Raw genomic sequence first — 491,597 nt, 5'->3', positions numbered from 1 at the left:
TCAAGATTTTAAAAACTAGTTTGTTTCTTTTTTACGTATTTGAATGGAAGAAGGACACTGGAAATGGCATAAGATGGACTCAAAAAATTCACTAAAAAATTTGAAAATACACTAAAGCCAAAAGACTTACCAGGTCCGTCCTCCATTACATGTTTCTGGAAAAAATAATTATTATTAAATTGCAAACCTTAGTAACTCGTTACAGATGATTTCAAATTGACCAAAAAAAAATGACAGCCATTAGAAAACATCGTTGTTACAGTTAGTAAGGCTTGAATCATTGCTCTAGATTCCGTGATCGTTATAGTAAAGTCTTAGCATAGGTCCAGGCCACAGACGCCCGCAGCTGAGATCAATATACTACTCTCTGTACAAACATATATATCTTCCAATCATTAACAGTCGGTTTACACGTTACCGTATCGTTAAATTTTAAAATCTACAACTAGAATTAGGAACGCCGAGCCTTCGCCCATTCAATGTTTTGTTTAAAGCTCTGATGCGGTGAGGTGTGCGCCGTGGCGGGGGCGCCTCGAGTCCCTCTCACCAGCGGGGCCCGGCGTTTACAAATAAAATACATTGGTCTCGAGATAAATAAAACGATACGACTAGCGGAGCGGCGCTCCGGGCCGGCGCGCGAGTGGCCGCCGCTCGCACAAATATAATATAACGCCTCATTCAAAACAAATGCAACGCCGAGCGGCGAGGGCTGAGCCTCAACAGCGGCGCGGCCCGGCGCTGGGGGCTCCAGGCCGGGCCGAACCGCGGGGCTCGCGCGCCGGCGCCCGACACGCGGCGCCGCCGCCCCGCGCTTCACTCCGCAATTTTTTTGTGTTTTTCTCGTTTTTAAAGGAGCGAAAACGCGGAGGGGCGACAACCGCGCGGCCGGGCTGCACTTAACACCTATAATTTTCACAAAATAATACCTAACGCCGGAATTTAGGCGGCGGCGGCGCTGCGCCCCCGAGCACGGGCCCCGAGGCGCAGCGCCCCAGCCGAGGCGGACGCGCTTCGCGTTACAAAATAAAAAACTTAGCACGAGAAGGGCGCGGGGCGCGCCGGCGAGTCTGCAGGTGTCGACGGCGCGCGGCGCGCAGCACTAACACTAGGGTCCGGCGGCGAAGGCCTATGCGGTCGCGCTCACGTTGAGCAGCAGCTTGAGCGGCAACGCGCGGTCCGGCTCGGGGCGGCAGCGGCCCTCGCGGCGCCAGTGCGTGGGCGGCGGAGGCAGCGCCTCGGCCGCGGGCGCTGCGCCCCACTTGCTGTTGGCGTAGCGCTCGGCGCGCTCCAGGCGCTGCTCGTGTCGGTGCTCCCGGTGTTCGAGCCGCTCCAGGCGCTCCGGCCGCCGCACGTGCAGCTGCGGCGTCCGAGTGCCGCGCCGCCGCCTCCCCTGCTGTGCCGGGCAGTTCATCGCCGCACGGCAGTTTCACTTCAGATAAAAACGATATAAACTACGGACGACAGTTCACTTATCACTTTAGCTGTGGTGGGGCGCCTGCGGAGCCGAGCGTATCACAAAATGGTCGCCGAACGGAATGATTCTCGCTCCGACGTGGTCGGCTTCGAACCGCTGTCGATCTCGCGGATGACACGTCGAAACACTGTACTGATGCACTTTCACGACTTCTGCGTCGGCGGTCTCGCTGCTAGCTCCGGTGATAATCGATTTTTAAGACAAAACGTGGACGCCACCTCTCCATCATTCACACCTTCACCTCTCGATTTCGACTACGTGACGTCGGCGGCGCTCGTAGTTTTTATACGGCAATGGCGGCTGCGCGGTCCGAGTGCGCAGTGGGGATATAAGGCCGGCAACACATGGAACTTGTTTCCTGATCAGTGAGCTTGTTTTGCCATGAAGTTTTAATAATGATATCTATGGTTAGGTAATTTAATTTATTTTAAAAATGTTATATGGAAAGAAATGCTTGAATTACGATAGTAAACTATATTTCAGTATGTTTAAACCTGCAAAGTGTTGTGATTAACCATTGAAGCCACGTTTCCTGATCAGTTAGCTTCTTTATCGCTATGCAGTTAATAATAATCTGTACGAAATATTATATGAAGAAAAAATGCGGGAATTACGAAAATGTTTCCATGTGTGTCTGCCTGTAACACATGTTATTTAATCAAGTGTTCAAACTACAAATCTACGAAATAGTATGATACAGCACATAATAAAATACACCTAATTCTATACAATTTATTAAACATAGTTAAATAATATATATTATTATAACACGAGGTTCAGTAGAAAGCAGAAATTGTTGAAATATTTGTGTTGCTATACATAATATTTGTTTTATAAAATAATTTTACAATACTCGTATTAAATATAATCACTTTAATAACTGACAACCTATATTATGAATTCATGTAGAATATGTTACGGTCGGTAACTTGCCATTGTTGTATCGATAAACCTAAATTAAATTTTATTTGTTTTATAAATATTTATCTAGGAATACAGAACAATTTCTTTGATTGGTTGATTGATAACATTGATAACCAAGCTACATAGGCGTCCAATAGATCGAAAGAATTTCGCATGGCCAGGAGGACCCGGTGGTGTAACGGTTAACATGCTTGTCCCAGCTTGACAAGAGCTGCAGGTTCATGTCTCGTGCGAGTCTGTTTTTTTTATCGATTTAATTTTCTCTTTGTGATAACCAATCAATCAACATTCGGTTCATCATATCAATTCATATCTTAGGACCAATATTAGGGGTGAATGCAGGATATTATCTTGTTGAAAGTTCTGCCGTGGGTCTGCCCACCCCGGTTTGTATTTGAATGGATTTATTTACATACATTTATATCTTATACACGTCTCACTGCAGGGCACAAGCCTCCCCTCAATCAACCGGAGGAAGTATGGAGCATACTCCACCACGCTGCTCCACTGCGGGTTGGTGAAGGTGTTTGGGCTAGCCCGGGACCAACGGATTAACTAGGCCTTTTTTATAGCTTTCTTTAGGTATAAATATTGTACCTATTATGCCTGATGATTCTCTTTAAGCTCTATTTCTTTAAACGCCTTTTTGTTACTATTGTCTTGCTTTTGTGTGTGGCATCCTTTTATAATAATCAGTTTCTTTTCTATTCTATATAATTGGCACGTGGTGATTTAGTATTACTTATTTAACAACACTTTATCTTTGAAAAAGAAATAGCACGTTGGGTCTATTCCAAGGTAATATTAATAAATAACTCTATACAAGCTTATCTAGTTGCCCGCATCTTTTTTTTAGCCCATAGACAATGATCATTAATAGTAAAACCGTAGTAAAAATATTCACGGCAAGCATTGAACGATGTACTTCCAACTACCTTTTTTCATATTGAAGGAGATAATAATTCTATTCTATTATTTTGTACGAAGAACTGAACATCTTATTGTAGAGGCAGGTATAAGGATATTTGAACAGACAATACACACATTTTTATTTTAAATATTTGTATAAAGGGCATATTGTTACGGTACTTTGTGAGTAAAGCGAGCTGTTTGTGAGCTGAGAAAGGATTTAAGATATGCCAAATTAGCGTTTAGATTGGTCAGGTGTGGATACTTAACTTAGTTCATCTTGTAATAATAAGAAATAATATTTCCACAAAAAGCCATATTACAACATTCTTGATATTACAAAATAATCAATCTATTCTCTTCTATTATTTTAATTATTGTAATTCGTGTATTTTTACTTTTGATTGGTGTATATATAGATATGTTTGCTTGTACATACTATCTGCCCTGTCCTCGTTAATCTTTCACTATCACAGGCCCACGAATATATTTCTGTTAGAAATAAGTTGTACCTTTTGTCTCTCTTCATATTATCTTCATGTTGTGTTTCTGTATTTTCCTGAGTATAATAAATTATTAAAATAAATAAATAATTACGAGGCAAGTTTTAAATTAAATCTTAGAACTGAAGCCTTTAGGACATATAGACTCAAGCCTGTCCTATAGACATAGTCTTGCGATGGATGTACCTCTGAAAACTCAATTATTTAGGACATAGTTGTGAGCTTACGTGAGTGTCGTACAGACATACTTAAACTCACGCCTATTTCCCACCGGGGTAAGCAGAGACTATAGAATTCCATTTGTGTTTTTGCTTTGTGAATGTCGTGTTATGTTAATTAGCATGCATTAACTTCATTCTGGATATAGTATTATACGAGTTATGAAAAAAATGTAGCTGAGCTCAATCACATGCGCAATAAAGTCTACAAAACGAATATCTCGATAAATAAAATACTAGTTAGTTGTTATTATTACGAGGACGTTTACCCATTGGCTTGAATATATGTCCCACTGTTCTAGGTTCGCCAGAAGTTGAGCACATCAGTCCCTTTCTTGAAGTGACTTAATGTGGATTTGTCGAAGCCGTAGTACTCCAGTTGATAGAACGCTTGCCTATCACTTTGAAGCCGCAGTTTCGAATCCAGCACAAACCAATAATGATGAATGATGAATGTTTTCGAATTCATGTTTGGATCATAAATGATGAAGTGAAGGAAAACATCGTGAAGAAACTCACATTCCTGAGAAATGAATTCCCGGAAGGATGTCCCCTAACTGTATTGTGCTGGTATTCCCTTCGTGGGTTGCAAGGTCAGACAAGTAGTTGCTTCTGTAAAAAGCAGGAAATGTCAAATCTTTATGTTAGATAAGCGGACTCTGTGAAAGAAGGGATAGTGCTAGGGAGATGATGACTTATTGTGAATTTGTCGCAAATGGCATTATCTACCTGGCCGGACAAACGGGGAGCGCTGAGGGCTTTCACAAGGTACATTTAAGACAACAGGACTGAGAGCGCCCAGTACACGTCAGTATACAATTGTCACGTGTTATATAATTGTCGTTAACCATTCAGGGCTTCGGGTAGTTTGAAAATAATCAATAATGCTTGTTTTCACACTTTCAATGTTTAAAGTTGCTCAGTCACCCAAGCAGCGTACCGAACGCATTGTAAAAATATACAAAAATACTCACCATGATGGTAGGTGAAGAAATAAGAAGCAATATGTAAAGTCAAAAGAAACGCTATCTTTCTTCATAATTAATAACACGTGCAGATAATGAGTGTTTCCTTAATTACGTACTTATTTACACAAATAACCTTTAGACTCATTAATAATATTAATTAACAGTAAATGTATTAATAGAATCGCAATTCGTATAATGACTATGACACCGGCCAACGCATTCTTAATGAGTTAACATTTCTAGTAAAGTAAATTTCACAACTTATTAGCTGCACATGACTTGATTGTATCACATTATCGTTATGTCTGGCTGCAGTCTACTTTGAGGTTTTCTAATTCACTGCCTCCTCTCATTAACTCACTAACCTATTTGTATTATATCCTTTTTTTTTGACGTGACTTATTGTAGATTTGCCGCAGATGGCATTAACTACTTGGCCGGACAAATGGGGAGCGCTGAAGGCTCTCACCCGATACAACGTTTAAGACAACAGGCCTGAGGGTGCCCAGTTGGGCGCGAACCTCGGCTCAGGGCGTCGTCTGAGAGGAAAAAATATTTGAAAGAATTAATCGACCCTAGTGGGTCGATAGCGATAAACGCTGAATGAGGGAAATCGTCGACCACGCCAGCGGAGTCGGTATCGGAGTCCTGATGTATTATATCAATAATATATAAAGACTCGTATAAATTAAATTTTCCCAAAAATAAAAATGAAATAGTTACAAATGAGACTTTTAGGTACATGGCAATGTGCGACCTTGTCGCTTAAAGCGATTTCTACCAGCCAACTATAAAGTGAACAAAATAATATGCGTTATCAAAGTTGGCGGGTGTAACCTAAATACAATACAACTGCAGGTAAATATATGTATACATATTACATACACCACAAATAAGCAACTCTAAAACCACAGAATATAAACAGCACTTCTTTAAAAAAACAAAAGCCATACATAATTTAATCAAAGTCTAAAAGATTGATTATTAGAACATCTATGCTTCGATACGAAGAAAAAATCTCCACGTCGTTTTTTGAAGCATTTCTCATCACATAATCATTTTTAAAGTTAATTTGAATCTTCATCATCATCAGCCGTACGACGCCCACTGCTGGGCATAGGCCTCCCCCAAGGTTTTCACGACGATCGATCCAACCAATTTGAATCTTATTAGATAAAAATAAAAAAAAACTAAACAAATTATTATTTTTGCTGATCAGCTTCGATTTCGTGTACAGCTTGCTTTATATTCCCATACACAATACCTACTCAAAAAACGAAAACAAGAAGGCTTCGTGCAGCCCGGCAAAATTCAGAAGGTTCCGCAAACAAAAATTTCAGTAGCGTTGCTATGGTTATCCAAATTTGTAGCTTAACAAAATGGCGAAAATTATCGACGTTTTATTTTGCACTCGCGTCTAGAAATATGATAAAGTTGTTTGTTTTTGTAAACAGTCTCGCATAATCCTTTATTATTTAATACTTTTACGCTGTTATTGACATAATTAACACATTTATGTGAGCTTGTTAAATATTTGCGTAAGTTTCGATAAGCGGATAAATAAAGGAGGTCATACAATGCAACGAAAAAATATTGATAAAAACAAGTATTCTAATTTGGTCGCGTAGTTAGCGATCGTTGATGAAATAAAGTAAATATGCTTTATCTTATATAAACATATTTATTTAAATTTAAAATAGATCATTGGAATAACTTAAAATAGGTAACATTCATGTAGATTATTTAATTCACCTGTATTCTATTATAACATGCTGCCATATGCCATACAGGGTAGGTAGAGAGAACTTCTGTTTGATGTTTTATTATAATATCAGTTTTATTTTAATAATACGTGCTTCGGAGAGCACGTTAAGCAATTGGTCCCGGCTACTATTTACTTAAGTAAGTATGTAGTCGTTACGTGAGCTATGATTGGGGCCTTAGGCAGCTCAATAGTAACCCTGATATTAGAATTGAAGACATCGATCATGAAGTCATGAACCTCACAGCTCACACGAGAGGGAATTTGACTGGATCGAAGATAAATTTATAAAATGCTAATCTAGAAATAGAAGCCAGTCTAAGATGCTCAAAAATCAATCTATTTTTACTTTTCGACTTTTTGTCGAATTTTAGTTATGAATTTAATAAAATGAGTACGACGTTTGACCTTTTTTATTGATGACGTCACAGGATAGTATTTACATACAAATCCACTGTCGTCTTGACGTTTCGTAAAAAGTACCTCATTTGACTAGGTTGTCAAAGAGCCTAATATAGATTTGCTGCAATAAAAAGTTATTAAATAATTACAACGCAAACCGTTTTGTTAATCAGTTTCGTTTTACGTGACAATTATCACGTTTTGAATGTTAAACAATATGCAATTATGACTAATGAGGAAAATTACACACAAACTTAGATAAACTCACGTCCGTAATACCAAATGGGGTTGACAGAGCTGCAGGTAACTAGAAAAGTATGTGGACCTGTCAAATTTTCAGATTAATAAAACGGGATAACGCTAGGGATATGAAGGTGATGAAATACCTCTTATAGAAAAATGTAATAAACTGTTACTGGCAAGAAATTTATTTTATTCTTATATGTATATAGAGTTGACAGGAAGTGTCCATCCTATATACCTATATAGACCGCCGCGGGCCGCCTCGGAATTGTCAATAGACCGTCTTTTATAGTGGTCGAGCCACATCATACGGCTCACCACCTATCACGTTGGTCCAACAGAAAGCTCGGTGAGGTGTGGGTACTTAGTTCATCTTGCGATGGATGTACCCCAATTAGGATATAGTAGTGAGCTAATGTTATGTTCTCTTGGTATTACTTTTCAGGGTCCGCTAACCTAACCTGAAGATTTGACGGATTTTGTTACAGAAGCGACTGCCTGTCTGACCTTCCAACCCGCGAAGGGAAATCCAGCTTAATACAGGTTAGTTCACATACCTCCGAAACGCATTTCTCGGGAATGTGAGTTAACTCACGATGTTTTCCATCACCGCTGAGTACGTGATAATCATTTATGATCTAAATATGAATTCGAAAAACGATCGGAAATTATAGGTTTAGGCCTGTGCTGGATTCAAACCTGCGACCTTACAGTGAGAGTCAAGCGTTCTTCCAACTGAGCTATCACGGCTCCACTGACACAAAAATTCGAGAATATATCAACAAAAAAAGAACAAAGAAATCTTATAAGCAGGATGCCTTTATAAAAGAGCCATGCTGCGCATATACACCATCTGATTCCCGACGGAACCTGTTTTAAAAAGGCTGAAAAAAACCCGCTCCTTTGCGTCCAGACGAACAGCTGATGCATTCTTTAAAAGTTTTTTCTATTGCGCTCACTTTCTTTCCTTTGAAAGTTCATTGGTGCGAAAGAGATAAAAGAAGATGCGCGTAGTTTTGGGTGTGTAGGTAACTTGGTAGGTAACGTTTTGATGTAAAAAATGCGATTCTAAGAAGATTCTTATGGTAGTAGGCCATTTGGCAGCGTAAAAAGAAAATATAGTTTATAGTGTGTCTTTAGGATGCCACAATGTAATTTTTTCCTAAGATTTAACTGCAATTTATATAGATAGATTAAAATCTTTAGAGGAATTAGCCAAGTAGATATGTTTCTTTAGTTCTTTTTCTTCTATCGTGTGTGTGAGGTGATTTACCGACCTCATCAACCCTGGTGTCAGGGTTATTATTGAGCCGCTAAAGGCCCCTGATATGGCTCATGTAACTACCACTTACTTACATCAGTAAGTAGTAACCGGGACCAACGTCTTAACGTGCCTTCCGAACCACGGATTAACTTACTTTTTGGACAATCAGATGATCAGCCTGTAATGTCCTAACCAAACTAGGGATCTCAAAGTGATTTTTATGATATGTCCCCACCGGGAATCGAACCCAGGACCTCCGGATCGTGAGCTTAACGCTCTAACCACTATACCACAGAGGCGGTTTCAGAGGTTGTTCTGCTGTGACAGTCTTTTATATTTTAGTTTTATATAGTGGTCACAGGTCTCCTCTTAACAGGAGGGGGTACGGTGTGGCGGCCCACACGTCACTTTATTTGTTTATATTACCTTATCCAACTTTATCGTAATCTGCACAATGATATGGGTATCTACTTATGTTTGAGTACGTGTATGTATGCTTAGATAATTGCACTTTAGCTCTTGAAGTGCCCACGAGTAGGAATAGGCTAATTTCCAACTATTCAAATCGGTTACTTTTTACTTAACTTCAATTCACGAAATTACTATGGAATTTGTATGAAATAACCCAACCCAGACGTCATAGAAAAGTGTGATAAAATGTCGGACTTATTATTACGTTTTTCGTGATTGAAATTCATAAGTAAGCTAATTAAATAGAAAAAAAGAATTTTTTTTTTGTCAGTTTTGTATCTCTGTCTTTAATTGGGAATCAGAATTTCATAATTTATCTTTGACCTAGGAAAAATGTCCTTTTGTTGGGTTAATTTAACCTACTAAATTTTATAGCAGTTGCTCCTGCTAAGTCTCACCAAGAGAAACTATTTCAAAGGAAAGAATAGAAGAGTTTAAATCTCTGTCATGTTCACAATATTTTGCTATTTGGTATGATTATGGTAAAGGAAAAATAATTATGTAGCGAACCCTCCTGCTAAATTCCTACGTACCCTTGGCACAAATAAAATTTGACAGTTACGTTTTGTTAACGCAATTGTAAAATGCGAAACAAAGATAAAGTGCTACGTAAAGAAGTGCTGTTTCTTTCTCTCACATTTCGTACGTAGGCCTGTCGCTGTTCAAAAAAAGCGCTAAAGTCAAATATCAAACAGTTTTCTTCTTGATTATTTATTTTGTTAATTTTTTATAAGTTACCGTTAGAAATGAGAAAAGAACTGATATTAGTTTTGTTAGGCATAATATGCACTTCCTTTTTATCATCTTTTTTATCGGGATATGTGCAGGTAGAGGGTGATAAAATACTTTTAGACACAGTGGTCGGTGTGGTGGGTGCGGGTAACTTTTCTTATTGGCAATTAGGACACACTGGACCTCTTTTAGTGGAATTAACGTCATTATCAGGCGACGCGGACCTTTATGTGTCGGAAAATATCAGGTTTGTATCTCTACAAGCTATATTTCCTGTAGAAAATCGGCATTTCTTAGAGGTATTTTTGACTTCTCAGACCGGTTTTTAGGCCGTATTTTTGATTTTACGTTAGTATATAAGGTTTATATGCTAGTATTGATCAGTAATAAGGTTGTGCTAGGTATAAAAATATTAAAAACCGTAGTTTAAAGTAAGTTTTTTCACATAACCTTCAGGTCTCCTTTGGCAGTATTTTAACTGGACTTATAAAATAATTAGACGACTTATGTAATGTAATACCTTCACTACCAAATCATAATCGGCGTTACCAAAAGGTAACGTGTAGATTGTCTGTCTTACACATAAGTATAAGTGAGACAGACAAAAAAAAAATTGGTGCAGAGTATGTTCTTAATGTGGCATTCTTCATTTGCAGAGCTAACTGACCCCTACACCAGCCAAAACATGTTGTATTTGTACTGTTACAATTTCTTTTATTTAATTTTTTTTTTTTTTTTTTTTCATTTTTGTGCCCAAACATGCGATCGGTCGACTGACCATAAGCAGTTTTGATGGTTTGGTTTTATTAACATGCAGGACAGGCCCCCTCATTAGAAGGCTGCCTTCATTAAGGTGCTACTGTATGCTATCCCATATGTGCGTCCTTTTGAGGCGTCTCATATAGTGGTTGTCACTTAAACTCCGGGCCAGTTTGTTTTGGTGATGAGAGAGATAAGATTGTGAAAGTCCATCTTGTTACAGGCCCAGCTACGAGGTGGACCGCAACAACTTCAGTTCAGCCACGTGTGGTCCCGACATGGTCAATATACCCGCTGACTTCCCCAGGCCTTTGGGTGAGTGTAACTCGCAAACACTGCACTATACATACATAAGAAGAAAACACACGCTATCCTGTGAATGGCGAAAAAGATTTACTTATTATCTGTCTATCTAGTCAGCCTGTATCCACCCACTGCTGGGTATATGCCTCCTCTTTTTCACGCCATCCTTTCCGGTCCTGTGCACATTATCCATTGCTTTCCGACATACTTCACAATGTCATGCGACCATCTGTTGGTTTCCTGTCTGGCCAAGTGTCCTGCCCATCTCCACTTAAGCCCAGCGATTCGTATACCTACATCTTCGACTTTGGTGCGTTGCCGAATTTCGACGTTTGGTATATGATCTACCAGGTGGATGCCTAACATGGCACGGGTCATTGTGCCTTTGTCCTTTTTTTTTTACTTATTATAACTAAAAACAAAACATACATAAACTCACGCCTATTTCCCACGGGGGTAAGCTGAGACTATGGAATTTCAAATATGCTTTTATAATAATCAGTTATTATTTATTTACCACACAAATCCCAAACAAGACATTTTGAACAATGAATTTCACAATATAAAAAAATAGGCGTTCAGCATCATCAGCCCTTTAACGTCCCTACTGCTGGGGCACGGGCCTTCCCTATGGATGGATAGGGAGAACGGGTCTTAAATCATCACGATAGAAGAAGAAGAAGAGAGTAATATTTTTACTCCTTCCCCAGGAATCGGAGTCTTCGGCCACTGGTCGCACATCTTCTCCGAGTACTCCATCCAGGTCTTCCTGGACGCGTCTGCGAGCCCCGGGGACCACGCAGTGGCCTTCGAGAGGTCTTCACGAGGGGACATATCAGCTGGTAAAGTCAGGGAGTCTTATGATGAACCGGAGTATGAAAGTGGCAACGGAGCGCTACTTGTTATGATCTGCATGGTCTTAATACTGGCTCTGATCGTTATCATACTTGTTATTTTGGTGTTGCTGGTCATCGATAGGTTTTGATCGAGGGTTTTAGTGGTCAATGTGGTCCTGTGGTACAATGGGTTGCTTCTCAAACGGGGAGTGCCGGTTCGAAACGACGACTGACGTATACAGGACCAGAATCATGGTCTGAATCAACCCTCAAAGTTTTCGTTACGATGTCACTAACACCCTCTATAGACGGTTAGGCTCTAGACAGACGGACCGCATTTCAACTGCAATCCGACTGCCAAATTGCAGTTCCGATGGGGGCCTTTGGCGGCTCAATAGTAACCCTGACACCAGGGTTGATGAGGTTAGTAATTCGCCTCAAAACCCACACGATAGAAGAAGAAGAAGTGCAAGTCCGGTACCGGGGCTTGAGCTGGCTATCGCCTTTTGTGAAGAAACCCGTATTCGAACCCGGGACCTCAATGAGAATCGAGCGTTTTTCCAACTGAGCCATCACGTAAATTGGAACATAACATTAAGGCTCTAGACAGACGGACCGCATTTCAACTGCAATCCTTTTCCTCCTCCTCCTCCTTCCTTCCTTCCTATCCTTTCCTTATTTTCGGGAGATCCTTTTTTTATTTTGGGCGCCTCCATTGTGTATTTAATGTGTGTATTATTTGTCTTTGTTTTTTCTTTCTAATTTTTTTTTTATTTCTGTAATGTAAGTTTGTAAATGTGGCGTCCAATATGGAAATAAATATTTTCTTTCTTTCTTTCTTTCAATCCGACTGCCAAATTGCAGTTCCGATGCAGTTTGAATGCAGTTAACACGACTGCAATAGAACTGCAAACCAAACGGGCAGTCCGATTGCAGTTCAATTGCAGTCGTGCTGCACAGTTTGTTTGCAGTTCTATTGCAATCGTGTCAACTGCATTCAAACTGCACCTGAACTGCAATTTGCGGTTAGATTGCAGTTGAAATGCGATCCGTCTGTCTAGAGCCTTAATGTTATGTTTCAATTTACGTGATGGCTCAGTTGGAAGAACGCTCGATTCTCATTGAGGTCCCAGGTTCGAATACGGGTTTCTTCACAAAAGGCGATAGCCAGCTCGAGCTCCGGTACCGGATTTGCACTAATGAGTTAATTTATCTCAAGTGCAGTTTTCACTATCAAAGTTGCCTCGACCATTATAGACGGCGATACGGCGATCCTATCACGTTGGTCTAACAGAAAGCTCGGTGAGGTGTGGGTACTTAGTTCATCTTGCAATGAATGTAGCAATGCATACATACATACATAAACTCACACCTATTTCCCACCGGGGTAATCAGAAACTATGGAATTCCATTTGCTTCGATCCTGACACACTTCTCTTGCTTCCTTCACATTCATCAATCGTTTCATACACGCACGCCGGTTCAGAGTAGATCGTACTGAAACTTTTCTAAGGACGTCTCCACTTTGGTCAATGTACCTACGTCCTATGTATGCACTATGCACTAATCTGTTTTTTTAATTATTTTTTGTTTTAATTTTTTAATTATTTATGTTGTCTACATGTGATTTTGATAGACTGTGATAATTGTTGTTATAATGTAATATTTTATAATTTATAATATTTTATAAATATTTTGTCAGTAACGGTGGATTGGATTAAAAAAAAAAAAGTTGAGTTGGTAAAAAGTCAGCAGTGGCCCCGATTCCTGTAGACACCATCTAATTTTATTTTAAGTTATATCTGTCATTTTCTTATCCGCCGAAAAGGATAGGGACGGGTAATCGACAAGCATAAAATTTATGGAACACACGTCAATTTTACGCACAAATCTAAAACAACCCTCTAAAAATTTTACATTGGCCGATAACCCGACAGAATTAAGCTGACAGCACGTGTCAAACAGGTTGCATACCAGCGAGATACCTATTTTATTCGCACGGGTTATTCGTTCATTTTAAAAATAACTTGTTGATAATCTTCCGTCCCTTTCATTTTCGGCGGATAAGAAAATGATGGGTATAACTTAAAATAAAATTAGGAGGTGTCTGCAGGAACCGCGACTATCACAGAATTAAGAATTATAATAGAATTAAGGAGCTCGGTGGCGCAGCGGTTAACGCGCTCGGTCTGCGATTGCAAAGGCCGGTCATAGGATGGGTGACCACTAAAAAAAAGTTTTCATCTCGAGCTCCTCCGTGCTTCCGAAGGCACGTTAAGCCGCTGGTCCCGGCTGCATTAGCAGTCGTTAATAACCACCAATCCGCACTGGGCCCGCGTGGTGGTTTAAGGCCCGATCTCCCTATCTATCCATAGGGAAGGCCCGTGCCCCAGCTGTGGGGACGTTAATGGGCTGGTGATGAAGAATAATAGGTACTACATATAGAACGGTAACTCTCCGCTCCCCACCAGCGGCTGAGCTAGGTTTACCTCTCCCCCTTCCTTATTCTATGACTGACTAGAATATGCGCAAATCTACATTAGATCAATTACTTCAATGTGGCCTTCTTAAGTTGTTAGACCATTTACTCTACTAAAGATTTATGAAGTGTAGGTACAAAATCGACTTTATTTTTACGCTAATTTATTTTATATTAATTAAAACACACAATAACGGGTTCTTACCGCGTTTAAATCAGGGATATGAGACATATAGGATATGACAGTAAGTCATCAGTCATCCCGTGATCATGGCACTTGCAACAGTGTCGAAATATCGGGAGTCTCATATCCCTGATTTAAACGCGGTAAGAACCCGTTATTGTGTGTTTTAATTATTTTATATTAAAAAAATAGTTAATGTTTTTAATAATAAATTATTTTTATGTTTATAGCGGTTTCATTGTAGGTATTAGCAATGAGGGACTTTCCGGGGTAAGTTCTCCAAAAACAATATAGATGGCGCTGTTCAGATTTCACGTGATAATCACCTATTTTCTCATTGCTGGGATACATAATTATTCAAAAATGTAATGTAATGGCAGAAGCATTAAATAATTACTAAAATAAAACTAGTTGTCGCTTGATATTTGGATCACATGAAAAGAAAAAAATGAATGAAAAATGTTTTATTACCAGAAAACAATACAAATGAGGCACATAAAATAGGATGGGTACTTTATTGAAAATATATCCAAATGAACAGAGGTTCCCAAACTAGGCGGAGCCTAAAACTTTCTTGGGAAACCGTAAAAAATGGGTACATGTGTTGTTGGCGCATAGTTTATATTACAGTGTTGTCATCGGTCTCAGCATATTCAGCCAAGAATTGGCATACGAATTTAAAATTGAATTTGACAATAATTAAATAATATAATTAAAATTTAAACTCAATAATAATAATTCCTAAATGTCATGCAGAATAAAATATAATATCAATAATATCAATCATTAATTTCAATTAATAATTAAAAGTAACCAATAAAAAAAAAAAACAAAAAAGTTTGCCAAAGGAAACTTAAAATTAAACTTACGTCTAAGTATTAGAGCGAAGGGTGTGTGTTAAGTAGGAATATGAATGTGTGAGTATACGGTAACATATACATTATGTATAGAATGATGTTTGAAATATCGGGAGTCTCATATCCCTAATTTAACTCACGATCCGGAGGTCCCAGGTTCGAATCCCGGTGGGGATATATCACAAAAATCACTTTGTGATCCCTAGTTTGGTTAGGACATTACAGGCTGATCATCTGATTGCTTGAAATTAAGATGATCCGTGCTTCAGAAGGCACGTTACGTTGGTCGCGGTCACTACTTACTGATGTAAGTGAGTAATCGTTACATGAGCCATGTCAGGGTCCTTTGGCGCTCAATATTATTGAGCCCTGGCCTTCGGTATAGTCATGAGCAATTATGTACCCACTTTAGGACTCTGTCGCTCTAACATAATATATTTGACATTTAGTGAGACTTACAGTTCAATTAGTCAAAAAAGTTAATGTGACATGGTACCAAAGTGTATGCATATTAATGCTCGTGACCGTATATGTATCGAAGGCCCTCTTTGCTCATCTTAGAATATGTTTATCCTGTGAATGTTTTGTAAATTTATGTACAATAAAGTTGTTTATTAATGGCCCCGATTCCTACATTTGCCACCTAATTTTATTTTAAGTTATACCTGTCATTTTCTTATCCACCGAAAAGAAAAGGGACGGATGATTGACAGCTCTTAATTTTAGGAAGAATGAGTAAATGAATGAATAACCCGGGCGAATAAAATAGGCATCTCGCTGGTATGCAATCCGTTTGACGTGCTGTCTACTTAACTCTGTCGGGTTATTGGTCGATGTGAAATTTTTAGACGGTTGTTTTAGATTTGTGCTTAAAATTGACGTGTGTTCCATAAATTTTATGCCTGTCGATTACCCGTCTCTTTTTCAGCGGATAAGAAAATGACAGTTATAACTTGAAATAAAATTAGATGGTGTCTGCAGGAATTAGCACCATTATTATTTAAATTCAATTCAATTTATTCAAATTCAAATATATCTTAATTCGTCAATTTTTACATAACGAACGTCTCATCCGCCTAAAACTACTGCAGCTTCTCACAACCTGTATAGCCGGGGAAAAGAAGCTGCAAGAAAAACCTCGGCACAGGGCCCTAGACGTTCTTTAAAAAAAAAATTGGTATGCAATTGTGTAATTAATACGTCTATCTCTTTTTTACAGATTCGGACGGCAAGCGTGGGAGAGATAAGGCGGTAACACGCAAAGAAGAAGAAAGTAAACCCAGGTTCCTGAAGCTGTTGAGCATCCTTGACATGATTTTTGAGATGTTTGTGTTATAACAGACTAGTTTCAAACTAGTCAAATCGGTTACTTTTTACTAAACGTCAAAACACTACTATGGAACTTAATTAAACCACATAATAACGGGTTCTTACCGCGTTTGAAATAGGGATATGAGACTCCCGATATTTCGACACTGTTGCAATTACCATGATCACGGGATGACTGATGAGATTGGAGTGGAGTAGGTAGATCCATAATTTTCTACGGGCAGACATATCTGTCTACACTCTTTCTTTGCCGCTTGTTTATGTATTTGATATCGGAATGTTCGGAACTATCTGAACTCGTACAAAACTCACTACGACAAACCGCACTCACGGTGTAGACAGATATGTCTGCCCATAGAAAATTATAAAAAATGCTACACCGACAAGAGCGTGGCTCTTAAATTGATGATGATGATAGAAAATTATAGATCTACCTACTCCACTCCAATCTCATCAGTCATCCCGTGATCATGGCACTTGCAACAGTGTCGAAATATCGGGAGTCTCATATCCCTATTTCAAAAGCGGTAAAAACCCGTTATTATGTGTTTTAATTATGACAACAACCGCGTAAACTTAAAACAATGTACTATGTAACTTGTATGAAAAAGTAACCTCTGCGGGCTTAGCACCGTAAGCGCGACTCTTTCTCGCCTCGACATACGTCACCCGTCACTCTCTCACAGTACTGCACAGAAAGAGACAGACGATCTCTATCGCGGCGAAAAAGAGTCGCGTGCTTACGGTGCTAGGCCCGCTGATGTCGTAGAAAAACGTGACAAAACATACCTAGCACTAATTAAATTTTTCTTTACTAAAATCCATAAATAGGCTAAATAGAAGTGTTTCGTCCTAACTATATCGCACATAGATTTCCTACTGCCGTAGATTGAACATCAGCGCTCAAAAAGTGGGACGCAAAGTTACTGTTAATATAGCGACGTTGACAGTACTTTACCTCAGTCGGGGATTAGGCACCTTTTATTAGGTGGATAATGTTACTAATTTTACGATTATGATTGCCAACGTTTGGCCATATCATGAAGTAATCATGCATTTAGTTGCTCATATCGTTAAACGTTTTGTGTTCATTGGTCAATGATATTCTATTTCATGAAATGATTGATTACATCGTGAAATGATCAATTCTACAATCTGGCCACGACATAATACCGCTGTGTACGAGTGTATAGCTAAACAAGCGCCAAGTTTTCAGCGCATTTTTGTATCAAGCGATGTATCTACGGTAGTTGTAAAACAATGATATCGCAAGTCCTAAAGTCGGCAGTCCTACTTAGCCATATTCCAAATTAATTAGGAACTTTAGGACCAAGGACCATTAGGACGAGTCATAGGGTGGTATTAATAAACTAATCTCAGCTGAGACTGCCCTCAAGATCATGCTCAAGTCCCTGTTTTTATATGAGAACAGTCACATTGAAATGCTCTTGAGGGCCTCTCAAAGCTGAGATTGGTTTATTAATACCACCCATAAAGTAGGACGATGAATGATTACGACTATGGAATATTAGGACGAGGACAATCAAATGTTTAGAATAATGTGTTAGGACAATAAACATTTCACTCCCGCTCTAGCAAATGACAATTCTGAGTGTCAGAAAAGGATAGAACATAAGAAAGTGAGATGTAGATCAAGTGTCCAATAATGTATGGGATTTTTATGTATGATTAGGTAAAATTACATTTAATGTGGGACTTTCCAAAAAAACAATATAGGTGGCGCTGAACAACGTTTTGAATCTTTTATCTTTGTTTTTGGGTATAAATGATGACCCTTGTTATTACACCCAGGCACAACACATCTTCCACCCATTATTATTCTGATCAAAATAAAGAGAAGCAATTTAGGTAACAACTAGTGATGTTCCGAATATCCGTATCCGTATCCGCGGATATCCGAGATAAAAGAAAAATCCGTGTCCGTTACTTTTCACGCGGATCTTTTACGGATCTTTTTCAAATGATTAAGTAGAATTATTAAATAAAAAACTATAAAATTCCACTCAGATTGTTTTTATTTCTTAAAATCAAATATTTGGCACCTTTATATTGCTAACATTTAGATAGATAGATCTTTATAATGAAAGCAAGATAAAATATCACTTTTATAACAATGAAATAACTAAAACTTTAATCATTTTTTAAGAAAATAAAGATCCGTATCCGCGGATCTTTACACTAAATATCCGTATTCAGATCCGTATCCGCGGATATACATTTTTAACGATCCGGCACATCACTAGTAACAACATCAATTCTATACAGAATGTGATCCAAATATCAAGCAATAATTATTTTTTTTGTATCCCTTTGACATTACATTGTATTTTTTGAATAATTATGTACATAATTAAAACACATAATAACGGGTTCTTACCGCGTTTAACATAGGGATATGAGACAAAGAAAGAGGGTAGACAGATATGTCTGCCCGTAGAAAATTATGGATCTACCTACTCCACTCCAATCTCATCAGACATCCCGTGATCATGGCACTTGCAACAGTGTCGAAATATCGGGAGTCTCATATCCCTATTTTAAACGCGGTAAGAACCCGTTTATTATGTGCTTTAATTATGATAATAACCGCGTAAACTTAAAACAATGTATAATTATGTATCTCTAGGTCCATTTCTATTCCTAGATTACATAAACGACCTACCTAGTCTTGTAAAATATGAGGTGGTGCTGTTTGCAGATGATACCTCCTTAACGTAAGTTTATTATTTCTATTTTATGTTTTTTTTTTATTTTAGGATATTTTGGCGCTTATGTAATTTTGCGTTTCCAGTGACGATATGGCCCTGCGCAGACGACAGACTATCCGTGACGCACTTTTTAGTCTTTTTGCGCACACGACGCGCAAAAAGTCCGGCGCGTTACTGCATATAATTGCATAGGTTATATTTTCACAGACTAAAAAGTGCGTCACGGATAGTCTGTCGTCTGCACAGGGCCTATAATTGTAGAATTTCCAATACCGATAGTATCGATTGAATTGTTAGGCATATCGATATTTAGATTATTTGGGGTAAATAATCGGTTATTCGGGAACATTATATTTATTATAATATTTAAGATCTGATTATGTATGTATGGTCTAAAATGTGATTAAGTAATTTGTTTCTTTTCTAGTCATTAAATTATTATAATTTACAGCTTCTGTCCTTTGTTTGGTAAGAATCACCTGATTTTCCGTAAAAGTAAGATGATTACGTGCTTCGGAAGGCGCGCTAAGCCGTTGGTAAAATACACCACCAGCCCGCAGTGGAGCAGCGTGGTCGATGCTCCATACCCCCTCCGGTTGATTGAGGGGCTGTGTCCAGCAGTGGGACGTATATAGGCTGTTTATGTTATTTAGGATGACTGGGACGATGGAACAAACGGTATAGATTGTGTGTGAGTGAGATGGCATGAGAAGAAAGGGGGTTTAATGGCGGATGGTGATGACGTGTGAGGTGGTGAACATCCTTTATTCCCATGTGTCCCCTTTAGGCTTGCCACCGGGGTGGTGGTTGGCACTAATTAGGTGCCGTTTACCACCCCGGTGGTCGATGGCACTTAATTAGTTTCATCTGCCCCCTTTACAGTTATAGTACGGGGGTTTATTCTCATGTCGTACTGGACATTAAATAAAAAAATGATACTATTTTCAAAAAAAAAATGTAAATTTACTACGATTGACTAGTTTAATACATAAAAAATTAAATAAGCGATTGGTTTTCATAACAATGTACCTAACAGTACCCAACCCCGGTGGCAAGCCTAAAGGGGGCAGATGGGAATAAAGGGTGAACATTTTGTAAAAAATAGTGGAAAAGACTAATAAACTCGGTGTCTCAGTGAACGGTCACGAGCAATAATATGTATACACTTTGGTACCATGTCACATTAACTTTTTTGACAAATTGAACTGTAAGTCACACTAAATGTCAAATATGTTAGTGCGACAGAGTTCTAAAGTGGGTACATTATATTGCTCATGACTGAACATCCACGGATTTTATTTTCTACACCCAACCTCAATTTCTACATCTTATGTGTTTTACGTGTTGGGTTGATATGAGACCGTGGTAGCTCAGTTAAGAACGCTTGACTCATTGAGGTCCCAGGTTCGAATACTGGTTGCTTTTCAAAAGAGACCGCCGGTTCGAACCGGCCCCGGTACCTCAAAATGCAGTTTTCACTAACACGGTTAGCTCGACCTTTGACGGCGATAGTCACCTATCACGTGGGTCTAACAAAGTTCGGTGAGGTGTGTGTTCTCAGTTGATCTTGCGATGTACAGTCATGAGCAATCAGTTAGTAAAATAATGTATCCACTTTAGGACTCTGTCGCACTAACATATTTGACATTTAGTGAGACTTACAGTTCAATTTGTCAAAAAAGTTAGTGTGACATGGTACCAAAGTGTATACATATTAATGCTCGTGACCGTATGTGCCTATGACTACCCCAATTGGCATATAGTTAGCTTATATTTAAAATAAAAAAAAACACATTCTAAAAAGTTCATTTTATTTAAAACTACAAAAACAAATATAAATTGTTCAATAAATTATATTAATTACAATAAATACACACAAATACGAGCACAGTACATATTTTAACTAAACAATGGCCCCGATTCCTGCAGACACCTCCTATAAGTTATACCTGTCATTCTCTTATCCGCCGAAAAGGAAAGGGACGGATGATTGACAGCTCTTAATTTTAGGAAGAATGAGTAAATGAATGAATAACCCGGGCGAATCAAAAAGGTATCTCGCTGGTATGCAAACCGTTTGTCGTGTGCTGTCAACATAATTCTGTCGGGTTATTGGCCAATGTAAAATTTTTAGACGGTTGTTTTAGATTTGTGCTTAAAATTGACGTGTGTTCCATAAATTTTATGCTTGTCGATTACCCGTCCCTTTCCTTTTCGGCGGATAAGAAAATGACAGATATAACTTAAAATAAAATTAGATGGTATTTACAGGAATTAGCACCAATATGTTCTTATGGAGGTCGGGGATGCAATGGGTCAGTGTAAAATGAAAGGAAATGCGGAATGGAATGAGAATTTCGTATTTTAAAATGATTGACGGTCAGGAACTAAAGTCACCGACATAGCTCGGAGAATTGCAAAGCTGAAGTGGCAGTGGGCAGGACACATAGCGAGGAGAACCGATGGCCGCTGGGGCGGAAAGGTTCTGGAATGGCGACCACGTGTCGGACGACGCTCAGTGGGTAGGCCCGCTACAAGGTGGACCGACGATCTGGTGAAGGTCGCGGGAAGCCGTTGGATGCGGGCAGCGCGGGACCGATCGTCGTGGAGATCCTTGGGGGAGGCCTATGCCCAGCAGTGGGCGTCGTACGGCTGATGATGATGATGACGGTCAGAACGAAAGGCCAGTATGCGCAGAGTTTGTACCCTGCTACAGCTTCTCAAAAGAGGACCGCCCGCCGGTTCGAACCCGGTACTTACCTCAAAATGCAGTTTTCACTAACACGGTTGGCTCGACCGTTATAGACGGCGATACTCTCCTATCACGTTGGTTTAACAAAGTTCGGTGAGGTGTGTTCTCAGTTGATCTTGCGATGTACAGTCATGTGCAATATGATGTATCCTTTAGGACTCTGTCGCACTAACATATTTGACATTTAGTGAGACTTACAGTTCAATTTGTCAAAAAAGTTAGTGTGACATGGTACCAAAGTGTATACATATTAATGCTCGTGACCGTATGTGCCTATGACTACCCCAATTGGCATATAGTTAGCTTATATTTAAAATAAAAAAAAACACATTCTAAAAAGTTGTTTTTATTTAAAACTACAAAAACAAATATAAATTGTTCAATAAATTATATTTAATTACAATAAATACACACAAATACGAGCACAGTACATTTTTTAACTAAACAATGGCCCCGATTCCTGCAGACACCTCCTATAAGTTATACCTGTCATTCTCTTATCCGCCGAAAAGGAAAGGGACGGATGATTGACAGCTCTTAATTTTAGGAAGAATGAGTAAATTAATGAATAACCCGGGCGAATCAAAAAGGTATCTCGCTGGTAGGTATGTTTTAGGCGGATGAGACGTTCGTTATGTAAAATTGACGATTCAAAGTGTAACTATGTTACCTACTGAATGAAGATATTTTTGAATTTGTATGCAAACCTTTTTCGTGTGCTGTCAACATAATTCTGTCGGGTTATTGGCCAATGTAAAATTTTTAGACGGTTGTTTTAGATTTGTGCTTAAAATTGACGTGTGTTCCATAAATTGTATGCCTGTCGATTACCCGTCCCTTTCCTTTTTGGCGGATAAGAAAATGACAGGTATAACTTAAAATTAGATGGTGTTTAAAGGAATTAGCACCATTATTTTTTCTTCAGTGCTTTGTGATCTGCCTAGCCCGTAAGGAATACGGTATGTATGTCGTCAACTTATAGTGAAATACGGATATAAAGTATGTGCACAATACACATAAATGTTAAATAGCAATATTGGGGTGAATATCAAAATGTGCCAAGTTTGGTGGCGAACTGTCATAGGTTCTCTATTTTAACGCATAAAAGTTTATGTAATAATTTACCATGGCATAATGTTACTTGTCCTATTATTAGTTACGTATAGTATTATTTGTCATAACTTTTTATGCATACATTTGAAACTCATAACTACTATAAGCATAATAATTAATGGCAATAATGATATATAAGCATAATTATTATAAGCATAAAAACTATACTCCGAATGAGAAAAGCTTTGGCACAACTTTGAACATTTCCGAAACTTATTTTTTCCTAGGCTGCATTTGGTTCATGATTATGACTTTTTATATTTTTTGACTCTATTTCATGCTGTTGGTCATCATTCAGTATACTTTTCGTGTGTAAGATAAACATGCTGGCGGCGTAGGGGTGGCCCAAGGGCCACCCCCACCGCACCCTAACCTACTGGTATGCCTTGTAAAAATTATGACAAAACACTATTATTCTAAAAAAGAATTATGGATACCTATTTATATGCGAATCAAATTTATACCAACAAATATTAGTCCAAAAATAAGTTATATCTAACAAACCAGTATTCCTAGATGTTATTATGGGAAAGTACTATTATGCTAAAAAACGTTATGCAAAAAGGATTATGATAATTAAAATTATGACAAAACCATTTATGCATTTTAAGAGAATCCAGTCATATTATGTTTTCGTGAAAAATTGGAGGTAACTTGTTCCTCGTAGCTAGAACTATCCTTTTTCATGTCGGAACCCAATTTTTCACGAAAACATAATATGACAGTTCGCCACCAAACTTGGCTCATTTTGATATTCACCCATTGCGTTTTTGGATAAATTGTTTTGATGTGGGCCTTTTTAGCTCCCTGCACGTTATTCTATGAGATTCATTACAACACATGCACTCAGGCGATTACCCATTTGCCGACGTCACATTAGGATCGAATGCCCCACTTGTCCGGGCAAATGGTGAACGCTATCCGAGGCGAATCTACAAGTCAAGTAAAAAACAGGTCTTGGTGCCAGATGTCAGACTTCAACATCAATTTAAAGCTACGTCGGTGTAGCATTCTCCATTCTTGTCTACCAAAGGTCAATTCTTTCACTTCCTTATAAGACACGACGTTCACCTTCTCTTTAATCTGTTCCATGTAAGCTCTTCTTGGTCCTCCCCTGCCTCTCTTTCCTTGTGTGTGTCTTATTAGGGTTTTTACAGACAAACTTGTGTTATGAACGGCAGAAGCTACTTCACGATAAAAACCCGTTATAATGTGTTTTAATTATCTTGCAAGTCTTCTTAAATTTTGTCACGGTCAAAAATGTGGAGTCGCTTTCTCTCGCTCTAGCAAATGATGGTTCTGAGTAACAGAAAAGGAAAGTGCTATGAGGTGCTGCCAGATGTGGTGCAACTCTAAAAGTGTAATCTATGGATTTTAGTGATAAATAACAGGGTGTAGCACAGGAATCGCGGAATGAAGGAAATGGTCGTATTTCTACTCTTCTCTACTGGTCTTCTCGGTCTACTGGTCTTCTCGATCTACTGGTCTACTAGGTCTTCTCGGTCTACTTTGTTAGGTCTACTCGGTCTTTTCGGTCTTCTTGCATATCTTGGCGGTGGATAGTCTTTCCTTGCACTCCTGGTAGATACCGTCCAGGTCGAAGGCCGCTTTCACGTTGTCTTTTGAGAATAGGAACCTGAAAAGAGGTTGAATATTTTTCGAAAATAAGTCGAAACATAAAATGGGAGTGAGTTTTGTTTATTTTAGACTGGCTTTCATTTTTAGATTAGCATTTTAATAATCAATGACGACCCTAGCAAAATATTTAGGTGGTGCGAGACCTCAAAGTGGCACCCCTCAGGCCCTTAACACGTTGAACGCCATGATGGCCACCATGTGTCCGCCGATGTACTTTCCCCTGAAGCCACACCAAAAATGTGAGAATAGGCTAGTTTCCAACTAGTCAAATCAGTTACTTTTTACTAAACGTAAAAACACGAAATTACTATGGAATTTGTATGAAAGCACACTGTGACGTCATAGAAAAACGTGACAAAATGTCGGACTTATTATTACGTTTTTCTTGATTAAAATTCATAAATAAGTTTAATAGAAAAAAGAAAATGTTTTTCGTTAGTTTTAGATGTGTCTTTATTTAGTAATCAGAATTTCATAATTTATCTTGAACCTAGTACACGACCCAATTGTCCAAAAATCGTAGAGACATTTTTGCGAATATGGTCTGGAAATAACAAGAAAATAACACACTTACGGAAAAGCGATTTACTCATTATTTTCCGAGATGTCAAATGGATGTCGAATGGACACTGGTGTCTGCCATCTCTCGGGTCGGGACGTCTCTGTCTCGCAACGCACTCGGCTAGACCATGATTTTTAGTCTGGCGTTCAACGTGTTGAAATACAAAAATCTTCGATTAGTTTACGGCCACCGAAATTCACCTATATAAATCTAAGTAAATAGTCGTTACTTGAGTCACATCAGGGGCCTTTGGCGGCTCAATAATAACCCTGACACCAGGGTTGACGAAGATGGTAATTCACCTCACAACCCACACGATAGAAGAAGATTATTATAAAAATTGGGGAGCTCGGTGGCGCAGCGGTTAACACGCTCGGTCTGCGATTGTTGAAGTTAAGCAAGTTTAGCAAAGGCCGGTCATAGGATAGGTGACCACAAAAAAATAAAAAACTAAAAGTTTTCATCTCGAGCTCCTCTGTGTTTCGGAAGGCACGTTAAGCCATTGGTCCCGGCTGCATTAGCAGTCGTTAATAACCATCAATCCGCACTGGGCCCGCGTGGTGGTTTAAGGCCCGATCTCCCTATCCGTCCATAAGGAAGGCCCGTGCCCCAGCAGTGGGGACGTTAATGGGCTGGTGATGATGATTATAAAAATAAAAATGTACTAACTTGAGCAGTTTCCCGGAGTGATCAGCGTTGGGTCGCCTCATCTTCTCCACTCCGTCTCCGAGCAGCAGCACGGTGGGCAGCTGCCTGCTGGTGGGACCATCCTGGACCCTGTACTTGGTCGCTGCGTCCGGGTATCTGAATATTAGTAATAAATTAATAATTTATATAAGTAACCGGACGGAAGGGGCAAGTCACAGGGACTGTAACCTGGAACCTGACAGAGGGCAGCAGTAACTGTCAGTACTATTCAGAGGCGGAGGACAGGAGTCCTAGTACGGCTTTGAAATAGACTACTCTGGGCGCCATACCACTTGCGTCAGACAGAGTACTGGCGGAAGGCAAGAGGGAAACCACTGCCCTATTTTTCCCCAAAAAAGTAGCATGATAAGGCCGGCTGTTGTGCTTTTCTGCATTATGTTGTCCTTATCTTTGTATTTTATGTCCATTGTGCTCAATAAAGTATTTTATCTATCTATCATGGAGAATGCTACACCGACAAGAGCGTGGCTCTTAAATTGATGATGATGATAACCGGATGATGCTTCTATGCTGTTCTGGGAGCAAATAAAAAACATAGAACACGTTCAGCTGCTCAAAAAAAAAAAAAAAAAAATTCAAAAATATTTATTTTTCAAAATTGGCTTACAAAGTTAGCGCTTTTTGAACGTCAAAATTAAATTACATATTATGTAACTAGCTGTAAAACTACTACCACATCGGAATCTGTAACGCTGAGGGAAAGACGTGGCCAGAAAACCTCCCAGCACAGGGCCCTAGTCCTACTGTTTCATGTTTTCCTTTCTTTTCTTTTAATCCAGTTTGTATTACATAATTTATAGACTTAAATACAATGGTATTCCAATTACAGTCGGTGGAAGGAAAGTGAAACATAAAGAGTTTATGTGCTTGTCTTCCCGGGCATGTCGTAAAAACCGACAGAGGGATTGCGTCCTCTAACATGATGGACTAATGTTATGGGCGATAGGCTGATCCCTTATCACCACAAGGTTCATCATATCCATCTTAGGACTTCGTATCAACAGTGGCTGCAAGTTGTCTTTGATTACTTGTGGCTCTGCCCACCCCATTTGGGATTACGGGCGTGAGTTTATGTATGTATGTATGATAACCGGAGGAGGCATGGAGCATACTCCACCACGTTGCTCCATCGCGGGTTGGTGGAGGTATTTGGGCTAGTAGCCTTGGACCAACGGCTTAGCGTGCCTTCCGAAGCACGGGACCTCCTCCGGTTGATTGAGGAGAGGCCTGTGCCCAGCAGTGGGACGTATTATGTGAGTAAAACTTTTAACGATCTCCATGGACCAGTGGTTGAGCGTTGGGCTCACTAGCTCACTGGTGGGTGTGCGTTACCCCAACAAGAAAGTATCTCCTAGAGTTATATGAGTAGAACGTATAGTTGGTGCCTTATCTGCTGTAAATGTGCCCCCACATAAAAAATGTGTGCCCCCTGTCGTTTCGAAAAAAAATCGAAAAAACGATTCTTGCTGGGGTAACGTTTTTCTAGCAGGAAAATTCTAAACGAATGATCGGAGAGAGAAAAATTGTGCATGGCCAGATAGCTTATATGTGTGCCAAAATGTGCCCCCAAAAATAAAATCTGTGCCCCTTCAGATTTTCGAGATATTGCATTTCCTGCTGGAGTAACGTTTTGATGAATAGTATATCTCTAAAACCATTGCATGTGCCCCTGTAGAATAAACATACGCGAGTAGCTCTTAATGTGTGCCCCTTTGTGCCCCAATTAGATTTTAGAAAATATTTATAGTTTTCAAGTTATCGCGGTTTTATGAAAACCCGAAAAAACATCGCAGCGCCTAAATGAGACAAGGCATAACTTCGCTGAAAACTGTATTCGGTCTTTCTTGACGCTAATAATAACCATACAAAGTTTCAAAAATGTTCATGCATGCGTTTTTGAATAATCTTGCTAAAAGTAAAAACGATGGTGTCATAACTTTGACGGCAAAATACAAGGAACTGGCACAATCCCAGATGTGTAGGTGTAAACCAAAATCTTGTGCCTTTAGTCAAAAATATATGGTGAAAATATTGAGCTTCAAATGTTACGCATTAAGTAAATATAAACAAAAAACCAAAATATGTAAACAACGGCTGGTTATCCGACCAAATCTGAATGACTACTAAAAAGCGACGGATTCATACTTAACGAGGACCTTCTTTACTTTACTCACTAACCGGTTCACACGTTGGAAAAATGGCAAAAAAAATATCACATGATTAATGGACGGCCCCTTTGTGTACCCTTGTTTGGTTAGGACATTACAGGCTGCTCACCTGACTGTCCGAAAGTAAGATGTGGGTGGAGTATCAAGGGTCATGCATGTCTGTTATCCATGAAATTAAATGGTTAAACGAAGGCAAATTTTTACAGCACCATCTGTATTTATTTTGGGGAACATAGCCTGAATGCTATGTATAGGTCCCGGCAAACTTCTTGAGCATCGACCTTGACTGCGCACAACCGAATTTTAGATCTCTTTGGTGGTGCGGTACGGGGCGCGGGGGCGGGTGAGTCCCGCATCGACCGGCTATTGGTAGATCAGTCGAACCTTCCCCCGCGCACTCTGTCTTCGTCCCTTTGACTCCCGAATACACTTGCGTGCAGTGAAACTGTCACGTTTTTGTTATTGCTCATTTGTTAATTTGTTTTTTGTTTTATTGTGTTGTTAGATATATTTTTTTATTATAAATATTAAACTAACCTCATGGAAGGAATATCACACTTACCTGACGATTAGTTTTCTATTAAATATAAGTTTTAATAAACTATAATAATTTAAGTTTGGTTTTATTTACATAATTAAATAATATAATAATTGTTTTTTTAATGAAGTTAAGAAAATAATCATAAGTTCATTTTTTTTTGCACGTAAGTGTACGTGCGCGAACTTTCCCCCACTACGACACTCGATGCTCAAGAAGTTTGCCGGGAGTTATACGTAGATGGACGTCAAAGGCTATTGGTCGAAGGCCTCGATATAACATTCATTCTGAGCGTGTTGACTGATAGGTGGGACTCCCCACTGCTGGGCCACTGGATGCGCTTACATACTGAAGTGGACTTGCAGATACCGGTGACCAGGCGGTGGGAACCTGCTTATTAGTAATGTGTTGTGTTAATGTGTACGTTTTCTTGTTGTTTATAATTGTCGAGCCGTGTCGTGTGTAAATGTTATTTTATTTTTATCGTTCTATTACTAACACTAGATTAAGTTGTTTATTGCTTGTTACTAACCACTATGGAACATGTCCGAAATAAACTCTTTTTATTTTATTTATTTATTTATAACTCGCGCCGCGCGCGGCGGGGTGCCATGCAGAGCCTTCTGGTCTTCATATACCATGCTCCGGCTTATAGTGAGCCTCACCTGCCCACGTCCAGCTTGCCAAACTTCAAGTTGTCCAGGCTATAGCTGGCTGAGAGCTCGGCGAACACTGGCGCGAAGTTGACGCAGGCCGGGTGCCACGCTGCGTACACGCATACCACCTGAAAAGTTACATACATTTGACTCACAAAGAGAAAATTTAAATTGAAAAAAAAAGAAGAAAATTTTTGGCTTGAACCCGTAGCTTTGTCAAGCCAGACGTACGGCGGGTTACCATCCTTACTTGGCATACGGTCACGAGCATTAATATGTATACACTTTGGTACCATGTCACATTAACTTTTTTGACAAATTGAACTGTAAGTCTCACTAAATGCCAAACATGTTAGTGCGACAGTCTTAAAGTGGGTACATTATATTGCTCACGACTGTACCACAAATCCGCACCAAGCGCTTCGCTTCATCTTTCATAATGCGCACAGCCAAGGAATGGAATGCGCTGCCGGCGTCGGTGTTTCCTGTATCTTATAACCTGGGGCCCTTTAAATCACGGGTGAATAGGCATTTTCTGGGTAAGCTCGTTCCACCGTCGATCTCTTCTTCTCCTCGGGGAAGAATGAAGTCAAGAGCAAATCCATCTTAATTAAAAAAAAAGTCGGGACGGCCGTGTTTAACCATTAATATTCAATATTCTTTATTTGCATACTATGATGGTGTAAAAGTTTGTAAGTTACTTAAGAGTTTCACATCATAGACCCTTTCGGACACAACAAAATAGAAGTTTAAAAGATACTGAGACTGGGTCCTTCTCCTGTCCATGCGATTTTTTTTTTAACGCCGCCGCCGCCCTTCCTTTCAGTCGGATGCTAACCTTGACCCGAATCGTACTGAAGACTAGGCAGCATGGTCGTATGATCTTAGCCTGACCCACAAATGGGCAAAAGAAAAAAAAACTTGACCCGAATCGCGCGAAATTTTTCGAGGATATTTTTTCGTGGTTATGGCTTTTCGGCGGGAAACGGGAACGGGACAGTTGCTTTCTTCATTGGGTAATCTAAATAATTAATACGAAGTGGTGTTTTGTGGTTAATGATCGCATTAAGTTAGTCGGAAGACATTCGCGAGTGTTATTATATTGGAGTATTCAATGAACAAAGTGTATCTGCCTATTTTCGCTTCGTGCCGGGAAGCCGCTTCATAACTCAAAAGTTTATGCGGACTTTTGAGTTAATTCGTTTGGGGTTCGGAGTAGGAGTCTACTCCGAGGGTGGGGGCTTAGGTTTCATCATCATCACCTTTCATCATTTCATTAATCATCAAGAAAAAAAATACGTCAGACATGGCTGTATGGGCATAGTTCCCTTTGCCTTACCCTTCGGGGAAAACCAAACCAAAAAAAAAAAAAAATATGTTAGTGCGACAGAGTCCTAAAGTGGGTACATTAAATTGCTCCTGACTGTACCTAGGTACTTCATCCGAAGGAATAACAATTAAGATAAGGTAAGAGTAGTGTTTTTAATAAGTTAAGTACATTTTAATAACTGGTAGGTAGGTACCGTGCGTGAAAAATCGTGGCAGTAGGTACTTCAACAAACTCAACAATTTTTCAACGTTGAACCACTAAGCATCTAAATAAAAGAGAATGAAAACTCCACTAAAAAACCTACCTAGGTATCAACATCGTATCACGCACGCGTAACGTAGCCGCGCGTAGGTAGGTCTAACGACCATTTCGCGTCGTTCGATTTACATTGCGGCGCAGTAAAAACTCAATCTTAATTAAACATTTGCAACACCTACCATCGTTTTTAGTACAATTAAATAGATGTTCCATTTTTTTTTTCGTTACGATGTCACTTACACCCTGTATATTTACGTATTTATATACATATTATTATAATCATTATTCATTGTCTTCTATGTATTGTTTTTAATATAGTTTATCTAGGTATACTTATATTTATCAACATTTCATTTTGCACTGCAAATAGCAATTAGGCTGCCTGTTGTACTACCTATCTAATTATAATAACATATTTTTTTTATATTTTTAAGTGCAATTAAGAGTTTTTTATTGTAGTTTTAACTCACCCAAGTAACATGCTTGTTCCGTTTAAGCTCATCCTCCAACGTCTGCGGTCCACGGAAGTATGTGATGTGTTCCGGGCCTGAGTATGTTGGTTCTGGCAGCAGCAGGGCTGTCAGGATGAGCAGCGCACCGTAGGGCAGGCCATATCTGTTGGAGATACAGAGCTTATTGCAAACATCACTTTTAACCAACTGTGGCGAAGAAAAAGGAGAGTTGTGTTTCACTGCTATGTTTGAGTCACGTGTCGGGGTTCTAACTTAAACCCTAGAAATTAGAATCATGTATTCAACATAATTATCATGGATAAACTTGTTGAAGGTTAATTTAACATTTTCGAATTTACTATTCGTCATTTCACAAGGTGTTATGGCCGAGGAGAAGAAATGACAAGAAACTGCAACTAATATATACTACTACTAATATATAATTGCAACAAATACATTTAATACCAAGCATTTTTATTATTTAGGTAATCATTAATCTCATAAGCTTTTTCACATAAAGTAAGCTTCACATGAGCTTTAAATTAATTTTCTGTGCTAAGTAATTCGATTTCTGTATAGTCTTATGCGGTGGATAAACACTTAATATTAACAACTAACCTTATATCAGCGTAGAACCAAAGAATTAAGTTGGCAATTTTAGTATAAACGAAAGACGACGATAGATAGTTCACCATAGTAACACTTCCCGCCTTCCTAGTTCTCAACATAACGACTATAATTAGGAAAAATAGAATTTCCGTTTCTCTAGTATCCAATTCACAATCACTGCTCGGGAACAAAAAGTTGCAAATAAGTGCGGTTCGCTTGCACGTAACGTAGGAAAGGCTAAGCAGAATGTTCACCCAGTAATAGGGCTTCAATATTTGCCGAAAATCTGCCTTAAACGACATGTTTTTATGTTATTTTTAGAGAAAAATTCAGCTTCAGCAAGATTAGGCGAGGAAGAGTACTGTACTGAAACGTCAAAATGACAATACTGACAACATAATGCTGTAGTCCTAAGAAGAGAAATCGATCGACTTAAACGTAAACTAACGATTAATTCGTGAAATCGATTAAAAACAATGTGTTGGATTTGCTTGAAATGATAAATAAAAGTTATGAGGAATAATAGCTAGCTATCGGCCTTCGTGGTCCAGTGGTTGAGCGTTGGGCTCACGATCCGGAGGCCCCGGGTTCGAATCCCGGTGGGCCAAATCATAAAAATTACTAGTTTGGTTAGGATATTATAGGCTGATTGTCCGAAAGTATGTTTAGCTGTTGGTCCCGGTTACTACTTACTGATGTAAGTATGTAGTCGTTACATGAGCCATATCAGGGGCCTTTGGCAGCTCAGTAATAACCCTGACACCAGGGTTGATGAGGTTGGTATTCCGCCTTACAACCCACACGATAAGAAGAAAATAGCTAGCTAGACCTCAAAATAGATAACTAATAGCTAGACACATACCAGATGTTTTTCCCAGTCGGGTAAAAAAACTTTTCGTATATATTATATTGTTTTTTTTATAGCCACGGTGGTGGTGGGTTAGAGCATTGAACTTGTAATTGAATAAAAACTTTTATTGTTTTCCATGTGGTAAATAGAGATAGTAGTGTTATAGAAAAAAACTCATCATTGACCCTGCTTGGGCACAGCAAAGTAAGGTCCCTGTTTGGTAAGGATATTTTCAGGCTGGAATCACCTCTCAAAAACACACCAATTGTTCAAAAATGTAAGATGATCCCGTTTTCAGGAGGGCACGATAAGCAGCCTCTATTTACTAAATACTAGTAGTCGTTACATAAGCCATGTCAGGGACTTTGGCGGCTCAATAGTAACTCTCGAGGGTTGACGAGAAAAGTTAAAATATAAATAAAACATCAAATAATTAATTAAATAAGTAATTTATTACTAAGTAACAAAAATATACAGGGGTAATTCATGGGGTATTTTTTTTTACTTATAAACAGTGTAGTAAAAAGGTGTTTTATATAATTTATAATTAATCGGCATACAAATCAAAAAAGGTTCATACATCACGCCCGTAAACCTAACCGAGGAAGCCGGAAGAAAAAAAATGGACAACCCCATTTTCGCATTATGTTGTCATATTTATTCTAAACTTTTTTTTGTAGCAAAAAAATCAGTGCAGTGCAGATCTCACTGGTTCTTTATAGCGTTTCTGACATTAGAAATTGATTTTACTATAATTAAATTCCACAGCCTCCGTGGTCTTGTGGTTAAGAGCGTTGGACTCACGATCTGGAGGTCCGGGTTCGATTTCCGATGGGGACATTGTCGAAATCACTTTGTGAGACTGTCCTTTGTTTGGTAAGGACATTGCAGACTTGAATCACCTGATTGTCCGAAAAAGTAAGATGATTCCGTGCTTCGGAAGACACGCTATGGTGTCCCGGGCTACCGGCCCAAACACCTCCGCCAACCCGCAGTTGAGCAGCGTGGTGGAATATGTTCCATACCCCCTCCGGTTGATTGAGGGTCGGCCTGTGCCTAGCAGTGGGACGTGTATATGCCGTTTATGTATATGTTATGTAATATTAAATTCCTGTTATAGTTTGCAATTTCAACGTATCGAAGTCCTCTTTACCCTTATGCGCCTTTTCTACGTGCTTTCTCAGCTCATGGCTTCTTACGAACGTGGCTACACAAAACGTGCATTGTAACCTTAGACCTTTGAAATGCCGTCTTTTCGCGTGCTCAGTCCTCCTCGAAGCCGAAATAAAGCACTCGCCACAATCCTCGCATTTGTACGGCTTTTCCCCCGTATGCCGCCGCCTATGATAGACGACGGCCATTTTGGAAACTAATTTCGCGCCACAAATATCGCATCCGAAGTTGCGTTCCCTAGTATGTACCACCGAGTGTTCAGCCAAACGCGCTGGTGTATAAAACCTTTTCCCGCACCACTGACATTGGTGCGGTCTTATATTCATATGGATCCAGATTATATGGTTCTTTAACTGAGGGCGGGAGTGGTAAGATTTCGAGCAATAATCGCAGATGAAGGTGGCCGGGTCGCGTATGTTGGAACGTTTGCTTTTAGGTATGCCGTGCGCGTCCGGTTTGGCTGTAGGCTCGCATTTCGACCTGTGCTTCCTGTAACAACCCCTATTTGTGAACTGTTTACCGCAAGTACGACACGTTCGCACCGCGTGCATTTGAGAATGAGCTTCGAACGCCCCACTTCTTGGGAACGTCCGCCCGCAGTCGCCGCAAGTCAAAGCGCCCGGTTTATGAGCAGTTTTGATGTGTTTCTTCATTTCCGATTCTTTTTCGAATAGCGAAGGGCAGTGACGGCAAATATGGACTGTTTGTCTGTGGACTAAGGTGAGATGCTCCTTCATCTCTTGTCCTCTTAAGACTATGGTTCCACAGATGAGGCAAGCGTCTTTCTGACCGCTGTTCTTCAGGTGTAAGTTAAGATAGTAAGGGCTTAAGAAGTGTTGCCCGCAGTCCGTGCAGTCGCACAAAGGGCCTGTCCTGGCTATTCGGGTTTTCTTCTCATTTTTCTTCTTCTCTTGAACTTTCCCGGTGAGTTTGTCGAGGGCAGTTTTAGGGTCGCCCCCGGCGTAGTCTTTGACAACGTGGATTGACATATTGTCTTTTTTGATGAAAGCGAAGATGGATTTGACAGGAGCAGGGCCTGTGACGTCATTTGGCAGCTCTTCTAATTTCTCGATGGCTTGGTGCCAAATAGCGTGCGAGGTTCTGACGAGCGTGCGGAACTCCTGAGCGGCGACCACTGCACTGGTGCAGGCCACGCATGCACCAGGAGGATAAGCAGAGTCTTCTTGCATCTGGAATGAAGGAAAATACTGTAACTGTATTGTGAAGGTAAATACCGGGTGCTTTCAAGGCCGGAACAGGCACCTTCTGGGCGAGCGAGCTCCATCTTAGGCCTCGTCAATGCAGAAATCAGAATCATTTATCCATGATAATTACGTTGAATAAATGATTCTGATTCTGATAAACTTGTTGAAGGTCAATGTAACATTTTTGAATCTACGTCATTTCGCAAGGTGTTATGGCTGAGGAGAAATGACAAGCGACACGTCTTTTAAATCAATGTAGGTATACATTACAAGTTGTTTAATAACTAGAGGAAGACATTTAATGCCAGACATTTGCTTGCTTTCGGGCAAGTCTGGGGCCTAGAGCAAACCTATCAAAGGAAAAAGAAACATATCGGTTTAGTTTATGGATTGTTTGCTAGTGAGGAGGTGGACCGCGGTCGCGCGTCCAATAGTTGTATTATGCCTATTGTACCAACTACTGTGAACATGCTGAATTTTTTATTTTTCTTCTATCGTGTGGGTTCCTGGTATGGCTTTGTAATAGACTACTCTGGGCGCCATCCGACTTGTGTCAGAGTACTGCGGGGCGGAAGGCAAGATGGAAACCACTGCTCTATTTTTCCCTAAAAAAGTAGCATGGAAAATACTGCATCGACAAGAGCGTGGCTCTTAAATTAGTGATGTTTTATGTGGCATGTTTTTAACCCCCGTGTTATTCTTTAGTCTATGATATTAGGGTAAACATTGTATGATGATGTGTGGGTTTGTAATGGGGTAATGTCCTAACCTTTGGCGGCCCAATAGTAACCCAGACACCAGGGTTGATGGGGTTGGTAATCCAACTCACAACCGACGTGATAGAAGATTCGAATGAAAAGATTTTAGTATATTTTTAATAAAAAAAACTGAGAATAACCTTCAAAACACCCTCCTGATCCTTTTCGTCATCGGCTTCACATCTACATTGGAGTAATGGACCGACATGTAATGCTTCTTCAGTTCGAACGGTCGGACAAACCTTGCCCCGCACTTCTCACAACCGTGAGGCATGTCCTTAGCGCTCCTGTGGCGCCTTTTGATGTGATCCAAACGTCTCGAAGCTGATAGGAACCTGTCGCCACATTCGTCGCATTGATAGGGTTTCTCGCCGCTATGGATTCTCTGGTGTAGTTGAAACCCTAAGTACGTTCGCATCTCTGCCCCGCACTGGCACATAAATAGTTTTCTCTCAGCGCTATGAATCGTTTCGTGCGATCGCAAATGAGCCAATGTCGATGTCTTCTTCCCACAAGTCTTACAGGAAAACGGCAAAACATGCAAGTGTTTTTGTATTATATGCATTTTTAAAGACGGTTTCTTGTCGTATTTCGCCCCGCAATCGTCGCAGATGTATATGTTGAACTCTGCCGCCGGTTCACGGCCTTTCTTGCAAACTTTTTGGTGGTGTCTGTGGCATTTCCGGTTCTCAAAACTAACATTGCACGGTGAGCAGTGGAACAGATTATGAGAGTACATGTGAGCGCGCAAAGCTCTGGGACTCGAGAAGCTGACGCCACAAGTCTTGCACATGTGGCTGCCCTCACCGTGCTCTAGTTTGAAATGGTGGTCTAACGCGGTCGCAGTGTTGAAAATCTTTGCGCAAACGCTGCAAGCAAGAACTAGCATATTGTGCGCTTTGCGCAAATGTTTCGCCAGCCCATTTTTCGACATTACATCCCCGCATTGCGTACAGGCCCGCTTGCTGGACGCCTTCAGATGTTGGTTCAGAAAGTATGGCATCGTGAAGGTCTTCCCGCAGTCACAACACTGGCATTTTTTAACGACTCTTTCAGTTTTCTTTTTAGGAATCTTAGTTTCAACTTTGGTTGTCAATCTTTCCAGAGCTTCCGCCTTGTTGGTGGCGTTGGATATCTGATCTCTGACGAGGGTTTCGACTCCATTATCGTAGAATATGTAATAGGTTTTGTCATCGTCTGTTGGGTAGTCTATGACGCTGAGAGAGTCAACGGATTGGTGCCAGGTGTCCAGGGATTCTTCGCAGAGGCGTCGGAAGCGTCGGCATTGGAGCGCTTCTTCTGAGCAGGTGCTGCAGACGCCGGGGGGCAGTTCGGAATCGTCCGCCATCTGAAACCACGGGAGGCTCCTGGAATCATTCCTTTCTTCGCATTTCGTACAGCTGCTGCCAGCATTCTACACTAAGTAGTTTATTTTCACTGTCTTCCATTGAGTAATTATGAGTTTAAGTAGCTAGGTAGTGGTGCTAATTCCTGTAGACACCATATAATTTTAGGTTTTTACCTCTCGTTTTCTTATCCGCCGAAAAGTATAGGGGCGGATAATTGGGTAGTTTCCTAGGTCAAAGATAAATTATGAAATTCTGATTACTAAATAAAGAGGTGACAAAAACGTTTCCTTTTTTTCTATTTAACTTATTTATGAATTTTAATAAAGACAAATTTAATAATATGTGCGAGATTTTGTCACGTTTTTCTATGACGTCACAGGTTGCTTTTTCATACAAATTCCATAGTAATTTCGTGTTTTGATGTTTAGTAATAAGTAACTGATTTGACTAGTTGGAAACTACCCTATAGACGGCTGTTAATTTTAAAATGAATGTGTGAATGAATAACCTGGGCGAGTCAAATAGGCATCTCGCTGATATGCAATCCGTTTGACGTGTGCTGTCAACTTAATTGTGTTGGTTTATTGGCCGATGTAAATTTTTTACAGGGTTGTTTTAGATTTCTGCCTAAAATTGTCGTATCACAAATATTATGCCTGTCGATTACCCGTCCCTTTCTTTTTTAGCGGATAGGAAATGACAGGTAGAAAATATTTTCAAGAACGTCTTTGTGAAGTAAGTAGTGTCTGTAGGTACTCGATAGAGATATTAAATAAGATAGAAGCTACAAAAGGAAGACGATTTTATTTATTTACAAATAATGCGCGGTAACGTATAACAAAACATTTCTTATAAAATAGATCAGAAATTATAACTGAAAAGTTTATAGAATATACTATTATTTTTTTGTCCTGTACACCGGCACGAAGTAAGGAATAACACTACGTATAGAACGGCAACTCTCCGCTCCCCACCAGCGGCTGAGCTAGGTTTACCTCACCCCTCCTCGAACATAGTTTAGTCTTCAATCGTATGGCGTCAGACGTCACACACACAGGTGCGCGTGTACGATAACGACAATGTGTAGTGTCTGTGTGAAACGAGGTGTTTTGTATGTGTCCGATATGTGATACCGGATTGCTTCTCAAACGGGGAGCGTCTTTCGCACCCCGGCACCACCGGACTTGCACCAATGAGTTCAATTTATCTTAAGTGCAGTTTTCACTAACACAGTTAGTGTACAACGCTATACCCAGTGATATCAGGGGTGCGCCCAGCGACGCACGCTTTGGAAATAAATTAAAACATTATTTAGTTCATAAAGCCTATTATGACTTAACAGAGTTTCTCAATAATATAAAATTTGGATGACAATATAGCGATGTAATTTGTATATTGTTATGATTTTATTGTGATGTAATATTGAAATATTGTAAAGTAATCTATATAATGTGTACCTACTCATCGAAATATTTGTTGACGTGTAATGTTTATTATGAATAAAGAATTGAATTGAAAGTTGGCTCGAGCATTATAGACGGCGATACGGCTCATCACCTATCACGTTAGTCTAATTGAAAGCTCGGTGAGCCGTGGGTACTTAGTTCATCTTGCGATTGATGTAACTCTCACTACCCCAATTGGTATCTAGTCGTGACATTATTAGCATGTATGATCCCACTGCTGAGCAAACGCCTCCCCGCGCCATCGTTTCCGGGGTCTACCACGTCTATGGTGTCTGTCCTGTGGTACCCAGTGCGTGATGATCTTTGCCCATCGTTCCGGATGCATGCGGCACACGTATCCAGCCCAGTCCCACTTATGTTATGTTTCTATTTTTCTTTTGTGCATAAAACTGCGGCTACCCTCTCCTTAAATACTATAAGACGATTAAGGTCTCGAAATTGGAGGAATCCGATGGAGATTCCAAAACGACATTATGTTTGGACCTTAAATGCATATCGAACTTGGCTTTATTTAGACAGCAAAAGTCACATAAGGAGCATTCGTGATTTGTTCTTCGTTTAACAGTCTGTGTTTCCAGAAATTCATGTTTCTTTACGTGTCTTTGGTACCCTCTTCTTGAGCTGTATTTGGCGTCACATATATCGCAAACATAACGGTCTTCGACTCTGTTGTGGGTGTTGTCATGTTCCTCCAACGCTGTCCGACTCAAGAATTTCTTCCCACATTTTTCGCATTGATGCCTCTTACCAACTAAATGTTGGGTTACTATGTGTATTTGCAAAGCGTGTTTGGAGCTGTATTCGGCGGAACAGTAATCACAGATGCACTTTTCAGATTTAGCCGCCCGATTTACGCAGGCGTGCTTTTTAAAACACGGCTTGTTTGTGAATCTCCTGTTACAACCGACGCATATTTGCGGCGTATGCACATGTATGTGGCCGGAAAAGCATTTGTAAGTTAAAAACGACCTTTTGCAGTGGACACAGAAGTGAGATCCTTTATTGTGATGGAACTTCACGTGTTTCCTTAGCATAATTCGGTTCTCGAATGTGTCGTAACAAATGCTGCAGGATATAGCATTAATTTCATGCGCTACTTGAAGATGTTTCTTCAAAGATTTGATGTGGAAAACATCTCGACAGTGCAAACACGCTTTCATACCCAAATCCCTGATATGTTTATTGAAATAATTGGAGTTCGTAAACCGGGCTCGACATTCTGGACATTTAAAACAATTGTAGTCGTTTTTGAGCGCTGAACGCTCTTTCAAATTCCTCTTCTTGGTAGCTCTAATCCTGTTAAGTCTCGTCTTAAAATTCCTTAAAACTTCTTTAGCATTCCTGGCCTGTGGTAAAGGACATGTTATTTTATCTGAAACAGTTTTAATCCCGTTTTCTTTGACGATAATGTACAGATTTCTTATGTTTTCTGGAACTGTGTAATTTGTGAGGAACTCTGTGATTTCTGACCATCTTTTTGTGGACTCCTTGCATAGTTCAAGGAAAGGCAAAGCGGCTCTTAGTGTGGTCATGCAACGCTTACATGTTGCCTCTGGTAGGAGAGAGGCGTCACCCACCTAGAACAATATTTCTTGAGTCAATCCACTGTCTCAAATAACAACATATCGCCTGGAAGAGAGGTCAGACATAGGTGTATATTTACACCAGCTCCTCGCCAGCTGTGTGGCACAAATCCTGGAAACTGCGTGATCAATTATCTATGATCCAAACATGAATTCTCAGTTTCTCATATGATTGAATTCAGTGGATTAGAGCCCTCAGTTTAAAATGACTGAATCTTGTGTTTTATTTATTAATCGTTTTTAGTAGATACTTGGGAAAAAAATCTGGGTTGTTTTAGTAAGTTGGGATGTGAGTGCTGTCTGTGTGAAAAGATTGCTTTTTATTTTGTGTAGTTATAACTCTTTAACGTTTATAAACTCACGACTATTCCTATATTCCCAACTGGGCTAGTCACATGTACATCCATCGCAGGATGAACCGAGTTCCCACACTTCACCGAGCTTTCTGTTAGACCAACGTGGTAGGAGGTGCGCCGTGACGCCGCTGTGTATAATGTTCAAGTCAACTGTGTTGGAGTAAATTGCACTTGAGATTTAATTAAGAAGTCATTGGTGCGAGTTTGGTTTGGTTTGGTGACATTTGTTTGCATTGCGCACTTACTTTAATATGCGCAAATGTCAAATTGCAATATTGCTTTCTTAGATGAATTGCTTCGATGTGGCCATTTTAACCCTCCAGAGCTCCCAGTTTGAGATGCAACTCGGTAATACGCAGGACCGCTGTGACCTCTGTAGAGGTAGAACTTGTATACGGGTTTAATACGGGTTATTGACTAGTTTTTTCTAGTTTGTGGCTCTGCAATGTATGGTTCTTTAAAATTCAAATTCTATTCTGGGGTCTTTAATATGTATCAGTCTGTTAAATCATTAAAAAAAATGTAGTACAGTAAGTTGTTATGCATGATATAAGTTTAAAACTGCTTGTTTTTTATGACTGTTTATTCAATAAACTTTTAACATGTTGACTATAAATTCATTAAAATTTTACATTAAAGTACATTGCTACTTCTCTCTCCGCCTATCGGTAACTTTATCGTCCAAATCGCTCTTCTTAAGCGACTTTAAATTGAACGTTTGATGTCTTCTGCTATGGTACAGTAAACCTCGACAACTGCTAAACTTAACATGACAAAAACTGCACTCATAATCCGCCCTGTCACGACGAACATCGCTGTGGACTGTACATACATGTTGCTTCAATTGGAACGGTAGCCTGAACCGTGCTGGACAAAACTCACAAACATGCTTCAAAACTATTTGATCCGGCGATTTGTGCGTTTTTCTGACATGTTCAGAACGTCTGGAAGATGCTGAAAATGTCTCTGGACAGTATTTGCATTTGTACGGTTTCTCCCCAGTGTGCAAGCGTATGTGCTGGATGTAACCTAATCTGGTTTTTAACACCACACCGCAGTGTTCACAAGTAAATGATAACACCTCCTCGTGCTTTTTAATGTGTTCGGTCATATGTACTGCTGCGTAGGACTTGCCGCAGTAATGACACGGCCTATGAGTGTTTTTCATGTGAACTGTTTGTATATGAATCGATACAAACTTCTTTCCAGCAAATTTCTTTCCACAGTAATCACATATGCATTCTTTATCTACGCTTCCCCTCACTCCAACTCTAGTTTTTTTATTATCATTCACGTTTTTCACTTCGAGTAACACTTTATGTTTCGTGCGGTACGCATCTTCTCTGTTTCTGTCTAAGTTACAACAGTGTTTGACATGAGTTATGTAACATTTCCTGTTCCGGAACAGTCTGTCACATCCCGGGCAGTTTTTGGCTGCGTGCATTGTGGTGTGGCCGTTGAAGGCGTGGAGAGTCTGGAAGCTGCGCCCACAGTCTCCACAGGAGTAGCTACCAGAGCTATGTGCCTTCGTCATGTGCCATTCAAACTGCTTACGAGACATCAGAAGTGCTGGACACTTTTTACAGTCATAAGAATCTCTCTTGTGTCCTTTGATTAAATGTGTAACTAGGTCATCCCTAGGCATGATGGCAGCGCAAATGTAGCACGCCCTTTTATAATCTGTGGACTCTTTAAGGTGCTTATACAACTCTTTAGGTTGTGTAAAACTCTTCCCACATTCTGAGCACTGGCAAACTTTTTTAACACTTTTAGTGTTTCTAGAGTTTCTAGGTTTTATATCAGTTTCTTGATCTGATTTCTTTACATCTGTCACTTTTTCACTTTTAATTTCCTCTTCGACGGTGTTCAAGATGACCATCTGATCGTCTTGTAGGATTACATGGATGGACTTCTTGAGTCCGATGGCTTCAATATCAGGGAGGCTTTCCAGAAGCTGTACGGTTGTGTGCCACTGATCCATGGCATGTTGGCAGTGACTCCGGAAGTCGGCTGCAGCCTGTGCCGATTTAAAGCAAGCATGGCAGAGTCCAGAGGGCAGGTCTCCTTGCAGCGGTACCTGCAACCATGGTTCTAGTCAAATGGCCACAGTATTTCAGCTTTTGGTATTCTTTCTATGTAACTTAGTATGTAGGTATACAAGTCATCTTTTGTGATGTTGGTATCTTTGGGAGTATGTAGTGTTTCAAATGGTCATTCAAGTAATAAGTAGTATTTTTAAAATAGAAGTTTAAGTGGGAAACTGTTCTCACGTTTTTTTCTTACTTATGTAGGTATTTACGAAGGTCGTTACAAATGTTTTAATATAAACATGCCTAAATCGTCTTTCTATTTTTTTAATACAAAATTAAGCGAAATTAAGGATATTTGAAGGTTATTTTCAAATTAATTTCCATGTGAAAATAAACGGTTGCGTCACCAATGCTATCTCCGTAAATGCAACGATTGATTTTAACGTGAAATTAGGTAAGTTTAAGAACATTATAAATAATTTTAATGACTGTTGGTGCTTAATAGGTCCAAACATCAAGTGTAAGCAGTAAAAAAATAAAATATAATTAAAATTTTATTTCGTAAAACGAATCGCGGCCATTTTGTTCCAAGGAGGCGGGAATGACGCCGTTCCGTTACTCACAGAAAATTCACATAATAACAAAGCAGCTTGATGTTTAGACTAAAGTAATTGCATTATTTACTCACCTCGACTCCTGTGATAGTTTCTAACAGTTCAGAAAGCGTCACAGCGCGGTCCCCGTCCATCATAACTGTGTCCCCGAGATAGACCTGACCTTCCGAAGTATCTCCCATACATATTCTACATCTATCAGACCCATCTCCTCGCACTATATGAGATACCAAGGCTTTAACGTCTACTCGACGGCTCATTTTTGGATCTCTTGCAGTTTCATTCACTAATTATACTCTAAATTGTTGGAAAATCAGAGAAAATTGAGAAAAAACGTCACGAGCGACACAGCCGCAAACTGAGTTATTTTTTTTCTTTTCAATAGTGTTGTGACCCAAATATTATTTTACATAGAATCGATTAATCAATGGAACTAGAATTGATTATAGAACAGAATTATGTGCTTTTAGAAATATATTTACCATTTATTGAGTGTTATTTTATAACGCTTTATAGGTCTTTTACGTGATAGTGATATTAATCTAGAATGGTATGCAAGAACAAGAAATTTAAACTCTTTAGATAATCGATTGGAAATAAAATTATAGCGTTTCACTATTGAAGTGATGTTGCCAAGTTTTACAAGACATTTATTTTTGTTAGGCCCTTTGGTTAGGCCAGTCTTAATTTTTTTATAAATATTGTTTTTGTACCCTGTACTATGTGTCCTGTGTACACAATTACGCATAATTATTAATATTATTAATTTAAAAGCTTCTTAACTAATACAAAAAAATATGAAAGAATTTTCGGCTTTATATTTTTTTTAACAGTAGGAAGAATTAATAATTCAAACTGGCAATACTGGTTATTTGCTGTCATTTATTCGTTCATTCTTGTATTTCTTGTGTTTTGTGAAGTTATTCAGAAAGTGAAAATGGTAATTTAATTTTAAATTTCTCTAATAATCCTACAGCAATGTCTACTTCCATAGTTTCAGTTGAAATGCGTAATGTGTAAATTACACAGTTGTGGTTATATTTTATGTGAATTAAGTGTATTTACCCGAGAAAATGGATTTTAAAAGTCTAGGTTAAGATTCGAGAAGATGTCTATATTTTTGTGTTTTTACGCTTCATTTCTTGTTAAACTCGTTGGTATGGGTATGAAGGCTATTTGTTATAAACCTCCTAATGTCTTGAAATACTGTTTCTGTGAAGTTTGAGGTTTTGACGAAGTTTACAGCGATTTTATTTTGGTATATTCCGGCGACTGTCTCTTGTCTATGATTCACCCGAAACAGATGTCCTATCATCTGCTCACATAATCTTCAATACTTAACTGAAAAACTGCAATTTTGTCCGTTTTCTTTGAAAAAATATTTAAAGAACACGATAAATTGTGGTATGGCTTAATAATTTGCTAGAAAGCGGATATTTACATTGATAAATTCTGCAATATTTCCAAAGACCAATGGAGAGTTATCAAAATTAAATTTATATCTATTATCCAATTTACATAATACATTTTTGGAGCCAGTTTATATAATAAAACGATTATTTACATTGTAACATAAAGAAACTTATTTTAGAACTATGTATTTTTTTTTGTTTGAAACATGGTTATTATGATGTACGGTCACAAGAATCAATATACATACATTTTGGTACTACGTCACATTAATTCTTTTGATAAATTGCACTGTAATTCTCGTTAAATGTCGAATATTGTGTGTATTTTTTGGGGTCTGATAATAGTCTAGCGACTGATGGCAGATAACAAGGGAAAAAAAAAAAAAAAATTTTTGGGGAACATAGGAAAGTCCGTCATTAAACAATATTTAAATAGCAGTTAGACTGTACGTCTTACCTAAAAGAAGGGAGCTTTTATGCTTTGCCCTACCAACACCTAATCTGCTTATATTCACCTAATGACAATTACTTCCGCACAATATCTCAGGAAGAGGAAATGACTGAAAACCAGCGCTGGATGGCGCCATAACATGGCTCCATGGCAGCACAAGCTGAGCCATTTCCTTTTGCCCGTATTCGCAATATTCATAATTAAGTACTTAGTTTATATAGCAAATGTACATTGTTACTGGCAATAAATTTATTTTATTCTTTTATTATTATTCTTTATTATATTCAACAGACTGTCTGCAGATAAAAATGAAAAAAAAAAAAAAAAAAACTTTAAAAACCTACAAACTGAAAGCTGTGTTGTTGTAAACTGGAAGGGTCTCCGTATCCAATAGCAGAGTCACCGAAAGTTCACATCATTTTGTTGACAATAACCTCTAAATTAGTTTAAACTAAGGCATGCAATTTACAACTCTGTGTTTGATGCTATTAAGTTGATCTAGATGCTATTAACTCCTCTCGAGGGTGGACTTAACCCTCGGGAGAAAGAAAAAAAAATAGCTGTATGTGCCTGTGCTCATTAGGTTAGGATGAGACAAAAAAAAACCTAATCGATTTCTTGTCAACATTTGCAGCAACCTCAGATCCTTGTGCTGAAGGAGGGGACGGACCAGTCTCAGGGGAAGCCGCAGCTCATCTCCAACATCAATGCGTGCCAGCTTGTCGTCGATGCTGTAAGTACACACATACAACAATCTATGTACCGAACAATAACTGGGGTCAAAAAGGCTATAATTTGCCTAAAAAAACAATGCAATTAATTTTTTTGAAGTGAACCAAGGTGCTTTTTGAAGTGAACGAGCACCTTGGTTCACTCGCATGGACGAACTTCACGAGTACCTTGGAATGAGGACAGTTAAGCAAGAAATTGCCGACCGATCGCATGTTTGGGCACAAAAATGAAAAAAAAAAACAAAAAACTTTTTTGAAGTATGGCTTCTATCATTTATGATAATTCTGCCAGTGTCAAGGTTGAGAAATACACAAAATTTTCGGTATAAAGCCAAATGGTTGGTCACTTTAAAAAAAATAAATTGTTTTGTGACATTTGTTGGTATTACATACTTGTTTTTAGTTTATGGCTTATTCAACCATTCTACCAGTGTTAAAGTGATCAGAAAACATCAGGCCTTTACATCTTTATCAGATGATTCAAACAGTGTTTCTGTGTTAAATTTGTCAGAGAACAAATTTAAAGCTCACGTGAAGCTTACTTTATGTAAAAAAGCCTATTATAAGATTAATGATTACCTAAATGATAAAAATGTCTGGTATTGAATGTGTTCCTCTAGTTATTAAATAACTTGTAATGTACCCTCATTGATTTAAAAGATGTGTTGCTGTTGCAGTTTCTTGTCATTTCTTCTCCTCAGCCATAACACCTTGCGAAATGAAGTAAATTCAAAAATGTTACATGACCTTCAACAAGTTTATCCATGATAATTACGTTGAATAAATGATTCTGATTCTGATTCTGTGGCAGCTTTTAAAATGGCTGTAAAGTTCAATGCGAGAGCGACAGTAGCGGTCGCACGACTGGCATTGTAGTTGAGGGTTATTAGATGGTATAGGTGGTAAATCGGCCCTCTCACTTCTGTGTCGCCTCTCGCGTTTGATCAGAAAACAAACTGAAAGAAATTGACAGGTTGGATAAAATAAAACTGTAGGTACTTAACTTCGAGCTAATCTGCAACAAGACAAAGGTGAACCCCAAAAAACCCCATACATACATACATACATACATACATACATCTAAAAAAAGAATATTGCTATTTATCATTTGTTTGGAAAAAAAATATTAAAAAACTTAACAACTAATGTCAAAACCGTTTTTTTCTTATAAAATGCCTATTCATCATCATCAATCATCATCATCATCATCATCATTATTGAGGACAGAAGAGGCAAGATGATTGGACACCTAATAAGACACGACGAATTCATTAAAAACATCATAGAAGGAAAGCTAGAAGGAAAGAGAGGAAGGGGAAGACCAAGAAGAGCTTACATGGAACAGATTAAAGAAAAGGTTAACGTCGTGTCTTATAGGGAAGTCAAGGAATTGGCCTTTGATAGACTGGAATGGAAAATGCTACACCGACAAGAGCGTGGCTCTTAAAATGCCTATTAAAAAATAAAATTATATAAATAATAATAAATTATTTTTCTGACTAAATATAACTTACGAATTACAGGTACGTACCACACTGGGCCCACGTGGCATGGACAAGCTGATTGTCGATCACAATGGCAAAGCGGTCATCTCCAACGATGGAGCTACTATTATGAAGGTGAGGTCTTTTTGGGTAACTTATACATAATGTATAGATTTTTTACTTTATTTTATTAGTTTTTGGCAGGAATTGGGTAGTCTCTTAGGTCACAGATAAATTATAAAATTTCTAATTAAAACACATAATAACGGGTTCATACCGCGTTAAAAAAAAAAAAATAAAAAAAAAAAAAAAAAAAAATTAAATTTAAAAATAATAAAAATAATATAATAATAATATTAATATTTTAATTTAATGTAATTATTTTTTTTAATTATAAAATTTCTGATTACTAAATAAAGACTTTTTTTCTATTTAACTTCTTTATGTATTTTAACAAAGAAAAATAAGTTGATTTAGAAGATGTGTTGCTGTTGCAGTTTCTTGTTGTTTCTTCTCCTCAGCCATAACACCTTGCGAAATGACGTAAATTCAAAAATGTTACATTGACCTTCAACAAGTTTATCCATGACAATTACGTTGAATAAATGATTCTGATTAGTTTTCTTTTTCAGTTGTTGGACATTGTTCACGCTGCTGCTAAAACTCTGGTGGATATCGCCAAATCACAGGACGCTGAGGTAAGCTTGAGCAATCTATTCCTCTATCGTGTGCGATCAATGCAACGAATGTGGCGACAAGTTCCTATCAGCTTTGAGACGTTTGGATCACATTAAAAGGCGCCATAGGAGCGCTAAGCATATGCCTCACGGTTGTGAGAAGTGCGGGGCGTGCGGGTCAAAAAGTCGCAGACAATCTATCAGGGGGGATGACCCCCTCCGCCCCTGAATCCGCCCATGGATCATACATAACATAAACAGCCTATATACGTCCCACTGCTGGGTACAGGCCTCCCCTCAATCAACAGGAGGGGGTATGGAGCATACGGCCAATAGCCGGGCCTAACAGCTTCACATGCCCTCTGAAGCACGGAATCATCTTATTTTTTCGGACGATCAGCTGATTCAGACCCATGGATCACATAGTGATTTTTTGATACGTCCCCACCGGGATTCGAACCCGGGACCTCCGGATCGTGACCCTATGATTATAAACACGGATCCAATTTCCGAATTGTGTTGTGGAAGTCCATACAGTATGATGGGTTAAAAACTGCCATAAAAAAAAACTATAATATTAAATATACAATATATTAATAGCAAAAACTTGTTGTTTCAGGTTGGTGATGGCACCACGTCTGTGGTGATCCTCGCCGGAGAGATCCTAAAAAGGATGAAGCCTTTCGTTGAGGAGGGTATGTCTTTTTTTTACCGTTTCATTTAAACACTGGCCCCGATTCCTGCAGACACCTAATTTTAATTTAAGTTATACCTGTCATTTTCTTATCCGCCGAAAATGAAAGGGACGGATGATTGATAGCTCTTAATTTTAAAGAAAGAATGAGTCATCATCATAGTAGTATAGTAATCATTCCCAACACAAGTGAAGAGGGCTAGAAATGGCGGCTTGTCATAGGACTGAGCATACCTGGTCTTCTTATACCATGGTCACAAACGACCTGTATAGCGTACTAGCTCCCACTGTTAGACAAAAACCTCCCACTACACCATCGCCGATGATTAAACCAAACGGATCCAATTACCGAACGGCCATGTGGATCATGATAGTAGAAATGAGGCGCCCCCATCAACCCCCCCCACGTCACCCCCAACTCCACCACTTCACCCACCCACATCACCCCCCACGTCACCCCCCCATCACCCCCAATTCCACCACTTCACCCATCCACATCACCCCCCCATCACCCCCAACTCCACCACTTCACCCACCCACATCACCCCCACGTCACCCCCCCATCACCCCCAACTCCACCACTTCACCCACCCACATCACCCCCACGTCACCCCCCATCACCCCCAACTCCACCACTTCACCCACCTACATCCCCCACGTCACCCCCCCATCACCCCCTTCAAACCCCCCCACATCATCCCCAACTCCACCAATTCACCCACCCACATCACCCCCCATGTCACCCCCAACTCCACCACGTCTCACCCCACCCTCTTTATCAACAGGCGTCCACCCCCGCATCATAGTGCGCGCCATCCGCACGGCGGGCAAGCTGGCTGTGGATAAAGTGAAGGAGCTGAGCGTCAAGATTGACAACAAGTCTCCCGAGGAGCAGAGGTTAGTGTTTACTGTTTATAACGGCCTCCGTGGTCCAGTGGTTGAGCGTTGTGCTCACGATCTAGAGGTCCCGGGTTCGAATCCCGGTGTGGACAAATCACAAAAAAATCACTTTTCCCAAGGACAATACAGGCTGATCACCTGATTGTCCAAAAGTAAGACGATCCGCGCTTTGGAAGGCACGTTCTGATGTAAGTACGTAGTCGTTACATGAGCCATGTCAGGGGCTTTTGGCGGCTCAATAGTAACCCTGGCACCCGGGTTGATGAGATTGGTACTCCACCTCACAACCCACACGATAGAAGAAGAGTTTATTTTAAGTTATATCTGTCATTTTCTTATCCGCCGAAGAGGAAAGGGACGGATAATCGACAGGCATAAAATCTATGGAACACAAGGAAATGCGACATTTTGACACGTTTTTCTATGACGACACAGGTTGCTTTTTCACACAAATTCCTTAGTATTTTATCTTCTAAATACATAAAAGGAGAAACTGACTGACTGACATATCAATGCACAGCCTAAACGGCTAAACGTAGGTACTTGAAATTTGGAAGGGACGTAGCTTAGGTACCGTAGAGGTGCACTAAGAAAGGAATTCCCAGAATTCCCACGGGAACGGGAATTAGCGGGAAAATCCTTTTGTATGAAAAATTTTCCACCGAGCTCCGCTTAAGTTAGACGATTGAAATTTGGTATGCAGGTACCTTACTTAACTTAAAGCTTAGTTGCAACAGGATATTGCAAAATTCCTACGGAAACGGGAGTTAGCGGGAAAAAACATTTGTATGAAAAAATCGAAACCGCGTAAGATAGATGCTTGAAATTTGACATGCACTCCCACACACACAAAGATCTCTCTTTTATAACACGCCACGCGGACGAAGTCGCTGGCAAAAGCTAGTTTATTTATAAAAAAAGTACACCAACAGCTTATATAATAAAACATTAAATAAAATAATAATTACATCAGGAATTAGACTGTTACATAGCCTTCCAAAGCACGGATCATCTTATTAAAAAAAAAAACTTAGACAGTGTGTACTGGAATCAGAACCGCTGCAGAAACTGGACCTGCCAAATCTTCAGGTTAGGTTAGTGGATCCTGTGAGAAACTGGAGATGATGATTATTCTCCATCCTCAGAGATTTGCTCCAGAAGTGTGCTGTGACCGCGATGTCATCCAAGCTGATCCACCAGCAGAAGGGGCACTTCTCCAAGATGGTGGTGGACGCCGTGCTGTCCCTGGACGCCCCGCTGCTGCCTCTGGATATGATTGGTCAGTACCATTGAATATTAAAAGTGGACTGTATTGGGAAAATTGCGATATACTAAATTTGGGTAAAAAATTGATACGAAAGTGCAACATACAAAATACGACAATAGACGAGAAAAATGCATTTAAAAGAGAAAGACTCACCTAGATGACCTGCTGTGACATACGCAGGCTCGAGAACCAACAGCCAGGGAGGCCCCTGCAGTACCTTCAGCTCGCCGACTTACCTCAGATTACCGAGTTACCTACAACTGTGGCAAAACACTCGAGCGATGGATTGTCTTCCCAATCTAAAGGCACTGTTGCACTAGGAATATGTTCGGCAATTACGACAATGATTTGAAAGATTCAAAAATTATTCGCGGGTCACACGTCTGACCTCTATAACGACACGAAAGCAAGAGAGAGACGTTCCAAAACTAAATTCTCAAAAAAGTTATTTTCAAAGTTATGTTTGTAATGTTGCCAGGCGAAATATAGTACAATTCTGAACAACCATGCAAGTTGTAATTGTACCTTGGTGTAATAATAAGGGTCATCCTTTATACCCAAACCAAAAGGTTATTGACTGACGTAAAATTTTTAGACGGTTGGTTTAGATTTGTGCTTAAAATTGACGTGTGTTCCATAAATTTTATGCTTGTCGATTACCCGTCCCTTTCCTTTTCGGCGGATAAGAAAATGACAGATATAACTTAAAATAAAATTAGATGGTATTTACAGGAATTAGCACCATTATTTGGTTTATTTTTCAACTATGGATAGGCAAAAGTGATGTTGATGATGATGCCAATGATTAAAACAAACGGATCCAATTACTGAATGTTCGTGTGGATCATGATAGTAGAAATGAGGCGTTACATCTCCAATTAGGCGAGTATGACTTGTGGCTCTGCCCACTCCGTTAGGGCTTACGAGCGAGGACTTATGCATGCTAATTCAAAAATATCTTTAATCAATGCGTAACTTGCGCAACGTGATAAAATTATGTCATGGTCATTTTATTTCAGTTCATCATCATCAGCCGTATGACGCCCACTGCTGGGCATAGGCCTCATTTTTATTTCAGTTATTTGATTATTATTGTATTCAGAGTTATTAGATTATTATTGTATAATATCAAGCATGACTCCTTTGCAACGCCCTATAAAAGGGTGCATGTACAATGACTTAATGTTGTAATATTTTTTTAAGAACTTTATGTAAAATGTGCATGTACGCAAAAATAAATGAAATAAAATGATATAATTACGTCTTTTTTTGACGTGACTTATTGTAGATTTGCCGCAGATAATTATTATGATATCAATTTATAGGCATCAAGAAAGTGTCAGGCGGCGCGCTGGAGGACTCCTTCCTGGTGGCCGGTGTGGCGTTCAAGAAGACGTTCTCGTACGCCGGCTTCGAGATGCAGCCGAAGAGCTACGACGACTGCAAGATCGCGCTGCTCAACATCGAGCTCGAACTCAAGGCCGAGAGGGATAATGCTGAGGTTGGTACTCTGTAAGTTAGAATTCTTAGGGTGGTAAAGTTGCTACTCACTGCTAAAGTTGGTACTCACTACTGTATTAGAATGCTGCAGTTGGTATTCGCTGCTGAGATTATTATTCACTGATCTGTGTTAGAATGCTGAGGTTGGTACTCACGGATTTTACATTTTATTTATTTTAATTTCACGACATTACAGTGCAGAAGCGCCAATGCACCGTGAAACTTTCATAATAATATAATCAAAATGTAACAGAACTTAACTATCAGAATCAGAATCATTTATTCAACGTAATTATCATGGATAAACTTGTTGAAGGTCAATGTAACATTTTGAATTTACGTCATTTCGCAAGGTGTTATGGCTGAGGAGAAGAAATGACAAGAAACTGCAACAGCAACACATCTTTTAAATCAATGAGGGTACATTACAAGTTATTTAATAACTAGAGGAACACATTTAATACCAGACATGTTTATCATTTAGGTAATCATTAATCTTATAATAAGCTTTTTTACATAAAGTAAGCTTCACGTGAGCTTTAAATTTATTCTCTGACAAATTTAAAATATTATCTGGTATTTTATTGTAAAAACGTATACATAACCCCAAAAAAGATGAATTTAATTTACTTAATCTAGAATTTTGAACAACAATTATATTTTTATTCCTTGTATTGTAAGTATGCCTTTCACAGTTTCTCGGAAGGAGAGATACGTTTTTACGCACATAAATAATGTTTTCATAAATATATTGACTTGCGACCGTCAGTATATTTATTTCTTTAAACAGCTCCCTTAAAGAGTCCCGACAACGCAGATTATAAATAGCGCGAATTGCCCTTTTTTGAATGATGAAAATAGTTTCTACATCAGCGGCTCGACCCCATAATAAAATACCGTAAGACATTATGCTGTGGAAGTAGCTGAAGTAGACAAGTCTAGCAGTGGGTACATCTGTGAGTTGTCGGATCCTTCTGACGGCATATGCTGCTGAACTTAGCTTGCCCGCTAGTGATACAATATGTGGGCCCCATTGAAGTTTTGAATCTACAGTAATTCCTAAGAAAACGGTGTGTTCAACAAAATCTAAATTCTCGTCGTTAATTTTGATGTTATTATTTACTTTCTTTACGTTTGGTAGAACAAATTTAATACACTTCGTTTTCTTAGCATTTAGAACTAGGTTATTTACTGTAAACCAGCTTAGAACCTGCGACACAGCGCTGTTTGCTTCGTCAAGTTCCTCTAACTTTCTATCGATTTTAAATATAAGAGAAGTGTCATCCGCGAACAGTACAATGTCAGCTTGGTTCTGTACTACATAAGGTAAATCATTTATGTACACTAAAAAAAGAAACGGCCCCAAAATGGATCCTTGAGGAACTCCCATTTGAACATGAGAGCCCGAAGAAGTCGTACTATTGATTTGTACCTTTTGTATCCTATCACCTAGATACGAATTTAACAAACTGAGAGCTCCATTATTTAGTCCATAGTGCCTCAATTTCAAAAGCAAGGTCTCGTGATCCACGCAGTCGAACGCCTTAGACAAGTCACAGAATACTCCTACGGCATTCTGCGACTCCTCCCAAGCATCGAAAATGTGTCGAACAAATGTGACACTCGCGTCTGTTGTAGACCGACCCTTAGTAAAACCAAACTGCTGGCTGTGAAGTAAGTTATTTAAATTAAAATGACATAGCAGTTGGTCGAGAATAATTTTCTCGAAAATTTTACTAAGTACTGGTAGAATAGAAACCGGTCTATAATTCGTGGGTCTGATTTTGTGCCCGATTTAAAAAGAGGTATAACTTTACTGATTTTCATTAAAATTGGAAAAGTGCCATTTTCAACACTCATATTAAAAATGTAAGCTAGATATGGTGCTAAGATATCAATAATAGAGCTCATCAATTTGACAGACAATCCCCATAAATCTTTCGAGGTTTTAAGTTTCAGCTGTTTGAATACTTTAACAATACTACTCGGATCAACGCGTTTAAAATCAAATAATTCAGTGCAAGCAGTAACATTACTTTTCAACAATATATCAGCTTGAACAGGAGAGGACCTGAGAGATTCTGTTGTCTATGTATACTTAAACAGTAAACATTATATTTTAAGACAGTAGTTAAACAAAAACTTCACAAAAAAGGTTATTATAAAGTTAGTGATTATTTAGAAGATATGAATGCATGGGATTAACTGTCTGAGAACTGATATTAGGCAGCTAAGTTACTCAATTGTATACCAATATTTTATGTTTATTTTAATTTTTTTAAAGAACGTCTAGGGCCCTGTGCCGAGGTTTTTCTTGCAGCTTTTTTCCCCCGGCTATACAGGTTGTGAGAAGCTGCAGTAGTTTTAGGCGGATGAGACGTTCGTTATGTAAAATTGACGATTCAAAGTGTAACTATGTTACCTACTGAATAAAGATATTTTTGAATTTTGAATTTTATAAAAACATATTTCACACATCCTTCATCATCACAGGACCTCAGACTCTGACACATACGTCCACTCACTCACAAATAGATCACACTCTGGTGCTGATCTGTGTTAGAATGCTGAAGTTGGTACTTACTGATGTTAGAATACTGAAGTTGGTACTCACTGGTCTATGTTAGAATGCTGAGGTTGGTACTCTAGATCTGTGTTAGAATGCTGAGGTTGGTACTCTAGATCTGTGTTAGAATGCTGAGGTTGGTACTCTAGATCTGTGTTAGAATGCTGAGGTTGGTACTCACTGATCTCTGTTAGAATGCTGAAGTTGGTACTCACTGTTAGAATGTAAATCAAATCGCTCCAAGTAGCAGTATTGTTAATTTTACGATAATGATTAAAAACAACGGATCCAATTCCTGATCACAGTTGACAGACAACACGAGTATGAATCTCCCCCAATTTCACCCTCGTTCACCCCCCAAATCTCCCCCTCGTTCATCCCTTGCTCTCTCTTGCCCCCAGGTGCGCGTGGACAACGTAAAGGAGTACCAGAAGGTGGTGGACGCGGAGTGGCAGATCCTGTACGAGAAGTTGGCTACGCTTCACGCCAGCGGCGCTAACGTGGTGCTCAGCAAACTGCCCATTGGCGACGTCGCCACCCAGTACTTTGCCGACAGGTTCGTAACCTATTTTCATCATCATCATCACCAGCCCATTAACGTCCCCACTGCTGGGGCGCGGGCCTTCCCTATGGATGGATAGGGAGATCGGGCCTTAAACCACCACGCGGGCCCAGTGCGGATTGGTGGTTATTAACGACTGCTAATGCAGCCGGGACCAACGGCTTAACGTGCCTTCCGAAGCACGGAGGAGCTCGAGATGAAAACTTTTTTGTTTCTGTGGTCACCCATCTTATGACCGGCCTTTGCGAAAGTTGCTTAACTTCAACAATCGCAGACCGAGCGCGTTTACCGCTGCGCCACCGAGCTCCTCCTATTTTCATAATGAGGTACAATCGGCGTTCCCCAAAAACACGATAGATGGCGTTGTTAAGTTTTTTCTTCGTTTATAATAATAATAATAACACACGATGTTTTTTTAATATCGGATATCCTATAGGTTAATTCTTCTTCTATCGTGTGGGTTGTGAGGTGAATTACCAACCCCATCAACCCTGGTGTCAGGGTTACTATTGAGCCGCCAAAGGCCCCTGACATGGCTCATGTAACGACTACTTACTTACATCAGTAATTAGTAACCGGGACCAACCGCTTAACGTGCCTTCCGAAGCACGGATCATCTTATTTTCGGACAATCTGGTGATCAGCCTGTAATGTCGTAACCAAACTAGGGACCACAAAGTGATTTTTGCGATTAGTCCCCACCTTCTTTTTTGACCTAACTTATTGTAGATTTGCCGCAGATGGCATTAACTACTTGGCCGGACAAATGGGGAGCGCTGAAGGCTCTCACCCGGTACAACGTTTAAGACAACAGGCCTGAGGTTGCCCAGTTGGGCGCGAACCTCCGCTCAGGGCGTCGTCTGAGAGGAAAAATATTTGAAAGAATTAATCGACCCTAGTGGGTCGATAGCCATAAGCGCTGATTGAGGGAACTATGTCCCCACCGTTCAACCGTCCAACGCTCAACCACCGGACTACAGAGGCCGTTATGTTGGTACAATGACCCGTCCTCCCCACAGAGACATGTTCTGCGCGGGCCGCGTGCCGGAGGAGGACCTGCGGCGCACGCAGCGCGCCTGCGGGGGCGCCGTGCTCACCTCGGTGCGGGACATGAAGCCCGCGGCGCTGGGGCACTGCAAGCACTTCACCGAGAGGCAGGTCGGAGGCGAGCGGTACAACATCTTCACTGGTGAGCGGATCCATTTCTGAAATTGGTAAAATTTTACCCTATGTCCCCCCCTAACCCCCCCTAACCCCACCCCCTTCCCCCCTGCCCCACCTTACCCGATCACCTCGGTGCGGTACATGAAACCCTCGGCGCTGGGACACTGCAAGCACTTCACCGAGAGGCAGGTCGGGGGCGCGCGGTACATCTTCACTGGTGAGCGGATCTATTTCTGAAATTGTATGATAAAATATGATATGATAAACCCCCCTCTTACCCCCTCATCCCTAACAACCCCCCCCCCCCCCCCTCATTCCTACCCCCCGATAGATAGATAAAATACTTTATTGTGCACAATGGACACAAAATACAGAGACAAGGACTAAATATATGCAGAAATGCACAACAGGCGGCCTTATTGCTCATGCAGCAATTTCTTCCAGGCAACCTTTGGGTACAGGAAAATTTTGCCGGAGTGCCTACCCAGACTAAACCCCCTCTTAACAACCCCCCCCCCCCCCCCCTACCCGACCGCCTACCCGTTATACCCATTCAGTAGGAAGTTGACAATAACTTTGCATACCGTTGTCACCTATAATTAGGGTAACAATTACTCTTGTTTACATATAAGTAACTTGCAATGTAATTATTGTTGTTAACTCTGTTGAAATGTTAGCTGCCACTTTTGAGCATACTTTGTTTTCTTATGCCATGATTCAGCCTATTTTAGGAGACGTGATTTACACAATTGTACAAAAATAAATACTGCATGAAAAGCAAAAAAAGTACCTTCAAAATTAACTTACGGTCACACATTATTATGTATACACTTTGGTACCATGTCACATTAACTTTTTTGACAAATTGAACTGTAAGTCTCACTAAATGTCAAATGTGTTAGTGCGACAGAGTCCTACATATATTGCTCATGACTGTACATACCGAATTAGTGATGATGAGCTGTCCCGAACCTAATCCTCACATTCCCTTCCTCATCAGGGTACGATAAAGGAGAGGCTCCAGATGGTAAGACTTGAAAGTATACAATTTGTAGTTTATTTGGCTATCGTAGCGCAAGCGATATGTCATTTCTGGAACCTTCCATACATTTCAGATTAGTAATTTTAATTTAGATTGATTTAGATCCTTAAACACACACACACACACACATATACATACATAAACTACATAAACAGCCTTACTACGTCCCACTTCTGGGCACAGACCTCCCCTCAAACAAAAGCTGCTCCACTGCGGGTTGGTGGGACGGGCTAACCTATAAAATGCTACTTGGGTTCTATGTCGATCTTGTGACGTAGCGAGTAGGCGCCGCTACTTCAAAAGCGCACCCCTGATGCCGGGCAGCAGCGGTATCAGTACTGGTTGGAGGCCGAGGATATGGATTCTGGTAGGGCTCTAGCTAGAACATCACCGATTGAGAAATTGGTCGGTGTACTGCGGAACGGAAGGCGATTGGAGCAACCACCGTTCTACACGCCCTATCTATGGAGTAATGGCGATTACTCCACCGACAAGAGCGCAGCTCTTAAATAAAGAGAGAGTAGGTAACATAGTTATTGAATCGTCAATTTTTTTGAACGTCTCATCCGGCTAAAACTACTGCAGCTACTAGACCATTGAGGCTGCTCATATACATACACACATTAACACACACACACACACACACACACACACACACACACTATTTACACATTACACACACACACACACACACACACACTATTTACACATTACACACACACACACACACACACACACACACACACACACACACACACACATTACACATTTTTTTTTTTTTTATTATTGTATCGCTTGCTCACAGGCATACCGACGCACCCACTCACCTTCACACACGCACACAGACTGACCTTGACACACACACGACGTGTACATTGCATTGTATATTACTATAATGTATCTTGAATAAGTATGTTTTTAATATTATAGTTTGTTTGTTTGTATAATCTATTTGCTTTGAATTACAAAGGATATTTACACTGAATATTTATCCTTTTTTTTGTAACTGTCAGTACTAATTCACGATTCATTTATTCGTTTTAAAAATGGTAGGTACAGTTTGTTGGTGGTCAGTATTTAGCATTGGGTCATCATTTTTAGTTATGAAAATTGTAACATGTAATACTAATTCGGCATATTTGGTATTCGGCATATTCGAATGATAATTAAAACACATAATAACGGGTTCTTACCGCGTTTAAATCAGGGATATGGGACTCCCGATATTTCGACACTGTTGCAAGTGCCATGATCACGGGATGACTGATGAGATTGGAGTGGAGTAGGTAGATCATTTTCTTGTCCGCCGAAAAGGGAAGGGACGGATAATTGACAGCTCTTAATTTGAGGAAGAATGAGTAAATGAATGGATAACTCAGGCGAATCAAAAAGGTATCTCGCTGGTATACATATACAAACTGATTGACGTGTGCTGTCAACATGATTCTGTCGGGTTATTGGCCAATGTAAAATTTTTTAGACGGTTGTTTTAGATTTGTGCTTAAAATTGATGTGTTTTCCATAAATTTTATGCCTGTTGATTATATTATTTATAAACAAAATTACATACACTTTAATACTATCGCCAAACAACAACCGTAGTTTGTACGCGTCGCGCTGATTCCCTAATTTTATTTAAGTACCAGCATTTACAACAACTACCCTCCACCCACTAAAATACTATAAATTGACTTATACTACACTTGAGGAGCTCGGTGGCGCAGCGGTAAACGCGCTCGGTCTGCGATTGTTGGAGTTAAGCAACTTTCGCAAAGGCCGGTCATAGGATGGGTGACCACAAAAAAAAAGTTTTCATCTCGAGCTCCTCCGTGCTTCGTAAGGCACGTTAAGCCGTTGGTCCCGGCTGCATTAGCAGTCGTTAATAACCACCAATCCGCACTGGGCCCGCGTGGTGGTTTAAGGCCCGATCTCCCTATCCATCCATAGGGAAGGCCCGTGCCCCAGCAGTGGGGACGCTAATGGGCTGATGATGATGACACACACTTAACTTGCTAAACTTAACTACATTCATTATTTATTCCAATATATATTCCTTCAGTTTCAGTTTCCTTTACGGCGGATAAGAAAATGACAGACTTAATTTACAATAAAATTAGGTGGTGTCTACAGGAATTAGCACCATTATTTGTTTTAGCGATGTTTTAGGTTTCTTGTTAAATCACGCCAATGTTCCGTTGCAGGGTGTCCAGCGGCGAAGACGTGCACGATGATCCTGCGCGGCGGCGCCGAGCAGTTCCTCGAGGAGACGGAGCGCTCGCTGCACGACGCCATCATGATCGTGCGCAGGACCATCAAGAACGACGCCGTCGTCGCGGGTATAGTTTAATTTTTTTATTGGTTTATTCAAAAATATACACTGCAAATATAAACATAAATGAAACATCATCATCATCAATTTAAGAGCCACGCTCTTGTCGGTGTAGCATTTTCCATTCCAGTGTATCAAAGGCCAATTCCTTGACTTCCCTATAAGACGCGACGTTACCCTTTTCTTTAATCTGTTCCATGTAAGCTCTTCTTGGTCTTCCCCTTCCTCTCTTTCCTTCTAGCTTTCCTTCTATGATGTTTTTAATGAATTCGTCGTGTCTTATTAGGTGTCCAATCATCTTGCCTCTTCTGTCCTCAATAATTCTCAGTATTTGTCTCTTTTCCCTTACTCTTACTAGCACTTCCTCATTTGTAACCCTTTCTGTCCAACTTATTCTTTCCATCCTCCTCCAACACCACATTTCAAAGGCCTCGAGTCTCTCTCTGTCCTTCTGTGTCAGTGTCCAAGTTTCACATCCATAGAGGGCTATACTCCATAAATGAAACATAAACAGCTTATATAAAGGGTGTTAGTGACACCGTAACGAATACTGTGGGGGATGATTCAGACCATGATTCTGAGTTGATTTTTCGTCGCAAATTCAAATATGACATCTTTATGCAGTAGGTAACATAGTTTAACTTTGAATCGTCAGTTTTTACATAACGAACGTCTCATCCGCCTAAAACTACTGCAGCTTCTCACAACCTGTATAGCCGGGGAAAAGAAGCTGCAAGAAAAACCTCGGCACAGGGCCCTAGACGTTCTTTAAAAATAAATAAGACAGTTAATCCCATGCATTCATATCTTCTAAATAATCAGTAACTAGGCGCTTACGTAGCTACGAATTTTTTTTTGTTAATACGTATGGTATTAAGAGTTGTTTTTTTGATTAAAAACATGTTATTTATGGTGTGCGCAGGCGGCGGCGCCATCGACATGGAGCTGTCGCGGCACCTGCGCGAGCACTCCAAGGCCGTGGCCGGCAAGGAGCAGCTGCTGCTGGCGGCCGCCGCGCGCGCCTTCGAGGCCATCCCGCGCCAGCTGGCCGACAACGCGGGGCTCGACGCCACCACGCTGCTCAACAAGCTGCGCCAGCGGCACCACCAGGGTAATGCGCACGTCACACGCACGGCCACGAGCACTAATATGTATACACTTTGGTCCCGGGTTCGAATCCCGATGGGGACGTATCACAAAAATCACTTTGTGATCCCTAGTTTGGTTAGCACATTACAGGCTGATCACCTGATTGTCCAAAAAGTAAGATGATCCGCGCTTCGGAAGGCACGTTAAGCCGTTGGTCCCGGTTACTACTTACTGATGTAAGTAAGTAGTCGTTACATGAGCCACGTCAGGGGCCTTTGGTGGCTCAATAGTAACCCTGACACCAGGGTTGATGAGGTTGGTAATCCACCTCACAACCCACACGATAGAAGAAGGTACCATGTCACATTAACTTTTTTGACAAATTGAACTGTAAGTCTCACTAAATGTCAAATATGTTAGTGCGACAGAGTCCTAAAGTGGGTACATTATATTGCTCATGACTACATACTGCACCAAAAAACGTAAAGACAAAAAAAAAGCAAAAAAAAAATATTAAAAATAAAAAGTAAGTAGTAGCACTATAAGTATTAATAATTATTGTTAAAGTATTATTGATTCATTGATACTGCGATAGACCTAACTAGTTGACCAGCTAGTTCCGCCCGCACAACACAGATGGCGCTGATCACACAACGAAGACTTCCTAGAACGCGCTAACAAAGTTTTCACAGAGCGACGCATATATACATTTTCCAACGTAACATCGGATCGGCCGGTATGATATTTCGTTAGCGCGTTCTAGGCTATTTGCTTTGTACGACAAGCGCCATCTGTAATGTATAGGCGGAACTAGCTGGATTTAGATGAAATTCCATACTTGAATACATTAATTGAATGAAAATTAAAACTGCCTATTCCTCTCGTCAGGTGTCGCTACTGTTGTGTTCTTAAATTTTGACAGTTCCCCATACAATTTGAGTAAACAAACATATTGTTTTGGTTGTATTTTTCCACTATAACCCTTTGCGCAACGTTTAAATGCAATATCATAGTGTTATATTTATTCCCTAAAGATCGGAAAGAAGAAAACTTATTTTCAATCAAAACTGCCTTTTCTTTTTCGTAACTCATCCTTCAGACGGCATACACTCCACTTTGCTCCACATTTTATAGCAATTTATCACGAACTTTAACTGGACAGTATGGAGAACTGTCAAAATCTAGGAACACTCAACGGTGCTGCTGCCTACATTTGAGCTTGTAGTTTTTACCCTCAATTTATTACTTATTGCAGGTGACAAGTGGTATGGCATTGATATAGTGAAGGAGGATATTGGAGACAACTTCGAGTCGTGCGTGTGGGAGCCCGCCATCGTCAAGATCAACGCAGTCACCGCCGCTTGCGAGGCTGCCGCGCAGGTACTGCTCATATACTGCAAATCGACCGACCAGTAGGGCTAACATGCGCAAGCGCAACGTGATGATATTTATAGATTGGATTGATTTATTATGTAGTTTATGTAGTCGAAAGTGTATTTATTTTTATACGTACAAGTATTCCCATGCTGCACTATCCCGCTATATTACATAATATTCAATATCTCCTATACTTTAAGGTTGCCTGGAAGAGATTGCTACTTAGCAATAAGGCCGCTTATTGTACTAATTCTATTTTGTTTTGTTTTTTGTTTTTTCCTGTTTGTGCAATAAAGTATTTGTTATGTTGTGATTGACGATTAAAATAGGCTAGTTTCAAACTAGTCAAATCAAACTTTTACTAAACGTAAAAACACGAAATTACTAGTAGTAGGGTTGATGAGGTCGGTTTGCCCTACTACTTGTCCGGACAAATGGGGAGCGCTGAGCGCTCACGCCATGTTTACTTTACAACCCACACGACAGAAGAAGAAGCATAACTAACCATGTGTGTATTGTTTCAGATCGTGTCAATCGACGAGACAATCAAGAATGCGAAGGGCGAAGCGCCGCCGCAGATGGGCGGTATGCCCGGCCGGGGCATGGGCCGCCCGCGAATGGGATAACTTTCTATAGATATACTCTTATATTTATATACCGCAACTTTTATCGAGGGTGACCATAACGGAATGTTGAAGCGGTGACTGAAAATTCAAATTAATTTTGTCGACATAAGTGGGTAAATAAGTTACTCGGTGAATGTCACCCTCAAAATTAACATAAATACTACATAAGTTCTCGAATGTATCCCAATGAGGTACATTCCAATCGGCGTTCCCCAAACACACGATAGATGGAGTTGTTAAGTTTTTTCTACGTTCAAACTTCTAATTTCACGGATAACATACATTCAAATTCAAAAATATCTTCATTCAGTAGGTAACATAGTTACACTTTGAATCGTCAATTTTACATAACGAACGTCTCATCCGCCTAAAACTACTGCAGCTTCTCACAACCTGTATAGCCGGGGGAAAGAAGCTGCAAGAAAAACCTCGGCACAGGGTCCTAGACGTTCTTCAAAAAATAAACATAAAATATTGATATACAATTGAGTAATTTAGCTGCCTAATATCAGTTCTCAGACAGTTAATCCCATGCATTCATATCTTCTAAATAATCACTAACTTTATAATAACCTTTTTTGTATATAATATAATATGCATCTTTTATCGTTTTTCGTATCGTATCAACAGTGGCTGCAAGTTGTCTTTGATTACTTGTGGCTCTGCCCACCCCATTAGGGATTACGGGCGTGAGTTTATGTATGTATGTATGTATGTTATCGTTTTTCGGTATAAATGATGACCCTTTTTATTACACCAAGGTACAATTACAACTTCCACCCATTATTATTCTGATCAAAATAAAGAAAAGCAATATAGGTAGCAACATCATTCTATACATAATGTGATCCAAATATCAAGCAACAATTAGTTTTATGTATGCTTCTGCCATTACATTACATTTTTGAATAATTATGTACCCCAGCATAATAAATGATTATGTATGTAGTGAGGAGCTCGGTGGCGCAGCGGTTAACGCGCTCGGTCTGCGATTGTTGAAGTTAAGCAACTTTCGCAAAGGCCGGTCATAGGATGGGTGACCACAAAAAAAAAGTTTTCATCTCGAGCTCCTCCGTGCTTTGTGCACGTTAAGCCGTTGGTCCCGGCTGCATTAGCAGTCGTTAATAACCATCAATCCGCACTGGGCCCGCGTGGTGGTTTAAGGCCCGATCTCCCTATCCATCCATAGGGCCCGTGCCCCAGCAGTGGGGACGTTAATGGGCTGGTGATGATGTACCCCAGCAATGAGAAAATAGGAAAAATATCACGTTAAAAGTGAACAACGCCATCTATCGTGTGTTTGGGGAACGTGGATTGGAAAGTCCGGCATTGTATTCACCTGATATAACGCGTGGCACGTGAATTTGTTCGCATTTTGACAGGACATGACGTATTTGGGTTCACATATTAGCGTCTATCGACAAAATGACCGTGAAAACTTTTTACCATTTTGCGCATGTTATCAGTCAACTTTCGAATAACTTCATAATTTTAATTAAAACACATAATAACGGGTTCTTAACGCGTTTAAATGGGGATATGAGACTCCCGATATTTCGACACTGTTGAAAGTGCCATGATCACGGGATGACTGATGAGATTGGAGTGGAGTAGGTAGATCCATAATTTTCTAAGGGCAGACATATCTGTCTACCCTCTTTCTTTGCCGCTTGTTTATGTTTTTGATATCGGAATGTTCGGAACCATCTGAACTCGCACCAAACTCACTACGACAAACAGTGTCGAAATATCGGGAGTCTCATATCCCCATTTAAACGCGGTAAGAACCCGTTATTATGTGCTTTAATTATGATAATAACCGCGTAAACTTAAAACAATGTATAAACTTCATAATTTGTTTGCTGGTGCAACAAAAATATATGTTTTCTCGTCAAAATGGCGAGAATTTTATTTTCAAGTATTACCTCGGGATGGGATAAGCCCAGTTTCGACACGCTAGTAACACTATTGATTTGGTCAATCCTCAGAACAATAACTAAAGCATAGAAGGAAGGCTAAAATAAGAATTCAGAAACTATAAACCGGCTCTCTTCTAGCTTACGACACAAACTATGAGTGAGAAAAGGACAAATGATTCGCTCTTTGCTTAATTTTTTCCGAGGTTGTCACACCGAATTATTTGACACGGTCGCGTGAACTTTGTTTATGAGTGTCTTGTGTTCAGATTGTTTTAAGTGATAATTTAACAATATTTTTCCAAATAAATGGAAAGAAACTTTTATTTATATCAAATAATTGAGTGTCTCGACTCTGTGACATTATGTCTTGTGTGGTATGGGGCTGCAGCTCACATTCAGGAAGAAAAGAAAATAGCCAACAACTTCTGTCGTTTCATCGGTAAGTTTTTTGTAATTTTCTAGTGAAATGTGAACTGCTGAACAATTTTAGGAAAGTAATATGTTTTGCTGAATAGATTTGTAGCATACAATATTTGAGATATCCATTATATTATACGTTTCATCGATGAATACGGAATTGATTTGAGGTTATGTTGATTGTCCATAGTGATATACTAAAATTATCGATACTTTTAATTTTTAGATTTCCTGTAGACGATAACAAAGAGAAAGAATGGATAATTCGCATTAATAGACGAAATTGGATTCCAAATAAGTACAGCCGTATTTGCTCGAAACATTTTACTGCGGAATCATTTATGTGTGTTCCTAATTCGAAGTGGAAACGTCTTCGAGACGATGCTATTCCTACATTGAACATTATAGATCAGACAGGTGAAATGGTAATTACGGCCGAGCACCACACACCCGAAGTCTCGACGGCAAAAGGGACAAAAATGTGGGTCCGCGTTAAATTCCCATATTTCGCCAGTTTTTGGCTAGCGGCCCAATCGGCAGCCGGCCCTGAGGTGCGCTGCTGCAAACCTGCAAGCGCAGGTCGCGTCCCACAATAAAGCACGCCCCCTCTCCTAGGGTATGAGCGTGAGCCCATCGGGCCTCTTACCGTCTGTGCGGCTTAGACCCGGCGGTTCCAATTTGCACGGCACGTCGATCAACACCAGTGCACGGCGGATGACATCATAAATAAATTCGAATATTACAAAATACTTACCGATGAAACGATAACAGTTGGCTATTTTCTTTCCTTCCTGAATGTGAGCTGCAGCTCCAAACTAATATAAACCAGACAATATAATCCAAAAATGGTTAGATACTACCTATCAGAGACAGAGTCTCCTTTCATCAAGAAGAAGATAATTGCGTCCTACAAAAAAAATCTTGTAAAAAAAATTATCGACATTAATTGTAAGTAAATTTAATTTTATCGACATATTACTAAAGTGAAACCCAACACTAGGCAATGAAAAACTTGTGACAACCTACGAAATTACGAAACAATTTTTGTATATGCGTCTTTGTCTAACATTACGCCGGTTCCGTAAGATAAAGTAGAGCAGAATTATAGAGTTATGTTGCTATTTTAGCCTTCCTTCTATGCTTTAGTTATTGTTCTGAGGGTCAATCGCTTATAATGATGTAACGTAAGCTGGCGACTATATCCCAATTGGCTATTTGACAGTTAGTAAATATCCGAAATAACATTTTCATATTTTTTTAAACGAAGAAAAAACTTAACACCATCTATCGTGTGTTTGAGGCACGCCGTTTGGAAAGTCCCTCAGGGGTGAGTCATGTCAGGGGCCTATGGCGGCGGCTCAGTGATTACCCTGGTGGGTTTATGGACTTGGTAATCCACCTCAAGATCCACACGATAGAAGAAGAAACAATATTAAATATGTCGCATATGGTAGTTTATCATTTGACGATAATTATCCAATAGTTCTTTTTTATTGAGGTCATTTTTAAATGTTATATTTTTACAAAACAAGATGCCTTTTTTTATCTGTGTATTACAAGACCCGAAACACGGGCGGCCATGATGGAACTTCGTGTGACGTCACATTTCGCAAAATAAACAAAAGCTGTCAGGTTTGAAGTCATACTGTTTGACAGTTTCTTTGTTTGGTGAACTGTGTTGTCACTGGGCGAAATGTCATGTGACCAACCGTTATCGCGCGAAATTTAAAATAATTGAAGAGAAATGTGTTTTTTTTTTCTATTATTACTACAAAATAAGCAATTGTAATTTTTTAAATATTTATCCGAAAAGTGTCAAGTAGCCAATAGGGGTTCATCCATCGCAAGATGAACGCTGTTTGAATGAGGCTTCAAAACCTTATGTTTAATATATAACAACATAACCAGCCTATATACGTCCCACTGCTGGGCACAGGCCTCCCCTCAATCAACCGGAGGGGGTACGGAGCTTTCCCCACACTGCTCCACTGCGGGTTGGTGGAGGTGTTTTTGAAATATTGAAAGTACATCGTTATAAGCGATCGATATACACATTAAATGCCTAATGCTTTCACAAATGTTAGGACTAAGTTATTTTAGATAATATTATTGTAATAAATGGATTACTAAAACGTTTTTTAGTTTTATTTTTTGTGGTGTAATGGCCCCGATTCCTGCAGACAAATAATAATAATAATTTTATTATAATAATATAGAAGCTTTACAAAGTATTTGGGTGAAAATCAAAATGTGCCAAGTTTGGTGGCGAACTTTCATATTATTTTTTCGTGAAAAATTGGGTTCCGACATCCTTTCGGATCCTTTTGCATCCTTTTTCATGCTTGACATTTTAATATTCACCCATTAAAAACTTAAATTAATCTTACATACAAACAAGCTTGTGAACAACAACCTATATAATTAAGTTCCCTGACATTCACACTAGGCGACCTGCGTTGTGAATGTCAGTGGTTCAGTGTCGGTGCAAATAGTTTCTAGGTGCTGCTGATTAGTTAATGAGTATATGCATGGGTAATATGATTGATATATATTGTAATTACATGTATTTATTTATGGAAGTGGAAAATCAATATATATATTTTAGTTTGTGTATGTATGTGTTTGTGTGGGTTGAAGTCATAATTTTATTTTATGTTATACTCGTCATTTTGTTATCCGCCGAAAAGGAAAGGGATGTTTGGCAGACATAAAATGTATGGAACACACGTTACACACGTCAATTTTAGGCAGAATTGACAACCCTCAAAATTTTACATAAACCAATAATCCGACAGAATAAAGTTGACAGCACACATCATGTACAGTCATGAGCAATATAATGTACCCACTTTAGGACTCTGTCGCACTAACATATTTGACATTTAGTGAGACTTACAGTTCAATTTGTCAAAAAAGTTAATGTGACATGGTACCAAAGTGTATACATATTAATGCTCGTGACCGTAGGTTGCATATCAGCGAGCTGCCTATTTGATTCGACCGAAATACCCTATGAGGGACTAATCAGGCTAAGTTCCTCAAAAACAAAATAGATGGCGCTGTAGATTTTCCTTCGTTTAACCTTCTAATTTCATGGATAACAGACATAATGCATCTTTTATCTTTGTTTTTGCGTATAATTTTTTTTTTTGTTTTTGTTTTCCCCGAAGGGTAAGGCAAAGGGAACTATACCCATACAGCCATGTCTTACGTATTTTTTTTTCTTGATGATTAATGAAATGATGAAAGGTGATGATGATGAAACCTAAGCCCCCACCCTCGGAGTAGACTCCTACTCCGAACCCCAAACGAATTAACTCAAAAGTCCGCATAAACTTTCGAGTTATGAAGCGGCTTCCTGGCACGAAGCGAAAATAGGCAGATACACTTTGTTTATTGAATACTCCGAGATAATAACACTCGCGAATGTCTTCCGACTAACTTAATGCGATCATCAACCACAAAACACCACTTCGTATTAATTATTTAGATTATTCAATGAAGAAAGCAACTGTCCTGTTCCCGTTTCCCGCCAAAAAGCCCCCGAGTAATGAGAAAACAGGTAATTATTACTTTAATTCTCTACAACGCCATCTATATTATTATTGGGGAACGTAACCTAGAAAGTATCTCAAAGTATTTTTGTACAGTATCGTAACACGAAACTTACGATTATGTTTGGTATTATAATTTAAATTGAGTCGGATGTGGGTATATCGGATACGTCTATGTTGTGCAACCTTCCTATCGGCAGACAATGCGTGCTACAGTGAGTATCACTTCGGTAAGGCCACACATTGATTTAAAAATTGTGTTACTATAATAGGTACAGTAATGAGCAATATCATGTACCCACTTTAGAACTCTGTCTCACTAACATATTTGACATTTAGTGAGACTTACAGTTCAATTTGTAAAAAAAGTTAATGTGACATGGTACCAAAGTGTATACATATTAATGCTCGTGACCGTACATACTACGTAACATTTCATATCCTTATTTACTATTCAAGGTTAGCCCAGCTGACGTCATCCCACCCTGCGTTGCCATTTCGTAAAAAAATAATTACCCACGACCAATGTTTTTATTATTTACATTGCAAGGAAATTTTGAACTTTTAGTAAAAGATTTACACATACATCCATAAAGTCACGCCTATTTCCCACCGGGGTAAGCAGAGACTATAGAATTCAAAAAAAAGATTAAAAAAAGAAGAGTAAAAGATTTACTTACAGTTTTAATGACTTTTATATATGTGACAAGTAATTTACGTCCTTGGAATGTTGGAGATACTAATTTAATGGTAGCACAGTGGTAACACTTACGTCATCAAAGGGCTAGCAATGGCGGCGTGTCATAGGATTGAGCATATCTGGTCTTCTTATACCATGGACGTGACTTCTTGTAGATTTTTCGCAAATGGCATTAACTACTTGCCCGGAAGCGCTTACGAGATTTTCACTATAAGGTATACATAAAGTAATGCCCTTAATACCTACTGGGCGGATACAGGAAACAAACAATAAAACAACGATATGAAGAGTTCGGTGGCGCAGCGGTAAACGCGCTCGGTCTGCGATTGTTGAAGTTAAGCAACTTTCGCAAAGGCCGGTCATAGGATGGAAAAAAAAAGTTTTCATCGCGAGCTCCTCCGTGCTTTGGAAGGCACGTTAAGCCGTTGATCCCGGTTGCATTAGCAGTCGTTAATAACCACCAATCCGCACTGGGCCCGCGTGGTGGTTTAAGGCCCAATCTCCCTATCCATCCATAGGGAAGGCCCGTGCCCCAGCAGTGGGGACGTTAATGGGCTGATGATGATGACGATGATGATGATGAGCAAGCAGTATGGTGATAGTTGATCGCCTATGCAAATATTGATCTAACATAAAACACGAAATTCCTTTGACAGTTTTTATAACATACTTACCCAGGATGGTAAGTAAACAACCAGTCCCGCAAAAGACAAACTATTGAGTTTTTTTTTTTTTTTTTTTTGTTAAATTTGCCCCGAGAAGGAGCAGGCAAAGGGACATAGCCATACAGCCTGGTCGGATGAAGTTTTTCTTCGTGTAGTTAAAACAAAAACCTAAATATATGAGAGTGCTGAAGTTATGTTTCTTTACTTACTTGCTTAGACGGCGAGCGCGGGAAACTGCATCATTACGCAAAAAAACCAACATCCGATTGTTTGGCAATTACACACCAGTCCTTTACAACATTCTTGTGTTAATTCACGTTTATCCCTTGCGAAAATATAGAAATAAAACATTTTAAAACATCAACAATTATTACTTTGGCCGTATTTTATGGTTTCCATAAAAAAAACTTTCTCGTAATGAAAAAGTAAAAGTGACTTTCATAAAAGCGCGCGAAAATGTCACCAATCAGAATCGGGTTTGTTTTTTTATTGACAGTAGTGTTTACGGAGGTAGCTTCATGGACAATCGATTTACCCGAAGTGAGAAAGTATCATTTTGAGAAAACCGAAAAATATAATCGAAATAAGGAGGTTTTAAAGGATTTTAATAAGGATCAGAGATTCTTCGACAACATAGTGCCGGATAGTCCTCATAACAGAGAGCAACTGGAGCATGAAGATGATAATTATGAAGAAAATAATGTGTATTCAGACAATGCGAAATATGCAGAGGATTATGAATACTTGTCGTATATGGAGAAAAAAGTAAGTAAACGGGTAGATCTTCTAACACAGGTGGTCAATCTCATTACTGTTTATTTATTTATTCGTAGGGATAGTAACAGCTTTACATTGTAAGATTTTTTGAGTTGAAGAGTTTTATTTATAAGCCAAAAACTGTTCTGTTAACGCAAAAATATTCTAGAATCTTCGGTCTTATTGCAAACCTCCAATTAGAAGTATAATTGAACGATTTTATTGTACTTACTATTATGATTTTTTACTATTAAAGAGTTTTTACAATGGGAAAATTCCCACTTTGGGAACATTCCGGGGGACATCACTCACAGTCACAACCTACACGAGGTACCTCTCCAAATACCTTTCTCCATAAACGTTTTGTAAATTTTTGAGAAGAATGCTGGACAAGTGAGGGTAGTTGATATTTTTTTCGCGGAGACGTAATTTTTACGATTTCTGTTAAATATTATTCAGTAAGTATTTTGTTTGTAAACGCAATCAAGACTACGGTTATAATTGAATTTAAGTAGTTGTAGATACTTACCTACATACTTAGGTAAGAATCTTGGTTGTTTTTTGTTGTATGCGATTAATCTTCACTCGCGCTGCGTTTCCAATCATTGTAATAGGTAAAATTTTAGGTCAATGTCGTATTCGCACGGTTCGTTGTGGTTGCCAATTGTTGGTAAGTAATCCTTGCATTATATAAACCGTGGCAGCCCTAGCAAAATATTTAGGTGGTGCGACACCTCAAAGTTGCACCCCTCAGCCCCTTAAAATAAAAAGTGTTATTTACGGCCACTTTTTTTTTGACGTGACTTATTGTAGATTTGCCGCAGGTGGCATTAACTACTTGGACGGACAAATGGGGAGCGCTGAAGGCTCTCACCCGGTACAACGTTTAAGACAACAGGCCTGAGGGTGCCAGTTAGTTAGGCGCGAACCTCGGTTCATGGCGTCGTCTGAGAGGAAAATATTTGAAAGAATTAATCGACTCTAGTGGGTCGATAGCGATAAGCGCTGATTGAGGGAAGGCGTCGACCACGCCGGCGGGGTCGGTATCGGGGTCCTGAAGTGTTTGGTGTCGCGAGCTGATTGGCTGCCGAAAATGATCTTAATAAAAAAAAAAACTATTGTATAATTATCGTTAAATGATAAACTACCATCCGACATATTTCATATTTTATTCTTACAACTGTCAAGTAGACAACTGGAGGGGGTATGGAGCATACTCCACCACGCTGCTCCACTGCGGGTTGGTGGTGGAGATGATGAGTAACTTTTTATTTTATTTCAGGTGCATGGTATAGTCCAGAATGGAAGCATTTACCTTGAAGGCCTGCGGCGCGCGCTGGAGGAGTACGGAGAACTGTTGAAGAACTGTGATCGACTCAACTTAACTCAGGTAGACAACATAACGACTGATGTCGACTGCTGATATTTGGGGATGTATTATAAATGGGAAAGTGTATCTGTCAACAGCCTCAGTGGTCTAATGGTTCGATTCGCAACGGGGACATTGTCGAAACCACTTTGTGGGACTGTCCTTTGCTTGGTAAGGACTTTTAGGCTTGATTCACCTGATTGTCTGTTAAAGTAAGATGATTCCGTGCTTCGGAGAGCACGTTAAACCATTGGTCCCGGCCATTAGCCGTAAAAACACCTCCACCAAACCGCTGTGCAGCGTGGTGGAGTGTGCTCCATCCCCCCTCCGGTTGATTGAGGCCTGTGTCCAGCAGGGGGACGTATATAGGCTGTTTATGTTATGCATCTCGTTAAATCTGTACAGCGCCATCTATATTGTCTTTGGGAAACGTAGTCAGGAAAGTCCCATATAATTAGCTGTTAGCTGCTGATAGTAACCAATCACAGCTAACTTTATTTTCTACTAACGGCCTCCGTGGTCTAGTGGTCGAGCGTTGGGCTCACGATCCGGAGGGGACATATCACAAAAATCACTTTGTGATCCCTAGTCTGATTAGGACATTACTGGCTGACCACCAGTAGGCTAGTTTCCAACTAGTCAAATCAGTTACTTTTTACTAAACGTCAAAACACGAAATTACTATGGAATTTGTATGAAAAAGCACACTGTGACGTCATAGAAAAACGTGATAAAATGTCGAACTTATTATTACGTTTTTCTTGATTAAAATTCATAACTAAGTTAAATAAAATAAAGAAAATGCTTTTCGTTAGTTTCACATTTGTGTTTATTTAGTAATCAGAATTTCATAATTTATCTTGAACCTGGTACACGACCCAATTGTAAATTACAATGACAATTTGATGTACATTGCTGAGTGTGTGATCACAAATATTCTGCAGTTTCATATTAGCTACGTAATGAACACCAAATTGTCGTTGTAATTTACAATTGTAAGTTTTCTGAAACAGTCCGAAAGTAATATGATCCGTGCTTCGGTAGGCACGTTAAGCCGTTGGTCCCGGTTACTACTTACTGCTGTAAGTACGTAGTCGTTACATGAGTCATGTCAGGGGCCTTTGGCGGCTCAATAGTAACCCTGACACCAGAAGAACACGATAAAAAAAATAAAAAAAAAGGATTTTTTTCTGAAAGTACATACTTAACAGTTGTTCGTGGATAGGACTTCCCAGTAAGTAATGAGGATACTTGAGTTGGGAAAGTCCCGCTACTTCCCTTAGGTCTTTAGGTCTTACTAAAAATATTACAAGTTTGTAGGTAAATATTAAATGGTCTTAAGCTATGAATGTGTGAGATTCAACAAAAAATAAAAATAAAAAGTAGTAAAGTAAAACGATAGAAGATTATATTTTGTTTTCAGCCTCAATCACCCAACGGACCCTGGCTGCCGCAAAATGAGCGTCCAATCCCAGGCACACCCACAATTGCACCTCTGCCCCCTCTAGGTCCAAGTCCCTCCCCTTTGTTCCCCGATTCCCCCATGGCCGCCCAACAACCACCAGTCCCTCAATTCACCCCATCACCCCAAGGGTCCTCCGATCCACCACAAGGGATCAACCAACCTAATATTCCCGGTAACCAACCCAACCGCACTTTCCTCAACCAACCCTTCTTAACCGGGCAAGGGTTGGACCGGGAGACGTGTGAGCGAGCCACTCGAGCCAGCGAGCAAGTTCGCAGACTTGCCGAGCTCGCGACGTGGGCCACGAGAGAGTTGCAGGATAAGGCTTATGCTGCGAAGTATGAAAAGGTAAGAGAGAGAGAGAGAGAGAGAGAGAGAGAGAAAACATCAATAACACTTATAGGCTACTAGCTTTTGCCCGCGACTTCGTCCGCGTGGCGTGTTATAAAAGAGAGATTTTTGTGTGTGTGTATCTAACTTATGCAGTTTAGATTTTTTCATACAAATGTTTTTTCCCGCTTACTCCCGTTCCCGTGGGAATTTTGCAATATCCTGTTGCAACTAAGCTTTAAGTTTACAATGGTACCTGTAATCCAAATTTCAAGCGTCTAACTTAAGCGGTTTAGATTTTTCATACAAAAGGATTTTCTCGTTAATTCCCGTTCCTATAGGAATTCCGAGAATTTCTTTCTTAGTGCACCTCTACGGTACCTAAGCTACGTCCTTTCCAAATTTCAAGTGCCTACGTTTAGCCGTTTAGGCTGTGCGTTGATATGTCAGTCAGTTTCTCCTTTTATATATTTAGATAGACATTTACACAAAAGAAAAAAAAGAAAATTAATGACAAAAGTGTTGTGTGTGAGATAGTGTGCATTTATTTGAAAAGGTAAAACGACTCAGCATACGTATGTTTGCCCCAAAGGGAAGCAAACGCTGAGTTTCAGTTCCTATAGGAACGGGAATTAGCGGGAAAATCCTTTTGTATGAAAAATCTAAACCGCTTAAGTTAGACGCTTGAAATTTAGCATGCAGGTACCATTGTAAATTTAAAGCATAGTTGCAACAGGATATTGCAAAATTTCCACGGGAACGGGAGTTAGCGGGAAAAAACATTTGTATGAAAAAATCTAAACTGCATAAGTTAGATGCTTGAAATTTGATAATTATGTTGGTTTGAATATATAAATAATTAACTTAACGTGCAAATTGGATAAACTAAATATAATTACATAGCTAATTATGATACTTTATTTTATAATATTTCATACTTTTATAGATATGTATTATTAAAATAGTTATTCAATGAACAATATAAGGATCAGGTTCCAATGAGAGACCAGCCCGCCGTCCAGTACCCAATTTGGCGCGATTATGTTTACCGAGTAAAACCCGCTTTCGTTTGGACATTTTATATTTTTGTTATCAAAGGATAATTTTGCAGTTATAACGCCGAAGATGTTCAATGGTGGTCCTCTTTTTTAACGTGACGCATTGTAGATTTGCCGCAGATGGCATTAACTACAAGTACTTAGTAAAATTAAGTGCGCAATGCAAACAAATGTCCAATAGCAATATGGCTTTCTCAGATGAATTTGCTTTGATGTGGCCACTTTGATCCCAGATGACCCCTGATCCCAGTAGTTGTTTCCGGGTTGCGATTTGTACGGCCCATGGTGGAGGTGTCTCTCGTCATGGCCATGGTTACCACCTCACCGCGTACCGCTAAAAATAAGCGTGGTATGAGATACGCCATAAACCGCCAACTCCACCTGTTAAAATGTGTGTGGATTGATTATTTCACCACTCGCAGACTGTATTAAAGAACAATAAGTCCGACAATAAGAGAAGATCGATGAATACAAAATAAAAAAAAAAAGAAAAAAAAAGTAATAATCATTTCATTTCATTTTTAATTTAAATATAGTAAATAATTAATATTTTTTATAACCTTTTTTTTTAAAAGGTATTTTTATGTTGCATTTGTCAACACCACCACCTATCTAACCAGGTCAACACAATTTCGCAGAAGAACCATGACGAAGAAGAAGAAGAGATGGAGCTCCTCATCAGATTGGCCTTCTTCCTTGACAGACTCGCGTACTACACGGGCTACGAGCCTAACGCCAGGGACTACATCACGCCGGAGCCAACTCGTTAGTACAACTTTTATGTACGGTCACGAGCATTAATATGTATACACTTTGGTACTATGTCACATTAACTTTTTTGACAATTTGAACTGTAAGTCTCACTAAATGTCAAATATGTTAGTGCGAGAGTCCTAAAGTGGGTACATTATGTTGCTCATTACTGTACCTCCCTAGCGATATCCCAGTTCACAGGGTCCGCTTACCTAACCTGAAGATTTGACAGGTCCGGTTTTTTTACAAAAGCGACTGCATGTCTAACCTAACCGTTCCATCCTTCGAAAGGAAAACAAGCCCAATACATGTTAGGAATGTGGGTTTCCTCACGATATTTTCCTTCACCGCTGATCACGTGATAAACATTTAAGAATTCGTAAATCATTGGTTGAGGCCTGTGCTGTAATGCGAACCTGCGACCTCACAGTGAGTCGAGCGTTCTTCACATATCGCACAACCCCCGAAAGGAAAACCAGCCCAATACATGTTAGGTCACATATCTCCGAAAATGCATTTCTCGGGAATGTGGGTTTCCTCACGATGTTTTCCTTCCTGAGCACGTGATAATCATTCATGATCCCAACATGAATTCGAAAACAAATTCGATAATCATTGGCCTGTGCTGGTCGAACCTGCGACTTCAAAATGTGAGGCCAGCGTTTTAGCAACTGGGGTACTACGGATTCTCAAAATATAATACAGCTTTAGCAAAATAACCAGTTGTGTCACCAAATTACTTAAGTTGTAAGTAACAGGCCCAAAAAAAAAAGAAAAAAAAACAAAGAAAAAAAAACACCAAAGAAAAAAAAGACCAAAGATCCGAAGATATTTTTGCTTTAAGGGTAAGTACCTACTTAATAAGATTGACTTCCAGTGACCGGAGCTCTACCCTTATCACACCCTCAGGTGCCCCAACATCAACTTTGCCCCCAATCTCGCCGATGGGAGACATCCCTGATGACGTGAAGAAGATGATGATGGAATGTCTCAACGCCAAGTCTGACGAACCAGCGCCTGATCGCTGCCGGTTCCCGCTGCGGTATCCCGAATGGATGAGAAATTCTATGAATATTACTGGTGAGATATATATTTTTGACGCGACTTATTGTATCGCCCCAAGTACTTACGACAACCCCAAGTACTTGGGACAACCCCAAGTACTTACGACAACTCCAAGTACTTACGACAACCCCAAGTACTTGCGACAACCCCAAGTACTTGCGACAACCCCAAGTACTTATGACAACCCCAAGTACTTGCGACAACCCCAAGTACTTACGACAACCCCAAGTACTTGCGACAACCCCAAGTAGTTGGGACAACCCCAAGTACTTACGACAACTCCAAGTACTTGCGACAACCCCAAGTACTTATGACAACCCCAAGTACTTGCGACAACCCCAAGTACTTACGACAACCCCAAGTACTTGCGACAACCCCAAGTAGTTGGGACAACCCCAAGTACTTACGACAACCCCAAGTACTTGCGACAACCCCAAGTACTTGCGACAACCCCAAGTAGTTGGGACAACCCCAAGTACTTACGACAACCCCAAGTACTTGCGACAACCCCAAGTACTTGCGACAACCCCAAGTACTTATGACAACCCCAAGTACTTGCGACAACCCCAAGTACTTACGACAACCCCAAGTACTTGCGACAACCCCAAGTAGTTGGGACAACCCCAAGTACAAGTACTTGCGACAACCCCAAGTAGTTGGGACAACCCCTAGTACTTACGACAACTCCAAGTACTTGCGACAACCCCAAATACTTACGACAACCCCAAGTACTTGCAAGTTATTCATTTTTTCTCAGATACTCCGGGTAGAGTCGAGCCCTTGAGTACGGAATCTCCTCCAAATAATAGAGTTCCTTCATACAGAGAAGTGTTGAGAAACCCTTCATCAGGGCTCCGCCGAATGAAACGAGAAGCCACTTTGCCACAACAAAAGATGTCGACAAGTCTGCAAAACAGTTTGACACCTGAAGTTCGGCAAAAGAGATCCGAAGACCCTTTGCTTGACGTCATGAAATACTACGTGAAACACAAAGTCTGGACGAATTCAAATCCTGGAACGGCGACGGGAGCGGCAGAATTCGACGTCGGCAACCTCCTGCCGACTGTCAGATCCGATTTGACAGCTGTCAAAAATGACGTTTACAAGTCCGTTCAGAAACGCTCCATAGACCATAAAAAGTATTCACATTTGCGTTTACCGGAAAACCCCGCTCAGGACATAAGCAGCTACGTGAAGCATCGAAGCGGTGTTAATTATATCAAGGACGATAGTGAAAGCGCGAAAATCCGTCAATACTTAGACAAGATACGCCACAGTGACAGGAGTACAGCCAAGAAACTCGTTCAGAAACTGGAGAAAACTTTGAAGTCCGTTCAGAAACGTTCTATAAAGCCGGAGAGGAAGTTCCTGCCGAGTCGGTCGCAAGACCCCAGCCAAGATATCAGCTATTACGTGAAGAACAAGCCAGGAACTAGGTATGGTAGATATTAAATTATTCATACTCTTCTCCTTTCGTGTGGGTTGTGAGGTGGATTACCAACCTCAACTCTGATGTCAGGGTTACTATTGAGCCATAATTATAATGTACCCACTTTAGGGCTCTGTCGCAATAACATATTTGACATTTAGATAGACTTACAGTTCAATTTGTCAAAGAAGTTAATGTGACATGGTACCAAAGTGTATACATATTAATGCTCGTTACCGTACAGTACAAAAAAAAGATGTCATAGTTACATTATAAAAAGAAAAAATACAGTTCTTAGGTACAATTTAACCTAATCGGGCGTGCAACATAAAAAAAAGAAGTAAAAAAATAAAAAAGTATAAAATGCTATGGGAAAACACCCGAAATAAATGATTTTTATTTCATTTATTTTTATTTATAAAAAAAAGAAAAGTAAAATTATGTTTTCTTTTTTGTAAGTTTGTTTATTTGTATACTTAGGTATGAATATAACCCGTTGCAAGTGGCGCAAGCGCGGGCAGGTCTGGAACAGGTCTTCCAAACAGGCAACATAGCGGTGGTGCAAAGATTTGGCAGTAACTATAACCCGCTCATACCCTTCCCGCTGGGCGCTGGAGTCTTCAGGAGTTTCTATACTGATTTGTAGTTATTATGTTGGTATCAATTGTATTTGTTATGTAACAATATAAAATATATGATTTATTTATGAACCTACGTATTTTTTGGCAATAAATGATTATGATTATATTGGCGCTAACGAGGGGCGCTTTTACGTTACAATTATTTTTACTGTACATCTCATAGAAAAAAGGAGTGCCTTACACATTGTTGACATTTCGACATTTTTCATTTAATTACTTTTTGTGTCATTTTTTTACGAAAAAAATTGGAAAAGATAAAAATTCGTAAATGTATTGAATATTGTTTTTACAGACTTCAAAAAAAGAGGAGGTTCTCAATTCGAACGTACTTATATATATATTTTTTTTTGTTTGTTCGGGCATAACTTCGTCGTTTGTGAACCGATTTTTTCTACTTGTAGGACTTACTTCAAGAAGTAAGCTGTCTAATGTTACAGTTAATTCCTCGTTTACAGTTACTCCGCCTAGCGAAACCATTTTGTTTTTATTTTAAATTGCAATAATGTCAAATGGCATCTGACAAGGGAGTCTTAACAATACGATTTTTATTATACCTACAGCCTAACAAAATAAAGTAAACCAATTGAAACTAAAACCCGGCTGAGCCTTTTCAGGAACTTTTTAATAAAAAACAAAAATAATTATAGAAAAAAATAATATATTTCACATTATTAATAATTACTATGGATACTACAATAGCGACATAGATTGGACAAGAAAAAAATATATAGTGAAGAAAAAAAACAGCTTAAGACAACTTTATAAGTACAAGAAATAGCACTTTAGGTTAAGCATAGTTTTTTTTATATGTCGGCCATTTTGGATGGCTACTTTTGCTATGAGTTTTGTTTATTTATAAAAATGAGTACAAAAATGACATTTGCCATGTCATTTTGACAGAAAAAACTGAATAATTCGCCATCGGATTATAACAACTAACAAATATATAATATAATAATAATAAACTTGAAAAAATCAACATTAAACAACAACTATTTCAGGTGGATATTATTGTACTTTAAGAGGAGATTAGGAGAGCGAACAGCTAATAAAACTAATTGACGTTTTTAGAATGGATTTCGTTGGCAAGAGATTTGAGACTATACAGCCAATAAGGTTTAGACCTTATGTCTCAGTGGCGCCATTTAGTGAACGTCGCTATCCTCTGATTATCTCTGTTACGAGGTGGATAATATTGACACAAAATTACATTTATGTCAATATAAAACAAATTAAATCCGACGGCGAAACATTAAGACTTATAAACATGTTTTTAAAAGGCAATGAATTGATATTAACGTTACAACAAAATGTCCTTACTAAATAAAAATAAAATAAAGAAAAAAATATTATAATAGTGATGTCCGTAGAGCAAAAAAATGGCAAAGACATATCTTAGATTATGCAAGCTAACTTTTAATATTTTAACAAAAAGTATTATGATAAAAATGACGATTAAATACGAAATAATGGCGCTTACTATGAAAACTAGATTATAACACTTTTTTATTGTCAATGAATTATTGCTTTACGATTTTTTTTAATAATGAATTAAAAAATTGGTCCCTTTTATTACTTTTAATAGTCTTAAAAAGTCTTTTTTTAAGCCAATTAACACTTTTTTATTGTCAAATAATTATTGCTTTACGATTTTAAAGATTTTTTTATTGGTCATACTAATATGTCATTAGAAAATTGGTCTGGCCTAAAGGACTTGATTCCAGGCCATAACTTTAGAAATAAAAGTAAATTGGTCCCTTTTATTACTTTTTTATAGTCTTAAAAAGTCTTTTATAAGCCAATGTTTGAAACAATTGAGGGAATGTCAAAATCTATATACGTTATACAGTGTATATAATATAATATTAAACAGTATAATAGTTTTAAAGCGACATACATGCATTATTGGGTAAATATGTACTGTTAGGTAACCTATTGTTGCATGATATAATCGCTTAAATTTATTTTTATTTAGTACCAAAAATGTGTACTACAGAACGTCCAGTTTAGTACAATTGGTGATTATATTTTAAGTTTAGAATAGCTTCAATGCGCGCCACGACAAATATCTGTCAAGGTACAGAAGCCAGTGTTGTGACGTTCACTAGCATAGCGATGTAACAGTCGAGATAGGACGATCGATTCTGGTCTATATAACAACACTTACCTACTTTCAGTGTTCTAGATGACAACCTAGTGAAATGATTTGCTTTTTCTTCGAAACTTTAACAAGACTAATTTGTATGAAAATAGTTATATTCTCATCATTGCCATCGATAAAATATATTTTAATGTTACATAATTCTAAATGTAACTTCGTAAAGTTAAAAAGAAAATTGAGATTGATTTTTGATCAACCAAAAATGGATTTTAGTTCTAGATTCAGCATTTTATAATTTATTTTCGAACTCAGTCATCTACCTAATAAGGCATAAACAGCAACGCAATTGCGCGCTAACAAACGTCCAACACAGTTTATATAAACTGGACTAAATACACATTCTAGTTATTAAACAAAAATGAACATAGTAAGCCAAAGGCTAAATTTCACATTGATCAAGGCACATTTTAATAACAACAGCAAAAAATCTTCGTTAATATAAAACAAGGTTGTACATATGTACAAATTCAAAAGGCCACAATCGAAAATAGCTAGATTCCAGAGCTATAACAATTATTAAAAAAAAAAACCAATACAAAATGGCGGTTTAAAAATACCATCTAACTTTCTTATTATTTTACTAAATCCTACAACTTTCCTTTAATATACGTAAATTGTAAACCTTTTCGAATTAAAATATCGTTTAATAAATGTATAATCATTAAGTTTAAAAATGCATTATTTTGCTTTTCATAATTATTTTGACGTTAAATTCTTTCCCGCCAAATCTTTTAGAGTATGTTGTTGATGGTCGCGTAAAGAAAATTAAACTTAAAAACGATAAAAATTGAATTTTTCGACACGAATTGAAAGAAATAATACAGAAAAAAAATACGCGTACGTAACCGATAAACATTTTCAATTAATTTCGACAAGAAATTATTATTTATTTCCATTTTAGCGCGAGTTTAATTGAGCGTCAAAAACATACTCCTCGGTGTTTTTTTCTGTCACTGTTTTTGGCATGGCAAAGGTACGTAAAGCCAACAGCCAGGTGGTATTACATGTGACTCTGGGGTCTCTTCTTGCGGCTAAACAGTCCCCCGAAGACGCCTTTCTTATCTTTCTTGTCCTTGCTTGTCACTGACAGTTCGGATTCGCCTGAAGACCTGTACAAGAAAAAAGAGTTGCAATTAATACTTGTGGCAGATTTCGCCGGCTGTCCGGCCAAGCCAAAAAAAGTAAAAAAATATGATTTCTTTTTTGCGCATATAAAAGTAAGTGCGCAATGCAAACAAATATCTAATAGCAATATATATTTAAATGAATTGCTCCGATGTGGCAATTTTAACCCCGATGGTCTTCTTATACCCTGGATTTAAACGTACCTGGATGCCGGCCGCTGATCCAGCGCCGGGGAGCCTCCGCTACCGGCCACCGACGCAGGCCGGGCTCCGCTGTTGCCTCCATACGCTATAACACACATTACAAGTTACAAACACGTCACATTCGTGCCTATTCTCTCGGACACAGTGGCCCTGACTCCTGCAGACACTTCCTAAATTTATTTTAAGTTATACCGACAGTTTAAGTTAGACCGAGACAGGTAACCGAGAGGGTTAACATTTATTGAACACACGTCAAAATTTCTGCCTCAAATTGACGTGTGTTCCATAAATGTTATGACTCTCGATTACCCGTCCCTTTCCTTTTCGGCGGATAAGAAAATGACAGGTATAACTTAAAATAAAATTAGGTGGTGTGTACTGGAATCAGCACCAATTTCAACTTAATTTTAATTTGACAGCTCTTGAACTAGCGCCGTCCTTCACTTACAACAAGTGTAAGAAAGGGACAGAGCTAGTTTAAGTTTTGTCAAATTAAGATTAAATTAAGTTGATTGTTGCCCGAATTGGCGCCATTATATCATCGTATTATTCAGAAACACACTAAAAAGTCAATATCAAAGCTAGGATACAAATGCGAGGTGTTAGTCACATCGTAACGAAAACTGATTCAGACCATGATTCGTGGAATTTTCCGTTGCAAATTCAAAATAATAAAAAACCGAACATTTTCATGAATTTTCTGACAGAAAACGCTTGATTCAAACCAGAATCATGGTCTAAATCATCCCCCTCAGTATTCGTTACGATGTAACTAACACCCTGTATGAAATAAAACAACTTTATAAAAAAAAAAAATGGCGGTGTACATCATTCGTGCCGTTTAATGGCAATAGGTTCGTCCCCTATTACATGGGACTTAAACAAAGCTGGTGAGGAGTGGGTAAATATACTATACAGGGTGTTAGTGACATCGTAACGAATACTGGGGGGAGGGGGGGGATGATTCAGACCATGATTCTGAGTTGATATCAAGTGGAATTTTCCGTCGCAAAATTCACGTTTCTTTTTTCAATTCTATCTTTTGCGATCCAAAATTCAGAATAATAAGCTAAATCCGACCCCTCAGTATTCGTTACGATGTCACTAACACCCTGTATATACCTCTATCTACTCTTACAGGCGTGATGTTATGTTTTGACAAAATATCAACGAAGGTTTATTTCAGTAACATAAACATAACATTAGCTCAAGACTATAATTTACGGTCACGAGCATTAATATGTATACACTTTGGTACCATGTCACATTAACTTTTTTGACAAATTGAACTGTAAGTCTCACTAAATGTCAAATATGTTAGTGCGACAGAGTCCTAAAGTGGGTACATTATATTGCTCATGACTGTACTAGTCAGAGGTACGTCCATCGCGAGATAAACTAAGTACCCACACGTCACCGAGCGTTCTATTTCATTTAGTAAAATTGTTTTATTTCAAAGTATTAATGATAAATTTCTACAAAACTGTATTTATAACCTAAAAAAGCTCAACAAACACCCAACACCACAAAAACAAAGGCGCAAAACAAAAAACAAACATGAAATAGCTACAAGAAATACACAAAATTATGATAAATAAAATATGAATAAGAAGGAATCTGAAAAAAAGATAAAGACAGATTTTTGAAATAGAGTTAAAATATCAACAAACTTTACAAATACTAATAATTATTAATAAAATTAAAAAAAAAAGAAAATAATTAATTGATAAAAATAATTAAATAAAAATTAAATTAATTATTTTTTATGTAATTAATTATTATTTATTAATTATTTGTCTGTAATGTTTAAGTTTAAAAAAGTTATTCTCTAAAAAAATAAAGATAAAAAGAACAGGGTCAGAGCCATATTAAAAACGCAATATTGCAATTTGCCGTTTGTTGCGCACTTATTTTTATATGCGCAAATGTCAAATTGCAATATTGCCTTTTTAGATGAATTGCTTCGAGGAGGTCTTTTTAACCCTCTCAGAAAGAAGATTTTTTTTTTTTTTTGTTTGTTGATATTATAACTATAACGAAAAAGACGGATGTCATAGCAATCCGTTTAAAGTATATAATATAACGTTTACATAGCCAATTAAAAGTAAAAAAATATTGACAATAAATCAAAATAAAACTATAAAAAACAAAGATGGCGCGAAATCCAAGCGAAGCTACCGTGAGAGCGTGAGAGAGCGAGACAGCGCTATACACGCCACACAAGATAGAAAGAGACATACATTGTACCCGGTGTAAGACGTAAAGCAGGTGGCTTGATCCTGAGGCGTGCTCGGAATTAAAAGTTTTAACAGATTTTTTTCTTAAATATGTGTGATGTTTTTTAATATTTTTTTAAGTATATTAATAATTATACATTTTTCTTAATCGATGTTGAAACAAGGAGACAATAGAATAGAAAATAAATTGAAAAGTTTGAGAAATAAATGATAGATAAATATAAGTCAGTAGGCGCAGCACAGCAACCGTGCCGCACGCCGCGCGACTTATATCGAAGGTTTTGACCAATAGACGCTGCGAATGCTATCTCTATCTACGTGAATAGTCATGATACGGCTATTGTTCAAAACCCTCGATATAATTCGCACCAAGCGCGACGCAGTTGCTGTGCCGCGGGAACTGTTTTTTCTAACTGCAACATATTTATGTAATATAAAGTTAGCGCACACTTCTGAAATGGCGGTAAAAAACAATTTTTTTGACAATAGAATTTAACTCAATTTTCAATACATAAATTGATGCCGATTCTAGCAGAAATTTAATTTAATTTTAAGTTACACTTATCATTTTAATATTCGCCATAAAGGAAAGGGACAGACGATTAAGAGCTGTTAATTTTAAAATTATAATAAATATAATATATTTTATATTTATTGTTTTTGATATTATATATTTATATTAATATATTTTTTATATATATTGTTAAAGTAAAAATAGGTAAGTAAAAACTCGGGCGTATCAAATGGGTATATCCCTGATATGCAATCCGTTTGTCGTGCACTGTCAACTTAACTCGGTTAGGCTTAAAAGTCGTGCAGCCAAACCAATAAATAACTAATTATATTTTTTATAATATTTTTTGTTTATTTAATTATATAAATCATGACTCGTAAGTGCGCGCTAACCCTTAAAGTTAAAAAAAAAGATGAACTAACTACTTAATTACTTATAATTTTTTCATACAATAAAATAAAAATAAGGAAAAAAGAAGAAAACAGAAAAACGGTGCTTAAAAACACTAAATACTTTATAGACAGAAGCTTGCTGTGTAGGTATATTGTAGATAAGGCGATATTTTGTATTGTTTGTTTTAAATAAAATAAATGCATATTATAATGATCAGAGTAAAACACCCAGTGATAAAAAGATCATGACGAGAAAGTGTATGTAAAATATTTTTGTTTTAATATACAGGGTGTTAGTGACATCGTAACGAAAACATTGAGGGATGATTCGGACTTTGATCCTGAGTTGATATTAAGTGGAATTTTCCGTCGCAAAATTATGGAACTGAAAATAATTTACAAAACATTAATGTTTCGACAGGAAATTCCAATTGATATCAACTCAGAATCATGGTCTGAATCATCCCCCTCAGTATTCGTTACGGTGTCACTAACACCTGTATAGGTAAAGCTTTTTTTTATAGACGACGCCACTTTTTATCAACTACAAATATTTTTTTTCACAGTGAAGTTTCTGTCTAATGAAATAACTAAAAAGTTATAAAAGTAATTATACACAATAATATATTATTCTAACTACTTAAATATAACAGCTACATGTTAGTCAAAAAGTGAGAAAATTAAAGAAACAAAAAGTAAGAAAAGAAACTACAAATTAAAAAAAAATAGATAGACAAGGTAAACAATTTACTTTTTTTTTTTTTCTTCTGGCTTCCGCGGCTAGCGATATGCCAATGACAAATCTTGAGTGATCTTAGTCTTCAATAATAATTATCGTGGTATCATTGTGGCATTTCATATTGTTACTGTGCAGTCGTTAAAAACGAGGAAACTTTTCAATAATAAAATATACCGGATAGGAACGGAATTTGGAAAAGGTGAGGATCAGGAGAGGAATAATAATAAAATAATAATAATAAAAAAAAAAAAAAAAAAACAATTTACTGATGCATGGAGAAAGATAAAAAAATAGGTTTTTTATCGTTACGTCGTATTGGTGTGTTAAATATTTTTATGTTTTTTTTTATCCACTAGAAAAACTATTATCTTTAACTGTCATAATTTATTTTCAGACAAATCACGGCTACCCCCGGGAGGTACCTATTTATTTAAAATGTAAAATATATATTTTTTAAATAAAGCCGGTTTTCATTTAAAATATTTATTTAAAATAAAGGTGCTGATTCTAGTAATTCTATTATAAATTATTCTATTATTATTTACTAATTTTATTTTATTTACTAATTATTCTATTTTTCATTATTGATTGTTACGTCTAATTTTATTTTAAATTATACCTGTCAGTTTGTTATCCTTCGAAAAGGGAAGGAAATGTCTGAATGTTTACATTTTTATTTATTTATATAGTTAGACAGTTAAAGTTTTATAATTATTTTTTATTATATAATGGGTGTAAGTTAAAAAACCTAATCATTTTTTTTCTTCGCCCATTTAAGGGACAGGCTAAGATCACGACACCATGCTGCCTAGTCATCAGTAAGTATTACCTTGTCAATCTGTCAAATCTACATCACTAAAAAAGCGCCAAATCTACTTTTTAAAAAACCATCTCTTCTTCTTAGACTGACCGAGTTCACTCGCCGTGTAGAAATGCGATGTCGTCTCTACATTCTGCCAATTGTTATTCTGGAAACCTTGTGTCGTATTCTGTGGTACATTTTGCATGTTTTGCGTATTTTGGTGCCAACTCGGGTTCCTGTTGACATCTTGGTGCCTCATGCGTTGTTGGTAGCTGTTTACCAACGCAGTGACGGACTGTTTTTCTGGATTGTTGCGTTCTGATTGGCTGCTGCGTTCGGGTAATGCCGGCGGGCGATCGGGCGGGCCCGACAGCGGCAGCGGCGGCGCGGCGAATTCCGCTGTTTTTTGAGGTTAGTTTATAAGGGCCATATTACATTTTTTCAAACGCGCATTGACAAAGTACCGACGAAGTACAAGTACAGTCATGAACACTATCATATACCCACTTTAGATCCCTGTCGCACTATCATATTTGACATTTAATGACACTTACGGTTTAATTTGTCACAAAAGTTACCATCTCACTAACTTTTGTGACAAATTAAACCGTGTCAAAGTGTCTACATATTAGTACTCGTGACCGTACAGAAAAATCGAGCTTATTATTACTGTACTGTGATCGTTATTTGTACGATCACTTGCTGATTGACAAAACTTTGCAAAATTATTAACGACTGACAGCGTTTAAAAAGATCGACTTAACTATTACTGCACTACGATCAAAATTTTAATGGGCCATATTCTGTCTGCCAAAAAGCCAAGGTTTGTGGTCAATCTTTTGACAAACTGTATATGACCCTACAAATAAAGATCACAGTGTAATGATAATAAGGTCGATTATTCATATTCGATTTTCATTACTTACGATAAACATTTTCTTTTTTCTATTTCACTTATTTATGAATTTTAATCAAGAAAAAACGTAATAATATGTCAGACATTTTATCACGTTTTTCTATGACGTCACAGTGTGCTTTTCATACAAGCTCCATAGTAATTTCGTGTTTTGACGTTTAGTAAAAAGTAACTGATTTGACTAGTTGGAATCTAGCCTATTAAATACATACGTATTTGGACGACAAACACAATGACAGGACATAACAAAACATTGACGTGAACCCAAAATTACCATAAATAAAAAAAAAATGTTCGTTGACACTTAATACAAATCGAAGACTATTTTTAGGATGGTATTATTCGAGACTGCCCTCAAGATCATGTCAATGTGACAGTTCTCATATAAAAACAGAGACTTGAGCACGATCTTGAGGGCAGTCTCAGCTGAGATTAGTTTATTAATACCACCCTAATACCAATTTTGAATAAAATATAGCCCGCACAACGAAAGAAGTCTACGGATTTTTGAAACTAATTGACAAGTCCTAATGCGGATAAAAACTGCCAATTTCTTCCACCAGGTGTCGCTACTGTTGAATTCTCTTAAATTTTGTCAGTTACCCGTACTATTCTACTTCTATCGTGTGGGTTGCGAGGTGGATGACCAACCTTATCAACCCTGGTGTCAGGGTTATTATTGAGCCGCCAAAGGCAGGACGTGACTCAAGTAACGACTACTTACTTACACCAGTAAGTTGTAACCGGGACCAACTGATTAACGTGCCTTCCGTAGCACGGATCATCGTACTTCTGGAAAATTAGGTGATCTGCCTGTAGTCATGTTAGGGGCCTATGGCGGCTCAGTAATAACCCTGACTCCTGGGTTGATGGGGTTGGTAATCCACCTTACAATCCACACGATAGAAGAAGAAGAGTCTGCAATATCCTAACCAAACTAGGGATCACAAAGTGATTTGTCCCCACCGGGCTTCGAACCCGGGACCTCCGGATCGTGAGCGCTCAACCGCTGGACCACGGAGGCCGTTTACAGGATGTCAGTGGCTGGTATTATCTTTAAGTCTCCGGTTTGTATTAAGGCGTTTTACCTTCCGTCAGCTTACCTTCCCGCTGGCTTTTCAAGAACTCTGCATTGATGTCTCGTCCGTTGGAGAAACGTGAACGTCCCCACGCGCTGCTCTCGGCCTGCGCTGACTGGCGGAGGACCACGTCCTCCTCTGGCGGCTGCCGGGGTGGTAGCGATGGGAGGACCGACGATTCTGTAGAGAGAGGGTTTCATTTTATTTTAAGCACACTCCACACAAAAGTCTATTTTTAACCGTGTCCCGCCTAACGCGAAGTGCGTACGGTCACGAGAATTAATATGTATGTAGGAAAGTGAGAATGCTATGGAAGGATAATGAATGGGAACTTGATTGTTTATGGTATGAAAGGAGGATGGTTAATGAATGGGACGTAAGGCAGTTTTAAAAAAGTAAGAAAGTGGTGCGATGTCGGACGGGTGAGATGATTATGCTTATAAGGTGTGTGCACTAAGATGCTATTGGTAGCTCCCACCCACCGAACTGATTACTACGGCCAGTCTTTTACTGTGCAAGCTGTGCGCTTATGGAACTCCTTACCTGCTTCCATCTGAGTCGCTAACTCTCTTCAGAGCTTCAAAAACCAGTTGCGAGCTCATTTTGAATCCTTATGTGGATATTCTTAGGATATTACTATTATGTATGATGTATTTTATTTATTTCAATACCTGTCTTGTATGTGTGTGTATGGCCTATTATTTATTATTATAGTTTTCTTTAGATTATGGTTAGGTATATTTTTAGTATATATGGATTATATTAAATTGAGTATTTATTAATATACGTATAGTATAGAGTATTGATTATATTAACTTTAGTTTTACTTTTAGGTATTTATTTATTTAGTTTTTGTTGCACCATCCCGCATCCAAGTTGTAAATGTTTGTTTCCTTTTGTCGGTTGTCTGGAAGAAATTGCTCTAGAGCAATAAGGCCGCCCAAATTGTACTGTATTCATGTGTTATGTCTGATTGTTGAAATTTTAGTTCTGTGCAATAAAGTATATTTGATTTGATTTGTGTGTGTGTATAAAAACGGGCGTATTCGAGGCTCGTTGTTGGCTATCCCTATATTTGTACAATATCAACCTGCTTTTATGTGTCTGTTCGTGTCTACCTGTGTGTCTGTCTGTGTCTATCTTACCAATATTCCTGTCGGGCGTGTTCGAGGCTCGTTGTTGGCTGTTCCTGTGCTCCTGCAGTATCTCGGCCTGTGTGCGCGGCTTGCGTTGTGGCTCCGGCGACGAGGCCGCTGATGATGACGACGAAGCGTTCCTGTTGGGCAAATTGGATTGTCAATCTAGGTAATTGATGTGGAATCGAATCTAGGTAATCGATAGGTAAGTAAGTAAGTAAAAAGTTTATTTCTAAAAAGAATATATAACAAAAGACATTTGGTTTGTACATAAAATTTTTGAGAAGAGGCTGGTGCCTAAACTAGGTAAAACCTGTCATATAGGACACCAGGTCTCCAGTTCCAGATATTAAACATTAAAATTTACAGTTATGAAAAATTTGCAGAGCAGCTAGTAGATAATACAGTAAAAGAGTAAAATTAAAGAAAGTAAAATAATAAATTTCAATGTGTATGAATGTGTGTGTGAGTGAGCGTGTGTGTGATAGTGGACGTGAGAGTATGGTGAATCGATCGTCCGAGAGACCTCCGCCAGGTCTTGATTTGTGTTCTAAATATTCCAAATTAATTAAAAATATCCTAATTTTTATTTATGGAGGCGACATTATCTGTAATAAAATGCCATGTCAAATATATGTAACTGTTGTACATGAATACATTATTTATTTATTTATTTTATTTATATATTTATTATTATAAAACTGACACATGCGTATGATAGGATTGAGTCCCTTTGTGTCCGAAGTTACGCAGCCAGAAAGTGAGGTCACGCTAAGCCTTGAGATTGTGGTCAAACGCGAGCCTACATAAAAAAAAGCAATCAATTATGTTACAATTGCCGGGCAGAGATCGCTGATGGCTGTATAGCTGTGGTGTGCTGTACCGATGATAAAAGCTGAGCTGTGCTGTGCTGATAGAATTTAAGCTGAGCTGAGCTGTTATTTATTATTACGCAATTATTTTATTTAACAATCAAAATAATACTCCTTGGTGGAATATAGTTGGTATAATCTAGCAAGGAGGCTCAATATTAAATTGATACAGGCATAATTGAAACTTGTTACGTTCGGTACATTTTTAGTCTGTGGTTTTAAAAAGAAAAGGGTGAATTCTTTGTTGTTAGTTTTTGATGGCGGCAATTGAAAAACTTGTTAAATAAATAATGGCGCAATTATACACATAAAAACTATTTCGTATTTAATTCAGCATCTCCTCTTACATTCAGAAGCGGGATAAAGTTAAGTACACGCCTAGTTATAATTTTTAATCAAATTTTTAGATAATTAAAATTGGTCAGATTTTTTTGTAAAGCAAGCTTCATGTTGATTATTTTGTAATAGGTACCAAATTTGTAACCGTGTTTATTTTTAGTAAAGGATAAAAAAAAAGTGTTACACTTAAAGACTAAGGTAATGTAACGCAATATTTTTCTGCGAGATTTCAGAACAATGGATGAACCGCCTGGTAACAAAAGTCGGGACCTGTATCGACCGAGGCTCCTGACTCCTGGCACCAAGGAGACACGCAGTGTCACCTGTCCAGGCTGCGATCAGCCAGGTCGTGAGCGCATCCTTTTACTGCAAAGGGAGTTTCAACGCGAGCAAGAACGGCTCGCGCTCGCTTTGCAAGAACTTCGCCCCACGCCGATGCGATCGCCGGGGTGAGCAGCATGCTGAGCGTCGGGGTGAGCAGCATGCTGAGCGTCGGGGTGAGCAGCATGCTGAGCGTCGGCCTGAGCCGCATGCAGATCGTCGGGGTGGCTTGCATGCTGTGCGTCGGCCTGAGCCGCATGCGGATCGTCGGGGCGGGCTGCATGCTGGGCGTCGGCCTGAGTCACATGCGGGTCGCCGGGCTGAGCTGCGTGCGCAGCGTCGGCCTGAGCTGCATGCTGAGCATCGGCCTGAGTCACGTGCGGATCGCCGGGCGTGCGGAGCGTCGGCCTGGGCTGCGTGCTGGGCATCGGCCTGAACTGCATGCGGAGCGGCATGCGCAGCGGCAGGGCGGCGCGGGACGGTTAAGGTGACGTACGTGGAGGGATTTTGTGGATATTTCGCATTGAGAGATGGTCTTTCATCGCAGTCTCGAGTGTAGGGCATACAATCAAATATTTCTATTTGGTAACAAACCCAACGTTTGGATTAAAGAAAAAGTAAATTAATGTATCTCGGTATGAAAAAGAATGCTTAAAGATAGTAGTTAGCAGTTTGAGTTTGTAGAGGTGCTGCTACTTATTATGAAAGGGTCACACTTTTCAAACATTGTAATACTGCTATGTAGGCAAGCGTGCGGTGGATTGTATAGTTCATGGTATCCATATAATATAAAAGCGAAAGGTCACGACGTAACAAAATCAAGGTGCTGGGAGTTTTAAATTTTGCATGGGGGTTCCGAAAGGACTGCGTGATGGCGCATGCTGACTCGAGTGATGGACCGACGAAGGTTTGTTCGTTTTAGTAATATAATATAATAATCGTTTATTTACTAAAAAACACAGGTACATTTATAAATAAAACATACAGAGTTACATAACAGTAACAAGACGGATTGCGGCGGTCCCTGCACTGGGCCCGGCTTGTGTCGCAGTGGCCAGGATGCGATTTGTAACGTACCGATGCAATAACCGACGCACGGATCTTAGCCAGATAAAACATAGTGTATATGTAGGTATTATAAAGGTGAAGTAAAGTGTCAAATAAAGAGTAACAGGAGTCTGGCAAGAGATAGAATAAGGCTTTTATGTGAGAAGTGTGCGAGTGTGTGTGGCGTGTGTGTGTGGGGTGGGCGGATGAGTGTGTGGGTGTGTGCGTGGGAGTGGGTGAGAGGGGGAAGGGTTGATGCAAGCGGTTTTCTTTCGGCATAGGAGCCTCTAGTTGTAGTTCAGCTCTTGAAACTAGCTTTGAATCGTTCTTTTTACCTTAGACGTCAATACCTGGAGATTTTATGGGCCGCAGGGCTCGACGTGCCATGTTCTGGAGGTAAGGATGTCGAAAGTATGGATGACGTTTGGTAGAGCTAGTGCTTGCGAGGCCTATGATGGTGATGTGACTTGCAAGCGCGAGGGCAAGGGGAGCGGAGGCACTGTGGACTCGGAGTTGCAGCGGTTCGTCGGATTCCGTGGAGCGTGCGGTGTGCATGTGTGTTCTAATGGCGACTCTGAATATGGAAAGTTAGTGCCGGACTCTCAAAGCCTTCACTTCATTGTATAGGTGTATACCATCTGTGGTGTGTCGATGGGGTTTTCGTGGCATTGCTTTGAGGGCACCTCTTTGGGCTCTCTCAAGGTCCAACATTTGCCAGCACCACTCCAAACTCCAATGCAGTGTGAACGAATAGATTGACTTGGTTTTGTATACCATTGGAAGTGTCTCCCTTTGAGCTGCGCTGCGAAGACGCTTCACTATAAACATGATTTTTCTAATCCTACCGGATAATAAAGGATAGCATGCTTTATTTGTGGGAGAGATTTCTGTCTAACACTACACCTAGGTGCTTGATATTGCGGTGGTATGTACGGACGATTGAGAGTGGTGTGTTTGCTGTTGCTTTGCTCTCTTTGAGGATGATGGACCTGGTAACGGGAGGTTGTGGGCTTGAGTTTTGTAAAATGCTGGATGTTTGGTTTTGGACAGGTTCAGCGTGAGTGGGTTTTTATCTAACTGATTTGCAATAGCATTCATGCTTTCTTGCACTGATTTGTGGATTTGTCCCGGGGAAAGCCTCTGAAGATGATTGCAGTATCGTCAGCGTAGCGTGGGGTCTTGGCATTGTTGGGAGTGGGTTTTACAATGCCAGCCATATAAATGGTAAAATCTCTCCGAAATCCAACGGGGGCTGGTCGCTGGCGGCTCCATCCTCTCTGACACACTGTTTGCGATTGGTGGGGTAGCTTTGGAACCAGTCATGGGCTTTGCCTCTGGTGCGGTGCCGAAGGCCTTCGCAGGATCCATGAGGACACCAAAACAGCGTGGTTTCTGGTCTAGGGCTGGTGAAATGCATTGGGAAGTTCCAAGATTGCATCCTCCGTTGATTTAGCTTTACTAAAGCCAAATTACGTATTTGGGATTAGATTGTTCTTTACGAGGTGTCGAACTACTTTATTTACTAATTTTTCTAACAATTTTGAAGGGAAATAGATAGGTAATTGCTGGGGATGCATTTATCTTCTCTGCCCTTGTAGAGTGCACTTGTTTTCCCGTTCTCTGAGAGAGTGCCCATTGAGAGGCTTAAATTGCATAAGTGGGTGGCTGCAGGATGGCATCCAGTTCGGGGGCGCTATTAAATTTCAGCTCACTAATAGGCATGGGTACTGGTTTCGTTTTCGCTAATCGGGGTCATGAGGAGGAATGCAGGGATGACCCTTGGAGCGCCATATCGGCTGCAAGAGATCCTTGTGTGGCAGAAAGTCTTGTGAGGGTTGTGTTTGTTAGTTTTACCAACGCTGGAAAAATAACTATTGCAGCGATTTAGAGAAGCCTGAGGATCAGTATATATTTGGCACAATCTTGAGGAATCATTATCTCTTTTATTCGTATGACATAAAGTATCGTTAATAGTAAGCCAAAGCTTCTTTGGATTATCTTGTTTAGAGTGATCTTTTAGGGTTCGTATTCTGTTTTTAACTTGGGAAGTAGATTATTTAAGAAATTGCGATATCGTTTGTGGATTGGCTGGTGAGTTTTACTATGGGTCTGACTTTGCTTTAAGATGTAATCTGTCACGATTTTTGTGACACTTTATGGGACGTGGCGTAATCCAAGGCTTTAGATTAAACTTAGACAGGGTCTTAGTGACAAGAAGAAGAATAAAATAAGCAATTGGATAAGGAAGATTTGGTTGATTCAATAGAAAGTTAACCAGTTGACTAATGCAATGCGCTCCCAATTGCGGGAGCAATTGTTGCAGGATGGCCGATTGTTACAATTGCCGGGCAGAGATCGCTGATGGCTGTATAGCTGTGGTGTGCTGTACCGATGATAAAAGCTGAGCTGTGCTGTGCTGATAGAATTTAAGCTGAGCTGAGCTGTTATTTATTATTACGCAATTATTTTATTTAACAATCAAAATAATACTCCTTGGTGGAATATAGTTGGTATAATCTAGCAAGGAGGCTCAATATTAAATTGATACAGGCATAATTGAAACTTGTTACGTTCGGTACATTTTTAGTCTGTGGTTTTAAAAAGAAAAGGGTGAATTCTTTGTTGTTAGTTTTTGATGGCGGCAATTGAAAAACTTGTTAAATAAATAATGGCGCAATTATACACATAAAAACTATTTCGTATTTAATTCAGCATCTCCTCTTACAATTATTTGTATTTCTCGTGTAAGTTGTTTTTATTATGTGTTTTGATTGTAAAAAAATACAAACTGGTGCAGCCTCCTCCTCAGCTCAGCAGTGGGGTCTTGGTCCTCCTGCGAGTACGGCGTGAGCTGCAGCGACGGCGGCAGGCGGGCGTGGAAGCCCAGCTTGGCCACCCACTCCGCCATCAGCTCTTGGCTCGTGCAAGCGAACAGGTACTCCGCCCCGTCGGCGCAGGCGAGACGGAAGACGTTCGCGCGCTTCGTGTAGTCACCTGCTGGCTCGCATCGGGCCTGGGGACGAATATAGCAGATATCAATATTCAATATTCAGTATTCAATATTCAATATTCAATATTCAATATTCAATATTCAATATTCAATATTCAATATTCAATATTCAATATTCAATATTCAATATTCAATATTCAATATTCAATATTCAATATTCAATATTCAATATTCAATATTCAATATTCAATATTCAATATTCAATATTCAATATCTTGTCTTGTTGTACTTATAGTTTGTACCCGCAATCTTTCAATTTCTACATTTTTCCTCACCTTATATGGTTGTCTGGAAGAAATCGCTTTAAGCGATAAGGCCGCCGTTTGCCATGTACTTAGTTAAAAGAGTCTTTTTTGTAAATATTCCTTCTTTAATTTTGGTGCAATAAAGTCATATTTTATATCCATGTTTCCCTAACTTTGGTGATCGGCTAAATGCGAATCCATTCAAAGAAAAAAAAAACATTTTTACTATTTTAGTGACAACCCTGCAACTTCAATGATAGTTAAAAATGCCAAAAAAAAACATCACATGATTAATGGGGGATAATGTTGATTGCACTTACATTGAGGATGGCTACAGGCGGCGCCGCAGCCTTGGCGCTGGCGAAGTCCAGCTCATCCCTGAAGAAGCAAAGCAACTGTCCGCACAGCACGCAGTAGTAGGAGCGCCACGACCGCACAGTGGCGCGCTTGCCGCCGCAACCGCACTCCTGCTTGCGGTCCAGATAGCCTGTAAGACAGTAAATGTTGGGGGTGAGTTGCCCCTATAGATGTTGTCTTATAATGAGATATTAGTTTCCCAGGGCGTGGAAATAGGCACCTAACTCAGAGAATAGGGGGAGAATAAGATTAAAATGTTGGGCGCCATATAGAAGATCCCCTCCTATTGCAAACAAAGCCAAGGTATTGGAAATAATAAAGATTTCACTTTTAACAATGGTATAATTGGTTCAACAATTTCATAATAAAATAATATGAAGTCAGTCAGTTACAAAACATCCTAATGTAAATTAAGAAATAAATCTATTACTATAACATGGTATCTTAACTTAGTATTATACCTAAACAACTAGGTTTTATACCTATGAGGATAAGTAAAGTGTCAGGACGGCAGGTCCTGACAAAAGGCATGGAGTATGTATGGAGGATAAATACTCCATGTATTAGTAGAAAATCATCTTGAGAGCATGGCACTATCCATAATAAGTTAAATTAATCATGAAGAAGAGATATTTAGATGGTATCCAGAGATTTTAACACCAAACTGGAATTATGTACATTAATGACCGCAGCAGGAACTGACCCTGACGGCAAAAGTAAATAAGGAACACAAATGGTAGTCATGGCTGGGGAGCTAGACCCTGAAGGAAGACCTTGAAGTTGATTTTTGAAGTTAGTCTTTACAGTTGATCATTCTAGTAGAACTTTAACACTGGACTCTGCCGGTGGACTTTGACCCCTGTAACAAAATGACATGTTACAGCTCTGTCAACCCCGTTACGACGCGGAATTAAAGGTAAAAACACTCACCACATCACGTGGGACGATATTATAACAGCATTCCCCCTAGTCGATGGACTAAACCATTGTTTTTATACTGAAAGAAAGAACGTGAGGTTAGGTCATTGTCATGAACATATGAAGCTCATAATTGCCATCGTTCCACGATAATAACCATCTAAACACTCACCAGAAGACTTCACCATCCTTTCATCATAATATATGTGGCTTATACACCACTTTAAAGAAATAATCGCGACGGGACTAAATTGCCATCGTCATCGCGTAAACGAAATGTCAAACGAACATAACTTTTTCCCGGCGCGTAGGCACACACCTGTATGCCATACAGCCAAGTGGGAAGTGTAAAAAAAAACGTGTTACAGTTCCGTTTTAGTTGAGGAAGAAAAATTTTATTTAAAAATTTAAAATTTTTAAATAAAATTTTTCGCTACACTCTAGTAACGAAAGAGAAATAACAAGCGACTCCTGATGAGTTAACTTGTTATGAACGTACATTTACCTTACAAAGGTAAAAGAATGGAAAGAAACAAACATGATCACCATGTATCAATCTTGAAAACACATCTCATGTAGCCCAAGGGAAAAAGGATGAGTACATTACGCACTAGCCTCGTGCTTACCTGAGTTAAAATTTGGGATTCTCCCAAGAAAACACATTGCACATAGGCAACATATGTTTGAATCAAATCAAAGAAACACCCTGGTGGTGTCAGACGACAACTCAAAGAATTAAATCTAACACTGCTTAACCTTAAATGAACATACAAATATCTTGAACATAGTCAAGTTAAAGGAAGACCTACCTAACTTTTAAATTTAAAATAACAGATTAAACCTTATGCCTACGTTTTACTTAGTCATGGCCATGACACTAAACTTATTCCAAGTAAAAACTATTTAAGTACTTAAAAAAAACTTAATCTATTTTCTTTTTATTTATTAAGAGTGAATATCCTTGGCGTCATTTGGGTGGTAATCAAACACACACCAAATGCATAAACAAGGCCTACGGATATTACTCGAACGAGGGAAATCTCATCAAATGGATCACCTTCCTATAGGGATGACCACTTAACAGGTAATGTCCTTGAACACAACCTTGAAAGTGAGAGAAGACCTAAACTTCCTCACTAGGACCTCGAACAACAAGATCTTTAATGTGGAAGGAACCCAAAGGTTTACCTTCTAAGGTTTTCAAAGAATAAACTACATTACCTAGCTTTTTATGTACTACACATTTTTCAAACTTAGGGGCTAGTTTAGCAGAAAAGTGCTTGGGAGCGCTGGACAAAGGAAAACATCTTTTATAAATAATTTGACCTTCCCGCAATTTCAAAGGACGCTTCCTAAGATTATAATATTTTACATTGTGTTGATATGCCTTTTTAAGGTGACATTCAACTTTCTTGAAGACTTCAGCCATACGCGGCAACCGAGAAGCAAAAGTTTGGGTATCTACTACTATGGTAGACCCATCACAAGGTGAAGAATCTTGTGTATAAGTAGCACCATCGATGACCATCTCTCTACCATGATTTAGATAAAAGGCAGTATATTTTGTACTTTCGTGGACCGAAGTATTGAGCGCACACTGGATTTCCTGAATGTTCTGATCCCATTTACGATGATCAGAACGCACGAGGGAAGCAATGGCACGAACAATATCACGATTCACGCGTTCAGTTTGATTACACTGGGGATGGTATCGAGGATTATAGAATATATGAGGTACTCCGAATGAAGTTAAAGAATCTCTAAATTCTTTAGAAGTGAATTGAGGACCGTTGTCGGTATACAGGATACGACATACGCCATGGACTAGAAAAACATGTTTTTCAAGACATTTCACAATGGCCTTAGAAGTTGCACTACGCAAAGGGAATAAAAGAACATACTTACTGAAATAATCAGAGACCACGAATAAGTATTGATTGCGAGAATAAGATGAAGGGAAAGGACCTAATATATCGCATGATATAGCCTCCCAAGGTTTAGTAACTTGACGGGGGTTACCCATCAGACCAGGCCTAGCAGTATTGACCGGCTTGTATGAACGACATACCTCACAATTGTCAACATATGATTTTACATCTTTAAATAAAGAAGGCCAGAAATAAATGGAAGAAATTTTCTTGTGGGTCTTAGCCACACCGAAATGACCGGAAGAAGGCTCATCATGATATTTTCGAAGAACTTCTACATATTTTTCACGGGGAACAACGATTTTCCAATCGTGTTGAGAAATAAGATGATATTTATTTTTAGATAAACGACATAGTTTACCATTTACTACCGAGAAATTAGGATAACGACGAGGATTTTTAGTACAACCGTTAAAGACTTTAATATACCAAGGATCAGAAATAGTGTAGGGATCAATTTCAATTGAGTCAATCTTGATTCTAGACAAAGCATCAGGTATCACATGTTCTTTACCTTTCCTGTGAATTATATCAAAATCGAACTGACTCAAACGACATGCCCATCTATTTAGACGACCACTCGGATTACTAAGATTCTGAAACCATTGCAACGAGGCATGATCGGTTATAATATAACATTTGCTACCCTCAACATAAGGACGGTATAACTCCAGAGAATAAATCACAGCTAACAGTTCTCTTTCTGTCGCTGAGTAATTGACTTCTTGGGCGTTTAATGTTCTGCTACAATAAGCGATAGGGTGATCAATACCATCGACCCTTTGAGTTAAAACAGCACCAATAGCAAACGAGGAAGCATCCGTATGGATGTAAAATGGCTGAGAGAAATCAGGACATTGTAGAATAGGTGACGAGATAAGAGCAGATTTAAGTTGGGTGAAAGCTTTTTCAGCTTCCGGAGACCATGTGAAAGGTACCTTCTTACTAGTAAGTCGAGACAAAGGTCTAGCAACATGAGAGAAATTTTGGATAAAACGACGGTACCAACCCGCCATTCCCAAGAAACGTTTAACTGACTTCGCGTCAGTTGGCGTTGGAAAATTTGCAATAACATCTACTTTAGAAGGATCGGTCCTAAGACCATATCGATCAACTACGAAACCGAGATATTTAAGTTCAGATCGGCAGAAAAATGACTTTTTCATGTTAACAGTGAGATTAGCGAATCTTAGTTTTTCATAAACCGCTTTTAGAATTTTCACGTGTTCTTCAAAAGAACTGGTACAGATAATGATGTCGTCAATGAAACAAAACACTTTGTTATCAAATTGAGAGGAGAAAAGATTATCCATTAGCCTTTGCATAGTAGCGGAGGCTCCTACAAGACCAAAACACATGACCTTGTAATGAAATAGCCCACGGCCAGGAACCGTGAAAGCAGTTTTCTCTTTCGAAGGGGTAGAGAGAGGAATCTGATGATACGCAGCACTCAAGTCAAGAGAAGTTAAGTATTTAGCATCGCGAAGATTGTCCATAATATAATTAATATATGGTAGTGGATAGGCATCAGGTTTTGACACTGAATTTAACCTTCTACTATCTAAACACAGACGAATATCACCATTGGCTTTAGGTACCATGGTTACTGGAGAATTCCAAGGAGAGAAAGATGGTTCAACAATATCATGTTGGAGCATTCGGTTTAACTCGCCGTCTAGAAGTTTAAGTTTTTCAGGACTAATACGATAGTATTTTTGTTTTATGGGTTTCGCATCCCCTGTTTCTATAACATGTTCTATCAAATGAGTACGACCAAGGCCGACTAACTCTGAATCAATATTAGAGAAAAGTTGTTTAACGTTATCAATTTCTTGTTTTTGAAAATCCGAAAGAGAATCTAAATTTCGCAAGCCATTTTCTTTGACACTTGCTACATTGTATAAATCGACAGGCTCTATTGCAGGTAGACACGCCAGAACTTCTGGGGCTAAGTTAAATGATTTCCAGAAATTAATTCCGAAATGTAATGGAAGTTTGATTTCGGGTTGAATGTAAAATTGAATGAGCTTAACCTCATTGTTATATTCAATAGGAATATCCATGTAAAATTGGCAAATGTATTCGTGACCACTCGCCACTTTCAAAAATACAGGGAACTTTAAATTACGCAATGGGATACCAAGATTTTTAAAGAATTTATGAGCATTGTTTCCTAAAATAGAACAAGCGGCTCCACAGTCGAGTAAACCAGAAATTTTAATACCATAGACTTTAACAGTTAAATAAGGGCGAAAGTCTTTAGAATTAGGATTAAATATCGCCTCCCTGCAGGATTCAGATCCCAGAGAGACTAAGCAATCTAGTTTTTTGAATTAGAATGAGGATTACAATTTGGGCAAAGAGGAGTCTTTACCCCCTTCTTACCACATTTAAAACAAACTACTTCCTTAGATGCATTACACCGATTAGTGGAATGATTCGTTCCACCACAACGAAAGCAAGTCGAAGAACGATTAACAGAAGCGACAGGAATGTTTTTAGAAAAATCCCTAGAGGATTTAGGTTTGCATTTAAAGTTGAAATCCGGAGCTACGGAATCTTTAGAGAAGTTTGGTTCTTTAAAGTTGTCAATCCTATGTTTTGACAATTCCAAACGTTTACCTATCTGTTGTAATTGTTGGATGGTAGTGACATCAATCATCCGAATTTCCCTACTATATTCAGGACGAATATTCCGCAAGATGATGTCGAGTTTATCGCTCTCAGAAAGCTCTTTACTCAAACGAGACATCATACCTAGTATGATGGACAAATATATGACAATGGATTCATCTTTCGCTTGTGTTCGCGAACGAATCTCTTCAAGAAGACGAAAGTCGTAGTCAGGTAAATCAAAATCTGATTTCAAAGCAGAAACCAGTTCACTATAGTTAGAAAAACGACATTTATTGGCGCGGTACCAGCATAAAGCGGGACCATCCACCAAGTCAGTAAAACCAGTGTAAATATCATCAACAAGAATGTTCCGTGCCGAACACAGCTCCTCCAAACGAGCCAGGAAAACGCGAACACAGGAATCACCCTTAAATTTCAAATTCAACGAGTTGAGGTTATATTTCTTTTCATGAGAAATAATAGTTTTATATTTGTTAATACACGACGGACGGTTTAATTCATGCTCGGAATCTGAAGATGAATCGGAAGTGATATCATTATTAGCCAATGATAACAATAAAGAAGTTTTCAATTTTTCAAGGTCATCGGCCGGACGTTCTATGCGAGACAACCGCAAAAGCAAATACTGAGCACGGCCTAGAATACGCTGATGGGCCGAAGGAGATTTGTCAGGACTTGATAAACAAGCGATGATTTCATTTATTTTTAATGTTAAAGTTTTATGTTCATCATCAATATCACTCTCAAAACCCTCAGATGGTACAACTATACTGCCGCGACGGGCTTGTTTACAAGTTTGTCTAAATAATTTTCGTAATTGCTCAACAGTATTATCCCGGTCAACCTTTACATTCCGAATAGAAAGTTCATAAATAAGTTCATCTTTCAACAAGAAGTTAATATTAGCATTGAATTCCGCCATTCTGAGTAAACAAAGTAAGAACAGTATATCAGATAAGTGAAGAAGAACTATGGTTATGACACTAATGTATGTGAATACAGTTATAGTACTCTAAGTACTAACAAAATGTAATGAAGAAAAAAAAAATTATAAGTAACACCCCTATAGAGTACTTATCTACTATGGTCCTATGTATCAAATTTATGAATACTATGTTCCTATGTAACCACTGACAAATAAAATAAGATAAAAACCCACAGTCTATTACTATGTCTATGTAAGAACTTCTATGTGCTCTGAGTCACTATGTTTATAATTGTATAAATCACTAGAAAAAGGAATTGTGTCACTATAGTCCTATGTGATATTAAAAGTATATGACTATGGCCCTATGTAAACTAACTCAGCTTAAAATAAGAAAAAGAAAACTGAGAGATACTATGGTCCTGTCAATAAAATTATCACTATGTCCCTATGCAACAACAACTGGAGATATGCTAAATTTCAAGTTTAAACCATACCTACTTATAAATAGAAAAGTAAAGTCATAAATGAGTACCTATTAAAAGAAAACACACCCTATTTGCTATAAAGTTACACCATGTGCTTATAACTAGGTTATGTTACAAAGAACAAAGAAAGTGAAATACCTACTAATTTCCAACCTTGCTTTTCTGAGCCCCACGTTGGGCGCCACTGTAAGACAGTAAATGTTGGGGGTGAGTTGCCCCTATAGATGTTGTCTTATAATGAGATATTAGTTTCCCAGGGCGTGGAAATAGGCACCTAACTCAGAGAATAGGGGGAGAATAAGATTAAAATGTTGGGCGCCATATAGAAGATCCCCTCCTATTGCAAACAAAGCCAAGGTATTGGAAATAATAAAGATTTCACTTTTAACAATGGTATAATTGGTTCAACAATTTCATAATAAAATAATATGAAGTCAGTCAGTTACAAAACATCCTAATGTAAATTAAGAAATAAATCTATTACTATAACATGGTATCTTAACTTAGTATTATACCTAAACAACTAGGTTTTATACCTATGAGGATAAGTAAAGTGTCAGGACGGCAGGTCCTGACAAAAGGCATGGAGTATGTATGGAGGATAAATACTCCATGTATTAGTAGAAAATCATCTTGAGAGCATGGCACTATCCATAATAAGTTAAATTAATCATGAAGAAGAGATATTTAGATGGTATCCAGAGATTTTAACACCAAACTGGAATTATGTACATTAATGACCGCAGCAGGAACTGACCCTGACGGCAAAAGTAAATAAGGAACACAAATGGTAGTCATGGCTGGGGAGCTAGACCCTGAAGGAAGACCTTGAAGTTGATTTTTGAAGTTAGTCTTTACAGTTGATCATTCTAGTAGAACTTTAACACTGGACTCTGCCGGTGGACTTTGACCCCTGTAACAAAATGACATGTTACAGCTCTGTCAACCCCGTTACGACGCGGAATTAAAGGTAAAAACACTCACCACATCACGTGGGACGATATTATAACAGCATTCCCCCTAGTCGATGGACTAAACCATTGTTTTTATACTGAAAGAAAGAACGTGAGGTTAGGTCATTGTCATGAACATATGAAGCTCATAATTGCCATCGTTCCACGATAATAACCATCTAAACACTCACCAGAAGACTTCACCATCCTTTCATCATAATATATGTGGCTTATACACCACTTTAAAGAAATAATCGCGACGGGACTAAATTGCCATCGTCATCGCGTAAACGAAATGTCAAACGAACATAACTTTTTCCCGGCGCGTAGGCACACACCTGTATGCCATACAGCCAAGTGGGAAGTGTAAAAAAAACGTGTTACAAGCCTGCACCGAGAAATGGCCATATTTACATAACACACACATTCCGTGCTTCGGAAGGCACGTTAAGCCGTTGGTCCCGGCTGCATTAGCAGTCGTTAATAACCACCAATCCGCACGGAGCCCGCGTGATGGTTTAAGGCCCGATCTCCCTGTCCATCCATAGGGATTACCAACCTCATCAACCCTGGTGTCAGGGTTACTATTGACCCACCAAACGCCCCTGACATGACTCACGTAACGACTACTTACTTACATCAGTAAGTTGTAATCGGTACCAACGGACAGAGTACTGCGGGGCGGAAGGCCAAAGGGAAACCACTGGCCCATTTTTCCTTAAAAAGTAGCATGGAGAATGCTACACTGACAAGAGCGCGGCTCTTAAATTGATGATGATAAAGAAACTATGTATTTTAAGATTTTGCGTGCGGAGTCAGTCGAGAAGTAGGAGTGGAATTCTCTGCCGTCTTCTGCATTCCCGAACGCATATAACCCTGGTGCTTTCAAGGCCAGAGTGTATAGGCACCTTCTGGACGAACTCGCTCCATCTTCATCATCAGCCCATTAACGTCCCCACTGCTGGGGCACGGGCCTTCCCTATGGATGGATAGGGAGATCGGGCCTTAAACCCTCACGCGGGCCCAGCGCGGATTGATGGTTATTAACGACTGCTAATGCAGCCGGGACCAACGGCTTAACGTGCCTTCCGAAGCACGGAGGAGCTCGAGATGAAAACTTTTTTTTGTGGTCACCCATCCTATGACTGGCCTTTGCGAAAGGTGCTTAACTTCAACAATCGCAGACCGAGCGCGTTTACCGCTGCGCCACCGAGTTCCTCACTCGCTCCATCTTAGGCCTCGTCAATGCTTTCGGGCAAGTCTGGGGCCAAGCAAACCCGTCAAAGGTAAAAAGAAGAGAAGCGGCGTTGGCGTTCCTGTTGTCTCTTTTCGTTTCCTGTTGTGCGCATGCGCGTGAGGTGTTGCCAACTATCGTACCTTCAATCTCGACGGGCGGCAGGTCGGCGATGTCGCCGCGGCGGTGTCGCCGGAAGCTCTGCGTGCGGCGACGGGTTGTGAACGATGGGGTGCGCTTGGGTGTCTTCACCACCTGCGCGGACATTGATATTACAGAAATCAGAATCATTTATTCAACGTAATTGGATGTTTCACTGGGTCAAAGAGAAATTATAAAATGCTAACGTATAGAAATAGAAAATAGAAAAATATTTATTTCAAAAAAAGAGATTTACAAAAGTAATCTGTTACAAAAAACTGGTTTTATGAGGTAGTTTCAGAAAATCAACATATAGACAGATAAAACAGCGGACCCTGCACTAAGCATAAGCCTGTATCGCAGGGACCCGAAAAAAAAATGTTTGGTTTTGTTCGGACTTATCCAGAAGCAACAGATGAAACATTTTAAAGGTACAAAAGAAACTGGTATGTGCAAAAATATAATATGTATATAATATATAGTATTTATAAGTTAGGAGGAGTGTCAATGTGTGTGTGTGTGTGTGTGTGTGTGTGAGTGTGTATTTCTGTGTGATCCCGTAATTATGAATTAGGCATCAATTCCTCCGTTTTGTCATAGTTCTGACTCAGCAACCATGTCTCAACTTCTTTTTTGGCCTCTCGGAGGGACGTCGATTTAATCGGGAGTTTGTGGCAAATTTTATTATATACGTAGATGGAAAGATAATGTAGAAACGTAGAAATAGAACTCGGTCTAAGATGATTAAAAATCAATCTGATTTTACTATTCGACTTATTTTCGGGATCGCGAGCCCAACGCTGAACTATTGGACCGTTAAGAGCAAGTTATAAAATCAAGCGAAAGCGCACTCACACTCATGCTCTCGGCGCGCTTCACGTGCGGCTCATTCTTGGGGAGGCGCTCGAACTGCGGCGCGGGGGACAGGGTCTCCTCCGACGACGCGTGCGCCGGCGCAGAGCGCTCCGTCTCGCGGGATATCTGGAACAACAACAATAAAGTATTATTAAAAAACATTGCAAAGGAAAGGCGAAAGGAGCTAAAGAGCTTAAAGGGCTAAAGGAGTCGCCATACTGTGAATGGGGTCACCCGGATCAAACCATATCTCACATAGTGAACGAGTGCCCTCTGCACCGGTTCCCAGGTGGCATAGCCGAGCTGCATTGTGTGACGGATGCGGCAGAGACTTGGTTAGGGGAGCTTCAGCTGGATATTCAAAAATATCTTTATTCAGTAGGTAACATAGTTACACTTTGAATCGTCAATTTTTTTACATAACGAACGTCTCATCCGCCTAAAACTACTGCAGCTTCTCACAACCTGTATAGCCGGGGAAAAGAAGCTGCAAGAAAAACCTCGGCACAGGGCCCTAGACGTTCTTTAAAAAAATAAAAATAAACATAAAATATTGGTATACAATTGAGTAATTTAGCTGCCTAATATCAGATCCACGCACGATATGTGATCCACGCAGGATATTTTATATTTTATTTTTGTCTACAATACGCAATAATAATAATAATTATCCATGTTTACCAACATTGGTCGAGCAGGCGCCATAGTCCCCCATAGCTCCAGTATCCCGGTCCACTAACCCCCAACCTAATAGCCCAGTTCCCTTTGTTCCCATAATCTGCAATAGTCCTACACGAACCGGGGATTGTCTTTGGGTGCACTCCCATAGTGCATACAGGGATAATCGCCGGTTGGTGTCACACCACATTTAGATTAAACTGTTTTAAGGGGCCTCTACGTGTTGGCTTCGGCCCCACGCACGAGTTCCAAAAGTCCGGGACACCGTAGGCCCGAGATATGAAAACGACATACAAATAATAATAACAAAGGACACATAGCGAAATGAAATGAAATGAAAATTTATTGCAATAAATGTGGTAAGTATGTCGATGCAAGTGAAGCTTATAGCGCTCAGCACATTTAGTCATGTTGTGACATATACAATAATAACTAAGTACTTACATAAAGTACTGAAAAATATTACAAAAACACTTATCTATATAAAAAAAAGAAAAAAAAAACACCTATTTATAAACTGAAAAACTCATTTAAGCTATAAAACTGCTTCCCCTTTAACCACTTTTTGAGTTGGGATCTAAACTTTAGATGGGGTAGCTCTTTAATATAGGACGGAATGGCGTTATATTTTTATTTTTTTGTTGATACCGCATATAGCGCAGCGTAAGTCTATGATACGACTGATGAATGTGGAGGAAGCGAGAGAATGAATCTGCCTTGGTACTAGCTGCCATGTGTTAGAAAGAGAAAGACAGATACCCACCTCTCTCTCCAGCTGCGGCGGCGGCGGCGCGGTCTCCTTGCGTCTCTCTTCAGCGATGCGCTCCATCTCCCGTCGCCTGTACTGCGCCAGGCGGTCTTGCTCCTGCTTCTCCGCTGAACGTCTCCTGGCCGCTTCTTCCTCATCCTGGGTAACAAAGATTTTGTACTGTTAGGTCCAATGTATGTTAACGGTGCACAAAAAGAAAGAAAATTTAATGTATTTTTTTGTTGACGTGACTTATTGTAGATTTGCCGCAGATGGCATTAACTACTTGACCGGACAAATAAGGAGCGCTGAAGGATCTTACCCGGTACAACGTTTAAGACAACAGGCCTGAGGGTGCTCAGTTGGGCGCGAACCTCGGCTCAGGGCGTCGTCTGAGAGGAAAATATTTGAAAGAGTTAATCGACCCTAGCGGGTCGATAGCGATAAGCGCCGATTGAGGGAAGTCGTCGACCACGCCGGCGGGGTCGGTATCGGGGTCCTGAAGTGTTTGGTGTCGCGAGCTGATTGGCTGCCTCTATGGTTAGAGTAATCGGGTCATCGGGATCGTATATTACGTCCTTCGGACGCCGATACTTTTCAGTACCGTCCCTAAGCGGGACGTATTCGGAAGCCGCAACTACCAGGGGATTTGGGTCTGATCCTTTCACCACGATGGCGATCCAATGTAATCGATCCTCACCAGGACCAAACAAAAGACCCAAGGAAAAAACAAAGGCCTTTTTCAGGGCGAAACAATTCGAAATCACCAGAGCCAGCTCTTGTTATATTATTGACTAGCTTTTACCCGCGACTTCGTCCGCGTGGCGTGTTATAAAAGAGAGATCTTTGTGTGTGTGGGAGTGCATATCAAATTTCAAGCATCTAACTTATGCAGTTTAGATTTTTTCATACATTCTTTTTTCCCGCTAACTCCCATTTTTCAAAATACAGCCATAACTAAACTTTTATAATTTACTAAGGTATGCATGCATGCTAGATTGAAAACATCTACTCGTATCTTACGCGGTTTAGACTTTTTCATACAAATGTTTTTCCCGTTAACTCCCGTTCCCGTGGGAATTTTGCAAAATCCTGTTGCAACTAAGCTTTAAGTTCACTAAGGTACCTGCATGCCAAATTTCAAGCGTCTAACTTAAGCGGTTTAGATTTTTCATACATAAGGATTTTCCCGCTAATTCCCGTTCCCGTGTGAATTCCGGGAATTCCTTTCTTAGTGCACCTCTACGGTACCTAAGCTACGTCCCTTCCAAATTTCAAGTGCCTACGTTTAGCCGTTTAGGTTGTGCGTTGATATGTCAGTCAGTCAGTCACCTGTTGTTCCTTAAACGCCTTTTCCAGCAGTGTGATCCTCTTCAGAGCGTAGAATTTGTCTTTCTGCGCGTCAATGGTCTGCTCCAGGTGCTCGTGCTGGTTGATCAGCTCCTCCACCTGGGCGACGCTCTCACCGTACTTGCCGTCGCGGACAAGTGGCACCCTGTTACGGGAAAGAATAAATTATAATACCACGTATAGAACGGCAACTCTCCGCCCCCACCAGCGTCTTAGCTAGGTTTACCTCACACCCTCGGACATAGTTTAGACTTGAAGCGACTGCCTGTCTGACCTTCCAACTCGGGAAGGGAAAACCAGCCCAATACAGGTTAGGTCACATACCTCCGAAAATCCATTTCTCGGGAATGTGGGTTTCTTCAAATATGTTTCCTTCACGTGTGTATTTTTTACCCTAAAACCACTATCGTCGAAGATCATAGGATAGTTTTTATCCCGGAAATCACCCCTGAGGGGATGAAAAGGGGATGGAAAACACTTGGCGCGCTTACCTGGTCTGTATCCAGGTGTCCAGCGCGTCGGCGTCCCTCTTGAAGACGAGCGCGTCCAGGTGCTGCTCGTAGATGCGGGCGCGCGCCGCCCACGCCGCGTCCAGCGCCTCGCGGCGCGCGCGCAGCGACGACATGCGCTCCTCGATCTCGCCGGACATGAAGTGGCCCTCTTTGATCAGCTTCTCGCCTGGGGGAGAACATTAAATAAATAAAAAATTAGGTAAATAGAATACCATTCTCTTTATCTGCCACACTTGGTGAATAAATCGACAAAGGCGCTATATCTTTAGTGTTTGGCTTTTTGCGAGTAGATTTATTAATGATTTACTGTTTTGTTTTCTCTATTATTATTTTTATTTTTTGTGTGATGTGTGTGTGGATTCATCATAGGGGGTTTGGACCTTTACCCACCACGCTGGTCCAATGCGGGTTGGTGGGCCGTCAGAGCCTCGTTTGTTGATTAGCAGGATCCACCACGGGCAGGTGAGGTTGACTTGAGACCCGAAAGACGATATATGGGTCCCCTTACATCCCGCCGTCTGTCCGCCAAACTGAAGTGGGACTGGGCCGGACACGTTTGTCGGATGCATCCGGAGCGGTGGGCACGAGTCGTTACTCACTGGATACCTCAGGGCGGGCTTAGAAGTCGAGGCAGACCGCGTAAAAGATGGTGTGACGACCTCAATGCTTATCGGAAGGATTGGCCGGAGATCGCGCAAAGTCGAGAGGAGTGGAAAAATCAAGGGGAGGCCTTTGCCCAGCAGTGGGATCGTATAGGCTAAATAAGATAAGATAAGTGTGTGTGGATGCGTGCGTGCGCGCGTGCGTGCGTACTTCTTCTTCTTATCGTGTCGATGGCAAACTAAATAGTTTCGGCCCAAAACTTGGCAACAAGTATGGCGCTATCTGCAGCGCTCATCAGATCCTCCTGCGTGCAGGTGCGTGAGATAAATGACTGGTACACCGATAGACTTTAAAAATAAACAACCGGCAGAGTTACAGCTACAGAATAATATTTGTAAAATCTAATTGAGCACAAACTTTTATAATAATTTAATACTTATCTAGCAATTCGGAAAGAGTCTAGTCAGTTGCTGTATTTGAGCTAACGAAGCATATCTCGTTAGGGTCATTGGACTTAACTCGTGCGTGCGTGCGTGCGTGTGTGTGCGCGTGCGTGTGTGTGTGCGTGCGTGTTTTGTGTTAGGTTGTATTATTAAAAAAAAAACATCCTGACCATCAGCGTAGAGCGTGTTGAAGGCGTCCTCCTTGGCCTGTATCTCGGCGCGGATGTCGTGGTGCCGCGCCAGCAGGCGCTCCGCCGCCGCCACGTCGCCGCCCAGCTCGGGCGCCGTCACCCGGGCCAGGGTCTCGTTCGTCCACGCGCTGCGGACCAGAAACGGGATTATTTCAAGGACTTTCTTTTCACTTAGATGCTTAGGGATACTCATAAAGAGAAAAAGTCTGAATCAGAAATCGGAATCACTTATTCATCGTAATTACCATGGATAACCTTGATTGATGAATGTGGAGGAAGCAAGAGAAGTGTGTCAGGATCGAAGAAAATAGATTTCTATAGTCTCTGCTTACCCCGGTAGGAAATAGGCGTGACTTTACGTATGTATGCAAAAACTTGATGAAGGTCAATGTAACATTTTTCAAATATACATCTGATCGGCTGAGGAGAAGAAACGACAAGAAACTGCAACAGCAACACATCTTTTAAATCAATGAGGGTATACATTACATGTTATTTAATATCTAGAGGAACACATTCAATACCAGACATTATCATTTAGGTAATAATTAATCTTCAAATAAGTTTTTTTTACATAAAGTAAGTTTCCCATGAGCTTTAATTTTTTTTCTGACAAATTTAAAATATTATCTGGTATTTTATTGCAAAAACGGGAATCAGACGGGACTTGAACCTTAGCGATATACATAGAAAGAATTTCGCACGGATAGGATGTGAACCCGGCAGTGTAGTGGTTAAAACGGCAATCTCTTAAAATGCATAAATGGTTTTGTCATCATTTTAATTATCATAATCCTTTTTGCATAACGTTTTTAAGCATAATAGCACTTTCCCATAATCACATCTAAGAATACTGGTTTTTTAGGTAAAATTTGATTCGCACATAAATAGGTATCCATAATTCTTTTTTAGAATAATAGTGTTTTGTCATAATTTTGTGGTGGCCCCTGGGCCACCCCTACGCCGCCAGCATGTTTATCTTACACACGAAAAGTATACTGAATGATGACCAACAGCATGAAATAGAGTCAAAAAATATAAAAAGTGACAATCATGAACCAAATGCAGCCAAGGAAAAAGTAAGTTTCGGAAATGTTCAAAGTTGTGCCAAAACTTTTCTTATTCGGAGTATAGTTTTTATGCTTATAATAATTATGCTTATATATCATTATTGTCATTAATTATTATGCTTATCGTAGTTATGAGTTTCAAAATTATGCTTAAAAAGTTATGACAAATTAATACTATGCGTAACTAATAATAGGACAAGTAACATTATGCCATGATAAATTATTTCATAAAATTTTATGAGTAAAAATAGAGAACCGGTTAAAATGCTCGTCTCGGCTTGACAAGAGCTGCGGGTTGCAGATTTTCTCTCCAATATACTTTAGAGACGGAAAATACCGATTAAGGTCAACTCAGTTTACCCCGATACCGACCCCGCCGGCGTGGTAGACGATTTCCCTCAATCAGCGCTTATCGCTATCGACCCTAGGGTCGATTAATTCTTTCAAATATTTTTCCTCTCAGACGACGCCCTGAGCCGACGTTCGCGTCCAACTGGGCAGCTCAGGCCCGTTGTCTTAAACGTTGTACCGAGTGAGCTTCAGCGCTCCCCATTTATCCGGCCAAGTAGTTAATGCCATCTGCGGCAAATCTACAATAAGTCACGTCAAAAAAAAGGTCAACTCAGAATCATGGTCTGAATCATCCCTCAAAGTTTTCGATACGGTGTCACTAACACCCTGTATTAGTACTCTATTTCGCCACTAGATGTCGCTAGCCGTTTAACTTTACATATGGAAACCACCGCCATCTAGTAACGGTGTTTCGTATTATTATGAACGCTTTGACAGTTAGCTCAAAATGGCTACCGCTCTCTCGTCAGATGTTTTTTAACACGTAACCTAATTTTTTTTCTTATTTTTTTTTTGGGAAGTCGAGGAACTGGCCTTTGATAGACTGGAATGGAAAATGCTACACCGACAAGAGCGTGGCTTTTAAATTGATGATGATGAACCTATTTGAGTGTGTACTCACAGCAACTCCTGGTAAGTCCCGAAGTACGCCTGCAGGTGCCCGGCCAGCTCCAGCTGGTGCGAGGCGCGGTCGCAGCGGGCCGCGAGGTTCTCCACCGCCTCGGTCACATCCTCCAGTTTGGACCACACGTGCTCCTTGGCGTCTGGGAACGCTGTGCCCAGCCTGACGGAGAAACAATAGTCAAACAATCAAATCATATATACTTTTGTAACATCGGGTAAAGTGTAATTAATATCGGCAACACTAAATGTAACTGGTGAGGAAGGGTGACTAGCTGGAAGGGGCAAGTTGATAAAAGGCAGGTGTCCGACCCAGAACGGGTCATTTTTGACGGTTTCGACCTTGCCGGCGGAATATCCGGACTGACCTCACCGAACTGACCCCGCCGGCTCGAGCTGACCTGGAAACTTCGGGTCAAGCTCGCCGGCCACCTACTATGACGAGACACGTACCACCTGGCTGGAGTCGCTCACTGGGCCTCCCTCAACAGGGTCTCACCCGGTGGGCTGACTCGCCGGGTGGGCTGACGTTGAGAAGACAACTGGATTGATTGGATTGGCAGAACGGGTCAGTCTGATACGACCACTAGGCTAGTGAATGTATGATTGTGTGATGAAATAAAACTTGGAAGTTCTCCAGTGTATTTTATTATCAAGTAAAGCGCCTTTCACTTTAATGGACACATATATACATATATTAATTTTAAAACATAGACAGACTGTTATTGTAATTGGTAGTACCATAGAATATGGAATAATACTACGTTTAGGACGGCAACTCTCCGCTCCCCACCAGCGGCTGAGCTAGGTTTACCTCACCCCCTCGGACATAGTTCAGTCTTCAAACCTATGAAGTCAGACGTCACACACACAGATGCGCGTGTACGATAACGTCAATGTGTAGTGTCTATGTAAAACGAGGTTGTTTGTATGAAGTGTCCGGGGTGTGGCAATACTTTGGGAATCATTCGCAAGTAAGTGCGGCTACCGTGGTCCAGTTTGAGAGATGGGCTCACGATCCCGAGGTCCCGGGTTCGAATCCCGGTGGGGACAAATCACAGAAAATCCACTTTGTGATCCCTAGTTTGATTAGGACATTACAGGTTGATCACCTGATTGTCCGAAAGTGAGCCGTTGGTCCCGGTAACTACTTACCGATGTACTAAGTAGTCGTTACATGAGTCATGTCAGGGGCCTTTGGCGGCTCAATAATAACCCTGACACCAGGGTTGATGGGGGTGGTAATCCACGTCGCAACCCACACGATAGAAGAAGATTCATAAGGACTAAAATGAGATTGATTTTTGATCATGCTAGACTGGCTTCTTCTAAATTTGCATTGTATAATCTCTCCATTTTTGACGGTTTTGACCCAGTCAAATACCCAATATTCAGCACTCACCGATCAGCTTCCTGCTTGAGCCTCTCATGCTGCGCTCTGATAGCGTCCAGGTCCGCGTGGAGCGCCTTCAGCCGCTGCCTGCTGGCGTGCAGCGCGTGCAGGGAGCGCGGCGCGGCCTGCTCGGCGGCGAGGGAAGACTCCTTCTGTTCCACCCACGCGGCTGTCTCGTCTGCTGAGCGGTCGAACTCGTGAACTTGGCGGGCGCCGGCCAAAGCCTAGGAGAGTCAGATGGTATGAGAATAAAGAAAAACATGAAACAGTAAGAGTACGGCCCTGTGCCGGGAGGTTTTCTGGCCACGTCTTTCCCTCAGCGTTACAGATTCCGATGTGGTAGTAGTTTTACAGCTAGTTACATAATATTTTATTTAATTTTTGACGTTCATAAAGCGCTAACAATGAAAGCCAATTTTGAAGAATAATATTAGTAACATTTTTGATCTTTTCTTTTTAAATTTTTGAATTAAAGTGATTATCTCAAAAAGTAGCATGGAGAATGCTTGAGCACCGAAAATATAGTGAACTTAACCAGAGACAAATTCCAACCAAGATGCATAAAAGAAACGCATCAAATATGTGCATTGAATTATATAATAATCTGTCAAATTAATTAAAAAATCTGACTGGACGTCAAACGTCACACACACAGATGCGCGTGTACGACAGCGTCAATGTGTGGTGTCTGTGTAAGAATGATATTACATCTATCCAACATCTGTCAATAATACCTGTATGCGGTTACTTATAAATGGCTATTAGTTTACATTCAGTTACTATTTAATAATTATTAATGCTGTCGGTTCTAATCTAGCCTCCAAGATCCCACTGCTGGGCAAAGGTCTCCCCTTCCCCTTTCCATTGTTCGCCGCGTCCTGTGCGCGGTCCAGTCCCTCCGGCAAGCGTCCAAGTCGTCACGCCATCTCTTTCGAGGTCTGCGACGACGCCTGTACCCGTCATGAGGCACCCAATGCGTGACGATCCGTGCCCACCGCTCAGGGTGCGTGCGACAAACATGTCCGGCCCAATCCCATTTGAGTCTGGCGGCTTTTCATCCCACATCAGCGATTCCCGTTTTTGAACGCAGTGTTGTGTTTCGGACTCGATCAATTCGTTTGACACCTACACACTAATGCTGTAAGTTTCCGATGAAAATAAAATAAATAAACCTCTCGAGGTGTTTTGTATGTAGTGTCTGGGTGTTACCATACCTCCTGCCTGGCCAACGCCAGCTCCTTCAGGTCGTCCCACAGTCCGCGTATGTCATCAGTCCTCTGCCGGACCTTGTCAGCTTCCGGCGCGTTTTCCTCCAGCAGCACGTTGCCTGCCTCGCAGACAGCTTCTATACGACCCTCGTTGGCTGTTGAGAGACAGTTCAGTTTTAGCAAAGAATTACGGCTGATGATGATGATGATACAGTGTCAATGATCATGACGATATCACTATAGAATTTGTATGGAAAAGCACATTGTGACGTCATAGAAAACCTAAATAAAGACCGAGATCTAACACTAGCATAAAACATTTCCTTATTTCAATTTAATTTATTTTAATTAAAACACATAATAACGGGTTCTTACCGCGTTTAAATGGGGATATGAGACTCCCGATATTTCGACACTGTTGCAAGTGCCATGATCACGGGATGACTGTTATTATTTTATTTATTAATTTATTTATACATTGTTTTAAGTTTACGCGGTTATTATCATAATTAAAGCACATAATAACGGGTTCTTGCGTTTAGAAAATTATGGCTCTACCTACTCCACTCCAATCTCATCAGTCTCCGTGATCATGGCACTTGCAACAGTGTCGAAATATCGGGAGTCTCATATCCCCATTTAAACGCGGTAAGAACCCGTTATTATATTATATTAACCCGTGTTTTGTGTGAAGTGTCCTGGGATGTCGTTTCGTTCTACTCACTATCCTACACGAATACTGACCGTGTAATTGTGCCAGGAAGTTATCAAACGCCTGCTGCAAAGTGTCGACATGTTCCACGTCCAGTCCATACTCCTCACTGGCAGCAGCCGACATCTGCTCACTGATCCATTCCTGGACTTCCTCGCACTCTTGCACGAACCTGGGAAGGAAGGGTGGTTTAATTGGTTGCTTGAGAGTTTAATCATCATCATCACCAGCCCATTAACGTCCCCACTGCTGGGGCACGGCCTTCCCTATGGATGGATAGGGAGATCGGGCCTTAAACCACCACGCGGGCCGAGTGTGGATTGGTGGTTATTAACGACTGCTTATGCAGTCTGCAGAGAGTTTAATTACAAACTGTTATATTACTTAATAAAACAGAAAATATAAATAAAATAGAAAAAAAAAAACGGCCTCCGTGGTCCAGTGGTTGAGCGTTGGGCTCACGATTCGGAAGTTCCGGGTTCGAATCCCGGTGGGGACATACCACAAAAATCACTTTGTGATCCCTAATTTGGTTAGGGCATTACAGGCTGATCCGTGCTTAGGCAGGCACGTTAACGCGTTGGTCCCGGTTCCTAACTAATGTAAGTTAGTAGTCGTTACATGAGCCATGTCAGGGGCCTTTGGCGGTTCAATAATAACCCTGACACCAGGGTTGATGAGGTTGGTAATCCACCTCACAACTATAAATAGATAAAGATAGAAGAAGAACAAACAAAGAAACTGTCAAACAGTATTTTGTGAAATGTGACGTCACACGAAACTCAATCATGGCCGCCCGTGTTTCGGGTCTTGTAATATACAGATAAAAAACCAACGGCTTAACGTGCCTTCCGAAGCACGGACGGCGTTGTTCGTGATACTCACTTGAAGTACTTGAGGCTCTGCTGCAGCCGCTGCTGTCGCTTGGCGCAGAGCAGCTTCATATCCTCAAACAATGTCTTCAGCTCATCCATCTTCTGACGGAGCTGCTCCGCATCCGACGGGGATTTCTCCTATTTTGGAAAATAGTTCATATTATATAACCGGACCTGTCAAATTTTCAGGTTAGGTAAGCGGACCCTATGAAAAACGGGATAATGCTAGGGAGTTGGTGAAGTCAATGGAGCACTAAAAACCGGAAGTGAAGTGACTAATGTTTTCATTCCAATCATCCCCATAGCATTATCCCGTTTCTCACAGGGCCCGCTAACCTAACCTGAAGATTTGACAAGTCCGGTTTTTCACAGAAGCGACAGCCTGTCTGACTTTTGAACCCGCGAAGGGAAAACAGCTCACATACCTCCGAAAATGCATTTCTCGGGAATGTGAGTTTCCTCACGATGCGTTCCTTCACCACTGACCACGTGATAATCATTTATGATCCAAACATGACTTCGAAAACAAATTCGACAAACATTGGCTTGTGCTGGATTCGAAGCTGCGACCTCAAAGAGGCCAGCGTTCTACCAACTGGGCTACCACGGTTCTTAAATGTTGTCATTCCATGGAATGGAATGACGCGTCGTGCCAACTAGGAGTCGGAGTAGTCGCCATGGCCGACATCGATCGGAGAAATCATCATCATCATTCCAATAAAAAAAATATGTTGGCGTTGCTCCTATGCTGTTCTGGGAGCAAATAAAAAACATAGAAAACGTTCAGCTGCTTGTCTTCCCGGGCATGTCGTAAAAACCGACAGAGGGATTGTGTCCTCTAACATGATTGACTAATGTTATGGGCGATAGGCTGATCCCTTATCACCATAAGGTTCATCATATCCAGCTTACGACATCGTATCAACAGTGGCTGCAAGTTGTCTTTGATTACTTGTGGCTCTGCCCACCTCATTAGGGATTACGGGCGTGAGTTTATGTATGTATGTATGAATGTTGGCGTTGCTAACTCTCACCTGTAGAATCGATGCAGCTCGCTCCAGCTTGGTGTATGTGGCGTCGAAGGCAGCCAGCTCGCGTTGGGCGGCTTCCAGCCGTCTGGTGAGCGCCAAGACCGAGTCCTCGTCACGGCCCACGTCGCTCGAAGCCAGGGCAGTACGACGCTCCATAAGCCATACTTCGGCCTCCGAGATTTCTGATAGCAGCTGGAAAAAGATGTCCAATTTAAGAACGTCTACGGACGTTCCGAGTCCAAGGTGTCATACTACCTTTTATGAACCATCAATGATCCATGGTCTCTGTCCGTGAAAGGGTTAATAAGAGTACCGTTTGTCACAGGGACTATAACCTGGAACCTGATAGGGGGCAGCAGTAACTGTCAGTACTATTCAGAGGCGGAGAACAGGAGTCCTAGTACGGCTTTGAAATAGACTGCTCTGGGCGCCATCCCACTCGCGTTAGACAGAGTACTGCGAAAGGCAAGAGGGAAACCAGTGCCCTATTTTTCCCTAAAAAAGTAGCATGGAGAATGCTGCACCGACAAGAGCGTGGCTCTTCAATTAGTGATGACCGTTTGGGAACTTTGGATCGTGTAGTAAGTTCAAGATAAATTATGAAATTCTGATTACTAAATAAAGACAGATATATTATAAAACTAGCGAAAAACAAAAATAATTCAGAATGCAACTTCTACTAACATCTCTATACAGAGTGTTAGGGACATTGTAATGAATACTGAGGCGGATGATTCCGACCATGATTCTGAGTGAGTGGAATTTCCTGTTGGGAAATTCGTGACAAATTATTTTCAGTTCCATACCTTTGCCACGGAAAATTCCACTTGATGTCAACTCCGAATCATTGCCTGAAGGTCTACTAGCTGATACGGAAGACATGCCCTCTCACCTGTAGCAGCTCGCACCGGTCCTGTATCCTCGTGGTCCTGGCGGCGGCGGCGTCTCTCAGCGTCCGCATGGTAAGCAGCAGGTCCCTCGCCCGAGCCTCCAGCGCGGCGCCCGCGAAGTGACCTCTCCGGGAGAGCTGCTCGGCACGACCGCACACAGCCTTTATTGCAGGCTCCCTAGAGCAGGAAATTTATACAGGGTTTTGGCGATCTCTCTCTCTCTTTATTTAAGAGCTGCGCTCTTGTCGGTGGAGTAATAGCCTTCATTGGTGCTAATTCCTGCAAACACCATCTAATTTTATTTTAAGTTATATCTGTCATTTTCTTATCCGCCGAAAAGGAAAGGGACGGGTAATCGACAAGCATAAAATTTATGGAACACACGTCAATTTTAAGCACAAATCTAAACCAACCGTCTAAAAAATTTACGTCAGTCAGTAAACCGACACAGTTAAGTAGACAACACGTCAAACGGATTGCATACCAGAGACGTACCTTTTTGATCCGCCCGGGTTATTCATTCATTTACTCATTCTTCCTAAAATTAAGAGCTGTGAATCATCCGTCCCTTTCCTTTTCGACGGATATGAAAATGACGGATATAACTTAAAATAAAATTAGGAGGTGTCTACAGGATACTACGATAGGGCGTGTAGAACGGTGGTTGCCCCAATCGCCTTCCAACGGATCCTTTAAACGGATTGGCGATCTACCAATAGTAAAGGTTCTCGTGCATGCAGCAATATAATATACTAGCTGTTTCCCGCGGTATTACCCGCGTGGTTCCCGTTTTCCCGTGGGAATATCGCAAAATCCTTTCTTAGTGCTCCCGTGTACCTTATAAGGAACCTATGTTCCAAATTTTGAGTCTCTAGTCCTAGCGGTTTTGGCTGTGCGTTGATATGTCAGTCAGTCAGTTTCTTTTTTTATATATTTAGATTTACAAGGAGAACAAAAGACGAAAATCATTTTCGAAAACAAAGACAATAAAGGAATAAGAAACTATACCTCTATAAAAGAGGTAAAATTCTATAAAAAGATGTGCTATCTTGCACAGGGTGTCGCAGGGGTGGTAGTAGGGTGTTGTGTCCTAACGATTACTGGGGGGATGGTTCTGATTTAATACATAACATAAACATACATAACATAGAAAACGTTCAGCTGCTTGTCTTCCCGGGCATGTCGTAAAAACCGACAGAGGGATTGTGTCCTCTAACATGATGGACTAATGTTATGGGCGATAGGCTGATCCCTTATCACCATAAGGTTCATCATATCCAGCTTACGACATCGTATCAACAGTGGCTGCAAGTTGTCTTTGATTACTTGTGGCTCTGTCCACCCCATTAGGGATTACGGGCGTGAGTTTATGTATGTATGTATGTACATACATAAACAGCCTATATCCGTCCCACTGCTGGGCACAGGCCTCCCCTCAATCAGAGGGGGTATGGAGCATACTCCACCACGCTGCTCCAATGCGGGTGGAGGTGTTTTTACGGCTAATAGCCGGGACCAACGGCTTAACGTGCCCTCCGAAACACGGAATCATCTTACTTTTTTCGGACAATCAGGTGATTTCTGATTTAATATCAAAATTAATATCAGTAAGTAGTAACGACCTCCATGGTCCAGTGGTTGACACACCCTGTATATTTTTTTTTCGTCGTCGTGTTTTTTTTATGTTTGTTATGTGTTGGCCGATGAGTAAAGGATACACTTACCTGGCAATGAGTTCAGCCTCCAACGCGAGATGTTTCTTGAGCAGCGCCTGCGCTTCAGCCAGCGTGTTCCCGGCCTCCTCCTGGCGGACCGCGCCTTCACGCTCGCGGAGCCTGAGAATTAATGTAGAATCAAAATAGGTACAATACGGAGTATTTAAGGCATAGAGTAAAGAAAAAATAACAAGTAACTAAATTAAGCCAGAAATACAAAAAAATATAATAATAAGGGGGCAAGGGGGTAAGGTAGTGAGGGGGTTTAAGATAGTGGGGGGGGGGGGGGTTAAGGTAGTGAGGGGGGAGGGTAAGGCAGGAAGGGAGGGTAAGGCAGGAAGGGTGAGTAAGGTAGTGGGGGGTAAGGTAGTAAGGGGGGGTTAAGGTAGTGAGGGGGGCGGGTTAAGGTACTGCAATAAGGTTAAGATAAGGTAGTGATGGTGGGGTAAGATAGTAGGGGGGGAAGGTAGTGAGGGGGAAGGTAGTAAGGGGGGGAGGTAGTGAGGGGGGTTTAAGGTAGTGAAGGGGGGTGAGGTAGTGAGGGGGGTTTAAGGTAGTGAGGGGTACGTTGTAAGGGGATGCTCGTTACCATCTCATCTCCTCGTCGGCGTCCCGCTCCCAGCGATGCATCTGGGCGGCGTCTTCCAGGTTGTCTCGCCGGATCTGCATTGGTTCTTGTAGCTGGCGATATCTTAAATGAAATATAATGAAAATTTATTGTAATAAATTTGCTATGTCGTGTGTGGTGGACGTGGTCCACGCAGGCGGCAAAATGAAGTGGGATTGGGCAGGTGTGTTGTTGATGTGTTGTTGATGTGTTGTTGATGTGTTCGTGCTGTTATGTTGTTGTTGTGTGTGTTATGTAACCGGACTTATTTATTTATTTATTTATAAAGTACAACCACATCACATATATTAAAACATTTTACATATAAGGTTACGGTATTATGACTAATATATATGACAATTACGGCGTACATAACTTATACAATTAAGGGTACTTAAGTATTTAAAAATAAAGTAAAATTAAAATTACACAACAAACTTAAAAATTAGAAATTAGAAAGATATAAGTATAAGTAAAAAAGTAAAATATAAGTAAGTAATTAATATCTGTTGAGCTTTAAATAATCTAAAATTTTTCTCATATATATATTCAGCGGATCATGGAACACATCAAGATCTAAGATTTTGTTACAAAAAGAGTTGTATTCTTTAAAAGTTCTGGTTAGCGGGGCTTGAAGACCAAGATTCGTTTTACAGCGGGGAGTATAAAATATATTTGTTATTTTATGTCTGGTATACTTATATGGCACGCTGAGTGAGATGCTCTCGTGAAGGTGATAGCATTGTATAACTCCATTCACAAGTTTGTGCAGAAAGCACATATCCAACAATAGTCTACGATCGCGTAAGCTTATCATGTTGAACTTATCCAAGCGTTGTTGGTAAGGCTGTCTGTGGGAGAATCCGCTGGTGTGAAATGCCAAGTACCTGGTGAAGGCGCGTTGTATGCTCTCAATACGTTGTGAGTGTACTGCGTAAAATGGACTCCATGCGATACTTGCATACTCGAGATGGCTGCGTACAAGAGCGTTGTAAATAAGAGTCTTGGTTTTATTTTGTTTAAAACCAATACAGTTTCTTTTAAGGAATCCAAGCATCTGAGCCGCCTTAGTAACAACTTTGTCTGTATGTGTGATGAAATTTAATTGACTGTCTATTATAACACCCAGATCTCGGATCTCCTCAACCTCTTCCAATGTGACGTCGCCAATCTTATACACAGAAGCAAGTGGTTTTTTCTTCCGGGTATATTTTCGGACTCGTGGTATAACATAACATAACAAATACTTTATTGCACAAACAGGAAAAAACAAAATACAAAACAAAAGAGAAATAGAATGAGTACAATAGGCGGCCTTATACCTATGTCATCAGGTCAACGCCCGTGGACTCGCAGCGGAAACGTGTGCTTTATGCAATTTCAGTGTAAACGCTGACAACAAATATAATTTTAATACTTTATTCACCTTTTCGACCTAACGTTCCTAACTACGGACGTAGTCTAAATTCTTTAAAATTAAGTTAGTTAAGGAAATCCTTTGTTTTGAACTTTTATTACAATCATCATCTGCATATCCTAGTGTTTGATTCATCTCCAATGTAGCCACCTTTATATAAATTGTGTTGTTCCTATGTCGCTCTTGTGTTATGATGTTATTGTTGACATGTTTGTTACGCAAGGCAACCACATGGAAAGTGCTGATGAAGAACCACATTGCACACGGCACCGATGCCTTCGAATTGCGTCATGTCCCACGTGATTGAAAAATCATCGATTCCGGTGAACTGCTGATCTAGCGCCTCGCGCCGCGTTGCCAGCGGCCCGGACATGGAAGCCTCATGTCGCACTTTTGATTCTCACATCGATCAAGTCGCACTCTTTTAGTCATCATCATCAATTTAAGAACCACGCTCTTGACGGTGTAGCATTTTCCATTCCAGTCTATCAAAGGCCAATTCCTTGACTTCCCTATAAGACACGACGTTAACCTTTTCTTTAATCTCTTCCATGTAAGCTCTTCTTGGTAATAAGAAATTATTGTAATCGTTATAATTAAATTTATTATAAAAAGTTTTGTTTTTTTTTTGAGTCCCTCGGCTGTAGCCTTCGTAATTCGTGTTCTTGTTGTGCTGTTGTTTATATGTTGTTGTTGTGCTGTTGTTTATATGTTGTTGTTGTGCTGTTGTTTATATGTTGTTGTTGTGTGTTGTTTCTATGTTTGTTTCGCGATAGCACCTAAAGGGAATCGCTGACATATGACGACACTGCACACGGCACCATTATTTTGCCTATGCTATATAATTTCGCAATATGAAGTAAACTGCTGATGCTGCGCCTCGTGCCACTTCGATACTCACATCGGTCGAGTCAATAGGCTTTAGTTATAAGTTAATAATTAATTACTTTAAAAAAAAAGTTTTCATCTCGAGCTCCTCCGTGCTTCGGAAGGCACGTTAAGCCGTTGGTCCCGGCTGCATTAGCAGTCGTTAATAACCATCAATCCGCACTGGGCCGCGTGGTGGTTTAAGGCCCGATCTCCCTATCCATCCTTAGGGAAGGCCCGTGCCCCAGCAGTGGGGACGTTAATGGGCTGGTGATGATGAATTAATTACTTTGTAATACATTTCAATTAAATATTTTAGAAATCTTTTCGGTTTTTTTTGAGTCCTCCGGCTACAGCCTACGTAATTTGTTGCTCTTGTGTGTTATTGTTGACAAGTTGTTGTTGCGTGTTGTTGTTGTGTTGTTGTTTGTAAATAATGTTCAATGTCCGTACCTGTTAACAGCATGTTCCGCTTTAGCCAGTATTTCCTGAGCCATGAAGTGTTTGCTCTCGGCCAGTTGGCGCGCGTTGTCCGACAGCTGTGTCACAGTTTCAGCTTTGCTGGTGAGCTGCTGCTCTAGCCGCGAATGGCGTTTCAGGAGCGCTGTTACTGATGCTAGGTCCTTGCCTGGGGGGTGGAAGTCAAAGTCAAAGTATTTATTGCACACCACATGGTAAACAGATGTTATAAATACTATAGTACCACATCACCCGGGAGGATATAGCAAAAACTGGAAAAATTGACAAGTAAACTAAGCCAGAAAAACAAAATTAATCAAAAAAATAACTATGAACGTCTTAGAAACTATTTATAACAAAATCTACAACACTTATAAGTTGTTATAAATAGTCTATATATCATATATATAAGAAAAACTATTGCAGTCAGACAGAGCACTGCGGGGCGGAAAGCAAGAGGGAAACCACTGCAATATTTTTCCCTAAAAAGTAGCATGGAGGATACTACATTGCCAAGAGCGTGGCTCTTAAATTAGTGATGATGATCAACTCAGAATCATGGTCTGAATCATCCCTCTAACTTTCCAGACTCAGACTTTGACAGCTCTAACTAGAAATAGAAATTACTCTTTATATGCCTTTCTATCTATCCATCTATCGTGTGGATTGTGAGGTGAATTACCAACCCCATCAACCCTGGTGTCAGGGTTATTACTGAGCCGCCATAGGCCCCTGTCATGACTCATGTAACGACTACGTACTTACATCAGTAAGTAATAATCGGGACCAACGGCTTAAAGTGCCTTCCGCAGCACGGATCTTTTTACTTTTTCTACAATCAGGTGATTAGCCTGTAATGTCCTAACCAAACTAGGGATCACAAAGTGATTGTCCCCACCGGGATTCGAACCCGGGGCCTCCGGATCGTGAGCACAAGGCTCAACCACTGGACCACGGAGGCAGTTATTTGACTTTGAAAGGGTACATTATTACTAACCGTGGTCTTCGCTCAGTAGTTGCGCCTCCACCTCGTCCAGCCAACCCGTGAAGTCGTCAAGGCCGCGAAGGTACACCCGCGCTTGGTACGCTTCTTGGAGACGCTCGCGGCGTAGCTTCGCTGCCGCCTGTACAGACGTATATGGTGAAAATCATATAATAATAGCTTCGAAGAACGAAATCATTTTACTTTTTCGGACAATTATTTATTTATTTATTTAGGACAGGTGTTTCAAGCCTCCAATGTCCTTACCAAACAAAGGACAGTCTCACAAAGTGATTTCGACAATGTCCTCATCATAAATCGAACCCGGAGATAGACTAGACCACGGAGGCTATTGCAATAAAAAAACTAAAAAGCATGGAATAGCCTTGTGCTCATACCTGCAGTTCTCTCCACTGGTTCTCCAGCTCTTCAACATGAGTAGCTATCTCCTTGGCCGCGTAATGTTTGTTTTCTGTAAAAAGAAAAAACATACAGGGTGTTATAATCCTATTATCCTTCATCCGCTCTACGTGTCCACACCAACTTAACATTCCCTTCTCAATCTTAGTCACTATATCGTCTTTTACACCACATCTCTCTATTATCATACTGTTTCTCACTCCATCCCGTATTTTTTTTTTTTATAGAAAAAGAAACTTTTTTTTTTCAAAACTCGTATGCGATTAGAGGAAAGTCGCAGGGACTGTAACCTGGAACCTGACAGAGGGCAGCAGTAACTGTCAGTACTATTCAGACGCGGAGGACAGGAGTCCTAGTACGGCTTTGAAATATACCATTTAACCAACGGATTACCCGTCACGCGCAAGCGCACAAGCTGGGCCGCGACTATGACACCACACACACACTCCTGCGCAAGTTGGACGACCTTGACTCTGATATGAAAGTAGATGACAAGCATGTTAAAAATATCTGCGCGCTCGCTGATAAACTGCTGCAACAGGTGAGATTATGCATGGCTTAGTAAGAGAAACCAAAAATAAACTACTCTGGGCGCCATCCCACTCGCGTCAGACAGAAGCGGGGCGGAAGGCAAGAGGGAAACCACTGCCCTATTCCTCCATAAAAAAGTAGCATGGAGAATGCTACACCGACAAGAGCCTGGCTCTTAAATTGGTGAGGATGATTTGTTAAGAACACACGCACCAATGAGTTCTTCGCCGTGGTTGGCCACGTCATCAATCCGTCCCTTGTTGGCAGCGAGCTCCGATTCGAAAGCTGCGTGCTTCTGGATCTTGCTCTGAAGGTTCGATAGTTCTCTATAAGGAAGAAATAATATAAAACATTAACAGATTATTATTGCTTTTCTAATTTTTATAAATTTTTAAAAGGAGAGTTGTGTGTTTGACCGCTATGTTTGTGGCTAGTGATATGTACATATTTGAAATGTACACATCAAGCCCTTAGCCCGCGGGGAGCGGCGCGTTCAAATGCTAAGACTTATATTGAAGTGTTCTCGATGGCAGCGGCGCGGGGGCGGGGTACGAGCGGTGGCTTTTGAAACTCGCCTTTTTGTTTCCTTTGTTCATTATAGAGATTGAGATCTTCTTTTGCCCATAATACATTGTACTTTCGCAAAGGCCGGTCATAGGATGGGTGACGACAAAAAAAAAAGTTTTCATCTCGAGCTCCTCCGTGCTTCGTGCACGTTAAGTCGTTGGTCCCGGCTGCATTATCAGTCGTTAATAACCACCAATCCGCACTGGGCCCGCGTGGTGGTTTAAGGCCCGATCTCCCTATCCATCCATAGGGAAGGCCCGTGCCCCAGCAGTGGGGACGTTAATGGGCTGGTGATGACATCGTTCGAAACAAAATAACTACAATCGAAAATGCGTTGTCGCCGTTTCCACATCGCGCTCATTTGAGACACAGCTCTATACCGCCGCAACACCGCGCGATCTGGCCGCTGGCATCGAGAACGGAACAGCGGCCGCCGCGCCGCTCCCCGCGCCGCTATCGCCGCCGCGCCGTTCGAGCTCTATGTGGTAGGTAACCAGGATCATGGACTGACCTGTAGTTCTGGTCCGTAGCGACCTGCATCTTCAGCGCGATCCATTCCCGCTCGTGGTTAAGGCTGCGCAGGAACTGGTGTAGTTGCTTCGACTGCTCCAACATGGAGCCGCGGTGTTTGCAGGATTCCTGGAGAGAGAATCAGAATTAAATATGTGATGCTCTATCAGGTTATGGGGTCCATAGTATAAGAATGTATGCTCAATCATATGAGAAGCCACCATTGCTAGCCCTTTGATGACGTAAGTGTTACCATTAAATTGGTATCTCCAACATTTCAAGGGCGTAGATTTTATTATTGACAATTAAGTGAATTATTGACTAATGTATTTATCTAGAAGAGCTTACATGGAACAGATTAAAGAAAAGGTTAACGTCGTGTCTTATAGGGAAGTCAAGGAATTGGCCTTTGATAGACTGGAATGGAAAATGTTACACCGACAAGAGCGTGGCTCTTAAATTGATGATGATCAATTCTACACTTTTGCGACTGAAAATTCCACTTGTTATCAACTCGGAATCCTCGCGAGATCTGGTCGTGTTTTTCGGGATCAATCCAGAAGTATAATATGAAGAGATTCCATTCGAGATTGATTGCTTGTGGCCATACCAGCAGGCGGTCGCGGCGCGCCAGCACGGCGGCCAGGCGGCCGGCGTCGGCGGGCTGCACGCCGCGCGCCAGCTGCTGCAGCGACGACACGCGCTCCAGCTGCGACTCCAGCAGCTTCGAGAACTCCTGGTGCTTGCGGATCAGGGCCTCCACCGCTGTGGGATTGTTTGGATTTAGTTTCGCTAAATGTAATGAGATAACCAAGGATCGGGACGGGTAGTGCCATTCTCACTGAATTACTACCGGGTGAGAGCGCTCAGCGCTCCCCATTTGTCCGGCCAAGTAGTTTGCAGCAAATCTTACTAATATTATAAATGTGAAAGCTGCTTCTCTTCCCGGGCATGTCGTAAAAACCGACAGAGGGATTGTGTCCTCTAACATGATGGACTAATGTTATGGGCGATAGGCTGATCCCTTATCACCATAAGGTTCATCATATCCATCTTTGGACTTCGTATCAACAGTGGCTGCAAGTTGTCTTTGATTACTTGTGGCTCTGCCCACCCCATTAGGGATTACGGGCGTGAGTTTATGTATGTATGTGAAAGTTTGTGAGTATGGGTGTTAGTTACTCTTTCACGCAAAAACTACTGAATAGATTTTAATTAAACTTTACAATAATGTAGCTTATACACCAGAATAACACACAGGCTTTACCAATAAAAAAACCAGACTTTTTTACCGCGAAAACCGAAATCGACGCGAAGTCGCGGGCAGCCGCTAGTCTACAATAAGTCACGTCAAAACGTAACATAAACAGTCCATATACGTTCCACTGCTGGGCACAGGCCTCATTCAACCAGAGGGGGTATGGAGCATACTCCACCACGCTGCTCCACTGCGGGTTGGTGGAGGTGTTTGGACTAGTAGCCCGGGACCAACGGCTTAGCGGGCCTTCCGAAAAACGTCAAAAAAAATGAAATAGATAAATAAATTACTAAATTGTAAAAATCTAATCAAATATACTTTATTGCACACAAAAAAAATACATGTTAGTTTCCAACTAGTCAAATCGGTTACATTTTACTAAACGTCAAAACACGAAATTACTATGGAATTTGTATGAAAAACCACACTGTGACGTCATAGAAAAACATGATAATATGTCGGACTTATTAATACGTTTTCCTTGATTAAAATTCATAAATAAGTTAAATAGAAAAAAGAAAATGTTTTTCGTTTGTTTCAGACCTGTTTTTATGTAGTAATCAGAATTTCATAATTTATCTGGAACCTGGTACACGACCCAATTATTGATTCATTGATTCGACAGTAGAACAAAGATATAGTACGTTGTCTAGTGCGAAAGAGACGAAAGGTTTTGTCTCTCTCGCACTTAAAATATACGGCTTAGCATGAAAGAGACAGATATAGCATATAAACAGTAAGTTATTGAACTTACCATCGAGATCTTCACCCAGATCGTCGTTGTTGAGTATAGCCTCCTTGGCGGCGAGCCAGTCCTCTATCTGACTCGCTTGCTCCTTCAGCAGCTGCAATTGATGCGCCTGAGAGGGAGAGAGAGAGATGATTCTGATTTCTGCCTACTTCATCTTCAAATCAAATCAAATATACTTTATTGCACAGAACTAAATTACAACCATCAGACATTTCACATGTATACAGTACAATTTGGGCAGCCCTATTGCTCTAGAGCAAATTTCTTCCAGGCAACCACCAAAGGAAACAAACATATACATACAACTTGGATGCGGGATGGTGCAACAAAAAAATAAATACCTAAAAGTAAAACTAAAGTTAATAAATACTCTATACGTACGGTCACGAGCATTAATATGTTTACACTTTGGTACCATGTTACATTAACTTTTTTGACAAATTAAACTGTAAGTCTCACTAAATGTCAAATATGTTGGTGCGACAGAGTCCTAAAGTGGGTACATTATATTGCTCATGACTGTACATATATTAATAAATACTTAATATAATATAATACATATTTACTAAAAATATACCAAACCATAATCTAAAGAGACACTCTTCTTCTATCGTGTGAGTTGTGAAGTGGATTACCAGCCTCATCAACCCTGGTGTCAGGTGTACTATTGAGCCGCCAAAGGCCCCTGACTCATGTAACGACTAGGCACTTACATCAGCAAGTAGTAACCGGGACCAACGGCTTAACGTGCCTTCCGAAGCACGGATCGTCTTACTTCCGGACAATCAGGTGATCAGCCTGTAATGTCCTAACCAAACCTATTTCATGAGAGAGAGAGAGAGAGAGAGAGAAAACGTTTATTCAAACAAACAGCACACAAAACAAAAACATAATATAGAAAATAACACTTATAGGCTATAAACATTTACACAAAAGAAAAGAGAGAAAAAAGTTAATAAAAAAGTATTGTGTGAGATAGTGCGCATTTATTTGAAAAGGTAAAACGACTCAGCATAATATGTTTGCCCCAAAGGGAAGCAAACGCTGAGTTTCAGTCGCACCTTACTCATTTGACAAATCCCGGGGAAGCAGATATAGATACAGTTACATACATAGATATACTAATATAATAATATGTTTGTTTGAATATGTAAATAATTATCTTTAAACGTACAAATTGGATAAACTAAATATACATAGCTAATCATGATACTTTATTTTATAATATTTCATACTTTTATAGATATGTATTATTATATACTTATATAGTTTTTCAATGAACAAAATATAACAACAAAATATATATGTCTATATTTATTTATTTCTAAACATACAGGTTATCATGATTTATCTGATTTTTTGAGCTAGGATACTATCCAACTGTTGGTAACACTGACCTGTGTGAGGTGCGCCTTTTGGTCTTGCCACGCCGTGCTGAGTGTAGCCGACAACTGCTGGACCTTCTGCAGCTTCTCTGGAGCCTGCTCGGCCTCCTTCTGGAGCTCCACAATCGCCTTCTGACGCCCGTCGATCTCCGCCTGCGCAGGAGTTAATAAATAAAAATTAATTAAATTCGTTTTTACTTTCTAACGTGGCATATCGTAGATTTGCCGCAGATGGCGTTAGCCGGACAAATTGCGAGTGCTGAGAGCTATCACCCGGTACAACATTTAAGAGAACAGACCTGAGGGTGTAACGCTCAGGGCGTCGTCTGAGAGAATTATATTTAGCAGGCCCAAACTAGGGATCACAAAAATGATTTTTGTGGTATGTCCCCACCGGGATTTGAATCTGGGACCTCCAGATCGTGAGCTCAACGCTCAAGCCACTGGCCCACGGAGGCCGTTAAGCACTTGGTAAGAACTTAGAACGTGGTATGAGTACTGAGCTGACCTTCCTCTCGTTATGCAGCTCGAGTAGGGCCTCCGCGTCAGCCACGGTCTCCGGCGGCGCGATGTTTGACATCCGCTTCACGCTCTCAGATACCCACAGCTCCAACTCCTGGGAACACCAACAGAAACATTCAAACATTAGCCGCGAAAACACTATATGCTACTTTCCAACCAGTCAAATCAGTTACTTTTTACTAAACGTCAAATTAATATTTTACATTTGCAATAATATTTATAATTACATTATAATATTTTTTCTACTCCTCTACTTTAATCTGGCATTTAAATAACCAAAAAGTCTAATATAAGTACATACATAATTAAACTCTTTGAAAAAGTGTACGCTCTATGGCCTATAAAAGCATTGTTGTTGTTTTTTTTTTTTTGACCTGGAAACTGGCACCTTTACTTTGTTTGGTGCCATAGATATACTATAAAAAAAAGTATACATTTGCCGCCATTTTCCCGCGCGTTGGAAAATAAATTGGACAATTTTTGTGTTTCGTTTAAAATTACGTCGTCGTAGAAAAAGTATTGTATGCAACGTTGTATAACTAGGTCAAAAAATGCTCGTGGCGTCTCTTATTGCGATGTTTGCCAAGGCTCACATCGCAACTCACGCCACTCGCATTTTTTGACCCTTCTTATACAACTGTTGCATAAAATACTATTATATTTACAAAACGTCAAAATAAAACACGAAATTACTATGGAATTTGTATGAAAAAGCACACTGTGACGTCATAGAAATCATGTCAAAATGTCACATTTAGTATTACATATTTCTTTATTAAAATTCATAAGTTAAATAGAAAAAAGTAAAATGTTGACTTGGACCAAGTTTTCAGAAACGCAGTTGTCTCGACCATTATAGACGGCGATACGGCTCACCTATCACGTTGGTCTATTGGCTGTGTGTGTGTGTGTGTGTAATAAAATGAGTAGTCTGTGTGTAATATATAATTTGTGTGTGTGTGTGTGTGAAATTTATGTGTGTGTAATGTATATTGTGTGTGTGTGTAATTTTTATGTGTGTAATGTGTATTTTGTACGTATGTGTGTGTGTGTGAGTGTGTGTGTAACGTGTATTGTGTGTGTGTGTGTGTAACGTGTTCTGTGTGTGTGTGTGTGTGTAACGTGTTCTGTGTGTGTGTGTGCGTGCGTGTTCGCATGTGGTGTGTGTGTGTAATTTGTGTGAGTGGTGTGTATAATGTGTATTATTTGCTGCATGATATGAGCGTACCTTCAGGCTGTCGTCCAGCTTGTGTTCAGCGATAGCTTCGTCCAGCATGGCGGTGCGGGCGGCGGCGAGCTGCTGTAGCTTCTCCCAGCCCTCGCGGAGAGACGCTACCGACGCCTCTATGTCTTTAGCGTGCTCGGGGTGGCTGCGAAGGAAGATATTTGTTCTCTCTTTTTATCTACATAACATTACATCTCTCTCTCTTTATTTAAAAAACTAAAAGAAATCCTAATTAATAAATGCTACTATAGTATTAATGAATATTTTAATGATTCAGATTTAAACATTTAAAAGCCTCCTTCTCTCTTGTTTTTTTCTTTTGTTGTGCCCGAAAGGGTCTGTGATGTGAGACTCAAATGTAACTGACCAACTTGTACACCATCATAGTATGCAAATAAAGAATATTGAATATTAAATCCTTATTGAGCTGTGCTCTTGTCGTTAAAGTAATCGCCATTACTCCATAGATAGGGCGTGTAGAACGGTGGTTGCCCCAATCGCCTTCCGTTCCGCAGTACACCGACCAATTTCTCAATCGGCGATGTTCTAGCTAGAGCCCTACCAGAATCCATTTCCTCGGCCTCCAACCAGTACTGATACCGCTGCTGCCCGGCATCAGGGGTGCGCTTTTGAAGTAGCGGCGCCTACTCGCTACGTCACAAGATCGACATAGAACTTAAGTAGCATCTTTTTTTTTAAACGTTACATGAACAGCTTATACTCGTATACTTTCCCCAGCTGGGCGCAGGCTTCCTCTCAATCAAATTATCTTCTATCGTGTGAATTATGAAGTGGATTACCAACCCCATCAACCCTGGTGTCAGGGTTACTATTGAGCCGCCAAAGGCCCCTGACATGGCTCATGTAACGACTACTAACATCAGCAAGTATTAACCGGGACCAACGGCTTAACGTGCCTTCCGAATGGATCATCTTACTTTTGGACAAACAGGTGATCAGCGTGTAATGTCCTAACCAAACTGGGATTAAGAAGTGATTTTTGTGATATGTCCCCACCGGGATTCGAACCCGGGACCTCCGGATCCGGCCCAACGCTCAACCACTGGCTCACGGAGGCCGTTTGACCATGTTTGTTGTTAACGTCATTACTATTTTGCAGTTTCTAGAAAGTTCTAGAATGTTCTAGGATATTCTAGAGCACTCACTTGGTGGCCAATGTGCGCCCTTCGCTCTCCAGCTGCTGTATCTTGTCCCTCACAGCGCCCGCCTCAGCAACGCGCGCGAGGTGCTTGCGCTTCAACTCCTGCGCAGCGCTCAACTCGCGGCCGCAATCCGAGCTGCTGAACAGCGCTGCTTTCTTGGATATGCGCTCGGCTGTGTCCTCTACGTCTCTGTTGGGGAGATATATCATTGTTAATATCACTATTAGAGAACGATAAATATCAATCTCGCGAGATCGTGAAATTTTCGGGAAGCGCCATGATTACGGGACGTCTGATGAAATTGGAGTGGAGTAAGTAGATTCAAATTAAAAATATTTATTTCGGAAACTAGTCCATACTATGTTAGTAACAGAAAGCTTAGTGAGTTGATTGAGTATTAGAGTGATTCACAACATCAAATGTAGAAACAAGCGGCAAAGAAAGAGGACAGACAGATATGTTTGCTTTTAGTAAATTATGGATCTACCTACTCCACTCCTATTTCATCAGTCGTCCCGTGTTCATGGCACTTGCAACAGTGTCGAAATATCGGGAGTCTCATATCACTTTTTTTTTTCTCTCGGAATGGCGAAACGATTAGATTTGTGTATGTGAAAAATAAATATAAACTGTGTGAAGCTGATTTCCCGAGCTTTTATTTCCATCCCACAACTTTTAGTAACGCGGTAAGAAGCTGAACCAATCAGGTGATCAGCCTGTAATCAAACTAGGGATCACAAAGTGATTTTTGTGATATGTCCCCACCGGGATTCGAACCCGAGTCCACCGGATTGTGGATCCTAAGTTTAATTATATTATTGTTTATATTAAATTTTCACGGCACATTTGCGCTTCTGCACTGTAAAGTCGTAAAATGTAAAAAATAATAATTGTGAGCCTAACGCTCATCCACTGGACCACAGAGGCCGTTCAGCTTCCTTATGCACAAGTGAGTAAAAAAAAAAACAAAATAATCCTTAGGCTGCGTTTCGAACGAAGGAATCGACCAATCACCGTGAGGGAGAGAGTGACAGAGCGTCTTCGTTTTTCGCTCTCTCGAACGCTGTGATTGGTCAATTCCGCACATCTCCGCTCTTCTCCGCGTCAATGGAAACGCAGCCTTATGTTTACCTGTTGAAAGAGTGTATCTCTAGTGCAGCGTTGAGGTTGTTCCTGTACTTCTGCAGGGCTCCGCTGAGCGCGCGCCACTTAGCCAGGAAGGCGTCGCGGCGCTGCGCCACCGCCGCCGCCTGCTGCGTCGGGCCCTGTGGGGAACGCACTTGTGGATCAGTCTTTTTTAATGTGACTTATTGTAGATTTGCCGCCAACCAATGATTGTCGAATTTGTTATCGAATTCATGTTTGGAACATAAATGATTATCACGTGCTCAGCGGTGAAGGAAAACATCGTGAGGAAACCCACATACCCGAGAAATGCATTTCGGAGGTATGTAACCTAACTTGTATTGGGCTAGTTTTCCCTTCGCGGGTTGGAAGGTCAGACAGGCAGTCGCTTCTGTAAAAAATCGGGCCTGTCAAATCTTCAGGTTAGGTAATTCACCCTGTGAGAAACGGGATAATGCTAAGGGGATTGTTGCGAACTCTTCGCAGATTTTTTTATATTTCTTCTTTTTTGACAACGTTTTTTGTATCTTGGTTTTGTTTCTTCCTTCGTCCTGTTCTTGTTGGTGAAAATACATTAAGAATCTCTCTTAAGCTAAGTATTCTTTATTCATTCATATATTAATACAGTCCACATCATAAATATCAGCTACCATCATAGCTCACAGAGATGATTGCAGATTTGCCGCAGATGGCATTAACTTGGCCGGACAAATGGGGAGCGCTGAGGACTCTCACTCGGTACAAAGTTCAAGACAACAGGCCTGAGGGTGTCCAGTTGGACGCTTCAGTTAGTTAAGAGATATTTGAAAGAGTTATTCGACCCTAATATCTCACCTGTTGCAGCAGTTTATCGGCGAGCGCGCAGATATTTTTGACGTGCTTGTCATCCACCTTCATATCAGAGTCAAGGTCGTCCAACTTGCGCAGGAGTGCGCTGCAGTGTTCGTAGTCGCGGCCCAGCTCGTGCGCTTGCACCTGACGGGGTAACCGGTTGTTTTAGTAAGGTAGTGTATTTTTATATGTACAAGTATTCCCATGCGCCACCGAGCTCCTCATGCCAGAAACATATGTAAAAATAATTGTTGCTTGAAGTCATCTTACGCGGTTTTCTATAAGTTAAATAATTACCATCATTTCTTTATCTCTGATCCAGGCTTCAATCTTATCCAGTTGGTTATTGAACTCTAAGATATCTTGAGCTTCCTCCAAGCCACGACCTGTAGAAAAATGTAACAACATTATTAACTTCTTGAGGTATCCATCTTTGTGAGTCTGTCCTTTGTTTGGTAAGAACTTTTTGTCCGAAAAAGTAAGATGATTCCGTGTTTTGGAGGGCACGTTAAGCCGTTGGTCCCAGCTGTTAGCCGTAAAAACACCTCCACCAACCCGCATTGGAGCAGCGTGGTGGAGTATGCTCCATACCCCCTCCGGTTGATTGAGGGGAGGCCTGTGCCCAGCAGTGGGGCAATGTTTATCTTTGACCCAAGAAACTACCCAACTGAAGAATAAATGAATAACTCATTTGTGCAAGTCTACCTATATGTCGATATATCTGTCTTATTATTATTATATATATATATATTATATTATATATATCTGTCTATCTATGTATATCTCTATCCACCCACCTCTCTGCTCAGTAGCCTGCTCCAGCAGCTGCCAGTCCTTATGCAGCTCTTGCAGCTGCTTCTCGACTTCTTCGTCTGGAGTCAGCTGCTTGGCCAGCTCCTGTATCTCCTGGAGCCGCGCGCTGTTGGCTGCCAGCTCAGCGGTGAACGCCTGGTGCTTCTGTAGTTTCTTGATTTTGTCTTCTAGGCTGGTTACTTCGCCTGGTGATGAAATCGGTATTTGTATTCAAATTCAAAAATGGCTTTTTTCAGTGAGTAATATGGTTACCCTATGAATCGTCAATAGCCCCGATTCCGGCAGACACAATCTAATTTTATTTTAAGTTATACCCGTCATTTTCTTATCCACCGAAAAGAAAAGGGACAGATAGGCATCACGCTGATATGCAACTCGTTTAACGTGTGCTGTCAACTTAATTTTGCTGGGTTATTGGCCAATGTTAAATTTTTAGAAGGTTGATTTAAATTTGTGTCTAAAATCGACGTGTGTTCTATAAACTTCTCTTTTCGAAGAAAATGACAGGTATAACTGGATGGGGTGTACAGGAATTAACACCAAGTTTTACATAACGAACGTCTCATCCGCCTAAAACTACTGCAGCTTCTCACAACCTGTATAGCCGGGGAAAAGAAGCTGCAAGAAAAACCTCGGCACAGGGCCCTAGACGTTCGTTGAAGGAGTTCTATTAGATCTTGACATTCAAGATGGCGGGACCAGTTAACGTGTATATGTTATATCTTTTGAATGAGAAAGGTACTAGATTTTTTAGTTTAGGTATCAAATAGTACTGAATAGGTAGTGTATTTAACAATATGCAATTTCAACATTAAGAAATTGGTCCCGCAATTTTGACGCTAATGGAGTTCTAGCAAAGTTTTGTGTGAAAATTCTATATTTTTAATGTATTCTTTTTTTTAAATTAACCTTACAAAGGGGTGAAATAGGCGGTGAACGGCTGTATGGAAAACAATTTTTTTTTAAATCTATCGTCTCCAAACTTACATAAAACACTGTGCGAAGTAGGTAGTGGTATACAGGGTGTTAGTGACATCGTAACGAAAACTTTTAGGGATGATTCAGACAATGATTCTGAGTTGATATCAAGTAGAATTTTCCGTCGCAAATGTATGGAACTGAAAATTTTAATGAATTTTTGACAGGAATATCCACTTGATACCAAGTCAGAATCATGGTCTGAATCATCCCCCTCAGTATTCGTTAGGATGTCAGTAACACGCTGTATGTCGAAGTGTACCTTGGTGCTGGTCAGCGGCGAGCTTGGCCAGCTTGTCTGCGACCCATGCGCGCGTCTCCGCGGCGTCGCGCGCGAACTGTGCGCGTGCGCGCGTGCGCTGCAGCAGCGCGCGGCGCCGCGCCGCCTCCACGTACAGCTGGTAGTTCAAACACCAAATGAGGTTACAATATGTACAACAAGATGGTTTGAATCAAATCAAATATACTTTATCGCACAGAACTAAATTTCAACAATCAGACATAACACATGAATACAGTACAATTTGGGCGGCCTTATTGCTCTAGAGCAATTTTTTCTTTATTTTTGAATTGCATTTTTAACGGACCTTTTAGAAACTGGACCTTTTAAAAGGAGGAACTCTAAGACAGTGGATCTTTTAGGAAAAGGGTCTATTGGGAAACGAATCTTTTACAAACTAGGCTTTTTAAATAGCAAATCTTTTGGAAACTGGAGATTTTTAAAAGCGGACCTTTTAGGAACAGGACCTTTTGTAAAGCGGACCTTTGAGAATTTGTTAGAAGTCATTTATAACCAAGCTACTATATATGCCACTCTCTAATAAGATGCCTTTAAAAAACGAGAGCGTAGACCTTCATTTTGAAGAACCGAAGCAGACTTTTTAAGAACAGGACCTTTTAGGAAACGGATCTTTCAGAAACTGGACCTTTTCTAATCCTAGCCTACAAGATCCCACTGCTGGGCAAAGGCCACCCCCTCCTTCCATTTATCGCGGTCCTGTGCGTACTCCGGCCAGTCCCTCCGGCAAGCGTCCAAGTCGTCACGCCATCTCGAAGTCTACCACGACGCCTGAACCCGTCATGAGGCACCCAATGCGTGACGGTCCGTGCCCACCGCTCAGGGTGCGTGCGACAAATGGGATTGGACCTTTTCGGAACTTCTTTTAAGTAAGTTAAGTAAATTAAATTCATCTTTTTTGGGGTTATGTATACGTTTTTACAATAAAATACCAGATAATATTTTAAATTTGTCAGAAAATAAATTTAAAGCTCATGTGAAGCTTACTTTATTGAAAAAAGCTTATTATAAGATTAATGACTACCGAAATGATAAAAATGTCTGGTATTGAATGTGTTCCTCTACTTATTAAATAACTTGTAATGTACCCTCATTGATTTAAAAGATGTGTTGCTGTTGCAGTTTCTTGTTGTTTCTTCTCCTCAGCCATAACACCTTGCGAAATGACGTAAATTCAAAAATGTTACATTGACCTTCAACAAGTTTATCCATGATAATTACGTTGAATAAATGATTCTGATTTCTGATTTCTGTTTTTTTACCTTCTTCCTTCTCTCAGTGACCGCAGCTAATTCCTCTGCTATCCTTTGACTCTCCACGTGGTTCTGTTGTAGCAGTTTGTCCCCGTGCGAGCTCAGCGTCGAAAGTTTCTCGTCCTGTGTCGCTAGAAGCTTCGAGAACGCTTCGTGCTTTTTGAGTTGGTTGTCCACCTCCTCTACGCTGCTTGTCGGGGAGATCTCTGTGCCTGGTGGGAAGAAATGTATGGTAAAATTCTATGTAAGGTTTTGGTTGAAGGAATGTCAGGTGAGTTGCTGGATTTGGAGTGACAAATAGAATATAGGACAACAAGACATGTAAAGAGAATGAATAACGGCCTCCGCGGTCCAGTGGTTTGAGCGATGGGCTCATGATCCGGAGGTCCCGGGTTCAGATCCCGATGGGGACATATCACGAAAATCACTTTGTGATGCCTAGTTTGGTAAGATGGTCCGTGCTTCGGAAGGCACGTTAAGCCGTTGGTCCCAGTTACTACTTACTGATGTAATGATGGCGGATGAGTGGTATTCCGTGGTGTCTGTATGTGATCTTATGTATAGTCCGTTCAAAAATGATCTTCATAAAAGGTAAACAAACCTGTTACTACAAAGAATGTTCGAATTTCACCTAAACTACGCAAAGTATTCTTCTAATAACATCCGTAGCACTCAATAGATGTATGATTTCTTAGCTCTAATGTAAAATAATTATTAAAAACACATTTTTTCATGTAAAAACAAAAATCAAACAAAACCTCACACAAAAAAGTTGACATCATAAATTCTTGTTAATCTGTGGCTAGCTGTCAATTTGACGATTAGTGATGAGACATTTCATTCAGGTCAGGAAAACGAGTCAGTTCCGTGAATAACTTAAGTGAGTGTACTGTACTTAATAAGCCGAAATGCGCAGAAAAAATGACTTTCAAAGTGAGTTAGTGTAACCACAAAGAAACATACAATATATATTTTAATATTATCATACAAAATATTCAAACAACCCAAGAGAGTCAGTTCATTTTGATAAAATAACTTGAGCTAAAATCAATTCAGCACTTCACTAATATGCAGTTTGACACAGATAAAAAATATCGGCAGCCATATTTGTTTACCTTTTATGAAGATCATTCTTGAACGGACTATATGTGTGTAAAGGACAATACTGACTGAGGGCGGCCTCCTGCGCCGCGCACAGGTCGTGCAGCAGCTTGGCGTCCCGCAGGAAGCAGTGCAGGTCGATCAGCTGGTCGAGCGCCACCTGGCGCGCCGCCCACGCGCCGTGCAGCCGCTGGCGCTCCTCTAGCAGGGCGGAGCACTTCTCTTCGATCTCCTGTTGGGAATTCAAGGGTTATTATGATAGATAGATAAGATACTTTATTGAGCACAATGAAAATACAGAGATAAGGACAATATACAGAAAAGCACAACAGGCGGCCTTATTGCTCATGCAGCAATTTCTTCCAGGCAACCATTGGGTACAGGAAAAAAACCTTTCTAATGAGTTTGTGTGCATAAACCGCATATATTCTCTTTCCTAACACTTGATACAGAAATAAAGGAACTTGGTAGTCTCAGTAGTTCCTTTAGTTCCTTTGAGGGAACTACAAGGACAAAAAATGCTCAGTAGTTCCTTCAGACTCTGAAGACTTCCTCTGAAGTTCAGAGGAACTGCTAAAGGAACTACTGAGAATAGAGGAAAATTAGGAGAGTCTTAGTTAAGAGTCTCTTTGTAATTATTCCTTTTTATTTTGGTGCAATAAAGTTTGTATTTGTAATACGTCCATTGTGCTCAATGAAGTATTTTATCTATCTATCTCCTCTTACACTCTCCGTCTCTTTTGTTATCTTCGTCTTCTTCTCGTATCGATGGCATTAGATTTCTTCAGCCGAGTATTCCGCCACTCGGACAGCATCCTCGGTGGCATTCATCAGCCCCTCTCGCGTGCAGGTATCAGGTCACCTTGTATTAATATTACTATAGTTCAAAGTTCACTCACAGGTGCGGCTGGGTGTCCCGCCGCCACCAGCTCCTGGCCGGCGTCGAGGGCGGCGCGGAAGCTGTCGTCGCGGGCGTCGATGTCGGCGCGGGCCGCGTCGTGGTCGGCGCGGGCCGCCTGCGCCGACACCGCGTCGCGCACGCGCACGGCGCGGGACATCGACGAGCGCAGCGCCACGGACCACGACGTCAGGTCGCGGACCTGGGGGTCACACGTCACAAAAAAACATAAACAAGTTTTAAGAAAGAACCACCCTCTGTGGTCTAGTGGTTAAAGCGTTGGGCTTACGATCTGGTGGTCCATATTCGATCCCGTTGGGATTGTCGAAATCATTTTGTGAGACTGTCCTTTGTTTGGCAAGAATATTGCAGGCTTGAATCACCTGAATGTCCGAAAAAGTAAGATGATTGCTTCGAAAGGCACGCTAAGCCGTTGGTTTCGGGCTACTTGCCCAAGCACCTCCACCAACCCGCAGGGGAGCAGCGTGGTGGAGTATGCTCCATACTCCCTCCGGTTGATTGAGGGGAGGCCTGTGTCTAGCAGTGGGAAGTATATAGGCTATGCGTGGAATTGCCTAAAACTCGGGAAAGGCGGAACCAATTTGGCTGATTTCAGTTTTGGAATGTTCAACCTCGCAGGGGTTCAGCAGAAGACCAATGTTCACAAACCTGGGTCAAGAATTGGTGTAACTGCAAGTGCTGGTGCAGCACATGTCTTCTGGTGTCAGCCGCGGCCCGCAGCGCGGCCCAGGCCTCCTCCAAAGCCCGCTGCTGGAGCCGTATCTGCTGCACGTTCCCACCTGGGTACAGCTTCTGCAGCCGCGCACCTTCTTCTTGGAGCACCTATAGCAGATATGTCTTTGAGTGAAAATTGAGGGTTTTGACACAAACATAATGCATACTAATATTTTAATGGGAAAGTGGTGGTAATTCCTGCAGACACCTCCGAATTTTACTTTAAGTTATACCTGCCATTTTCTTATCCGCCGAAAAGGAAAGAGACGGATGATTGACAGCTCTTAATTTTAGGAAGAATGAGTAAATGAATGAATAACCCGGGCGAATCAAAAAGGTATCGCTGGTATGCAAACCGTTTGACGTGTGCTGTCAACATAAATCTGCCGGGTTATTGGTCAATGTAAAATTTTATACGGTTGTTTTAGATTTGTGCTTAAAATTGACGTGTGTTCCATAAATTTTATGCTTGTTGATTACCCGTCCCATTCCTTTTATACGGATAAGAAAATGACAGATATAACTTAAAATAAAATTAGATGGTGTTTACAGGAATTAGCACCATTATGTGTTTTAATTATCTTATGTTGTTGTTGTTGTAAAATGTCATCTCACCTGCATCTGCGCATCTATAGCAACAAGGTCGTTCTCAATAGTGTCATGGTTCCTCAGCAGTGCGGTGGCGGCGGCGAGGTCCCGCGGCGGGGGCGGAGCGCCCAGCTGCAGCTTCTTTTCCGCAGCCCGGCCCAGCAACTCCCCGACGTCGCGGTGGAAGCGGTGGATTTCCCCGGCCGCGTGGAGCCGGGTTGCCCGGGACTGGATTTGGTCCACCAGGCGTTGCCAGGACTCGCTGTCAGGGTTGGAAAGGTCAAAATTTTACAGTGTCTGAGTCATACATAAATTACATACATAACTCACGACACATGCAGAGCCAACATACGCAACTTGATAAAATTATTCAAATTCATTTATTTCAGACATTAATCAATCAATAATTGACGGCCTCTGTGGTCCAGTGGTTGAGCGATGTGCTCACGATCCTGGAGGTCTCGGGTTCGATTCCCGGTGGGGACAAATCACAAAAATCACTTTGTGATCCCTAGTTTGGTTAGGACATTACAGGCTGATCACCTGATTGTCCAAAAAGTAAGATGATCCGTGCTTCGGAAGGCACGTTAAGCCGTTGGTCCCGGTTATTACTTACTGATGTAAGTAGGTACGTAGTTGTTACATGAGACATGTCAGGGGCCTTTGGCGGCTCAATAATAACCCTGACACCAGGGTTGATGGGGTTGGTAATCACCTCACAACCCACACGATAGAAGAAGAATCAATAATACTTTATTGCACAACGACATATACACAGGACGTAAACATACTAATAATAATAAGCACAATAGGCAGCCTTATTGCTAAACAGCAATTTCTGCCAACTACCAACCTTAGGGTGAAAGAAGTTTATGCATTGGAGCACGGGATGGTGCGATTAACATTCAAATTCGACAATCATTGTTTTAGGCCTGTGCTGGGTTCGAACCTGCGACCTCAAAATGAGAGGTAAGCGTTCTACCAACTGGGCTACCACGGCTGCTTTATTAGTTTGAATGTAGAAATATATTTTTGAATTTGATGTGACACTCACCCGAGCGCCGCCTGCCGTCTCTCGATGTCCTCGATGTATGGGCTGTCTGAAGCCAATAGCTTGTTGGCAAGCTCCTCGCATTGGTTGAAGCGCTCGGCGCCGCTTTCGACACGATGGCGAAGCTCTTCGAATTTCGAGCGCAGGATCTGTAGATAAGATATATGATAGACTACTTTCCAACTAGTGAAATCAGTTACTTTTTACTAAACGTCAAAACACGAAATTGCTATGGAATTTGTGTGAAAAAGCACACTGTGACGTCATAGAAAAACGTGATAAAATATTGCAATTTAATAATTGCGATTTTCGTTATTAAAATTCATAAATAAGTTAAATAGAAAAAGGAAATCGTTTTTGTTAACGTTAGATCTGTCTTTGTTTAGTAATTAGAATTTCATAATTTAATATCTCTGATCTAGGAAACTGCCCAATTGAATGCTATAAGGATATAAAGGGAGAAAAAGAAGAAATAATGTCAGAAACTTTTGTTTTATTTTTACAAAAAAAAAACCGTCCAAGTGCGATTCGGATTCGTGCACGGAGGGTTCCGTACGACGCCGTTTCATCAGTGGTTCCGTTACCATGGCACTTGCAACAGTGTCGAAATATCGGGAGTCTCATATCCCTGTTTAACTCGGTAAGAACCAGGTAATGGCCCCGATTCCTGGAGACACCGCCTAATATTATTTTAAGTTATATCCGTCATTTTCATATCCGTCGAAAAGGAAAGGGACGGATGATTCACAGCTTTTAATTTTAGGAAGAATGAGTAAATGAATGTGTCGGGTTATTGACTGATGTAAAATTTTTAGACGGTTGTTTTAGATTTGTGCTTAAAATTGACGTGTGTTCCATAAATTTTATGCTTGTCTATAACCCGTCCCTTTCCTTTTCGGCGGATAAGAAAATGACAGATATAACTTAAAATAAAATTAGATGGTATTTACAGGAATTAGCACCATTATGTGTTTTAATTGCATCTACACTTGTTTTTAGTAGAATAGAGTAGGCGTTGTTTACGGTGTCATGAAAGCAGATAACGTACCAGCAGGTGTTCATAATCCTGACCGTAGTCCTCGCTGGAGGCGGCCGCGTACTGCTCCTGGATCCAACTGTCCAGCTCAGCGCTCTCAGCCAGATACTCGTGTCTGTCGAAAGATACATTGAATAATTTATTTAACCGTTGCATGCGGTTACACGCGGTCACACAGCTGCCCGCGGCATCGGTGACTCAGGCCAATATAATATTTTGAAGGGTTTTTTTAATTTTCGAAGGATAAGAAAATGACAGGTGTTATACCTGTTACCTTAAAATAAAAAAGGAAGAAAAGAAAGAAGGAGAGGAAGGGGAAGTCTAAGAAGAGGTTACATGGAACATATTAAAGAGAAGGCGAACGTCGTGTCTTGTAAGGTGAAGGAATTGGTCTTTGACAGGTAAGAATGGAGAATGCTACACCGAGAAGAGCGTGGCTCTTAAATTAGTGGGTGTGTACAGGAATCAGCATCATTGTTTGTGTATGTACCTGCAGACGCTCTCAACGAGCGCGTTCTGCCGCTGCTGCGCGCGGCGCTGCAGCCGCGCCAGGCTGTCGGCCAGCTGGCCGTGGCGCTCCACCAGGGCCGCGCCCTCGGGGTGCCCGCCCGACGCCATGCTGTTGGCCGCGTGGCCCATCTCCGCGATTATGGCAGAGTACGTGTCCAGCTCCAGTTCTACGGCCTTCAGGAAAAAAAATGGTGAAAGATTAAAAAAAAAACCAGTCAAATGCGACTCCCAACGCGCAGCGACACATCCAAGGCTTGGAGTTTGCTGTTCTTCTTCTTTCGTGTGGGTTGTGAGCTGGATTACCAACCCCATCAACACCACGGTTACTATTGAGCCGCCAAAGGCCCCTGACATGGCTCATGTAACGACTACTTACATCAGCTTACATCACTACTTAAATCTCAGGACAACCAGGTGATCAGCCTGTAATGTCCTAAGCAAACCAGGGATCACAATTGTTTTTGTGATATATCCCCACCGGGATTTGAACCCGGGACCTCCGGATCGTGAGCCCAACGCTCTACTACTAGACCACGGAGGCCGTAGAAAGTGTAAAATCTAAAGACCTTGTCAGTGCGCTCAAGTTTTAAGTTTTAATATTTTTATTCTGTTTTATATAGGTGGAAACCTGTTATTGGCTTAGTTTTTAAGTATGATATTTTGCTATAATTGTTAAGAGCTGTTAGTCTCCCAAATATTAAATAAATAAAGAAATAAAATAAAATCGGCCTATGGGAAAATCACACTAACCTTATGCCTGGTCAACAGCTGCGTGGCGCGATGTCTGTCATTGCCGACGTCAGCGGAGGCCAATGCCGCGTCCTTATCAGCTAACCAAGAGTCCACCTCCAGGGCCTCGTGTAGGAACTGCTGGGCCTTCAGCGCAGCCTCCAGCCTGATCCCCCGCGCCTCCGCTGCGCTCGACACTGACGAGTAGGCGTCCTCGAGTTCCTTGCAGAGTGACTCGATCTGGTCGTCGAAATTTAAGAGTTAGAATGTGAACAGCATCATATAAGCATAAGTTAAGCAGTCTACCAAGGCGATGTCTGTTGTGTTAGCGAAAACCGCAAAGACCACTCCTTTCTCTTTCCATTTTTCGCTTTTTTCCGATTTTATGGATAAACTTGTTGAAGGTCAATTTAACATTTTATGAATCTACGTCATTTCGCAAGGTGTTATGGCTGAGGAGAAGAAATGACAAGAAACTGCAACAGCAACACATCTTTTAAATCAATGAGGGTATACATTACAAGTTATTTGATAACTAGAGGAACACATTCAATACTAGGGATTTTTTTAAATATATATATAGTTTTTAAATATATAATAGCTTCTATGCTGTTCTGGAGCTTCTATGCTGTTCTGGGAGCAAATAAAAAACATAGAAAACGTTCAGCTGCTTGTCTTCCCGGGCATGTCGTAAAAACCGACAGAGGGATTGTGTCATCTAACATGATGGACTAATGTTATGGGCGATAGGCTGATCCCTTATCACCATAAGGTTCATCATATCCAGCTTACGACATCGTATCAACAGTGGCTGCAAGTTGTCTTTGATTACTTGTGGCTCTGCCCACCCCATTAGGGATTACGGGCGTGAGTTTATGTATGTATGTATGTATGTTTTTAAATATATTTATGTATAAAATAATACATATAGAATTGATAGCTCTGAGAATGTCAGCAAGTCCACAGACCTTGTCGCCCTGCGGGTGGCCGCCGTCCACGAGGTCCCGGCCGCGCCGCAGCACGCGGTCGGTGTGCGGGCGCCGGCCGCGCAGCTCGTGGCGCAGCTTGTCGTGCTTCTTGAGCTGCGCCTGCGCCGCGTGCAGCGTGCCGGGCAGCGCGTCCGCCGCCGCGCCCGCCGCGCGCTCCGACAGCCAGTCCAGCTCGCCCGCCACCTCCGCCGCGAACTTGTGCAGCCTGGGGGAGGGGGGGGATTACACGATATTTTACAAGAAGACATTTACAAAATAGAACTGTTTTATTGCCATGTGTGGTCCGGTCTGTAGCGTTCATCTTTACATTCTCTATACAAGGTCGGCGCCGACCAAAACCATAGTCGGCGCCGACCGAGAAAAGGTCGGCAACGGAGCCCAAGGGTCTCAATAACTTGTATATTGGTGTCTTGTCACTTTGCCGACCTCGATAGGGGTACAGACTTGTAAGTATATCTATGTCATATTTATTTAAACTTACTGTAAACTGGTCTGCAGCGATTCTCTCCTCTTCTGAGCGCGCGGCTTCAGTTTCTCTGTGGCTTGTAGCAGTTGTTGGCACTCGCGCTCGATGGCCGGCGCGTCGAAGTGGCCGCTGGAGACAAGGTCGGCGCCGGCCGAGGACAGACCTTGCGCACGGGTCTCCCATTGGATCAGTTCTTGTTCTAGAGCCTGGGAGTATGGTTAAAACATGAATAGGTTAAACGGAATACCGGGGGGATTAAAAAGGCCACAACTTTACGTTGAATGTGTTAGATAGAAATTAAACTAATACAATTTTGGAATCACTGTTTACTTTCATGTGGTTTTAAACTAGATATGACAATATTAAATATTAAAACAACCCGGTGTATACAAACACAGACTAATAAGAAAAAAAGAATATGGCGACACCGGGAAAGGTAGTCAGTAGTGCCAACCAAACAAACATTTAATCAAAAAGGCGGGCGGGCGCTCTGATTGGCCGTCCGCTGCGTGTTCGTGAATGTGCTTTAAAAGATACAGGTGCCACACAATGAAGAAATTAGTCTATTCTATTATATTCTTGTTTCTGAAAATTCATCTAAAAAAGCAACAATGCTATTTGACATTTGTGTGCATTGCGCACTTACTTTTATATGCGCAAACGTCAAATTGAAATATTGCTTTTTGAAAGAATACCTTCGATGTGACTTTTTTAGTCCCCCTTTAGTGAAATTAATGTCATCGCAAAACATATCTTATTTTTGAGTTTTTAAATGTCTGCCTAAAATTGACGTGTGTTCCATAAATTTTATGCATGTCGATTCAAAATTCAAAACTATCTTTATTCAGAAGGTAACATAGTTAGACATTGAATCGTCAATTTTTACATAACAAACGTCTCATCCGCCTAAAACTACTGCATGATGATGATTGTTCGTCCCTTTCCTTTTTGGCGGATAAGAAAATGACGTTTGAGACTTACGGTTTAATTTGTAAAAAAAGTTAATGTGATATGGTTTCAAAGTCTATACATATTAGTACTCGTAACCGTACAAGTGTACTATATTCTCTACCGAAGGTTGTCTGGAAGAGATCGCTCTTAACGGCCGCCTTTGCCCATCTTAGGCCGGGTTTCCAGTGACGCGTAGATGGGCGGAGGAGAGCGGAGATGTGCGGATGTGACCAATCACAGCGTTGGAGAGAGCGAAAAATTATTTGTTTGTATTTCTCGTGTATGTTGTTTTTATTATGTGTTTTGATTGTAAGTTATGTAATACTCCGTGTTTTATATTATATTTTTGTTTTATATTTGTTACTGTGGTGTCCCTTTATAATAAACGTTTCTTTCTTTCAAAAACGTAGACGCTCTGTCACTCTCTCCCACACGGTGATTGGTTTCTGATTGATTCCTGCACATCTCCGCACAGCTCCGCGTCAATGGAAACGCAGCCTTGGAATAAATAAATGTCTTGTAAATCTGTGTGCAATGAAATGCTTTATTATTATTATAAGTTTCCTCACTTGATGTTGGTTCAGCAATCGCTTGCAGCTCCTCAGGTCCGTGCTGGTCTCCTCGCTGTGCAGGGCTCGCTCCAAATCCGTCAGGCGAGCCTTCGCATCGTCAATAGACCTGTTTGAGGTTTACGCGGTCATTATCATAATTAAATCACATAATACCGGGTTCTTACCGCGTTAACCAGGGATACGAGACTCCCGATATTTCAACACTGTTGCATTTCGTATAAAAGAAGTAAAAAAGTGGGTACTTTCGACACAAGTAAATTTTATTCAAAAGCGCCCTCTATTATCGAATAGAAATACTAAAAAAAGTAAAGCAGTCACACATGTAATCACTTAAAAATGTAGTTCAGAAATTAAAAACTAGATGGCGCTAATAAAAATCGTGTAGTTCTCCATTTAGTCACTAGATGACACTACGTTTTATTACATGAAAAAGTCCACTCACCGTCGATGCTTCCTCTGCGCCGCAGCCTGTCTCAGTTTGCTCCCTTTGTCCCTAGAGGCAGCCACTAACTCCTCCCACGCCGTGTGTAGACCGTCCAGCTTCTCCGACACCTCCTGCGCACGCGCCGGGTCGGATTTCTGGAGGGATTGCCCGACCTGAAGGGGGTGAAAAACTTGTATGAGTTTGGTAATTCACCTCACAACCCACACGATAGAAGAAGATCATAATTAAAACACATACTACCGGGTTCTTACCGGGTTCAAGGCACTTGCAACATTGTTGAAATATCGGGAGTCTCATATCCCTGATTAACGCGGTAAGAACCCGGTATTATGTGTTTTCATAAACCTGTTTCAAAAACAAGTTAACAACCCTGACACCAGGGTTGATGAGGTTGGTATTCCATCTCACAACCCACTCGATAAGAAGATGAGCCATGTCAGGGACCTTCGGCGGTTAATAGTAACCCTGGCACCAGGGCAAATGAGGTTCTATCACTATCGAAGCAATCTAAGTCACTCACACTTTCAACATTCCTCAGTTGTTTCTCGTTCGCCTGCAGCTCTCGCTCAAACGCTTCGTGTTTCTGCAGTTTTCTTTCCAAATTCGCAAGATCCCTGCAAGGAAATATCACGTTAAAATAATGTCGCCACCTGATATCATTTTGTCATGGTCATTTTATCGATTCTGAGGGAAAGCCAGCAGTTGGAAGGTCAGCAGTCGCTTCTGTAAAACCTGACAGGTCCGGACCTGTCAAATCTTCAGGTTAGGTAAGCGGACCCTGGGAAAAATCGGGATAATGCTGGGGGGATGATAAAGGAATCTTTCTTTTACGTACCTGTAACTTTGATCCTTGGCAGTTCTTGTCTTGTCTTCAATCCACGCTTGTAACTCTTCCACAGACGCGATGAACTGAAATGAAACCCAAAAATGTTATGTTATGTTAAGTGAGGTCCAACTTGTTTAACAAGCGGTAACGAGTGAACTACCTACTTCTTCACTACCTTGTTTAAATTATCTATCTACTTTTCTTGCTTCCTCCACGTTCATCAATCGTTTCATACACGCACGCCGGTTCAGAGTAGTTTGAACTGTACCTTTTCTAAAGACATCTCCAATGACGCTTCTATGATGTTTTTACGTAATGAATCCAATCATGTTGTTCTGTCCTCAATAACTGTTTATACCGTGAGTGTTATGTATTGTCATAGAATAATAATATTAAGTACTTATAGAACGGCAACTCTCCGCTACCCACCAGCGTCTGAGCTAGGTTTACCTCACCCTCTGAAAAATAGTTTAAACTTGAATCGTTTGGCGTCAGACGTCACACACACAGATGCGCGTGTACGATAACGTCAATGTGTAGTGTCTGTGTAATACGAGGTGTGTTATGTGGTATGCTGACTGTTTTGCAGTAGCAGTTGCAGTTTTGCAGTAGATCTATTAAATCATTGCTTGCCAGTGGTCATTGCAGCAGATTGCAGTGTATTATATTTTATTTAGGTTTGCATATGTTTTGTTTTTAGTTTTATTTATGTTTTTTCTTTTGTTTATATAATTAATGGCCCCGATTCCTGCAGACACCGCCTAATTTTATTTTAGGTTATATCCGTCATTTTCGTATCCGTCGAAAAGGAAAGGGACGGATGATTCACAGCTCTTAATTTTAGGAAGAATGAGTAAATTTATGTGTCGGGTTATTGACTGACGTAAAATTTTTAGACGGTTGGTTTAGATTTGTGCTTAAAATTGACGTGTGTTCCATAAATTTTATGCTTGTCGATTACCCGTCCCTTTCCTTTTCGGCGGATAAGAAAAGGACAGATATAACTTAAAATAAAATTAGATGGTATTTACAGGAATTAGCACCATTATGTAGTGTTCTCATTTCCGTAAACTTTTTTTTACTACCTGTTGCTTGTAATTAGCCTTTATTTATTATTAAGATTTTGTTTGTGTAAATAATGCTGTAAGCTTCCCGAATAAAATAAAATAAATATATAAATGTGGAATATAGAAATAACACGGGATATTTTAAATATCTTTACTCCTTATATTTTAACAAAATCCTCTAACACGACCGACATTGCACCATCGACTCGCCTTTTTTACTTTTAAAAACTGCCTTACGTCCCATTCATTAACCATCCTCCTTTCACACCATAAACAATCAAATTCCCATTCATTATCCTTACATAGTATTCTCACTTTCCTACATAAATAGTCCGGGGTGTGGTATTGTGTGTATGGTCACCTGCAGGTGCGCGAGGCTGGCCAGCAACGCGCGGCGGCGCTGGGCGGCGGCCTGGCGCACGGCCTGGCGGCGCTGGAGTACCGCCTGCTCACGGGCCTTGATGCTGCAGGACGAGTTGAAGAAATACAAATGAGAAATTGGTATATTGGTCATCAGTTTAAGAGCCACACTCTTGTCGGTGTAGCATCCTCCATGCTACTTTTTTGGGAAAAGTAGAGCAGTGGTTTCCCTTCTGCCTTCCGCCCCGCAGTACTCTGTCTGACGCGAGTGGGATGGCGCCCAGAGTAGTCTATTACAAAGCCGTACTAGGACTCCTGTCCTCTGCCTCTGAATAGTACTGACAGTTCATATTAACACCTAAGTTTTTTATATGTCTAATTATATTGAAAGTTTCACGGCGCATTGGCGCTTCTGCACTGTAAAGTCGTGAAATGTAAAAAAAGCCACGACATACAGGGTGTTAGTGACATCGTAACGAATACTGAGGGGGATGATTCAGACCATGATTCTGAGTCGATATCAAGTGGAATTTCCTGTCGGAAAAGTCATGACAATTTTAGTGTTTTTTAAATTATTTTCCGTTCTATGCTTTTGCGACGGAAAATTTTACTTGATATCAACTCAGACACCAACCCGCAGTGGAGCTGCGTGGTGCATTATGCTCCATACCCCCTCCGGTTGATTGAGGGGAGGCCTGTGCCCAGTAGTGGGACGTATATAGGCTGTTTATGAGTTTATAAGTATCAAATTCAAATTCAAAAATATCTTTATTCAGTAGGTAACATAGTTACACTTTGAATCGTCAATTTTACATAACGAACGTCTCATCCGCCTAAAACTACTGCAGCTTCTCACAACCTGTATAGCCGGGGAAAAGAAGCTGCAAGAAAAACCTCGGCACAGGGCCCTAGACGTTCTTTAAAAAAATAAAAATAAACATAAAATATTGGTATACAATTGAGTAATTTAGCTGCCTAATATCAGTTCACAGACAGTTAATCCCATGCATTCATATCTTCTAAATAATCACTAACTTTGTAATAACCTTTTTTGTAAAGTTTTTGTTTAACTACTGTCTTAAAACAGTTGAAAGGCAAATTCTGAATGTCAATGGGAATCTTATTGTAAAAACGTATACATTGCCCCTTAAAAGATTTAGTAATCTTATGTAATCGACTGACTTGTAAAGCAAGTTTATTTTTATTCCTGGTATTAACAATGTGCCGATCGCTATTTTTTGCAAATAATCCTATCCTATCAACTAAGGGTCATGGTCTGAATCATCCCTCAAAGTTCGGGGATGCCGATTTATAATCTAATATACAGAGCGCGCTACGTACTGTTCGCTGGCGTAGTGCGGCTGCGCTACGAGGCCCTGAGCGCGCGCGGCGAAGGCGGCGGCACGCTCGTCCTGCGCCGCCAGCCGCGCCTCCAGCTCCTCGTGACGCTTCAGCAGCGCCTCCGCCTCGTCCACCGACGACTGCCGGAGGAAATGCACAATTACTAACAAAAGTCAAGAAGTGAAGTGAAGTGAGTGAAGTGAAGTGAAGTGAAGTGAGTGAAGTGAGTGAAGTGAAGTGAAGTGAGTGAAGTGAAGTGAGTGAAGTGAAGTGAGTGAAGTGAAGTGAGTGAAGTGAAGTGAGTGAAGTGAAGTGAGTGAAGTGAAATGGGTGGAATGGAGTGAAGTCGTGGCTCGCGCCGCGGCTTATGCTGAGTGAGGCCCTTTTATAAAGGACACCACCACCATCGTCGACCAGTCCATACACTCAATTATTTGTATTTCTCGTGTATGTTGTTTTTATTATGTGTTTTGATTGTAAGTTATGTGTTACTCCGTGTTTTATATTATATATTTGTTATTTGTTTTGTATTTGTTACTGTGGTGTCCCTTTATAATAAACGTTTCTTTCTTTCAAGTGAAGTGAGTGAAGAAAAGTGAAGGGATGTGAAAACTACTTAACTACTTATACAAATTGTAAATTTATGTTATTTGTGCATATCTTAAAATTAAATTAGGAGAAAGAGAAATATAAAATATTTATTTGCCTTTGAATTTGAATTAACTATAATTCAAGTTGTTCGACTTGTCATCGACACGAAAAAAAAGATGGAGAATGCTACCACAAGAGTGTGGCCTTTGAATTAGCGATAACGGCGTCTGTGGTCCAGTGGTTCGAGCGTTGGGCTCACGATCCGGAGGTCCCGGGTTCGATTCCCGGTGGGGACATATCACAAAAAAAATACTTTGTGGTCCCTAGTTTGGTTAGGACATTACAGGCTGATCACCAGATTGTCCGAAAGTAAGATGATCCGCGCTTCGGAAGGCACGTTAAGCCGTTGGTCCCGGTTACTACTTACTGATGTAAGTACGTAGTTGTTACATGAGCCATGTCAGGGGCCTTTGGCGGCTCAATAGTAACCCTGACTCCAGGGTTGATGGGGTTGGTAATCCACCTCACAATCCACACGATAGAAGAAGAAGAAGAAGATTAGCGATGATGTTATCTGCACTCACCCCGCAATGGTTGTACTCGAGACAAGCCTCGTGCGCGCCGCTGCTCGCGTCTATCTGGTCCGCCTCGCGGTTGAAGCTCTGCAGCTGCACCAGCTGCTTCAGGTAGTTATCCTTGGTCTCCCAGCCTGAACGGAAATTAAAGAAAAGAAAGAACGAAATATTTATTACTGAAATCATCGGTTCACCTTATGATCATTTCGACAAACATCCGTCTTGCTTTTTGTAATTGTTTAGAGGAAATTTGATACGATGTTATTGTCTTTTTTTTGTGTGTGGCGCCCTTTTTACCGACTTCAAAAAAGGAGGAGGTTCTCAATTCGACCATATTTATATTTTTTTTATGTTTGTTCGGGGATAACTTCGTCGTTTATGAACCGATTTTGATAATTCTTTTTTATAATAAATTATTTATATTCCACGGAATAGAAGAAAGATAATAGAAATGCCCTAACGCGCATTTTGTATAACCGCTGTCGCCTGTTCAACCCCACTCTCATTTCCTACTACTCCTGCAAACTGATAACTACGATAGCTCTACTGCTTCTCAAATTCCACAACCACTTTACCGGCAATGCAATTTTATCATTACTTTTCGTAAAATACTGCATACAAAACTATTTTTTTTGATAAATAGCCGATCATATTAAGGTTTTTAGCTTTCTGACTGACCTCAACAGCCTCCGTGGTCTAGTGATTAGAGCGTCAGGCTCACGATCTGGAGGTCCGGGTTCGATTCCCGATGGGGACATTGTCGAAATCACTTTGTAAGACTATCCTTTAGTAAAGACTTTACAGGCTTGGTTCACCTGGGTGAAAAAATAAGATGATTCCGTGCTTCCGTCCCGGCTATTAGCCGTCAAATCACCTCCAGCAACCCGCCGTGAAGCAGTGTGGTGGAGTATGCTCCATACCGCCTCCGGTTGATTGAGGGGAGGCCTGTGCCCAACAGTGGGACGTATATAGGCCGTTTATGACTGACCTTTCTGCACGGCCTTCTGTTGATCCTCCAAGTATGCTATCTTCTCCGCTACGTCGGTGAGCGCGGGGTTGGTCGCCAGCAGCTGCTTACCCAGACCTACCACCTCCTTGAACCTGCACAGAATATTGTCATTACCAGGGTGTTAGTGACATTCTTCTATCGTGTAGGTTGTGAGGTGGATTACCAACCTCATCAACCCTGGTGTCAGGGTTACTATTGAGCCGCCAAAGGCCCCTGACATGGCTAATGTAACGGCTAGGTACTTACAACATCAGTAAGTGAAGCCAACGGCTGCTGAAGCATGGATCATCTTACTTTCGGACAATCGGGTGATCAGCCCGAATCAGGGCTCGATAAATGACTTCGGTGATATCATCACCAGGATTCGAACCCGGGACCGCCGGATGTTGAGTGCAACGCTCAACCACTGGACTACGGAAGCCACTCACTCATCATCGTGCGCTTTGATATCATCCAGCAACTCTTGATGCTGCTTATTGAGAGCCTCCGCTGTCGCCACGTCCTTGGCTGACGCCTCCTGGGACAGCTGATCTTGCACTTTCTGTCGACAAAAGAACATTTTACAGTCTCAACCAGCATCATTCCCAACATACTTGCACGCATATTGAAGGACTATGCGAAGCGCTTTGTGCGAATAGTTAAATAATAATAGTAGGGATATCTACCAAATAGGGATGGACCTTGGATGCTACTTAAGTTCTATGACGATCTTGTAACGTAGCGAGTAGGCGCCGCTACTTCAAAACCGCACCCCTGATGCCGGGCAGCAGCAGTATCAGTACTGGTTGGAGGCCGAGGAAATGGATTCTGCTAGGGTTCTACTTAGAACATGACCGATTGAGAAATTGGTCGGTGTACTGCGGAACGGGAGGCGATTGGGGCAACCACCGTTCTACACGCCCTATCTATGGAGTAATGGCGATTACTCCACCGACAAGAGCGCAGCTCTTAAATAAAGAGAGAGAGAGAGAGACGGAACCCGGCCGTACGATGGTAAAATGGAGGTGGAATGAGCTCGTGTAGATCACGGGCACACTCTTCGGCTTACATAGCGTGCTAAGCATGTTCTATAGACATCCTACTGCGTCGTACCTGTATCCAATCCTGCAGCATAGTGCTGCTGTTTCTAAAGATCTGGTGTCCGACGGCGCTCTCGAGGCGGCTGCGGCGCTCGGCGGCCTGCGCCTGGCACCGCTGCCACATGGCGTGGATCTCGCGCTGGCGAGCCTCCACATTCGCCTTCTCGCTCGGATACTGCGACTTCACGCTAAAGGAGACCAGATTCAGATTGAAATACAAGTACAGTCATGAGCAATATAATGTACCAACTTTAGGACTCTGTTGCACCAACATATTTGACATTTAGTGAGACTTACAATTCAGTTTGTCAAAAAAGTTAATGTGACGTGGTACCAAAGTGTATACATATTAATGCTCGTGACCGTACGTATGGATGTTAGTGACAACGTAACAAATACTGTGGGGGATGAGTCAGACCGTGATTCCGAGTTGATATCAAGTGGAATTTCCTGTTGAAAATCCATGAAAATTTTAGTGTTTTTAAACTATTTTCAGTTCCATATTTTTCCGACGGGTAATTCCACTTGATATCAACTCAGAATCATAGCCTCAATCATCTCTCAAAGTCTTCTTCTATCGTGTGCATTGTGAGATGGATTACCAACCCCATCAACCCTGGTGTCAGGGTTACTATTGAGCCGCCAAAGGCTGACATGACTCATGTAACGACTACGTACTTATATCAGTAAGTAGTGACCGGGACCAACGACCAACAAATAAGTACGTAGTCGTTACATGAGACATAGTAACCCTGACACCAGGGTTGATGGGGTTGGTAATCCACCTCACAATCCACACGATAGATAGAGTCAGTCAGTGAATGAGTGACTCGCTTTTATAATATGGATAGTAGGGATAGGGTTATTACACATACATAAACTCACGCCTATTTCCCACCGGGGTAAGCAGAGACTATAGAATTCTATTTGCTTCGATCCTGACACACGCGGTTATTATCATAATTAAAACACACAATGGTGCTAATTCCTGTAAATACCATCTAATTTTATTTTAAGTTATATCTGTCATTTTCTTATCCGCCGAAAAGGAAAGGGACGGGTAATCGACAAGCATAAAATTTATGGAACACACGTCAATTTTAAGCACAAATCTAAACCAACCGTCTAAAAATTTTACATCAGTCAATAACCCGACACAGTTAGTAGACAGCATGTCAAACGGATTGCATACCAGTGACGTAACTTTTTGATTTGATTCATTTACTCATTCTTTCTAAAATTAAGAGCTGTGAATCATCTGTCCCTTTCCTTTTCGACGGATATGAAACTGACGGATATAACTTAAAATAAAATTAGGCGGTGTCTGCAGGAATCGGGGCTATTACCTCTTCTTACCGCGTTATTCAGGGTTATGAGACTCACATCCCTGAGGAGGCTCATATCCCTGATAATAACGCGGTAAGAACCCGGTGTTACGTGTTTCAATTAGCACGGATGAATTTTAAGTGGAAACTAAACATACCTATGTATTTTACACCATTTTAGGAGGCTGCATGCGAAGAAAAACATTTCAGTTTAACAACAGACAAGCAGCCGATAGGTTTAAACAAATATCAACAGTTTTAATTACTGTTTCTTACTGTGTGATAACGCGCACGCGTGAACAAAACATATGATTCGCGCGCGATCCCTTATGCTCCATACCCCCTCCGGTTGGTTGAGGGGAGGCCTGTGCCCAGCACGGGTTGGTTGATGGGTTTGCTCTTGGCCCCAGACTTGCGCGAAGATGGAGCTCGCCCAGAAGGCGCCTGTTTATGTTTAGATGGATTGCTTCGGTGTGGTCTTTGGAGCTCCCAAGTCCAGCAGTACTCACGAGTCGGCCAGCAGGCTGACGGTGGTGACCTTCTCCCGCAGCGGCTCCAGCTCGCGCTCCAGCTGCGCGTGGCGGCGCTGCAGCGCGCGCACGGTGCGCAGGTCGGCGGCGGGCGCGCCGCTGGCCGCCAGCTGCTGCTCCTTCTCCGCCATCCAGTCCAGCGCCTCGTCGCACGTGCGGCTGAACAGCTCCACGCTGGACCAACAACAATCATTCGTCAACTACTTCTAAGATACCAGAATTCAATAGGTAAAATTCAACGAGGAACTTTCCAGGCTACGTTCTCTGAAAATATATTCAAATTCAAAAATAAAATTCAAGAATATCTTTATTCAGTAGGTAACATAGTTACACTAAAACTACTGCAGCTTCTCACAACCTGTATAGCCGGGGAAAAGAAGCTGCAAGAAATACCTCGTCACAGGGCCCTAGATGTTCTTTAAAAAATAAATAAACATAAAATATTATTATACAATTGAGTAATTTAGCTGCCTAATATCAGTTCTCAGACAGTTAATCCCATGCATTCATATCTTGTAAATAATCACTAACTTTATAATAACCTTTTTTTGTAAAGTTTTTGTTTAACTACTGTCTTAAAACAGTTGAAAGGCAAATTCTGAATGTCAATGGGAATCTTATTGTAAAAACGTATACATTGCCCCTTAAAAGATTTAGTAATCTTATGTAATCGACTGACTTGTAAAGCAAGTTTATTTTTATTCCGGAGTTTATTTTTATTCCGGGTATTAACAATGTGCCGATCGGTAATTTTGGAAATTATAGATGGCGCTTACCTATTTTCCCATTGCTCGGGTACATAATTATCGAAATATATAATGCAATGGCGGATTCATATATGAAAATAATTGTTGCTTGATATTTGGATCAGAAGGAGCTCGGTGGCGCAGCGGTAAACGCGCTCGGTGTGCGATTGTTGAAGTTAAGCAACTTTCGCAAAAGCCGGTCATAGGATAGGTGACCACAAAAAAAAAGTTTTCATCTCGAGCTCCTCCGTGCTTCGGAAGGCACCGGCAAGGTCCCGGCTGCATTAGCAGTCGTTAAGAATCACCAATCCGCACTGGGCCCGCGTGGTGGTTTAGGGCCCGATCTCCCTATCCATCCATAGGGAAAGCCCGTGCCCCAGCAGTGGGGACGTTAATGGGCTGATGATGATGATTTGGTTCAGATATGTATAGAATTATGTTCCTACCTATATTGCTGTAGTATTTATTTTGGCATAACGGCTAAGGTGCCAGTAGTTTAAGTGACCTTAATAATGATCTAGGGGAAACCGTGGTAGCCCAGTTGGTAAAACGCTTCCCTCTCACTTTGAGGTCGCAGGTTCGAAACCAGCACAGGCCTAAACCAATGATTGTCGAATTTGTTTTCGAATCCATGTTTGAATCATAAATGATTATCACGTGCTCAGGAAGGAAACCATCGTGAGGAAACCCACATTCCCGAGAAATGCGTTTCGGAGGTATGTGACCTAACCTGTATTGGGCTGGTTTTTCCTTCGCGGGTTGGAAGTTCAGTCGCTTTTCTAGATTCTTTAGGAATATTTCACCTAGAAGCTCCCTCCAAGCTCTTTTCCTTCTGCTGTTTGAGCCGCAGCAGGCGCTCCCACTGCTGCCGCAGCTGCTGTCTTCTCGCAGTCGCCTTGCCCGCCTGGCTGTGTTTAGCAGCCACCAGCTCCTCAGCCGCCGCGTCAATGTGTTCCAAACGCTTCGACGCCGCTGACAGATCGGTCACGAATTTCTGATGAAGACATATTAGAGGTTACCAAATATACTTTATTATACACAAACAGAACATACGTGGTGTCGGGGTCCCCACTTGTGGTGTCTTATTTAATTTTGCTGCTTTGTAAAGTTCTACTAGGAAGGCGCTATGACCCGCACTTCAATATATCATCTGACTGTAAATAATTATCAGGAGGATCACGAAAGTAAAATAACTATTTAAAGTTGCTTTAATTATATTATTCACTTTAAAGGACTAACAATTAAAATTTTGAAGAAACGTTAAATACACCGAAAATATTTACACGGTAATTAAGGTCGGGCATAGTAGCTAGCCCGGTGACGGAACGGGAAAGACTGGCTAGCCGCGGGGCAACGCAAGCGCTGCTACCAAAAATGCTGACATAACAAAATTGTATTAAATTTGTCGCTACACATACAAAAACGATTGATGAATGTGGAGGAAACAAGAGAAGTGTCAGGATCGAAATTTCGTAGTCTCTGCTTGCGCCGGTGGGAAATAGGCGTGAATATATAATATAAATGGGCGGGACATAGGCTTGCGTTTATGACCTTCATGACAGGATCCGTCCATGATCACAGGGACTGTAACCTGGAACCTGACAGAGGTGGGTATTAACTGTCAGTACTATTCAGTTGAGCGTTCGGCTCAACTGAATCACGGAGGTCGCTGGAAAATACCGTGATATGACTTATTTTGTTCTATGATCTTGTGACGTAGCGAGTAGGCGCCGCTACTTCAAAAGCGCACCCCTGATGCCGGGCAGCAGCGGTATCAGTACTGCTTAGAGGCCGAGGAAATGGATTCTGGTAAGGCTCTGGCTAGAACATCACCGATTGAGAAATTGGTCGGTGTACTGCGGAACGGAAGGCGATTGGGGGCAACCACCGTTCTACACGACCTATCTATGGAGGCGATTACTGCACCGACAAGAGCGCAGCTCGTAAATAAAGAGAGAGAGAGGCTTATTTCAAAATCCAAGTCTTACCTCATACTTCCTCTTGGCGTTCTCGACGCTGTCATCAGTCTCCTCGGTCCTGAGCATCTTCTCCTTGTCACGGATCCACTTGTCGAAGTCGTCACACTCCGCGAAGAACATGTACAGCTTTATCGCATCCTCCAGCTGGGCTTGGCGCGCCGCCGACAGACTGAGGAGCTCGTCTGGGGAAGAGGGTAACATGATTCTATAGCATGGTCTGATGATAAAAAAACAGCCGTGCTCTAGTAGTCAGAGCATGGGGTCATTATCTGGAGGTCCGGGTTTCCGTTGGGGACATTGTGTTGGCAACGCCGACACAGAACTTGTATTAAAAAAATACTAATATAACTTAAATTTTATTGACGTCACTACCAGGGGGGTTAAAATGGCCACTTTGAAGCAATTCATCTAAGAAAGCAATATTGCTATTTGACATTTGTTTGCATTGCGCAGTTACTTTTATATGCGCAAATGTCAAATTGCAATATTGCTTTCTTATTGATTCGGATTCGGAAGGCACGTTAATCTACTGGTACTGGCTATTAGCCGTGAAACACCTCAACCAATCCGCAATGGAGCAGCGTGGTGGAATATTCGAATTCCAATTCAAATTCAATATGCTCCATACCTCCAACCTTTACTCTTCAATATTAGTAACTACATAATTAAGTTCTCTTTGGAAATCTGCATAATCAAAACAAAAAGTATAACTCAAGGAGATTCGCCCAATCCCGTCTATCTCGAACGGGATCTCGTCATATTATGCTTCGGGATTGATCCCGAAAAATTAGACGAGATCCCACGAGATCGGGATTGCATTCCTTAACAGAGTATCCAACTCACCGTAGTCCTTCTGTATGTCCTGTATCCTGGTGTCGACGTCGGCGACTCTCTCGACGGGCTGCGCACGCGACGCCCGGCGCGCCGCCGGCTTGCTCCTCTTGACTGGCACCACTTGCTTCACCAGCACCGTCTTCTTGACGCGCTGGACAGTTCGCACTTTCTCCGGACGGCGGACTTGGACCTGCAAGCGAAGAGAAGGTTCATTCTCTGTCTGCCTTTGGTTTTGGTTTCATACAGGACCATATTCCGGCCTCAGGGGGAACAGAGTCATCTTCTCTGCTCTCCACTGGGGCAACTCCTGTTCGTTCGTTCGATTGAGTTCGTAGACTTGTCTTAATAATATTAGTACTCATTATTAACAGCCTCCTTAGTCAGTGGTAGAGCGTTAGGCTCACGATCCGGAGGTCCTGGGTTCGAATCCCGCGGGGACAAATCACAAAAATCACTTTGTGATCCCAAATTTGGTTAGGATATTACAGACTGATCACCTGATTGTCCGAAAGTAAGATGATCCGTGCTTCGAAAGGCACGTTAAGCCGTTGGTCCCGGTTACTACTTACTGGTGTAAGTAAGTAGTCGTTACATGAGCCATGTCAGGGGCCTTTGGCGGCTCAATAATAACCCTGACACCAGGGTCGACACGATAGAAGAAGAAGTTACAGTTGTCAAATAGCCAATTTCTATTTTATTCTTATACTTACTGGCTGAGTACTGCGGGGCGGAAGGCAAGGGGGTGTAGCGGACCCAATTAGTTGGCCACCTAGTTCCGCTCACATGCAACAGATGGCGCCACATTCAATAATGCAGTCTTCAAGCGGTCGTGAAACGCGGTATCAAAGTTTACACAGCAAGACGCATATATACAACTTCTAACACAACACTGTTGGATCGTCGATCCCTAGTCACACTATCAACTTGTGGCTAGCGAGGTACTACGCTCAGTTCGGTACCCTGAAAACATCTTTTGGCAGCAGCACACCCACGCCGCCAAAGGGGAAACCACTGCCCTATTTTTCCTAGAAAAGTAGCATGGAAATGCTGCATCGACAAGAGCGTGGCTCTTAACACTTTCAAGGACAGAACGTCTATGGACGTTCCGATTCCAAAGTGTCATACTACCTATTATGAACCATCAATGACCCATGGTCTCTGTCCGTGAAAGGGTTAAATTGATGATGATGACTTACCGGCACGACTCTTGGCTCTATCTCCCTGACGTAGTTGGCAGGCACGAACCCGTCGGTGCGGTCAGCCTTCCTCACCGACCACCAGTCAGGGTTGGTCTTGTTTATGAGGAACATCACCTCGCCCTTCGCCATCGAGATGCCTTGCCCCGTGAACGGGTACAGGGCCTTCACCTGGACATGAAGATTGTCGTTAATCGCAATTGTTTTAATGTGTTTTTTTACAGAAACAGTAATTGTGGTAGTTTGTTACGTAAGCGGTACCTTCGCCCGCCTGCTCACACCCGTACGCCGTGACCAGAGTCGTTCCACGAGTTCAAGTCAGCATAATTAATGGAACAGCCAGCCTGCTGAGCCAGCGCCCGAACGCGATGCGCTGACGTCAATCACGCCACTAAATTGTGACCTCGATTTAGCCATAATGTAAAATAGATTTTAAGTAAAATTCAGTGTAGTCCTAACTTCGGACTCATTCGCACCTAGGTTAGTTAGGTTTAGCTGTAAAAAAATATAATTTCATTCTAAGTGATTCTAGTTTCTCTTCTTCACCCTCCGTCTGTCGCTCACGTAATTAAACAAAAACTAAATCTAAATAATATGTAATGTAAATAATAAGTAAAAGAAGAAAATAAAATAAGTGTTTACCCCTGTTTTCTCCCCACCCTAGAATAAGAAATAGAATAGGATAGGAATGAAAAGAATGAAAGATGATGAATGAAAGTGCGAGAGGCATAAAAGCGAGAACTTGAATGGTAATAGAGGACAAGAATGAAAGTGTGCCAGTGTAGGGCCCTATTGGGAAAATAGATATATAAGGACTAAAGAGAAATAAACTATGTATGCAGTTATATAAAGTCCCTGCCTATCCTGTGCGGCAGGGGTACTAGAAAAAAAATGTGTTTTTTTAACATGCTTCTACGCTGTTCTGGGATCAAATAAAAAAACATAGAACACGTTCAGCTGCTTGTCTTCTCGGGCTTGTAGTAAAAACCGACAGAGGGATCGTGTCCTCTAACATGATGGACTAATGTTATGGGCGATAGGCTGATCCCTTATCACCGTAAGGTTCATCATATCCAGCTTACGACATCGTATTAACAGTGGCTGCAAGTTGTCTTTGATTACTTGTGGCTCTGCCCACCCTATTAGGGATTACGGGCGTGAGTTTATGTATGAATGTATGATTTTTTTTGATCGAAGCCTTATCATGCAGACCCGGCTGGTGTTCTTATACCATGGTTTGTATGAAGTGTCCGGGGTGTGCCTACAAATCTTATCTACCTTATCCCACTGTTGGGCAAAGGCCTCCCCTTGATTTTCCCACTCCTCTATGCTTTGCACGATTTCCGGCCAACAAATAGATAAAAAATATATCGTGTTGTTTCAAATTCAAATTCAAAAATATCTTTATTCAGTAGGAAACATAGTTATACTTTGACTCGTCAATTTTTACATAACGAACGTCTCATCCGCCTAAAACTACTGCAGCTTCTCACAACCTGTATAGCCGGGGAAAAGAAGCTGCAAGAAATACCTCGGCACAGGGCCCTAGACGTTCTTTAAAAAAATAAATAAACATAAAATATAACATTGTTATACAATTGAGTAACTTAGCTGCCTAATATCAGTTCTCAGACAGTTAATCCCATGCATTCATATCTTCTAAATAATCATTAACTTTGTAATAACCTTTTTTGTAAAGTTTCTGTTTAACTACTGTCTTAAAACAGTTGAAAGGCAAATTCTGAATGTCAATATTTGTGTTCCTGCAGTCTCACCTGCGGAACGCTCCTCTCCTCGGTGACGGTGCGGTGCTCCAGCCGCTCCACGGGCTCCTCCTCCCACACGTCAGTGGGCACCAACCTGGACTCATTCACCCACTCTTCCTCTGACAGGGGCTGGGCGGCCTCCACCTCCGTTGGTAACTGGAAACAAAATATAATTGCTGAATTAAGCGATTCAAAGAATGTAATTAAAATCTTCCCTAATGTTAAAGATCCAACAGCCTCCGTGGTCTAGTGGTTAGAGCGTTAGAGCTCACGATCTGGAGGTCCGGGTTCGATTCCCGATGGGGACATTGTCGAAATCACTTTAATTGATGATGATGAAGAATAAAGCTACCTGCAGCGTGTGGATCCCGTTGTCCTTGAGCCTGGTGGCGGCGGCGGTGAGCGCGTGCAGCTCCAGCCCGTAGGCCGTGATGTGCTCGCGCAGCGCGCGGTGCCGCGCCAGCAGGGCCGCCGCGGCCGGCGCGTCGCGCCCGCAGTCGCGCACGGCCAGCAGCGCGCGCTTCTCCTTCATCCACGACTCCGCCTCGTTGGCGTCGCCGTAGAACTGCCCGACACGATACGAAAATAATAGATAGATAGATCATCACCAGCCCATTAATGTCCCCACTGCTGGGGCACGGGCCTTCCCTATGGATGGATAGGGAGATCGGGCCTTAAACCACCACGCAGGCCCAGTGCGGATTGGTGGTTATTAACGACTGCTAATGCAGCCGGGACCAACGGCTTAACGTGCCTTCCGAAGCACGGAGGAGCTCGAGATGAAAACTTTTTCCTATGACCGGCCTTTGCGAAAGTTGCTTAACTTCAACAATCGCAGACCGAGCGCGTTTGGTCGCTGCGCCACCGAGCTCCTCGTAATAATCAATAGTTTACATCCAATCCTGAAGCTTCCTGTACGGTCACGAGCATTACACTTTGGTACCATGTCACATTAACTTTTTTGACAAATTGAACTGTAAGTCTCACTAAATGTCAAAGGTGTTAGTGCGACAGAGTCCTAAAGTGGGTACATTATATTGCTCATGACTGTGGACAACTGACCTGGTGAGCCTCAGCAGCGTCTGCCAGCTGCTTCTCCCTGGCGGCGGCCAGTTCGCGGAGTGTCGCCCACTGCTGGGACAGCGACGTCAGCCGGCGCTCGATCTCCGCGCTCTTAGGGTGGTTGGCTTCGATCAAACTGGAAATTACAAAAGTAGTTTTATATTAGCACTTCTTCTATCGTGTGGGATAACACGGCTGGGTAAACAGCATTTTACCCAGCCGGGACAAGGGATACAAAATATTCAATTAAAACGCCGTAGGGACTATGAGAAAGCTATTCCGTTTATTTTTAATTATAAAAGAGGATCAAGTTAAATTTTCTCTCCTTACTGGTTTTTTAGAAGCAATTATGATAACATTTACTTTTCTTAACATAACATAACAAATACTTTATTGCACAAACAGGAAAAAACAAAATACAAAACAAAAGAGAAATACAATTAGTACAATAGGCGGCCTTATTGCTAAGTAGCAATCTCTTCCAGGCAACCTTTAAGTATAGGAGATATTGAATATTATGCAATATAGCGGGATAGTGCAGCATGGGAATACTTGTGCATATAAAAATAAATACACTTTCGACTACATAAACTACATAATAATAATACACATAATTATATTTGTTATAATAAATAAATATCAATACTTAAACTTCTACATATACTATGGAAGAAAAGGAGTAGATAGATTATGATGATGAAGAGGACATAGAGGTAAGGAAATGCGCCTTGACATTACGCCTTTTCTTGTCATTAGGCTTTAGGCATTAAGCGCCATATAACAAGTTCTTGAGAAATATTTTGTTTTTTAAATTTAAAAAAAGAATATCTCCCATTGGCAGCGCTCAGACGCCACACACACAGTTGCGCGTGTTGATAACGTCAATGTGTAGTGTCTGTGTGAAAAGAAGTTGATTGTATGAAGTGTCTGTCACAGACAAGCGCCATCTAGCGAAAACGGGATGTAACAATTTAGCTAGCTGGCCACATATTTTATCATAAAACAAAAGAGAAACACAATGGAGTAGCAAGAACGACGCCGTTTTATTTTCGCGCTCCTTATATTCATTATATAAAACCAAATATATCCATATCAATTATCTATTTCTTCAGTGTCTGGGGTGTGCTTTTACTCTGATCGCTACCCACCTCTGTCCTTTGGCACGGTGTCGCTGAGACACGTGTTCCCGAGCACGGAGTTCGTGCAACAGCGCCGTGTGTTTCTGTTTGAGCGCCAAGACCCCGCGCAGGTCCTTAGCGGCCACGTCGGCGCGGCAGATGCGTTGCTTGTCCGTCACCCACGCTGGGAACAACGGACACAATTTTCAAATACAAATATATACAGGGTGTTATATGATCCACTGTCCGGCCAAGAAGTTAATGCCATCCACGGCAAATGTACAATAAGTTACATAAAAAAAAACTAGGAATATGATCCGTGCTTCAGAAGGCACGTTAAGCCGTTGGTCCCGGTTACTACAAGTAGCAGTTACATGAGCCATGTCAGGGGCCTTCGGCGGCTCAATAGTAACCCTGACACCAGGGTTGATCAGGTTGGTAATCCACCTCACAACCCACACGATAGAAGATTTCGTTAGAAAACTTTGAGGGATGGTTCACACCATGATTCTGAGATGATATCAAGTTGAATTTTCCGTCGCAATAGTATAAAATTAAAAATTATTTAAAAAACTACAACAAAATCATGAATTTTGCGACGGAAATTCCACTTGGCATTAACTCGGTATTCGTTACGATGTCACTAACACTCTTTACTTTATTGCCTCAAAATATAATAAAAAATCAACATAAGAAATTCATTAAAGACCCATGACTGTATGAGATCCGTCCCCTCCATCCAACAGGTAAGTCATGTCAGGGGCCTATGGCGGCTCAATAGTAATCCTGACACCAGGGTTGATGGGGTTGGTAATCCACCTCACAACCCACACGATAGAAGAACTAAAAAGGTTGATTGAGGGGAAGATTGTGTCCAGCGATGGGACGTCTACAGACTGCTCATGTATTCAACTAGGTACAGTCATGAGCAATATAATGTACCCACTTTAGGACTCTGTCGCACTAATATATTTGACATTTAGTGACACTTACAGTTCAATTTGTCAAAAAAGTTAATGTGACAGGGTACTAAAGTGTATACATATTAATGCTCGTGACCGTACGTACCTTCTTCCTCATCGTGGTCCTCCAGGAACTGGTACAGGTTGCGAGCATCCTCCAGCCTGGCTTTCCGGTCCTTGGCCGCGGCCACCAGACTGCAAAGAAAATAAACACCAGTCATTCTGTTTGCTTCTGCAGGTAGCCCAGTTGATAGAACGCTTGCCTCTCACTTTGAGGTCGCAGGTTCGAATCAAGCACAGGCCCAAACCAATGATAGCCGAATTTATTTTCGAATTCATGTTTGGATCATAAATGATTATCACGTGTTCAGCGAAGGGAAACATCCTCAGGAAACTCACATTCCCGAGAAATGTGTTTTCGGAGGTATGTGACCTTATCTGTATTGGGCTGGTTTTCCCTTCGCGGGTTGGAAGGTCAGACAGGCAGTCGCTTCTGTAAAACCGGACCTGTCAAATCTTCAGGTTAGGTAAGCGGACCCTTCCCCTTGGGGTTGGTAGATAGTACCCGACCCAGCGAAATCCGAAGTATCAAGAATGTCAACAAACAGCAGTAAGTAACAACCAGTCTCACCTGTCGTAGGCGTCCTCGACGGTGGCCAGCTGCGTGGCGAGCTGCTGGCTGACCTGGGGCGGGCCGGGGGCGGCGGCGCCGTGCCGTGCCAGCCGCCGGATGCTCTCGTCCAGGGCGCCCAGCTGCAGCTCCTGCAGCGCGTGCGCCTGCAGCAGGCGCTCCACGTCCACCAGGTGGCGGCCGACTTCCTCAGATTGGAATTGCGCCTGGAAGAAGACATTTCGGTTAAATACAGTCATAATTAAAACACATAATAACGGGTTCTTACCGCGTTTAAAATAGGAATATGAGACTCCCGATATTTCGACACTGTTGCAAGTGCCATGATCACGGGATGGAAAAATATCTTTATTCAGTAGGTTACATAGTTACACTTTGAATCGTCAATTTTTACATAACGAACGTCTCATCCGCCTAAAACTACTGCAGCTTCTCACAACCTGTATAGCCGGGGAAAAGCTGCAAGAAAAACCTCGGCACAGGGCCCTAGACGTTCTTTACAAATAAAAAAATTGCGGGGAGGCCTGTGGTCTGCAGAGGGACGTATGTAGGATATTTATGTCATGTATATGCAACAAGTAAAGGTAACGCTATTCAAAGCTTATTGTCAATCCTTTTACACCTGCAGTCTGTGGGTGGCTTATACGCAGCGGGCATACGGCGATCTGCGCGTTCAATACAACAACGCGTTCCGGGCGTTGATGGGGCTGCCGCGCTACTGTAGCGCCTCCGCAATGTTCGCGGAGGCTCGCACGGATGGGTTTGCCGCTGTCATGCGTAAGCGCTGCGCCTCCATGTTGCGCCGCACGCGCGACAGCCCCAACACCATCCTGCGCGCGCTGGCGGACCGGTGGGACTCACGGTTGCTGGCCCGATGGATACGACTGCACGCAGTCAAACAAGTATAGTCTGCCGCCATCGGGGGTCCAACCGGCCTGGATTACTTATTCGTTACTAATACTAGATTTAAGTTTGTAATGTTACTAACAAATATGGATGTTTTTTTTTTATAAGTCCGAAATAAACTTTTATTATTATTATATGTTAAAACGCACCTTCATCTCAACGAGCGTGTGCCCGACAGCATCGGCCTCTCGCAGCAGAGACATCAGATGGGCCAGTTTACCTAGCGACTCCCTGAAAATTACGAAAAAAAATAATTAATATAACAAATGTTATAGCTAGAATGTAATGTGGAACTTTCCAGAATACGTTCGTCAAAACAATACAGATGGCGCTGTGCGGATTTTCCTTCGTTTAACCTTCTAATTTTTAGTATATATAATATGGATTATATTATATTGAGTATTTATTAATATATGTACGTATAGTATAGAGTATTTATTATATTAACTTTAGTTTTACTTTTAGGTATTTATTTTTTGTTGCACCATCCCGCATCCAAGTTGTTTGTAAATGTTTGTTTCCTTTTGGTGGTTGCGTGGAAGAAATTGCTCTAGAGCAATAAGCTCGCCCAAATTGTACTGTATTCATGTGTTATGTCTGATTATTGAAATTTTAATTCTGTGCAATAAAGTATATTTGATTTGATTTGATTTAATTTTATGAATAACAGTTTTTTTGACGTGACTTATTGTAAATTTGCAAATGGGGAGCGCTGAAGGCTCTCACCCGGTGTATGTATAACAGACATAATATAGGTAGCAACATAATTCTATACGTAATGTGATCCAAATATCAAGCAACAATTATTTTATATGATGTTTGTATACGTTCTGCCATTACATTGTATTTTTCATTAATTATGTACCCGAGTAGTGGAGAAAATACGTTATTGTGGTCGCCATATTTGTCCGGCCAAGTGGTTAATGCCATCTGCGGCAAATCTACAAAAAGACACTGTAGCAAAGTACAAACTCTGCACATACTGGCCTTTTGTTCGGACCATCATCATTTTAAATTACGAAATTCTCATTCCATTCCATTCGCATTTCCTTTCATTTTACTCTCTTTTGACGCACTGCATCCCCGACCTTCATAAAAACAACAAGTGAATTATACTGTTTAGGGCCGTGCCCTCTAATTCTTGATTCTTTGTGAAGTGTGTATATTGTGAACTATGTATATTCCTATCCTGTTTGTGAAGTGCTTTAAATAAACTGTATATATTCCTGCTTGCTGTTACATACATACATACATAAACTCACGCCCGTAATCCCTAATGGGGTGGGCAGAGCCACAAGTAATCAAAGACAACTTGCAGCCACTGTTGATACGAAGTCCAAAGATGGATATGATGAACCTTATGGTGATAAGGGATCAGCCTATCGCCCATAACATTAGTCCATCATGTTAGAGGACACAGTCCCTCTGTCGGTTTTTACGACATGCCCGGGAAGAGAAGCAGCTGAACGTGTTCTATGTTTTTTATATGCTCCCAGAACAGCATAGAAGCATCGCTATAGCATAGATGCTATATCAGCATAGATTGCTTCTATTTTATCATCGTCATCACCAATCATTCCCCTACTCTGCCGGTACGTCAGGATACCATATCCTCACCACCCAGCGTGCCGCAATACTTAACTTACCGGTGTATCTTCAATTGTTGCAGTAGTATTTTATCATCAGGGCAAAACCTGCTATTCAGTCAGAGATACCGCTGTGCTTTGTAGTTCTGTACTGTTGTACTTTGTTTAATTATGTCCTAAATATTAAAAACGGCATCTACCGGCGACTGGTGATACTATCTCATTAAAACAACGCCATCTAACGTCGGGTGGCTATACTAATTACCGGTGCATCTCCAATAGTTGCAGTAGTGTTTTACCATCAGGGCAAAACCTGCTTTTCAGTCCGAGACACCGCTGTACTTTCAGTTCTTTTATAATAAAAGCGACATCTACCGGCGACTGGTGGAACTATCTCTTTGAAACAACGCCATCTACCGTCGGCTAGCTAAATTACTTACCGGTGCATCTCCAATAGTTGCAGTAGCTCCTTCCACCGGGAGAGAACCTGTTTCTCAGTCCGGGACACCGCCTCCGCCCCGTGGTAGTTCTCCCGGACCAGTTCCGCCGCCATGGCTGATAGGTCCTCAAAGCGTTCCGTCCTACAATACAAAGAGGGAAAATTATATTACTTTTTAGTTCATATCTATAGAGCCGTGGTAGCCCAGTCGGTAGAACACTTGCCTCTTAATTTGCGGTCGCAGGTTCGAATCCAGCCTAAACCAATGATTGTCGAATTTGTTTTCAAAAGTAAGGTGATCCGTGCTTTGGAAGGCATGTTAAGCAGTTGGTCCCGGCTACTACTTACTGATGTAAGTATGTAGAGTTACATGAGCCATGTCAGGGGCCTTTAGCGGCTCAGTAATAACCCTGACACTAATTAAGATAATTTCAAAAAGTTTAACTTGCCCAACTAGGGATCACGCTTAGTGATTTTCTTGCAATATCCCCACCGGGATTCGAACCCGGGACCTCAGGATCGTAAGCCGAACGCTCAACAACTGGATCTCAGCGCTCCTTGGTGATGTTGTGTTTTTATACTCATGGACACCACTTGTCCGACGACCCACCTGGCCAGGATATCAGCGGAGATGGCCTCGTGTTTCTTCACGGTGGCATCCACCTGCGCCAAGTTAGAGCCGTACCGCGGGTCTGATAATACTTGGATCATCTCTTTCAGGTAGCCCTTGCGCAGTACCGACTGTGAAAAAAGAAACAAATATTAATTATCACATTACATACGGATGTACCTCCGACTACCCCATTTGGGATATAAGCACGTATTCACAGAATACCAGCGTCGCGGCTCGCGCCGCGACATAAGCTGAGTGAGGACCTTTTATACAGGACATATACCTTAGTGTTAAATTTGTAGTTGAGTTGTTCGAGCCTCTGTTGTCGCAGCAGTTCTGTTCTGAGAGCTATCTCCCTGGCGTGCTCTGCCTGTAATAAAAAAAACAATGTTTTTATCATCAGAAATAATACAAAAAGAAAGAGGGCATGTTTGAGGTACATGAAGAGGAGGAAAAAAAAAATAAATAAATAAATAATATTTTTGCGTTGCGATAACTATTGATAATTAATAGTACATAAATGTATGTAATGTGATGTATGTTTATTGCATCAGCCCGTGCTCCAATGAATAATCTTCTTTCACCCTAAGGTTGCCTGGCAGAAATTGCTGTTTAGCAATAAGGCCGCCTATTGTGCTTATGTTTTATGTCCTTTATATATGTTGTTGTGCAATAAAGTATTATCGATTGATTGATTGAAATGTTTTACAGCATTACAGAACATATAACTGGTTTCTAGCTGGTATGATGCAGCAGAAGTATTACCTGTTCGAGCTGTTGCCAGGCTCTCTCCAAGTCCTGTGGGAGCTGCCCCTCCAGCGGGGCCCACGGCTCGCCGACGAGGCTCTTTTGCATCGTGTTGATGTGGAAGTATAGCGCCTCGATCTCTGAGCGCTCCTTGTATCTGGCGGAAGAAAAAATAAATTAAAGTGTTAATTCTCAAAAACTACCAGTTACCGCCATCTATCGTTAAGGTGCAACAATAACTCACTAACGCCATCTATTGAAAGCTTTAGACAATAACTAACAAAATAAAAAAATATTGCGTAATTTATATTTTTGCTGTGGCGTTCTCTAATAATTGACCGGACAAGTAGTTAAATCATTTGCGGCAAATCTACAATAAGTCACGTCAAAAAAATCTAATATCAGATACTCGTCTTTCTTTCTAGTATAGAAAACACAGGTCGCATTTTATATTTAATTCCACTACCGCCATCTCATCATAACCAGCCCATTAACGTCCCCAATGCTGGGGCACGGGCCTTCCCTATGGATGGATAGGGAGATCGGGCCTTAAACCACCACGCCCAGTGCGGATTGGTGGTTATTAACGACTGCTAATGCAGCCGGGACCAACGTCTAACGTGCCTTCCGAAGCACGGAGGAGCTCGACCGGCCTTTGCGAAAGTTGCTTAACTTCAACAATCGCAGACCGAGCGCGTTTACCGCTGCGCCACCGAGCTCCTCTCTACTACCGCCATCTAGCGAAAGCTTTTAACAACAATTCATTCAATTTATCGTAAACAGAAACTTATGAGCATGAACTTCTCGAGACTTGTAAGGGTTATGTTTACGTTACAATTAGTCATTTAGTCTCCGAAACGTGCAATGAATTAGGTAGATTTCCATTACGTTACCACTTATCATTATAGACGAGTAAAATCAACGCCACCTATGATCATCTTTAGAAAACAACACCCTAACGCCATCTATCGAAAACTTTTGACAACAACGTGCAACGCCATCTATTGAGAACTGTCAGTAACTCACTTGGGGGGTTTCTCGACGGTCCTGTACTGCTTGAAGGCAAGTAGCAGTCTCTGTATGCCATCTAGCGAGTTGGGAAGGTCTCGTCCGTTCAGCTCCTCTATCTTCATGCGGATCCACTCCAGAAGAGCGCTCACCAGCCGGCTGTACTCCGACTTTTGGCCGTCGCAGTCCATTAACTGGCCGATTATCTGAGGATAAAAATACATAATTTAGAAGAAAAAAAAACATGGGATTGTTTTTGGGCGAGAGCGTTGAGCGTTGGGCTCACGACCCGGAGGTCCCGGGCTCGAATCCCGGTGGGGACATATCACAAAAATTATCAGGTATCACAAATTAATATTTGTGATAGAACATCACAGGCTGATCACCTGTTGGTCCAGAAAGTAAGATGATCCGTGTTTCGGAAGGCACGATAAGCCGTTGGTCCCGGTTACTACTTACTGATGTAAGTAAGTAGTCGTTACATGAGCCATGTCGGGGCCTTTGGCGGCTCAATAATAACCCTGACACCAGGGTTGATGAGGTTGGTAATTCACCACACAACCCACACGACAGAAGATTTGTTGGAGCAATAAACGGGTACGCACATTAGCGATCCTGCGGCCAGACTTCTGTTCGTTCTTCATTCGCGCGAACGTGTGGTAGTAGCTCGCCACATACGTCATGACTGACTTCTCATCAGGGCGGGTCGTGTCTACATCTGCGAGGAAAAATGGATCAGATTAGTTAAGTTTAGAAGGTTGAGAGCTCGGAGGGGTTAAAAAAGTGGTATTGAAACAATTGGTTCGTGTACGGTCACGAGCATTAAAATGTACACACTTTGGTACCATGTCACATTAACTTTTTTGACAAATTGAACTGTAAGTCTCACTAAATGTCAAATATGTTAGTGCGACAGAGTCCTAAAGTGAATACATTGTATTGCTCATGACTGTACTAGGTTCAAGATAAATTATGAAATTCTGATTACTTAATTAAGATCGATCTAAAACTAATGACAAATAAACTAATGATGTCATTTTCTTTTTTCTATTTAACTCATTTAGAAAAAACGTAAAAATAAGTCCGAAATTTCACCACGTCTTACTATGACGTCACAGCGTGCTTTTTCATACAAGTCCCATAGTTATTTTGTGTTTTAACGTTTAGTAAAAAGTAACTGATTTGACTAGTTGGAACATAGCCTATTCATCTAATCAGAGAGCGAGAACGCGGAGGAGCGCCATCTATCGTCAAATAGCGGAACTACCTCGACTAAAGCACTGCCATCATTAACCTCGTAAAGCCGAGGTTTACAGACACAATAGTATAACAATGGAGTTTGGATTTTTAAAGGACTGTCGGCGTTACGACTTTAATAAACTTGATTAGAATAGCCGTATTGGCATTCTCATCAAATAAAAATTCAAAGAGATATAGATTGTTTTATGCAGAGATATTTTTCTTTTTGTTGAATTTGTTAATGGTGCTAATTCCTGTAAATACCATCTAATTTTATTTTAAGTTATATCTGTCATTTTCTTATCCGCCGAAAAGGAAAGGGACGGGTAATCGACAAGCATAAAATTTATGGAACACACGTCAATTTTAAGCACAAATCTAAACCAACCGTCTAAAAATTTTACATCCGTCAATAACCCGATACTTTTGATTCGCCCGGGTTATTCATTCATTTACTCATTCTTCCTAAAATTAAGAGCTGTGAATCATCCGTCCCTTTGCTTTTCGACGGATATGAAAATGACGGATATAACTTAAAATAGAATTAGGCGGTGTCTGCAGGAATCGGGGCCATTATATTGTTTTCTCGTCATACAGCGTTTTAGGTTACACTGTAATGTTGTATATACCTTTATAAATGAATAAATAAATAAATTATGTTACCTTCGGCGTCAAGCAGCTTGGGTATGCCGAGGTTCTTGTGCGCGACGTCGAAGGCGTGGTTAAGCGTCTCCACGTGGTCCGTAGTCGGGACCTCCGACCAGCGGAACAGGTCCGGTCTGGGAACAAGGGTTTAGTAAATAATATAATAAAACAATTGTTTGGGGCACGTTGGAAGCCAATTGTGAAGAGGCGGGTTGATGGGGTTTGTGCCAGCCGCGTAACACGGGTGTACGAAAACGACTTCGTCACTATGAAATACGTTTATTACGCAAACTTACATAGAAGCAAGGCACAATAATTATAAAGCACAGTCCCTGTTATTCAGAAAAAAGGTACAGTTATTTATTTACATAATCAGCATTACATTTTTAGTGTTACGACCTCCGTGGTCCAGTGGTTGAGCGTTGGGCTCACGATCCGGAGGTCCCGGGTTCGAATCCCGTTGGGGACATATCACAAAAACTACTTTGTGATCCCTAGTTCGGTAAGGACATTCCAGGCTGATCACCCGAAAGTAAGATGATCCGTGCTTCAGAAGACACGTTAAGCCGTCGGACCCTTACTGATGTAAATGAGTAATCCTTACATGAGCCATGTCGGGGGCCTTTGGCGGCTCAATAATAACCCTGACACCAGGGTTGATGAGGTTGGTCATCCACCTCACAACCCACACGATAGAAGAAGAAGACTAAATAAAGATTTATTTGAATTTGAATATGTCTATCACATTATATCACTATGTCCCCGTCTACGGCCCTTGTGCTGCCATTCAACGCCATCTAGCGTTGACTAACGGCAAGAATTATTTTCATAGAATTCGAGTGAATGCAACAGCTAGCGAAGAGCCATCTAGTATTACCTGGCGAAACTAACTAACCCCTTGTCTTCTTTCTTTATTGTATTATTGCTGATAATAAACAAAATTTTGATTGATTTAACTCACCTATGAAATTCTAAAAGCCGAACTATAGCTGCTTAGAGAATCGCCATCTAGTATCGAATAGCGGAACTAACTCACCTATGAGCGTGAATGAGCGCGTTGAACCCAAGACCCGATCGCCAGGAGTCGGTAAAGTTATGGATGTGTACTCCATGATAGCCGGAGGTCTTGCGCTGGCACCACAGCAGCAGCGCGTCCTTTGCTGACTTCTTCTCTGATGATTCATTCTCTTCGTCCTGAAAAAAAAATATTAACTTTAGTATTTTTTAACCTTGAAACGACGGTACCAGCGGGTTTATCACCGTAAGCGCGCGACTCTTTCTCGCCTCGACATACATCACCCGTCACTCGCTCACAGTACTGCACAGAAAGAGACAGACGATCTCTATCGCGGCGAGAAAGAGTCGCGTGCTTACGGTGCTAGGCCCGCTGAACACCCAACAGCTAGTATAATCACGAAACAGCGACACCTTGTTTCGAGTAGCGAAACAAACTCAACGAGCGTGTACACGCGCCATCTATCGTCAAATAGCGGAACTACCCCAACTAACAGGATTGCCACCATTCATTAACTTGATTGGAATGACAGCTGTCAGAACATACATTTTCTAGACGTCTGAATAAAATTAAAAAATAAAGTAATGATGAATAAAATAAAAAATACAATAAGATGTCTCGTTCGCACGAGGCTATATACTGTATTTGCGTCCTGCTGTCATTGTCATCGAGGTATACAGGGTGTTAGTGACCGTATTGAATACTGAGGGGGATGATTCAGCTCATAATCATGAGTTAATATCAAGAGAATTTTTTCCGTCGTTATATTCATGATTTATTTATTGTATTTTTGATTATTTTTTATTGATATCAACTGGAATTTCCTGTCGGAAAATTCATGGAAATATTAGAGATTTTTTTTTTCAATTCCATACTTTGGCGACGGAAAATTCCGCTTGATATGAGCTCGGAATCATAAGCTGAGTCATCCCTCAATGTTTTCTTTTTTATTTATGAATTCTTGTATTTATGAAATAAAGTCCAAGTTTGAAGTATAGACACTCACGACATCAATCTCGATCTCCTGGATCTGGAAGCGCAGGATGATGGTCCACACCAGGCCGAGGATCAGCCGAGGATTGCCGTCCACTATATCCTCCGCGCCAATCGACTCCAGTCGCACCTGGGAAATAATATCTATGGTAAGTTCACTATTATTTATTCTTCTGGTTTTTTGGCGGGAAACGGGAACGTGACAGTTGCTTTCTTCATTGAATAATCTAAATAATTAATACGAAGTGATATTTTGTGGTTAATGATCGCATTAAGTTAGTTGGAAGACATTCGCGAGTGTTATTATATCGGAATATTCAATAAACAAAGTGTATCTGTCTATTTTCGCTTCGTGCCAAGAAGCCGCTTCATAACTCGAAAGTTTATGCGGACTTTTGAGTTAATTCGTTTGGGGTTCGGAGCAGGAGTCTGCTCTGAGGGTGGGGACTTAGGTTTCATCATTCATAGTCATCACCTTTCATCATTTCATTAATCATCATTAAGAAAAAAATTCATAAGACATGGCTGTATGGGCATAGTTCCCTTTGCCTTACCCTTCGGGGAAAACCAAAACAATCTCATTTGACTTTGTTGTCAAGTTGTCTGTCATAAGTGTTATAGTAATCACCTACCATACACCGATGATTATGGTATTACAGATTATCACTCGATAGCGATAAGATATCGACTAGATATAGCTTATCGCGCGTATTATAATTATTATTGTAGACTACTTGTTTTTATAAGGAACTAGCGACCCGGCTTCGTTCGGGTACAATGCTGAGGAAAAAATGAAATTATTTACATCGCATTAAAAACCTCAAAAATAAAAGTATTTCGCCACTATTTAATGGATGTTATTATACATATAAATCTTCCTCTTGAATCACTTTATCTATTTAAAAAATCCGCACCAAAATCCGTTGCGCAGTTTTAAAGATTTAAGCGTACATAGGGATATAGAGACAGAAAAAGCGACTTTGTTTTATACTATGTAGTTATATGACTTAGCTTCCTTACATACATAATGATCACGCGTTTTTCCTTCCAACCAGTCAATACAGTTACTTTTTACTAAACGTCAAAACACGAAATTACTTACTATGGAATTTGTTTGAGGCTTTTTGGCGGGAAACGGGAACGGGACAGTTGCTTTCTTCATTGAATGATCTAAATAATTAATACGAAGTGGTGTTTTGTGGTTAATGATCGCATTAAGTTAGTCGGAAGACATTCGCGAGTGTTACTATATTGGAGTATTCAATAAACAAAGTGTATCTGCCTATTTTCGCTTCGTGTCAGGAAGCCGCTTCATAACTCAAAAGTTTATGCGGACTTTTGAGTTAATTCGTTTGGGGTTCGGAGTAGGAGTCTACTCCGAGGGTGGGGGCTTAGGTTTCATCATCATCACCTTTCATCATTTCATTAATCATCAAGAAAAAGAATACGTCAGACATGGCTGTATGGGCATAGTTCCCTTTGCCTTCTTACGCTTCGGGGAAAACCAAAACAAACAGTCATAGAAAAACGTGATAGAATGTCGAACTTATTATTACGTTTTTCTTGATTAAAATTCATAAATGTGCTTTTTCAAACAAATTCCGTAGTCATTTCGTGTAGTATTAATAAACTAATCTCAGCTGAGACTGCCTTTATTAATATCACACTTAGTGCTTTGTCGTTATTATATATATAAAATTAGATAGATAAAATATCCCATAGGATAACCACCCGCGCTATGACTGCACAAAAATACATTGTTCCTACCTGCACCAACTACTACGGAACAAGGACTGCCAAAATTATCTTACCTAAATTTCTAAATAAACTACCTCATAATATAAGAACACGATTCGGTACTGCAAAATTTAATAATAAAATAAAATCTTTTCTCAAAGAAGGAGCCTCCTGTATGTCTTATCACCAAAGCACTATGTAAAGGACAGGCGAATGTAAAACTCACTTGCACTCGCCTGTGCCTACCAATATACCGGTCCGACCGTCCAACTATATTTTGTTAAGTGATTACCGAGTTACTACCCGCGGATACATTCGTATTGTACCTATATTACTTTTTCAACCTTAAATTTATTGTGTTAAGGGTTAATTTATACCTGTACTGCCTGACGTGAATTTGATACATCTTAAACCCATTATGGGTTTCAGTGTCGTAATGTAAGAATTTTATAATAAGTATCTTTTGTAATGAATGAATAAATAAATAAAATAAATAAAAATAGATGGTGTTTACTGGAATCAGTAAAAATACTACAGTAAATATAACCGTTTGACGCGCCTACTCGTACAGATGAGCATATATGTCGGTGAAACCTGCCGGGTGGACAGTTGAAGGGCTTCCATCGGAATGTGCTAGTTACGTTTACTAACTATATAGGTTGCTACTGACACCGTAACAAACATTGAGGGATGATTCAGACCATGATTCTGAGTTGATATCAAGAATTTCCTGTCGGAAAAGTTGTATTTTTTTTTATTTAAAGAGAGGAAGAAAGTGAGAAGTTGGTTTTATTTGAATTTATTCCTCATAAAACCAATAGGTAATCATCATCATCAGCCCATTAACGTCCCCACTGCTGGGGCATGGGCCTTCCCTATGGATGGATAGGGCGCGCGGCCCAGTGCGGACTGATGGTTGCTAATGCAGCCGGGACCAACGGCTTAACGTGCCTTCCGAAGCACGGAGGAGCTCGAGATGTTTTTTTTTGTGGTTACCTATCCTATGACCGGCCTTTGCGAAAGTTGTATAACTTCAACAATCGCAGACCGAGCGCGTTTACCGCTGCGCCACCGAGCTCCTCCTCAATAGGTAATACAGAAGTAAAATAAGTATAAATAGGTATTTGAACTTTTTAAATCCTAAGGGTACATTTCAGGGATTCAAGGCCACTGGTCGTTAAGCATTTAAAATAAGAAAAGATGTAATAAAAACTTCCCCAGCTTGAGCGATAGCGGTGGCAGGAAGGAAGCTGAGCCGACAAGGAGCAGCTACCAATAAAGAAGCTGCATCGAACAGCTGCAAGCTGGTACAGCATCACGAAATCAGCGCAAGAGACGCCGTGCAAAAGAATGAAAATTTTAGTATTTTTTTTTAAATTATTTTTAGTTCTATACTTTTGCGACGTAAAATTCCACTTGATATCAATCATCTCATGGTCTGAATCATTCCATTCAGTATTCGTTGCGGTGTCACTAACATCCATACATATTTGTTTGGCTACCTACATGTACTTGTATAAGGTATAAGTGACTTTGTAACAATTACTGAGAGAGGTGATTCAGCTGATTATTCTGAGTTAATATCAAGTGGAATTTTCCATCGCAAAAGTATAGAATCAAAAAAAAAAAACTTCTAAGATGGGAGCCATTGGTACGGCAATGCAGGACGGAAGGGGCAAGTCACAGGGACTGTAACCTGGAACCTGACAGAGGGCAGCAGTAACTGTAAGTACTATTCAGAGGCAGAGGACAGGAGCCCAAATTGTACTGTATTCATGTGTTATGTCTGATTGTTGAAATTCTAGTTCTGTGCAATAAAGTATATTTGATTTTGATTTTGATTTTGAGTCCTAGCACGGCTTTGAAATAGACTACTCTGGGCGCCATCCCACTTGCGTCAGACAGAGTACTGCGGGGCGGAAGGCAAGAGGGAAACCACTGCCCTATTTTTCCCTAAAAAGTAGCATGGAGAATGCTACACCGACAAGAGCGTGGCTCTTAAATTGATGATGATGAATAAAATAACATTAATTTTGCGACGGAAAATTCCACTTGATATCAACTCAGAATCATGGTCTGAATCATCCCTCAAAGTTTTCGTTACGATGTTACTTACACCCTGCATTAAATACATACTCACATAACGGTTCCAACCCCTGTACCAGACTTGCCTGAATGACTTATTAATTTATCTTAAGTGCAGTTTCCACTGACACAGTTGGCTCGACCATTATAGACGGCGATACGTCTCACAACCTATCGCGTTGGTCTAACAGAAAGCTCGGTGAGGCGTGGGTACTTAGTACATCTTGCGATGGATGTAACCTTGACCCCATTGGGATGTGGTCGTAGATTTGACAGGCCCGGTTTTTTACAGACGCGCGAGATGTTTATATTGATCAGAGCTATAAATGGAAATAGCCTGGATGGAATACCTGGGCCCTGTTTTATAAAGCTGACAATTCGACATATCTGTCAAAAAATGACAAAATTGTAGAATTGTCGCGCTTAGGCTGTTTTATAAAGGTAACAATTATGTCAAAAATCGACCGTGAAAACGTGACATATTTGTCATTTAAAAAAGTGTTTAATAAAACTCGACATATGTCAAAAAACCACAGTCAAATTATTACGTCACCACAATTGTGGGATTGTCGTGACAATTATGTCGAATTTTGACATATTTGTAAATAATAATGTTTTATTAAGATAAATGAGGGTAGAATAGAAAAAATATTAACAAAGTAAAAGAAAGAATCAATCACTAGTGCAACTTCGATTGTTTGTTTTGATCGCGTGTGATGGGAATGCACAAGAAACTAAGTATTTTGGGGATTATCTATGAAAATAGAAACATACTGTTTGGGAAGTTTAGTGCCCAATTGACTTTCACTGCTCGATGATAGTACCATTTTTTGTAATGCGTGTTTTATAAACACTTTCTTACTCCTTTAAAATTCAAAATATAGTTTCGCGACAGAGGGTAACTCTCCTGTCAGAATTGTCGGACAATTCTACAAATATGTCAATATGTCGTGACAATTTTCTGTTTAATAAAGCTGATTTGACAAGTTTTTCACGACAAATTGTCACCTGTCACCTGTCGCCCAAAAAGTTTTATTAAACAGAAATATGTCGAATTGTCGCGACAATTCGACATATTTGTAAATTTTCCACCGTGACAAATTTGTCGCCTGTCAGTTTTATTAAACAGAAAAATTTTAGGATTGTCACTTTTTGACATATGTCGACTTGTCGGATTGTCAGCTTTATAAAACAGGGCCCTGGACGCCGGTTACGGATGTGGGGTTAATATTGCGAATGCAGGGGTCTGTCTGACCTTCCAACCGGAGAAGGGAAAACCAGCCCAATACAGGTTAGGTCACGTACCTCCGAAAATTAAATTTCTCGGGAATGTGGGTTTCCAAATTGGAGATGTCCTTAGAAAAGGTTTGGTCCGATCTACTCTGAACCGGCGTGCGTGTATGAAGCGATTAATGAATGTGGAGGAAGCAAGAGAAGTGTGTCAGGATCGAAGCAAATGGAATTCTAAAGTCTCTGCTTACCCCGGTGGGAAATAGGCGTGAGTTTATATGTATGGTTTCCCCATGGTGTTTTCCTTCAACGCTAAGCGCCACGAAACAAGTAATTAATCATTATTTTCCCTCTCTCTCTCACCTTAGTGTGTAGAAAGCTGAGACTCTTGTTGACGTTCTCGATCTTGTGTACGCGCATGCGCCCGGTGTTGGGGCGCGGGAGTCGCTCGCCGGATATGATCTCCAGCAACTTGAGCAGCCGACGACCGTCGCCAAGGTCGACGAAGAGGTCGTCTACCTCCATCCGGGCCTGGAAGAAAAAAACCATTCAAAGGGTTGTTTAAACATCTGTCTAAAATTCACGTGAGGATACAAATACAAAACTATTTATTACACTTAAAACACATTAAAAATTATCACATTGGTGGTTATTCCCATGGCATAAGAAGACCGTATGCTCAATCCTATGACAAGCCGCCATTGCTAGCCTATAGACGATATAAGTGTTACCATTAAATTGGTATCTCCAACATTTCAAGGACGTAAATATTATTGACAATTAAGCGATTTACTGACTAATGTATTTAATTACTAATATTTGTCACGTATACAAAAATCATGAAAACTGTAAGTATTTTTTTTTATTAAAAGTACAATTTTTTTTAAATTAAATTAAAAACATTGAAATCATTCATAATCATTTATTTGCAATAAAAATGGTATTACAGTTTGCAGCCTGTAATGTATTGGACGTGGGTAATATATTTTTTACAAAATGGGAGCGCATGGTCGGATAACGTCAGCTGGGCTAACCTTGAAAATGCTAGCTGTCAGTTTTCAGCATACCTGGTCTTTTTATACCATGGTTATTCCAGTACACACCACCTAAATTTATTTTAAGTTATACCTGTCATTTTCTTATCGGTCTGTCGGTAATCGACAGGCATAAAATTTATGGAACACACGTCAATTTTAGGCAGGAATTTTAAATACCGTCCCAAACTTATATTTGGCCAATAACCCGACAGAATTTAGTTGACAGCACACGTCAAACGGGTTGCATACTAGCGAGATGCCTATTTTATTAGCCGGAATAACCATTCATTCATTTTAAAATTAACAGTTGTCAATCATCCGTCCCTTTCCTTTTCGACGGATAAGAAAATGACGGATATAACTTAAAATAAAATTAGGAGGTGCCTGCAGGAATCGGGGCCATTATTATAATTAGATAGGTAGTACAACAGGCGACCTTTTTGCTAAGGTAGCAATCTCTTCCAGGCAACCTTTAGGTATAGGAAATGAATTTAATAAAAAACGTAGCGGTATAGACAGTGCAAAATAAAAAGTTGAAAAATATAAGTATACCTAGATAAACTGTATTAAAACAATACATAGAATACGAGAAATATTATAATAATATATAAATACGTAAATACAGGGTGTTGGTGACATCGTAACGAAAACTTTGAGGGATGATTCAGACCATGATTCTGAGTTCGATTCCGAAAAATTTAATAAGATCTTGCGAGATCGGGATGCATTCCCTATTTACAAATCAAATTGTTGATAATTACATGCAGTAATACAATTAATTATAACCGTTATCTCGAGCCATAACTATGTACCATAATGAATTGATATCGCTGTGTTATATGAAGCGGGACCTATTAATTTTATGTTGTTTATCTTATGATAGGACCGCCCTACGACCCATGACATCATTCTAATACTATTTCAATGATTTCACTCATTATCTAACCTTTTGCGGACCACCCGTGATAAATTTCTAACTAAGGCATTACTGATGTAAGTACGTAGTCGTTATATGAGTCACGTCACGGGCCTTTGGCGGCTCAATAGTAACCTTGACACCAGGGTTGATGAGGTAGGTAATTCACCTCACAACCTATACGATAGAAGAAGAACTAAGGCATTGGTGCCGATTCCAATACATTAGGGACGGTACTGAAAAGCATCGGCGTCCGAAGGACGTAATATACGATCCCGACGACCCGATTACTCTAGTCATAGAGACGGCCAATCAGCTCGCGACACCAAACACTTTAGAACCCCGATACCGACGACCCCGCCGACGTAGTCGACGATTTCCCTCAATCAGCGCTTATCGCTATCGACCCTAATGGGTCGATTAATTATTTCAAATATTATCCCTCTCAGATGACGCCCTGAGCCGAGGTTCGCGCCCAACTAGGCATCCTCAGGCCTGTTGTCTTAAATTTTGTACCGGGTGAGAGTCTTCAGCGCTCCCCATTTGTCCGGCCAAGTAGTTAATGCTATCTGCGGCAAATCTACAATAACTCACGTAAAAAAAAAGATTCCAGTATCTAAGTTTATTTTAAGTTATACCTGACATTTTCTTATCCGCCAAAAAGGAAAGGGACGGGTAATCGACAGGCATTTGCATAAAATTTGTGGAACACACGTCAATTTTTAGCAGAAATTTTAAAAACCCTAAATTGTACATACAGGGTGTTAGTGACATCGTAACGAATACTGAGGGGGGTGATTCAGACCATGATTCTGAGTTGATATCAGGTGGAATTTTCAGTCGGAAAATTCATGAAAATTTTTGTTTTTCTTTTTATTATTTTCTGTTCCACTTCATATCATCTCAGAATCATGGTCTCAAACATCCCTCAAAGTTTTCGTTACGACGTCACTAACACCCTGTATATTGGCCAATAATCCGACAAAATTAAGTTGCACACGTCAAACGGATTCATTTTACTTTTCGACTTATTTTCGAATTTTATTTTCGAATCAAGTAACAATGAGTTCGACGTTTGACAGCTTTTATTGATGACGTCACAGGACAGTATTTCCATACAAACTCTAAAGAACCCTTTCGTTTTGACGTTTCGTAAAAAGTATCTCATTTGACTAGGTTGTCAAGTAGCCTATTATGCAGTACGGTCACGAGCATTAATATGTACACTTTGGTACCATCATCATCACCAGCCCATTAACGTCCCCACTGCTGGGGCACGGGCCTTCCCTATGGGTGGATATGGAGATCGGGCCTTAAACCACCACGCGAGCCCAGTGCGGATTTATGGTTATTAACGAATGCTAATGCAGCCGGGACCAACGGCTTAACGTGCCTTCCGAAGCACGGAGGAGCTCGAGATGATTTTTTTTTTGTGGTCACCCATCCTATGACCGGCCTTTGCCAAAGTTGCTTAACTTCAACAATCGCAGACCGAGCGCGTTTACCGCTGCGCCACCGAGCTCCTCAACACACTTTGGTACCATGTCACATTAACTTTTTTGACAAATTGAACTGTAAGTCTCACTAAATGTCAAATATGTTAGTGCGACAGAGTCGTAAAGTGGGTACATTATATTGCTCATGACTGTACACATTTATTTACTTATGTAAAGTGTTTGCAGATATTTTTCCCTGAAGGCGTTATGTAAAGAATTTGGCAGGTAAAAACTCCGTTCAAAAAACCCAAAAGAATAATAATTTGAGTGCATATTTGCGCAGTAAATCAAACATACTTAGATTTACTAACACAACACAGGCATGCAGTCACTGAACTTAGTTTTGCAGCTCGGAGCAAAAATTAAACTCCGAAAAGACTTCTTCTATCGTGTGGGTTGTGAGGTGGATTACCAACCTCATCAACCTTGGTGTCAGGGTTACTATTGAGCCGCCAAAGGCTGACATGGCTCATGTAACCATTACTCACTTACATCAATAAGTAAGTAACCGGGACCGACAGCTTAACGTGCCTTCCGAAGCACGGATCATCATACTTTCGGACAATCAGGTGATCAGCCTGTAATGTCCTAACCAAACTAGGGATCACAGAGTGATTTTTGTGATATGTCCCTACGGTGAATCGAAACCGGGACTTCCGGATCGTGAGCCCAACGCTCAACCACTGGACCACAGAGGGTGTCATTTGTAAACACTAATAATTAATGTCAAATGAAACAGATTCAATCATTTATTTTAAAATTAACAGTTGACAATCATCCGTCCCTTTCCTTTTCGGCGGATAAGAAAATTACGGGTATAACTTAAAATAAAAATCCTTCCATTATCTGCAAAACATATTTTTTTTCTCCTTTATACACATGTCAACAATACCTGAAAAAAAATATATGTATGCATGTGTCATGCATGCATACATCACTAATTTAAGATCCACGCTCTTGTCGGTGTAGCATTCTTCATTCTTGTCTATAATCTAGGCTTTTTTTTAGCGGGAAACGAGAACGGGACAGTTGCTTTCTTCATTGAATAATCTACGAAGTGGTGTTTTGTGGTTAATAATCGCATTAAGTTAGTCGGAAGACATTCGCGAGTGTTATTACATTGGAGTATTCAATAAACAAAGTGTATCTGCCTATTTTCGCTTCGTGCTAGGAAGCCGCTTCATAGCTCAAAAGTTTATGCGGACTTTTGAGTTAATTCGTTTGGGGTTCGGAGTAGGAGTCTACTCCGAGGGTGGGGGCTTAGGTTTCATCATCATCATTCATCACCTTTCACCATTTCATTAATCATCAAGAAAAAAAAATACGTCAGACATGGCTGTATGGGCATAGTTCCCTTTGCCTTACCCTTCGGGGAAAACCAAACCAAAAAAAAATGTCTATAATCTAGTTTCTTTTGTTTATAGACATTTGAATATTATTGTATTGGGAGATAATATTTGCCTGTAATGATAATATTTTGGTCTGTGTAAGATGAATTAAATAAATAAATAAATGTTGATTGGTCCAATCGAAAATCAATTTCACCTCCTTATAAGACACGACGTTCGCCTTCTGTTCCATGTAAGCTCTTCTTGGTCTTCCCCTTCCTCTCTTTCCTTGTAGCTTGTCTATGCTGTATGATATTTCTTTGTTTGATGTTTGATGGTTTTAAGAAACTCGTCGTGTCTTATTAAGTGTCCAATCATCTTGCCTCTTCTGTCCTCAATAACTCTCAATATTTGCCTCTTTTCCCTTCTCTTACTAGCACTTCCTCATTAGTAACCCTAACCCTTTCTGTCCAACTTATTCTTTTCATAATCTATACATACGTTACTCATAATATTTTCTCATCATTCTTTGAATAAATATTTAATTATATCTTGTTTACCTTGTATTACGTCAGGGAGTGATATCATGTATTGATGTTTTATCTTTACATAACATACATAAACAGCCTATATACGACCCAAAGCTGGGCACAGGCCTCCTCTCAATCAACCGGAGGGCGTATGGAGCGTCCACCACGCTGCTCCACTGCAGGTTGGTGGAGGTATTTGGGCTAGTAACTCGGGACCAACCGCTCAGTGTGCCTTCCGAAGCACGGAATCATCTTACTTTTTCGTTAAATCAGGTGATTCCTGCAATGTCCTTAACCAACAAAGGACAGGGTCACAAAGTGATTTCGACAATGTCCCCCCCATTGGGAATCGAACCCGGACCTCCAGATCGTGAACCCAACGCTCTAACCACTAGACCACGGAGGCTGTTATCTAGGTTAAGGTTGTGTTTGAAGTTTTATTTTTAGTCGGTTCAAATCAGCTGTGTGGTGCGGTACACAGGTTAAAAAAATCAAAAAGTATTTATTTTCTTTTCTTACATGTTTTTCTTAAACTAATCACTGGAGCCTCCTTTTAAGCAAAATATGTACTAGGAGACTGTACCAGGAGACCCCGCTCTTCTATAACAGTAGTAAATAGGTAAGAAAGTTTTGTTACCTTTACGTATTACAAATAAGCAATTAATGAATGTTTGTATAATGTGTGTATGTGCCTGTGTGTGTGTGTGCGTGCGTGTGTGTGTGCGTGCGTGTGTGTACGTGTGTGTAAGTGTGGGCGTGCTCGGGCAATGAGGGTAGATTCCTCCTGTCAATGAGGGTAGACACTTACAGGTTAAAAGAAAGAAGAAAAAGAAAAAATCTTTTTTTTCTCAAAAATTTCACTGGTTTGGCTAATAGACAGATTCCATACCAATCGAAAGTATGAAGACCATAGAATATGCAAATGTTAGGTTGTCTATTTTCCCGTCACAACTCTTTATTTTTACTTTTTTATATTTTTTCACATAGCATATTCTTTAGCAGAGAGATAATGCACACCACCGCCAAACCATATTTTTTTATTCATATAAAGTCCCCGCTGTTTCGACGGCAAACGGCACAAAGTCTTACGTCGATTATTCAATTGAATATAAAATACTTTTCATCCATTAACCAGCTCGGTGAAGGTCGTCCTATGGTATATATGGGATCCTATACTAGTCGTAATGATCATGAATCCTAGCGTGAGAAATGACTGTGCATAGTCAACGAGCAGTCACTCTGACTTTAATGATGAAATCATCGGTTACGTCATCACGCAGTCACCAATACAATCATTCTTCGTAGAATCAACGGAATTATTCAAAGAAACTCTCGCTAGTACGTGTGTGAATCGTTTAATTAATGTGGAGGAAGCAAGAGAAGTGTGTTAGGATCGAAACAAATGTAATTCTATAGAAGAAAAAATTCATAAAACCAGGCTGTATGGCTATGTTCCTTTGCCTGCTCCTTCTCGGGGCAAATTCAAACAAAAAGAGGACTTTTTGGCGGGAACGGAACAGTTGCTTTCTTCATTGAATAATCTAAATAATTAATACGAAGTGGTGTTTTGTGGTTAGTGATCGCATTAAGTTAGTCGGAAAACATTCGCAACAGTGTTATTATATCGGAATATTCAATAAACAAAGTGTATCTATATAGCTATCATAATTCGAAAGTCTTGAGTTAATTCGTTTGGGGTTCGGAGTAGGAGTCTGCTCCGAGGGTGGGGGCTTAGGTTTCATTATTCATCGTCATCACCTTTCATCATTTCATTAATCATCAAGAAAAAGAAATACGTAAGACACGTATAGGCATAGTTCCCATTGCCTTACCGTTCGGGGAAAACCAAAACAAAAAAAAATGAGCATACCAGGGGGGTTAAAAGGCCACATCGAAGCAATTCAACTAAAAAAAATATTGCTATTTGACATTTGTTTGCATTGCGCACTTAATTTTATATGCGCAAATGTCAAATTGCAATTATTGCTTTTTAAGATGAATTTTTTCGATGTGGTCATTTTAACCCCCCTGCCGGTTCTGCATGACAACCGCGCCGCGCGCGACACGAATTATATGCACCTCTACACCCAAATCACAGCTGTTAAAAGAAATAACCGATATTTACATAAATTAAAACTCCCATTTACAACAATGGAGCTATACAGATCCGGTCCTCACTCTATGGCTATTCAAATCTACAATAGCATCCCTAACTATATTAAAAAGGAAGAGAAGTTCTCCTGTTTCGAAAAACTACTAAAAAAGTATTTGTTAAATAAAGCCTTTTATATGATAGAAGAGCTATTTAATGATTGTAATAGGTTAAATAAATAATATAATTTTATTGTTATCTAAATATATAAAATAAAGCTTAGCTACTGATAATTACTTAAAAATAATAATAGTATAAGTAGGTAGTATATATTATATAATTTCTAAATTCTAAAGTAAGTTTAGTTTAGTTTATATTTTTTTTTAGTTTTAAGTTATTGTTGGAAAATATTTCATAAATAAACACCCAAACGACAACTTTTTGATAATAGGCGATTTCAATCTACCGTGTATAAAGTGGAGTAATAATAATTATACCTTCGTACATAACTACCGGCAAGACGTACTTAATACAGCCGTCTCATTAATAGACGAGTTCACGTACTGTGGATTCACACAATATAATTATCTTAAAAATAAGTGGGACAACACATTGGACTTGTGCTTCTGTAATTTACCTGTTTCACTTTCACGATGCTTACAACCATTAATTAATGAAGATGACGCTCATCCCCCGTTTTATTTTACATTATTAGACTTAAAAATTACACCTCTCATTGAGCGCTCAGAATCTCGATATAATTTTTATATATGTGATTATGCAAAAATAAATAGCTTCTTTTCGCAAACTGACTGTGTTCGCCGTAGAAGCAACAAGAAGCAAATTATGATTGTATTATGATTATATTATGATTGTATAATGATTGCCTAGAAATTGTAAATAGTTTGTAAGTTTTATTTTTAAAAATAAAGAGAAAGATAGGGACTGAGCGCGGCTTCACCGCTACACACCCCCGCCGCGCCCTTGCCCCGCCCCGCTTAGTGGGCGTTTTCCTATATATACACGCGCGCGGGGACTAGACTCTCATTCTTATTAGAATCACCACACGGGTAGGAGCTCTGATTCAACTCCAATCGGTGTTTAATTTCAACGACTCCTAATTTCAACGCCTACTAGTTTCAACTTACATCGATAACACTAACATCGATCACATCGATATCTGGTATAGTCTATAAGATTTATGTGGCAAGGATCGAAGGGGCCACATAAATTCTCCTTCGAGCCGGATTGAAGAAACAGCGGATATGAAGACTAGGAGCATGAAGTCCGTAGAAACTCGCCCAACGCCGACCGCCGCCGAGTCGGCACCCGCCGCCGCCGCCGCCGTCGCCCCCGTCGTCACGACTACGTCGACCACCGCCGCGTCAACGTCAGTCACGGCCGCCGTTAGGACTGCGCCGACCACAGCCGCGTCGACGCCAGTCACCGCCCCCCCGCTGACCAGGAAACCCAGCACAAGCCGTACAGCCACGGCTACCAGCACAGAGGACAGCTCGGGCACTACCGCAACGACGACGACGGGAACCGCCACTACTACGACGACTGCAACGACGACGGAGGAATCTACGGGGGAAAGCACGCACGACACGACACTACGGCCCAAGTCGGTGAAGCGTGCACCGACAGCGCCGCGTTCCTCAGCGTCGAAGGGACGTCGCCTGGCGCTGCTGAAGGCTAAAGAAGAATTGTTGAAGAAGGAAGTGGAGCTAGCGGCGGCGAAGATCGCCACATTAGAAGCGGAATCAGACGACGACGATACGGATATAGTCAGCGTGAGCGAAATGCAAGAGCGCACCAAGACGTGGGTGGACCAGCTTCCCGCCGCCGAGGAAGACCCGTCCCCCCCGCAGCCGTCCGCCGCCGCCGCCGTCCCCCCCGCTGCCGCCGTTTTCCCCGCTGCCACCGTAAAGGATCATGAGAAGCCGAAACACAGGAGTATAGAAGAGAAGCCAACAACTTTCGATTACAGTCAACTAGCGACAGCGATAGCATCGGCCGCACGAGCAGTACCAGCCGCCATCGCCCCGCGCTCCGTGCCTGAGCTGCCCATCTTCAGCGGAGCGTCGAGTGAATGGCTAGTTTTCAAGACCGCCTATGAAGAGACTGCAGTATATTTGACGGAGCAAGAAAACTTATCAAGACTACGTCGGAGCCTTCGGGGAGCAGCAAGAGATGCCGCCCAATGTTTATTCATCGGTGCAACCACGACTGCCGACGTGATGCGATTGCTGTCTACGCGCTTCGGGCGGCCGGACGCCCTCGTCATGGCCGAACTGGAGAAGCTGCGGGCCCTACCACGTCTGACCGAATCACCGAGGGACATTTGCACCTTCGCCACGAGGATATCAAACATTACAGCAACCATCAGGGCATTGAAGAAGACACATTACCTGCATAACCCGGAAGTAGTTCGACACGTAGTGGAGAAGATGCCGTCAGCACTGCGATATAGGTACTACGATTTTGCGGCCGAACAAGATGAAGAGGAACCAGACTTGATGAAGCTAGCAAGTTTCATGGAGAGAACAGCGGAGCGGTGCGGCAGCTTCGCGCCCGTGGAAGCCACACCAGTCGTCGACCGGCGGGAGCACACGTCCGCTCCACTGAGGCGGACAATGAGGACTCACCACATAGAAGAAAAGAAGATAAACGTCACGGCCGGTGACAATAGGAAACAATGTCCAGTCTGCGAAAAGGAAACACACCACGTCACCGAATGTGCAGATTTCAAGAAGACAGAGGTCAACGAGCGCTGGGAAACCGCGAAGAAACATAGGTTGTGTTTCCGCTGCCTGAAACGGAGGAAGTTCGGCCACACATGTCCCACGAGGAGGTGCGACGTCGGCGGGTGCAAGTACTCGCACCACCGCCTACTGCACTCCGAGCCGGAACAACGAGCGTCCATCCACGCGGGAACTCACATAGAAGAAGACCCAGTAATAGCCACTATAGCGTCGACAAGAGAAAGGAAGAATACTACAGCACTATTGAAGATTCTGCCGGTTCGTGTAAGTGGACCTAAGGGGACTCACTGCACGTACGCACTTCTCGACGATGGATCAACGTGCACATTAATAGAGGCGGCGGTGGCGGAACACATCGGCGTATCGGGACCTCCGGAGCCATTTTACATAGAAGGAGTAGCCGGGGCACGAGTGGACGCCGGCGCTTCGAGAAGAGTTACCTTCGACATCAGCGCGCCAGAGGACACGCACAGCTACAGCATCTCAGCGCGCACGATGAAGAACCTGCAGTTATCGCCGCAGAGCGTGCCGGCGTGCGCCGTGACGGGACAGAGCCACCTAGAAGACCTACAAGACCAGCTGACTTATCACCGGGGAACGCCAACCGTATTAATAGGACAAGACAACTGGCAGCTACTCCTGGCACATGAAGTCAGACGCGAGCAAGACAGCCAACTGGTCGCCGCGCGCACGGACCTAGGATGGGTGTTGCACGGAGTGCGGCACACACCGGCGGGAGGCCCCGCTCATCGAGTACATCACGCGAGGATCGTAGAAGATGATCAAGCAATAGAAAAACTGCTTCGAGACCACTTCGCATTGGAAGTCCTAGGAGTGGAACCGAAACATTTCCACACAGAGGAAGAAAGAAGAGCGCTTGAAACACTAGAGAGGACCACTCGCCGCACAAACGAAGGATACGAAACGGGCTTACTCTGGAGGAGCGACGACTACGACCCTCCTAATAGCTACGAAGCCGCCCTGAGAAGACTTCAAGCCATAGAGAGGAAGTTAGATCGCGATGAAGAAATGAAAAGGCGGTACGAGAAGCAGATGAACACGCTGATAGAGAACGGCTATGCAGAAGTCGCGCCCACGCCGCCGAAGGGAAAAACGAAGATTTGGTACTTACCACATTTTGCAGTTATGAACCCGCAGAAACCAGAGAAATTGAGGATCGTCCACGATGCGGCCGCAAAGGTGCGAGGAGTCAGCCTGAACGACATGTTACTGTCCGGGCCGGACCTACTTCGATCCCTACCAGGAGTGCTGATGAAGTTCCGGCAAAGAAGAGTGGCGGTGACGGCTGACATAAAGGACATGTTTATGCGGATCTCAATAAGGACGGAAGATCGAGACATGCAGCGCTTCCTCTGGCGCGGAAATAGAAGAGAGGGACCCCCTGTCGAGTATCGCATGAAGAGTGTAATATTCGGCGCTACTTCATCCCCCTGCACGGCAATCTTCGTGAAGAATAGGAACGCCGAACAATATAGAGAAGAATATCCGGCGGCGGCGGCGGCAATCATCAACAATCACTACGTCGACGACTACTTGGCAAGCTTCGATACGGAAGAGGAAGCAATACAAGTCTCCAGTCAAGTGGCCTATATACATAGCCGCGCCAACTACTATCTACAGAAATGGGCATCGAGCTCCAGACTCGTACTATCATCATTGGCGCCCGAGGCGAAAGAAGACATCGTCAAGCTTGCTCCCGAAAAGATACTGGGAATGATATGGTACCCAGAGCGCGACACGCTGTCCTTCAATATGAATGAAGCCCGGATACCCACCGACATACTACACGGCGAGCGCGTGCCAACGAAGAGGGAAGCGTTACGAACGACGATGTCACTCTACGACCCGCTGGGAATCGCCACGCCCGTGACCATACAAGCGAAGCGCATCATTCAGGACACCTGGCGCACCGGAATAGGATGGGACGACGCGCTGCCTACCCCCGAAGCAGAAGCATGGAAAAAATGGACGGAGCATGCGCGGCGCCTCTCACAACTAGCCGTACCTCGGTGCTATGCCTCGCTCACATGCGCCCGGTTCGTGGAGCTACACACCTTCGTGGACGCAAGCAGCTCTGCCTACGCCGCTGCGGTATACTGGCGAATCGTCGACGAGGACGGGAAAATACACATCTCGCTCATCGCCGGCAAAGGGAGAGTGGCGCCTATCAGCAAGATGACATCGATACCACGACTGGAGCTCCAAGCGGCCGTAATGGGCTGCCGCCTAGCCCGCACAGCGCAAGAGGAACACGACATCAAGCCTGCACGTCGTTACTTCTGGAGCGACTCTAGGACCGTCCTATCATGGTTGCGAACGGGACCACGAGCCTACAAGCCCTTCGTAGCTCATCGAGTCGCCGAGATAGCAGAGGAGACTAAGACAAACGAATGGCGTTGGGTATCAACGAGAGACAACCCGGCCGACGACGCTACACGAGGAACGCCGAAAGACTTCGCCTCCGAGCATCGTTGGTTCCGCGGCCCGCCTTTCCTGTATCGACCAGAAGACACCTGGCCGGCGGAGGACATCTCAGAGACTATTGAACACACAAACGAGGAGAGAGTGCACGCGACGACCGCCGCAGAAAGAACAGGGAAGGCGCTACCCGACATAACACGTTTTTCATCGTGGGCAAAACTACTACGTGTCACGGCGCGTGTCCTACAATTCATAGAAAAACTAAAAGGAAGAGAAAGGTGTGCCGCCGCTAGAAAACGCACCAAGAAACGTGCGGAGGAAGACCCGACGTGGAAGAAGGTACAGGCGCACAGAGAAACGGGACGAGGCACAGGACACAAACATGCGCCGAGACAGCAGAGAAAGATCGTGCCTCTCGCGGCACGATACTTGCATCGCGCACGGCAACTATGGATACGCGCCGTGCAGGAAGAGGCCTTCAGCGCGGAGCTAGAAGCTATAAGAAGAAAGAAGCCCCTGCCGGCCGACAGTCGACTCAAGCAACTGTCGATTATGATTGACGAAGAGGGACTAATACATCTACGCTCGAGGATCGCCGCCGCCGCCGACATCACAACAGAACAACGGGAGCCCGTCATCCTGGATGGAGACCACCGATGGACGCGGCTGTACATCAAGTGGGTGCACACGCAATTACACCACGGAGGGTTTGAAACAACGGCAAATGAGGTGCGACAGCACTACTGGGTGTTGCGCCTCCGCCACGCCGTGCGCAACGAACTGAAGAAATGCCAGGTCTGCCGCATCCGTCGGGCCACGCCAGCCCAACCATCGACAGGCAATCATCCAAGGAGCCGTCTAGCCCATCACCAGCGGCCCTTCACCTACACGGGGCTTGACTACTTTGGGCCCATGACAGTCACCGTGGGTCGCGCACGTCAGAAGAGGTACGGAGTCCTCTTCACCTGCCTAACCACCAGGGCAGTGCACCTGGAACTCGCCGGGAGCCTCAGCACCGACTCTGCAGTAATGGCACTGCGGCGCTTCATAGGCCGCCGCGGGTGCCCCACCGAGCTCTGGTCAGACCAGGGTACCAACCTGCGCGGTGCGGACGTCGAGATGAAGCACGCCGTCGAGGAGGCCATACAACAAGAAGCCTCCGCTCGCTTCATCACCTGGAAGTTCATCCCTCCTAGCGCGCCATTCATGGGAGGCGCGTGGGAGAGACTGGTCCGCAGCGTCAAATCAGCACTAGCCGTGGTGCTGCACGAGCGCGCGCCAAAAGAAGAAGTCCTGACAACGCTACTGGTGGAGGCCGAGCACACCATCAACAGTCGACCCCTCACACACGTGTCGACATCACCGGAGGACCCAGAGGCCCTCACTCCGAACCACTTCATCCTGGGAGGTCCATCACGGGTGCCGATGCCAGGCGCCTTCACGGAGGGCGACGACGCCGGCCGCAAAGACTGGAGGAAGAGCCAACGCCTAGCCGACATGTTCTGGGCGCGATGGGTACGGGAGTACCTACCTGAACTCCAACACCGGCGGGAGCCCCGAGCCAGCAAGGGTTCCATCTCCGTGGGCGATTTAGTATTGATCGCTGACGGCACGCTGCCTCGCAACTCGTGGCCGCGAGGTGTCGTCGTGGCTGCCTACCCCGGACCAGACGGCGAGACGAGGGCGGTCGACGTGAGGACAACGAAGGGGATCCTGCGGCGGCCAACGAAGAAGCTGGTCATCCTGCCAACATCGCCACCCGAGGACGGCGAACCGTAGATGGTCCAGCTGCGCGACGTGGTCATCGAGCTGCGCAGCTGCGGCGGGAGAATATGTTCGCCGTAGAAGCAACAAGAAGCAAATTATGATTGTATTATGATTATATTATGATTGTATAATGATTGCCTAGAAATTGTAAATAGTTTGTAAGTTTTATTTTTAAAAATAAAGAGAAAGATAGGGACTGAGCGCGGCTTCACCGCTACACACCCCCGCCGCGCCCTTGCCCCGCCCCGCTTAGTGGGCGTTTTCCTATATATACACGCGCGCGGGGACTAGACTCTCATTCTTATTAGAATCACCACACGGGTAGGAGCTCTGATTCAACTCCAATCGGTGTTTAATTTCAACGACTCCTAATTTCAACGCCTACTAGTTTCAACTTACATCGATAACACTAACATCGATCACATCGATATCTGGTATAGTCTATAAGATTTATGTGGCAAGGATCGAAGGGGCCACAGACTGGTTAGATATCTTAAATGTGGACTCTGTAGATGAAGCAATGGATATATTTTACTCCAAACTTTACGAGTGCTTGTCTTTATTCGTCCCCACTTACAATCCAAAACTTAACTCTTATTATCCAGTTTGGTACAGTACGGCCTTAATAAAGATTATAAAAAATAAATTTAATTTACATCGTAAATGGAAAAAGTACGGCAACCCACGCGATTATGACGAATTTTCCTTTTTGCGCTCTAGAGCTGAAAGGGTACAAAAGCAATGTTTTGATCGTTTTATTAATGACACTCAAAAGCTAATTCGCTACAAACCTAGATACTTCTGGAAATACATAAAATCAAAAAACGGCGGCTCTAATTACCCTAAAAAAGTTAAACTTCAGGACGTGGAGTATACGGGGGGTGACGCCATCTGTAGTGCGTTTAATAAGTTTTTTGAAAGCGTGTTTATACAGCCCCCTCAAGGCACCAACCACCAACAATGCTTGACCAACGATACTTACACTAGCCAGGAAATATTATCGTACATTGACGTCACTGAGGAAATTGTTTTTAAACTACTGACCTCGCTCGATAACAGTAAAGGCGCTGGCTCCGATGGTATCCCCCCTCTCTTCTTGTCATCGTGCGCTAAGAGTCTAGCTCAACCTCTGACTTATCTATTTCGTAAATCCTTAAAGGAATGTGTTTTCCCTAATATACTTAAAAATGCGCATATAATACCTATTCACAAAAAGGGCTCACGCTCTTCTGTTGAAAATTATCGCCCGATTTCTATACTCAATTCTATCAGTAAAATATTTGAAAAACTAGTTTACAGCCAGATTTACCCGCTTATCTCAAAACAAATCCCAGACACACAACACGGTTTTCTCAAGGGGCGTTCTACCATTTCTAACTTGGCGCCTTTTACAAATTATGTGCTAACGCATATGGGGGGAGGCGGGCAGGTTGACGTAGTATACACAGACTTCGAGAAGGCTTTTGATCGCGTCGATCATAACATTCTACTCCGCAAACTGCAAAACCTGGGTATACACGGAGACCTGCTCCGCTGGATCCAATCCTATCTGTATAATCGCTGTCAGGCCGTCGTGATTGGTGGGTTTAAATCAAATTACATCTCAGTGCCCTCAGGAGTGCCTCAAGGATCTCACCTTGGCCCTCTTTTTTATAACGCGTACATTTTTGACATCTCTAACTGTTTTAAGCATGCCAAACACTTATTGTACGCTGATGACAAAAAAGTTTTCATGAAAATTAACTGCACAGCCGACTGTGCACTTTTACAACGCGAGCTAGACTCTCTTTATAAATACTTTTAGGAATCAGAAGCAGGTTTGATTTTTTAAAAAAGAGGATTTAATTACCTAAATGAAAATTAACAAAAATAGTTTAGACTCTAAATATTACAAATAACTATACACAGCAAATAAGTACAAGACTCTAAATATTACAAATAACAATACACAGCAAATAAGTACACAGAGAAATTTAAATAAAGCAAACTCACGACCTCTTCGCACGACCGATGTTGACAGAGTGAGAGCGCGCCTCTGCTCGCCCCTACTTTTATAACGTCGGTCGCCCTACCACCTTCTTAACCCTAGGGAAAACCTAACACGGCCTCTCCTGACACCCTGACGTCCCCGTCAGGCTAAACCGCGTCATACTTCCGCTTAATCGAGTATAGGCATGTCTAAGCCCCGCGAAGGGCCCGGTCGCGGCTCTTCATGTTGCGTTGATGACCCAGGCTCCGTGGCATCTAACCTCACTGACGGGTCCAATTCAGGGTCGTCCATCGCAGCTTGCTCAGACTGGTCAGACTCCAAATAAAGTCCCGGCTGACTTTGCTCCGGGTCATTGTCGTCATTTCCTAAGGGGCAACATAAGCGTTAGGTGCGTACTTATGGATTTCATGCCGTGTAGTTAAGACTTTAGTTAAAGTTAGAGGTTAGAGGATTGTTAACACACAAATTGAATGTTTATGTTCCAAATTAACAGTCACAGAAGAGAACTTCTTGGGGTCGTCAAGAAGGTATCATCGTTTGTGAATAACACGCATCCCGCTGAGTACTAAAAATGGACCATTGAACATTCAGGTTATACACTGTTACATGCAACATTCATGCTTAATAAAAACACTGTGAACGCACATCCCACAGTGACTGATCGGTTTGCAAGGCCGACCAGCTTCCGAAGCTTCAGGAAGTCGTGGGTACACCCCAAAGGGTGCACCACACCGACAAGAAGGCCCAACACAGGAAGTCGTGGGTACACCCAAAGGGTGCACCACACCGACAAGAAGGCCCAACAAACGGTACCATTTCTCATAATAGGTACATCAGCCCCTCCAGGCTGCGCAGGTTGATCTCAGAACTCACCCTCGAAGAAGGCAGAGCAAGATTCGGGAGTCCATTCCCCTCTCCAAGGGACCATGTACTGGGCAGCTGCGTACGTGGACTTTCCATAGGATCCAGCCAGGAGCTTTAACTCATAGCGGTCGTTAGGCAGGACTCGCAGCACCCGATAAGGGCCACGCATGCCGTGGTCCAGCTTCCCCGTAGACTGGGCGAACTTAATAACGAAGACGTGGTCGCCTTCCTGAAACATACGGGGTGGACGACGTTCGCGATTAACGCGAGCATCCATGGTCCTCTGGTTATTGGACAACTGCTCGGCCGTCCTCTGTCTTGCCATCTCTCTTCTTGACTCGCGGTTGACGGCCGATGGTGCTTGCGCGACATCTCGTACCAGGGCTCTAATCGCTGGCGTGGCACTCTCATGTCCCACTAACAGATTTAAGGCAGAAGATTGTGTTGTTTTCTGCATAGTCAGATTAAGGATTAACTGAAGCTGCCACAGCTCATCAGCCCATTGACGCTTTTTGTAAGTGACCTCAATCCTGAGCATGTTTAACACGGTCCGCACGTATCGTTCTACCTGCCCGTTAGCTTGATGCATTTCGGGGGTTATATAATGGAGTTCTACACCCAAAACTTGCATCCACGACTTGAAGGCAGCACACTCCAGCATACGACCTCTATCACACACTATCAAGCGCGGAGTGCCAAACAACGATATAACATTTTTACAAACTCGTTGTAGTTCACTAAAATCTTGGCGCTGGATGGGCGTAAGTATGCAGTACTTAGTGAACGCATCAACTACTAACATTATGTGTTTATAGTCTTTACATTCAGGCAAGGGCCCCAGAACATCAACGTGAAGCGTATCAAAGGGAACATCGGGTTTCTGCCAGGAAGTGATGGGTTGGGGTGGAGCACGGGGAACCCGTTTGTGTGCTATACACGTCAAACAATGACTTATGTACTTCTTTACAAAAGCCCTAAGACCTGGGAACCAGAAATGCCTGAGGATCAGATGTATTGTTTTGTCTACCCCGATGTGGCAGTGCTCATCATGAAAAATTCGGAGGAGACTCAAGCGCTGGCCCTTAGGTATGTAGCACAGCAGTCTTGTCTCCTCTCCAACCTGACTATACCGGTAATAGAGCACCTCATTTTGCATTGCGTACCGCGATGAATCTAACTCACCCCGTTCCAAAGCCTGGATCATGTCATGGGTCTCTTTATCTCCAGCTTGAGCGATTTGAGCCCAGTTGCGCGGTCTCTCAATATTATTTACAACATTACATGGGTTACGGCTTAAATAATCTGCGTGTTGCAACATGGTGCCCTTTCTATACGATATAGTGAAATTAAAATCTTGTAAGTAAACCCACCATCTTGCAACGCGCGGTAACAAATCTCTCTTACTTTGCGTAGCTTTTAAAGCATTGCAGTCGGTCACCAATGTGAAGTGAGTACCCACTAGGTAATGTCTAAAGTGACGCAGTGCTTTTACCACAGCCAAGGTCTCGAGCTCATATGAATGGTACTTAGGCTCGGCACCCTTAGTGACCTGGCTGTAATAAGCAATCACACGCTTGCTCCTATTTTCGTGGACTTGTAATAGGATTGCACCATAGCCCAAACTACTCGCATCCGTGTGTACCTCGGTTGGCAAACTTGGGTCATATATAGCCAGCACGGGCGAGCTAGTCAAACTGGCAATTATGTCCTGCCTAACGCGTTCTTGCTCATGTTCCCAGACAAACGGAACCTCCTTGCGAGTTAAGCGCGCTATGCATGCCGTCTTAGTCGAGTAATTTGGGATATATTTGCGGAAATAGCCCGCCAATCCCAGAAATTGGCGTACTTGCTTCACACTTCGTGGCGGACTAGATCTAACTAAAGCCTGAACCTTACCCGGCGAGGGTCGAACTTCGCCATTAGATATCACACGCCCCAGGTACTCAATTTCAGTGCACAAGAATGAGCATTTCTTAAGATTTATAGAAAAGCCCGCCTTGGTCAAGGTTGCTAGAACCTCTCTCAAGATCTGCAGCCCTTCATCTACAGTATCGGAAAGTATTAAACAATCATCTATGTAGACTAAAACTTTTCCCGCCGCTATAAAATCACGGAGTGCAGTGCTTATGATTCGTTGGTACACAATGGGCGCGTTGGCTAAACCATAGGGCATTTTGAGATACTCATAATGCCCTTCGGGCGTTACAAAGCCGGTGAGGGGCACGGATTCCTCGTCCAAACGGATCTGGTGAAATCCCGTAGCCATATCTAACGTGGTGAAGAACTTACACTTACCTAGACGGTCTACGTGATCGTCGATCAATGGTAACGGATACCTATCCTTGACCGTTATCTTATTAAGTGCCCGAAAGTCTACACACATCCTGTCGGAGCCGTCCTTCTTTTTGACCAACAAAATAGGGCTAGAATAGGGCGACTCCGACTCACGTATAACACCTTTGGATAAAAGGTCCTGAATAATTTCCCGGACTTTCAATTTTTCGCTATAAGACATCTTATAGGGGCGATAATTTACAGGAATGTCGCTGCTGAGTTGAATACGCATACATCCCGTAGTAACAGTCGAAGATGCAGTGCCCGAAATCATGTGTTTCGAGTATTCATTTAAAATCTTTTCTAATTTAGTTAAGTCATCACCGGTTAACGACGAATTAATTCCCGGTTGCGTATTCGACTCAACAGTTGACACCGTCAATGGTTTTGAATCGCGGACAATACGTTGAGTGTGCTTCGTACGTATGTAAACAACACCTTCCCTATTGAGTACATCTGTACCAATGATGACAGGAGTATTCATGCATTCGTCCGGTACAACTAACAAGTCTACTTCTAAAGAAATCCCTTGCAACTCGATTGTGAGCGTCACATATGAATTGATTTGAGTGATGGACTCGCCTATACCCTTTATCTGACAACTAGTAGTTTTCTTTGCACAAGAGAAATGATTCACAACCGACGAGGATATTAACGAAATACCAATTGCACCACTGTCAATTAAGATATCGACCGGAATACCCTGTATGATTCCTACGATAATATCGCTACGATTATGCAAAGGGGCAGAGCAAAAGTTAACATTCTTTTTGCTTCGCTGTTGGTCAGAACGTTGTTTTGCAAAACATGACTTAATATCATGGCCCGGCTTCTTACAATACGCACACGTTACCGAGCCCGGATTGGTTCTATTTTCGGATTGTGTATTACTCGAGCTAGTCGTTGGTTTGTTCAGTTTAGGGCATGCGATTTGTCTATGACCGGGTTCGCCACACCCGTAGCACTTCCCTGTACCCATAACTGTTCGGATGAACGGCTTCTTGAAACCCTGTGACTTGATGTGCCCGTGATCTTTATTAAAAATAGCTTGACGGCCTACACGCACATCAGCAGACTTATTTTTTTGAGGTTTCACAAATGTAGCTAAATAATTGACTAAGTCAGTGGGTTTCAAGTTGGCGTTTATTGCGGTAGCCTTAACTTGAGGGTCAGTGACACCCCTTAATATAATCTCCGTGGTCAGGTCATCGCTAAGGCCCCTAACGACACGCAGGCGTAGGAGCGACTTACGGGCATACTCTGCATAAGTCTGGTAATTGTCGGAATTGGTGGACATAACATCGAATAATATGCCTGCGGAGTCTACTTTTTTAACACACAAGGGTTTAAAATCCGCTTTAAAATTAGTCCATGTGCGATCATTCGACACCCACTCGTTAAGCCATGATTTAGCGTCACCTTTAAGGCAATTGCCTATACGTGAGAGACATTCACGATCATCCCATTTGTTGACCACCTTGGCCCTGTCTACCTCGCTGAACCATGAGTCGACATTGTGAATGCTGGGGTCGAAATTTGACACATAATAACTGCTAGTACCCGCAGCTTTCAATGACTGAATGGCCTCTACAATCTGCTCCGTTCCGTGCCCAACGGTGGGCTCGACCGATGCCGGAACACGCGAACGCCTCTCTAAGGCTTCTAAGCGGGAAAATACCGCGTCCCAGGACTCGCAATTACTCCGCAGCGGGGGTACAGGAGGCGTGTGCGCTGTTCGCGAGTGCTCGTAGTCATCCAAGACAGGAGCAGGGCGATTCGTACGTCCTAACAAATTTTCGTCATAGCGACCGCGTGAGCGCCCATTCCGGGAACAGCGAACACGTGAGCGTCCCTCGCGACAGCGCGCGCGTGATTTCGATCGCCGGCCACGTGAACACTTATGATGCGGTGAACGAAAGCGCGAATGGCTACGCGAGGGCCGCCCCCGAGAACGCCGATCCCGAGAACGTCGGTTCCTTTGGCGTTGAGATCGCGGCAAGCGCGTACGCGAATGACTACGTGAGCGCCGGGAAGACGATGAGGAACAAGATGTCGTGGGACTGCACGAGTACTGAGAACGCGGCGGATGAATTGGCGATCTTTCTCGGTACCGGGATCGCCTATCACATGACGTGGACGAACGGCGATTGCGCGAATGCGAACGACTTTGCCTATTCATTTTTATAACTCACTTAAGTCACAGTAAACACGATAGCGTAAAACCCGTTTAAAACGGAAACGAGTTGACGTAAACAAGTCTACTAAACAAAATTACTCCGCCTAAAATTGTCACAAATAGAATCTAGTCGTCGTAAACAAGTCTACCTTCGAATGACTTTAAGTTTTTTTTTTTTTTTTTTTTTAAAAAGGAAAAACAAACAAGAATGAACCAAAATATTTCAGAGTTAGAAGATAGTGTCAGAAATGTATATGTGGGATTGAATTCTTTATCCCACTTCTGATTTTAGGAATCAGAAGCAGGTTTGATTTTTTAAAAAAAGAGGATTTAATTACCTAAATGAAAATTAACAAAAATAGTTTAGACTCTAAATATTACAAATAACTATACACAGCAAATAAGTACAAGACTCTAAATATTACAAATAACAATACACAGCAAATAAGTACACAGAGAAATTTAAATAAAGCAAACTCACGACCTCTTCGCACGACCGATGTTGACAGAGTGAGAGCGCGCCTCTGCTCGCCCCTACTTTTATAACGTCGGTCGCCCTACCACCTTCTTAACCCTAGGGAAAACCTAACAATACTATATAGACAATAGAATCACGGTCAGTGTAGCCAAATGTCAAACCATCAGCTTTACACGTAAATGCAATCCCGTCATATTCAATTACAACTTTAATGGCGCGACAATCGAGCGAGTCAAGTTGGTGCGTGATCTGGGCGTGTATTTCGACGATAGAATGACTTTATCAGACCATGTGGAACGGACTGTTCGAAGGGCATATCGCAACATGGGATTTGTTATAAGAACCTGCAAACCATTTACGTGTCCCATAAGCTTTAAAGTAGTTTACTTTGCGTACGTGCGAAGTGTCCTGGAATATGCGTGTTCTATTTGGTCACCCTGTTACGAAAAATACATTGGCCGTCTAGAAAGTATACAGAAGAAATTTTTAAAGCACTTAAATTTTAAAACACGCAATGGTAATAAATCTTATTTGGACAGCTGTCGGGATCATAACATCCTCACATTGCGGGAGCGTCGTGAACAGCTCGATATCTGTCTTTTGTATGACATCCTTTTAAACCGTATTGACAGCCCTGAAATGGTTGTGAATATCCACTTCAACGCACCAAAACGACGTACAAGGCACACGTCACTCTTTGCGGTCCCTTTTCACCGTACTAATTATGGTAAGAACTCAGTATTTGCGCGTATAGTCACTCTGTACAACAATAAATTCTCAAACATAGATTTATTTTCTATCTCAAAGGCTGGCCTTAAAAATCAGGTAATCAAACAAATCTTATCCATCAGAGACGGTGATACATAACACAACATACATATCTACACGCACACACACACACACACACACACGCACACGCACGCGCACGCGCACGCACACGCACACGCACACGCACACGCACACGCACACGCACACGCACACGCACACGCACGCACGCACGCACGCACGCACGCACGCACGCACGCACGCACGCACGCGCACACACACACACACACACCCATGCTTCATTTTGTATTCTTGTTGAAGCTTTATCCACTTAGATTAGTCTGAAAAATTATAATGTGGTTAACTATAATTGGTTTCACAAAAATTGTACTCTCTTAATTATACATATAACAATGAACTGTTGTTAACCCGAATATGTAAAAATAAAAATAAAAAATAAAATACTTTTGCGGTGCCCTTACAGGGTGTCACATGATTGTACATTATTTACTTTAAGAACTGTAAGCCACCATGTGACATGCAACAAATAAATAAATAAATAAATATATTGAGCGCTTGGACCAATAAACGATACGAATGCTATGTACGTAGATGGACGTCAAACGGCTATTGGTCGAAGGCCTCGATATGATTCCGTGCAGAGCCTACAGGGGGGTTAAAATGGCCACATCGAAGCAATTCATCTAAGAAAGCAATATTGCTATTTGACAGTTGTTTGCATTGCGCACTTACTTTTATATGTGCAAATGTCAAATTGCAATATTGATTTCTTAGATGAATTGCTTCGATGTGGCCATTTTAACCCCCCCTGGTTTTCTTATGCCATGGTTTTTTATATGAAGCCTAGTTTATATGTATATGAGTGTACCTTCTGCAGGAAGCTGTTGACCCATTTCGTGAAGGTCTTCTTCTGGATGTGCAGGCGTTCCTCTTGCAGCGCTTTGATGCGGCCCTGCTCGAATTTGAGCGCGTCCTCTCGTTGCGTCATGTTTGTACGCTGCTGCACAATCGTCGCGTACCCTCCCGGCTCATACTGTGGCCCTGGAGGGGGAGAAATATGACCATTAGAAAAAACATCATCATCATAAATTCTTCAACTGTAGTATACCATCAGTGAAGCGGAATTGGCAGAAAGATATTAGTTGGTTGGGAGTATCATGCGTTGTAATTACGTGCACATACATAAACAGCCTATATACATCCCACTGCTGGGCACAGGCCTCCCCTCAATCAACCGGAGGGGGTATGGAGCATACTCCACCACGCTGCTCCAATGCGGGTTGGTGGAGGTGTTTTTACGGCTAATAGCCGGGACCAACGGGTTAACGTGCCCTCCGAAGCACGGAATCATCTTACTTTTTCGGACAATCAAGTGATTCAAGCCTGAAAAGCCCTTACCAAACAAAGGACAGTCTCACAAAGTGATTTCGACAATGTCCCCATCGGGAATCGAACCCGGCCCTCCAGATCGTGAGCCTAACGCTCTAACCACTAGACCACGGAGGCTGTAATTACGTGATCGCAGGCATTTTTCTACTTGCTTCTATCCCGGACATTGTAGGCGACTAGTTGATTTTTTCGTGAAATGTGTTTGTTATGTTTGCATAGGTACCTAGTTTATTTAGCTATCTAATGGCCCCGATTCGTGCAGACACCGCCTAATTTTATTTTAAGTTATATTCGTCATTTTCATATCCTTCGAAAACGAAAGGGACGGATGATTCACAGCTCTTAATTTTAGGAAGAATGAGTAAATGAATGAATAACCCGGGCGAATCAAAAAGGTACGTCGCTGGTATGCAATCCATTTGACGTGCTGTCTACTTAACTGTGTCGGGTTATTGACGGATGTAAAATTTTTAGACGGTTGGTTTAGATTTGTGCTTAAAATTGACGTGTGTTCCATAAATTTTATGTCGATTACCCGTCCCTTTCCTTTTCGGCGGATAAGAAAGTGACAGATATAACTTAAAATAAAATTAGATGGTGTTTATAGGAATTAGCACCATTGTTGCTGTATGACCGACATATACCGAAGTCTATCTGTGGACACCTATAATTCGCTCTTTTGTGATTTATATTCATGTTTATACTATTTGATGTAGCTTTTGGTTTTCCTATAAATAAATAAAATAAAAATAAAGACGTTTAAGAAAAAGTAACTGATTTGACTGGTTGGAAATTAGCCTTATTGTATTAGTATTCCTACAACGATTGCGTACGCGTGTATGTGCTTTCTAAAATGCTGTTGGCGATCCAAAATCGATTTCGAAAAGGACGTGATTTGAATTAAATTGAACTGAATTAGCCTTCATAATCGAATCGAACCCCTGTTGGGATGTATTTTGATGTATTTGTATTTATATATTTCTATTTTTGACCTTCACAATGTGGTGTAACTTTCTACATTAGATTTTCAATTCCTTTATAGAATAAACAATGCATAAGTAAACATGCAACCGTGCTGGAAAGAGTTGAAGAAAAGAGAACCATATTGAAGACTAAAGAGAACCGGAGAGGAAATATGATTGGCCACCTGATACGACACGATTCATTTATAACAAACATAATAGAAGGAAAAATTTAAGAGAAGAGAGGAAGGGGTAGACCTAGGATAACATTTATGAAACAAATCTAAGAGAAGGTGCAGGTCGTGTCGTATCGGGAGGTGAAGGTTTTGGCGGGAAGAAGAGAGGAATGGCGATTACTCCACCGACAAGAGCGCAGCTCTTAAATAGAGACAGAGAGAGAAGTAAACATAACATCGGAACTATTTCGATTTTTTTGTTAAGAAGTGTATTATGAAACAAAGTGATCCATCTAACTATCATCATCACCAGCCCATTAACGTCCCCACTGATGGGGCACGGGCCTTCCCTATGGATGGATAGGGAGATCGGGCCTTAAACCATCACGCGGGCCCAGTGCGGATTGATGGTTATTAACGACTGCTAATGCCGACGGCTTAGCTTAGCACGGAGGAGCTCGCGCGGAAAACTATTTTTTTTGTGGTCACCCATCCTATGACCGTCCTTTGCGAAACTTGCTTAACTTCAACAATCGCAGACCGAGCGCGTTTACCGCTGCGCCGCCGAGCTCCTCACATCTAACTATATCAATTGATATTTTTTTGTTTCAGTGGTAAACTTTATGCCTGACTGGATACAAAGCTAGTCGCCAAATAAACTGGATACAAAAAGACTCCAGGCGGAACTTATGAACACGGTACAATAGCGTATCGCGCATGCGCAGACGTGACGCATTTGAGATAACTATAGAAGCATTGTCGCGACGTTGGTCGCGATATGTAAATAGTGTAAATATTACAAATAGCAACATGGCGCAAGTTCCGAAGGTTTGTCTATGGTGAGTTAGAATTTGTCAGTTTTTGAATACTTAGTGAAAGAGAATATAAATCACTATTTTTACTTAATGGTTGTAAGAAGTCCCGCCACACAATCTCAGCACACTTCTTACAACCATTAAGTAAAAATAGTGATTTATATTCTCTTTCACTAAGTATTCAAAAACTGACAAATTCTAACTCACCATAGACAAACCTTCGGAACTTGCGCCATGTTGCTATTTGTAATATTTACACTATTTACACATCGCGACCAACGTCGCGACAAGCATTATTTCGTAAAAGATTGTGCATTTCATTTAACTGAAGATCTAACCATAATTACACTTCAGGGGTGGTTAAATGGCCACATCGAAGCGATTCATCTAAGAAAGCAATGTTGCTATTTGACATTTGCGCATATAAAAGTAAGTGCGCAATGCAAACAAATGTCTGTTTTTGCCCGCTGTTTAGATTCCAAAATTGAATCGCATAATTATTTACCTGACAATTTTCGAATAAGTATTTAAAAAAAATACAAACGCTTATTATCGACAAAAGCTTTATATAATAGAAAAAAAAAACATTATTCTTCATTAATTTAACATTTCGCGCGAACACGATTGTTCACATGTCATTTTGCCCGGTGACGTCACATTTCTATATACAAAGAAAGTGTCAAACAGTATAACTTGAAACCTGACATATAGTTTTTGTTTATTTCGTGATTTGTGACGTCACACGAAGCTCAATCATGGCGCCCGTGTTTCGGGTCTTGTAACACACAGATAAAAAACATCTTTCTTATTTTGTAAAAATTTAATATTTTAAAAATTATCTTAATAAAATATAATATTGGATGATTATCGTTGAATGATAAACTACCATATGCGACATATTTTATATTTTATTGTCAAGTAGCCAATTTCGTACCATGACGTTTTAAAATAACAATAATTTACCATATCGCCTGGAAGGTTGGTAATCCTGATAGGAGTGGAAGGAGACATTGCTGAGCTGCCTCTGCATCGCATCACGTTCGCTCATTCGGTTGGTTGCACTGTCTCGCACTTTTATCTTACTGGCTCAAAAGGCGAGTGCCCCAAGCCTTATATAAAAAAAAAATCGTTTCGTAACGTTGGTAGCACTGTGATTTAAATTTGTTTTGGCGCACTCTCACTTTGGATTCTTTGGTTTTTATTCTGTGGAATAAGTTTAGGTTTAATTTTAAGTTTTCTTGTGGATTTTTCGAATGGGATTGGTCATTGTCATATTAACTATGCTATGGGCTTGTAGATAAAAGGAAAATTCAGCTTAAATCTAATAATTCCGCTATGTAACCATGTTAGAGGACTCTGCACACTTTTCTTTGACAGTTTCTGGAAGACGACTTGAACAGTCAATATTCCAATTCCAACAGTCCTTATGAAATTCGTGATAACCCTATTTGTAGAACGCGTGATTTACATCCTGGTGTCACAGGTTCGTAGCCTGCCTCGGGCTGTAAACCAATGAATTTGACTTTATCTCTTCTTGTCGCGTGGGTTGAGAGGTGGATGACCAACCTCATCCACCCTGGTGTCAGGGTTATTACTAAGCCGCCAAAGGCCCCTGACGTGACTCAAATAACGACTACGTACTTACATCAGTAAGTAGTAACCGGGACCAACGGCTTAACGTGCGTTCCGAAGCACGGATCATTTTACTTCTGGACAATCAGGTGATCAGTCTGTAATGTCCTAACCGAACTAGGGATCACACAGAGATTTTTGTGATTTGCCCCACCGGGATTCGAACCCGGAACCTCCGGATCGTGAGCACAACGCTCAACCACTGGACCACGGAATCTGTTATTTGACTTGGATCATAGGATTTGTGCCCGGTTAATGGCAACAGGATTGCCATCTATTACCTGAGACTTAATCATAGCTGGCGAAGAGTCAGTGTTAGTAATCATACATCTCTGATTACCCCTTAGGGTTTACAGAGGTGAAGCTATGTTATGTAAAAAGACATACACACACACATTACACTCGAAAAACATTACCCTCCTCCTTGGCAGTCAGGTATTTATTTTTATTTATTTATTTAAAAGGTACACACAACAGGTAACAATCATGACATGCGAAAATAAAAGGTAACAGATGTGGGTAATAACTAGATTGAAACCCAAAACGTGTATACACGGCATGGTTAGGAAATTTTGTAACGTGAGGTTAGTTGCAGTTAAATGCTAAAAAGTGGTTAATTACTAAATAACAACAAAATAAAACAAGGAAAAAAAAGTGAAAAAAAAAGTGAAAAGAAACATTCCGTCTCGGAGGGCAAGCATGGTTAACTACTTTTGTTAGGCACATGGTATTGCTGGCTGAGGACTTCTAGACAGGTACGTTTGTAGGGTCCAACATATCTGTTGAACACATCCAATTTAGGGTGGAACTTGGACAACTCATTGTAAAGCCGACACATTCGGACAATGGGATTGAAATATGAGGTGTTGTTTTTGTAGACATGGAGTAAAAATGTTTTGGGATATCTGAGGTTATGTTTACTTTGAATACTGAAATCTAACAGGGATAGAATAGTTGGGGAATCGAGCATACTGTGAATAATTTTATGTAAATATATAAGGTCTTGAAGGTGTCGCCTAATATACAAAGGTGTAATCTTAAAGTGACATAGTCTTTCATTGTACGAAGACAGACATCTGCCCAGGCCACACCTGTACGACAAGATTTTCAGGCACTTATTTTGAATGCGTTCAATGGCGTCAATGTGAACGTTATAGAAGGGAGACCAGATAATAGACCCGTACTCCAGCATGCTTCTCACAAGGCTATAATACAGTGCAAGAAAACTTTGCTGGTTTTTGAAACTGCGCGATATTCTAGTGATGAAACCCAGCGTACTAAATGCTTTATTGGTGATATGATCATAGTGTTCCCGAAAGCTCAGTTTTGAATCAAAAAGGATTCCCAGATCTCTAGCCACAGTTCGTCTTTGAATTGACTGCCCTTCAATTTTATAGTCCAAAACGCTGTGCTGACGCTTATTGCTAAAAGTTATTACAAAACATTTATTGATATTTAAGAACATTTTATTGCGTTTACACCAGTCAGAAACAGCATTGAGGTCATCCTGAATTGCATTTGCGTCATTTTGGTTCGTAACGGATTTGTATATTTTAAGGTCATCGGCGTAGAACAGACAGGGGCATTTTAGACTTTCAGAGAGATCATTTATAAAAGCTACAAAGAGAAGAGGACCAAGGTGGGAACCTTGGGGAACCCCTGATTTGACAATAACCGGGCCAGACAGGTAACCTTTAAGTGCCACGAGCTGGGTCCTGTTTGCCAAGTACGACTGAATCCATCTGAGCAAGCACCCATGAATTCCGTAGTTGTGCATTTTTTGACAAAGCAACACATGATTGACTTTATCAAAAGCCTTTTTGAAGTCTGTATATACCGAGTCCACCTGCCCCCTTCCAGCCAAAACTTGACATAAATAATTTTTATATACTAATAAGTTACTAATAGTTGACCTATTTCTAAGGAAACCATGTTGGTTAAAAGATATGACTGAAATGATTTGATGATACAAGTAGTCATATACCACAGACTCAAAAAGCTTAGCTATACAAGATAGCAAGCTAATCGGCCTATAATTTTCACAGTTTGTCTTATCATCTCCCTTATGGATCGGAACAATATATGCTGACTTCCACGCAGCTGGGAAATCTCCAGACTTCAAAGACATATTAAATAATAGTGTCAAGGGACTACAGAGTTCATTAGCGCACTCCTTAATGAATTTTGGGGGAAGTCCGTCTGGACCTGCACCTTTATTGTTATCCAAGACTTTCATTTTGCTCAGCAGGTCCTTCTCAGAAAGCGTGATGTTAGCCAAGGAATTCGTGTCTATAACAGAATATTCAGGATTAACTGGACCACCAGCAGGAGCTACGTCATCCTCGAATACAGAAGCGAAATACATTGACAAAAGTTCACATATTTCCTTAGGACCAGAGGCAAGTTTGTCACCTAATCTCATAACCTGAGGTATACCCGAACCGCGTCTCTTACTCTTAACAAAACGCCAAAACGCTTTGGTATCATGCTTAACTAGAGAGTCTTCAATACTTGCTACAAACAAGTTGTAGCATGATGTAGTCATCTCTTTACACCTTCCTCTTAACATAGAAAATGTGTCGTAGTCTCGCGGGTTCTTGAATTTTTTGTAACGCTTATGATACTTATTTTTTTCATTTAAGCATTTTATAAGGGCTAGTGAGTACCAGATTGGGTATGTATCTGAAACGTCTCTTTTGTAGGGCGCATATTTACGTACAATGTTATAAATGACATCATAGAAGTCGTCAACTGCCCTGTCTACTTCCGTATGCTCACCCAGTTTAGCGAACCAATCCACATCACTGATTTCAGCCCTCAGTCCTTCATAATCGCATTTATTAAAGTTTAACACTTTAACACGATTAGGTTTAATAGTTGGCTGAAAACAAGAGATTGATAACTCAATTCTGAGAGGCGGATGATGTCGGTCTGGATGAACCAAAGGTAGTTCCTTGTCAACTTTTATCAAGTCAGATGTAGAGAGAACTAGGTCCAAAATACGACTATTATCATTAAGAATATTATTAAACTGAACGAGGTCACATAGAGATATAGTATCCAGAAGATTGGAAGTATTAGAGTTGTACGGGCCAAAAGGTGTCATTTTAACAGAAGAAGGAATTTGAGACCATGATATTTCTGGAGTATTAAAGTCACCTATTAATAAAATAACATCATCGTTGGGTATATCTAGGATGGTTTTTTGGGTATTGTTATAGAATGCCGTAAGCTTATTTTTGTTTAGATCCGGGGGAAGATAGCACACACATAGGTGTAGATTAACACAAAGTGAGCCAGTAGATACGGGATACACAGAGATCCAAATGTCCTCAGCCTCGCTTTCCCAAGTTGACTGTCTAACAACATTAAAACAATCCTTAATTGCGACAAGAACACCACCACCCTCGGTCTTCTCACTACTAGAACTTGCCCTATCCCTTCGAAACACAATGTACCTACTATCTAATATTTCTCTATCGAGCACACTTGAGTTCAAATTTGTTTCAGTTAAACATATGATATCGTGATTGATATTTAAAGTATTAAGATAAATTTCAGTAGTCTTTGATCTTATTCTATTTACATTTTGATAGAAAATATCCATAACTTATAGAGAAAAGGTTCCAAATTATAGCTACATAATACACACATGAAAGAAAATTAATGAACAGTGTTTAGGCTAAATTTTTAAGAGTATCCAAGTTCTTCACTAAGATTACACAAGAACCTTCATCTTTGCGCAGATAAACTCGACCGAACTTAACCCAGACGTAGGTGTATTCATGAGCCTTGGCGTACTTCCGAGCAGTTGCATGTAGCTCCTTGCATTCCGCCGATAGGTGTTCGACTACGTATATATTCATTTTATCGCCAGAAATCCCCAAGTGCGATGAGTTGAGAATGTTGCCCTTGTTGTCCTTATTAAATCTCCTGACTGCAGATATAACCACGTCGCGATGACGCTCGGATGGGAAGGTCACAATAATATTACGGGGTCGCTTGGACGTTGGATCCAACTTGGCTACTCGACGAATCCCACGAATATCCGTCTCACCAATAGGCGCATTGATCACATCGCAGAGGTTCTTGAGAATCGTGATAAGGTTCTCAGTTTTCTTCTCTGGTACACATTGAATCTCTATGTTATGATTTCTGGACGCTCTGTCCAAAATAGACACGGACTTTTTCATGATAGATAGTTCTACCTGTAGCTGTTGATTTTTTTCGTGAAGTTCCCGGATTTTAGCTTCACTAACCTGTATTTGTTTCTGCAGATCCTTTTGTTCAGCACAGATGAAATCCGTGGTTTTTGAGAAGTCTGATTGTAGAGCCTCGACTTTCGAATTAAGTTTCTGTTCTATGTCCAGCAGTATAGATGCTCTTAGTTCATCCAATTTAACATCCAGGAGTGATGAGATCCGACTAAGTAGGGCAGTGGAGTCATGAATCTTCAGTGAGGGAGACGGGGAGCGGCTATTCTTGCTTGGTGAGGAGTCAATGGCTTTGTCCAGGTCACAGGTTGATTCACGACTACGCGACATTACGATATCGTCACATGACATGTTAGTCACTTCTTGCTGTGCACTGACTAGTTGGCTACGGACCGGCGTTTCACTATTATTGCCCCTCCGTCTAGTGACGTTTGTACATAGGGAGCAAGCCCAAGACCTTTTCAACTCAGCTTGATGGTGCCTGAAGTATTCCGCTGTTATATTTACACAGTTGCGATGAAAAAGCTTATTGCATTGAGTACAGCGAATAAGTTCAGTTACTGGAAGACTTTTTAGGCATGCGTCGCATCTCATTTTGTACAAGACTTTTTGGTAGGTTACTTATAAAGCATCTGTACGAGCCCACCAGTACCAAGCAACAACGACACTATGTGGTATAATTATCGTTCAATTATCGCATATGTATCGCCAGTATCGTGGTGCAGGGGAGAGTAGGCAGCAAGCGATAGCGAAATTCGCCGTGCCGATTCCACTGGCTCTGGCGTAGCGGTCAACACATCGGACGCGCAACTCACGGGACGCTGGATCGAAACCACTCACCGCACAAAACTTTTTCAAAGTTATTTTTCGACAGCAGGTCCCAAACAGCACACGTCACGGGCTTGCAGACAAGTCGTGCACGCGGAAGCGGAACAGCAACACCGAAATCCAAGATGGCGCGGGCGTTAAATAGACAATTCCACAAGATAGTAAGAGAGGTACCGAGTATGTAACCAAAGACCAATAAACAATTAAATTTGAATTTAAAAACTCGAGACTTGAGTCTTAAAACACGTCCACACGCAACAAAGAGCGACAGGCGAAAAAAAAGAAAAAAAAAAAAAAAAAAAAAAAAGGTAAAAAGTATGACTTTATTAAATACAGTTAATCGCACTATGACAAGTACATACGTCACGCTAGCACGCATATGCATCAGTTAGCCAATTAGCATATGCACAGATTATAAACTGCACTTAATGGTATGCGGGTATAGGAGCGTACAGTGCGTGAAATTATGGAGCATTTAAATGGCTTTCATTTTTACAAAAGTAGTTTTTTGATAAGTACCCGATCATACTAAGGTTTTTAGCTTTTGTGATAAGGAGGTAACTCCTTGCTTGATAGTCTATATTTGCTTTTTGCCCTGCAAGTTATAATGCACAAGACGAACTTTTCAATATATACTATCGCGGAGTTCTAAGTTTGCGGACGAGTTGAGTGCAAAGTTGAAGTATGAACTATTTGCTCATACTTGTATGGCGCGTTTCGTCCTCACTCGGCCCGTCCAACCTCTTTATTCTTTTGTACACAAAAGAACAGCCAAAAGAAATATACAAGGAAAACAGACAGTACAGATAAGCTTATCTCTAAGAAAGAGATATTATGTCTTCTATTCCGTAGTTTAATTTAATCCCACAATAATGTACATGGACTGTTCAGCTGCTTGGGGTCGCATCACGTTCCCTCATTCGGCTGTCTCGCACTTTTATCTTACTGGCTCAAAAGGCGATTGCCCCAAGCCTTAATAAAAAATATTTTTCGTTTCGTAACGTTGGTAGCACTGTGATTTAAATTTGTTTTGGCGCGCTCTCACTTTGCATTCCTGGTTTTTATACTGTGGATTAAGTTTTGGTTTTAATTTGATCCTTCTTTGTGGGTTTTTCGAATGGGAATCCCACAATAATGTACACCTAACAAACGCTGTCATATTTGTCACCATTCTCATAACATAATTGGATACCATCCTCCAATTAACATTCGACCTGTTCAATCGCATTAGTCACAAGTGGGCAATCAAATGTCCGGTCATATAACCAAATTGAAAGCGTTTTGTCTTCTTTTAAAGTTCAAAATTAACTTAACGAAATGGCTTATGAACAAATTTTATTATAATTTAAAGGAAAATTTTGTACATAAAAATAATTAAATTTTGTATTTTTTTAATAATAAGTATAATTTTCAATAATATTCTTTTCAATGTATTTCTTTATTATTATTATTTATGTATATTTGTACGCCTGCATGCAGGCCGAACACTTCACAACATTGTTATTTGAATAATTTTACTACCATTTTGTATTTTATGTGTTTTCGCAAATAAATTGATTTGATTTGAAATACATCGTAGAGTTCAAGATGTTAAGAATGATAAAATTTTTATCTGCATTTGTCCATTATAAGGTTGAACCGGTGCGATTTATGACGTATCGCTATGTATTAAATTGCGTTACTGTTAAGTTAATATCACTTACAAATACGTACCTATACTTGTGATTTATATATTTTGTCGGATGGCAACTCGGTACGTCAGATTTTCGAACGGGCGCCAACAGAAGAACTATTTAAAAAAAAAATGATGCGCCATTTTTTGTTAGTCGCAAATACCAATTTTTAGCTTTCTACGTTGAAAATTGCGGAATGCTCCATACTAACTTCCACCCCCCATTTTAGGAAAGAGAGGCGGTTACTAATAGACCAAATATAGCCTATGTCACTCTTCATCCCTTCAACTATCTCCACTTAAAAATCACGTGAATTCGTCGCTCCGTTTTGTCGTGAAAGACGGACAAACAGACAGACAGACACATACACTTTCCCATTAATAATATTAGTATGCCTAAAAGCTGGAAGCTTTCTATCTTTGGCAAAAAAACACGTACAAAAAAGCTTTGGCCAAGTAGAAAATAATTTTAAAAAGCGAAAGTGACACGTCCTGAAAAGTGTTTTTTTTACAATATCGAGATCATTTATGATAAAAAATAAATCTATTCTATTAAAAATCGAATTTATAACTTTCGAAGAGGCTGTTCTACATTAATTATCCAATAAATAATGTGTAATTTTCTTTATTATATAATTAAAGGTAGAACTTTTAATATATGCACTAATAACTTAGGTTAGGCAGAACTACGAACAAAAGGAAAACGGCTAGCAACCGTCCTAGATAAGTTTATTTTTACAGTTTTAGCGTATTTATTATCAGTGCACTATGACGCCAGAATGTCCGACGAACCTTGGCGCGTGTGTTCATGTTATGGTATAATTACTGGCCATTGACCAGCTTCACTAACCATATAGCACTGACAACAGGCTCTTTTTATTTAAGTTAAGTAGTTCAGATTGTAGAGGTTTTACAATTTAGTTTAGTAGTAAGGTCATGTCTAATAATATTAGAACTCTGTCGCATTTAAATATTTGAAAAACAGAAACATAGCTCCAGTAAAAGTCAAATATGTTAATGCGACAAGGTTGTAATTGGGTTTTAAAGGATTTTCATTTTGTGTTTTAAAGTTGGTACTAAAAAACACCCAAAAGTTATATTACTTTTTAAAAATGTTTGGCCTGGTTGGTTGACTTTCTAGTCGAAATCAGATTAAAAGATTTTAATTATTTAATTGGGAAATTAAAACCCAATTTATTACGATATACTCTGAACCGGTGGGGTGTATGAAACAATTGATGATGTGGAGATAGCAAGATAAGTCTCTCAGGATCGAACAAATGGGGCCTCTAGTTCCCCGGTAGGAAATGTGATAAATTCTATGGAAAGTTATCGTTTTAAGAAAATGACGGGTATAACTTGAAATAAAATTAGGAGGTGTCTGCAGGAAATGGGGCCATTATACATGAGTGTTCGGAAGTGACTAAAAACACAAAATACCAAACCGTTGCTTAACGTGCTTCATCGTAATGTGCTATAGGAGTGGCCACATTATCTTATTTACTCTTCATATACCGGTACTTGTATATATATTGCGTTTAGTACAATTGAGTGCTGAGTGATAAAAGGTGTTACACCTAAGTGTCAATGCTGAATACTTTAGTCACACCCCGGACACTTCATACAAAAAACCTTTTTTCACACAGACACTACACCATTAGTTGTCATAATAAATTATAAAATTTATGTTTTTGCAGTTGTTTTTGGTCTATTACAGAAACATGTAACCAGGAGGTCTTAAGTGCAACCAGTTAATTTATTACTTTGCAAGAAACTGATTTGACTTTTGCCACACCCCGGACACTTCATACAAACAACCTCGTTTTACATAGACACTACACATTGACGTTATCGTACACGCGCATCTGTGTGTGTGACATCTGACACCATACGATTGAAGACTAAACTGTGTTCGAGGGGGGTGAGGTAAACCTAGCTCAGCCGCTGGTGGGGAGCGGAGAGTTGCCGTTCCATACGTAGTATTATTCCTTATTCTATGACTTTAGTATTGAATGTTAGGGGTGCGCCACGCAGTATATTACAAAGCACTATAATTAAAAATAAAACTAAGTAATAAAGTAGTTAAATTATCATTGTCTCCCTAGCAGTACTTATCCCGTTTTTCCAGGGTCCGCTTACCTGACCTGAAGATTTTACAGGTCCGGTTTTTTATCGTACCTCTGACTACCCCAATATAGTTGGGAGCTTATCTTTATATATCAGCAGAACATAGAGACAATACGAGAATAAACTGTTTAGGTACCTATTGTGTACTGTTCCCAGACTTTCACCAGATAATGGCTGTGAATTGAGACGTAGTCCACTGCAAACCGCGGACATTTCATACAATAAACCTCGTTTTCACAGACACTACACCGGGCGAGCCATGTTGGGAGAATGAACCCGGATGGGTAGTCCAAAGCGCTCACGAATAAGTGCCTACAGACAGACGTCGCAACAGAGCAGACCCAAAAGATAGAATAATTTAAGCTTATGCGATTACCCCAACTGGGGTTGCCTCATAACTTTATGTTGTTTAAAACAAGAAATAAACACTTTTTTTATTTTTTATTAAAACTGTACGTAAATCTTTTACTAAAAGTTCAAAATTTCCTTGCAAAGTAAATTAAAACATTGTACCTACGTGGGCAACTTATTTTTTTACGAAATGGCAACGCAGGGTCGGATGACGTCAGCTGGGCTAATCTTGAAATGTTAGCTGTCAGTTTTGAGCAAACCTGAGAGGTTAAAATGGCCACATCGAAGCAAAGCAATATTGCAATTTGACATTTGCGCATATTATGCAAACAAATGTCAAATAGCAATATTGCTTTTTAGATGAATTGCTTCGATGTGGCCATTTTAAGCCCCCCTGGTTTTCTCATACCATGGCCGTGTTTTCCCGCCATTTCTCGCGTCATCTGAATACATATCGCCATTTTCACGCGCTGTGACGGCGCACGGAATCACGGTACACCACGAGCGCGGAATTTTTAATAGCACTGCTCTAAATCACGACTCCGCATGCCTTTTAAAACTCCTCATAGACATAGATAAGATATTTTTATATACAAGAAATACGTGATAAATGTTTCGTGCTTGGCTAGACAAATGAAAAATAAGAATATTTTATCATGAATGACGGTTACAGAAAAACTTGGAATAGAGAATTTGAAACTTTGTAAGTAAATGGTAGAGTTTATTTCTTTTAAACGAGTTGGTTCTACTCTGGAGAACCGCTACTAATGTGGTGGTATGAAAATTCATATTTATTTTCTATACAGCCAAATCCATAATTTCTCTCATAAAAAACCTTCATGATTTCGAAAAAAACAAGTTTTTTTTTTAATTTAAATAAATTACAGATAATCAAATAATGCTTCATAATATTTCAGTCTGGCCTGAAAGCTAACAAGCACTTTAACCTTAACTACTTTAAAATAAATGCTATTCTATGTTTGTTCATTTATTCATATCTTAGTTTATTTTAATGGGAAGTCATTTTGCTCACTTATTCTTTTTTTAAATTATGAAAAAAATTAAAATAATGTCTATGGTTCCGTTATTTTTCGCGCCATTATTGCCAATATGGCGTCACGAGTACTATTCATAATAGTGTTAATTACAGACCGCTCCAGTTTACGATCGTGTACTGTTGTGGTCAAGCTATATCAGGTTAGCGTGCTCCACTTGTTAATTATCTTCACGGTTAGCTCCATAAGTGGTAGGTGTGAGATATGCGGGGATTTCTCATTTCTTCTCTACATGGGATATAAAAAAATACAAGGTTAGAAACTTAGAACGCTCAATGCATAGACAATGCTCGAGACTTGATATCAAAAGTGGTGGCAAGTTATTTGTGGCTCAGTCTACCCACCCAGTTAGGGATAACGGGCATGATTTAGTATTAGATGGTAATTTTATCTATTATTTATTTTTTGTATTGCACCATCCCGCGGTCCTATTCATAAAGTTCTTTCACCCTAAGGTTGCCTGGAAGAAATTGGATAGATTAGATGTTGCTACCTATATGGCTTCTCTTTATTTTGATCAGAATAATAAATCGGTCGAAGATGTAATTTGTGGGCAATAAAGTGTTTTATTATTATGTATGTCATAGTCATATCTCGAGCCTATTTATTATAATTCTTATGTAATTGTGACTGGGTAGGTATAAGAAAAATGGTCATCATTTATTTATACCCAAAAACAAAGATAAAAGATGCATAATGAAGGTTAAACGAAGGAAAATCTTACAGCGCCATCTGTACTGTTTTTGAAGGGGCTCAGAAAGCCCCTTAATATGTCAAAATATGATCATTTGCATCTAGAGTAGAGTCATAGACCATAGAGCAACGCACGGTCATGTCTTTTTAGATCACGATTTTTTGATCCTACGGACATTTGCGGCACCCGGGGTATTGCCTATGTGTTGTGAAGAACCTTCTAGAGAACGGTTCGAGTAACTAAGATTCTAACTTCATAGATAGAAATCCTATCCTGTGATTGGCTAAACAATAAATTGTTAGGCGTTGACATTTTCAACCAATCATAGGGATTTAGATTTTAACATTACACGGTTAGCCGTATATTGCTTTTTTAAAGAATATTCAAAAACTTAAATAAATATTTCGGCAAAGGACTGGAACTGTCTGCCGTGGTCTGTTTTTCCAACTCTTTATAATCTGGGAGTCTTCAAGGCAAGAGTGAATAGGCCTTTGCTAGGTAACAACAACAAAAAAATAAAAACAAAAGCAGTTTCTGGCATTTTTATGGCTTTTTTTTTTGGAGGTTTTCTAACAAGTGTGATCCACCCTAGACCACATCGTCACTTAGTAAAAATATTAAAATAATAAATTGTGTGTCGTAAACAGGTTACAGTCACATGCTACAAGCGAGACGTAAACACAATATGAACTGGAAGAATGGCAGACCGCATTCGACATTGATCGCCTTTGGGCGGTTATAACGAGGTCGGGTCGCAGTGACAGCGGATTACCTCGCTAATAAAAAAAAAAAGATTTTATTTCGGACATGTTCCATAGAGGTCAGGAACAAGCAATAAACAACTTAATCTTGTGTTAGTAACAGAACGATAAAAAAAAACCATTTACACACGACACGGCTCGACAATTACAAATAACAACAAACGCAACACAATACTAATAAGCAGGTTCCCACTGCCTGGTAGCCGGTATCTGCAAGTCCACTTCAGTATGTAAGCGCATCCAATGGCCCAGCAGTGGGGAGTCCCACCTCAGTCTGTCCTGATAAACTGGTTTTAGAAATATTGATAAAGCATATAGCCATGATTTGATTTCACCTGATTGTCCGAAAAAGTAGATTATTCCGTGCTTAAGTCGTTGGTCCCGGCTATTAGCTGTACAACACCTCCACCAACCCGCAGTGGAGCGTGGTGGAGTATGCTCCATACCCCCTCCAGTTGATTTATGGGAGGCCAGTGTCCAACAGTGGAGTGTATAGGCTATTTATGTATGTATTTAGCCATAACTGAATTTGATATCGGTTTGAATCCATGTTTGAATTATAGATAATTGATATCACATGGTTCTAGGATTTGTGCCCGGTTAATGGTAAATTGACTCGCCTTCTATTACATGGGACTTAAATATAGCTGGCGAGGAGTGGGTGTTATTATTCACTTCTGCCTAACCCTTCATGGTATAACAGTTCCTGTTATTATCTAATAGTTTTGTTGTAAACCACTTATGCAAAGAAGACAACCAAATTACGAACTCTACATAAACATAAATAGCCTATATACGTCCCACAGCTGGGCACAGGCCCCCCCTCAATCAACCGGAGGGGGTATGGTGCATACTCCACTACGCTCCACGAACTCTACTAAAAAACAATCAAATTACGAACTCTATTAAAAAAATGAACTCCGCTACAACTGGCACCGCACCTCTCAATTCAAGGTCGCGCCTTGTACGGATTTAAATTTAAACATGGAATCATTCACACGTTCCATTGTCGTTACGTCGGCCGGTTATGGAAAATGGCGTCCGTACAAACTTCAAGTTTTTTTGGACCATAGACAAGTTTTTATCTTACCGGCCTGTTTTATTTTTTGTTATGCGTAATGTTAGTTAGTTTTTTAGTGAGTAAATGTAACGTTTTCTTTAAAAGACGTTAGGTTTGAGATTTTTATTCTATTTTCTCACTAAAGGTGTCTTTTCTAAATCAACTCGACTCTCAGTGGGTTTGCTGGTAGAACCTGAGACCAGATGTTGTGTATGGTGGAACATGTTCGACACCCTAATCCCTTCGAAACGAAGCTTGTCCCCAACAGGAGGACGTATGGTATATTTTCCATAACTCACTCAATATCCTTCAAAGTTTTCCAAACCTATTATAACCTCGGCCTAATCATAGTTTTCATCTTCTTCTTCTATCGTGTGGGTTGTGAGGTACCAACCCTGGTGTCAGGGTTACTATTGAGCCGCCAAAGGCCCCTGACATAGTTTTCATAATAAATTATTATCTACTTACGTCGACATCCTGTTAAATAATCTTTACCATGTTACCTGATAGAAAATGAGTTATCTTATCTGCATTCCATATTCCTTTTGAAGCAAACGGGGAAACTATTTTTGTAAATAACAAACATAAATGCCTTATGCTTCAGTTATTTTCAATAGACCATGATTATGATAACAATACGGCAATAGATAATGACAGTTTTTGTAACCAAGTGATTCATTGATAAAATTATTGCATAAAAAGGTTTACTACGGGCTTAGTCATAAAGTCTGGTTAGTGTTTTAGTATAAAGGCGGGAATAAACGATGGGAATAGGCTGAATGCAGCTACTTTCCCTCGGCTGTACAAGTTAGGAGGCGCTGTCGTTTTAGGCGGATGAGACGTTCGACAAAAAATATATTTTTGTAAAAATTCGACGATTCAAAGTGTCACTATGTTACTTAATGATGAAAGTGAGTAATCGTTACGAGAGCCATGTCAGGGGCCTTTGGCGGCTCAGTAAGAACCCTGACACCAGGATTGATGACGTTGGTATTCCAGCTCACAACCCACACGATAAGAAGACTTAATGAATAAATATATTTTTGAGTTTGTGTTTACACTTGCGCATAGCTGTGCACACTTATATGCCAGCTGCTTGCATGTGCCAACTACTTGTGTATACATACGTTAACTGGCATGCAAGTAGACTGAAATTTTTATTTTTATTTTGAAAAGGGTTTTTTTCTAAAAGAAAAGATACAAGATTAGATTGCAAATGTATCCAAAAACGTAATGATTATATCCTCTTTGGTATCCAGTGTGGCTTGTGACAGTAGCTGGCATGCAAGTTACTGCCTTATTTTTCGGGTATATGTAATCCCTCCTTAAAATACGTTATGACCGTTTAAATTCAATTTCGTATGTTATCATATCACTGAGAACACGTACTTTATAGATAAGAATATAAAATTAAACACTGTAATGTAGATAAAATTATTGTTATAATTGAAAATGCATAGGCTGAATGATAACCTAACCTAGTGCTTTTGTTATAGGTTTTCATTGCTTTGCTTTTCCTTGACATGTACAATAAAGAACAAAAAACAGTAACTTTTTACGAAACTAATAATATTTTTTTTATTTAATCATCATCTCCGTAGGATTATCCCGTTTTTCACAGGGTCCGCTCACCTAACCTGAAGATTTGACAGGTCCAGTTTTCTTACAAAAGCAACTGCCTGTCTAACCATCCAACCCGCGAAGGAAAAAGCAGCCCAAAACAGGTTAGGTCACATACCTCCGAAAATGCATTTCTCGGGAATGTGGGTTTCCTCACGATGTTTTCCTTCACCGCTGAGCACGTGATAATCATTTATTTTTAATTATAATATAATTTCCTATTGAATTTGTATATAATTTTGTTTTTATGTAAATAATCGTGGTCAAAAGTCATAACTCATTACGTGTATTATGTAATTCATAATTGAAACATATATTTCATTCCATTTTCAATTTGCACTTATAAACTTTTTAATTCAAGATTTTAATTTATCTTTGACCCAGTCACCTACACAAACGGATATCTGGTAAATTACTAATGATGACTAACTTGTTTGACCATGAAGAGCGAATAAGCAACTTTAAAAAGTCACTATTTCATTTATCACGTGCATAAAAAATATCGATAAATGCAGGAGTTAATCCAACAGGAAATAGATTATATTTTATATTGCATACTTTACAACGTTACAGCAAGGTATATGTTTGTGGCATTTTAAATCCAAGATAAGTAACTGTGACGTGTGAGAATACTTCGCGATATCTTATCACCACCCATCGGTCACGCTTGCACCGACAGACGTTTCCAAATTGTGCATTTTATTAATAAATTAACTAACTTCATTTTAAAAAAGACTGGTTCAAAAAAGTTTTATGCCCATATCCGGAACTCTATGGTCGAAGTTTCTTTTTTATATAAATTTGAATACGGAATCGATTCGAACGTGGTGTCTAGAGATTATAAAAGATATTATAAATAGAAATATCGAGGCAAAGACCAAAATCCGAAAAATCCACATAAAATGTGAGTTATTTAGAATGCACTCCGCAGAGAAAGCGCCGCAAATATGTGAATCTTCCGTCACACGCCGGCGCTCTCAGCGATTTTCTAACACATCAAAACTTCACTTCAAAACAAACACACAACAACTTCCGAATGCACTTAAAAACACAAAAACACGTATGAACTCTTTTCGAGATTTTTTACTTTTTTTGCGGAGTTTTTGAACGGAGCGTGCGCGCGCCGGTTCGACAGTCGCGGACTGACGTGACGCATACAATATTCCGTATATGGCGGCAGAATGGCAATGTTTCCGTCACTACGAGATAATGGATAAAAAAGTTAGGATTCTCGCGGCGCGCGCCAAAACCGTCGCGTACTTTATTAGTGCATAGAGTGCTTTATAGGTACGATAATGGCGGTTGCGATAGTAAATAAAATTGAATAACTTTAACATTTATGAAATCTTAACACATAGAGTAGATAGGGTATTAATGACATCATAACGAAAACGTTGATGGATGATTCTGACCTGATGCAAAAGTATGGATAATTTTCATCAATTTTCCGACAGGAAAATCGACTTCATATCAACTCAGAATCATGGTCTGAATCATCCCCCTCAGTATTTGTGCCACTAACACCCTATCTACTTGTATGTACTTGTACGGGATGTAAGTGACATCGTAACGAATACTGAGAGGGATGATTCAGTTCATGAATTTTTCCATCGCAAAAGCATAGTATTGAAAATAATTTAAAAAATTAAATAAAATCATGAATCTTGCGACGGAAAATTCCAATTGATATTAACATACAATCATGGTCTGAATCATTCCCCTCAGTATTCGTTACGATGTCACTAACAACCTGTATACTTAATTGAATCAGAACTGATTTATTTTTTTACCTTTCATGGGATTTTTAACAAAAAGGAAGTTTTAATTAAGCTTCAAATGCAAAGTCTTGGTGGAGTATAATCTGTACCACCATGTCATAGAACGTAAACACAAAGTACGGATATTTTTTTTTGCAGCTTGACTTGTGCTCTACCCATCCCGTTAGAGACTGCAAGCGTGAGTTATATCTATCTCTCTCTCTTCTGGCTTTATGTATGGTTAAAAAGGGAACATTGAAGCAATTGGGTCGTGTACTAGGTTTAAGATCAATTATGAAATTCTGATTACTAAATAAAGACAGATCTGAAACTAAGAAAAACATTTTCTTTTTTCTATTTAACTTATTTATGAATTTTGATCAAGAAAAACGTCACAGTGTGCTTTTTCATACAAATTCCATAGTAATTACGTGTTTTGACGTTTAGTAAAAAGTAACTAATTTGACTAGTTGGAAAATCTAAAAAAGCAATATTGCTATAATTTGACGTTTAACGACATTGCGTATTTTTTTATATGCGCAAATTTTAAATTGCAACATTGCTTTTAAGATGAATTGCTTCGGTGTGGGCATTTTAGACCCCGCGTTAGACCGACGTGATAAGTGGCGAGTTGTACCTGCCTATCGCCGTCTATAATGGCCGAGCCAACTGTGTTAATGAAAATTGCTCTAAAGATATTACACGAAATAAACTTATACAAAGCGCCTTTTACCGTTAAATTATAACGATTACAAGTTAAATTCATTAATATATTTTAAAATCATTTATGCTACGAGGCACAGATAACGAAATTAATTATATTTTTTTAAACATTACGGCCATAACTGTTCATATCACGCACGAAAAACCTTTTCCCGATGCGTTACCGAATTTAAAAGCGGTATATTACCGTTAAAACTATCGGACGCCAGTGTTGTGCAACTGTCGATAAATCTATCGATAGACCTTAACAAACATGATCATTGTATTTGGTTTATAACTCGGGGGGGATTGTTTGACGATTAGTTCTTGAATTGTTAATTTATAATTGTCTCTCTCTCTATTTAAGAGCTGCGCTTTTGTCGGTGGACTAATCGCCATTCCTCTCTTCTTCCCGCCAAATCCTTCACCTCATACGACACGACCTGCACCTTCTCTTTTATTTGTTTCATAAATGTTATCCTAGGTCTACCCCTTCCTCTCTTCCCTTAAATTTTTCCTTCTATAATGTGTTGAATCGTGTCGTGTCAGGTGGCCAATCATATAATATAATTGTATTAATATTTAATTTGTTATTATAATATAAGTGACTATTTAGGGTATTATACGGGTATATTGTAATTTGATTAGATATTATTTGTAATTTGATTTAAGCACTATTACATAATATATAAATTTATTTGGTTTTATATTATTATTGAGGATTTATTCAATGTAATTTATAATTGTATACTATTATTGCATTTAAAATTATTATTATTATGAATTAATTTAATGTAATTTAAGTTAATTTAGTATACATAAATTTAATGTTGAGCCTTTTAACGCATTGGTATTTTATTAAGTACTGTAATGTCAAATCTTTTAATAATATCGACCAATCATCTCTAGTACCGATGAGTAACTAGGGAATCTTCTTCTATCGTGTGGGTTGTGAGGTGGATTCGAACCTGCGACGTCTAAGTGTGAGGCAAGCGTTCTAGCAACTGAGCTACCACGGCTTCAAGTTAAAATTTTTTCTTGTATTTTGTTGTAAAAAGAACATACCTACATGAATACCTACATACATAAACGTACGCCCATTTCCCACCTTTTTTTGACGTGACTTATTGTAGATTTGCCGCAGATGGCATTAACTACTTGGCCAGACAAATGGGGAGCGCTGACGGCTCTCACCCGGTTAACCTATTTCCTACCGGGGTAAGCAGACTATGGAATTCCATCTGCTTCGGTCCTGACACTATTCTTTTACTCGCTAATACACTACGGTTTTGTTATTAAAAAGAAACATTTTCGATTTGATTTATACGACATACGACAAGGAGTACTATACAGGGTGTAAGTGACATCGTAACGAAAAAAAATGTAACGTCTATCTGATTATATTAAAAACGATGTTAGGTGTTTTTCTTGTCGCAAATGTTTAATTAATATTTTGAGTTTTTATTGCGCTCAATCATCTCTCAAAGTTTTCGTTACGATGTCATTAACACCCTGTATATCGATAGTGGACTGTCTCCCAACACTACGTAGTATCAGACAGCTCGTCCTACTTACAGAAGTCGCTTTCCACACATCTGCATACAATGCAGGTGTGGTTTCTCTTGGTTACCGTTGAAAGAGACTTGTCAATGAAATTGTCCCTTGAGGTTTACCTCACCCCTTTAGGGTCTCAATGAGTGATAAGAGTCACACGCTTAACTAGTGTCCGTGCTTCGGAAGGCACGTTAAGCCGTTGGTCCCGGTTACTGTTAGTAAGAAATTGTATACCAATATTTTATGTTTATTTTTATTTTTTTAAAGAACGTCTAGGGCCCTGTGCCGAGGTTTTTCTTGCAGCTTCTTTTCCCCGGCTATACAGGTTGTCAGAAGCTGCAGTAGTTTTAGGCGGATGAGACGTTCGTTATGTAAAAATTGACGATTCAAAGTGTAACTATGTTACCTACTGAATAAAGATATTTTTGAATTTGAATTTGAAAATGAAATGAAATGAAAATTTATTGCAATAAATGTGGTAAGTATGGAGGTAAAGCTTAAAGCGCTCAGTACATTTAGTCATATTGTGACATACAATAATAACTAAGTACTTACATAAAGTACTGAAAAATATTGCAAAAACACTTATCTATATAATAGAAATCTCTGGTGGAATAAAAACAAAAGCGTGTTGCTCTGAAATAGAGAAAACAACATTTAAAAGATCTTATTCCGCCTTTCTATACGATTTAAACACAATAATAACACAATTATTCAGAAACTAAACTATGAAACTAAAATAAGAAACTGTCCTGCCTGTCATCTTCTGACAGGACCAAAAACAATACTCTCGCAAAGAGTAAATCTATATAAAAAAAGGAAAAAAGAACCTATTTATAAACTGAAAAACTCACTTAAGCTATAAAACTGCTTCCCCTTTAACCACTTTTTGAGTTGGGATCGTTACATTTAAGCGTTACATTTATTTATTTTATAATTCGGAGTACCAACAACTATAACTATACAATGAATGCTTACAAATTCAATTAAAACAAAGCCTTTTAAAGGTATTAGAAAATGAGAACATATGATTTTACAAACTCATCATCATCATCTTCATCTAGGAAGTTAAGAAACAGTATAAATAATATTCAAGTATTAATTGTTGCGTTCGCACTGGGACCAATAAAGTTATTAATAAATTACATGAGCCAAGTCAGGGGTCTTTGGCGGCTCAATAGTCACCCTGACACCAGGGTTGATGGGGTTGGTAATCCACCTCACAACCCACACGATAGAAGACTGAAATGACGGCTGACAGAAATGAACGGAAGAGGAATATATTTTGTGCCGACCACACCTAGAGTCGGTGTTGACAATTGCAATATAAAAATACCTTTTAAAAAAGGGTTATAAAAAATGTTACTTCTGTATTTTTGGGCCGGGTTTGACACGGAGTGGGTTCTAGGTTAAGTAATTTTAAGTTAGGTTATATGACTTTTTGTAATAAATTCTATATTTCTTTTTTAATTTATTTTATTTATTGATTTATTTTATATTCATCTATCTATCTCTTATTGTCGGACGTGTTTGTAACCTTTATATTTACCTACTTAAAGTGAATTATATAAAATATGCGAAGTGACAAAACAATCGGCGTTTCTTTACTACAGTGGTGAAATAATAAAGGCAGGAGGATGACGATCAATACAAAATAAAGTTACCCGGCTTAGGTTTAACGGCAGGTGGCTCTCGATAAGTCTTTGCCACCCTGGTCTTCGTCTCCGACTCCTGCGCAGGCTTCGCGACCACCTTCACGATCTTGAAACAAAACTCTTCGGAAGACATTGTCTTTTCACTGATTTAAGTTCTTAGCTTTATTACTAGTCTAGATTTTATTAATTTCCTCAATTTCGTTATTTAAGTAAGTACCACTTTTCGGCCTATGGTCTAGTAACCAAAGCCGCAATAAATTAGAAAAAAAAAACCTGACGCAAATTCTCTAAAACAAAATGGCCGACACTCCGTAAATGACATAACGTAACAGGAACAACGTGTTAACGCGCATAAAGACTAAAAACTAAGGAAATACGAAATATTTGAACTATGTCATACTTATTAATAAATTAATAATCCATACATAATAAATGCGAAAGTAACTCCGTCTGTCTGTCACCTTTTTACGTCTAAACCACTGTGCCGATTTGAATGGAAATTGGTAGATAGAATCATACAAATAACTGAGGAGTTAAAAAGGCCGCATCGAATCAATTCATCTAAGAAAGCAATATTGCTATTTGACATTTGTTTGCATTGCGCGCTTACTTTTATATGCGCAAATGTCAAATAGCAATATTGCTTTCTTATATGAATTGCTTCGATGTGGCCATTTTAACCCCCCTGCGGAAGGCCACATCGAAACAATTCATCTAAGAAAGCAATATTGCAATTTGACATTTGCGCATTTTTCACGTACTGTAATCCACTCGGATAGGTGGGCTGAAGCAATGGGCGCCTGGAGATGGACGGCGCAGCAGAGGCAGGCCCAAAAGATGGAAAGACGATCCAGATCTTTTGAAGTGGCACTTCATACAAAACACCTCGTTTTACACATACACTACACATTGACGTTATCGTACACGCGCATCTGTGTGTGTGACGTCTGACGGGGTGTCCCTTAAGTTGCATAAAATTAATAACCCTATTTTGAAATTCCATTACTGACTTGACATAACTGTAATTTGCATACGAATTAGAATGAATAATATAAAAATATATATCATTATTAAGCATATTAATGAAAATCCATAATTTTAAAAATTATAACTTTAAAATTCATAGCATAAAAACAATAAATCTGCAATAAAGTAAGTAAGTAATAAGTACTGTATCATTGAATTCGCCATTAAACTGTTTTATTATTTGCATTATAAATTATATTAGGAGTATGGGTTTCAACTGTTATGGGTATTAAAATTAAGGGTGTTAATTATATATTTTTATATTGAAATTATGTATATTAAAGATATACTTTTTAAATATATATATATATATATATTAAAGTTATGGATTTTAAAGATTATGATGATTACGGATTTTCAATATAGGCATTTTCAATTATGGATTTTAATAAACCCCGTCTGACGTCATACGATTGAAGACTAAAGTACGACTGAGGGGAGGGGGAAGGTAAACCTACTCTGCCGCTGGTGGGGGCGTAGTATTATTCCTTATTCTATGACAATGGGACAGTGTAGGCTGGAAATAAAGTATAGATAGAAAATCCAGGGACGAACAGTCATGAGCAATATAATGTACCCACTTTAGGACTCTGTCGCACTAACATATTTGACATTTAGTGTAACTTACAGTTCAATTTGTCAAAAAAGTTAATGTGATATGGTACCAAAGTGTTTACATATTAATGCTCGTGACCGAACAGTGTATTTACCGGGATAACTAGAGTCTACACGGACAGAGTCGCGTGCGGAAGCTAGTATAATATTTATACTTGTGTTAATAAATATAATTATTATATTATTTCCTCATATTATCTTGTGCGTTTCCGTTGAATAGTCGTTTGAGAACGATGTTAGTAGTACATAATGGTTTATTAGGTCAGACGAGCAATTCTGTTCTACATATACAGACCTGAAGCCTCCCCATTTGTCCGGCCAAGTAGTTAATGCCATTTGTGGCAAATCTACAAAAACCTCTCAATTCAATTTTATCGATATCGATATTTCATTATCGATTTCTATAGATAATGAAATGAGACTTACCAGGCGTAATTACATTTATTATTCATAAAACTTAATAAGAAATGGTGTTTTGAATAAAACTAAATGTAGGTAATCATCATCATCAGCCCATTAACGTCCCCACTGCTGGGGCACGGGCCTTCCCTATGGATGGATAGGGAGATCGGGCCTTAAACCACCACGCGGGCCCAGTGCGGATTGATGGTTATTAACGACTGCTAATGCAGCCGGGACCAACGGCTTAACGTGCCTTCCGAAGAAGTAGTAGTATTGTAGGTAATAATTTCTACAAATAAACGATTTTTGATTTTTTTTGTTGTGGTTTTCCCCGAAGCGCAAGGCAAAGGGAACTATGCCCAAACAGCCATGTCTTATGTATTTTTTTCTTAATGATGATTAATGAAATGATGAAAGGTGATGACGATGAATGATGAAACTTAAGCCCCCACGAATTAGCTCAAAAGTCCGCATAAACTTTAGAGTTATCAAGCGGCTTGTTGGCACGAAGCGAAAATAGATAGGTACACTTTGTTTATTGAATATTCCGAAATAATAACGTGGAAGTGAAGAACAGTGTTTAAGCAGTGTAAAATGCAGTGGTTCGTGCTGTGTTCGAGTGTCGCGAAATAAAGTGAACACGTCCGTAATATTATTTTTGACAGAACCCAAAAGTTTGTAATCGTATATTTTTTTTCTTTTCTAAGCAGTAGCGTTCATAACTTGTATACCATGTGTCGACCAGCCGGCGGTAACACGTGCGCGCCACCCGCTCGCGCGCTTTATATTTGGAACGACCCCTCGGGTGTTTTACGAGGCACAATTTGTGCTGGCGAAATTGCTGGGCGGAAGTCAGAGAAAATACCAAGAATGAATTTGTCCACTTGAGAACCCGTTTTTAGTGTCTGCATCTGCAGTTACATTTACCTCAGCCCCCCGTACGTAGAACCATAAATAAACAATTAATTAATCCGCTAAGATTTATTTCATTCATTTGCCAACCTGTACCTCTTAATTGCACCCGCCATTTTGCATTCCGAAAGATTTAATAGCTAAATTGCATAATTATTGTAATTTCTGACATTTAACATGTCGTAACAGCTAGACCGTTACTCCGTTTAATTATAATTATACCACAGATTAAATAATAGTTGATTATACTATGAATCATAATTATTAAATTGTCTGGTTACCGCCAGTGATCTGCCGTTACTGGGAATGTTGCTATAGTAAAAAACTTTATCATAGTAAAGGTTTTTTGACTTTTTCATAGTATTTTTTTTTTCTAATGGTTCTCTTGTACTCTGGTGTTATCTGCCTAAACGTTAGGCAATAAAACTTTTTTTGTGCCATTACAAAAATAAAAACTCTTTTTACACAACTTTTGCGCATTTTTACTGCATAACTCACACAGCACTTCACTGCATATGCATTTTATTGCCTACTACACTCTACTACATGAGAATTTCACTCAGGTCACCTCGGCCAACGGCTTAACCTGCCCTCTGAAGCACGGAATCATCTTGTTGTTTCGGACAATCGGGTGATTCAACCTTGCAAACCAAACAAAGGGCAGTCTCACAAAGAGATTTCGACAATGTCCCCATCGGGAATTGAATCCGGACCTCCAGATGCTGACCCTAACGATCTAACCACTAGACCACGGAGGCTGTGACTTGCACCAATGAGTTATTAATTTATCTTAAGTGCAATTTTCACTAACACAGTTGGCTCGATCTGTGTATAGTAAGTATTGTATAGTAAATCGTAAAATCGAGACGGCGATTGCTGGCTGTGTAAACACCTGCGCCCGCGCAGTTCGTACAAGTTCAAGATCGTGCGCAGTAGGGTTGACATCGTGACATACTTTAAATTTAGCTGTTATACTCGATATTTCGACGTTACTTTGTGTTTAATTTGTAATTTTCTATACTGTTTCATCATCTCCCTAGAATTATCCCGTTTTTCACAGGGTCCGCTTACCTAACCTGAAGAGTTGACAGGTCCGGTTTTTCACAGAAGCGACTGCCTGTCTGACCTTCCAACCCGCGAAGGGAAAACCAGCCCAATACAGGTTACATACCTCCGGAAATGCATTTCTGGGGTATGTGGTGAAGATTTTTTCCTTCACCGCTGAGCACGTTAATCATTTATGATCCAAACATGAATTCGAAAACAAGCTTTTTTACATAAAGTAAGCTTCACGAGAGCTTTAAATTTATTTTCTGACAAATTCAAAATATTATCTGGTATTTTATTGTAAAAACGTATACATAACCCCAAAAAAGATGAATATAATTTACTTAATCTTGAATTTTGAATAACAATTTTGTTTTTATTTCTTGTATTGTAAGTATGCTTTTCACAGTTTCTCGGAAGGAGAGATACATTTTTACGTACATACATAATGTTTTCATAAATATATTGACTTGTGACCGTCAGTATATTTATTTCTTTAAACAGGTCCTTTAGAGTCCAAATTCTTCATTATGGAGTTATCACATGGGGGGTTAAAATGGCCACATCGAAGCAATTCATCTAAGAAAGCAATATTGCTATTTGACATTTGTTTGCATTGCGCACTTACTTTTGTATGCGCAAATGTCAAATTTCAATATTGCTTTTTTAGATGAATTGCTTCGATGTGGCATTTTTAACCCCGCTGTTACCGACAATGATTCACAACACTAGTTCTGAGATTATGATTACCAGTTGACAAATCATTAGCATATTTGAATAGTTTTTGCACCTACTTACAGTCTGGCACAACTGAAATGGCGACGAAATAATAACCCTGACTTTTTTTAAGTACTAGCACACAAGACAGGCAGGGTCTTTTTTAGTCCACATCAATTATCTTTCGACCAAGTATTTACATAGGGCCCTATACTCTCAAAACACATTCCATTCCAAGTTATCGCTTTTATGCCTCTCGCACTTTCATTTTTTGTATTTTAACTTTGGCATCACAATATCACGGGCACGAATCCTTTAAATAACGTGATATCAATTATCTATGTTCAAAAATAGGTTAGTTTCCAACTAGTCAAATCAGTTACTTTTTACTAAACGTCAAAACCCGAAACTACTATGGAATTTATATGAAAAAGCACCTGTGACGTCATAGAAAAAAGTGACAAAATATCGTACTTATTATTATATAATTCACGGGCTTTTTGGCGGGAAACGGGAACGGGACAGTTTCTTTCTTCATTGAATAATCTAAATAATTAATACGAAGTGGTGTTTTGTGGTTAATGATCGCATTAAGTTAGACATTCGCGAGTGTTATTATATCGGAGTATTCAATGAACAAAGTGTATCTGCCTATTTTCGCTTCGTGCCAAGAAGCCGCTTCATAACTCGAAAGTTTATGCGGACTTTCGAGTTAATTCGTTTAGGGTTCGGAGTAGGAGTCTATTCCGAGGGTGGGGGCTTAGGTTTCATCATCATCACCTTTCATCATTTCATTAATCATCAAGAAAAAAAATACGTAAGACATGGCTGTATGGGCATAGTTCCCTTGGCCTTACCCTTCGGGGAAAACCAAAACAAAAAAAAAATTGTAATCAGAATTTCATAATTTATCTTTCACCTAGGAAACTACCCGATTCAGTGGTTTAGAGCCCAAGACAGGATTCGAACCCGTAACATTAATTTGTAAGTTGTGCATTCTCGGAACAAGACTATCACGGATTCCCAAATAGAAAGTGTACAGACGTTAGTAAGGCGATACTTGCGCCCTATTTTTCTACTCAACCCGCAAGAGATACAGCGCGTATCGAATTACAAGTAGGTGAACTTCAACAGAAATTTACTTGATAGTTTTATTGTTACTGGCAATAAATTTATTTTATTCTTCTTCTTCTATTATCGTGTGTCTAAACTGGCATAAAGAAAAAGTATTAACAGCCTCCGTGGTCTATTGGTTAGAGCGTTAGGCTCACGATCTGGAGGTCCGGGTTCGATTCCTAATGGCGACATTGTCGAAATCACTTTATGAGCCTGTCCTTTGTTTGGTAAGGACTTTTCAGGCTTGAATCACCTGATTGTCCGAAAAAGTAAGATGATTCCGTGCTTCGGAAGGCACGTTAAGCCGTTGGTCCCGGCTATTAGCCGTAAAAAAACACCTCCACCAACCCGCATTGGAGCAGCGTGGTGGAGTATGCTCCATACCCCTTCCGGTTGATTGAGAGGAGGCCTGTGCTCAGCAGTGGGACGTATATAGGCTGTTTATGTGTTATGTGTGTGTATTCCTAGTCTATATTTGTTTTGTATTTAAAAAAAACACGAACCGATAATTCATGTAGGCAGGGAACACGTGCGATTGGCAACTCCCATCTAAGTACATATATACATAAATTGTCTGAAAAATCAATAAAACAAACTTGTTTAATCTAATTTATCCATTTTTTTGACTTGCACATTTAAAACGTAAAAATTCATTTTACCGCGTACAGTTCCCACTAAGTAATTATATTTAAAATCTTAGACACGCATCATCAAGAATTTTCCCAGAAATCCTAAAAGAAATAAAAAAGTCGTTAATTGTTTTAATTGGCTGTGTACTCGTGTACCCTTTGCCATGACATCACTACTCTAAATATGGTCATATATGCTGATACAATCTTACATTTACAGCTGCTTAACACTTTTTTTACATACAATTTGTTCTGAAACAACAGTCTGTCAGCCGCAAAATTAAATTTGCGCACGCTAAATATGTACAAAGTTATATTTGCTGTTGACTAAATGTAAACTATAAAGATGTTGTTTCTAATTTTAATTTCACGAAGCTCATAATTTAAATGGTAAAACTGTCTGTTTTTAGGTGACGTAATAGCAACAGTTAGCTAAAGAACGCCTCAGTCAAAACGATAAGTACATTTGTATAGAAATACACACGTGATGACGTCATCAATAAACGTGGTCAAACGTCGTACTCTTTGTTATTTAATACCATACTTAATTTGAATTCGTAAATCGGTCAAAAAATAGATTGAGTTTTAATCATCTTAGACTGGTTTCTATTTCTAGATTTTGATTATTTTATAATTTATCTTTGACCCAGCAGTCCAGTTTTAATATTTTTTTACAACGCAAGGCGGTTGCGTTCCGTTAGAGCTTTCAGATTCGAAATTTAGAACAATGGTGCGTTGGCGGGAACAATTTAGGTTCTATTTGGTGTCCTCTTTCACAAAGATGTTTTGTCTCAAATTTTTTTCGCTTTCTAGTTTAGGACAAAAGGATTTTTGGGCATTATGCTTTGTTTATTTATTTACAAAGGATGGTACGTTGAGACAGATACTGCTGGAACACATTTTTAAAATACTTGGCTTTGTTTCGACTGCCTATAATGTAAGTTCAACCTTAATCAATCCAATTTTCAATAGCACTGAACTTTGCAAATCCATAAATAAGTACCTATTACTTGAGTCCATTTATAATTATTAGATAGTGCCGCTTGGCTGGCATTCGTACTGCAAATATATATTCTAAGAACAGTAAGGTCTTTGCCCTTATTATATACACCTGACCATGAAGTTTCTACATACATACACTCACACACACATACACACGCACCACACATAAATTCATAATCCCATTGTAGCAAATCTTGGCTTCGTAACAAATTCACTTTGTTGGTACTTGCTTGAATACAAACGAATGATAATTTCCATGTTTATCAATTATGTTCACAAACTCTACAATAAAACGTAAATATTAGTAACATACCCAGTTTTAATCAGTAAATATTACCATAAATGTCACTCTTACTACGAATACTAAATATTATTACAAAGAATAATAAGCAATATTAATAAAATCGATATGTAAGTATGCGCAAATGTCAAATTGCAATATTGTATTTTTATATGAATTATTTTGACATGGTACATACTCCATGTTAATAACAGAACAAGGTATGCTCAATCCTATGAAAAGCCGCCATTGCTAGCCGTTTGATGACGTAATTTTTTTTTTATAAATGTTATGGCCTGGAATCAAGTCCTTTGGGCCAAGTCTTCATTTTGATGACGTAATTGTTTACATGAGTGTTACCATTAAATTGGTATCTCCAACATTCCAAGGACTTTTTTATTATTTAAAATTAAGCGTTTACTCACTAACGTACTTAATTACTATTACTTGTCACACATATAAAATTATTAAAACTGTAAGTAAATCTTTTACTAAACGCTTGAAATTGCAAAGTAAATTAAAAACATTGGACGTGCGTAATTTATTTTTTACAAAATGGCGACGCAGGGTGGGATGACGTCAGCACGGCTAACCTTGAAATGTTAGCTGTCACTTTGGAGCATACCTTTTTTATTATACCGAGATGTACAGTCATGAGCAATATAATGTACCCACTTTAGGACTCTGTCGCACTAACATATTTGACATTTAGTGAGACTTACAGTTCAGTTTGTCAAAAAAGTTAATGTGACATGGTACCAAAGTGTATACATATTAATGCTCGTGACCGTATACCACATTTCAAACACCATAAAGTAGCCGATGACCTTGTCGGGAGTGCCAACAATCCGGTTTGTTCGTGTTATCTATCCGCTCCATAATAATAAGTGATGTACCGTGTCTGAGAATATTCCCAAAGTAGGAATGTTCCCGTAGTAAAAACTCTCTAATAGCATTTTAACCGCCCTGGTGTTCTTATGGTATAAGAACACATCGAAGCAATTCATCTAATAATAATAATAATAATAAACCGCCTCGCAGAAAGCGGTGTACACCTCTCGACACCCTGAGCTGCTCACAACCATGTTGCTGCCTTGCCATCCAGTGAGTGGCGAGTCACCGCCTGCTCATTTATCCATGTTTACCAACATCGAGCAGGCGCCATAGTCCCCCATAGCTCCAGTATCCCGGTCCACTAACCCCCAACCCAATAGCCCAGTTCCCTTTGTTCCCATAATCTGCAATAATCCTACACGAACCGGGGATTGTCTTTGGGTGCACTCCCAAAGTGCATACAGGTATAATCGCCGATTGCTGTCACACCACATTTAGCTTAAACTGTCTTAAGGGGCCTCTACGTGTTGGCTTCGGCCCCACGCACGCCTTCCAAAAGTCCGGGCCTCCATAGGCCCGAGATATGAAAAAGACATACAATAATAATAATAATGTTTATTGAATAGCTCAGTTACATTTCTCGTTGAAACCCTGTCTCCCAAACTAGGCGAACCTGTATTTTGGAAGACAGTGCCTTCCCAATATAAGTACTTATTAGCTACAATAACAGTGGTGACAATACGGTATTAAAATAAACAATAAGTAATAAAATAAATAAAAATAAAAGTGTGTATGTGTGTGTGTGTTTGTCGGTGTGTGTGTGTGTGTTTGTGTGTGAGTGGGCGTGGGTTTGCGTGCGAGTGTAGAGAGAGAAGTCATATCAGTGGATGTAGAAATTTTTCCGTATGTTCATGGTTTAGCTCTAACATTATAGCTTTAAGTTTCTTTTTCAGGTTATATCTGCTAAATTTTGTTATATTTACTATCTCACTACAGACTCTATAAAGATACGGACCTCTGTAACAGTATTGTCGTCTAGCAAAGCTCGTTTTGTAGGATGGTACAGGAACACGAGGCCTTCGTTTTTGGAGAAAATTTGATGGTAGCGTTGGATGGACAGATTTATGATGTCTTAAAATCTCTCTAAGAAAGCAATATTGCAATTTGACATTAAATTTGCGCAAGTGCAAGTGTGCAATGCAAACAAATGTCAAATAGCAATGTTGCTTTCTTAGATGAATTGCTTCGATGTGGCCATTTAACCCCCCCAGGTTTGCTCAAAAGTGACAGCTAACATTTCAAGGTTAGCCCAGCTGACGTCATCCCACCATGCGTTGCCATTTCGTACGATCCCGACGACCCGATTACTCTAGCCATAGAGGCAGCCAATCAGCTCGCGACACCAAACACTTCAGGACCCCGACACTGACCTCGCCGGCGTGGTCGACGATTTCCCTCATTCAGCGCTTATCGCTATCGACCCACTAGGGTCGATTAATTCTTTCAAATATTTTTCCTCTCAGACGACGCCCTGAGCCGAGGTTCGCGCCCAACTGGGCACCCTCAGGCCTGTTGTCTTAAACGTTGTACCGGGTGAGAGCCTTCAGCGCTCCCCATTTGTCCGGCCAAGTAGTAAATGCCATCTGCGGCAAATCTACAATAAGTCACGTAAAAAAAAAAACTGCCAGGAACATTCCTAAAATGGGAAATTCGCGGGAACAGCACGCCACCGGTATTATATTATCAATACTTACTCAACAAATGTTTGATTACAACCAAGGTGAAGTATGTGGTGTAATTAGTAGCTTGTAAGTTTTGATAACAGCCTCAGTGGTCTAGTGGTTAGAGCGTTCGATTCCCGACGGGGACATTGTCGAAATAACTTTGTGAGACTATCCTTTGTTTGGTAAGGACTTTTCAGGCTTGAATCACTTGATTTTCCGAAAAAGTAAGATGATTCCGTGCTTCGGAGGGCACGTTAAGCCGTTGGTCCCGGCTGTTAGCCGTAAAAACACCTCCACCAACCCGCATTGGAGCAGCGTGGTGGAGTATGCTCCATACCCCCTCCGGTTGATTGAGGGGAGGCCTGTGCCCAGCAGTGGGACGTATATAGGCTGTTTATGTAAGTTTTGATAGGCAAGAGGATAACCTCAAAATGAGATACATTTATTTGAACAGCCGCTTGGAGAGTTGGGCTCGCGATGTAAAGGTCCGGGTTCGATTCCCTATGGGGACATTGTCGAAATCTCTTCGTAAAACTGTCCTTTGGTTGGTGTTCACTACTTGGCCGGAGAAACCAGAGACCGTACTGACATTTAATACACGACCGGCCCGATGGATTTCTGCATTCTGTTAATCCGCGCGTGCAGCGCGCGCGCACTAAATATAGATTCGCAGATGCGGTACTTCTTGGAAGAAAAAGTGGACAAGCATCGACATTATAGACGCAGTTACCAGTAGGTAAATACCGCAGCCTTATAGGCCGTGCAAAGATCGCTGGTGGCTGTATAGCTGTGGTGTGCTGTGCCGACGCTCAGTTGAGCTGTGCTGTACCCGCCTTACAAATAAAAAAAAAACCAGTGATGAACGTGGGTTTAAATTCTTTAAATATTTGACAGCCTAAACATATCGAAACAAATGGAATTCCATAGTCTCTGTTTACCCCGGTGGTAAATAGGCGTAAAAATACTTCGTATTTAAATCAACGTCCCCTTTTTTCAAGTGAAAACCACGGAATAGAAGAAAGAGGTTGGAAGGGTCCAGTAAGCGCGAAAAGTGCGTCAAAAATTAGCAAATAATTGTTAGGGTTCGTAATGTTTATTTTATTAATTAATTATTATTAGATTATATAACTTAATCACAGACGGAATAAAGACGTGAATCTGTGTCACGACTTTATTATTTTTAATTTGGAACTGGCATATTATTTAATTTGTTTTTATTTTTGATTTCTTCTTTTTCGGCCGGGAACGTTTTCCCGCCTTTTTAAAAAGGTACCCTTAATTGTATAAGTTATGTACGCCGTAATTGTCATTATATTAGTCACAATACCGTAACCTTATAAATGTAAAAAATGTTTTGATGTATGTGATGTGGTTGTACTTTATAAATAAATAAGGTGGTGACGGGAATTCTGTCGGTTGCGGTAATCTGTTATGAAAAGTTGGAGAGTTAACATTGTTTATGAAATAACATTATTCAAGAGAATTGCTGAATTGTTTGATTACGAGTGCCTCCCCACCTGAGAGCAGTAGTATTAACACATAGTTCATACCTCAACTTTGCATTCCACTCGCACGCAAACTTTACAACACACCTAACTCCGCTATATATTAGCCTTGTGTAGTCGCCGGTTCGATTAATTACTTACATTTCCAACAAATTCTTGGTAACTACACTTGGGAGTGTGTACAAGTGTACCTACATAAATAGCCTATATACGTCCCACTGCTGGGCACAGGCCTCCTCTCAATCAACCGGATGGGGTATGGAGCATACTCCACCACGCTGCTCCGCTGCGGGTTGGTGGAGGTGTTTTTACGGCTAATAGCCGGGACCAACGGCTTAACGTGCCCTCCGAAGCACGGAATCAACTTACTTTTTCGGTGATTCAAGCCTGTAAAGTCCTTACCAAACAAAGGACAGTCTCACAAAGTGATTTCGACAATGTCCCCATCGGGAATCGAACCCGGACCTCCAGATCGTGAGCCTAACGCTCTTACCACTAGACCACGGAGGCTGTTAAGTGTGTAAGTGTACCTATTTCCTGATAAAAGGAGTCAATATTAGTACCACAATGAGATCACTTAACCTTCCACGTCTGATAATAATAAGTTCTCTGTTTACTCTCGAAGGCACGTAGCAATATTTATTACTGGGTTGATTGTGTTGTAAGAAGCTGTGAGTACTTAAATACTTTGATAAGTTGCTACGGCCTCCGTGGTCCAATGGTTGAGCGTTGTGCTCACGATCCGGAGGTCCCGGGTTCGAATCCCGGTGGGGACATATCACAAAAATCACTTTGTGATCCCTAGTTCGGTTAGGACATTACAGGCTGATCACCTGATTGTCCAAAAAGTAAAAAGATCCGTGCTTCGGAAGGCACGTTAATCCGTTCATCATCATCATCAGCCCATTAACGTCCCCACTGCTGGGGCACGGGCCTTCCCTATGGATGGATGGCGGATTGGTGGTTATTAACGACTGCTAATACAGCCGGGACCAACGGCTTAACGTGCCTTCCGAAGCACGGAGGAGTTCAAGATGAAACCGGCCTTTGCGAAAGTTGCTTAACTTCAACAATCGCAGACCGAGCGCGTTGACCGCTGCGCCACCGAGCTCCTCAATTAGTTAATCCGATAGTCCCGGTTATTACTTACTGATGTAAGTACGTAGTCGTTACATGAGTCATGTCAGGGGCCGATGGCGGCTCAGTAATAACCCTGACACCAGGATTGATGGGGTTGGTAATTCACCTCACAACCCACACGATAGAAGAAGTTGCTTCAATCGATTGGAAGCGAACAGAAAACAGAACACGTTTAGGATTATAGATAATAATTGACATCATGTCGTTTCTAGCATAGACTACGTTATACGTTTTTCTATGACGTCACAGTGTGCTTTTTCATACAAATTCCATAGTAATTTCGTGTATTGACGTTTAGTAAAAAGTAACTGATTTGACTGTTGGAAACTAGGAGGCTAAAATGGCCACATTGAAGCAATTCATCTAAGAAAGCAAAATTGCTATTTGACATTTGTTTGCATTGCGCACTTACTTTTATATGCGCAAATGTCAAATTGCAACATCTACATCATCTGGCAAGGTGTTATGGCTGAGGAGAAATGACAAGAAACTGCAACAGCAACACATCTTTTCAATCTATTTAGGTATACATTGATGTTTTGCCAACATACTACAAGCAATTCATAAAAGAAATGCACTAAATATAAAAATAAAATCAAATATACTTTATTGCACAGAACTAAATTTCAACAATCAGACATGACACATGAATACAGTACAATTTGGGCGGCTTAGAGCAAAAAAAAATATGTGCATTGAATTATACAATTTTCCATATGAAATAAAAATACTGACTGGAAACAAAATTAACCTAACGAAATGGCTTATGAATAAATGTTACTATAATTTGCATCTCGACCTCCTCCGTGCTTCGGAAGGCACGTTAAGCCGTTGGTCCCGGCTGCATTAGCAGTCGTTAATAACCATCAATCCGCACTGGGCCCGCGTGATGGTTTAAGGCCCGATCTCCCTATCCATCCATAGGGAAGACCCGTGCCACAGCAGTGGGGACGTTAATGGGTTGATGATGATGATAATTTGAATATTTTAAATACAAAAATAGTTAAATAAGTGTAATTTTGTATAATTTTCCATTACAAAAGTATCTTCTTTTCAATGTAATTTTTATTATTTAAATTTATTTTTTTATATAACAACACTGATGTCAATTATTTTACCGTCTTTTTGATAAACTGTAATTCATATTCATATTCATTTATTGCATGTCACAAACATAAATTAAGGTGGAACATAGTAAAAAGGTACAAGTGACGCATGTGTAATTATGTATTAGGTAATGTATTTCATATTAAATTTAGTTTTCATATTATTTTTAGTTTTTATAAATATTTGTAGCTTTTATTTTTGTAATTATATCGAATATACCTAGTAGCAGCATACACTTGTCGAGTTAGCGTGCAAAAAAATACGTATTACACCCATTTTTATATGTTCTCGCAAATAAATTGATTTGATTTAACGTGAAGGAACATATCACATGCTGATGACAATGCAGTCGACCTTCAAGTCTCTAGAAGGAGAGATGACGGCTGATGATGACCTAATGCAACCATGTTTACCCACTAGATAAACTTATTATATAGCGATATAATGAAGATGATGGTAAAATATTCCATACTTTTTATGTGCATTATGGCTATTAAAAGATTGAGTCCATGTGCATATAGTTTTAAAAAGTAAAAATAAAGGTGAATTTAGTGCTTAGCGTTATCACAGTTTGTAAGCAGCAGGTGTTAAGATAATGGCGGCGAGGATTACATTGCTGGGCCGTGACGTCATTCGGTGCAAGGTCGATCGACCGGTGCATTCACTAATGGATATACAAATGTAAAGAGGTTTGTTTCAATAGGGTATTTGCCACGGAATAGAATAAAGAGGTTGGCCCTAACGCCCATTTTGTATGAGAACCGCTGTCGCCGGTTCTCCCGACGACCCGATTACTCTATCCATAGAGGCAGCCAATCAACTCGCGACACCAAACACTTGAGGACCCCGATACCGACCCCGCTAGCGTGGTCGACGATTTCCCTCAATCAGCGCATATCGCTATCGACCCACTAGGGTCAATTAATTATTTCAAATATTCTTCCTCTCAGAATCATGGTCTGAATCATCCCCCTCAGTATTCGTTACGGTGTCACTAACACTCTGTATTTTAAACCTGGTGTATTTTTTCGCCTTGGTTTTGTGATTAAAGTCGAATTCAGTTATCGTGAAAGAAAACTCTAGTATCGCGGGAAAACTAACTTTTTTATTGTCCGTTCATGTGACAAGTTGACCATAGACAAAAAGCTTTTTAAATCTATTGGCCTGGTATTCTACTTGAACACAGTGGAAAGCTCAAACCGTGATTCGAACGCCGCCTATCACGAGTTTTAAACATAATTTGTAGGTAGATACTTACTATTTTTTTTTTCTATTCGTAACGCATAGTGGTTTGTTATGAGACGAACAACTGTATTCAAATTAGTCATAACACAATCTGCCATAATAATCTGGTATTTGTCAAGGTCGGCAGCATATTTGTAACTTAAAATAACAATTTGATTATCGAATGTTTGATGAGAATCGAAGGACGTAATATACGATCCCGGCGACCCGATTACTCTAGCCATAGAGGCGGCCAATCAGCTCGTGACACCAAACACTTCAGAACTTCGATACCGACCCCGCCGACGCGGTCGACCATTTCCCTCAATCAGCGCATATCGCTATCGACCCACTAGGGTCAATAAAATTAATTCTTTCAAATATTCTTCCTCTCAGACGCCGCCCTGAGCCGAGGTTCGCGCCCAACTAGGCACCCTCAGGCCTGTTGTCTTAAATTTCGTACCGGGTGAGAGCTCTCAGCGCTTCCCATTTGTCCGGCCAAATAGTTAATGCCATCTGCGGTAAATCTACAATAAGTCACGTCAAAAAAACAAAAAAAAAAGGTTGATGAGAATGTTATTTTCTATTCTTCTCTTAAATTCAAAAAACGAATATCGGTAGGCGTAATTTATCTTTTTTGTAGTACAATAGAATAAAGAATAAATACTACGTATAGAATGGTATCTCTCCGCCGCGCATCAATTCGTATAGGGCGCCGACTTCACCCCCTCTGGGTCTTAGATTAGTCTTAAATGGCCGTAAACCGCTTAGAAGTAAGGGGAGGAGCGCAGATTGTCTCTCGAGTGAAATCTTTCTATGGAGTATCCGGTCTACAAGTTTCACAAGATGTGATTTACAAGTTTCAAACTATTAAGTTTATATTTCACCACATACGGAGCGGTGAAGGAAAACATCGTGAGGAAACCCACATTCCCGAGAAATATATTTTCGGAGATTTGTGACCTAACCTGTATTGGGCTGGTTTTCTTTTCGCGGGTTGGAAGGTGAAACAGGCAGTCGCTTCTGTAAAAAGCCGGACCTGTCAAATGTTCAGGTTAGGTAAGCGGACCCTGTGAGAAGATGATGAAATAAGTATTTAGTATTCTAATTGAAAAACAATTTCATCAACCCCTGTTGCAATAATCAGCCACCAAAGAGCCTATAAGATATATTTACTATTATATTCATTTTGAACAGCGTCCGTGGTCTAGCGGTTAGAGCGTTGGGCTCACGATCTGGAGGTCCGGGTTCGATTCCCGATGGGGACATTGCCGAAATCACTTTATGAGACTCACTATGAAATCACTTTTTGATTGGTAAGGACATTGCAGGCTTGAATCACCTAATTGTCCGAAAAAGTAAGATGATTCCGTGCTTCGGAAGACACGCTAAGCCGTTGGTCCCGGGCTACTAGCCCAAACACCTCCGCCAGCCCGCAGCGAAGCAGCGTGGTGGAGTATGCTCCATACCCTCTCCGGTTGATTGAGGGGAGGCCTGTGCCCAGCAGTGGGACGTATAAAGACTGTTTATGTATGTATGTTATGATCATTTTATTTTCATGCCGTGCATGTCCTATCTCAATTATAGCACTCCTTTACAACAAACAACCCTATCTCGTGGCCTCATAACTCACAAAGCACATAATACTCGTGTTCTTTCTCATTTATTTACTTTGTCAACAGTATTATCAATGTACCGAGGTGTTATTTTCAGTATTCATATTTATTTGAGTTGTAAACTTCAATATAGAGGAGAAACAAAGGAATTGTATTCATATGAAGTCAATTTTTGTGTTCGTTGTCAATGAAATAACCTTTTATAATAGGTTTTAATATGTCCTTAATTCACATTAAAACACGAAATTTGGTAATCGCATGTTTATTGAGCTGTGTAGCAAAATACAATGTGTCAATCCAAAACTACCCACTACTTAACTAATCTTATTTGTCAATAAGAGAAACAAGTATCTACCCACAATACCTACCACATACCTAAACTCATGTATATGACATACCTTTCCCCCAAGTAAACATAATCAGTATTTATATGACAACTAAACAAATGACATTCTTGCAGTAATATTAACCAAAACATTTATCTCTAATTATAAATTCTGTAACTTAATGAAATATAGAATATTATTTATAATTACACTAAAGACAATCATCCTAACATTAACTGTTTATTAAATGACCTAATTGACTCAAGTTCTAGGTATTCCTAGGATCTCCGCCCACGAGTCATCACTCGGAATTTCTATAATTTGATCAGGCTCTTCATTAGACGATGACTTATCCTTGTTACTTATCTCCCCCTTTTCTTCTTTTGGCCTTCGAGACTCTGATGAGATTTTTATAAGTTGATCAATATGCCTGTTGACAATGGAGCCATCTTCAGTTTCCACTTTGTAACTAGAGGGGCCAGTTTTGTCCAATATCTTGCCTGGTAACCATTTCGGACCATTTGTAAAATTTCTGTACATTACTCTATGGCCTATGTCCGATTCTCTGTTCTTCTTCTGATTATTTTCTATGATTTGCTGTTCAGTTCTTTTATGTTGAATGTGGTCCGGATGAATTACGTCCAATAAAGTTCGTAGTTTCCGATTCATCAATAGCTCCGCAGGACTTTGATGCGTTCCAGCACATGGCGTCGCACGAAGACTCAGCAGCATGTTCGGAATTTTCACATCCCATGTCAAATCGTCCATCTTTCGTATTTTGTCTTTAACTGTCTGAACCATCCTCTCCGCTAACCCATTGGTAGCAGGGTGGTAAGGTGCCGTTGTAATATGCCTTATCTTATTAGCATGTAGAAATTGCTTCATTTCTTCAGACACAAAAGCAGTTCCATTATCGGAAACCATTACCTCGCATAATCCGTGTGTCGCAAATACCATCCGTAAGTATTTAATTACCGTTGCAGAGGTGGTGTTGTTAACCATAAACACCTCGGGCCATCTAGAATATGCATCGACAATGATCAAAAAGTTCTTATTTCGGAAAGGACCGGCGAAGTCCATGTGTATTCTCGACCACGGTCTGGTAGGTGTGATCCATTCATGTTGAGATCGCGGAGGCATGTGACGGTTCTCAAGACATTTGTTGCACTGACCCACGAGCGACTCTACGTCTTCATTTAAATATGGCCACCAAATGTAGCTTCTAGCGAGCGCTTTCGTCTGTACAATACCACTGTGAGCCTTATGAAGCGCTTGTAAAGTACCTGTACGTAGCGGTGGAGGCACCGGTTTCCCAGCAGCAGACATCCGTCTTGCAAAGACAGTTCAGTGCGGTGTAACCAGTAAGTATGTAGGTCCGGCTCTCTAACCTTAGCAGGCCAGCCTCGCTGTACGCAATGTATTACTCGGGATAGTGTTTTGTCTTTCGCTGTTTCAGCCGCAATATGTTCTGCGTCAAAAGGGAAATCTTCGGGTTTTTCTGCCATCAGCAAAACTTCAGTAGGTTCGTTTTCAGATCGGTCGGGAACAGGTTGTGGCCATCTGCTTAAGCTATCAGCACTCCCTATTTGTGAGCCAGGTTTGTACCTAATGTCATAATCGTGTGATGTCAGCGCGATTGCAATTCTGGTTAAGCGCGGCGACAAGATGTTCGGTATCTGCCTTTTGGGATCGAATATACCAAGGAGAGGCTTATGATCTGTAACTACGGTAAAAGATCTTCCTGTTAAATAATTGTGAAATTTTTGAATCCCAAACAAAATTGCTGTAGCTTCCTTGTCTAGTTGAGAGTAACGCCTTTCCGCTGAATGTAAAGTTCTGGAACTCATAGCCACGGGACGCTCTCTACCGTCATCCATCACGTGTGACAATACGGCTCCCACGCCGTATTCTGAGCTATCGCATGTCAGTATCAGAGGTTTGTTTAAATCGTAATGTACTAGTGTGGTATCGAATGTCAGTGCCTTTTTAGCGTGATCGAAAGCTCTTTGTTCCCGTTCTGACCAACGCCATACATGTGTCTTATCTAAAAGTCGGTGTAGCGGCTCGAGTATGGTGGCCTTGTGAGCTATAAATCTTTCGTAAAAATTATACAATCCGAGAAAAGCTTGTAATTCTTGGACATTCTGGGGTTCTGGGGTGTTCGTTATAGATTCAACTTTGCTTGGCGATGGATGAATACCCTCAGCATCAATAATGAATCCCAAAAATTCAACTTTCTCCTTGGCGAACCTGCACTTGTTTTTATTAAGGCGTAATCCCGCTTCTTTTATACGTTGTAAAACCGTGTCTAGGCGCTGGAGCATCTCAGGCATGGTACGACCAGAGATTATGATGTCATCAATCAGAACTGCGACTCCTGCAATTCCTGCTAGAAGCGCCGTCATCAGCCTTTGGAAAATACCGGGGCAGGCCTTCACCCCAAATGCGAGTCTATGTACGGTGTATAAACCCTTACAGGTATTTAAAGTTAACAGTTTCGCCGTATCGTGGTTGACCGTAACTTGCGTATAGGCACGGTCTAAGTCTAGTGTCGTGTAGAATTTTCCACCAGCTACAGCAGCAAAAACTTCATTAGCCGTAGGCATTGGATAAGTATCTGACTCCGTCGCTTGGTTGACTGTGCTGCGGTAGTCGCCGCATAACCGCACTTCACCTGACTTCTTTATGACTGGAACGACAGGGGTGGCCCACTCCGAGAAAGACACCGGTCGAAGGACGCCCTCATCTACCAGGCGATCGATTTCGTTCTCCACTCTATCTTTAACGGCGTACGGAACAGGACGAGCCTTAAGAAACTTTGGAGTGGCGTTCGGTCTCAAATGTATTGCTACGGGATCTCCACGGTAGGTACCGAGACCATCCTTGAACACCTCGTGGTGCGTAGCAATTATGTTTTCTAGCTCTGCATAATCTCCGTTAGATACGAAGTTGATATTCATCGTAATGCCTAAATGCATAAGCCAGTCTCTTCCTAACAGGTTAGGTCCACTTCCCTTAGCCACGAGTAACGACAGTTCATAGTCAATGTCCTTATATCGCACTGGTAGCACTGTCCGGCCGAGTAGATGTACGGGTGCGTTAGTCCACGTGCGCAAAAGTAGTGGCGCGGCATCGAGGCGGCGCGGCGGCAGCAGGCGCGGCTGTAATTGGCGCCAAGTGTGTTCGTTTATCAGTGTGTAGCAAGCACCCGTGTCGACCTGCAGAGTGACAGGTTCACCTGCCATCAACACCCGTATCTCGAAGGGTGGGATCCGACTCGTTGTCTGTACAGTATAAATGCCGTTTAAAGCGTATCTGTCCTCTTCCGTGAAGTTCATTTTACTCGCGTTTTTTTTTGAAATACAGATTTTTTCTATGTGTCCTTTTTTATTGCAATATCGACACGTCACATTGATAAATCGGCACTCGCCACCGTGTCGATCTCCACACCGATAGCAAAGGCGCGTCGCGGGTTGCGGGGCTAGGCTGGCAGCGGTGCTGGCGGTGCGCGGCGCGGGGCGCGGGCGCAGCGCGTTGATGTCCATGGGCTCCGGCGGCGGCGCGGCCGCGGCCGGCGGGTCGGCGGGGCGCGGCGTCGGCGCGTCGCCGCCGCTGACGGCGTGACCCGCGTGTATCATCCTCACATCTTTACCCGCACTCTCCGCTGATTGCATAGCTTCGACTACATCTTTATAAGTCAGATTGTCTCGCTTTAATAGTTCGTACTGTAATCGGTCATCTCGCATACCACACACAAGTCTGTCACGTAACATACGTTCCAAATCACTAAAATTGCAGCCCGCACTGATCTTTCTAAGTTGAGTAATGTACTCGGCACTCGATTCGCCACGATTTTGGTCACGCTTATAAAACTTATATGACATAGATATCTCATTTGGTTTCGGGCTGTAATGTTTGGATAGAACTTCTACGGCCTCATTAAATGTGACTTCTGTAGCTTTGCGAGGCGTAATTAGTGCTAATAACGTTTCAAACACTTGCGAACCACACACAGTAAAAAAATTTGCGCGCTTGACATTGTCTATTACGATTCCATTTGCCTCAAAACAAAACTTTAGTCTGTCGATGTAATTGTCCCAATTGTCTGTTTGTGGATTAAATTCACTGAACTTCACTGATTTCCGGTCCATTTTCACTAGTTTACTTCCTCGTCGCCAATAATATGTCCTTAATTCACATTAAAACACGAAATTTGGTAATCGCATGTTTATTGAGCTGTGTAGCAAAATACAATGTGTCAATCCAAAACTACCCACTACTTAACTAATCTTATTTGTCAATAAGAGAAACAAGTATCTACCCACAATACCTACCACATACCTAAACTCATGTATATGACAGGTTTCTTCAATTTCTCTTGTTTAAGTGAAAAGTTTTATACGAATCATGTGAAACAAAAAGCTCGGTGAGGTGTGGGTACAGTCATGAGCAATATCATGTACCCACTTTAGAACCCTGTCGCACTATCAAATTGGACATTTAATGAGACTTACAGTTTAATTTGTCAAGAAAGTTAATGTGACATGGTTTCAAAGTGTATACATATTAGTACTTGTGACCGTACTTGGGGTGAGAGGTACATCCATCACAAGATGAATGAAGCACTGACACCTCACCAAGGTTTCTGTTAGACCAACGTGATAGGTGGTGAGCCGTATTGCCGTCTATAATGGTTAAACTTATAATAAATTATACAAAGAAAATAAAAAATGTTTATAACAGTCTTCCATTCTTGTAACTTGCAGAGGATGTCAGGATCAGGGAATATCTTCGGGATGGAGTGGTTCAGGAGGGGACTCGGGACCTGTCTATCAGGAGGAACCATTAAAGCAACATTTTAGTTATCATTACTCACTGTGAAATTTAAATTACTAAAACTATTGATGTATAATATGTTACTATTTTTAAGGATTTTTGTTTTTATAGCAAGCACCCATGCTTACTGATCGTGAGGACTGGAAATCTGTTATTCAAGCCCTACATTCCAACAGGGACTGAAAGGATTAGAAGAAGAAGAAGACCTCTGTGAAGGGACTCACAGAGATTAAATAGAAAAAAACCTGACCCCAGTCTGATTTTTCGACTTAACACTTTCACTGTGTAACTGAAAATTTTATATCGACCCCTCACATGCAATTTTATTTTTCCGATAAACACATTGGAATTTATAAACATAGACACACTAAAGCAAGAAAAAATGTGCCCCGCATATGGGCCATGCACATATGAGTTTCAAATTGACTGCCTCATGTGTGGTTCATACATAAATAAATAAAATAAAATGTCAAAAACAACTTCAGCAAGCATACACCATGGAAAGATAGAATTTGAAAATGGTAATTTTTTACTTGTTAAGAAATTTTTAAATGATTCAAATAATGTAAATAAGTTTGTTTCACAATTGGATAGTTTCCTAGGTCAAAGATAAATTATGAAATTCTAAAGGTGACAAAAAACATTTTCTTTTTTCTATTTAACATATTTATGAATTTTAATAAAGAACAATAAGTCCGACATTTTATCATGATTTTCTATGTCTCAGATTGCTTTTTCATACAAATTCAATAGTTATTTCGTGTTTTGACCTTTAGTAAAAAGTAACTGATTTGACTAGTTGAAAACTACCCTATTTATTTTTATTTTATTTATGTCGTGATTTGTTGGTATACTTACTATAACTTAATTTGTTTACCAGTTAAATATATGCAAGAATTCTAAATCTAACCATTTCATAACTAGTGTTTATGAGTGGCAATCTAAAATTTAGGTATTTATAGGTTATTAGCGACTGGTTTGTATTTATGATCACGTCTCAAATCTTGTTAGTTACTAGGTCAAAGAATGTTGGGTTATTCTTTAAAAAAAACACTTAAACCAGTAGTTCAATACTCAATAGACTTTGCACGTAAGATAAAGTATGTCAGCAATAATTTCGCTGCTCTAGCCGCAATAAAATCCGCTTAAAAGGCATAAAAACGCGTAACACTTTTTTATATAGCGCGACTAAGTTAACCAACGCGGCAAGTTTTCCATACTCGAAATTTCATCGAAATGGTCATGAAAACAGGTAGAAATGACCTAAACAAGGTAGGACTCACCTTGAACAGGCCGAAAAAGTTGCTCCACCCGAACAAAATCCAAAAACGCGTGCGAAATCCACACTAACTTAAAACCATTCACTTAGTCAACAAATTGATTGAATTCTCACTAAGAACACATGATAACTGCACTAAACATATAGTAATCACAGTATGAATAACATTTACGGCACAAAGTATTGTTTTGTCCAGGAATTTACGCGTATTTACACGCGCTGTCGGCTAAGTTATAGTACGAAAGTTGTAAGAAGTAGTTTGACAGTTGTAGGCTGTTCCGAAGACGTCGTGTTTCGGTACTTGTAGCGTCCAATCGGCGGAAGGTTGCTGTCGCGTTCCGAATCGTGCTTCGAGAGCTGCTTTTGTACTTTTGTTAACTGCGTGGCGCCATCTGTTAGAGATCTCATATACTATAACAAATATGTTTTACTCCTGAAAACGTTTTTGATAGAAACAGTTTGTGGTCAACCTCGATTAAACGCACTTCATTTGGTAACGATATTAACAAATAAATCTCATTCCTTCCAATATGTATAACTACCCTGCTGCCTTGAAATAAAAAAAATATCTACTTTCATATTTTCGCGTATTTTAGTAATAATTAAGAAAAAACGCATTATAAATAACATTACAAGTAATCAAACATCACTACATTAATTACGCCCTCTATAATTTAACATCAGTTACAAACTTTACCGCAGCAAGACATCTCTGCGAGCAGGATTCGGACCACGAGCGACCAATCGCCGCATTCCGGACATTCCCGCCACTTCGAACTGCAAACCGGTCGCCGCGCCTTGTCGCGTAGCCCCCACGACGACAACTGTTGTATAGCTTTGTTTATCGTGCATTGACGATTTCATTATGACGGGAAAATTAGATCGAAAATACTAATGAGTAAGTAATAACGAAAAATAATATAGATGGCGCTGTCCAGAGTAAACGTGATAATTGGTACCTATTTTCTCATTACAATACAATCTAATTGCAGAAGCATGAATACCTAAAAATAATTGTTGCTTAATATTTGCATCAGATTATGTATACAGAATTATGTTGCTACCTATATTGTTTCACTTTATTTTGACCAGAATAATAATGGGTGGTAGATGTCTTGTGCCTGGATGTAATAACAAGGCTCATCATTTATACCTAAAAACAAAGGTTTGATTAGATATTACTTGTAATTTGATGAAATGCTATTTTTATTGCTGTTTTCTTTGAATGTTGTAAGAGTTTTTATTATATATATTTTAATTTTACATTCTTACTTTATCTTCTTGTATTTTAATGGTAATTTTGGTACTATTGAGCCTGAAATAAAAGGCACGTTAAGCCGATAGTCCCGGTTATTACTTACTGATGTAAGTAGGTACGTAGTCGTTACATGAGTCATGTCAGGGGCCTATGGCGGCTCAGTAATAACCCTGACACCAGGATTGGTAATTCACCTCACAATAATCCACACGATAGAATAGGTAAGTAGATTGTAGCCTCAGTATTTTTTGGGAATTTCACTGTTGCGTATAACTTTAGTACAAGCTAATTTTTTTCTCTTATAAAAACGAAATACCTACTTTCCAAGTCCACACAGCAATGTATGAGTAGGCAATCAACAACATCGTCAATGAAGTTGATAAAGTCACAACTTATTACAGGCCACATTACATACAATTCGGAAGTTTACATTCATTTGATTATGTATTTAATGTAAGTAATGTAACCGAGAGAGTGAGCTCGCTGCACATCCCATTTGTCCGGCCAATTAGTGAATGCAGGTCGAAAAATCGTAGTCATGTAACTTCTTCCATCGTGTGGGTTGTGAGGTGGATTACCAACCTCATCAACCCTGGGGTTATTAACTTATTACTGAGCCGCCAAATGTAACGACTACATACTTATGTCAGTAAGTAGTAACCGGGACCGGGCTTTTCGGGCCTTCCGAAGCACGGATCATCTTACTTTCGGACAATCAGGTGATCAGCCTGTAATGTCCTAATCAAACTAGGGATCACAAAGTGGTTTTTGTGATACGTCCCCACCGGGATTTATTTGAACCCGGGACCTCCAGATCGAGAGCCCAACGCTCAAACTACTGGACCACGGCACCACTTCTTTTACATCTATAGCTGCAAGTGTATCATAACATAACAAATACTTTATTGCACAAACAGGAAAAAACAAAATACAAAACAAAAGAGAAACAGAACGAGTACAATAGGCGGCCTTATTGCTATGTAGCAATCTCTTCCAGGCAGCCTTTAAGTATAGGAGATATTGAATATTACGTAATATAGCGGGATAGTGCAGCATGGGAATACTTGTACGTATAAAAATAAATACAAAGACGGATACACTTACGAGTAAATAAACTATATAATAATAATACACATATAATTGTTATAATAAATAACTATCAATACTTAAACTACTACATATACTGTAATAGCTATTGCCCGCGGCTTCGTCCGTGTGGCGTGTTATAAAAGACAGATCTTTGTGTGTGTGGGAGGAGGTTAAAAAATGCTTAATTTTATTATTTTTAAATGAGGTTATAGTATAAGTAGCTCAGTTAAATAATGAATTGTTATTAATTTTTAGATTATCAGTTTATGATAATTTGGTTTAATATAAATTTAGGAAAATACGATCAGAGGAGGCTAACCCTAAAGTACCTATAAGCTTTCGTCTGGAATTCAGAGATGAGAATGTTTTTTTCATACAAATGTTTTCTCCCGCTAACTCCCGTTCCCGTGGGAATCTCGAGAATTCCTTTCTTAGTGCACCTCTACGTTACCTAAGCTACGTCCCTTCCTAATTTCAAGTGCCTACGTTTAGCCGTTTAGGCTGTGCGTTGATATGTCAGTCAGTCAGTTTCTCCTTTTATATATTTAGATACTACAGTACTGTGTACTATGTATCTTATCTTTGAACTCATTTGAGGACCTGTGCTCACCCCAGCAGGGATTACAAGCGTGAAGTGGCTCTGGCCACACAAAAAAACAAGAAATAAGTCAGTTCTAAACGTATTATATTTATTATTTAAAATCTTTGGTATCAGTAACACGAACTATGACCCTGATTCCTGTAGACACCAAATTTTAGGTTATATCTGTCTTTTTCCTATCCGCCGAAAAGGAAAGGGACGGATGATTGACAGATTTGAAATCTTCATATGAATGAGTGAATGGATAACCCGGGCGAATCAAATAGATATCTCCTTGATATGCAAACCGTTTGACGTGTGCTGTCAACTTAATTCTGTCGGGTTATTGGCCAATGTTGAATGTTTAAAATTGATGTGATTTCCATAAATTTTATGCCTATCAATTACCCACCCGTCTATTTCCTTTTCGGCGGATAAGAAAATGACAGCTATAACATAAAATAAAATTAGATGGTGTTTACAGGAATTAGCACCAGTGTCGACATTATACTATGACAAAGCATAATACTTACTTCTAAATTGGTTATCATTGCACTGACTTGTGTACAGTAAGACAAAGAAAAATATATTAAAACCGCGTTATAAGTACTTGGCAACATTTGGCGCGCGACATTTCGCACAACATGTTGAAAATTACCGCGCAACTTATGTTTAACAACTTTGCCAGATCTGACGCCAAAACTTGTTATTTTTTCTTGTTTGTACTATAATAATATTTATAACAACTGTTAAGGGTGAATATCAAAATTTCAAGTTTGGTGGCAAACTTTCATATTATTTTTTTCGTAAAAAATTGGGTTCCGACATGAAAAAGGATAGTTAAGTTACCTCGTAGCTAGAACTATCCTTTTTCATGTCGGAATCGAATTTTTCACGAAAAAATAATATGAAAGTTCGCCACCAAACTTGAAATTTTGATATTCACCCTTAACCATATGGTGTGCAATAAATACTTTGTCATGTTGCGTTTCAGCTGGCAACATCGTGCGCTGTTGTTCAGTGTTGCCGTATATGTTGAGCGTTATATGTTGCGCGCAGTTGTTGCTTAGTGGATACGACGACGCTTTAAAGTGGTATAAATAATAATCAGTGTATTGACTATTGGCTGTTATAGTTATATATATACAGGGTATTAGTGACACCGTAACGAATACTTAGGAGCATGAATCAGCTCACGATTCCGAGTTGATATCAAGTGGAATTTAACATTTGACAAGTGCGCATTGTCAACAAATTTGTTACTAACTAGTTATCTTATATGGTTTCTCCTCTCTGCTCACCCCGATAGAAATCACGGGTGTGAATTACACATGTATGTTATCAAGGTGTGTTTTGAAACAACTAAAAACTATTCTCATAAGTACAAAAAAATAAAAACCAACACAAAATTGTTCACGAGAAAGAATATTAAATCGAAAATGTTTCGAACGGGATTTGAACCCGCACACTAGCACTAACAAATTAAATCTAAAAAAATAATAATTATGAAATTAATCATAAAATAATCAACCACAAACCATAATACACAACCGATTCCTTCACATAATATCATAAAAATAATATAAAATACCATAAAATAATATAAAAAGAAAAATAAATCACAAAATAAAAATTAAAATCTTACACGGACCAGTCTTAAAGTTAATATCATAAATTATTTTATCATAATTTTAAATTATTTTAAATAATTAATGTATAAACGTTTTAAATATGAAATAGTACATAATAATAAAATATAATCATGCAATTATTTTTACATTAAATTGATGTAATATGAACAGAATTAAGTATATAAAATTCGAGGTATATCCCTTGCAGGGTGGTTAGAGATGATGTAATAAATATTATTTCCTTACAATAACTTGGCATTTTATGCGTTGAAGGCATTCAATTGAATAATTCATATTTAATTATAATAAGTGCATACTAATTGGACAGAATTGTTTGATGGAAATTAATTGTATTTATTATTTATTATGCGAATATTATTGTAAAATTAAATAAATTTTTGGGTCGCCATCGTACACAGGCTGTTAGTGACAACGTAACGAAAACTGTGAAGGATGATTCAGAGCATGATTCCGAGTGGATATCAAGTGGAATTTTTCGTCGCAAAAGTATGGAATGAAATTAATTGAAAAAAACATAAAAATCATTAATTTTCCGACAGGAATTTCCACTTGATATCAACTCAGAATCATGGTCTGAATCATCCCCCTCAGTTGCGATGTCACTAACACCCTGTATAGCATTTAGACTAGTCGTTCTGCCCACCCCGGTTGAGGTTACGGGCGTGTATCGACTCTATTTTCACATGAAATTGGGAGAAGCAAATTATTATTCGCGTTTTTATCACTTTCTTATACATAACAGTACGTAAACAGCCTATATACGTCCCACTGCTGAGCACAGGCCTTCCCTCAACCAATCGGGGTATGGAGCATACTCCACCACGCTGCTCCACTGCGGGTTGGTGGAGATATAGTTTATAATGTATTATGATTACTTTAAGATAAAATTCGTGAATAAGTAAAAAGAAAAATGGGATTGATTTTTGATCATCTTAAACTGACTTCTATTTCTAGATTAGCGTTATATAATTTACCTTTGACCCAGTCATCTAGCTTATTAAAATGGATTACAACCACAGGCTTGGTAGTCGGTAGTCGAGACTACTGGAGACTACGATAGATGGACATCCTGGTAGTCGGTAGTCAAAACTACGTATGTCGTGACTTTGGTAGTTGGTAGTCGAGGCTGCAATAGTCGGTAACCTGGTAGTCGGTAGTCGAGACTACTCGAGGCTATTATAGTTGGACACCGTGGTAGTCAGTAGTCGAGACTATGATAGACGGTAGCCTGGTAGTTGGTAGTCGAGACTACGATTCGGATCCTGGTAGTCGGTAGTCGAGACTAATCCAAACTACGATAGTTCAACATCCTGGTAGTCGGTAGTCGAGACGACTCGAGACTACAATAGTCGGGGGCTTGGTAGTCGGTAGTCGCTGTAGTCGGTTTAGTCGGGCAGCCAGTGCAGCGCCCGCCACAGCAGACAGTAGGGGCCGGCGTAGTTGTTGGCTGGCTGGCTGGAGTTGTTATTCGACTGCAACACACAATTATTATTGTCACTGAGGTTGAAAAGGCCACGACGACAATCAATACAACTCTGGCAACCCCTTTGGGGAAACAGACGTGATGGTATGGTATGTGTATTATACAGGGTGTTAGTGACATCGTTGAGGAGCTCGGTGGCGCAGCGGTAAACGCGCTCGGTCTGCGATTGTTGAAGTTAAGCAACTTTCGCAAAGGCCGGTCATAGGATGGGTGACCACAAAAAAAAAGTTTTCATCTCGAGCTCATCCGTGCTTCGGAAGGCACGTTAAGCCGTTGGTCCCGGCTGCATTAGCAGTCGTTAATAACCATCAATCCGCACTGGGCCCGCGTGATGGTTTAAGGCCCGATCTCCCTATCCATCCATAGGGAAGGCCCGTGCCCCAGCAGTGGGGACGTTAATGGGCTGGTGATGATGAGTGACACCGTAACGAATACTGAGGGGGATGATTCAGACCATGATTCTGAGTTCTGAGTTGAGTTGGGTCAAGTGGAATTTCCTGCCGGAAAATTCATGAAAATTTTAGTGTTTTTTTAATAAATTATTTTCAGTTCCGTACTTTTGCGGGGCGGAAGGTAAGAGAAACCACTGCCCTATTCTTCCCTAAAGGGTGTTAGAAAAAGACAAAAGGTAGCCTACGTCACTCTCCATCCCTTCAACTATCTCCACTTAAAAAATCAAGTCAATTCGTCGCTCCGTTTTGCCGTGAAGGACGCACAAACAGACAGACACATACACATAATTATTTATTATTATTATTTTGGTTTGTTTTTCTTCTTTTTTTGTTAATGATTTTTGATCTTGGTTATCTTTTTTTTTGTGTACTTATTGACTTACAAAGCACGGAGGAGCTCGAGATGAAAACTTTTTTTTTGTGGTCACCCATCCTATGACCGGCCTTTGCGAAAGTTGCTTAACTTCAACAATCGCAGACCGAGCGCGTTTACCGCTGCGCCGCCGAGCTCCTTCTTTCTTTTATATACTTTCCCATTTATAATATTATAGTGTGAATTACAATACAATACAAATACACTTTATTGCACCAAAATAAAAAGAAATAATTACAAAAAGTCTCTTAACTAAGTACATGGCAAATGGCGGCCTTATCGCTTAAAGCCACCTACCTGTTGCTGCGGCGCGTATCTGTTTATGAGCGGTCGATATCCGGTGCCCATCGTGGCCAGCATGGAGTCGCCCGCCGCAGCATGAGCCTCCAAGGACAGAATACACGACACCTGGTGCAACATACGTGGGATATAGAATTCTTCTCTCGTCTGGGTTGTGAGGTGGATTACCAACATCATCAACCTTGGTGTCAGGGTTACTATTGAGCCGCCAAAGGCCCCTGACATGGCTCATGTAACAACTACGTACTTACATGAGTAAGTAGTAACCGGGACCAACGGCTTAACGTGCCTTCTGAAGCACGGATCATCTTACTTTCGAACAATTTGGTGATCAGCCTGTAATGTCCTAACCAAATTAGGGATTACAAAGTAATTTTTGTGGTACGTCCCCACCGGGATTCGAATCCGGGACCTCGGGATCGTGAGCTTAACGCTCAACCATGGAGGTCGTTAGAATTAAAAGGAATATAATTATTATAGTTAAATAGGTTGCAGGTCAATTTAAAATTTTTGAATTTACGTCATTTCGCAATGTGATATGGCTGAGGAGAAACTTGTAATGTATACCCTCATTGGTTTTTAAAAGATGTGTTGCTGTTGCAGTTTCTTGTCATTTCTTCTGCTCAGCCATAACACCTTGCGCAATGACGTAAATTCAAAAAAAATGTTAAATAGGCTAGTTTCCAACTAGTCAAATCAGTTACTTTTTACTAAACGTCAAAACACGAAATTACTATGGAACTTGTGTGAAAAAGCACACTGTGACGTCTAGAAAAAGCCATAACACCTTGCGAAATGACGTAGATTCGACGATTTTTTTTATTTCTATGTCTAGCAATAGATATCATAAGATGGACTACTATTTTAGGATATTTCCATTGACTGTTACATTGACCTTCAACAAGTTTATCCATGATAATTACGTTGGATAACCGATTCTCTTTCCATTTTTCGCGGTCCTGTGCGTATTCCGGCCAGTCCCTCCGGCATGCGTCCAAGAAAGAGGAAGGGGAGGCCTTTGCCCAGCAGTGGGATCTTGTAGGCTAGATTAGATTAGAACTGATTCTGATTTGTGAACGCAGCTGGGTCGGAGTGCCCTGCCCCCTGCCGCAGCCACTCACGTGCTCCTCGTAGGGCCGGAACACGGTGAGCGGCGCCAGCGAGTGCGCGGCGGCCAGCAGCACGGCGCCGCCCGCCGCGCCCGCCGCCACGCGCCCGCCCGCGCAGCACAGGGACGTCAGCTGGGGGGGATATTTTTTTATTTTTGACGTGACTTATTGTAGATTTGCCGCAGATGGCATTAACTACTTGGCCGGACAAATGGGGAGCGCTGAAGGCTCTCACCCGGTACAACGCTTAAGACAACAGGCCTGAGGGTGCCCATTTGGACGCGAACCTCGGCTCAGGGCGTCGTCTGAGAGGAAAAATATTTGAAAGAATTAGTGTGCGTCAAGCTAGCGGCCTCAAAAAAAAAATGGGCACGAAAAAATAATTTGACCATACCAAAAAATAGTACTCTTATTGAAAAAAATAGTACCTGTTGTAAAAAAATTAGTACCATCACGGTTCTGGATTTATAGCCATGTTTTATTGCACTTGCTAGCTTGACGGTGAGCGAAATTTGGCGAGAGTTAACGACAAGGTCTTTCGCTTTGATTTAAACGCCAAAAAATAGTATCGAAATAGTACTCATCCCCTGCAAAATACCGAAAGTAGTACTTTAACGGTTCCAAAGTTATAAAGGTAGTTCTTTGATCCCGCTAGCTTGACGTTTTGAAAATACCTATTATCTGGGGAATGCTTGCATACTTCAGTTTGTAACTAATGTCAATAAACTCGTATGAAATAGTACTCCCTACCATCATAATTTGGACCTGATTCTCTTTGTAGAAATATGTCAAAAAGTCATTATAACCTATGTCATACATTTATCAAGACAAGTACAGTCGCGAACAAAATTATTACACATGGTCAAGAATGTTGTCAGATTTCAGTATTTTTCCCCATTTTTGGGTAAAAATTGGTGAAGTGCCAGGGTTGTTAGATGAAAGTAATATCATTGTTGAAACTCTTTGAGTTATTCTACAAATACTGCAAATTGTTTATTAACAAACACTTCGATCCGTAACAAATTCAACATGAAGGTATAAATTATAAAATAAAACAGCAGATTAAAAATGTATTATGATGTATTAAAATCACAGATTGTTTTCGATAAGAACTAGACCCATGCAGCCATTTTCTATTAAAATTAGTGCATATGGGTGTATGCAATAGGATTTTTTTGTAATAGCAGCACTGAAGTGCAAAGAAATGGTAGGGTAGACCTCCAAAATGGCAATACTTACGAATAAATTGTGAGGTTATGTAATTGTCTACGTGACTGTATCAACAACAAATGTATGGCATAGGTTATGATGATTTTTTAACATTTCTACAAAGAGAATCGGATCAAAATTATGATGGTAGGGAGTACTATTTCATACGAGTTTATTGACATTAGTTACATACTGAAGTATGCAAGCGTTCCCCAGATAATAGGTATTTTCAAAACGTCAAGCTAGCGGGATCAAAGAACTGCCTTTATAACTTTGGAACCGTTGAAGTACTACTTTCGGTATTTTGCAGGGGGTGAGTACTATTTCGGTACTATTTTTTGGCGTTTAAATCAAAGCGAAAGACCTTGTCGTTAACTCTCGCCAAATTTCGCTCACCGTCAAGCTAGCAAGTGCAATAAAACATGGCTATAAATCCAGAACCGTGATGGTACTAATTTTTTTACAACAGGTACTATTTTTTTCAATAAGAGTACTATTTTTTGGTATGGTCAAATTATTTTTTCGTGCCCATTTTTTTTTTGAGGCCGCTAGCTTGACGCACACAAGAATTAATCGACCCTAGTGGGTCGATAGCGATAAGCGCTGAATGAGGGAAATCGTCGACCACGCCGGCGGGGTCTGTATCGGGGTCCTGAAGTGTTTGGTGTCGCGAGCTGATTGGCTGCCTCTATGACTAAAGTGAAGGGGATATATTCAAATTCAAAAATATCTCTATTCAGTAGGTAACATAGTTATCGGTATCAGAACTGGTTGGAGGCCGAGGAAATGGATTCTGGTAGGGCTCTAGCTAGAACATCAGCGATTGAGAAATTGGTCGGTGTACTGCGGAACGGAAGGCGATTGGGGCAACCACCGTTCTACACGCCCTATCTATGGAGGAATGGCGATTACTCGACCGACAAGAGCACAGCTCTTAAATAAAGAGAGAGAGAGAGATTGAAGATATAACACTCATGCCACATGTACTGATGCAATTTATTAGTGTTTATAAGTATGCGTAGCTACCCTGCAGGTGCTGGGAGCGCGGTGCTCGATGCTGATGGTCTGCAGGCTCTCGGAGCAGGGCACCAGCTTGCTGCAGTCGAGCCGCGCCGTCTGCTGCTTGGTGGACACCGAGTACTGGTACACGCATACTCCTGAAATGTTACGATATCATATCGTCAATGGAAATATCCTAAAATAGTAGTCCATCTTATGATATCTATTGCTAGACATAGAAATAAAAAAAAAACAATATAAACTTACGTTGACGTCATCTAAATTGGATAAATGGGTAAAAAGTTATGATAAAAAACGAAAAAAATTCTTTAAACGGCTGTTTGTTAAAATTGCATTTTGACGATTACGTAATTTTGCCTTTTCAATTGTGCTAAAAAGGGGAGTAAGTGGTTTCATTGTCACCTACGAAACCAAAGCCAACCCCACCTGCACGTTGGTACTTCCTGCTGAACAACAGACGGGGCTCTGGCGAAACGTATGGCTAACTGAGGCTTGTGTAAATATACACTAAAGGCTTGGTTAGTGCAGTCGGTGTTAAAGCAGGACATCGACTTAGAGCGGCGGCGGAAGAATGTCTAGAACATCAACGGCGGCGCTCCAAGGTCGAATCAGCAGACTTACTGCTTACCTGCCAACCCGCATTAGACAAGCGTGGTAGGTTATTTGTCTAAACCCCTCTAAACAAATATGGACACTTCCAATAATGTTAGGCCCCCAGTGCCCGGCAGCCTTGGGCGCCTTGCCGATGACGGTTGGCAAGGTGATCCTGAAGCAGGGGGTGCTAAGAATCCCCGAGCGCGATCGCTTCTCCGTCAAACGACCTATGCTAAACCCAAAACGGACACCGAACTTAATATTTTGACTTACAACGTCAGAACCTTGAAATCTGAGGATCGACTGCTGGAACTGGAGAATGCTTTAGGGACCATCAAGTGGGATATCGTATGCCTCGCAGAAATACGCAGAGAGGGCGAAGAAACCTGTGAGCGGGAAGATAACATCTTCTTCCATTGCGGAGTAGCTGGAGGACAATATGGAGTAGGCTTTCTTGTGGCTAAACGCTGGAAAGATAACATACAAGAATTCGTAGCCTATTCAGAAAGAGTTGCTCTTTTGAAATTCCGTATATCAGAAAAGGAAACCCTAACTATCATCCAGGTACACGCGCCTACTACCACACATAGTGTTGACGAAGTTGAAGAATTGTATGATACTCTTAACAGGGCACTTGAAGAACATCGAGGCAAGTGGAATCTAGTAGTAGGAGACTTTAATGCAAAAGTCGGAATAAGGCTAGACACGGAGGATGCACACATAGTAGGACCTCATGGCTTAGACCATAGAAACGATCGTGGGACCAGACTCCTTCAATTTGCCTTCGGACAACAACTTAGTATAGCCAACACATTCTTCTACAAAAAACATCATAGACGATGGACTTGGATTTCTCCTGGTGGCACTATAAAGAATGAAATAGATTACATACTATCGTCACATAAAGAAATTGTAAAAAACGTAGAAGTAATTAACAAGATTAATTTCAGTTCCGACCACCGACCAGTCAGAGCAAAAATATGTCTTAACCGAAAAATTTGCAGGGCAAAAATATTTAAGGATAAAATTAAGAGAATATGCAAAGAGACATTGATTGCTAATGAAGATCAATTTAATTTGGAGTTACAAAATTCGTTTGAGCTTTTGAATACATCAGATACAGACGTAGAAGACCTAGAGGACATTCAATACCAATATGATTATATTAAAAAAGCCATCAAAATCGCTAGTACAAAAATAAAGCAAGTAAAAATTAATAATAGAAAATTATCAAATGAGACCTTACAACTTATATTTCAAAGAGAAAAACATAGAAACAATGTTACAATGGAAGAGTTTAGACGCATAGATAGAGATGTGAAACGTAGTATCAGAAAAGATATTAGAAATTTCAACAAAATAAATATCGAAATTGCACTCGAACAAAATAGATCTCTTAGAGTTGCAAAACAAGGCATATCAAGGAGCAAATCCTGGATTTCATGCCTCAAGGATAGCACGGGTGCGAAACAGGGCAGCAGAGATAGAGTTTTAAAGATTAGCACTGATTTCTACAAAAACTTATATTCAGAACCCCATACATCCACAAATATTATAGAATACAAGTATGATGATACCATCCCTCTCATAACAGAACTAGAAGTACATCGAACATTATGCGCGATGAAGTACAATAAGAGTCCAGGTGAGGATGGTATCACTATCGAAGTCTTAAAAATTGGTACACCCACACTTTTACCACACATTACAAACTTTTTTAATTGCATCTTAAAGACAGGAAAGCTACCTAAGCAGTTTTGTCACTCAAATATCATTTTACTACATAAAAAAGGAGATAAATCTGATATTAACAATTATAGACCCATAAGCCTTGTTTCTCACTTGTACAAAACGTTTATAAAAATCATAGAACGCCGTGTTTCTGGCAGACTGGATCTTAACCAACCACCAGAACAGGCAGGTTTTCGACCGGGACTCTCTACTACTGATCACCTGCATACATTGAACCAGATATTGGAAAAGCATACAGAGTTCAATTTGCCTCTATATCTAGCTTTCGTCGATTACTCCAAGGCGTTTGATAGTTTGAAGCACGACGCCTTGTTTGACGCACTCCAGAACCAACAGATACAACAAACTTATATAGATCTTCTAAAAATAATCTATGCCAATAGCACAGCAGCTATACAATTAGAAACGACGGGACCATCTTTTAAAATTGAAAAGGGCGTCAAGCAGGGTGATCCTCTGTCGCCAAAGCTATTTACCAGCACGCTAGAGGAAGTTTTTCGGAGCCTAGCGACAGAATGGGAGAGGCGGGGTATCGACCTTGGTGGCAAGAGACTGAATAATCTCCGCTTTGCCGATGATATCGTCCTTCTTTCTTCCTCGGCTTCAGAGTTAGAAAAAATGCTGCAGGATTTAAGTTCGGCGAGCCTGAGGGTTGGACTGATGATGAATGTGTCAAAGACTAAGCTCATGACTAATAGCATACAAAAACGGGTAGTTTTAAATGATGGGGGAATGGAATATGTCCATGAGTACATTTACCTGGGGCAAATGGTCTCCTTCCAGTCACGTCAAGACAAAGAAGTTGCACGACGGACCGAAAATGCGTGGAGGAGCTATTGGTCAATGAAGGAACATATGAAAGGCGATTTACCTCTATCTCTAAAACGCAAACTCGTGGACATGTGCATTCTCCCAATATTAACCTATGGAGCTCAGACTTGGTCTTTGACAGAGGCTCAAAGGTCCAAACTTCAGGTCTGCCAGCGAGCAATGGAACGCAGCATGTTGGGTGTGAAACGGACTGATCGTGTCAGAAACACCGTGCTGCGTTCTAAGACTCAAATTGCGGATGTGGTCCACGCAGGCGCCAAGTTGAAGTGGGATTGGGCAGGTCACGTCTGTCGGATGCCTAACGACCTGTGGGCTAAGATCACCACAGAATGGTCTCCGAATAGAGACAGGCGCAGGCGCGGCAGACCGAGGCGGAGATGGCGCGACGACTTGGATGCTTTCCTGGAAGGCTGGCCGGAGGAAGCACTGGAGAGAGAGTCCTGGAAGAAATGGAGGGAGGCCTTTGCCCAGCAGTGGGACACTTTAGGCTAGATAAGATAAGATAAGAATTGTGCTAATTCCTGTAAATACCATCTAATTTTATTTTAAGTTATATCTGTCATTTTCATATCCGCCGAAAAGGAAAGGGACGGGTAATCGACAAGCATAAAATTTATGGAACACACGTCAATTTTAAGCACAAATCTAAACCAACCGTCTAAAAATTTTACATTCGTCAATAACCCGACACAGTTAAGTAGACAGCACGTCAAACGGATTGCATACCAGCGACGTACCTTTTGATTCGGCCGGGTTATTCATTCATTTACTCATTCTTCCTAAAATTAAGAGCTGTGAATCATCCGTCCCTTTGCTTTTCGACGGATATGAAAATGACGGATATAACTTAAAATAAAATTAGGCGGTGTCTGCAGGAATCGAGGCCAGTGACGGTATATAATAATAAAAACATTTATTTGCTCGAATATACATTGTTAAAGGTCTTAAATCTAGTAAAGAAAGAAAGAAAGAAAAGAAAGAAAGAAGCGTTTATTATAAAGGGACACCACAGTAACAAATACAAAACAAATATATAATTTAAAACACGGAGTAACACACAAAAAAAAAACACATAATAAAAACAACATACACGAGAAATACAAATAATTGAGTGTATGGACTGGTCAACGATGGTGGTGGTGTCCTTTATAAAAGGGCCTCACTCAGCATAAGCCGCGGCGCTAGCCACGACGCTGGTATTCTGTGGACCCTGCTAAGTGAGGCACGGAAGCCGTGTCTCCCACAAATACAACTTGAATGAATACATAATATTATTTACTTATACTATGAAAACAAAGTAGTTTACAAAAACATAATTAAAAGCGTGTGTGTGTGCAGTGTATCTACAAATACATGAAAGAAATACAATAATACTTACAAAACAATACATATAAAACGATAAAATAAACAAATAAATAAAGTTAGAAATGTTAGAATGTGTTTCAAGTTAGTGTGCGTGCGGATTTGAACGAAAGAACGTAGTATACGTTGCAACCCAAACTGGTTTGGACGGAGTAAAAAAAGAAAAACTACCGTTAGCGGGCTTACTACGTCAACATTTTTATCAAACGCATTACGTCAGTTTCAACCGCCACTGCCGTCCGAGTGCAACGATCATTACGTAATCAGCTTGTACAAAAACCCATCGCGAATGTTTTTTTTGTGGTTTTAAAAGTGCTGGGAATAAAAAATATAATTAATTGATTGATAATAAAAAACATTTAACGAATCAGTGACCATAATTACAATAAAAAATAACAAATAACCCCCAATGAACAGACTAGACGAATATTTGTGTACCGCCTACTAGTGTATTTTCAATGAGTAGCTGTGTGCCTGTTAGAGCTATATTGCCGTCGCATCCGCGTCGCAAGTTAGACTCCGCCATCGTGTCGTGTCTGGACCACAGAGGTAGGTTTGACTGGTTTATTAAGAACTCTTTTGTACTCGCAGAAGATGTTGCTTGAAATGAAGTTTAAAATTATTGATGGTTTTCAGACTACGAATTGGTGGCGGTAGATCGTTCCAACACTTGGATGCGGCGAACCGGAAACTTCCGCGAAAGGCAACAGTACGATGGCGCGGCATTGCTAGTGAGTAGATCGTCGAGCGTGTTTGATATGACTGAACATCACGGGACCACACCAGTTTTTTAGCAAGATAGGATGGTATACTATATTTTACAACTCCGAATAGAAGTGTAGCGAGATGCAGATGTCTTCGAGCATTCATTTTCACAATATTTGCATTATTTAAGAACGGCGTAACGTGCGTGCGGGGAGGTATTTTAAAGCAAAATCTTGCACACGCATTTTGCACCCTCTGAATCAACTTCCGTGACCGTGCAAGGAGCCGAGGACCGTAAACGACATCCATATAATTGAATTTGGACAGAACAAGGGAATCGCAGAGCTTTATACGAGTGCCAGTATTGATGAACTGTCTAATCAGATATAAGGTTTTGAGCCGATAGAAGCAATTAGCAGCTGTATTAATTATGTATTTTTCAAATCTCAATTCCTCATCCATAAGAAGACCAAGGTTTCGTGCTTCTGTAACCCGCTCCACTGTTTCGCCCCTGATGTTCACATTCACCCCGTAACTTGATATTCTGTTTAACTGCTGTTTTGACCCTAATATCATATATTTGGTTTTACTTCCGTTGAGAACTAGTGAATTTTTCTCAGACCAGGAAGTAATACGCTCAAGATCATTATTCAATTTGGCCACAGCTAAATGTGTCTCACTTGGTTTACATGAAATGTAAACTTGTAAATCGTCGGCATATATATGATACTTGCAATCATGGATGTGTGTTACTACATCGGCACTATATATAATAAAAAGCAGTGGGCCCAGTATAGACCCTTGTGGGACCCCACGAGTAACGGTTTTCGTTTGGGAAACCTGAGATTCGCCCCTCTCATTTTGCATTTCAACAAATTGGCTCCGATAGGCAAAATAACTATTAAACCATTTGATGGCAGATGCGCTAAACCCGTAATAATGTAACTTTGCTAAAAGTAAGGGTACGTCTATGCAATCGAATGCCCGGGAAAAATCGAGAAGCGCCAATATCGTACCCTGCCCTACGTCCTGAGCAGCCAAAATGTCATCAACCACGTTCAAAAGAGCAGTTGTTGTGCTGTGAGATTTCCTAAATCCGGACTGTAATACGGGGAGTATTTCATTCTGTTCCAAATAGGTTCTCATCTGCTTGGCAACGATCCTTTCCAAAATTTTCGATAGGCACGGCAAAATACTTATTGGGCGAAGATCCTTTAAAGTAGCTGGACAAGATTTTTTCGGCAGCGGTTTGACAATTGCGCTCTGCCATATGCGGGGAAAGGTACAAGTCTCGATAGATTTGTTTATAATAGAGGTGATTACAGGCGCAGTATGGGAGAGTGTTAGTATTAACATATCTAAGGAGATACCGTCTATGCCGATGGCGTTAGAACTAAGGAAGTTAATTTCCTTCAGCACTTCATCCTCTGAAACCCTGCCCAGCACGAAAGTTGAAGTGACCTTACATTGATCGCGAAAGAAGCATAAATTTGAGAATGGCACATTTCCAGCACTAGGAACGTCCAAGAAGTGATCGTTTATAACATCAGGATCGTTAAATATATTTGATGGTACTTCTAATTGTGGTTTGATTCTGACATTTTTCTTTATATGAGACCAGAGTGTGCGAGGATCATTACAGTTTCTATTGACGTAGTGGTCGTAATAAGCCTGTTTTTCTCTGGTCAGAGCCTTTTCCACTAAGTGCTTTAAATCCTTATAATACTCCTTATGGGAATCTAAACCAGTTATACGTGCTCGCTTGTGAGCATCATCACGTTTTTTCATCATAATTTTGATATTATAAGTTATCCAAGGATACTGCTGGTGCTTCACTGTGAACGTCTCCAATGGGGCATGCAGATCAAAAAGGGCAAGTAAAGCATTATTAAACATTAAAACCAAGTCATCTACACCCGAAACTGCCGCAATTTTACTCCACTCCACCAAATCTAGATGTTCCCTAAACGTATCCCTGTCTATGTCCCGCAGTCCCCTGCGGGTGATCTTCACAGGAGATGGTTTAAACTTGGGAATATTCAATAAGCAAGTAACGAACGCATGCTTACCAAGATCGGGTATATAATCTACAGTTGTAGTGCAACCTCGTATATCCGTACATACTACGTCTATAATAGTTTGACTATACGAAGTGAAATGCGTGAAATCTGTTACCAATTGTGTAAGTTTAAAGCAAGTCAAAAATTCATTGAGCTTTTTTACCTCCGGATTTAATGTGTCCGCGACGTTAATATTAAAATCGCCCAACAATATGACATTACTGCACCAAGCAAATGCTTCCAGAGACGATGAAAGGGCATCCATAAATGAGTCGACAGTTACCCAATCGGGTCTGTAGGCCGTGCCTATCACCAACTTACAACCACAAATAGTAACTGCTAGCCACATTTGCTCAACCGGTGGAGTTGGTGGGTGGGGCAGCACGCGCACGGCGATACCGCGCCGGATGTAATATCCGACACCGCCACCGCGTAGGAAGCGCCCGGGCGGGCGCGGTATGTGCCGTAGCCGGTATCCCGGCACGGCGGGCGCGCGCCCCTCCTGACCATCGTGTAACCAAGTCTCGTTAATGGCTAACACATCCACATTATGGCGATCCATCGCCACGAGAAATTCGTCATGTTTTGTCCCCAACGAACCCGCATTAAATAACCCAACTTTGAATTTGCGCAAATTATTGAATTATATAAGAATAAAATATTATTGAATTGTATTTACCTAAGTTCCATAAATTTATTGCATTGTGTTGTATCAGAATTGCTAAGTTATGATTATATGAGCATGGATGTATATGTGTGAGTATGTATATATCCTTAAGTAAAAGGGCCATGTAAATATTTATGAAATAATGTGATAAAATGTTAGAGTACGAATGTTGCGTTGTGAATGTTATAATGTAGTTTATGTAAGGTGAACGTATATGCGATTTAATATTGTTATTTTGTTTATATAATTTATTATTATAATATACCATATATACACACATATTAATAACGGCTTGCACGATCCACCACTGATGACCAAGCCACACGGCAAATAACAACAATATAAACAAACGATAGAAAACAAACAGACAATAGATACAAGCTACAGTGATACGTATAGTTACATTCAAATCAGGCCGAGTTATTGCCCTCGACTGCTGCGGGGGCGGGACAAACTTGAGTCGGACCAAAAACCCTATCAAGATCTTTTTCGGATCTAATCCGGTTAGCCGGGGCTCCCTGGTCTCGGCGGGTGAAAATTTTGCCATCTCGTGTCCAAACGTACCGCCAATTAGTGGAACCCGCCAACTTACGAGCACGGCCGAACAACAAGCGGTTGTTCTTGGTTAGGCGCTCGTTTACATAGAAGCGTCTAGGTTCGGCGCGTAGTCCTATCCCCTCTGTAGTGACGGTGCGGCGCCCGCGCGCCTCGCGCAGGACCGGGTCGGGTGTGGTGGGGCGCGCGCGCCGCACGGCGATGTTGCGCGGACGAGGGACGCCCTCGCTCCCCGCGCGCACTCCGCCTACACGCACACAGCTGACCATATCGCGCTCGTCGACGGTCACTCCGAGCTTCGCGGCGCACGCCGCAACGAGGTGGGCGACATTCTCTCCACTCTCCTCGGGAATGCCGGAGATCTCGATGTCGTTCAGGAGAAGCTCCTGGTCGCGATCATCGAGATCTTGCTTCAGTTGCGCGACCGTCGACTCCAACGCGCTGATGAGCCCACCTTGGGCACCGTCCCCCCTGACACTCGCAGTCCGCTCCACTGCGTCGACCCTTTCCTCCAGCCTACTGAGCCGTGCGTCACAGGAGGACACCATGGCACGCAGGTCCTGCATGTCCTGGCGGAACGCGCGGATCTCCTTCCGAGTCTGCCTCATCTCCTCACGGAGCTCTTCCCGGTTCTGCCGCATCTCTTCGCGAAACTTTCGCATTTCCGCAGACAGGACGGCCTCCGGCTCTTTGTACTCGACAGTGACGTCGAGCGCTGTTGTGTTGAGCGAGGCAGCGACCTCACGCGCGTCACCAAGCTCGATGCTGGCTGGCTGGGTGGCAGCCGAAGACTCAGACATTGAGTCGTCCAATAAATAGGCGATACCTACACCGCGTATGGGCGTGCTATTATCATTCTTTGTAGGCATTCTGGCTCTACAGCTCGGGCAACGCCAAGATTCGTGTATTTGTGTGTCCCTAGGTACATTGACACACGACCTATGGCTTGCCCCTTTGCAGCCAGGACACACGATGCCGTCTGGTAGGGACATGAATTTACAGCACGCACTGCACTTCACCGGCATAGTTGTAATAGCTCGACCGATCCGTTTATTATTAAGTACAAAAGTTCACAACAAACCTAACAGGTGGCGGTAGTGTGATGTAAATATTCGCACAATATTTGTAGTGTCACTTTGTAATTTAGTTTAAGTAGTATACTTAATAATAATATAACTTGTGTAAAATTTTACTACAAATATACGTGTTATATGCAATGTACGAGTTTTATTTGCCACTTTGCTGTAGTAATTATTTATGTGGGTACACTTTAGGCTTACGAGTCGCGAGTGGATTTTTTATTTTTAGTTTAGCACCGCAATCCAAGCACTTCACTGCAATCCCACAATATATACTACTCACTAGGGTCTTCTTAATCTTTTTGTATACGTGACGCACTGTAATTACTGAGGTAAATATTTTTTTATCGGAGCAACGAGATGTCGTACCGTCAGTAAACACGACGTCCGTGACGTCACCCATACGTATACGTATGTGGGGTAGTACAGTCATGAGCAATATAATGTACCCACTTTAGGACTCAGTCGCACTAACATATTTGACATTTATACAACGGTTAAAATAAAGTTAAATAAATAATAATCGTTTCCTTCTTTTTTTTTTTTTTTGACGTGACTTATTGTAGATTTGCCGCAGATGGCATTAACTACTTGGCCGGACAAATGGGGAGCGCTGAAGGCTCTCACCCGATACAACGTTTAAGACAACAGGCCTGAGGGTGCCCAGTTGGGCGCGAACCTCGGCTCAGGGCGTCGTCTGAGAGGAAAAATATTTGAAAGAATTAATCGACCCTAGTGGGTCGATAGCGATAAGCGCTGAATGAGGGAAATCGTCGACCACGCCGGCGGGGTCGGTATCGGGGACCTAACGTTTCCTTCATGCCCTATCCCACATACGTATACATAAACTCACGCCTATTTCCCACCGGGGTAAGCAGAGACTATAGAGTTCCATTTGCTTCGATCCTGACACACTTCTTTCCCAGGAGTAGCCAGGACATAAAATCGCCATTTAGGTTGAATGTGTTAGACAGAAATTAAACTATTACGATTTTTGGAATCACTGTTTACTTTCATAAGGTTTTAAACTAGATTTGACAGGATTAATATTAAAACAACCCGGTGGACACAAACACAGACTTAACAAGAGAAAAAAATATGGCGACACCGGAAAAGGTAGTCAGTAGTGCCAACCAAAGAAACATTTAATCAAGTAGGCGGGCGCTCTGATTGGCCGACCGCTGCGTGTTTGTAAAAATGTGCATTATTAACCCTTTCACGGGACCATGGGTCATTAATGGTTCATAATAGATAGTAACCACCAATAGTAGTAGGATAGTAATAGGTAGTACCTTGGAATCGGAACGTCATTAGACGTTCTGTCCTTGGAAGTGTTAAAAAGTCCAGGTGCCACAGCCATCAACATACCAGGGTCGCAGAAGACGAAGACGAATGGTTGGTCGCTGCTGGCCGCCAGCAGCGTCACCCGCTGGTGCTGCGGCGGCTGCTCCGCGTCTGCACGCCTGCTGGGCTGCGGGGTGGGCAGCGCCAGGGTGTCCGCGCCGCACACGCCCGTGCTGCACACGCCGTACGCGTACAGGCCTTCGCCGCCCGCCCATACCTCCCAGCTGGAATGATCATCATCATTTCCATTAATCCCTTCACGGGCAGAGATCATGGGTCGATAGCTCGGTGGCGCAGCGGTAAACGCGCTCGGTCTGCGATTGTTGAAGTTAAGCATCTTTCGCAAAGGCCGGTCATAGGATGGGTGACCACAAAAAAAAAGTTTTCATCTCGAGCTCCTCCATGCTTCGGAAGGCACGTTAAGCCGTTGGTCCCGGCTGCATTAGCAGTCGTTAATAACCATCAATCCGCACTGGGCCCGCGTGGTGGTTTAAGGCCCGATCTCCCTATCCATCCATAGGGAAGGCCCGTGCCCCAGCAGTGGGGACGTTAATGGGCTGATGATGATGAATATATAGTATGACACCTTGGAATCGGAAAGTGGTTCAGCCTCCGTGGCCTCCGTGGTTCAGCGTTGGGCTCACGATCCAAAGGTCCCGGGTTCGAATCTCGACTAAAGTAAAACCCAGAGAGAGTGAAGTCGGCGCCCTAAACGAATTGGTGGGGGGCCATAGATACTACGTATAGAACTGCAACATTTGCCCGGTCAAGTAGTGAACATCATTTGCAAGAAATACACTTTAAGTACGTCAAAAGGACGCTCTCTGCCCGTACCAATTCGCAGCGCCAACCTCACTCCCTCTGGGGCATACTTTAGTCTTAAATAGCCATAAGCCGCTAAAGAGTAAGGGAGCTCGCGCATCCTCTGTCTCACTCGCACGCACGAGTGTCCCCTACGAGCTGGTGTTAGTCTACTGACCCCTGGTGCGTGGCGAGGGCCGTGAGGCAGCACAGCTCGGTGGCGGTGCCCAGCTCGGTCAGCACGAAGCTGCCCTCCGCCTCCGGGCGCGTGCTCGTCACCAGGAACAACCTGGGGAGAACATTGTTTTAAAGCACATAATAACGGGTTCTTACCGCGTTTAAATGGGGATATGAGACTCCCGATATTTCGACACTGTTGCAAGTGCCATGATCAGAAAACATAAAAATTTCAACAGGGAAGACGGGTTCAAGTTGTCGAGTATGTGGAATCCGGTAGTAGGTGTTGTAAAAAGCTTGAAACGGCCTAATGTGGTGAAAAAACGTGAGGACACAGTGAGTGCGGTTTGTCGTAGTGAGTTTCGTGCGAGTTCAGATGGTTCCGAACATTCCGGTATCAAAAACATAAACAAGCGGCAGAGAAAGAGGGTAGACAGATATGTCTGCCCGTAGAAAATTATGGATCTACCTACTCCACTCCAATCTCATCAGTCATCCCGTGATCATGGCACTTGCAACAGTGTCGAAATATCGGGAGTCTCATATCCCCATTTAAACGCGGTAAGAACCCGTTATTATGTGCTTTAATTATGATAATAACCGCGTAAACTTAAAACAATGTATGAACATTGTTTTGTTTATAAAACAGACATGACAACTATAATTAAAAAAAATAAAATAATAATAAGTATAATTTTCTTTTCAATGTACAATTTCTTTATTTTTTTATGTATATTTGTACGCCTGCATGCTATGCAGGCCGAACACATCACAACATTGTTATTTGAATAATTTTACCACCTTTTTTGAATTCTATGTGTTCTCGCAAATAAATTGATTTGATTTGATTGTGTGTACTCGAATCATCACCATTGTGTTAGTGACATCGTAACGAATACTGAGGGGGATGATTCTGAGTTGATATCAAGTGGAAATGCCTGGCGCAAAATTCGTGAAAAATTTTAGTGTTTCTTTAAATTATTTTTTTTCCCACTACTCTGTATGACATCTGTCAAGTGCTCACCATCAGACAATTGTTTATCTTTCACACAGTCCTTATGCAGCATAAACTAACTGTTTTCAACCCTACTTCTTGTAGACGAAACCACCTGGTAGCCAAAACCACTCCACACAAAACAGTATTCAGTAAACGGTTTTTCAGTTTCCTTGGTCCTTTCCTTTACAACAACGTACACCGCACTCTCTCCATCCATCAACAAAATAACTTTATCTGTAAAATCACAGTGTGTAAATGGCTCCAAGGTCTAACCTATAAGCAAACGGAAGACTTACTTCTAACCCTAGTGTAGATAGCACTTCACATATTATCATACCACGCAAACACGCACGCAGGAGCGCGCACACACACACACACACACACACACACACACACACACACACAAACACATTACACACACTCACACAACACTCACACATTTATCTTTTCATTCAACAGCACTTTGCATCGTAAATAAATTCGTAGTACTGGCTATTGTACATACTAATGAAATGGTTACTGATGCTTATAGCACAGGAATTAATTTTCCTATTTTAAGTGTCAGTAGCTATACCTTAAATATTGTATTAATCTAGCTAAACAATGTAGTGTTAAGTGTTTACTGTGTAATCAACTTTTATACGCAATAAATTTTATCTTATCTTATCTTATTTTCCGTTACTTACATACTTTTGCAGGGGACGATTTCCGGCTGATGATGACGATGAAGATACTCTTCTTTTTCTGATGTCAAGGTTACTATTGAGCTGTCAAAGGACCCTGACATGGCTCTTGTAACGACTACTTACTTACATCAGTAAGTAGTACAGAGTGATTTATGTGATATGTCACCAATGGGATTGGAAGCCAGGACTTCTGGATCGTGAGCCCAACGCTCAAGACCCTGGAGCCCGGAGGCTATGGAGATACCGACCTGCCACTGCGCAGCGCCAGCGCCACCCGGCGCAGCGGCGCCAGCGGGCACAGCGCCGCCACGGCCGCCGCGGCGCCGCCCACCGCCTCGCGCACGCACACCTCCCACTCGCGCGCGCACGACGCCGCGCTGGAATGCACCACCACATTCTTCCCTCCTTATCGTGTAGGTTGTGAATACCGACCTCGTCAACCCTGGTCTCAGGGTTATGATTGAACCGCCAAAGGCCCCTGACATCAGTAAACAGTAACCGGGACCAACGGCTTAACATGCCTTGCGAAGCATGGATCGTCTTACTTTCGGACAATCAGGTGATCAGCCCTAACCAAAGTGATTTTTGTGATATCGCCCCACCGGGATTCGAACCCGGGGCCTCCGGATCGTGAGTTCAACGCTCAACCACTGGACCACAGAGACCATTTTAAGCCCCCAGATCAAAGAGGTAAACGTCGTGTCTTATAAGGAAGTGAAGGAATTGGGCTTTGATATACAAGAATGGAGAATGCTACACCGACAAGAGCGTGGCTCTAAAATTGATGATGATGACGACCCTGACACTGCTTTCACTTCTTCCTCTCTCATCAAAGACTTCATGGCACATGGTTGTATAATTAAGAATGGCTATGGAGGAGCGGATCCTGTTGTCACAGGTGTTTTTGCACTTACTAGCAGGCTCCAACCCTGATTATTGTTAATTAAGGTTATTGTAAACGAAATAAACTTTTTTTTATCAAGATAGTGGATGGAGACCCACCTGTACACAGACACTCTCCCGGCGGAGTCCCCGAGCCACACGCGTGGCCCCACGCGGCACATGGCCGTCACTGTCACCGGATCTGTCTTCACTGAAACCAATAATGCAACTCCATCAGTCAATCGGTCATAGCGCACACCTTCGAAAATGCATTTAATTTATTTTCTCTATGTGTCTCTGTCTGTTTGCGCTCTATTGACTTACTGTTTGTAAACGTGAAACAAATTTTTTTTTTTATTAATGAGGTAAGTACATGACCCTGGAAGGGTGTTGCAAAATTTGCGCGGACTGCGTGATTGTCATAATAAATAAAAACATTAAATATAGATATCAATTAGTGGTATTGGATCATGCTATATTTATCATATTTGTGATTTTATTATAAGAATAATTTTATTTGATCATGCTGTAATATTATGTTATATTATTAGTGGGATCATATTATATTTTTATTATTTTATTTGTTATTGTCTCGTTTTCGTCATTTTATTCTTAAAATTGTTATTCTGTTATATTATATTTCATGCATGTTATAATTTTTTATCATTTATAAATTCATTTATCGTATAGTACCCTTTTACACACAAATAGTCTTTTAGGTTTTTGTTAAATGTTTGTGATTCCATATTATTTCTTAAGTGCTTTGGCAATGCATTGTATATGTTTATAGCTCGGTAGTAAGGACTAGTTTTGAACAATTCCATCTTTGGTGCAGGGGTCTGTAGGAGGTCTTTCCTTCTTGTGCTGGTGCAGAATTCAAATTTTTGAAGATTTAAATTTCGTTTTCTACTGATTGTCTATCCTTACAACCAGCAGTCTACAGCCATTATAATATTACACGAGATAAATCGAGATATTAGACGAGATAAGAATATTAGAGTCAGTAATTGAGTCACTCTGAAATATGACCATTCCATGAAATGATCGATCACATCATGAAATACATTGTTTTAAGTTTACGCGGTTATTATCATAATTAAAGCACATAATAACGGGTTCTTACCGCGTTTAAATATACCCATTTAAACGTGGTAAGAACCCGTTATTATGTGCTTTAATTACATCATGAAATGATCAATTCTATGATTTGGCCACGACAGGTACATAACTTACCGGGCGGTATCCGCACCGTGTGGTGGTGAGTGAAGGCGGTGGGCGTGCACAGCAGGGTGTGAACCCGCTCCGGCTCGCCCGCGTACCACACCTCCCACCCGCCGCCCTCCTCTGGACCAAACAACATAATATGCAATATCAAATAACTAGCATTCAACAGATACATTTCTAAAAAGTTGACGTAAATTGAGCACGTGAAATGGGCACAAGGTAATATCCACGGACAGACTTCGTGTTAGTTACCCGCACACACCACACATACGCACGCACCCTCTCACATATGCAGTCACCTCTCACACATCCACACACCCACGCTAACCCTATCACAGACCCACCGTAAAACACACACTCCCCCCCCCCCCCACACACACACACTTCCCCCCCACACACACACACACACACACGCACATCCACAGACACACACCCACACCCACACCCACACACCCACACACATAGAGACACCCACACACACAGACATACACCCAGACACATACATCCACACAACCATGCTAACCCTATCACACACACACCCATCCTTATACACACACACACACACACACACACGAACACACCTTCCCACACATTCAAACAAATAAAGTAACCTCGTAACACGCGCTGTGTATGTACGACAACATTATGTGAAGCGTCTGTGTAAGAAGTAGAATGTTGTATGGAGTACCAACCGGTGTCGACGGGCACGGCCACAGCGGCCGCGGCCTGCCTGCACGACGCGGCGTCTTGCAGGTTGGGCAGCTCGGGCGCGCAGCACAGCGCCACCAGCGCGGCGGCCGAGGGGCGCAGCGCCGGCGCTGCGGCCCAGCAGCGGCGCATCATCTCTAGGATGCAGCACGGGTACTCCAGGTCCTGGAGTCAGAGAGGCAAAATAGGGGAAATGAATTCAAAAAAAATGTTTATTAAAACTCAATTTCAACCGATAAGTTTCAATCTATCACATAAAATATAATTGATGGTTGTTCGGTTAGCTCAGTAGTGAGGATTGTCAGTGAGTGTTGATTATTAAAAGACAATTCTGGAGATAATTAATGTTTACTAAAGTAGAATAAATGTTGAATGTTAATTGTTAATATGTTTCGAATGCACCCGGTCGCGCCGATACCGACAAATGCACTAATTATAAAATATAAATTACCGCGATTCGTCGGCAATGTGCTGACGACGCATAACGTGTTTGCGTTAGACGCGTGTTTGGTGTATTACACCGAACAATGGTAAAGTGGCTATGGAATTTGAGAAGCAGTAGAGCTATCGTAGTTATCTGTTTGCAGGAGTATTAGTTCTCATACGAAATGCGCGTTAGGGCCTTTCCTACCTCTTTCTTCTTTTTTCTTTCCGTGACACTAATCGATCGTTCCAGTACACCGGCAGAGGGGAACGCGTGCGCAACTCCAGTTTATAACTTCTCTGAGTAGGTGATCTTGGTGGGATCAACCGATGTGTGGTATCTTACCCTGGGCGAGAGCGTTGGCCGGGCGCCCTCCAGCACGGCCTCCTTGACGGCCTCGTGGCCCTCGAAGGGTGCGCGCAGGGTCACCATCTCGTACACCACCATGCCGTACGAGAAGCAGTCCACCTGACATTGACACACACAAAATCAAATAAATCATCATCATCAGGCCATTAACGTCCCCACTGCTGGGGCACGGGCCTTCCCTAAGGATGGATAGGGAGATCGGGCCTGAAACCACCACGCGGGCCCAGTGCGGATTGATGGTTATTAAGGACTGCTAATGCAGCCGAGACCAACGGCTTAACGTGCCTTCCGAAGCACATAGGAGCTCGAGATGAAAACTTTTTTTTTATGGTCACCCATCCCATGACCGGCCTTTGTGAAAGTTGCTTAACTTCAACAATCGCAGACCGAGCGCGTTTACCGCAGCGCCACCAAGCTCCTCACTCTGTTTAGTAATGTAAATATATCTAGGAGTATAGACACTGTATAAAGCACCAGGGATAGATGTATAAGGCCAGGGTGGTTAAAAAGGCCAGAAAAAAGCAATATTGCAAATTGACATTTAAAAAAAAAAACAAAAAGAAAGGGTAACATGAAGCAGTAGGACTAGGGCCCTGTGAGGTTTTCCACAGGCCACGTCTTTCCCTCAGCGATACAGTACAATACCAGTCGTGCGGCCGCTACTGTCGCTCTCGCATCGGACTTTACAGCCACTTTAAAAGCTGCCACAAAAACGCTGTTTGAATCATCTGATAAAGATGTAAAGGCCTGAGATGATGGTTGTCTGGAAGAAATCGCTTTAAGCGTCAAGGCCGCCATTTGCCATGTACTTAGTTCTTGAAGAGCCTTTTTGTAATTATTTATTTTTTCTTTTGGTGCAATAAAGTGTATTTGTATTTGTCTGTCATATATCCTCAACGCCAGGGGGGTTGAAAAAGCCACATAGACGCAATTCAACCAAAAAAGCAATGTTGGTTTGGACACATAGAGCGTATGAAGGCTAATATGATTACGAAAGCAGTATATAAAGCGAAGGTTGGTGGTAGGGCTAGCAGAGGAAGACTTAGAAGGACGTACATTGACCAAATTGGAGATGTCCTTAGAAAAGGTTCAGTACGATCTACTCTGAACCGTGTATGAAACGATTGATGAATGTCAAAAGAAGTATGCGATGGGAAATAGTTTATGTATGAATTCAAAATTCAAGAATATTTATTTTTCAAAATTGGCTTACAAAGTTAGCGCTTTTTGAACGTCAATGGTGCTAATTCCTGTAAATACCATCTAATTTTATTTTAGGTTATATCTGTCATTTTCTTATCCGCCGAAAAGGAAAGGGACGGGTAATCGACAAGCATAAAATTTATGGAACACACGTCAATTTTAAGCACAAATCTAAAACAACCGTCTAAAAATTCGCCCGGGTTATTCATTTATTTACTCATTCTTCATAAAATTAAGAGCTGTCAATCATCCGTCCCTTTCCTTTTCGGCGGATAAGAAAATGACAGGTATAACTTAAAGTAAAATTAAGAGATGTCTGCAGGAATCGGGGCCAGTTACTAGATGGTACAGGTGGTAAATCGGCCCTCTCACTTCTGTGTCGCCTCTCTCGACAACCATGAGGTGAGGAACAACAACAGACCTTCTCGTTGTACTCCTCCTCGCCGTTGTAGCGCATTATCTCGGGCGCCATGAACCCCTCTGTGCCGCCGAAGCCCTTCGTGCCCGAGGGCGGCGCCAGCCGGCTGATGCCTGCCGGGAACATCACACCAGCACCATGTACAGAATATAAAGTAAGGTGTTAGTGACATCGTAACGAAAACTGTGAGGTATGATTCTGAGTTTTCAAGTGGAATTTTCCGTCGCAAAATTAAAAAAAAAACACTACATAATTACGTAGGCTACAGCCGAAGGATTGAAAAAAAAAACAAAATTTAAAAATTAAATTTAATTAAAATAAAACTTTTACAATAAAAGTATCCTAAGACTAAGAATAGGTGGCGACCCGACCGATGTTAGGAATCGAAGTGGCGCGCGATGCTCAGGTTGCAGGGGCGTCGCGGGGTTACACGCGCCGGCATTGTGGAGCTGCATCAGCATTTTACAGGAAACGTGGGAATTGGGGTCAGCGATGTTGCAATCGAATGTGCCGTGTGCAAACTGTTGTCAGGCACTATCTTCATCAGCAGATTACGAAGGGGATGATATCGTAACAACATGAATTTTCCGACAGGAAATTCCACTTGATATCAACTCAGAATCATGGTCTGAATCATCCCCCTCAGTATTCGTTACGATGTCACTAACATCCTGTATATTCCACCGGGATAAGCAGAGACTATGGAATTCCATTTGCTTCGATCCTGACACACTTCTCTTATTTCCTCCACCTTCTTCCAGTTTGGTCTATTGATCTTTTGTTTAAGATCACGCTTGCCGATCACGCTGGAGCCGTGGTAGCCCAGTTGGTAGAACGCTTGCCTTTCAATTTGAGGTCGCAAGTTCGAATCCAGCACAGGCCTAAACCAATGATTGTCGAATTTATGTTTTCGAATTCATGCTTGGATCATAAATGATTATCACGGTGAATGAAAATATAGTGAGCAAACCCAAATTCCCGAAAAACGCATTTTCGGAGGTATGTGACTTAACCTGTCATGGGCAGGTTTTCCCTTCGCGGGTTGGAAGGTCAGACAGGCAGTCGCTTCTGTAAAAAACCGGACCTGTCAAATCTTCAGGTTAGGTAAGCGGACCCTGTGAAAAACGGGATAATGCTGAGGAGATGATGACATAAGATCACGCCTATTTCCCGTTGGGGTAGGCAGAAGCCACTTAACCATGTGCAATGTCTGTGTAAAACGAGGTGTTTGTGTCCGGGACCTTGTGGTAGAGGTGTCTCCGTGTGTGGTACTCACCGTAGTCGGCCAGTTTGATGTGGACGTCCACGGGCGCGGGGCTGGCCTCGGCGGCGGCCGCCTCCTGCGGCGTCGGCATCGCCCACACCAGCACGTTCTCAGACTGCACACAACACAAAGGGGGGTTAAAAAGACCACATCAAAGCAATTCACCTAAAAAGGAAACATTGCAATTTCACATTGAGGAAGCTAAAAAGTTCGTTAAAGAACTAGGGCGATGTCTGCGAGATCGTGGTCGCGACCCCCGCTCCGGATCGTACCTGGTTCAGCACATCTCGCTGGCCATCCAACGTGGCAACGCGGCCAGCGTGATGGGTACATTTGAGCCGGGTATGCTCCGAGGCGGGCTATTTGACTAATTTTAAATGTAATTAATATCTTGTTTTTAAGCAATGACATGTGTTTTTTGTAACACTTATTTATTTATGACAATAAAAGATTTCACATTTGCGCACATAATTGTAAGTGCGCAATGCAAACAAACGTCAAATAGCAATATTGCTTTTTAAGATGAATTGCTTTGATGTCGCCTTTTTAACCCTCCAGATTATTAATGACGACTAAACTAAAAAAAAATAGTTCTATAGTATACACAGGGTGTTAGTGACATCGTAACGAATACTGAGGGGGATGATTCGGACCAAGATTCTGAGTTGATATCAAGCGAATTTTCCTGTCGGAAAATTCATGAAAAGTTTAGTGTTTTTTTTTATTATTTTCCGTCCCATATTTTTGCGACGGAAAATACCTCTTGATATCAACTCAGACTCATGGTCTGAATCATCCCTCAAAGTTTTTTTCCCGATGTCGCTAACACCCTGTATATGGGAAGAAGACTCGTGCGTGAGTTCCCCAGCCCAAGAGCACCAACCTTGAGGTCCCTGTAGACGACCCTCCTGGCGTGCAGGTACTCGAGCGCGCGCGCCAGCTGCAGCGCGGCGGCTCGGAGAGCACGCGGGCCCATGCGCGCGCCGCAGCCGCGGTACTGGCGCAGCACGCCGTCCAGCGCGCCCTGCGCACGGGGCATACACGTGGGCATGTACTTAGTTAAGAGACTTTTTGTAATTATTTCTTTTTATTTTGGTGCAATAAAGTGTATTTGTATTGTATTGTATTGTATTGTGGACAGGGTGCGAAGCATGGTGTTTTGTTTCTTATCGTGTGGGTTGTACTTGTGAGGTGGAATACCAACCTCATCAACTCTGGTGTCAGGGTTACTGTTAAGCCGCCAGAGGCTCCTGTACATGACTCATGTAACGACTACTACTTCCAAAGCAAGAATCATCTTACTTTTGGACAAAGAGGACTACAAATTTTTGTGATATGTCTTCACAGGGATTCGAACCCGGGACCTCCGGATCGTGAGCCCAACGCTCAACCACTGGACTATGAATTGCCGAGGAAACTAACGAGGAATACATGGTGTGATTGATACATGGTGACACAATGATACATAATTAAAACACGTAAACAAATCAGGGATATGAATCTGGGGTATTATGATAATAACCGCGTAAACCTAAAACAATGTACAATGATACATGGTGAAACAAGGTGTGATACATAGTGGCACTAGCAATGATACATGATGACTCAAGGTGTGATACACGGCGACACAAGGGGTGATTCACAGTGTCATTTGCAATTATATATGGTGACCCAAGGTGTGATACATGGTGACCCAAGGTGTGATATATAGTGGCACTAGCAATGATACATGATGACTCAAGGTGTGATAAATGGTGACACTTGCAATGATACATGGTGACATGAGGAGTGATACATGTTGACACTGGTAATGATACATGATGACTCAAGGTGTGATAAATGGTGACCCAAGGTGTGATACATGGTGACCCAAGGTGTGATACATAGTGGCACTAGCAATGATACATGATGACTCAAGGTGTGATAAATGGTGACCCAAGGTGTGATACATGGTGACCCAAGGTGTGATATATAGTGGCACTAGCAATGATACATGATGACTCAAGGTGTGATAAATGGTGACCCAAGGTGTGATACATGGTGACCCAAGGTGTGATACATAGTGGCACTAGCAATAATACATGATGACTCAAGGTGTGATAAATGGTGACCCAAGGTGTGATACATGGTGACCCAAGGTGTGATATATAGTGGCACTAGCAATGATACATGATGACTCAAGGTGTGATAAATGGTGACCCAAGGTGTGATACATGGTGACCCAAGTTGTGATACATAGTGGCACTAGCAATGATACATGATGACTCAAGGTGTGATAAATGGTGACCCAAGGTGTGATACATGGTGACCCAAGGTGTGATATATAGTGGCACTAGCAATGATACATGATGACTCAAGGTGTGATAAATGGTAACACTTGCAATGATACATGGTAACATGAGGGGTGATACACAGTGACATTTGCAATGATACACTATGACTCAAGGTATATGATACATGGTGAGACTTGCAATGATACATGATGACTCAAGGTGTGATACACAGTGACCCTTGCAGCCGCAGCACGTGCACCCACCTGCGGCGCCAGCGGCAGCAGCAGCGCGAGCGGCGCGGCCGTGACGGCCAGCAGCGGCAGCACGTGCGCGTGCCGCAGCTGCTGCAGGATGCTCAGCTCCTGCCGCACGGCGCAGTACGCGCGGCACGCCGCCGACCACGGCTCGCGTTCCCAGCGGGACACTGCCGCCTGCACACACAATACAGCATGTCCAAGGCATTCAAGTGTTAGGGTTCGTAATGGGTATTTTATTCTTCTTATCTTATCTAACGTTGTGTAGCATGGGTCTTTTTTTTTTAATGATTGCTCAAGTCAACTGATTAGGAACTGTTCACATATCAGTATCGTTGTGCACAACGCATAGACCGCCAATACAAGACCAGCCTTGACGGAGACTGGCTTCCCTCGAGGCGATGGACTCCCCCGTGGACAGCCTCCGTGGTCTAGTGGTTAGAGCGTTAGGCTCACGATCTGGAGGTCCGGGTTCGATTCCCGATGGGGACATTGTCGAAATCACTTTGTGAGACTGTCCTTTGTTTGGTAAGGACTTTTCAGGCTTGAATCACCTGATTGTCCGAAAAAGTAAGATGATTCCGTGCTTCGGAGGGCACGTTAAGCCGTTGGTCCCGGCTATTAGCCGTAAAAACACCTCCACCAACCCGCAGTGGAGCAGCGTGGTGGAGTATGCTCCATACCCCCTCCTGTTGAGTGAGGGGAGGCCTGTGCCCAGCAGTGGGACGTATATAGGCTGTTTATGTATCTTATCTAGCCTAAATTGTCCCACTGCTGGCTAAAGGCCTCCAGGATTCTCTCCGTGCTGCGTTCTAAACTCAAATTGAGGACGTGGTCCACGCAGGCGCCAAGTTGAAGTGGAACTGGGCAGGTCACGTCTGTCGGATGCCTAACGACCTGTGGGCTAAGATCACCACAGTGTCTCCGAATAGAGACAGACGCAGGAGCGGCAGACCGAGGCGGAGATAGCGCGACGACTTGGATGCTTCCCTGGAAGGCTGGCCGGAGGAAGCACTGGTTATTTTATTATTTAATTATTATTAGACTCATCTTATTTTTTAGACAATCAGGTGATTCAAGCCTGTAAAGTCCTTACCAAACACAGGACAGTCTCACAAAGTGATTTCGACAATGTCCCCATCGGGAGTCGAAGCCGGATCTCCATGATCCTGATCCTGAAGCACACCCTCGCCGCTAAATGTTTATATACGAGGTCAATGGACACATTTGAGTAAATTCCACACAACACAGATCAAAAATAGAATTGCAAGTCGTACCTTGTACGCGTGGTGCGCCTGAAGGTCGGTGGGTCCGGGCGGAGCCACCGGCTGCAGCGCCTTCACAGCCACCTGCGGGTATACACGCACTAAGCATCACACTTCCAAGCTTACGACAGCTCGTCCAATTCAAGAACTCAAAACTGTGGAACACGAGATAATGCCAGGGAACTGAAATAAGTTTTTATTTAAGTCCTCCTCAGAGACGACCACAAAAGATAACAATTAGGATCGAATAGTTCTAGACTGAGAGGGTGTTAGTGACATCGTAACGAAAACTTTGAGGGCTGATTGAGTCGCAAAAGTATGGAAATGAAAATAATTTAATTTTCAATTATTTTTTTATTTTTTTTTAATCGTTCTATTACTAACACTAGATTAAGATGTTTATTGCTTGTTACTATACTCTATGGAACATGTCTGAAATAAACTTTTTTCATTTATTATTTTTTTTTTTTGATAAATCACAAATATTTTCATGAAATTACCAACAGGAAATTCCACTTGATATTAACTCAGAATAATGAGCTGAATCACGCCCCTCAGTATTCGTTACGATGTCACTAACACCATGTATGTTTAATTTTATTTATTTTATTTTTTACAACTACAACATGTTACGAACTGAAGACTTAAGTCAGGTTGAAGATTTTCTTGATGACTGAATCTTCACATATTATGTCATTGTATAGTGACACATTTTTGTCAGGGGGTTATAAAAGGATGTATTTATTGTTTCTTTGATGCGATTTGTGGTGACGAGGGCTGGGTGTGGTTCGGCGAGTGGTTTGTGCAAATAAACAGGAAGTATGTGCCCGGCTATTAGCCGTATAAATACCTCCAGCAAACCCACAGTGCAGCAGCGTGGTGGAGTATGCTCCGTACCCCCTCCGGTTGATTGAGGGGAGGCCTGTGCCCAGCAGTGGGACGTATATAGGCTGGTTATGTTATGTGGCACGCACCTTGACGTCGTCGTGCCCCGGGCGGCGCCACACGGCCTGCAGCACGGTGCCGAAGGCGCCCCGGCCGCACACCGCGCCTCGCGTTATCTGATCCCAGCGGGCGCGCTTCGACTCCTCTACGTCCAGCAGCAGCTGTCACGCACATTGAGGTCAGAGGCAGTGTGTGGGTTAGGGAACGCAATCCCGACTCGAGATCGCAAATTCGAGATCCCGCGGGATTGGAAATGCCAATCCAAAAATCTTGTTATCAACCCTGGTGTCAGGGTTATTATTGAGCCGCCAAAGGCCCCCTGACATGGCTCACGTAACGATTACTCACTTACATCAGTAAATAGTAACCGGGACCACCGGCTTAACGTGCCTTCCGAAGCACGGATCATCTTACTTTCGGACAATCAGGTGATCCTAACCAAACTAGGGATCACAAAGTGATTTTTGTGTTATGCCCCACCGGGTTTCGAACCCGGGACCTCCGGATCGTGAGTCCAACGCTCAACCACTGGACCACAGAGGCCGTTATAAAAATGTAAAGTTAGGATGGCTGAAAATGATGAAAACTTGTTTGTGATCTCGGTTTCAGTTACAGATAGATGTTGAATAATTTAATAATAACAAGAGTGAGTTCACAAATGAGTGCGTGAAAGTGAATGAGTCAGTGAAGGGCTCACCAGATCAGGCGCTATGTCCCTCAGGCTGACGGCGTGGTGGCTGCAGACCGGCTGCTGGCCGCTGCAGGCACACAGGATGCACTCCTCCACACTCCACGCTGTCGCCACGCGCGAGCTGGAGATCTGGCCTTCCACAGAGCCCAGGCGGGACGACGCTGACCAAGAAACGGTTTACAATAAACACATATACCTCGGACACTCCATACAAAAATAAGGATAAACTGTCAATTTCTCCCATCAGCTGTCGCTACTGTTGAGTGTTCTTCAATTTTGACAATTCCCCATACTAGTTGAGTAAATAAACATATTGGTGCTAATTCCTGTAAACACCATCTAATTTTATTTCAAGTTATATCTGTCATTTTGTTATCCGCCGAAAAGGAAAGGGACGGGTAATCGACAAGCATAAAATTTATGGAACACACGTCAATTTTAAGCACAAATCTAAAACAACCGTCTAAAAATTTTACATTGCCCAATACCACGACAGAATTATGTTGACAGCACACGTCAAACGGTTTGCATACCAGCGAGATACCTTTTTGATTCGCCCGGGTTATTCATTCATTTACTCATTCTTCTTACAATTAAGAGCTGTCAATCATCCGTCCCTTTCCTTTTCGGCGGATATGAAAATGACAGGTATAACTTAAATTGGGAGGTGTCTGCAGAAATCGGGATCATTGTTTTGGTTATATTTTTACACTATAACCCTTTATGCACAACAGAACTGAGGGTGCCAGTTGGGCACGAATTTCGGCTGAATAAGCATTGAATGAGAGAAATCGTCTACCACGCCGACAGGGCGGTGTCGGGGAACATATTTATACTATTGTACTGATGGTGCAATTGACGCGAATGTGTGTATATGTCGTGGCCAGATCTTAGATTTGAAAAAATAATTATATAATTATTATTTTATTTTTTCTTTCTTAATTTAGCCAATTCCCCTTCTCCCCCTCCGGTTGATTGAAGGGAGGCCTGTGCCCAGAAGTGGGGCGTATATAGGCTGTTTATGTATTTTAGCCAACTTAAGTTGACCATATCGTTGAAACATCAACGTTTAATGATATTTCAATCAACGTTTGACCATATCGTTAATGCAGGCGGAGTCCATGCTATGTGGTGTAATAAAAATGCGAATAGTCGATTAATTTCTTAGGTTCAAAATTATTTACCTAATCGATAATATTGATGTGGAAATTTTACTAATTTTACGATATGATTGCCAAAGTTTGGCCATATCATGAAGTAATCTTACATTTAGTTGCTCATATCGATAAACATTTTGTGTTCCTTGTACTGGCCAAACTCCATCATGATGTGGCCAACGTGTGATATTCTATTTCATGAAACATGACCATTTTATGAAATGATCGAACACGTCATGAAATGATCAATTAAGATCTGACCACGACATGTATACGTTATGTCGCGCGTCGGATGTACCAACCGCAGCTCTCAGCGCCGACCCCGCTGTCCCCGTCGGAGGCCCGCGACTCCTCCGACAGCCGCGGCCGCCGCTCCCCCGCCGCGCCCTCCCCCGCTGCGCCCTCCAGCTCCAGCCGCCGGAGTGCCTGTACGGACACACTTTTTATTTATTTGACAGTAAATATTTTACTTACTCTTTGACAGTTCATTGTACACAGAACAGGATCATCATCATCACTTTAAGAGAAAGAAAGAAAGAAAGAAATAGAGTATTACATTTATTACAAAGCCGTACTAGGACTCCTGTCCTCCGCCTCTGAATAGTGCTGACAGTTACTGCTGCCCTCTGTCAGGTTCCAGGTTACAGTCCCTGTGACTTGCCCCTTCCGTCCTGCATTGCCGTACTGTTTATGTGATGTATGTTGAAATTGTCCCTCCGACCGTACGCCACTGACCTGCGAGAGAGGGTAGTCGTCCTCCCGGGGCGGGTCCTGCGGCTGCAGCTCCTTGAGGCAGGCGGGGCACGGCACCACGCGCGTGATCAGGCAGCGGCCCTCCGACGTGTGCACGAACCGAGTGCCTGTATATAGTGTGTATTGTTGATAGCTGATAAGGAGGAACATCTATGTACATCCATCTATTAATGTGCAAGATAGCACATCTTTTTGTCATACATCTACACACACACACACACATCACACAACATACACCTTTCATACATCTTTTTATTTTCTTTTTTTTTACCTCTTTTATATAGTTTATTCTTCTATTGTCTTTGCTTTTGATAATGACTTTTGTTCTTTTGTTCTTCTTGTAAAAATATATGATATTATTTTATTATTACCAACCAATAATAAAAACATACATCAAACAGAAATAGTACCCTTTTCAAAGGCAAATAAAGAGTATTTCTATTTACACGAGTTGGTCACAATTTAGACCACAGGTTGGACATGAGTTAGACCACAAACTGGACCACAGGGTAGACCACAAATTGGACCACAGGTTGGACACGAGTAAGTTTTTGTATGTATGTAGTAAGACAGTGACTCACCGAGTGAGGGGTACCAGTCCTCCAGCAGGAGGTCCACGTGCTCGGAGACCAGCGCCAGCAGCTTCGCTAGCGTCTCCGGGTTCGGCTCCAGGCTGATACTCTGATAACACACAAGTGTTGCAATCTAATTAAAACACATAATACCCGATCCCTTCTTCAGGAAGATATCCCTGATAATAACGCGGTATATAAATACCATATTTTATCTCTTGGTTATAACATATATGTATCACACTTTACGATGACATTTTAAATTCAAGCAGTGCTTTTACTACTTTTGCTTTAATATCTTGTTTTAGCAGTTTGGGTATTTTCCTTAGAATAGGTTGCTCATTAAAGATTCGAGGTACTATACAGGGTGTTAGTAACATCGTAACGAAAACTTTTAGGGATGTATCAGGCTATGATTCTGAGTTGATATAAAGTATGGAAAGTGGAAAGTATGGAACGGAAATTAATTAAAAAAAACATTAAAAAAATCATAAATTTTACGATAGGAAATTCCACTTAATATCAACTCAGAATCATGGTCTGAATCATCCCCCTCAGTATTCGTTACGGTGTCACTAACACCCATACCTACTTGTATGGGTACCTGTATGTACTGGTAAGGGGTGTAAGTGACATCGTAACGAATACTGAGGGGGCTGATTTAGCTCATTATTCTGAGTTAATATCAATTGGAATTTTCAATCGCAAAAGTATAGAATTGAAGATAATTAAAAAAAACTAAAAAGAAATCATGAATTTTGCGACGGAAAATTAAATACTAAATACTAGGTTGGCTTTGTTTATTTTCTCGTACTGTACGGTTTGCAACCGCACATGTCTTGCGTCAGCTATTTTACCTTTTACGCAATTGTATAATTAGTTCACGACTCATCAAGGTAGTGTTACTGTGGTGTCCCTTTATAATAAACGTTTCTTTCTTTCTTTCTATTTGTGTAATTAACTTTAACAAGAAAGTGAACGCAAAACGCAATTTTTACGCTATCAAGATTGTTCTCATTTTGGCTCCACATCAGTTTATCTAGATTATCATCTTATAATCAAAAGATCATACACGTCTAGCAAGAAACTGTACTCACTAATGTAAGTACGCAGTCGTTATATGAGCCACACCATGGGGCCTTTGGCGGCTCCCTGACACCAGAGTTGATGAGGTCGGTAATCCATCTCACAACCCACATGATAGAAAAGCCAGGATACCTGGTAGCCGCCAATTGGAGCGTGGTCCTCCCTCCTCACGGAGCACGTGAGCGCAGGCAGCTGTATCTCCACGCACGCCGAAGATGATACATCCAGCTCGCACCATCCGCCCTCCTGCTTCACGCGGAGTCTGGAGACAATACCACAATTTTATTTTAAGTTATACCTGTCATTTTCTTATCCGTTGAAAAAGAAAGGGACGGGTAATCGACAGGCATAAAATTCATGGAATACACGTCAATTTTAAGCAGAAATCTAAAACAACCGGCAAAAAATTTTACATCGGCCAATAACCCGACAGAGTTAAGTAGACAGCACGTCAAACGGATTGCATACCAGCGGGATGCCTATTTTATTCGCACGGGTTATTCATTCATTTTAAAATTAAACTTGTTGACAATCATCCGTCCCTTTCCTTTTCGGCGGATAAGACAATGACGGGTATAACAAAATAAAATTAAAAGGTGTCTGTAGGAATCGGGGCCATTGATGTATTCATAATAATATACATTGTTTTAAGTTTACGCGGTTATTATCATAATTAAAGCACATAATAACGGGTTCTTACCGCGTTTAAAGTAGGGATATGAGACTCCCGACGCGCGCTACTTTAAACGCGGTAAGAACCCGTTATTATGTGTTTTAATTTTCATAATAATATGTTATTATAGTAGGTGTAACCAACTTCACACACGAAATTTATTTAAGAAACACTACAATATAAATCACGCGTTAAATAAATAATTGATCTAAAGATGGCGCTGGTATTCTGGAATGGTTAGGCCACATTGACCTACCTGAGGTCCCTGTAGACCCCTCCGTCGTGGGTAGGTCCCAGCAGGGGACCCAGCAGCGGGTCCCGCGAGGCCGGCAACTCGCGCACCACCAACATCGTCAGGTCCCCGCTGACCAGCTTGAGCCCCGTCGACCAAAGCTTCCAGCCCCAGTTGAGGTCTAACGCCTTTGATATTGACTCGTCCATCTCCATCTGAAATGACATTGTATTCACTTACTGAATATGAATTTTCCTACACGAAATTTCACTGATATCAACTCAGAAGCATGGTCTGAATCATCACCCTCAGTATTCGTTATGGCGTCACTAACTCCCTGTATAGACGGCGATACGACTCACCACCTATCTATAGAAAGCTCGGTGAGGTGTGGGTACTGCGTTCATCTTGCGATGGATGTACCTCTGACTACCTCATTGGGATGTAGTCCTCTGGAGGCGGCCTGTACTTCCGAGAGTTCCGCTCGGCACAAGTTGCGGCGTGAACAACCATAGATGCGGCCAATCAGCTCGCGACAACAAACACTTCAGAACTCGTCGACGATTTCCCTCATTCAGCGCTTATGGCTGTCGGCCCACCACGGTCGATTAATTCTTTCAAATATCTGACGACGCCCTGAGGCTTATTGTCTGAAGTTGTGTACCGGGTGAGAGCCCTCAGCACTCTCCATTTCTCCGGTAATGCCATCTTCAAGTTATGTGAAATAAAAAAGAAGCGTGCCCCACGACGCTGGCTAAGCGGGCGTGGCGGCGCGGCGTACCTCCGGCGGCGGCGTGTACATGAGCGGCGCGGCGCCGCGCAGCGCGGTGTCTGCCAGCAGGCGCGTCACCAGCCGCGCCCAGAAGCCGCACGGCACGTACGACACCAGCAGCAGCCGCCGCAGCGGCGCCGCCCCGCTGCGGCCCGTCGCCACCGTGCTGGCGCACGAGTCGTCTGCAACCAGCCCCACAGCTTACACACGGGCACCGGACACTCCGCACAAGAGTGCCGTCCTCAACATTTACATTACACTAGCTTTTGCCCGCGACTTCGTCCGCGTGGCGTGTTATAAAAGAGAGATATTTTACATACAAAAGGATTTTCCCGCTAATTCCCGTTCCCGTAGGAATTCCGGGAATTCCTTTCTTAGTGCACCTCTACGGTACCTAAGCTACGTCCCATTCAAATTTCAAGTGCCTACGTTTAGCCGTTTAGGCTGTGCGTTGATATGTCAGTCAGTCAGTTTCTCCTTTTATATATTTAGATTTACATTTCACGACTTTACAGTGCAGAAGCGCCAATGCCAATGCGCCAATAAAATTCGAAAATAAGTCTAATAGTAAAATGAGATTGATTTTCCATGATCATAGACTGGCTTCTATTTCTAGATTAGCATTTTAGAATTTATCTTTGCTCCAGTCAAATACCCTATTGTCACAATAAAGTTATAGGTACGGTCACGAGCATTAATTTTGCAGAAAGTGTGCGAAGGGGTCGCCAGTCCTATTTTTAAACAATGGTGGTCTTTGCACCGGGACGCAAATAGGAAATAGGTATTTTATTTCAATTTATATTGTATGTTTATTTTAATTCAATTTATGTATTATGTAATGTGTGTGAGTCCTATTGACTTTTAATAAAGAATTATTATTATATTAATATGTATACACTTTGGTACCATGTCACATTAACTATTCTGACAAATTGAACTGTAAGTCTCACTAAATGTCAAATATGCGACAGAGTCCTAAAGTGGGTACATTATATTGCTCATGACTGTACTTACTGATGAGTGTAGGCGAGTCAGTCCCGCGCGAGTCTGGCGCCGCAGCCACCGGCAGCGGCCAGGCGCGGGGCGGCGCGGCGCGGTCCGACGCCCACGAGCGCGGGCGCAGCGGCAGCTGGGGGGGATACACATTCATCATCATCAATTTAAGAGCCACGCTCTTGTCGGTGTAGCATTTTCCATTCCAGTCTATCAAAGGCCAATGCCTTGACTTCCCTATAAGACACGACGTTAACCTTTTCTTTAATCTGTTCCATGTACACATACACATTACACACACACACACACACACACACATTAGGCGTCCAATATTGTGATACGAGGAGCTCGGTGGCGCAGCGGTGAACGCGCTCGGTCTGCGATTGTTAAACAACTTTCGCAAAGGCCGGTCATAGGATGGGTGACCACAAAAAAAAAGTCTTCATCTCGAGCTCCTCCGTGCTTCGGAAGTCATGTTAAGCCATTGGTCCCGGCTGCATTAGCAGTCGTTAATAACCACCAATCCGCACTGGGCCCGCCTGATGGTTTAAGGCCCGATCTCCCTATCCATCCATAGGGAAGGCCCGTGCCCCAGCAGTGGGGACGTTAATGGGCTGGTGATGATGATGCTAATTCTAAGTAGGTCATCAGGCAGATTATTGTATAGGTTCGGAGCCATGACATAAATGTTGTTTCTAAACAAAGTCGTTTTCCCACTTACTTGAACCAATTTATGGCTTCGTCTTAAAGTCGTAAGACCGAATGTTCTTTTAAAATCCAACACCCATTGTTTAACTATCTGGAAATCTCGGCGTTAAGAGGTTAAGCTTTCTTAATGAAGGTAGTTTTGTCTACCTGCCGCCAGCCTCAACTGACCTGCTGTTGCGGCGGCTCCCTCGCCGGCAGCAGCGGCGGCACCAGCAGCAGCCGCGCGTCCCAGCACAGCGCCAGCTCGAACTTGTTCAACAAAGACACCCCCAGCCAGCTCGCCTCCTCGCCGCGCGCCAGTTGGGGAGACGCCTTGAACACATGCGCCAGATCTTCGATCTTCATTATGCCTGTAATTTGTATATTTGCTTCAATCACTGAACAAAATACTGATATTGGCCCTGATTTTGGCAGACACCTCCTAATTATACTTTAAGTTATACCTGTCATTTTCTTATCCGTCAAAAAGGAAAGGGACGGATGATTGACAGCTCTTAATTTTAGGAAGAATGAGTAAATGAATGAATAACCCGGGCGAATCAAAAAGGTATCTCGCTGCTATGCAAATCGTTTGACGTGTGCTGTCAACATAATTCTGTCGGGTTATTGGCCAATGTAAAATTTTTTGACGGTTGGTTTAGATTTGTGCTTAAAATTGACGTGTGTTCCATAAATTTTTTGCTTGTCGATTACCCGTCTCTTTCCTTTTCGGTGGATAAAAAACGACAGATATAACTTAAAATTAAATTAGATGGTATTTACAGGAATTAGCACCATTAGGCAGCTAAATTACTCAATTGTATAACAATATTTTATGTTCATTTTTTTAAAGAACGTCTAGGGCCCTGTGCCGAGGTTTTTCTTGCAGCTTCTTTTCCCCGGCTATACAGGTTGTGAGAAGCTGCAGTAGTTTTAGGCGGATGAGACGTTCGTTATGTAAAAATTGACGATTCAAAGTGTAACTATGTTACCTACTGAATAAAGATATTTTTGAATTTGAATAAATGTAAAGATTAGAAAACCTACCAAAATTATTATTTTAGTTTAAAATACACTAAAACATTAATCCGAGTCGCAATATTACCCGAACGCGTTACGAAGTTACGCGCTAATATACGTAATAAGACGATTTGTACTTTCTTAATTTGACACGATTTTATAGAATGCATATACCGCTGTGTACGAATGTATAGCTACACAAGCGCCAAGTTTTCGCCACATTTTTGTATCAAGCGCTGTATCTACGGTAGTGGTAAATCACAAAAAGTCAAAAACAAACTCAAAAAGAAAAAAAAAACAATGTTGGATTTTCAAGTGCAACTAATTTAATGCATTGGTGTATGATTTAATATGATTTTTGTTTTTATAGCACCTATTCTATTATATTTCTATTATTCAAGGCTAAGATTGCCAAAACAATCAGAAAAAGATGTGTCAAAACCTTCGTGTGGAGTATAGCCCTCTATGGATGTGAAACTTGGACACTGACACAGAAGGACAGAGAGAGACTCGAGGCCTTTTAAATGTGGTGTTGGAGGAGGATGGAAAGAATAAGTTGGACAGAAAGGGTTACAAATGAGGAAGTGCTAGTAAGAGTAAGGGAAAAGAGACAAATACAGAGAATTATTGAGGACAGAAGAGGCAAGATGATTGGACACCTAATAAGACACGACGAATTCATTAAAAACATCATAGAAGGAAAGCTACAAGGAAAGAGAGGAAGGGGAAGACCAAGAAGAGCTTACATGGAACAGATTAAAGAGAAGGTTAACGTCGCGTCTTATAGGGAAGTCAAGGAATTGGCCTTTGATACACTGGAATGGAAAATGCTACACCGACAAGAGCGTGGCTCTTGAATTGATGATGATGATGATGAGCACCTACCCGTGCGTGATTAGGGAAACTCACAAAGCGATAATTTAAATCGATACATATAGGATTATTTGCAAAAAATAGCGATCGGCACATTGTTAATACCCGGAATAAAAATAAACTTGTTTTACAAGTCAGTCGATTACATAAGATTACTAAATCTTTTAAGGGGCAATGTATACGTTTTTACAATAAGATTCCCTTTGACATTCAGAATTTGCCTTTCAACTGTTTTAAACAAAAACTTTACAAAAAAGGTTATTATAAAATTAGTGATTATTTCGAAGATATGAATGCATGGGATTAACTGTCTGAGAACTGATATTAGGCAGCTAAATTACTCAATTGTATACCAATATTTTATGTTTATTTTTATTTTTTAAAGAACGTCTAGGGCCCCGTGCCGAGGTTTTTCTTGCAGCTTCTTTTCCCCGGCTATACAGATTGTGAGAAGCTGCAGTAGTTTTAGGCGGATGAGACGTTCGTTATGTAAAATTGACGATTCAAAGTGTAACTATGTTACCTATTGAATAAAGATATTTTTGAATTTGAATTTGATAAAAATTCTGACTCGGACGGGACTTGGACCCGTCGGCGGATTTGGCATAGATCGAAAGAATTTCGCATGGACAGGAGGACCCCGTGGTGTAGGACCCGGTGGTGTAATGGTTAGCTCGTCCTGGCTTGACAAGAGCTGCGACCGGTTCAAGTCCCGGCCGAGTCAGATTTTTTTTTCACATACCGCTGCTGGCGAAGGGGTTGATCTCCCTGACGGTGACCACGTGCGCCAGCACGTCGCACAGCCACTGCGGCCGCAGGAAGTACAGCTCCTTGAGGGTCGCGTCGTCATAGTGGAGCAGCACCCCTGGACAACAAACATACGACATGACATAACCAGCCTATACAGGGTCTTAGTAACACCGTAACGAATACTGATGGGGATGATTCAGATCATGATCCTGAGTTGATATCAAGCGGATTATTTATTAATTATTTTCAATTCTATACTTTTGCGAAGTTTTCATCTCGAGCTCCTCCCGGCTGCATTAGCAGTCGTTAATAACCATCAATCCGCACTGGGCCCGCGTGATAGTTTAAGGCCCGATCTCCATATCCATCCATAAGGAAGGCCCGTGCCCCTGCAGTGGGGACGTTAATGATGATGATGATGACATTTGCGACGTAAAATTCCACTTGATATTATTAACGTGCCTTTACAAGAACGGAACATGTTCCTTTCGGTTTTTTGGTGTATGTCTCCACCGGGATTCGAACCCGGGACTACCGGATCGCGAGCCTACTAGACCGTTGACCCAATGAAGTGTGCAAAGCAACTGGGATAGTGAATAGGGTAACTAATATTCCAAAATTGAAGCGTTTTCTTTTTTAATTTGACAAAGAGCTCGACCATTATAGACGGCGATACGGCTCACCTATCACGTTGGTCTAACAGAAAGCTCGGTGAGGTGTGGGTACTTAGTTCATCTTGCAATGGATGTACCTTTGACTCACCCCACGAGATTATGTCATGTTATGCTTAACATACATAAATAACATAAACAGTCTATATACGTCCCACTGCTGGGCACAAGCCTCCCCTCAATCAACCGGAGGGGGTATGGGAGCATACTCCACCACGCTGCTCCACTGCGGGTTGGTGGAGGTGTTTTTACAGCTAATAGCCGGGACCAACGGCTTAACGTGCCCTCCGAAGCACGGAATCAACTTACTTTTTCGGACAATCATGTGATTCAAGCCTGAAAAGTCCTTACCAAACAAAGGACAGAATGTCCCCATCGGGAATCGAACGCGGACCTCCAGATCGTGAGCCTAACGCTCTAACCACTAGACCACGGAGGCATGTTATGCTAATTGTAGATTTATTAACTATAAGGCCGGACAAGTGGGGTGTTTTAACTTTACCGTTCTCGTGCAGGAACATAGTCGCCTGGTGCAGCTCGGCCGCGTCCCGGAACATACGCATCCCGCGCTGCTGCATATACTGCGTCACCTGTACACACAATACACACACATTACACACATATTACACACACACATCACACACGCATATTACACACACCTTACACTACACATAACACACACATTACACATACATAACACACATCACACACACACACACACACACATTACACACACATCACACACGCATTACACACACTCACATCACACACATATCACACACACATCACACACATTACACACACATTACACACGCATTACACACACATCACACACACACACACATCGCACACATTATACACACATCCCACACATATTACACACATCACACATACGTTACACACACATCACACACACATCAAACACATCACACACATTATACACACATTACATAGCATCGCGCCTTTGTATTTCAGGGTAAGCAAAGGTGTATAAAATGGAGTCAGTTTGGAGAGAGAATGTTATTTCTAAAAATGTTTAATTTTTAGTTCAAATAAATTAAAAAAAAATGTACCACTTAAACAACCTATACACGCTGCTCCACTGCGGGTTGGTGGAGCTGTTATTACGGCTAACGACCAAAGGTTTAGCGTGTCCTCCGAAACACGGAATCTTCTTACTTTACCCCACCGGGCATCGAACCCAGGACCTATGGCTCGTGAGCCTAATTCAACCACCACACTCAGGACCGTTCGTGTACTCACCAGTCTCTTATACTCCTCATGCCGCAGTACCGGTTCCCGCAACTCCTGCGCAAGCGCCGTCACACACTCCTCCAGCGCCAGGTACGTCGCCGGCACACGCTGCTCCAACAGCGGCTCCTTGCTGCCTGGAATTATAGAAAATAAGTTTATATTAAACCAATGATTGTAGAATTTGTTTTCGAATTCATGTTTGGATCATAACAGATTATCACGTGGTCAGCGGTGAAGGAAAACATCGTGAGGAATACATACACATACATAAACTCACGCCCGTAATCCCTAATGGGGTGGGCAGAGCCACAAGCAATCAAAGACAACTTGCAGCCACTGTTGATACGTTGTCGTAAGCTGGATATGATGAACCTTATGGTGATAAGGGATCAGCCAACCACCCACATTCCCGACAAATGCATTTTCGTTATGTGACCTAACCTGTATTGGGCTTGTTTTCCCTTCGCGAGTTGGAAGGTCAGACAGTAAAAAACTGGACCTGTCAAATATTCAGGTTAGGTAAGCGGACCCTGTGAAAAACGGGATAATGCTAGGGAGATGATGATGATGATGATAAAAGTTGAAAAGTTGACCCTGGTACTTCAGATTTTCAAGCTTCTTCTTCTATCGTGTGGGTTGTGAGGTGGATTACCAACCTCATCAACCCTGGTGTCAGGGTTACTATTGAGCCGCCAAAGACCCCTGACATGGCTCATGTAACGATTACTCACTTACATCAGTATGTAGTAACCGGGACCAACGGCTTAACCTCCGAAGCACGGATCATCTTACTTTCGGACAATCAGGTGAACAGGTCTAACGTCCTAAACGAACTAGGGATCACAAAGTAGTTTTTGTAATGTCCTCACCGGGATTCGAACCCGGAACATCCGGATCGTGAGCCCAACTCTCAACCACTGGACCACAGACGTATGCTGAGCTGAAAACCTTTAAAAACAGGGTCTGGAACTATCTAGTCAAGTTCAAATTCAAAAATATCTTTATTCAGTAGGTAACATAGTTACACTTTGAATCGTCAATTTTTACGTAACGAACGTCTCATCCGCCTAAAACTACTGCAGCTTCTCACAACCTGTATAGCCGGGGAAAAGAAGCTGCAAGAAATACCTCGGCACAGGGCCCTAGACGTTCTTTAAAAAATAAACATAAAATATTGGTATACAATAGACCTGATGGTCTCAGACAGTTAATCCCATGCATTCACATCTTCTAAATAATCACTAACTTTATAATAACCTTTTTTGTAGGTGTAAGGACACACTCACCAGGAGGTTTAACGCTGAACGCGATGGTGTAGATGATGTCCGCTAGAAGCCTGATGTTGTGACGCGTGCTGCACGACACCTGGCCACGTAACACATGTATTAGGACCAGACTCTGGTAGACCCAGATGGGGTGAGGTAGCCGCCGACGCGTACTGGCGCGGGGCGAGGAGTTACCGTACTATATTTACCGATCTATACCTTTGTTATTTTGACGTGACTCGTAGGGTGGTATTAATAAACTCAGCTTTGAGACTGCCCTCAAGATCATGTCAATGTGACAGTTCTTATATAAAAACAGAGACTTGAGCATGGTCTTGAGGGCAGTCTCAGCTGAGATTAGTTTATTAATATCACCCGTAGATTTGCCGCAAATGGTATTAACTATTTGGCCGGACAAATGGGGAGGGCTCTCGCCCGGTACAAAATTTAAGACAACAGTGGGTGCCCAGTTGGGCGCGAACCTCGGCTCAGGACGTCTGAGAGAAAGAATATATGAAAGAATTAATCGACCCTAGTGGGTCGATAGCGATAAGCGCTGAATGAGGGAGTTCTTCGACCGCGCCGGCGGGGTCGAACGGTGTCTACCGTTCTTTACGTAGTGGTTATTCTATGTGATGTGCTTACATATTTGTTGTATTTCTGCTACAGCTGCTGGGCGCCGCAAGATCCGGGATCGACTCTTTAACCTGCCTTCTGAAGCACGGATTATCTTACATTCGGATAATCAGGTGATCAGCCTGTAATGTCCTAACCAAACTAGGGATCACAAGGTGATTTATGTGATACGTCCCCATCGGGATTCGAACCCGGGACCTCCGGATTGTTATTTCCGATGGATTTATGGTTAAAGAGAATTTATTTCTTATTTCCAACATATTACATGTCATTTACATAAGAAACAAAGTACTTACATTTGTATACATATAAGTTCACACTTCGCCTAATATACTTACACATATGCATTTCTTTCACGCACTTCCTCACATACAGAGACCGGTCCGCAGAATCAAGGACCACACTTTCAAAATTATAATAACTTTAAGTAGGTACACAAGATATATTTTAGAAATAAAACGGATTTGAAAAAGAGTTTCATTTTGTATTACTACGTAGTTATAGTTCAAAGAAATCTGTCAAGATCCGCTATAGAACGTTTTTTAATTATAAATCTCTTACTTTCATAGTTTAGAAATAAGTGCAATTCTAAAAGTGCGGTACCTACACAGCCCGCTGGTCGGTTATTAAATATAAATATGTATAATATTTATTTGTATCTAGCACAGTCTTAAGTGATTAAAATAAATAGTTACTTTTCTAACAAATAACTGGATAATTTATGCTTAAATGCCTCAAAATTCTTAATATTTTTTATTTCTGAGTGTATTTTGTTATATAGTTGTGCTCCCTCGTACGTCACCATTGACTTGCCGTAATTTGTTCGTATCTTAGGTAGTACGAGATAGCTGGCTCGACGAGTTATGCGTTTGAGTGAGTTTTTCTGTTGTGGGAGTGAGATGGATGTATGAATGGTTTTATCGATGATTTTACGGATTAGTATGCATGTATTGTAGATGTATAAGTTGTGGATGTTCATGAGTTTTGTTTTGGCGTAGATTATAGAGCTAGAGCTGAGGTACGGAAAGTGAAATAACATTTTAATAATTTTGTTTTGAGATCTTTGCAATTCTGCTAATTTAGTTCTAGACGCACTACCCCATATTTCAATTAGATAAGTTAGATGAGATTTTACTAATGAATTATAAATAGTGAAACGAATGGAGCGTGGAAAACAGCGAACAATACCACGGAAGGAGCCGATAAGAGAAGATATTTTTTTCTTTACGTGATCTATGTGCACTTTCCATGACAATTGATTATCTATTCTCAAACCCAGATATTTTTCGTGCTTTTTTTCTAGAAGTGGTATGTTGTTAATTGTTAGTGGTGTAAAAGAGGGAATGGTTTTGTTTTTAGCTTTAAATATTATGTATGAAGTTTTTGCGATATTAATTGTAAGTAGATTTGACTGTAGCCAGTTATGCAGGATTTTAAGATCTTTCTGTGCATTGGATATTATGTCGTGTATCGAGGACCCAAAATAAAATAGACACGTATCATCCGCGTATAAAGTTAAATAATTTTATATTCGATACTCATCATTGGTTGTGGAATGGATTATATCGCATGAAGGAAATGATAGTCGGAACTTGATTGTCACTCAGGAGCTTCGCTCTCAGGGAGATAGCCCTGATATGATGATAGCGCCGCGGCGCATTTCCTTACTTCTATATCCTCTTCATCTTCATAATCTATCTACTCCTTTTCTTCCATAGTAAAATATGTAGTAGTTTAAGTATTGATATTTATTTATTATGACAATTTATAATTATGTGTATTATTATTATGTAGTTTATGTAGTCGAAAGTGTATTTATTTCTATACGTACAAGTATTCCCATGCTGCACTATCCCGCTATATTACATAATATTCAATATCTCCTATACTTAAAGGTTGCCTGGAAGAGATTGCTACTTAGCAATAAGACCGCCTATTTTACTCGTTCTATTTCTCTTTTGTTTTGTATTTTGTTTTTTCCTGTTTGTGCAATAAAGTTATGTTATGTTATGTGTAGGCAAGAGGGAAACCACTGCCCTATTTTTTCCCTAAAAAGTAGCAATCATGCTACACCGACAAGAGCGTGACTCTTAAATTAGTGATGTTATTATTATTATTATAAGCCTGTGTAATCCCACTGCTGAGCAAAGGCCTCCCCCATGTCTTTCCAAGTATCCCGGTTCTGTGTGAGCGCCGGTTCTGTGCGAGATCATCACGCCATCGTTTCCGGGGTCTACCACGTCTACGGTGTCCGTCCTGTGGTACCCAGTGCGTGATGATCTTTGCCCATCGTTCCGGAATAATTAGTGATGATATGTTATGTTAATGTGTCGTACCTCGACGGAGTCCAGCACACGCGGCAGGCCCAGTTTGTCCGCGTCGGCGGCGCCCATGATGCCGCTGCGGATGACCCGTTGTAGAGCCTCAGGGCTCTCGCTCTCAGGGAGATTGCTCTGAGGATACACATCAATAAAAATCGGGTTAATCAGCTGCTTGAAGGTTTTCAGATAATTGTTTAAAAATATGCAAATGTTTATTTTATACCTCTTAAAGTTTTTATTTTCTTCAAATAATATCGGATCGGATAGGAGCGGAGCCTAATTGAGACACGTTATGACAAGTTATTTTGATCGGCCGGCCGCGCATTGTTTTTTTTTTTTTTTTTTATTTATTTATTGAGGATATCCAACAGCTTATTAATTAACTAAGAATAATTACAGTAAGTACAATGTTTGTTCGCCAATCACAGGATACCACAAATAAAACAAATTGTAGAACTTGATGAGAACAGTAACAAAACTAACGATACAATGCTAGGCTTAAAGTACTTATATAAAAATATATATATTATAAAAAAAAACACATTATAAAAAAGACTGTAAATGTTACAAAAAGATTGTTTATAAACTTAAACCTATATATTATAAACTATTGTCACTATAAGCAGGCACCGACTAAAATTGGTTTACGTGACCACAAATAAATATAAAAATAAATATTATTTAAAAATAAATGATTATTTTAATAATTTTAACGTAGTTTAGTTAATTTCTTGGCAAAAGTCTTTTCAGTATTTGTGACTTAAATGAGGTTTTAGACAAAGCATAAATATCTAAATCACTAAAAAGTGTATTATATTTAGAAGTTGATCGAGAAACGAATTCGTTTCGTCCATAGTTGGAATGACCTTGAGGAACATGTTTGTTTTTTTTTCTTCTTTTGTCGCCATAACATAAAATATTATAACTCTTGTCGTCGTTTCGTCGTGTCGTAGAATCTTGTCGATAAATAAAACCACTTTATTACCTATAAGTATTTTACTTTTAAAATTCCTTAATAAAATATCCGAAATTATCCGAAACTAACGGATAATCCGAAATAATTTATTATCAATACTCAATTATTTCTTGCATTCCATGTAGTACAATGGGGTGTTATATAGGCATAGGAACTAAAACATGGACCCTGTAGGGCACAGCAACGTTGAAGGGAAGAGAGGAAGTAACCGAGGAGGGAGTTATCCGTAACCGTATCCGGTATAATAATGATTCTTAAATCCTTATGCAATCAGTATTCGAAATTTCATATCCATAATATCCCTGGTCACAACCCATGCGATACAAGAAGTAGAAAATACACTTACATTAGCCACTTGGTCGTAATGTGTCGCGACCATGATGACGGGCGCGCCGGGGGCGCGGGCTTGTATGGACCTGGGCAATGAAAATATAATCGGTTTTTTTTTTACTTGGCCGGACAAATGGGGAGCGCTGAAGGCTCTCACCCGGTACAACGTTTAAGACAACAAGCCTGAGGGTGCCCAGTTGGGCGCTAACCTCGGCTCAGGACGTCGTCTGAGAGGAAGAATATTTGTAAGAATTAATCGACCCTAGTGGGTCGATAGCGATAAGCGCTGATTGAGGGAAACATAATCGTAAAATCCTGGATAAACAACACAATTTCCACTAACACAGCCGTCTCGACCATTACAGACGGCGATACGGCTCACCTATCATGTTGGTCTAACAGAAATCTCGGTGAGGTGTGGGTGATTAGTTAAATATTCAATATTCTTTATTTGCATACTATGATGGTGTACAAGATGGTCAGTTACATTTGAGTCTCACATCACAGACCCTTTCGGGCACAACAAAAGAAAAAACAAGAGAGAAGGAGGCTTTTAAATGTTTAAATCTGAATCATTAAAATATTCATTAATACTATAGTAGCATTTATTAATTAGGATTTCTTTTAGTTTTTTAAATAAATATTGTATCGGCAGTTTCTTCCTTTAAACCGTTTGGCAATTTATTATAAATTTTGATGGCCATAGTTCACCTTGCGATGGATGCACGATGAGATGCAAAGGTCCAATCAGTTTCTTGCAAAGTAATAAATTAACTGGTTGCACTTAAGACCTCCTGGTTACATGTCGTTTCTGTAATAGACCAAACGGTCTCCGTGGTCCAGTGGTTGAGCGTTGGGCTCACGATCCGGGTGCGAATCCCGGCGGGGACATATCACAAAAATCACTTTGTGATCCCTAGTTTGGTTAGGACATTACAGGGTCACCTGATTGTCCGAAAAGTAAGATGTTACGTGCTTCGGAAGGCACGTTATAAAAAAAAAATGAGGATGTGTGTCAGGTGCAGCAGCGCCCACCTGAGCCAGTTGAGGGCGGAGGCGAGGCCCTTGCGACCGTCCGTGACCTTCCACACGACGAGGTACAGCGACCGCCGCGACAGGAAGTACTGGTGAGTCGCGTAGTACCTGTACACACACGCTGTTGGATTTATTCCAATAAAACATACGCGCCTATTTCCCACCGGGGTAAGCAGAGACTATAGAATTCCATTTGTTTCGATCCTGACACACTTCTCTTGCTTCCTCCACATTCATCAATCGCTTCATACGCGCACGCCGGTTCAGAGTAGATCGTATTGAACCTTTTCTAAGGACATCTCCAATTTGGTCAATGTCCTTCGTTTTGTTATTATAATAAACCGTTGGTTTATATACGCCGCTTTAAAGCCGCCTATCGGACAAATGTCTTCAGTACGATCTACTCTGAACCGGCGTGCGTGTATGAAACGATTGATGAATTTGGAGGAAACAAGAGAAGTGTGTCAGGATCGAAGGACATGTAATTCCATAGTCTCTGCTTACCCCGGTGGGAAATAGGCGCGAGTTTATATATGATTATCTATATATGTACATGTATATCTATTGCTAAGTCAAAGGCCGCTAGCGAGTCCCTGTTAACTTTCATATGAAGGTTGGTAAGGCTGGTTAATGACCTCAAAGGTCATAGGTCCAGGTCCCTGTCTACTTTGCTGAGGCTACTGTTATTGTACATGGTACTGACTCCTGCCTGACACGTAGCCCAGTTGGTAGAACGATTGCCTCTAACTTTGAGGTGGCGGGTTCGAATCCGCCACACGCCCAAACCAATGATTGTCAATGATTGTTGAATTCATGTTTGGATCATAAATGATTGTCACGTGCTCAGCGGTGAAGGAAAACATCGTGAGGAAACCCACATTCCCGAGAAATGCATTTTCGGAGATATGTGACTTAACCTGTATTGGGCTGGTTTTTCCTTCGCGGGTTGGAAGGTCAGACAGGCAGTAGCTTCTGTAAAAAAACCGGACCTGTCAAATGTTCAGGTTAGGTAAGCGGACCCTGTGAGAAACGGGATAATGCTAGGCAGATGATGATGGTACTGACTCCTGCTGGCCGCCGAAGTCCCAGGTCCGAAAGGTCACAGGTCCGCGGTTGGACCTCTGCTTCTCGTAGGTCCAGGTCCCGATATCCACGCCGACTGTTGACATGTTGCCGCGGCGAGACGACTTGTTGCCCATGCGCTTAGCCCAGTGCTGGGGGAAAATAAATAAATATACAGGGTGGCCCTGAAGTTCAGGTTCAAAATGAAAAATTAGATAGAGGGGCTCATTAGCTACCAGAAACACCCCTAATGTATGTTCAGCAATTATTCACGGTTTAGGAGATATGACCCATTTTGTACCTTTTTCTAGATTTTCTACCTTACTTCAGAAATAATCATTTTGTCGCTATCCCTTTCTTAATAATTATTTTATTTTACTTCACTACTTACTTTATGCCTAAGTCTGTGTACCGCTCAATCAAAGATAAAAAAAAAGTTATCGGAAGTCAAAGTGAGAATTCGACCAAAATTGTTACAGTTGTTAAAATTCGCCGAAGAATAATAAACACATGAGATTGTCATAGACACTGAAAGTATTTCTAAAAACTGCTCCATTTAATAGGCTTTTAGAAACATCCAAAAAAAGTACCCTTAATAAGGGCATAAAACTAAGTAATTAGCTCTCAAAGATTGCAAGACAGACAGATTTTATTTTAGCACCAACAGTGTTTGGGGATTACTTTTTCCTTGAAATCTACGCACCTTCATTAAAATACGAATACCAAAAGTGATTGCAAGTTTTGTCTTCGGATTGTTGCTATGTCTACCCTGTTAGCGCTGATAAGCGTGATTTTTATTTACTTTTTATTGAAAATGTGTCTTTGAGCACCTTTAACAACGTTAGAAAGATGCAGCTACATTGTATGAGAATGTATTTTTTTTTTCCATAACAATCTCATGTGTTTATTATTCTTCGGCGAAGTATTAACAAGTTTAACATTTTTGGTCGAATTCTCACTTTGACTTCCAATAACTTTTTTTTTATCTTTGATTTGACTGTTTTTATTTTTTCACTTAGCGGTACACATCCTTAGGCATAGTTATAAAGTAAAATAAAATAATTATTAAGAAAGGGATAGCGACAAAATGATTATTTTTGAAGTAAGGTAGAAAATCTAGAAAAAAGTACAAAATGGGTCATATCTCCTAAACCGTAAATAATTGCTGAACATACATGGGGGTGTTTCTGGTAGCTAATGAGCCCCTCTTTCTAATTTTTCAGTTTGAACGTGAACTTCTAGGGCACCCTGTATATCTTCTTCTAATCCTTTTATCCCCTGTTGGGATGTAGGCCTCGAATGAAACGCAATAATAAGTGTAATATTTTGTCACTTTTTTTCTATGACGTCACAGTGTCCTTTTACACACAAATTCTATAGCAATTTCGTGTTTTGACGTTTAGTAAAAAGTAACTGATTTGACTAGTTTGAAACTAGCCTATTCCATGTCTCTGCTTACCCCGGTGGGAAATAGCCGTGAGTAAGAATCAGAATCATTTATCCAACGTAATTATCATGGATAAACTTGTTGACGGTCAATATAACATTTTTGACAATTGAATTTTTAAATTGTCAATAACATCGATTCATCGATTATAATATCAATCAAGTTTTAAATAATAATCGACACCAGCGCCACTATCGGTGGATAATGTTACTAATTTTACGATATGATTGCCAACGTTTGGCCATATCATGAAGCAATCATGCATTTAGTTGCTCATATCGTTAAACGTTTTGTGTTCATTGATCTGGCCAAACTACATCATGATGTGGCCAACCAGTGATATTCTATTTAATGAAATATGACCATTTCATGAAATGATCAATTCTAAGATCTGGCCACGACATACAGGGTGTTAGTGACATCGTAACGAATTCTGAGGGGGATGATTCAGAGCATGATTTGAATTAACAAGTAGAATTTTCCGTCGCAAATTATTTTCAATTCTTTACTTTTGCGATGGAAGTTACGATCTCACTTACACCCCGTGCAAGTACATACAGGAAGTCATACAAGTAGGTATGGTGTTAGTGACACCGTAATGAATACTGAGGGGGATGATTCAGACCATGATTCTGAGTTGATATCTAATGGAATTTCCTGTCGGAAAATTCATGAAAATTTTAGTGTTTTTTAAAATTATTTTCAGTTCCATACTTTTGCGATGGAAAATTCCAATTGATATTAACTCAGAATCATGGTCTGAATCATCCCTCAAAGTTTTCGTTACGGTGACACTAACACCTGTATATGTATATAGGTTTTTGATTTGATGTACTTACGTCTGTGGGCTTCCTCCTGTGTTGTATGGCAGACTCTTGCCGAAGACATTCCAACAGGCTGGTCTTACCGATGCCCTGTAACAGAATAAAAATAAAAAATACACATCCCTCTGCTGGGCACAGACCTGTGGGGGGTATGGAGCATACTCCACCACGCTGCTTCGCTGCGGCTCGGAGACATTTGGGCTAGTAGCCGGGCCCAACGATTTAACGTGCCTTCTGAAGCATCATCATCGTACTTTCGGACAACCAGGTGATTCAGCCTGCAATGTCCTAAACAAACCAGGACTCAAAATGATTTTTGTGATACGGGATTCGTACCCGGAACCTCCGGATCGTGAGCCCAACGCTCAACGACTGTACCACAGACGCCGTTAAAAGCTTATTAATAACTAGCTTTTGCCCGCGACTTCGTCCGCGTGGCGTGTTATAAAAGAGAGATCTTTGTGTGTGTGGGGGAGTGCATGTCAAATTTAAAGCATCTAACTTATGCAGTTTAGATTTCTTCATACAAATGTTTTTTCCCGCTAACTCCCGTTTCCGTGGAAATTTTGCATTATCCTGTTGCAACTAAGCTTTAAGTTTACTAAAGTACCTGCATGCCAAATTTCAAGCGTCTACTTAAACGGTTTAGAATTTTCATACAAAAGGATTTTCCTGCTAATTCCCGTTCCCGTGGGAATTCCGGGAATTCCTTTCTTAGTGCACCTCTACGGTACCTAAGCTACGTCCCTTCCAAATTTCACGTACCTACGTTTAGCCGTTTAGGCTGTGCGTTGATATGTCAGTCAGTTTCTCCTTTTATATATTTAGAAGATTGTTATATAGCATTAGTGTTCTTTTGGTATTTATATAAATGATTTCTGGCAACTCACCTGGACGCCGTGCAGCATGAGCTTGAGGCGGGTGTACGTGCGTGCCTCGTGGTGCACGGAGCGCAGGTAGCCCACGACGTCCATGCTGCGGTACTTGCCGCCCGCCAGCATGGACCGGAGGGGCTCCTGCAGCGAGCACCCGGCGGCGGACAGGTTCCAGAGGCGCGACAGGAGGCCCATCGTCGGGGGCAGGTCCGTGATGTCTGGGGGGAAGGAAAAAAAGATATGTACTTAATTTTGGACATTTTGGTGCTAATTCCTGTAAACACCATCTAATTTTATTTTTGTGGTCGACGATTTCCTTCAATCAGCGCTTATCGCTATCGACCCTAGGGTCGATTAATTTTTTCAAATATTTTTCCTCTCAGACGACGCCCTGAGCCGAGGTTCGCGCCCAACTGGGCACCCTCAGGCCCGTTGTCTTAAACGTTGTACCGGGTGAGAGCCTTCAGCGCTCCCCATTTGTCCGGCCAAGTAGTTAATGCCATCTGCGGCAAATCTACAATAAGTCACGTCAAAAAAAAGTTTAGTTTTTTTATATGTATTAACTGCACACTGTAACCATGTATCAGTGTACTTGCCGTTGTTTGACCAAATAAATAAATAAATACCCTTGTTCCCTGATATGTTGAGCACGGCCAGGTTGGTGAGCTCGTGGATGTGCGGCGGCACGCAGCGCAGCAGGTTGCCCGACACGTCCAGCATGGACAGCAGCGGGAACAGCAGCCGCGCGCGCAGCGCTCCGCCCGCAGCCTGCGCACGCGCACGTCAGACATTAACATTAACATGGCCACGTGTGGTGGGGGCAAATAGAAACCCCACACGATCTTCTTCTATCGTGTGGGTTGTGAGGTGGACTACCAACCTCATCAACCCTGATGTCAGGGTTATTATTGAGCCGCCAAAGGCCCCTGACATGATTCAAGTAACGACTACTAACTTACATCAGTAAGTAGTAACCGGGACCAACGGCTAAACGTGCCTTCCGAAGCACGGAACATTTTACTTTTTGGACAATCAGGTAATCAGCCTGTAATGTCCTAACCAAACTAGGGATCACAAAGTGATGTTTGTGATATGTCGCTACCGGGATTCGAACCCGGGACCGGAGATCGTGAGCCCAACGCTCAAACCACTGGGCCAAGGAGCCGTCACGACCTGGGGGGGTTAAAAACGCCACATCGAAGCAATTCATCAAAAAAAAGCAATATTGCAATTTGCCATCAAACTTCATAAGTTTGGCGGGGATGATCTGTAAATCTACCGTTTAAGTTTTTCATTTAAATAAATTAAAAAAAAAAAAAACATTTGCGCATATAAAAGTAAATGCGCAATGCAAACAAATGCAAATAGCATTAATGCTTCGATGTGGCCATTTTAACCCCCCTGGTGGCAACTCGCTAGTCGGTAGATGCAGTGCCTCATCAGAGCCCCTCACCCAGTCGGCGTCGTCTTCGTGGTCTGTGGAGCCGTCGTGGGGCGCGGCGGGCAGCCCGTCGTCATCCGTCGTCAGCTGGATGCGAGTCAGCACGTTGTTGGCCAGGATCTGGAGACAGTAACACAGTAACATGAATGCTTCAAGATCAGAAAGTAGAGGAAGCAAGAGAAGTGTGTCAGGATCGAAGCAAATGGAATCCAGAAGAAACTGCTCACCCCGGTGGGAAATAGGCGTGAGTTTATGTATTACATAAAACATAAACAGCCTATATCGTCCCACTGCTGAGCACAAGCCTCCCCTCAATCAACCGGAGGAGGTATGGAGCATACTCCACCACGCTGCTCCAATGCGGGTTGGAGTTTATGTATATATTCTTGTATTATTTCCCACCAGGGTAAGCACTTTCTGGGCGAGCGAGCTCCATCTTAGGCCTCGTCAATGCCTTCGGGCAAGTCTGGGGCCAAAAAAAGCAGAGACTATAGAATTCCATTTGCTTCGATCCTGACACACTTCTTGCTTCCTCCGAATTCATCAATCGTTTCATACACGCACGCCGGTTTGGAGTAGATCGTACTGAACCTTTAGGTCCTTCTTGATCTTCCTCCCCCAGCCCTACCACCAACCTTCGCCTATACGTCACGGGGGTCATGATGCCCCCACTGCAATTTGTCTAATTCTCTACAGAGGTTGTCGACGACCTGGTGACCCCCCCTGACATAAAAGCTGGATCTGCTCCAGCCCTTACACTAGGGTTGATGGGGTTGGTGAGCCACCTCACAACCCACATGATAGAAGAAGTGACACTTTGGCGGCGAGGGTGTGCTGCCGCCAAAGGATGTTTTTCGTGGTACCGAACTGAGCATAGTACCCCGCTAGCCACAAGTTGGTAGTGTGACTAGGGTTCGACGATCCACTTGAGTCATGTTGGAAGTCGTATATAATATGCGTCTCGCTGTGTAAACTTCGATATCGCGTTTCACGACTGCTTCAAGACTGCATTATTGAATGTGATAGTAGAACGGGATTCCCTTAAAATGCATAAATGGTTTTGTCATAATTTTAATTCTGTACCGTCGGTGAAAAGTAATACAAGTCCAAAATTCAAGTTTTGAGAAAATCGAGTTTAAAGTTAAAAATATTCTAGCTCGCGACTTATAAGGAATAATGGAACAGAAGTTAGATGTGTCGATAGGTGATGATGGAAGGTTTCTTTTCTAATATTTAGTTATATTTAGAACCTAAACAGAAATGGTAGAGGATCAAAATAAATTACATGTATCAGTTGACACCAACTTTTATATTGTGTAAATTGATACAAGTCTACTTATACCTTTTTACACACATAACTATAAAAAAGTCATCGTTGATATATCATATTTCAATTATTAATTTTACAGTCTTATTCTACAAAAAACAAAATGTCTTGGAAGAAAGTTTATTTCATAATGTTGTAGAAAGGCAAAATTCTATTTATTTTCTTTAAAAAGTAAAGAAACGTAACTTATATCAATTGACACAAACAATAAACTATAACGAATTTGTGTCAAGTGGTTTAACATGACTTATTTTTTCGGTTTTATTGTGTAAAATGATACATGTTTTTACGAATTTCTAATAATAAATACATATAAAGATGGTACACGTATATATAGTGTAAGGTGACGATAATAAGATATTTTTGTTATGATTTTACTCTCAAAACTCATAAATAACCGGTCAAAACCACCACTGCTGCCCACTACAAACACATTTTGTCCACTACACTACGCCCCTAATCAAAACCACTTTTGGTTCATTTTTGCAGTCAAAATCTTACAAATTCAATTATGATAATATTTCCACCCCTAACAAATGAAGGTAAGAGGAATCATATATTAAGACTAGTCATTAGGAATGTTTCGGGCTAGCCTGGCAGTATGGCCTGGAGATAAAGGTGATGTACCTACGTACTTTTAAACCAAAATCACACAAACCGGTAAGTGTTACTTCTTTCTTGCTGAAACTATTTAAAAGATCACAACTCATTCCACAATCAAAATCCCCTAAAGTAAAGTAAAATTCGATATTTCGAATTATCAAAATTCCCGGTCTAATGGTAGCCCGCAACATTGACAGAACGATAAACGGAGTCGAATCAATGTTGAAGATGAGAATAGGTAGTGAAAATGAAGATCATTGGTTCACCTCCAAACCTATAGGTTACACAGGGCTATCCTCAGACCATGACCATGACCACCATGGACCATGGTCTGTTATGGTTAAGCTAAATGAGCTCGTTTCCGCAAAACTCTACACGTAAGCACACGTGGGGGACTTTCCGCGTATCCTCGCGTATGGACCACTATTGTGAAGTGGGCAAACTTTCCACTATATCATCATCATCCTCCTGCCAAATGTCCCATCTTCTTCTTCTTCTATCGTGTGGATTGTGAGGTGAATTGCCAACCCCATCAACCCTGGTGTCAGGGTTATAACTGAGCCGCCATAGGCCCCTGACTTGACTCAATGAATACTCGAATGTCCCATATGTAATGTTATTTTAATGGGCTCAGTTTTCCGCATAAATGCAAGTGGTCCATTATACGTGCTTTTATTGACTATGCAAGCCAACTAAGTCCTTTCAGAAGCTCAAATACCTCCTGGGATTTTTACAAACTTTGTGACCTGGTTTAATTAAGGGGTTGTGCCCGTGGTGTTGCCAATTATTTATTCTAATCTAATCTATCCTACAAGATCCCACTGCTGGGCAAAGGCCTCCTCTTCCTCTTTCCATTTTTCACAGTCCTGTGCGTAATTCTCTCCTATGTAATCAAAATACAGAAAAAAAAATATTACTGGTGCTCAAGAGTTCAGAGCAGTTATTCCCTTTATAAAAATGAGGAAGCTCGACAAATTTACACCATTCAACGTGTTTGAGAAACTAGTAATCTTCTCTTGAGAAAATGTGGCAGATCTCGATGCTGCCGATGCCGAGCTGTCATCTACGGCCGTGTAGGTTCAAAAATACCACTACCGGCGCTCGCATCAAAGATCTAACCAGCGTGTATTGAATGGCTTGCATATTAATTGGAGCTCGATAATATTTGGAGCCATTATTTCATGTCTACAACCTCCTTAGCAATGAAGGCAGCGTTCAATCTGCCACCGCTTAACCTACATGTAATCAAGAAAACTATGTAAAACAGCTATGCTTCGAGCTAAGGGAAGAAGACTAACGACAGTTATGACAAATCTCAAATGGGTCGTTCTTCTTTTTTATCGACAATAAAAAGACATTTTCTCAATTTATCGGATTTAACATCTTTAAAATTATAACGGCATTAAATATTTTAAAACATCATATAAAGATGTGTCTGTAGAGGACCATTTAGAGGTTCTCTTTATCTTGGTAACATACTTTTCTTTGTAGACACATTCCAAAAAATATTGTGACAGAGTGGTCCTTTTCATCGGGGACAGCATTTTAATTTACCACTCTGTCACAGAATTTTGTGAAAAACAATCAAGCTTCTTTAAGGACTAATTGAGGAACCGATTAGTATTTTGCTTGTATTTTGAGTATAATAAGATAACTATATTTTTGGACAATGGAAACATGAAACAAAATTCTAAAACATAACTTATCAGAAGCAGAACGAAGGACAGATCATTGTCGATAAAAAAGAAGAACGACCCATATACCTCTTGACTAACCCTGCCATGGTGATAACGACGCCATGATCAGGACCCACAACTTATTGAGGTACTGTAATTAAGTACTACAAGGTGGCTATAGCAGAAAGAGAAAAAACACGGTTTGGTCTGAAGTACTAACTTAACCTATACCCATTCGCAATGCGGATCAGATATGGTTTGCTGTGGCTCTAGACAAAATGTCTTCTCATAGACAGGTTTATGCGGAGGTCACCCTAGGATACACACTGGTGGCGCATGGAATCGAACTTGTATGTATCATTATACACGACACGTTATTGATATCTAAGATCGTATTTTCAGGAATATTTTGATATATATTAATTTATATTACTTTTCACAAAAAAATAAATTAGGTGTTTGATGTTACAACTAAAATTATATCATTAAACACGGACTGTGAGAATTCAAGGATTGCGTGTATTTTAATATATGTTGAGTTGCATTTACTTACACCAAAATATTTAGTGAAAATCTTCATTTCACTTTAATGCAAGTTAAGATGAATTGTGTTACACGTGTTATAACAGCATGAATCCTTCACAAACAGTACTTATATCACTAGACACAAAAATTATCTCCGTATTTATAATAGCTACAGTTACGAGAATTAGACAGAAAGAAAGAGAATTTTTTGAACATGAAGTGTGTGCTAATAACTCAAAAGTGATACAACTCGAGTTGTATTACTTTTCACCGACGGTACAGAATTATCATAATCCTTTTCGCATAACGTTTTAAGCATAATAGTACTTTCCCATAATAACATCTAAGAATACTGGTTTGTTAGATTTAACTTATTTTTGGACTAATATTTGTTGGTATAAATTTGATTCGCATATAAATAGGTATCCATAATTCATTTTTAGAATAATAATGGCCCCGATTCCTGCAGACATCTCTTAATTTTACTTTAAGTTATACCTGTCATTTTCTTATCCGCCGAAAAGGAAAGGGACGGATGATTGACAGCTCTTAATTTTAGGAAGAATGAGTAAATAAATGAATAACCCGGGCGAATTTTTAGACGGTTGTTTTAGATTTGTGCTTAAAATTGACGTGTGTTCCATAAATTTTATGCTTGTCGATTACCCGTCCCTTTCCTTTTCGGCGGATAAGAAAATGACAGATATAACCTAAAATAAAATTAGATGGTATTTACAGGAATTAGCACCAGTGTTTTGTCATAATTTTTACAAGGCATAACAGTAGGTTGGGGTGCGGCGGGGGTGGCCCTCGGGCCACCCCTACGCCGCCAGCATGTTTATCTTACACACGAAAAGTTTACTGAATGATGACCAACAGCATGAAATAGAGTCAAAAAATATAAAAAGTCACAATCATGAACCAAATGCAGCCTAGGCAAAAATAAGTTTCGGAAATGTTAAAAGTTGTGCCAAAGCTTTTCTCATTCGGAGTATAGTTTTTATGCTTATAATAATTATGCTTATATATCATTATTGTCATTAATTATTATGCTTATAGTAATTATGAGTTTCAAAATTATGCTTAAAAAGTTATGACAAATGAATACTATGCGTAACTAATAATAGGACAAGTAATATTATGCCAATTAAAAATTTATGCGTAAAAATAGAGAACCTAGTAGAACACTCTCACACTCACCAGTGTCCTGAGCCCCTCGAGCCTCAGGTGTCTTTTGGCTGGACATGCGGCGCTCAGCAGCTGTGGTACAAAGACAACTATATTAACGTACACCGCATTGAATAATACTACGCATAGAACGGTAACTCTCCGCTCCCCCCCTGCGGCTGAACTAGGTTAGCCTCACCCCTCGGTATTACTTTAGTCTTCAGTCGTACAGTCACGAGCAATATCATGTACCCGCTTTAGAACCCTGTCGCACTATCATATTTGACATTTAATGAGACTTACGGTTTCATTTGTCAAAAAAGTGAATGTGACTTTGTTAGGACATTGCACGGTGATCACCCGATTGTCCGAAAGTAAGATGATCCGGGCCGCCCGGGTCTCTCATCTAAGTTAGTAGTCGCTACATGAGCCGTGTCCGGGGCCCCTGGCGGCCCAGCAGCCCCCCGCCCCGCCCCTTGTACCTGCGCCCGCACGGAGCCCCCGGAGCGCGGCCGCGCGGCCCGCGGCGCTGCGCCGGCGCAGTAGCACGCCAGTGGGTCCCCCTCCGACGACCCGAAGTGCTCCACCTGCAACGTGCAGTATTTCTGTTGAAAAGTATTCATTGCTTTGCTTAGCTTAAAATCCAGCTTCTTCATATATTCCATGGTATAAGAAGACCAGGTAAGCTCAAAACTGACAGCTAGCACAAGGTTAGCCCAGCTGACGTCATCCGAGCCTGCGTTGTCATTTCGTAAAAAATAAATTACCCACGTCCAATGTTTTTATATTTACTTTGGAAGGAAATTTTGTACTTTTAGTAAAAGATTTACTAACAGTTTTATTGATTTTTATATATGTGATTTTTTTTTTTTTTTTTGCGGGTAGGCAAATAAAGTGGTAACATACATTTTTGGATCTCTCTTTTTATTTTTTAAATTTAAATTATAAAACGTTATTATTTACACAATAATATGCAACTTTAACGATAAATACCTGCTAGCAGTCATTATCATCAATTAAACTTATACAGTAGATCCAGTACTTCTGTGCAAACCTTATCACACCAAATCACATCACCGCACAAACACTATGGATGCCATCAAGACGTCTCTGGAAGAATTGAGGGCACATTTCAGCACAAGGATGACACAATTCCAGGAAGACCTTCAAAAGTCTTCGTCTGTAGCTGCTTCGTCTCTTGATCCACCATCGGCAAATAAGTTGCTGTCTGCTGAGTTCCAGACATTCAAGTCCTTTGTTGTGGCAGCCCTCGACACCATACAGAAGCAGGTTGACATCCTTGCCCAAGAAGTTGACAGACAAGAGATGAGGACTCGTCGAAAGATGTTGCTGGTACATGGTGTTGAATTGACAAAGGATGAAGACCCCACAGTGCACATTATAAAAATTGCAAATGAGAGTTTGGATATGTCTTTGTCCAAGATGGATATAAGCCGCAGTCATCGCATGAGCAGTACATCTGCAGACAAGCCAGGACCCATTCTGGTGAAGTTCCGAGATGTGTCAGTTCGTGATAGATTATGGTTTAAAAAGAAGGCACTGAAGGGCAGTGGGATTAGTCTTTCAGAGTTTCTAACGAAAGCCCGACATAATCTATTTGTGGCTGCGCGGCAGCGTTTTGGGGTTTCTGGCTGCTGGACAAAAAGTGGTGTCATCATTGTGGCTGCGTCTGACGGTTCACGTCACATCATTGCATCGTCGGATGATCTCCAGAACGTTCCGGGGGGTGCGACGGGAATCAGCTCAAAGGCGAAGCCCACTACTCCTAGTTCTGGGCAGCAGGATAAGCCTATTGGTCGCAGTAGAAGGCGTGTTCCTACAACAAAAAAATGATTCGGGGGTGAAGATGTTTATTTCGCTCGAGCATGTCGGTGAGATTCATAAATTGTTATGATATTTACCTGATAACCCTCCTCACTAGTACCCGCTGATTTGTCGCAATTTATAATCACTTTTTTGCCGTTTTCTACAACTGTCGGTCAATCAAAAATCATTTTTATGAGGAATTTCTACTGCACGCACATTAGTTTTGGATTTTTATGACGTTGACAGTTGTCGAAACTGATTTTGATTGAAATGTATTCCGGTTGCGGTATTTATATTTTTTTTTGTTTACTATTACTGCGGCATGTGTGGGCGAACGAGATAGCGCATATTGGTTCTGTTTCAGTTTGTACTTTTGCCGGTGAGCAGTAATCGTTTTGCACAAACATGTTCGATTCCGTTTCGTTCTACGCATGCGTTGGGTTTATTGTTTTGTAAGTTTTTATACTATTGTTACTGGGCTGCCGGCAGGTGATGAATAATAACTTTTATCTTTTTTTATTATTATTATTTTATTTTTATTGTATTATATTATAATAATAATTATTATTTTTTTATATTTATATTACTTATTTTATTTATTTTAACACACAAACGTACTTATAATGTCGAATGATTATGTTTGCACTGATGACAACTCTAATGATGAATTTATTTCCGCTGCTGAATCTAGCGAGGACAGCTTTTACAGTACTTCTATGCCGTTAAGAGAGTCTCTTTTTTCCTGTTTTTCCAATCTTCCCAAGAACTTTAACATTGTTCATATCAATGCGCAAAGCGTCCCTTGTCATTACACTGACATGCTGGATGCTTTCGATATTAATAACCTACATGCTATATTAATTTCAGAGACTTTCCTAAAGCCCTGCCTTCCATCTACCCTCTATCCTATACCTGGGTTCCATCTCATAAGAAATGACCGGATTGGAGCAGCTTGTGGAGGAGTTGCAATTTATCTGAGAAGTAATATTCCTTTTTCTATCATCTCACAGTCTAATCCAGATTATTCAGGCTCCGCAGAATATCTCTTTCTTGAAATTATTCTATCCCATGTGAAAGTACTTCTCGGGGTTTTCTATTCTCCTAACAGAAATGTTAACTATTTTTCCACGTTTGAAAACATCCTTGAGAGCCTAATTCCACTCTTTTCTCATTCGTTAATCCTGGGGGATTTCAACACTTGTTTGCTAAAGAATGATTGTCGTTCCCGTCAGCTCACTTCGATCGTCAAAAGTGCCAACCTCCATATTCTTCCCTCAGGATCGACTCATCATTTCCCAAGCTGCGAACCTTCTCTCATAGATATTCAAATTGTTTCTTCTCTCGAACATGTTGCCTGTCATGGGCAACTGTCCGCAGACGCTTTCTCATATCACGATTTGGTGTATCTTTCGTACAAAATTCGTCCCCCTAAATTAAAGCCACGCATATTAATGCAGCGTAACTTTAAAAATATGGATCACGATGGTTTGCGTGCTGATGCGGCGCGTACCCAATGGGACGCTGTACTCAGTGCGGAAAACATTGATCAAAAAGTTGATATCTTTAACTGTTTGCTGATTCAATTGTACGATAAACATGCTCCGGTACGTGCGATCAAAGTGAGGCATCTTCCTGCTCCTTGGTTGACTGACGAACTTCGTGAGTTGAAGGCAAAGAAAGACGCTGCTAAGGCTAGGTATAAGGTATCCTCTACTGACTCAAACCGTGACAAATACAAAACCATTCGCAACCGCTGTAACACTCTCTGTAGAGATGCTCAACGTCGTCACGTACATGCGTCAGTGGAGGATGCTGATCCTGCTAAGGTGTGGCGGTTCTTAAAGTCCATGGGCATTGGTAAGTCTCGGCAGGAATCTTCCACTAACATGGACTTGAACTCCCTAAATCTTCATTTCGCTTCTGGTGCTCCCAGTTTTGCCGATAATGCAAAGTCTGTTACTCTCGCATCCCTCGAGAATCTGTCGAGTCCAAACCATGATTCTTTCTTATTCTGTCCCGTTAGTGAGGATGATGTTATGCGGCATATAAATTCCATTTCGTCCAATGCTGTTGGTTCAGACGCGATCAGTCGCAACATGCTCTTGCCGTTACTGGATATTATTTTGCCGACATTGACTCACCTCTTAAATTTCTCCCTTTATTCCAGTACATTTCCGGGCCCTTGGAAACAGGCGTATATAATTCCGCTCCCTAAAACTAGTAACCCGTCGTCCTACTCTCACTATAGACCTATTTCTATCCTGCCTTTCCTTTCAAAAGTTTTAGAACGTTTAGTGCACCATCAACTTTCTTGTTTTTTCTCTAGTAATATCCTGTTAAACCCTTTTCAGTCGGGTTTCCGCCCAGGGCACAGCACTGTTACGGCACTCATAAAAGTCACGGACGATATCAGATATGGTATGGAAAACCAGGAGATTACACTGCTTACCTTACTAGACTTCAGCAATGCTTTCAATACCGTCGATTTTGATATTCTCCTTGCTTTGCTGAGGACGGTAAATGTGGGCTACCCTGTGGTCGAATGGTTCCGTAGTTATCTGTCTGATCGTCGTCAGCGCGTTCGTGTTGATGATAGATTTTCCGATTGGTGTGACGTTACTGCTGGTGTGCCCCAGGGCGGTGTTCTTTCTCCTCTTCTTTTCTCCGTTTTCATAAATTCCATAACTTCTTCACTTTCCTCTTCCTTTCATCTTTATGCGGATGATTTACAACTGTACACCAGGGTACCCACTAGCGACTTCTCGCAGGCTATAAGCTTGATGAATTCCGACTTGGCAAAAATTTCATCATGGTCTGCCGCTTATGGACTTAATGTTAACCCTAGCAAATCGCAGGCTATTATTATGGGGGGTACCCGGCAGTTAGCTAAGATTGACTCGTCTTCTTTGCCTTCCGTGGTATACAATAACTGTGTTATACCATATTGTGCCACAGTGAAAAATCTTGGAATTTATTTTGATCAAAATTTCTCTTGGTCTCGACAGGTTGGTGAGGTATGTAGGAAGATCTTTGCCTCACTGAGATCACTTAATCGTTTACGTAACTTCTTACCAACTGCAACAAAAGTCACGCTTGCTCAAGCTCTGTTGTTACCAATTATAGACTATGGGGACGTCTGTTATCTGGACCTTTCGGAGGATTTATTAAATAAATTGGAGCGTATGCAGAATGTGTGTTTGCGTTTTATTTATGGTTTACGAAAATATGACCATGTGTCTGAATATCGTGCTAAATTGAAATGGCTACCAATTCGATTGAGGCGTAACACGCATATTCTGTGTATGCTCTATAAGGTTCTTAATCATCCTACGGCTCCTCACTATCTAAAAGAAAGGTTTCAGTTGCGTACCTCAGTGCATGGTCGCCAACCCAGGTCCAACACGCAGATGATTCTCGATTGTCCGGTTCACTCTACGAATTTTTACACCAAATCTTTTTCCGTGTACGCTGTGAGACTGTGGAATTCTCTGCCACCCTCTATTAGACAAGCCAAATCCTTGCATATTTTTCAGGATCTTCTTCGTTATTATTATGAACGTCAGTGTGGTTACTCATAAATTATTATTTTGTGTGTACTATTTATATAAGTAGGTATATATGTTAGGTTATGTATATAGGTTAGGTATATATTATATTTGTAAGTATGTTATATATATTTATTTGCATGTATTTTGTTGGTGAAATTGTACTTTATTGGTAATAAGTTGTACTTATAGTTTGTACCCGCAATCTTTCAATTATTATTTTTTTTACATTTTACCTCACCTTATGGTTGCCTGGAAGAAATCGCTTTAAGCGATAAGGCCGCCATTTGCCATGTACTTAATTAAGAGACTTTTTGTAATTATTTATTTTTAGTTTGGTGCAATAAAGTGTATTTGTATTGTATTGTATTGTATAAATAATTATAATTAAATAGGTACATTAATCAGCAATTAATTTAATTTTCAATAATAAAATTAACGTCCTTGGAATGTTGGAGATACCAATTGAATGATAACACTTACGTCATCAAAGGGCTAGCAATGGCGGCTTGTCGTAGGATTGAGCATACCTGGTCTTCTTATATCATATTATATTCTATGTTCAAACTGAGTAGTGGTGGTAGTTAAGCAATAAGGCCGCCATTTTCCATGTACCTAGTTAAGAGTCTTTTGTAATTACATTATTATTTTAATATTTTTTTTTTGTGTGATAGTTTACCTTTTAATTTTGAAATTGTAATTTTTTATTTTTTTTATTGTTTTTCATGTTCATAGTCTTATTTTTCTTTTTGTTTCTTTTTTTTTCATTCATTGTTTATTTTGTGTTATATTAGTTTTTATATTGTCTTTTTTTTCTCGTCATACAGCGCATTGGATTACACTGTAATGCTGTATGTACCTTTATAAATGAAATAAATAAAAAAATAAATAAATAAAATACATAGATAAACTCACTCCTATTTCCCACCGGGAGCGGAGACTATTATAATTCCATTTGCTCCGATCCTGACACACTTCTTTTGTAATATTTTTTTTTAGTTCTGTGCAATAAAGTATTTGATTTGATTTATTTTAACTTTGGCATCACAATATATCTTTGAAAACTTAATATATGTAAAAAAACATATAGGATTATTTGATTTAGGATTATTTGAGCCATGTCAGGGGCCTTTGGCGGCTCAATAGTAACCCTGACACCAGGGTTGATGGGGTTGGTAATCCACCTCACAACCCACACGATAGAAGAAGAAGATTTGCAAAAAAATAGCGATCAGCACATTGTTAATACCCGGAATAAAAATAAACTTGCTTTACAAGTCAGTCGATTACATAAGATTACTAAATCTTTTAAGGGGCAATGTATACGTTTTTACAATAAGATTCCCATTGACATTCAGAATTTGCCTTTCAACTGTTTTAAGACAGTAGTTAAATAGAAACTTTACAAAATTGGTTTTACAAAGTTAGTGACTATTTAGAATATATGAATGCATGGGATTAACTGTCTGAGAACTGATATTAGGCAGCTAAATTACTCAATTGTATAACAATGTTTTATGTTAATTTTTTTAAAGAACGTCTAGGGCCCTGTGCCGAGGTTTTTCTTGCAGCTTCTTTTCCCCGGCTATACAGGTTGTGAGAAGCTGCAGTAGTTTTAGGCGGATGAGACGTTCGTTATGTAAAAATTGACGATTCAAAGTGTAAGTATGAATCACGGCCTCCGTGGTCCAGTGGTTGAGCGTTGTGCTCACGATCCGGAGGTCCCGGGTTCGAATACTGGTGGAGACAAATCACAAAATTCACTTTGTGATCCCTAGTTTGGTTAGGTCATTTCAGGCTGATCATCTGATTGTCCAAAAGTAAGATGATCCGTGCTTCGGAAGGCACGTTAAGCCGTTGTGTAAAAATTGACGATTCAAAGTGTAACTATGTTCCGTACTGAATGAAGGTAGTTTTGAATTTGAAAAATGTGTATCGGTGCTGCAGTGAACTGACCTGCGGCAGGCTGGGCCAGCAGGAGATCTCGTTGTGGCTGAGGTCCAGCTGGCGGAGGCTGGTGGGGTATGACGTCACGAACGACATCGACCTGCAGGCACAGACGGAGGCGTGAACCACTTGGCCGGTAGACTACTTGTTCGGCAACCAGTACGGTGCATCAATTAGTGTGTTAGATGGTGAGTGTACGACATTGTTCACTCACTTACTGAGTGAACTGTAGTGAGTGAACTGAGGAAGTGAGTGAACTGTAGGGAGTGAACTGAGGAAGTGAGTGAACTGTAGGGAGTGAACTGAGGAAGTGAACTGAGCCAGTGAGTGAACTGAGCCAGTGAATAAACTGTAAATAGTGAGTGAAATGAGTAACTGAGTGAGTGACATGAGTAGGCGAGTGAACTGAAGTGGATGAGTGAACTGTAATATGAGAGAGTGAACTGAAGTGAATGAGTGAACTGTAATGAGTAACTGAACTGTAGTGAGTGAGTTAACTATAGTGAGTGAGTGAACTGACGTGAGTGAGTGAGCTAAGTTAAGAGTGCAGACAATGACGGAGGCGGCCACCTGAGCGAGTTGTAGGCCATGTTGAGCCTGGTGAGGTGTGGCGCGAGGCAGGCCAGGGCGGGCGGCACGCAGCTGAACTGGTTGTGCGCCAGGTTGAGGCTGGCCAGCGGGGCGCCCGCCCCGGCCCCCGCCCCCGCCCCCGCCCCCGCGGCCCCCGCCGCCTCGGCCGCCACGGCGCCGCGCCACGCATGCGCGCGGGACGCCGCCGACCACCTGCCACGCACAGCCAGACATCACATCACATAACCGGCCTATACACGTTCTGAGGTGCATATACACACTCCCTATGTATAGTCTTTATCATGGTATAAGAAAATTGCAATATTTCTTTCTTAGATGAATTGCTTCGATGTGGCCATTTTAACCCCCCCCCCGGTAAGCTCAAAACTGACAGCTACCATTTCAAGGTTAGCCCAGCTGACGTCATACGATTCCGCGTTGACATTTCGTAAAAAAAAAATACCCACGTCCAATGTTTTTAATTTACTTTGAAAGGAAATTTTCAACTTTTAGTAAAAGATTTACTTAAATTTTTAATGTTTTTATATATGTGACAAGTAATAGTAATTAAATACATCAGTCAATAAAAGCATAAAAAAAAACATAAATAGCCTTTATACGTCCCACTGCTGGGCACAGGCCTCCCCTCAATTAACCGGAGGCGGTATGGAGCATACTCCACCACGCTGCTCTATTACCCACCACTAAATACACACTTTATTACATACACAAACATAGAACGGGTACAAGGAAAATGTTAAAGTCGACAAAGACGACCTTACCGCTAAAAGCAATCTCTTCTTCAAAATTAGAAAAAAAAAAACAAAACTATAAATTATTCTTATTAGTTATTATAGTATTTTATTCGTTTGTACATGTCCTATACTTATGTCGATGTGCAATAAAGAATTATTGATTGATTGAAGCATTCGTGTTTGAGCACTCTGGTAAAAAATACAGTGAAATACACCAGTGATACTCCCTAACAAAACAGCATGCTGTGCCCTATTTATCAAAACTTACAAGCATTGTGTTATGAGAAATTTTCTTGTTAAATTTTTCATTATTACACGGTCTGCGATTGTTGAAGTTAAGCAACTTTCGCAAAGGCCGGTCATAGGATGGATGACCACAAAAGAAAAAAAAAACATCTCGAGCTCCTCCGTGCTTCGTCCACGTTAAGCCGTTGGTCCCGGCTGCATTAGCAGTCGTTAATAACCATCAATCCGCACTGGGCCCGCGTGGTGGTTTAAGGCCCGATCTCCCTCCATCCATAGGGAAGGCCCGTGCCCCAGCAGTGGAGACGTTAATGGGCTGATGATGATGACACGAACACTACCCATGTAAATTACATGTTACAGGTGTCAATATTTATTCACACGTACTTGTGGACATGTAGACTTGTAAGTTTTGATACACACGGCCCTGGTCGGATATACGCGTATGGGACTGGCCAGATGGTTATTTGAACAAACGCCTGCAACTTTCTAATATTTTTCTTTCTTTCTTTAAACACGCTGCACTACTCACACGGCGTTCCCGGCGCGGCCCCGCACCCGCGGCACGGCGTCCTCGTCGTCGGCCTCCGACTCGCTCGCCTCTATGGACGGGCTGCGCGACCACGACTTCTGAACACACACACACATATATAAAGAGTGCACATATAAAAGTTCGGTCGCTCGAATGAATACTTAAATGATATTATGATGGATTTTATGGTGATATAGATATATTTTCTAGTAAGGTAAATGCCTTTATCAATGCTGTAAAACAATGTAGCTGAAATGATTAAAACATGTAATAGATAGATATATAATGAATGCTTAGATATAGAGGGATTGTTTACAGAGGTTTCTTTTTGTACCTATTAATTTAATTCTTGGGCCTAACAGTATAACTTAATATAATTTATAGACTAGTTCACCGCAATTTGCAACGAAATATAATATAATGTTAGATACATCGGTGGAAACTGCTTTGGCTTAATGTGTTTAATTATAAGTTTATATCTTTAAGTATCTATTGTGTAAGCTGTTTGTTTCCTTAATAAAGAAAAATAAAATAAAAATAAAATTATATGAATTAAATTAATTGTATATGTGGTGACAATTTGATTGTATTATTATTTTATTTGATATTATGAATATTGTAATGCTAATAATGATTATGTGTAAAATGTGTTTACGAGCATGACTAGATTTATAAGACCTAACATTGTATGCCTATATGGCGGGATATAGCTGGATGAAACAACTTGTAATTGATATGAACGCCTATACTGTACCTATGATCCACAATAAATATATTTCATTTCATTTAATTTCATTTCATAAAGTGTTAGTGACATAGTAACGAAAACTATAAGGGACAGACCATGATTCTAAAATGATATCAAAGGGAATTTTCCATCACAAAATTATGGAAGTAACGTGATATCAACTCAGAATCATGACCTGAATCATCCCCCTCAGTATTCGTTACGGTGTCACTAACACCCATACCTACTTATATGGCTACTTGTACGGGGTGTTAGTGACATCGTAACGGAAACTTTGAGGGATGATTCAGACCATGATTCTGAGCTGATATCAAGTGGAATTTTCGATCGCAAAAGTATAGAATAAGAAAATAATTAAAAAAAAAACCTAAAAAATCATGAGTTTTGCGACGGAAAATTCCACTTGATATTAACTTAGAATCATCCCCCTCAGTCTTCGTTACGATGTCACTAACACCCTGTATAGTGTTACGATACAGAGCTTAATTCTAAAATGATATCAAAGGTAATTTTTCATCACAAAATTATGGAATTAACGTGATATTAACTCAGAATCATGATCTGAATCATCCCCTCAGTTCTCGGTACGATGTCGCTAACAACCCTGTTTTTTTTTTTTTTTTGACGTGACTTATTGTAGATTTGCCGCAGATGGCATTAACTACTTGGCCGGACAAATGGGGAGCGCTGAAGGCTCTCACCCGGTACAACGTTTAAGACGACAGGCCTGAGGGTGCCCAGTTGGGCGCGAACCTCGGCTCAGGGCGTCGTCTGAGAGGAAAAATATTTGAAAGAATTAACGATAAGCGCTGAATGAGGGAAATCGTCGACCACGCCGGCGGGGTCGGTATCGGGGACCTGAAGACTAACACCCTGTATATGTAACATTAATAACGAAGCACTCACAGCATTCTGCAGGAAGGGGAAGTTGCCGCTGCCGAGGGAGGAGGAGGCGCTGAGCTGCGGGGAGCACTCGGACGGAGACACCAGCGTCGCGGCGGCCTCGCCGGCGGCCTGGACGACAAATATTTGAAATTAAAACCAAATACATACATAAACTCACGCCCGTAATCCCTAATGGGGTGGGCAGAGCCACAAGTAATCAAAGACAACTTGCAGCCACTGTTGATACGATGTCGTTAGCTGGATATGATGAACCTTATGGTGATAAGGGATCAGCCTATCGCCCATAACATTAGTCCATCATGTTAGATGACACAATCCCTCTGTCGGTTTTTACGACATGCCCGGGAAGACAAGCAGCTGAACGTTTTCTATGTTTTTTATTTACTCCCAGAACAGCATAAAACCAAATCAAATCAAATATACTTTATTGCACAGAACTAAAATTTCAACAATCAGACATAACACATGAATACAGTACAATTTGGGCGGCCCTATCGCTCTAGAGCAATTTCCTCCAGGCAACCAACAAAAGGAAACTAACATTTACAACTTGGATGCGGGATAGTGCAACAAAAAAAAAAAAAGTAAAACTAAAGTTAATATAATAAATACTCTATACTATACGTACATCACATATAAAAAAAAAACAAATTACATCAACAGCCTATAGATATAGGCCACGGAAAAGATGGCGCGACGAGTTGGGAACAGGAGTGGAAGAAGCGAAGAGAGGCCTTTGCCCTGCAGTGGGACATTGAGGGCTATTAATAATAATAATAACGCCCCACTGCTGGGCACAGGCCTCCCCTCAATCAACCGGAGATCGTATGGAGCATACTCCACCACGCTGCTCTACTGCTGGTTGGTGGAGGTGTTTCTACAGCTAATAGCCGGGACCGACTTAACGTGCCCTCAGAAGCACGGAATCTATTTTTTCAGACAATCAGGTGATTCAAGCCTGTAAAGTCCTTACCAAACAAAGGACAGTCTCACAAAGTGATTACGACAATGTCCCCATCGGGAATCGAACCCGGACTTCCAGATCGTGAGCCTAACGCTCTAACCACTAGACCACGGAGGCTGTATTTGAAATTAAATGAAATAAAATTTATTGTATTTAAATGTGGTCATACACAGTGAAGGAAGTAAATATTATGGTCCAGCACATTCAGTCAATATTCTGACATACAATAGGTAATTACTATATATTATTAATCTAATACTACTCTAAATCATAAATTGGGAGCTCGGTGGCTCAGCGGTAGACGCACTCGGTCTGCGATTGTTGAAGTTAAGCAACTTTCGCAAAGGCCGGTCATAGGATGGGTGACCACAAAAAAAACGTCTTCATCTCGAGCTCCTCCGTGCTTCGGAAGGCACGTTAAGCCGTTGGTCCCGGCTGCATTAGCAGTCGTTAATAACCACCAATCCGCACTGGGCCCGCGTGGTGATTTAAGGCCCGATCTCCCTATCCATCCATAGGGAAGGCCCGTGCCCTAGCAGTGGAGACGTTAATGGGCTGATGATGATGATTACTCTATATCAACTAGTTATATTTACATCAAATTTAAAAAACATAAGTATTTATATACAAAAAAAATACAAAATCATTTATAATAATTAAAACTATACTACTAAAACTAAATTAAAAAGCTCAATTAAAGATGCTCCCTTATTAAAAAAATAAACTAATTAATATTATTAATTTATAATATATTAATTTGTTTATTTTTTTTTTGTTTTGCCTTTGTAAGCAGCCAGAACTTGTCAAAAACGGGGTTTAAATACTATACACCTCTGCCTACCCCTTCGGGGATAATGGCGTGAAGCAATCTTATGTTATGTTAAAATACACACATCGTAAAAAAAATAATATAAAAGTTTGAGTTCAATAAAGTTATTTTTCCTTTTGTTATTACAGCAAAAACACATTTTCCCCTTAATATTATCATTAAAACATTTTTTTTTTTTAAATATTATTATAATATAATATATTCTGTCTACCCCCATACGAATTACGGACACATATTATCCCACATACTATGTATTTATACAAAAAAAGACTTAATTCATACAACGTCCCCTATGAAAATTAGTTCCGAAAGCTGCCGAGAGATGGCGCTACTTGTATTTTAGAACGCGGTATAGAAGTTTTCACGCGATCACGTATAGAGTGGCAGGGGCCGAGTTCAAAAGTTGACTTAAACATAGTCTGTCCCACTGCTGGGCATAGGCCTATAAGTATTTTTTTAGTAGACCCGTACTACCCCTTGGTACGTTGTCTACTCATTTAAACCTTGAAAATAATGCGAGAAAGCATTTGGACCGAATCCCGTAATTTAATATGCGCATCACGCCCGTAATGTCTGCAAGGGTAGGCAAACAGAAATAATTTCCTCATTAATCTATAGTTCCGTCCGTAATTAGTGCATCGCGCCCTTGTTTCCTACAAGGGTAGGCAGGCAGAATGAAGCAGTCAATCTAAGTAGGTATACACTTAAAAATATGTATTTGAACTATTATAATAATCGTTAATTTGGTTATATTTCCTACTTTATGTGCCTCATTGTATTGTTTTCTGGTAATACTCGTGAAATCATTTTAAATTTTTTTGTCACTTTTAGCAATTCTTAATATGGACGTATTTGTATTATACATAATTTAAAAGTTAAAAGGAAATGAGGGATTTTCCAGGCTACGTTCGCCAAGAATAATATAGATGGCGCTGTACAGATTTTCCCTCGTTTAAAATTCTAATTTCACGGATGACAGATATATACATCTTTTATCTTTGTTTTTGGGTATAAATTATGACCCTTGTTATTACACCCAGACACATTTACATCTTCCACCCATTACTATTCCGAACAAAATAAAGTGAAGCAATATAGGTAGTGTTAAGGCGCTGGAGTTTTGTATAATTATTAATAGAAATTGGTTTTATTTTTACTAAATAATTAGGCAGTGGCAGAAAGGGGAAAGGATTCAAAGGACTCACCTCGTGTTTACGATAAAATCCAAATTGGGGAGGCCTCCCGTGGAACAAAGGTGGAAGTCCTATTCCACTAACACCACAAACCAAATATCACTTCACTGTAGCTCTTTATTCACTGAAATTATGTAGTTTTCCCGATATTTTGGTTTTGTTTTCTTCGCTTCCGGCCTTCCGGTGAGAAAGGGGTAAGGAGCGAGACAGGTAATAGATACGCACATACGTGCGAAAGGGATGGGAATAGCCACTGCCTATTAACTAGATTTAAGAGCATTATATTTTTTGTTTCTTTTTACAGCTTTGGAATTTATAATATTTGGCCAAACCAGGTAGGTAGCAACATAATTAAATTAGTCATAGGTAATTTATTTTTTATGAAATGACAACCTCATCAACCCTTATATTTTAAACTTTTAGTTACTTACAGTTTTAATATTTTTTATGTATGTGAAAAGTAATAGTAATGAAATGCATTAGACAGTAATTCACTTAATTTTCAATAATAAAATTTACGTCCTTTGAATGTTGGAGATACCAATTGAATGGTAACACTTACGTCATCAATGGGCTAGCAATGAAATGGAATGAAATTTATTCTCTCTAGAGTGGTACAAAAGATCTTAAATATACATTGGTGCTAATTCCTGTAAATACCATCTAATTTTATTTTAAGTTATATCTGTCATTTTCTTATCCGCCGAAAAGGAAAGGGACGGGTAATCGACAAGCATAAAATTTATGGAACACACGTCAATTTTAAGCACAAATCTAAACCAACCGTCTAAAAATTTTACATCCGTCAATAACCCGACACAGTTAAGTAGACAGCACGTCAAACGGATTGCATACCAGCGACGTACCTTTTTGATTCGCCCGGGTTATTCATTCATTTACTCATTCTTCCTAAAATTAAGAGCTGTGAATCATCCGTCCCTTTCCTTTTTGACGGATATGAAAATGACGGATATAACTTAAAATAAAATTAGGCGGTGTCTGCAGGAATCGGGGCCATTATATCAATAAAAGTCTATCACTCGACCATACAGCGTGCGAATATTAATATAAGAAAGAAAGATACGTTTATTATAAAGGGACACCACAGTAACAAGTATAAAATAAATAACAAATATATAATATAAAACACGGAGTAACACATAACTTACAATCAAACACATAATAAAAAAAAAAATTAAAAAATTAAAAGACAACATACACGAGAAATACAAATAATTGTGTGTATGGACTGGTCAACGATGGTGGTGGTGTCCTTTATAAAAGGGCCTCACTCAGCATAAGCCGCGGCGCGAGCCACGACGCTGGTATTCTGTGGACCCTGCTAAGTGAGGCACGGAAGCCGTGTCTCCCACAAATACGACTTGAATGAATACATAATAATATTTACTTATAAAATAAAGTACTTAGTTTACAAAAACATATATTATAATATGGCGGCTTGTCATAGGATTGAGCATACCTGGTTTTCTTATACCATGGTCCCGGTTACTACTTACTGATATAAGTTAGTAGTCGTTACATGAGCCATGTCAGGGGCCTTTGACAGATCAATAATGACCCTGGTAGGTTGATGAGGTTGGTAGATTAGAAGAACAAGCATTTCTGATTGATAATATATTTTATAATATTAGGGATTTTTTTGGTGGGAAGTGGAATTACATTTAAGTACATCATTGTGCAAGTTTCTTAAGTTATTAGCATTTGTATTTTTATTTTATTTTTTTACCTTAATGTTACCTATTTGACGTATAATTTTCTAACGTTTGTATTGAAAAGACATTTCATTCCAATATATTTGTTAATTTTCTATTTTTATTATATTGAATGCTATTGTAATTTATTTAATAATTTTATTTGTAATTTAATAATCTGTTATGTTTTAAATTCGTATACCGAAAGGTGCGACATAGTGCGACATATATTATATTGTAACAACTCTTTTACCTATGTTGACGAATAAATGAATTTGAAGATCGGTTGAAACGTAGCTAAGGTATTGATACAGCACATGTAGCACATGAAATTGCTAGATGAGCAATAAGGCCGCCTGTTGTGCTTTTCTGTATTATGTTGTCCTCTGTATTTTGTGTCCATGGTCTAGTGGTAAGAGCGTTAGGCTCACGATCTGGAGGTCCGGGTTCGATTCCCGATGGGGACATTGTCGAAATCACTTTGTGAGACTGTCCTTTGTTTGGTAAGGACTTTTCAAGCTTGAATCACCTGATTGTCCGAAAAAGTAAGTTGATTCCGTGCTTCGGAGGGCACGTTAAACCGTTGGTCCTGGCTATTAGCCGTAAAAACACCTCCGCCAAACCGCAGTGGAGCAGCGTGGTGGAGTATGGTCCATACCCTCTCCGGTTGATTGAGAGGAGGCCTGTGTCCAGCAGCGGGATGTTATGTGCTCCATAAAGTATTTTATCTATCTATGTAGCCTAGCAGGGTAGACAGCTCACCTCGGCGTGCGGCAGGTCCTTGAGGTGGTTGAAGGCGGCGTTGAGGTCCCGCAGCGCGGGCGCACCCCACACGGCGGTGGGCAGCCGCCGCAGCTTGTTGTTGGACACGTCCAGCGTGGCCAGCGCCGGCAGCGAGAACAGCGCGGCCGGGATCTCCTCCAGCCGGTTGTCCTGGAGACGTAATCATTCAAGGGTCAACAGTGACAGAACATCATCATCATCTCCTTAGCATGGATGGATGTTATGCTGCTTTATATAAATAAAAGTGTGGAATTGATCTTGGAACAATTTTGTGATATTTACTACTATAATAAACATTTGAGGTGATTGTAGTAAAAATAGGACCTATAATATTGTGTACTGTGTCATAATTATAAATAAAAAAAAATATAAATCGACCTCCGTGGTCCAGTGGTTGAGTGTTGGGGTCAAAATCCGGAGGTCCCGGGTTCGAATCCCGGCGGGGACATATCACAAACATTCGCCGTAGTGTGTGTGTGATATGTATATTATTATATCACTTATAAATTATAAACAATCTCCAAAGGCCCCTGACATGGTTCATGTAATTAATGACTACTTACATCGGTAAGTAGTAACCGTGACCAAGGGCTTAACGTGCCTTCCGAAACACGGGTCTTTTTACTTTTTGGACAATCAGGTGATCAGCCTGTAATGTCCTAAGCGAACTAGGGGTCACAAAGTGGTGTTATTACAAAGGTGAGGGACCTGCAGGTACAGCTCGTGCAGCGCCCGCGCCGTGTACACGGGCGGCGGCGGCCGGCGCCCGCGGCGGCGGCGCTCCTCGTCGCCACCCTCGGCGGCGCCCGGCAGGCGCTCCAGCTTGTTCTGGGCCGCGTTCAGGTACCTGGAGCCAGGGGGCAGGGAGTCAGGAGGTTCATCCATCATCATCAGCCCATTAACGTCCCCACTGCTGGGGCACGGGCCTTCCCTATGGATGGGTAGGGAGATCGGGCCTAAAACCATCACGCGGGCCCAGTGCGGATTGATGGTTATTAACGACTGCTAATGCAGCCGGGACCAACGGCTTAACGTGCCTTCCGAAGCACGGAGGAGCTCGAGATGATTTTTTTTTTGTGGTCACCCATCCAATGACCGGCCTTTGCGAAAGTTGCTTTACTTCAACAATCGCAGACCGAGCGCGTTTACCGCTGCGCCACCGAGCTCCTCAGGGGGTTCATTACTAACACTAAAATGTCATACTGTGTGCCTCTGTGAATAAGTGCGAGGGAGACGGCGATACGACTCACCATCTATCACGTTGGTGAAACAGAAAGCTCGGCGAGGTATGGGTGCTTGGTTCGTCTTGCGATGGATGTGCCTAAACCTATGGTTTTCCAAATCGTTTTTCGAATTCATGTTTGGATCATAAATAAAATCACGTGTTCAACGATGAAGGAAAACACCATGAAGAAACCCACATTCCCGAGAAATGCATTTTCGGAAGTATGTGACGTTTAATGTGGCGCCATCTGTTGCATGTGAGCGGAACTAGGTGGCCAACTAGTTGGGTCCGCTACACTCTTGTTGTCTCGTGTGTGTTACGGAGATGAAATGACGAAGACGGTGCACCAAGAACATACACATACATAAACTCACGCCCGTAATCCCTAATAGGGTGGGCAGAGCCACAAGTAATCAAAGACAACTTGCAGCCACTGTTGATACGAAGTCCTAAGCTGGATATGATGAACCTTATGGTGATAAGGGATCAGCCTATCGCCCATAACATTAGTCCATCATGTTAGAGGACACAATCCCTCTGTCGGTTTTTACGACATGCCCGGGAAGACAAGCAGCTGAACGTGTTCTATGTTTTTTTTTGTGCACCAAGAACTAACTGTTTATTAGAGACGTAATTGCTTTTATAGCTGTACATAAAGTGTATAGTCAGGAACTCGCCTCGGTGACGCACGTAGCCTACAGACCTACCCTGTATTGGGCTGGTTTTCCCTTCGCGCGTTGGAAGGTCAGACAGGCAGTCGCTTGTGTACAAAACCGGATCTGTCAAATCTTCAGGTTAGGTAAGCGGACTGTACGTATAAAATAAAAACTGCATACTCAATTATTTTGCATTGACGTCAATGCAATAGGACTCCGGAACCATCAAGTTTCATTTCAATGGGAAATCGTTAGTTCGGGTTTGGAATTCGGATTGTTACTACGTCCTGTATAATTCTAGTACATTTTCTTCTAATCCTTTTAGCGTAATAAAATTGTTTTTTTTTTAAAAAGCATCACCTGACCCACCCCGTAATAGTACGTACAAGTTATTCTAGCTGAGTTTGCGCCCTACTTTTGCGCATCGCACACGTTTTCTAGAGTTGACGTAAATACGCCGTCGCGGTCGGTCACGATTAGCATCCATCCAAAACCAACTAATTGTAACTTTACTTTCGATTAAAACAACTTAACGTGATCCTTGCCCAAGTGTTTATGTTTCAACTCATCTAACTAACTTAACTTACTACGACGTCCAAGGCCATACACGGACCCTGTGAGATAATGCTAGGGAGATAATGATAAGCCGTCAGCTTCGGCTGTTGCGGGAGCTAGGTGGTTACCTGAGGCTGATCAAGCTGAAAAGCTCTGGCGGCAGCAGCCGCAGCTCGTTGTTGGCCACGTCCACCCTGGTGATGGCGTGCAGCGCCGCCGCGCCGCCCGCCAGCTGCGAGTTGACGCGCAGGGCGGCCGCGCGGACCCAGCTCATGCTGGAATGGTAGCACCACCATCATCAGGGGGGCAAAGCTCATATTGTTGCAATTGGGTCGCGTACTAGGTTCAAGATAAATTATGAAATTCTGATTACTAAATAGAGACAGATCTAAAACTAACGAAAACATTTTATTTTTTGTATTTAACTTGTTTATGAAGTTTATTCAGGGAAAAACGTAATAAGTCCGACTTTTTATCACGTTTTGCTATGACGTCACAGTGTGCTTTTTCATACAAGTTCCATACTCAGGAAGGAAAACGTCGTGAGGAAACCCACATTCCCGGGAAATGTATTATCGCAATGTGACCTAACCTGTATTGGGCTGGTTTTCCCTTCGCGGGTTGGAAGGTCAGACAGGCATAAGTCGCTTCTGTATAAAAAACCGGACCTGTCAAATCCTCAGGGTAGGTTAGCGGACCCTGTGGAAAACGGGATAATGCTGGGCAGATGATGGTTACCGTATGGCGGGCAGCTGGCAGCGCAGCTGGCGCCAGGCCAGCATGACGGGCGTGGAGGGGCAGCGCGCGCGGAACGACGAGTCCTCCGCGGCCCCGCCCTGGGACCACAGCACGGCCTCCGATAGGGCCGACTTGTTCAGCTTGTAGTCCGGGTCCGGGTACGCCTGGGGACAGTCAAGCGAACTCTGGTACATCTAAATTCCATGATCTTGTCTGGTCACAGACACACTACATGTTGTACCGGGTGAGAGCCTTCAGCGCTCCCCATTTGTCCGGCCAAGTAGTTAATTAAATTAAAATTAAAATTGCTTTATTTCAGATTACAATAATCCATAATTAACATAATGAAACATTGACATAAATTAAAATAATAAATAAAATCAAATAAAATATAAAACATTGATCTCAAAATAGGTGTATTTTTGTTAATGCCATGTACGGCAAATTTACAATACGTCACGTCAAAAAAAGTTTTTTTTTTTAGATTTTTGTGATATGTCCCCACCGGGATTCGAACCCGAGACCTCCGGATCGTGAGCCCAACGCTCAACCACTGGACCACGGAGGTCGTCGCTCTTAAATTGGTGATGATGTATAAAGAAAAATGATTATGATGAGCGTGGGTCCATGAGCCGCGTGGCAGCGTCACCTTGGTGGCCAGTAGCGCGCACACCAGGTCCCCCAGGCCGTGGCGGGCGCACTCCCGCAGCGCGCGGCAGTGAGGGTCCGTGGCCCCGTGCTGCAGCAGCAGCTCCACCAGCTGCACGTTCTTGGCGCGCGCCGCCAGCGCCAGCGCCGTCCACGGCACCTCCCCTGCAACGCCGCAGGCGCAGTGCTCGTATTTAGGATAGAATAGAATACAATAGAAATCATTTATTTTAGATATAAGTAGATATTGGTACACAGTAGGAGTGAACATAGTAATTACAAACTTATTTCTAAAAAGGGACGCCAGCTCAGCAATATGTTGTGACACTCCGACATTGAGGGAGTGCCACAACGCTGATTTTCAGCTGTGCCCCAAAAAAAAAAACACAAAAAAAAAATATAAACGCTTAAATCTAAACAGTAATCAAAACAAATTAAAATTAATGAACTGTGTTAATAAAGTATCCCGCTTAGGGACGGTACTGAAAAGTATCGGCGTCCGAAGGACGTAATATACGATCCCGACGACCCGATTACTCCAGCCATAGAGGCAGCCAATCAGCTCGCGACACCAAACACTTCAGGACCCCGATACCGACCCCGCCGGCGTGGTCGACGATTTCCCTCATTCAGCGCTTATCGCTATCGACCCACTAGGGTCGATTAATTCTTTCAAATATTTTTCCTCTCAGACGACGCCCTGAGCCGAGGTTCGCGCCCAACTGGGCACCCTCAGGCCTGTTGTCTTAAACGTTGTACCGGGTGAGAGCCTTCAGCGCTCCCCATTTGTCCGGCCAAGTAGTTAATGCCATCTGCGGCAAATCTACAATAAGTCACGTCAAAAAAGAAATGTTAATAAAGTGTGGATTACGATGCATGTAGAGGGTGTATTTGCGTGTGTTTGTTAGGATGTGTGTGTGTATGTTCGTTTATTTGGACTAGCAAAAGGTCGTTGCACCCATGGCATAAGAACACCAGACAGCAATATTGCCATTTGACATTTGTTTGCATTGCGCACTTACTTTTATATGCGCAAATGTCAAATTGAAATATTGCTTTCTTAGATGAATTGCTTCGATGTGGCCATTTTAACCCCCCTGTACAAATATCATCGTCATCATCAGCCCATTAACGTCCCCACTGCTGGGGCACGGGCCTTCCCTATGGATGGATAGGGAGATCGGGCCTTAAACCACCACGCGGGCCCAGTGCGGATTGGTGGTTATTAACGACTGCTAATGCAGCCGGGACCAACGGTTTAACATGCCTTCTGAAGCACGGAGGAGCTCGAGATGAAAACTTTTTTTTTGTGGTCACCCATCCTATGACCGGCCTTTACGAAAGTTGCTTAACTTCAACAATCGCAGATCGAATGCGTTTAACGCTGCGCCACCGAGCTCCTCCTGTACAAATATCTTTGTTAACAATTATTATATTGTAACAATGTGCCGATCACATTTTTATCCAAGCAATCCTATGAAGGTGTAATGGATAGTTGGGTATACAATACTGACTGTCGGCGTTGTATCTGGCGGGCGACGGGTCGGCGGAGGCGCGCGGGGCGGAGGCGCTGCGCGAGCGCCGCCGGCTGCGGGGGGACGCGGCGCCCTGGAATGGGGACAGCAAACAACAATCACGACCAGCATTGACAACGTCATTATCAAAAAACAATAATTCGAAATAATCAGACAGGATTCAAACCTGCTCTTGTCTAGTTATGATTAGCTTTCACTCTTTCTTTCACTTTTTTCTCCCCCCCTTCATACACCACTTTCTGTCTCCACTATATACCCCCACTCTCCACCCCCTCTCTGTATCCCCCCCACTTTCTACCCCCCTCTCTGTATCCCCCCACTCTCTACCCCTTGTATCCCCCACTTTCTACCCCCCCCCTCTGTATACCCCCCACTCTCTACCCCCCTCTCTGTATCCTCCCCACTCTCTACCCCCCCTCTCTGTATCCCCCACTCTCTACCCCCTCTCTGTATCCCCCCACTCTCTACCCCCCTCTCTGTATCCCCGCCCCAATTCCTCCTTATCACTCCTCTATATCCCCTCAATTCCCCCTATCCCTATATTCCCCCCGCTATTACTTTTTCTCTATCCACCCGGTCCTCTAACCCCTTTTTTTTATTTTTTTTATTTTATTTTTTGTTTATAACACTTCATAAATTACACATAGTTTTACAAACATCGCTAAACCTAAACAGGTTTGTCTCGATGCCTTCTTGTTCGGCATTCGCCACGCTTTCACCTCGTCCGAGGCGCTGTACCAAACTCCCCCTTTCTGCCCCCACTCACGTGGTCGCCGGCGGGGTCTGCGGCGGGCGCGTTGGGGTCGGCCCCGGCCCTCAGCAGCGCCCGCAGCAGCCGCACGTGCCCCAGCCGCGCGCAGCACGCTACGCAGCTGTCGCCCGCGCGGCACGCCTCCACGCTCACGGGGCGCACGCGGCGCTCGCTCTCGGCGGGGGCGTCCTGGGACGACACAGGGGGGGTTACAAACGACAAATAAAAAGTTTATTTTGTTTAGTTTGTTTGACGACCTCCGTGGTCCAGTGGTTGAGCGTTGGGCTCACGATCCGGAGGTCCCGGGTTCGAATCCCAGTGGAGCCATATAACAAACATCACTTTGTGATCTCTAGTTTGCTTAGGACATTACAGGCTGATCACCTGATTGTTCAAAAAGTAAGATGATCCGTCCTTCGGAAGGCACGTTAAGCCGTTGGTCCCGGTTACTACTTCCTGATGTAAGTAAGTAGTTGTTACATGAGACATGTCAGGGGCCTTTGGCGGCTCAATAATAACCCTGACACCAGGGTTGATGAGGTTGGTAATTCACGTCACAACCCACACGATAGAAGAAGAGAAGAAAAAATTATTTCCTCTACAAAAAAGAATCTATAAGAAAAGACATTTGGTTTGTACATACAATTTTTGAGAAGATGCTGGTGCCTAAACTAGGTAAAACTTAACTCATTTATGAATTTTATTTCTCTTTTTGAGTTTCCCTGAGCACGGGAGTGCTATAAAGACAAAAATCGTGGATAAAATTTTAGAAAGTCGATTAGGTCGTATACGGTCACGAGCATTAATATGTGTACACTTTGGTACCATGTCACATTAACTTTTTTGATAAATTGAACTGTAAGTCTCACTAAACGTCAAATATGTTGGTGCGACAGAGTCGTAAAGTGGGTACATTATATTGCTCATGACTGTACTAGGTTCAAAATAAATTATGAAATTTTGATTATTGAATAGGGACAAGTAACTAACGAAAATATGTTTTTTCTTCTATTTAACTTATTTATGAATTTTAATCAAGAAAAACGTAATAATAATTCCGACATTTTATCATGTTTTTCTATGACGTCACAGTGTGCTTTTTCACACAAATTCCATAGTCATTTCGTGTTTTGACGTTTAGTCATCATCATCATCAGCCGTACGACGCCCACTGCTGGGCATAGGCCTACCCCAAGAATCTGACGTTTAGTAAAAAGTGACAAATTTTAGTTGAAAACTAGCCAACTGTGGTAGTGAAACCGGCACTTAAAGTAAATTAATAGCTCATTGGTACAAGTTAGGTACCGGGACTCGCTTTGTCCGGCCAAGTAGTTAATGCCATGTGCGGTAAATCTACAATAAGTCACGTCAAAAAAAAAAGAAAAAAAGCCGGGGCTCGAATGGGCGCTCCCCGATTGCCAGCCGGACACACAGAACCGCATTGACTAATTTATTGAACATAAACAGCCTATATACGTCCCACTGCTGGGCACAGGCCTCCCCTCAATCAACCGGAGGGGGTACGGAGCATACTCCACCACGCTGCTCCACTGCGGGTTGGTTTACTTGTACATACCTTTTTATTTCCAGTGAGTTTGTTGACGATGGCGTGTATCCCGAGCGAGATGCCGCCGCGGTGCGGGGACAGGATCTGCGCAGGCGCGGGGGGCGGGTCCTCCGTCTGCGGGTGAGGGGGGGTCAGGTTAGTACCTTAGTAGCCAAATCGGCTTCACGTTAATAAAGCTGAGGGAAAGACGTGGCCAGAAAACCTCCCAGCACAGGGCCCTAGTCCTACTGTTTCATGTTTTCCTTTCTTTTCTTTTTTTTTTAAATCCAGTTTCTATTACATAATTTATAAACTTAAATACAATGGTATTCCAATTGCAGTCGGTGGAAGGAAAGTGAAAAATAAAGAGTTTATGTGACTTTATCACAGAAACAGTGTTTTACGAGCTCCCAGACAGAAGCAGCACCCGATCACGAGTTGACGCGAAAGCCAGCCGTCGCTATCTTCGCACAATTTTGAGGGAAAGGTGCGACCCGATCATCAGGTTGTCCAAAGGACACACGGGGTGTGCAGACAGTGGTACACACCGGGGTGGTGGTGGGCGTGCAGGGCACGGTGTGGCCCAGCAGCGCCTCCAGCACGGCCAGGTTGCCCAGCGTGCAGGCCACGTACAGCGCCGTCTGGCCGCTCACGTCGCGCGCGTTCACGTCAAACGCCGCGCGGTACTGCCACTTGCCCGACGGGTCGCTGCAACGAGAAACAGTTTATGCTAGAGAGGGCATGCTAGAAGTAAAAGTAAAGTAAAGTAAAAATTCTTTATTTGCGTTGTAACACTTTAGTAAAACTACAATAATAAGATACAGCATGTTCACGGTAGTAATTCAAATTCAAAAATATATTTATTCAGTAGGTAACATAGTTACACTTTGAATCGTCAATTTTTACATAACGAACGTCTCATCCGCCTAAAACTACTGCAGCTTCTCATAACCTGTATAGCCGGGGAAAAGAAGCTGCAAGAAAAACCTCGGCACAGGGCCCTAGACGGTCTTTAAAAAATAAACATAAAATATTGGTATACAATTCAGTAATTTAGCTGTCTAATATCAGTTCTCAGACAGTTAATCCCATGCATTCATGTCTTCTAAATAATCACTAACTTACTAGTACTATAGGCATACCATTGGACGGCCGACCACGGCCCACATTCGCACTAGGATCTAACCTAGCCTGAAAAGACCTTACCAAACAAAGGACAGTCTCACAAAGTGATTTCGACAATGTCCCCATCGGGAAGCGAACCCGGACCTCCAGATCGTGAGCCTAACGCTCTAACCACTAGACCACGGAGGCTGGCAAATTAACATTAAATATAATTAAATGAAAGCCACTTGCGTGCTAGAAGGAAAGAGAGGAAGGGGAAGACCAAGAAGAGCTTACATGGAACATATTAAAGAAAAGGTTAAAGGTCTATAAGGAAGTCAAGGAATTGGCCTTTGATAGGCAAGAATGGAGAATGCTACACCGACAAGAGCGTGGCTCTTAGATTGATGATGATGAGAGCATGCAATCTGTAACAGCTAACATTTCAAGGTTAGCCCAGATGACGTCATCACGCCAAAAATAAATTCCAGTCTCGGACTTGAAACTGAAATTCATGTCAAGTTAGAAAAAAAAGACGATTTTAATTTTCTATATTCAATTAGTTAAAAAAACAAGTACTCACGTGTACGTAGAGTACAGATGCTGAGGGTATGGATACTCCAGCAGCAGCGTGACCATGCCGGCGTGGCCGCCGATGCAGGCCGCGTGCAGCGGGAGCCATTTCTCCACCGTCTCTTGCTGGAAAAGGGGAATTAAACATATGGGGTAGTCAGAGGTATAGTCATGAGCAATATACCCACTTTAGGACTCTGTCGCACTAACACATTTGACATTTAGTGTGACTTACAGTTCAATTTGTCAAAAAAGTTAATGTGACATGGTACCAAAATACCATGAAAATGAGAAATGAGGAGAAATGATGGAAATGAGGAGATCCGCAGGAGAACTAAAGTCACCGACATAGCTCGAAGAATTGCAAAGCTGAAGTGGCAGTGGGCAGGACACATAGCGAGGAGAACCGATGGCCGATGGGGCGGAAAGGTTCTGGAGTGGCGACCACGTGTCGGACGACGCTCAGTGGGTAGGCCCGCTACAAGGTGGACCGACGATCTGGTGAAGGTCGCGGGAAGCCGCTGGATGCGGGCAGCGCAGGACCGATCGTCGTGGAGATCCTTGGGGGAGGCCTATGCCCAGCAGTGGGCGTCATACGGCTGATGATGATGGTACCAAAGTGTATACATATTAATGCTCGTGGCCGTACATCCCACACCTCACCGAGCTTTCTGTCAGACCAACGTGATAGGTGAGCCGTATCGCCGTCTATAATGGTCGAGACAACTGTGTTAGTGGAAACTGCGCTTAAGAAAAAATATATTTTTATAACATACATACATACATACATAAACTCACGCCCGTAATCCCTAATGGGGTGGGCAGAGCCACAAGTAATCAAAGACAACTTGCAGCCACTGTTGATACGAAGTCCAAAGATGGATATGATGAACCTTATGGTGATAAGGGATCAGCCTATCGCCCATAACATTAGTCCATCATGTTAGAGGACACAATCCCTCTGTCGGTTTTTACGACATTTGGTTTTTGATATATTTATATTTTTATAAGGGTGGGCGCAAGTTGAAGTTGATATTGAAGTTTATTATCTGTGGGTGCATGTAGTAGTAATAGGATTGTTCATTCATGTCTTATGCGATTGTTCATGAGGAATGGTGACCAACACCAGGGGCCTGTTTAATAAAACTTACAATTGTAAATTACAACGACAATTTGATGTTCATTACGTAGCTAATATGAAACTGCAAAATATTCGTGATCACACATTCAGCAATGTACATCAAACTGTCATAGTAATTTACAATTGTAAGTTTTATTAAACAGGCCCCAGGCATAATTTTCCTAATTTTTGTTTGTTTCCTAATTCGATCATAATATACATAATATATCGAAGGTTTTTCTATGTATAATTGTAAACTAAGTGATACCTACACGTTTCATATGTAACCCGGGGTAATCTATAATTGGCTTTCTTGTTACTTAAAATATTATATCACTACAATGTATACTATATGAGCTGTTGATTACCTGAACAATAAAATAAATAAATAAATATACACTCATCATTAATTATTTACATATTCAAACCAACATATTATTATATCTATGTATCTAACTGTATCTATAGCTGCTTCCCCGGGATTTGTCGAATGATGTAGACGAAAATCAGCGTTTGCTTCCCTTTGGGGCAAACACGTGCTGAGTCGTTTTACCTTTTCAAATAACACTTTTGCACTTTCACACAACACTTTTGTTATTAATTTTATTTCTTTTCTTGTGTGTAAATGTTTATAGCCTATAAGTGTTATTTCAATGTTATGCTTTTGTTTTGTGTGCTGTTTGTTTGAATAAACGTTTTCTCTCTCTCTCTCTTTCATGGTTGATTCACACTTCATCATCATCACCTCACTAGCGTTATCCCGTTTCTCACAGGGTCCGCTTACCTAACCTGAAGATTTGACAGGTCCGGTTTTTTGCAGAAGCGACTGCCTGTCTGACCTTCCAAACCGCGAAGGGAAAACCAGCCCAATATGAATTCGAAAACAAATTCCACAATCATTGGTTTAGGCCTGTGCTGGATTCGAATCTGCGACCTCAAAGTGAGAGGCGAGCGTTCTATCAACTGGGCTGTCATGGCTTATAAGGACAGGAGGATGATGATAACAGGCTGATCAGGTCCTTCATCTCACAACCCATAGGAGGACAGCATACATTGTTTTAAGTTTACGCGGTTATTATCATAATTAAAACACATAATAACGAGTTCTTACCGCGTTTAAATGGGGATATGAGACTCCCGATATTTCGACACTGTTGCAAGTGCCATGATCACGGGATGACTGATGAGATTGGAGTGGAGTAGGTAGATCCATAATTTTCTACGGGCAGACATATCTGTCTACCCACTTTCTTTTTTCTTGTTTTTTGTTTTCCCCGAAGGGTAAGGCAAAGGAAACTATGCCCATACAGCCATGTCTTACGTATTTTTTTTCCTTGATAATTAATGAGATTAAAACACATAATAACGGGTTCTTACCGGGGGGGTTCATATCGGGAGTCTCATATCCCCATTTAAACGCGGTAAGAACCCGTTATTATGTGTTTTAATTACGATAATAACCGCGTAAACTTAAAACAATTAATGAAATGATGAAAGATGATGATGATGAAACCTAAGCCCCCACCCTCGGAGTAGACTCCTACTCCGAACCCCAAACGAATTAACTCAAAAGTCCGCATAAACTTTAGAGTTATGAAGCGGCTTGTTGGCACGAAGCGAAAATAGGCATATACACTTTGTTTATTGAATATTCCGATATAATAACACTGTCGCGAAAGTCTTCCGACTAACTTAATGCGATCACTAACCACAAAACACCACTTCGTATTAATTATTTAGATTATTCAATGAAGAAAACAACTGTCCCGTTCCCGTTCCCGCCAAAAAGCCTGTGTCCTCACGTTTTGTCACCACATTAGGCCGTTTCAAGCTTTTTACAACACCTACTACTGGATTCCACATGCTCGATAATTTGAACCCGTCTTCCCTGTTGAATATAAATATCGGGAGTCTCATATCGCCATTTTAAACGCGGTCATCATCACCAGCCCATTAACGTCCCCACTGCTGGGGCACGGGCCTTCCCTATGGATGGATAGGGAGATCGGGCCTTAAAGCATCACGCGGGCCCAGTGCGGATTGGTGGTTATTAACGACTGCTAATGCAGCCGGGACCAACGGCTTAACGTGCACGAACCACGGAGGAGCTCGAGATGAAAACTTTTCTTTTGTGGTCACCCATCCTATGACCGGCCTTTGCGAAAGTTGCTTAACTTCAACAATCCTGGTAATTAACCGCTGCGCCACCGAGCTACTTTAAACGCGGTAAGAACCCGTTATTAGGAGGGCAGCGTGTTCTACAGTACCTGTACAGCTTGGGGGAAGTGCGCCAGCAGCAGCTTGGCGATGTCGCCGTGGCCGTGGTAGGCGGCGATGTACAGCGGGCAGTACTTGGTGACGGGGTGCGCGCGCCCGTCGGCGCCGGCCTCCAGCAGCGCCGACACGGCCGCGGTGAGGCCCGCCTCGGTCGCCCTGGGACCACAGGTGATGAGACATTATTATTTTTTTATTTATTTAGATAGGGGAGGCCTTTGCCCAGCAGTGGGACACTTTAGGCTAGATAAGATAAGATAGATAGGTATACCAACAGTACACATATTGGCCCCGATTCCTGCAGACATCTCTTAATTTTACTTTAAGTTATACCTGTCATTTTCTTATCCGCCGAAAAGGAAAGGGACGGATGATTGACAGCTCTTAATTTTAGGAAGAATGAGTAAATAAATGAATAACCCGGGCGAATTTTTAGACGGTTGTTTTAGATTTGTGCTTAAAATTGACGTGTGTTCCATAAATTTTATGCTTGTCGATTACCCGTCCCTTTCCTTTTCGGCGGATAAGAAAATGACAGATATAACCTAAAATAAAATTAGATGGTATTTACAGGAATTAGCACCATTGTAAAGTTATAAAATGCAAGTCTAAAATTACAGGTACACACAGCATTCATAATAACACCAACAAAACGTATATATCTAGGTGTATATAATTATATATCAATAAATATATATAAAACTTAAACAGAAATTAACTTCTAAATAAAAACAGCCATAAATCTTCGTAGCAAACATAAGAGTTAAAACAATAACATATACATATTACGCGCGTGTGTATTATTATGTTTTATATTTACCTTCTATTTCATATTTTTCTAGTAAGTGAGGGGATATAGAGCATACTCCACCACACTGTACCGCTGTGGGTTGCTTTAATGTATACGTTTTTACAATAAGATTCCCATTGACTTTCAGAACTTGCCTTTCAACTGTTTTAAGACAGTAGTTAAACAGAAACTTTGCAAAAAAGGTTATTACAAGGTTAGTGATTATTTAGCAGATATGAATGCATGGGATTAACTGTCTGAGAATTCATATTAAGCAGCTAAATTACTCAATTGTATAACAATATTTTATATTTATTTATTTTTTAAAGAACGTCTAGGGCCCTTAAAGAAGCCTTTATATCGCACGGCCTGTTTCTGGGAAACCTGGAGAGATGGCTGGCGTTAGTACTCACACGTATAGCAGAGTGTTGGCGCCATTCGGCGTCAGGTTGGCCACAATGCCGGCAGCAGTCCCCAATGCTGCCAACTTCGCCTTCAGCTGCTGCGTGTCTCCGCGGGACAGCACCTCTCGCAGCTGAGCGTGTTGAGAGAGGCGTTCACGTTCCAGGGCATCTGTGGAAAAGAGAAAGAAGATTTAAGATACAGAGAAAGCCTCACTCCTGTGTTAAATGAGCAATCGGCCCGGATTCCTGCAGACACCTCCTAACTTTAAGTTATACCCATCATATTCTTACCCGTCGAAAAGGAAAGGGACGGATGACTGACAAACTGTTAAATTTAAAATGAATGATAAAATGAATGAATATCCCGGGCGAATAAAATAGGCATACCCCTCCAATTAACCAGTTTAACATGCGCTGTCAACTTAATTCTGTCAGGTAATTGGCCAATATACAATTTTGGGAGGGGTTTTTAAATTTCTGCCGGGTTTACATACCTTTTTGATTCGCCCGGATTATTAATTCATTTACTCATGCTTGCTAAAATAAAGAGCTGTCAATCATCCGTCCCTTTCCTTTTCGGCGGATAAGAAAATGACAGGTATAACTTAAAGGAAGATTCTTGTATGGAGTATCAGGAGTGTCTACGCCGTTCTTAATCACGCGTCGCGCGCGCCGGGCCTTCAGGCCCTCCCTCGTCGGCAACCGTCCGTCCAACATAGCGCATACGAGCCGCATTGCGCATCATTGTCGGGCACAATTTGTTTTTTTTTTTATTACCAATACACCTTAAGAAACTACCAAGAAGACTTTCAATCATCATCTACATCCTTGTCCAAGCCTGGACAAGGAGTGTGGCTGCTCGCTGAAATATCCCACATATATTGGCGTTCACTCGCATGGACGAACTTCACGAGTACCTTGGAATGAGGACAGTTAAGCAAGAAATTGCCACCACTACAAGGCTATACAGAGATCGAATTACTCATCACCAAAACAAACTGGCCCGGAGTTTAAGTGACAACCACTATATGAGACGCCTCAAAAGGACGCACATATGGGATAGCATACAGTAGCACCTTAATGAAGGCAGCCTTCTAATGAGGGGGCCTGTCTTGCATGTTAATAAAACCAAACCATCAAAACTGCTTATGGTCAGTCGACCGATCGCATGTTTGGGCACAAAAATGAAAAAAAATATATATATATATATTGGCGACATAGAGAAAGTCGGACCTCCGCTTGGCGACCAGTCCTCAATCCGGGGCTACTCACCGCCCAGCCCCTGGCTCCAGGGGTCGTGTACATCATGAAGGAAGTAATCCGTGACGTCATACGCGAGGTCGGGCTCTGTCTGTCTCACTCGCACCTGAGGCCGCGCGCCGCGCACGCGCACTGAGCCCAGCCGCCGTACTGGCTGTGGGGACTCCTTCTCAGGGCGGCGCATGCGAAACGAGTTGAACCGTTGCAGCATTTTTAACCGGTTTTTTATGGGTTTAATCGACACAGGTTTGCACTGGTGTGTCCTTGGTTCAATGTCAATGTCAGTTTACTTTTTAATTCACAGAAGGCATGAGTTTTTTTTTACTTTAAATGTTCTTGATTTCTTTATTATGCTTTTAAGATTTTTCTAGGTTATGTTATGTTTGTTTTTGATCCTGTTTCAAATTCAAATGTATCTTTATTCAGTAGAATCGTAATTTTTTACTTAACGAACGTCTCATCCGCCTAAAACTACGTGGGGGGAAAAAGCTGCTAGAAAAACGTCTATTTCGAAGAAAAATCTGTTTTTTTTTTTTGGAAACGTATCCTGAAAGATCCCTCATTGAGTATATAAAACGGCTTCCGTGGTCCAGTGGTTGAGCGTTGGGCTCACGATCCGGAGGCCCCGGGTTCGAACCCCGGTTAGGACATATCACAAAAATCACTTTGTGATCCCTAGTTTGGTTAGGACATTACAGGCTGATCACCTGATTGTCCGGAAGTAAGATGATCCGTGCTTCGGCACGTTAAGCCGTTGGTCCCGGTTATTACTTACCTATGTAAGTGAGTAGTCGTTACATGAGTCATGTCAGGGGCCTTTGGCGGCTCAATAGTAGCCCTGACACCAGGGTTGACAAGGTTGGTATTCCACCTCACAACCCACAAGTAAATTTTTAGTATTTTAGTGGGTGGAGGGTAGCTGTTGTACATGCTGGTAAACAAAATTAAGGTTTAGTTTGGCGATGGTATTGAAGTGTCAACATCATCATCATCATCAGCCGTACGACGCCCACTGCTGGGCATAGGCCTCCCCCATTGAAGTGTATAATGTATGTAATTTTGTTTATAAATATAAAAAAAGCATGAAAGTAGGATCAATGCCGTAGAAATGAGGTCTTTGCGTAGCATCTGCGGTGTGAAGTTGAGTGATAGAGTGAGAAACAGTGTGATAAGACAGAGATGTGGTGTAAAAGACGATATAGTGACTAGGATTGAGAAAGGAATGTTAGGTTGGTTTGGACACGTAGAGCGGATGAAGGATAATAGGATTGCAAAAGCGGTATATAAAGCGAAAGTTGATGGTAGGGCTGGCAGAGGAAGACCGAGAAGGACTTACGATGATCAAATTGGAGATGTCCTTAGAAAAGGTTCAATACGATCTACTCTAAACTGGCGAGCGTGTATGAAGCGATTGATGAATGTGGAGGAAGCAAAAGAAGTGTGTCAGGATCGAAGCAAATGGAATTCTATAGTCTCTGCTTACCCCGGTGGGAAATAGGCGTGAGTTTATGTATGTATGTATAAAAAAAAACACGATAAGAAAAGTATATATTGTCTGTCGTCGAAAATCGGTAGGCTTATGTTACGTCGATGTTGAAACTTGACACCGTTATAATGGTATTAGTGAGGGTGTGGTCTACTGAATGCTGTTATGTAACGAGATTAGCCGACGACATAAGTTGTCTTCGGGATAAGAGGCGACTCCGGCTTAGGCCGGCTGCTTACGTCGGGTGACTACGGAATGATTATTTAGAAGATACGAATCATCATCAGCCCATTAACGTCCCCACTGCCGGGGTACGGGCCTTCCCTATGGATGGATAGGGAGATCGGGCCTTAAACCACCACGCGGGCCCAGTGCGGATTGGTGGTTATTAACGACTGCTAATGCAGCCGGGACCAACGGCTTAACGTGCCTTCCGAAGCACGGAGGAGCTTGAGATGCAAACTATTTTTTTGTGGTTACCCATCCTATGGCCTTTGCGAAAGTTGCTTAACTTCAACAATCGCACACCGAGCGCGTTAACCGCTGCGCCACCGAGCTCCTCAAGAAGAAGATATGAATGCATGGGATTAACTGTCTGAGAACTGATATTAGGCAGCTAAATTACTCAATTGTATAAAAATATTATATGTTTATTTTATTTTTTTAAAGAACGTCTAGGGCCCTGTGCCGAGGTATTTCTTGCAGCTTCTTTTCCCCGGCTATACAGGTTGTGAGAAGCTGCAGTAGTTTTAGGCGGATGAGACGTTCGTTATGTAAAAATTGACGATTCAAAGTGTAACTATGTTACCTACTAAATGAAGATATTTCTGAATCTGAATTATCCATACGGCCTCGCAAACCTTCACAAGTGAGTGGCGTGTATGTATGTATTTATTGTGTTTCCGTTGTGGAGTGTCGTGTGGTCAGCCTGCGGTCACATGCAGTATGCCCCACATGCATTGGAAGCCGGTTACCGAGTGGCACGGAATTGATTGACTGCCGACACCTGACCAGCGCCATACCCCGGACACTTCATACAACCAACCTCGTTTTTCACAGACACTACACATTGACAGTATCATACACGCGCATCTGTGTGTGTGACGTCTGAGAGCTGCCAATTACAATACCTAATTTAACCGTCATATAGAGCAAAGATGCTTTTATTATAATCAGTTAATATTTATTATTAACCACACAAATCACAAACAAAAAATTTTCAACAATGAAATTATAAATAAATAGGCTTTTACACTTCACTGCATTAATTAATTGCATTCACATTATTTTTACATTAAGCTAGGTTTGAATTTGATTTAATTGCAAATTATTAGCATGTTTTGATAAACAATCACCACGAAATATAAATATTTATAGGCGCGACGCAGGCGTACCCAGCGCGGGCAATTACTGTGAGATGAAATATTCGAATCAGACAAAAGAAGATCGGCGTCCAATTTCAAAATTCGAAAATATAAACTAAACAGCCTTCATGATTCAAGTCTAAACTATGTTCGAGGGGTGAGGTAAACCTAGCTCAGCCGCTGGTGGGGAGCGGAGAGTTGCCATTCTATACGTATTACTTATGATTTAGTTGATAAGTTTTGTACTTATCACTGTCATCTACCTCCATTGATGTCTTCTTTATGTTGAGTTGTGGTGGGAAACAAATATTTTATTAATCTGGACCCGACTGAACTGGTGTAGGACCAACCATGGAAAGTCAAACCATCACCTACATAAATGGAGCTTAAAGGAGTCGCCATACTGTGAATGTGGTCACCCGGATGAAACCATATCTCACATAGTGAACGAGTGCCCTCTGCCCCGTTCCCAGGGGTCTGTTTAATAAAACTTACAATTGTAAATTACAACGACAATTTAATGTTCATTACGTAGCTAATATGAAACTGCAAAATATCCGTGATCACATAATCCGCAATGTACATCAAATTGTCATTGTAATTTACAATTGTAAGTTTTATTAAACAGGCCCCAGGTGGCATAGCCGGGCTGCATTGTGTTACGGATGCGGCAGAGACTTGGTTAGGGGAGTTTAAGCTGGATATATGATCCACGCAGGATATTTTATTTTTGTCTGCCATACGCAATAATATTTTTTTATTTATTTTTGTTTATGTGCGAACGAAACAACTGGCATTTACGTTTTCGTTTCAGGTTCAATCAGAGCGTGTCGTGTTGATATTTACACTTCATTTTCTCCTCGTGAATGCGTGTGTTACGACAATAATACCCCACATACTTCGGCACATTCATACTACACTAGCTTTTGCCCGCGACTTCGTCCGCGTGGCGTGGTATAAATTAAAAGAGATCTTTGTGTGTGTGGGAGTGCATGTCAAATTTCAAGCATCTCACTTATGCAGTTTAGATTTTTTCATACAAATGTTTTTTCCCGTTAACTCCCGTTCCCGTGAGAATTTTGTAATATCCTGTTGCAACTAAGCTTTAAGTTTGCTAAGGTACCTGCAGGCCAAATTTCAAGCATCTAACTTGAGTGATTTAGATTTTTCATACAAAAGGATTTTCCCGATAATTCCCATTCCCGTGGGAATTTCGGGAATTCCTTTCTTAGTGCACCTCTACGGTACCTAAGCTACGTCACTTCCAAATTTCAAGTGCCTACGTTTAGCCGTTTAGGCTGTGCGTTAATATGTCAGTCAGTCAGTTTCTCCTTTTATATTTAGAATAGATAGAAGATAGAAAGATATCGTGTGGGTTGTGAGGTGGAATACCAACCTCATAAACCCTGGTGTCAGGGTTATTATTGAGCCGCCGAAAGCCCCTGACATGGCTCATGTAACGACTACTTACTTACATCGGTAAGTAGTAGCCGGGACTAACGGCTTAACATGTCTTCCGGAGCACGGATCAATTAACGCTCTATTAAAAAACAAGCATTATTCGCCCGGGCTAAAAAACAGCACCAACCAACATGACGTATCGGCGAGGAGTGGTCTGCGTCAGGCGGTCAATTGCATCCACTTGCTGGAGACCTCTGAGCGCCGCGCAGATTAACACCCGTAACGTGAATTGAAACTCATAGCCGGGACCAGTGCTACCCGATAATCGACTGTATATCGATTAATCTATCTAAATATATAAAAGGAGAAACTGACTGACTGACATATTAACGCACAGCCTAAACGGCTCAACGTAGGCACTTGAAATTTGGAAGGGACGTAGCTTAGGTACCGTAGAGGTGCACTAAGAAAGGAATTCCCGAAATTCCCACGGGAATGAGAATTAGCGGGAAAATCCTTTTGTATGAAAAATCTAAACCGCTTTGAAATTTGGCATGCAGGTACCTTAGTTAACTTAAAGCTTAGTTACAACAGAATATTGCAAAATTCCCACGCCAACGGGAGTTAGCGGGAAAAAACATTTGTATGAAAAAATCGAAACCGCGTAAGATATATGTTTTCAATCTAGCATGCATGCATACCTTAGTAACTATAAAGTTTAGTTATGACAGTATTTGAAAAAATGGGAGTTAGCGGGAAGAAAAAATTGTATGAAAAAATCTAAACTGCATAAGTTAGATGCTTGAAATTTGATATGCACTCCCACACACAAAGATCTCTCTTTTATAACACGCCACGCGGACGAAGTCGCGGGCAAAAGCTAGTAATCGATAATTTTCTAAACCCCTAAATAATCTAAATATTAGTATGCCTATCGATATTAGATAGTCTTGTAAAACATGAGGTGGTGCTGTTTGCAGATGATACCTCCTTACTTTTTAAAGTAAAGAGACGACAAGATTCCTTTGACGATGTAAACAACGCCATTTCAGAGGTAGTGGATTGGTTTACTGTAAACAACCTGCTACTTAATGAAAATAAAACAAAATATGTTTATTTTACGTTATCGAATGTTAGTAGGCCCCTCGATTCTATTATTGTAAAAAATAAGGAATTGGACCTCACGGATACTGCTGTATTTTTGGGAATTACTTTGGACGCTAAGTTGCAATGGAGTCCTCATATTGATAAGTTGTCCAAAAGGCTCAGCTCAGCAGCATTCGCGGTCAAAAAAATTCGTTTAATAACCGATGTAGAAACCGCGCGATTAGTTTATTTTGCCTACTTCCACAGTCTAATGTCGTACGGCATCTTGCTGTGGGGTCATGCTGCAGATATGAACAGCATTTTTGTTCTGCAAAAGCGAGCCATTCGGGCGATTTACAAATTGGGACCCAAGATGTCACTTAGAAATAAATTTAAAGAAATTAATATTTTAACTTTGGCATCACAATATATCTTTGAAAACTTAATATATGTAAAAAAACATATAGGATTATTTGCAAAAAATAGCGATCGGCACATTGTTAATACCAGGAACAAAAATAAACTTGCTTTACAAGTCAGTCGATTACATAAGATTACTAAATCTTTTAAGGGGCAATGTATACGTTTTTACAATAAGATTCCCATTGACATTCAGAATTTGCCTTTCAACTGTTTTAAGACAGTAGTTAAACAAAAACTTTACAAAAAAGGTTATTATAAAGTTAGTGATTATTTAGAAGATATGAATGCATGGGATTAACTGTCTGAGAACTGATATTAGGCAGCTAAATTACTCAATTGTATACCAATATTTTATGTTTTATGTTTATTTTTATTTTTTTAAAGAACGTCTAGGGCCCTGTGCCGAGGTTTTTCTTGCAGCTTCTTTTCCCCGGCTATACAGGTTGTGAGAAGCTGCAGTAGTTTTAGGCGGATGAGACGTTCGTTATGTAAAATTGACGATTCAAAGTGTAACTATGTTACCTACTGAATAAAGATATTTTTGAATTTGAATTTGAATTGAAAATTATATCGACTATATTGCAATACTCGATTAATTAATAGTATTGCAAGTATTTTACAATCGATATTATCGATTATATCTAACAATACTATTCGGGATCGACGTCTTAACGTGCCCTCCGAAGCACGGAATCATATTAAATTCTCGGACAATCTGGTGATTCAACTTTACAGTGTCCTTACCAAAGGACAGTCTCACAAAGTAAGTAATTCCGACAATGTCCCCGTGGGGAATCGAACCCGGACCTATATATCGTGAGCTCTACGCTCTAACCACAAGACCACGAAGCGCTATCCGGTTTAGTAATGAAACAAATTCCTAGCCTGTTGGTCTCCAAACACTATTGTGGCGAGGTTTTTCTTGCAGCTTCTTTTCCCCGGCTATACAGGTTGTGTGAAGCTGCAGTAGTTTTAGGCGGATGAGACGTTCGTTATGTAAAAATTGACTATTCAAAGTGTAACTATGTTACCTACTGAATGAAGATATTTTTGAATTTGAATATTACATAAATGTTGCCAAGAGTTCCGCAGCCATCGATCTTACGAGCTCGAATTTACAGTGACCTTGGCTGTGACCTAGCTCACCTTAACCCTAACTGACCTTGGGAACATGTCGATACAATAAAATAAACATAATAACAGTTTTTCTTTATTAACATTGCACTAAAGGTTAGCGTTATCTTAATGAATTTGCCGTGATGCGATCGGAATTTGTCATTGAGAACTTAAACTCATAAATAACTTTATTTAGGTGAGTGATATATTTATATTGAGAGTTATTGAAGACAGAAGATGATCAGACAAAGAATTCCAAACCAACTATGGACAGTCAAACCATCAATGGGGCTTAAGGGAGTCGCCGTACTGTGAATGTGGCCACCCGGATCAAACCATATCTCACATAGTGAACGAGTGCCCTCTGCAACGGTTCCCAGGTGGCATAGCCGGGCTGCATTGAGTGACGGATGCGGCAGAGACTTGGTCAGGGGAGCTTAAGCTGGATATATGAGCCACGCAGGATATTTTATTTTTGTCTACCACACGCAATAATAATTGGACAAAGAATTGAAAGAGAGGAAGGGAAAGACCAAGAAGAGCTTACATGGAACAGATTAAAGAGAAGGCGAACGTCGTGTCTTATAAGGAAGTGAAGGAATTGGCCCTTGATAGACAAGAATGGATACTCCCTAGCTTTATCCCGTTTTTCACAGAGTCCGCTTACCTAACCTGACCATTTGACAGGTCCGGTTTTTTACAGAAGCGACTGCTTATCTGACCTCCAACCGCGATGGGAAACCAGCCCAAAACAGGTTAGGTCACATACCGAAAATGCATTTCCCGGGAATGTGGGTTTCCTTCACCATTTGTAATCGAAACATGAATTCGAAAACAAATTCAACAATCATTGGTTTAGGCTGGATTCGAACCTGCGACCTCAAAGTGTGAGGCAAGCGTTCTACCAGCTCGCCTACCACGGTTCATCATTGTTGTAGAACCAAATAAATAAATTTGCAGCAGCCTCCATGGTCTAGTGGTTAGAGCGTTATGCTGACGATCTGGAGGTCCGGGTTCGATTCCCGATGGGGACATTGTCGAAATCACGTTATGAGACTGTCCTTCGTTTGGTAAGGACTTTTCAGGCTTGAATCACCTGATTGTCCGAAAAAGTATGACGATTCCGTGCTTCGGGGGGCATCTTAAGCCCCACCCGGCTATTAGCCATAGAAACACCTCCACCAACCCGCAGTGCAGCGTGGTGGAGTATGCTCCATACCCCCTCCGGTTGATTGAGGGGAGGCCTGTGCCCAGCAGTGGGACGTATATAGGCTGTTTATGTATGTATGTTCCTATGTATGAAGACCGATTATAAATTACTTCAATTGGTTATCTTTCACGTAACCCCAAGGACTCAGTACCAAGATAACTACAATAAAACCACAAACTAAATGCAATACAACTTCACATCACATAACAGTACACTTCACGTGACCAAACCACAGATACACTTGATATTCTCCCGCGTATTTTTGTATTTATCGTATCCGTATTTGTATTATTCGATGTATTGGATACGGAGAGACGTACGGACGTGCTACGCCCGCGGCGTCGGGGCGTTACTGACCATACACTGAGTTAGATTTGACTTGACGACCTATGTGGTCTAGGTCGCGCGTTGGGCTCACGGCGAGGTCCCGGGTTCAAATCCGTGGGGACACAACACAAAAATCACTTTGTGATCCCTAGTTTGGTTAGAACATTACAGGTCGATCGCCTGATTGTCCGAAAGTAAGATGATCCGTGCTGCGGACTACGTTAAGCCGTTGGTCCCGGTTACTACTTACTGATGTAAGTGAGTAATCGTTACATGAGCCATGTCAGGGGCCTTTGGCGGCTCAATAGTAACCCTGACACCACACGATAGAAGAAGAGACTTGACTTAGATAAGACCTCTGTTTACTATAGATAGAGCCAATGCGAAACATACGTAATGTCGTGGCCAGATCGTAAAATTGATCAATTTCATGAAATGGCCAACCTAAGTTGACCACCACCATGGACACCACCTGCATTAACCAAACGTTGATTGAAATATCATTAAACGTTGACGTTTCAACGATATGGACAACGTAGGTTGACTATTTCATGAAATATGACCATTTCATGAAATGATGAATTTTACAATCTGGCCACGACATATGCATATTGATGGACGTGACCAGTTAGTAATTAGGAAATAAACGTTAGCTTAAGTTATATTATGTGTTCTATTTATAACATGTATTAATTAATTCAAATGAGGACCGGTTTGAAGGTCCGTATAAATTTGCCCTAACGGAGAACGAACCCGCATACGAATGAAGACAGACCTTTACCTACGCACATATTATGCAATAACTACACATAACTAAACTGGTTTACTAATGTTAAAGCAACATTGAAAGTCGAAATTAGTGGTCGTAATATTATAAACATTACTAAGTGTAGGGAGCGCTGGTAATTGTAATAAAACCCCACACAAATAATTGAATGAACTGTATTACTTAGGATATTATATTAAATTACAAGATCCAAACATTGAGACGCGTTGGCTTGCTCGCGCTAGAGATGTGACTGACCATAAATGGTAGACTATTAGGTATGTCCCATACACTAAGACCTAAATAAGAAGGATTTAGGTCTTATACATTGTTTTAAGTTTACACGGTTATTATCATAATTAAAACACATAATTCCTGCAGACACAGCCTAATTATATTAATACAATAGTAACCCTGACACCAGGGTTGATGGGGTTGGTAATCCACCTCACAACCCACACGATAGAAGAAGACTTTGGGAATATTCCCAGGAACGGCACATCAGGGAATACAACCTTCCTATTTTTATAAATAATTAATTAAATTGATATTTAAGACTATTAATATGTCAACGCGATTAGGAAGTACCTTTTTATTTTTAAATTACTTGTTTTTATTTGTTATTGAGTGTTTAGAATACATACATAAATTAAATACAGTTTTTTTTTCTTAATATAACTTACGACGAACCATGGCATAAGAAAACCAGGTATGCTTAAAAGTGACAGCTAACATTTCAAGGTTAGCCCAGCTGACGTCATCCCACCCTGCGTCGCCATTTCGTAAAAATAAATAACCCACGACCAATGTTTTTATATTTACTTTGCAAGGAGAACTTTTAGTAAAAGATTTGGTTCTCTATTTTTACTCATAAAATTTTATGTAATAATTTACCATGGCATACTATTACTTGTCCTATTATTAGTTACGCATAGTATTAATTTGTCATAACTTTTTAAGCATAATTTTGAAACTCATAACTACTATAAGCATAATAATTAATGACAATAATAATAAATAAGCACAATTATGATAAGCATAAAAACTATACTCCGAATAAGAAAAGTTTTGGCACAACTTTGAACATTTTCGAAACTTACTTTTCCTGGCTGCATTTGGTTCATGATTGTGACTTTTTATATTTTTGACACTATTTCATACTGTTGATCATCATTCAGTCCGGGTGAGAGCCTTCAGCGCTCCCCATTTGTCCGGCCAAGTAGTTAATGCCATCTGTGGCAAATCTACAATAAGTCACGTCAAAAAAAAATCATCATTCAGTATACTTTTCGTGTGTAAGATAAACATGCTGGCGGCGAAGGGGTGGCCCAGGGGCCACCCCCGCCCCACACTAACCTGCTGTCATGCCTTGTAAAAATTACGACAAAACACTATTATTCTAAAAAAGAATTATGGATACTTATTTATATGCGAAGCAAATTTATACCAACAAATATTAGTCCAAAAATAAGTTATACCTAACAAACCAGTATTCCTAGATGTTATTATGGGAAAGTACTATTATGCTAAAAAACGTTATGCGAAAAGGATTATGATAATTACAATTATGACAATAACATTTATGCATTTTAAGAGAATCCCAAAAGATTTACTTACAGTTTTAATGATTTTTATATACCTACGTGACAAGTAATAGTAATTAAATATATTAGTCAGTAATTCACTTAATTTTAAATAATAAAATTTACGTCCTTGGAATGTTGGAGATACCAATTTAATGGTAACACTTACGTCATCAAAGGGCTAGCAATAGCGGCTTGTCATAGGATTGAGCTTACCAGCGGGCCTAGCACCGTAAGCACGGGACTCTTTCTGGCCGCGACAGAGATCATGTCTCTCCGTACTGTGAGAGAGTGACGGGTGACGTATGTCGAGACGAGAAAGAGTCGCGCGCTTACGGTGCTAGGCCCGCTGGTAATCTTATACTACTTATACCATGACTAGCTTTTGCCCGCGACTTCGTCCGCGTGGCGTGTTATAAAAGAGAGATCTTTGTGTGTGTGGGAGTGCATATCAAATTTCAAGCATCTAACTTATGCAGTTTAGATATTTTCATACATTTTTTTTCCGCTAACTCCCATTTTTCAAAATACAGCCATAACTAAACTCTATATTTACTAAGGTATGCATGCATGCTAGATTGAAAACATTATCTTACGCGGTTTCGATTTTTCCATACAAATGTTTTTTCCCGCTAACTCCCGTTTCCGTGGGAATTTTGTGGCAATATCCTGTTGCAACTAAGCTTTAAGTTAACTAAGGTACCTGCATGCCAAACAAGCGTCTAACTTAGCGGTTTCGATTTTTCATATAAAAAGATTTTCCCGCTAATTCCCGTTCCCGTGGGAATTCCGGGAATTCCTTTCTTAGTACACCTTTACGGTACCTAAGCTACGTCCGTTCCAAATTTCAAGTGCCTACGTTTAGCCGTTCAGGCTGTGCGTTGATATGTCAGTCAGTCAGTTTCTCCTTTTATATATTTAGAAGATAAAGGGCAGACTACCCAGAGTACCATACAGCAAGCTAGGGTCTACCGTAGAAAAAATGTTCTGGGCTTGAGCCACAAAGCCCAAGCAGCTGAACGTTCTATGTTTTTATCGCATCCGGCGCCACCGCGTACTGTGATTAAAATGCGCGGAAACTTCGATACCGCGTTCTAAAAAACTACCAGCGCTATCTCTTGACGGTTTACTGAACTAATTTACGATAATATCATTATTTTTTTTTATTTTTTTTATAGCAACACTAGCATTTAAAAACACATAGAAACAAATGATTAAAAACTATATAAACTTCACGCTCGTATCCCCATCTGGTTAGGCAGAAATATAAAACAACTTGTAACACTAACTTTTTTTATAATAATATAGGCTCGCGTTAGACCACAATCTCACCTGATGGTAAGTGACGATATGGTCTAGGGTGGATCACGCTTACCTAGTAAATGCCTATTCACTCTAGCCTTGAAGACACACAGATTATATCGAGTTGGGAACAGACGACGGCAATAGTTAAACATAATTATTTTAGTTCATTAGTAATCATACACGACTCACGCCTGCCATCCCTAATGGGGAGGGCAGAGCCACAAGTCGTCATCATCTCCCTAGCTGTATCCCGTTTTCCCAGGGTCCACTAACCTAACCTGAAGATTTGACAGTTTTGTACAGAAGCGACTGCCTGACTGACCTTCCAACCCGCGAAGGGAAAACCAGCCCAATACAGGTTAGGTCACATACCTCCGAAACGCATTTCTCGAGCATAAAGGTTTCCTCGAGAGGTTTTCCTTCACCGCTGAGCACATGATAATAATTTACGACCCAAACATGAAATCAAAGACGATTTCAAAAATCATAGGTTTAGGCCCGTGCTGGATTCGAACTTGCGACCTTACAGTGAGAGTCAAGGGTCATTCCATCTGGGTAGCAGGGCCACAAGGAGCATAATCAGACAACAACACATCCACTTTTGATACATACCTACTCCTGAGATGGAATTGATGACCCTTATGTTGATAGGTGTGGGACTCACCCCTGGCGTCCCGGAGCGCGTGCGCGGCGTGCCTGTGCGCATTCCGCTCGGCCAGCGCGAGGGCGCAGTCCCCGGCCGCGTCGGGCGCCGCCAGCGCCGCGCCGGCCGCCAGCAGCGCGCGGATGTTCTCCACGTGGCCGCGCTCCGCCGCTATGTGCAGCGCCGTCTGGACAATTACGGTGGTCAATGTCTGTTGCAAATGGGGTAGTCAGAGGTACCAATAATATAGGTATAGGTAATATTAATGTGTGTATGTATTTTAATGTTGTAAATGTATGTGTCGTAAAAACCGACAGACGGATTGTGTCCTCTAACATGATGGACTAATGTTATGGGCGATAGGCTGATCCCTTATCACCATAAGGTTCATCATATCCAGCTTACGACGTCGTATCAACAGTGGCTGCAAGTTGTCTTTGATTTCTTGTGGCTCTGCCCACCCCATTAGGGATTACGGGCGTGAGTTTATGTATGTATGTATGTAAATGTATGTGTGTCGTAGTTTTTACCTAAATACACTTTTTTATTATTATTTATTTTTTTAAGGTACCACAGTGTAACAACTTTGCTCCATTTATGTCCTCCTCTAATAGTAAATGCACTGAGACTGTACACTGAGAATGTCACAATATTGTACTCCATGTTGTTCTTCTTCTATCGTGTGGGTTGTGAGGTGGAGTACCAACCTCATCAACCCTGGTGTCAGGGTTACTATTGAGACGCTAAAGGCCCCTGACATGGCTCATGTAACGACTACTTACTCCATATTGTGTTAAATACAAAAGCAATGTCAAAGTAATATTTCCGGCACCTTCCCGCCGGTGGCGTGGTCGGAGCGCGCATCCACGTCGGCGCCGGCGCCGCACAGCGCCCGCAGGCAGCGGCTGCGCTCCGCCAGCGCGGCGCCGTGCAGCGCCGTGCGGCCGCAGCTGTCGCGCGAGTTCACGTCCGCGCCGCTCGAGATCAGCTCCTGCAGCAGCTCCACGTTGTCCCACAGCGCCGCCTGGACACCAGGATGGTGGTCACGACAAGGAATGGTTGGAGCACTCTTTCAATGAGGACAGAATTACGAACTTTCCAGGCGACATTCCCCAAAAAAAATAAAAATGGTGGTGTAAAAATTTACCTTCGTTTAACCTTCTAATTTCATGGATAACCAACATAAGCAGCTGATCCAAATATCAAGCAACAATTATTTTTATAATATGTCTCTACCATCTTCTTTTTATCGTGTTGGTTGTGAGTTAGAACACCAACCTCATCAACCCTGGTGTCAGGATTATTACTGAGCCGCCAAAGGCCCCTGCCATGGCTCATGTAACATCTACTTACTTAAATCAGTAAGTAGTAACCGGGACCAATGGCTTAACGTGCCTTCCCAAGCACGGATCATCTTACTTTCGGACAATCAGTGATCAGCCTGTAATGTCCTAACCAAACTAGGGATCACAAAGCGATTTTTGTGATATGTCCCCACCGGGGGTCGAACCTGGGGCCTACGCATCGTGAGCCCAATGCTCAACCACTAGACCACAGAGGCCGCCTCTGCCATTTCATATTATTAGTATTATCAGACAGTCCTGACGTAGTCCCGACAGGCCTATGGAGTCCCAGACTTTTGGAAGGTGTGCATGAAACCAAAGCCAACACTTAGAGACCCCTTAAGACAATTTAATTTATTATTACTTTATTATTGCTGACTCATGTATTTGTCTGCTAACAAATGTGTGGTGTACACAAACAATGTAATTCTCCAGGAAAATGAAGCTAAAAACATCCTGTGATGAGTAATTGCAACTTATAACTCCTGCAATTTCAATTGTCACCTCTTTAGTATGTAACACTCTTATTACAAGGTGTCTTGTTAACTTGCACGGGTTATACCCTGGTTTTTCATCATTGTTAGTAGGTTCTTTACTAAAATTTGCAATAGCCTCATTGCTAGTGATGTGCCATCCACGGGAATGTTCCTAAAGTGGGAATGTAACTGTTGTAAAAACTCTTTATAGTAAAAACACCAGCTGCTTTTCTTCTTCAAATTGTTCTTTCTTGTACTCTGGTCTTATCTGCCTAAAGGTTAGGTAATGAAGCTCTTTTTACATAAGTTTTGCGCGTTTTTGCTGCCGGGAATTTTCCCAAAGTGGGAATAGTAGTTAGTGATTATTTAGAAGATATGAATGCATGGGATTAACTGTCTGAGAACTGATATTAGGCAGCTAAATTACTCAATTGTATACCAATAATTTATGTTTTTTATTTTTTTAAAGAACATCTAGGGCCCTGTGCCGAGGTATTTCTTGCAGCTTCTTTTCCCCGGCTATACAGGTTGTGGGAAGCTGCAGTAGTTTTGGGCGGATGAGACGTTCGTTATGTAAAAATTGACGATTCAAAGTGTAACTATGTTACCTACTGAATGAAGATATTTTTGAATTTGAATTTTGAATATTCCCAGGAACAGCACATCACTGCTGTTTACTATGAGTGTATTATCTTTATGGTATGTGTTGATGTTTCAACAATATACAATACAATACAAACATACTTTATTGCACACAACATACAAAACAAGTTTTACACAGACAGACGAAAGATACAGTACAATCTGGTGGCCTTGTTGCTAAGCAGCAATTTCTTTCAGGCATTGTATTATATTAGTTCTGAATACTTGAGGGAACATCAACGGGAGACCTGAGCCCAGCAGTGGGATTGAATAGACAAGATAAGAAGAATACTTAGGCAGACAATAAAATACGTAATTAATAATTAAATATGTAATTAACACATTTTTCCTCTAAATTTTATTTTAATTGTGTTGTAATTTTTCATATTTTCGTATTTTAAACACATACATTGATATGTTCTTAGCTAATAATAATTATTGGAGTTGAGAAATAGTTTAAACAGTTTCAATAACGATGAGATAAAACTAGTTCCTAGTCGAGAATCATCTGGACAAAACAGATGTTCAATGACTTTACGTAAATAATATGTAGACAAGTGAAAAATTATACAAATATGAGAACAATAGTTAATGTTTGTATTGCAACACGAGCGACCTCGCGCCTCCCCCGCGCTGAAGCCGTGTGCGACGAGTTGCCGCCACAAAAATGCATTCTAATAGGACATAATCCAATTTACCCCCGCCCCACACTACGCACTTTCCAATGCCGTTCCCGACCTACCTGATGCAACAGGCGGCCCTGGAAGTTGTCCTCGTCCGGAGAAAGGTCCATCCTGTCTTTTTTTACCCGAAATTCAACACCGAAACCAACATTTCCGGACAAAACAACCGATCATGCGTAGCAAGACTTGGAAACCCTACACAGTGAGAGTAAACACTGGAAAGTACACTTCAAACATATGTCGAGCGCAGGGGAATGTTACCGATGGAGTTTTGATATAGTTTTAGAGGTTTTTAAGTTAAAACAACCGGGAAAATAGTCAATATAGTATGATGAAAGGGTCGATCGATTTAAAAGACAATTATTTTGAAATGACAGCTGGCTGTCACTTGTGTTTTTCAGCTAAATAAGAAAAAATATTGAACATTCACACAGGTGGCACCACTATACATTATAAATCTTTCGATTTTATATTTTGAAAGAATTAGTGTTGGTGTGGCATTAAAAAATAAGTATTCCTGCAACAATTAGCTACATGAACAAAATTGTTGTTGTTGTTGTTTAAATTCGCCTTATATAAGGCAGGCAAAGATCTCAGGACCATACAGCCTTGACTTTAGTAACATGAACAAAACTTGTGACAGCTGACTGACTACTGCGCTATTATAAAAACTCGATTGATTGTCGAATGAACAACAAAAGATGACAATTAATATACAATGGAAAGTAATCTTGACACTTTATTAATATTCAATAAATTCAATAAATTCTTTCGCATTTTATTTACAATGTATAATATAAACATGATGTCTCTTCATAGTAAATAAAAAGCCGTTTATCTAGACTTTCACCTTTATTTTGTTTCTACCTACATTTTAAAAACTGGTAATTAAGTCTTAACTTGCAAGATTCTGATGTGTGCATGGTTAAAAAACATTTCACAATGCATCGCAGGCAGTTTGAAGCTGACTGGGAACGAAGGAAGAAATATCTGCTTCGATCTATGTTTGCGGATCCACCTGGTAATTTATATTCCACATTTAGCCAAGTTACTTGCCACATGATCAACAATCAACATACTTTTATAAGTTTTAATCGAATTCTTTTTTGTAATAGTTTTATCACCTATACCTGAAATTCGAGAATCTCGGTCAAGATCTCTGTCACCAAGACCTGTGGTAACAGTCAGTTCTGCAAATAGAGCCAGCCCGTTACCCGAACTCATTGTAGAACGTGTAAGGAGGTATGATGACGAACCTGAAGAATTCTATAATAAACTAGAGGTTAAAATGAAGCGATATTATCGCAGAATATTTTATGGAGAACAAATTGACAGTGACGATTCTGATGAAATACAGTGTGATGAATCTGATCCTTATTGCAGCAATGAAAATCTTGAAGTGACTGAACATGATGAATTTGGACAAATGGGTAATAAACCAGAAGATGATGTTGATAAAGAGAATGAAAATAAAATAAGTGATATGAGTGAAGATAAAAACCAGACTGACTCCAGTAATTGCAATGAAATTTTGAACGAAACAGCTGGAATAGAAAATTCAGGTAAGATTACGTCATCATCATCATCATCAGCCCGTTAACGTCCCCACTGCTGGGGCACGGGCCTTCCCTATGGATGGATAGGGAGATCGGGCCTTAAACCATCACGCGGGCCCAGTGCGTATTGATGGTTATTAACGACTGCTAATGCAGCCGGGACCAACGGCTTAACGTGCCTTCCGAAGCACGGAGGAGCTCGAGATGAAATCTTTTTTTTTGTGGTCACCCATCTTATGACCGGCCTTTGCGAAAGTTGCTTAACTTCAACAATCGCAGACCGAGCGCGTTTACCACTGCGCCACCGAGCTCCTCAGATTACGTCATAGTAACATTTAATTTGAATTACTTTAGACACAGTGCACTTAATTTGTCAATTATTTTTACTTGCAGATGATAGTAAACATCAGAGTGACACGAGAGGAGAAGATAGCGATGAGATTCAAAAATCTATTGAAAAGTGTGGCGAAACTCAAGGTAAATTCTGGTTTCTTTCCGAACACTACTCTTCCAAGAATTCCTAAAAGTAATAGTTTGGGACATTTTGGTTTAGCCTCCAGTGACAGCGATACATTTGTAATCTCACCGCGGCGTGTTGCATCTGAGCCAGTTGAAAAACGAAACATAGATAAACTTGCAGAACTTGAAGGTAACTTGAAACTGCGAATTCTTTCTATGTTATTTTGCATTATATTTAGATAATAATCATTATGATAATTGCTTGACAGGCATAAATAATGAAGAACATTCCAACGACTCAAGCTATTATGAACACAATGAAGAAGAAGAAGAAAATGTTAACGAAGAAAACTCAAGCGAAAGTTTTGGTAATTTACATTGCTAATTTACAGTAGTAGGAATATTTTGTTGAGTATCTTGTTGGGATGTTTTTTTTATTCCTTTGTTTAGTTCCAGGTAATACAGAAATGGATGTTACAGATAATATTAGTAGTACATCAATTGAGAATCAAGAATTAGTTGCAGAAGAAGAAGAAGTTAATGTAGAAGAAATTGAAATTATGAGAAAGCAAGCGTCTTTGTCAATACGAGATTCTATGCCTCTAATTAATGACCGGTCTATACGACAAACCCTGGATTTAAACGTAGGACGTCTGTCCATGGAACACATCAGCGAAACTACAATCCGTGACTCAGTAGACATGGAAATAGAATCGGAACATTTTAGCCCCGTACTGCAGACAACCACTGTGAAACAATTATCTCCAATTCTGGGTTTGAAACGAGTAGCTACTGCCCCCATTTGCAATGAACAAGCTAAAAGGAAAAAAGGAATTTTCGTTACAGAAAATAACAAGATCATAGAAAAGCAAGGTGAAACAGATAATGTGAGAGACAATGCCATTGAAACTGAATACTTATGTAATATTAATATTGGATTAGATAAAGCTGTGCAACATGAAAGAGAACACGTGAAAGAAGTTGGTTCACAGACAGAGACGAAAGTATTAAGAAATGTTAGTACTGAAACAGATACGAATCAAGCAGATTTCATAATGCAAACTGAACAAAGACAACCTGCTGATTTTACAAATGTTGGTGTACAAACAGACACGAGAGAATATACTGAAAGCAGTACACAGACAACAGATCGAGCTTTTGAATATTGGAACATTCTGGAGGGAATAAATATTTACTTTTTCTTTTAATTATTGTTACTGATATGATTTTATGAATGCAATGTACCTATTTAATTTTACTACATTATTTTTATAAGGAATCTTTGAAATAAAGTGATTTTAAAATGTACATTAGAGACGAAGTGCATAAAGTACGCTTAATTCAATATAAAAAAATAAGGCTTTAAAAAAGAAAAGCTTTAAAGGCTTTAAATATTTAGCAATGATCAAAACTTTTTAACCTTCATCAAACTCGAAATAAAGTCGACTGAAAAGAAAACAATTTGTTTTCCGAACGTATTTTCGAACTATTTCTAAACGTGAGTTCAGTTGTCAAAATCAAATTCGTCTTTGAGTAAGGTTATGTTTTAGCATTTTTTGGTTCTTTGAGTTTGTAGCGTTTGTAGTAAAATTGACCAGCTTTTATGCAGCTTCTTGAATAAAACCAGGTGAATTTGTAGCACCATGTCTCCGTTAGAAAGTATGACTACGTTAGACGAGAAGTATGCCGACAGCATCGTAAAATTTGTGTCCGAAGTCCGCAATGGGTAAGTCGTGGCATATTTATCAGATTTATTATAGTTTTTGTATTAATTACTACACAACCATCAACCTAATTTAGCTCTTCGACATGTAGTTATTTAATTGTTGGACTTTAGAAGTGTGAAAAAATGTTATGTTATAGTAAAATAAATATTATTAGTAAAAATGTTATTACTAAAAATATTTCAACTGAAAGTATTTCATTACATCAGCAAACTTATATAGACAATTGAGGTACTATATGCATTGTTGCACAATAAAGTTTTTTAAATAATGCTAAATAAGTATTGTATGCATATTGTTGGTTGAAGTAGCATACTTCCCTTTAAAAGTAGGTATACATTTCGTTCTAAGTTTTTTTTATAGAGAATAATGAAAGTAGATAACATTTATGTATTACCTCATCATCACAAAGATGACATTTAAGAGCCATGCTCTTGTCTGTATAGCATTCTCCATCATACTGTTTTAGGGAAAAATAGGGCAGTGGTTTCCCTCTTGCCTTCCACCTCGCAGTACTCTATTTCAAAGCTGTACTATGACTCCTGTCCTCCGCCTCTGAATAGTGCTGACAGTTATTCTGATCTGATGTCTAACTTTGTGTAATATTTCCTGACATGTGACACTTCCAGCAAGCTGCAGGGCTCCAACAATATCGCCTTGGAGACGGTCACACTTGTGGAGCAGATCATCAACGACTCACAGAATGCAACTGCCTTGTAAGGACATTTTAATAACTAATAATATTAACACAAAACTAATAATATTAACAGCCTCCGTGGTCTAGTGGTTAGAGCGTAAGGCTCACGATCTGGAGGTCCGGGTTCGATTCCCAATGGGGACACTGTTGGTCCCGGCTATTAGCCGTAAAACCACCTCCACCATGTGGTAAAGTATGCTCCATACCCCCTCCGGTTGATTGACGGGAGGCCTGTGCCCAGCAGTGGGACGTATGTAGGCTGTTTATGTTATGTTTATGTATTAACACAAGCAATTGCATTTCAAACCCCAGTACCAGACTTGCTCCAATGAGTTATTAATTTATCTTAAGTGCAGTTTGAATGTGGGTTTCTGCAAGGTGTTTGCCTTCACTGCCTAGCATGTGATGATCATCAAACTGACGAGTGTATAACATATAAGAAACGCCTTTTCTTAAGCAGTTTTCACTGACACAGTTGTCTCGACCTTTATAGACGGTGATATGGCTCACCATCTTGGTCTAACAGAAAGCTCGGTGAGGTGTGGGTACTTAGTTCATCTTACAATGCATGTACCTTTCACTACTCCAATTGGTATAATATAGTAATAATAATAATAAAAAAGTTTATTCAGGTAAAACCTACGACACACATATACATTTTATTATTATTATAAGCCATTATTTCAGACTTTTAAATTTTTTTTTTTCTTTTGTTTTATTTTCGCCTGTGTGCCTTCTACAGGCAAAGGCCTCCCCCAGCTCCTTCCATTTTTCTCTATCCTTCGCTATTGTTGTCCATCCTCCCCTGCTGTGTTCTTTATTTCGTCTACCCACCTTCTGAGTGGTCTACCTCTTTTCCTTTTCCTATTACTGGTGAACCAAAATAGAATTGTTTTGGACCATTTATCTCTTCCTCTAACTGTATGACCTGCCCACTTCCATATAAGTTTTCTGTGTTAGAAAACACATATACATTTACAACATTAAAATATACACACATTAATGTTTAGTTGGAAAACATAAAGGAACTGAGCTGAGCTGTGAGCTTATGTCATGTTAGATCACGCCTAATCCCCTTTTGAGGAGCTCGGTGGCGCAGCGGTTAACGCGCTCGGTCTGCGATTGTTGAAGTTAAGCAACTTTCGCAAAGGCCGGTCATAGGATGGGTGACCAGAAAAAAAAAATTCATCTCGAGCTCCTCCGTGCTTCGGAAGGTACGTTAAGCCGTTGGTCCCGGCTGCATGAGCAGTTGTTAACAACCACCAATCCGCACTGGGCCCGCGTGGTGGTTTAAGGCCCGATCTCCATATCCATCCAAAGAGAAGGCCCGTGCCCCAGCAGTGGGGTTGGTGATGATGAATCCCCTTTGGGGTAGGCAGACACCACAGAAATCCACTTACTACGATGGTGACTCACCTGATATCTGTGGTACCTACCACCCAAGTGAGGTTGAATTGATGTTGTGTTGGTCCACGTTACAGCGAGCTGTCAGCCCGCGTCCGGGAGGTGGGGCGGCGCGTGTCGCGCGCGCTTCCTCACGAGCTGGTCTGCGGCAACATGGTGCGACGGCTACTGAAGGCTATCCGCGACGAGCACCGCGCACACACAGCACAGGTAACATAAGGCTGTTGCACGAAGAATTTGCAATGTAATAACTACATAGTGTAAAACAAAGTCGCCTTTTCTGTCCCTATATCCCTATGTACGCTTAAATCTTTAAAACTACGCAACGGATTTTGATGCGGTTTTTTTAATAGATAGAGTGATTCAAGAGGAAGGTTTATATGTATAATAACATCAATTAAATAGTGGAGAAATACTGTTATTTTTGAGGTTTTTAATGTAATGTAAATAATTTCATTTTTTCCTCAGCATTGCACCCGAGCGAAGCCGGGACGGGTCGCTAGTATTAAATGCCATCTGCGGCAAATCTACAATAAGTCACGTCAAAAAAAAAAAACAAAAAGAACTAGTATTAAACGTCTAGTTTAGTACAATTTCTGATTCTCATACAGGGTGATAGTGACACCGTAACAAATACTGACGGGGATGATTCAGACCACGATTCTGAGTTGGTGTCAAGTGGAATTTCCATTTAGCATAGACTTGTTGTGATGTTACCCTTGCCGCGACTGATAAAAAACTCAAAACTTACACAAGAACGTCCAAAACCTAACCAACCCGGGGTCTGAAGCGTTACAAAGAACCTTTGAACAAGCGAAAAAGGTTTTTTTACGTCGGTACCGGCACTTGTGTTCTTCAGTAGTTGTGTTCTTGACAGTAATATGTGTGTCGGCGCCGCAATGACTTCCGAATAGTAGTGGGCAGTATTACGGGTCACTGCTCACTCAACAAGCACCTATTTAACTTAGGGATAACGGACAGCCCACTTTGTAGGGGCTGTCTGGATGCAGAAGAAACTGCCCCCCATGTAATCCTGGAATGCACGGGAGTGTCAGGACAACGGGTAAAAATCCTCAAAGGAATGAGTTATTGGGGTCGCTCCGCGAAGCCTGTGAAATCCCCTGGAGGCTTCTGAGCTTCTGGAAGGAGATAGGTTGGCTTACGTAGTCAACAATTACACGCATAATGGGCCATCTTAGAGTCTAAATGCGGAAAACAGAGCCCACTAACATAATGTGTGTCGGCGCCCCCAGAGCTACGCGGTGGGCACGGGCGCCGAGTCCCTGCAGCGCCTGGTGCAGGCCGCGCCGGCGCGGCGGCACACGCTGCCCGCAGACGCCCACGACCTGCGGGAGCCGCTGCGCGACCACCTGGCCGAGGTACCATCATCATCATTCATTCAAAGGTGGGCACTGACTGGTGTTACGAGGCGTTATGTAATGTGTTGCACAGCGAGCGAGTATATGTATACACTTTGGTACCATGTCACATTAACTTTTTTGACAAATTGAACTGTAAGTCTCACTAATTGTCAAATATGTTAGTGCGACAGAGTCCTAAAGTGGGTACATTATATTGCTCATGACTGTACAGGGGAATAAGGCGCTCGTAGCCAGCATCAACACTGATTTTAAGCACATGACGTAACATATCATGCTCGCTGCGAATGGTGCAATACGCCTCGTAACATCGGTCAGTACCCACTTAGCTACGCTCTTGTCTGTGTAGCATTCTTCATTCTTGTCTATCAAAGGCAAATTCTTTCACTTCCTTACAAGATACGACGTTCGCCTTCTCTTTAATCTGTTCCATGTAAGCTCTTCTTGGTCTTCCCCTTCCTCTCTTTCCTTCTAGCTTTCCTTCTATGTTTTTAATAAATTCGTCGTGTCTTATTAAGTGTCCAATCATCTTGCCTCTTCTGTCCTCAATAATTCTCATCCATCATTCCACTTTTCCCTTACTCTTACTAGCACTTCCTCATCAGTAACCCTTTCTGTCCAACTTATTCTATCCATCCTCCTCAACACCACAAGAGCAAACCCATCAAAAGTAAAAAAAAAACAATGCTCCATACCGCCTCCGGTTGTATGAGGTAAGGTCTATGCCCAGCGGTGGGACGTATGGTCTGTATGTTTATATTGTTGCCAATCCCCCAGCTTCGGCTGGAGCTGGAGTCGTCCTCGTCGTCCATCTGCTCCACGGCCCGCGAGCACGTGCACGGGGACGAGCTGATCCTCACGTGCGGAGCGGACCAGCTGGTGGAGCGGTTCCTGCGGACCTGCCTCGCCAGGCGGTACCGCCTGCTGATGGCTGAGAGCGCCCACGAGACCAGGGAGGTAGGCGAGCTGATGTTCTCCATGTCATACGGTCTTTGATGATAGTGGAAGAAGAGAAAGTGGTGTGTCAGGATTAGAGGATTCGATCCCGGTCGTGTTTTCTAATCCCGGGATTATCTAAAGTTAATCTCGGGATCCCGGGATTGTATTGGTAATAGAAAATGGTAACAAAAAGACAGTGAAGTTTATCAAAATCAACTCTTTTTTTAAATCTTTAGTTAAATCTTCAAAAACCAAAAAAAAATTATACTTTCGCCTGATAAAATTAACAACAAACTAGACACTTCTGTAAATAATTTATTAAATAGTTTGATAATTGCCTAGTTTTTTTTATATTTTCGAATACACTAAAAACATCATCTACTTAAAACTTATTTGAATATTTTGTAAAAAAAGACTATAGGTATACTAAAACATTTAAGTCTATGCTACAGAAAATAACACTCGTTGGTTTTCATCTATGTTTACTCGGACAAATTAATGCATTTTTGTTAAGAAAAAACTATCAATATTTACACGACGAGAAGCGGATATTTTACATATGTTTACACATTCGTTTCACGCATATTTTATTGACTTATATGAAAAATAAATAATCCCGAAAATTTCGGGACTAAAATATGACCGGGATCGAATCCTCTAGTCAGGATGGTAGTAAGTGGAATGCCGTGGTCTCTGCCTACCCCGATGGGAAATAGGCGTGATCTTATATATGTATGTATGTGATACAGTTTTTTGTTTTTTATGACTACTTGACCGGACTAATGGAGACAGTTCATATCACAAAAATCACTCCGTGATTCTTAGTTTGGTTAGGACACTGCAGGTCATCCGATTGTTCGAAAGTAAGATCCGTGCTTCGGAAGCCACGTTAAGCCGTTGGTCCCGGTTACAACTTCCTGATGTAAGTACGTAGTCGTTACATGAGTCATGCGAGGGGCCTTTGGCGGCTCTATAATAACCCTGACATCAGTGTTGATATAGTTGGTAATCCACCTCAACCCACACGTTAGAAGAAGAAGGGAAAAGTATGCATCATCCTCCACGTCTTTCCCTTAGCGATACAGCTTCCGATGTGGTAGTAGTTTTACATAATATTGTATTGATGAGCTCGGTGGCGCAGCGGTAAACGCGCTCGGTCTGCGATTGTTGAAGTTAAGCAACTTTCGCAAAGGCCGGTCATAGGATGGGTGACCACAAAAAAAAAGTTTTCATCTCGAGCTCCTCCGTGCTTCGGAAGGCACGTTAAGCCGTTGGTCCCGGCTGCATTAGCATTCGTTAATAACCATCAATCCGCACTGGGCCCGCGTGATGGTTTAAGGCCCGATCTCCCTATCCATCCATAGGGAAGGCCCGTGCCCCAGCAGTGGAGACGTTAATGGGCTGGTGATGATGACATAATATGTAATTTAATTTTTGACGTTCAAAAAACGCTGATTATGTAAGGCAATTTTGAAAAATAAATATTTTTGAACTTTGAATTTTCCATTACGATGTGACTAACGCCCTGTATATCTTGTGCGCAGTGTCACGCGATGGCCGCGCGGCTGGCGGCGGCGGGGGTGGCCGTCACCGTCATCAGCAACGCCAGCGTGTGCGCCGTCATGTCCAGGGTCAACAAGGTGGGTGCACGGAACATAATCATTGTATTTGTATTCATTTAGTGATATTAATGCATGGGATTAACTGCCTGAGAACTGATATTAGGCAGCTAAATTACTCAATTGTATAACAATATGTTTATTTTTTATTTTTTTAAAGAACGGTTAAGGCCCTGTGCCGAGGTATTTCTTGCAGCTTCTTTTCCCCGGCTATACAGGTTGTGAGAAGCTGCAGTAGTTTTAGGCAGATGAGACGTTCGTTATGTAACACTTGACGATTCAAAGTGTAACTACCAACTGAATAAAGATATTTTTGAATTTGAGTAACTTATATACTGACCTAATGCAATAATAAATTGTTTACATCTAAAATCTTAAACTTAAAGTTGACATCAATGCTGATGATGCGGAAGTGGATTCCTTAACTCGTGCGCAGGTGGTGGTGGCGGCGCACGCGGCGCTGGCGGGCGGCGCGGCGCTGGCGGCGGCGGGGCTGCGGGCCGCCACGGGCGCCGCGCGGCACTACAGCGTGCCCGTCGTGGTGCTGGCGCCGCTCAGTCGGCTGGCGCCGCTGCACGCCTGCGACCCGCGGCACCACAACGCGCTGGCCGCGCCGCACCACGCCCTCTCCTACCAGTATGTATACCCACATCCTGCTGGCGGTATCCCGTGTTCACGGGATCTATTCACCCAACATATTCAAAATTTAGATATAAATATAAAGTCATGCCTATGTTTTTCTTTTTTAAGTTCTTTTGTCAGTTAGTGTAAGTTACAATTACAATAATTGTTATGGAAGAACGGAGTCACCTAACGAGCATATCTATGCTTAAAAGGTGGCTCCAAACCCAGTATAAGCTATGTACCAAAAGATACTGCAATGAACTTTTTTATTATTTATTATTATAACATGAAAACTACTCGAAGGTTGCCTGGAATAGACTGTCACTAACACCATGTATATAAACTTGTGTATGTGGTGGCCAGATCTTATAATGCACATTATTATTCGCTACTACAACAAAATAATTGTCCGCCATCACGCAAGACAAAAACAAAGCGACACTACCGGTGGATAATATTACTTCTTCTCTCGTGTGGGTTCTGAGGTGCATTACCAACCTCATCAACCCTGGTGTCAAGGTTACTATTGAGCCGCCAAAAGCCCCTGACATAACTCATGTAACGACTACGTACTTACATCAGTAAGTAGTAACCGGGACCAACGGCTTCCGAAGCACGGATCATCTTACGTTCGGACAATCAGGTGATCAGCATGTAATGTCCTAACCAAACTAGGGATCACGAAGTGATTTTTATGGTATGTCCCCACCGGGATTCGAACCCGGGACCTCCGGATCGTGAGCCCGGAGGCCGTTAATGTTACTAATTTTACAATGTGATTGCCAACGTTTGATTTTTATATTTTAAAGGAATATTCTGAACATAAAAATAATAAAATTTTGTATTTTTTTATAATAAGTATAATTTTCAATAATTTTCTTTTCAATGTACAATTTCTTTTTTTTTTTCCATGTATATTTGTACGCCTGCATGCAGGCCGAACACATCACAACATTGTTATTAGAATAATATTACCACCTTTTTGTATTTTATGTGTTCTGATTTGATTTGTATAAGTGTATGTGTCCGCAGGAGTGCGTGCGTGACCTCGACACAAGTCTTCGCGCCGCTGTACGACTTTATACCGCCCGACCACATCACGCTGTTCATTACCAATCTGTACGTATTTCTCTTGATTATGAGGTCAATCAGAAATCAGAATCATTTATCCAACGTAATTATCATGGATAAACTTGTTGAAGGTCAATGTAACATTTTTGAATTTACGTGTGTAATAATGTGATAATATGACTGCGTGATGAGCTCTGCGCAGGATGCTAGCGTAGCTGAGTGATGGAGTCAAAAATCAGAAAATTATCATGGATAAACTTGTTGAAAGTCAATGTAACATTTTATGAATCTACGTCATTTTGCAAGGTGTTATGGCTGAGGAGAAGAAATTACAAGAAACTGCAACAGCAACACATCTTTTAAATCAATGAGGGTACATTACAAGTTGTTTAATAACTAGAGGAACACATTCAATACCAGACATTTATATCATTTAGGTGATCATTAATCTTATAATAAGCTTTTTTACATAAAGTAAGCTTCACGTGAGCTTTAAATTTATTGTGTTCTGGTCCACAGCGGCGGGTCGTCCCCCTCGTACATCTACCGGCTCCTGTCGGAACTGTACGACCCCCTCGACTACCAGCTGTAGCGCCGCCACCGTCCATCATGATGGAGTAATGCTGGAGAAAAACAATACTGGGTGAATTCTTGAAACCAAAATATCTACCGTGTGAGGCCTTTTTAATAGAGATGTAAATTCCGGGATCCCGCGATAAGTACCGGGTTTTTTACACACATACATATATAAACTCACGCCCGTAATCACTAATGGGGTGGGCAGAGCCACAAGTAATCAAAGACAACTTGCAGCCACTGTTGATACGATGTCGTAAGCTGGATATGATAACCTTAAGGAAACCTTATGGTGGTGATAAGGGATCAGCCCATAACATTAGTCATGTTAGAGGACACAATCCCTCTGTCGGACTTTTTACAATCACGAAAATCCCGGAGTATTCGGGATTATCCAATATTATTACTAATTTTGTAGTATTTGTATGCATGTTTTTGGTGCATATATTCAAATTCAAATAATTCAAATTCATTTCAAATTCAAGAATTTGAATTTGATTTACTAATTTTGTAGTATTCGTATGCATATTTGGTGCATATTATTATAAACTAATTTAAATATTCATCGAAATTGATGATCGAATCGTATAGTATCTTCTTAGCCGTTATTCCGTCTTTTACGGAGTCTGTTTACCTGTCCAGTAGGTATTTACAGCTCCGGGTTATGATAGAGGTATATTGAAAATATAAGTGTATTAAATCTAAATAAAAACCTGTTCTTGTTTGCTATTTGCATTTAAGTACTTTCCTAATCCCGAACCGGGATCCCGGGTTTGCTAATGTGAAATCCCGAAATACCGGGATTAGAAAAGTCTTGTGCCCGAATCGTGTAATGTATAAGGCCGTTAGTTGGGTGATTTTTGAAAGTGCTTTGTTACAAAATTACGGCAGACAATGGTGCCAATTCAAGCAACCACAAACTTAATTTTATCGTAATATATTTTGACAGGACTAAAACTAGCTCTGTCTCTTCCTTGCACCTGTTGTAAGTGAAGGACGGCACTAGTTTAAGGTGCATTCCTTTTCGGTGGATAATAAAATGACAGGTATAACTTAAAATTACGAGCTGCCGGAATCGGGGCCTAAGTGCTGTCAACATGAAATTATGTTAATTTAAAGTTGGCTCGCGTAGCCGCCATTGCAGATATATTGATTTGAAGGGTCGAAGACTTTACTGTAAATACATAAACTATGTACGTTGATATTAAATATTGTAAATAAAGTTGCTGTTTTATTTTGTCGTGGTATTAAGGTGCGGGCCCTGCGCGGGCGCACGGTGAGGCTACACACGCGTATAAGCAAGCGTCATTTTTTTTTTTTTGACGTGACTTATCGTAGATATGCCACAGATGGCATTAATTACTTGGCCGGACAAATGGGGAGCGCTGAAGGCTCTCACCCGGTGTATAAGCGTCGCTTTGTAAGAAAATGTATGTGGTTGTGTCCACTCCTTGTCGTTTCGATGGCATTAAAATTTTTTCAGCCACTCGAACAGCATTTTCGGTGGCATTCATCAGCTCCTCTCGCGTACAGGTATCAGGGCACGCGGGGAAAAATGTCAGGTGAGCCATAGTCTGTGGCGTAACACCACACACGCAGCTCAGGTTCGATCCGTTAAGAAAACCCCACCTGGACAGGTTATCTTTACTTCGGCCAACCTGTGTGCGGAGTCTAATCCTGTGTGTGTGTTGTGTCCACTGCAACGCACAGAGAGAGTCGCTTGCTCGAAGGGGAAGGGAGTTACATAGCTCAACGCTGTCGACATTGCTATGTCAAATGACAACAAGATTGCCTTTGCAATGTGGCCTTTTTAACCCTAATGAGGGATTAAACAGGCAAAGATATACAGATGGCGCTGTATAGAGTTGCCTTCGTTTAACATTCTAATTTCATGGCTCACAGACATGCATCTTTCACCCATTATTATTCTGATCAAAATAAAGTTGCAATAATTATTTATACAGGGTGTTAGTGACATAGTAACGAATACTCAGAGGGATGATTCAGACCATGATTCTGAGTTAATATCAAGTGGAATTTTCCGTCGCAAAATTCATGTTATTTTTTAGTTTTTTTAAATTATTTTCAATTCTATACTTTTGCGATGGAAAATTCCACTTGATATTAACTCAGAATAATCAGTTGAATCATCCCTCTCAGTATTCGTTACGATGTCACTTACACCCCCATACAAGTACATACAGTAGCCATACAAGTAGGTATGGGTGTTAGTGACACTGTAACGGATACTGAAGGGGATGATTCAGACCATGATTCTGAGTCGATATCAAGTGGAATTTCTTGTCGGAGAAGTCATGAAAATTTTAGAGCTTATTTAAATTATTTTCCGTTCCATACTTTTGCGACGGAAAATTCCACTTGATATCAACTCAGAATCATGGCCTGAATCATCCCTCAAAGTTTTCGTTACGATGTCACTAACACCCTGTATGAATCTGCCATTACATTTTTGAATAATTATGTACCCCAAGCAATGAGGAAATAGGTAATTATCATGGAGGAGCTCGGTGGCGCAGCGGTAAACGCGCTCGGTCTGCGATTGTTGAAGTTAAGCAACTTTCGCAAAGGCCGGTCATAGGATGGGTGATCACAAAAAAGAAGTTTTCATCTCGAGCTCCTCCGTGATGCGGAAGGCACGTTAAGCCGTTGGTCCCGGCTGCATTAGCAGTCGTTAATAACCATCAATCCGCACTATGGCGTGATGGTTTAAGGCCCGATCTCCCTATCCGTCCATAGGGAAGGCCCGTGCCCCAGCAGTGGGGACGTTAATGGGCTGATGATGATGACGTTAAATCTGAATAGCGCCATCTGGGATATAGTCTGGTAAGTCTCTCAGTATCGCCGTAGGGCAGACAACAGTAGCCAGTGCATGACTAACAACCGCTAGTCGCGCGCGACAATGCGCGACGCGCCTGCAGTCGCGGCGAGAGTGAGTCGAGATGGGTGAGTCGCGCTCGCGAGTGAAAGTGGCGCCGCGTTGTGTCATCGCGCTGGTGCCGCGCAGTATATACCATAACATGCAGTGACGTATGTAGAGGGGAGGTTTATTTAATTAGATTTTTAAAACAAGAAACATTTATTGAGAAGCTGTGTAGGTTCACAGCTTTTCTTCTTTGGTGGTGTAGGTGTGTGTTAATTATGGGTTTTCGAGCAGTTGGAAGAACGCTTCACTCTCATTTTGAGATCGCTGAAGCCCCAAAATGGGCCTGAAGTAATGATTTCCGAATTAATGTTTGGACCATAAATGATTACCACGAACTCAGCGGTAAAGGAAAACAGCGTGAGGAAAAATTCCCGAAAAATGCGTTTCGGAGGTAGTTATGTGACCTAACTTGTATTAGTCTGGTTTTCCCTTCGCGAGTTGGAAGTAAAAAAACCGGACCTGTCAAATATTCAGGTTAGGTCTTTTTCTATCGTGGGTTGTGAAGTGGATTACCAATCCCATCAAACGTGGTGTCAGGATTACTATTGAACCGCCATAGGCCTCTGACATGGCTCATATAACGAATACGTACTTTCATCAGTAAGTACTAACCGAGACCAACGGCTTGACGTACTTTCCGAAGCACGGATCATCTTACTTTTCGGATAATCGAGTGATTAGCCTGTAATGTCCTAAGCAAACCACAAAGTGATTATTGTGATATGTATACTATTAACGCATTGACTATACCATAGTTAATAAATACTTAATTTTATTATAGAGAAAAAGGGAGACAAATTATTAACTTAATTTCTAGACTGTATTGAAATGATATTGAATTTCTCAGTATTTTTACTGTGTTTGTATACTGCGCCAAAACACAAATAATCGAGAGCATGCTATAACGACTGTCACCGTCTTCCTCATTTCGCACTAGTTTGAAAAGGACAGAGAAGCTTGACATTAATCGCGCCTAACTTCACTCTGCACTCAGTGCGTCATGTTGGCTGCATTATAATAACAATGGGCGGGGCCTATTGCCATCGCTACGTTTCAGCGCTTTTATATTTTAGTATGATTGGACGGTGTAAGTGGTAAAGAAATCCAGCGCAGCTGTAAAGCGCTGAATGATCGGAGCATGACGAGTTGTGTAAACTTTTTTATTGAGGCTTACGTATCGTGTCGTCTGGACTGGGCAAGGCATACCGAGAACTAATTATCTCGGATTTTTCTATCATTTTCACCAAGTTGCAGTGCTAAAACTCTGGAATTTAGACATTAACATGTGTGATTAGTGTTTTCCGTGGAACTACGGCGTTGTACACCCAACGACAGTGCGTGACGATGGTAACGAGATCACATTCTGATTCACATTAATTATGTGAGCGGTGACGAACCATTTTAACTGCGCGATAACACGCCCTGTCGTCGTTCATCGCTTTTGGCACATTATCTCGACAAGTGAAAAAAATTATAATGTCGCGTGCGGTTCGCTAATATAAAATCAATACTGAAACCGTAAATCCACTTTGCGCTCGGTGCTGCGCCTAATTTTCGCTCTTATCGCTTTAAAGTTACCAAAATTTATCAAGGACTGAAATAAAACCGTAATTTTTTCGTTTTGGAATAAAAAATAATCGCCAATAAAAAAATTAAGAGATTTGGCGGTCATTTTCGAACGTGGCTTTGAAAAAAGTAGAGTAGAGGTCGCTAGTGTCGACGGTTGTCGCGCCTGCGCGCGCCAGTCCGCGCGAGCTTCGCGTCAGTGCAGTCGTGCTCTAGCAGTTGTAGGCGCTTATGCAGTCACAAAGATAATTGAACTGTGAATTATAGTGCTTGCAAAAGTGTCGCAGTGCAGTGTGTGCGTGTTTGTGTGGAGTGCGCGCGAGCAGGCAGCCGGGGCGAAACGCCGAGTGTGGTCGGCGCCGATCGATATTTGGTGGAGCCATGCCGCAAGCATGAGCCAGGGCGGCTCTCGGAGGCCGTACTCGCGCGGCGGCCCGCGCTGGCACGCACGCTACAAGGACTACTGGGACTACGAACAGAACTACAGGTACCTATCTAGCAATACTTCGTGCCTAGTGCAGCAGACGCCCCCTCGCCCCGCGGACCACCGCGGCACCAAGTTTCACTCTCAGCCAGTAATTGTTTTGGCAATTTACTTGGTTCACCGCGTGATGAGCGCACTAGCGGCTGCGTTATGTAAGACCACAGCAGTTGGAGATATCCATGTAACGTGTCGTAAACTCGCTGCCTCCAAGTACGAGTGTTTTAAAACACAAAATATTTGATTTAAATCGCCGCCCCGCCAATGTTTCTACCAGGCTCGCATAAACATGTAAATGTTTACACACATACATACACACAAACAAATAGGTAACTCGGGAGTAATGTTTGATAACCGATTGATAACATTTTATGCCACTTTTCCTGTCCACCCTGATAAACTGCCAGCATGATTCTATGAATATGTTTCCCTGTCCATTTTTTCTACACAAAACATCAATATAAAACCACAAATGCAGAGAAAATAACATCATGACAGTTTAGAACTTATCTTAAGTATCAGTATCCTGTCTACCCTACAATGAAAAAAAATCCATGAAGGTAAGTTTCCAACCTAGCAACAAAGACCGTACAAAAATGCCAGCCACATAATATCCAAGATATGTGCATGAATCACTGCCCAGCCCGTTCCAACTTAACCTTTTTGTGTTTTTTCTGTCTTGGTTCATTTTTGTATGTTTTGTTGAGTCCATGACTAACAGACAGATAAAATACTTGAGATATGGCTTGTGTCGGGGCCCTGGCGTGTTGTGAGTGTAGACTAGAGGATGTGGTTGTGTAGAAAAAGGTTTTAGAAAACCAAAATGGTGGTATCATTGCAGGAAACTAGAGAGATAATTGTTTTGTGTACCAGCTTCAAGATATATATTATGAAATTCTGATTACTAAATAAACACAAATCTAAAACTTTCGAAAACATTTTCTTTTTTCTATTTAACTTATGAACCTAATAAGTCCCGACATTTTAATAATATTTTTCTATGACGCCACAGTGTGCGTTTTCATACAAATTCCATAGTAATTTCGTGTTTTTACGTTTAGTAAAAAGTAACTGATTTGACTTGTGACTAGCCTACTAAGATATCCACACACAATAGTTGTGCAGTGGAGTTTGGGCCATTTGAACACTAATTATAACTTCCATATCAATTTGGGTCAGTTAACAGTTTAATAATAATGCAAGTCATTATAATAAAATTAAGAAATAAGTTGAAATTGCAGTTCAAAATGAGGTTCATTGCAGTAAAATTGATAATAATTATTGCTACATTGTCAATTTTTGGTATCAACAAGATTGCATGTTGCTTTTTAAATAGGTATTGTGTTAAAACATACATAAACTCACGCCTATTTCCCACCGGGGTAAGCAGAGACTATTGAACGTGTGTTCCATAAATTTTACGCCTGTCGATTGCCCGTCCCTTTCCTTTTCGGCGGATAAGAAAATGACAGGTATGAAATAAAATTAGATTTATCAATATTTAAAAACAATCACAAACTAAACGACAAAACACGAAATTACAATGGAATTTGTATGAAAAAGCACACTGCGACGTCATAGAAAAACGTGACAAAATGTCGGACTTATTATTACGTTTTTCTTGATCAAAATTCATACATAAGTCAAACAGAAAAAAGAAAATGTTTTTCGTCAGTTTTAGGTCTGTCTTTATTTAGTAATTAAAACACATAATAACGGGTTCTTACCGCGTTTAAATCAGGGATATGAGACTCCCGATATTTCGACACTGTTGCAAGTGCCAGGATCGGATGACTGATGAGATTGGAGTGGAGTAGGTAGATCCATAATTTTCTGCGGGCAGACATATCTGTCTACTACTAGTCTAATATCCCTATTTTAAACGCGGTAAGAACCCGTTATTATGTGTTTTAATTATGATAATAACCGCGTAAACTTTATTTAGTAATCAGAATTTCATAATTTATATTTGCCAAATTATCGTGGGCAAGATAATAATTTTATTTTTAAAACCACACTGTTGTAAACAGCGACACATTTGACGCAAAATGACATTCTCATTACGAGGTCGACGACATCTTTTGTAAAAAGTTTTACGTCATTGTGCAATAGTTAGTTTTTAAAATTATTTTCTAAAAACTACGCAAGCACTTTAAATGCCTATTTTGTGGTTTATGATCACTGACATACTATAAATAAATTGAAACACAATCGCTAAGGAGTTCTTTTTTCTAAAAAAAGCGTCTGAATCGTGTTGTAAATATGTACATAAAAGTTATTATGTAAATACCTAGTATAAGTTCGTTCCCTCAAATGAAGATGTTCATCATTCATCATTAGCAGCCATCATTATCTCCACGACGATCGGTCCTGCGTTGCCCGCATCCAGCGGCTCCCCGCGACCTTCACCAGATCGTCGGTCCACCTTGTAGCGGGCCTACCCACACTTGATCGCCATTTGAGAACCTTTCCGCCCCAGCGGCCATTGGTTCTCCTCGCTATGTGTCCTGCCCACTGCCACTTCAGCTTTGCAATTCTCCAAGCTATGTCGGTGACTTTAGTTCTTTAGTTCGATCGAGCAGGGAAATACCGAGCATAGCTCTCTCCATTGCCCGCTGAGCGACACCGAGCCTCCTCACGAGACCCATAGTGAGCGGCCACGTCTCACTGCCGTAGGTCATCACTGGCAACACGCACTGGTCAAAGACTTTCGTCTTGAGACACTGAGGTATTTTGGACGAGAAGATATTAAATTAAGATGTTATGGCTGTTCAAATAAAGTGCAATATCGGTTGTTGTCGTTACACGCCGTCCCCTGTGACAAGATGTCCCGCGGACACATTTGCAAAGATTGGTTGTCTATATCTTATACGATGTCTATGTCTATGATGTAATATCTTAACTAATCAGTTCCAAAATAGAACGTGACTTCCGTGAATCGTGGAATCCAATATAGATTCTCAAGTATAAAAGTACATGTGTAGTCGCTCATTCTGCGCGTGATCTTTGGGCAAAAAAAAAAAACACGCAATACTGTTATTTTCAGTCCCTGGGGCCTGTTTAATAAAACTTAAATTGTAAATTACAACGACAATTTGGTGTTCATTACGTGGCTAATATGAAACTGCAAAGTATTCGTGATCACATAATCCGCAATGTACATCAAATTGTCATTGTAATTTACAATTGTAAGTTTTATTAAACAGGCCCCTGGTAGTACCAGTTCGGAGAACGCCTGACTTCATTATAGGGTAACTGGTTCGATTCCCGTCTCGGGTTGTATACCACTGAATTCGACTTTGTGAGCTTGAAACTTTGAAGGATCATAGATAAAATTGATATCACATGGCAATGAGTGCAACTATGATGCACTGAACTGCGTTCGAGAGAACCCTCAGCGCTCCCCATTTGTCCGGCCATGTAGTTAATGCGATATGCTGCAAATGTACAATAAGGTACAACAAGTCACGTTAGAAAAAAGCTGAACTGTGCCATAGAATAAGAAAAAAATCAAATCAATTTATAAAAACAAAAAAAGAAAGAAAACAAGTAGAAAAATAATAATACAAATAATACTAAAATATCAGTTCTCAGACAGTTAATCCCATACATTCATATCTTCTAAATAATCACTAACTTTATAATAACCTTTTTTGTAAAGTTTTTGTTTAACTACTGTCTTAAAACAGTTGGAAGGCAAAAATGGGATTGCGATGGATGTACCTCTGACTACCCCAATTGGGATATAGTCTTGAGCTTATGATGTTCAAGAGTCCGCTAGAAGAAAACTCTCCTTGTCAACAAGCCCACCGTACGCTAGCTCAAGATAGATCGTCAGTCTCGAAAGCCAAGAATACAATCTGTAGCTCAGGAAAATAAGTAGTAAAAGACTCTGGAACTGCTCGGCTGCGCAGGCGCAAGTCACATCCGCGTGTATATTTAGGGCGGCGCGGGCGACGACCCCGAAGGTCGCTACCTGCGGTACATAACGCACGGCGCGCCTGCGCCCGCGCAGGTATACGGACGGATCAAATATTGAAAAGAATCAACGTGTGGAATTTGGTTATTATTATTTTCTGAAGCCTATCACGTTGGTCTGACAGAAAGCTCTTTTACTGAAGTTCAAAATGTTCTTGCAAAGTAAATATAATAAAAACTTTTTTCTATACGTAGTCTTCTTCTATCGTGTGGGTTGTGAGGTGGAGTACCAGCCTCATCAACCCTGGTGTCAGGGTTCTACTTACATCAGTAAGTAGTAACCGGGACCAACGGCTTAACGTGCCTTCCGAAGTACGGATCATCTTATTATACGTAGTGTTATTCTTTGCATTATGGCAAAAGGTTCAAAACCACATCGGAACAGGCTTTAGTAATTGGCCACAGACCACAGTGGGGCTAACTGTACTACAGGTTGGTGCCAAAAAATAGAAAGTTCGCGAAACGGATGCGATGGCGGCTGGTCACACTGCCTACTGGCCAATTGGAAAGTTTAATGTATTCAGAGCATTTCGGACAGAAAGGCCTGCCTAGGCCTGGGACCAGTATACATACATAAACTCACGCCTATTTCCCACCGGAGTAAGCAGAAATTATGGCATTCTATTTGCTTCGATCCTGACACACTTCAACACCTCTGCCAACCCCTTCGGGGATGCAGGCGTGATGCTATGCCACGTGAATGACTTAAATGAATTCGAATGTTTGAGATTGCAGCAAATGAAAGTTCGCCACTATAGGCTCGCCCCTAATAAACGTTTCTTTCTTTCTTTCTATTAGGCCGGGTTTCCACTGACGCGGAGATGGGCGGAGAATAGCGGAGATGTGCGGATTTGACCAATCACAGCGTTCGAGAGAGCGAAAAACGAAGACGCTCTGTCACTCTCTCCCTCACGGGGATTGGTCGATTCCTGCACATCTCCGCACAGTTCCGCGTCAATGGAAACGCAGCCTTAAATGGGTCTTAAACTTAGCTGGCGAGGAGTGGATGTATTTTTACAAACCTCTACCCACCCCTTTGGGGATACAGGCGTGTTATGTTGAATATAAAATAATAATTCGAATGATTTTTAACCGAAATCATTCATTTGAAATTGCCTAAAATTCACAAGGGCAATTTGTTATAATTTTGAAAACTTCAAAAGATTGCCAAGTTACAAACATAAGTTATGTTTACATAACTTATCTCACGACTGTATCCCAATGGGGTAGACAGTACATCCATCGCAAGATGAACTAAGTACCCACACCTCACCGAGCAGTTACACACGTTTGCAAAAAACACATTTCACAAAAAAACCTTCTCGACAAAAACTCATCAGCTCCTTTCCCATACTTCCTGCGGCCCCCTGCCTACCCCGCAAGCCACCTGTGCACCAGGTGGCGCGACAAATCCCAGGCCCGGTGCGTGTGTTCCTTGCACCCATACGTAGGGCTTTGACCTAGGGTGTGAAGGGAAAAAATAACGATGAACTTAAAAACTTTAATAGTTTTTTTGTAGTGGTACATAGAAGGACTATGTATTTTTAATGACTACCTAAATGATAAAAATGTCTGGTATTGAATGTGTTCCTCTAGTTATTAAATAACTTGTAATGTATACCCTCATTGGTTTTTAAAAGATGTGTTGCTGTTGCAGTTTCTTGTCATTTCTTCTCCTCAGCCATAACACCTTGCGAAATGACGTAAATTCAAAAATGTTATATTGACCTTCAACAATCCATGATAATTACATTGAATAAATGATTGTGATTTCTGACTTAGAAAATGTTTATTGCGATCTGCTCTGAACCGGCGTGCGTGTATGAAACGATTGATGAATGTGGAGGAAGCAAGAGAAGTGTGTCAGGATAGAAGCAAATGGAATTCCATAGGCTCTGCTTACTCCGGTGGGCGTGAGGCGTGAGTTTATGTATGTGTGTATGTAACATAATACAGGGTGTTAGTGACATCGTAACGAAAACTTTGAGGGATGGTTCAGACCATGATTCTGAGTTGATATCAAGTGGAATTTCCTGTCGGAAAATTCATGTTTTTTTTTTATTATTTTCAGTTCCATACTTTTGCGATGGAAAATTCCACTTGATATTAACTAAGAATAATGAGCTGAATCATCCCTTTCAGTATCCCTTTCGTTTCTTTCTTTCTTTCTATTCGTTACGATGTCACTTACACCCCATACAAGTACATACAGGTAGCCAAACAAGTAGGTATGGGTGTTAGTGACACCGTGACGAATACGGACGGAGATGGTTCAGACCATGATTCTGAGTTTATATCAAGTGGAATTCTCACTCGGAAAATTCACGAAATTTTTTATGTTTTTTTAATTATTCCACTTCAGATTCATGGTCTGAATCACCCCCCTCAGTATTCGTTACCATGTCACTAACACCCTGTATAATCATAACGTCGCCAATTTTTTTTTATGTTTTTTTAAATCCAATCAAGTGAAGCAGGAATCCAACGCCCTCCGTTAATGGGTAGCAACGACCCCGAGGACATCCTTTGTTTATGTATGCCGACAGCTGTGCGCGTTCAACGGCCTCCGGGGTCACTGGATGACACCTGATAGCCCATACGCAGCCTTCTGTAAGGCTCTAGGGATCCCATATATTATCGTAACACTAGCTTTTGCCCGCGGCTTCGCTCGCATTAAATAAGCTAATTTCCATCGAGTCAAATCAGTTACTTTTTACTAAACGTCAAAACACGTTTTTTTTGAGGTGACTTAAAGAATTTATTTCGGATTTGAAATCCATAGATGTTAGTAAGTACAAAGTAACTTATACAGTTATACCTAATGTTAGTAAAAGGTACATAAAACAAACAAAACATAACATAAACAGCCTATATACGTCCCACTGCTGGGCACAGGCCTCCCCTCAATCAACCGGAGGGGGTATGGAGCATACTCCACCACGCTGCTCCACTGCGGGTTGGCGGAGGTGTTTTTACGGCTAATAGCCGGGACCAACGGCTTAACGTGCCCTCCGAAGCACGGAATCATCTTACAAATAAATATAAAATATGACAAATTTATCAGACCCGATTTTACCGGCGGACACCATATCCCGGCTTGACTGGTATAATATGGAGGACCGTCCAGTATGCCCATATTGGGCAATCAGGTCTGTCACACAACACCTTCAGGACCATACTGGGGCTCCTGCGCACACGCCGCATTATTGAGGCAACTCTCTTCCGCACAATTGCATGAAAGCCATCTGTGTGTGCCTCGGCAAACATGCCTGATGCGCTACAGAATCTCGGAAAACCCAGTAGAATCCTGAATGCATTGTTGTACTGAATACTTAGGGCGTTAAAGGTCTTCTGCGTATACCGTACCCACGGGCTGCACGTATAGAATGACGATGTTATTGTAGATTTGCCGCAGATGGCATTAACTGCTTGGCCGGACAAATGGGGAGCGCTGAGGGCTCTCACCCGATACAAAATTTAAGACAACAGGCCTGAAGGTGCTGTGGTAAGCAGTTATCGTTATGTTGAATATAAAATAATAATTCGCATGATTTTTAACCGAAATCATTCATTCGAAATTGCCTAAAATTCACAAGGGCAACTTGTTATAATTTTGAAATCTTCAAAAGATTGCCAAGTTACAAACATAAACATAACTCACCTCACGACTGTATACCATTGGGGTAGACAGTACATCCATCGCAAGATGAACTAAATGCAAAAACATGATTTTTTTTTTTGCCGTGACTTAATGTAGATTTGCCGCAGATGGCATTAACTGCTTGGCCGGACAAATGGGGAGAGCTGAGGGCGCTCACCCGGTACAAAGTTTAAGACAACAGGCCTGAAGGTGCTGTGGTAAGCAGTGGTGGAGGATATTAACATTAACTGATTTGTCATCTAGGATTTGTGTCCGGTTAATCTTTACAACAAAAGAAAAAAAGAAAGGAAAACATGAAACAGTAGGAGTAGGGCCCTGTGCTGGGAGGTTTTCTGGCCACGTCTTTCTCTCAGCGATACAGATTCCGATGTGGTAGTAGTTTTACAGCTAGTTACATAATATGTAATTTTAATTTTGACGTTCAAAAAGCGCTAACTATGTACTGTCACGAGCATTAATATTATGTATACACTTTGGTACCATGTCACATTAACTTTTTTGACAAATTGAACTGTAAGTCTCACTAAATGTCAAATATGTTAGTGCGACAGAGTCCTAAAGTGGGTACATTATATTGCCCATGACTGTAAGCCAATTTTGAAGAATAAATATTTTTGATTTTAACGCCATCTACATTCTTCTTATCGTGTGGGTTGTGAGGTGGAATACCAGCCTCATCAACCCTGGTGTCAGGGAGTGTCAGGGTTATGATTGAGCCGCCAAAGGACTGACATGACTCATGTAACGATTACTCACTTACATCAGTAAGTAGTTACCGGGACCAACGGCTTAACGTGCCTTCCGAAGCACGGATCATCTTTTGGACAATCAGCTGATCAGCCATCTATATTGATCATGAACGTAGCCTGGAAGGGTCCTGATTGACCTTTACGTTTTGAACGTGAACACGTAATTTTATTCACAAATTTACGTTTAAGAGGTCACATTGAAGTCGTCAACGTAAACCGTATAGTGAATTTGAATAACAAAAAAACTACGCGCTGGATGTGCTTCGATACATAAGATCACACCTTTTTCCCATTGGGGTAGGCAGACAGAGGTATATAGTGTATATGTCGTGGCCAGATGTAAAATTGATCATTTCATGATGTGTTCGACAATTTCATGAAATGGCCAACTTACGTTGACTATATCGTTGAAACGTCAACGTTAAATGATATATCAATCAACGTTTGGCCATATCGTTAATGTAGGCGGTGTCCATGTTATGTGGTGTAATAAAAATGCGAATAGTCGATTAATTTCTTAGGATTAAAATTATGTACATATTCGATATAGAAAATTGTACAATTACATTGATTCATCGATTATAATATCAATCATGTTTTAAATATAATCGACACCAGCGCCACTATCGGTGGATAATGTTACTAATTTTACGATATGATTGCCAACGTTTGGCCATATCATGAAGTAATCATGCATTTAGTTGCTCATATCGTTAAACGTTTTGTGTTCGTTGATCTGGCCAAACCACATCATGATGTGGCCAACCAGTGATATTCTATTTAATGAAATATGACCATTTCATGAAATGATCAATTCTATGATCTGGCCACGACATACATCCACCCATTTCAGTCATTCCAATGATATTTTCGGTTAAAAACACTCACACTTAGCGTAAGCTTTCGGCGAGTAAAATCTCCGTTAATAGCATCCGTCGCGACTATTGGTTGGCTTCGATATAAATCGCGCCGCGCGCGTCTCGGGTACCGTGCAGACCCAGCTGAAGTTAGACGTGGAGGCTTCTATTTATTTATTCAATGCTTAAGCTAACGACTATATGCCAAGTAGGGTAGTCAGAGGTTCATCTATACGAGATGAACTAAGTATTTACACCGGTTCCGGACTGTAAGCCTTAATGTACATTGGCCTTATACGTCTGTTTCAGACGATTTATGACGTCATTGCCTCGAAGAAATGCACTTTCTTTCATGGCTGTGCAAGCCAATCCTAGAGCTGCAAACTCTACCGCACACTCTGCAGGAGAAGTCTCCAACTGGTGGATTGTTGTCGGTTTGATGGCGTTTCATTCTCCTGCTCGCCAGTGTGTCAAACCAGGAGTGGTCATGAGTGTCGCGTCCATCGAGCACACGCTTCTTCCTATTAAAAAAAAACTATTTTCTTTTTTTTTGCACTGCCAATCTCTTTTGTCTTCTATCGCGACGAGTTGATATCGTTCCTCGACCTGCAGCCGGGGGTTGCGTCCGGGCATTGAACCCGCGACCTTCGGTATAGGTCGCCAAATGGGGTGACTACACGGAGGGGAGTGTTGGTTTGTGTACTTATGTGTATGGGTGTTTAGGGTGCATCCAGTCTCCGCCGACAAGATATGACTATGACTGGCTGGAAAACTTGAAGCAAAAAGTACCTACTCGTCGTGGTTTACCACCTCCTGAGGAGTCGCGTTTTGTGTGCGAACGATGTGGCAAGCTGAGCAAGATGAGGAGCTCGGTGGCGCAGCGGTAAACGCGCTCGGTCTGCGATTGTTGAAGTTAAGCAACTTTCGCAAAGGCCGGTCATAGGATGGGTGACCAAAAAGTTTTCATCTCGAGCTCCTCCGTGCTTCGGAAGGCACGTTAATCCGTTGGTCCCGGCTGCATTAGCAGTCGTTAATAACCATCAATCCGCACTGGGCCCGCGTGGTGGTTTAAGGCCCGATCTCCCTATCCATCCATAGGGAAGGCCCGTGCCCCAGCAGTGGAGGGGACGTTAATGGGCTGATGATGATGATGTGGCAAGAAATGCCGCGCTGCTATAGGGCTCTATAGTCATCGGCGGCGCTGCGGGACCCCGTAGACTCACAAGTGCTGCAACATCATCTACTATAGAGGTCCCGGGTTCGAATCCCGGTGGGGACATATCACTAAATATACTTTGTGGTCCCTAGTTTGGACATTACAGACTGATCTGATCACCTGATCGTCCAAACAGCAATATGATCCGTGCTTCGGAAGGCACGTTAAGCCGTTGCCCCGGTTACTGCTTACTGATGTAAGTAAGTAGTCGTTACATGAGCCATGTCAGGGGCCTATGGCGGCTCAATAGCAACCCTGACACCAGGGTTGATGGGGTTGGTAATCCACCTCACAACCCACACGATAGAAGAAGGATGCCAGTGGAACAAACTCAAAACTTACACAAGAACGTCCAAAACCTAACCAACCCGGGGTCTGAGGCGTTACAAAGAACCTTTGAACAACCGAAAAAGGTTTTTTTACCCCGGTACTTGTGTTCTTCAGATTCAAACTTCGTCTCAAAGCTCGTAAAGTTGGGAATACTTTGCACGTTACCAGCGCACACAAAAACTTCGAGAGGCAAGAACGACCGGGTCTACCTGCCACAAAAACCCCAAACCTGTGTAGAGTTAAATGGTGTCAGTCTGTCCTGGGGTCTGCAGTGTTTATCACAAGGACATCGTGCCTTTGGAAATGAACTTCCCATCTAAATTATTATTTATTTATTAAATCTTAATACTAAAAATACAATTATCAATGCCCTGCATAACTGTTTAAACAGTTTGTCTGCAGGAAAGAGTCTCTACTAATAATATGAACTTATATCTAATAGTCAATTACTAACATAAGTTAACTAGGAATAATAAGTTAGCTAGGACAAATATCCATCATAAGTAGCCATCGGTACGGCAATGCAGGACGGAAGGGGCATGTCACAGGGACTGTAACCTGGAACCTGACAGAGGGCAGCAGTAACTGTCAGTACTATTCAGAGGCAGAGGACAGGAGTCCTAGTATGGCTTTGTAATAGACTACTCTGGGCGCCATCCCACTCGCGTCAGACAGAGTACTGCGGGGCGGAAGGCAAGAGGGAAACCACTGCCCTATTTTTCCCTAAAAAAGTAGCATGGAGAGTATTTTACAGTAATGCTGCACCGACAAGAGCGTGGCTCTTAAATTGATGATGATGAGGACAAATATATAAAAGAAACAAATAGTACTGTTTATGTACTCGTAAGGGTATCTATCTTTGTATTTATTTTTATACGTACGGTCACGAGCATTAATATGTATACACTTTGGTAGCATGTCACATTAACTTGTTTGACAAATTGAACTGTAAGTCTCACTAAATGTCAAATATACATGTTTTAAGTTTACGCGGTTATTATCATAATTAAAACACATAATAACGGGTTCTAAAGAAAGAGGGTAGACAGATATGTCTGCCCGTAGAAAATGATGGATCTACCTACTCCACTCCAATCTCATCAGTCATCCCGTGATCATGGCACTTGCAACAGTGTCGAAATATCGGGAGTCTCATATCCCCATTTAAACGCGGTAAGAACCCGTTATTATGTGTTTTAAATGTCAAATATGTTAGTGCGACAGAGTCCTAAAGTTGGTACATTATATTGCTCATGACTGTACCCTGTTTCTTATACCGCCGGAAACCCAATAGTTAAAATTCGATTTATGTTTTTTGTCCGATCCCTTTTTTGTACAGAACTGACGGGACTTTGTGCGCCTTGTGGCGTCCCTTTGACTTGATTTCGAGCGTCTGTTTGAATGAGGGACTTCGGCTACGTTCCTCAAAAGCAATACAGATGGCGCTGTGAAGATTTCGTTTGTTTGTAAACTCTTTATTGCTTTAAAAAACAAAGGTACCAACAGCTTAGCGTGACTTCCGATGCACGCATCATCTTACTATCGGACAATCGGGTCAGCCTGTAATGTCCTAACCGAACTAGGGATCACAGTGATTTTTCTGATTCGTCCCCACCGGGTTTCGAACCTGGGGCCTCCGGATCGTAAGACCAACGCTTAACAACTGGACCACGGAAGCCGTTGTTGAATAAATGATATATATTTGATATTTGCAAAAAGATTCTAGGATATTTTTGCGATGATGGTAACGCGTTAGAATGTTTACCCTCTTTCTGGACTTCCGCGGCTGGATTGTGGGTGACGCTGGCGATAAATGTAAACATGAGCTATCAAGCTGACAATGTTGCCACACTGCAGTCGACCACCTGAGATATACAAAGCGTTACCCCGCTGATAGGGCGATAAAACTCTTGAGATTGTTATAAGCCCGCAGTCATGCGTCGATGTATCGTAAAATAAAAAATATTACTGAAAGTACAAGCAGTCGTTCATGCAATGTAATGTTGGGGAGTCCGATTTTACTCAGTGAGTTGGTACAACTGAGGGTAAAGATCTGATCCAAGTCTTTGGGCCCTCCGTGGAACCCGAGTGCTATGCACGCGTGGGTTCCGATCCCATCCTCGTCGGCAATGTAATGTATGGGACAGAGACGAGTGAAACCACGGAGTGGCCGGCGCAAACTGATTTATTATAAAATACCCACCACAAATACCCACCAGAAAGGACTTCAGAAGATTCCAGGTACGAATCCTGGCAGGGTCGCCATGTTAAATGTGGGGAACTTAAGTAATTAAACGACGTGTGTTCTTATTAACGTCTCGTGAATTACTAGAAGCCAAGTACATAGTAAATCGGTATAACTAAGATATACCACTACACCAGTAAGTAATCAGGATACTTGTGTTGGCAATGTCCCGCAAGTTCCCTTAGGTTCTTGCTGAAAGGGTTAAGTTAAAATTCAACTTGGTTTACGATGTCCTTAAGTATTTAGGGTTACTCCACAGAACTGTTGTGGTGGTGGAGGTTGATATCCGCACACGGAAGCGGCAGTGGATTGGTCATGTCCTTAGAAGACCTGTGGAACACCCGTCCCGATGAGCTTCTGACCTGGTGTGCGCGTGGGAAACGCAAAAGGGGGCCCAAAGAAACCTGGCGACGCTCGGTTGACCGGGAATTGAAAACTGTCGACATGTTATGGGAGCAAGCTATTTACTTGTGAATCTTGTGTGTATGTAGGTAGTCGTTACATGTAACGTTACATGGCCCATGGGCCATGTCAGGGGCCTTTGGCGGCTCAATAGTAACCCTGACACCAGGGTTGATGAGGTCGGTCATCCATCTCACAATCCATCTTAGGACTTTGTGCCAAGAGTGGCTGCACTTCAATTGGGTATACTTGTGACAACATTATCGATCGGAAACTCCACTTGATATCCACTCGGTGTCATGAGCCGAATCATCTTCAGTATTCGGTACGGTGCCACTAACACCTGTAGAAGTCTTGTGTAAATTTCAAATTAAAAAAAAAAACCATCACAGAATCGAAAGTCGACGAAACCGCAGGCAAGTACGAGTGTGTTGCGAGCTCCCGGCCAATTACTTAGTAATTAAAACCAGCGCACAAATTGGTCTAGACCTGTTCGGTTCTCTTGTTCGTACGTTCAATGCGCTACTTCCGCTCACCACCTGTTGTATTACTTAAGATCACGCCTGTTTCCCATTGCGGGTAGATAGAGATCAGATCGGATTCCTCATACGTCTTTTCCAGAAGACCACCCAGCTCTGACTACCCCAATTGGGATGTAGTCGTGAGCTTATGTTATGTAAACAATTAAGCTACAAGCAAACATTACTAAGGTCAAATCACATATTGCAAAAACGAGAATTATGCGTAAACAACGGTCGGCCATGTTGGCTCGGTTACCTTGTGACGTCACCGCGCGTGTAATACAAACTGCGCGTGCGCGTTGTACATGCTTCCGCTCCATAAGTAAATATAATCAGTGTTTGATCGCGACACAAAATAATTCACTCCAAACCCTAACACAGTTGTCTCGACCATTATAGACGGCGATACGGCTCACCTATCACGTTGGTCTAACAGAAAGCTCGGTGAGGTGCGGGTGCGCAGTTCATCTTGCGTTGGATATGTCTCTGACTACCCCATTGGGTTATAGTCGTGAGCTTGTGTTGCCCTGTATTGGGTTGGTATTTTCAAGTTGGAAGCTCGGACAGGCAGTCTCGTCTATGGAAGACCGGATCTGTCAAATCTAGGTTGGTTAAGCGGACCCTGTGAAACCGTTCTGTGAAAGTCATAACATAAACAGCCTATATACGTCCCACTGCTGGGCACAGGCCTCCCCTCAAACAACCGGAGGGGGTATGGAGCATACTCCACCACGCTGCTCCACTGCGGGTTGGTGGTGTTTTTACGGCTAATAGCCGGGACCAACGGCTTAACGTGCCCTTCGAAGCACGGAATCATCTTACTTTACTGTGTGAAGGTCATGATACAGTAATCCCCACAACAACCAAAAGAACAATTCGCCAGCGAATTAAATTCCCCATAGTGGCGAGGTGTTGGTGCCAAGGTCACACTTCCGCGCTTTGTGCCTCGTGCAGCCACTGACCTTCACGAAACTGGTATTATATCCATGTAGCAGAGTACAAACTCTGCACATACTGGCCTTTCGTTCTGACCATCATCATTTTAAATTACGAAATTCTCATTCCAGAAATCAGAATCATTTATTCAACGTAATTATCATGGATAAACTTGTCGAAGGTCAATGTAACATTTTTGAATTTACGTCATTTCGCAAGGTGTTATGGCTGAGGAGAAGAAATGACAAGAAACTGCAACAGCAACACATCTTTTAAATCAATGAGGGTACATTACAAGTTATTTAATAACTAGAGGAACACATTCAATACCAGACATTGTTATCATTTAGGTAATAATTAATCTTATAATAAGCTTTTTTACATAAAGTAAGCTTCACATGAGCTTTAAATTTATTTTCTAACAAATTTAAAATGCCAGTTCCATTCCGCATTTCCTTTCATTTTACTCTCTTTTGACGCACTGCATCCCCGACCTTCATAAAAACAACAAGTATATTATACTGTTTAGGGCCGTGCCCTCTAATTCTTGATTAATTTGTGAAGTGTGTATATTGTGAACTATGTACAGTCATGAGCAATATAATGTACCCACTTTAGGACTCTGTCGCACTAACATATTTGACATTTAGTGAGACTTACAGTTCAATTTGTCAAAAAAGTTAATGTGACATGGTACCAAAGTGTATACATATTAATGCTCGTGACCGTATATTCCTATCCTGTTTGTGAAGTGTTTTTAATAAACTGTATATATTCCTGCTTGCTTCTAATTTATCACCGTCATCACCAATCACTCCCCTACTCTGCCGGCACGTCGGGATACCATATCCTCACCACCCAGCGTGCCGCATCCATGTACCAAATGCTTATACTGGTGGAAGAATGGCTGTGGTCCTGTGGTCTACCGGCTTGCTTCTTAAACGGGGAGCACCAGTTCAAACCATACTGGAGTTGCACCAATTTTTTTTGACCTTTGATGGGTTTGCTCTTGGCCCCAGACTTGCCCGAAGGCCTAAGATGGAGCTCGCCCAGAAGGTGCCTGTTCACTCTGGCCTTGAAAGAACCCGGGTTATATGCGTTCGGAAATACAGAAGACGGCAGAGAATTCCACTCCTTAGCAGTGCGCATCATGAAGGACGATGCGAAGCGCTTTGTGTGAATAGTTGGGATATCCACCAAATAGGGATGGAACCCGGCCGTGCGTCTGGAAGTCCGAAGATGAAAAGGGGATGGTGGAATGAGCTTGTTAAATTTGTTTTAAGTGCATTTTTCACTAACACAGTTGTCTCGACCATTATAGACGGCGATACGGCTCACCTATCACGTTGGTCTAACAGAAAGCTCGGTGAGGCGTGGGTGCTGAGTTCGTCTTGTGATGGATGTACCAATTTTGTATATAATCGTATATTGATGCTAATTCCTGTAAACACCATCTAATTTTATTTTAAGTTACATCTGTCATTTTCTTATCCGCCGAAAAGGAAAGGGACGGGTAATCGACAAGCATTAAAATTTATGGAACACACGTCAATTTTAAGCACAAATCTAAAACAACCGTCTGAAAATTTTACATTGGCCAATAACCCGACAGAATTATGTTGACAGCACACGTCAAACGGTTAGCATACCAGCGATTTGATTCGCCCGGATTATTCATTCATTTACTCTTCCTAAAATTAAAAGCTGTCAATCATCCGTCCCTTCCTTTTCGGCGGATAAGAAAATGTCAGGTACAACTTAATAGTAAAATTAGGAGGTGTCTGCAGGAATCGGGGCCATAGTCGCTTGTAATCAAGATAATTGTAATCAGCTAACTAGCTCTTGTTGAGGAAGTATCGGCGACCTTGGCGTGCCTTCCGCGTATGTGTATTATGTAATTGCGATGTAAGGTGGATGTAATTACACACACGCACTCTCACACACCCTCATTTGACGAACGCACGCTCGTCGCTCATACACCCCCTACATTGCTGGGCACAGGCCTCCCCTCAAGCAACCGGATGTGGTATGGGGCATACTCCACCACGCTGCTCCTTTGCGGGTTGGTGGACAAAAAATATATTATTATATAAAAATTGACCTGTGTTGAAGAGGTTGATTTCAGTTAAAACTCAAATAGTGTTTAGGTATATATTATTTTTGCGGTGCCCTTACTAGGTGTCACATGTTTCTACATATTTATCTAAATATATAAAAGGAGAAACTGACTGACTGACATATCAACGCACAGCCTAAACGGCTAAACATAGGCACTTGAAATTTGGAAGGGACGTAGCTTAGGTACCGTAGAGGTGCACTAAGAAAGGAATTCCCGAAATTCCCACGGGAACGGGTATTAGCGGGAAAGTCCTTTTGTATGAAAAATCTAAACCACTTAAGTTAGACGCTTGAAATTTGGCATGCAGGTACCTTAGTAAACTTAAAGCATAGGTAGTTGCAACAGGGTATTGCAAAATTCCCACGGAAACGGGAGTTAGCGGGAAAAAACATTTGTATGAAGAAATCTTAACCGCGTAAGATACGAGTAGATGTTTTCAATCTAGCATGCATGCATACCTTAGTGAATATAAAGTTTAGTTATGGCTATATTTTGAAAAATGGGAGTTAGCGGGAAAAAATGTTGTATGAAAAAATCTATACTGCATAAGTTAGATGCTTGAAAATTAACATGCACTCCCACACACACAGATATCTCTCTTTCATAACACGACACGCGGACGAAGTCGCGGGCAAAAGCTAGTCTAGTATAAGAACCGAAATACCTTGTGACATGCAATAAATAAATATATAACATAATGCTCGCGTACATAGAAACAATCGCGGGGCGCACAGGCCACCGATACCGCGGGCTATCAGTCACTGCGCACCTACATACAGTAGGACATGCGCCAGACGCGCATCACTGCCCTACATGTTATATTACGAACAAGTTTTATAATTACATAAAAATACACACATCAGAGGAGCTCGGTGGCGCAGCGGTAAACGCGCTCGGTCTGCGATTGTTGGAGTTAAGCAACTTTCGCAAAGGACGGTCATAGGATGGGTGACCACAAAAAAAAAGTTTTCATCTCGAGCTCCTCCGTGCTTCGGAAGGCACCGGCAAGGTCCCGGCTGCATTAGCAGTCGTTAAGAATCACCAATCCGCACTGGGCCCGCGTGATGGTTTAAGGCCCGATCTCCCTGTCCATCCATAGGGAAGGCCCGTGCCCCAGCAGTGGGGACGTTAAGGGCTGGTGATGATGACACACATCAGAATCATTTATTCAAAGTAATCATCATGGATAAACTTGTTGAAGGTCATAGCAGTTGGTCGAGAATAATTTTCTCGAAAATTTTACTGAGTACTGGTAGAATAGAAACCGGTCTATAATTTTTCACTTTGTGATCCCTAGTTTGGCTTGGACATTACAGGCTGATCACCCGACTGTCCGAAAGTAAGATGATCCGTGCTTCAGAAGGCACGTTAAGCCGTCGGACCCGTTTACTACTTACTGATGTAAGTGAGTAGTCGTTGCATGAATCATCTCAATAATAACCCTGACACCAGGTTTGATGAGGTTGGTAATCCACCTCACAACCCACACGATAGAAGTGTACGTGAAGTGAATCTACTGGCCATGTTGGCGGCTAAGATAATCCGCGTAGATTGCACAACATCTGCCTGGGACCTTGCGGCGCGATTGTTCCGCGACCTTGGTTTTTGCACGGACAGACAAAGGCTGTATAATGGCTGTGTGGCTGCCTACAGCAGTACAGATAATGGAGCCACCACTGTTCCGTGCAGCCTTGTAACACTTGCCCAGATCTGACGGCGAGGCGCGCCATAGCGACGGTCCCGAGTAATGGTGTGAATTCGAACGCGATTTCCAACTCTAATAAATGCTTACTAAATAAGTAAGATCACTAAATCTTTTAAGGGGCAATGTATACGTTTTTACAATAAGATTCATTCAGACTTTGCCTTTCAACTGCTTTAAGACAGTAGTTAAACAAAAACTTTACAAAAAAGGTTATTATAAAGTTAGTGATTATTTAGAAGATATGAATGCATGGGATTAACTGTCTGAGAACTGATATTAGGCAGCTAAATTACTCAATTGTATACCAATATTTTATGTTTATTTTTATTTTTTTCAAAAGAACGTCTACGGCCCTGTGCTTTTCTTGCAGCTGTTCCCCGGCTATACAGGTTGTGAGAAGCTGCAGTAGTTTTAGGCAGATGAGACGTTCGTTATGTAAAAATTGACGATTCAAAGTGTAACTATGTTACCTACTGAATAAAGATATTTTTGAATTTGAATTTGACTCTGAAGTCAAATAACAAAGCATAAAACGTGAGAAATTATCGCTTTTTTTCTAGATGTGAAGAAAAAAAATGTCCTTAGAAAAGGTTTAGAATAGAATAGAAATCTCTCTCTCTATTTAAGAGCTGCGCTCTTGTCGGTGGAGTAATCGCCATTCCTCTCTTCTTCCCGCCAAAACCTTCACCTCTCGATACGACACGACCTGCACCTTCGCTTTTATTTGTTTCATAAACGTTCTCCTAGGTCTACCCCTTCCTCTCTTCCCTTCAATTTTTCCTTCTATAATGTTTGTTAGAATAGAAATAATTTATGATAAAAGGACGCCACACACAAAAAAAAGACAACAACATCATATCAAATTTCCACTAAAACAATTACAAAAAAGCAAGACGGATGTTTGTCGAAATGATCATAAGGTGGTAGTAATTCATCGCTCCGTTTTGCCGTGAACGACGGGCATATAAACAGACATACACACACACATACAATTTCCCATTTATAATATTATTATGGATTTCATGAATACATTTGGGGCAATGCAAACAAATGTCAAATAGCAATATTGCTTTCTTAGATTCTTCTTCTTTGCGAGTCGATGGCAATCGAAATTAAATTTTTGCTGACCAATAATTGCCCACGCTTACGGCATTGTCAGTGGCTTCGTAAAGGTCTTTAATAGTGCAGGTGTTAGGGCACTTAGGACAGCACAAAAGGTGAACATAGTTTGTGGTGATACTCCGCTTTCTTAGATGAATTGCTTCGATGTGGCCATTTTAAAATCCCTTATAGATTGTGCTGTTCCGCTATGGATTCACCGAGTTATACCGTCCTTTTCTGTATTTGTTTGACTTTGTAAGCACCACGGGCCCATGGACGTGACAAAACTTCACAAATAACCATTTTCCAAATTGAAAGGAAAATCATGGTTTCTTTCGCAATAGCTTATTAGGATTTAAGTGTGTCAATGTCGGCATGCGCAGTGTCCACAATTTAGACAATTTAGCTTTATACTAATGAATCATTGATTGTCGAATATGTTTTCGAATTCATTTTTGGATTATAAATGATTATCACGTGCTCAGCGGTGAAGGAAAAACATCTTGAGGAAACCCACATTCCTGAGACATGTCTTCGGCGATGTTCGACATTTTGGAGCTACCCAGATATAAGTGCTTCGGGGTTGATTGAGGGACTGTGCCCACCAGTGGGAAGTACCTATATGGGATGTTTACGTGTGTACCAGGGTTGATGAGGTTGGTAATTCACCTCACAACCCACACGATAGAAGATGTTTTTTATACTACACTAATACCAGGCTGTCAGCGCTTAACAGCATGCACAGCATTGCCAAAAACGCTAGCTTTCTCGAGTTAAAAACCTCGCGTTTCCAACAGAAAAACCCGCTCAAGGTCTGTTTTCGCTACCAGGACATTATAACATTATAAAGCGTCGGAGATAAGAGCTGGCTTCCTGGCAAACCGGAGGAAAACGGCGAAAAGAGGCCGCAGCCTTCGCCCCGCGCCTCACCCCCGCCGAGACCATGATCGGGTCTTATCTTTAGGAAATGCGGTTTGAGGTCCGCTGGCCAGCCGTTCGCCTTTCCTTTACTTTTGATAGTTGATATGTTTCGGCCCTTAAAAGGTTAGCTTGATTTATTGGTGTTAAAAACTGATCTTGAATTGAGCGTGTGTGTTACATAAATCGGCCTCAATTCGGCCCACGCTACAAGGCTCACATGAGAATACTTAATAACAAAAGTTCGCTTAAATTGACCTAATATTTTTGGATTATAGATAATTGATATCACGGGAGGAGCTCGGTGGCGCAGCGGTAAACGCGCTCGGTCTGCGATTGTTGAAGTTAAGCAACTTTCGCAAAGGCCGGTCTTAGGATGGGTGACCACAAAAAAAGAAAAAAAAAAGTTTTCATCTCGAGCTCCTTTGTGCTTCGGAAGGCACGTTAAGCCGTTGGTCCCGGCTGCATTAGCAGGCGTTAATAATAATAATAATAATAATAAAAGTTTATTTCGGACTTATAAAAAAAACATCCATATTTGTTAGTAACATTACAAACTTAAATCTAGTATTAATAACCATCAATCCGCACTGGGCCCGCGTGGTGGTTAAAGGCCCGATCTCCCTATCCATCCATAGGGAAGGCCCGTGCCCCAGCAGTGGGGACGTTAATGGGCTGATGATGATTATGATATCACGTGGTTTTCAGGATTTGCGCCGGGTTAATGGCAATAGTGGGTGTATGTATTACACCTCTGCCTACCCCTTCGGGGATGCAGGCGCGATGCTATGTTATTAGTAATCTCTTTTACCATAAATCACTCGCCCATATATGTTGGAATCATAACCGATTTTACATTAGGACTAACAAGAAGTGTCTGCAGTACTTGAGAATAGGTATAGCCATGAGGAATATAATGTACCCGCTTTAGAACCCTGTCGCACTATCATATTTGACATTTAATGAGACTTATGGTTTAATTTGTCAAAAAAGTGAATGTGACATGGTATCAAAGTGTATACATATTAGTTCTCGTCACCGTACTTATGTCGTATAGAGGACGTGAGTCCGTGTATGCTTAAATTTTGTACCGGGTGAGAGCCCTCAGCGCTCCCCATTTGTCCGGCCAAGTAGTTAATGGCATCTGCGGCAAATCTACAATAAAACATAACATAAACTGCCTATATACGTCCCACTGCTGGGCACAGGCCTCCAATCAACCGGAGGGGGTATAGAGCATACTCCACCACGCTGCTCCACTGCGGGTTGATCCTACAATAAGGCACGTCAAAAAAAAATCTTTACAATGAATGCAAAGGTACATAATGCCGATTGGAATCAGTCGGCTGCGCCCGCGGCGATTGAGCGAGCGGCCTTGTACGAGTTGTGGCGGCACCAATACTCTAACATTGACACAGATGGAGGGTCACACAGTCACTGGGGCAGATCACCAAAAAAAAAAACGGCCACAGTGGTCCAGTGGTTGAGCGTTGGGCTCACGATCCGGAGGTCCCAGGTTCGAATCCCGGTGGGGATATATTACAAAAATCACTTTGTGATCCCAGTGTTTTGTGTTTGGTTAGGACATTACAGGCTGATCACCTGATTGTCCAAAAAGTAAGATGATCCGTGCTTCGGAAGGCACGTTAAGCCATTGGTCCCGGTTACTACTTACTGATGTAAGTAAGTAGTTGTTACATGAGACATGTCAGGGGCCTTTGGCGGCTCAATAATAACCCTGACACCAAGGTTGATGAGGTTGACCATTCACCTCACAACCCACACGATAGAAGAAGACGCGCAGAATGCTCACGTCTATCTTGTAAGGTCACTGACTGACTTCACCAGTCTTGGTGGCAGGGTTGTTATTGATCGGCCAGTCCCTAATACGGCTCATGTAATGACTAAGTAAGTAAATCTATCATAAACAACCTATATACGCCCCCAGGAGTGGGTATGGAGCATACTCTACCACGCTGCTTCACTGCGGGTTGGTGGGGGTATCTTTACGGCTAATACCCGGGACGTGCCCTCCGAAGTACATAACCGTCTTACTTTTTCGGATAATCAGATGATTTCCCATCGGGAATCGAACCGGGACCTCCATATCGTGAACCTAACGCTCTAACCACTAGATCACGGAGGCTTTTTGCCTCCCGAAGCTCGAAATCATCTTACATTTCAGACAATAAAGGTATCCGTGATACTTGCTATTAAAGTTCAAAGATAGTACAAATAAAGCCTTTATCGATGGAAGCTACAATGGTATATGACTTTATGTATCTGGCCCACCAACGAGGCTAGCTGGGAAATGGTTTTGAATAACAAAATCGTTACTTAGCAGTCGATGGCGACGGACTCAATTTTCCAAGTGCTTCCGACACGAATTAGTAAGAAGACCCTGTGGTTCGAATGACTAAGTACTAGGAATACCTCAATATGGTTCTCCTTTCTTCAACTCTTTCCAGCACTTTCAAACATTATAGAAGGAAAAATTTAAGGGAAGAGAGGAAGGGGTAGACCTAGGACAACATTTATGAAACAAATAAAAGAGAAGGTGCAGGTCGTGTCGTATCAGGAGGTGAAGGTTTTGGCGGGAAGAAGAGAGGAATGGCGATTACTCCACCGACAAGAGCGCAGCTCTTAAATAGAGAGAGAGAGGAATACCAGCTTAAATTCAAGAAACCTAAAAATTGGTATGCGGATTATTTGTGACTAACAAAAAAAATCATGCATCTTTTTTTGGAAAATTGCCCCCAACCCCAAAGAGGGGGTGAAATTTTGATATGGGACTTTTCGCAGTTTTCAAGGTAGGAAGCTAAAAGTCACCTCGTTAGTGTGCTAATACTACTGCCCTCAGGTAGGGAGGTGCTCGTCGTAATCAAACAATTCAGCAATTCTCTTGAATAATGTTATATTTTCATAAACAATGTTAACTCTCCAACTCTTCATAACAGATTACCGCAACCGAACAAAATTCCACGTCACCGCCTTTTAAAAATGGCGGGAAAACGTTCCCGTTCGAAAAAGAAGAAATCAAAATAAAAACAAATGAAAAAATATGCCAGTTCCAAATTAAAAATAATAAAGTCGTGACACAGATTCACGACTTTATTCCGTCTGTTATTAAGTTATATAATCTAATAATAATTAAATAATAAAATAAACATTACGAACCCTAACATTAATATGAGTTGATACGCAGGGGTTCAGTCCTAACAAATGGAATTCTATATTCTCTGCTTACTCCGGTGGGAAATAGGCGTGAGTTTATGTATGTGTATGGTTCAGTCCTGTCGTTACTCGCTTATATGGAGCCGGTCGTCAAAAGTACCAGGCAAGCATAGACGTGAAAGAACCTTGTGTCAGTTGAAGCCGCAGCCGCAAAGTAACATTGACACAGCTGCAGAAGTGAAACGTATACAAGGCTCAAGGAGAACTAAAATATTTAGGTCTTTATTTTCATGCTTCAGCGTCTAATAGAGGCAATGTCGAGAACTGGTGGAGGCTGCTATGGAAGCTCCTTTCGTAGCAGCCTCCGATCCCAAGAATTTACGAATTCGTAGGGCTAACACAAACACACACACAAGCACACGCGTATCACTGATATACTTACGTGCACTCGTCTGCGTACTACTTTAATTAATATGTGGTTAACTGTAATTAGCTTCACTAGCTTATAACATAATGTTGTAAAGTATTGTAAATAGCTGTTGTTAACCTGAATAAATAAAAATAACATACATACATAAACTCACGCCCGTAATCCCAAATGGGGTGGGCAGAGCCACAAGTAATCAAAGACAACTTGCAGCCACTGTTGATACGAAGTCCTAAGAAAAAATAAAATAAATAAAAACTACACACTGGGAGTGGGCAGAACAGCAAGACGTTTCAAGAGAAACAGTTACAATAAAGAAACACAGTCACATTTAAAAAAGACAGTGACAGTCAAGAAAGATATTTAACTACCATTTTAGACATTAGCATCTATCATTATGATCTGTTGCGTGTACCGCCGTCTATAATACGTTCTCCAAAAAATATATGGATGACAACGCACCAAGTACTTGGGGTTGTCCCAAGTACTTACTACAACCCCAAGTATTTGGGGCAACGCAGTAGCAAGCTGCAGTAGTTTTAGGCGGATGAGTCGTTCGTTATGTAAAAAATGATCACCTACTGAATAAAGGAATTTGGTGGTGGTATTTCGCACTTGTACAAATGTGTTAATAATAACCAGGTTTTCTCGAAAACCATTCACTTAGTATTGTTCTTTGACACAATGGCAGAGCCGAATGCAGGCACAATGGCGTGGAGTTCCCATGGACCAGGGGTGGCGCACCTTTAGCATATACGCGACTGTTTTACCAGTGAAGCTGTTTACTGCTCTGAACCGGCGTGCGTGTATGAAACGATTGATGAATGTGGAAGCAAGAGAAGGGTGTCAGGATCGAAGCAAATGGATGGAAGTCTCTGCTTACCCCGGTGGGAAATAGGCGTGAGTTTATGTATGTTGAATGTTACGCGTGACACACTATATTAAGTTCAGGTAGCCATAGGTAAATTCATCGCAAGATGAACTAAGTACGGTCGGATGAACTAGGTACACTTTGATACCATATCACATTAACTTTTTTGACAAATTGAGCTGTAAGTCTCACTAAATGTCAAGTGTGTTAGTGCGACATAGTCCTATAGTGGGTACATCTCACCAAGCTTTCTGTTAGACCAACGTGATAGGTGAGCCGTATCGCCGTCTATAAAGGCCGAGACAACTGTGTTAGTGAAAACTGCGCTTGAAATGAATAATTCATTGGTGCAAGTTTTCCGTGACCTCAGAAATCACGTAGAGATAGTACCAAACCTTTTTAAAAGAATGTCGCCAATGTGGTCGAATGGACACTAGTCCATTCACCAACCAACAGCCAACTTAATTTATGATCGAATTCATGTTTGCATCATAAATGATTATCACGTGCTAAGCGGTGAAGGAAAACATCGTGAGGAAATCCACTGGAAAACGCATTTTCGGAGGTATGTGACCTAACTTGTATTGGGCTGGTTATCCCTTCGCGGGTTGGAAAGTCAGACAGGCAGTCGCTTCTGTAAAAAACCTGTCAAATCTTCAGGTTAAGTATGTGGACCACGTGAAAAACGGGATAATGCTAAGGGGATGATGATGACGAATAAGATTATGATGCGGGTGTAAGTGGTAGAGCTGGAAGAGGAAGACCCAGGCTATACCGCGATCAGATCCAGGGTGTTTTAAAGAGAGGCCAGGTCGAGAGTACTCTGAACCGGCAGAAGTGTGTCAGGATCGTAGTACCTAAGTGGAATTCCGTGGTGTCTGCCTACCCTAACGGGAAATAGGCATGATATTATTTATATACGGGAGTATTGATAGATAGGTGGAGCTCGGTGGCGCAGCGGTAAACGCGCTCGGTCTGCGATTGTTGAAGTTAAGCAACTTTAGCAAAGGCCGGTCATAGGATGGGTGACCACAAAAAAAAGTTTTCATCTCGAGCTCCTCCGTGCTTCGGAAGGCACGTTAAGCCGTTGGTCCCGGCTGCATTAGCAGTCGTTAATAACCATCAATCCGCACTGGGGCCGCGTGGTGGTTTAAGGCCCGATCTCCCTATCCATCCATAGGGAAGGCCCGTGCCCCAGCAGTGGGGATAGTTCAAGTCAGTGGTGGGGGATGCTCCGTCCCGTTATTTGAATGTGGATTGTATGGCACTAGAAAGTAGAGACATGACGTCACGAATTTCTTTCTAATAAGGATTTAGGATGGCTGTAAAACTATGAATTGGATCCCCCAAGTAATACCATGCCCAAATTATATACGTGCGTGCCATTGGTTCGCCATCCCTGCCATAGATCGCGGCCGGCGCCTGCGCATACAGCGCAGTCGGTGAAGGTTACCACGTGGGCGGTTGCGACACCTCGCTAGTGGCTGGTGACTGGTTGCCGGTTGATGGCGGAAATTTTATGGAAATATGTGTTAGTGTCGGATTGGGTGAGGCCATGGGGCCGGAAATTGGAATTCCTTTTTAGTTTTAACACCATTACACGTGTCACCAACGGGATTCGAACCTAGGACTTTCAGGCCGTGAGCCCAGCGCTCAACCACTGGACCACGGAGGCCGTGATTCATACTTACACTTTGAATCGTCAATTTTTACATAACGAACGTCTCATCCGCCTAAAACTACTGCAGCTTCTCACAACCTGTATAGCCGGGGAAAAGAGACTGCAAGGAAAGTCTCGGCACAGAGACGTCCTTTTTTTAAAAATCCTAAAATATTATTATACAGTTTAGTAATTTGGCTGCTTAATATCAATTGCGTTCGTCGGCAGATGACGAATGATTCGCACATTCATCGTGAGTGGGTGTGGTTGCGCCATGATGGGGCAACCGGCAACCATCATCGGTGCTGAATCAACCATTGTTACATAGGGTGTGTGAGTTGCGCAAGAGTATATCGTCGTGAAATCAACGCATGCGCCTTTTTGACAACTTGGTCTTCTATCAAGTAATTTCATTTCAAGTAAAAATTCTGGTCTCAGTTTTTACTAAGTATAAGGCTTTTTAACTCTTACTTCATGTTGATGTTAATGAATTCTTTTCTTGTTTTCAGGTAAACAGAAATGACGTCGCTTCTAGCAGATAAGGTTCGAACATCAGATACACAGTAATATAATAACAGCCGCCGTGGACGAGTAGTTAGAGCGTGGGGCTCGCGATCGAAAGGTCCGAGTTCTATGCCCGATGGGGACATTGTCGAAATCATTTTGTGAGGCTGTCCTTTGTTTCGTAAGGACACTGCAGGTAGAGTCACCTGATTGTCCGATATAATCAGACGATTCCATGCTTCGAATTTCACGTTAAGCCGGTGGTATTATTGCGTATTGCAGACAAAAACAAAATATCCTGCGTGGATCATATATCCAGCTGAAGCTCCCCTAACCAAGTCTCTGCCGCATCCGTCACACAATGCAGCCCGGCTATGCCACCTGGGAACCGGTGTAGAAGGCACTCGTTCACTATGTGAGATATGGTTTGATCCGGGGTCCACATTCACAGTATTGCAACTCCCTTAAGCTCCTTTTATGTAGGTGATGGTTTGACTTTCCATGGTTGGTCCTACACCGGTTCAGTCGGGTCCAGATTTTTGTATTGTTGGTTGTTTTGATGGTATTAGCCGTAAAACACCTCCACCAACCCGCAGTGGAGCAGCGTGGTGAAGTATGCTCCATACCCAGTGGGACGTACATAGGCTGTTTTATATACCACCTATCACGTTAGTCTAGGAAGCCGTCAGATCACAAAAACGTCTCAAAAGGATTCTCCAAGAACTGATTGATAATAAAATAAGTGTAGGTCATTGCATTGAGAAATTAACACATTAAGATTAGTTGTAATACCTGTATTAAGAGATTAATTACGTTCGAATTTATTGAATGAATTATCTTATTCAGTTTCCACAAAAATTATATTAACAAATGTACCTACACTTGTGTCTTATTTCCCATTGTTCGAGGCAGCATCACGTAGGCCCAGAAAACCCCCAGAAAATAATCAATGGTGTAATCGTCCCAACAACTGAATCATAGTGGGCCCAGTTACCCACTATCAAATTAGAAAAGGGCAAACTCGTCCTTGGGCCCAGTTTAAGACTGGGACGAGATGTCCCCTAAGCCCTTAGTTCATCTTGCGATGGATGTAGGTACATCTGACTACCCCAATTTGGATATAGACGTGAGCTTATGTTATGTGACTTACAATACACAGCAGGACGTATATAGATAGGTATTCTACTTATCGTGTGGGTTGTTAGGTGAATTGCCAACCTCATCAACCCTGGTGTCACGGTTATTATTCATAGGTATGTATTTATGTTTATGTTTTGACCCTGCCAACACCATTAGGGATGACGGGCGCAAATACACCGTAAGATAAGGCATATGGGAGAACGGACTCTACATTCCCACGCCACTAAAAAAATACTCGGAAATTATTCCAAAAGACCTCATTAAATCGGCCCGACATCGGGTCCGATCTCGCCGCGAATAATGAAACGAAATAAAAAAAAAGTATCGCTGGCAACGGGACCGTGGAACCGGACAGACGGGCGCGCCAAACCGGACGGACGGCGAGCGGTGCGCGTGCGGTGAAACTTTGCAACACAGACACGACACCATAGCGCTGACACCAGCCAGAGAGCTCAACACCCTATCTTTTTTTTAGATTTGCCGCAGATGGCATTAACTACTTGGCCGGACAAATAAGGAGCGCTGAAGGCTCTCACCCGGTACAACGCTTAAGACAACAGGCCTGAGGGTGCCCAGTTGGGCGCGAACCTCGTAGAGCGTCATCTGAGAGGAAAAATATTTGAAAGAATTAATCGACCTTAGTGGGTCGATAGCTAAGCGCTGAATGAGGGAACAACACCATATTCATACTAATATTATAAATGTTAAAGTGTGTGTGTGTGTGTGTGTGTGTGTGTGTGTGTGTGGAAAAGTGTACGGAGCGACGAATTGACTTGATTTTTTAAGTGGAGGTAGCTGAAGGGATGGAGAAGTGACATAGACTGCTTTTTGTCTCTTTCTAACCCCCCACTTCCCTAAAATGGGAGGTGGAAGTTTGTATGGAGCATTCTGCAATTTTCAAGGTAGAGAGTTAAAAATTGACATCCGGACTATTCGCGGGTTCGAAGGTCAGACAGGCAGTCAGCTTCTGTAAAAATGCGGACCTGTCAAATGTTCAGGTTATAGGTAAGCGGACCCTGTGAGAAACGGGATAATGCTGAGGAGAGGTCAGGTATCCCATATTACATGGGACTTCACATCACAAAAATCACTTTGTGATCCCTAGTTTGGTTAGGACATTACGTGCTGGTGGCACGTTAAGCCGTTGGTCCCGGTTACTACTTACTGATGCAAGTAAGTAGTCGTTACATGAGCCATGTTAGGGATATTTGGCGGCTCAATAATAACCCTGGTGGTTAATGAGGTTGATAATTCACCTCTCAACCCACACAACAGAAGAACATGGGACTTAAAGCATATAATAAGAAATAATACTACGTATAGAACGGCAACTCTCCGCTCCCCACCAGCGGCTGAGCTAGGTTTACCTCACCCCCTCGGCCTTACTTTAGTCTTCAATCGTATGGCGTCAGACGTCACACACACAGATGCGCGTGTACGATAACGTCAATGTGTAGTGTCTGTGGAAAACGTGATTGTTTGTATGAAGTGTCCAGGGTGTGCTTAAAGATAGCTGTCGAAGAGTGGATGTGTATAATATCCACCTCTACCTACCCCTCCAGGGATATAGGCGTGATGCATTGTACTTTTTTTACACCTAGTTAGGTATTTAGCCAAGAATACTAGTTATATGTGTACGTGATGTGATAACATTCAATGAATCCAGTTCACGTGGTCTACGTGAGTTATCTACGGTATTTACGTGCAGTCACGTTGTTTCTCGTATTTTGTTGCGACGCGTTGATACCTAACGTAACTTAAGACCATGTTTCAAGTGTTCCAATCCTCACATAAAATAACGTGGCAACACTAGAGTAAGTTTTTAAATTCGACCACAAGATGGCGATTCTTACACACTCTTTCCCTTCAACTCTGCTTACTCATTCAAAATATAACTTTATAATATAATATTTTTAAATACAGTCCACATTTAACTTTTATATGCAATTTTATTTAAATTTACTCCAGCTCCGCACAATAAGACTTGTACTAAACTCACGCCTGCGATCCCTAACAGGGTGCGCAGAGACGCAAATAACATAATATATAGCCCATAGCAATTGGGTCGTGTACTACGTTTAAGATAAATTATGAAATTCTGATTACTAAATAGAAACAGATCTGAAACTAACGAAAAACATTTTCTTTTTGCTATTTAAGTTATTAAAAACGTAATAAAAAGTACTTTTTTTTTTAAAAAAGAACGTCTAGGGCCCTGTGCCTAGGTATTTCTTGCAGCTTCTTTTCCCCGGCTATACAGGTTGTGAGAAGCTGCAGTAGTTTTAGGCGGATGAGACGTTCGTTATGTAAAAATTGACGATTCAAAGTGTAACTATGTTACCTACTGAATAAAGATATTTTTGAATTTGAATTTTTTTACATAACTTATTGTACATTGTTTGGTAAGGACTTTGCAGCCTTGAGTTACCTGATTGTTCGAAAAAGTAAGATGATTCTGTGCTTCGGAAGGCACGTTAACCCGCAGTGGAGCAGCGTGGCGGAGTATGCTCCATACCGCCTCGGACGTATAGGTATAGGCTGTTTGTTTATGATATGTTATGTTTTTGATTTGCCGCATACGGCATTAACTACTTGGCCGGCCATATTGTGTAGTATGTCGGCTGGATGGTATGACACATCCATCTCGATAGATAACGGTTGATCCCCCATTTGACTTCCACGACTCAAGATTATAACAGCGAGGACACGATTTCGCTACGAACAAGTTTCAATGTCAACAAACATGAATGAAACGCGAACAGGAAAATAAAAATCTAAATATATAAAAGGAGAAACTGACTGACTGACATATCAACGCTCAGCCTAAACGGCTAAACGTAGGCACTCGACATTTGGAAAGGACGTAGCTTGGGTACCGTAGAGGTGCACTAAGAAAGGACTTCCCGAAATTCCCACGGGAACGGGAATTAGCGGGAAAAACATTTGTATGAAAAAATCATTCTCATCTCTGAATTCCAGACGAAAGCTTATAGGTACTTCAGGGTTAGCCTAGTGTGATCGTATTTTCTTAAATTTATATTAAACCAAATTATCATAAACTAATAATCTAAAAATTAATAACAATTAATTATTTAACTGAGCTACTTATACTATAACCTCATTTAAAAATAATAAAATTAAGCATTTTTTAACCTTTCTCCCACACACACAAGATCTGTCTTTTATAACACGCCACACGGACGAAGCCGCGGGCAAAAGCTAGTAATAAATAAAGCGAGTTGGTATTAGGTAAATACATGGGGAGTGACGTGTGGGTACTGGGAGCGCATGCGGCGGCGGCGGCGGTCTCTGCTCTCGTGCGAGTGTTTATCTAGCGGCGCACGTGCGGGGGTGGGGGGCGGGGCACGCGCGCATGCTCGTGACGTCACGCCGTGTTTGTAAACGCGCCCAGCTGATGCAGGCGTGGCTCTGCGCGCCTGGTGACCGCGCGCCGCGCGCCGCCCGCCACTAGCCGGCAGTACTAGCCGACACATCCACACAACTATGCCGCCCTGGTACTTTTCGCTCTCCGCTATGGTGTATTAGGACGTGTGAAGTGCCTGGTTTTACCGGATGAGAGAGAGCGCTCCCCATTTGTACGGCCAAGTAGATGCTATATGCGGCAAACCTACAATTAGTGACGTCTAAAGACAAAAAAAATTAGAAATGCAATGGTCGAGGCATGTGGAAAGACCTCTGTTCGCTCTATAAGGCCCTGGTACTTCATGCTTTTTGAGATGAACTTAAAACAGGTGCGAAATAGCCGATATCTTTTAGGTAAAGATTACAAGCGAAAGTCTGTTAGGTAACCGTGCTTTGCGAAAGCAATTCGCTTATGCTTTGAATATTTAAATACTGATGCTGCTTTTGGATTCGACCAGGTGCGATTTTTATTCGACTAAAAGCAGCAGTAAACATTGGGCATATTTCGCGAAATTCGCGTTGATCAATTAGGTACAGTCATGAGCAATATCATGTACCCACTTTAGAACCCTGTCGCACTATCATATTTGACGTTTAATGAGGCTTACGGTTTAAATTGTCAAAAAAGTTAATGTGACATGGTTGCAAAGTGTATACTCGTGACCGTACCCCGGAAAAATATTAAATTGTTCATGTCGGCCTCAGCAGAAACCCGATCGCACCCGGAATAAAGTGGCCGCGTATAAACAGTTTCGGTGCTACTCGCGCGAATAAAATAAAAAAAAAACTTGTACTCGCCGCGCCATAAACAGAAATAACCGGCCGGTACCTTCGCAACTCATTTGTTACTCGACGTATTTGTAACTGAGATTGTCTGAAAAGCGAATAATCTAAACCACTGAATTATGTTTGAATCATAGATAGTTTCCACCCAGTCAAATCTTTACTTTACTTTTTTACAAAACGTTAAAACACGAAATTATTATGGGATGTGTATGAAAAAGCACACTGTGACGTCATAGAAAAACGTGATAAAATGTCGGACTTATTATTTTGTTTTCTTGATTAAAATTCATAAATAAGTTAAATAGAAAAAAAAAGCTTTTCGTTAGTTTTAGATCTGTCTTTATTTAGTAATCAGAATTGCATAATTTATCTAGAACCCAGTACACGAGCCAATTGATCGTCGACTTAATGACTCGGAAGACTCGCATAGACTTGAGGAGGACCCGGTGGTGTAATGGTTAACACGCTCGTCCCGGCTTGACAGGAGCTGCGGGTCCAAGTTCCGTCCGAGGCAGATTTTTTTATCGATCGAAATTTTCCACTTTGTGAGTTTCTCTAATCACGGGTCATCATCATCAATTTAAGAGCCACGCTCTTGTCGGTGTAACATTTTCCATTCCAGTCTATCAAAGGTCAATTCCTTGACTTCCCTATAAGACGCGACGTTAACCTTCTCTTTAATCTGTTCCATGTAAGCTCTTCTTGGTCTTCCCCTTCCTCTCTTTCCTTGTAGCTTTCCTTCTATGATGTTTTTTAATAAATTCGTCGTGTCTTATTAGGTGTCCAATCATCTTGCCTCTTCTGTCCTCAATAATTCTCAGTATCACGGGTCAAATTGGAGATGTCCTTAAAAAAGGTTCAATACGATCTACTCTGAACCGGCGTGCGTGTATGAAGCGATTGATGAATGTGGAGGAAGCAAGAGAAGTGTGTCAGGATCGAAGCAAATGGAATTCTATAGTCTCTGCTTACCCCGGTGGGAAATAGGCGTGAGTTTATGTATGTATGTATCACGGGTAAGTGCTATAAATACAAAAATCATTTAGACAATTGATATCACATGGCTCCTACATGGCACTGAACCATAGCTTGCGAGGAGTGGTTGTATAATGCAGAAGATAAAGAAGAAGAAGAAGACTGGACACTTCTGCCTACCCCTTTGAGGATATACATACACACACACAAATTTTATCGTGGTCGATATTGTATCACAGTCATCAGATGGGCTTCTTCTCACGTGTGGGATCAACGACCGACCCCATCAACCCTGGTGTCAGGGTTACTCACGTAACGACTGCATACTTAGGAACCGATGGCTTAACGTGCCCTCCGAAGCATCGATCTTGTTTTTGGACAATCGGTCAGTCTGCAATGTAATTTTCGTAATATGACCCCACCGGGATTCGACCCCGTGGCCCGTGACTTCCGGATCGTGAGCCCAACGCTCAACCACTGATCACGGATCACGGAGGCCGTTATCAGAAGGTTTTTTTTGAACTATGTTGGAATTCTAAGGCGCAAAGCTTTATGTACACAATGAGCTGTGTTACCTAACCTTTAGGCAGATAAGACCAGAGTACAAGAAAAAACATTTTGAAAAAGTAAAGCGTCCTAAAGAGTTTTCACAACGGGAACATTCCGTTTCTGGGAACGGCACAACTTTAGTGGTGATCCCATACTCGACAGGGGGAAATCGTGAATCCAAATTTCTGAATCCAAACTATTAAAGAGACCACAGGGTATTCATCATCATCATCATGGCGTCCAAGCCGTGTCCGGCGACGGCGCCTCCTAAATGTCTATCCCAGGTCGTTGTTGTGATAGGCTCTAGTGTGGCTAGCAAAACCGAACTTCGATTTGAAGGTTCGGCCACATGGCGCACAGACTAACAGGATCTCGCCTTAGATCTAAACGACAGGTAACCAAACTTCCAGTTAAAAAAATATATAATAATAAAGTTTATTTAGATAAAATCTACACATATATTCGGATTTATATTATGGCTGATTCTATTGAGTCTCTCCAAAGTATCGTAACATCCTTAAGCACATCATGCCGCAGGTTTGGGTTGGTTATAAGCATCAGGGTATTACTTTGGTCTTGTTACTCACGACCCGTCGGAAGTGAGGCTTGGCGACTTCTCCTTACGACACGAGGAACGATAGCATCATGCATGATTCAAAGTTGTTATTTCCGTCTCAGATTATTTATCGAACGAACAAAAATATTTATATAGCCATCCTTTTCAGACATTAGTGTAAGAAGCAGTTCTATCTCTGTCGTTTTTATGACGAGTTTTGCGTGAGTTGCTGTTGTAGCGATGCAGGAACATTCTCCGTCCCCGTCGCGCTCGTTAATTTATAATGAGTGCGAGCGAGAGGCGAATAGTTATTGAAATCGGCTGCTGGTTCCGTAATGTTGACGCAACTACGCAGTTAACGTGACAGGGGATTTGCTATCGTGAATGTAGCGCCGTAGGTTTTATTTTGCTTTGATTGGGTTTTTTATGATTTTTCCTTGTGTGCACGTTTTCGCTGGCAATTTTTTAAAATCGACCTTGTGGCCTTGAATTAAAGCTGGGAGTTAAAAAAGACTACTGAATGTATTGTTTTGGCCGACAAAGGCGCACTAACTCCTGAATAAGCAGCATATTTTAGCGTCTTAAACTGAGAAGTTCACAAGTTGGCGCCTTATCTGGAGCGGTTTGGGTCGAAATTTGGGTGGGGTGCGTGAGGGAGCCCCCAAAGGCGGGGGTCGTCGACCTCATCCCCTCGTCCCTCCGACCCGCGTCCCCCACCCCGTCCCACCCCCTCTGCGGGGTGGCACCCGCTTGATATATCCACACCGCGCTCAGTTCAAGGAAATGCTCCAAGGATGTTTAGGTTCAAGGATGAAGCGAACTACAACATAGCACAGCATCGCGCCTGTGTCCCCCAAGGGGTAGGCAGAGGTGCGTAGTATGTATGTCGTGGCCAGATCATAGAATTGATAATTTCATGATGTGCTCGATCATTTCATGGAATAGAATATCATTCGTTGGCCACATCATGATGTGGTTTGGCCAGTACAATGAACCCAAAACGTTTAACGATATGAGCAACTAAATGCATGATTACTTCATGATATGGCCAAACGTTGGCAATCATATCGTAAAATTGGTAACATTATCCACCGGTAGCGGAGCTGGTGTCGATTATATTTAAAACATGATTGATATTATAATCGATGAATCAATGTAATTGTACAATTTTCCATATCAACTAGGTACATAATTTTGAACCTAAGAAATTCATCGACTATTCGCATTTTTATTACACCACATAGCATGGACACCGCCTACATTAACGATATGGCCAAACGTTTATTGATATATCATTAAACTTTGACGTTTCAACGATATGGTCAACTTCAGTTGGCCATTTCATGAAATGGCCGAATACATCATTAAATGATCAATTTTACGATCTGGCCACGACATGTATTATACCCATTCCGTGCTATGTTGAAGTCCCATAGGTACAGTCATGAGCAATATAATGTACCCACTTTAGGACTCTGTCGCACTAACATACTGTACATTTAGTGAGCCTTACAGTTCAATTTGTCAAAAAAGTTAATGTGACATGGTAGCAAAGTGTATACATATTAATGCTCGTGACCGTACAAGTTGAATCGTCAATTTTTACATAAATATATTTGTTGTCGAACGTCTCATCCGCTTAAAACTACTGGAGTCACTCATAAACCTCGGCACAGGGCTCTAAATGTTCTTAAAAAAAACACATCAGAATATGAGTTTTCAATGATACCACGTATAGAACGGCAACTCCCCGCTAGGTCCCCGATACCGACCCCGCCGGCGTGGTCGACGATTTCCCTCATTCAGCGCTTATCGCTATCGACCCACTAATGTCGATTAATTCTTTCAAATATTTTTCCTCTCAGACGACGCCCTGAGCCGAGGTTCGCGCCCAACTGGGCACCCTCAGGCCTGTTGTCTTAAACGTTGTACCGGGTGAGAGCCTTCAGCGCTCCCCATTTGTCCGGCCAAGTAGTTAATGCCATCTGCGGCAAATCTACAATAAGTCACGTCAAAAAAAAAAAAACTCCCCGCTCCCCACCAGCGGCTGAGCTAGGTTTACCTCACCCCCCTCGGCCTTACTTTAGTCTTCAATCGTATGGCGTCAGACGTCACACACACAGGTGCGCGTGTACGATAACGTCAATGTGTAGTGTATGTGTTGGTAAGTTGTACTTATAGTTTGTACCCGCAATCTTTAATTTTTTTTACGTTTTTCCTCACCTTATGGTTGTATGTATCTGTACCTAGCGATTGACCATGGCCTGCGTTTTAACGAATATATTAAATAATTAGTTCTATATTTGTTTTATCGAAATATGTATAATACACAATTTGTTCCGTTTTAGTTTATATAAAAAAATACTTCTCCTGTAACAGTTAGCCAGCGATGTACTTTTGAATTACGCACTTTGAAAAAACAAAATCTAGATAGGCGATTAGTTCTACATTCACTCTAATTACTTATCTACTTTTTACTTATAAAATTCATTACTTTAAGTTAAAAAGAAAATATAAAGGAAAGTAAAGCTAGCGATGTATTGTAAAATAAATTATTATTATTATAATATGAATGATCAAAATTGTCTGTACGTACGTATATTGACATAACAAATATTAAATTAAAAAAATTGAAGCAAATCTAATTTGATTTGTAATGGGGACAAAACTGTCCCATTATAAGCGAACGAAATTCATTTACTTAGAAATACATCGCTGGGTTTAGTTCTTTGTATTTTCTTTTTTAACTTAAAGTAATGAATTTTATAAGTAAAAAGTAGATAAGTAATTAGAGTGAATGTAGAACTAATCGCCTATCTAGATTTTGTTTTTTCAAAGTGCGTAATTCAAAAGTACATCGCTGGCTAACTGTTACAGGAGAAGTATTTTTTTATATAAACTAAAACGGAACAAATTGTGTATTATACATATTTCGATAAAACAAATATAGAACTAATTATTTAATATATTCGTTAAAACGCAGGCCATGGTCAATCGCTAGGTACAGATACATTATGGTTGTCTGGAAGAAATCGCTTTAAGCGATAACGCCGCCATTTGCCATTGACTTAGTTAAGAGTCTTTTTGTAATTATTTCTTTTTATTTCGGTGCAATAAAGTGTATTTGTATTGTATTATATAGTGTCTAACCCGCATTGGAGCAGCGTGGTGGAGTATGCTCCATACCCCCTCCGGTTGATTGAGGGGAGGCCTGTGCCCAGCAGTGGGACGTATATAGGCAGTTTATATATGTATAGTGTCTGTAAAACGAAGTGTTTTGTATGAAGTGTCCGGGGTGTGGCGTAATGTCGTGTTGTGTTCGTTTTGCGTTCATCCGGGACGTACTTAACATGATTGAATGAATGAGGAGTGATGCGGGAATGATGAGCGAATTAATACGAAGAGGGGAGACGGTGGAAGCTGCAACAGACTAGTTTCCAACTGGACAAATCAGTTGCTATTGAATTTGTATGAAAAAGCACACTGTGACGTCATAGAAAAACGGCCTCCGTGGTCCAGTGGTTGAGCGTTAGGCTCACGATCCGGAGATCCCAGGTTCGAATCCCGGCTGCTACATATCACAAAAATTACTTTGTGAACCCTAGTTTGGTTAGAACATTACAGACTGATCACCTGATTGTCCGAAAGTAAGATGATCCGTGCTTAGGAAGGCACGTTAAGCCGATGGTGAGCCATGTCAGGGGCCTTTGGCGGCTCAATAGTAACCCTGACACCAGGGTTGATGAGGTTGGTAATCCACCTATTAACCCACACGAGAGAAGAAGATAGAAAAACGTGATAAAATATCGGACTTATTATTACGTTTTTCTTGATTAAAATTCATAAATAAGTTAAATAGAAAAAAGAAAATGTTTTTCGTTACTTTTAGATCTGTCTTTATTTTTTCGGAACAATCAGGTGATTCAAACCTGTAACAAAGGACAGTCTCACAAAGTGATTTCGACAATGTCCCCATCGGGAATCGAACCCGGACCTCCAGATCGTGAGCCTAGCGCTCTAACAACTAGACCACGGAGGCTGAGGCACGGAGGCGGAGGCTACAGGATACGATGCCCAAAAAAAGCTGCTCCCAGCTCAGCTCACCCTCCAGCGGGGGGCAGTAATAAGCTTTACAATGATGAATTATATGTTAGTGAGAGTGCGCGGCGGCAACTGCGCAGGTAGTGGCCCCTACCAACGAACACTGACGAGTCATGTGCGCCTGGTACCGCAGGTGTAAATAATAAAGGAAAATTTAACGATACATACATAAACATAACATAAACAGCCTATATACGTCCCACTGCTGGGCACAGCCCTCCCCTCAATCAACCGGAGGGGGTATGGAGTATACTCCACCACGCTGCTCCACTGCGGGTTGGTGGAGAAATTTAACGATTATCAAATCAAAATCAAATATACTTTATTGCACAGAACTAAATTTCAACCATCAGACATCATAACACATGAATACAGTACAATTTGGGCGGTTTGGATAATGTTGGGAGTTTTTTTTTTCATTTTCACTCTGTAGTAGTGACATCAAAAGTGACTAGGATGCTGTGCGTGCTATGTGGAAATAAGTAGGAGATAATGAATGTGGAGGAGGTTGAAGCAAATGGAAAGCCATAGTCACTGCTTACCCCCGTAGGAAATAACCGTGAGTTTATGTATGTGTGTGGGAGATGGTTTGGTTACGTTTTGACTTCATAATAATGTCTTCCTTAATCTTAATCTTAGCTCTATCTACCCTATATGGGTTACGAAAACGGTTAACGTCCTCTGTGGTCCAGTGGTTGAGTGTTGGACTCACGATCCGGAGGCCCCGGGTTCGAATCCCGGTGGGGACATACCACAAAAATCACTTTGTGATCCCTAGTTTGATTAGGACATTACAGGCTGATCACCTGATTGTCCGAAAGTAAGATGATCCGTGCTTCGGAAGGCACGTTAAGCCGTTGGTCCGGTTACTACTTACTGATGTAAGGAGTAATCGTTATATGAGCCATGTCAGGGGCCTATGGCGGCTCAATCACAACCCTGACACCAGGATTGATGAGGTTGGTATTCCACCTCACAACCCACACGATAAAAAAAAATGGGTTACGAGACTTACGAACTTGAGTATTCGCGTATTTTCCGCACATGAAAAAAGTACAACCTCCGTGGTTTAGTGGTTAGAGCGCTGGGCTCACGACCTAGAAGGTCCGGGTTCGAATGCCGGTAGGGACTCACCAAAAAATCACTTTTGATTCCTAGTTTGGTTAGCATTAGGACTTAGCAGGCTTCTTCGATCGTGTGAGTTGTGTGTGAGGTGAATTACCAGGGTCATTCTTGAGCCGCCAAAGGCCCCTAACATGGCTCATGTAACGACTACTTACTACATCAGTAAGTAGTAACCGGGACCAACGTCTTAACGTGCCTTCCGAAGCACGAATCATCTTACTATCGGACAATCAGGTGATCAGCCTGTAATGTCCTACAAAGTAATTTTTGTGATAAGTATGTCTCCACTGGGAATCGAACCCAGGACCTCCGGATCGTGAGCCCAACGCTCAACCACTGGACCACGGAGGCCGTTATTGCAGGCTGATCGGAGGACACGGTAATCAGTCGGACGACCTTTGGTGCATAGTAACCCGGACACCAGGGACCCAGTTCCCGAGCAAGACATAAACTCTTTAATAAAAACTTGAATGTGTTCCTCTAGTTATTAAAAATAACTTGTAATGTATAACTCATTGATTTAAAAGATGTGTTGCTGTTGCAGTTTCTTGTCATTTCTTCTCCTCAGCCATAACACATTGCGAAATGACGTAAATTCAAAAATGTTACTTTGTTCTTCAACAAGTTTATCCATGATAATTTTCTGATTTTTGACTCCATCACCCAGCTACGCTAGCAGCCTGCGCAGATCTCATCGCGCAGTCACATTATAATTCATCAGCGGAGGGTTGACCGTTTAATTATTAGCGTTCATTTTGAATTCCACCGCGCTACGGAGAGGATGTTTTATTTTATTTATTTAAGGAAAACACACAGCTTAAAATAACACAAAGTGATTTTTGTGATTTCGTCCTCACCGGGATTTGAACCACTGGACCACGGGGGCAGTTAAATCTATCTACCAGGACTGCATGGCTCGCAGTAGCTATGATGTACGACCACGAGCATTAATATGTATACACTTTGGTACCATGTCACATTAACTTTTTTGACATATTGAATCGTAAGTCTCACTAAATGTCAAATATGTTAGTGCGACAGAGTCCTAAAGTGGGTACATTGTATTGTTCATGACTGTACTCGTGTATAGCGGGTAATGCTTTCAATTTCAAGACAATACTCGACCCAGTCTGTCATTGTATACAAACATGACTCGAACACACCTCCCCTCCCCCCCAGCGACCTCAAATTGAAATTGAACCCACCAAGGTTACATTTAAGGTCGAATTCGCGAACCTGCGCACTGAAAACTTCCTCGAACCCCCGAAGGACTCCACGTGCTGCAGGAAATTGAACTTTAGACAGCTGTCGTAAGGTTGAAGTAGAGTTGTGCAGGGTGTTATTAATGTGGGTGGATTATGATGACGTCACGTTGAGCAGGGTTGAGATGGCGATGAGTGACGTCATCGCCGTGCTACGCGGCGGGCTCCCTGTTACGTTGCTACGGACAATTTTATTGCGTAGTATCTGCTACGTAGATGCTCCATAAAATTGTTTACATTATTATAAGCTAGGTTGGAATAAGTGGGTATTGTATTATGTGGCTTTGGTTCGATGACTTAAAAAATAAATTATTTTCCATACAAATTTAGAGAGAGAGAGAGAGAGAGAAATGTTTATTTCGCAAAACTGCACACACAAAAATCAAGCAAGAAACAAAGAAGAAAAAAAAAGAGGATGATTTTACACCCTCTATATCACCACTTTATAAGGGTTGTTGACAATAGTAACTAATGACTATTTTTATTAAATTCAAATTCAAAAATATCTTTATTCAGTAGGTAACATAGTTACGCTTGGAACCGTCAATTTTTACATAACGAACGTCTCATCCGCCTAAAACTACTGCAGCTTCTCACAACCTGTATAGCCGGGGAAAAGAAGCTGCTAGAAAAACCTCGGCACAGAGCCCTAGACGTTCTTTAAAAAATAAACATAAAATATTGGTATACAATTGAGTAATTTAGCTGCCTAATATCAGTTCTCAGATAGTTAATCCCATGCATTCATATCTTCTAAATAATCACTAACCTTGTAATAACCTTTTTTGCAAGGTTTCTGTTTAACTACTGTCTTTAAACAGTTGAAAGGCAAATTCTGAATGTCAATTGGAATCTTATTGTAAAAACGTATACATTAAAGCAACTCACAGCGGTGCAGTGTGGTGGAGTATGCTCTATATCCCCTCATTTACTAGAAACATATAAAATAGAAGGTATATATAAAACTTAGTTACAGCTTTCTGCTCAAGTGGTTGGCTCAACGACATAGCTTAAGATTTATTAAATTGTATATCCTGTTTTGTTTTGTTGGAAGACCGAGAAGGACTTACGATGACCAAATTGGAGATGTCCTTAGAAAAGGTTTAATACGATCTACTCTGAACCGGCGTGCGTGTATCAAACGATTGATGAATGTAGAGGAAGCAAGGGAAGTTTGTCAGGATCGAAGCAAATGGAATTCTATAGTCTCTGCTTACCCCGGTGGGAAATAGGCGTGAGTTTATGTATGTATGTATATCCTGTTTTGTAGCTGTTGGTTACTGAAATAAAATAAATGAAAAATTACTCAGAATCATAGTCTGAATCATCCCTCAAAGGTTTTGTTACAGTGTCAAGAAGCGACGGAAAGTTCCACTTGATATCAACTCAGGATCATGGTCTGAATCATCCCTCTCAGTATTCGTTGAGATGTTACTCATCATCAAACATCCTGTATATACAGATTACTAGCGATCTGGAACCCGTGGCGGCGTGCGCGTGACCTCTTTGTCGAGATAAACGACGCAAATGGTTAATTAGCGAGTTGTACTTAATCATGTACTTATAGGCGCGCGGCCGAGCTGCGCAGTAGCTGGGTCGCACTCTGACAGCCCTTTGTTGAGTGACGCATACATAATTACATAAGATCACGCCTATTTAAAGAAATAAAGAAAGAAACATTTATTATTAGGACGCCACAGACACGGATTACATATATAATAATAATAATAAAATAAAAACACTTTATTGCACACAAATTCACAAAACATTTACAGGATATACTTATTCTAAGGTGGGCAAAGGCGGCCTTATCGCTAAGAGCGATCTCTTCCAGACAACCTTCGGCAAAGGATATGGTACATTTGTACAGCTGCAGTGTAGCGCGCAGATACGCAAAATAAAACAATAGACACATTTTATATATACATACACAATCTTATATACTAAATATATATATTATACACATACTATAGATATATACATACAATGATACATATAAGTAAAAATGAAATATTAGTTACAAGACGATGATTTAGCCAAGAAAAAATGGTGAAGTTTAGTTTTGAATATAGCTAAAAGAAGCTTTTTTTTTGACGTGACTTATTGTAGATTTGCCGCAGATGGCATTAACTACTTGGCCGGACAAATGGGGAGCGCTGAAGGCTCTCACCCGGTAACTAATGACTTCGAATGCCTGATATCAGCAGGCAAATCATTCCACAAGTGCGTGTATATATACATTCGCATATATATGCGCATATATATACATTACAAATATATTACTTACAATGACAACACTTAAAAAGACAAATGCTTGCTGTTTAGCAATAAGGCCGCCTATTGTGCTTATGTTTTTATTCGTATGTTTATGTCCTTTGTATGTGTTGTTGTGCAATTCTTCTTCTTTGCGAGTCGATGGCGATCGAAACTAAATTTTTGCTGACCAATAATTGGCCACGCTTACGGCATTGTCAGTGGCTTCGTAAAGGTCTTTAATAGTGCAGGTGTTAGGGCACTCAGGACAGCACAAAAGGTGAGCCATAGTTTGTGGTGATACTCCACACTCGCAATCATTGCAACCATCAACCATTGATTGACAAATAACGCACACGTGAAATATTTTCTATATAGAACATGGAGAACGAACACAGAAACTTATACTTAAATTAAATGTGACGTCGTGTCGGCTTACCCATGTGTAGTGGATGTGTGATTTACCTTTGGGGTAGGCAGACACCACGGAATTCCACTTAATACGATCCTGACACACTTTCGCTTCAGGTGATTCAAGCCTGAAAAGTCCTTTCCAAACAAAGGACAGTCTCACAAAGTGATTTCGACAATGTCCCCATCGGGACCCGAACCCGGACCTCCAGATTGTGAGCCTAACGCTCTAACCACTAGACCACGGAGGCTGTTTCTAAGGACATCTCATAGTAGATATTAGAAACGCTTCTGACCGTTTGCCATTTGGCGAAGCCCTAAGTAGTGGGTAAGTCTCGTGTACACGAGTGTTGTAACCGGGTCACGTGCGCCCGCGCAGGCACGCATGCGCACAAGCAATGTTATCTCGGACGCGAGAGTGGCTTGATAAGCCGTGGCAGCTCAGTTGGAAGAATGCTTGAGACTCTATGAGGTCGCAGGTTCGAATCTCGACACGAGGCTAAACCAATGAGTTCCGAGTTCATGTTTGGATCATAATAAAACCTTTTGACTCGCCATGACATGACAAGACATAAACACTGCTGGTCATAGGCCTCCCCTCTGTCAACCGGAAAGGGCATATGGAGCATACTCCACCACGCTGCTAACGGCCACCGTGGCCCAGTGGTTGAGCATTGGGTTCACGATCCGGAGGTCCCAGGTTTGAATCCCAGTGAGGACATATCACAAAAATCACTTTGTGATCCCTAGTTTGGTTAGGACATGACAGGCTGATCACCTGATTGTCCAAAAAGTAAGATTATCCGTGCATCGCAAGGCACGTTAAGCCGTTGGTCCCGGTTACTACTTACTGATGTAAGTATGTAGTCGTTACATGAGCCATGTCAGGGGCCTTTGGCGGGTCAATAATAACCCTGACACCAGGGTTGATGAGGTTGGTAATCCACCTCACAACCCACACGATAGAAGAAGAAGATCTCATTATTTCGGACAACCAGGTGATTCAGCCTTCAATTCCGTAGGCTCGCTATGGCGAGTTTAAAAGGAAAATGGCGTCGGATCTCCGCGTAGTGATCGTGTTACCCGCGGAGGTTGCACGCGCGACGGTGACGTCACCGTTTGCGTCACTCGCCGGACAAAGACGCTGCGTTTGCGCCGGTGATACTCGGGGCGTGGTTTCTACACCATACATACGCTTGTGATCTCTCGTATGTTGGTGTGTACGGTCACGAGTACTAATATGTATACACTCTGCAACCATGTCACATTAACTTTTTTGACAAATTAAACCGTAAGTCTCATCAAATGTCAAATATGATAGTGCGACAGGGTTCTAAAGTGGGTACATGATATTGCTCATGACTGTACGTTAATGTAACACTGTGGACCTATGACCCTATTCCCACCACCATAACATAACGCAGACACACATGGGAACCGCATGGTGTCTGTAAACATCGCACAAGGAGAGAAAAAAAGACAATTTTTTTTTGTAGCGTTTCTAACGAGAGAAGACTCATATAAAAAATAGAAAAGAAAGGAAATCATGAAACAGTAGGACTAGGGCCCTGTGCTGGGAGGTTTTCTGGCCACGTCTTTCCCTCAGCGTTACAGATTCCGATGTGGTAGTAGTTTTACAGCTAGTTACATAATATGTAATTTAAATTTTGACGTTCAAAAAGCGCTAACTTTGTAAGACAATTTTGAATAATAAATATTTTTGATTTTTTTTTTAATTTTGACTCATAGGTGGGCAATCTTTCAATTTCTTTTTACATTTTTCCTCACCTTGTGGTTGTCTGGAAGAAATAGCTTTAAGCGATAAGGCCGCCATTTGCAATGCACTTGGTTAAGAGTCTTTTTGTAATTAATTTCTTTTTATGTTGGTGCAATAAAGTGTATTTGTTTTATTTATTTATTTATCATTGTTACAATTTAATGTTACATTTTAAATAGATATTTTCAAGCGTCAAATTGATGTTCCAGGGAAACTAACAAAAAATAAAAAATAAAAATTAGACAAATAAAAATAAAATATATTAAAAAAAATATATTAATAATATAAATATATATTATATATAAATATATATAATATTATTATTATTATTTATTATATCCATTTTTTCACTCGACCTGGGTCGGCATTTTCTCCTTTCTCCCGCCCCGAGACCCTCAGGGAAAAGGTAGATCGGAATCCCTCTCTATAAACATGGTGTTTCCTAAAACTTTTGTAAGTATGATTGTTGTGTGAATGGCGGCCTGTTTCTGCATCACGTGTACGTTTATATCTGCATCTAGTTGGCGGTAATATCTATGTAAACTTTTGGCTACTACTCCACACTATTACTACTACTATTATTTATTATTATATATTATATTATTAATTTATATATTTTTAAATAAGTAGTTAACATCGGAACACCCTAAAAGGGTTTGTCCCAACATCCCAATCCCACATATTATTACTAGTACATCTTATAAGATCGATTATACTTGTCTTTAGTATACTAAAGACAAGTATAATCGATCGCGACACCCAACGAATTTGCTCGCGCAGCATAGACTGCTTGTTTTTACACATGTTTATAACGATATACCAAACATACATACATACATAAACTCACGCCTATTTCCCACCGGGGTAAGCAGAGACTATAGAATTCCATTTGCTTCGATCCTGACACACTTCTCTTGCTTCCTCCACATTCATCAATCGTTTCAATAAACCTTTACTAAGTACATTCCTGTAAATAAACACACGCACACATACTTATGCATACGTTGTATGATATTCCTGTCCGCCCCGCAAGGATAGCGGCGTGATGGTTACACCACCGAGGCACGTCCGCGGTGTACAAGCGGGCGCGGGGTTGCTTTCACCGCTTTCCAGTTGCGACACGCGAGGGGCTCGGCGGGCGGCGGGCCCGGCGGGTGTTATGTGCCTCGATAAACAAATTATATTTATTATTAAACGTCGTAACGGCCTCCGTGGTCCAGTTGAGCGTTGGGCTCACGATCCGGAGGTCCCGGGTTCGAATCCCGTTGGGGGACATATCACAAAAATCACTTTGTAATCCCTAGTTTGGTTAGGACATTACAGGCTGATCACCTGATTGTCCGAATGTAAGATAATCCGTGCTTCGGAAGGCACGTAAAGTCGTTCGTCCCGGTTACTACTTAGTGTTTTAAGTGAGTAGTCGTTACATGAGCCATGTCAGGGGCCTTTGGCGGCTCAATAGTAACCCTGACACCAGGGTTGATGAGGTTGGTATACCACCATTGATGGTAACTTAATTCGGACGACATGCTAATTGCAAACTTTACAGGAATGTTTATGTGTGTGTGTACTGCCAGGACCAACGGCTTAACGTGCTTTCCGAAGCACGGATCATCTTACTTTCTGACATTCGGGTGATCAGTCTGTTTTTGTGATTCACATTCGCGACATTACAGATATATGTACGTCCATTGCGTTACAAGATTCTTATCATAAGAACTAATATTACATGATATGTTCCCACCGGGATTCGAACCCGGGACCTCCGGATCGTGAGCGCAACGCTCAACCACCGGACCACGGGGGCTGTCAACCAACAAGGCCGTCGTATCTCAATACTTTAAACAGTTAATATAACAAATGTGAAGCAATATCGGGTAGTGACGGCGAGAGTGGCTCGGGGGAGACGTGTGGTTATATATAACCCGCCTTCCCCCAGAGTTCGAACCACCGCATTGCACTGTACACAGTACCCGAATCTAAAATTATCAAACAGTACTGTTGATATTTATGCAGGAAAATAATAAGACTTGTTTGGGTTTTACGGACAAAAACGCGCGAACGTATTTATTGTTAGAAAAATAATGACAGATAAGAAAAGGTATTGCCAACATAATCAGTAACTAGCAGATTAGCCAACATATTAGGCTAATAATAATGGGTGCGTTCTCAATTGGGTCGTGTACTAGGTTCAAGATAAATTATTAAATTCTGATTACTAAATAAAGACACATCTAAAAGTAACGAAAAACGTTTTCTTTTTTCAATTTTACTCATTATTGAATTTTAAACAAGAAAAACGTAATAATAAGTCCGACAATTTATCACGTTTTTCTATGACGTCACAAAAAACAAATTCTATAGTAATTTCGTGTTTTGACGTTTAGTAAAAAGTAACTGATTTGACTAGTTGGAAACTAGCCTATTCCCAACAAGTACAATCGCAGCTTCTTTGTTAACTTAACATCCCTATATTCCTGAAGGGGTAGGCAGAGATAAGGTTCATGCTTCGGTTGTGCCGTTAAGCCGCCCAGTTACTACTTACTGATGTTAGTGAGTAGTCGTTACATGAGCCATGTCAGGGGCCTTTGGCGGCTCAATAGTAACCTAGGGTTGATGAGGTTGGTATTTCACCTCACAACCCACATGATAGGAGCCAAGCTTCTCGCCAGCTATGTCCAAGTTCCATGTAACAGGGGGCGAGTCTATTGCCATTAACTGGGCACAGATCCCGGAAACCACGTCATGTCGATTATCTATGGTCCGGCCTTTTGGCGGGAAACGGGAACGGGACAGTTGCTTTCTTCATTGAATAATCTAAATAATTAATACGGAGTGGTGTTTTGTGGTTAATGATCGCATTAAGTTAGTCGGAAGACATTCGCGAGTGTTATTATATCGGAGTATTCAATAAAAAACATATAGGATTATTTGCAAAAAATAGCGATCGGCACATTGTTAATACCCGGAATAAAAATAAACTTGCTTTACAAGTCAGTCGATTACATAAGATTACTAAATCTTTTAAGGGGCAATGTACGTTTGTGTGTGTATGTACGTTTTTACAATAAGATTCCCATTGACATTCAGAATTTGCCTTTCAACTGTTTTAAGACAGTAGTTAAACAAAAACTTTCCAAAAAAGGTTATTATAAAGTTAGTGATTATTTAAAAGATATGAATGCATGGGATTAACTGTCTGAGAACTGATATTAGGCAGCTAAATTACTCAATTGTATATCAATATTTTATGTTTATTTTTATTTTTTTAAAGAACGTCTAGGGCCCTGTGCCGAGGTTTTTCTTGCAGCTTCTTTTCCCCGGCTATACAGGTTGTGAGAAGCTGCAGTAGTTTTAGACGGATGAGACGTTCGTTATGTAAAAAATGACGATTCAAAGTGTAACTATGTTACTTACTGAATAAAGATATTTAAAAAAAAAACAAAAACAAAGTGTATGTACCTATTTTCGCTTCGTGCCAACAAGCCGCTTCATAACTCGAAAGTTTATGCGGACTTTTGAGTTAATTCGTTTGGGGTTCGGAGTAGGAGTCTACTCCGAGGGTGGGGGCTTAGGTTTCATCATCATCACCTTTAATCATTTCATTAATCATCAAGAAAAAAAAATACGTAAGACATGGCTGTATGGGCATAGTTCCCTTTGCTTACCCTTCCGGGAAAACCAAAACAAAAAAAAATACCTATGGTCCAAACGTGAATTCAAACGCATATAGTCGAATTAAGAGCCGTACGAGCCCAGTTGGTAGAATGCTTGACTCCCACTTTTGAAGTCGCAGGTTTGAATAGGCCTAAACCAATAATATTCGAATTCATGTTTGGATTATAAATGATTATCACGTGCTGAGCGGTGAAGGAAAACATCGAAAAAAATAAATGAAGGCACGTTATGAATATAACAAATAATTCTCCTTTTTACTTCGTCGCAGTCGGGTAATGAATAGAGAAATTCCGTGGTTTCTGCCTACCCTACCGGGAAATACACTTGATGTATGAACAGAAGTTCATCGCCAATGTGGTCAATGTAAGTCCTTCTAGGTCTTCATCTGCCAAAAGTAACTGCATGAAAAGCCTCGGCACAGGGCCCTAGACGTTCTTCAAAACACAGGATGTTAGTGTCATCGTAACGAAAACTTTGAGGGATGATTCAGACCATGATTCTGAGTTGATCATCATCATCAATTTAAGAGCCACGCTCTTGTCGGTGTAGCATTTTCCATTCCAGTCTATCAAAGGCCAATTCCTTGACTTCCCTATAAGACGCGACGTTAACCGTTTCTTTTTTTCTGAGTTGATATCAAGTGGTATTTCCTGTCGGAAAAGTCATAAAGATTTTAGTGTTTTTTTAAATGATTTTCCATTCCATACTTTCCAAATTTCCACTTGATATCAATTCAGAATCATGGCGTGAATCATCCCTCAAAGTATTCGTTACGATGTCACTAACACCCTGTATTCTTTTGTAATCATACAACTGTTGTATGGCTTAATATAGAAACTGGCTCACACGACGGGCAAATAGTGCCCCGTTTGTATGTATGTATGTATGAAGTTATCACGGTTATACGCAACGCGACACCGCTTATGTGCATCCACTGTCGCATGCGGCATCTGTATGTATGTATGACTTCTTCTTCTATCGTGTGGGTTTTGAGGCGAATTACTAACCTCATCAACCCTGGTGTCAGGGTTACTATTGAGCCGCCAAAGGCCCCTGACATGACTCATTTATAACGACTACGTACTTACACAGTAAGTAGTAACCGGGACCAACGGCTTAACGTGCCTTCCGAAGCACGGATCGTCTTACTTTCGGACAATCAGGTGATCAGCCTGTAATGTCCTAACCAAACTAGGGACCACAAAGTAATTTTTGTGATATGTCCCCACTGGGAATCGAACCCAGGACCTCCGGATCGTGAGTCCAACGCTCAACCACTGGACCACGGAGGCCGTTTATGTATGACTAGGTTACACATATGTGTGTGTATGGCTTGTGCGTGCTCGGAACTAATTTATGTTGAAATGGGTGTGGAATGTGCTTTGAAACCTCGGGAGATGAATACATACATACACATACATAAACTCACGCCCGTAATCCCTAATGGGGTGGGCAGAGCCACAAGTAATCAAAGACAACTTGCAGCCACTGTTGATACGAATTCCAAAGATGGATATGATGAACCTTATGGTGATAAGGGATCAGCCTATCGCCCATAACATTAGTCCATCATGTTAGAGGACACAATCCCTCTGTCGGTTTTTACGACATGCCCGGGAAGAGAAGCAGCTGAACGTGTTCTATGTTTTTTATATGCTCCCAGAACAGCATAGAAGCAAATAATAGATGAATAATAGATGATGATGATGATAAATAATCGGGAGGTGAATAGCGCAGGTTATTACTTGGGTCATTTATTGGCGATCGAAGGGTAACTGTCAGTACTATTCAGACGCGAAGGACAAGAGTCCTAATCTCTCTCTCTTTATTTAAGAGCTGCGCTCTTGTCGGTGGAGTAATCGCCATTCCTCTCTTCTTCCCGACAAATCCTTCGCCTCCCGATACGATACGACCTGCACCTTCTCTTTTGTTTCATAATGTTGGGTTGTTGGATTCCTAGTACGGCTTTGAAAATGGTCGCGCTGAAAACCTTGATGTGTTCCATGACACTCATTCAAGTTTTGTGAGAAGTGTCCTAAAAATACTTAAGTCCAAATTCTAAACTATCTTGCCTTTTTTATTCTACTTTAATTTCATATTTTATTCACATTTGTCAGTTAAGGGTAAATAGAGACTGCTTTGTTAATTTTATTACTAATTTGTAGATGCTATGTAATGTACACTGTAATTGTCATAATATATAACAAACACAACATAATTTAAAACTACATAATTTTAAATTAATTACTAATCCTTTAATGGCCCCGATTCCTGCAGACACCGCCTAATTTAATTTTAAGTTATATCCGTCATTTTCATATCCGTCGAAAAGGAAAGGGACGGATGATTCACAGCTCTTAATTTTAGGAAGAATGAGTAAATTAATGTGTCGGGTTATTGACTGACGTAAAATTTTTAGACGGTTGGTTTAGATTTGTGCTTAAAATTGACGTGTGTTCCATAAATTTTATGCTTGTCGATTACCCGTCCCTTTCCTTTTCGGCGGATAAGAAAATGACAGATATAACTTAAAATAAAATTAGATGGTATTTACAGGAATTAGCACCATTATCTATTTTAAGTTTTTTTTTTTGTATTAAAATTACGCCGCGCTGTCTACCTACTGAATATTTATGTCATTGTTTTAAGACGAAATTTGTAGCTAACCCTATCACAGGCTTCGGTCTTTTTGGGTTGCTACTGTAACACTGCATTAAAAACAATTTATCGCGTTAACACGCTCTTTGGGTCTGTTTTGGATAGTGGTGTAAATTAGGTATAAGAACTTGTAATAATAATAAATAAATATAAGTCTTAATTTTAGTAATTGTCTTAGTTGATAATGTTTAATATATATGATGTAGTAGTACTTGATAAATAAATAAATAAAATAAATAAAAAAGACTACTCTGGGCGCCATCACACTCGCGTCAGATAGAGTACTGCGCGGAAGGCAAGAGGGAAACCACTGCTCTATTTTTCTCTAAAAAAGTAGCACGGAGAATGCTACACCGACGACGTGGCTCTTAAATTAGTAATGATGGAAGGGTAACCTAAAAACTTGAGAAAATTTATCTTTAACCAAGCTCATAGTGGAGTGGTTGAGTGTTTGATGGTCGAATCACTACCCGATTGTTCGAAAGTAAGATGATCCCTGCTTCGGAGGGCACGTGAGTATGTAGTCGTTACATGACGCATCTCGGGGGCTTTCAGTAGGTCAATAGCAACCCTGACACCAGGGTTGATGATGCCGGTTATTAACCTCACAACCCACACGAGAGTATACTTCATGTTGATAGGTTTATCCAGCGAAATGTTGTGTGTAACTAAGCGTGTTCACTGAATTGAGTTTTTTTATAAAAGCTTCACAGGATTCGAACCCCGTACCCAGCGAGCGGCGACCACTAACCCCTACACCAAGTGTATTTATAATAACAAAAGTTTGTTTCAACGTTTTCCTCTTGTGTTTTTTTCGTGGTCGAGTTTTTGTTTCGTGTTGAAATCTTTTGGTTTCCAGGAGGTTGGCACACGAACTTTTGTCCTTTCTTGCCATGTTGCTGAAATGTTTACGCTGGCTTCGTCCACCCCGTGGCCCGTCATTCCGTGCCGCGCCTCCAGGGCCACAAGTTGTTGTGCCTTTTGTGCTGAAAAAACAATCAAATATTCTACGCAACATGCAAAGGTGTTCTTTTGAGTCCTGTTACTGAATCATCAAGATTCAAATTCTGTAGTAATTTAAGCGCAAGTTAATTGTTAAACTTTAAAAAATCGGAGCAGAAAATTCTGATCAATTTCATATCGGACAGTTCACAAATAACATGCAGTATTTTTGACATAAAAAAAAAACATTCTGATGTGGTTTTTGACAAAAAAGCTTTGATTTTTTCAATTAACTTCAATCCGGGTAAAACGTAAAACCACAATTTTTTACCTGGATGTAAAGTAGCGCGTCTATTGCGAGGGTTGTTGTGATCACATCCGAATGTATTTTTTTTTTAAAGTGTCAAAATGTTCTTCACTATAAGGGGGCGATGTAATCAATACAATATCTAAAATGTTGTTTGTGATCAGATTTTAAACTCTTTTTCTTGTCCCCAGTGATGGCAGCAGCGCCGGCAGCCCGAAGGAGGCTTGCGTGGCGCAGTCGCCGCCCCCCGCGCCCGCCAAGCGGGACCTGCGCGACGTGCGGGACATCAGACATCCCCACCACGACATGCGCCACCATGACCAGAGGCGGCTCAGCATCGGTGAGTGGCTCCATCGTCTGTTATGACCAGTCTTTCTTGAGAGAAAAAAAATATCGACAAATATTTGAGATCCACGCTCTTGTCAGTGTAGCATTCTCCATGCTACTTTTTTTAGGGAAAAATAGGGCAGGGGTTTCCCTCTTGCCATCCGCCCCGCAGTACTCTGTGTGACGCCCAGAGTAGTCTATTTCAGCCGTAAGGACTCCTGTCCGCCTCTGAATAGCACTGACAGTTACTGCTGCCCTCTGACAGGACCCAGGTCACAGTCCCTGCGACTCGCCTCTTCCGTACTACAGTGCCGTACCGATGGTAACCGTTAATATTTATTATTAATACCGGGATCGATGTAGCGTTCAGTATAGGTGATGATAAGAGATGTGCGCAGAGTTGAGATGAGTGGAAGAGTCTAGGCGAGGCCTTTGCCCAGCAGTGGGGTCCAGGAGTCTGTATAAGGTGTGCCAGCAGTGGTAGACATGTCTAAGTGTGTGGTGGTGCAGGCGGAGGCGCGGGCGGCTCGCGCCGGGCGGAGCGCCGCGCGGCCGCGCCCTCGGAGCGCCGGAGACCAGGTATTGCCGCACCCTCGACACCAGGGGTACACAAGGCCACATTGAAGCAATTCATCGTAAAAAACATAACATAACCTAATTAAAACACATAATAACGGGTTCTTACCGCGTTTAAGGTAGGGATATGAGACTCCCGATATTTCGACACTGTTGCAAGTGCCATGATCACGGGATGACTGATGAGATTGGAGTGGAGTAGGTAGATCCATAATTTTCTACGGGCAGACATATCTGTCTACCCTCTTTATTTGCCGCTTGTTTATGTATTTGATATCGGAATGTTCGCAACAGTGTCTCATATCTCTACTTTGAACGCGGTAAGAACCCGTTATTATGTGTTTTAATTATGATAATAACCGCGTAAACTTAAAACAATGTATAACATAACCTCACAACTATGTCCCAATTGGTAATCAGATGTACATCCATCGCAAGATGAACTAAGTACCCACACCTCACCGAGCTTTTTGTTAGACCAACGTGATAGGTGATGGGTGAGTCATCTGTGTTGGTGACAACTGTACTTAAGATAAATTAATCTCTATCTCACCCATTGACGCAAGTCCGATGCCGGAGTTGAAAAGCAATATTGCTATTTGACATTAACAAAACAAAAACATAAATATAAACACATAAACACAAACATAAACAAACAAACATACACACATAAACATAAACACAAAACATAAACACACATATTTGACATAAACTTTTTTATTATTATTATTATTTTTTTTACATTTATTGACATTGCGCAGTTACTTTCACAAGCGCCAGTGTCAAACTGCGATATTGCTTTTTTGGATGAATTGTTTGTGGCCTTTTTAAACCCCCCTGATGCCGGTACAGAAGCCCACCCCACATACAGGGTGTTAGTGACATCGTAACAAAAACTTTGAGGGATGATTCAGACCATGATTCTGAGTTTGATATAAAGGGGAATATTCCGTCGCAAACGTATAGAATTGAAAATTGCGATGGAAAATTCCCCCTCAGTATTCGTTCCGGCGTCACCAACACCCTGTATATGTCCTGTTAGTGTCTCCGCTCTTCTTCACCGCTTACATTTCATGTATCCGTCGCACCGCACGGCTGGTTTCTTCAGGTTCTGTTGCTTCATCACCTAGTGTATTAATACCATCATTTTCTATTTAATTATTAACGGATTATGTTTTTTATAGCACACACCAGTGCTTAGGGAAACTCAGAAAATTGTGATTCGGACGGAACTTGAACCTGCCGCTCTTGTCACGCCGGGACGAGCGAGTTAACCATTACACCACCAGAAGGCTCTGCACGGTAACAGCGCCGCGCGCGGCGCGAATTATATCGAGGCCTTCGACCAATAGCCGTTTGACGTCCATGTACGTAGTATAGGAAATCCAGAAGTGAAACCAAGGGAACAAGTCTCTTAAAAGTTTATTTAGCACAATGTCGAATACACCAAACACTTTTACTACCTTACTGCGTAAATATCCGAAAAATAGTCAGCCCGAGCAGCTACGTTTTACCGTTATTTTTATAAAGGCACTCACTAGTGTTGCCAACATAAATCCTATTACATACATAACATACATATACAGCCTATATACGTCCCATTGCTGGGCTTCCCCTCAATCAACCGTGGGGGGTATGGAGCATACTCCACCACGCTGCTCCACTGCGGGTTGGTAGAGGTGTTTTTACGGCTAATAGCCGGGACCCACGGCTTAACGTGCCCTCCGAAACACTGAATCATCTTACTTTTTCACACAATCAGGTGATTCAAGCCTGAAAAGTCCTTACCAAACAAAGGTCAATCTCACAAAGTGATTTCGACGATGTCCCCATCGGGAATCGAACGCTATAACCACTAGACCACGGAGGCTGTTAAAGAATCCTATTATAACACTAAATTTCGACGATGTTAAAACAAGATTGCATGACAATGACGATATTTAAATGACAATATTCCTAAAATTGATACTTGCGTGCAATAAACCTTACAGTAGATAGCATTCGTATCGTTTATTGGTCGAAGCGCTCAATATAATTAGCGCCGCGCGCGGCGAAGTTCTCATGCAGACCCGGTAGGTCCTCCTGCTGTACATGCAAATTGTTCGACCTGTATGGTCATTATGCTAAGTTTATACATCTCTATTGTTTATCTCTAATCCACTGATCTCGACTTTTTGAAATCGAATTTCATGTTTGCGTTATAACTAAATAATTGATATAGCTTGGTTTCTAGATGTGCCCGGTTAATGGCAATAGGCCCGACCCATATTAAATGAGACTTTGAACATTGCTGGCGAGGTGTGGAAGTGTATACTATATATGTATACAATACACCTCTGTCTAACCTCTCAGGGAAACAGGCGTGATGCTATTTAACGTTATTGTCGTGGTCGCAAACATTTCAGATCTTAAAAGTTGAGTACTTTTGTGAGGTAAACAAGTACAGAGGCACGAAATGGGAAAGTTTTTGTAAATTTCTCGGTTCGTGTCGCAATTGTTGTGTAAGGCGAGCGGCGCCTGCGACGGATGGCGGAAAAGTGCGGGCGTTGCGACAGATGGTGGGCAATTGGGCATGTTGGCACCACTGGCGGTGTAGGGTTCTGACTGCCTCGGGTGGCTAGTTCGGTTGTTTAGGATAGTTCTCTTTGATCCTGACTCAAATTAAAAAAAAAAAAACAAAAATATCTTTATTCAATAGGTCAATTTTTACATAACGAACGTCTTATCCGCCTAAAACTACTGCAGCTTCTCACAACCTGTATAGCCGGGGAAAAGAAACTGTTCGACTATTAAATTGGAGTTTCATCATCATCAGCCGTACGACGCCCACTGCTGGGCATAGGCCTCCCCCAAGGATCTCCACGACGATCGGTCCTGCGCTGCCGTAGGAGTTGGAGTTTATAGAATTTCAAAGATAACATAGCATAGCATCGCGCCTGGTGTAGGCTCCTCGCTACGTTCAAGTCTCACATAATGTGGGGCAAGCCTATTGCCATTAACCGGGCACAAAAAAAAAAATTAAAAAAAAACCCTGGAAACCACGTGATATCAATATATCTATAACTAAAACACGAATTCAAACTCATAAAGTCGGATTCCGTGGTTTAAAACCCACGCCACGACGATGTAACTTGCGTGTTCTCCGAACAGGCCACGGATTCCATACAAATGCAATAGGATATTTCCGTTTTGACGTTTCGTAAAATGAATCTCATTTGACTAGGGTGCGAAATCTTCTCTAATATACAGGGTGTTAGTGACATCGTAACGAAAACTTTGAGGGGTGGTTCAGGCCATGATTCTGAGTTGATATCAAGTAGAAATTTCCGTCGCAAAAGTATGAATTGGAAAATAATTAAAAAGAAAAGAAAAATTTTCATGAATTTTTTGACACGAAATTCCACTTGATATCAACTCAGAATCATGGTCTGAACCATCCCCCTCAGTATTCGTTACGGTGTCACTAACACCCATACCTACTTATATGGCTACCGTATGTACTTGTACGGGGTGTAAGTGTCATCGTAACGAATACTGAGAGGGATGATTCATCTGATTATTCTGAGTTACTATCAAGTGGAATTTTCCATCGCAAAAGTATAGAATTGAAAATAATTTAAAAAAACTAAAAAAAAACATGAATTTTGCGACGGAAAATTCCACTTGATTTTAACTCAGAATCATGGTCTGAATCAACCCCCTCAGTATTCGTTACGATGTCACTAACACCCAGTATAAAAGGTGAAACTGACTGACATATCAACGCACAGCCTAAACGGCTAAACGTAGGGATTTGAAATTTGGAAGGGACGTAGCTTAGGTACCGTAGAGATGCACTAAGAAAGGAATTCGCGAAATTCCCACGCGAACGGGAATTAGCGGGAAACTGCTTTTGTATGAAAAATCTGAACCGCGTAAGATAGATGTTTTCAAATTAAGCATTTTTTAACCTTTCTCCCACACACACAAAGATATCTCTTTTATAACACGCCACGCGGACAAAGTCGCGGGCAATAGCTAGTAGCTTATAACCGAACAGGGTTCGTCAAGGGTTGCGTACCGGTACCTTATTCTAGAGTATGCTCCATACCCCCTCCGGTTGATTGAGGGGAGACCTGTGCCCAGCAGTGGGACCTGTATAGGCTGTTTATGTTTACGTTATCTTCATCATCATCAGCCCATTAACGTCCCCACTGCTGGGGCACGGGCCTTCCCTATGGATGGATAGGGAGATCGGGCCTTAAACCATCACGCGGGCCCAGTGCGGATTGATGGTTATTAACGACTGCTAATGCAGCCGGCACCAACGGCTTAACGTGCCTTCCGAAGCACGGAGGAGCTCGAGATGAAAACTTTTTTTTTTGTGGTCACCCATCCTATGACCGGCCTTTGCGAAAGTTGCTTTACTTCAACAATCGCAGACCGAGCGCGTTAACCGCTGCGCCACCGAGCTCCTCATTACGTTATCTTACTTCCGGACAATCAGGTGATCAGTAAGAGCCGTTGGTCCCGGTTACTATTTATTGATGTGAGTGAGTAATCGTTACATAAGTCATGTCAAGAGCCTTTGGCAGCTCAATAATAACCCTGACACCAGGGTTGATGAGGTTAGTATTCCACCTCATAACCCACACGATAAGAAGAGAAGTTTATGTTATGTACTATGGTATCGGTAAGATGTCGTGTTAATTCGGTCGGGTTATACGTAACTCAGTTCAAGGTAGGATTCTAATATTGTGTTGCTTCGGAGAATTTGTATTGTATACAGCGTGTTCTAGCTACGACACGATAATACTTGAATACTTCTACGTATTACCCCACTCCACCAGACTTTGAGGGAATCTTATCTTCTTCTTTGCGAGTCGATGGCGATCGATACAAAATTTTTGCTGACCAATAATTGGCCACGCTTACGGCATTGTCAGTGGCTTCGTAAAGGTCTTTAATAGTGCAGGTGTTAGGGCACTTAGGACAGCACAAAAGGTGAGCCATAGGGTGGTATTAATAAACTAATCTCAGCTTCGAGACTGCCCTCAAGATCATGTCAATGTGACAGTTCTCATATAAATAAATAAATAAATAAAAACAGAGACTTGAGCATGATCTTGAGGGCAGTCTCAGCTGAGATTCGTTTATTAATACCACCCATAGTTTGAGATCCAATGTGATCGGTCCTCATCAGGGAATATTATAATATTAATTGGTTCCTTATAACACAGAGACTGCAAAAGATCCCGAGGAGTGGAAATCTCTTTGTTTGTGTGAGCAAATGATGTAATGTATACTATGTGGCAGTACTTTATACAAATAAATGAATATGTTATTCGAGCGGTGAAGGAAAACATCGTGAAGAAACCCACATTCCCGAGAAATGCATTTTTCTGAGGTATGTGACCTAAGTCAGACAGGCAGTCGCTTCTGTAAAAAACCGGTCTTGTCAAATCCTCAGGTTAGGTACGGACCCTGTCGAAAGCGGGATAAAGCTAGGAAGATGATGATGTTATTCGAGCCGTACATAGGATTAGAAGAAGAAGAAGAAATACTTAAAGGAAATAGTTATTTAGTACTGCTAACAATGCGTAAAGTCAGGAAGCCGGGCTTGCGGAGGGTTTGCGAAATCTAGCTGTTATCGCCAAGGTCCGTCTGACCTCACTGTGTGTTCCCACCTCCGGCTGCGAGCACGGAGGTCACGCCATTGTCATCGCTGTCAAACTGTCTCTTTAAGTTCTATTTCCGTCATCATCTTTTATTTAAATAACTATAGGCTCCGTGGTTGGAACGTAAGGCTCATGATCTGAAGGTCCCGGTCCGATTCCCACTTTGTGAGACTGTCCCTTGTTTGGTAAGGACTTTGCAAGCTTGAATCACCTGTCTGAAAAAATAAGATGATTCCGTGCTTCGGAGGGCACGTGAAGCCGTTGGTCCGGGCCGTGAAAACACCTCCACTAACCCGCAGTGGAGCAGCGTGGTGAGCACGGAATCATGTTACTATTTCGGACAATCGTCGTGGAGATCCTTGGGGGAGGCCTATGCCCAGCAGTGGGCGTCATACGACTGATGGGTGATTCTAGGTTGCATAATCATTTTCATTTATTGCAAGTCAGGTACATTGCGACGCCCCGCATTACATTCGTATAATAAGCCATAAACAATTATCTATTTCACAATTTATGTAACATACTATATTCTAATATAAATTATATCATCACCAGCCCATTAACGTCCCCACTGCTGGGGCACGGGCCTTCTCTGTGGACGGATAGGGAGATCGGGCCTTAAGCCACCACGCGGGCCCAGTGCGGATTGGTGGTTATTAACGACTGCTAATGCAGCCGGGAACAACGGCTTAACGTGCCTTCCGAAGCACGGATGAGCTCGAGATGAACTTTTTTGTTTGTTTTGTGATCACCCATCCTATGACCGGCAATCGCAGACCGAGCGCGTTTACCGCTGCGCCACCGAACTCCTCGAAATTATATAAGTAATATTAACATTTTATCAAGTAACAACTTGGGGGAAGCCTACGCCCAGCAGTGGGCGTCGTACGGCTGATGATGATGATTATCAAGTAATAAAAAGTCCTTACCAAACAAAATACTGTATCACAAAGTGGTTTCGAGGGAAAATATACATAAAATAAATGATAGTCACCTGACAAAAAACTTTCTTCTACAACACCACCACCATCACCGGTCCATTTCCATGTACAATGGTTTCATTAGCATTCACATCAATTTACATGTAATCTATCTAAGGGTGTTAGTGACATCGTAACAGTCTGATATATGATACACGTGACGTCACGATGTTGTCGTGTGTTGCAGAGCTGCGCGTGAGTCCCGGCGCGGGCGCGGGCCCCTCCGGCGAGCCGGCGCACTTCCCCCATCCACACAACCATCACCACATGGTATGTACCGTACTTTATTATTTACTATCTTTAATTGCAATATTTTTTATAAATCAAAAATATCTTTATTTAGTAGATAATATAGTTAAACTTTGAATCATCATTTTTACATAACGAACGTCTCATCCGCCTAAAACTACTGCAGCTTTTTACAACATGTATAGTCCGGGAAAAGAAGCTGCTAGAACAACCTGGGCACAGGGCCCTAGACGTTCTTAAAAAAAAGTAATTTGGCTGCCTAATATCAGTTCCCATACAGCTAATCCCGTGCATCCATATCTCCTAAATAACCACCATATCATAACATTTTTTACAAAGTTTCTGTTTAATTACAGTCGCAAAACAGTTCGAAGGTAAATTCTGAATGTCAATGGGAATCTTATTGTAAAAACGTATCCAATCAAAAATATAAATGTGAAGTGAGAGCCAAGTTCAATTATTATGATTAATGCCTTGGTTGTTGACTTCAACGACAAAAGAAGTGAGATCTAAATGGGTGCCAAGTTCAATGGTCAGTTCTAACATTTATTTATAAGTAACAGTATAACATAATATCATATCTTCTTATAACATAGGATAATGTATTGAAGCCTGAGGTCTGTCTTGGCCTTCATAGATCGATCAAATATATACATTTCTACGAGTTGCCACTGAAAGTCAATACATCTGCATTAATTTTACCCTTGAGTAGTAAGTTTGGCCTAAGAATGCTGTCGACTCCTTCCACCAACCTTCATGAATCGATGAAATATACAGTTTTCTAGGAGTTGCTACTCAAAGTCAATACATTTGCATAAGTTTTACCCTTGAGTAAGTTTGGCCTAAGAATGCTGTCGACTCCTTCCACCAACCTTCATGAATCGATGAAATATACAGTTTTCTAGGCGTTGCTACTCAAAGTCAATACATTTGCATAAATTTTACCCTTGAGTAGTAAGTTTGGCCTAAGAATGCTGTCGACTCCTTCCACCAACCTTCATGAATCGATGAAATATACAGTTTTCTAGGAGTTGCTACTCAAAGTCAATACATTTGCATAAATTTTACCCTTGAGTAGTAAGTTTGGCCTAAGAATGCTGTCGACTCCTTCCACCAACCTTCATGAATCGATGAAATATACAGTTTTCTAGGAGTTGCTACTCAAAGTCAATACATTTGCATAAGTTTTACCCTTGAGTAGTAAGTTTGGCCTAAGAATGCTGTCGACTCCTTCCACCAACCTTCATGAATCGATGAAATATACAGTTTTCTAAGCGTTGCTACTCAAAGTCAATACATTTGCATAAGTTTTACCCTTGAGTAGTAAGTTTGGCCTAAGAATGCTGTCGACTCCTTCCACCAACCTTCATGAATCGATGAAATATACAGTTTTCTAGGAGTTGCTACTCAAAGTCAATACATTTGCATAAGTTTTACCCCAGAGTAGTAAGTTTGGCCTAAGAATGCTGTCGACTCCTTCCACCAACCTTCATGAATCGATGAAATATACAGTTTTCTAGGAGTTGCTACTCAAAGTCAATACATTTGCATAAGTTTTACCCTTGAGTAGTAAGTTTGGCCTAAGAATGCTGTCGACTCCTTCCACCAACCTTCATGAATCGATGAAATATACAGTTTTCTAGGAGTTGCTACTCAAAGTCAATACATTTGCATAAATTTTACCCTTGAGTAGTAAGTTTGGCCTAAGAATGCTGTCGACTCCTTCCACCAACCTTCATGAATCGATGAAATATACAGTTTTCTAGGAGTTGCTACTCAAAGTCAATACATTTGCATAAATTTTACCCTTGAGTAGTAAGTTTGGCCTAAGAATGCTGTCGACTCCTTCCACCAACCTTCATCAATCGATGAAATATACAGTTTTCTAAGCGTTGCTACTCAAAGTCAATACATTTGCATAAATTTTACCCTTGAGTAGTAAGTTTGGCCTAAGAATGCTGTCGACTCCTTCCACCAACCTTCATGAATCGATGAAATATACAGTTTTCTAGGAGTTGCTAGTCAAAGTCAATACATTTGCATAAGTTTTACCCCTAAGTAGTAAGTTTGACCTAAGAATGCTGTCGACTCCTTCCACCAACCTTCATCAATCGATGAAATATACAGTTTTCTAGGAGTTGCTACTCAAAGTCAATACATTTGCATAAATTTTACCCTTGAGTAGTAAGTTTGGCCTAAGAATGCTGTCGACTCCTTCCACCAACCTTCATGAATCGATGAAATATACAGTTTTCTAAGCGTTGCTAGTCAAAGTCAATACATTTGCATAAATTTTACCCTTGAGTAGTAAGTTTGGCCTAAGAATGCTGTCGACTCCTTCCACCAACCTTCATGAATCGATGAAATATACAGTTTTCTAGGAGTTGCTAGTCAAAGTCAATACATTTGCATAAGTTTTACCCTTGAGTAGTAAGTTTGGCCTAAGAATGCTGTCGACTCCTTCCACCAACCTTCATGAATCGATGAAATATACAGTTTTCTAGGAGTTGCTACTCAAAGTCAATACATTTGCATAAATTTTACCCTTGAGTAGTAAGTTTGGCCTAAGAATGCTGTCGACTCCTTCCACCAACCTTCATGAATCGATGAAATATACAGTTTTCTAGGAGTTGCTAGTCAAAGTCAATACATTTGCATAAATTTTACCCTTGAGTAGTAAGTTTGGCCTAAGAATGCTGTCGACTCCTTCCACCAACCTTCATGAATCGATGAAATATACAGTTTTCTAAGCGTTGCTAGTCAAAGTCAATACATTTGCATAAATTTTACCCTTGAGTAGTAAGTTTGGCCTAAGAATGCTGTCGACTCCTTCCACCAACCTTCATGAATCGATGAAATATACAGTTTTCTAGGAGTTGCTACTCAAAGTCAATACATTTGCATAAATTTTACCCTTGAGTAGTAAGTTTGGCCTAAGAATGCTGTCGACTCCTTCCACCAACCTTCATGAATCGATGAAATATACAGTTTTCTAAGCGTTGCTAGTCAAAGTCAATACATTTGCATAAATTTTACCCTTGAGTAGTAAGTTTGGCCTAAGAATGCTGTCGACTCCTTCCACCAACCTTCATCAATCGATGAAATATACAGTTTTCTAGGAGTTGCTAGTCAAAGTCAATACATTTGCATAAGTTTTACCCCTAAGTAGTAAGTTTGACCTAAGAATGCTGTCGACTCCTTCCACCAACCTTCATCAATCGATGAAATATACAGTTTTCTAGGAGTTGCTACTCAAAGTCAATACATTTGCATAAATTTTACCCTTGAGTAGTAAGTTTGGCCTAAGAATGCTGTCGACTCCTTCCACCAACCTTCATGAATCGATGAAATATACAGTTTTCTAAGCGTTGCTAGTCAAAGTCAATACATTTGCATAAATTTTACCCTTGAGTAGTAAGTTTGGCCTAAGAATGCTGTCGACTCCTTCCACCAACCTTCATCAATCGATGAAATATACAGTTTTCTAGGAGTTGCTACTCAAAGTCAATACATTTGCATAAATTTTACCCTTGAGTAGTAAGTTTGGCCTAAGAATGCTGTCGACTCCTTCCACCAACCTTCATGAATCGATGAAATATACAGTTTTCTAAGCGTTGCTAGTCAAAGTCAATACATTGGCATAAATTTTACCCTTGAGTAGTAAGTTTGGCCTAAGAATGCTGTCGACTCCTTCCACCAACCTTCATGAATCGATGAAATATACAGTTTTCTAGGAGTTGCTAGTCAAAGTCAATACATTTGCATAAGTTTTACCCCTAAGTAGTAAGTTTGGCCTAAGAATGCTGTCGACTCCTTCCACCAACCTTCATGAATCGATGAAATATACAGTTTTCTAGGAGTTGCTACTCAAAGTCAATACATTTGCATAAATTTTACTTATATTAGGGTATATTGTTTTGATAAAACAATTAAAAATAGAGTAACTATTAAGCATAAGTAGTAGCACGGAATGTTCAATCACCTTTGCATTTTTATTCCTCACATTTCGGCGGCGACGAATTCACTATTAGTTGACAAATAATGCGGAACCATTAATCCATCTATTTTAGGTAGATTATCCGATTTCCCATTTTCGAATCCTTCATCTATTTTATGAATCGAATAATATTTTCTATTATTAGGACGAAAACAACAAAATACTGCGCAAATTTTTACACCTATTTTACTACCTATAACTGCTGGAGACTTGACTCGTTGACGTCACAAGCGGTCACGTGACTGATAATTTTTCTAAACTTTGAGTGACTATAAAATCAAAACTTCTAAGTATTTTTGACTACAACAAAAACGAGTGTATTTCTATACATAGAGGCTTTACTGAGACAATATTTCAAGCGATTTGCCATACCTAATAATATTCTTCGTTACGTATTTATGTTAAGCATTCATAATAGAATTTAATTATTTAAAAATTGCCTGTTTTTTATTGTTTCCTTTGTATTTGTTTAATTACCTATCTGCATACCAAATTTTAACTCTCTAGGTCATCTGGAACTGGGTTAGAGTTTTGATCTATAGGTTAGTCAGTCAATGATAACAATGAGGATTTTTGGACATTAATATCTAAATAATCGTTTGAGATAAGTTTATGAAATTTAGAACACATATGAATCTCGCAAGTCTCAATACATGAGCCATATTTTATACGTTTATGTGAAATAGTTTTTGATTTATGAGGGGGTCAAAAGTAGCTCCAAATCGTTCGTGTAATATTACACACAGTGCGGCTCGCCAGTTCTGTTTCTTGAACTTGGCTTGACACGCTACCGCGTGTCTAGATACATTGCCCCTTAATATAGTGTGTGATGAAGTGTGATGCTGATGGTGCTGGTGGCGTGGTTTCAGGATACGAACCCGCTGGAGGGCGCGGTGGAGGCGCTGGGCGCGGCGGGCTCCTCCGACGGGGAGCTGTCCTCCAAGGCGGGGGACTCGCCCTCGCGGAAGCGCCGGCGCATCTCGCGGCACCTCTCCTCAGGTAACATTACCCTGGTCTGGTGGGCAACGGCCTCCAGGTGGGCTCACGAGCTGCAAGTCCAGGGTCCGATTCCCGTTGGGGACATATCACAAACGTGGTTTGCTGCTGAGCCTGCTGCTGAGAAATCCAAGGTCCGTGGTGTGGTTATATTTGGCCAACAAATATCTGATAGGTATTTTGTCGCTCTCTTCTGTTCATTTACCTTGAAGGTGTGGTCGTCTGTGGTTGCAGGTGACAGCAACGTGTCCGTGGCCCCGCCGGCGGTGGAGCGGCGGACGCCCAGGCACCACTACCAGCCGCCGTGAGTACACCTCCATTGATCACACTCGAGCAAGTCTCGATATGGATATTAATATTAATCAAATCAAATATGTATACTTTATTGCACACAAACTAAACATACAAACATTTACAAAACATTTAGCAACAGCACAAATGGGCGGCCTTATTGCTCTGAAACAATTTCTTCCAGGCAACCACTACCGGGAATCAGTCATAAATATAACTTGATGCAACTTGCTTGGACTTGTTAATGATCGACCGGTTTTCAGCCATTTTCGGCTATAAACCTATGATTTTGGTACCGGGTGAGAGCCGTCAGCGCTCCACATTTAATTTGTCCGGCCAAGTAGTTAATACCATTTGCGGGAAATATACAATAAGTAAAGTAAAAAAAAAAAAAATATTTTCGCCTTAAAACAGCCGCATATCAGAAATTCGTGAATGACAGGAAATTTGTGTCCGCTAATGGCAGCATATTTCTCTAATTCGCGAATCAAAACCATAAAAGATTTCAGATTTTCTAAAAAAATAATAATATATCTAAGTTATTTTCTTTTTCGGCTATATTAGCATTACTATAGTAGCATTTCCGGTTCGACACTAATCACTATGTATGTTGTATCTTTTCCAGTCGCCGCGTGCGGTACGCGAACGCGGGAACGGCGGGCGTGTGGCACGACGCGCTGCCGCACCCCGCCCACCCCGCTCACCCCGCCCACCCTGCGCATCCCGCTCACCCCGCTCACCCCGGCCACCCCGCTCACCCCCACCACGCGCCCCATCACGCGCCGCACCACGCGCCACATCACCCGCACCATGCTCCGCTGCTGTTGGATATTAACCAGGTGAGTTTTATGATACTTTGACGTGCTCAACGGTGAAGGAAAACGTCGTGAGGAAACTCTCTTCCCAAGAAATGAGTTTCAATTGGAAGGTCAAACAGGCCCTAGTTTCTGTACAAAACCAGACCTGTGAAATTTTTATTTTTTTAGGTAAGCGGACCCCGTTAACACGGGATAATGAACAGGGAGGAAAAAATGATTTCAAATAAAAATATTAGTAGCATCGATCAAACAAATATAGTTATCGCGTTATATTCTAACGTGATAGCCGATGGTGTTTCAGATGTCGCTCCGCGGCGCGCGCCTGGGCGCCCTGGGCGGCGGCGTGGGCTGGCCCCACCCCGCACACCCCGCGCATCCCGCCCACCCCGCTCACCCCGCGCACGCGCGTGATCACCCGCAGAGGACGCAGGTATGTGCCGCTCCGCTTCATGTCGCAAGTGTGGGAGGATGGGGGATGTGTTGAGCGAGGGGGAGTAACGTACGTGGGTCAATTGGGGTCCGAATATAAATTGGCAATTTACCTTGGTTATTTCAATTGGTAAGCTGTGCTCTAAGCAGGCAAATCTACAATAAGTCTCGTGTAACATGATCCTAAATTGAAAATTAACGTTTTTCAATTTAGTTTTTGATTCCAAATATAAAAAATGGTGTGTGGGTAAAAAGCCCGGTTTAAAACCAGTAAAAACTGGTTTTTACTCCAATCAAGCACCGGACTCTTCGTACAATTGACTCGACATTTTTTTACACGCGCTTATGTGACCTACTAGGGTCTACGCAAAATGTACATCTACCTATCTTAAGTAAGAAGGCAGAATTATCAAAATATATTTCTACAATAATCCGTTTGTATCTAATCTCTATTTTCATAACACAGATATATTTCTTTTGGAGTTGTCGTTTCAAAAACGGAATTATTTTCTATCGCGATCTGTTTATAGGGTTGGCGCTCAACACATCCCCTCATCCAGTCAGTTTTTAGTTATAAAATACACAGAAAACAGCGAATTAATGTTCAAAAAAAAAAATACATACATAAAAGTTTATCAGAAAATTATCGAATACCAGCGAAATATCAGATGGACAGCCTATATCTGTTTAGGTGGATACGATTAATTTGAACAGAACCACACCACATGTACTCGACGTGCGCCTCAGGTGTGAGCGAGACGGACGCCTGGGGCGTGCGTCACTCTCATACAACATACACACATACATTTGTCGTAGGGACCACCAACAGGCGGGATGGCATCTACACTTGTATTGTAGATGTTGAGATTTTAGTCGGACACGATAAAATTATATTTTCAATAACTCGTTGGCCAGGGTCAGTGAACACATACAGATCGGTGACGAGGTAACTTAATTCTCAATTGAATTGCACTAAAGACAGAATTTGGACGATAAAAATTGTTTAAAAACACCGTCTCCAATTTGTAAGTTTGCGCTGCTCCTAAAATTGAATTTGGAATAATTCAAATTCTGACTAAGATCCCAACGTGTGTACGCAGCGATGTAACCGCCACGATTATATTACATAAAATCTGTGTTGGTTGCATCCGATGGCGCATTGATGTAACTTCTAGATGTTAAGGTCTCAGAAACGAGATATCGATCAAATCATAGCATATTATACCTTATGTTAAGTGTAAGGAATCGATTTGGCACTGTAAGGTTAGGTTTAAGTTAGTTTGTAAGTTGGGTTCGGGGTGACGCGCGACGGACGAGCTTGTTGTCTCTTTCTTTCTGTTGGAGAAATAGAATTATAACGTGAATTATATTGGGTTTTGATTAAATACTGCGTCTTATGGAAGAGTTCACAGAATAATTATATCGCGTTGATGAATTTGATGAAAATCTTGGAATAGCTTTCTCATTTGATAATAATGCAGTGGATTTTGACTGATGAGTTTTTCGGAAAGATTTTTTTTACCTTTGATGGGTTTGCTCTTGGCCCCAGACTTGCCCGAAGGCATTGACGAGGCCTAAGATGGAGTTCGCCCAGAAGGTGCCTGTTCACTCTGGCCTTTAAAGCACCCGGGTTATATGCATTTGGAAATAAAGAAGACGGGAAATAATTCCACTCCTTTTGTCCGAAGTTACAATAAATGTGGTGTTAGTACGTCAATGCAAGTTGCGGTGTCAACGTTCAGCTATATGCTGTGTTGGCGAAGAACAAAACTCGTTTTTCACACTGGAGACTCAACAAAGTTGATTTATTCCCTAAATTGTAGGCAGCAGCCTTTGGATTCCTGATGAAACCATGGTGATTAAACAATTAGCAACTTGACGCCCACCAACCTTGGACAGATAAACCCGGCCAAGTTCATTCATCCAACATTTAAGAGCTAATCTCCTGCCTTTCAACTGGGCTCTTCCTGGGTTGCGAGCCCTCAGCGCTCCCCAGTTGTCCGGCCAAGTAGTTACTGCCATAAGTTAAAAAATATGCCGGTGGAGCTCTTTCCAGATTTGTCGATCCTTAGCAAGTTTCTTACCCTCCTTGTATGACACCACGTCGGGGTTTCAGTAGTTAACGCCAAAATTAACGCCAAAAGAGCGTCAGATATTGAATCAACACCCAGTAGTTCGCGCCCGCGCGGCGCCCTCGCCGTAGAGGGTGCTGGCGGTGTCCGTGGCGCGGCCCCCGGCTGGTCTGACGGTCGCGGTTGTAGAGCGCGTGGGGCGGCGCGGGCGCGGGCGGCGCCGAGCTGTGGCAGCACGCCGCGCTGCTGTCGCCGCTGCCGCTGCGCTACCAGGTACCACTCCGGCCCCACCACCGGCCCACCGGGCTCGAGGCAGACGATCAGCCGCCGCCGACCCCCACACACACATACACACACACGGTTGCTTTCTGATTGGACTCCCGGAGGAAACTCCCCTGGTTCCCTTCCCGATGAGATTTCCGGTTGGAACTCCTGAAGCTGATTGTTGCTTTGGAAATTTTACTCTTTTTGGTCTAAATATGTCCTGGATGAATTTCTGTCCTTTAATACTCAGTATTTATTTGCTATATTTTCTCCCTAAACAACAGCTTTGAGACAAGCGTTTCGAATGCAACACGTTCTATTTTACTTCTCCACAATCTGTGAAATTCTTGGAAATTTCCATCAGTTCCATTCAGTTGTGCACCAAATACAATATATGGAAATATGTGGCGTCCAATATGGAAATAAATATTTTCTTTCTTTCTTTCTTTCTTTCTTTAAATACGTCTATTAGTCTTTTCTATCACAACTGATGATGAAAGAATCGCTTATAACTACTTCCGTGTAGTCTCTTTTCCAAAGTTTGTTTTGAAAAATCTTCATTTCAGACGTTAAGCCAGAATAGCCAGATAACGAAAGCAACCCCACAATATAATACGAACCCTGGAGATTGGACATTTGTTGTTGTACGCTTGTTAACCTGAGCACGTGGCATGTCCGGTGGCGGCGGCTGCGGTGCGGGTGCATGTCTCACTGTCCTGCGGCGCGCGGCTCCTCACCTCCTATCTGCCTAACCTTCTCGCTTCCTCAACTCCTATCTTCCTCATCTCTTCTTCAATTCCTATCTTCCTCATCTCTTCTTCAATTCCTATCTTCCTCATCTCTTCCTCAACTCCTATCTTCGTCATCGCTTCCTCAACTCCTATCTTCCTCATCTCTTCCTTAACTCCTATCTCCCGCAACTCCTCTGTTCTCCTTTCGTGCTCTTCTTCGTGATTTGTCGTAGATACCGGCTTCCTTCAAGTCTTATGATCTCACGCCTCAAGTGCTATTCTCTAAGGCAACCAGCGAGCCGATGTTACTGTAAATAGTGGTTTAAATGGCAGACTGTGTGACTCCACCTAAGCAGAGCTGAGAGATGTGGTGCCTAAGCGGGCGGGTACAAATATAACCTGGTTTTAGTTTCTTATACTATTGCATTGTAGGTCAGCCATGCCAGGGGTCTTTGGCGGCTCAATAGTAACCCTGACACCAGGGTTGATGAGGTTGGTACTCCACCTCACAACGTACACGATAGAAGAAGATTCTAGGTTTTTTCTGTCCAATAAAGGTAAAAACTAAGTTAAAGAATTTATGATTCGATCTTATACAATTGATATCACGTTGTTTCCAGGATTTGTGCCCGGTTAATGGCAATTGGCTCGCCCCGTATTATATGGGACTTGAACATAGCTGGCGAGGGGTGGATGAATATGCTAATTAAGTTTGTGGTTTGCCGAATCGATACCATTGAAGAACAGATTTTTATTCGCTATGAAAAATCCATCTCTCCGCTCCGCTTCGGTGCAGTCAGGTCCTTGTGCGGCGGTACAGTTGCGGGTGAGAGCCCTCAGCGCTCACCATTTGCCCGGCCAAGTGGTTAAACGGAGCTGGAGTTGCATTTAGAGTGTACCACGCTGTTGTTCCATCTTGTCTGGCGTCATGTCCGCTTCTTCCTCTAGTGTCGTTGTCTAGCTGCTCGTGCTGGAGTGTAACGAGTGCATCGTAGTCTGTACCCCCCACCTACCCCCCCACCACGACCCCTATCCCCCTCTCGCCAGCGGCCGTGCAACTGTTTGCACCCGACACCACCACACGTGGTTACAGTTACAGCCGCTTTATATAGACAACCACGTTAGCGCCTTCAGATCGGATAACCTTCAACAATCATCATCCATCAGCCCATTAACGTCCCCACTGCTGGGGCACGGGCCTTCCCTATGGATGGATAGGGAGATCGGGCCTTAAACCACCACGCGGGCCCAGTGCGGATTGGTGGTTATTAACGACTGCAATCTTCACAGCGCCATCTATACTGTTTTTGAGAAACGTAGCCTGAAAAGTCCCTACATAAGCTGACGACTATGTCGCGATTGGGGTAGTCAGATGTACATACATCGCAAGATGAACTAAGTACCCACGCCTCACCGAGCTTTCTGTTAATTAATTTGAATCCGGGTAAAAGATCTAAATATTTCTAGATTTAATAATTAATGTATACCTCATCACATCACTAATTAAAGAGCTACGCTCTTGTCGCTGTAGCATTCTCCATTCTTTTCTATCAAGGACCAATTCTTTGACTTCCCTATAAGACACGACGTTAACCTTTTCTTTAATCTGTTCCATGTAAGCTCTTCTTGGTCTTCGCCTTCCTCTGTTTCCTTGTAGCTTTCCTTCTATGATGTTTTTAATAAATTCGTCGTGTCTTATTAAGTGTCCAATAATCTGGGCTCTTCTGTCCTCAATAAGTCTAAATTCTGTCTTAATTAAGCTTGTATAGAGAAAAAAAATCATCACCATCAATTTAAGAGCCACGCTCTTGTCGGTGTAGCATTCTTCATTCTTGTCTATTAAGGGCCAATTCTTTGACTTCCCTATAAAATACGACGTTCGCCTTCTCTTAGATCTGTTCCATGTAAGCTCTTGTAAAAAAATTTGGTGATTTTTTACCCGGATTGAAACAGCGTGTCTTTTGCAAGGTTTTGTAAATAAAAATCACATCCAAATGTGTACGTATTTTCAAAATGGCGATTACGTGGTTGTCACTATGAGACGACGATATAGTATGTGCATCTGCACGTAAAAAAATGGCTCCTACCATTAACTTGGTAGTGTCTTAATGGCGGTTTCCATCATTCGTCCCCTATTACAGTCATGAGCAATATAATGTACCCACTTTAGGACTCTGTCGCACTAACATATTTGACATTTAGTGAGACTTACAGTTCAATTTGTCAAAAAAGTTAATGTGACATGGTACCAAAGTGTATACGTATCAATGCTCGTGACCGTCTATGCCGCGTGTGGCGCTGTCGTGTGGAGAGCGTGCTTCTCCGTTGGTGTTAAGGCTACACGTGGAAAGTCCATCAGAGTTCAAACCTGGGGGTCTAAAAAGACACATGTCACATGGAAGCAATTCGTCTTACGGCCGTTGTCAATAATTTATCTATCAATGTTTCTCGCTTACTAAATTAACTTTTAACACTTATTTCGATACTAATAAATAAATATCTTGTTTACTTGTTTGCTGCTTGCCAGTTTCTCGGAATCGCCCGCTCATACGTAGGTATGATGCGCCTCACTTGTGGCGAATGACCTATTCTACCGGTTCTTTCGTCCATGTATGCGTTTGGCGTTTGACATGACATGTGTACTTTATTTGTTGAATAGTGTTATTAATTAGTGGTATACTTCTGAAGTACAAACTGTAACAATAGCGGAATATTGCATTGAGACAAACCTGCAAGGTTTAGCAATGCGATTCAATTGTATTATTATGTAAAATGTTTTCAACAATAAATAAATAAAAAAAATTAAAATAAAATAAGTCTTCATTTCTGTTACTTATGTTACTAACATTTTTAATCTAATTGCCAATACTTTATAAAATAAACTAAATCTGTTATTTAATCAACTGTATCGGCGAACGGTTGATGATTTGCGACAGCTTGTCTTTCGACAAAGGCCTCCTCTAAAGATTTCCATCTGGTTCTATCCCTTGCTAATTTCGATACTAAAAACTTTAAAATAAATGACAAAAGTTGCTTTAGTAAACGAAAAAATATTGAAAACGACTGTTGAAAAGCATTACTGTAATTTGACTTACACTTTTATATGCGCAAGTGTCAGTGATGCTTTTTTTAGATGTATTGTTTCAATGTAGTCTTCTTAGAACCCGTAGTGTGTGGGTAGAAACCCGGTAATTGCCCAGTGGGTGGGGTGTATATTGGGTTCTTTACCCGAGCTTTGTTTACCCGGGTTGAGACCGCGTGGACGGTCCGTGTGTAGTCCTTCCCCCTTCCACCCTTCCCCCCCGTGTGTTAGGTCGCGCCCGCACTAACTCGTGTAGGTAGTGGCTTCGTGTGGGAGGCCGTCACGGCAGCACGCTAGCGGGGTGCGCAGGCCACTACAAGCTTGCTATAACACTGGATGCGGTATGTCTAGTAGTGGGCGGGTGTTCGGCTTGAAGGCGCTTACTCCGTGTCGTCGGTGCCGGTTTAATATTTTATATCATACTATATAGTGTTTAATAATACTTTTGTATTTGGAGTTTTGTAATATTATAGACGGCGGCGTGGCGGCGCGTCCTGATACAAAGTCATTTATTTTATTAATCCAAGAATCAAAATCCTCGTGTTCACGGGGTCCGCTTACCTAAACAGAAGATTTGGCAGGTCCGGTTTTATTTGGATTTGACTTTAACAACGATCTCCAATGATTTTCATGCTTTTGGGCGGAGGTCTAACAAAAATGGACACTAGTTCTGGTGATCACGACGCGCCGCCGCATCGCCAGTGTATGAAGAGACCTGACATTGTGAATCCTGCGTGCCTTGAATGTTGTAGCTACACGCACTCCGCTATACATTAACACGATCGCTCGGCTCGATAGACTCTATACTCGACGCCTTCACTCCAGAATGTTCTGGAGTCAGGACAGCCTGGAGTGCGGGGGTTGTGCGAGGCAAACGTGTGGGGCGACCATTGTGATGGAATTGTTGACCACTCGTACATTACGATGTAGTGTTTTGGGGTTGTAACCTTTGGGAGTTCAGGTGTTTTCTAAACGACTGACTTGCTCATCATGAAATCTCAGAAACTACAAATGGTAAGAATCTCTTACCGTTACCGGACTTGCAACAATGAGTTATTAATTTATCTTAAGTTCAGTTTTCACTAACGCAGTTGGCTCGAACATTATAGACGGCGATACAGTTCACCTGCCACGTTGGTCTAACAGAAATCTCGGTGAGGTGTGGGTACTTAGTACATCTTGCGATGGATGCACTTCTTTACCACCCCAATAGTATACTGAGCTTATGTTATGTGTGGGGATGTCCGAGGCGTCAATGATTTCGTCACAATCAACTCGTCCATACTGTTTGTCTGGTTCCTCTAGATGTATCTTCGCCTGGTTCCCCTAGCGTGATAGTTGATAGTGCTGGGGCGTCGTGACGTCGCCTGGCTTCAACTAACGTGATACTTACAGCGACTTCTTATAAGTGCGGGACAAATCAAACCTAACCTAACATTTTTCGGTGCTAATGTCTTGAAACGAAGTCAAACATTTTGAGTCAATAAAGCCGACAATAAATTATAATACGCCAATCACGAATTAGACCTTACAATATACAAATTGCATTCACATTCAGATGTGTTTTTTGATAACGAAGCCTCGTAACACGCTAGTTTCAGTCCAGGTAGAAAATTGTGGTCTAAATTTTACCCGGATTGAAATTAATTGCAAGAAGTCGAGATTTCGTTGCGCGTTTACGTGGTTTGCTACAGAAGGCGACGGAATCCTGACGCACACGAGACCCAGTAGAAAATCAGTTGTGTCTGATATCGCGACACGAAGCACCCTCAGGCCTGTCGTCTTAAATTTTGAACCGGGCGAGCGCCCTCAACGTTCCCCATTTGTTCAATAAACGTATCTCATTTGACTAGTTTATGAATTACCCTAAAACCATTTCTGGCGTTGGTTTTCAAGACATTTGCCAAGACATGGCGCCGCCTCGTGCGGCCCTGGTGGCGGTTCGAGTTGTCCCGCCGTGTGTCCTAGCCTAGTGGATGTGGGTGGATACCTAGCCGCGCATGCGCCGCGCGCGCCGTAGACTAGCGCAGACTCTCTCCCACTCTCTTACTGGTTTGTACCGGACGCTGCTGGCACAGAGAGAACACAATAGAAGAAGAGAAAGATAATGCCATTGGAATCTACGGCGGGATTGTTGAAATACTTTTTATATTGTTTCCAATATTAAAGCTATTATATCTAAAAAGACAAACTCAATAGTGTCTTTATTCAGTAAGCAACATAGCTATAGTTCAGAAATCAGAATCATGGATAAACTTGTTGAAGGTCAATGTAACATTTTTGAATTTACGTCATTTCGCAAGGTGTTATGTCCGAGTTACACTTTAAATCGTCAATTTTTACGTAAATGTATATGTTTCGTACGTCTCGTCCGCCTAAATCTACAGCAGTTTCTCAACCTGTAACGTCGACGATACAAGCTTCAAATAAAAAAAAACCTTGACATTTTATATGTGGGAAATATTAAAGACGACCTTTTTTTTTTTTTTTTTTTTTTTTTTTTTTTTTTTTTTTTTTTTACGTGACTTATTGTAGATTTGCCGCAGATGGCATTAACTACTTGGCCGGACAAATGGGGAGCGCTGAAGGCTCTCACCCGGTACAACATTTAAGACAACAGGCCTGAGGGTGCCCAGTTGGGCGCGAACCTCGGCTCAGGGCGTCGTCTGAGAGGAAAAATATTTGAAAGAATTAATCGACCCTAGTGGGTCGATAGCGATAAGCGCTGAATGAGGGAAATCGTCGACCACGCCGGCGGGGTCGGTATCGGGGTCCTGAAGTGTTTGGTGTCGCGAGCTGATTGGCTGCCTCTATGGCTAGAGTAATCGGGTCGTCGGGATCGTATATTACGTCCTTCGGACGCCGATACTTTTCAGTACCGTCCCTAAGCGGGATGTAATCGGAAGCCGCAACTACCAGGGGACTCGGGTGGTGCGGAGCAGAATCGAAAAAACGTTTGGAAGCTAATTTGAGCCATTGGGCAATGGTTGGCAGACCTAGGTCAATGTGCAGATTTTCATTGCGAAGGAACCACGGAGCTCCCGTGGCTTTCCGCATGAAACGATTTTGTATTACCTGTAGACGGTGGATTTGAGAGGGACTCGCATGAGCGAAAACTACCCCTGCATAGGTCATGATCGGACGGATGCAAGTCGTGTAGATTTTCACCTTATTCCTAAGGGACAATTTACTTCGCTTGTTAAGGAGACAATGAAGACGGCCCATTACAAACGCGGCGCGATCGCGCACACGTTTGATATGGGCCTTGAAAGTAAGACGTTAAAGACGACCAAAGGCATTGTCTGTGTTAATATAATAGATGGTTTGTCAGAAGTTAATCGTGGTTGATGGTTCATGCTCGCAGCGTCCGACTGACATATGTGTACGTGCGGTCACGAGCATTAATATGTATACACTTTACAACCATGTCACATTAACTTTTTTTACAAATTTTAACGTAAGCATCATTAAATGTCAAATATGATACTGCGACAGGGTTCTAAAGTGGGTACACGATATTGCTAATGGCTGTACGGGAGCGGGCTCACTAATATCTTGTTCATACTCTACTAAGATTGTACCCGAGACTGCTCTGCCGCGACGGACTTCACTACACGCTAAACTATGCTCCATTGAATAAAAAAATAGATTGATAAAAACAACTAGTCATAACCTCCTTCTTAATGAACTCGGTTAATGACTGCAGGCGGCATTAGTAAGGCCACATCGAAGCAATTCATCTCAAAAGCAATAATGTAATTTGATGTATTTGTGTATAGCGAAAACCACATCAGCACCTTTTTAAAAAGTTACATTCGGGTGTGATTTTTTAAAATCATTATCATCACCAGCCCATTAACGTCCCCACTGCTGGGGCACGGGCCTTCCCTATGGATGGATAGGGAGATCGGGCCTCAAACCACCACGCGGACCCAGTGCGGATTGGTGGTTATTAACGACTGCTAATGCAGCCGGGACCAACGGCTTAACGTGCCTTCTGAAGCACGGAGGAGCTCGAGATGAAAATTTTTTTTTTTGTGGTCACCCATCCTATGACCGGCCTTTGCGAAAGTTGCTTAACTACAACAATCGCAAACCGAGCGCGTTTACCGCTGCGCCGCCGAGCTCCTCCGAGATTTTTTAACAAAACCTCACAATAGACAAGCTACTTTCCATACATACATAACATAAACAGCCTATATACGTCCCACTGCTGGGCACAGGCCTCTCCTCAATCAACCGGTGGGGGGGGGGAAGCTAGTTTTCATCCGGGTAAAAATTCGGGATCTCAATTTTTACCCGGATTTAAATTACTTGAAAGAAGTTGAAGTTAATTTATTTTTTTTTTTTTTTTGTTGGTCAAAATCGCATCAGGATGTGATTTTTCAAAAAGGCGCCGACACGTGGCTTTCACTGCAAGTGTAATAAATGTCAACATTTATCAAAAAGCCATAAAAGCTTTTTATGAATTGCTTCAATGTGAACTTTTTGGCTCCCAGAACAGGGATATATATTTCAGTCCTACTGTCATTCTTACCATGCTATTAATGGGTAAGGTATATTGCAAAACCAATAGTTAACATTAAAAACTTCAGAACCCGCGTCCTATAACACGTGACGTCGCGTGAAGGGGTTCCACTAATAGACACGACTAGAGGTGGGCAAGTACCCGGTAAAAAAATACCCGGTAATAGAAACGGGTACCCGGTATTTTTACCGGGTTTTTTTTACCCATCTCTAGTCGCAGCGTGACCTGTCTACACCAATAGAGGCACGACATTTGTCTATGTCGATAGCGTACGTTGCGTCTATTGGTTGAATTTCATGGTATTGGTCGCGTCGCGTGTGCCATGCAGGTGCTGGTTTCTGATATGAATAACTAAAAATCTTCATTTCTTTTGCTTGGCTTTTAGTATAAGTTTAAGTTAAACTTTAAAATTAATATTTAATTTAAAAGCAAAAAGAAGTCCCTTGCGGTTAGACAGTATAAACTATTTGTGATCTTGTCACGAGCACTTGTCATGTCATAGTGGTTCGCTTGGATCATGTGGGCTCACTCCACACGCAATAACACCGATACTTCTAGAAATATTGGTTAAATGGCCTTTCAGACTGGTTGTATCTTGATAGTCCAATGATAATTAGAGAGCTCAATCTAAACAATATTTTCAAGGGTTAATGTGCTAAAAAATATGGCTCCAAAAACGATAACGTCAGCAACCGGCTTGTGGCGTCGTGCTGACGATATAACACGGCCCTTTAAGCCGATTGCTCCTCTGTATAAGTTCGTGAAAACCTGAAGACCAAGTGCTTGGTATTGGATATGTAACGGGCACATAATGGTGGTGTTGTTGCGTGCGAGTGTGGTCGCAGCGGCCGGTGTAGGCTAGACGTGTGCTCACACTATACTGTATGTACGACATAGACAGCACACTGCTTGACAGTAGGACGCCACGTGACTAACCATACTGCGCCATCTTGGCAGCTGGACGATATTCACAAAATGGCCGCCGCGTGGTTAGAAGCGGGGGCAACATTCAGTTGTCGATGTTTTATTCATCTCACACCTCTGAACCAACTCTTTAAAGTTATTTTTTTAAATACACGATTTTTCAAAAACAAGCGGTGTCGCCGCCGCGACGCTGCCAGCAGCATGCCACACTCAGCTCATACCGTTTGGTTCTGTACATACTGCGTCGCGACATGTTAGCGGCGGACTAGCCGTTCTGTAATGTTTGGCTGCGTAAAGCGTTCACGTAGCGCGGTCGACTGCGACCCCCCAAATATTTTTGTCGACTAACCCCACATTTTATTACTATTCGTGTACCGCATGCCTCGATTTTCCACACTTTTGGATACCCTGTGAATGTGTTCCGTGTTCTACGTGTATAATACCGGGCCCGGCGGTAGGCGCGTGCCGTGCGGCGCGCCCAGCGCGGCGGCCAATCAGCGCACGGCTTGCCGCTGCCGGCGCGCTGCGGGCCAATGAGCGCGCGGCGCGGCGCCGCAGCGCGCCGGCAGCCAATGAGCGGCGCCGCTGGCAGCCAATGAGCGCGCGGCGCGGCGCCGGCAGCCAATGAGCGGCGCCGCCGGCCGCCGCGCGGGCCGCGTCTCCCGCCGGCGTCGCCTCACTATTTATTTACAATTTTGCCGCTAGCAACTCAAGCTTGGTATTGGTAGATTGGTTACGATAATGATATAAAATATTTGGCTGGTCGCTTTCATTATTAGACTTGGCTGTTTCCTGAGATGCTCTGACTGTGATAACACTAGCGCCGCGCCGCGGCTGCGCGCGGGGCGGCCGGCGCGAACATTAACACGCCATTATACATCATATTAACGAGCACCAGGATTTTCTCTCGTTCTAGTATTTATCTATCTTATATACGTATTATACTGTGTGTCCTCTTAGACTGTGTCCAGTGTAGGCGACTTAGAGAGCACAAGTCCGTATCTATCTATTGTTAGTTCCATATTATCACGAGCCACGTTTAAAGCTTCATAAAGATCTCCCAACAATATTACTATGCTTATTTATCACATTAAAACTATATTTTATTCCCAATATTTATAATTATAATTTTATGCATTGGAGTTTAATTTTGATATATTTATTTATGAGACGATTCAATTATGTAGTTTATGTATGGTTGTTCCTGGCTAGCCTAGTATGTATGTATGTAGCGATTTGAGAGACTAGCCTGATGACGTCATGCTTCACTCGCGCCGCGCCGCCTCGGGGTTGTGTCACACACACATGTACGATGCAGCACGACATATAGGTATCTCTAATATGGAAAACTAAAAATAAAAAATAATACTTTAATATCTTTCAAAAGTAACTTGGCAGCACACTCGACATGCTGGTGGGCTAATTACTTTTCTCAAAATGACAATATTAAAAAAATAATAATTTGAGATTGGAACACTTAGTAAGAATTAACCCTTAATTACCGCGAAAATTTCGGGTACTTTCAATTCAGTGGCGATTAGAGATGGGCAAGTACCCGGTACATAAAATTATCCGGTAAAAATATTCTATGAATACAATACAATACAAATACACTTTATTGCACCAAAATAAAAAGAAATAATTACAAAAAGTCTCTTAACTAAGTACCATGGCTAATGGCGGCCTTATAGCTATAAATATTTTTTCTACCGGGTACTTGCCCATCTCTAGTTGTGACGAATTCCGCTTTTATTTAAAGTCTTAATTGGATGTACTGATGTACAAGTTGGCAATGTTCTTAAAAGAGTAATGTGTTTTTATTGTAATTTTTTGTTACCATATTTCGTGCTGCATCAGATCTCCGACATATAAACTTGTGGATTACTTCCGCGGAGTGTGCCATCGACTTTTTCTCATGATCCGAAGATTCGAATTTCCGGTGGGGACATAAAAATACTTAATGATCCCTTGTTTAATTAGGACATTGCAGGCTGATCACCTGATTTACCAGATTGTCTAAAAGTAAGATAATCCATGCTTTGAGGCACATTAAGCCGCTGGTCCCGGATACTTACTGATGTAAGTACGTATTCGTTAGAGGGCCTTTGACTCAATAATCTTCTCATATGGTGAGGACGGTCATCGACCTTACAACTTTAATGAAAAGAAAAATAAGTCATTACTAAAAACTCATCTGGAAAAATAAATCATATTAAAAAGTTTCTAAAAGATCTTAACGAAATCAATAAAACTAAATCTGCTTCTTTAATTTCTGGGCTCACAGCGTATTGGGTGGTCTTGTAATGCTTTGTGTAAATAATTGAGCAATGAAAACCAGTCGATGGCACACGCGTCAGCGGTGGTATTTCCGCGCTACACCGACAGCGTGCAACTTAACCCTTCACGCACAGATGGGCGGCGTGTACGCGGGCGTGGGCTACGCCGGCGCGTTCCCTCCGCACCCGGGCCCCCCCCCGGCCCACCCCGGCCACCACCCGGGACACCCCGGGCACCCGGCGCACCCCGGGCACCCGGCGCACCCGCCGCGCGCTCCCTTCGCGTCCCCGCCGCACCCGCACTACCTCGCCAACTCACAGGTAAGTATTGTCGTTAGTTCTAGCATGGACTAGCCTCTTCTGTTACTTCAGTTTATACATTGTTTTAAGTTTACGCGGTTATTATCATAATTAAAGCACATAATAACGGGTTATTACCGCGTTTTAAACGCGGTGCCGTTATTATGTGCTTTAATTATGTTACTTCAGTTCTTTTGTAGTTTTAATGTTGAGATCCAGAATTCAATCAATGAGTTTTGCATCTGAATATCTTCTTCTATCGTGTGTTGTGAGGTAGGTAACCGACCCCATCAACCCTGGTGTCAGGGTTATTACTGAGCCGCCAAATGCCTCTGACATGACTCATGTAACGACTACGTACTTACATCAGTAAGTAGTAACTGCAATCTTACTTTCGGACAAGGTGTCCGCCCGCCAATGGAAGAGTGGTATTTATCATCTGTTGAAATCGCTGTAATTTCGACGCTTCCGTGTCTCGATATTTTTCTTTTTCAACAGCAATATTCTCTGACTGCTTAAACCGTCAAAGGATTTTAACTCTGTAATAACAGTGAAGTGTTTCGTTTCGTCTTGCTATGTGCGTTAGATTATATAATAAAATACCGACTGATATTAAAATGCTAAAATTGACATTATTTAAGACAAAATTATATAAATGGCTTAATGAACGTAATTTTTATTCTGTCAGGGAATTTCTGCAGTAATGTAATTATTAGTTTAAAGAAAAAGTTTAGTGTAAATAAATGTACCTTTGTCTACATATAACATTTGCATGCCAACATTGTTATGGCGAAACATGTATTGTACCTACTTCTAATACCCACTTGTCACCTTATTCACCATGTTTGACGCAAATAAAGTTTCTATTCTATTCTAACCTACAAACTCGCACGAGAAGAAAACCTTAGTTTTACCTCCTAAGTTACGTTTATTGTGAACGTCGTAAGATTTATTTTTTATGTTTTCCTTGTAGCTTGGGAATCTTTGATGTGTGTAGAGGATTGTTCTATGTAGTATTACTCCTATCTCTACGCCGGTATGTGACCCCAGTGTTGTGGCCCCACAGCGCGCGGAGGGCGGCCGCTACGACATCGGCGGCGGCGGCGCGCTGTCCCCGCTGACGTCACAAGAGCTGCACCACGCGCCGCTGCTGCTCAACTCTGAAGTAAGCATGAACTACCTCATGTCCTGGGTAACGCCAGCTAGTCCTTTGGGGGCAGACAGGGAGCAGCAATGAAACGCGCCTAGTTCGTTCAACGATTTATTCCGAACTAAACTATAAACTATTACCCTCTTTGTTCACAACTTATTATAATACATAATTCTACCTACATTACAGAAACTACCATCACATCGTCATCACCCCCCTAGCATTATCCCGTGTTCACAAGGTCCGCTTACCTAAGTTGAAGATTAGACAGGTCCGGTTTTGTACAGAAGCGACTGCCAGTCTGACCTTTCAACTCGCGAATAGAAAACCAGCCTAATACGGGTTAGGTCACATACCTCCGAAACGCATTTCTTGCAAATGTGAAAATGCGGTACTGAACCCGATGCACCCTTGGTTTTTATCGAGTTCTTAAAATTATTAATTCGTTGCAGTGTAGGTCTTAAATCTTTTAAGGTTTTACACATGCACCTTTTTTACCCAAATACCGGGTTTAAATACCGGGTAAATCCGCCGTGTGTAACTTTATACCCGGTGTTCCAGGCGCGCGGCGCAGCGCTCGAGCTGATGGCGCCGCACCACGCGCGGCACGCGCTCTCGCACCACCACCACGTAAGTGTCGCTCATGTAAGTTGTGCCGGCGCAGTGGAGCTGATTTGTTTTACTATTTTATCTAACCTTCAGTCGAAGATGTTCTCCCGTGACATGAGCTCACGACTATATTTCTGATTGGTGTATTATATATTTTTTGTCTTTATAGCAAAGAGAAAATTAAATTATCATGTAACTGTAGATTTATCGATCTTAAGAAGTATTAGTACTCAATATTTCCGGTAGATGGCGCCGGCGGCGTTGGCTTAATGGCGATGTAAAACAAAAATTTGTAGGAGCCTCGTTCGAGACAGACTTTCTATTTAAATGAGACGATGTAAACCCATGTGTGTGTATGAATAACTGTGTGGCGTGTGCGCAGCGGCGCGGCGGCGGCGGCGTGGGCGTGGGCGGCGGCGGGGGCGGCGCGGGGGGCGCGGGCCGGCGCGCGCTGGTGCGCGGCGCCGCGCGCTGGCCGCACGCGCTCACGCAGCTCAGCGGCGGCGCCGTCGTGGGCGCCGTGGGCGCTGTGGGCGCCGTGAGCGCCGTGGGCGCCGTGGGCGCGCTGGCCGTGCCGCCGCTGCACGTGTCGCCGCTCTCGCTGCCGCCGCCGCCCACCTACCAGGTAATAAACAAATAAATACTACAATAATAATTACTTATTTATTTCGAGGAAGACTTACGACCACACACATTTTTGAAAATGATTAATAGTACTTGTAATACTATAATAATTATGTACTATTATGCACTAATTAATTAATTATGCACTTAATTTATATACTATTTTTAACGGCTTGATACGAAATTAAATAAAGTAGAAAAAAAAATCTTATTGATTCGCTTTTGAGTCAAACTTTTTCGATATAATATTATCTTTGTAAATCTGATTTATGACTAAGTCCATGTCCATGTACGTGTCCAGGTGTTCCTGAACCTGCTGGCGATGTTCCCGCTGTCGCCGTACGCGGAGCCCCGCGACGACGCGCCGGACTCGCCCGAGACGGAGAACTACGAGGCGCTGCTGTCGCTGGCCGAGCGGCTCGGGGAGGCCAAGCCGCGGGGGCTGCAGCGGCAGGAGATCGACCAGGTACAGGGCACACTTGCACCGCACCCCCCACTAGCATCTAGGTCCCTCAAAGTGTCATGTAACTCTTTTTAACTATTTTCTTTTACTTTTTTAACTCTATTTTTTTATAAACTACTGTTTTTAACTCCGTTTTCTTTACATTACATTTACTTTCTTTTTCTCATTTTTATTTTTTAACTCTTTAATTTATTCTTTTTAAATCTGCTTTCTTTACATTACTCTTTATAACTCTGATTTCTTTAAATTATTATTTTTAACTCTGTTTTCTTTACATTACTCTTTTTAACTCTGTTTTTTTTAAACTACCGTTTTTAACTCTGTTATCTTTAAATTATTCTTTTTAATTCTGCTTTCTTTAAATTACTCTTCTTAACTCTGATTTCTTTAAATTATTTTTTCTAACTCTGTATTCATTTATTTATTCTTTTTAAATGTGCTTTCTTTACATTACTTTTTTTAACTCTGTTTTCTTTACATTATTCTTTTTAACTCTGTTTTCTTTCAATTACTCTTGTTTTTTTACAATCTATCTGTTAAGCGACGGCCCGTACTATTTGATTACTAACGAGTGTCGTCCGTGTGTCCCAGCTGCCGAGCTACAAGTACTGTGCGCAGACGCACCAGGGCGAGCAGACGTCGTGCGTGGTGTGCATGTGCGAGTTCGAGGCGCGGCAGACGCTGCGCGTGCTGCCCTGCGCGCACGAGTTCCACGCCAAGTGCGTCGACAAGTGGCTCAGGGTGAGTGGACGGGACCGGCTATAATACAGCCCCACTCTCACTTTGAGGTCGCAGGTTCCAATCCTAGCAAAGGCCTCCAAGGATTTCCATCCAATATTATTTTCGAATTCACGTTTGGATCATAAATGATTATCACGTTCGATTGATCATCAACTCAGAATCATTGTCCGAATAATCCCTCGATGTTTTCGTTGCGATGCCACTAAGGTGATGACGTGTGTTGACGTGTCCGTAATAAACAATTTTATTTTTATTTTATTTATTTACTAACACCCCGTATAAGCCATATGCGAGCACCTGGCAGTCGGAGTTGAAGCAGTCGCTGCAGTTGAATTAATTTATATATTATAATAATTGGAGCGTTAGGCTCACGATCTGGAGGTCCGGGTTCGATTCCCGATGGGGACATTGTCGAAATCACTTTGTGAGACTGTCCTTTGTTTGGTAAAGACTTTTCAGGCTTGAATCACCTGATTGTCCGAAAAAAGTAAGATGATTCCGTGCTTCGGAGGGCACGTTAAGCCGTTGGTCCCGGCCATTAGCCGTAAAAAAAACACCTCCACCAACCCGCATTAAAACAGCGTGGTATGCTCCATAGGATGGGTGATCACAAAAAAAAAAGTTTTCATCCCGAGCTCCTCCGTGCTTCGGAAGGCACGGTTAAGCCGTTGGTCCCGGCTGCATTAGCAGTCGTTAATAACCATCAATCCGCACTGGGCCCGCGTGGTGGTTTAAGGCCCGATCTCCCTATCCATCCGTAGGGAAGGCCCGTGGCCCAGCAGTGGGGACGTTAATGGGCTGATGATGATGATGATGACTTAAGCCCTGTTTTTATAGGTTTGTTTAATTTTTTTTCCAGTCCAACCGCACGTGTCCGATATGCCGTGGGAACGCCAACGAATACTTCTCGCACTCCGAGTGACGTAGCACGTAGCACGCTACGCCGCGCGCCCGCGTAGCGCCCGCGTAGCACCGGCGTAGCAGGCCGCGTTCCATGTAGCCTCTCAATGTTACCATTGTAAAGTGTATTATGTCGTGTGATGTCTGTCCACACCCCTTGGCGGGGTAGCGTGCAGCCTAGCTTACACCCACTAACTGGTTCGCCTTAAACAAGCAATAACTCAACGCTAATTAAAAATATTATAATACTTAATTAAAGACATAAATATAATTGCATACGGCAGGAGTGTTCTGGAACTGGAGATTTAACTAAAATAAAATTTAAAAATATGCAGTCGAATTGAGAACCTCCCCCTTTTTTGAAGTCGGTAAAAATAGACGTTATTAATTATCAAATATTGTTTTACCATGATTTTAGCCACACCTAAATTTTCCACCGAATCTGTCGAAAGTTCCAGAATAGGCCTACGGTGAGATGAATTTGTATGTAAATTCTTCTATTGATGTCGGCACGCGATTGTAGATCTTATGCTAGAGGGAATAGGGCGTTGTTTTGTGTACATCATGTTCGTCTTATTCATACTATTTTCTTTGTAAATAATTAAATGATGTTTCTAACTAATTTGGAATGCACGCCATCGCGCTGCTTGTCTTGCAGGGTGGGCAGGGAACTGTTGACTGTATGATACTTGATGATTGCAGTGATTATAATGAGCGTAAGTTGTAGTATTGAGCGGTATACTTGCGCAGGAGTCGAATTTTGAGTTCTTTCGGAGGTGCGAATCGACGCGAATTATCTGTCCTATCAGGCAACAAAATTAGCAAAAGTAAATGCTGCATTAAATTGCAAAATAATTATATCACGCCTATCTTAAGTCAACTGAGTACCACTCCGCTTCCACCCCGCAGGGCTGCTAGCGTGAAGGCACTATTGCGAGCTCCGTACTACCTCAAGTAGCATTTTGATTTGGATTTTCATATAAATACCGATTTTATTGTAAAAAAAAACGTTAGTAAGTACTTGAATTAGGACTCTAATGACATATCTATCTTAGGACGCCAATACTAAGATGTCGCGCGGCTCTGCCCACCGCGGTAGGGATAGTGGGCGTGTATTTATGTACGTATGTATGTATACCAAGTTGATAGTTGTACGACCATTTCTTCAATTATATTTGTTATGTTGTTGAGTTGTGGCCGTGGACACGTGACTTACACCGTAGCGTCCCAGGTTCGAATCTCGGCTCGGGCCATAACCCGACCTTTGTGAGTTTGAATTCATGTTTGGATGACGTGGTTTCCACGATTTGTGCCCGGCTAATGGCTATAGGCTCGCCCCGTATAGGCTGTAACATCCGCCACTGCCTACCCCTTTGGGGATACAGGCTTACGTTTTGTTGATACATTGTTGAATTGTATAGTTCAAAGATTGTCATTGTAATAATTTGACAGCGCTGAGGTATTACTGAGTGTAGGATACAATAACTATGTCGGTCAGTGGTTGTTTAACCTTCTTTCGATATAATTTCAAGTTTAAATAACATTAATTATATAGCTCGAGTGTAGTGTGCGAAGTCGACCAATCAGGAGGCTGCTTGTAGTTCTGGCCAATGAAGTTACTCGGCGATGACGCGATCTCCAGCCAATTAGGTGACGCGGTTGTCACGTGATATTTAGACTGCCAGTGAGAGAGCGCGCCGGTGACGCGACCTCGGCCGTGATTGGTCGACGGGCTTGTTCATAGTGTAAGTGCAAGTGATATGGGTGTGGACAAGTGGTGTAGGCAAGTGTCGGCTGGCGGAGTTTGTACTAATACAAGTGTTTGCATTTTATTTGTTGATTTATTGTCTGTGGTCGGTTGGGTGCGTGTTTACTTGAAGCAAGTGTGAAGTTTAGCAAGTAGCCATGTTATAATTTTGTTATGTAGGAGATAAGTAAGTGCAATATTAAAATCAGCTCGCGAGGTGTTCACTTTTGCCTACCCCTTTGGAGATACAAGCGCGATGCTATGTTCATGTTTGCGTTTAAAAAAGGAAATTTCGAGATGGCAGAAAATGGAGTTACGTATTTTGTCTTTGGGTGAAATTCACTACTCAATGGGTTCCATACTTTAATATCATTTGTTAAGAAATAAGTGGACCTTAACCGACATTACGGAACGAAGGGTAATGATAATGGTGCTGATTCCAGTACACACCGTCTAATTTTATTTTTACTTATACCTGTAATAAAATAAAATTTATGGCACACACGTCAATTTTAGACAGAAATCTAAAACAACCGTCTAAAAAATTACAAATACAAATTGATTTATTTGTGAAACACAGGTAGAGTAGGGTGTTATATAGGTTAGAGCGCTGTGATCTGCCCGTCGGCGTACAAATATAAATTAATTAAACATTAATATTATAAACGAACAGAATAAAGCAAACACAACATCGGCAAATAAACCAACAGAATAAAGTTGACAGCACATTTCAAACGGGTTGCATACCAGCGAGATACCTATTTGATTCGCCCGGGTTATTCATTAATTCACCCATTAATTTTATAATTTTAAGTTATACCTGGCAAAAGGAAAGGGACGGATGATTGACGGATGTTAATTTTAATAAATGAATGAATAGAATAACCCGGGTGAATTAAATAGGCATCTCGCTGGTATGCAATCTGTTTCACGTGTGCTGACAACTTAATTCTGTCGGGTTAATGGTCGATTTAAAATTTTGAGAATGGGTTTAATTTTCTGCTTAAAATTGTCGTGTGTTCCATAAACTATATTGTCCCTGTCGATTACCCGTCCCTTTCGGATAAGAAAATGACAGGTATAATTTGAAATAAAATGAAAATGGTGTGTACAGTCACGAGCAATATCATGTACCCACTTTGGAACCCTGTCGCACTATCATATTTGAAATTTAATGAGACTTACGGTGTAATTTGTCAAAAAAGTTAATGTGACATGGTTTCAAAGTGTATACATATTAGTACTCGTGACCGTGCCGGAATCGGCAGCATTGTCATTAGCGTGTTCTGCAATGGCGGCGACACTTGAAGTAAACACGCATTATATTGACTAATGTTTATTATTGATTGCATGTTGTTTAGTTGGAGTGTGTCGGCCCCGCCGGCGGTCCAATGTAATAGTACGTTATTGTTTCACCAAGCTTACACGCGCGGTCGGCACTGACGAGAGCTTCTTACTGATTTCTGGTGGCCTGGTAGTTTTTACACGGTTTTTTTGAGGTCGTTTTCTGCCCGTCTACTGGTGTAAGCACATCTGCCTACCCCTTCAGAGATCTGGCGTGTTGCTGTTATGTTTTCACTTTTCTCTGTCCGCGTGAACGTGACTTTGTTTTGAGCTGATTTATTGTAGTTTTGGCGTCTAAACTTGGCCGTACAGGCACCATACCATCCGGTACCATCAGAATCAATGTTACCAAGATGACCATACTTGTTACATGGTTTCCAGGATTTCTGTCCGGTTAATGGCAATATGTGGGTGTACTTGACACATCTGCCTACCCTTTCGGGGTTACGGGCGTGATGCGGTGTTATGTTAAACGTGATGGAGGTACCAGGGACACATGAATGAGTAAGGCGTTGTTGTTAGCACGTCGGCGTGGAGCCTTGTACCAGGAGTCGCTATTTGGTGTTGCAGTATATGATTATGTGTGTATGTATAGATATAGTACGGACAGTTATATAGGTATGTTTGTCGTGTGAGTGGTCCCGAGTTGAGGTCTGCCCGTGCAATAACTTTGTTGATAAACCTGCAGTGTGTTGTAGGCGAGTAGTGTGTAAGCCATCGCCAGCGAATCGTCGTGTACAGTCACCGTGCACTTTAGAACCGTATCGCATTAACTTGTTTGACAAATTGGATCGAAACTCTTCACTAAATGTCACACAGGTGAATGCGACACGGTTCTAAACTGTGTACATAATAGTGTTCATGAATAGAGGGTACCTTAGTAGCCGGCTTCCCGTAGTCGACGCTGATTGGTCCGCCACGGCGTGACGTAGCTTGTCTGTGATTGGTCGGAACGCTCGCCGCACCCCCTCAAGTACCAGGATCGCATGAATGTATGGGTAGTTGTAAAGATCAGTTTGTAACTCTAATATAAAGCAATAAGGGTGTGTTCTTATATTAGTTACTCGATGATATTATCGGTAAATTATGTCATCAACAGTTTCCCATTGTCTGCACACTGCATTCTCCATGCTACTTTTTAGGGAATGTTCCCAAAGCGGGAAACAACTTTCGCAAAGGCCGGTCATAGGATGGGTGACCACAAAAAAAAGTTTTCATCTCGAGCTCCTCGGTGCTTCGGAAGGCACGTTAACCCTTTGGTCCCGGCTGCATTAGCAGTCGTTAATAACCACCAATCCGCACTGGGCCCGCGTGGTGGTTTAAGGCCCGATCTCCCTAACCATCCATAGGGAAGGCCCGTGCCCCAGCAGTGGGGACGTTAATGGGCTGATGATGATGATGAGTAAGGACATTGGCTGCTTTTCTTATTCAAATTGTTCTTTTTTGTACTCTGGTGTTAAGGTTAGCTAATGAAGTTCTTTTTACATAAGTTTTGCGCATTTTTACTGCCCGAGAATGTTCCCAGAGGCGGATAATGGTGCTAATTCCTGTAAATACCATCTAATTTTATTTTAAGTTATATCTGTCATTTTCTTATCCGCCGAAAAGGAAAGGGACGGGTAATCGACAAGCATAACATTTATGGAACACACGTCAATTTTAAGCACAAATCTAAAACAACCGTCTAAAAATTTTACATCCGTCAATAACCCGACACAGTTAAGTAGACAGCACGTCAAACGGATTGCATACCAGCGACGTACCTTTTGATTCGCCCGGGTTATTCATTCATTTACTCATTCTTCCTAAAATTAAGAGCTGTGAATCATCCGTCCCTTTCCTTTTCGACGGATATGAAAATGACGGATATAACTTAAAATAAAATTAGGCGGTGTCTGCAGGAATCGGGGCCAATGAACGGGAATGGCGCGTCACTAGATACGATCCCGTGCAAAAATATAATGTAATGTAGGTATACATTAGAACCATATCCCGTTAACATGATTTATATTTAGTGACGTATTTGTGCTGCTTCAGACAAAGTGCAATAAAGTTGCACCAAAGCACAGATCGTGCAGTTTCGTACAATAAAATACACTTGTTTTGTTTTGAATTGACACCTAATTTTATTTTAAGTTTTACCTGACATTTTCTTATCCGACGAAAAGGAAAGGGACGGGTAATCGACAGGCATAAATTTTATGGAACACACGTCAATTGGAGCACAAATCTAAAACAACCCAAAAACAATTTTGCATTGGCTAATAACCCGACAGGTACCTTTTTGATTCGCCCGGGTTATTCATTCATTTACTCATTCTTCCTAAAATTAAGAGCTGTCAATCATCCGTCCCTTTCCTTTTCGTCGGATAAGAAAATGACAGGTATAATAAATAATAAATAAAATTAGATGGCGTCTGCAGGAATCAACAACTGCTATGACTCGTCCAATGAGCCACTGTGACATGGTTCTAAGTGTATCCATATATTGAGACGTATCTCCCAACAGCGCGTCACCCTCTGTGCATGTAACAATATGCAACTAGGTATTGTAAGAGTATATGTTGCTGTCACCACGCCATCGTGGCTACGGGGGTGGGGTGCAGCGAGTGCTAACCCCTGCTTTACTAATACCAGTGCGACCCGCCGGAGCGGCCAAGTGTTGCGCCCACGCATGGACAGTTGTTGCGACAAGTCAATTATAATTGTTATTTGTAGTGTACTTGTGGTGTGCGCCGCAGGTGTCAGCGTACGCGATAAATTGACAATTGTTGATGTTGCAAAATATTGTAAAAAAAAATCGCAATAAAAATAAATCTGTAGTCTTCTCACCTGTCCTGGTTGCACAGACCATTGCGCCATTGCCATATTGCAACCACGCCAAAAATATTTTGCTAAAAGCTGTTGTCAATTCATTGAGTACGATTATTTGTTATACAATAAACATGTTGGAACATGTCCCGGCGCCAGCCAGCAACCACAGCGATGTATTAACGCGACGATGACGTCATGACGCGACGTCATGACGTCACGGCCGCGTGTGGACCCGAAGCGCTCACTCGGTTTTATTTTATTAAATGCACTGCTATTGTATCTGTTGTTTCTATTACACCCCACACGACTGAAGATTATACCCCCACCCGCCCTGTCTCGGTTACGCACCGTGAAGAAGGCGATATTCAACGTAAATAGTAATTGAAGTATGTCTACCACGTAAGGATACTGTCATCACAGCTGACAAAAAGTAAAACAAAAGCTAAACCTAAGGATGATCTGATAAAAATAAAATAATAAGTATCTAGAGTTTAATTAATGTCAACATTTACGGGCTTCGGAAGGCACGTTAAGCCGTTGGTCCCGGCTGCATTAGCAGTCGTTAATAACCATCAATCCGCACTGGGCCTGCGTGATGGTTTAAGGCCCGATCTCCCTATCCATCCATAGGGAAGGCCCGTGCCCCAGCAGTGGGGACGTTAATGGGCTGGTGATGATGATGATAACATTTACGAGACTCCTGGAATACTGCATATAGTATAAAAATTAAAGTCGAATATAACGGCCTCTGTGGTCCAGTGGTTGAGCGTTGGACTCACGATCCGAAGGCCCCGGGTTCGAATCCCGGTAGGGGCATATCACAAAAATCACTTTGTGATCCCTAGTTTGGTTAGGACATTACAGGCTGATCACCTGATTGTCCGAAAGTAAGATGATCCGTGCTTCGGTAGGCACGTTAAGCCGTTGGTCCCGGTTACTATTTACTGATGTAAGTGAGTAATCGTTACATGAGCCATGTCAGGGGCCTTTGGCGGCTCAATTATAACCTTGACACCAGCGTTGATGAGGTTGGTATTCTACCTCACGACCCACACGATAAGAAGAAGAAGTCGAATATCTTTTTATTTATTGATCGTTGTTCTTGAGGAATTACGACTTCAGGTAGTATTAGAAATAAAATGTAGAATCTGAGTATAAAATCAACGTATATTTCAGTGAGATGTGATAGTACAAATGAAAGGGGTGCGGGGGGGACGGACAATGTCAAGTTAGCGCCTACTAAATAAAAATAGCAATCCCGTCTTCATCCTTTCGTGATTTATAAGTATGAAAAGGCGTCGATTCCCAACAATCGTCATAAGTCATAATCTGATATTTGGCGACAAATTCTAGACATTTTTTGTGTGAAATCAGATTTTGCAAGTGCTGTAGAAAAAAAAGTGATGCTGGGGTAAGGCTTACCCTGGCACTGCCACCAAACAATGCTTAAATAACTTTTAAGCGGCGCCGGCGTGACGGCGAATTCTGATATAATATTCACGACATTTTTTGTGACCGTCAGGATGGCCTGTCACTACCCTAATTTTATATCGAAGTAATTATTAAAAGTTAGTGCTCAGTTGCTACCAGTTGGTACCGATCGTTAGACAGTTGGTACCCTTAATTTAAAGAAGACAATCTACTTTTTTAGGTGACGCGCCATTGTAGCACCAGGATGGCTGGTCACCTATGCAGTGAGAACAAACTGCGCACATTTATAGAGTTTATTTATAACCAATGGTTGACACTAACTGGTACCTTCATATACGTAGTTTTGGACCTCATAACTTTTAAGGATAAAAAGTTATTATAGATTTACTATTTAGATTTCGTAACGCCTACAGACTTAAAATGAGCAATTCCGAAATTGAACACATAAGCGGTATTCTATCAGCAGTAAAATTAGGATAGTGACAGGCCATCCCATAGACATATATCTCTATGGGCCATCCTGACGGTCATCATTTTTTGGGTGAAATCAGATCTTCGCCACCTGCTGTAGTTATCGAGATAAGCAGTTAATTATTCTGAAGTCGGTGCCAAGTAAATGCAATAACGAGCAAGCGAGCAACGCTACCAAGTACTTGGGGTATGGTACCAAGTACTTTGGGTTTGGTACCAAGTACTTGGGGTTTGGTACCAAGTACTTGGGGTATGGTACCAAGTACTTGGGGTATGGTACCAAGTACTTGGAGTAAGGTACCAAGTACTTGGGGTTTGGTACCAAGTACTTGGGGTATGGTAGTAAGTACTTGGGGTATGTAGTAAGTACTTGGGGTATGGTAGTAAGTACTTGTGGTTTGGTACTAAGTACTTGGGGTTTGGTAGTAAGCACTTGGGGTATGGTAGTAAGTACTTGGGGTATGGTAGTAAGTACTTGGGGTATGGTAGTAAGTACTTGGGGTTTGGTAGTAAGTACTTGGGGTATGGTAGTAAGTACTTGGGGTATGGTAGTAAGTACTTGGGGTATGGTAGTAAGTACTTGGGGTTTGGTAGTAAGTACTTGGGGTATGGTACTAAGTACTTGGGGTTTGGTAGTAAGCACTTGGGGTATGGTAGTAAGTACTTGGGGTATGGTAGTAAGTACTTGGGGTTTGGTAGTAAGTACTTGGGGTATGGTAGTAAGTACTTGGGGTATGGTAGTAAGTACTTGGGGTATGGTAGTAAGTACTTGGGGTTTGGTAGTAAGTACTTGGGGTATGGTAGTAAGTACTTGGGGTATGGTAGTAAGTACTTGGGGTATGGTAGTAAGTACTTGGGGTATGGTAGTAAGTACTTGGGGTATGGTAGTAAGTACTTGGGGTTTGGTACCAAGTACTTGGGGTATGGTCGTAAGTACTTGGGGTATGGTAGTAAGTACTTGGGGTTTGGTAGTAAGTACTTGGGGTTTGGTAGTAAGCACTTGGGGTATGGTGGTAAGTACTTGGGGTATGGTAGTAAGTACTTGGGGTATGGTAGTAAGTACTTGGGGTATAGTAGTAAGTACTTGGGGTTTGGTACCAAGTACTTGGGGTATGGTAGTAAGTACTTGGGGTATGGTGGTAAGTACTTGGGGTATGGTAGTAAGTACTTGGGGTATGGTAGTAAGTACTTGGGGTTTGGTACCAAGTACTTGGGGTATGGTAGTAAGTACTTGGGGTATGGTAGTAAGTACTTGGGGTATAGTAGTAAGTACTTGGGGTATGGTAGTAAGTACTTGGGGTATGGTAGTAAGTACTTGGGGTATGGTGGTAAGTACTTGGGGTATGGTAGTAAGTACTTGGGGTATGGTAGTAAGTACTTGGGGTATGTTGGTAAGTACTTGGGGTATGGTAGTAAGTACTTGGGGTATGGTAGTAAGTACTTGGGGTATGGTGGTAAGTACTTGGGGTATGGTAGTAAGTACTTGGGGTATGGTAGTAAGTACTTGGGGTATGGTAGTAAGTACTTGGGGTATGGTAGTAAGTACTTGGGGTTTGGTACCAAGTACTTGGGGTTTGGTACCAAGTACTTGGGGTATGGTAGTAAGTACTTGGGGTATGGTAGTAAGTACTTGGAGTATGGTAGTAAGTACTTGGGGTATGGTAGTAAGTACTTGGGGTTTGGTACCAAGTACTTGGGGTTTGGTACCAAGTACTTGGGGTATGGTAGTAAGTACTTGGGGTATGGTAGTAAGTAGTGATGTAACGAATATTCGCATTCGCATTCGCATTCGCGAATATCCGCAAATTTTTGAATATTCGCATTCGCATTCGCAAAATTTATGCGAATACTTAGCGAATGTTTTAGCGAAAGTTCATCTTGAGCTACATTAGAGTGGTGAAAATGTGTCGCTTTCTTTTTACATTTGTTAATGGCTGCAATGATTGATTCTTGTGACTTAAGCCCTTCTTTAACAACGAGTTGGATTTGGTGCTTTTTTTTTTTTTTTTTTTTGACGTGACTTATTGTAGATTTGCCGCAGATGGCATTAACTACTTGGCCGGACAAATGGGGAGCGCTGAAGGCTCTCACCCGGTACAACGTTTAAGACAACAGGCCTGAGGGTGCCCAGTTGGGCGCGAACCTCGGCTCAGGGCGTCGTCTGAGAGGAAAAATATTTGAAAGAATTAATCGACCCTAGTGGGTCGATAGCGATAAGCGCTGAATGAGGGAAATCGTCGACCACGCCGGCGGGGTCGGTATCGGGGTCCTGGATTTGGTGCGATGAATAATCAATGTTTTTAATGCTCAATAAAGAAATACCTTTTTTTCATGTTAGTGCCACCATCTCTTACAATACATAATACGTTTTCTTTGGGAATTCCCCACGATGACAACATAGTTTCTAACTTTGCCGCTATATTTTCTCCTGTATGTCGCCCATCGTTGAATACTTCTGCTTTCAATACAATCATTTTTCGTTCAAAATTATTGGTAATTCCGTGACAAGTGAAACTTATACGAAACGTCAAACCTATCAAACATTTTAAGCGCGCTTTTTTGACATTTTAAAATATTCGCATTCGTATTCGCATTCGCGAATGTTGAAGATAATTATTCGCAATCGCATTCGCATTCGCGAATGTGAAAAATCCAACATTCGTTACATCACTAGTAGTAAGTACTTGGGGTATGGTAGTAAGTACTTGGGGTATGGTAGTAAGTACTTGGGGTATGGTAGTAAGTACTTGGGGTATGTTGGTAAGTACTTGGGGTATGGTAGTAAGTACTTGGGGTATGGTAGTAAGTACTTGGGGTATGGTGGTAAGTACTTGGGGTATGGTAGTAAGTACTTGGGGTATGGTAGTAAGTACTTGGGGTATGGTAGTAAGTACTTGGGGTTTGGTAGTAAGTACTTGGGGTATGGTAGTAAGTACTTGGGGTATGGTAGTAAGTACTTGGGGTATGGTAGTAAGTACTTGGGGTATGGTAGTAAGTACTTGGGGTATGGTAGTAAGTACTTGGGGTTTGGTACCAAGTACTTGGGGTATGGTAGTAAGTACTTGGGGTATGGTAGTAAGTACTTGGGGTATGGTAGTAAGTACTTGGGGTATGGTAGTAAGTACTTGGGGTTTGGTACCAAGTACTTGGGGTTTGGTACCAAGTACTTGGGGTATGGTAGTAAGTACTTGGGGTATGGTAGTAAGTACTTGGGGTATGGTAGTAAGTACTTGGGGTATGGTAGTAAGTACTTGGGGTTTGGTACCAAGTACTTGGGGTTTGGTACCAAGTACTTGGGGTATGGTAGTAAGTACTTGGGGTATGGTAGTAAGTACTTGGGGTATGTTGGTAAGTACTTGGGGTATGGTAGTAAGTACTTGGGGTATGGTAGTAAGTACTTGGGGTTTGGTACCAAGTACTTGGGGTATGGTAGTAAGTACTTGGGGTATGTTGGTAAGTACTTGGGGTATGGTAGTAAGTACTTGGGGTTTGGTACCAAGTACTTGGGGTTTGGTACCAAGTACTTGGGGTATGGTAGTAAGTACGTGGGGTATGGTAGTTGTCAGGTAGTTAGAAATTAAGAGATTGGCATGTACCCTCAAGAAAAGAATAAATCAGTCTATAATTGAAACCCGTGTTTTAATACATGACATGGCGCAGTCGGGAAATAGATCGGGAATAAAGGGTTAAGAAGTGATAAAAAGTGTAAAACATAGAAGAAAAAGTTCATAAAATATGGAAAGTGTATTAACCCCACCGTCGCCGTTTAGATTTGATGGAAATTCGTTAGACTTAGCTTCAAGTAGCTTGAGTGACAATTGGGCGAAATGGAAAAATGGATATGAGATTTACAGCAAGGCTTGTGAAATATACAAAAAGGAAAAGGAAGTACAGTTAAATATATTGTTGCATGTGGTAGGTGAACAGTGTCGCGAAATTTTAAAACAATCAACGAAATGTATTACGGCTGAAGATGTTTTTAAAAAGTTGGATGAACACTTTAGAATAAAGAGAAATGTAACTGTTGAGCGGCACAGATTTTTCAAAAGAGACCAAAAAGATCATGAAACCATAGACCAGTATGTGTATGATTTAAGGAAACTGGCTCAAACCTGCGAGTTTGGAACACTTGAAGAGGACTTGATAAAGGATAGACTAGTGTGTGGTGTTATCAGCCCAGCGATCTGCGAGCGACTTCTTCGAGAAGACGACTTGAATTTAAAGAAGGCATTAGAAATATGTCGAGCTGCCATAGTGTCTAAAGCATACTCAGAAAGTATAAAACGAGACAGTGAACCAACATACGAGATAACAAAAGAAAATCAAGAAACAAGCAATGAGAACATCTGGGTCGTGCGTCGTGGCGCGGCGGCATCGTCCCGAGGGCGTGGCGGGGCATGGAGTGGGCGCGGGGCGCGCCGCGAGCGCTGGGCGCGGGCCCGGCCGCCACCAGCCGCCGGCGCCGCGCGTACGTCACAGCGGTCCGCCGCCACCACCGCCCCGCCCGCGGCAGCGTCCTGCATGCATTGTGGTGGGGTGCATAGAAAATACGAATGTCCGGCCTATGGAAAGAAGTGTTTACGATGTCTAAAGATGAATCATTTTGCGCGAGCGTGTCAGGTGTATTATGTGGAAGAATCAGATGAGCAGGTAGTACATTCTATTAATAACTGCGGCGAGTGGAATGTAGATTTGAAAATCAACGAAACTGTTCTTACATTTAAAATAGACACCGGGGCAGATGTAAATGTCTTGCCATGGAAATGTTTAAATAAAATAGGGATACCTGAGTCGGATTTATTGAAAACAAATACTAAATTATGCAGTTACTCGGGAGACAAAATTGATGTTGTAGGGAAAATTAATTTACGGGTATTTTATAAAGATAAAATGTATACATTGGAATTTAAAGTAGCAAATGTAAGGTCAGTTCCGATATTAGGAAGATATGCTTGTTCACACTTGGATGTAGTGAGGCGAGTGATGGCAATTAAAAATACGGGTTTAGATAATATAACTAATAAAGATGCATTACAAATAATACAACAATATGAGGATGTGTTTCACGGGATAGGGTGTTTGCCAGGAAAATATAGGATCAAATTGCAAGAAAATGTTAATCCGGTAATACATGCTCCGCGAAAAATACCTTTTGCGATTAAGGATGATGTAAAAAAGAAACTTCAAGAAATGGAGAAGCAAAAAATCATAGAAAAAGTGGAAGGTCCATCTGATTGGGTAAACAGCATAACTGTGGTCAAGAAGCCGAATGGTGATCTACGCATTTGCTTAGATCCAAAAGAATTAAACATGGTGATTAAAAGAGAGCATTTTAGGCTTCCCACACTCGATGAAATTGTCTCAAAGCTGTCGGGATCAAAATATTTTAGCACACTTGATGCTTCAAACGGGTTTTGGCATGTAGAATTAGATGACACAAGTTCCTACTGCACGTTCAACACACCTTTCGGGCGATTTAAGTTTTTACGTATGCCATATGGAATTAGCTCTGCTTCAGAAGTTTTTCACAAGAAAATGTACGAAAACTTTGATAATTTAGACGGTGTAGTCATGTATATCGACGACTTATTAATATATGGTAGCACGAAGGAAGAACACGATAAAAGACTGAAGAAAGTTTTAGAAAGATGCCGAAAAATAAATTTGAAACTCAATAAACAAAAATGTAAAATAGGATTGGAAGAAATTAAATATTTAGGACACAAAATAACAAAAAACGGATTATACCCTGATGACTCGCATATTACAGCTATCACAAATATGCCAACACCGAAGAACAGAAAAGATGTAGAAAGATTGTTAGGTCTCATCACATACGTTGGCACCTTTATTCCCAATCTATCCGATAAAACATTACTATTGAGGGAGTTGTTGAAGCAGGAAAATGAATGGCAGTGGGGCGAGGAACACGAAAAATGTTTTGGAGAAATTAAAAAGTGTTTAACTAAACGTCCAGTATTACAATTTTATGACTTAAACAAACCAATAACAATTTCCGTGGATGCTAGCAAGAGTGGTCTCGGGGCATGCTTGATGCAGAGTGACCTTCCTGTGTGCTACGCTTCAAAGTCTCTAAGTAAAACGGAGCAAAGATATGCACAAATAGAAAAAGAGTTATATGCTGTTGTATTTGCGTGTGAGAGATTTTATCCATATATTTATGGAAGAAGAGATGTTACAATTGAAACAGACCACAAACCGTTAATTACAATCATAAAAAAACCCATTGTAGACTCACCGGCAAGGTTACAAAGGATGTTGTTGCGATTGCAACGATATACTTTCAATTTAGTATACAAAGCCGGAAAGTACTTGTATATAGCGGACACACTCTCTCGTGCATATGAGCCATCGAGCGCTCAGCACGCTGGCGATGAGTCACTGTGTGACGAAGTGTGCGCTGTGACGCGAGCGGCTGCCACGCGCGTCTCAAGCTACGTCACTGATTTACAGTTTGTCAAGTTACAGAAAGTAACGGAAAATGATCGTGAATTAGCCATAGTAAAAAGATATGTGTTGAAAGGATGGCCTTCACAAAAGAAGGGAATAGATGATGTCGCAAAACCATATTGGCATTATAAAGAAGATTTATCGGTGGCATACGGACTGCTTTGGAAGGGTGACAGAGTAGTGATACCGAAAATTATGAGAAATGAAATGTTGAAAAAACTGCATATTGGTCATATGGGAGTTGAAAAATGTAAATTGAGGGCAAGAGAGACAATATTTTGGCCAGGTATCAATAATGATCTTCAGAACATGATACAGAGTTGCGATATTTGTTCGACACATAGAAGAAGCAATCAAAAAGAGACATTACAACCTCACGAGATACCAGACATGGCTTGGGTAAAAGTTGGCGTAGATTTATTTCAAGTAAAAGGAAATGACTATTTGTTATTAGTTGATTACTACAGTAAATTCATTGAAGTGATAGAACTACAAAGTACAACATCGGAAACAATAATAAATAACTTAAAAAATATATTTTCTCGTCAAGGAATACCTAACATAGTAATGTCGGACTGTGGCCCACAATTTTCATCAGTATTGTTTAAAAAGTTTGCCATAGATTGGAATTTTACCCATCAAACTTCTTCACCGCGTTATCCACAGTCCAATGGGCAGATTGAACGCTCCGTGCAAACAATCAAGAGAATAATAATTAAATGTACCGAAGACAAATGCGATTACCGCATCGCGTTATTGGAATACCTTAACACACCACTAGGAAATGATTTATCATCACCAGCCGAAATATTACAGAGCAGAAAATTACGAAGCATAATACCAATAATGAATAAATTACTCATGCCAAAAATACAGAAAGATATTAAAACAAAACTACTAGACAGGCAAAATAAACAAACAATGTACTACAACAGGCATGCAAGGGATTTACAAAAATTAAAATTGGCACAAAAAGTAAAAGTAATTAATATGCATAAGAAAACATGGGAATCTGGGACAATAACAAAAATACTGGCAAATAGATCTTATGAAATACAGTTAAAAAATGGAATAAAAATCATTAGAAACCGGAAACACATCAATATAGACTATTCCAACAATCATAACTCGCCTCAATACAACTTTGACTATGATGACTTGACAACACAATCCCTACCAGATAACGAAAGTAGTACGTCATCACAAATAAACAATAATTATGTAACTCGTTCTGGCAGGACAGTGAGGCCGCCGAGTAGATGGGGCTACGAGAACACCGCTTGAAACTCCACGGGTTACATAATAATACAAATACACAAACATATCAAATTATATACATATAAATATAAAATAAAATATACATTTAGTTTGTTTTATCATTAATTTTGTTTTATCAAAGGCCTCGTCAAGACTACACTAAAACAAACTAAAACTTTCACATATACTCTTTACCTATAATCTAGTAACTAAAACTTAATAACAATTATAATAAATTGTAATCAAATTGAATAATATTTATAACCTACTTAATCAGATCATAACCATAACAATTAAATTTTTTGAATAAAGTGTATATAATCAATAAATAATAATGAAGTGTATATATTAAAAAAATAATAAGGCAACAAATGCATGTTAGAATTAAATTAAATATGAATTAAAAAAAAAAAAGTGTTATTATAGTAATTATTAATTGGTCAATATTGTATTTAGAATGTGAAGATTATTAGTATTTACAAAGATGTACTTAATTTAGTTAAGTTAGCATCGCAGATATTTTCGATTTTGTTTTGTTTAAAGAAGGATGATGTCAGGTAGTTAGAAATTAAGAGATTGGCATGTACCCTCAAGAAAAGAATAAATCAGTCTATAATTGAAACCCGTGTTTTAATACATGACAGTAGTAAGTACTTGGGGTATGGTAGTAAGTACTTGGGGTATGGTAGTAAGTACTTGGGGTATGGAAGTAAGTACTTGGGGTTTGGTACCAAGTACTTGGGGTATGGTAGTAAGTACTTGGGGTATGGTAGTAAGTACTTGGGGTATGGAAGTAAGTACTTGGGGTATGGTAGTAAGTACTTGGGGTATGGTAGTAAGTACTTGGGGTATGGTAGTAAGTACTTGGGGTATGGTAGTAAGTACTTGGGGTATGGTAGTAAGTACTTGGGGTATGGTAGTAAGCACTTGGGGTATAGTAGTAAGTACTTGGGGTTTGGTACCAAGTACTTGGGGTATGGTAGTAAGTACTTGGGGTATGGTGGTAAGTACTTGGGGTATGGTGGTAAGTACTTGGGGTATGGTGGTAAGTACTTGGGGTTTGGTACCAAGTACTTGGGGTATGGTAGTAAGTACTTGGGGTATGGTGGTAAGTACTTGGGGTTTGGTACCAAGTACTTGGGGTATGGTAGTAAGTACTTGGGGTATGGTAGTAAGTACTTGGGGTTTGGTACCAAGTACTTGGGGTATGGTAGTAAGTACTTGGGGTATGTTGGTAAGTACTTGGGGTATGGTAGTAAGTACTTGGGGTTTGGTACCAAGTACTTGGGGTTTGGTACCAAGTACTTGGGGTATGGTAGTAAGTACTTGGGGTATGGTAGTAAGTACTTGGGGTATGGTAGTAAGTACTTGGGGTATGGTAGTAAGTACTTGGGGTATGGTAGTAAGTACTTGGGGTTTGGTACCAAGTACTTGGGGTATGGTAGTAAGTACTTGGGGTATGGTAGTAAGTACTTGGGGTTTGGTACCAAGTACTTGGGGTATGGTAGTAAGTACTTGGGGTATGGTAGTAAGTACTTGGGGTATGGTAGTAAGTACTTGGGGTATGGTAGTAAGTACTTGGGGTATGGTAGTAAGTACTTGGGGTATGGTAGTAAGTACTTGGGGTATGGTGGTAAGTACTTGGGGTATGGTGGTAAGTACTTGGGGTATGGTAGTAAGTACTTGGGGTATGGTAGTAAGTACTTGGGGTTTGGTACCAAGTACTTGGGGTATGGTAGTAAGTACTTGGGGTATGGTAGTAAGTACTTGGGGTATGGTAGTAAGTACTTGGGGTTTGGTACCAAGTACTTGGGGTTTGGTACCAAGTACTTGGGGTATGGTAGTAAGTACTTGGGGTATGGTAGTAAGTACTTGGGGTATGGTAGTAAGTACTTGGGGTATGGTAGTAAGTACTTGGGGTTTGGTACCAAGTACTTGGGGTATGGTAGTAAGTACTTGGGGTATGGTAGTAATTACTTGGGGTATGGAAGTAAGTACTTGGGGTATGGTAGTAAGTACTTGGGGTATGGTAGTAAGTACTTGGGGTATGGTGGTAAGTACTTGGGGTATGTTGGTAAGTACTTGGGGTATGGTGGTAAGTACTTGGGGTATGTTGGTAAGTACTTGGGGTATGGTAGTAAGTACTTGGGGTATAGTAGTAAGTACTTGGGGTATGGTAGTAAATACTTGGGGTATGGTGGTAAGTACGTGGGGTATGGTGGTAAGTACTTGGGATTTGGTACCAAGTACTTGGGGTATGGTAGTAAGTACTTGGGGTTTGGTACCAAGTACTTGGGGTATGGTAGTAAGTACTTGGGGTATGGTAGTAAGTACTTGGGGTATGGTAGTAAGTACTTGGGGTATGGTAGTAAGTACTTGGGGTATGGTAGTAAGTACTTGGGGTATGGTAGTAAGTACTTGGGGTATGGTAGTAAGTACTTGGGGTATGGTAGTAAGTACTTGGGGTATGGTGGTAAGTACTTGGGGTATGGTGGTAAGTACTTGGGGTATGGTGGTAAGTACTTGGGGTATGGTGGTAAGTACTTGGGGTATGTTGGTAAGTACTTGGGGTATGGTAGTAAGTACTTGGGGTATAGTAGTAAGTACTTGGGGTATAGTAGTAAGTACTTGGGGTATGGTAGTAAATACTTGGGGTATGGTGGTAAGTACTTGGGGTTTGGTACCAAGTACTTGGGGTATGGTAGTAAGTACTTGGGGTATGGTAGTAAGTACTTGGGGTATGGTGGTAAGTACTTGGGGTATGGTGGTAAGTACTTGGGGTATGGTGGTAAGTACTTGGGGTATGGTAGTAAGTACTTGGGGTATAGTGGTAAGTACTTGGGGTATGGTAGTAAGTACTTGGGGTATGGTAGTAAGTACTTGGGGTATGGTGGTAAGTACTTGGGGTATGGTAGTAAGTACTTGGGGTATGGTAGTAAGTACTTGGGGTTTGGTACCAAGTACTTGGGGTATGGTAGTAAGTACTTGGGGTTTGGTACCAAGTACTTGGGGTATGGTAGTAAGTACTTGGGGTATGGTAGTAAGTACTTGGGGTTTGGTACCAAGTACTTGGGGTATGGTAGTAAGTACTTGGGGTATGTTGGTAAGTACTTGGGGTATGGTAGTAAGTACTTGGGGTTTGGTACCAAGTACTTGGGGTTTGGTACCAAGTACTTGGGGTATGGTAGTAAGTACTTGGGGTATGGTAGTAAGTACTTGGGGTATGGTAGTAAGTACTTGGGGTATGGTAGTAAGTACTTGGGGTATGGAAGTAAGTACTTGGGGTATGGAAGTAAGTACTTGGGGTTTGGTACCAAGTACTTGGGGTATGGTAGTAAGTACTTGGGGTATGGTAGTAAGTACTTGGGGTATGGAAGTAAGTACTTGGGGTATGGTAGTAAGTACTTGGGGTATGGTAGTAAGTACTTGGGGTATGGTAGTAAGTACTTGGGGTATGGTAGTAAGTACTTGGGGTATGGTAGTAAGCACTTGGGGTATAGTAGTAAGTACTTGGGGTTTGGTACCAAGTACTTGGGGTATGGTAGTAAGTACTTGGGGTATGGTGGTAAGTACTTGGGGTATGGTGGTAAGTACTTGGGGTATGGTGGTAAGTACTTGGGGTTTGGTACCAAGTACTTGGGGTATGGTAGTAAGTACTTGGGGTATGGTGGTAAGTACTTGGGGTTTGGTACCAAGTACTTGGGGTATGGTAGTAAGTACTTGGGGTATGGTAGTAAGTACTTGGGGTTTGGTACCAAGTACTTGGGGTATGGTAGTAAGTACTTGGGGTATGTTGGTAAGTACTTGGGGTATGGTAGTAAGTACTTGGGGTTTGGTACCAAGTACTTGGGGTTTGGTACCAAGTACTTGGGGTATGGTAGTAAGTACTTGGGGTATGGTAGTAAGTACTTGGGGTATGGTAGTAAGTACTTGGGGTATGGTAGTAAGTACTTGGGGTATGGTAGTAAGTACTTGGGGTTTGGTACAAAGTACTTGGGGTATGGTAGTAAGTACTTGGGGTATGGTAGTAAGTACTTGGGGTATGGAAGTAAGTACTTGGGGTATGGTAGTAAGTACTTGGGGTATGGTAGTAAGTACTTGGGGTATGGTAGTAAGTACTTGGGGTTTGGTACCAAGTACTTGGGGTATGGTAGTAAGTACTTGGGGTATGGTAGTAAGTACTTGGGGTATGGAAGTAAGTACTTGGGGTATGGTAGTAAGTACTTGGGGTATGGTAGTAAGTACTTGGGGTATGGTAGTAAGTACTTGGGGTATGGTAGTAAGTACTTGGGGTATGGTAGTAAGTACTTGGGGTATGGTAGTAAGTACTTGGGGTATAGTAGTAAGTACTTGGGGTTTGGTACCAAGTACTTGGGGTATGGTAGTAAGTACTTGGGGTATGGTAGTAAGTACTTGGGGTATGGTAGTAAGTACTTGGGGTTTGGTACCAAGTACTTGGGGTTTGGTACCAAGTACTTGGGGTATGGTAGTAAGTACTTGGGGTATGGTAGTAAGTACTTGGGGTATGGTAGTAAGTACTTGGGGTATGGTAGTAAGTACTTGGGGTATGGTAGTAAGTACTTGGGGTATGGTAGTAAGTACTTGGGGTATGGTAGTAAGTACTTGGGGTATGGTAGTAAGTACTTGGGGTATGGTAGTAAGTACTTGGGGTATGGTAGTAAGTACTTGGGGTATGGTAGTAAGTACTTGGGGTATGGTAGTAAGTACTTGGGGTATGGTAGTAAGTACTTGGGGTATGGTGGTAAGTACTTGGGGTATGGTGGTAAGTACTTGGGGTATGGTAGTAAGTACTTGGGGTATGGTAGTAAGTACTTGGGGTATGGTAGTAAGTACTTGGGGTATGGTAGTAAATACTTGGGGTATGGTGGTAAGTACTTGGGGTATGGTGGTAAGTACTTGGGGTTTGGTACCAAGTACTTGGGGTATGGTAGTAAGTACTTGGGGTTTGGTACCAAGTACTTGGGGTATGGTAGTAAGTACTTGGGGTATGGTAGTAAGTACTTGGGGTATGGTAGTAAGTACTTGGGGTATGGTAGTAAGTACTTGGGGTATGGTAGTAAGTACTTGGGGTATGGTAGTAAGTACTTGGGGTATGGTGGTAAGTACTTGGGGTATGGTGGTAAGTACTTGGGGTATGGTGGTAAGTACTTGGGGTATGGTGGTAAGTACTTGGGGTATGTTGGTAAGTACTTGGGGTATGGTAGTAAGTACTTGGGGTATAGTAGTAAGTACTTGGGGTATAGTAGTAAGTACTTGGGGTATGGTAGTAACTACTTGGGGTATGGTGGTAAGTACTTGGGGTATGGTGGTAAGTACTTGGGGTTTGGTACCAAGTACTTGGGGTATGTTGGTAAGTACTTGGGGTATGGTAGTAAGTACTTGGGGTATGGTGGTAAGTACTTGGGGTATGGTAGTAAGTACTTGGGGTATGGTAGTAAGTACTTGGGGTTTGGTACCAAGTACTTGGGGTATGGTAGTAAGTACTTGGGGTATGGTAGTAAGTACTTGGGGTATGGTAGTAAGTACTTCGGGTATGGTGGTAAGTACTTGGGGTATGGTGGTAAGTACTTGGGGTTTGGTACCAAGTACTTGGGGTATGGTAGTAAGTACTTGGGGTTTGGTAGTAAGTACTTGGGGTATGGTAGTAAGTACTTGGGGTATGGTAGTCAGTACTTGGGGTATGGTAGTAAGTACTTGGGGTTTGGTACCAAGTACTTGGGGTATGGTAGTAAGTACTTGGGGTATGGTAGTAAGTACTTGGGGTATGGAAGTAAGTACTTGGGGTATGGTAGTAAGTACTTGGGGTATGGTAGTAAGTACTTGGGGTATGGTGGTAAGTACTTGGGGTATGTTGGTAAGTACTTGGGGTATGGTGGTAAGTACTTGGGGTATGTTGGTAAGTACTTGGGGTATGGTAGTAAGTACTTGGGGTATAGTAGTAAGTACTTGG

The 491,597-nt window shown here is 41.3% G+C and overlaps 10 protein-coding genes, 1 non-coding gene and 1 pseudogene across 24 annotated transcripts; 7 read left to right on the top strand and 5 right to left on the bottom strand.

Annotated features, from left to right (window-relative positions):
• The first annotated feature begins 9,797 nt into the window (after nucleotides 1-9,797).
• Nucleotides 9,798-19,796, top strand: LOC126378793 (UPF0669 protein C6orf120 homolog). The gene is made up of 4 exons (XM_050027194.1): nucleotides 9,798-10,117; nucleotides 10,853-10,944; nucleotides 11,643-11,774; nucleotides 16,508-19,796. The coding sequence occupies exons 1-4, from the start codon at nucleotides 9,885-9,887 to the stop codon at nucleotides 16,624-16,626; spliced, it is 576 nt and encodes a 191-aa protein (XP_049883151.1). The 5' UTR covers nucleotides 9,798-9,884; the 3' UTR covers nucleotides 16,627-19,796.
• Nucleotides 19,797-22,997: 3,201 nt separating this feature from the next.
• On the bottom strand, nucleotides 22,998-32,504 carry LOC126378790 (thioredoxin-related transmembrane protein 2 homolog). The gene is made up of 5 exons (XM_050027192.1): nucleotides 32,140-32,504; nucleotides 31,540-31,684; nucleotides 29,491-29,609; nucleotides 26,081-26,215; nucleotides 22,998-24,847 (listed from the first exon to the last, which is right to left on the bottom strand). Exons 1-5 carry the CDS (start codon nucleotides 32,430-32,432, stop codon nucleotides 24,730-24,732), a joined length of 810 nt encoding a protein of 269 aa, XP_049883149.1. The 5' UTR covers nucleotides 32,433-32,504; the 3' UTR covers nucleotides 22,998-24,729.
• A 1,296-nt stretch (nucleotides 32,505-33,800) lies between these two features.
• LOC126378716 (zinc finger protein 91-like) lies at nucleotides 33,801-43,877 on the bottom strand. Its single transcript, XM_050027096.1, has 5 exons — nucleotides 43,589-43,877; nucleotides 41,521-42,947; nucleotides 40,475-40,508; nucleotides 36,355-37,464; nucleotides 33,801-35,343 (listed from the first exon to the last, which is right to left on the bottom strand). Exons 1-5 carry the CDS (start codon nucleotides 43,772-43,774, stop codon nucleotides 34,084-34,086), a joined length of 4,017 nt encoding a protein of 1,338 aa, XP_049883053.1. The 5' UTR covers nucleotides 43,775-43,877; the 3' UTR covers nucleotides 33,801-34,083.
• A 513-nt stretch (nucleotides 43,878-44,390) lies between these two features.
• Nucleotides 44,391-344,336, top strand: LOC126378776 (T-complex protein 1 subunit eta). Of its 4 annotated transcripts, none has more exons than XR_007568136.1 (15): nucleotides 44,391-44,454; nucleotides 46,012-46,110; nucleotides 47,632-47,727; nucleotides 48,225-48,290; nucleotides 48,889-48,964; nucleotides 49,749-49,860; nucleotides 51,009-51,142; nucleotides 52,456-52,631; nucleotides 55,598-55,752; nucleotides 56,778-56,947; nucleotides 60,166-60,300; nucleotides 61,216-61,404; nucleotides 62,638-62,762; nucleotides 63,284-63,698; nucleotides 344,244-344,336. XR_007568136.1 is itself a non-coding variant. In XM_050027168.1 (14 exons), exons 1-14 carry the CDS (start codon nucleotides 44,452-44,454, stop codon nucleotides 63,383-63,385), a joined length of 1,638 nt encoding a protein of 545 aa, XP_049883125.1. In that variant the 5' UTR covers nucleotides 44,391-44,451; the 3' UTR covers nucleotides 63,386-67,480. The 4 variants fall into 4 exon arrangements, 1 of the variants encoding a protein (XP_049883125.1); XR_007568137.1 differs by lacking the exon at nucleotides 344,244-344,336 and adding an exon at nucleotides 302,667-302,766; XR_007568135.1 differs by lacking the exon at nucleotides 344,244-344,336 and adding an exon at nucleotides 168,861-168,963.
• Nucleotides 69,303-79,575, top strand: LOC126378775 (uncharacterized). 4 transcript variants are annotated; one of them, XM_050027163.1, is made up of 8 exons: nucleotides 69,303-69,505; nucleotides 71,137-71,405; nucleotides 72,679-72,786; nucleotides 74,189-74,578; nucleotides 76,239-76,383; nucleotides 77,281-77,451; nucleotides 78,194-78,872; nucleotides 79,346-79,575. In XM_050027163.1, the coding sequence occupies exons 1-8, from the start codon at nucleotides 69,427-69,429 to the stop codon at nucleotides 79,509-79,511; spliced, it is 2,007 nt and encodes a 668-aa protein (XP_049883120.1). In that variant the 5' UTR covers nucleotides 69,303-69,426; the 3' UTR covers nucleotides 79,512-79,575. The 4 variants fall into 4 exon arrangements, with proteins under 4 accessions (XP_049883120.1, XP_049883121.1, XP_049883124.1 ...); XM_050027164.1 differs by having other exon boundaries at nucleotides 69,305-69,505; nucleotides 76,257-76,383; XM_050027167.1 differs by lacking the exon at nucleotides 71,137-71,405 and having other exon boundaries at nucleotides 69,362-69,505.
• On the bottom strand, nucleotides 80,145-254,378 carry LOC126378771 (spectrin alpha chain). 8 transcript variants are annotated; one of them, XM_050027156.1, is made up of 84 exons: nucleotides 226,189-226,271; nucleotides 210,051-210,290; nucleotides 206,614-206,786; nucleotides 183,108-183,275; nucleotides 177,706-177,822; nucleotides 176,721-176,878; nucleotides 175,703-175,818; nucleotides 174,406-174,518; nucleotides 173,819-174,006; nucleotides 172,811-172,949; nucleotides 172,329-172,415; nucleotides 172,043-172,173; nucleotides 171,434-171,574; nucleotides 169,557-169,638; nucleotides 168,502-168,707; nucleotides 167,977-168,065; nucleotides 166,939-167,092; nucleotides 165,791-165,926; nucleotides 165,081-165,293; nucleotides 164,738-164,884; nucleotides 162,963-163,133; nucleotides 161,776-161,956; nucleotides 160,942-161,114; nucleotides 159,757-159,947; nucleotides 158,187-158,381; nucleotides 156,366-156,540; nucleotides 155,702-155,814; nucleotides 155,253-155,365; nucleotides 154,274-154,398; nucleotides 153,099-153,238; nucleotides 151,759-151,861; nucleotides 150,340-150,413; nucleotides 150,025-150,118; nucleotides 149,502-149,656; nucleotides 149,057-149,165; nucleotides 147,552-147,742; nucleotides 147,050-147,275; nucleotides 146,103-146,321; nucleotides 145,333-145,526; nucleotides 144,855-144,957; nucleotides 143,810-143,955; nucleotides 142,783-143,017; nucleotides 142,102-142,275; nucleotides 141,434-141,634; nucleotides 140,604-140,766; nucleotides 139,443-139,645; nucleotides 138,145-138,280; nucleotides 136,889-137,089; nucleotides 136,389-136,477; nucleotides 136,095-136,235; nucleotides 135,267-135,400; nucleotides 134,139-134,324; nucleotides 132,976-133,117; nucleotides 131,734-131,841; nucleotides 131,238-131,378; nucleotides 129,844-129,949; nucleotides 128,442-128,596; nucleotides 127,833-127,960; nucleotides 126,968-127,080; nucleotides 126,202-126,275; nucleotides 125,819-125,945; nucleotides 124,816-124,990; nucleotides 122,061-122,162; nucleotides 121,481-121,591; nucleotides 119,759-119,933; nucleotides 118,870-119,058; nucleotides 117,846-117,973; nucleotides 116,993-117,132; nucleotides 116,255-116,403; nucleotides 115,050-115,264; nucleotides 113,649-113,810; nucleotides 111,585-111,733; nucleotides 110,348-110,534; nucleotides 109,839-110,001; nucleotides 108,522-108,665; nucleotides 107,081-107,206; nucleotides 106,228-106,339; nucleotides 96,965-97,131; nucleotides 96,179-96,402; nucleotides 90,820-90,950; nucleotides 89,699-89,854; nucleotides 87,788-88,078; nucleotides 82,996-83,080; nucleotides 80,145-82,776 (listed from the first exon to the last, which is right to left on the bottom strand). In XM_050027156.1, exons 2-84 carry the CDS (start codon nucleotides 210,133-210,135, stop codon nucleotides 82,668-82,670), a joined length of 12,381 nt encoding a protein of 4,126 aa, XP_049883113.1. In that variant the 5' UTR covers nucleotides 210,136-210,290; nucleotides 226,189-226,271; the 3' UTR covers nucleotides 80,145-82,667. The 8 variants fall into 8 exon arrangements, with proteins under 8 accessions (XP_049883113.1, XP_049883111.1, XP_049883110.1 ...); XM_050027154.1 differs by having other exon boundaries at nucleotides 226,126-226,252; XM_050027153.1 differs by having other exon boundaries at nucleotides 226,110-226,246.
• LOC126378773 (uncharacterized) lies at nucleotides 247,912-253,307 on the bottom strand. The gene has a single exon (XM_050027162.1). The coding sequence runs from the start codon at nucleotides 252,140-252,142 to the stop codon at nucleotides 249,188-249,190; it is 2,955 nt and encodes a 984-aa protein (XP_049883119.1). The 5' UTR covers nucleotides 252,143-253,307; the 3' UTR covers nucleotides 247,912-249,187.
• Nucleotides 257,122-367,120, bottom strand: LOC126378794 (leucine-rich repeat serine/threonine-protein kinase 1). Its single transcript, XM_050027195.1, has 59 exons — nucleotides 366,811-367,120; nucleotides 364,440-364,631; nucleotides 363,629-363,794; nucleotides 349,647-349,806; nucleotides 348,437-348,602; nucleotides 345,060-345,175; nucleotides 343,921-344,080; nucleotides 343,403-343,507; nucleotides 341,842-342,015; nucleotides 341,055-341,148; nucleotides 339,542-339,705; nucleotides 338,893-339,056; nucleotides 338,283-338,429; nucleotides 336,427-336,565; nucleotides 335,698-335,868; nucleotides 330,238-330,345; nucleotides 328,584-328,681; nucleotides 327,054-327,266; nucleotides 326,493-326,583; nucleotides 319,647-319,751; nucleotides 319,198-319,257; nucleotides 313,879-313,986; nucleotides 313,052-313,193; nucleotides 312,441-312,643; nucleotides 311,566-311,640; nucleotides 309,283-309,431; nucleotides 308,218-308,325; nucleotides 307,199-307,268; nucleotides 305,892-306,008; nucleotides 302,941-303,019; nucleotides 301,664-301,788; nucleotides 300,903-300,990; nucleotides 299,722-299,844; nucleotides 297,276-297,457; nucleotides 296,421-296,535; nucleotides 295,416-295,588; nucleotides 294,659-294,849; nucleotides 293,862-293,991; nucleotides 292,653-292,752; nucleotides 292,054-292,178; nucleotides 291,621-291,744; nucleotides 290,168-290,322; nucleotides 289,500-289,631; nucleotides 288,538-288,609; nucleotides 287,270-287,437; nucleotides 285,617-285,757; nucleotides 284,746-284,848; nucleotides 283,473-283,582; nucleotides 281,825-281,947; nucleotides 281,040-281,220; nucleotides 280,357-280,467; nucleotides 279,244-279,334; nucleotides 278,490-278,618; nucleotides 276,560-276,670; nucleotides 275,605-275,804; nucleotides 264,638-264,768; nucleotides 262,415-262,534; nucleotides 261,291-261,401; nucleotides 257,122-260,157 (listed from the first exon to the last, which is right to left on the bottom strand). Exons 1-59 carry the CDS (start codon nucleotides 366,859-366,861, stop codon nucleotides 260,071-260,073), a joined length of 7,647 nt encoding a protein of 2,548 aa, XP_049883152.1. The 5' UTR covers nucleotides 366,862-367,120; the 3' UTR covers nucleotides 257,122-260,070.
• Nucleotides 367,121-367,645: 525 nt separating this feature from the next.
• On the top strand, nucleotides 367,646-369,151 carry LOC126378715 (AP-3 complex subunit beta-1-like). Its single transcript, XM_050027095.1, has 6 exons — nucleotides 367,646-367,772; nucleotides 367,867-367,993; nucleotides 368,135-368,313; nucleotides 368,701-368,784; nucleotides 368,861-368,956; nucleotides 369,036-369,151. Exons 1-6 carry the CDS (start codon nucleotides 367,673-367,675, stop codon nucleotides 369,149-369,151), a joined length of 702 nt encoding a protein of 233 aa, XP_049883052.1. The 5' UTR covers nucleotides 367,646-367,672.
• A 1,123-nt stretch (nucleotides 369,152-370,274) lies between these two features.
• On the top strand, nucleotides 370,275-471,923 carry LOC126378795 (uncharacterized; annotated as a pseudogene).
• Nucleotides 471,924-476,740: 4,817 nt separating this feature from the next.
• On the top strand, nucleotides 476,741-476,812 carry Trnav-cac (transfer RNA valine (anticodon CAC)). Its single transcript has one exon. It is a non-coding gene; the product is annotated as a tRNA-Val (tRNA).
• A 4,751-nt stretch (nucleotides 476,813-481,563) lies between these two features.
• On the top strand, nucleotides 481,564-485,628 carry LOC126378714 (uncharacterized). The gene is made up of 2 exons (XM_050027094.1): nucleotides 481,564-482,548; nucleotides 485,608-485,628. Exons 1-2 carry the CDS (start codon nucleotides 481,634-481,636, stop codon nucleotides 485,626-485,628), a joined length of 936 nt encoding a protein of 311 aa, XP_049883051.1. The 5' UTR covers nucleotides 481,564-481,633.
• Nucleotides 485,629-491,597: the final 5,969 nt, after the last annotated feature.

The sequence above is a fragment of the Pectinophora gossypiella genome, chromosome 27, assembly GCF_024362695.1.
Source record: "Pectinophora gossypiella chromosome 27, ilPecGoss1.1, whole genome shotgun sequence".
NCBI lineage: Eukaryota > Metazoa > Arthropoda > Insecta > Lepidoptera > Gelechiidae > Pectinophora > Pectinophora gossypiella.
This window is presented reverse-complemented; position numbering and strand designations above follow the sequence as displayed.

What these genes read in the sequence shown, in the direction of transcription:
- LOC126378776 (XM_050027168.1), top strand. An exon ending in CCAAATCACAGGACGCTGAG is followed by an intron (nt 48,291 to 48,888) that starts GTAAGCTTGAGC and finishes TTGTTGTTTCAG; the next exon opens with GTTGGTGATGGCACCACGTC. An exon ending in CCGAGAGGGATAATGCTGAG is followed by an intron (nt 52,632 to 55,597) that starts GTTGGTACTCTG and finishes TCTTGCCCCCAG; the next exon opens with GTGCGCGTGGACAACGTAAA.
- LOC126378790 (XM_050027192.1), bottom strand. Translation starts at nt 32,432, where the DNA reads ATGTCGTTTAAGGCAGATTTTCGGCAAATATTGAAGCCCTATTACTGG. An exon ending in TGGTTCTACGCTGATATAAG is followed by an intron (nt 31,685 to 32,139) that starts GTTAGTTGTTAA and finishes TATCTCCAACAG; the next exon opens with ATATGGCCTGCCCTACGGTG. An exon ending in CACTCCGGGAAACTGCTCAA is followed by an intron (nt 24,848 to 26,080) that starts GTTAGTACATTT and finishes ACCTCTTTTCAG; the next exon opens with GTTCCTATTCTCAAAAGACA.
- LOC126378715 (XM_050027095.1), top strand. Translation starts at nt 367,673, where the DNA reads ATGGTTAAAAAACATTTCACAATGCATCGCAGGCAGTTTGAAGCTGAC. An exon ending in TATGTTTGCGGATCCACCTG is followed by an intron (nt 367,773 to 367,866) that starts GTAATTTATATT and finishes TTTTTGTAATAG; the next exon opens with TTTTATCACCTATACCTGAA. An exon ending in AAAGTGTGGCGAAACTCAAG is followed by an intron (nt 368,785 to 368,860) that starts GTAAATTCTGGT and finishes ATTTTGGTTTAG; the next exon opens with CCTCCAGTGACAGCGATACA.
- LOC126378773 (XM_050027162.1), bottom strand. Translation starts at nt 252,142, where the DNA reads ATGGACCGGAAATCAGTGAAGTTCAGTGAATTTAATCCACAAACAGAC.
- LOC126378716 (XM_050027096.1), bottom strand. Translation starts at nt 43,774, where the DNA reads ATGAGCCGTCGAGTAGACGTTAAAGCCTTGGTATCTCATATAGTGCGA. An exon ending in AAACTATCACAGGAGTCGAG is followed by an intron (nt 42,948 to 43,588) that starts GTGAGTAAATAA and finishes CCATGGTTGCAG; the next exon opens with GTACCGCTGCAAGGAGACCT. An exon ending in AGAAGTGCGGGGCAAGGTTT is followed by an intron (nt 35,344 to 36,354) that starts GTCCGACCGTTC and finishes CCTTCATTCCAG; the next exon opens with ATGCAAGAAGACTCTGCTTA.
- LOC126378794 (XM_050027195.1), bottom strand. Translation starts at nt 366,861, where the DNA reads ATGGACCTTTCTCCGGACGAGGACAACTTCCAGGGCCGCCTGTTGCAT. An exon ending in AACTCACTGGAAATAAAAAG is followed by an intron (nt 342,016 to 343,402) that starts GTATGTACAAGT and finishes GTGTCGTCCCAG; the next exon opens with GACGCCCCCGCCGAGAGCGA. An exon ending in TCATGCTGCACGGCGTCCAG is followed by an intron (nt 311,641 to 312,440) that starts GTGAGTTGCCAG and finishes ATTCTGTTACAG; the next exon opens with GGCATCGGTAAGACCAGCCT.
- LOC126378775 (XM_050027163.1), top strand. Translation starts at nt 69,427, where the DNA reads ATGTGGGTATATCGGATACGTCTATGTTGTGCAACCTTCCTATCGGCA. An exon ending in ATGCTGCGAAGTATGAAAAG is followed by an intron (nt 74,579 to 76,238) that starts GTAAGAGAGAGA and finishes CTATCTAACCAG; the next exon opens with GTCAACACAATTTCGCAGAA. An exon ending in AAATTCTATGAATATTACTG is followed by an intron (nt 77,452 to 78,193) that starts GTGAGATATATA and finishes ATTTTTTCTCAG; the next exon opens with ATACTCCGGGTAGAGTCGAG.
- LOC126378771 (XM_050027152.1), bottom strand. Translation starts at nt 230,902, where the DNA reads ATGTCTTCCGAAGAGTTTTGTTTCAAGATCGTGAAGGTGGTCGCGAAG. An exon ending in TCTGGGTGAAGATCTCGATG is followed by an intron (nt 128,597 to 129,843) that starts GTAAGTTCAATA and finishes ACAATCCCACAG; the next exon opens with CGGTGGAGGCCCTGATCCGC. An exon ending in ACTACTGAGCGAAGACCACG is followed by an intron (nt 124,991 to 125,818) that starts GTTAGTAATAAT and finishes TCCACCCCCCAG; the next exon opens with GCAAGGACCTAGCATCAGTA.
- LOC126378793 (XM_050027194.1), top strand. Translation starts at nt 9,885, where the DNA reads ATGAGAAAAGAACTGATATTAGTTTTGTTAGGCATAATATGCACTTCC. An exon ending in TATGTGTCGGAAAATATCAG is followed by an intron (nt 10,118 to 10,852) that starts GTTTGTATCTCT and finishes ATCTTGTTACAG; the next exon opens with GCCCAGCTACGAGGTGGACC. An exon ending in TGACTTCCCCAGGCCTTTGG is followed by an intron (nt 10,945 to 11,642) that starts GTGAGTGTAACT and finishes CTCCTTCCCCAG; the next exon opens with GAATCGGAGTCTTCGGCCAC.
- LOC126378714 (XM_050027094.1), top strand. Translation starts at nt 481,634, where the DNA reads ATGGAAAGTGTATTAACCCCACCGTCGCCGTTTAGATTTGATGGAAAT. An exon ending in TGGAAGAATCAGATGAGCAG is followed by an intron (nt 482,549 to 485,607) that starts GTAGTACATTCT and finishes TCGTTCTGGCAG; the next exon opens with GACAGTGAGGCCGCCGAGTA.